Here is a 451,430-nt window from a genome sequence, read left to right on the forward strand (position 1 = left end):
CTAACGAGATGTGCCCCGAACTAGTGGCACTGGCCAGTGGACCAATAGTGTGCTACGGATACTATCCGCACCAGGACGATCTACCGACTGAAGGAGCTTTGGCTTGCGCATGGCCCAGGAAACTAGAGACAGTGGAATGGGCTAAGTTGAGACGGTACGAAGTAGTAGGAGGGGGGAGGTGGTCTGTTGGTAGAGGCGCTTTTCCGTCAGGATGTAAGGCGAAAGGTTCGGGGAATCTAAGTACTTAGTTCCTATTGAGGTGGGCTGTCGGGGTATACTACTACAACAGAAGTGGACGAAAACTAATATAACTATAACGCCTAGTGTACAATGCGCAGTAGTGAATAATCTCCGATTGTTGGGGTAGACTAACTCGGGACCGCAATGACAAGAGTATTTGGAATTCGGAGGGTAGCTTATTGCTTTAGCACCACACAAGCACCACACAAGCACCACAGGACCCAGAAGATAGAAAGATATACACTATCTTTACAATCACTCTATAGAGACTCTCTTCTACACAATCAAAAATCTCTCCTTTGCTCCACCGGCGTGCGATGATTCTTGCCGCGGGCTATGCTAGTAACGCGCCACCACTTTCCCGGACAAAGAAAGCAGTCAGAAAGCAGACACGCAAATCAGATAGATTGTGCAAGCACCGCCGGGAGAAGGGACTTTCTTGCTTCCCTGCAGTAAGTACGGTGTACATTAAGCGAATGTTTGAGTTGCTGATCTAACTTTCAATCTGCGACGCTCCCGCGTCCAGGTACCTGAACCGTGGAATTGGCGACGACGATAAGAGGACCCGATATAGTGGCTTCACGTCAGATCACAGACCCAGAAACCCCTATTAGGCCCAATCTAAGACCACGTCCACCCGAGACTCTAATATATCTCCATGGGGGCGGTACTTTACTACGAGGTTAAGATTGTCGTTCGTCTGTGCGCTTGCCATTCTCGGAAATCAGCAGAGTCATTGTTAACAAGATTGAAGTCTAGTCGTGCGGAGTACCTCTATGCCACGGTCAGTCCGTCAGTCAAACAACATCAGACAAAGGCCTCGTGTAGCATGCTATCGGCTAACGAAAGTACCTTCTTTTGATTACGGTGATTGTCTTCTATTTAGCACCTAGTAAGTTGACACTAACTCTGAACCTTGAAAGCCATTTACGTACAGAATTCGCTATGCGCGCAAAAGAACCATGCCAGGGACGAACAACTGCAGAAAAAGATTTTTTCATCCCCTCATTGTTTGTTCCTTGACCAATAGAGAACAACTGAAGCAGCAGAGAGAGCCGATATCCGAATTGAAAACTCCGTCTCCCTGAAGAACGATCGTCGTGGACGGGCCCGAATATTCAGTCAACATGATCAGATAGCGTGACAGGAGGCAGGACCGCAGTTTGACAAGACATGCTGGCGGTATCATCAGTCCCCACAGGAGGTTCCTCACAATGACAATAAATGAGGCCGAAGTATGTCCGTTGTGTTTTTGGGCGATGTTACCTTGTTTCCCGAACAATCAATCGTCCGAAGTACGGTTTTCTGGTAGTGTGTTTGACAGTTTGACAGCCTAACTACTAACACGTTCTTTGAACCCGACCCAACGAGCTGAGCACTAGCTAAAACATCACGGAAATAGTCACGCCAATCTTAGAGCGGAGGAGCTTGTCATCCCTGTCTGCCTGGTTCTCGGGAAGTGACCGCCAAGCGGGCAGGTGACCCCTTTCATTCCTCCTGGCCGGCTGACCCGAGTCTAGACCTTTTGATACTAATACCGACTTCGAATTCAGTTTTACCGTCTCGCGTATAATTCTGATTGCTTCCATGAAGTGCGCCGCGATGCAATGCCATCATATCAAGTCGCATTAGATGCTATCGCCGTTCGCAACGTGGCAGCGGCAACCGCACACGAGCCACGGCGCCTTGCATTGAACGGTGTGCTACGGAGTACACGGGCCATAGTGACAGGCAGAACCGGTGGGAGAGAGAGACTCACCGCCACGATATCAACTCGGTTGTGGACGGCAGAGATGCATATGGGCTCACCAATGCTTCAGCAGTTGCAGGGCCTGGATTCAATGATTTTCCCTGCTGGCGATTTGGTCGTATTCGGTCTTCTTCCCGCCTGGGTCAAACACCCCTCCTCCCATCGAGTGATGCCTTGGGCCCCGTCCCCATCGTTTCCAGTTGGTAGTATCGGTGACATAATTCACGCATAGTAACTACTAACTAGTACTCCGTACTAGGGCGGGCATCCTGTCAGGAATATAAGCCGCAATTACCGCTACGCAGGCCGGACTCATTCACTAATCGCTCGCGCTCTGCACCGAACAGAAAATGGAAGTGCCTAAGGTAGGTACTAAATAGTTACCATCCAGACGGGGTAGATCCTCCAGTCCCGATCTTTGGGATTCGTAGGAGACTAGATTGGATGTCCGGCGATGGAGGGTAATGTGACGACAACAGTGGGGAAGGGGGGAGGGCACCAGAGAGGGGAGGGGAAGGTCACGCTGGGGCACAGGGAGATTAAACATGAGATGAGTCTCGCTGATTGGCCCGTGGGGGACCTGTCAGACCTCGGAAATCCCTTACTCTGTTGTGCTTGTTGTCCACTCAGCGGTTCAGCTGCTGGTGCCTCGGAAGTGGCTGGAGCACACCATGCCCCAACAGGGGATAGACGGGGGGGCTAAGTAGATTAACCCAGGAACCTTCTAGGTAAAGAGCGGCTAGACTGTCTGTATCTGGCTGGATATTGAAGTTACACCATTATTGGGAAATTCATGGGACACACTGGCTCGGAGAATTTCAGGATTGGTGCCCGGTAAGGCAATCTCTGCGAAGATAACTGGAGATAGACACCACTCGGTCAGCCTGACGGTCTGAGAGGAATTTTGAGGATGTTGTTAGGAGCGGGGAGGGTTGGTTGGTTCCTGGAGCTAACTAACTAACTACTAGTCATTTAGGGGGATTGTACTCTTTACCAAGCCAGACGCCGACCTTCCAAGAATTTCAATTTCAATTTTTCACCCGCGATAAGCAGGACCATCCCGCCATCAAGTCTCTTTGGTACATTGGGCTGATGCTCACGCGGTATTCCCGTATTTGGCCATGATCAGTCATCAGTGAGGCCTACGGCGCCGAATCCCGACAGAATAATTTGGGGCTTTTGGGGTGAGGGAGGGACTGTGCGGTGGGTCCAGCCAGAAGCTGAAGAACAATAACAATACCCGTCGTGATCATATGGCCATGTCACTTACATATGATACCTAATAGATAGACCAGCGTGCACATGTATAGTATGTAACTACTTATATTGAAAGGCCCCAATAGTAATGGTAGTAGTAGTCTCATGACAACATCTTGCTGCAATGCAAAGAACGGGCGTGAAAACTTGCAGCCGATGCTTGTTTTTCTTGCGGCGTGGATACCATGACTGATGAACAAGACAATCAATGCTACGTCATGGGACCGACCTCCATAGGAAGCAAGTGGGCGACGGCCTTCAGAAGTCCATCCAAAGCTGCTACGCTCGCTTTGTACTCCGTAGTAAGTACTAAATTCCTACTTTTAGCGAGGAAACAGCTAGATACAATGGGCAAAAAGAAATAATACAACGAAGGGAAAAAAAACCCCGTCAAAAAGAAAAGCGCGCCCAGCCAAGCCCACTTGGGGTCTTGAACTAGAACCCATCATTGAGGATTTGGGACCGAACTAATACCGCTAATGGGTTAGCTCCGTATGAATGGGCCCCCACTCGTAAGCCCGACCCCGTACTTTGTGTACTGTTTGGTTCCTTTCGGAAACGAGATGATTGACTGGCTGTCAGTCCGGCTGTCAGTCTTATTTGTTTGTTTGTCTGGCTGTCAGCGTGTGTGCTCATCTCACTAGCCTAGCTTGTCACTGTCAGTGGGTAGGTAGGTAAGTAGCTCCCCCCGGCTAGAGTCTCGCTCGGTAGATGAAAGTTGCTTCGCTTCGCTCAAACCCTTTTAGTATAATCAGTAACTAGATACTCCCCATTAGATTACTGAATGATATTCGCCAAAAGAACCACCTGGACTCCCTCACCAGCCATTCACCGTGCGCAAGTCCAAACAGGGCGGGGGCACGGCCCGGGGAGGGCGGATTGAAGGTCCCAACGCTCGTCATGGAAAAAGCAGAAAAAAGAGGAAGAAGAAGAAGGGGGAAAAAAAGCAACTATAAGGATCGGCCGTCAAAATAATAACCCCTCCCTCGTAAGCCCGAATAGGACTCTCAGCCATTGCTCCCTATACGAAGTACGCATTATAGTTCAATGTTTCCAGTCCCTCCGTAATCTAACTAGCTAACTAACTATCTACTTAACTCGCTGTCAGCCATCAGTCAATCAATCAATCAATCTGTCAGCCCAAGGTCGGTCCAGACTCCACTTGGAACCGATCAACCCCGCCTCGATGACTGGCACCTGTCTCCCAGTCTTTTCCCCTTGCTCGAGAGATTGTGCGTGATTATTGGAGGTTCGTCCTGCAATCGTGCTTGATCTTCCAAAGAACCGATCCTTTTCCGGGGGGGACCGAGGCGTCTTTTCCTATTTTTATATATATATATAGATATGGTACTTCAGTGAAGCACTTTAGTAGTAGTATGATGGATGATGTACATCGAACACCACAACTGCCAAAACGGTTTAAATGAAGGGTCTTTGGCAGAAGCTACTACTAACTAGTAGCTAGTAGATGGTATTACGACTTACGCAGCAGTAGTATCCCACCCTCTCTAAGCGATCTTTTTGTGAAAGACACAGTCAAGGAGTTTTCCCTTTTCCCGCACACTCCCCCTCCCCTCCCTTTCGCCAACGCTAATCGTTCCCGGGAACCTTAACCCATTCCCAGGGCCGGTGTGTTACCATGGGCCAGGTTGATGGGATAGAATCCTTGTTTACATCCACGGCCTGAGCGCTGGAACATTATCCTACTACTACTATTGTTGCACCAAAAAGCACCTCCTCAAGCACTATGTGGCTAAAAGTACGGAGTACAAATCGACACACAACGATTCGTTCGTGACGTAGTCTATTCGAAGATCGATGTTTCAAGGGGTATACATAACTAAATAGACCATCATCTAGATCTACTACTTACTGTGAGTGTAGTGTGGAAACAAAAGCACCTTGTACTCTGTAGATACCACATTGCATGGCCCCGAAACAGCCAGCCGGATGGTATTTTCCTGAGTACATACGCCACCTCCCTTTCATTATCACTGAATGAGCGAGTAACTACGTAGTTAAGACCTTTTCTGTCAGTATTTCACAACACAAGCTCACAATCAATTGTCCTATTTGGAAAATCCTTGTTTACACATTCATTCCCTGGCACGCCGACGCACCAAATCTTGCACGCGGCATTACAGGTCAAAAGGGAGCGGAGCGGGAAGGGGAGGGGCAAATCGCGATGCGATGCTCTCTCTCCGCGGAGGATCGAAAAGAGATCGAAAAATTTCATCTCCACATCCTCCATTTCATTCTGTATGTAGCAGGTGGGTTTAGTAACTCGCAGTTGATGTCTCATAGATCATCTTTGTTTTGAGGGCATATCTCCCGACCGGGCCGAGCCTCTGCAGAGAGCACTGCAGGTAAGTGGTTACTGTAATAGTAGTGGTGATATGGAGATAACTATGGAGTAGTCATGATGACAATTTCATCACGGGAAGGGACCCGCTTAACCTGGAATCTATCTCATCGGCAGATTGATCCGAGTTATTGCCGAATGTTGTACTACATCACTACTATATGTCTATGGAAGGTATTGAGAAGGAAAAAGAAAACAAAGGATACCCCGTTGTGAAAAGAAAATAGACGTTATGGAATATTTTCCGAAAAACAAAAGCTATCCAGTAAGTGGTGGACTCCAGGACTGGGAGGGAAGTTGAGTAAGTTTTTTTGCTGGCGGATGTCATTTGTCCCTTGCCAGCAGTAGATGATTTTGTAAGCTGTGGGGTAAATTTCAGCAAGCCATACTGAGCTTCGCAGTGGCGATACCTGGTTGCATGCAGCAACACTCCTCCATCTTTTATTTTAATTTTTTTTCAGTTTTGCCCCCTGCGCCTAAAATATCCTCAACTCGCGAGGACCATGGCAACGAAAGTACTTACTATGAGCGTGGCCATCTGAGGCCCGATAAACCCCGTGCACAGGTTCGATTTTGATTTTCGGATGTCTCCCACGGACCAAGGCCTGGAAGTTTGTCTTGATCTGCCTTCCTGGGTCTAGTCGCAGTGTTGTACAACTCATCGTTCAAGGTTGCGGGTATCTGCCGGAAGACCCTTCTGAACCATGGAACCGCCGACATAGTCGCTTGAACTATATCATAGCTCCTATGCGCCAGGCATAACTATATGCTATTTCGACTAGACGAATCGGGGGTGGCATAAGACCTATGTCATCTGGAGGCTGGCGTTTCCTATCCGGGGACGCCTGTCATCACCAGAAAAGAACAGGTGCAGGGCTGTGGATGTTGAAGAAACTACCATGATCCCAGTCCTTTTTCCCCACCAAAAGAATAACGACTTCTAGTCTACTTCGTAGTAGAACTGTCATTATCGACGAGTCGTTTTCCCGGGTTAATTGTCAACCTGTGGCTCCGTTGGCACTACTACTAGTATGAGTTACTAACTAACCAGCCATGCCCACACTCCTCAAAACCGCCCCGGAGAAAACTCGCCGATTGGAGTGTTTCGCATCTAGTTACACTTCTGGCGACATAATGACCATATTCTGCAGCTCTCCATGAGGCGTACGCCATGTGTTTGGCGCCACGCCTGGGTAATCCCAGTAATTGACTTTGAAGTCTTCGTGTTTCAAAACAGACATGAAGATTGAAGAGGTCCTACTGGTAGGATCAATCACCCAACCAGTCCGGGCCGGATGGATCCTCCAATGACTCGCGTGGGCGGAGGACACATCTGCAGCTGTTCGTTAGTCCCGAACCTATCTTACTCAGGGGATCCCTGTTCCAGCCTGATGAGTGGTCGAGATGTCAACATGGTTTTCCGGGATGTGGACCCATTTGCTGCAGCCATCATACAGGAAGTTGACTTACTTACAGCCTGGGCACCACTTACCCACTCTCTCGTCGCACAGTGGAGACCTCCTGCTTACCCGGACTGGTCAGAATCCTCCTGATGGATTCGTTCCCAAGACCTTCACCACGAACGAGAACCCAATCATGCTGGCTGGAGGGGAATTCGTGCAGGGATGACCCAGGTAACTGGATGCATAGTGGAAGTTGCTGATCAAGAATATCACACTTTGCCTATTTGGATCGCACTGTACGGTGCCCGAAATGGACACTGGCCATGTTAGTAAAGTGTTGCCGCCGGATTGCGACCAACCGATCAGAGGGACTTTTGTGCCTTACCTGTCTCTCATCATGATCAATCATCATCATCACCACCACCACCACCACCACCACCATCTAAGTATGCAGTCATGTAGGTAGTAGTTAGCGCTCAACGTCAAAATCCCCACACTCATGCCCCGATCATGTCCTGACAATCAGAAACAGCAGGGATGTTCGACCTGAGGCATCCGCGCGGGAGTCTGGAACAAACTACTGCCTCATCGCCTGATTTATCTCGCAACGAGCGCCATTCCCAACCCCCCTCCTCCATCTATTGCCGGCGTCGTCAATATTCCTCCATTCTTATGATACCCACACGCGTAAGCAATTTAACGCACACACTTGGGTACACCCTTAAATGTATCCGATTTACTCAAATCAGATCAAGCGCGGAAAAGCAGCTGGAAATGATATCCCCGGCGATGAGATTCGCGCAACCCCCCTCCGATCGCGATGCTCACACAATCCTGACGCAGCACTAACGAGGGATCCGATTGACCAAATGCGCCAATCTACGCAGGGATTACAGACAGTTAGTGAATTCATCGTCCCGTCCGCTTGCTGCCTTGCTCGCTTTTGTTCGGAGCTATGCACTAGATAGTCTACGTAACTAGGACCACCACTCACTGGTGCCCGCCAACCATTAAATCCCGACTTTAGTTGGGGAGGAGGCGCTGAAACTTGACCGACTATTGTCGGAAAGTGGTTGCTTGCGGATAATGAATCCGCAGGGGCCATTCCCCGCCATGAGGGGATTCCTCCATGAATCATCGTGTTGGTAAATACCTACTAGAACTATCATCCTAGGTACACAAGCTATCGACGAACAATCCTACTCAAATAAAGAGAATAATAACTATGATAGATGGAATGATTGCTTGTCTCTGTTAAGTCCTCGCTAGTAGTAACTAAACTGTAACTACTGTATTTTGGCTAGTCCTGACTATCCTACCATTTCGACACCATATGTTTGTCCTCAAACCCCGGTCTCCAAACACCGCAATAATCCACAAAAGATACGCCCGGCATGTACTCCATACTCCGTGCCACTTCGGCCGACAGCTTAGTCTATCTCCTAGATAATTCGTTTCAAATCCCACTCCTCCTCCTGGCCATCCGCAAACCTATTTTTTCTCCATTTAACTAAAGCGACAATCAATCCACCGGCAGGGGTGCGATAGGTTGTAAGTGGGAACAGAACAAACGAACGGGGCGGATCATGTTCCTTCGGGCAAGACAACAACAACAATCTACCAAGTAAGAAACAAAAGACAGGGTTCTAATTGATCCACAGGGTATTTCCTGGGTCCCAAAGTCCTATGCAGCAAACTAATACCGGGGTTCCTGGTTCGTACCTTAGATAAACTGGCGGAGAATGGAAGTAAGTTGAGTGACAGATAGGATGATGGTTGATCTGTTGCAGCAGGATGATGATTGTGGCTGGCGGGGGCGGGTGGTTCTGGGTATGGATTGTATCCTGGAATGCTACTATTCAGACTACACTAACTATCTATCGTAGTACACCTTCTCGGTGGGTGCTTATAATAGAGGGTATTATTATTATTATAGTGGTGTACGTAGCATGGTTATTTACGAAGTTGCATTTATTTTCTCCCTTTTTCCCTACTCCGTACTTCGTGCTAAACTAAGTGCTGATGGATCATGGATGAGGGTCGCAGGGCGCGGAGATATTACTATCTTGGGCAATTGGCATCTGACCAGGGGGGAAGAATATCGAGGATAATCGGGAATTGGGGAGATCTACAATGAGGCGAATGATGATGATGCTAATGTGGGTGTCAATGGCGATCAGTTCAATGATAATATTGAGTTAACTACGGAGTACTCTGTAGTTAGCAGGTATTTGTTTATTTCAAATATTTATTTATGTACTTTATACCGAGTACTGCTCAAGTATATGGTCATATCCCCGGTAGAAGTACTACTATCCACTCCACATTTCGAGTATCTGCGGAGTACTCCGTAGAACTAATCTCTTCTCCTGATCACTTGCTTCGTCTGCTAAGCGAAGCCCCAAACCCTGAAAGGCACAACGCAACACTGAACCACCCCAAGTCCACCACAAACAGGCGTGTCAACCAACTAAATCCCAGACGGACAAATGAGCCATGGCCAGCTGTCAGGCTCCATCCCCCGGTGGATGCTCTCCGGTAGGGATATCCTGGACAATGTAATTGTCTGGCCCCGTCGAAAACGGGAGAGAAAAAACAAAAACTATGAAGCAAGCATGTAAATCCCACACAAGCCTGGTTCTATCTATTCTATAACCGTCCCTGCAGACAACTCCCCCCATGGCGTCGAGAATGTTCAAGATCAATTCCGTATTCGTCTGGCCCTCTCGGTGCGACTCGTCGGGAACTCCGCCCACCGTCGACCGCTGAACCATGGTTGGTGTTCTCGGGGAAGTTGTTAGACTCTCCATAGTTTAACGGCCTGAGCGTTGAGCCCATTGCGACCAGCCACTTGTGCCTGTTGTCTGGCTCCTGGCTTGTGGCCTGCGTTGCGCGACATGGATGATCCCGTAATCGTCTACTTTCCACTGTTGCTGTGCTATATTTACAGCCGTCATCCTAAACTGCCATGGGTAGCCGCGCCGCTGTCAGGCGCTCACCCCAATACTTAGCCACATAGAACCATCAGCACCTTCGGAGTTCTTTATTTTGCCTATAGCCAACCATTTTTCTTACTTAGGTGCCAATTCAGTTACTCTTTCAATTTCTTTCAAGCCAACAATCCCTCTATTGTTATTTCCTTCAATGTCGCCATCACCACCATTTTCGCTTATCGTTTAGCCAACTAGCTAGCTCTCCCACTTGACTTTCCACTAACTCCAATCTAACACAATAATTATAGTCTAGACACCTGGCCCCGTCGCCACCCCCAAATCCCGCGACCACTCAATAACCAGTCGATCCGAAGAAATTAGACCTTCTTCCTTTCCCCTTTTGAGATGCAAGACTCGAAACGAACTTACCCGTCCCACGACCCAAAGCGTACTACTATCCAATCCGTCCCCTTCAAGTGTCCATGCACGCCGCTCAAAGTGGTTATCCTGGTGGATCGCGCCATGAGCTGAGATCCCGCGATCCCTCGACCCGACGACCAGGTCCAGCGAGCGGCGCGGCACTTGGTCCATGCATAACATCATCGTCATCATCATCACCATCTCAGATCCGCCCTCGTCTAACAAACTAACAAACTTACTAGTAGTTAACTTATCGCACTTTTCTTCACCAGCACTCGGCCTCTCGCTTGCGACGAGGGCGTGCACTCATTGGCGAATCCTGCCCCGGAACAAAATACCGTGCCCACCCTGCCTCAACCTTCAACACTCTCAGATCTGAGCGAAGGTTTATGAACTGAGATATGCTTTGGTAGTTCGGTTTCCTGGAGTTTATTTCGCAGAGAATTGTGGCTAGAGACACCCTTTTCGTCGCGATACTGGATTCCAGTGGAAGGCTTTGATTGCCACGCCTCCCACCCTCCCCCTCCCCCCTTTCTACGATGCAATCGGGATCTAGACTAGGCAGAGAGTTCTGGAGACTGCCAGATCGATCGATCGTACCAATGCTCCGGGGCTATCTCCTGATTTCGACGATGATGATCATGACAGTGCGCGAAGCAAGGAGGGTAACTTTCTTTTACAGTCCACCAACAAGCTAGCTAGCTAGCTTATCATGACACTTACAGTAGCCGACTATAGTAATTTGCAACTCCTTTACCTTCAGCGACCATTGCCACTGGCATTATTCGTATCGAAGCCCCAGTGGGGATACACATTGCTCGCTTCTCTTCCAACCACGTAGATACTAGATATAGGAGGAAGTAAACTAAATAATGAAACTTGAAATCTGCAGACACATTGTCAAGGCGCCAATTAAGCGCCGCCACAAGCACTCGCCCAGCAGTATAGTAACTGGATACTATAGTCCATCTAAACTGAAAAGCGCATGACCTCCATTTCAGGCTAAATGGCATTCTCCTACCAGCCCGCAAGCATAGCCATATCTGAGTAGTACGGAGTACGTATCTGTGGCAGTGCAGGCAGTGCGAAACCAAAAAATAAACCAAACTAATCCAGCGGCAAACAAAACAAAACTACTCCGTAAAATAACTACATATTTTCAGCTCCAGCCTCTCCTCCCCGTCCCCCTCCCCCTCCTCTCCTCGGTACGTAGTTAGTTAACTAAGTAATTAGGCCAGGTTAGTCAGGTACCTAGAACGAGTATTCGTGTTCTTTGGGCCTTCGAAGTACTGTAAGTACTTAATACTAGTTAGTAAGCAGAAGAGTATCGTTTTGTCATTCTCACCGCCAGTTTGCGAACCCCTCATTTTCAAGTAACTAACTACGTAGTAGTCAACTATCCAACGGAGATAAGCGAGTTGGTTGGTTAGTCTGTCAGTCAGTCAATGTTTGCAGTAAGTAACTAACATGCTAGCTAGTTAACTGGTTAGTAGATAGCCAGCTACGTACTTGGTTATTCTAGACTTCGGCGGTGGGTTGTCAGGCGTGCATATCGATGAACGTTGTGTGTGTCAGTACTTTAGTAGTACGAAGTAGATAGAATGGGGAATTAGGACATTCCTGACTTGAATTCTCATTGCCTCTTTAGCGGTATTTCACTGGATAACTACAATATTTAGATTGATAGAAGATATAGTATAGTAGCCCATGAGATGGAATATATATATATATATATTCTGTTCCGCTCTAGGACACCACTACAAGTGGGCAGTCACTGCGCTTCAACGTCATAGTAGTACTAATTTTCATTCGTATACTACCCAAAAGTAAAAGAAGTCTATAGTATCACACGATCATATTAGGCCTCAACGAAACTCTATCTAGACCAACACAACACAGTGCAGCAGATCGTATATTGACAGGCTGCCAGTGGTTTTGACGGCACTGTCGGAAGTTTATACTTGTAGTAGCAGCATTTATTAAGTGCTACATACTATAGATATATATATATATTTACCACGAGCACGGGCACGGGCACGAGCATCATCATTCTGACCGTCAACCCAGATCAGATAAAAGCAGAACCACCTCCATGCAAAAAGTTCATAAATAACTAAGACACATAACTATGAACCGAGCCACGTTGAACTGATCACTTAATAATAAGACAGTATTATCATCTAATGTACTACACATAAAAAAAGACGGTACTTCCTTCCTCGAGTTATTTCATCCGCTTGCAAAATAGCATCATTCAGTTATACTATCTGCCTGCGTGTCAGTTAACTATATTAGAACCATACCATAGTACTTACTACTTACTACATACAGAAGTACAAAGTAACGCAAAGAAACAAACGAAAGTAACTACTAATACGCACTACATCCAGACAACAACCAAACCTATCAACGAAAGTAATAAACAATTACTGGATACAATAGTTTCCTGAAAGGAAGAAAGACAATGATAAGTTGAAGAACTAAACACACATTCATAACTAGTACCATACCCAACAATCATACTAGCGCACGAAACATGAGCCCATACTATAGTTACAGTTACTTACTTACTTACTAGTTAGCACTGAAGTGACTTCATCATCACGACCATCATCATCATCACCAGCATCGTGACACCAATGATGATAATGTGATATGACTGCGTTAAATGATGAACACAGTAAGAAAAAGCTGATATCGGATTGGGCGGGGGAAATGCAATCAGTCAGCAGCATGCAGTCCAGTTGTTTTTTGTTTCTCTCTGGTTCTGGTGTGGGCGCTAGTAACATGCATGCCATGCAATGCAAGCTGCAGAGTCCGGGTTTTCTGTCTGGCAGGTGCCTTGGCCCTTTTCCCTACACCGCTACTATTCTGTTGATGCCGCTGATTCTCTCCTCTTTGCCCCTTTGTCGTTTTGCGCGTGGAAAGGAATCCTCTTCCAGGGTGGTGAGGGGGGAAGCAGAAAGGAGGGCTGACAATGTAGCTACAAATAGTGAATACGGCAGCTATGGTTGATGCTTCAATATTTACGACTTCTGGATGGTTTAAATCAAAAACGCCAATATATATAATACTGCTATGTGTCTGTGCATATATCCCAGCAAGATCATACTTTTTGTTTTAGTCACACCCAGTCTGAACAGACCTCCACTTCCTATCTAGACCCAGACAGAGACAAACCACCTCCGAGCAATCCGGAATTGCTAATCAGTAATCACACCTCGTATGATTCAAGCTCGAATTGAATGCCTTGTTCTGTGGTGCAATACCGACACCCCCTCTCACTTCCCCCCCTTTTTTTAATTTTATTTTCGTCCCTCCCCATTTTGCGCCCCAATCAGGTGCGCACAGACTGGCTATGGATCCCCATGCAGCGCTCGAACAATAGCTCTGTCTATGTACGGACGACAGGCTAAGCCGCGCTTGTTATCCACGGGGTACGCACTTTCACAACCGGAGCCTAGTGAGTCATGTCGGGGGCGAGGGATCGGCCTGAAACCAGACAGGCTATCTTATCCCTTCCGGCCACCCAGGAAGCGCCATGTTCGTCATAAGCGCTAGGATTGTTGCGTAGGTCCAGGCCCGTCGCTGCTGTCAAGGAGTCCGGCCTCTTTGACCAGCTCATAAAATCGGCCTTCGCGCTTGATCAGCTCCGCAGGCGTGTCGAACTCGACCACCCGGCCCTTGTCGAGCACCACGATTCGATCAGAATCGATGATGGTATTGATACGATGCGCGATGGTGATGATCGTCCGGTCCTGGAAAATGCTGCTGCGCAACGTGCGTTGCAGCAATGCGTCCGTTTCCACATCCACTGCCGCCTAAAGCCAACTGTAAGTTTGGAGGCGAAATGAAAGAAAAACAAAAAAAAAAAAAAAAAAAACAGGGGGAACTGTAATAAAACACGCAAATTGCAATGGGATTGGCCACGTACCGTTGCCTCGTCCAGCACAAGAATATTACTAGGCGTCAACAGCGCTCGCGCAAGGGAAACCAGCTGGCGCTGTCCTTGACTGAGATTGGACCCTGCCAATGACTAGGTTAATCCGGATTCTTGACGATGTAAAAAACCGCGCAGGAATGCACGAGTGAGAGGCCAAAATCAGCCACATGCTTACCTCCTTCCTGAATTTGGGCATCCAACTGACCGTCCATTTGCGCGACATGATCTTTAAGTCGCGCATGTTCTGCAGGAGTAACAGGTCAGTTAATCACGCTTAGCGTTCGTATGCAATGTAGCCCAACGTACCAAGCACGCTCCAGAGTTCGGTGTCATCATGCACATGCCGTGGGTCCAGATTATCCCGTACGGTCCCTTCAAACATGGCCGGATCCTGAGGGATGATGGCAAGGCGGCCCCGCAGGTCGAAAAGGCCAATCGTCGACACGTTCAGCCCGTCGATGCTACATACAGTGTTAGCTTTCTGAATCGAATTTCGCCACGATGAGATAACGTCGGGCAGCAGTCCTTACCTGATGCTGCCATTATCCGGCTCGATAATGCGGAACAGTGCCAGAGTCAATGAACTCTTGCCTGCACCTGTGCGACCAACCACGCCGATCTTCTCGTGGGGCTTGATATCAAGATTGATATCCTTGAGCACGAGATCAAGCCCGGGGCGGTAACGTGTGCTGTAGTTGTTGAACGATACCGCGCCTTGCGCGGGCCAGCCAATAGCAGGGCGATGCTTGAAAATCACCTCTGGTGCCTCGCTGGGCAGGCTTGCGTACTCTAGTACACGCTCGACCGACACGATATTTGTCTCAACCTCAACCGTCTGGCGGACGATCCAGTTCAGGGATTGGGTGATCTGGAGAGCGTAGGACATGGCTAGACCAACCATGCCAGCAGAGATCCCACTGCCGGTCGCTACGGAAACGATAGAAAGTACCGCGGAGGCCAGGATGATAACAGAGCCAATGAACTCGAGGCGCACAGCCAGCCAACGGTTGGCGCTAATGGATGGGAAGTATGCACGCACATTTGCATCCATTCGCCACTCGTTCTCCAGAGTGAAACGTTCTTCCTGTCTATAGGCACGAATTGTCGAGATACCGCCCAGAGACTCCTGGAAGTGGGCGTAGATAGGACTGCGTGTAACGCTGTCCAAGCGCTTCAGTTCACGCGATGTGCGGAGGTAGTACTTCTGGTAGCTGAAATATACGTAGCCTAACGGAACCACCAGAATGAGAAAGGCCGGGGTCGAGGAAGCGATGACAAGCATGGTGAACATGGCTTTGGCAGAGTTGCCGAACAGCTATTGGTAGATGTAAGCGACAGTAGCCAATCAGGAGAGTATCTCCAAACTCACCATATTGAAGGTCCGTGCAAGCACTTCATCAATACGATAGACGTCGCTAATCAGACAATGTTAGCCCTCTAGCATTAAGACCATATCTCGTTGATATCATGTAAAGAATTCACCTTGAGAATCGGTTGAGGATCCGGCCGGACGGAGTTGTCTCGAAGAAGCTCATGGGAGAACGGAAGATAGCAAATGCCATGCGTTCATGCAGTTTGCGGGAGGCCTGGGATATCGTTAAGCAATCAACTTTGAAAGTCATAGGGTACGGGGGATCCAGCATACCTCGATAGAACAGAAAATCCACAAGATCAGATTCTGAAGGATGACCAGGAGGGACGATCCCAAACCAAAGGCCAAGTAGATACCAATGTATTTGCCGACAGGAATATCTGGCTGGGCTTCGCTAACCTCAGACCAGTGCTTAAGCCAAAAGCTGCCTGAGACCTGCGCAGTCTGAGCTCCCAGGAGGGCGGCCAAGTAGAAGCAAACAGCAACGATGTTACTGTTCTTAGCATACTCGCCATAAACGCTCCATTTGACTTTGCCTTGCTGCGACGTCTCTTGGGTTTGCTTGCTCTTCAGGACATTCTCTTCGTCCCCTAGCTTCCGCCTAGGACCCTTCCAGCTAGCAGTGCTCGCACGTCGTAGAGTTACAGTGCTTGTCCTTCTTCCACCAGCAGCCCTGATGGGGGCAAGCGCACCTATTTCTTGATCAGCGTCCTCGGGATCCGAATCCGAATCTGCATTATCGATCACAGTGACAGAATCCGAGCTTTCAGGGCTCGCTAGGTCACGGCTATCGGTGCCAGACCCTTCGTCGTCCGAGTCGTTCATCGTGGTACGAACCAGGTTCGCAACCTCTCCCTTCATAGCCAGCAATTGTTCGTAGGTTCCACTCTCGATAATGGTCTTGTTGCGCAGCAGGCCAATGTAATCAGCCTCCTTCAAAACGGGAATGGCATTTGTCGCAAGGATTCTGGTCTTGGTGCTCAGTATACCGCTCTGACCAAGAACCCTGTTGATAAGATGTCTTCCCACATGTTGATCGACTGCGGAGAGCACGTCGTCGAGCAGGTAGATGTCGGCACGAGCATAGACAGCCCTGGCGAGGGTCAACCGAGCCTTTTGTCCTCCAGATAGCGAGATTCCTCTTTCGCCAACTTCGGTTTGATCACCGTCAGGAAGGTTCTTGAAGTCGTCCAGCAAAGCACATGCCTCAACGGTGAGATCGTAGAATTGAGGGTCCCAGCGGTGGCCAAAAACGATGTTCTCACGGACACTTGCGTTCATGACCCAGGGCGATTGGGCAACATAGGCAATCCGACCCCGGACAACAACTTCACCTTCGGTCCTCCACAGATCACCCAGCAGTGACTGAAGCAAAGAAGATTTACCGGCTCCGACTCTCCCGACAATACAGCTCAGCTCACCCTTACGGGCACTGAAGTTGATATTTTCAATCACGTGCGTGCCCTCGTACCTGTTCCAGGTAAAGGAAGCATCCTGAATTCTGACGGACTCGTCGCCGACGTGAGAAACGGTATCTTCAAGTTTAACAGCGTCGGTTTGCAGTTCCTCTGCGGTGAAATAATCTGTTAGACGCTTCACCGCCACCGAGGCCTCGATGACAGCCGTGATGACCATTGGAAGAATAGAAAGCGGGAAAGTGAGCAGGTTGAAGAGTGTCAAAGCCGGGAACACCACGTCGGTGGTAAGAGGCTTGTCTTGCGTCAAGGCGTAGACAGTAAAGGTGGAGCAAGAGACAAGAAACGGGGTGGACTGCCAGGTAAAGTTTGCAATGGACTGTGTCGCACCGATTTTGCGGAGTGTGTTCAATTCCAAGTCATTACGGATGTGGCTGAGCTTGTTCATGAAGGCCGTGTTCCATGCATAGAGTTTGATACTCTTAATGTTGTTCAGGATCTCCGTCATCAGCCGCGATCTTGAATCTTTATTTTTCATCTGAATAAGCTGCAGCTTCTTCATCATCCGAGCGATCACGCCGTTCAACGGAATCATGAGTAGCATTACACCGATTCCGGCGAACATGCTGTATCCAACAAGCTGATAGAGAGAGAGCATGCAGAGGGTGATTTGGAACGGCGCAGACCACAGCTGGACACCGAACTGGGTCAGATCGGACAAGCGCTGCTGATCGACAGCCATATGATTGACGATGTCACCGGTTGTCTTCGTCGACCGGCCCTCGCTTGAAAGCCTCAGTGACTTCGCGTAAATCAGGCCCGTCAAGGCCGACTTGACGCGCATACCGGTGTCAAAGGCCCTTTGGAAGTACTGGTGGAGACACATGGTCTGCGATACGGACACCAGGAACATGGCGAGGGCTATGGCCACACCCCGAATGACCGGCTGGGGCTCGTCGGTCCGGTAGGAATTGATAAAATTGATCAGCAGACGCAGAAGCTGCGGCTGAACGAAGGCCAGGGTATCGCTTCCGCACTTGATGATTCCACCACGCAAGAAGGAACCACCGAATGATTTGATCAAAGCCAAAGACAGAGAGGGCTTGCTCTTTTCCAGCTCATATTCCCAGTTCTCTCTCAGTGTCGCCCCGGTCACGCCGGTTGTATCGCGACGGCGGAGGTTCCAGAGATCGTCTTGGGTCAGGTAGTTTTTGTAGCCGAATTTCATCATCGGGGTCATCCAGCTGAAAGTAAGGACGGAGAATATATCTGCATATTCATAAGGGCATTCATCCTCGTCGCCCAACGCATCGTACGCGCTCTGTTTCTTGGGGACCAGGTACTCTAGAGCAAATTCCAAAAGCGCCAGCCCCAAGCTCACAGAGAAAGTAACGAAGTATGGGAGCTGATCCTTGTATGCCTTCCGTGCCACAAGCGACCGCAATTTAATTCCGTAGGCGATGGTGAAGAAGAGCCAGTAGAACAAGACGACGCCGTTGGGCTGCCTGCTGCGCCAGTGTTCATAATACTGCACTGCAAAGATGACACAGAGAGAAGCAAGCACGAGAACTGAGCTCCAGAACTGAAAGTCGGCAAACCAGTTATCCGGGTAAGTTTCGACCTGAATGGCTGCCTGTAGGGCAGTAGCAAAGATCAAGGCGGACAAGACGACCTAATCACAGGGGTAATGGACACCCGTCAGTCCATAGGCAGGGATAATATCGAATAAGGGGTAGGATGCTAACCAGCTTGGCATAGAAATGCCAGTTCTTCGACACGGGCTGAGGGATTCGCTTTTTCAGCAAGTACCACACGGCGCCCGTACCCATTAGCAGACCCCATGAAGCAACGGCGGCCACTCCGGCATCTAGAAAGCATGGTGTCAAATCGAATCTAAACTTGCTGATGGGGCCCCAGCCCTCGATGTCGCCACAGAAGGGCTGCAACTTGGGGGATTGGAATGCTGTGTTCGGGTTTGACGATAGCAGGGATCCGGGGGTGGAATCCCCCAGGAACGTTTGGGAACTGCCTTCCAGCATTTTCCCCGAATGTAAGTATCCCAACCACTAGATCGCTCGTCCTTTCGGACATGCAACGGGGGGGAAGGGAGAAGCAGTGAAAAGCCCCGAGGTTGCCTTTTCACGCAAGGAAGGATTGCGATCGTAAAGGAAGAACGTTTCGTCGAGGGCGATAACCACGGAGAACTACTGATTCGTTAGTGAGCTGCATGCTGCTTACTAAAAGGCCTCGGGGGCCTAAGCTTTTGCGGAAATGATACAAGGGTAAGTAAGCAATCGTACAAGGGCGTTACCGTTCTGTCCGGCCTGATAAGCGGCATAAGCGCATGGCCCCTATTTTCTTTTCCTGGCGCAATAGCGATGGATGAAAAGAGCCTTGGTATTTTGTATATAGCTCGTGGATATCGCTCAAGTAAAGCGTTAACTACAATGCTCTCCCGTCCTCGCGTACCTTTTTTAGTCGTACGAGAGATGTGTTCCGTGATTATGACATAATTCGGTCTCTTTCCTCGTGGTGAAGGTGCTTGGCAGGGTTGATCCAAGGTTCTCGACCGAAAGCAGTAGCTATCCTCTACAAATGCCATTGCGACTCTACCGGCCTCACAATTCCAATCACCGTTCTATATACAAGCTTTGAACAGTGTCGCTCAACGATTCGGGGTTTGAGAACCGCAGTCCGACAGAAAGAGCCTGAATGGAGTGTACTTGAGTGGAAGCGATGGCCAATGATGTAATGAACGGCTGCTTATCTGCGCCGTACTAGTACAGTCTTAGTTAACTCCGGGTTATCCAGCCTCAGAAAGAAGGCTGTGTTAATCACTGACATTATATGTACTTCTTTCCTCTCCGGCCACCAACCTCGATGTAACTGCTGCTCCAGACCGACATTTCGAATTGTTTAACTAATCCCAACTATAGGAGTAGCTTCCGCCTCTCGGTCTCGTAATCTCATGGACGCCGTTCCAGTGTACCAACTAGTAGGATAAGTAAATTACTTCAAAACCGCCTTAGGATGACGCTAGCCGATGTCGTGCTTACCCGCGGGAATGTGCTCAGCCTGATTGGATAGGCTAGAGGTCTCGGGGTCGGATTTTGAGCCCAAATTAGCACCGACTACCCCACCCGGAGATACCGCCTGTTCGGACTAAACTTCCAGAATCTCTGCCCGCCTCACGGCATCTACTCATTGAGTGATGGTCATCGGACAAGAGAGAGATCGTCCGTCTGCTCATCGCCCGCTCCATTGCTTGAAGCAGTTTCAAGAATGCCATTGGACAATACCACTAGTAAATGGGCAGCGTATCAGCCCTGCTCCACCTAGATAGTGTGCTAACTCGTGTGCTGTCCACAAGCTCTGTCACGCCAGGCAAGCTTTATCGGGATGCCCAACGTGCAAGACAACATCATTCCACTCGGATATCAAGGAAAATATAGACTTAGGAATATAAAATTAGGGAACAGAACTATTGGAAACATGCTCATCAGTTGCTGGCAAGTTAAGCCTGACCAAGCACAGCAGTAGTGATAGTTTATGGCCTGCTTACTACGTACAACTTCTGAGTTACCGTATGATCACAACCGGTGTTATGCTGTTACTCTTTTTCGGCGCTCCCATCAACCTGTATTCTCCGCCAGCGGCTAAAGCAGCAGATAGTATTCTAGGTATAGCCAGGCTGAGACTGGAACAAACGCTGCCTTCCAGAAGCACTGATTGACGTTCGCGCCCCACATCAAAGGCGGAAGGCGGTGAGTGGGCTGCGAGAGGGGCTCCTGCAGCGTCATTCTTTTGGCGCGGAACATTCAACCCCCCCGGTCACCAAGCTTCACCAACAGTCGTGCGTTTTCTGTGGCGTCAATATGGCTGCAGATACACCTCTCGAGGAGCTCATCAAAAGGCCTTTATACGGTAAGCATTGGCGTTTACTGGTCCTTAGGTTTGGGCCTCTTCATCAATTCGGTAGTCATGCATAGATTGCTTGCTGACATATTGATTTCTCCAAAGTGTACAATCTTCCGCAGGAACTTCTCTCGACGCTGACCACGAAGCATGAAAATCAATCGATACTACGGGCGGATACCCCGGAGGCCCATGCTGAGAAGACAGATGAAATAGTGTTGGATCATGCGGTTGCCTCGACAACAACTTGTACTCTTTGCAAGGTCTCGTACCTGAACGTCCAAGAACAACGGAGTCATGTTCGCTCGGACCATCATAGATACAACTTGAAAGCCCAGATTCGGGGTGGTCCTACACTGGACGAGACCCAATTCGCAAAGGCTATTGGGGAACTTGACGAGTCTATATCTGGGTCCGAGTCGTCAGAAGCAGAGGATGAGGAAGAAGAGGATCAGCTTTCAGCATTACTGAAGAAACAGGGCAAAATTGCCCAGGCAACCGATGAGGATGATGCACCTTCGAACAAGAAGAATTCCGGCAGACCACCTCTTTTCTGGCTCTCTAGCACACGTCTGCCTTCCAACATATCCTTGGGTGTCTACCGGGCCTTGTTCTCAAATGCTGAACAGGATGAGCCCAGACACATCGCTGAATCCTTACAAAAAAAGCAACTTGCACCTATCATGCCGCTTCGAGCCAATGGAAACTCCCAAGAGACGCCGCCATCCTCCAGCCCTCATGTTTTCATGTGCATGATCGGGGGCGGCCATTTCGCCGCGATGCTGGTCTCGCTGGCTCCAGAAATTCATCGAAGGCAGGGCGGTGTCGAGGATAGGCAAGCTCGAGTCATTGCGCACAAGACCTTTCATCGTTACACAACCAGACGAAAGCAAGGTGGCTCACAATCTGCTAATGATGCTGCCAAAGGTGCCGCGCATTCGGCAGGTTCCAGTCTTAGAAGATACAACGAGGCCGCATTAGAGAAGGAGATCAGAGAGTTATTGTCCGATTGGAAGCAGATGATTGATGACGCTGAGCTATTGTTTGTTCGTGCCACAGGCAGTACGAATCGTCGCATTCTTTTCGGCCAGTATGAGGGCCAGGTCCTCAAGCAAAACGATCCGAGATTGAGAGGGTTCCCGTTCAGCACCCGTCGAGCAACCCAGGGCGAGCTGATGCGTTGCTTCAAGGAACTCACCCGGGTGAAAGTAAGCCAGATCGACGAAGCCGCGTTGGCGGCCGCAGAGGCCAAGCAATGCGTTGAAGCGTCGAAGCCGTCGACTCCACGGCCTCAGCAGCAGAAGCCTAAACTTTCCAAGGAAGATGAAGCGGCTATGCTACACACAACCCAGATCCAGGCTCTCATTCGTCGTTCGAAGATCCCAGCTTTGATGACTTACCTATCCAAGAACTCAATCCCTGCATCTTTCATCTTTCGACCCTCCGACTCTCAGCAGAACTTTCGCTGTCCCACTCCCCTCCACTTCGCCTCCAATTCTAACTCGCCATCCATGGTCCTTGCCCTTCTGACCAAAACTGCAGCAGATCCAACAGCGACCAATGGTGAAGGAAGAACCCCATTCGAGCTTGCTGGGGACCGTGCGACGCGGGACGCCTTCCGCATCGCGCGTCATGAGCTAGGCGAATCAAAGTGGAATTGGGAAGCTACCAAAGTGCCATCGCCGATCTCTCGAGACGAGGCCAACAGTCGCTCTGAGCGGGAGCGAAAAACTGCGGAGGAGGAAGAGAATAGTCGACGTAAGGCTGAAATGGATCGTTTGAAAAAGGAGGAGGCAGCTAGCGCTGCACAACGCGCCTCCAAAAAGCCAGCTGGTCGAACGCTGGGCGCTATTGAGAAGACGGCTTCGGAGAAGAGGGAAGAAGAGATGCGAGGTATGACACCGGAGATGAGAATGCGGTTGGAACGAGAGCGCCGCGCCAGAGCAGCTGAGGAACGCATTCGAAGAATGCAAGGGCAATGATGGGGTTAACTGCTTGACTCTTTCTCACTTTACCTTTCCTAGCTCTGTGATGAAGTCATGCCATGTAGCATTGCATTGTACAAAGCATAGTGATGTCCTTTGATGAATAGAGATGAATGGCTACAGCGACTAGCTGTCCATGTTTATAGTGCTCAAGCTGGTTATGCCTTGTATCCTCCTCATTGAACGTGTAGGCTCTGGCAACTAGTTTGCCGGTGATACCATGCTATCAGTCATACACTAAATAACAGTATCGGCGCAGTGGATGGCTATTGCTGCCTTGGAGCTTACTAGACAGGCAGACAGGCACCTGACCTGCCGGCACTGGAAGTTCCAGCGTCAACTCTACGATCTTCCTCTTTATCCTAATTCTCGCCTCCTCAATCATATTGTCTTTCAATTGGTTTCTATCTATATCCCACTTACAGGCACTTTAACTTATCGCTATTCCTATTATTTCCCGATCCCCCAAGGCCCACCATGTCCTGGTCACAGACCCCCGATGCCGTTGGGCTACTATCAAGATGGCATCCAGAGACCGAACAAGCAGACGAGCAGCTGATCATCTGGAGCCACCAAACGATCTATGTCGGCCGAGACCCGAAGAAATGGTACGCTTCTTGTCCCATGTTTCATGTGGAGGTTAACCGGAACAAAGTCAATTCGTGGTGGATAATGGATGTGTCTCTCGTCAACACCTCCGCATCTATACAATCCTATTCGACCACGACTACCCTGAAAGCATTATGCCCCTGGTTTACGCCGAGGACATCTCCGAAAATGGTGCCTTATGGAACATCTACCCCATGTCAGGAAAAGGGGGTTTTCTCCTCAGTGATGGCGACATAATTCAGCTCCCCGTGGGTATATTTCTCAAGTTCAATCATCCGATGCATATGCGAGAACGCCTTGGTTATGCCATGAGCAAAGAGATTCAAGTAGGCAGTGCCAATTTGCCTAGAGATTGGAGTGCGTGCTGACTTTCGCAGATTTTCGACAAGATGTATTGCGTCACACCACGTAAACTGGGGTCTGGTGCTTACGGACAGGTGTACATGGCCTACAACTCAATCAGTGGCCAACAGCTTGCTTGCAAAGTTATAAGCCTTCGACCCCTTAGGAATAAGATACTTGGGGAATCATGGGCAGGTGACAATGACGACGGCGATGGCGATCCAACCGTGTTGCAAAAAGCCGAGTCCGCTATGACGAAGTACGGGATGAAGCGACTAAAGCCTGACCCTGAAGCAAAGTTGAAGAAGAGATTGGAAGTTTTTAGCCGTGAGGCCCTGTTACTAAAAGATCTATGCCATGTAAGTTAGCGCAGCGAATCTCGTTGTTGGCCATTGCTCTAACACCCCAATAGCCCAACATCATCAGTCTCGAAAAAGTCATACAAACCAGCTACCATGTGTGAGTGTGGTCTATGAGCCTGCATATAGCTACTAGCTAAGGAAAGCATAGTTATATTTTTCAGGAGCTGGTTCCTGGTGGAGATCTATTCTCTTACATCCAGTACAAAGGTGGAATGCTGACCAACATGGAGACTGCAGTGATAGTCCGACAACTACTGATGGCTTTGGGCTACTTGCATGACCAGGACATTGTTCATCGGGACCTGAAACCAGACAATATACTCATGACATCCTTGAAGGATGGATGTCGGGTCGTGCTATCTGACTTTGGATGCGCCACCCACAACCGTGGGCGAATGTCGACAATGGTTGGCACGTTCGAATATAGTGCTCCGTGAGTGGTTTGAACGTTGCAGTTGTACGGTGCTAATTCCAGAATAGAGAAGTCATATATCCTCGTCAAGAGGGTTACACGAAAGCAGCAGACATGTGGTCGCTAGGTTGCGTGACAGCAGTCTTACTAACAGGTAGTACGTCGTGTGATGGTTCAATGGCAACGTACGCGATTGACTTGGCTAAGATCGGGGGTTATGAGAAGTTGGAGGCGAGTTTGACCAGGAACTTTGCGCATCCCCGAGCAAAGGATTTCATTCATCGCCTCCTCAGAATTATTGCAGAGGAGCGCCTGACTGCCAGAGAAGGGCTGCAACATGCGTGGTTCAGCAACCCAGCTCATTCATCCGAGTTCCGAGAACTTTACTATCGATCAATCAAGGATTGGACTCCATGCCTCCCCAAAGAGCCAATCATCGTGGATATCACCAGCTTAGATTGCTTCAGTGACCTAATAACCGCTCGAGATGCCGCAATGAGTAATGATTCAACCCTCGAGAGGAATGAAGATATCCAAAACATATCATCTTCAAGTATAAGCTTTGAAGAACATAGCCAACTACCAAACGAGACATGGAGCTCCAACTCTTCACTCAGAGATTTCCCTGGCCACGAGGTTGCGTCTCCTACTCTGTCGGACGCCAACCTACCTCCAATCTCGGCCTGAGGTATTGCCAATGAACGGAAGAGTCGCCGGACATGAAAAGGCATATGCTAAAGAGGAAAGTTAACCTCGAGCCCATTAGTTAAAGCATAGATAGACTAATAACAGCATTAAAATACCCCACTCAAAGGACTCCTTAACAAAAGGTCTTAAGCTAACGGAAAATGTACTATTCGTAAGACAGCCTTGCTATGCGTGGCGAAAAATCAGACGTAGAAACCGGACAACGAACAAGGGGCATCCCCGAAGCGCCGGCCAGAACCCTACTAGTATTCATCTTACATAACCATGTCTCAACCCATAGTAGCACAAGCTACGTAGTAAGCTTCAATGGCTCCAGTAGCAGTAACTCCTTTGTCACAGCACCAAAAAGCTCTCACTCAACCTTCCGCTATTCAGCTGCACTAACTACTACCCGCATCATACATTTATCCTCATATAGAAGTACGAGAGCACACAGTCCCTACCCTTGAAAACTACTCAGGAAAAGCAGGGTTCTCAAAAAAGCCTATTAATTGCTCATAGCATAAGGGGACTTATCAAGGGCTGGGCTGGGATGGGATGGGATGAGATGGGATGAGATGGGATGAGATGGGATGTCCCTTTGTCTGAAACGCCTGAAGGGAGAGAGAGAGAAAGAGAAAGAGGGCAGCAGGGATGGGAAGGAAGAAAGGAGGGTAGGAAGGTCTTAGGTATTGGAAAACATAAGTCTTTAATGTAAAATAGTATCTGTGTGACTGTGGCAGTGTCAGATCTGTTTCGGAAGGTTGGTCATGAGTAGAGCAGGTATGGTTGTGGCTGAGTAAGTAGTAAGTATCATCAGACGGAGAGGAGTGTGTACTGTAAAGGTTGCTTTTTCTAAGTATAGGATGCAGGGCCATTATGGGCAGATTCATGGAACTGAGTAGGCGGTACTCCGTACCAGACAGGGTGAAATGAGTGAGACTAGGTCGAGACCCTGCGTGCTACTAATGGTATAGTCTATGTAGCTAGATCAAGGTACCCGAAACTGTATCTATCTTCTAGGGCTGTAGCTTGGGTGCTTACTTTACTGCAAGTAGTAATACTAAAGACTCCTTCCACCCTAGAGTTCTATAGTTGACGCTTAATATACTTCCTTTGAGACGCACGTTGACGTCGTGTGTTCAGGCTACTGGGGCTACGGAGCAACGTAACCAATGACAATGCATCAAGGGGTAGCAGATGAAAAACCTCCTAGGTGGATCAAGGAACCCGTGCATGTGTCAATCGGTCTGCATCTGCATGTGCTGTGATTCGCATAGACAGTGAGTAGATTAGATTCTCCCAGGAACCGGTGGAAAATTGTCCGATAGGATGTGGTATCCCTTGCGTGGAGAGTGGATGCTGCGCAGAGGCTGGGGGAAAGTAGGGATGAACGGAAAGCTGGGTAGGGTTAGAAGAAACAGGGCAATAGGTTTGAGCTGAGTTTCTGCTGTGCTGATGGTTTGCGCTATTCTAAGAGATCTTCTGAGAGGCTTTCTAATCGTGGTACTAAGATCGTCAACCCCTGTCTGATTCTTTGGTTTTGGTCTCAGGTTCTGACTTTGTAGAGGAGGCTGGGGTTTGTTGTAGTTTTTAGTTCTGGGTCTAGTGAAGATGATAGCAAGTTGAACAATGTCTGAATAAAATAAAGATGCTGCTGTTCATGCCATGTCAGGTTCAACGGAGGTGTTTGTGGCAATTTCACTAGGACAGTCGTAGAATATACCCGTGCGGAGATATCTCCATCTGCGAGATAATGCGATGCAGCAGACCGTGGGAAATCTCTCCGAGTGCAACCTGGGGTTGCGCTGATGAAGCAAGGACGAACAAGGGAGGGTAGGAAGAAAGAAGCAGAGGGCAGCATCAACGTGCAGTCATCTGACGCATAATATTCCGAAGCGGCTGGGGGGCTACTAGTAGTCGTTGGCACGATCTTTGAGACACGAGCCAGAGAACTGCGTATAGCCACCTAAAGTCAAGTCCCCGTGTACGGAAGCAAAGGAGATCAAAACCTTGCCCTCAGCAAGAATGTGGACTTGAGGAAGGGAAGATCCGTCAGTGTCCGAGCAAGAAGCAAGGAGGGCAGCAGGAGGGGACTCCGATAAGACGGAGCGATAGGAAACCGTGGACGATCGACGACAACTGGTTACCGGAGGGATGCCTGTCTACTATTCAAGACAACAACGGCCAGAACCATCGATTCTTACAATGAATCGGAAGCCCCGGCTAGAAGAAAATGGATGAATCCGATGACTATGATGATGATGGACGAGTCACTAAGATCACCTGTGAATCCGATGAATCCAGCCGATTGGTCACCTGCGCTGCACGCCACCATCGATTGGCGGACGCGCTTCTGCTTGACGCGCTACAGACGCGACGCGACGCATGACGCGATGGCGTCTCAATTTTGCCTGTTTTGGTAGGTGCCCCACCCAAAGAATAAGAGATCCATATTATTTTTATTCGAAAGTGATCAGAAATGATCATGATTTTGTATAATTCTCTGGAGGGAACAAGCGCTTCATATGTAGAATTTCTTTGTAGTGGTGAGGGAAAGAGAGGGACTGAATCATGTCCCAGTCAAGTATCCAGGTTGTCGAGGGTTGCCATCCCAACCCAAACACTATCGACGTATCCGCTGTAGGAGTGAGTGAGAAAGTGTTCATGATCCGTATCAGCCGGGCAGCTCAGCTATCTGCTCCATTATACAAAGCTGCATGGCGCATCATGGCTGCGTAGGCAGGTATAGATCAATTTCATTCAGCGTATAGTTACTCCGTACCACGCAATGCAAGCTGCAATGCAACCGCCTCCTGTGCCACACTCCGGACCGGCCCATTCCAGTCCAGACGGGGGTGATAGCTCTCTCCTTCTCCAGCTGGCGTCGATGCATTTGACATCAAGTGGGCACCGAGATGGGGAAATGCCGCAATGGGCGACCCTGCGAGGAGACGCCTTGCAGCCCGCATCCCTCCGAAGTGGCTCCTGCACTCCTTGTCTCACTCCACCCTCCAGAGGGGCATTGGAAGAGAAGATATCAGAGGGATAAGGGCAGTGGTGTTCGACCTTCAAAAATAGGCCTTTCCCTGTTCTCAGGTCAGGAATGAGAGAGGAGAAAGAAAGCAGAGACAAAAAATAAAGGGGAAAAAAAGAACAGCGTGAGTCGAGGAGGCAACGACGGACGTGACCAGGACAAGGACCAGGACATGAGGGCGACAGTGTTACTGGTCATTCTTTGTACACGTTCGATGTCATTCAATTTGTGATATCACATTCAATCCCAGCTGAGGGCCGGGTCCATCATTCTCACCTGCCACCGCATGCAACGAGACTACTACTACTTCTACCCTCTCCACCGGCCACAATTAACTACAGTGTGCTTTGTTTCGTGTGTTTGGGAATTCTGCAGCCCGGAATTAGACTTTCTGAGAGGCCATTGTTGCCGGTCATTGGTGCCAGACAGAAAGCTGGGCCCTCCCCGTTTGCGGAACCGAACAAAAGCGCCAGAAAAGCCGCTGGGAATCGGAATCTCCTTTTTCGCCATTATTTTCCCACCATTTCCTTGCCCCGACATCATCCCATCATCATCTGCCTCTTCTTTGCGCCGCTTGATATCCCTCCTCCCCTCTTCGCTGTCCCTCTCTTAGTCGGATGCCCCCCGGACTTACTCTAAATTGAAGCGCCAGTCGGCAGCATTTCATTCACTTTCTTTTGTTCATCCGTTCTTGTGTTATTCTCCTTCAAACCTCTTCCGGCGCAAACCAGCATTCTTCGCGGGTTCCTCTCGATCCGCGCACACAAACACCCGGCATCGACTGCCTCACCCCACACCACCCTAAACAACCATCACTACCACCACTCCTACTCCAACTCTCCATCACTCCTTTTGTCTTTTCATATGTCGCTCATCCCTGGGCAAGACTTATCCCCTCCGCGCAAGATGTTACTCCCATCTGCGCTTCCGCGCGACATGCCGCCGCAGTCGACTCAGTCGCATCTCGCGCCCAACCTGCTCTTCCACACACCACCCCCAACCGAAGATGACCTCTTCCCATCAGGCAATGGCCTACTGGGAACCAGTCGCGCTCTCCAATCCCTTCTCAACATCCCTCCTGCTTCGACCCCCCGCCGTAAAACCCCTCCGCGTCTCCTAAGTCCACTGCAGCTACGATCCCCGCCTCCCTCCCGGTCGCGGAAGCGCGTGGCCTCGAAGAACTTGGACAACCTCACACGCTCCTCCTCATCACCCTGCTCTCCCTCCAGACCGTCGCGTGGTACAAACAAGCGCAACCGATCTGCCTACGAATTGGACCTCGACTCAGAGACTGAGGATCGCGAATCCGCGCTTTCCGAAGATGCCAAATCGCGCGCCCGTTTCTCCACCCCCAAGCGTCGCAGACAGATCCCTAATGACTTACCTCTCGGCCTTACTCGAGAAGACTTCTACGCGCTTTATTCACCCCCGATCACACAGTCGCCTCCGTCGCCGGCGCATCGACCGCAGCAAGATCTTAGCGCAGGAGAGATAAGCACTCTGGAGAATTCACTATACAATCCTGACGCGCCGCTGCCGTCTATCGAAACAAATAATGAGACGATTGTGTTCGCGCCGTCAAACGAATTATCGTCGATCGATCCGTCGCCTTCCTGGGTCGCAGAGGACGACCAGCGGCTCGTGAACTTGGTCCTCGGAAAGTTCCAGTTCTCCGAACAAGATCTGGTCGATTGCGCCAGAGAACTGGGCAAGGACCACGAGCTTATCAGACGCAGATGGCAGACTCTTCTAAACCAGGGAGTGATAGGCTTGCGGCGATGAGCTAAGCCAGCCTCGATGGAAATCCAACACCTCCCTTTCCGTTTATTCCTCATTATCTATCGATCAAATTCTCTCTCGTTGATTGCCTACGATACCGGCTCGACATGCTCCTGGAATTGTACCTTGTTTTTTAGCCGCCAATACCCTGATAGCATCGCTACGCTCCCCCTGTATTATGACATTGCTTATTTGGCTCTCCTGTTTACCTTTACCTACAACTTCACGGGCTCATGTATGATACGGGATATGGATGGATCTGTATTTTTTTTCCCTTGCTGTTTTTCTTCCTTTTCGTCAGGTGTTACTTTCGGGATTCCAGGTTGTGTTACTACCACCTTTACCATACCTTTTCACGTTGCTCTTGAACTTCCGAGGTTACTTACATCATGTTTGTCCATCCATTCATCCATCCATCCATCCATCTATCTATCTATATACATAAGATTTTATGGATGAACAGATAGATTGGATATGGATCGGAATGGACCACACTTCGGGGTTTCTCTCTTTTTAATTTCATGTATCATATGACCGACTATCTATGACCGACACACTGGTTGTGTTATGTACACTATTCTACTGTACTATCTATCTATCAATTTATCAATCTATTGATCAACTACCAATCGGACAACTCAACAAATAGAGACAATTCAAATGTAGACGTAACTATATCATGCTCGCTTAGAGTAGTCAGTAGTAGCTAGGCTGCTGCTGCTGCTGCTCTGCACGTGCGTCACTGCATATACACTTCCCAATATGACGACCAGCCCCCTAGAAGTATGGTAACCAGTTCAACTGCAGTAGCAGTGGCTGGTGGTCAGACAGACAGACATATAGGTCCAATACTACTTATTATATTCAATGACTTCAATGCATTCTATACTTTCGCAAGTAGTATGTATATCTAAGGCGTTCATGGAATTGAGAGAATAGCAGCGAAGCCTCCATCATTCATTAGGTATGTATCAACAATAAGTGGCAAGTGTTGGGCAGCTTCTTTGGTTATTCGGCGAGCGCAACATTGTCTGTCTTGATTAGCCGGAAGATAGACATTCGGGTATATATGAAGGAAAGGAGATAAGCAATATTACTCCTACTCCTACTATTATTATTATTACTACCATGATCTGAACTTGGCTAGATGCATGTAGGTGAGCACTGATAATAGGTAAGATGAGTACTCCGGCTATCTGCGAGAGCAAAAAGGAAAAAACAAACTACCATGCCATCTAAGTATGTCCATGACCAACCCAGTAATGCCATTATGCCATGCATCAATCAACCCCTATGTGCAATAACAGAACAAAACCTAGTATGAGTATAGCAGTACACCCCAACAGGAAGAAACATTGCAATCGATCAGTCAACGCCAGACACCAAGCTCAAAGGTTCGGGAAATGGGATGTAAGCTATTGAGATGTAGATAGGGGTTTGGAGCATCGGTCTGCCCTTCCTCTGGACTAACAGCTCGTAGACTATTATATATAACTAGAATCTGTTTCGCTTGGAGTCAGCACCGTAATCACCCCCACAGTTATGTAGGCAGGGACTCTCTTATCAAACATACCGGATTTCATAACTGCCCGCGCGAGTCATGTACCGCACCCACTTCACACTGCTATAGTTGCTCTTCTCGAATACCTTCAGATACCGCACCAATAATCCACTGCTGGTGAACATGAGAAGACTGAACGACAGGCTGAGTGGTGGTCGACTCCACGCTTTCTGGTGCGTCATGCTTGTCAATGTCGCTTCCGCTGTCAGGACATACTCGCTTCCACCGGAAAACCGCGCAATCTTCCACACAATGTTATTATGTTCCGGCTCGTACTTGGCCCGACCCTGGCTGGTCCGTTCGGTCGTCTTGGCGGTGTTCAGCGGCGTTGGAATGCGAATCACCACGTTTGTCGCGAAGAGTTTCGAGCTGTAGTTTGCTTTGATAGCCACACTGTATTCCACCTTAGTGGTGCCGACTTCGCGCACGATCGGATGAACCTTGAAGGGCAGGTTCACGTTTTCGGTGGCTCGGTAGCGCATGAGCTCGAATTCGCCATCAGGAGGCACAAAGGAGATAATACGATCCGCGTCAAAGCGACCCAGCTTGACGCACTGGTGGAACTGGCAGTCTTCGAGGGTGACAGAGCCCGCAGCCGCACGGGTAGCCTTCGTGGTACCGTCGCGATTTCCCGGGGTGGAGCCGGCGGTGTCAGTATCGAGGAGTAAGCGGTCGTTAAGGCCGAATTTGCACTCTGGGGTACCGGAGAGGTATGCTCGCATGACGATTTGGCCGTTGACATCAGCGCGAAGAACGGTGCCTGTGGCAGACATGAGGAGGTTGACGTCTTCAATCACGTCAACAAAGGCCTCGTTCTTGCGGTATTTGACGTCGGAGCGACGCCAGGAGAGAGCGCCGGTGGCCTGCATAGTGATACGGCTGGAGTCGGTTGCAGAGTTGGCAATGGCCGACTTGACGCCTTCAGTGGTGATGTACATTTTCAGGGTATCGGTCTCGGTGTTTTGAGGGTATCCAAAATCGAGGATTTCTATGGAAGAGAAGCATGCGCATTAGTGATCTTTCAAGTTTGATTGTATTCCTGAAGCACAGGTGAGGCGCACCATCGAGCAATTCGTAAATCAAGACAAAGTTGTTCTTTACGGCCTCCTCATCGAGCTTCCCAAAATAGCTCTTCCCCAGCAAAACCAATCGGTATAGAAACTCGAAGACCAGCGCGGCGTTGGCATTGCTCTTGGTCACGGCGACCAGGTAGATATTTTCGTGTTTGACATGACTGAAAGTCGTGGAGCCTAGGGTCAGGATGGGCGAGCGGACCTGAGGGTTGGAGATGACTTGGATGCGGAAGATGTCGGCGAGGCGCGGGCGGCAGTCGCTGCGGAAGGCGCGGAAAATTAGGTTCTCGCCCTTTTGGTTGAAGATGAGGATACCGGAGAGCATGGTGGAATGCGCAGCGGAGGTTGAGGGGGGAGGGGAGAGGAAGAAGTAGGAGAGGAAAGGAAAGGGGGAACGGAGAGGGATGAGGGATGAGGGGGCCGCGGAGAGAAGGTGAAGTCGGTCTCGACCGGCGGAGAGCAATGGATGGGGTTGCCCGCCGACACTACAACGAATAACTACTACACATAAATGTTGCTATACACTTCGAGTGGCTCACTGCAAAAATTAGACTCTACCATTGAAATTACGACTACAAATTATTCTTATGAATGTACCTTCTTGCGCTTCAAGATAATTAGTAGTTTGAACAGAGGTCCTTGGTCATCTTTGGGTGATGTTGAAGTTAGTAGTATATTCCTTGACTGCTACATGCAACTACAGTTACTCTACAATTGGATTAGCATTTTGACATGTCACTACAACTACTAAAACAGTCCTACGACTCGTTCAGTTCTTCCTAATCTATCTTCGACAGCAAGGACGTTGTTTCTTCTAACCAGTCCTTATGTGTATTTGGAGAACTACTTAACACTCAATGAAAAGCCAGCGGGTTTCGTGATGTCAATATAGTCATGGCGACAAGACACCCGCTTGCGGAATAACCAATCGATTATAGCGGTGAGGATAGTTCTTTCGATGGCCTCTGGCACTTGCGTCGTAGTAGAGCTTGAAATTCTCTTGAGACAATAAACTTGAAAATCAATGATGGTGCCGTGGCTTAAGTAGTACTATGTCCGAATCCGGGCCATGTCAGTAGTATGAGTAGTATTTAGAACATAAGATTGGATAGAAGAAGATACGCGGCTTAAATCGAATTCAATTATTATGTCAATCACATCGATATTTTCTTCTTCAGCATGTCCTCTAAAAGGAAGGTGATTGCTCCCTTTCTTTGAAAGTCTGGGTAAAGGGGGTGGATATTTATGAAGGAACACCAACTACTAGGGATGCTCAGGAGACGACTGAGGAGACGACTGCAGAATAGTACAATGGATGGGCGGAATCACATCTGACAAAGAAATGCGTTGATCTTGAGGAGATCAACTGTAGCAATCTGAAATAGGTAGTATGTATGCTCGCATTATTCCCGATTACAGCTCTATGCTAGGCTTCTCCCGGGTTATTGACGGTCGAGCATACATGTCTATATACACAGCTCATGTAGTCACCTAAGTACATACAGGCGGTAACACACTGATGAGATGTTGTGCTATGCTTGTCTCATATGCTAGCCCGGGTGTGTTGCCCACGAGGTCGGCATGGAGCGACAGGACGTGACATGCCTCTCCATCATTCCAATCTCAGCGAGACCCCGTGGCCCTGGTTCACATTGCGACAACATGGACTGTCGCCCACATGGCGGGTATCAAGGGTAGGGCATGGATATCATGACGGCGAGTCCAGGATCAAAAGAAATCACAAGAAGAGATAAGACCTCAGGGATCGGAGATCGAATGCAGACTCCAGTCTCGACGAGGCATATTAAAAAGGCGTAGATGATTAAAAGGAGGTTGTAGAGAATGTAAACCGGGACTCAAAACCTCAGAATGGTGAGTTACAGAAATCCCGAGGAAGTGCCATCAGACACCGCTGCTCGGCCGGGTCCCTGGAAGTGATGGGATTCCCTCACTGCGGATGATGCCAACCTTGGGATCCGGAATCTGGATGTCCAACGACATGTACGCCGTCCGGCGGAGACTCCAGATATGCACTCCGTCCTTGGCCCCGACCTCTTTGTTCCACCTCTCCAGCCAAGCCTCGACCCGTTTGAGATGACTCTTGATTCCTGGGGCACCTATGTCTTCCCAAATCCACCCTGTCAGAAGGCTCAGCGCACTGTCGATGAAGTTGCGAAGACTGAACGGATCAAAGGCCTTGATGAGCTCGTCATTCACTGTGGCGATCACCTTTCGAAACTCTTGTTCAGGTAACAGCGGGTCCAGAATCTCGGGGTATAGGTTGGAAAACGTGGGAGCCAAGTCTCCCTTGATCATCCAATCACGCCGGATTCGTATGATGCGGGTTGTCATGTACTCCTCAGACCCGATCGGAACATGTGGGTTGATGTGTGGATAGCACGGATGCGCAGGGCCCCAAGCTAATTCCTCCGCCACATCAGCCTCACCACCGTTCTGAGCGCCGGTATTGGACGGTATGGATGCAATGTGTGACTGTGATCGCAGTGACGATTGCGACTGGATGTGACGGGGCCGGTCATCGTGAAGCGGCCCAGGTCCGTCTACCGCAAAATCGAGACCTAGATGCGCCCGTTCCGGTGCGCGAGGGTTCTTTACCTCCGGAGCACCATTCGACACTCCCGACTCGGACATTTCTCGTAACACTAGCTGGTCGTCAAACACGCCACTGCGCCTCTGGCCGCGAGGCACTGCGATGCTAGAGCGTCCACTCTCCGTTTCCCCCTGGCTGCGCTCCACCAGCAGACTGTTCGGAGATGGTGTCGGTCGACTACGACGCAGTTCGGGGATAGTCAGCAAAGGGTAGGCGTCTCGGTGTGCTTCGAGCGGAAGATTCTCGTCGGAGAGTTGCGACAGATGGGGTACCGTGACCGGGGTGTTGCGGGGAACGTAATTGACGGGGTTTGCGAGTCGCACCGACGGCGGGCGCAAAATTGTGGGAGGTATCCAGGAACTCTTTCGCCGATATGAAAATCGTGTTTGGGAGGAAGTCGCTGCGGTGAGCTGATCGGAGGATGTGGGGGGATGTGCGTCGAACGAATGACACCGAACGCGGAGGCCTCGCGGGGGATAAGGAGAAGCTTCTTTAACCGGGGGCGAGGATAGTGAAGGGTCCGTTTGTGACGCGAAAGGAGACGTTTTCGAAGAGGAAAACGACCAAGGGGGCCGCTGGGCGGGCTTCGATGGCGGAGAGGCCGTGGTGGACGAGGAGAGGAGAGACGTTGTGGTGAGAGGAGTGTGAAATGATGTCGATGGCCCAAGGATAAGAATCGATCACAGCGGGCAGCTTTGATTGGCGGGTGAGGATCGAAAAGGGGCGCGGCAAGGGACAGAAGATGATCTGAGCACGACATTCAACGATGGAGGATGGAGATGATGTTGGTCAAGATGATATTTTAAGGAAAGGAGACCTCCGACAACACTCTCCAAGTTCCTGATGGAATCAAGGGAATATAATGAGTGAATGGAAGGATGCGATGTGGACCAACAGCAAGTCAAGGAAAGTACCCGGTCAGTAGTAAGTAGTAGTCGTATAGTAGTACTAGTAGTAGTATCTGCTCCCTATGAACATTACTAGGGAGGATGAGGTTTTCGTCAATGGGGCTAATCCACCCTCAAAGAATGAATGCAGTGGAATTGAAACGAATGGTTCTAGTTGACGGTTTCAAGGAATCAATTGCTAGACTGAAAAAATGGATGGCCATGGCTCTTATTATTGTAGCGGAATGAGTTCGCCCAGAGGCCCATCCTTTATCCACCGGATCCCGACTCGAAACAATAAACGAGTCAATAGCCCAAGTAAGGCTCCAACCCAACGCGGGAACCGGACCAGAACTACCTCAATTCCCCAAAGTTAAAAATATTCATACCCTACTAGTAGTACGGCGTAGTGCTGCATTCATCTTCATCCCTCCCTCAAAAATGGTTGTGCAGCAAATCAGGTACGCTTCATGCTGCGATCAAATGGAATGATTGGCAGATCCCCTCACAGCACAGTTCAACGTTCTTCTTTCGAGACGGCCAAGAACAGGATGAGGCATAAAGGGATCCTTCATGGCCAAGGATAAAGGCAGCCCGAGTCTGAATTAGATTAATATTGGCCTGGGATGGAATTAAATGAAGCTTGATCGCCTTCTTTCCCCCGTGCCATGACGTCGCCCAGCAGCCCATTTTGGGTTCTGGCCACGGGACCATCACGTGAATTTACTGTCCTTCCCCCAATCACGGCTTGAGAGCATCTCCACTGGGCTGTTCCAGTCTCTCCCCTCTCCAAGTCAGTCTCTCGCTAGTCGCTACACTCCATCATCAAAAGTTCTTGATCAATCGTCTATACTCTTCGCTACTGCTCCCTTTGACTGCAGAAAGTGGACCAAGGAGGACTATCCATCTAGTCCTGTTTATTTTGCTTTTTTCAAGCCAAGCCGGGTGGAAACCTCCTGTGCACCTCTTTGTTTCTATTTCCAGTCAAAGTGTTCGCATCCATCCATGTCGGACCCTTCCAACGCAGCTTCCGTCGCCTACATTTAACGCGGCCTCCGCTCGGCATTGGCAATACTAGTATTACTCTCCGGTTTACAAACGACTGCGGCCTAGCTAAAAGCCATTGTACTCTCTTTCTGCGTCTGTACCATCAACGGCGCCAAGGGATGAAAGTAGCAACGCTGCAGTTTGCCCCTCGGTTGGGCGATGTCGATGGGAACATCAAGAGAGCCAATGAGTTGCTCAAGGACGGGAAGGTAGTGCGGGGCGTTGGCATTGGGGTTGGACTTGATCTCCTGAAGCCGGATGTTTTGATTTTGCCCGAGTTGGCCTTGACGGGTAAGTGTTACTCTGTCCTCCGCACGGGTGTCACACGACGCATGAGCTTCGGGATGTTTGTGCTCGGTGGCGTGTTCAATGCGTCTTAGCCTGGAGTTCTTACCTCTACCGACGTCCATTGTGATTCCCTCACCCCCCGGGCTATTCTACGCAGCACGGTCATTGATTCGGCCAGGATACAACTTTCCCTCGTTGGAGGCTATAAGACCCTTCCTTGAGCCCGTCGGACAAGGACCTTCCGCGCACTGGGCTCGAGAAACGGCGAAACGCTTACATTGCAAAGTCTGCGTGGGCTATCCGGAGATTTACAGAGAAAATGATGCCCAACAGGCTGATTCAACTAACCCCACGGAGACTTGCTACAATTCCCTTCTGGTGGTGGACGAAAGCGGTGACATCATTCTAAACTACCGTAAATCGTTTTTATACTACACGGATGAGACGTGGGCGGCAGAGGGCAACCCGCAGCAAGGCTTCCATCAACTCTCTTTCCGAAACTCAAATCCAAGCTCGGTGGAGTCCCAGATAGCTACCTCATTCGGCATTTGTATGGACATCAACCCATATCGGTTCGAGGCTCCCTTCACTGCCTGGGAATTTGCTAATCGGGTCTTGGATACGAAATCTGAGCTGGTCATACTTTCCATGGCTTGGCTGACCTTGTTGGAGCGGAACGAGCTCGACTCGCTCGCTGATGAGCCGGACTTGGACACGTTTAACTACTGGATCCAGCGGTTCATGCCGCTTATCCGAAAGAAGATGGGCCATGAAACCAACTTCGATGGGGATGATGCTAATCGCGGAAAGAAGATTGTGATTGTGTTTGCCAATAGAGCCGGAGAAGAACAGGGTGCCGAAGGGACGAACCCAGCTCGGTACGCAGGCACGAGTGCTATCGTAGCAATCACACAGAAACCACAACCTCGTACATCAGGTAAGGAAACTTCTTCTGAAGAAGGAGATCCTGGTGACGATTCAGATGCCGCTGAGACAGATGCACCGTCATTTGATACGAAAATCTTGTGTTGGGATATGATGGGTGCGACGACGGAAGGTATTTGTTTTGCCGACACCACGGCAGACCCCAGCATGGTGTTTGGATTGGTCAAAGCCTCAAAGTGACATTACAACTGCACATGAGGCTAAAACCACCTCGGAATTGGTGGGTTGCAGCCTGGAGTGGTGTCCTGCCTATTAATTCTAATTCCATTTCAGATGGCGTCACTAGAGTCGGCATTTTGTAAAACAAATATAGCATATACTGGTTTCCTTTGGGCATGGAAAGGGAGAATGAAAGTCGCAATGCATGTCCAAGGATTTGGTTTCTGGCACCATTGGGAGTCTTGGATATGCCCCGTCCCCTGCTATGTAGGAAGCTTATCTGGGCACCATTCTCATGCTCACTTGTTCTGTTTCATGCGCTTTGGGCTCTCTACCTTGTCCTTTGATCTAGTGGACTGCTCCCAGTGGACTTCTTATCGGAGAGCGAAGTACATCTCGTCGACTGACCGACCGACAGACGGACAGGTTCCAAACTTCCAAGTTGCCACAATGAGCCATGAGCTATCATGTGAGACACTTGCCTGGCCCCCAGTCAGACTCGACCATCATCCATGTGACAGGCGATGGTAACTCGTCATCGTCACTTGGCTGTTCGTCCGCAATGGGGTCGACCAGCACGAATCTAGACCGATTGCTGCGTTTCCGGAGAATACTACCCGCCTACTAAATGTATATCCTCCAAGTTCTGTTGCGGCAAGAAACCCGGATGATCAGAGGGGCCCCGAACAATGATCGCTACCGCAGGCTAAAGTACCTAAAGGTAGAGAGTATCCACTCCAGCATCTTATCTCATGACCCAACTGATCAGCGACTTCACCCATCAGATGGACTTCTTAGTTCCTCAGAGTCAACTGCTGAATCTTGGAAGGAGGCTTTTTTCCTCTGCCTGTCGGGTAGCCCCCGGTTCTGCATGCAACCCTTGACGCGCATCCCTAGACAAGGAAAGGTAGCATCTTTCGGAGGATGCGCGCCCATCTCGGTGAGGAGAAGAACTAGTAGAGATCGCGAGGAGGGATCTGATAGGTTGCATTGCACCATACATGTGACGGTTGAAGTTAGCGGACAGCCTTGGAAAGATTGTGAAATCGACCCGGGTTGGTTCGAAGGAAAACAGAGTTACTGCGGAATGGGGGGAGGGCATGGAGGCACCATCGTGGTTTTGATTTATGCCAAATGGAGGGCTTTCCCTACCACTAACTACCTGGTACATTGACGATTCGACATCACTACGAGTAGTCTAGTATCTATGACCCGTTCGCAGAAAACAGGGGGGGGGGGTGGTGTGCAAAGGTAGTGGATGACTGGATAGTCGGATCATGACGACATACTAGAAAGTTCAGACTGCAAAAAAGAGATCGGCAGCTAAGGGGAGGGGATCAGAGACAAGCCACCGTAGTGACTCTAGACTATTGTGCTGACTCGACTCAAAATAACTCATTTAGTACTCCCAGTAGATAACTAGTAGTAGTAGTTACTACTACTATCCAGTAACTGGTTGCTACTTGGAAGGGACGGGCCGACCGGGATGAGCAGGCACCCTCCATGGCGCAGCGACGTTCCCACTCCAATAATGGACTTCTGCAGGATAACAGGACATTTCTCATTCGATCGCTGTTACGTTCTTGAATAGACCGATTGCAGGACACTAGAGAAGTCAGAAAGGACACCAGTCAGTCCCCTTTTTCCCTTTCGAGCCAAGAGGGCTGCCGGATTCCACGTGATTCCGGGTGAACCCCTCCTCCGACCACCGGGACAGAGGAGGCCTGCCGACCAATCAGAATTGGTGATCAAGGGAGTTGGGTGAGGAGGGGGCACGGGATGGCAGCACCTGACATTTAGGAGATGGAGGAGGGAAGAGGAAAACCGGTTGGAGCGGAGGGGGGTAAGAAAAGTTAGGAAGATAATAATGTGCGAGGGAAAGAATTAAAGAAAAAAGCTCAATGAGAATGACGATTATAGAAAATGGTTGGTGGTGGTATGATTCTGGACTGGCCTCACACTTGAACGAGAGACATTTGAAACTACTTACTTAGTAGGTAGAAACTATCTTCGTTGTGTGTAAGTTTACTCAGGATAAACCCACTCTGATTTCTTTCGGGTAACCGTACTTACTACAATAGCCCAGGTTTTTTGAGAAGAAGTACTGTCTACATGGCAGCGAGTATCACGGGAGTATATCTACTACTTAACATACGACTTTGGGAGGGTGGGGTCAGGTGATCCGGCCTTTTGGTTACTTGGTTACTTCTCTTTACACACGCGGCTTGTTTGGGGCGCCGTAGCGGGCGGATCTCCTCTCTTTGATTCTCGTCCTCGTCCCTCGCCACGTGAGCAGTCCCTCTCTACTCGACTCTCTCTCTACTCCTCCATGTATCCCTTTTTTCCATTGTAAAATCCGCCACAACTTTTTGCTTGTTTTCAAAGCCGATCCGTCCGCTGTCTTTGATGTGGATGCTTCGATCCCGACCTTTTCTTTCGTGAACAAATTTCGTTCTCCAGCTTTTGCGATCGAACCGGCGTCTTCCTTCTGTTGTTGCCCGTGGCAGGTGACTTGCTGTCAGGTGATAGATAGACCATCCCAAGGTAATCAATCCAGCTCTCCCTACTCTCCCCTTCGTTCGCGCTGTGCCCCTCTACTCTCTCTGGCCTCTTGTCTCCTCCGCTGTTCGTCCACCGCCATCAGCATCGCCATCGCATCATGGCTTCTGCTTTGTCTTGCCCCCTTGTCTTCTCCTTCTCCGTCATGGCCCGGTCGGGCGATGGCCGAGGAAGATGATGCTGTTTTTTCCTGCTTTCATCGGTCGCAAAGCTGTCTTCGCGACGCGTCGCCGATATCGCTTCCATCTCATGGTCTTGCCTTTTCCATCTCCTCATGTACCCGTCCTACTGCTTTCACTCCGGTGTCATCTCGCGTTTGTAGTTGTATCTCTGGTGGTGGTTGCGCCGTTCATCTCGTGTCCGGTGCTTGTTGGTGCTTGGATGCGGAGGTGGGCGCGTCAGCAAACGCGTTACTAGCTCACCAACCCGACCAGATCTGTCTCACCTGTGCACCACAGCAACTGTAGCCCTTCACTGGGACTATTCCAATGCATCCTTCGCAATTCAATGAATGATATCCTTTTTGTGCAATATTGTTTCTTTCTTGTTCATCCATCGGATCATATTCTACACCATCTTGAACCGTACTGATCGTGCGAAAGCGGCTTGGTCACTAACAGAACTTCTAGAGTCAACGGGAATCGCCTAATCGCTTCGATTAGGCCTCTAGAGCTGGAGCGAAACTCCGGTAATTATACTGAATCCCTATCGTTAGCAGGTAAGTGCGCGTCGGAGGTAGTGGCTGCCTCTCTAAATGACACGCTGCGATACTAACTGCCACGCGCAGGGCAGTCATATCAGACATACTTCACGATGTCTGACCCGTCGTTGGGTGCTACCGATGGTAGTGTTACGGCCAAGCGAAAGCGCGATAGTACCGACAGCACCGGTCCAGATGCCCAGCGGCTGAACCGTTCCTCCAATGGGAGCAACGGCAGTATTCCCGCCCCAGATACTCAGCCGAATTTCGCCCATAGCTCTCTTGGATCCTATGACACGCATCTTCCGGGTGGCGCAACAGAGCTCAACATCGACCAGCAAATCCTGCAGCATGTTGGTCCCCAAAACGGCATCTCGGATGATAACGCCCTCACTGCTAAGGCGGCCCTCGCCGCCCACACTCCTCAGAACAAATACCCGCCCCCCCCTGATGCGACCTTTGACAACAATCTCGCCCATGGCTTGACGTTTGGCGACGATATGGGCCAGGCTATCGGTTCCGCACACGGTCACAATTCTACTGCCGCCGCCGTTTACGCTGCTCGCGAAGCACAGAGCATGAACCAGAAGCCTTCCGTAGGCTCTCCTGAATGGCATCAGATTCGCAAAAACAATCACAAAGAAGGTATAGCGATTCGGCTTTCTCTCCATTTCTCATATGTGTACCCACTAACGGGAACTTAGTGGAGCGGCGACGCCGTGAGGCAATCAACGAGGGCATCAACCAGATTGCTCGCCTTGTCCCCAACTGTGACAAGAATAAGGGCGCCATCTTGCAGCGCGCAATTGAATATATATGTCAGCTACACGAAGAAAAGAAAACCATGAGCGAACGTTGGGATCAAAACAACATGACTACGAGCCATGCAATCAGCGAAATCAGTTCGCAGAACTCCAAACTGAAGATCGAGGTCAACCGTCGGGGTGACATTGCGCTGAAATGGCTTCAGCGCTGCCGCGACGCAGGCCTTGAGTTTGAAGACTACGAAGACTCGAAGGAGCTGGAGCCCCTTGACATCGACCAAGGCCAGGTTTAATCTCAAGCAATTTGCATCACTGCGCGTGCAGAGAATGTAGTGTGACTGCATGATCTCCTTCCTTTATACTCACCATGTGCTACGACCTGTTTACCATGGGAGACATGAGACAGCGTCGATTTTGTCGCTTGTTTTCCTCCCTCTTCGCTCTCACTTTCCCCCCTTTAACCTTTACCCTAACAGCTTCTCCCCTTTCTTTGAACAGACTTTGCCTGATCTCTCCCTGTTTCCACTTTTACTTTTCATGTCAGTTATTTGCAAGGTACAGTCTTATGATGTCCGGTTCTTGTTGTGAGGGAGACGATGTGGTTCTTCTCCGATCTTTATTTTAATTGCTTAGCCTGGGGTGGGTATCCTGTTTCTATTTCCCCGTACTTGTTTTTACCCCTGCTGTGATTTCTTTCTGTATGCTATTCTTAAGGATGGGACGGCGAAACTTATGGCTGGGAGTGGATGATCCGATGGCCATGGAGCCTAGGACACCACGGCGTGTTATCGGAATGCAAGCTCATTTCAAGTCTGATCTCGGTATGATTCTGATTCTAGTAATGATTTCGTGCAGAGCAGATATCGGATAAGAAATCAAATATAAGAGTGATTTGTCCAGCTGATGCAAGGTCCTGCCTGCACCCAATAGAGTAGTAGATCACTCAGCAGCACATAAATTACAACATCATTGGTGTCTCCATTGACCCTCTCTCCCAATACTCCTCCACTACTTTACCAGTACTGAAAAATACATACATAGTACTAGTAATCAGTAACACCAGAGTCTGGACTTCTGCCTCCAATTCATTCACAAGCCAGTTTCACTTTCCCCATGTTCAACTTCATCATCCCCTCCCCACACTCAGTCTTACCATGCTCTCTCCATATGCCATTGCAACCTCCAGCCTATCACAACCCAACTGGATCCACCCAATGATACTTACAAAGATCATGTTTCCATCACCATTGGCTACTTGTCAGTAAATACTAGTAGTACTAATCACTTATTCCTGTACATAGCTTGCAGATGATACGAAAGAAATAATCCCATCGCTAGTCTAGTTTACCACCTTGCCTCATGAAGTCACTACCATTAGTATTGGATTCCATACATCCTGGACCGTGTCACTTATGGGTAAGTAAGTACTCGTGGTCTTGACTAGGCTGTATATGGGTTGTTTACTAGCTTCGTATCACGTGATTACATTATCCTACATGCGATGTGATATGTGTTATTGGGTGGATGGTAGAGGTAATTATACTGATTCAACTGATGAGGGTAATTTGTATGATCCCTTCTAGCATCTATTGGCTGATTACATTTTAGTTACTAATCGAATAGTCGTTATCTCAAACCGGAGGAAGAGGTCTTCGATTATACTATGTAGTCCAATAGAAGGGATGTGGGGCTCGCAAATCACCCAAATATCTGTATTTCCGCGCGGTGGAGAATAGTACGAGTTTGATAACATAATAAATCACATGATAGTCCCAAGGCGAAGCAGATGACGCTAGAAAGGGTGGTAGTTGCCAGGATCAGTGCCGTTTTTTAGACATAAGTAGTAATAGTGGTGATCTAAGGTGGTTTCTGAAAGGAAACCAACAAGTATATACAAGAAGGTTGTATGATTTGTGAAAAGAAGCCCTCAAGTCAAGCGCTAATGCACAAAGGAAGCAGAAGTGTGACCGATCCCGGCACACACTTCCAGAGAATTAGATTTATAGAGAAGGGGAAGAAAAGGTACAACATCATATCCCATCATCGCAAACAGCTAGTCAGTCAGGTCAAATCACGTGTTTACTCAAAGTTGGAGGAAGCAGTGACAGACGAGCCAGACGAGACGCTGACGTTCTTGACGGTGATCTGAGAACCACCCTCGGCAGTGACACGGACATCGACGGTGTCGGTACCGAAACCGCTTTGGTTCTCGAAGTAGTTGTAGGAGGAGCGAGTGGTGGATTGCCAGGTGCTACCGCTGTCGGTGCTGACCTCGAGCTTGGTAACGGGCAGGTTGGAGTTGACGACCTGCATGGCGAACCAGTAGGCGGAGGTGCCGCTCTTGTTGACCAGTTCGATAGGCGAGGTGATACCACAGGCAACGTATTCCCAGTCGATGCTGATAACGCCCTTGGAGGTGTCGGCCAGCTCAGAGAAGGCGCTCTCGAAGAGATCGAGGTGGTTGGAGTCGCACTCGGGACATTCATCAACAACCTTGAAGTTTGTTAGAGACACGAATGAAAGCGCGTAGGGAAGCAGTGCTTAGGGGATAAGACTTACCATGGCCTTGATCTTGGTACCGCTAGGGCCAGTGACCTCGACACAAGCACCACATTCAGCTGCGTTGTCCCAGCGTTGGGAAGAGAGAGCCGTGCCGAAAAGGCCAGAGGGGATTGTGTACTCAGTGAACGAGCAGGTTCCGCCCGAGACGTTACCGCCGTAGAAGGTTGCTTCTCCCGAGTACTCGGAACTCAGGGCACTGGTGGAGGTGGAAGAGGAGCTGGAGCTGGAGGCAGACGAGGTTGCGGCGCTAGCTGCGGTCGAGCTGGTAGAAGTAGATGCGGATTCGACGGTAGTGGCGGCAGCCTGGGTAGCAGCAGCTTCGGTAGTGGCAGCCTCAGTGGTAGCGGCTTCGGGGGTAGACTGAACGACGGCCTCGGTGGTAGCAGCAGCCTGGGTAGTGGCAGCTTCGGTGGTAGCGGCTTCAACGGCAACGGCTTCATGGGTAGACTGAACGACGGCCTCGGTAGTGGCAGCAGCCTCGGTGGTAGCGGCTTCAGGAGTAGGCTGAGCAGCAGCTTCAGTGGTCGCGGCAGCTTCAGTAGTTGCAACCTCGGTGGTAACAGCCTCAGAGGTCGGCTGAGCGGCAGCAGTAGTTGCGGCGGCATTGGCAGCGGCATTAGTCGTCACCTCAAAGACCGAGGTAGAGGAAGAAGAGGTAGCCTCCACAGCAGCACTAGTCTCAGCAGCAGGGGAAGCTTCGGCCACGGAGGAGGTAGTGGCAACTGGTGCAGCGCTCTCGACCGCGGAGCTCGTGGTGGCGACCGCAGGGGTTGCAGTCACGACCTCGGTCACGATGACCGTGGAAGACGAGTGTAGAGTAGTAACCTGATCAACCGAGGTAGAGCTTGACTCGACAGCAGGGGTAGAGCTTGGTTCAACAACGGGTGCAGAAGTTGTCTCAACCGATGCGGTTGAGGTGGGCTGCAGAGTGATCGTCTTGTAGTAGACGCTCTGGGTGTAGCCAACAGGGCATTGGCCTTCACCTGCGCTGGCGAGCGTAGAGGTTGGTGCGGCTGGCGCAGTAGAAGTGGGCTGGAGGGTGATAGTCTTGTAGTAGACACTCTGAGTGTAGCCTGGGGGGCATTGGCCCTCAGATTCGCGATTCAGCAGAGGGTTGGCAGAGACCGTCGCAGCGGCACTCAGCGCAGCAATGCCCAAAGAGGCGAGGCGTTGATATTTCATGTTTGAAAGATGGAGAAAAGTGTCTCAGACAAGGTGCCAAGAAATGAAATAAAGAATGGAAGTCTTGCTCTCTCTGCGGGCCAAGAGATGGCGTGGAATCACAGTAATGACAGGACGTGCAGTCAACACGATAATGGTCAGTAAGAAGGAATGGACAGGATTTCAAATCCCAGGAGTTTAGAATCTGCTGTTCCAGACAGAATGGCAAAAGAGCGACAATGAGAGAGGAAGCAGACAAGAGGAGGAACTTCGCAGAATCTTAAGAGGCGAGGAGAAGGAGAACGAGCGTTCGGGGCGTCTGGCCACAGAGTTAGCATAGTGTGATCCATCAGCAGCCATCAATCTAACGAAATGAACAGTCGTAAGGATTTGCCATGGTTAGCGCCATAACTTTAATGACACATAAGCCCAAGGGAAGGCAGCAGCGATTTCGTTCGCGCATCGCGAAATGAGATCGCAATGTGAAACGCCGGGCGTGGATCACCACCTCCAAAAGCCAGGGAATCGAAGCAGAACCGATGGAGCAGCGCGGCCACTGGGTCTGCCCTTTGCTCCGCATGTCTTGGCTGTTGGCCAACCTCACGGGCTTCCGATATTGAGTAATTAAACTACACGGGCAAGACCCACTGCTCGGAAATCACTCAACGGCCAGAGAAAGACAGGCTAGTTATAAGTTGGGGGCGACTGGCTGTCTTCCCCTGCACCAAGCCGCCAATAGCTTAGCTGAGAGCTCCAGGGGCGTTCAGGCCGGGCTCACTTTTGGCCAGCCAGGTTCAGTTCAGGTAGATAGAAATGTGGTGTGGAAGATATGGGCTCATCCATCGGGGGTCTAGCAATGAACGGGGGGATCCATCCGCTCCGCGGCATCCCGCAGTGGGTCGGGTGTATTGAGCCTGGTGTTCGTTCAGGAAAAGAAAATAATTAATGATCATGTTTATCAAAGGAAAATATCATAATCTCCGTTGGTACTGTTGCAAACGTTGTCTAGCTTTGGACTTTTTCTAATCAGGTAGGGTCCACGATCGGAAGGCCATAAGCGTCCAGACAGGGCCTCCATTGCGGGTTGTGTCTCCAGCACAACCCTGGCGCAGAAGTCGCACAGAGTCTATCCATCACTTGGAATCCCACATTACCTCGTTTAATCTCAATAGCGCATCAGCGCTAGCCTTCTTTGCTGCCATGAACTCCTCCCGATTTTCCGCACCTCGGGGGCCTAGTAGGGCATCCGAGAAGCAAAGGTCGATGAGGACCTTGAGTTCATCGTATGTGAACGGTTCGCCATTACCAGCGGCCAGCGCTTGGTCTCCGTGGGCTGCAAACGATTCCTTCTCGTCCTTTGCGTAGTCCAAGGCTTTCTCCGCACCTTCCAGGAACCAGTCAAGGAATTTAGCGCTACGAGGAAGGGCAACCACCTCGGGCTGCTCATTGGTTTGCTGTGTGTTGGAAGTGTCATCTTTCCGCACATCATCTCTCGGGTCTATAATGATGTTCTTCAGGTTCTGTTGCAGCACTAGCACGTCCAACTGGAGTCGGAGCGCGCCATTTTCGTTCATAGCCCCAATATGACAGGTGTTCGCGACGAAAGTACGGTCGATGAACCGAGCAAGCCCAGACGTGATGAACCATCGCTCAGGCGGTCCTAAATAGGACGAGATGTTGGTGTCGAATGCGATCAAGTCATTGTTCAGCTCAAGCACCGTAGGAGACGCGGCAGTTGGTTGGTTTGAAAGGATGTGCCACCAATTGGTGAGCGAGCTTGGTGATGGCGTAGTGGGTTCCGAGCTTCGTGTATTCCGGGGCTTGGGGCCTTCCATTGTCCGCTTGAGCATATGGATGATGCCGCAGCGGATGTCAACATGCAGGGAGAAGAGAGCAGTACATGCAAGGTCGCGGAGCGACTGAAGAGTAGTATCGAACACAGTCGCTGTCTCTTGGTTCAAGGGAAGATAAACCGGCTGATTGATGCCCTCACACTTTGGTTTCATGGCACCGATCAGAGTCCAGCGCCGGTTAGCTGGTCGAGACTCAGTCTGTCGCGAGTCGGAGGGTGGCTGTGTGATTTGTCGCAACTGAGCAAGATGGCTTGCGAACCATTGCTGTAATAATTAGATTCTGCAAATGAAATAGTGGAAACCGGAGTTTTCAACTAACCATGCTGTTGAAAAGAAGCGACAAGGATACGACTGTCTTGGGGTCAGATATAATATCGTATGGCTCCAATGGAACCTCGTTTGTTGAATTAATGAGAATGTCGGTTTCCTGATAATGTCAACAAGAGAATCCCAAAACCAGAAGTCTTCCAGAGAGTGGAATGGCACGGGGATTTTGTTATTCACCTTGTCTACGAGCTGCCGCCTGTTCTCGGTCACTCCTTTCCACAACTCAGTAATAATGTCATGGATGTCGCCTGATTCCGCATGACGCGCGGCAGCCTTGAGTCGGACTTCTCCATTGTCTCGGGGAGATGTTTTGGTCACGATCGCTGAACGATATAAATTAGAAGGACGAAACAAGAATGTCGGCTCCGGCTATCTCACCTTTGTACCATCCACAACACTTGTCGTAGTATGTCACAATTTGCGAAAGGAGAAGCTGCGTGAAAGCTTGATCATGTGGGATGCTGGACAGCATCTTACTGAATTCTCGGATAATGGACATGAATTTGACCGTACCCTGCGCGATCAGATGTCAGCAATGTGTAAGAAATTGCATGAGATTGCAATTACCCTGAAGACCGGCCGGGGCGAGACTCCAGACCACTGAGGGTCCTCCGTGAAAGCATCCGGCGAGATAAAGCTAAGAGTGCAGAGGTCTGTCACGGTTTCGTCTAGCTGGGGGAGAAAAACATTGACCAAGAAATCATCTAGGAAGGACGTCAATGTACTCATGGCAATATCGGAATCCACGGGTACAATTTCCTTCAGCCGCTGGATGAATGATAGCGAAGGAGGAAGGAGGAGGCTCATGTTGAAGACGCTTGGCTCTATGAGAATCTTATGCCCAGTTCCCGAGTTTCCCTGTCTGGAGTCGGATGCATCGATGACAGCGGCTTTCTGGCTTGATTTGGTGACCAAGCCAGGAACAGAAGACCTGAGAATCTCATCCAACTCATTTTGTTCGGCTTGTATTTCGGAATTATGGTCTGTTTCGGACAATTTGAACATTTTCTATGACCAGTAAGCAAAGAAGAAGGATGTATTCCTCGTAACACGCACCTTGTTCTTGTCTCTCTGCCCTGTATAAAGTTGTCGTTTCGCTTCGGCCTCTTCGAGCCGGGGCCGAAATGATGATTCTCCATCCGTCGCCAGGTAGTCATGCATGAGAGACCGGATCTTGATCATTTTGTGTTAGTGAGACAGTCGGACACGTACACAGCAGAGTCTATTCACGCACCTCGCTTTGATAAAGCTTCCAAAGTTCCTTAAACCCACCCGCGAGCGCATTGCCCTTCGGTATCCCCTCGCGTTCCACGATAGCTGCAATAACATCATGGACAACACGATGACCTTCAGCAATGGCCTCGAACTTAGCATACAAGGTCCACAGAAACTCTGATAGCACATGACCGCGCTTCTCGATTATATCTGTGGGCAGGTTTGACTTGCTGTCTTGTGAGGCAAAGCCGCGGGTGTTGTTCGGATACCTTGCATCAATCTCTGCGTTGGTTTTATCAACGACTGCAAACAGTTCAACAGGTAGGCGTTGCTCTATCCTATCTACTGCGATATCCAAATGTCCCATTTTGTTCAGCGCTTCTATGAGCAACCGTATGTAGTAGAATGTGTCAGCTTCCGGGTTTCGCGACGCATCTTCGACCATCGGCGTAGATGCGTCCAACTTCCCAAGAAATGCATAAACAGGTCTCTCCCATGAGTTCGTTCCGGTCCAGCTGGACGGGTGAGTTCCTTCACCATCAGCTGCCGGCGGTTTCCAGCGGCTTGAACAGTAGGGGGATTTGAGGTAGAGGTGGTCGTGCAGCTCCTCTATCAGAATGTCTGTAAGAGATGCTTCTTGGTTCCCAAAATAGGCGCGAATATCTGCGAGAGCTCCAATGTTTTCGAGTTCAGAGCGCCGCAAAAGCCGCAGAGCGTTATGCAATACCTCTACAGCCGCAAGAAATCGTTTGTCCGATATTCGTGACTCGAGCCTTTCAGGCAGAGATTGGATCTCTTGTATCTGGCTGAATAATTGAATAATATCGTCATATTTCTGTGACGACGTGGCTAGTCCCTTCAACTCGGGTTTAGTCGACAACAAACCGGATTTCGCCTCTTCCAGCGACATCTTCAGGGTGCGGACTCGACTTTGTGAGCTCTGTATGCTTGATTGAATCTTATGATAAGTACCGATGGAACTATTGAAGCCCTGGTGATGTTCTGGTTCCTTCAGCATCGTGTGCAGGCAGATGAGGGGCATGACAGCTTACCATTGACGACGGACTTCAAGGTCCTCTGTATTTTATCATTGATTCTAATGAAATCCGGCTCGCGATCAGCTTTCCCCAGAGTACTAGTATCCATCAACTGTAAAGCGACCTGTACAGGAACACAGTTCTCGGAGGCCACAAAGTCCCATTCGCGTTGGACCATTTGCAGTACGTCTGTAATGAGAGCCAGTAGTGTTAGCACGCTTCTGTTCAATCAAACTTCCCCCAGGCGAAAGGTAAGAGAAAGGATAGGTATAATTCGAACCTTCGATGGCCTGGGGACCTGCCGCATGCCCGGGAACATTCTCGCCGCTGCTATTACTCCCTAACCAGCTATTGTCTCCGCGAGGGCGACCATCTCGAGAACCAAGCGCCCTCCTATCAGCCTCCCCGTCCCTTGTGCGCGATCGCGACGATGAGTGGTCGCCATCTCCATCCCGCCTTTCCCGTCGTCGTTCGGGAGATTGTCCCGGTGACAAGGAAGATGATGAAGGCTCGGGATAGAAGCCACCATATCCACCTGGGCGACGCTCTCTTTCCGCACTGCCTCCTCCGTAGCCGTTCATCCCAAGGCTGTTGCTGCTACCGCCGTATCCGCCATCGCCGTGATCATAGCGGCTGGCATCGGAATATCCGTATCCGTTTGCGTAAGGGTTCCTGCCACTCATACCAGTAATTTCTTTTCGTGGGAGACTAGTCCGTGGGGAAGTTGGTGACTAGAAGGCGAGGCTTTGCTGGCGAGGCGAAGGTAACGGGCTATGTTTCAAGTCCCTAAACGGAGCTCTGGTTATGTATCGGTGTTGTCGCAATGAGTCAAACGAGAGATAATATTAGCATGATCACCGGGGTTGAGTTCAGAGCTAGAGAGGTAATAATGCCAGTTCAATCCGGGGGGAAAGCATTAATGTTAGGACCGGGATGCTATGCGGAGAAGGTGGCAGCTTGTAGATTGGAGCGGCAGTTTGGGGTTGGCGGTCTCAGCCCTTCACCGCCTTGCTTGTCTTATACTACTCATAGCGCTATCACAGCAGGCAAGCCTGATCGACAAGGGTATGAGAACTAGTTATCAATCTCTTGTACAGTTATTTCATCACAAGGCTATATATATAATCAACTTCAAGCGAAGGAGGCTATGTATATGTTGCGTAATGGACATATTACAATCGAAAACGTCCTCGGCTTCTTAGAAGGAATGGATGGACGGTTTTGCTGTATCCGCCTGGTGAGCCTTTATCCTGTTTGATCGTTCGATGTGGTTAGATCAGTTTATTAATGGCACCCGTCCTTGTTAATCCATATTGTACTTACTCAAAAACCCAATGTCTGGGTATATAAGCACTTTTCTGAGGACAGCAAACCAAGTATCTGCCTACTCCGTCACGACTAGTACTACATGCTGGGTGTACCTCGCAGGGCAGCAGCACAGCTACTTGCACTGATTGGCTCTGCCAGCGGGAGCTAATGTTTCTCGACATCAAGGAGCTTGGGACCCACCTTATAAGAATCCGGTACCGTGCTACCCTTGTAAGCATTGATTGTTATCGTAGGTAGCAATATGAACGTGCCAATTCCTGGGACTTTATATGGCTGGCTTAAAAATTGATCCAATCGAGTCTCTATAGGGAATATCACCATTCCTCTCTACTGTTAAATGAAAGTGATAGCTGGTATGTGCGGCTATGGTAATGCATATGACCAGAGGCGGGATCTACAAGGTAGACACCACGGAACAGAATCAAGGGGAAAAATACAGGCGATCACATAAGCTCCATGCCACCAGGAGCTTTGGTATCTCGCTATCATGATATTTTCTTTTGACTGAGTAGTTTCTAGATTATCACGGACTCGCCCAACATTCTAGATACATGATGATGTATGCATGTTCTCCAACGCGTCTATCTAAACTAATAGCGGAAGAGAGACGAGAGCATATGTATTACCGACTGCATAAAACGCTCTCTAGTCTTCGTGCCGGTCTTGCTTCTCACGGTATGCTAAGCCAGTCTATTTAGAGATAGGCTGGGTCTCGCGTTGAAGCCAACCGCGTGTGTAGTCGTCGTTTTCGAAGAAACGGTGAGTCTTATCCCACACCTCCGCGTGATAGTCATTCACCCATTTGATTTCATGTTCACTGAGAAGGGTTGCGTTGATCAAGTTGAGGCCCAGCGGAGCCATTGTGACGTGTTCAAAGCCCAACCATGGCTTTTCACCGAACTTATGGGTCGTTTGCACTTCACGCGCCATAATAACGTCTGATGTACAGCATTAGTCAACCGTCGTAGAAAACCGGAGGTCGGGGATAGGGATAATTGAGAAACGTACTCTCAATACGAATACCGAATTTTCCGTCCTCATAAAATCCAGGCTCTGGTGCTGTCAGCAAGCGTCCTCTTTACCTGTATTAAAATGATCCTTACCGTCGGAAATAACGTTGCCCGCAGCGATAGGGACCTCGGTGTACTGGACACGGGTACCGATACCAATGGGTCCCTCGTGCACATTCTATCGATACCGTTAGCTATATGGTAACGCACATAAGCGGGAATCTTTGTTTTGCAGTGCTGACCAGATAAGAGCCGATTCCATGGCCGGTTCCGTGGAGGTAGTCGAGGCCTTCCTTCCACAAAAATTGTCTAGCGAGAGCATCAAGCGCAAATCCACTAGTACCCTTGGGGAACACGGCAGTGTCAATAGCAATGAGGCCTTTGAGCACCAGCGTGAAAGCTTTCTTCTCCAGCTCGGTGGGGTTTCCGAAATGGAACGTCCGAGTTACATCAGTGGTGCCATCAAGATACTGGGCACCCGAATCGCAAAGGTAAATGGCCGTCGGGTCGATGATGGAACAACTTCCTTTCTCTGGCTTATAATGGATGACCGCTCCATTCGGGCCTGTGGAAGAAATGGTATCGAAGGACAAGCCAGCAAAGAGATCATGCTTGGACCTGATCTGTTCCAGCTTGTCTGCCGCATCAACCTCATCCAAGGTTGTTTTCTTATTGATCAACTCGTTCTCGAGCCAGGCAAAGTACTCAATCAAGGCCGCACCATCACGAACATGGCAAGCACGCATTCCCGCAAGTTCCACATCATTCTTAATGGCTTTGGCATCAGCAATAGGACTGCGGACCTCCTCAACCTGCTCCTCACCTCCCAGGCTAAGGCTGAGAGCCCATGAAGCCTTGTTGGATAGTAGGAACTTGGGAGCCGCTCCCGTCGCATCTTGCTTTCGCGCCTCGCTAAGCGCTTTGGCGTCTGCGAAGATAGAGTCATAGGGCTTGATGACGACATCCTGACCTAGATGAGCTTTCACTTCCGGCGTTAACTTGTCTTCGTCAACATAGAGGTCGACGGTGGTAGGAGTTATAAGGGCGTATGAAAAGAAGACTGGGTTGTATGGGATACTAAGATATATATTAGCACGAACGGAAGAGCCAACTCGAGAGCCAAGCAGACGCAGGGCTTCAGACTTACTCAGTGCCTCTCAGGTTGAACAGCCACGCAATCTCGTCCAGCATCGCTATTGTATTTGTTAGCCACAGCTCAATGTGGTTGGGGATCCAACATAAAGCATACAGATAACAATGCCAGCCGCTTTCTTGTTTTCCAACTCCTTACGCAGGTCGCTGATTTTTTCCTGGAAGCTCTTGCCCGCATACTGCGCTGAGTGCACTCTCACCGCTTCCCTGGGAGGGGCAGGTCGGTCTTTACCCCAAACCAAATCAACCAGGTTCTGCTCGACGCCCACGAGGGATGCGCCAGTCTTCTTAAGGGTCTCTGAAAGACTACGAGCGCCCGCTAGAAGATCTTAGCATCTGCGATCAATCTCCGCCGTAAGGTCGGTGGCGTTGCTTACCAGGTGTGATCAGAGCTGGATCGACTCCAACGATCTTTCCTCCCTCGGCTTGTTCTGTAGTCCTAGACCCATCTCAGCTCTCGATCCTATGTGTCTGTTGGTAGGTCTGAATACCATTCCTGCCAGGTCGGAAATCCCTCAACGCCCCGCTTCAGAAGCGCCCAGTTGCTGTCAAGCTGCTTAGCAGCCTGGTTGAAGTATCGGCCATCTGTCGATAGTGCCGCCTTGGTCATAGAAACGATGGCAGTTCCTGCCGATCCGGAGAAGCCCGAGATGAATTCTATCGAAAGAAAAAAGAAAGCAAAGCGTGAGTTACATGCGACGACGACAAAGGAGCAAACGCGAAGAAATGCCGAATTGGGAAAGGGCGGAAGGCGAAATTCTAACCTCGACGGCCGTCACATGGAGCAATATATTCGGACTGATGACTATCTTCCGAAGGAACAACTTTGGGTTCAGTGAGCATACAATTTCCAAGAACAATCGTGAGCAGGGTTCAGTGATGCCATACTGTAAACATCCACCTTACGCTCCTGCATCAACTGCCTTAACCTGGTCAGGCGTTCCGACGTGTCCACGGTCTCCATATCGATGATGAAGCGCGGGGCGGAGCTGGAGAAGAGCCTTGAACGGGGCAGGGGTAACTTGCGAGCCGATTGGAAAGCTGAGGTCCAAGCAAGGCGAATTGGAGGGTGAGAAAAGAGCATCGACTGGCAAAGATGTGTAAGAAGAAGCTGCAGGTGTCCGAGCAGAAGGTGGCCTTGGATCCAAAGACTCCAAGAACACAGCTCTCAAGGTTGCACGGAGCAAGCAAGGGCTAAGGTAGAGGAGGGGGGGAGGCGGAGGAAAGGTGGGGAGGGGCAAGAAGCTAGTTATAGCTGGAATTTCCGACGAGGGAGGTCGTGTGCGCAGGTAAGATTGAAGCTGGAAAAGATCGAACGTGGAGAAGCGACGACTTGGGAGAACGATAAGCAATCGCAGTAGACTAGCAGGCTAGCAGCAGCAGTAGCCGAGCATTGAGACGTGGGAGAGGCGCGGAAGTGGGTATTTCCCAAGAGCTCCGTTGGAGCTCCGGGTTCGGTGGGCGGTGGGAACGGAGTTTCTACTGGCAACGATCGAGCGGGACTTCTCTACTAGTAAGTACTGTAGTAATTGCCACGGCTGGTAACGAGACGGGAGTTACCATTTGTTACCGTCATTAATCTTCGTCATTATTCATTTCGGTCGGGTAGATACCAGGGATAGCTCTAACTAGCTGGGTTATTAGGCCTCAACACCTGAAGAGCTGAAATATAAGTCAGTCATGATTAGTCCAGACCAGATGACTATCCCTACATGTTTTGCGGTCTGTTGCTGACCTGAATTTTCTAAAAGCAGCTTCGTCTGTTTTGGTTTTCAACGGTTGCGGCATGATCAGCAGGATGTGGTGATGGTTGAGCTATGACACCACACCACAGTTGATATAAGTGAATGACTACACTAACTGGTGCTAACCCAATTTATCAATCCTGCTGGTAGATAATAGGTGATGGACCGTATTATTCCTCCATAACCTTTGGATCTCATTTTCTATTATTTATATTGGCCCACTACTACTATATAGCCAGCACTGGTGTTCCTTCCATCGTTGCTGTCTCACTCTGAGAGCCATCATCCATTTGCATCCCACCTTCCTCTTTGGCTCACCGCCTGCTATTTGCGTCATAGTATTATCAACACGTGACACCCCTTTCACCATCTCTCACCAATCTATATCGCGCCAGTGACGGTTCCCCAGCCTAAACAAGGCCCTCATTCTTTCGGCCATGTCTGTGGACATCCCAGGCCAAGCCCTAGACGCGCAATTCCTCGTTAATGAGGCTAAATCGGTAAGCTTGCTGCTTGCTGCTTGTCAACTAATTCATCTTCTAATCACTAAGGCATCATCGCTAGCTCGTTTCCCAACTCTATGATCCGGGGAATACTGGGAACCCCGCCAAGATCAAAGCCATCCAAGAGCACCTCCAGAGTCTTCAAAAGAGTCCCCAGGCATGGCTAATCGCCAATCAGCTTCTCAGTGAGGACAGCACAGACCTAAGGTTCTTTGGTGCATTGACATTTACGGTCAAGATTAATCATGATTGGTTCGTTCTCCACGAGTTCCAAATCCCGCTAGTGGTCCTGGCTAACAGACAATTCGTTCAGGCAAAGTCTAAGTCCTGAGGAGGCTCAGGAGCTTCTAGGGCGATTGATAGATCATTATGTCTTTCTCGTCAATGGAGGCGAGCGGCCATTGGTCATACGGAAGTTAGCTTCAAGCCTCGCAACCATATTCCTGAAGCCTAATGCCCCCTGGTCCAGAGCACTCTGTAACCTGGCGGCATCATTGGCGGACGGGAAACATGTCTCAGAAGAATACTGCAAGTCCCTCGATTTGCGAGATGCGGTGCTCCCTGCTATGTCCGAGCGCCATGTAATTTCATTGCTCTACTTTTCCAACATCCTCGCCGAAGAGATCCACAGATGGAGTTCAGAGCCAAGACGAAGCAGAGAAGAACAACATACATACGTCAATGTCAAGGACGCTTTTGCTGTCGTCGACTACGTTCTTTCTCATATTTTGCAGCAGCACGCCTCTGGAGTTCAGGTATCAGATGAGGCCCTGGGCACTGAAGCTATCAACTCATATCAGGTAAGTTCTCTTTTCAGGCTTTACTATATTCCTAGTTGCACCTTGTCTCTGACTTGATCTCAGGCGTGGATTAATGTACGGAGCGCAATCCAGTTGCGTGATTCGTTGTCTGTCTTGGACCTGGCCTCTACGACGGCTTGCATAATTCAGAGCATGAAGATTCCTGGACTTGCGAAATCCGCAACACAGGTTGTGGTCGAGTTGATAGACTGGCGTGACAGTATCTTCACCCAGGACCATCTCACCGCTATTATGGAGTATGTTGTCAGTGATTTGGGGACTGCGCACGTCGCATCACTCGTCGAGGCGGATTATGAGGACGAGAATATGACGTTCTTGGAACTTCTCTTGGCCTATGCAACGCTGAAGCAAAGAGATCTCATGACCAAACAATTAGACGCACAGCATGCAAAAATGCTCACTATTTTGCACACGCTCTTCAAGGCTCCTGGCTATGCAGCGGTGGACGATCCGGCCTCGCCGCTTGTGCTTGAGTGGTGGACAGAAGTTGCCGACGACCTCCAGGACTTATATTCCGACCTGGAAGATCAAACGAGTCTTGAGCCCGCTAAAAGAAATTTGGCCGAAGCGGCTTTGGACTGCTTTGAAAAACTAAAGTTCCCTAGCCCAGAAGAGCTGCAAAGCTGGAGTGATGATGACCGTAGTGAGTTTGGTTCGTTTCGGCGTGATGTGTGCGACTTCCTCCTCGCCATCTACCCGATGTTGGGGGTGGAGCTTGTCCGGGTCTTTCAAGAACGAGCCAGAATGTCCCTGGTACAGCAGGAATGGCGCACGTTTGAGGCTGCGATATTCTGCATCGCTCAGCTTTCGGAGGCTGTCGATGAAAACCAACACGCTGACGAGTGTCTCAATTCGATCTTCTTTTGTAACGAATTTGCTCGCCTGTGCGAAGGAAGCGAAGTGCTAATCCCAGACAAACCACGTCAGACCTTGGTGGACATGCTGGGAAAGTATCAGTCGTACTTTGAACGCACGCATGCCTTGCTACCTCGCGTCCTTACATTCCTGTTCGCATCTCTCGATGTTAGCTCGTGTGCGCCAACAGCATCCAAGTCGATTGCATATCTTTGTAAATCATGCCGCAATGCTTTAACTTCAGAGCTGCCGGCCTTCATTGACCAATTTGAGCATTTTCGCTTCAAACCCACGGCTACCACTCATACCATGGAAAAGGTGTTGGAAGGAATCGCCGCCATCATCCAAACATTGCCTACGGATGAAGCTAAGTCACAAGTCATTGAACGAATTCTTCGATTTTTCCATGGGCAGGCAGAGGCGGCCCGTGAGGAGGCGGTTCGCGGCTTAGTGGAGCAGGCTCAGACCCGTGGCCAGTTTGTGCTGCGCTGCGTCGCAAGTATTGGCAAGGGCCTGAGAACCGACGGTGAGGTGAATTTGGAGTCGAACGACCATGGAGATGGTGATCCCTACCCTCCGACATTCTGGAATACGGGAAATGGCGCTGTATCTCAGAGCCTGATCATGCAATGCATGCAGCTGCTCATTACCGATTTCCCTGTCGATGTGACCATAATCGAAGCCGCATGCGACATCTTGAAGGCTGGTTATATTGAAAGTACGGGGCCATATGTCTTCCCACCAATGGTGACTGTAAACTTTGTCAAGAGCATACCTCTAGGCAGTGTTGGTACTGACATAGTGATGGGTACGGCTTCGTCTTTCCTTGCATCTCATAGCTCACATTGTCAGCGAATCCGTGACGAAACGGTTGCGCTGATAGTGCACGTGTATGACACTTTTTGTTGGATGCATGAGAAGCCTGAGTACTATGACCCCGAAGTCGCCAATAGCGGCATCGATTTCCTTACACGCTTGCTCCCCAAATATCATCCTTTCCTATTTGCGCTCACGACGCCACCCCAAGAAGCCAGCCAGGTTCCTTCATCCAATGGGGGTGACGCTCAACGGCCGTCGGTGCTTGAAGCTGTCTTGAATTTCACTCTCCTTTCATTACAAGGGCCTGAACCACTTCCGCTCCGCTCCGCCTCGCAATTTTGGGTGAACGTGCTGACGCTTCCGAGCGACGGTGGGTCTATTCAAACTGCCATCATGCAGTGTCTTCCAGCCCTTTGTCGTATCCTAATCAGTCAAGTGGCCGGACGATGCGCGCGGTCGGACCTCGAGCATCTCTGTGAGGTGCTTCGGAAGCTCATCTTCAAACAGCAAGGGGCTGCGCGGCCGCACCTCGCCGCGGCGCTGGCTGATCTAGGTAGCAATGATACTTCCAATCAACATCAAGGCGCGTCTACGTCGCCCGAGGACAGGCAACGCTTCCTTGCGTCACTGCTAGCGGCAAGGGGTGCCAGAGCGCAAACCAGTCAGTTGACACGCACGTTCTGGGTGAAATGTCGGGGAGTGAGTTTCGACTACGTTGGGTAGGTGAGAACGTTAACGTTATCTGGCTGCGCTTTGGAACGGAATGGGCACAGAAAGGAGAGGAATACAGTCAAGTCGTTAGCATTGGATCAACCCGAGTAAAAAAAAAGAAAAGAAAAAAAGATGATTATATTATATAAGTCCAAAGTGAGGCTGTAACGGGGACGATGCAGTGAGTCGCCACCCGGAACGACAACAAGAGTCAAGTGTATGTGTGAAACCCCCATAGGACCATGGCCGTGGGACTGATGCAAGTTGCGCAGACACGATGATCTGGCAGTCGGTCAATTGGCCTGTGCACATCCTCTCTTCTCCTCAGCCACAGAGGCGGTGCATGCTTGGCCCTACGAAGTAAGGGGCAGCACGACACTTTACTCCGTATGGGGCATCAGTTTCAGGTGTCGCCTCGATTTTTCGCCAGAAGCTGCTAAATTAGGTTGATCGGCTGTGAACATAACGCGATGTGGGTCTCTGCCCCTTAGCCCATGGGCAAATAAAGCCCTTCAACCTCGGAATTCTGCCGCTGGTCTGCTCTTAAACATGCCTAGTGATATTGCCGCGCTCTTTCTTGCCTGTCCTTTTCCACGCTTACTCCATTTTACTCCCTCTTTGCTCAAGCGCTGCATAACCTCCCGCCATGCCTATCATTGCAAATACGCCAGAAGCTGTATTGGGTCGCACGGACTCGCTTGATCCGGCCACAACTTGCCGCGGTGTCACCTCCAATGGGCGGCCATGTCGTCGTGCTCTAGCGTCTTCATCGCCATCAGATACACCGGGTTCCAAGCCACAGGAGACCGACCTATCTGCGATGTACTGCTGGCAGCACAAAGATCAGGCAGTGCCTGTTTCGCAGGTGACCAGCGGGGTCAACCCTTCGCGGTTGAAGCCCCGTGGCAGTATCGATACTCTAATGGAGCGGTTAGGGTTGATGGATCTTAACGACGCGGGGGCTTCAGACAAGCGTCGCAAACAGCGGAAACCAGCCCCAAAGAAGCGGACCAGACGGACAATTTGCTGCTGCTTCGAGGTCATCGAGGAGGAAGATATCCGGCCGTCGCGGCCGGTCAATGCTCCAACGGAGATGCAACAAGCCCCGCCAGGGAAGCTGTCATCGCCAACCCCATCCCTGTCTCCTCACCAGGTGCCTGTTCGACCCAGTAAACCTGGCTCTTCCTCTTCAGGAACAGACAGCGATATTCTCTCTTGGATTCCGTCCGGCCTTGCGCCGGAGACAACCTCCACCCTCACCGCAGAACTGGCCAAGCCTATCTCGGAAGCCGACGAGCCAGGCTACATCTACATGTTCTGGATGACGCCCTCGACATCTGAATCCAAGGAACTACCATCTGCAGAGGTAGCCTCGAACCTCATGCCGCCGGCCTCCTCTCCGAGACGTGACCGCCGCGTAAGCGATGCTATTCGAACCGCTCGCGATCTCAACGCCTTAGCGTCTGCACCAACTCATGACAGCCCCGGCACGCTCCGACTAAAGATTGGACGGGCTAACAACGTGCAGCGGCGCCTCAACGAGTGGAGTCGACAATGCAGTCACCATCTCACCTTGATCCGATACTATCCTTACACGCCCTCCACCCCGCAACCTTCGCCGTCCCGACGCGGCGGCGGCGACGATGACAGCAGCGCGAATCTTGTCCCGGGACGCAAAGTACCTCATGTGCACCGCGTGGAACGGCTCATTCATCTGGAGCTAGCGGACGTGCGGATTCGCGACTTAGGAAAATGTGCGGATTGCGGAAGGGAGCATCGCGAATGGTTTGAGATCGCGGCAGATAAGGCATCACTGAAACGGGTGGACGATTGCATTCGCCGATGGGTGAAATGGGCAGAAACGCATTAGCTATTCGATCAAAACTAACAATACTATAATTCCTTCCATACGCATCATCCTTTTATGATCATCTCATCGAGAATGACTCCACCCCTTCGTCATGAGATCCTCTCTCTCTCTCTCTCTCTTTCCTCTCACGGCGGCTCCAGTAAACTCAACAACTCATCCGATAATGCTCCACAACTCAGGTAGCCACGCCATTTGGTAAAGGCCTTAAATTCGCTGCCGCATCAACCAAGGCCCCGAAAAAAGCCAATACCGCTAATTTACAGCTTCTATAGGCAAGCACGCAGATCCACGATATAGCCGTAAGTCCCAGGATCGCGGGACTGATGACAAACATCGAAAACAGTCCAAACACAACGAGCGCAACGAACCCGCAGATGGCCAGGGCGCAAACGAAGAGTGCAATGGGGATTGCGGCTATGACGAGTATGGGAATGGTGATGACTCCGATGATAGCGGTGAGGCTGATGGGGATCATAGGGATGACGGCGAGATTCATGGTGAAGTAAGAGAAGCCGGATGGTATTTGTATTGATGGGTAGATTGAGCGGCGCAGGGAGGGTTGTCAATTTGAACAATAGAATTTATGTGATGAATGAAGGAGTGTGTAGTTGTAGTAGTAGTTGATTGTTCTGCTAAAGAGTGAATGGTTTGGAGCTAGTAGTATGTTGTATGGTGGCTAGGTGAGAGGATCGTGTGGGTTATAAGTTATAGCTTCTTGTATTCATACTTCGTTGCGCCTTCCATACTCGATAGAATAGCTCGAGTACGGCAGGCAGTAGCGGCCCTCGGGCAGATGCAATTTTTTGGTAGTTACTGCTGGCAGGATCAATATAACGTCTGATGAGATTGCATAGTAGCTTACCTAATATGCCTATTGTAGGGAAGGTAATCCTTACAACTTAGGGTCCCCGGTGTACCCGAGTACATATATGGGATTCTAGGGGTCCACAGGTAGCTACGGATAGAGATGGCGTTTGAAGGTTTTTGGCCTTGCTGGTAGTGGTTTCCCTATATCACTTCCTTACATATTGCTTGAAGAAGAATTCATCGATCTGACTTTTGCAAGTAAGAATTAGTGGTAGCTATATATTTGGACTTATAAATTGTACGCTTACTAACTTATTATTATACTTCGTTAATGAAGTAATGTAACTTGTATAATACAGTTCTTATAGAACAGACTGGTGATCTCAGTTTTATATAGCCCTAGATAATGACAGAGATATACTGAATAAGAAATGAATATAAGATTTTATATATAGCTTAGACTCTATCTAGAATATAGTAGGCTGAGAGCATTGAAAGCACTTCAACACATTGCCTGATGGCCGCTATTGCCCGCCGTACTTGACGATGGGATGGAAGAAAGGAAATTATGGCCTGAAGAAGTAGGCTACCGATATCTACGGTTGAGCCATTCTAGGACTATCAATTCAGAAAACTCTCTGACTTATTAAGGGATCTCACTTCTATGTAAGTAGAAACCCTTCCAGTACCTCTAAAGGTGTCCCTGGGAACGGACTTAGGAGAGCCGGAGCGTAGCCATAATAGGCTCGGTAGTTAGTGGCGCTGGGGGTGACTTAGCCCCGGTGGTGGCGACTCGAGGAATACTGGGGGAGAGGAACCCGGGGGGGTCTTAGTGCGTAGTGCCCCTGAAACTCGCCCTAGGAGGTCCCTAGAAAGTAGTAACGGTAGTATAGTCGGGCTGGCCTTCAGGCTTACAGGATGAAGACCGATAAACTACCAATAATCACATGTCCACAAAGGCACCCAATATCCAAGCTAATCTTATTAGGAAAGGCTGTAAAGATGGCTCCTTTCATGCTGCGTAATTAACTACCGGTATGGTAAGCCCCGTCATGGCAGATTACCCGTCTGTAAGATTGTATGTCAGGTACGGTAATACCAAGAACTAAGTACTTACTAAGTTTTATCGGCGCTAGCTCGGCGGATCATTTGATGATTGGTGCCTATTCCGGAGTAGATTACTATGACTAAATATATTTGATTACTAAATGTCAGAACTCAGGGGAGGGCGCAATGGGTCTCTGTAGTTACCCTGGTAATAGTTAGTGAAATCTTTTTGGTCTATCTACTTTGAAGGTTCGTGTAGGAAGGTGAGTCAATTGTTCACCGGCGAGATGGGTCTTGACGCGCTTTCGTCGGTGGATCGGCGGCAAGCCGAGGGAGGGCGCCTTCCGGGCCGCCGCTAGCCTGGAAAACGGAGTTGGGCTGTTGCTCCGGTAGCTCCTATGATCGTCTTTACGAGTCTAAGTACGGATCTAAGATGATTATATCAGATGCCCTACTTTCTAGAAAGATTCATGAGATGACTGGCTGGAGGTAGCCAGGTCAGACGATCATTTTACTGTGGAAACGGGAAAGTGCGCCAAGGAACCCGAGGTTGAGAAAGTCTAAATAAAACCCGCTCTAACCACCGCATTTCTATTACTCAAAGGATAGTAGATCATGTGCTCATGGCTCATATCAACAATGTACTAAGACAAATCGCGCCTCGACGGCAGCAAATGCAACACAAGTGTACAAAAACACACAGTAGACCAGCTTTTCCAACGCCCGCGATGAAAATGAAGTCTCTAATTTTGACTCTCGCTTACCATCCCCGCTTGGCCAGCTTGTCGGCCTCGTGCATCTGCGCCACGTTGATGCCCACCATGGCCTCACCCAAGCCCTCGCTCACCTCTGCCAGGACCTTGGGGTCACGGAAGTGAGTGACAGCCTGCACAATGGCCTTGGCGCGCTTCTTCGCATCGCCAGACTTGAAGATACCCGAACCAACGAACACACCATCGCAGCCCAGCTGCATCATGAGCGCCGCATCGGCAGGGGTGGCAACGCCACCGGCAGCGAAGTTCACCACGGGCAGACGGCCCTTCTCGGCGGTCTCACGAAGCAACTCGTAGGGAACCTCCAGCTGGCGAGCATACTGGCGCAGCTCGGGCTCGTAGTCGGCAGAGGCCTGGTAGATGGCACGGGCACGGGCAATGTCCGCGTTGACCTGGCGCATGTGCTTGACGGCCTCCACGACATCTCCGGTACCGGCCTCACCCTTGGTACGGATCATGGCAGCACCCTCAGAGATACGGCGAAGAGCCTCACCCAAGTTGCGGCAGCCACAGACGAAGGGAACCTTGAAGTTGTGCTTGGTAACGTGGTAGACATCGTCGGCGGGGGTCAGGACTTCCGACTCGTCAATGTAGTCGACGCCAATGGCTTCCAGGATCTAGTGGACGGTGTATTAGCTTGCGGCGAAACGAACAGCCACAGGAAAAATTGTTGATTGCAGCTTACCTGGCACTCAACAAAGTGTCCAATACGAGCCTTGGCCATGACAGGGATAGTGACGGCCTTCTGAATTTCCTTGATCATGCCGGGATCGGACATGCGGGCTACGCCACCGGTCGCTCTAATATCGGCGGGGACACGCTCGAGGGCCATGACAGCGGCGGCACCGGCCTCTTCAGCAATGCGAGCCTGTTGACATTCAAATGTTAGCAGCGATCAATTAGAAGAATCCCATGTAAAAACATACCTGTTCCGCATTGACAACATCCATGATCACGCCACCCTTCAACATCTGAGCCAAACCGGCCTTCAGAGTGAAGGTGTTGGCAGTGCCGTTGGAATCGCCATTCTGCTGGGAAGCCATTGTGAAGAGAAGAAAGACTCAATGAAATGAGGACCAAGAATATGTACGAGAAGAGAAGTCCAGAAGGAATGAAGGCACCGTAGGGAATGGAGAGGGAGTAAGTTTAAGAAAGAAAGAAAAGCAGGAGGGTGAGTCAACGGCCAGCGAGAAACAGCTATTAACTAAGTACTAGTCGAACCATCAGTAGTAACGCCGCCCGTTCGCCTTCCGCGGAGACGGCCAGCAGCGTCTGGACCAACCAGTGCCGGTTCCTGCTTTGTACCCCTCGATTTTTCCCCGCGGCGGCCGACTTTTTCCTGCCGCCGTTCGCAGGGCGGCCGTGGCAGCCAATCACCGCTCGTTCGTCCCTCCCTCGGTCCTCATAGAGTTTGGTCACGTGAGAAGTGGCATGGTGGATTTCCCGCGGTTTTCCACCTTGGCGTATGGTAATGCCGGTATGGTCTGGTCATGCTGGTCCTGTGTATGGTCACCGCGTAACTATTTGTTCGAATCGTGTCTTTTTGCCTCAGGCATAATAATCAGTCCTCGTCTCCAATCATCTCTCATATCCGAGGCATGCATGCTTGCTTGCTCCCTCCTCATTTGGCTACAGCTGTCAACCTCGATACCTCCTAATATCTCTCCATAGTCATTGACTGCAGCAGTCAATTTAATTCTCTCTTTAGTAAAACCACTACCCAGCTTCTGCCCCCTTGGTACAATCAACCCTGTCCTCACAAGCTTCTTCTACCACAAGTTACCTTGTTACCTCTCTGGCTGATCCCCCGTGACGTCACCGTACGCATACCGAGGGCGCAACTCGCGACAGCTGAGACCATCACCATAACCATAACCTGCAGCTCCCCTTCGAATCCTCCTCCATCTCTCTATAAGCCACTCTTTCAGGTCATAATCCCGGACCAACAACCAGACACCCCAACTTACACTCAATTGCCTCAAGCATATCCACTCGCCCGACTAAAACCAAACTCCTAACTATCCTCCTATCCTATAACCATGACCTTCCTCCTCAACCGCACAACAACCACCCTCCTAGGCACCGGCCTCGGGGTCGGTCTCTCCCTCTCCCTCTACCCACTCTCCCCCTTCCGCGCACCCCCAATGCAATGCCAATACACCGCACCCTACTACCGGCCCGAAAACCAAGCCTCTCCGGACTCCGGCTGGTCCATGGACGCCCAGGACCCATTGCTGCGCAAACAAGGCACTACCAGAGCCTCGAACCATACTGCCGCAGGCAGTGGTGGGATTTTGACGGCCTCCAACATGCGTCAAGTCAGTCTGGGGAGCGTGCTGGGGTTGGTGGTGGGGGTGGGGTTGAGGGCGTTTTCGAGAGTGTTGGTGGTGCTCTTGGGGATAGGGATTGTTGCTGTTGAGGTGGGTTGATGAATTTCTTGATTTCCTTCCTTCTGTGGTTTTGGTTGGTGTGATGGGTCCTGGCTAACAGTGAGATCTTTTATATGTAGTGGGCTGCGGCTCGAGGATATAATTTGCTTCCGGTTAACACTTTGCAAAAGTACTTCAAGCGCGTGGATTTGCAAAAGACGGTGTCGCATAATATTCCGTTCAAAATTAGTTTCGGGGCTACGATGGGGTTGGCTGCGTTTGCGCAGTTTTAGGCGGGTTAGGCTTGAGATGTAGGATTGTCATGATCTGATAAGGTGTCGATACTACTACATATCTTGAGAGAGAAATCATGTATCTTGGGAAACCCTTCAGCTTACTGCTCTTCTATTGGTGGCATGAATACATTGTGCTATGCATATACAGGGTATCATGGATTCATGCCATGCCGTGCAAGGCGCTATACTATCCTATCCTAGGCTATACTATCTATCCATCTATATGTCTGTCAGTTAGCAATCAACTCAACACCAAATCTTCCAAAACACCCTCCATCTCCTCACGCGCCAATGGAACCCCCAGGATTTCCATCCCGCTCGTATCCATCCGCGAAGTAATCATCTGATGGTCGTGGAACTCCTTCAGCAATGTCCGGAACATCATCTCCGACGAGGCAATGAATTCCTCCGCCGCTTTCTGATACAACATCCGGAACTCAATGCCCGTCTCCTCGCCTCGGCCGTTGCTATTGTCGCCTCCGTTGCCACCACCCTCCACGTCATCATCTGAAATGTGTCCCTCATCAGCCATGGATAGCAGCTCCGTAAGAAGTAACCGATACAGGTTCCTCGCGTTCTCGGGAAGACTCTTCAACACGAACTCGACACCCTCCTTGCCACCGACACGGCGGCCCTTTCTTCCCAGTAAGGTACTGACCTCCTCAACAACATCGAACTCGGTATCAAACGGTGCGAAAGTCGTACAGTCATGGAAGACAAAGTTGAATTGGTCACGCAGGCTGAGATCCCACATCAGCAACAGGTTCGGAGTATCCGCCGTCGCGAGAAGATGAATCTTCGGTGTAGCTGCTAAACGCGCAAGGAGAGCTTGGTTCGCCGCTCTCCGGAGGGCAGGGGCATCGATGGAGTTGATCAGGACGGTGATTGGTTTCTGGGAGGGTCGGGACTTCAGGACGGACTGGAGCAATTCGAGAACTTCTTGGGGCTGGGATCCCATTTTCGAAGGGATATCGGCGCCCAGGACGGCGGTAACGATCGCGGCGAAGATGGAGCGGATGGACATGTTGGGCGTGTGTCCATTGACAATGACTACGGAGCTTGAGGCGGAACTGCTGTGGTGACGGTGGTACAGCCAGTCTGCGAATTCTTGCAGAAGGCGGCGCTTGGAGCCGTAGCCGTAGAGGCAGATATTGAAGCCTTGGTCGAACTCGAAGTCCCACTGGGGAAAGGACCGGCAGTGGAGGTCGAGAAGGAAAGATTTCTCCTGCTTGTATGGATCTGCATATTGTGACATCCTCTCGAAGTATTCCTCGTGCGTTAAGAGGTTTACTTTGCCTAGGTTATTGTTCGATGTACGAGGTGGTCCGGCGCGGTTTTGGAAAAAGTATCGCTCGTGAGCTGGAAGTTCTCCTTCTGGGGTAGGAGAACGCTTGTTCTTTGCGCCTTTTGGTCGTCCTGCACGACGTTTGGGTGTTGGTGCTGCTTCTGTCGCATCGTTTGCGGCTGGTTCAGTAGACTCCTCCTCAATGGATTCTAATACACCCTTCTCTGTTGCCGATGTCTTGCTGGGGGACTCGTTGACATCATCCTGTAGGATCTCTTCCGCGAGACGGTCAGCGCCATCCCAAACCTCCTCGTCATCCTGTTCGAGGAGAAGACGAGCGCTCTTCTTCTTAGCGGACCGGTCGGCACGGGCTTTCGACGGGGTTGCAACAGTTGGCTTTTTCGTGGGCGTTGAGAATAGATTCTTCGCTTTAGCCTTCTGCGTTGGAGTCTTCAGCCCCGAAGCTTTCAGAGCGGCTGGGGTGTTAACGGCCGTGGATTTTTGAGGCGTTGATTTCAATCGTTTCGTAGGGGTGGTGGTGGCTTCGGGGGTTCGTTCACGTTCACCGTTGGTATGCCCAGTCACGGTGCCATTGGTGGCCGTAGTCCTCTGCCTCTTGGGCGTAGAAATAGGGAATTCATTATCGGATTCTGGATGCTTGCGTTTCATTTTAGTTAATGGGTCCGGGGGGTGTCGAAGCAGCTTCGGGGAAAGGGCGGAGAGCAAATACCATCCGGGGCACAACAAAGCTCTCCTGGAGTTCCAGAAGGGACAACGAGCACAACAGAGGACGCGAGGGATGAGCGCGCTTGTTGGGAATGCTGATCGCTGATAGTTCTGGTCGGCTTCCTCGTGGCTACTTTTTTGCCTTGCGATGGGCGCGTCTGGAACGCGCAGCAAATCAATCAATGGCAGGCCCGACGGTTTCTCCGATTCCGCGATATCGGAGCGGCATTTCCTCGCCGCGAATCGCATCACTTCACCTTTTCTATTTGCGGTGCTTTGGGCTTGTCCTGTTTTCTATATATTCCATTGGGACCGCTCACTTGGTTGTCTGGCAGTGGTCTACACGTCCACTTTGCCTGATAGGTTTTAGCTGCGGTCGTGCGTTCCTGACAAGTCGAGCGAGTCAATTTGGTGAGTCATTTATCTACTTCTACTTATCTCCGATCCTCTCTCCTGCAGGTATATATACCCAAGGACATCTTTGCAGCCCCGAGGAAGGCTTCTGCACCCATTGGGTTCCCCATATAAATACTCCAAACCACAGGGAGCAAGTTCACTGATCTTCGCTCATCTGCTCCAGTCCCAATGGCTTTGCCTACCCACTCGGCGGCCACCACCACCATGGCTACCTTCGCCCGCATGGTGAAGGGCCAGGTGCGTTACTACTCTGCACCCTTGGATATGGCCATTCCTGCATCCAAGCAGAAGTATATTCCTGCCTCCGGTACCTACCCTAAGGGCTTCTCCGTCTCCGGAACCCACGTCGGCGTGAAGGCATCCAACACCAGGTTCCCGGACCTGGCCCTCATCTCCTCCGAGACGCCCTGCTCCGCTGCCGCCGTCTTCACCACCAACAAGTTCCAAGCTGCCCCGGTCCAAGCAAGCAAAAACACCCTCAAGACCACTCAAGGCGAAGGCATCCGGTCCGTGGTAATCAACTCGGGCTGCGCCAATGCCGTGACAGGCAAAGGCGGTCTCGAGGATGCCGTGAGCATGGGTACGAAAGTGGACGAGTGCAATGGCCTCGCTCAACCCAGCACTCTCGTCATGAGCACCGGTGTCATCGGTCAACGGTAACAGCCCTTTTTCCTCTTCCCAATATACCACCAACAGCTCACCGCTAACGACCGAACCCTCACAACAGCCTCCCCATCTCCAAGATCCTCGACAAAATCCCCACTGCGCACTCAACCCTTTCCTCCACCCACGATGCCTGGCTCACGACTGCCCGCGCCATCTGCACAACAGACACCTTCCCCAAGCTCCTCTCCCAGACCTTCACCCTCCCCTCATCTCCCGACCGCACGTACCGCCTCGCCGGAATGACCAAAGGTGCCGGCATGATCCACCCGAACATGGCCACACTCCTGGGAGTCCTCTGCACCGATGCGCCCATTGCCCCCTCAGCCCTCCAACCGCTCCTCAAGCACGCCGTATCCCGCTCCTTCAACTCCATCTCCGTTGACGGCGACACCAGCACCAACGACACCATCGCCATTCTCGCCAACGGCGCGGCCGGCGGCGCACCAATCACCTCGACCTCGTCCGCAGACTACACAGCCATGCAGAACGTCCTGACCACCTTCGCGCAGTCCCTCTCGCAACTCGTCGTCCGGGACGGCGAAGGTGCCACCAAGTTTGTAACGGTCCGTGTGCAGAACTCCCCCGACTACGACTCCGCTCGCCTGATCGCATCGACGATCGCGCGGTCCCCGCTCGTCAAGACAGCTTTGTACGGAAAGGACGCGAACTGGGGCCGGATTCTGTGTGCGATTGGCTACACGCAGGGCGTTGCGGAGGGCACCGTGGTGCCGGAACGGACTAGTGTTAGCTTCAAGCCTGTGGATGGCAGTGCGGAGTTGAAGTTGCTCGTGAACGGCGAGCCAGAGCAGGTGGATGAGGATCGCGCGTCTGTCATCTTGCAGGAGGAGGATTTGGAGATTGTGGTTGACCTTGGTGGTGGTGAGAAGGGCGAGAAGGGTCTTGGTGGAGAGGAGGCGGTTTATTGGTTCTGTGACTTCAGTCACGAGTATGTGACCATTAATGGTGATTATCGGACTTAGGTGAGCTGGGGGGTCTTTGATTCAATGAAAAGCGAATACAAATTTGCAGTGTAAGTACTGCGATTAATTGTGGTCAAGTCTTGTTTCAGTATATACCCGCAATTGTTACTCCATATCTACGAGATGGTCAAGCCAATTAGGGTAACTTTTACTCTTTTACCACTTCCGAACCATAGAAATTCAGATTCCATCATCGAGCCAAACTACTACTAGTAGTGCTACATCACCACGGATATGGACTCCGTCTCCCTACTACCTTCATCCTACTCCATCATCAACAGTATCTGCACCAAAGGCATGAACGACAATGTCCCTCACTACTACTATTCCAAATCAGCTACGAGAATTAATCAAATATCCAACCTCATCCGTTACTAATAAGACACTAAGAACTACAATAATGAGAGAGAGGGGAAAAGCTGATCATCGGTGTGTTTTTTTTTCTACTAATACTAACTCTCCTCATCATCGCACAGAGCCCATTTATATTAGTGAACCTCTACGGAATACCAATCACAATTCTTGTCCTGGGGCTTATATACAGCGTTGCTCAAGCATTAGCCACATTCTCCACCAAGGCCATGACGATAGTTGTGTTTGCCGGGTCGTGGTCGTTGATTAGCATGCTGGTCATATTTGGTAACTTCTCTTTACTACTAGAGAAGTTTGTGGCACTTTTGGATGAATGAAATGTTTGATTGATTGTGGTCCAGATAATAGCTGTGTAATTCCGAACCTAGGGGTTCAAATTTAATCATCATTGATTCAATCCACTACATCATCACGGACATGCATTCCGACTCATCAACAACTACTAGTACAGTATACTCACCCTCACCCTGCCCCATTACTATCATCATCAACTGTCTGCATTGAAGACAATGACCATGTCTCTTACTATTTCAAATCAACTACGGGAATTTATCGGATATCCATCTTTAGACCCAGTCAGTTCCAATCCTGTCTACTACTAAAAAAAAAAAAAAAAAAAAAACTATAAACGAAAGAAAGCTGATCAGTGTTTATATCTGATTAATCATTGCAGAGTCTATCGATTGTGGTGATTCTTTTAGAAAAACCAATGATGATTCTTATTTTTGTTCAAGCACTAGCCATTTTCGCAATAAAAGCTATGATCTTACTTGCTTGGGTGGGGTGCTTTATCAGTTCGCTGATCATATTCGCCGACTACTCACTGGAGACTATGGGGGAAGTTTGGGGATGATTGAAGGTCGGTAAATTAGTTCGGACTACTACAGATGGTTTAGGAAGAGATCGTTGCTGTTATCCTTATCGTATTTATGGACATTCGAGTTAGTTATGAGATTCGTTTATTAACTTACTACTTTCTGCTCTTCATACCTATAAATCAGATAGGTGCTATGTAGTAGTAGTAGGAGTATGTACAGCTGGGGCGTGGATGTGTCTCCATAGATAGAGAAGATCTTCCCCTTCTACATGTTACTACCTGGTATAGTTCTGCATCAAACCCCCTTGCAGTAGGAGTAGAAACGGACCGAGATGGTCAAGCCAATTAGGTTTAATTTTAGATCTTTTGTAAATATGGTTACAAACCGAATAGGTGCTATGTACAGCTGTGGCGTGGACGTATCTCCGTAGAGAAGATCTTCCCCTCCTGCAAATTGTTAAATCTAGCCATACATCCATCAAGAACTAAATAATCCAGATCCCAGCCACAACAGCACACTACCCGAGAAGAAACAGAAAGTTGCAAGAACAAACATAAGCCCTCAATCTTCTTCTCATGCGTTCATCAAAAAGGGGGCCTTGTTTAGTTACCCGGAACAAGGCCCTTGAGGCCCGATCCAATGTCGCCCTCACGGGCGGCAATTTCAAAGTATCCGTATATAATTCTGAAACAAATGTTAGTATCCAGTTCGATAAAACCCAAGGAAACAGTGAAGACTTACGTAACGGCAAGGAGGATACCAGTACCGCTGCCAAGAGCACCAAGGAGGTCAGAAGCAACGGACAGGGCACCAATGCAGGCACCACCGAAAGCAGCAGCAGTAGGGATGACGCGCTTGAGCTCCTTGTACATGCTCTGCTCACGGTGACCAGCCATCACGAGACCCTGGTCCTTGAGCTGCTTGGCAACGTCACGGGGAGCAGAGCCGGAAACCTCAATCCAGGTCTTGGAGAAGAGGGCGCAGGCAACCAGCATGAAGGTGATGTAAACGGCGGTGTGGATGGGGTCAAGAAGGGCCTCCTTGAAGTTCAGGGGAGGAGACATGTAGTAGGCAATGCCGGAAGCGGCGTGGAGCTGGGCAGAACCCTCGCGAGGCTCCCAAACACCGAGAAGCTTGACAAGGAGGTTGTCAGAGAAGCGAGAGTACAGCATCTGACTGATGAGGAAGATGTTGGAGCACAGAGCAGACTGAAGCATGATGGGCATGTTGGAGGTGTAGAACAGGCGGACAGGGTAGGAACCGCGCATGCCACGCTGGCGGGAGGACTTGACGGGGATCTCGACACGGAAGCCCTGGAGGTAGATCACAGCGGCGAAAACGAGGAGAGTGGCCAGCAAGTTCATGATGTTGGGGAGGTTCTGGCGGTAGAAAGCCTCGCGAAGAGCGCGCTGCTTGTCGGACCAGGTCAACAGAAGGTGGAAGAGGGCAATGATGGCACCCTCGAACTCGGGGCCACGGCCAGTGTTGATGGTCGTGGGAGAGAAAGCCTTCCAGACGATCGACTCGCAGATGTTGGTCGCGATGAACAGAGAGATACCGCTACCAAGACCATAGCCCTTCTGGAGCAGCTCATCCAGAAGGATGACAACCAAACCAGCAACGACCAGCTGAACAATCAGCAGAACACAGATACCGGCACCAAGGTCACTGGGCTGTCCGTAGAGACCAGTGAGGACGTAGACGCAGGCCTGACCGAAGGACAGGATGATAGCGAAGAGCTTCTGAGCGGTCTGATACAGTTCACGGTCGGTCTTGAGGTCCAGGTTGACATCGATGAGGTGGGTACCAGCGAGGAGCTATCAGAAAAGCCACACATTAGCATACGCCCGATAGACGGCCGTGGCCATATTGCAATATTCCCTATTACATACCTGGAAAACCATGCCGGAAGAGATGATGGGGGTGATACCCAGTTCCATCAGGGTACCCCGGTTACTAGCCAGCATCATACGGAGCCAGTACAGAGGGTCGGAGGTGTCAGAAGAGACAATTCCGTACAAGGGCATCTGACTCATGACCAAGAAGATCAAGAGGGTCAACTGCAGAGAGATCCATTAGCTTAGAAGCTCTGGTCGAGCTGGACAAGCATCACGTACCCCCGTCCACATCAACTTCTGGTTGAAGGGAACCTTGGTTTCCGGGGCGGCCACCTCCGGGAGGAGGGGCGTAAAAGGCTTGATGAGATCAAGAAACCGGACTAGAATCGAGTATCAGCATTTGTTGACCCATTGAGGCAAAAGATGGAACGCTGTCGCGGAAATGGCAGCGATCGCGTGCAAGACTCACGTCCGCTCATTGTGACTGTTGCACCTCCCAGAGCTGCAGGATTACTCGAATAAAAGGGGAGGGGGGAGAAAGAAAGGAAAGCTGGAGGCGAGAACCAGCTGAAGGAATGGAGGGGAATTACAAAAGGAGAAGGAGAAGAAAAGAAGACGACGGAAGAGAGAGAGAGGATGGAGGAGAAAGGGAGGAAGCGATGAGGTCGACGGGGATTGCGGGTGGGCGCAAAGTGGCCAGCGAGGCGACTCTTCGATCGCACCCAGCCACGCTAACCCGTTGAGGCCACTTGGTCGCTTTCCTCCGCCGCTGGCTTCATGACCCCGTACGGATAATGATAATAACAATGTTCATGATACAGCACTATGAGCTCGAATAACCATTATTTGATTGCATGGTAGGGTATTCAACATTTCTAGCAAGTATACATGTCTCTCAAAAAAAAGTACTCTATCTAGGTATCTTAAGGTATCACTGTATAACGGTCATATTTCACCGTTCCCTCCCAATAAAAGGCCGTACTGGTATCCGTTCGCTTCGATCAACGTAGAGCAAGCATACCAAGCTGTCAGGGCCCTACAAGACAGAGACAATCATCAATCACGTTCTCCAACTCTCCAAGTCGCTCCTTCAACCCTTTGTTCTCTTCCTTCAAGATCCCCATGACACTCCAGGCTTCCGAAGCAGGCACTCCATGACAGATGTTACACTTCGAGCTATTGGTCCAGGAACTGGCAATGCTTCTGGGTGTCAGCCCTTTGAGAACCCGATCATACGTAGATGGACGCGCAGGCGTCGGTGCTGATGCTGGTGTGGGCGCTGGTTTGTGCTCTTTCTGGCTCTGTTGTGCAGGAGCAGCCGTACTGGGAGTGGACAAGGCGATCTGCGAGATATTCGGAGATGGCGCGACTGTCGATGCCGGAGACTCGAGCACTTCGCGGCGGGAGAACACACTCTCAGCAAGGCTCTCATCTCCTGAATCGAAGCCTGAATCGCTTGTAAACGTGCCATTGCTGGCGCGTTTGAGGCTCCGCTTGGGGGTCTGAAGTTCAGCCCCCAGATCAGAGGTACTCTCATCGTCACTAGACCGAACCAGCGTGATGCTGCGCAGGCGTGCCTCCTCCTCTCGGCGACGCAACTGCCGCTCATGCTCCAGCTCTTCTGCCATGGCCTTCATGGCTTTCTCTTGTTGGATGACTTTCTCGGCCATGCCATCTAACTGGATCTTGAGGTTCCCGATGCGTGTCCGAGTTACCTCCAGCTCCTCTTGTTTCTCGTTCTTGTCGGCCAAAGCTTCATGTAAGGCGAACGTCCTCTGTTTGTATGCAGCCTGCAGCCGCCTAAGTACAGTATCTGCGTTTTGTCTTAGGGCGTCAAAGGCTTCCCGACCTTCCAGATTGCTGAATCCAGTCGGGAATAAAGCGGCGTTGATATCGAGATTGAGGAACTCGTCGTGGGCAGGTTCAGGCAGCTCCAGTCTGCTATCCCCCTGTCTCTTTAATCCAAAGAACGAGAAGGGACTTGATGATGTAACCTGTTTCAGAGGCGACGGCGCAGTCATCCGCTTCTGAGTTCGGCTTGTCTGGCCTGTTGGGACGTTGGGCGACCCGTAGAATTCGCGACTGGCGCGCTTCTCCATGTCGTCTGTTGCGGCGGAGTCCTGCTCTCCTGACTGGTATACTACTCCCAAGTTGACGGGTTCCGACTTTCCTTGAAACCAGCCCGATAAAAGCTTTGCGCCTTCTTCGAGTCTCCTTCTGGCTGTGTTCTCGACGGGTGGGTTCGAGGGAGTGGTGCCAGAGTCCAAGTCCTCGTAGGTTTTGGGTTGATCGGAGAAGAGCTTCCTGGACGGCAGAGGGGCTTGCCGCGGGATAATTTCGGTGTTCGCCCGACGGTGAGAGGGGTGTGAAGGATATTGTTTCGGCGGTAGTGGGGATAACGCATCCGAGCTCGGTGCTAAAGAAGTTACAGGGGTATTCTGGTGGGCGGATTGATTGTCCGCGTAAGGCTGACAATTCTCCTCGATTTCGGTCGATGCGACCGCTGTCGAGGACAGTTCGGAAGTATCGCTACTAGCAGGCGTGGCTGTAGTTGACGGGTGCTCGGGGTCGCGGAGCATTGTTGAGATCGAAGGTGACTGGACGGTAGGTGGGAAGGGATGGGGCTTGGAATGACGAAGGGTCGCGGTCGGTCGCACCACTTGGACACGGACTGGAATGCCACGTCGATACGTCGTCCAATCCAATGCACGGTCACGTATGCCGCGGTCGCTCGTCCGCGAGGAAGCAAAAGGGGGGGAGAAGAGAGAGGGGAGACGAAAGACGGAATTGAGTAGCTCCCGAAGCTGTCCCTCTTGATCTTGCTCTTCTTTGCTGGATTGCGGGGCGATAAACAGGGAAATTGATAGATAAACGGTGAAAGCGGTTTAGCACTGGGCCGAAGGTCGACGGTGTATACGTTATGGACAATAGCCTAAGTGGAAAAAGGACGCGGTTGTAGCAGATGTTCTTCAGGTTGATGAACTCGACCGCCAAGCGATAGCGATCAGACGGCGTACCCGCACGTGCCCCTGTCAGCGACGAGTGCTGAGGATCATGCACGATCTATCTAGAGAGTGGATGGAGCGATCTTTGAGGATTCAAGGCCGGACTGTCTTAGTTGGTGTTCAGAATGTTCGATATGTGGTCAACAATCTGACGAGGAATCGCGATGGATCCTTTAGGTCAAGGAACCACGAAATATCGCGAGGTTGGGTATGTATTCTTAGAAGTCATGCTCCGCCAAACAGCAAAAAGCCGGTGGCTGAACAACCTTCTCTTTGCTCCACCGCAAGGCCCTGCGCTAGATGAGTGGTGGATGAGCGGGTGGTTACATGGCCTCTGGGTGATATTGTGCTGTCATTGATCTTTTATTAGGCACAAAGTCGCCCCATTCCCTCCGCTCCCCTGAACCGGGCAAGCAATGACTCCAGACGGCGTATGAATCCCTTTCCATAACCCGACGACGTCATCTGTAGCACTGGCAGAGGCAATGGTCTCCTTTGACGACTGGATAGTGGCATATACCATTGACGCCACGTCCTACGCAGTGACCAAAACGGTGATGCCCCTTTTCCGCTGTCATTGCTGGACAGGCCCCGGGGTGCTTAGAGTCTGGACTCTTGGGGTCCCGTTTCATGCGGTTTAGTTCGCAGACGATCCTCTCCTCCGTGAGATTAAGCAATCTCGGGGTTGAGCAATCATTTGCGGAGAATAAGGGGGACACAGCAATATCCACTTGTGTTCAGTTGTTGTTACTGTTAGTACTCCATCCTTCGGCCCCGAGTGGATAATTGAGACTGAAAACCTGGCCCCGAGGACGTCTGGCACGTAGTACGGCTCGGAAATATGTATGTAGTACGTAGTCGGCCTTATACCGTGGAACCTGCGAGCCATGAATTCGAGCTGCAGTGATGCATCATTCTGGTTTACGAGGCATGACTGCCTAAGGCTTGCAGGTCACATGCTCTAGTATCTAAGAGGTCTCTACTATCCCAGCCACTCTCGGTCCTAGGAGAATATCAATCAACTATTCATTGTTCGAATGAAGATTGAGCAGTATGTTGATAGTAAGGATAATACTATACGCAGAGTAAACCATGCGGTCCTCGAATTAGCAATTTGGAATAGTAACCATTAAGGGTCCGTCCTGCTCGTTCATAGTAATAGTAGTCGTGACTTCCGGTTTATATTTACAAATCATAGGCGCTAGTATATAGTATACGTGCAGGTCCGGCCTATACCGCCTTAAATGTCATCAAATCGGGGGTCACAGAAACCTAATCGCAATATATCACATACTTACAAACGGAGTACTTCACAAAGCCTATTGTGGGCTAGTAAGGCTTTCAACCTTGGAATGCCTGAGGGATGCTGTCGATGTTGATCACACTTATCCGGGCGGTGAGCCTCATATGGCCGCAGCTTTGCAAGAACACAATCAAGAACAAGCTTATGAATTGAGCAACAGTTTCTCTTTGCATAGACTAGCCAACCGCACTTCTGACATTCAGGGATCGACGTTTAATTGAACTCATAGTTGATATTCTCTTCCCCGCATTCTGCCATACGAACTCTTCAGCATTCCCACACCAGCGACATGGCAAGCTCGGCCGCAAGCGGGTTGAAGTACCTTTCCAATGCACTAGCAACACCAGAACAGCTGTCGAACTCGTCATCATCTATCGACGGTGTGCCTGTTGATCTGGAAGCATCCACTCGATATGCCGGCGCGCAGCTCACACAAACAGCGGGGATTCTGTTACGATTGTCGCAAGACATTATCGCGCAGGCTATCGTGACATTTACCCGGTTCTGGATAGGCGCGGAAGGCGGCAGTTTACGAATATACTCGGTAAAGGTAATCAAAGTCGCCGTTCTCTTTACAAGGGAAGTAGCAAAGGCACTGACAGGACATTTTTCACCTAGGATGTATCCGCCGCAGCGCTGTACATGACCGCCAAGTTATCCTTCCAACCCACCTCTCCCCGCTCGGTGCTGAACGTCTACGCTTTTCTCCTGTCCAAAGATGCGTCGCCATTATGGTTCATAAACCCAAAGGGATCGCCAGACAAGCCAATGCCGGAGGCCTACCATCTTACGGAAGGCGATTATCATGCACAGCGACTGGTTCTACTGCGCATCGAGTCGATCATTCTGCGCACGTTGGGATTCAATACGCATGTGGCTCTTCCTCACACTATCGCCTTGACCTACCTCCAGACCCTTGGCGTTCCCTCCTCGGCCGTTGCTCACCGAGTATTCGAGCATCTAAATTCAGCGCTGTTGTCGCCGCAGTTGTTATACGTCACGCACCAGCCGAACGCCCTTGCCGTTGCTTCGATCTACCTCGCATCCCGGGAAGTGGGGGTCAAACTTGTCGATGGTGACTGGTGGGAAGTGTTTGATGTCGACCGGGAGGACCTTGGGTTCTTAGTGGTGGGCATGAGAAGCATGGAAGGATTTGCGCGGGCGGAAATGGAAAAGTGGAAGGGTCGGGGGGTACCCATGACGGTGGACCAGCTGGAGGGTGAGATAGAACACAGAAGAATGATGGAAGAGGGTGAGTGAGAGCTACACAGCATGCAAGATAATTCTATCATGCGGGCGCACCTAGCTTGAGGAGGATCCCGGTTACAGGCCATACTGGACCAGAACAAGCATCTGGAACAAGAGAGAACCAAGCTGGCTCCGACAGATCAGATATCGGAGATAGCAACCAGCTTTTCCGAGGGCCCGTGGGTGCAGAAATCCCCGCCACTCCAGTGAAAGGGCCTCTTTTCTTCGGAGGATACCATAGCCAGTTATTCTTATGGCAAAAAGGGGCCTACGTAATGATTCGCGGGTAAAACCGACCTCGGCCCCTCTGCTAGTCTGCAATCAGCTACCAGACGTAACCAGATGAATGAAGGAAAGTCCAGTGACTGACAAGCCACATGGTTAGCAAAGTATGATCTCCGGGAAGATGAAGGAGTCCAGTAAACTCATCGAAAAGTTGTGTTTCTTTTGGTGGGTGACGGAGCCTCAGCCACCTGATGTACCCCGCGTGCATCGTCAGTCTCGTCCCGATTAAGTCGTCACCGCCACAGCCAAACCCATCCACTCCCTCCATCCCCATCATTCCCTCTCCCCTTTAAATAGTTCTGTAGATAAGCTTTCCCCTCCTCCATCCATTTATATATCATCTCCTCAACTCATACTATCTTAAATCTGCCCACAGAACTCCCAAAGAATCCAAGAAAGAAACAAGAAATCAGACAGGCAAGCAGGCAGATAAAGCAATGAACATCCTCCACTCCACCCTCTCCACCTGGCGAGACCGTCTCGCCCCCGTCTCCCGCACTTCAACCTTCCGAACAACCGGCCAAATCACCCCTGAAGAGTTCGTCCTAGCCGGCGACTACCTCGTCTACAAGTTCCCCTCCTGGTCCTGGGCCGATGCCGCGACCCCGGCAAAGCGTGTCTCCTACCTCCCGCCCGGAAAGCAGTTCCTGGTAACCCGCGGCGTGCCATGTCACCGACGCCTGAATGACAACTTCGCCGGGGATGCAGGCCACGAAGACGAGATCGTCCGGGGCATGTTAGCGGGGGAGGGCGACAACGATGACGATGGCTGGTTGCGGACCGGAGGCGGCGATAATGCAGCAGCAGCAGCATCGTCGTCATCATCGGCTCGGATCGGAGATGTACGGACAGTCGATGAGGCCGGGAATATGGGCGAGGTAGAGGAACCGGAGGAAGATGAGATCCCGGATATGGAGGATGAGGATGATGATGAAGAGGCGATTATTCGGGAACCGGTGTCGGGGACGACACAGTAAGTTGATCACCCCTTCTTCCTCCCAGCTGTTACTTATCCCCTTCGATGCACACATCAAAGAAAAAGCCGTTCCCAATGAAGCTAATGAATAATATCATTAATCAGACCAACCCGCACCTACAACCTCTACATTACCTACGCCAACTTCTACCGCACCCCGCGCCTCTACCTCTCCGGCTACCTCTCCGCATCTGAACCCCTTCCGCCACAACTGATGATGGAGGACATAGTCGGCGACTACAAAGACAAAACTGTAACTCTCGAAGACTTCCCCTGGTTCGAAGGCAGCGTGAAAATGGCGACCGTGCATCCATGCCGGCATGCCTCCGTGATGAAAACTCTCCTAGACCGCGCCGATGCGGCGCTCAAGATCCGTCGCGATAAACTCAAGGCTGCGGCCGCGGCGCAGGCGGAGCCTGATGCGAAGGTCGCTGCCGGAGCGGGCGGGTTGGAAGGGCTAGTAGATGATGTTAAGGGGTTATCGATGGGTAGTGAGGGGCATAACCAGGGGCAAGGAGGAGATGAGTGGGAGATGTTGCAGCATGATGAGGAAGATCAGGTTGCGATCCGGGTGGATCAGTATCTGGTAGTGTTTTTGAAGTTTATTGCCAGTGTTACGCCGGGGATTGAGCATGATTTTACGATGGGAGTCTAGATGATTGACTGACTGACCTGCCCTCTCTTCCTTTATTGGGTTGCTTTTATCTCGTTGTGGTTTGGTTTCGGGGCTTATTATTATTATTATTATTATTATTATTATTGGGACCATGAGCTTGATTTCATATATTTCATTTCTGTTCTTTTGTCCCTCAATCTGCTGTGTTGGTGCGTTATGGCTACTTATCTCGCATGATCGCTCTCTTTCTCCTGGCGTAAGGAACAAATGTTGATTGTTATTATGAGACATGAATATAATATCACGAGATGTTTTAATGCAGATATCTTTTTTTTTTTATATATTTTACTATTTATTGCACTGAATATTTGGAATAGAACCAATCATCAAGATCAATATTGATACTAATACACCAAAGAAAGAGAGAAAAAAGGATAGAAAGAGAACATTACAAATATCATAAGCTAACCACCCAGTGATCCAAGAAAGAAAGAAAGAAGAAAGAAGAAAAGAATTCAGCCGAAATCAACAACCAACCAATAGACGCAGTAGTTACTTCCAGTCAAAGTAGAACCCACTCTGGAAAGAATTTGTATATCGAAGAGTAAAATGAGGAAAAGGGAAGGGGAAGGGGAAGGGGATGGGGATGGGGATGATGATGACAAAAGGAAACTTGGGGGTAGGGGCAGAGAGGGGGAAATATTTCAATGAGAGGTATGAAATGGAATAGACAACAGGAAGATTAAGTGATGAGTGATAGGAAGCGCATACACATGCTTATGCTTATGCAGGGCATTGGCAGGTGTATGCAGGCAAAGCTGGAGCAGCTGGGGACGGAGTGGGAGTGGGTGCAATCTTGGGCTCGGAGGCAGGCTCGTTGTGGTCAGGTTGGGGCTGGGGTTGGGACTGGGGCTGGGACTGGGACTCGGGCTGAGGGCTAGGTGTAGGGTTGGGTTGAGGCACAGGAACAGGCTCCGGGGTAGGAGATGACTCGGGTCCAGGAGAGGACTCAGGCCCAGGAGAAGGTCCATGTTCGGAAGAAGGCTCAGGAGATGATTGTTCAGGCTCAGGAGATTGTTCAGGCTCAGGCTGTGGCTCAGGCTCCGGTGCTGGGCATTCTTGCACGACTGGCTCTTCAGGCTCCTCGGTTTCAGCAGGAGGAGCTGGCTCGGAGGGTGTAGATGGTGCAGGGGGAGCCGGGGGAGCAGTGGTAGGGGGAGCAGCTGGTGGAGTAGTGGTTAAAGGAGCAGGAGGTGCAGCAGTCGTTGTAGGGGGAGCAGGAGGAGGAGCAGGAGCAGTTGTAGGAGGAGCAGGAGGGGGTTGGGTAGTGGTAGTAGATGTAGTAGCAGGAGCGGGAGGAGCAGGAACAGAAGTCTCGATAGGAGGATTATTAACTGGCGGAGGTGGAGGGGCTTTCGTCGTGGACTCTGGGATAGTCGTAGTAGTGGTGGAAGTAGTTGAGTGTTTTGGCCGTGGCTCTTCAGATTCCTCATACTCATTACTGAAGTAGTTTCCCAAGTTGACGCTGGGACCACCTGGGATGCCGATATTCAGTGAGTTACCAGCGTTGGTGTTGCTGGACTCGCGGGAGCCCTCGTCATCATCATCATCACCGTCCCGGTTGTCTTCATGATATCTGGTGGAGGCGGACTGGCCAGTGTTGAAGGAGGGACCATCAGGAATCGAGAAGCCCATGCCAGAGCCGGCCTGGGTGTTGGTATTGAAATGGTGGCTCTGTCTTCGTACGACGGCTCCATCCTGCAGGATGTGTTAGCTTTCGCTGGTGGTCAAACTTGGAAATGAGAATAAATGTCAAACGTACTCCGGTAGCGACAGGTGCAGACAGGACGGGAGCCACCGCCAGCACGAGGCACAACACTGCCGGAAGGCTCACGAGGTTGTACATTGTAGAGGAAAAGAATGTGACGTATCTCAAAAAAGAAGGAAGCTATCCGAGTTGGAGGAGCGAATGACCAATTCAGAGACAGGCAAGGACTGGAATGAGCTGTGAAAGAATGAATGCTGTGCTTTGCAGCGGATGAATGCTCTGATGACAAGAATGTCTGTCTCCAGATCTTGGGGTTCTTATACCAGAAGATAGTCATGCAGACATCGCTGTATACCAGGGTTTCAAGACCCTTTCAAGGACACCATGATCCCTCCGTCTAGGGCCAGCCCAGGGCCATGCAAGGCCCACGAGACAACCACGCCAATAGTCACGGTGACCTCATGGCGAGAAGGACCTAGCCACTCTCCAGGAGACAGCCCCTCTGAAGGGTAATATCCCTGTAGCAGTTATTCAAGCAGCGTCCAGGATGATAAGATAGGGAGGGATGGGGGCTTGACCAGGTCGGGGGCGGACGCAAGGAGAACAGAGCCATTGTCCGGCCAGATGTACACAAATACTGCAAAGAACCACACGAAAGGAACACCCCTGCTCTCTCAAGAAAAACTCCTGTTGCTTTAATATTTACACGTGATTGTTGATGCATATGCAAAGAAATAAGTTCCGTCATATTCGTCAGTCATGGTATCCATCCAAAAAAAAAGATAATGGCCCATCCCGTAATTAGGGATCCATGGTGAACATAGCTCCAAAATGTGGCCATGAGGTTCAACATCCACAACAAAGATCTGCGACCGCACAGTAAAACCCCTTCATTTCAATCCTACACCTTCCCACAGTCCGAGTTCCCAAAAGCTGTGCCAAAGTTCGTCGTGTTCTTGAATCTTAATTCGGGCTCCTCACCCTGACTGGGGGGCTCGATCTCAGCCTGTTTCTGATCAGTGCTTCGCGGATAGCCAAGGGCCTGCTTGACCTGGTCCAGAAGCTTTTGATCAAGCTCCTTCAGAAACTCACTATCGTGCTCTTCCTCATTCAGCAGGGAGAGTGGCCCCTTCAGAGCAGGGTCATCCGCCAAATCCGCAAAGTACGAGTCGGAGTTTTCTGCAGGTTGCCGAGGCGCGCCCGAAGCGAGGGGCTCCTCCTCGTTGGCGGCCTCCTGGGGTGACGGCTGCTCCGTGTCGATGTCTCGATCGATCTTAGCCATGGGGGTGTGACCGGCGTTCCTGGTCAGGTTAAACTCAGGGGGGCCAAGTTCAGACAGTTTCAATTTGAGGCTGTTGCGGTGCTCAACAGAGGGTCTAGAAGAAAGGGATGGAGAGCCCTCGAGCGATGGTGGCGATGGTGGCGTAATTACACGAGCGACAATCTCGGGCGGCAATGCTGAGGATTTCAGCGTGATTCCGTCAAGCTTGCTATCGAGCCTCTCAATTGGGACGGGAACGCATGCGCTCGAGGTCAAATCCGTCGCCTGAGACTTGGGCGACAGGGCAGCGTCCAAGGATGGCGCAGAGACGGATAGATTGCCTCCTTGCTCCAGATATAGGAGACCCGAGAGATCTGTCTTTTCCGCGTCAGGAAATACCCTGGTGGGCTTGCTTCCGGGGCTAGAACCTTCCCACACTTGGGCACTTGTTGAGTGAGAAGAATTCGTCCGTTCTGTCGAAAATGGGCGGCTGAATTGGCTTTGAAATGCAGATGATGATGGTGCATAAGATTGAAAAGTGCCGGTCGGGAGCGCGGCCGTACCAGTAGCGGCGGCCCCTGTGGATCCCCTACCCTTGAGCAGCGACTCTAGTTCAGAGATCCTCTGGTTTAGTAGTGCACGCTCATTCTCCCATAGTTGTCGTTCCTCGTTGAAAAGCTTCCTCTCATGCTCGAAATTTGCTCGCTGGCGATCGAGGAGCGACCGTACTTGTCTAAGGTAATCGGCACTTACAACCGAATAGCTGACTCCTTCTATATCTGGGCCTCCCGTATAGTTTGGCCTTGAGTCGAGATGGGTGTCTGGTACTGACTGTGTTCGACGAACGGGAGTTGGAGTGGGGGAGAAGCGAACTTCCTTGTAGAGGCTTCCATGGCCATTTGGGGACTTTGTAGCAGTTGCTGGTTTCATTTTGGGACTATTGGAGTTGCTGAGACACTTTAGGGGCAGTGTGTGTAGGGTCGGTTCCCTTCATAAAGTGATGAGAATGAGTGAGGGAGGGGTAAAGGGGAAAGGCGAAAGGAGCGAACAATTGGCGAAATAGCCACAACGTGAAGAATTTAGTAGGGTGCTAGCTAGCTAAACCATCAGCTGCACTATTCAGAGCCGAGCAATAGCAGCAGAGCATCACAGTGATAATCGCGCGTGGAGCGACACTCTGAACGTTCAGAACAGCAGGAATCGAGGGACAAGTAAGAACCGGGGAACCACACCGACCGGGAGAACGTACCAGTGGCAAATGAGATGGGGAACGGTGGGGGGGGGGGAGGCTAACTAGTTGTCCGGAGTGGGCAATCGACTGTTGTTGATAAGCCACCGGTGCCTGAAGCAGAGTTTCAAAAACCGCAGGGCGAGGAGCTTCGTGCTTCGTGGACCAACAGTAAGAGGGTGATGCTGGTAGCCAGCGACCACAGGAGGAGGGACAAGTGGACGATGCGCTTGACTGCAGACTGCAGGAGGTAAGAGATTATTATGCCACTCTTCTCTTGCTGGAATGACAGGATGGAAGATCCACCCGAATGCGGAGAGGGGCACAAGCAAGCGGAATCGATGGAGAGAAAACAATACTAGTTTAACTAGTTACTGCTAATACTGACTTACTCTGAGGATTCAGGATAGATCAGGGAGATATATAGTAGAAGAAAAATAAATGCCAGTGGTTCGATATCAAACGTGAGGGGGTTTAACCGCAGGCTAATATCTCCAAGACCAGACAGGGAAAGGAAGGAAACCAGGGGAGTCAAAAAAAGAACAAGGAGGGGGGAGAAGAAGAGAGGAAAAGAAAAGAATAAGAGAAAAAGAAGAAAGAAGCAGAAAAGGTTGTCAAGAAGCGTGGGATTGAAGAGTAATTTGGCTGCTTCTTCAACCACCAAAAGGAACTTGAGGCCGACGATCACGAGGCAGACAATGACGTTATTTCTTGGAGCAACGAAATAGTCACTCTTTTTCTCTACTTTCTCCTCTATGCTCGGACTCGTTCTTCTTCTGCTAGTTTCCTCCATCCTCCAGCCTTCACACTTTCACAGGAGTCAGCTTCTTCCCCTCCTACTTTCTAAGCTATGATTTCATGGTCCAGGCGGGTCAATGAATCCCCATCATCTGGTACGTCCAGCAGACGGACCGATCTGAAGCTAACCAACGACACTAACCGAGCGGGCGGCAACGGTTGCTGCTGTCCGCTGCAAGTCCCCCATGCATCAACCAACTATGATCATGCTACATGTCTAGCTTGCAGGAAAAGAATAGGACCAAGAATGACGCTGATTCAGATAGCTCTAATGACAGCAACAGCATGACGCTGAAAAACAGAACAGAACGACTAAAAGAAAACACCCTTCCAAGAATGCAAGCAACCAACACCATTCTCCGTGCTCATGCCCCCATCCCCACCCCCAAAACTCCAACGTGACATTCCGAGATGATTGGCAATCGAAGAGTGGAGTACCCTCGACACTAAAGAGAGTCTACTGCGCACAGTGTGCGCACATAATAAACTCTCTTCGCACCGATCTCCCTAAACGTCATCCTGCAGATAAATAATCCCAGTGGGTATCTGATAGGAAGGAGGAGAAACCCCCCTGTCGGATAAAAGTAAATGGCTGGACAGGTGAGACAAAATATTACTAATGTAGACAAATAGGAAGAAGAGGAGATCATCCCAACACCAAAACAAAAAAAAAAAAATAATGACACCCGGTTCCTATGCAACAGAGAGCTTCATCTGTGACGCCCGCGTCTCAGCCTGAAGCGACTTCTTCGCATCATCCATAACATATCGATGCATGGACGGCAGTGGAAAGAAATGAAGATCTTTTTGCAATGCTCCAAATATCGTCGCCAGATACCAGATACCTCGAGCAGACGATTCCAAACTCCCTACCGCCGCAGAAGGGAAGTAGAAGCGAGGATCCAAGTAGAACATGGTACTAGTCCAGTTCGGCAGCTTCTCCATCAACATGCGGGCGGCTGCTTTGTACTCCTTCAAGGTCCGCTTCGGCACGCCGGTTTGCGAGTGGACAAAGAAGAAGATCTCAAACCCAACGCTGCGAATGCGGTTGCGCGCCGTGGCACTGATGGTGTCCAGGAAGGCGCCCAATCGGTCCAGATTGAACGAGTTCAGGAAGAATAGCGTGTTCTGCGAATAGATGAAATCCTCGACCTCATCGTGGATTTGCCGGTTCACGGAGAGGAGGCTGCGAACTCGACCATTCTCGCCCACCCAGCTGGGACACATCGAGAGTGCTCGGTATCGGCCGCGCGCAGTGAAGACGTTCCCGCGGTCGTTGATCACAATCATCGGACGATCCGTAAACTCGTTGGGAACGACCACTGCATATTCGTAGATCATGAGACGAAGCTCTAGCGGTAATTTGAGGAATGGCGACGGTTTGGTTGGTTTTGTTTGGGGAGCATCCACCCAATGCTCCTGTGGTTGTGGTATTCCCATGACGCAGTGGGAAGCAGTAGATAGTCTAGGAAGAAGAAGTATGTACTAGCTCACGCTAGCTAGTGGTTTAGTTCGGAGTCCGTCGACGAAGCCAAACAGGTATCAGATCCACTCAGATCGAAGCACTCATAGTACAATAGTAGCACATATAATAGATCGAAATGTGCACCACCGTGGTCGACGCAAGAGGAATATATAAAGTCACCCCACGACGTCAGCTCTGACCACCTCCAAAGAAGAAAATCAGAACCTAACACCTGTAGACAACAGAGAAGATCCTGCGTGTCACCACAGACAAGCGAGTGACTGACTGACGAAGATCAGGCTATCTCTGCCAAGGACGGATATGATAGAAATCGTATGAATGTCTCACCATACCATAAGGTATGTAGTAAGTAGCTCGACTTTCCGAAATCCTTCAGAAAAAGCCACTCAGCAAAGCAAGCACGTAAATAAGTACTACCTCACCGAGGAGGTATTTCTCCGAGAACCGGTAGATACTAGTTAGTACCCCGTAGTAGAGTCAACGGCTAAAACCAGTGGCCACCACTCTACTCCGTAACTAGTAGTTGGGGTTAGCCCAGTAACCTGCAGAAATTGGCCGGCAGGCTATACTCCGTAGACTAGCTAGTCTACTAGGTAGGTCGATAACCGAGGGTATATGCAAGTAAGTGAACAGTCCAACAGGGATAGTATAGTAGTAGTGTGTGATGTAAATGAAGAATGAAGAGGGGAGAAAGAGAGGGGGAGAAAAGTGACGTTCAGGCAAAGAAAAATATCAGACCACCCATCATCATCATCTCCTTGAATAAAAAATAATCGCCTCATTTCGGAATTGACGGGCTAGAATGTTGTAAAAAATCAAAGTTTTTCATATTTCTATTTCTATTTTTTTTTTTTTTCTTCGTCTTGCCTCTTACCTCTTCAATGAAACAGGAACACCGCTACTTCGGACCGAAGAAGCCAAGCCGGATGTAAATTGACTTTTTTTTTTTTCTCTTCTCTTTTCTTCTCGTTTTAAGTGACAAAGTTTATTCTTTCGGTCCAGTTTTTTTCTTTGCTCCTTGGTCCTTACTATCTTCTAGGCTTTCGGGTAGGGCCGTTCGGGGTGGTTCCGCTACTAACTACTAACTAACTTATAGTTACTATCGGTTGCTTTGATAAAACCATTCATGTATAAGTGTATATGCTTGTTGTATTCATTTAGTTAGTATATCATAGTATATTATTAGAGAAATACATAGTAGAAAATAAAAAAGGGTCCTGAGGACAGTGATTACCTTGCTTGCTGGTCTGCCTCTGATGCAATGACGGGAACTAGTCATCAGGTGGTTTAGGCTTCTTCCGGGCCGGTTCTGAGGATCCGCCACCGCGGTTCTGAATGACGGATATTTTGCAAAGAAATTCAGGATTGAGATGAGAGCGTGAAAAGGCCTGGAGTTTGTTTGGTTCATGTAGCAAGGACTTATCTTTTGAGGATTTATTGTATATTAAGGAGGTAGGTCATCATATCCGCTCTGTGGTTACATACTCTTGCAATGATGTATGGCGAGATGCTATGTCAACCCGAAATAGATAAATGTATTATGTGACGATGTTGTTGTAGTCTGCCTCACTACTACTTTATCTTCTTCTCTTTTGATCTCCAGGTAAAAAAAGTATATGTATATATCAAGTACGCCGATAAACACCAAGTAACCATGCCGCTCGAAGAACAGCCAACCCCCAAGCCATGCCGATGCTATCGCGGATGACATTCAACTTGCTGCCCTTCACCTCTCTCCATCCAACGGGCACCTCGGCCACGGGGATGTCGGCAAACTCCGCGAGCATAAGCATCTCCACGTCGAAGATCCATCCCTCGGAGTGCATGTAAGGAATGATATACGGCAGCGACGCCCTGGAAAACAGCTTAAATCCACATTGGGTATCCTTGATAGTGGCGGTCTTGGACGGCGTCAACAGCCACAGGATCAGATGGAAAGAATGCATGAGGAAGTTGCGCAGTTTTGAGCGCTGTATCGCCATGGGAATCATCCGTTAGTAATGCTGGGTAAAGAGACATAGCTAGGCAAGACGGGTAGGGAGCATACCTTAACAACAGCTTCACTTCCAACCATATGCGCGCGAGATCCAACGGCCACTCCACGCCCCTTTGCGTCTTCGGTTTCCTGACAAGCCGCGACAAGCTTTCCGAGATCCTCGAATTTGCTCGCTCCGTCGGCATCCGCAAATACAATGTACTGACCGCGGACATGCCGCATGCCGTGGGTGACTGCTCCACCTTTGCCCCTGTTCTCTGTCAGGGACACCACCCGGATGGTGCCGGGGGGAATGCGGACTCCTTCATGCGTCCCTGGGGTCCAAGGGCCGGCGTAGCCTTTGGGGTGCATGGAGAGTTGGTGATCTCGAGCGAACGTGAACGCGATCTCTTCCGTTTTATCCTTGGAGCCATCCGAGACAAGAATGATTTCCCAGCCCTTGTTGTCATGGACCGGACGATGAGTCGCAGAGCCATTTGAGTGCCCATTGGCCTGTTTCCTTTGACGCACTGCTTTTTCGGCCGTGGTGGGCTCGGCGCCATTGACGGAGTTGGTCACCGTGCCATAGACCTTTTCCAGGTAATCCACTGCCTCTTCCAGCATGCCTCCCAGACGGTCTTCCTCATTATATGCGGGTACTACCAACGACATGAACAACTCGGCTTCCTCCATCGAGGTGTGGTCGAGAACCCGACCGGGACGTTTCTGAGCGTCCAAGGCATCTTGCCAGCAAGGTAACTGGAGTGGCTCCGTTACCGATCCATCCTTCAGGAGCGTACGGTATTTCTTCTCTTCAGGGAACGGTTTCCGCGGGACGGGGGCGACGGTGTAGAGAGTGATGTAGAACTATACAGAATCAGGATCGCTAGTTAGCGTTACGGTTCCAATTGCATAACCAATCAGGACATCCCCAGACGATGGGGAGCCCGGGGCGCAACATTACACCCCCGAGAAGCAGTGGAGTACAAACATACCAGGACGGACAGTCCAGCGAGAGTTGCGACCAGGGTAACGAGGAGGACCGAGAGCGGAACGTTGGCTAGGACCTCGGCGCAATGAACGCAGGTACCGAGGAAGGCACCTTCAGCCATGATGGTGTTGAAGACAAGGGAAAAGAGGGACGTCGGGCGAAGGGACAGATCGCCTCGAGCGGATGAAGATAATCGCGGACAGGAAGCGGATGGAGGAGGGACGTGAGCTCAAGTGCTCACAACGGGACAGAGACGATCCGATCTTGGCCAGCCATGCGACACGGAAGCTGTCTTGGAAGGATTGATCACCTAATTAACATGGAGAGAGAGAGCAACGATCCGAAGCAGAATGATGATGAACAAAAATGGCCATCGTCCGGGACCGAGAGAAGGATGGTAGGCAATCTAATAAAGTAGGAGGAGGAGGAGGAGCTCGGAAGGGGAAACGTGGTGAGATAAAGATAGTTTAGCATCCAAGCATGAGACGCGTTGCAGGCGCCAACTTGTCCTTTCACTTGGTTTCATTCGTTCCGCAGGCTCCGCTCGGCTTCGGCCTCCCCACTCGCTTTCTCGGTTCATCACTCCGCTTTTCTACGTATGCCTGTGGACGAGATAGATAGGGACTACGTAGTATCAATTGGAAAGAATCTCCATCATCATTCGGATCAGGCTCCTTCTTTTTTTCTCTTAATAGCTTGTTCGTTAATTACATACCAGTGACTTCGTTTTCGATTTCATGCCCACCATCGGTGTATATCTAAATGCTCCCACGCCTGTCTTCCCCTCTCTCTCCCTATACCAGTAGGGATGATCGTACACACTATTAATAAATTCGGTCTGAGGCTCACGGCAGATTGAGTGAGTAGTTGCTGGATAAACCCTTGATCAGGCGGAGGCTTCCATGATCCTCCTAGACGGTCTTTCGTCTGTGATCAACCTCGGGGTGGTTCTGCAGACTCGCACTAATACTTCGTCCACCACAAACGTATCGCTCTCATTTTAGAGCGCCCAGATATCGGGCCTTTTCATTATTTCGAGGAGGACCCTCGGTGGGATTCAATGGATCGGGCCAACCAGATAGCGTCTCTCGCGATATTCGATACTTCATGAACGTCCAAGATCCATGGCTCACAAATGAGCCAGGCCAGCCATCAGGTTTCACGCGCATCGTTGCCTGCGCTACCTTGACTGACCTCACTCGGCTTGGAAAAGGGGTTGTGTCGTTCGGCAATTGCCTCGAGCTCCAGGGCGAACGGCGTAGCAGAGAACTTCCGCTCGTTGACGTCATATGTAATCCAACGTTCAAACTACTCACAATTAGCATGACCATCGTGACGCGATCGCATGATCTTCCCATTGCATAGGAAGCTTACCTTAGCAAGCCTGATTCCCAGCCATATGCACCTGTACATCCGTGTGATGTCCCGAGACGGCGGCTCAATGTTCCTGCCCTCACCGGCAGTCGGTGCGTTGTCGAAGAAAGAAGCAGGATAATAACGTTGGCTCCAGGTTTGGCCACGGATCAGGAAGTCTTCCGCTACCCAGGTGGTCTCTTCTGACACGGGAAAGTCCTCCCTTTCGGCGATCTCCGGCCGGATGTAGCTGCGAAACAGCGTATTGAGGAAAGACACCAGTTTTCTCCACGGTACCGCGACTTCCACGCGGCTCATACCTCGTGGTGTTAGTGACAAGCACCAGAGGAATGCTAGAGAAACATGGCATGCCGCGTATACGTTCCTATCAGGGGTCTGATTGACTTGTTCGAGCATCACCGACAAAGTGTGGTAAGCGATGTAGGACCCATAAAAGAGCAGGGGCGACGGGTTCGCAGAGTCCCGAGAGGCTAAAAACTCGGTCTGCACAGCCCCAAGGTCACTGGCAGGAATCCAGGCGTTGGCAGCGGTGTCGTAGACATCGTCTAACGACGCTACTTGCGACTGGTCCACCTCCTGGAACTCGAGGCCTAGGTAAGCGTCGGGGCTGCCGTATTCTAGCATGGCCGCAATATTACAAGCGCAAATGAAGAACCCTTGTAACCGGAAGGCGGTACCCAGTTGGCTTATGGTCTGGTTCAGGAGCGATGCAAATGTGTCGATCGACTCGATAAAGCGATCTCCGACGTCTCTAGTGTACAGGTAGCCATGTGCAGCCACAAAAGCGCTTACGAGCGGCAGGCGATGAAGTGCTCGGGGTTCTCGCAAGAAGGGGTTGAATAGGAGAAAGATACTCTCCCGCGTGCCCGCAAACGGCTGGACACTGACCAGAGATCTCGTGTAGTAGAACAGTTGCTGGATGATATCCGGTCGGGCCAAGACCGCCAGATGATGCTGGATTCTGCCCACCTTGGGGTTCCGGTCTGCGGCCTGGTTGTACCAGTGTCGTGCCACGCCCGCCCAGGCCTCACGTTCGCGAAGGTCGGATTCTTCTACGGCCATCCGGTAGCGCGAGAGATCTCCCAGACACTCGATCCAGGTATCCTGGAAGGCGGGCACCGATTCGAGCATCAGTGTGATCATGGAATAGGCGTAGTAGATGAAGGCGAGCATGTGCTCTAAAGACTCCGGGAGCCGATGGCGCAGCAATTCCAACAACGAATGGATTCCATGGCGCCATAGCCGCGCGGGCATGGCATATTTCTCCGCTAGACGTTTCAGCGCGGGGCTCGCGACAGGATGTTGGGAGCAGAGAAAGAAATCGTGATACTCCTGCAGCATAGTTCCGTGAATTCCCACCAAGCTTTGATATTGAACCTGCGTCATCGTGGGCCATCCCTGGACCCGCTTGTGCCACACTTCGCATCTATTTTCTGCCATCACCAACCCGGCATAGATTCCTCGAACATCCTGAATCAGTTTTTCTTCTGTGCAATAATCAGTTTCTACTAGCTGAAGTATAAGCCCATTTGATGCTGATGTACCTCCGGATGTCCCAGTGACCGCGCCGGCGGGACTTTGAGCATTGCTCAATTGTCTCGCGGACTCTTGGCCATAGCTCAGACCCTCCGCAGACTCCCGTGGCACTTCGGAGAGAGAGGCCATCTCGTCTGGATTGGCGCTTGACCTCATTGGCGGGCGGCCGTCATGCATGATGGGACTGGAGCGAAACACTTGCGAACGAAGCGGGGATGCGCCACCAGGACTTTCGCCTCTGTCGTCCGCCATGGGAGCGGCATTTCTGGGAAGGCGAGGATCGCGGTCAGCCGGGCTGGCCTGCCCCATTTGACTTTCAGCTACTGCGCGGCTCGATGGGCGGACTAACTCGGTGTCAGACCGCCTCCATTGCTCCTGCCATGCTTGACGACATCCGTTCGGTACGTTTGAAGGAGCAAGATCGGCAACTCGCTCACTCACGTCATCCGAGGCAAAATCATCCGGGATAGCGCCCCCTGAATCGCCTCTCTTATGCGAAAATGAGGCACTTGCAGAGTGAAACGCTCGATTGGTGGTGGAAGATCCCGCAGGGGAGCCAGCATCCGACACCAACGGTGCTAGGGGCTTCCTATATAGAATGTTAGAAGCACTAGAAAAAGATAATAGAAATAGGGGAAAAAAAGCGTGTGGATACAATGCGACACACAGGAAGTATTCTAAAAGTAGTTCAAGAACCAGGGGTCAGGTGTGGGTGACTACTCACTTGGGGTGGGAAGAAGGATTCGGATCGATGTCCGGGTTGGCGGGCTCTAGTAGGGCTGTTGCAGAAGAAGCGCGATCATGATATGGAACCAGTAGGGAATCCTGGCCATTATTTCCGTCACTCATCGTATTGGCTACCGTAGGGTTATGTAACACGTCATCTGATCCGTATCAGCGAGCTGTCCAACACCAGGTTCTTGATAAGACGATCGGTCCGATGATGGTGGAGCTAATGCGACAGGTGAAGAAGATGATGATGGTGTGGTGGCGGTGGTAGTGGCGGTGATGATAGTGGTCCTGGGGAAGAGCGGACGAGAAGAAAGAGCAGACAGAGAGGTAGTAAAGAGGTTCGGAGAACAAGAGAGGACCAGGTGAATGAATGAATGAGCGCGCAAGTAGGGAGACAACCAGTAGATAATCGCGGCGCAAGTGAAGTGATGCTGGCAATGACGGAGGAAGCCGACAGAAAAACGGAAACGAGAGACAGGCAGTGCTTAAGGAGAAACAAACAGATCAGGACCCGATCTACAATGACATCAAAGGCCTAGTTTGGGACAAGCCAGAGAGTAAACCGTGAACAGCACAGCACAGCAAATCCCCGGGAGGTAGACAGAGAGAGCAAGGGAAGAGGGGTAGTAGTCGATGGCTTTTAAGTAAAAGCAGAAGAGTAGACATGGGAAGAGAGAAGGAGGTAGTAGTTTAGAACCCACAGCAACACTACTACTGACGACAATAATCAAATAGTAATAATAATAATAATCAGAATAAGAAGAATAATCAAAATGGTAATACTGACCTGGGACACGTTGAGAGGAACACGGCGGGATTATTTAAGAGGCAGATGACATTTAGGTTCTTTAGGCAACTAACTCCATCTCTGCCTAGGAACCAGAGTGAGCAAACCGGTTAGGACAAATTGCGCACGAACACCGAAAGGAACGATTGATAGTCCCAACCCACACCTCGGCGTGATAGTAGGAAGGCTAATTTTCCCTTGAAGAATGGATAGATCGAGGAGGTCAAATCGCGGAGACAAAAAAGCGACTAAGAAGAAGGCGGAGAAGAAGAGCGAACAGCAGCAGCAGAAGCAGCAGCACAAGCAGCACAGCAAGCAACCAACGCAGCCAGCCAGTTTCCAGTACCAGTAAGTACCAAACAGCAACCGCAGCATCAGGGGGAAACAAAAGGAAAGGAAAGTTAATACGGAGTAACGGATACTTACTCCGTAATCAATTCGGTCATTTCTCTCTTCTTCATCCTTTTTCTTTCTTTACTTTCTGACTTCTCTAGTTACCTCTAGTCAGTTGGTTTGTCTTATCTTCTATCTCTCTAATCTTTCTAATTTGATTTTCCAATTCTTCTTGGTTCTCGGACTGAAAGTCAATTTTCCATTCTATTACTTTTGTGGTGACTCTTACCGATGATACTGAATGGTATTGATACTGGATGGGTATCGATACTTCCTTGGGGAAGGGGAGACTGGCTGGCTGAGATTGGTTTGACTGGCCTGAATAATCACAAGAAACGGTCTCACCGCGGTAATCTTCCGGTATTGGGGTAAGGGTGACTTGGCGGCCATGGCTGCCTGTAATTACACACAGACAACTTACCAGCATTCGGGTAAGGATACGGTGCTGGTAAGCCGCAGTTTTCGGTAGCCTGACGATTTGCGGGCAGTTGCCTCGTCGGCTTTGTCCCACTCGCTTCCTCCCTCTCGAGCCTCTCAAGGGATCAACCTGGTAATGCTCTGGGATGATCATCTGGTGAACCTTGAAGATCAGTCCCGATCAGTCGTTGGCTATATCATTCCTTTTTTATTTGTCTCGTCCTCTCTCTTTCCCCCCAAACTCCGAATAGAACCGCATCGTGGCGAGATTTCTTTCCCGCCCGGCCTGTGTGGCGCGCCGCTTTGCTACTACTATGAGTACGATAACTGCTACTACTGTTGCTACTTCTTCCTACCGTTTCATCTGGGATCACGGCGCAAAGAGAGACACTATCTTCGGCAAGCTTACTTTGGAGAATGGTTAGAAAAGTCAATGGTCTCGACAGTTTGCTAGCAATAGTCGATCGACTTCCCCTCCCCCCGAGCGCCACATCTTCCAGGAAGAGTAAATTGGATATCATACCTACTTCCTACTTCCTACTTCCTCCTTCTCTACTACTCACTCGGTTACCAGAGCTGCCCACGCATCCGAATCTCCCTTCTTGCGCCTTCTTTCCTGGTTTCTTCCCACAGTTTCTCTTCCACCCCCTGTCCCCCCTTTAAACGCCCACGAGGGTCGTGGCAAACTTATCTGTCACCTCGGTTTCAATAGTCTCTATTACCATCCGTCTCTCGCGGTCTGCCGCAGGACGGAGCGCTTACAAGCAGCTTCCCTACGTTAGCTGGATTGGCGATGTTGATGCTTAGACCCGACGTTTTGGGGAGAGCCACATTTACCGGAGCTCCTTGCATGCAGCAACCTGTGGGCATATTTGACTCGACCCTCATCGCCACTTAAACCAACAAGCTTAATTCCAGGAATGAGGGTGCGGTTGCCCTTGCTTTATAAGGTGTGTCCCCCTCCCTTGACGAATCCACAGTTTCTCGAATTCGCGCCCACGCGGTGCTACTTGATCTTCACCGGGACAACGGATGCTACTGCTGGTCGCCTGAGCGGCGTTTAACCTCCGATCTGTTTGATTTGCCGCACAAGGCTGCGGTTGACAGCGTCAAACCACAGCCCTGTTGGGGCACAGATCAAGGGAGTCGCTGCCTGATCAGACCATGGTGGATTTGTTCGTATTTTGCCATAGCCACCCCCCGATTCCACAAACCATGGCCTAAGGGGCTAGAAGATGACAAACCGGCAATGGCCGGTTAGTTATCAATTTCAGTTCGCCCCCCCTCTTCACCGGGAACGTACTGAGCATTTACTAAATAATCGGGATTGCCCTTGCATGGACACCGCTACTCTGGTTCAGCTTCGAAAAAACTTACATACATAGAGTGGGTGACACTTTGCACAGTACAGCAGCACACTATTTGTCTCTTGGAACGAAAGGATTAATGTAGGTCGGTTAATATCAAGTAAGTGCACGAGCACGGCTACCGGCCGACTCTTAAGTGCCGCCAAATCGCCTCATACCGGCGGTAGCTAGTCAACAGTAGAACATGTCGCATGTGGGGACTAAATCGTGATCAGCGCGCCACGTTCAACGTCGGAAAGGCTTGAGCCTGAGATATTACCAGGTGTTATTCAGGGTCTGATCGACCTGCCGCCCCAGTGAGGCTGGTAGTTTATCAGCTAGTGGTGTGGATCAGTCGTATAAGAGTGGGACGGTCTGCCTTTAACCTCGAGGTGGTGTTGCTATACATGGCCTCATTTCTGTCAATACTCCCAGATCCAACACAGGCAGTTGGCATGCGATCGAAGATTTGTCAGTGCTGTCTCCCTGGGACAAAGCACAAGACCGCATTGACTGTCGCCTCTAGCCCGTCGCGATATATGTCTGACATAAGACAGGTAGGCCGACAGTACACATCTTGCTACGGAATGAGCCAAACACTGCAGATGCCAGTGCCTAAAAGTAAGGACATTATGACAGGCCCGTCTCTTGATCGTTTGGGCGCTGTCCGCCTGACCGATCTTGGGCCCAAGGGGGCCGTGCAGAGACGTCCACTTCAGTCCCTACGGAGTTTGCAGCGTTCCCACTAGCCTTCTGAGATCACACGCCTACCTATATCTGATGTCCCTTGGTGGCACACCCTTCTAACTCGCCACCCGACGTGGAATGACCTGTCATTGCAATGGTATCGTTCAAGAGTCGCTGGTACCGCATGCTGACTGGGAGGTACTATTGGGGCGGATACCCTCTTCCAGGTTTCACAGCGCGGTGATGCTTCAAGAATGTGAAACGAACTCCTGCGCGCGAGATGGTGAAGGGGGGAGTCGAATAGCATCCCTTTCTGCGGTCTATATGTGGGCGCTTTGAATCTACAATGGGTCGGACATAAGTGTTCTACTGCGATCCCATCGGTACAAGCATGATCCGTACATTCTGATAACCACAAATAGTAAAGACCAGAGACGGTTCAGAAAAAAATCCAGCAAAGCGAAACACAAAGGCACGGATCAGGCTAGTGCGGCTTAAGCTTACAGAAACTAGTTTGTCGAGGCCAAATCGACAGGCCATAGGAGGAGCTCGAAGCCAATTACCGAATTGCATAGCACACCGTTTCTAATTGCCTAGTTTCTCCAGGTTAGGCCATGATATATCCCATTGGAGACCAAACTTTAAGTCACCCAAGGCTATCGATTTCTGTACCTTGGTAGCCGATGAAGCTATTGGTATTAACCCAGACACACCTGACATTATCATAGGTTTTAGATAATGGAAAGTATAACCTATACTATTGGCAGTGGTATGCTTATTCCCATGAGCATGGACATCTGGAACAGGCCAACCAGATATCGGTCTATCTCTCGTGCTGGCCTATTGTCGCCCAATTACTAGGGATGTGGAGTGGAATAGGTTTCACTTTTTTAGAAGACTGATGGCAAACTACTAGTGCAGATTCCCTGTTAATCAAGGGCGGTAGCACAGGGATGATATCAAATCACAGCCACGATAATTGACTGGTAATCCAGGGTTGAAACATAACCTTCGGACTTCCGTATTGAAGCACCATCATGTTTGTCTGCATTGAAACAACATCTCATCATGCTGGTTTGCTCATTTCCTGCTAGGTACAGATGCATGTCCTTCGACGAGGAATCATCCCTGTCCTAACATGCAGGCATGTGTCGCGGTTTCTAAAGCAAACCGTTGGACGAGAGAGAGAGAGAGCGAGAGAGCGAGAGACCGATCAACGGTCAACACACATACATACATAGTACCCGCACTGGCACGAGCAGAGGATGCAAAGCCAGTTGATAGGCTCTCTATGCACTGTCTTAAGTAGGGTCTGAGCGGGAACTGCCAGACCCCGGCTGGCCTAAAGATAGTTTGTTTCCCAGTGATGGCTCCTTAGCACCTGACTAGGGCCTCCTTTCCCCTACCGTGGCTTGCAGTCTGGCAACCTCACTGGCTAGACGCTTCCCCAAGATCCAAAACCACGAAAACAAAGCCTCCCCGGGTTTTGCTAGTGGTTGCCTTTCCCTATGCGGCCCATGCACGTTGCCGGGGGAAGAAAACCCTGGCTTGGCGGTCCTCATCCCATGTCCCTGATCGGGCAATCGGTCAAAGGGCTGGATGGAAGCCATGCGATGCACCTCTCCGTGTTGGATCGCATCCCATCCCTCTCTTCTCCCACCTCTGCTCTCTTCTCTGATCCTTGGGGTGTTTCTTTCCTCCTTTTTTTTCCACATTCTCGACTTGCTTGCTATTTCGGTAAGCCACATCAACTCAGCCAAAGTGAACTATCCTTTTCAGCCTCGATACAAGCAAGTGTTCTGAGACTCTAGTTGTATCTTTAAGGAACTCTTCCTCTCCAATTAGGCCTCCTTTTGCCCTCAGTCACAGGGCTACAACTTGCTCTGGACTCTCATTCATACAGAAACACACTATGCTTCCATATAAACAATGTCATTCTCTTAGGCCTCCCTCCAGATAATGTCTCTGGAATGATCTGTGGTGGTCCAATTCATCCACGCAACTGCCAAGTCACTCGCACCGTCTGCCAATTCCCGTCACGCCAAGCGGGTACCCTTTCAAGCGCACTACCCCTGACGGGCCAGCTGGCCACCAGGAAGTACCGCTGCAAGTGACAGGCGCAGAAAAAGTTCCATTCGACTGAGAGGTCGCATTTCCCCGTATTAGTTCCAAGGGTTCCAGCGCATCAAGCAGAGCCAGCGCATGCACGAATGTTTGAACCGTCGTGCAGCACACGGATTGGGAAGTTTTGCAGGGCAGATTCAGTCTCTGACATGGCTAGGCTCCAGGTAATGCATATGAGCTGTTGTTCTGCAATGATGAGGGGCGTGGTACAGGTTCCGGAAGCGCCGGGGGAAACAAACAATGCCAGCATATGCGCCATCGTTGATGAAGGGCCAGACTGCATCGGAATCTAGTGTGGGATCTGCTTAGTTGAAAGTGGAATGAAAACGGGCGAAAATTCCTTTCTGATTATATGGTGGTGCGGGAATTGGTGTAGATATTGCCTGCGGCACTATCAGAGGACCTGCGGTCGATTGATCAAGAGAGACGATGGTGAGTGCTGTGCTCTTATCTTGTTCATCTTTATAATCAAGCCCAAAAGTCAATACCATCAATGAGACGTAAAACATCTGGACATTTCCCTCTGTATAGACTCCAGCCTCCCAGACAGCGCATCCTCTCCGTCTGTCAGCCATCCCGAACAATATGAAACCTTAAGGAAGCCAAAACAACCCGAGCAAAGTAATGCCTACTTATGCATTCATAACTACCTTACTAGCTACTATCCATGAGGCACATGCAAACGACAAGGTATACCCTAGTTATTTGATAGCAATTCTCACAAACAAACCCCAGCCGATACATTTCATTCCTTCCGAGCACTGCCCCATACCGGGAAGATACCCCTTCATTATAGCAATAATCTCTCTTCGAGAATCCTTAGTATATAGATAGATAGAACCCTCCAACGATAGACTACTATTACACTACCCCCAGAAAGAAGAAACGAACATCATCGTTCTTCATCTTCATACTAGATAAGTAAGTAACAACTTTACCAAAAACAACCCACCAATAGAAACGAACAAAAACAGCAAAACCCCCTAACTAATCCCTTAAAAGGAAGGAAGAGAGGATCGTCCTTCCAACCACGGTAACAGTAACAGCCCGAGAATCCAGGAAATATCCACAAAGTATGCCCCATCTCTTCTTAGTACAATACAATCAAATCCCCTTAGGTCATTTACAACTACTTACTTACTTACTACTAGAAGGAACTAGTAACCGTCTCAATACTAAGATACTACTAGGATACTTAGTTAAGTAGTTACTTACTTATCGATCTCGATCGACTCCTCCATCACCATGATTGGTCGATCTATACAACCCCCAAGAAGCATCATGATATAACTCACAGCCACCACCATCAGCCAGCGCTGCGCGAGTTGGATGGATGGATTAATATCCGGTTTCATGCACGGAGAAATTTTTTTTCTTCTATTTTTCCTTGGTTTTTCTTGTGTTTTTCTCTTCTGCAGATTCGCGCCTGGTTGAGGCGTGGATACGAGCAGTGTGCATGTAGAGATGAGGTGAGTGATTAGATTAGTGTAAGGGACTGTGGGCCATCACTGTATTATTACTGTTTAACGCTAAGTAGCTATAGTTGACTATGCAAAGGAAGCATCGTGGTATATCGTAGATGACTCATATTCCTAGTGAATTTAGCTAGACTCAATGATTGAGTTCCTATCAACTCGATTCTCGTATTATCATTTCTAGATCTGGACATGAGCTGTATTCTAGTGTAGTGTGAATGGTCCTTATTAACGCCCAACCTGAAACTCCGGGTTATGCTAATACAGCCGCACACGCATAGAATAGCCAAGACATACGTAGTAGCTAACCAGTGAGGTGTATCGGTACATGGAGTGTGGGGTGGAGCTGCATCGGTTAGTTATGAAAGAAAAATCCGCATCTGTGTCCCCAAGTCAGTGTAAGCAATGTTCAATAAGTGTTGAGGGAGTCATCAAAATCAGTCTATACCTTTTGTCTCACAGGCGCTCGGCATATCACACACGGCGGTTGACCCCCCAGCAGGCCTCGTTCCAGGACACTGCTTGGGATCTGAATCTCGGCACACCACCGACAGAGGACCGCATGGCCACAAGGGAGCAGGACTGTATCGACGAGTTGGGTGAAGCAAACCTTACATTCGAGTGAGACTCGCATTTCATGCGCCTCCTTTGGCTCGGGGCGGCCATCTTTCGCATTGTCGAGACTGGCGGATGGCTTCGTGGGCTGAGTACCGAGCCCCTGCCGCTGGCGCTGGCGCTGGCGCTGCAGGTGCATATGAGCTTCCACAAGTGCCTGAGCAGACTGCGGGTTGTATTGACGTCCTGAGTGGCCGAGCAACTGTGCTCGCCGAGCAAACTCCAGCCGTTGCGGAAGGGGACGCCCGTATCGGGAGGCTCCTGCATTCATTGAGGCTGACGGTGGCGTGCCTCTGGCCACAAAAGGACCTGTCGATTCCTCGTCGGGCATCGTACCTAGCGGAGCAATATAGGCGCCATCGTCTGATTCGGGATATGGCTGCAGGCGAGAAAATGAACCCTGATAATAATTCGGCGATGTTGTCACTGGAGAAGCAGCGGGGATCGGATGCTGTGGGCCTTGCTGGCTCCTCGCTGGTGGCGGCACGTAACCTCGAGGTCGAAGAGTTGGCGGAACGACTGCAGTAAACGATGTCAAATCGGGGTTGTTCGGTGACGCGTCGCCTGGTGAGGCGCCAGACACTGATTCCGGCATGGTCATGGACATTGTTGGCCGGGTGATGCTTGAGCGCTGGTCCCGCTGGGGGTAGGCAGGAAGGCCGCTGTACTGACTTTGTGAAAGTGAGAGAGGTCGTGCATGAGGGTACGTGTATGAGCGAGCTGGATCGCCACCAGGATTGTAATCCAACTGGTGGCCGATATTGCTCGGCTCCCCATAGTACTGGTTTGGCGTGTAGCGGGGCATTGTGATAAAGCCATTGCTCAAGTAAAAATAAGGGGACCTTGGGGGTTGCTGTGAAGTAAAAGAAGTTGTCTGGCCTGATGTAGTACTGGGTGAGAAGGTGTTTGGCGCTCCAGACAGACTCGCAATAGAGGGGACTAGGAGCTTTCCGTTATTTCACAAGCAGATAACATTCGCGGCATGTTTGCACTGACCTTCTTCATGATATGTTGGACGCGGCGCGTCAGGCATCGTGATGTCCATCACGTCTCGAGTGCTAGGCTGGGCCAAAGTGGCTGAATGGGGGGTGGAGTAGTTGGGAATCGCTGCAGAAAGCCTGTCCAGAGGAGCACGACTGGCAGAGTCCATGAGTGATGGCAACCCTGGCGCAGGCGCAGTGGTCGAATTCCCTGAATGTGGTACGCTAATGGCGCGTCAGCTAGCAGCTACACGCGTCTAGCTTTTTCAGGTGATAGTTGTTCTCACCAATAAGGGACTCATGAACATGTGCCGATGAAGACGCGTTCGACAACATACAGAGCTTAAGGCTGTGGCAAGCAGGAGGAGAGCAAATAGAGATAGTAATTATACTAAGAAGGTGATGTGCAGGAGTTATCCGCTTCACTAGGAAAAAGTGTAACTAGGAATAGTGAGTGAGTCCAGTGGGATTCTTGGAGGTGGATCACACTCCAGCAGTGAAGATAGGCAATCGGATGATGCCTACTTCCGACGTATCCAAAGCTCTATCACGCTCACGGTGACTGGAGGAATCTCGTGTCTTCCTGGAAATATATATCTGTAATAGTCTACCCACGCATAGACAACTGGAATAGCATGCAGACTCAAGACGTTGAGATGGATAGCATGCTGGTCAATGCAGACTGAGAAGTTTTGGCCGGACACATATAACTCGCAACTAGAAGCTTAATCCAGGCAGGGATAGAGTGAATGCATACATTCTGTTTTCCGTGCTGCCTTCCAGTTGTTCTACTGCGACCGAATTATCGGTCGGATATCTTGGCTGTTATCGCGATTGATTCCAGGCAAAAACCACACAAGTGGCACTTTCCGATGTCGATAGAAGCACCTGTGTCCCCGCAACAATCCTGCCAACAAGAGGCTGATTCCAGGCCGTTTGATGTCTCGGATTGGCTACCAAAGTCAGATTATCTTCGAGATCATGATCCGGACGAGCCAACGATGTAGTATCAAGACACCGCGAAGCAAGCAAGCAGGTGTGAGATAGTTGCAGGGGAGAGAAGTGGGATCCAAGACAGGAAACCCAAATGGCAGCTGAAGCTTAACGCGGATGGTTTCCCGGTCTCTCCTGGTCGGACCAACTTCCAGCAGAGCTTGAATTCTGGGTTCTTGGGTTCCCAGTGGAGTTGGAACTAAACTTCATCGAAATGTAAGAGGCTGGAAGCGAGGGAGTAAAGACTAGAGACGCTTGAACCACTGGAAGGCCAAGCTCCCAGGAAATATGGAAGCTTTCTGGAACGAGTACAACAACGAACACAAAGGGATCGAATGACTCCGGGAGAGGTCGCAAACAGGCTGACAACGAGCAGTGGCACCTCGGGGACCAGATTACCGATCCAATCGGACTGGAAGGATAGCTGCAGGGTAGATTAAGGGAGGGGGCTAAGGGGGGAAATGAGGAGGCCGGGGAGAAGAGGGTGATAGACGAGGAGAAGAGGGAGATAGACACGGAGAGGAGAGGCTGTAAGATGGAGGACAAGCTTCCGAGAGTCGCACAGACCGAAACAGAAGATCGATAGAGAGAGAGAATGTGCGTGTGAGAAGAGAAGAGAGAAAAGGGAGAAGGAAGAGAGAGAGGGAGAGAGAGAGGTTGGATTGGAGGGTGTCAGTGAGAGGTGAAGGAAGACCATTTGGATTTGAGTGTCACCGTCGGACCCCGCAAGACACGGCGATCCGCTGGATCCATTCCTGGAAGCACATCAAGTGATATTTGGCAATTTGACAAAAGAACCACGGAAAGTTTGTTCATCCTCGGATTATTGATGCAGCAGCCAGTCAAAGAAGATATTCGGACTGACTTGGACGAAACAAGAGGCTGCTCCGGTGTTCAGTCCCCCCCGACTGTTCCTTTGTTTGAAACCCCCCCAATCGTCGGAGGTCTTATCCTTCCGGAGTTGGGGATCCCATCCACCGATCATTCGATCTATCGATCCATCGCTTCATCCTTGTCTTGGGGGGATTCGGAGAAGCCACCGCGTCTAGACGGTGGCCCGATGAACAGCAGATCTTCGAGTTTGGTTTGTCTATCGGACGGTGCGGGAACAGCTGCCAGCCGACGACGTCATGCTCTCCGTCTCTCCCCTGAACAAGAACCACCACAACAATATTCCAACATTCCCTTCAATCCATCCCATTAACCTCGATATCTTTCCTGATTACAGTGTTACCACTGGCGGACCTTTAATATAAGAAACTCAACGTGTATATCGCCCGACTCCAATTGTCTCTTGATTGACGATAAGCGCCGCCCTCTCCCTCCGTCCGTTCCACATTCGGCTCGGTTCATGACGCCCGCCCGGTTGCTATCGGCGTCTGTGCGACATACGCGACCAGTTCTCCGCGCTTCATTACCTTTGGCCATCACAATGACCTTCTCCACCTTTACTATCCCTCACAATCTGGACCACAATGGATCGGCCACGCTACCCGTCTCCTGCCCGGCAGAGCTGTCTCGTGAAGATCTGCTGCGATTCCCAGCATTCCGTATCTGGCTCACCACCTTGCAACACTCCCTAAGTCGCCAGCAACACCCCTCCCACGAGTTCTCCAAAAGCCCCTACGTCCTGCGGAAAATCGATATCCAGAGCGTGGATCGCTTCGGTGGGGGCCGTCTAGGCTTTTTGAAGTTCAAAGCGGAGGTGTCCAATGATAATGGAGAGACGCTTCCCGGAAGCGTGTTCTTGCGCGGTGGCAGCGTAGGCATGCTGGTAAGCGAGCTACTTCTACCTATCGCCTACTGATAACGTCGAGGTATAATTCTAACACTGCTTCTCTCTCTCCAGCTCATACTCCAACCAGACGATGTGCCTCCATCGGCGGAAGATGAGAAGCGTGCCATTCTGACCATCCAGCCTCGTATCCCCGCGGGTTCTCTTGCGTTTCCCGAAATCCCGGCCGGCATGCTTGATGACAGCGGATCGTTCACGGGGGGTGCAGCAAAGGAGATCGAAGAGGAGACCGGTTTGACGATACCACAGGAGGAGCTGATTGACATGACATCGCTGGCTCTGCGCTCGGTGCCAGAAGAGGGCGAGACGTTGCAGAAGGCAGTGTATCCGTCGGCCGGTGGGAGCGACGAGTTTATCCCCTTGTTCTTGTGCCAGAAACGCATGCCGCGCGAGGAAATCGACAGCCTGCAGGGACGATTAACCGGGCTACGACAGCATGGTGAGAAGATCACGTTGAAGGTAGTGCCGTTGCGCAATCTATGGAAAGAGGGTCTGCGGGATGGAAAGACCCTGGCCGCGTGGGCTCTGTACAGAGGCCTCAAAGAGGAGGGGCTGCTGTAGGCGGATCCCCACTCTCTAGCTGTCTGTGGCTCTAATACTGGAAGCAAGCAGTGACACTCACATTAATGTAAATTTATCGCATTCGACAATATATCGACTCTAACCGGCAATGCCATGAGTACCTTAGGAGGTACGATTCCACGGTACAAGACGGTGCTTAAGCTGGAATATCTACATACAGCTAAAGCTTGAATCTTTTCGCAAGTTCGATGCCCTCAGCTATTGTGCCCACCCGAGCATCAATAGCGTATCCCTCCTGCTCGAGCTTCTTCATGTCCTCAAACAACGAAGACAACGGCACGGTGAAGCACTCAATGAACTCATTGTCCTCGAGCTGGGGCTTGGGGTTTTGGTTCTCGGGCAACGACATATCCACCCGGACATGCACCATATTGAGGTTGGTGTTACAGAACCCAGGGTCTGGACACCATCAGTCAGTCAATAGCCTGAGTTGAAGCCATGCTCAACCGGTACTGTAGCCTAGCCTAGAAGAGAAAGGGAAAAACTTACCATTATACATGACACTACTCGTCTGCTCCGCCACACCAACATAGCCCGTCTCCTCCTTGAGCTCCCGCACAGCGCACTCCTCCACCGTCTCATTAGGATCAATCAGCCCAGCGGGCACCTCAATGACCACCTTATCGATCGGCGGGCGGTACTGCTTCTGCAGGAGAAGCTCGGGCCCGGTTGCCTTGTTGAGGATGGTCACAATTCCGACGCCATCGATCTCGCAGTTTGCGGGGCGTGTCTGGGGTTGATTAGCATGCAAGTAAAGCAGTGATCTAGACCTATCACTGCACATTCCTCCAGAAGAGTGCAAGGAAATAGGCAGTGGGGATAGTCATACCTGCCGCTCGGCAGATTCCCACGTCCTCTCGACACCATTGGGATCCGTATACGTCGACATGACCAATCGAGTCCATTTGGCTTCCTTGGGGTCCTAGAGGAGTACCATCAACTAGTATTAGTGGTGATTATTCGTTGAGTTTATAGCAACACACCCCCAGCAGTTGCAAAGTAAACTAGTAGTATAGGAGTGAGTGTATAAGGCACCAAGTATACATACCAAAGGACCCCTCGAAAGCAACTTCGACCCGGCGTATTTGGGATCAGACATTGTTCTGCGGTTCTGCACTTAGAAGGGAAGAGGGGGGGGGGGTAAAGATTGTTTGGCGATGAATAAGAGATATAGCCGTCTATGCCTAGCTAAACAGAAAGAGGGATAAAAAACGATCAACTAATCTAGAGGGAGGTAGAGTAAACAACTCGACTCGGATGTCTGACGTAGCAAGAGGGGAAAGCTAGAGAAGTGGGTCAATATCCGCATTGGGTTAGAGGGTTAGCCCTTATCTTATCGGTTGGGAACATATATATTAGAGCCTTTAGTTATAGCCTGTGTATTGTCCTTTAATCGCCCATATTGGCTGCGGTAGGCATCATGACTCGAAAAAAAAAAAACCGTTGGTACTATGGTAGTTAGGTAGTGATACTCTGTGATTCACACCTCTGTCCCTTTGCAGCTTATCGCAAAGAGTGTGCAGTTACAGGCACTCCCTACAATCTTTACCAGAAAAGAGGGGAAGTAGATAGGCGGAGTATCAATTATGTTCTGAAACAACTGTTGTCAGTGTAACTAACGACACATTCTTGTTCAACACCCACCTACCCCTTGCCTGGAGAAGTTGATCATGACTCAATTGGCGGTGTACTACTCCTCTAGTACGTCCCATCAGGACTCATAACGGCTCATGGAGCAGGTTTTACTGGCCTTCCTCATTATTTTCTTCGGCATCACCATACTTATCCCTGTGCCTGGCCTTTCATCATGCCTTCGGGCAGTCAGAACACACGATCGAAAGATAAATCCGACAAAGCCGAGAAGGCCGAGAAGGCCGACAGAGCCGAGAAAACCTTCTCGATTGACATCAAACAACTGATCAAGGCAGCCGAGGTCGTCCTCCAACATTCGAAAACACTCGACGCAGCTGAAAGCCTGCAGAGGCAAGTCCACGAGCTCACCCAGCAGCTGAAAGAGGCAAATGCCAAGGTCGAACAAGCTCAGAAGGAGCGGGAGCATGAAGAATCAGCGAATCACACACTGACAAAGTTGTTTGAGCAGCGCTTCGTGAAGTGGAAGGAGAAAGAGGATGCTTTGGAAACTCAAATAGAAGAGCAACGCAGAGAGGCTGACGCGAACTTGCAGAGGAAAGATCAAGAATGCGATGGGCAGGTGCAAAGGTACGAGAGAAAGTTACGCAAGTTGGAAGAGGAACTTGGCAGGGAGAAGAAGAAGAATGCCGATCTAGAATATCGTCTTCAACATAGCGAAAAGGACCTAAAAAATCTTCGTGGGGATTTTCAGATAAAACCTCTTGAAGAAGAAGACTTGTAAGGACGTCTGCATATTTGTTGGACATGTCAAGCTCATTTGATAGCAGTTTTGAAAGCTTCAAACACCTCGATTCCTCTCTCTTCAAGCTGACGGAACGATACTTCAAGGAGCCTTTGCAGGCGTCTGATCGGGTAAGCCAGTTACTATACTTTGTGATGCCAGAAACATCTCTTGACATTACCTTAGGGACCACACCCTTTTCGTCACGCGTCCCATTTGATGCTGCTTTCTTACACCGATCATCGTACGGTTCCGCGCGCCCGAGCAGCCCAGTCGTGCATCGCAGGTCGACTCGCGAGCCATGTGTTCCAGCCTCTGTGCATTGGATCACCCAAAGTTGCTACGAGCATGGGCGATGCGCTGCAGAAGTCCAGGAAGATTCGGCCTCGCCAGAAGGCCATTCTCCGCTCTCTCCTCTTCACGGCCTTTGAAGCAGACGAAGAAAGTCTGCACCGCGAGATAGTACAATCGGTTGCTTCTGAACTTTTCCAGGAACTAAAGGGGTTATTGAGCCCCAAGAATGATGACGCTTTCAGCAAAGATTTACTAACATATCTTGAAACCGCTGCTCGCGTATGGAACCAATGCAAGAAGGGCACGGAATGGATTGTGACATCTGACAGTCTGCACAAACATCCCCAGGCGTGGAAATTGATCACAGGGGATTCCAAGGATGCTATTGCGGGACAGGCTTCAGACCATCCAGGGCTGGTCATATTTCCGCAAGTCTATATTGATGGAAACGAATCTACGCTCTATCCGGGGACTATGTGGTCTTTCGATTCAGCGGCGGTTGAAGAGATGCGGAATGAGAAACCTCCTCGGCCGCGGCGGGTATCAGTGTCTCGGAGCTCCAAAAGCCCAACTGTAGCGGAAGCGAGCTCTGATCCTGGTGATCGAGCATGTCGAGGTGCTGCGATGAGGGATAGGGTCTCTGAACCGGGCCGCAGAGTATCGTCTGATTCCGAGGGGCAGCGACGATGTAAATCTACTAGCTGAAGCCGCCTACCCACTACATAGATGTTGTGTGAAGCCCAAGGAGACATGAATTAGAACATCTGGCCAGGATTTGCATTTACTAGTATCAGACGAGCTTTTTCTTACTTCTTGGGCGAGGCCAGATCATCAATGCTCTGCGATTCATCTATTCATCAGTTGTTTATTTCCTTTCCTGTCCAAGTGAAACTATCATCTCTATACACACAACATGCATACGGGCTACCATTCATATTCACAAGTTTGCCGGACGCACAGTGTTAATCCCACCCGTCACAATCATCTTGATATTGACATAGTCATCGATCCCGTACTTGCTGCCCTCCCGGCCCATGCCAGAGTGCTTGACGCCGCCGAACCTTCCATACGTTAGCATAATCATCCTATAGCATGATCAGAACAATGTTATACTTACGGAGCAGCCCAATCAGAAATAACACCGGTGTTAATAGCCACCATACCAAACTCCAATTGTTCAGACACACGATGCGCCTTGCCCAAGTCACTTGTGATCAGGTACGACGCCAGTCCAACCTCACAGTTATTCGCCCGACGAACCACCTCATCCTCCGTTGAGAACTTGGCCAGCGCAGCAACCGGTCCGAATGTCTCCTCCGTAGCCACCTTCATAGAGTCGTCCACATTCCCGAGAATAGTCAGCTCGTGGAAGTTCTTCCCAACGGAATCCAACGTATTCCCACCAAGAAGCACATTCGCACCCTTGCTAACCGCATCCTGAATGTGTTCCTGCGTCTTAGCCACGCCATTAGTGAGAGGACCATGTGTCACGGCGGCCTCTTGACCATTGCCAACCTGACACTTCTTGGCCTCCTCGACGAGTCGCTGACTGAATCGATCGTAGATCCCCTCCTGGACAAAGAACCGGTTCGCGCACACGCAGGTCTGACCGGTTACCTTGAACTTGCTGATCATGGCGCTAGTCACAGCCGTCTCAAGATCGGCGTCGTCGAAGACAATAAACGGGGCATTTCCACCCAGTTCCAGACTAAGTTTCTTCAGGGTACTGCTCGACTGCTGCATGAGAAGCTTACCGACCCGCGTCGACCCAGTGAAGGAGATCTTCTTGACAATGTCCGACTGGCAGAGGGTCAAGCCCAAAGTGGGCGTGTTCTCGAGAGCCGTGACCACGTTAAAGACACCCCTGGGTACGCCCGCGCGCTCAGCAAGGACAGCCAATGCGTTAGAAGAAAACGGCGTCAGACCATCGGACTTGAGTACCACCGTGCATCCGGCAGCCAGTGCAGCAGCGACTTTGCGTGCTCCCATGGCCATCGGGAAATTCCACGGCGTGATCAAGCCACATACGCCGACGGGCTCTTTGAGAACCTGGGTACGGCTCGAGGGGTTACTGTGAGGGATCACATCGCCGTAGATACGGGGTGCTTCCTCGGAGAACCATTCGAAGAAGCCCGCGGAGAAGAGGGCCTCGCCTTCGGCATCGCCCTTCGCTTTACCGTTTTCGGCTGTGATGATCTTGCCGATGTCCTCTTTGTTCTCGACGATCAGATCGAACAACCGACGGAGAATGCGTCCGCGCTGTCGGCCGGATTGGGACCGCCACGAGGGGAATGCTTTGGCGGCGGCTGTGATGGCGGCGTTGATGTCGTCGGTGTTGGATTCAGGGCAGGATCCGATGATTTCGTCGGTCGCGGGGTTGTACACGTTGAATGTTTTGTTGGAGTTTGATGAAACCCATTGGCCGTCGATGTATGACGCTGAGACGAAGAGACTGGGGTCTTTTAAGCTTGTCGCGAGTGCTGCCATTTTAGATATTCTATAGGTGGATTGAGATTTGGGTATGATGCAGTGGGAGAAATGAAAGTAGAGACGAGAGATGTCTTCTAAGTAGAGCTCCGTGTTTTGTGTCTGAGAAAGTAAAAATTATTTCTCATTCACTGGGAACAACGATCAAATAAATCTAGAATACTCCGCATTGCCTTTGGCGCATTTGCTCTCCTATCCGAGCTCGGGCACGGATCCTCGGGTCAGGGAGGCCCCCTCTCCTCGGGTGAGAACCGATCTACAAGACTACAGCATGTCATTGATTCCTGTAAATAGAGAACCTAAACAGTAGACAAGACACCCTAAAGATTCCTAAGGCATAGTATAGTATAGCCTAGCTTCGATTTACTTAATTCCGAAGCTAATTACCAGCAGTCTCAAGACAGAACATGGTGCTTGGCTACGACAACATGAACCATACAAACTACCCACAATAATTGCTTGATTAATATCAAAACAGTAATACTTTCCATGTGTACACCGAATTTATCTGATCCAAGAACCTCAAAAACAAACCCGACGATCCAAAGGAGGGGTAAGGCTTATCTCGGATGAGCAAGCCGAAGCTGGACTAACCCTCGGGATGAACCCGATGTTTCCGATACTTGCAGAGCAGGAGTCTATTGCTCAGGTGGCACCTGAATTGGGTTCGATCTGTTGATGGTGGCTAGGTAACTATGGTTGCCATGGAATGAAATGTAGAAATGTATGTTTTAGCGCTGATCTGTTTTATCTCTGCTTTTAATTTATTTTTATCCGTTTCCGTTTGGCTATCTCTCTGGTTGTTATGTGAGGGTGCATTGATGATGTATGTGAATTGAGCTATGATTATCTTTTCTAAATCTTAAGAAATATGTTTCTATATATGTACACTGTTCCTGTCGCCCTTGGCTGGCTACTGCCTCTCATAACTACGATCATACATACGTACGTGATTTTCTAGGACCGTCGATGGCCTACTCGTTCCGTTTTAGTGCTCACCCCTGGCTGCTTTTTACTCACTTGAGTATAGCTATGGTGAGCAGGAGACTGAGTGTCTTAAATAAATAATCTTAATAAAATATAGCCCTAATTAATATTCACCTCCTTTATCTATTTCTTTATTTATAGTCTACTCTTGCCCGCCATGCTCCTCTCAAGTCTAGTATGATTATTAGATCTCTTTCCCCAGTAGAAAAATCTTGTGGTTACTACTCTATACTAGTATAGTAAATACTTTGGTAGATTTTTCTCCAGTAATAAACTATATAAAGTCTAAAAATTTATAAAAAGAAGAAATTCTAGTTATCTCAAGAATTAAGGATCTTTAAAAACAGGGAACTATACTGGTTCTACTTCAGTGTGATACTGCATGGAAGATACCCACGTAAGGGCGCATGTAACTAGACCAGTCCCACCTGATCATCGCGATGACCGGTTATCTTTTTTTTTTTTTTATCATTATCATTATTATTTTATTTTTTACCAGCAGCATGCGTCGCTGGGAAGGAAAGCCCAAATGCAATGTGCAATAAGTCAAAGGAAGGAAAGGAGAATATCCAGTATCTATACCTAGGTGAACATGCCTGATTACCATTTAATAAATGGCCCTTAGTTATTGACTAGGCAAGATATAACTATCAGAGATGTCCACTGTCTGCCCGGTTATTCTGAACATTATTCTGCACCGCAGCCGCCGTCCAATTAACACACACAATTGTTTGTGCGCGATAGAATCCCCGACTTGTATGTATTTGCGAATAATTTGACAGACCAAATCGGCTTGATCAAGGTCAATGAGCACTGGAATCCAAGTTTCAACTGATCAATCGGTCCTTAATATCACTTTTCAAACTCAATACCAATAGTCCTTAATTATTTAATTTGGGGAGGTTGGATTATCCAGTGAATAAGACGTGAGTATCCACAGCTTTGATTTACGGTGGATGATACTGGCGTGAGTATATCGGCTCCGGACAAAGAATGACTCTGATCTCAAAAAAAAGGCGACCGAGAGCGCATCCATAATTCTTTGTAGCGATTTTTTTTGTATAGTATGTACATTTGACAAGCGACAGAAATAAAGATTGAACTCTCTAACAGGCCGCGACAGCAAGTCAAGTTAAAAACTCCCCTGTTTCCATAATTTTTAATCACAAATGCTCCTCAAACCATTGCTTGGAGAGGTCCATCCACTCTTGAATATGAGCCATGGCACAGTGGTCGTCCGGATATAACTGAAGTTTGGAATGCGGCGCCCAAGAAGCAAGGTCAATGGTATCATTTGTTGAAAGAAGCGTGTCATTGCTTCCATTGATGGCAAGGATAGGGCACTGAATGCTCTCCATATCAGATTGCGATAGTGCGAGCGCATGTAGTTTGCCCCCGAGCGAGGCAGGGCTCTTCGCTCCGACAACATTGCCCAGTGCTTGCATCATGATTTGCGGCATACCAAAAGATGCTGTTGCCCTGAAAGAGCGCCGCAAAGGTGCTCCATTGGAGATGACGGTAGCGAGGCGCTTATCTTTGATCGCCATTCGAGTCGACCAATACGCCCCAAAGCTAATGCCGAGCATACCGATTTTGGTGCTGTCCACGAGTCCATGGGATGCCAGGAAGGAGATCACGTCGCGATACGCTTGTTCAGCGTCTCCGGGTTCCATGGGATTTTTGTAGGCATATGTCCCCGGCATTTCCATAAAAAACCAGGCGCAGTCCGTTGTGCGTTGGCTGCGGAGAAAAGAGAGCATTGTCTCGACGTTGGTGCCTTCCAGACCGTTGGAGACGAGTATGGCCGGGATACGCTGATCTGGCTTTGACGCGGATGGCACCAGGCCGTATATAGAGATATTTTCGTCGCCGGATGGAATAACGTGACGTTCTATAACAAATCCAATTTCCGGTGCCACAGCATCAAGAAGAATGTCAAACAGCCTCGCAGACATGCGGTACGACTCATCTCGCTTGGGTGTGTTCCCAGGCCATGCTGCGATAAATAAGTACACGATGGCCTTGAGGATCGCATCCACTGCAGCAAAACTGCTCTGTGCGTCGTCGGCCGCGGCCCCATTTTTCAGTGTATCCAAGTTTAGGGGCTGGCCCAAGGGTGTTAAGCTCATGGCGGCCGCTCCACGTCGCAGAAGGTCATCTATACCTGTCGGGGGCCTGCTGTCATTGTGATCTTCTTTTACCCAGTGCATGATCGGATCGAGGCCATTTTTCGTTAGTTCCATGTCAAGGCGTGCGATATGACTGTATGCTATGGCACTCCAATAGGCCACCCAGGGGCCATCGGAGAACGTTGTACATGTATCGAGCTGGCGAGCCAGTAGCTCTTCTTGAATAGCACCGGCAAGAGAGAAGCGTTTGACAGAGAGGGCTGGGAGGAAGAGCCGCACTCCAGTGATGCGGGCGGCCAGGTTTGTCATGCGCGTTATAGCGAGGAGCGTGACAAAGGCTTCGAAAAACATGGCTAGGTGATGGAAATGATTCCGTTTTCTGGTAGAGGCCGAAGAGTCAAGTTTAGTTTTCTTATAGTAACTCTCGTCTGAATGGATTGACAATTACCTCGGCAGTGTGAAGTATGACCTCACAGCAATTTTTTCCGGTGGTTTCCCGATGATACGCTTAGCGCTTTGTACTTCGCCCCATCCAACTCCTCAAACCGACAATAAAAGCAACGAACTACATCTCGGTAAATGACCATCGGAGTCGGGAAATTCGACATAACCCCTGGTTACGCAATACCCTGGAAGGCGTCATGTCATGGCACATACTTCATAGGCCAGAATGCCCCATATTCTGGGCGCATATTTTGAACTCCAATTCAAAAAATTCCCATTCCTACCGAGGTACTCACTCTAAAGGCCAAAAATGAGCCGGGAAACAGTCCTTATTCCATCGAGGGGCATCAACCTAGAAGCATGGGTCTACAAACCCGAAACCCAGGGGCCACACGCCGTCGTTGTCATGTGCTGTGGAATCGGCGCCGTGAAAATGGACGGTCTACCAACGTTTGCCCAAGCCTTTCAAGAAGCTGGCTATAGCGCCGTGACCTTTGACTACGCCTCCTTTGGCGGAAGCGAAGGTAACCCACGCAACGTCGTTATGGTGGGCCACGAGTATCAGGACCTCCAGGCTATCATTCATTGGGTGCGCCAGCAACCCACATTTGATAGCTCGCGCATCGTGGCCTGGGGAACGAGCTTCGGCGGCATGCATGTCACGCGTCTGCTTGCAGAGGACGACGCTATTGCGGCAGGAATTGCACAGTGTCCGTGTGTGGATGGCCTCCGCGCTTCGAAAATGAAGCCAATCATCCGGTCTCTCCAACTGAGCTTCTGGGGCATATGTGACTGGCTTGGATCACTCCTCGGCCGGTCGCCCATATATATTCGACTCGCCAGTACACCCGAGAGTACCTCTCTGGCCTTGATGGAAACGCCAGACGCGGTGCTTGGCTGGGTTCGACTGCATGGTGCATCATCTAATGGGGCCGATGGAAGCGCAAAGAACCGTATCGCCGCACGGTCGACACTGACGTTCCCCTTCCACCGGCCCGCTCTTATGGCGCATAAATGTCTTGCGCCATATCTCATTGTGGCACCAAGTTATGATTCTGTAGCGCCACTACAAGCAGCCAAAGTTTTAGCTCGACGGGCTCCCCGAGGAGAGCTAAGGCAGGTTCCTGGGGGGCATTTCGATCTCTATCTGGGAGGAGTTGGGTTTGCTGAGAACCTCAAGGTCCAGCTAAGTTTTTTGAGTCGCGTGATTCCACCCAACCCCGTAAAGCTGGAGAACGCCTGAGGTGAATCAATTGCTATAAAACATGGCTTTTTGTTGCCTTATATGGGCACATTAGTTACTTCACAAATATTTCCCATAACAAGGAAATATTTGTCGGTATAACGTTTCCGATTTTGAAGGCTAGTTAGATCCACTTGAATACTAGTTCTACTTGGACTGTCAATGTATTACTTTCATTACATGATCAATAGCCGCCATCTTGCACGGTGCGAATACATAAAATTTTAGCACGCACGTCTCTCAAAAATCCGCAGGGCAACTATTCGGCTTCAAAAGAGATATCCAGAATCCCTTCGGCGTACAGGCCACAGCCAATCAGTCGCCCTCTGCTGAGATCCACGGCACCAGTTGTCGCGCAAGGAAAGTGTTGACCTGAGCCTGTAATTTTCATCAGTCAGCAAGTCTCAAGGTACTTTGTGGTGATGATACAACGAACTCAGATAGCGCGCTCGTGCACAATACTTGGTCTCTGGCCCAGAAAGAGTAGCCACATGGGAAGCCGTATTACTACTACTTCCCTTGCAGAGTTCCACAATCATCGACGGGGCCTTCACGGCAGCAGGGTTCTTGGACATGCCAACCAGCTTCAAGGGATTGGGGCAGCCCGATGCTGTTGCCCCACGTAAGAATCTCCCATCTTGATCGAATGCAGTAGGGTCATCGACCGACAGAGAAAAGTCAAATCGAAGATTGTCCGGCGGGAAGCTGACACGAACCATCTCACAATTGCCTGAAAGAGCATTGTTGGTTGGGTCGCGATCATAAATGTGTACACAATTTGTGGACGTGGAGGCAACAAGGAGCTGTTTGCCAGTTGGAGTGAGGGTGATGCCATTAGCGAAGGCTATGCCCTTCGCGACAACTTTGCAATCGATGATCTCTGGATTAGACAAGTCCACCAGGGTAACCCAGCCTTTTCGGAGGCTCAGCCACGTTTCCAGGTGTGACATCAGAGGACTTGATTTCAGTGGATAGTAATGGTCGTTTGTGACGTAGAACTGGGTGTACGAGATGGGGGCTACAGCATTGGGGGTTCGGATATTGATATCTCCATCGGCCACGGTAAGGATGTGCGTTGCTCGGGCTTCGGTGTAATCGATGTCCATGATTTCCACGGTGCTGACGCTGCGTCCGTGATTGACCACAAAGAGTCTGGTTCGGTCATTGCTCGCGCCGCGGAAAATGTTGACGCCAAGTGGATGGAAGTCTGCTTTCCGCGGGTAGTTGACCAATTCTACTGGTCTCAGACTACCCGTTGTCGCATAGTCGTACAAGTAAAGTTGCCCTCGAGGATCTGGATTAATTAGAGGACCCTTGATACCGTCTGTAAGCATGCGGCCATTTTGACAAATGGAACGTTGAGCGCACCATAACAGTATTCCACTGGGCTCGCCCGGCGTCGGCACTGATGATAGCGAACCCTCGTTCATGATCTAGAACCACATCTTCAGAGAATTTGACCTTATCTTTGAAAAATACTGAGGCTCTCCCTTTGTGAAATGATGTCCATTGCGGGGGAATCGGCCTAGCAAGACTGTAGAGAAATCGAAGCCGGAAAATCAACTCGATACAGGCAGCCTGAATGATGCTAGCGAACTGGTAGGGAATATCATAAGTAACCAAATTAGCTCTATCCGGCACAGAAATCGTCTGTTGGATTGCATGCACACATTTCTCACGTGGACGAAAATATTTAACAGTGTCATGACTAGGCGCTCCGTGATAAACGAGATAACGAGGTTATGGGTTGTCGCGGCCTTATTCTCTCAAGGATAAAAAGCTCTTCCAGCAATTGGCTAGCAGTTCGGGCATATATCTTCATCGAACCTCAAGATAGGTGTTGCTAAACAAGGCGACCAGTCCGCTTAGAAGAATGCTGCATTGTGTGTGCAATAGGCGCCTAATTACATAAGCAACTAGTTCTACTTACACTCTGTATTACGATCAGGTGTTTCCGGTCATTTCTGTCCCCTTGTAGCGCAGATAACTGACCTTTCTATCAGGCTCGGGATTCCTCTCGGGAAATCGGATATCGTCATTCCTACCTGTCTTGTCGGAAAACGTGACGTCTATTTTCACGAGCTCTCCTACTTCCCCGTCTCCAGGACACCAAGACGAGCCGAGGTATTCGGCCGGTTCTTGTGCAAGAAACCTTCTTCAAGGAAGTCTGCCCAAATTGGGCCCAACCAAGCGCTACCTCGCGCAACAGTCTTCCACTTCTGCCTGGATAGCAGAGGATGGCACCCTCTCCCATGTATAGGCATTCAGACCGCGCACTCCACCCCACAAGCCTAGGCCAGGTTAGTGGCTAGTGCTTCTTCTACTCTGTCCTCAATACGTCGTGTATTTAGATGTGCTGATGTGCTAGTTAACTAGTTGAATCCTCGCTTAGGCAACACGTCCGGTTAACTGTCGGCATGGAGGCCTTAGGCATCCATCCCCCGGGAGGCGAGGTCACGTGGTGCCACACCAGGTGGTTTAGCGGGTCATGTGCCATTTGGCCTGCCGGCGATGTTAAATCAATAATCAAATCAAACCTGACTACTCCTGGACAATCACCTTGCATCTTGCATTCGCTAAAACCGTGCTATTCATTAACTGGGAGCAGCCTTCATGTCTGGCCGACCACGAACAGCCTGTCGCCGATGCAATAGTCATAAAGCAAGCACTCGTACATGACTTTACAGGCGACACCAACTAACATGTATACTTAGGTACGGTGCACAGGCCTTCGCCCGGCATGCCAACGCTGTCAACGAGCAAAGCAACCATGTATTTATGATGCGCCTTCCACGGCATTTCACAGCACCAATGCGGTCGGTATCAGCCAACTGGTATCAGGATTAGCACCAGGACCATCTCATGCTTTACCGCAACACTCTGGGGCGCTTTCACATGGTATTCCACAAACTCTAATGCACAAACTTATTGATGTGTACTTCTTGCACGTGTATAACGCACGTCTGCTTGTTCATCGTCCTACCTTCTTACAGCAGCTCGCCGATAATGCTGTACCGGACCACGTTGTCTTGAGCATGTGCGCTTTAGCATCTAGGTAAGTTTATCCATATTGTTTGGGAAACTTGCCAAGCAAGTTCACTGGACTTAGTGTCATAGTTTCCTTTCCGACGCGAATGGCAAATTGTGGCTGCGTGAAAATGAATTTGGCCGGGAATGGGCGAAACGAGCCGGCCAGCTGGTCTTTTGCGAAGCCGAACATCCTCGCCATGAGAACATACCCACATTCATCAACCTAGCTCTTTTCTGGTATGCCGAAGGGGAATGGATAAAAAGTGCTGTCTACAAATGTACGACTGCGACCCACGAGTCTGTGATGTGAAACATTTAATAACCCAGATCCCATCATGGACAGCTAATGGGCTGCTCATTGCGCGACTGTCCGGTATGCCTATGCGTCATAGGGCCTGTGAAGTTCCAATTCATATAGAGTTGAAATCTCGTCGGATATGGGCCTGTCTAGTGACTAATTCATTTAGCCCGGAGGGCCACTTGGAACAAGGGTTATTATCCGAAGCAGCAAGGGATTATATTCTCCCATGTCCGGAGGACGACTTTGAGAAAAAAGAAACGATGTGCGGTGAAACTTTGAGTAGCGGTATCCGGGACGGAAGTGCATACGGCGAGCTGATCAGAGTGTTGACTTTTTGGTAGGTTCGTACTGGGTGAGAGAAAGAGAGAAATGCGACTGACTAGCGCATAGGGACAAAGTATGCTCACTTATCCAAAAGCCTTGGCATAACTTCTCCTCTCGCCTGGGAGCCATCCACGAGATCGACAACCACATTTCGAATTGGCGCTCAGAATTGCCTCCCTTCTTGAAGATCGATGGCGAGAGAATCCCTAGCGAGCTTCAAATCCCACTTCCGATCTTGTTTGGGCTGCACATAATTTACCATCAATGCCTCTGCTCTCTGCATGCATCTATCGTGCCACTTTTCTGCTGGGGTTCGAGTGTTGAACCGTTTTCATCAGCTCGGCAGATGTCAGCTCAGATCGCGTACGACAACGCCAATTCTGTATCGAATTTGGCAAAGATGATATTGAATGGTGCATATGAAGCTTCTCGTACCCCGAGTTTTGTTGGTTACGCATGCTATTGTGCCTGTGCCATTCAAATACCCTTCCTCCGCTGCGCCAATCCAAGTGTGAGCGCCCAAGCTAAACAGAATATCCTTACCAACCTGAAGTTAATTCAGCAAATGGGACAATATTGGCGATTTATTTCACTATTGGTATGAAAAAGGTTTCCATCTCTGAACAGCATCGCAGTAGGCACTGATTTCATGCAGGGCATCAATATCCGAACCATCTACGAAGTTCACTCCAATTATCCATGCAACGTTGACGACGAGCCCAAGAATATGGATGCATCAAAACTCAACGAACTGCGAATCGATGCTGAGCGAGCGAGGTCATCGATTCTCGTCCATAATAATATTCTCCGAGGGCGTACAGGCTCGGCGGCGCAACTCGATGCAGACGTTACCGATCTGGGCCTGGACAACCTGGCAGAGAGAAGCACGGCCACAAGCGAAGGTACCGTAGTACACTCTGCGCAAGAAGAAAATCCCTCATTGGCTCATTATAATTGCAGAGACAATAGAATCGCTAATTACCGAGCTGTCCGCACCATGGGAGCAGACTGCAGGAGATCTGGATGCCTCAGAAGAGCAAATCCAGGTTTCCCAGGTTCTTTCCCAGCTGCTGCATGTTGAGTCTGTGAATGGTGGACCGTTTGCCTTCCCTTACTCCGGGCAATATTCACTAGATCAACTCGACAGCGGTACCGATTGGGCTGTGTGATAAGGAGTATGGGGTTTCATTAAGTCTAGTGGACAAGGAGATTATTTCAATATATCCCGGTTCAAGACCACGGCTAGAGATCCAAGGGCCAATGATTTTTTTTTTTTTCAAAGTCTTCCACCCGAACTTATTTGAAAGAAAGAAAAGATAGAGTGTAGATTAGGAAAGGATGTTAAAGTTATATATATATACTAGGTAAAATACTTCGTCATCGCCCTTAAATTTCGTTTTACTTGACTCCACTGACAGGGGGCAGGCAAAGCTGAATTCTGTCGTCGTCATGTTGAGCGGGTATTTGAGCGTGTTCAGGGCAACTTTTGGAAAAACGTCGTTGAACATAGTTGTTGAACTAACCCCCGCGCAAAATAGACGGGGTAAGTAGCTTAGTTAAGTATATATAATAGCTTATAAACCAGGGCTGAGTGCTCAGTGAGCAAGCAGTGCTCCATGATATGAAATACTCACTGAGCAAGACCCCTGAGCGCCCCCTCACTAAAGCGGCGGTGTCCCGACGAGGAAGTCTAGCGGTCATCCTAGAAAATCAAGTACGTATAGGTGCATACATAAGAGGGAGAGATCCGGGTTACAGTAGGCATCTTATCGCGGAGCAATGCATGAAGCAGAGTATAATATATTCGTCAGGAATAGAGATCAATCCCATCCAGCAATTATCATCAGAGCTTCAGAAGCTTAAGATACAGCCAAAACCGCCACCCCCCAAGCCGGCATATCCACCGTGAAGCTCCCACTCCCAGCCACCGTCGAAGTCTGCGTCGTAATCGACACATCATGCGGATAATTACTCACGGTTTCTCCCCCGGAGAGCATCTGCAGCTGTCCCGAAGTAGTACCCTCGATATTCACGGTCACGTTCTGTGCTGATGATCCGTAGTTCGCCAGCTTGATGTAGTAGGTACCCTCGTCGGATACCGAGGTGACCCAGTAGAGCGGGTCAAAGTCCGCGGTTGTGTTGACGGGCAGAATCGTGGTGCCCCGGTTGGTGGAGAACATCTTCTGGACGTAGTAGGATGTGGAGCCGGTGATGGAGTCGGGGCTGGAGTCGAGGCCGAAGAGATCGGGCTGTTACAGGTCTATCAGATCTGTGGTAATAGTGACAAAAGGATGTTGAGTACTCACCGACCACTCGGCCATATCAAAATGCTCCAATAACGGGGCAAAACTGGCCATCTTGACGATATCGCTGTTACGCTCCAGGCCGATCATGTAGACGGCTTCACTGCATGACCCCTGCATGTAGGACCAGTAGGTGGTGCTGCCATCGTTGCCGGTCGTGCTGGCGTATTCGCCGACGAGGATGGGCCAGTCGCGGGACCAGTTGTCCCATTCGTCGAAGAGGTCGATGAATTCGTCCGGGGTGAGGTAGTGGTGGATGTCGGTGATGACGCCGTCGGGGATGGTGGATGGGAGGCAGGAGGTGTCGGTGGTGGAGGCGACGATGGTGAGGTTGGGGTAGGCAGCGTGAACGGCGTCGTAGATGAGAGTGAACCGGTTGGCATAGGTCCCGCAGCCGCTGTTGAGGTTGTCTTCGTTGCCAACCTCGAGGTATTTGACGTCCCAGGGCTCGGTGCGCCCGTTCTTAGCACGGAGGGCGCCGTATGTGGTGTCTGTGGAGCCGAGGACGTACTGCTGATGTTAGAACAATATATGGGAGTAGTTGAAGGGTGAATACCTCGAGTTCGTTGAGTATATCGTCGACATAGGGATCCAGAGCTGATCCGGAGACAATGCCACCTCCTAGCGACAAGCCGCTCCATACGGCGAGAAGCGGCTCCATGTCCATGTCCTCGCACCATTGGAGATACTCGTCAAGTCCTAATCTACGAGTAAGCTCGTGTTCTGTTTTCATAGAGATGGCAGCTTACCAAGTGCGTCCGTATTGGGATAGCCCCAGTCGCCTGCAGAAGATGTAAGTCAATAATGTCCATACATAACAGCGAGGTATCCATACCTTCACGTCCTGGGCGATCAACAACAGGCCCAATGGTCTCGTTCCACTTCCAGCGATCACTTGGGCTTGCACCTTCACTGGGAACAGTCAACATCAAGCATTAGACAATCCCGGATCAAAAACACTCACATATTATTGCCACCAGGAAACCGCAAAAAGGATGGTTTGACGTCCGCAAGGAAACTAGCGACATCATCACGCAGGCCGTTGTACCTAGACTATGTTAAACTATGGCCCGAATAACATGCCGACACACTAACCGTGAGTTATAAGTAGGAGGGAACAGCTGCACCAAGCCAAAGTTCAGCGAGCTCCCGGCCACCTTGGAAGCATCGAAACGCAGCTGCCACACATTGTGCGCATCTGCAGAGACAGTAGAGGTGAAGGAAGTCTCATAGTAGGTAAAGTTGGCGCTGGTGCTGTCCACGGTGATGTTGTGATCCGCGTAAATAATCCCACTCGAGTTGCCCACCAGTCGGAGGTTCACAGTGCCGGAATAGTCTCCCTTCATATAGAAGTAGTTGTCGTACTCGGTCCCCAGAACAGGGACGCCATCGTAGCCTTCATTGGCGAAGCCAACGTAGCCGGTTGCTCCAGATGGAACGGTGACCTTGAGCGTGGAAGTGATGGCGCTGCTAAGGGGATTGGCCGTATCTTGGGAAATAGTCACGTTGCCTACTGCGCTGTATGCCGTAAGGCCCGGATCGTCGCCCTGGAAGCCGTTGTTGCGGAGTACTTGGCCGTGAATGCCACCATCACCTGGTACTAGTCAGGGGCCAATCCTCGGTGTTTGTTGTACAACCTTACCAGAATTGTTGATATCCTATATCAAGCAGATGAGCGACTACAGCGAAGTAGTGGAGGGCAGATCAGAGTACGTACCTCAAACATGACCCCATAAAGAAGGGGACTCGACGCATTCCCACCAGTCTTGGACACCGTGAGCTCAATGGCAAGTGCCTGACCGGCAAGCCATGTCATGGCCAAGGAGGCCAACGTAGACGAAATCATGTCTAGATGCTTCTAGCTCTACCGACTCTACAGCGGTGTCATCCCAGGGCTACTCCCCCCGGAAGACGCCATTCTTAAATACTTTACGCAACAAAAGGTACACTTATGCAGGCTGTAGAACTATTCCTGTTCCTTACATGCCAAAGCCATAGTGATGGCCAACGCATGGGCCCATTAATGCAAAATGACCGCATCATCCCCATCCCCGGCCGATAAGCCCACAGGAGAATTACCCCGTCGGGGTTGGCTTCATTCTGCACTTGATGGCACCGACCCCTCAGGCAGCAGAAGATGCCGGCACTGGCGGATGAAGGAGCATAAAAATAGAGCGACATGATGGATCTTGCAGGCAACATGTGGTGCATTTGTCGCATGGTTGAAGAAATGCGGGGGGAGCGCAAATGAGGGGTTTCGAGGCTATCGTCGTCGTCCTCGGCCATTCTGCACCGAGGGAGGTGATAGTACTAGGTGCTTGGCGGAGATTTTCCGACCACTCAAGTAGATTTGCCTAAATTGCATTGGAATATTTCAAGGCATCGACGTAAGCAAACCTGTCATTCATGATCCCATGTCTACTCATCAAGGAAGATAACTGGTAGGTGCCTGGATGGCGGCGTACCAAGCCCTCGTATTCGGGCCGCTCAGGGGTCAGTCCAGGACAGCCACAGCCCAGATGGAGCTAGGCGGTTCCTAGTATGAGATACGGGTAAATCGGGTCACCTTTCTCGAGGAATGCGGAGTTTCCGCAAAAAAGTGGCCCGTGAACATAGCCAGGATCAATTATCAACTGCGTCATGTGTGCAGCCAAGGAAGTTCATAAGGAAGCGGTTGCAAAAACATTATTACAGACTAGCCAAAATCACTTCTGTTTTTAGTCCCACTGCTAAACTCCGTCGTTCCGGGTAACCAAGGAAGAAAAAGCAGAGGCAAAAAAGAAAAAGAAACGTCCCGGGAGAGGATCGAACTCTCAACCTCACGATTAACAGTCGTACGCGCTAACCTTTATGATGAATTAGTAACTGAGTGATTGGGTGAATTTGATGTAGGGCAAGCTTACCAATTGCGCCACCGAGACATCGCTCTATATCCGAGTTTGCCGGATAGTGTTCTATATAGGGCGATGTCTAGATGGCTCCGAACACCCGAGGCCGATAATAGCATCCACTTACACGTATGTATTTTCAACGCGACATCACTCGCTAGTATTGGCAATGAGATCATCCTCGATCTGTTGAAAGCTGGATTGCTTAGTATCAAGAAGTATGCTTCATGTATCGTAGTCATCACCTATGATTTATCATTATCATCATCATCATATTGTAGGTAATAGTATTAGATATATAAATAACCGCGCACATGCTATAAAATACTAGCACTGCTAACGTATGCACATGTCCTCGAAAGATAGTATGCAATATATCCAGTAGGTCTTAGGACAAATGCTATACTAATATAGTAGTATGCAGAAGGAGCGTACATCAAATTAAGATCATTCGAAAATGCATCCAGTCTCCGCCTTCGCAATATATATTTCTACCAGGACTAATTCTCCCACCCAACCAGGATACTGGAGGTGCTTAAAGGGCAGCAGAGCGCAAGCCGATTAGTAAAGATGAATCGAGACCTTAAGCTATAATTACTAGGCCATTCAGATCGCCTGTATCTCAATAAGCGTTCCAGGGCTACGCCCATTATATGACCACAGTCTATGCATGTACCTTGGTTTGCTATTGGCGGTTACACAACGAAGGACGCATGAGACTATAATCAAATAAAGTTTAGAAACCCAGTTACGCATTAACCTCATAAAACCTGACCCAATCAACCACCATTGACAATCTCACCTCAGATATTAGAATATCCCCAACGGGTATAGCTTCGCTCTACCTGCCTCCAGTAGCCGCTACTAGATCCTGAGGCGGATACCAGAATCCCCAAGCCTTATCTAGCATATGATCAGAAAGCATAGAAGCGAATAAATTCAACAAGATGACATTATCAACATTAGCGCATCATAAGTAAACATCATAATCCACTCTACGCCTCAAACCCAATCCCCGGCCCATGGTCCGGAGACCTCAACGCACGGTCATATTCCCTATCAGCGCGGAAATCATCCCGAGCGATCTGATCCTCGTTGGGGTGGGGGCGGTGGCCGTGGGGGTGCGTATGCTTGTTCTGAGGGGGGTGGGAACGGTGGGTGTGCTCGTGGCCTGTTCTACTGTCAGTAAACGATGTCTAGATACCAGAGGATCGATTTGGGAAAGGCTACACGAACCATCATGACCGATGGTAGGGGGATGGTCAGGAGCGTTAGTGTGCTTGGGCTGCTCGGTCTTGTCCTTGTGGTGGTGGAGATGTAGAGCGTCTTCGGCTTTGTGGATGAATCCCGACATGGTGGTGATGGAAGTATTTCTGGAATGTGAAGTGGTAGAGTGGTAGTGTTAGATTCGAGGTGATAATCAGAAAGATACAACTACTGATTCTCAAGGAAGCGATCAAGATTTATAGATGTAGTAGGAGATTAAATGACGTCGAAAATAAAATGATTGCGTGGCTAAGCGCGGCATAAGTAACTACAGGATGGGCTGATTTGATAACTTCCAGTTTCCTTCCTATGCATGCATGGTTTGACGTCATCGCGGAGAGGGACGGGTTGATTGGAACAACTTCGACTAAGCTGCAGATCCCTAGACAAGCCTTGTCTGTGGACTCGGAACGGGCGGCACACTACTACTACGTATATCATTTGTACTATAGATGCATGTGAGTTTCATTCTAAGGAATATGTTATCTAGTTTGGCTGTTACTATGACTGGGGCTGAACGGTATACTGTCGGAGGCGTGGAGAACTGCGGCATGGGCATATGAAGAATTATGGGACTCCCACACGATATGATACTTATATGAAGGGTCAGAATGATTGTTCTGGGCTAAAGCTCACGGTCGCGATCTATTGTAAGGCTAGTGGCTCGAGAGAGGCAAGCAAATAGTGCCTTACCGAAATAGGAAACCCGGGCGATCTAGAGTGAACCCCGCGATCAGGGGATTTTCATGTGACCTAGCTAAAGGCTCTTTGGAGTGCAGACATTTGCGATGACAAGGTACATTAGGACTGGCATTGTTTATTAGACATGATGGACATAATTACATGCCATGAATTGACAGCCCTCAACACCAACGTCTTCAGATTCTGATTCGTTGACCATCAGAATGAGCACATTCCATTCATTTGTCAAAGTACGGCAACGGAGAGACTATCATCCCGATAAAAGCTAAATGATTACACACCCTCCTCAGTGGCGTGCACGCTTATCGGGGTGTTCTTAGGCTTTCCTGGCTCATCCTCTGGGGAAACAACCGACTCTTCATGCTGCAGTAAACTATCGGTTCGAGACCTTCCAATGATTCCCCTCGCAGTATCCCTCCGTTCGAGGTAAGCAATGAGGCCGATCACGGGGAGAGTCAGAATGCCCGTCACCAAGCTCGCAATATACCCTTTTCGGAAATTGGGCGCATCGGTTGCGGGATAGAAGATGATCGGCCACCAGGTGACAAAGCAAAAGTCAAAGGAATTCATGAACCCCGTCGTGATGGCCCGCAGCTGCAAGTCATGACCCGTGACGTCGGCCATCCACGAGTACCAGACCGCCTGAGGAGCATAGGTGGTGCCGAGTAAATAAAAGGCCACAAAGTAGCCAGCGTCCGTGGCAGGAGTCGAGACCAGGATGGCGGAACCGATGACGAACGTGAGACCAATGGCGATAGACACCTCCCATCGTGACTGTAGCTTGTCTGAAATGGCGGCATACCCAACCGTGCCGACAATGGCAGTCGCATAGATGACGGTGGGATAATTGTTTTGTTGAATGACGGTGTATCCGCGCGAGGCGAGCCAGTAGGCCATGACATTGTTGCCCAGCATTTGCACACAGAGGGAATACACTGCATGACCGTTAGTGGAGAAGATTGGTGAGGCGGTTCCTAAAACCTACACATAAAGACAAAAGGGAGGAGCCAAAATTGCCAGCTCAGCAGGACGCGCTTGAACACTGTGATATCCCAGGACTTCTTGGAGAGAGGACCCAGCCGAGTGGCCGCGTGTTCCTTCTGCTCGTCGGTAAGATACCAAGCCGCACGGTGTGCTGGAAGATCTGGAATGAAGACCCAGCCTACAACATGGTCAGCCTTCTTTCATCGTCAACACGGGCAAGCCATACCGAAGAGTGCCACTGGGACCGTCATCACCGAGACGATAATGAATATCCACTTCCACGCCGGCAATCCACCTTTACCCGCCAGTGTCTTTAACAGACCAGCTTGGATCCAGCCACCGGACATTGTCCCGAGTTGGCCAAAACAACAGAAGACGGCTGCCCGCATCCCGAGCTCTGACTTTTTGTACCACGAGCCTAGGATAAACTGTGCGCCAACGCTATCAATCGTTAGTATATCAGCCTAGTTTGCTTGCACATTAGAAGAGGGATTTTACTATGCAATAGCCGAGAACCCTCCTTCGATCGCATTCAACAGAATGACCTGCCACGCCCGTGTCATCTTGTAGGTGATCAAGGTCAAGACACTCCAGGTGACATTGGCCGCCACGAAGACGTATTTCGGTCGCACCACGGTGAGAATGCTGGTACCGGGCATTTGAAAGACGGCATAGACGACCATGTACGCGGTGTTCATGTAATTGTACTCTTTGCCCTGGAATCCAAGCGCCTCTCTCATGCCGCTGATGTAGGCGGAGGAATAACTGGAACGAGTCACGCCAAACAGGAACCAAATCAGGGAAAAATAAGGGAGCAGAGTCACATCCAGTCTGGCCAGCAGGGCCCGATCCTTGGGATCGTGGCCCCAGAGCCAGCTCGCAAGTCGCGTCCGGAAGGCCATGTTGACCAGCGGTTATCTAGCGGAGACGAATCGATACTATCACTTGCCAGCAGTATGGCTAGATCTTATCCAAGAATGGGCGTAGTTTGGGGTAAATAAGATATCCAAAGTGTCAGAAGCCCTGCCGCATGTCGCACAGACGTTCAACTAGCGGATATCCTGAATGCCTTGACAGAAGAAGCAGTAGAAACCAAAGAGAAGCCTTATCTGCAGAAAACACAGAGATACTTGAGGTGCAGTAAGCTAGACTTCGGAGATGATGAAACACCGCCTGTGAATGGTGCGAGCTCCGGCCGATAAGCAAAGGAACAAAGTACTGAAGATGATGTGATCGTCGGTGAGGGGCAGCATTCCTGCAGTCGGCCCGCGTGACCCCAAAGTGAATGATGGTGGATGTTGTGGAAGTTGTGGTTATTTTTGAGGTTCTTCAGTCTAGGATATGTCAACTAAAATAACACTGGGATCTTCCATGATAAACATGTTGTCTCATTCTAGGACTACCACTTGTGACTGATACCCACAAGCTGTCACTTTAACACACATACATCTCCCCATCTGAAACAAGTACAATAGCCTCTTCGCCAACCACACCAGCACATATTAATCGCCACCAACTGATCCCCCCGTGCCGATCTGCTCACCAAACAAAAACGATGGCTGCTTATTACTGAAATTCTCGATATCACCCAGCACATCCCCAGCTTCAGGGCCTTCGAATGCCCGCTTCACTGCGCGCTCGTCCTCAAAGAAGAGCGTGCATCCGAAGGAGTACGGAATTCGATCTTCTGTGGGACCCGGACCAAACTTGAGGACATTCCAACCCTGTAAGTTGTATTTCTTCCAGTGTTTATCAACAAGAGGCATATGGTGCGAGAGATAGTACTCGTAGTTGTACTTGGCTTCAACTTCGTTGGGATAGAGGACGGTGACTGTGTAAGTCATTGTGTTGTAGCTGGTTGCTTAACAATTGAAAACAAGTATGGTTTTATAGGAGCTATCACAGACAGTTGAATGAGGCAAAGAACTTCACGGACTGCAAAGGAGAGCTTTATAAATAAAAAATGGGCACGTCACTGTGAGATGGTTTACCTCGCAACCACTGACTTCAGAATGATCAGTTCATACTTTCTGAATCAGCGTTCCTAACTGGTAAACCCACAAAGTTTACACCAAGGGAAGCTTGTGAAGTGGCATATCCAGGGCATGACAACCTTTCCTTTTCTTTGGTTCCGCAGTCATTACTAAGAAGTGCTATTTCTCCGCAAATTATCCAGCAGCCCTATTTCGTGGTCTAACTTATCCACGGATCTGAGGTATAGCAGGATAGACTAAATCCACTTTCAATAAGCTAGGCAATAGTTCGCGTTCTGATGTCTCGTCCCACACGTGCGGCAATGATCCTACATCGAGATGTGAGCGCTTGATATACATGTCGTATGTCAATGAAGAACCTACATAGCTAGCATCGAGGTTATTAAAGCCAGTGACTCCCGTCCCCACACGTTGCCATGAATTCGTGGGTGACGATGGATCACGGGGTTTTTCCAGATGGGCAGCATTTAGATCTTGGTCACAGAAGATAACATTTCGAATTGTAGAACCCTAGGGTAGCTACAGTGGAGAAAAGGTTAATTTGAAGAATATACAGAAACCTTAAATATGCAATGCAGATCCAGTATTGTCCTAGTACTGCCAACCGATCAAGTTACCAGTGGACAATAGCTGTCTTCGTACCTTGTGCGACTAACCGCCAGGCTGCACCAAGAAGCCAATGAGAGATAAGAAATGAGTGAAGGCAACCTCTTGATATTACAATGGGATAGACTATCCTCCGAGGTCTAACCAAGGTTCGCCCGGAAGAATTGGGTGAGCTTCTCCCAAGGAATGAGCTCCACACGATCATAGAGGTCGACGTGACCGGCACGTGGAACCCAGTACAGCTCCTTGGGTTCCTTTGCCTGGGCGTAAGCGTTCTCGCTGAACTCCCGCGAATGTGCCTGGTCACCGGAAATGAATAGAAGAGGACGGGGCGAGATCGAATCAATATCATTGAACGGGTAGAAGTTCATGAATTTCGGGTTACTGGTCGTTGTCCGCTGAGTCTCCAGATACCACTTGGTTCCCGGGGGAATGAACTCGCCCCGCCGGGTGAAGTAGAAGTCGTAAAATTCGCGATCAACCGCGCTGGTGTTGGCTGTGAGGTGACTGGGGACACCGCCAGAGTACTGGGTTGGGCCCCCTTCCGCCTCGACCCAGCGCTCCCTGGCGGCCGCGGCAATGATAGCTTTGCGCTGGGCCAGGGTCTGGGACTTGTGTAGCCCATCGCGGTTCACAGCACCCATATCGTACATGCTGGCCGTGGCGATGGCCTTCAGGCGCGGGTCAATCTTCGCCGCACTGACCACAAACCCGCCGCTGCCACAAATCCCCAGAATGCCAATCCGCTCCCGATCCACGAAGCTCTGCGTGCCGAGATAGTCGACCGCGGCACTATATGCCTCTGCATAGACATCCGGAGAGACCCCGTTGCGTGGCTCACCGCCGCTGGCGCCCCAGAACGGAAGGTCCAACGAGACGGTGACAAAGCCCTGTTCGGCCAATTTGGTGGCGTAGAGATTTGCGCTCTGCTCCTTCACTGCACTCATGGGATGGCCAACAATAATCGCAGGGGACTCAATACTGCGACTCAGATTGTTGCGGGTGAAGAGATTTCCCTGAATTCTCGTGCGGTATAGATCCTGGAAGGTGATGGGGGTCACCGTGACGATGTCGCTGCGGTAGAAGTTATCGGCGCCATACGACATATTCTGCGCCCATGCGGACATTTGATGAACGGGGAGCATCATCGCAAGGACGGCGATGGTGTTCCTGAACAACCTCATGATGGCTGCTGTTGATGGCGAAGCGCTGGTACGTATGATGATGATAGGAAAGGAAGAATGAAGAATTGACTATGGAAAGCCGATGAGGCGCGCAGCATGTCGTGAGCTTTATAGCAGTTAGGTCCAATGCTGCTGCCTGCATCCTCTACTTCTATAGAGCTTCCATGTTTAGCAACTGTACCTGGCGATATTGCTCGTCGTTGAGAAGACATCGTCATGCCGAGGAAATCATCCATAGTATTGTCCCGATTACCGTGGCTCCATAGCTGCGACTGGCTTATACGACTCCCCCACAGGGAAGGATCTTCAAACGGTGGTCGTAAGTCATTTCCTGTTAGGGAATGTTTCTCGGCCGCGATGGGAATTACATGGTCGTGAGGTTGACGTTATCTCTGGACTAGATATCCTCCGAGTTCAGGGACCAGCGCCACCGGCCTCATCGCCTTCTTACAAATTGAGTTGTTCAGGATGTGCCGAGACCACCGGTGGGAGAAAAGAGAGACACGGAGTGTAGTTAGATACTGGATCGTACCAGTGGAACAGTGCCGTGGGTCAGCGAACAATACGTTTATTGGTGCTTGGCGACCAAGAATATAATCCAGTTGCATTAGTGCCCGAAAGGGTCCCATCAAGTCGCCCAATGGCAGGAAACTCACTGGGGATAGCCCTCTTCAGCAACGGTAGTTCCGAAACTTTAACATCATGTATGTAAGCCGTCTGCATTTCTTCTCTGCAATTTCTTCCTTCGGACAATTCCTTCGATCTTCAACCCACTCTCCGATCAGTATCATGGCGTCTTCCGACAGGCTAGATCAGTCCATTATTCTCCAACAATTGCCTCATCAGAGCTACATCAAGCGTCAGAACGAAGATTGGGCTGGAGTGACTAACCCAAAGGAGAGGAAACGGCTGCAGAACCGATTGAACCAGAGGATTTGTAAGTGGTTTCCATGCGACTTAGTTACCCCCTTCATGGACTAATCTGCGGGGAACACAGGGCGCCAGAGGAAACTGAAAAAAGGCGCCAAAGATGGGGCCGCCGAAGGAGTCACAGATGCCGGGAAAAGAGGCATGAATGAACAACTCACCCCGACTACTGCACATCAACGACGTGCTATGCTTGAGCGGTTTGCTCTGGACGCACTGCACAATTATATGACCAACCAGCCCAATACGGACCAGCTCATGAGAGTAATCCAACTGAATACCATCAATGCTTTGACATCAAACGCCACAGCCCTTAAACTACAGGTTGATTGGCTCGTCTGTCATGCTATCTCGCCCTTTGGATTCATAGGCCCGGCGAAGGCTGCAGATCTCACTGCCTCCTCCACCGGCCCGACGTCGTTGATTCCGACGGACCTCCAACGGAGGATCCCACATCACCCTTGGATTGATTTGTTCCCGCTGGCGAGGCTGCGCGACAGTTTACTGGTGGCTACATGTGTGTCGGATATGTTGACTGATGACGATGAAGAACAGCTGTGGGCCGATCTTGTGGAATGGGGTGGCAATGGTACGGAGGGGGCTGGCTTGATTGTCTGGGGCGAACCATCGGATCCTCGGAATTGGGAGGCAACAGTGCCGTTTCTTAGAAGATGGGGGTGGCTTTTACAAGGCTGCAGCGAGATTCTCGAAGCGACGAATTACTGGCGACAGATGAGGGGCGAGAGACGCCTTCACTTTTAAGCACGAGAGCCGATGGGAGGATTCACGACTGCAAGAAAACAAGCAACGTTACTCACGATCTACATAGCAAGATACAGTAGTAAATATTAGGATACCGTTTGATGGATTCGCAAGAGATGCGTGTGGAGATCCCATTGTCATCATGCATAGTTTGCATTGAGTAAGCTTGAATGTGCAACCTTGCTCTAGAACTCATGAATAAGGCTCTAAATAGCCCCATCGTAGGATTCTCAGCCAGCAGTGCGTTTAGCTACTTGTGACATGACTTCCCAAAACGACCAATGTCTTCCCATTTATCTCTGGCTAAAGTTGATGGAGATCGAAGTTACGGACGGAAGACTTAAGTTACATCTGCCTCGACCCGTTTCGTCCCACATCAATCAATGCACCTGCTGATCATCTAAGCGGCTTGCAGTAACTAGCGCTGTGAGAAGGGGACCTGTCATGTGTCCTCGCATGCATTATAACCGTACACCACCAGAGGCGCTCCCAGTTTCCACTTCTGTGTCCATAAGGAGTCGCTGACCTCGTGGGTTTGTTTGTTTAGTGTTGGAAGAAAAGCCGAGCTATACCAGTAGCCAATAAAGAGCTTTCTCTCTTGGTATATGTGGTAAATGTCTCAATATTTAAACTAGTGCAACGAGCGATATAACCGCCTCGGACTTATGTCTCCCGTGAGTCTACCAGCTGACCTTGGAGCTGAGAAACCATGGTGCTACCTGGCAACACAGTTCTAGTCGTAACCTAACCCCAAAGGAAGGGAAGGAAATTTAGAACAACTGGTGATTGCGAATATGACAAATACTTGAATAGATATCCACGGCAAGAACTGATCTAAGGGGCGATGTTGAGTGGGGAATGCTAGAAGAACACTAGGGCGTATCTACACAATTAACATCGGCATATCCATCATTCCAAACCGTGCCTATGTAATGCCGTAAGATACCTGAGCGCAAATCTTGGCAAAGTACACTGCTAAACTCGCTCTCTGCACAGAATCGAGTCCAAGACATGCATGAGTTTGCCGTGACAGTCAGGGACAACTCTCTGAGATCTCCAAGCAACAAATCTGTCCGGCCTGACGAGAACACAACCGCTTTCTTCGACCCCTCGGTTGTCATGCCAGTCTCGATGCACGTCACTGTAGTCAAGGCCGAAGCCGATACCATACACATTGATGGGAATTCCTGTTGACTTGGTGATATGTCTGGCTGCCTCTTTCCAACCATCTCCACCGATCCCCGTGAATAGGCAAAATGCGCCTTTTCCAGCGAGATCATGAGTCGAGATTTTCTTGCCCCGGGTAGGGATATCCAACCAAGCGTGAGGGAGTCGGCTGCCGGGATAAGTGGTGACCTGAACCTGCAGGATTGGATTGCCCTCCAATTTTGGCCTGCTGTGCTCTTCATCCGCGAGATAGACCGCCGTTGATTCGTACCATTGATTGTAAGCGGCACCCCAACTCTGAACCTCAATCTCTATACGCTTCATGGCATTCTGGATCTTTTCACGATACGCCGCCCCTTCATCACTAGCTTCCGACAGCTTGGCCAGCTGTTTTGCTCCTTCTTCCGGGGTGGCAGCAAACATTCCGACTGATTGCCAGACGTCCTTTTGCGCGTGAAGGCCGTTGTTCGCCTCCCGAACAAGCATAGCACCGACCGGTTGACGCTCCTTGCTGTAGGAGTGCAGCAGCTGACGGCCGGCAAGCCCCTTGGACACGTAGGCAACCTTCCACGCGAGATTGTATGCATCCTGGACACAAGTGTTACTCCCCAAGGCGAATGCCGGCGGATGGCGATGTGCGGCATCGCCCAGGAGGAAAACATTCGCATCGTCAATGGAGTAAGCCTCGGCGATACTTTCACGCACGGTCCAATGATCTATCTGCAGAATCTCAATATCCACAGATTCATCTCCAATCAGCTCCCGTATACACTGGATGAGCTCGGGACTCTGAGGCGTCAACCCCTCAAACGGGTCGCTACCATTGGGACCAAAGCCTACCAGCACCCATCGATTCCAGGGCCGGACCATCCGCAGATGCGCCACGAGGCCAAAGAAAGACGTACGATCGGGCTTCAAGATCCAGTGAAGGGCAGCGTGGCGGTCCTCGTGCATATGGCGTGTCAGATCCGCGCGAATCAGAATGTTGCACGCCTTGCCACCGCTCGGCTTGCTGATATACTTGAAGTCCAACTGCCGTGCTACCTGGCTTCTCGCCCCGTCTGCACCAAAGAGGTACTGCGTGCGGACCTGGAAGGTGGTGTGGGTGATGTTGTCCTGGATCGTGCAGATGTATCCTGTCTGCGCCCCATCACGTCCTAACTCCTGCACGCCCACCAACTCGGTAGAGAATCGGACGTTGAAATTGTGATGAGAAGCATACCGCACTAGGAGAGGCTCCAGTTCCGACTGGGAGAGCTCAGCATACTCACACGGGGTGATGCCGAACGCGTTTCCCTGTCAAAGGCTCAGTTGGGATTTCTTGGAAGAATAAAGTTAAGACGGGAGTGGTAGGCCTACGACACAGGACGGATGCTCAGCCCATCCGAGGACTTTTCCATATTCTTCGCCAATCATACTTCTGGACCAGCGCATCGATTGAAAGGAACGACCACGGACCGACTGCTGAAGAGCTTCGTACTCGATTCCTAGGTCGCGCAGACATTCTACAATACATTTAGTTAGGAAGTAGACGAGGGACCTCATTCCTGAGCGACATACCGAAAGCGAACGGATTGAATGAATGAGCCCTAGGGGTGTCCGCGGTACCAGAGGCCTTGGAAATAACGAGCCCCTCGAGACCTATACACACCTGGATGAGTATCACAGAGCTCTTCAATAACGTTCATGGAATACCTACCATGTTGTCCGAGAAAGCTTGCAAGGCCGAGTCCCGCGGGTCCGGCACCCACGACAAGAAATTGGGTTTGCACGTCCGAACTCATGTCGATTGTGTTTTCAATGGATTTGTGGACTTTGAAGATTAGTAAAAGGGATTTGGTACCAGGTACAGTCTTGCTCAAGATGACCAGCTAGTTTACGAGTACGAGGCGTTAAGTGGTCTTTTATAATTCTTGAAGCGGCAACGTCTTGTCATCAGGGAGTACGCAGTACTCACGCATCTACTGCGTTCGTCCTATCAGACATTTGATACTAGCCAAGATGCAACTGTTCGGTGTTAAGACCTACTCATTGTAGAGAAGGTGGGTCAACCAAAGGCGTATTTACCTGGTAAACGAAGCATTTCATTCGCCTCACCGTCGCGGCGATGTAGATTGATCATGAAAGGCCGATATCGCCGGTAGTGCTACCCCGGAAGTGCGTTGACAAGGTCCAGAACAGCAGATTGACTAAGCATCAGGCTATCAGAATTGGTGTGATCGACACGGTCCGCTACAAGCAACGGTGTTTTTATTAGTAGGGTTTTACAAATATGGCAAAAGGCCCGTACTTGATAGATCCATCTATAATCGGAGCAAGGGTTTTGGAGCGCCGAAATAAACCTTCGGACTATAGGCCTTTACCGACACCGAGGATGACTCCCCACCTTTTTACCTATTTAGGCAGTTTACTCGGCCGGGAGTGGATCAGGTTTGGACTGTCCATTATCATCGATGCCGCTGATCTAAGCTGGGTCCTGAGACAGGTAGTATCTGTTGTATACACTCTTGTTAGACTCCTACACGCAAGTTGTCCGAATACAAAGAAGAGACTAATGTGGAGACGCTTTTCATTTTTAGTCATGGCGGATAAGCACTGCCGTGCTCGTCAGGCCTATAAATTACCCATGAACTGCTCTGATTTCCTCACTGCATAATTGCACAGACTACTTCATAACACCCAATGTCCATCACCGACCGCGTCGTCCTTGTTGCCGGTGCCTCCAAGGGCATCGGCAGAGCGATTGCCCTGCAGGCCGGCAAAGAAGGAGCATATGTGATTGTCAACTACCACACTGATGCGCAGGGTGCCGACAAGGTGGTGGCGGAAATTGGGGCTAATCGCGCGCTGGCCGTCCAAGCGGACATCTCCAAACCGGCCGATATTGACCGACTGATCAAGGTATCCGTGGCACGCTTTGGCAAGATCGACGTGGTCATACCAAACGCGGCCTACGTGCCCTTGGCCGACGTGGAGACGGCCACCGAAGAACAATTTGATATGGCATTTGGTGTGAATGTCAAGGGACCGTGGCTGCTTGTGCAGGTATGCTGCCTCGAGTCTTGCTTGCCCCCTCCCCCCTCCCCTTCACCCCTTCTTTGCAAATCCACAGCCTCTTGCAGCGCTAAAGTTTGAAATAACAGAAATCCCTTCCCTACCTGAGCAGCGGCAGCGCGGTGATTTTCATCTCCTCGGACTTGACCGACTTCAGTACGCTGCCGCCACCGCTGTTCCTCTACATCTCGACCAAAGGAGCCCTGAATCTGATGGTACGGTCAATGGCCCAGACGCTAGCAAGCCGGGGCATCCGTATCAACGCTGTGTCGCCGGGTACTACCGAAACCGACTCTTTTTTCAATTCCAACACTGACGACAGCACCCGGATGTTGGCGCAGCTCAACCCATTCAAGCGGCTTGGGAGGCCGGACGAGGTGGCCGCCGCTGTGAGCTTGTTGTGGCGTCCAGAGAGTTCCTGGATTTCGGGACAGGTTCTCAAAGCCAATGGGGCGACCTGCTGATGTCTACGTCGCCTGTGGGGGCTGTGATTATGTTTAGCTCTAGCAGCCATGGCGTCGTAAGTGAAAGGATGCCGATGAACTGTTCTTTGGAAGGGGAAGCTGGGTTTGGCGCCGTGGATTTGCCTTTAGACTCTTAGATAGATAGGCATCTTAAGAATAGAATAAGACTCTTTGATATCCCGTATTCATCCGAGGATACATTGTGCCTGATTTCGTGTTGTATTACAGAGTAGTAATCTTATTGGTGGTAACCCTTTCATGTCCTCTTGATAGATCTTGATAAATAGCGACGGTCGGATTGGAAACCCCCAAAGTATGCACATGTTTGTTCTACTTATATCACTAACTCCTCCCACAGGAAAGACGCAAAAAGCGGGTCGTAGTCGGCCAAGCTGGCATCAGATTCCAATACCTCACCATTCACAGGCCATCCGTTTGCCGCCCACGCCTTTGACCTGAGCGTTTCAAGCTGCGTCCAAATAGGATGGTGCCCCTTTGAAAAGGTAGAAAAGCAGATATTCACTACATCGCGCAGACTGCTTGATTCTGGAGAGTGACAATGTTGGATCAGGTCCTGCAGTATGATCGCGCAGGCGTGAATCACGTCGAAGTGGTCTAATACCCATCGGTAGGGTGCCAGTGATTCGTCACTGACTCCCGCTACAAAGCCACGAATATAATCCTGACAAGAGTTCAAAGCCTTTGCTCGGGATTCTTGAGGCCACTGTGACGTGCGTAGGTAGGGTTGATGTAGAATAAACATCATCTTGCAGCAGCACATCATTCGACTCATGGCAATGAACCTTTGTAGGGCATCCACGGGGACATGGTCTTTTTCACATTCGTCAGCATAAATCTTTTCCGCCTCATCACCCAACTGGTTGATATCGCGAAGAGTGGGCTGGCTCACGCCGTAAACACGGTGCATAATCTTTGAGATTAATGTGGTGGTCAGTGATATGGTCCCAAGAAGCTTGCGCTCTGAGCTATTCCCGCAGTCAACGGATCGGACATCTGTCGTTTCAGGATGGATCAGTGGGGGAAGACCATGCGAGATAGCATAGGTGATGTCCAAGCCGCGGATCGACCACCAGATAATGCGACTGGCCTCAGCCTCTGGAGCAGAGAGCTGAAAGAACAGCGGTTCCCGGTGAAGACCGAGAGACTGGGCAGCTCTGACGAGGATAGAAACCGAGCTGGGATCGGGATGCGAGTGTCCTTCCGCCATGCTGGGAATGGCAAGAAAGAAAGCTACTCGCACGGTATTGAGATTGGGTCGACTCGGGTAACCAGATTCGGCCAAGAGTTGAGTTGTGACTTCTTTCCAAAACGAGGAGCGAGACGAGAACCACACATTGGGGTTCTTTGGCGCCGTGATGGATCGGGTCGCAGTGTAGCATATAGCTGCAATGAGCGCGAGCGCACCAGGCTTCGAGCTTCCCTGGTTTCGCTGCTCGTGCACTTGAGCGATAACTTCGTGGCAGTCTACAAGTGGGAACCAGAAGTGGCAATACTGCGCATACCATGCAATGAGCTGGTCCACCTCGGCCAGATAGATGAAGTCGTTCGATGTTTGAGGTGCTGACCCCGGGGAAAGACCATGCCGATCGCAGGGTGAGACAGTCGACTTCTCCACCCCGGCCACCCATGATGAGCTCGAGTAATACCGTAGTCGACCGTCATCCGATGCTTTGAGATGACCGACTTGGTTGAATGGGATCGGTTGCTGCTCCTCTGACCCTCCGCTCGATTGTTGGGTCGCAGAACGCGTCGAGATACGTTCATCTTCTGTCGTCACATTCCCCACAGCTCTCACCACAGCCTTCGGTCGGTAGAAGCAGGATCGACCATTCATGCTGCAGCATCGACAATGGGGCTTCGTTCGATCGCATTTGATCTTCCTAGACCGGCATTGCTCACAAGCTTGCACGTCGCGCTTCCGCGCTAACCTTGGACGGTTCAGGTGAAGACGCCGAAAGGGTGATGCATCCGATGAGGACGCCCTCTGATCGAGGACCTTTTCAGTAGAGCCACTTCGCTCATTTCCAGAAGCCATGGCACATGAACCCGCTGTGAAAAGCTGAAGGTATAATACAAGTGGTCACCCATAGTAATGAATGATGTGGAGGAACTGACTCAACTTTTGCTGCTTGAAGTAGATTGCGGGTTACTGGTTCCCACCCGCATTCCGGTCTAGCTGCTTTCGGAAATTCTAACGGCCGAAAGGCTATTTCTGAACCCTGAAGGGCACACGTCAGTCACGTAGCGATGAAGTGTTCTCCATGTGGTTGCAGATCGGATGACTTGCTTGCTGCTTATGCTATCCCCGGATGGATGTGGTCCGCCGCGCTGTCTGGACTCACTTGTTTACTAAGCTGTGATAGCTAACTAGTTAACTATTCTAGACGATATGTGCCACACATTACTATCCAGTTGACCAAGATATATCGCAACGATAACACCAATTTTCTCAGGTCACTGCAGACTATGTCTGGCAGTTAACTGACTGACGTGATCGGGAAGTTCCGGCTGTATGTATTCTTCTATTTTTCTGACAGGCTTACAGATATGTGATGGCACAACATGCTATTGTGGATGCAGGAACCAGATCTATGCTTGGATTGTGTAGACTGACCTCCAACACAAAAGGTGAGCCCATGAAGGTGATAAGCAAGTACGAAAGCCAACCTGGCGCCTGCTGATGAATCGTATATTACAGGCTTACTCAAGAGACTGGGCCCGGCCCAAACGAATTGAAGTAGCCCAACTCATGCCCGAGAACCACCTTTGCCTTCTTCCGTGCGACCAGGTTTCGAATATACTCCCGACTACGATGCCACGCATTGAAGTCCCTCGTCAAAGTCCCCGGAGGTAAGCCCTGCTCGTAATTTTCCCAGACATGGAACATGTCGCCCGTCAGAACTACAGTGCCGGTCTGTTCAAGGCTAAGCTCCATTGCAACGGAGCCAGCAGTATGTCCTGCACAGTGATGCATAGTAATCCCTTGGAAGAGTTCGAAGGTCTGTCCGGAGAATGTCTTCCAATTCAGCCGCGTCACATCAAGATAATCGCCCAGGTATGTGCCACGCTCGATCCCGGTAGCGAAGGTCCAGAATGCATTCTTGAACTCTTCCTCGTGGCACCAAATGGGTATGTCTACGTAGGTTCCTCTCAGTTAGAACGGGCACTACCTCATTCACTTACCTTCATGCAGAGCTTACCTGTACCAAAAAAGTGCTCGAGGCCACCTGCATGGTCACAGTGAAGATGGCTCAAAACCACTGCTTTGACATCGCTAATCTGTCCAGCGCCAGTAGCTTTGATCGCCTCGGGCAGACCATGAACCGACTTATTCCAGATTCTCGGGGCACACTCCATGGCTTTCGTGCCCCAGCTCCCAATCACATCCTCGCAGGATCCAGTGTCAAAAAGAATCAGACCAATCTCCGGATGGAATATCAAGGCGGCAATCATGATCAAGTCGCGTCGCTCGTGCGGCTGCGGTGGTAGATGGGCGGGGAATTGATTTGCCCCCATCAGCACGTTCGCTGCGTCCACATCCAAGATTCCCAGGTTTAAGAGCTATAATGAACATATGACGGTTACTTCTTGTTATGCGGCCGGTAGTGTACACGTAGACTATGTCTGGAGTGCACTTACCCATAATTTGGCGCCTGTTGGTAAGAGCGACATTGCGGTGATTTTCGCAAAGATGGCTGCGTGGATGTTCCCCTAATATGGGAGGGTAAGTTGTGCATACTTGTAGATGACATACTAAGGTTACAATGGCGAGTGAAGCCACTGGTAATGTAGGGTGTCAGTCACTTGGGAAGAGCCGAACCAGATCCATTTGTGGACCCCAAAATATAATCCACCTGCATTAGCGCCAACGGAAGGGGAAGTGCGGGTAACGGTGTAAACGAGACCATTGGGTGCCAGTGGTGCGTTGCCCATGGTTCATAAGATGATTTGTTATCTCAATCCGCACAAGGTTTGATCCATTTGAATCTGTAAACTGTAGTGGGTCCTCTATGCACACACCGTAATCGACCTGCAGCAGACTCATCGACCTGATAAGCCACCTGCAGGTATCTCCAAATATAGGCCTCCTATTAGATCACTGTTGTTGACAACACAAGTGCAAAGGGCATAGATCTGCGTTGGATGGCTTCCTAACTATAGGGAATTGCTAATTTTTGACGAATGACTCTCTGTCTAGGATACCAGAGAGCCATATACCGATTAGTCTTCGCCCCACTGGGGGTTAACGCAGCCCAAAGAACGCTGAGAAGGGAGAACTACATCGTGCCGCATGATCAAACTGCATTGTCTGAGCAAATCAGAAAATAGCTTTTCCGAGTCGTGGTCAGTCGTGGTGAGCCATGGATCCGTCGGAGAGCAACCGATTACACGTCGTGGTCCACCCGACCTGGTATATTAAGGTCGACTTCCAGGGAAAGTAGAGATTTATATCACTCCAAAGCTCTGTCATCTCATACTATACTCCAAACATTGCTGTCATGGCTTCTTCAGTGTCCGGCAAAGTCTTCGTTATCACTGGTGGAGGATCCGGAATGGGCTTTGCCACGGCGACGCTTCTCCTGTCCAGAGGCTCGCACTTGGCTGTATGCGATGTGAATGAGGCCGGTCTTAACGCTCTTGTGGAAGGAATCGATCCAGCGCAACGGAAGAGGGTAATCACACGCAGAGTCGATATCACAGATCGTGCCGCGGTCAGGTCCTTCCTCCAGTTGGCCAATGAGATATTTGGCAGGGTTGACGGCGTTGCAAACCTCGCAGGCACTGCAGGCCACCGACTTGGCCACGAGGAAATATGGCAAATTGACGAAAAGGAGTACCAGTTTATCATGGACGTCAACGTCAAGGGAGTCTTCAACCTGCTGAGTGAAGCGCTCCATCCTGGGGTGCTGCAAGAGCCCGGCAGCTTCGTGCATGCAGCGAGCATGTTTGCAGACCGCGGGTTCGCAAAGGGCTCGGTCTATAGCAGCAGCAAGCATGCGGGGATTGGCCTGGTCAAGAGCGCTGCGATTGAGGCAGGAAAACGGGGGATCCGGGTCAATGTTGTCTCGCCGTACGTTTGGTGTCAATGATGCCCGTCCTAGAGGAGCACGATCGTTTCACTAACCTGGCACACTTAGTGGTCCCATAGACACGCCAATGTTGCGTGCGAATGAAGAGAGCGGTGCTGAGGGTACTGCTCCAGCTGTGCCTCTAGGCCGATTGGGAGAGGCATCGGAAGTCGCCAATGTCGTCGCGTTCCTACTGAGTGACGACGCTCGATATGTGACAGGAGCGACTTGGGCGGTAGATGGAGGGGCAAATGCTTGAAGGTTATCATGTTACTGATTATGGCCCCTGACAGCTTGTTGTCCATTATGCTCATACCAAGAAGCTCCAGAGTACTCCAGGGGAGAACTTGCGTTTGCAGCATGGACCTAGTCAGTATTGTCGTCAGCTTGGCTCAATATAAACAAACAGTTTGAGGTCACCATCCGCCAGAGTGAGTTGCACCATGTGGTGGCAACAAGTCACGAAGTGATTTTTTTTTTCTTATCTTAGAGAACCGGTAGACGTCAATTAAAGGCGAGTCAGTGAATCGAGACACATAGGGAACTATCTACATAAATAGTGTCGCTTAAAGCTCCGCTGAGACACGGCGGATATACTGGCATTGATTAGAAACCAGTACCACGACCAGTACGATTCTCCTATCAACCGAGAGATCTGGAATGCCATCTTCCGCCAGGCCTTGAAGTTCGAGATTGGTCTGTTTGAAAGTGCAAACGGGATGAAGCCGGCTGACTGTATTTCAACTAAATCTGAGGTATGGAAGTTTGAGTATATGTGAAGACATGTGTGGCACGGAGTATATTGTATGGATTTCTCATATAGGGATTATCCATACTTCACTGTACGAGGAAGTTATTGTACAGCTTGAACCAGTGGGTCCGTCATTTGCCGTTTTTGGTGTCGCTCCTTATTTTAATCATTCTGTTATTGATCGATCATGTCAAGTAGTATGCTAGCTAGCTATAACTGGCGCTCATTCATTCTTTTAGACTACGGGATCTGCCGTAGTAACTATTACAGTTATCTTCAACTTGAACCAGATAACAAGATACAGTTGTGAGACTCAGATAGAGAAATATTTCAGCGGTATTTCTTCAGGTAGGAATATAATGTTTATGATTAATGCTCACGGGTAAATCATTCAACATTAGTATGCGCAGTACACGATACCGTTAGGAAACGAGGAGAACTATGCAACCCCCGAGATGACCCCATTAGAACTATTGAACTGTGATCTATACTTGATCTTTCATGAGAAACGATACTTATACATACGTTGCCCAAGATAAGCACATAGAGGCTATTATCATTTTTGCATTAGAGCACACTCGAACCGTATGCTAGAAGCTCTAAAAAGAGATCTTATATCTACTGAATAACAGTAATAATGATAACTGCCTCAATTATCGTAAGTATGTAGTGATGTCTCCTGAAAGGCTTTTACAACGCCGCAATATTGGAGCTTCTGTTGGGACACATATCTCTCCGTCGCATAGCTAACTAGACGCGATATCTTTCATAGGGTCCTTGATAAAGTCTTTTGTTCGCTAATGAGTCGTCCTGTGTTATTTTCCCTTTTTCTCAAATACGTGGCCATCATATTATTTAAAATATATAGGAGGGCGCCGGAAATATAATATGTAAATAGCCTTCTAGGAAGTTTGTCAAGTAGTAAGAAGCCATGAGTCATCGAAACAAGGTTCATGTCACAAAATAGACGTACGCAGAGGGTGCAAGAATGGCAGATGCCAGTATATGAGTAGTGTTAATAGCGTCTCTACAGACGCCTTTTAGCAGCATGGACTATGAATGAGATATTCGAAGACATAATAAGAGCTGTACAAAGTCTTGATTTCCCTTAGATTAGGGCTAGCCAGATTTTACGAAGCGCATCAACCGGATATACCCCATTTCATAGATAAAGTAAAAAAAGCAATGTTGGGCTTGCTCCAACTTTACACGACCAAGATAATGAAAAAGAAAGTTAAATAGCGTATCCGTCCCACAAAGGTACTGGTTTGAACGTTACTCTGATAATCAAGTGTCGCTTCCCTATCATCTGAAAATAGCAGAGGAGATCTGCCTCTTGTGACTTGCTGCTATTTGAGAACTGTCAACTACCGCCAACATGAATACATTCGATAGGCTCCCATACGAGATCGTCTCTCTCATCATCACATACGCAGCGGACTGGGTTGCCCTCGAAAGCCTCATGAAAGTCTCCCAGCGGGTGGGTTGGCTCTTTGACGGTGGCCCCGCCTTGGAAGCAGATCGAGAAGCCATTCGTCTGGTCGAATGCATTCTTGAAGATAACCCTATGATGAACCACAGGCTGCATCACAAATTCCGCATTTGCATGCATCTGCGTCAACCTTCATATGACAAGAACTTCAAAAAGTTCAAGAAATGGGACTATAAAAGGACGTCCTTGAATTCAACTTCGTCAATCTCCCGAGGTTCTTTGCGGGACACCGTGATCGTCGCGGCCAACATTCAGCGGCTCGCGTGCGCTTGTTTAACGACTTACTTGAACCGGACCCGAGAGTTGCAGCCACGGTTCTTGGAGAAATTCGGAGCTGTGATACGTGACGCAGGCCCTCCTTCGTGGGTTGAGGAGTATCGAGTCTATGAATCGCTATGGCATTACCAGTTAGCCTGTGACCTAGTTGATGCTACCTCCAAATTGGAATGGTCTACAAAAGACATCAATCGCTTGCGGCAGTGGCCGTCGGAGTCGGTGTCGAGGATCCTGTATGAAAATGGATACATACTTGACTCTGTAGTTGAATGTCTGGAAGACATGTGCCACGTTCCTTCACTCGATATACCGACGTCACTATCTCTTCTGGAATGGAAAACATACAGGTCTTACTTTCTTGATCGCCTCCCGCAAGCATCTCAATTGCGCTGCGAATATGCAGTCTGGGCTCCTCCCGTTCCTCCTGTCATTGCTGAAGATGATCGTGGCCCAATCAATCCTTGGGGCCGGGACCCGAGAAGCTATCGGACAACGAATGTACCTACCACCTGCGCAGCTCGTAAATATGGCCTGTCACTATGGGACCGCTGGCGGTTATATTGCCTTGGGCTTCAGGACGCAGAAGATCCTCTTAGACCTGAAAGTGAGATCATCACTGCTCCTGACGGATCAAGTGTCACGAGGGGGTACTTGGTTGGTTACGAGACACATTGTTTACTTGTGGGGGAAGTGGGAGCGAGTTTATCAGACATGGAAAATATTAATTGTCGATGAAGAGGAAGGTTATATTGACAATGTTTTTCCCGCGTCAGACATATCATGATTTACAGGGTATCTCAACGGCTACCGAGGACATACGGTTATCATCTGTAGTGAGGCATATATTAGTGGCTGACTATTTAGTAGCTGTAGCTAAACCTATACATTTGTTGGAGAGGTTGAACCTTGTCTCCTGAAATCTACGATTGTCTGAGAGACACTGGAACTATACTGCTCAAACTGTCATCCATTCATACTCCACTCTCTTCTACCACCAATAAGTAATCAATAGCTCAAATTACCCATAAAGAAACTCCTGAAATTGCATCTAGATGCATGAAGTAGGTACGTCTCTGAACAGACCCTTCGCCAACCTGACCCGCAGTAGCGCGAGGCTGGCAAGCCAAGCCCCAACTGTAGACACAAATGATCAGAACCCTACAGAAACTATGCAATGTGCAGCTAGCATAGGCACCTGTAATCATGCTTAACATCTCCCAGATAATGACCCAATGTAGTCAGCTTCGGGGTCATTGAATGCCCACCACCCTCATGATTGTGCGTCCAGCCTAGAAGATACTGCATCAGCTATTAGAATGGAGACATCCTAAAGATACCATATACGTTCTACATTAGTGTGTAACATATCTTGGCTTTCCTTCTACTCCATGATATTATGACAGGCATGTTCCCACCCAGTTGTATACAGCTATATTGTGAATATCATATTGAAATTATATGGGAGCAATCAGAGCCCGGTATATGTTGCAACTAGTAATTACTCCGAACAGGACGATCCCGGATCTAGAGCTGTACACTGCATATATCATTCTTGATCAGAAGAATATCGCGACATGTATCCCAAAATCTTACAAACAGTCCGGGTGTTGACGATATAGGGATATGGCACAGAGCAAACCTCTATATCATAGATGCCAAAGGCTCTTTCTTTCTAGTTCAGACTGGCTACTCCCACCTGGAGAGGAGGTTGTCCCCGCTCAAGGCCAGGCCCTATTCTAATCAATCAAACTTCCTATACGGTTCCCTCTCGTCTACCGAAAATCATATATAATCTCACTCTCTATCGGCACCGCAGGAAGTTCTGCCAGTGGGACTTGTAACAACCTCTTTTCTATACAAAAGCCACCTCATATCCTTCATTGAGAGAAAGCTCTTATAGAACACCTTCAAACCAGCTCCAAAAGTCCCTGAATACTTCACAAAACTGCTACACCTATCAACAATCATCAACAATCATGGCTGACCCTACCGCCCAGCCCATGTCCCAGAAAGACCTGATCAAGTGCCTGGAGAAGAAACAAGCCATCCTGGAACGTCTCAATGCCATGACAAAGAGAGTGACCAATCTACCATTCTCTAGCTTGAGTGAAGATTTCCGAGGGAGGATCGGCATCGAAATTACCTACCTTGACCTTCGAGACCACCTCAGCACCAGCGACAAGGTCTACTTCAAGCCATATCCCGCACACGATTTCCCGACTATTCCATGGAACGAGGTAAAGCTATATGACTTTGACCCGGGCCGACGAGCACAGACATTCCGTGTTCAGAACAATCTGAACAACGTTCTTGCTTCTTTTACCCCGCCTTGGCCCATTTGGATTGAGCATAAGTAAGTACTGAGACACATGTTCGAACTTATTATCTTGAATAAGGCGCTAATGTGCCCTGCTTTAGGTTCTACAGCGAAGATGGTAACAGTCGTACAGAGGTTGGAGAGTGCCTCGAAGCTCTATACCATTGGTATACCGTCAATGAGGCCGAGACACACCCTGAAACCACCACGCCACACTGCACGGTCCGGATCATGCAGTTCACCGACCCGGAGGAAGACCTACTTATGCGCAGTGAGGTGATTTGTGCGTTGAAGTACATGATGTGCAGATTGAAGTTTGTTCGCTATGAAGATCAGACTATATTCCCGGTAAGTTGCTCCAGTGGCATTAGCTTCTATTGCATCAGTCATTTAATGTATAGTTTTTCGCAGATGCTCATCACTTCAATATTCCCATCGAAAGTCCGTATCTTGCAGGTATATTTCGATGGAGAATCTCTCCGTTTCGCTAAGAGCCAGCTATACGACCTGACGGAAAACGACTATGAGAAGTACGCGCTTCTTGCTCGCTGGATGTTTCCTGTTCCGGATGGAGATGTCAATACCGTCCATATTAGAGGAAGGAAGCTTAGTGTAGATGTGCAACAGCAGGTGGATGTGTGGAAGCAGAGGCAGGATGTGATGAATATGGATGATTGGCCTGAGCGTGATGCATAGCTCTCTCTATAGATAGAAAACGTTTTGCTTGCTTACTTAGCTTCTGCTATTGATGAACTTTTTCTTGGTTGTTAGAGCTTATTGCATTGGTCATACTCAATCCAACGTATAAATTTGTTTCCGTCGGACCTTGGAAGGTGACATGTCTACATCTTGCTGGGATATACCTTGCATTTCAAGATATTACCCTTTCAATGTCAATGTGACTGATAGCTCGATGGTACATCGTCTCATCACTAAACGTCTGGGTATGATTATGACGAGACATCTACAGTAAACCTCTATACCCAATGGAAAATATAACTAGTCTCTCCAAGAAATGCGCCCGATGTCCTCTATTCCAACATATCTACTGGTTCACAATACCGAAACGAAACAGAACCCATTCTAGTCTACCTCAATTCCATCCATCCAAAGTCTCCGGCACAGCATGATACCCACTAAACTGGCCCATGGGATCATACGTCCTCTTCAGCCTCGTAAGCCGCTCATGCCTCCACTGTTCATATCCATACAAGGCCGAAAGCGGCTCATCGCCATGCGCATAATTCTGGTACTGGACCATGCGATCGTAACCCGCCACCTCCGGAGACGAGAGCGTATCGCGCCAGCCACGCGCCCAATCATCAGCGATACTTGCAACACTATTATCTATGTAGGCCATTTCGATCGCGATCAGGGTATTCAAGCGACCACGATGCGGAAACGCCGAGTAGTTCTGGGGAAGGGCGTCAATTCCTTGCTGACCGAAGATTTCCAGAAGAACGGTGCTGTTGACTAGAGCCGGATGGGCAGCAATGAATGATCCGTACGAGTCGAAGAGTTGGTGGAAGACGGTCTTGTTGACGGATTCGGTGACGGAGTCGTGCATGTTGTGGCTTAGACCCTTTGTGCATTTGGCGGCAACGGCGCCTCCGGCGGATTTGTAGGCGAGGTCGACCCATGGGATCATGGATTCTTGCAGTGTAGTGCTGAAGTTGGAGAATTTGGCGGTGAATTTCTTGCCTTCGCTTTCTGAGCCGGCGTAAACGAGGTTGATGGCTACTGAGGGCTACAGGTTGTGAGAATTATGTCTTGGCTGAAATCAAGGGATAAGGGGGACAGGAACGGGTTTGTACCTCGAGAGTAGTAGCATTAGTTGAATAGAGAATCACCAGCGCCAGAGATGGATCAAGTGGGTAAAGGGAATTGATGGCGTCAATGACAGAGTCGAGATGCTCGCCAGTAAAGGTCATATCCGCATTGTACTGTATGCCCCCATTGGATTGGTTGAAGGTCTGGTAGGTCGTCTCGAAGACAATGCCGAAGTTCTGCCCGGCACCACGAATGCCCCAAAAGAGGTCAGGGTTAACCTCCTCCGAGGCCTCGACGATGGTGCCATTATACAGAACCATGCGGACAGCGCGCACGGCGTCACTGGTCAGGCCGTGCTTGCCTTGCAGACGTCCGACGCCGCCACCGAGCATGGCACCCGTGGCTCCTACACAGGGACATGATCCGATGGCTTGGAAGTACCGGTTAGCAGCAGCCATTGTTGTTCAAGAGGAACAGCGGACTCACTGATCTCTCGCCCGGCATTGGCTACCGGGACTGTCATGTCTTGGAACGTGGCACCGCTTCCCACTTTCACAGTCAGATCTGGCTGCATCGTTGAATAATTGAAATTTTGCATATTGATCATGGTGGCATTCTGAATAATCTGAAGCGTGGCCGAGTATCCATGGCCACCGCTCTTGGCCAGCCAGGTCTTGTTGGTGCTCGACAGATATTGGAGCTGAATCAATCATTAGATGTTGCTTTTGAATCAAGGAAAATTGGATTTCACAAACACCAATGGACAGTTCTTCCGGCGATGTGGGAATAAACACCGAATCAAATGTCGGGGAAGGGTAAGTAGACCAGCGCTCAGTCTCCTCGATGAATTCCGGCCAGGAAGGGTCATGCACGGATGCAGCCACCTGCGAGGGCCATCCAGAAGCCGCGGATCTTCTCGCAGGAGCTGCAGCACTTGACGCGGCTGAGATGACCAAGGTCAGGGCTAGCAGGTATTGTGTGAATTGAATGCCCCCCATGGTGCAAGAAAATACCTTTATGGAAAGGCAAAGAGTGATGGAGAGCTCGAGAATGATTCGTATGGTTGGAGTGAGATTAACGGGCACCGGGGGTTACTCTACTCAATATATGTTAGTCTGTTGCTTATTATTTCTGACGCGTAATTATTCCATTTCATCTCATCTCAGCCGTATACACTGGACTTTCTCCAAGTGAGGGCGCGAACCCTGATCGGCAGGTACCAAATGCTTACATCTCTTTCTCCAGTCAGCTGCGGGACCCGAGTACGCTTATTGTCGACCACGCGAGGCTGGAGACCCGACTTGGCTTGAGACAGGCAAGGATGGATCTGCTATTATCGTGGCCTTGTAATTCTTCTTACTGTTGCTACATTGACGATTTCCTGTAGAAATCAGGCCGGTGTGACTCGTACGTTAGAAGAGCAAGGGTCTTACATTGTCGCCAGATATCTCCGAATATATGTATGGTGCATACAGCCACGTCTACTATCACATTATCTACACTGGGTTCCTGCTCAATAACAATGACCAATCTATTGCGGAGAATTCCACTCTCTACCCAGTACATAACTCACCACCTTCCCGAGTTTACCAACGCAATCCGATGAAGGCGAAATCAGACCCTGACTCCGCCAAGCCACAGTGCGATCAGGTCGCAGCAACACAGCGCCCTTCTCGCCCACCCCACGCTTTTGACTCCACGCGAAAAAGACATCCTCATAATCCTGGCGCCAGCCAATGCTGTATACAGCAATCGGGACTTGCAGGGCAGCCTCAACTGCCGCGGCGGCTTCCTGCCAAGCGGACTTGCCCCCAAGCCCCGTGAAGAGAGTAAATCTGCCGTGTCCAGCTAGATCATGCGTTGAGATCATCGGCTCGCCAGGCCCAAAGGTCTGAGGCGCACGTAGCCATGCATGGGGGAGACGCGAACCAGGAAAGGTACTTTCGTAGTAATGGAGTTCTGCGTCCACACCGGTGAAGACGGGGGCAGGGCCGGTCTCGTCAGCGGTATAAACAGCGTGGGACTCATACAGCTGGTTCATTTCACAGCCCAGACCGTGTCTCTCCTGGTCGAGATCGGTGATAATTTGCTGGAAGGTAGTCCGGAGCATGGCTCCCTGGTCGCTGTCTTCGCTGAATCGATCCAGAATCTGCTTCTTCTTGGTTACGTCTGGTTCAGACACGCCTAGCATACCGAACAGCTTCGCGTGCATGCGACCAGTATCATTGGCGCGTTTGACAATGCGCTGCCCGATGGGCTGTCGTTCGCGGTTGAATGACGCCAGCAAAGACGGGGCCGCTTTTCCTCGCAGCACGTAGGCTATCTTCCAGGCGAGGTTGTAGGCGTCCTGGATGCAAGTGTTGGATCCCAGCCCGTTGAAGGGTGGGTGTCGATGCACGGCATCGCCCAAGCAGAACACGTTATCATCGTTGCTGTATCGCTCCGCATAACACTCATTCACCTTCCATCGGGAAATGCGCTGCAGCTTGACTTGCACAGAGGGATCGCCGATCAAGTCGCGGACATGTGCCACTATTTCTGCCTCGCTGGCCGTTACTTCGTTCACTCCTGGTTTTGCTAGTAGCACGAATACCCATTTGGTGAACGGCTCCACGAATCGTGCGATGCCGAATGCACAGAAGTCGGGTTGAGGCTTGTCGGATCGCAGTAGAACGTGGATCAGACCGGGGGAGTGCACCAAAAGATGAGTCTACTGGCATTAGACATCTACCTTGAAAATCCACAGACAGAGAGAGGGGGGGGATTAACCTACCAGATCCGCCTCGCATAGCACATTCAATGCCAGCCCACCCCCTGGCGTGTCATTGAAGGGAAGTTGCAACTTCCGCGCCACGGTGCTATGTGCGCCGTCCGCACCACAGAGATATCGTGACACCACCGTGATGTGCTCTCCTGTAGCCAAGTCCTCGATGATGGAGTGAATGTTTCCAGACTCTTCATCTCGCGTGAAGTCCACCAACTTGGTATCCCATCGTAGCCTGAATCCGCCCTGGGTAGCGACGCGCAGTAAAATCGGCTCGAGGATTGACTGGGGAAGGTCGGCCTGTTCGCAGGGGCTAGCTTCTTTGAATTCACCCTAGATTACTGTCAACAGAAACTGCAATGATGAAGGTTTTATCAAGCGTATGGCATACATATCGCTTCGGATCAGTTCCGCAATTGCAAGCGCGCGAATATTCTTCCCCGGCCATGGATTCGGCAATGCGATAGTACATCAAGAGTTCCTTGGGAGTCGCATTTTTGCGACACTCTTGTTCGATTCCTAGGTCTCGGAGACATTCTAAGAAGATAGGGTTAGTGAGTAAAGACGGAGTCGTGCTATAGCGATACATACCGAAAGTGGCATTGTTTGTATAATGAGCCCGGGGTGTCCTGACGGTGGACGATGCTTGGCTGATAATGAGGCCCTTGACGCCTACGAAGACTGTCAGCTCTACTGATTTACATTATACCGTTCATGATCCTCACCGTTCTGCACGAGAAAGCAGGCGAGACTGGCTCCAGCGGGACCTGTCCCGACCACCAGCACGTCCGTCTCGATGCGAGCCATGGCAATGACTGACTATTCCCTGAGTTGTAATCACCGTCGCCAGATTACTGGTGCTCAGTATAAGCCATAAAGCATTCAGCGTTCCCAGATAGTGTGAGCGGACCTTCTACATGGCGCCCTGCCTACTGTCATGCAGCTCTGCAATGTTACTCGGGTCCCGAATGGACACTCGGGTCTGCAGCAGTGGGATAGTTAGGTTACTAGTATGCCTTGTCAATGAACGATAATGCCCGTTCGCGACATCTCATTCAGCTCCATCTTAGTTGTTCTAGTTCACTCACAACTATGTCTGCTTCCGTCGCACACCTGTCAGCTCTCGCCCAGAAGATCCAAGACAAGACCAAGGTAGTGACCGACTACCTGACATCCCATGGTTTGCACGCCCCATCGTGGGATGTCGACGGCCTGCAGGAATTCCCCATTCCCGAATCCGCCGGCGAGGCCTTTGAGGCGCGTGTGGAGCTGCTGCAGGCGACCAAGGAGCTGTACGATCTGACCTTGGGGCCCAAACAGGGTCTTCAATGGCTATCATGGGATGTATGATCTACTACCTCCAGATTCCTTTTACAATAAATCTTCAAGGGCCTGTAACTGATCCCGATCTTCACACAGTTCATGAACAACCTCTCCCTCCAAGCCGTATGGGAGTTACGCGTGGCCTCATTCGTCCCCGTGAACGGAGACATCTCGTTTGACAACCTCACCCAAAAAGTCCGCGAAGCCAACGGCTTCCACATTGGCGTGATGAACCTCCGCCGTCTCATCCGCCACGCCATGCTAAACCATCTATTCCACGAGCCGCGAAAGGGGTACGTCGCCCACACCAGCACCTCTCTTCTGTTACGGGACAACGAGCCCATGGCCAACTGGGTCGGCTACATGTGTCGCGACCTCTGGTACCCAGCCACACAGGTCCTCGACGCGATGAAGAAGTGGCCGGGCAGCGAAGAGTCCACCGAAACGGCAGTGAACCTCGCCTTCGACCAATCTCTCGGCTGGTACGACTTCCTCCAGGCGAACCCGGAGAAGGCCCACAGGTATAACATGGCGATGAAGGCGCACGGAGACGGCGAGGGCTTCTCCATCGACCAGACCGTCACCGGGTACCCATGGGACAGTCGCCTGGGGCCATCAGCCACGGTAGTCGACATGGGCGGAAACCAAGGGTTTGTGTCGTTCGCGCTGGCTGACGCGTTTCCTCAGATGCGGTTCATCGTCCAGGATCTTCCGGGGATGCGCACGCCCGAGGCGATGGGCCCCCTGCCGGCGCATCTCGAGGGCCGGGTGACTCGCACCGTGCATGACTTCTTCGAGCCGCAGACGGAGGTGGCTGATGCGTATCTGCTGCGGTGGATCATTCATGGGTTTGCGGATAAGTATTGTGTCAAGTTGCTGAGGGCTCTGGTTCCGGCGCTGCGTCCTGGTGCCCGTGTCATTATTAATGATGGAACTCTGCCGGAACCGGGGACGGCGAATTACATCCAGGAGCGTGATATACGCACCATGGACTGCTTTAATCAGGTTACGGTGAACTCGCGTGAACGTGAAGTTGATGACTGGGCGCAGCTTTTTGCGGAGGCTGATTCGCGCTTTCGGTTCTGTGGCGCGTGGAAGCCTCCCCATAGTGCGATGTGGTTTATTGAGGCCGAGTGGGTGGAATGAGGTTGATGTAGATTTCGACTTATATAGCTGTATGGCATTACCAGGATGTCACAAATTCATTCAAACACTTTGCTGTGCAATTGATGGATTGAAGTGTAGACTAGACTAGACTACACTACACTGCTAGCTTCAGCTTCAGCAGATCCCTCTCGACAATCTCATCCTTCCGTGCCATCAACTCCGTCATGTCCCAAGCGCAGCTAATATACCGACCAGCCAGCCATTCTCTACGCTCACTCGTGAGCCAGACAATCGTATCACCAGCTAGCTCAGGGGTATCGACACACACAGCTACAAGACCCGTCCGTCAATTTCAGTCCCACAAATTACACAAGCAGATAGGAAAAAGAACTCACCTTTCACCACAGAAGCAGGCATCCGAGAAGCCAAGTCCGTCGCAACCGACGCCGGATGCACCGAGTAGCTCAGGAGACCCTGATCGAAGTAATCGACCATGAGGTACTCCGTCAACCGCATCACGGCCAGTTTAGACACCTGATAGGCACTAGCACCTGGCGTGAGGGCCAACGCGCCAACAGAGGAGACATTGACGATAGTCCGGTCGCCATCATTCTCCTGCTGAAGTAGAAGGGGAAGGAGGGCCTTAGTGATACGATAGAGTCCCAGCACGTTGACTTCCCACGTGCGCCACCAGCCGGATTCATCACTATCAGCGAGTGGTACAAACGGATCCAGGTACGCCGCGTTATTGATGACGGTGTCTAGACGGCCCCATTGCTTTTGGATCACTGAAGCAGCATTCTGCACACTGTAGCGGTCACAGAGGTCGACCTGTAGTGGAAGGACCTGGGGCTGAGGATGGCCGGTTTGCTGCGCCAGGGCAATAACCTCGTCGCATACCGTGTCGGCCTCGGATTGGTTGCGCGCTGTGACTGCGATGCCGGATGCTCCTGCTTGAGCGTAGGAATGAGCTACTGATCGGCCCATTCCTTTGCCCGCGCCGGTTATCAGCACGAATTTGCCCCGGCAGTCGCGCTTCTTGGGATCGATGGCCGGATAGGTGTCATGTCTTCGGGTGGGTGTGAAGGTGAGGCCTGCGTCTGGGCGGGAGGAGGGATACGGCATGGTTGAGATGGTTGGATATGGTCTCAGCTGTACACAATGATTGAGTTGGGTGATGGAAGTTGTGCTTGATGTCGTGTGTCAAGTGAATGGGGCATTGCGAGGACCCGAGTTGATTGCTTATAAGAGTCACTCGGGTCCTTGAAAGAGGAACCACCGTGATATGGTCGAATATCATTTTGGTGGTAGTAAATCTAGCTTCAAGTAGAAAGAATTGTACAGCGATGGGAAAAGGAGAGGTAAGCTTTAACATCAAAATGACTCCTTTTGTGCGGCCAACGGTGAATTTACAGCCTACAGCGGAGGAGTCGACACGCACACTTCCCGAGCTGGTTGACTTCCATCACGCCAACAATCCAGACCATATCTTTTGCCTTCAGGCCCATTGTGATGATGGGGACCATAATCATCGATTTACGGAAATTCGACACGGCCAGCTGAAACCCACAATCAATCAATGTCAAAAGTGGTTGAATGCCACCATTCCCGAGGTATCAACCCCAACTCACCAGGCTGATGGCACAGTCGCGAAATGTGCACCGGTCGCTCTGTTCATGGAGAATGACGTTGGACTTGCCATTTATGCGCTATCACTCATGGGCATGGGAGTGCCGGTCATTCTTCTGTCCACCCGTCTGAGCGCCCTGGCTGTTGGCCATCTGCTGCAGGCTACCGGCGCTGGATGCGTGGTGGCGTCTGCACGACAGCGACTAGTCATCTCGGAGGCCCTAAAAACAGACCAGGACAGGAGTATCCCAGTGTATGATCCGGAGTCATATGAGCTGTTTCTCTCCACCGGCGCAGACTCGCATCTGCAAGAGAATGAGAGCATCACACATGTCAATCACTTTGTCTCGGAGACGGACAGGAACGTGCTGATACTGCATTCTTCGGGAACAACAGGGCTTCCAAAACCCATTTACTGTTCGCATCGCCATCTGCTAGGATTTGCCCGTTGTCATGAGTTTGATACCCCCGAGGTAGCTCTGGGCGTTCTCATTTCCACGTCGCCTTTCTTTCATGTAAGTACACACATTACAACCTTCCCTGTTGAAAGCCGTTGCTCACCCTGCGTAGGGCTTCGGATTGGTACCAATGTGTCTGAGCCTCGGGGTGGGAAAGCCCTTTTGCATTCCGCCATCATCCATCATCCCCACAGGGGATTCGGTGACGAAGCTGATCGAAGACACCGGAGCAAAGGCTCTACTGACCGTTCCCTCCATCCTGGAAGAGATCGCCCTCTTACCCGACGATCGGGGCATCCGCGCCCTGCAACGTCTTGACTTTGTCGCGTTTGGGGGCGGGCTCCCCAAGGAGGCCATTGGGCAACGGATGACGGCAGCTGGAGTGAGGTTAATTAACCATTACGGGGCGACCGAGACAGGACCCTTGACGCCTTTTTACCAGCCTCCCCCTGGCCATGACTGGCACTTCTTTGCCTTGCGGACTGATACCATGGATGTGCTCCAGGTGAGGCTCGATCCAGTCGACGAGACGGAGCAGCAAGCGCGGGCCTTCAAAATGTCCATGCAGCCTTTTGGATGGCAGGAACGCTTTGAGCTCCAGGACTTGCTGATCGGCAATCCAGATGGATCAGCAAATAGCTTCACGGCAGCCGGACGCACCGATGATCTGATCTGTCTCGCCACCGGAGAAAAGGTACGTCCTACTATCCTGGAGGACCTTCTCCAGCAGACGACGGGAGTCAAGGCCGCCACAGCATTCGGGAATGGCCAGTTCGAACTGGGCGTGATCATTGAGACGATGGCTCCTCTGCCGCTCGGGGAGCACGATGCTTTTAAGCAGGAGATCTGGCCCATGGTGGAAGAAGCTGGTCGCCGCATGGATTCTCATGGGCAGATCTCTTCGCCAACCGCTATTCTGATCGTCGCCCCAGGGACGCTTCCCAGATCCGACAAGGGGACAGTCGTTCGGAAGGAGGTGTATCGGCTGTTTGCAAATGACATTCAAGACGTCTATCGACAACTCGAGGTCAACGTGACTGCTCCTGCACTTGACGTGGCCAATCCAGCGTCTACCATACGCTCACTCGTCCTTGCGAACATCAACCTCCCCACGGCAGGTCCGACATGGTCCGATGACGAGGATCTCTTCGAGTTGGGCATGGATAGCCTTCAGGCGGTCAAGCTACGCAGGATGCTGGCTGGGTCTGTAAAGGCTGCTCGAGGAAATTCCACGGGCTTTAAACCAGAGGTCTCCCGGGACTTTGTATATCGCAACCCGTCCGTCAACAAGATGGCCAGGGCCCTAACAGGAGCGCCATCCGATCCCAACGGCGCAGCAGATCCCACCACCTTTGATCAACTCGTGGATGAGTTCTCAAGCACATCATCCGGACGCCTACAGGGACGAACCGTCCTACTCACCGGCTCAACCGGGAGTCTGGGTTCATATCTGATCAGCAAGCTGCTAGAATCCCCGTCCGTTGATTCCATCATTTGTCTGAACCGCCCATCTACAGAAGACGGACAGACCAGACAAAAGCGCCTGATGACCCCCCGAGGGATCAACATCCCAGAAAACAGCTGGTCACGGGTGAAGTTCATGCAAACCAATATCAGCTTGCCCCATTTAGGCCTCGACGAGAGCCAATACTCACAATTGACCGCCGTCACAACGGACATCATTCACGCCGCATGGCCCATGAGCTTCAACAGAACTCTCCCCTCATTCACATCGGCCTTCAAGACTCTGCAGACTCTCATCGAACTATCCATCCATACACACAGATCGCGTCCCTGGCTCACGCCGCGCTTCCTCTTCATATCATCCATATCCACCGTAGGCCACTACCCGACCGTGTACTCCGAGCACATCGTGCCCGAAACGCCCACTGCAGACCGACGCTGCGCCCTCTCACTCGGATACGCGCAGGCCAAGCTAGTCTGCGAGAAGATCATCGAGCGCGCGAGGTGTAACCACCCGGAGGTCGAGATGGGATTCGTGCGCGTGGGCCAGATTGCCGGTGCCCAAGGCAGCGGGTACTGGAACCCGGAGGAACATTTTGTTGCGGTGGTGCGCTCTTCACAGAGGGTGCGAGTATTGCCGGATCTACGTGGGGTGAGTATATCCCAGATAAGTAATCAGAATGTCTCTAGACTAATTAATATACCTTGATTCAAAATAGACGTTATCATGGCTCCCCGTTGACACCACCGCTGCTGTCCTTCTAGACATTCTGTTCCACCCTGCGCCTCTCCGGCTGGTCTACCATCTAGAGAATCCAATCCGACAAAGCTGGCAGGATGTTCTGGATGTTCTGGCAGTGGAGCTGGGAATTCCTAGGTCGAGTACCCGCCCTTTGAAGGAGTGGATTGAGCTGATTGAGGGTTCGGGGGATAATGGGAATCCGGCTAAGGATTTGGTGGATTTCTTACGCTGTGAGTTCGAGAGGATGTCGTGTGGTGGTGTTGTGCTTGGGACTGAGGGTACTCGAGAGGTGTCGCCAACGCTGAGAAGGGTGGGAGCTGTGAGTGATGGGACTATTCGGGGGTATGTTCGTTATTGGAAGGAGTGTGGAGTTATATAGTGTTGTTGTCGAGGACATGGTTATTAGAGGTATGTAAATTGAGATGGTGTTGGATGTATTCCACGAAGAACACTATATATAGAATTGGCCAGACACTATGAATTCATCCGGGGGACGACAACATATTGGATACATAGAGTGGTGAAATAGTAGTAATAAGACCTTAAACTTGGCTTTTAGAATTCAGTCATAGTTTCAGTGTAAAAGATCTTATATTGTTATTCAGCACGAGCTTGATGAGAAACCCGAATCTATTTCAAAGCAAGCACCATAACACAATCCTCCAACTCCTCGCGATATCCCAAAACATCCAAGACCCGTAAGTCCACAGCCTCAAACAGAGCCCGCCATTGCGCCTCTGTCCGCTCCATGGCCGACAGAGCAACAGCCATGGTCAAATCCGCCTGAGCGGCTCGCCACGGGCTCCCGCGCTCAGACAGGACCATCTCGTCGATCAGGAGCACCGAGTCCCGACTCATCCCGGCTTTGACATTCTCGAGGACCTCCCGACACTGGTCATCGGGCCAGTCATGGAGGACATTTCGGAAGTAATAGGCACGGGCGCCTATCAGAGATCGTCAGTCATGGCTAATAAGCCTCCCGCTACAATGGGAATGGAAAGTCAAGAATGAATTCAACATACCTTTCACCGGCTGCGGCGTAAACATATCATGCGGCTGTGTCTCGATACCTTCGAACCCCGGGAGCGGATTTGCCCGCACCGCTTCAATGACATGAGGAAGATCTTGCACGATGATCCGCCCAGGGAGGGAAGGGTAGCGCTCTTTGAAAGCGATGCTCTGGTGGCCCTTGGAGCCCCCGATATCCACGAAGAGGACTGTCGATGCGGTAGCTGTAGCTCCCGAGGCGAGTTGCTGTTCGAAGTTAATCACATCTAAGAAATTGGGGTGCGTTTCACGCTGCGCAGACATCCACGCATTGAAAGTGGATTGATCCTGGGGATGGGTCTGAAGCCAGGAGAATAGGTCTTGGTCGGTTTGCTTGCCCAGATGGAATGCGGTGTGGCGAGTGTCAGTCGGGTTGATGTATGCTGTTTCTTGTAGGAATTGCGGGAAGGCCAGGAAGGGCAGAGAGAGCAAGTCTTGTCTGTTGAGTATTAGTAGTGTTCAACCGTATGTGTTGAGGTTCGCCGACGCACTGCATGCAAATCCCTGAACGGCCACCTTCTGAGGCGAGGGCTCGGGTTACATTGTTGGGAGCAAAGCCGTCGTCGGCTGGCTGGGAGATCATTCCTACTGATTGGTAGTATCTCAGGAGGCGCTCTGCGTTGTAGGTTAGTGATACATCTGGTCCAAGTTGACTGCCACTCACTCATTAACACCGGGTCCACTCCGGTCCTGGATGCGAGTTGCGCATGGTCAACTACTCTGTGATTGCCCTCTTCGCATAGAATCTCAAACAGTCGTGTATCGACGCCGACACGAGCTAACCCGACCTGCATGGGCTACAACACTCCCTCGTCAGTGAGGGTCCAGAAAGATGCAAGATGCAAGATGGCTTACAGCATATGCAATGCGATGAATCGTATCGCCGGGGACCTCCATTGAGAGGCTCAGTTTCCGACCAGCCTCTCGCAGTCTGCGACGGAGAGAATCATCATGCAGATCAGTAATGACCTGTGGAGAATTGACGATGCGCTCGATGCTCTCTACAAGGGCGGTTGCCTCTGCCAAGGTAGACATAGTTGATGAGAAACAAATTCTGCAATGGATTTGACAGACAGCACTCCTACACAAAGACAGACTGTAACATGTACACTAAGACTCGAGAAGTGTGTTGATGCTGTTCCCATTTCTGCCTCCTCCAGATAGGGCTATGATCGGCCCGTACCGTGCTGGCCCTCCCCCGGACCCGCGAAGGACCTGCCCCAAGACAGACCCTTCGTTTTAGCCTGCATCCTTCGGACTATTTGCTTTTCCAAGATGAATCCAGAGTCTTGGACTCTTGGCTCGCATACTCCCAACGGACGTGCTCTTATTTCCACCGTTTAAGTCCGAGGACTGCCGTGCGGAGTAAGCTCTCGATCTCCGAATGTCTCGAGACTATATCACAATCATCTAGGAACTCGCTTTGATCACAAAAGAAGAGTCAAAATATCTCTCTCCACTAAATCCTTACAATCATATATCTCCTACCACACAGATCCCCCACATCGCTCTATACAGACAGACGGAATATGCCACTATCCAAGCCCCTCCCCATCACCGGCTTCGGCCTCCTCGGGATGACCTGGCGCCCCAACCCAACGCCCGACGACCAAGCCTTCCGTGCCATGAAAGCGGCCATCTCACACGGCGCCACCATCTGGTCCTCGTCCTCCGTATACGGCATGCCCCCTCAACCTCCGACAGCAGGCCTGCACCTCCTACGCCGCTACTTCGACAAATACCCCGAAGACGCCAACAAAGTCACCCTCTTCATCCGAGCTTGTTCCGACGCGGCCACCTTATCCGCTACATGCACACGCGCCGGCGTCCGCGCCAGCCTCGACGAATGTCGCCAGATCCTGGGCGAGGCCAAAAAGATCGATATCTTCGGCCCCGCGCGCATGGATCGAAATGTGCCCGTGGAAGAGACGATCGGGGCATTGCGCGAGTTGAAAGAGGAAGGGTTGATCGGCGGAGTGGGACTCTCGGAAGTGGGTGCGCATACCATTCGGAAAGCCCATGCGGTGTGTCCGTTGAGTGTGGTTGAGGTGGAGTTCTCGTTGTGGAGTACGGAGATTCTTGACAATGGGGTGGCTGCGACTTGTAAGGAGCTCGATGTGCCCATTTTGACGTATGCGCCGCTCGGGTATGGGTTCCTCACGGGTCAGGTCAAGACGTTGGAGGATATTCCGAAGGGGGATATTAGGCATTTGTTTGGGAGGTTTCAGCCGGAGGTAGTCCCCCCCCTTTTTCTCTTATTGGTGTTCTTGTTGGTGGTTTATGCAAAATACTGACTACTGAAGAACTTCCCTAAAAACCTCGAATTGGTGGATAAAATCAATGCATTCGCCCAGCAGCGCGGCGTCACCCCTGCCCAACTGGCCCTGGCGTGGATCCGCGCGCATTCTAACACTGGTCCCTGTGGTACGATCATTCCTATCCCTGGTGCTACGGCGGCGTCCCGGGTGGAGGAGAACTGCACGGCGGTTTCACTGTCCGCGGAGGAGAAGGAGCAGCTGGATGCCATTTTGAAGTCGATTGAGGTCGTCGGGGACCGCCAGATCGTGGGGATGAACTCGGAGTTGTGGGGGTGAATCGTATCAATTCAGTGATTTACTACTATGCTGTAGAGTATCAATTGATCTCCATATAGCATCGAACAATCTAGTAATCATTCTAGTCATAGTATATACAGAGATAGCATATAGTCGTGTCGACGTTACAAAGGAATATATCGTAGAAGGGCATCATCAGCAGTGATTGTCCAACCGCATCCGAAAGCGCGAGTTACTGCTCAGCAGTGTGTTAACGACCAGATTGACTGTCTGGGGCTCCATTTCTTCCAGAATCAGTGTACTCAGTTGCGGCCGGTCTCCTGTTGGCGACTGTCTTGCGTCCGTCTGGCTGGATTGGTTTCTGTCTGCTGCGTCCACAGCTTCCCCTCCTCTGCCATCTCCGATCTTCAATCCGGTCTCAGTGGTGACGATATCTTTCGCAGTTATGCACTCCAAGCCAGTCATAGGAGCCGGAGCCTTGGGCTGCTCAAAGCCGTCCAAGAATTGGAGATAGTCCGGATCCAATGGCTCAATGGACATGTCCGTGGCGAATGGCGGCAGCATATCGTGACTGAAATCGGGATAATTGCCTAGGTCAATAGGAGTGACCGCAGATAATGCTGCGGAGTTAAGATCGTAGTCGGTCATTGCGGTGTCGGAGATGGGCTGCAATGGGGATGATTCGATTGTGTCATGAGGATTGTTCTCGGCATCTTCGAGTGTATCCTCCGGTTCGGACCATCCCAGCTCCTCGGAGAAGTTCACGTTGATGGGGGAGTCCGCTCTTGTGTTGTGGGTTGGGTTGGTGGTTGTATTCAATCGCCTTCGCTGAAGGATACAATATCTGCCGGGGTTATCCATTGGTATCCCAAGTTATCCAACATGAGGAATAGACGGGAGATCCAGGGATACCTGTTTTTGATGTCCACCGTAGACCTGTAAGGGAATTTCGTACTGCCTATCTTGCTCCAGTTGCGGCCCAGCTCATTGACAGCACGCAACAGCTCAGAGTCCTGCTCTTCCGTCCACGGAGTGAGGCTCACGTCGGGGTTCAATGCATAGCGCCACCGTTTGGCACACTCTGATTGGTATGAGCTAGAATTCACTCTTAAACCATGACGGCATCCCAGTGTCTCCGGTAGGTTTGGCTAAGAGGGTATCTACTCACGGTCTGCATTTCGGGTGCCTACCCTTTGTGAAGCTTGGGTCCATCTGCAGTTTAAGCCTCGTTAGAGAGAACTCAGTTATGACCTTGAGGGCAACGTGCCTTTCGCCAAAAGCTTTAACAGCATCCTGCAGGCGCCCATCCTCGGAAGGCGTCCAAGCTCCTTTCCTGATATTCGGTCCAATCTTGTGCCATCGCTTACGACAATCTTTATTGCTACGCCCGGCGAGCTTGGCTGCAATGGTATTCCAATCTTTGGGTCCGCCTTGCATTCCTAAATGATCGATTTTCATTAGATGTCTCAACAATCTCATTGTCGTCGCCGATCAAGAACAGAATACGATGAGCTTCCAGTTGAGGGTAGGGTGACTGTACGTTGAAGTTCTGCTTCCTGTCGGAGGATGTTATCTTCCTCCTCTGTCCACCATCGGCGTTCTTGTGTTGCAGTGCTCATGATGGCTTCCCCCAAATATCCGGGGTGTATATTCTATGTCTCCGTATGCGATGGTAGCATTGATATATTGCGGAAGCGATTACATTGAAAGTTGTGGCCGGGAATATCTTCGGAGATGAACCCAATCGCTACCATTTTCAGCAGAAACTATTTTCTGACACGCATTAATTGCAGGCCAATAATCCCTTATCACTCTTTTCATACGTGTGATGGGTTTCTTCCCTGATGATGCGGTGTTGCAGATCCATTCCTGCAAGCTTATGTCAGCCCTAACAAGCGCGAGCGATGATGGACATTGGGACATTGCAAGGGCAATCTCCAGATTTGGTATCTGAATAAAAGCCGAACTTCGGGAGCTGAAGAACTGCCTGCAGATTCATCCCACGCGGGGTAGGCTCGGCGAAGATCCTGCGTGTAGGACTCGCGGGGGTCGCTGGCCCCTCAGGATTTGCCAGGCCGTCTTGGCCAAATCCTTCATTGCAATAAACACTCTGGACTCGGCATCGAATCTTCAGTAGCCCCCAATCGCAGCATCTGCACGGGTCTTGGCTAGGTAGTCGGCTTACCTATCGTTGTATCCAGTGAGGCTTCATGAGTGCTTGATGCAATTGAGTTTGGCACATCGAAGGTTACGGGTAGGATTAGGTCGTATGTAGATACCAACGAATAGAGTGGTAGCTATTATGGGCTTGACCAAGCTCGGATTAATGTCGACATCAACGACGTGAAAGCTAGATACAAGGGTGTGAGAAGATGCATCGGAGCCACTTACCTCCTCCCCAAAGTGGCGTCTGCACGGTGCAGTAAGTGGACCGACCCGTGGAGCTACAGAGTCAGTCAGGCTATGGAGACACAGTTACAACATCAAACTTGTTGAATCAGGTAGCGGCATCCCGTAGGATCACATTTTAGCCGTCAACGAGCAATAACCAATCATTATCTGGCTAGTGGCCAAGATGTTGGTGATACGAGAGCGCCAAGGTTGCTTTGTGCAGGAATAATCCCGGAGGATCTGCCAAACTGCATAGCCCTCTATGATAACGTGGCGAGAAGCAACTGTTTCAGTTGCCTATCTTCGGTATTATTTGTAAGTATTGACATTAAAATTGACATATTTTTCGAACATAAAACTGGATTTACATAGACGTATGCGGTTGGGCAAGCTGCTTAATAGGTTTCATCCCTGATCTTATATAGATGTGTTATACTATAAAAGGTACTGCAACTGCAGTGTGGCAACGGCGTGGAATAAGAGACAATAGGATGCATAGACCCTCCCCGTAGCCAACCCTTGTTTGAAAGTGAATCCGTCGAGTTCTAGGCGAATAATGAAGGCTCATAGTGGGTGTCCCAGCAGCATCCTGATGGCGGACCCGAGTTAGCAGCCGCCTCAGATCCAGACAGGTCCCCATAAGCACTAACCCACTAGCTACTCCACTAGGCCGACTGGCTGCATGATGTTATAGTATCTGATGTATACCGATAATGACTTCCTAGCTGTTTTGATGGACCTATTCATCACTACACGGCCATTGTGAATTATTTCGAGAAGCTCAACGACCGTAACTCACTTCCTCCATTTGTTCAACACCGAATAAACCACCATGGTACTATCCGAGCAACAAGGGAATGGCCCAGCACGAGAAGTGGCCATCATCGGAATGGGATGCAAGTTCCCCGGTGCCGACTCCGTCAATGATTACTGGCGTATCCTGGACGAAGGGCTGTCGATGGTGCAGAGGCCACCAGAGGGTCGATTTCCAACGGAGAAGCACCACCGCAGCTCGGACAAATCCGTGTTTCTGGGCAATTTCATCGACGACATCGACTGCTTCGATAACCGCTTCTTCAAAAAGTCGAGCCGGGAAGCAGCGTCGATGGATCCGCAACAACGCCTTCTGCTCGAAGTCGCCTACCGGACTCTGGAGTCGAGTGGCTACTTTGGTCCGGACCAGCAAGATACGGATGTAGGCTGCTTTGTGGGGGTGTGTGCCTCCGATTACAACGACAACGTCGCTGGACATCCCCCAAATGCCTTTTCCACGTTGGGAACCCTCCGGGCTTTTCTCACGGGGAAGATCAGCCACTTCTTCGGCTTCACAGGCCCGTCGGTCTCCGTGGACACGGCATGCTCGTCGTCCGCCGTGGCCATTGATGCCGCCTGCAAAGCCATTTTGAATGGCGATTGCACGAGTGCATTGGCCGGGGGTGTCTCGATCTTCACGAGTCCTCACTTCTATCAGAACCTGGCGGCGGCTTCCTTTCTGAGTCCGACAGGTGCTACCAAGTCGTTCGATGCTGGGGCAGATGGGTACTGCCGCGGTGAAGGTGTCGCGCTGGTGATGTTGAAGGAGTATTCTCAAGCCGTGGAGGATGGAGACCAAATTCTTGCGACAATTCTGTCCTCGTCTGTCAAGCAGAGTAGCAATAAGACGCCTATCACAGTGCCATATAGTCCCTCCCAGACAGCGCTGTATCGCAGAGTCCTGCAAAAGGCGGGCGTGGCGGCGAGGGATGTCACCTTTCTCGAGGCTCACGGCACGGGCACTCCCATCGGCGATCCACAAGAATACCTAGGGATTCAGGAGGTGTTTGCGAGCGAGGATCGTGAACAACCCCTCTACTTTGCCTCTGTCAAGGGGAATATTGGTCACACGGAGGGCGCATCGGGAGTGGCAGGGCTGATCAAGACGGTTCTTATGATGCAAAAACAACTCATTCCACGACAGGCCAGTTTCACCAAACTCAATCCCAAGATCGACCTCGTTCCTGGTCGAGTAGAGATACCGACGCGAACGATCCCTTGGACGGCCAAGACGCGGATTGCTTGCGTGAACAATTACGGTGCTGCCGGAAGCATCGCTGCCATGGTGGTCAGAGAACCTATATCGTCGACGGCAACCATGACACCAACGCAGGTGCAGGAAACAGCGCTATCCAAATATCCCATCTTCATCTCGGCGAATTCCCCCAAGAGCCTCGCCGAGAACTGCCACAAGCTCCGCGAACAAATCAGCCAGCTGCATCCGTCGTCCTCCACGAACATACTGGCGGACATTGCCTTCAATCTGAGTGACAAGCAGAACAGGGGCCTTCCCAACACGCTGATCGCCACAGTAGGGAGCATGGCCGAGTTGGATGACCAGCTCCGCATCGCGGCGTCTAATCCCGAGTCTAGCCCTTGCGTGCTCAGCTCCCCTTCCCCACCCTTGGTGCTCGCCTTTGGTGGGCAGACAAACCGATCCATTGGACTAAGCCGCGATGTGTTTAATTCGTCGGCTCTACTTCGCAAGCATCTCAATCGCTGCGACAAGCTGCTTCGTACTCTTGGTAATGCGGGCATCTACCCCGGCATCTTTGACCCGACACCCATGGATGATGTGGTGGCGTTGCAGTGCATGCAATTCGCACTGCACTACGCCAGCGCGATGTGTTGGATTGACTGTGGTCTCAAGGTAGATTACGTTATTGGTCATTCCTTTGGTCAGCTCGTGGCATTAACTGTTGCGGGAGTCCTGTCGCTGCTGGACGGCCTCAAGCTGGTCCACGGCCGGGCAGTTCTCATGCGCGACATGTGGGGAGACGAAAGAGGATCGATGATTGCGCTGGATGGCAATCAAGAGAATACCATGCAACTCATTGCCTCGGTTCGCAGCCAGACCGGGCAGACACTGTCTCCTGAGGTGGCTTGCTATAACGGTCCCAAGAGCCATGTCCTCGTTGGGTCCGCCGCTGACATCGGCACGGTTGTAGAGGTGCTCAAGCAGTCCACGGCGATCAAACACAAGGTGCTGAATGTCACTCATGGCTTTCACTCGCAATTCTGTGACCCGATCCTGCCTGAGCTAAAGAAGCTTGCCGAGTGCTTGACGTTCAATAAGCCGGTGATCCCGATCGAGACCTGTTCTAACGACCAAAGCTGGACAAGCACGACTCCCCAATTTATCGCAGACCACACACGAACCCCCGTGTATTTTGGAGCCGCTGTCCAGCGTATTGCAGATCGCTTTGGGCCCTGTACGTGGCTGGAGGCAGGCTCGAACTCGTCCATTACCAGCATGGCACGTCGGGCCTTGTCGAGCACCGACAGTAGAGACAGCCTCTTTCTGCCGATAAACCTGAGTCGCGACAATGCCATGGGGTCTCTCGCTGAAACTACCGCTTCCCTCTGGAAGCGCGGTCATCAGGTACAATTCTGGCCCTTTCATAGGACTTGTCGGGCGGCCTATCAGCCCATGAATTTGCCGCCGTATCAGTTTGAAAAGACGCGACATTGGCTTGAATTTCGCCAGATTGAACCCAGCAAGCAGCCCGAGAAGGCTCCAGAGCCAATCGTCCCGGAAAAAGAGCCAGTGTTGATTACCTTTGTCGGCTTCCACGAGACGTCTCCTCCCGTGGCGACGTTTACAATTGATCCTCGCAGCGAGCAGTGGACGAAGCTCGTGCAAGGGCATAGTGTCCTGGCCCAACCTCTTTGTCCAGCCCCACTGTACATTGAACTGGTCTTGCAGGCAGCGAGAGATATCGCAGCAGCCAAGGGTATCACGGCCCATCCATTCGCACGGGTGGAAGGCCTGGAAATCACGGCTTCACTCGGCATCGCCCACGACAAAGTGATCAGCTTGATCCTGACGCAGGCGGATCACACCGGGAGGAGCTGGAACTTTGCATTTCATGCTGTGGACCGAAACCGTCAACAGAATGCGTCTTCAGCGGATCCTGTTCATGCCACAGGAAAAGTAGATATCATCGCGGCCGACGACTCCAGCGTCCCAGCAGAGTTCGCCCGAACAGGGAGACTCCTGCAGCAGCACCACGGCCTCGATAACAACTCCTTGCATCCTGACGGCGAAGTTGTCCAAGGGCTTGCCATCTACCAGCTGTTCTCCCGGGTGGTCCAGTACCATGACTTCTACAAAGGGATTCGCCGAATTACTGCCCACGGCGACACCGCAGTAGCCCGAGTGTCCCTACCCTCGGGACAGCCCCCAGCAACCGAGGGATTATGCTCTTGTCCGGTCGCTGTCGACAACTTCCTCCAGGTTCCTGGTCTCTTTGCCAACTGTCTCGCCCCTTGCCCTGGGGATGAGGTGTATGTCTGCTCCAAAGTCGACCGCATCCAGGTCGCAGCCGGGTTCGGGGGTTCGATGCACAACGACTGGACTGTCATCGTTACATCTACCCGGGTCTCCGACAAGGAGATGCAGAATGATGTGTTTGTAACTGATCGGTTGACGGGAGAGCTGCTCATGGTTGTCTTTGGGGCGCGATTTAGTAGAGTACGCATTACGTCTCTGACCAAGGTGCTCGCTCGCGCCAACGACGACGTGTCCAATAAAGCGACATTACCATTCACTGTATCATCTGAGACAAAGCCTCAAGCTCCAACTGATGTCACCCAGACTACACCATCTGTACCGACGACTCTATCTGAGGCAAAGGTTCCACCGCCGCGTGCTCCTACGAGTGTAGAGGGCCCTCTACGGGAGCTACTAAGCAAGATCACCGATGTGAAGACGGATCGGTTCCAGGGTGACATTACCTTAGAAGAATTGGGAATCGATTCCCTGATGGCAACCGAGATCGTCTCAGAAGTGGACCAGGTGTTTGGGGTGTCCATTCCTCCGGAGGATTTGCAGTATCTGTTGACATTCTCCGCTTTGCGTGACTATCTCGATGCTCGCGGACCTCGAGTAGCTGCCGGTTTCAGCAGTGGCTCGAGCGACTCGGCCATCGATATTTCATCAGACGACCATCACCGGCCATCCTTCGCCAATGGTACGTCGACAACTGAAAAGAAGCCCCCTGGCCAGACAGAGGACGAAGAGGAACTCGTGTCTCGTCTCGCCGGCCTGCTTAGCAGCCACTTGGAATGTCCAACCAGTACGTTCCAGCGGACTACGAACCTGGCCAACACCGGTCTAGACTCGCTGCTCTGTATGGAGCTGGCCACTGACATTCAGACCACGTTTGGCGTGACTATCGATGTCAGCCAACTCACGACCGAGAGCACGTTCCACGAGCTCGTCAACATGGTCGTAGCAGCCGGCACTCCAAACCTGGGTTCATCATCTACCTTGACCTCCCAGGCCATGACCCCAGAACCAGCAACACCTGCCTTAGAGAAGGAAGACCCCTGGACGAATGGTAGTCCGGATGCGCTGTTGCCGGACGCGCAGAGCGCATTCGAGTCCATCAAGGCAGACTTTGACCCACTGGCAGATGAGTACAAATTCAGCGGCTTCTACAAAAATGTCTACGCAAAGAACGCCAAGCTTGTACTGGCATACACAATCGAGGCGTTCGCAGATCTAGGCATCGACCTCAGCCAGCTCAAGCCCGGCGACCCAATACCCGAACTCCCCTGCCTTCCGAAGCACCACAATCTCAAAGATGTGCTGTATGAGGTCCTCCGGGACGGCCAGGTTGCCGACTACAACGGACAGCACTACGTCCGCTCGGAGATAGCCATCGACCCAACACACTCCAGCGTCCTCTTCAAGGATCTTGTCGATGCATTCCCCCAGCACGCCAAGGAGCACATGCTGCTGAATGTGTGTGGTTCGGAGATGGCCAAGCTTCTGAGCGGCGCCAAAGACCCGCTGACCCTTTTGTTCGGGTCCAAAGCCAATCGAGACATCCTCGAAGACGTGTACAGCACCGGACCGATGTACGTGATCATGTCGCAGCTGCTGACCAGCTTCTTGGAACGCACGCTCAGCACGGCCACGCCCGGGCCCAGTGGCAAGTTCCGACTTATCGAGCTGGGGGCAGGCACCGGCTCCACCACCAAATGGGTGGTCGAGCGGCTCGTGAAGCGTGGTATACCGATCGAATATACCTTCACGGACATCTCATCGTCGCTCGTCAATGCAGGCAAGCGCAAGTTTGCCAAGTACGACTGTATGAAGTATGCCACGATCAATATCGAAAAGACCCCTCCGGCCGAGTACCATGGCCAGTTCGATGTGGTGCTGTCGACCAACTGTATCCATGCCACGAGTAATCTCCCCAACTCGCTGCAGAATATTCGCACGCTGCTCCGGCCTAATGGATTTGTTTCCTTGGTGGAGTTCACCACTCGAATGTTCTGGTTTGACCTCGTCTTTGGCTTGCTGGAAGGATGGTGGCTGTTTAATGATGGCCGCAAGTATGTCCTCGCCAGTCCTGAGTTTTGGGAAGAGTGCAGTATGTTTCCTCTCTCGTTCTTAACCACTCTTGCTTCGTACTGACCAATGTGATCTAGTGCAAAACACCGGCTTCAACCATGTCTCCTGGACAGGAGGATCCACTCGCGAGTCCCAAGTCGTCCGGATCATCACCGGCTTCGTCCAACCTGCCACAGACCCCAACTTCCGAAGCATCCCTCAAGTCACCAAAGGAGGCATAGAGACGGTCGTCTTCAAGCACACCGATAAGCGTCTACCTCTACGCGCAGACATCTACCTTCCCAGTGCGGAACAGGCAACCAAGCACGACACATGGACAGTCGGTACGGCATAGCGAACATAACCAAGCCCCCTATCAAACCGATCCAGAGCTGACGACAACCAGCTCTCCTAGTCCACGGAGGTGGCCACGTCATGCTCTCCCGGAAAGACGTACGACCCCGACAAATCCAACTTCTCCTCGATCACGGCCTGCTCCCAGTCTCTGTAGACTACCGACTCTGTCCGGAAATCAACCTCCTCGACGGGCCTATCACCGACGTGCGCGATGCATACAAATGGGCGCGGAAAACCCTACCATCCCTGCGTCTCACATCTACGAATCTGCAAATTGACCCCTCCAAAGCAGTAGCCATAGGCTGGTCGACAGGGGGCACCCTCGCCATGTCCCTCGCCTGGACCGTCCAAGATGTTGAAGTTAACGATAAAGAAGACGACGACGACCCTGTGCCTCCACCCGATGCCATCCTCGCATTCTACTGTCCCACAAACTACGAAGACGAGTTCTGGAGAACCCCCAATATTCCCAAACATTCCGAACCCTTCGTCGACCGGTCTTACAACATCCTCTCCGCCGTCCACCCCTCCCCAATTACTGCGTACAACGTCCCGCCCGCCATGATGGCCATGAGCGGCTGGATGGCGCCCCAGGATCCGCGGAGCCAGCTGATTCTACATATGAACTGGCGCGCTCAGACCTTGCCGGTGCTGTTTCGAGGTCTACCCTCTCAGGTGGATGATTATGGTGGTAACAACATAGCGCAGTATCATGATCTGGAGCAGCCATCGACCGAGGAGATTATCCGCGCCAGCCCGTATGCGCAGATCGTGCGTGGGACGTACCGCTCTCCAACGCATATTGTGTTCGGCACGGAGGATGATTTGATTCCGTGGCAGCAGGCGATGGAGACGGTGGAGGCGTTGCAGGCTGTGGGCGTTGAGGCGGGGATGACGTTGATTGAGGGCCAGCCGCATTTATTCGATTTGTTTCGAGATGCGGATGGAAAGAGGTGGGAGGCGATTCAGCCTGCGTATCGGTTTGTGTTTGAGAGGGTGGGGAGATGATTGTGCGGAGGGTAGATGAATGGAGTAGGGCTGATTGTATGAATCTTATTTTGACGCAACGTACACTTCTTCTATTGTGTAGAATATTGTAAAGGAGTGGGAGAGCACAAAAGCCCTGTTGTCATCAGTCAAGTTACTACGGGCACGATTGCACTATCAAGGCTATGCATATTGCAACTGACTAGCTATACCTTATCAGGGACATCGCGTTCTATACTTCCACTGCAACAACCATGGCCATTGCTTATTTCTACGCTGCTATATACGACCTGCCAAACCACCAATCCTATATTTGTCTAGGTAACTCAACTACTACTATTATTCGACACCATCTTCACCCTCAAGAAACCACCCCCTCAGCCACAAGCCGACGCATAGTATCAATCGTCGCTTCCACAGCCAGCTGCGTAGTCTATATCAAACCAACATCAATCACATCAACCGAGACGACAATGACAATTACAAGAAAAAGATCAGCATAATCATACCTTCCAATCCCTCTCCCACTGAGCCAGCGCCTCCACAGACCCCTCCACCAGATCCGGATGCCTCCACTCAAAGATATACGTATAATACAAATCATTCTCATCATCCGACGACCCCCGACTAACCGCATTAATTATCGAGCTGCCATCCGCAGCCACAAACTCCACCCGACATGGCTCGTACAGCCGACACGTTTCAATCGCCTCGGTAGCCCCCGCTGGATGGCCGTTAGGCGCAAAGTTGACTCGGCGTTTCAACTCGGTGGCGGACTCGGAGAGAAGCTCGGTCTTCACGATGGCGGGCACGAATTGCTCGGCGTGGCGCACTTTGCGATCGATGCATTTCCATACTAGGCTCGGGGTGAGGGTGGGATGATGGTTGGGGCGGTTGATGGGTGCGGTGTAGGAGAGGTTGAAGGTGACCATTTTGGATAATCTAAGAGTAGTAGCTGAGGTAAAGATTGAGAGAGGACTATGGTGGAGGAGTTGTATGCTGGTTGGTGTATTATGAAGCTGGGGAAGACCCGAGTTGGGTGGTCATTCTCTATGGCGGACCCGAGTGTAGTTACATCCTCCGGTTTATTGTTTCTCTCTCGATGACATGCCCAATGAGAATGACTTAGTTGTCATAGTTATTCTTCATCTTTCTTCACCTCTGGTGACAGACAGACGACCACTTGTTCTTCGTTAAACATGATCGAGACGCTGGCCATCGCGGGCGTGGTGCTCGTCACCACGCACCTGATCCTGAACTACTTCCGACTGCGACACATCCCAGGTCCATTCTTCGCCGCATTCACTGACTTCACCCGTCGAGGATGGGTTCTGGCCGGCGATTTGCATCAAAAACACACCGATCTCCATCGCCAGTACGGCACCGTCGTGCGCGTCGGCCCACAAGCAGTCCTCGTCTCGCAGCCGGCAGCAATTGATCGGATCTATGGCTTCAAAGCGAAGTTCCTCAAGGTACGTATAGCATCACTTCCCCCAATCCCCCAATCACTAAACATATAGTCATCAAGTCCGAATTCTATGACTCCATCATCCCTCGCATCAAAGGAGGCAAGATCCCCGATGTCTTCGCAACGCGCGATGAAGATCTACACCGTCGCATGCGCCGGCCCATCGCCAATCTGTATTCGATCAGCAATCTCACTAATTTCGAGCCGCTCGTCCTCTCCACCATGCAGTATTTCTTCGCCCGGCTGGACGAGCTGTTCACGGACCGTGACCAGGTCGTGGACTTTGGCCAGTGGCTGCAGTTTTTCACCTTCGATGTCATGGGCGAGGTGACATTTTCGCGGCGATTGGGGTTCCTCGAAAAGGGAGGTGATATTGAGGGGGTGATGGAGAATAATTGGAAGTATTTCCGTGTTGCTGCGCCGGTATGTCCTTCAACTCCTCCCCGATGACGATGAGATAGAAGATGTAATGTGAAAGCGGACTTTGTCTGGTTCTGACAGTGATACCTACATAGAACACGCAAATGCCCATCCTGGACTATCTATGGAAAGACAACCCTCTCCTCCCTACCGTCTCGAAACGAAACCCCTTGGCCGACTTTGGGGCAGCGCGGATTCAGGAACGACTCGATATGACAGACGAGCAGCGTGATCGTATCAACCAGCGAGACTTTTTATCGTCGTTTATTCAAGAAAGGCAGAGGAATCCAGATCTGCCTGAATTGTTAGTCGTCTTCTCTCTCTCTTCTATTGTCTCTTTGACTAAATATCTAACTATATTAGAACCCTCCCCACATGGACCAACTCCAACATCCAAGCCGGCGGCGACACCACAGCCATCATGGCCAGTGTCGTATTCTACTACCTCCTCAAGAACCCAATCACCCTCTCCACACTTCAAACAGAAATCGACACCGCAGCGCATGAGGGCCGCATCTCACCCCTGGTCACCTGGAAAGAGGCACAAACGCTGCCGTACCTGGACGCCTGCGTCAAGGAGGCCTCCAGATTGCACCCGCCGATTGGGTTCCCGCTGGAGCGGATTGTACCTGAATCCGGGCTCACCGTGGATGGACACTTTATCCCTCCGGGGACTCGCGTGTCGATGAACCCGTGGGCGGTGCATCGGGAGGTGGGTCTTTATGGTGATGATCCGGAGACGTGGCGGCCGGAGCGGTGGATGTGTGAGCCGGAGAAGAAGAAGGTTATGTATAATTCGCTGTTGACGGTAGGCATACTTCTTTCATCATTGAAGATATAATGAGCCCTGTGGATTTGAGATGGAAAACTAATCATGCTATTGCAGTTCGGTGCCGGACATCGCGTATGTCTTGGGAAGAATCTCTCCTATCTAGAGGTGTACAAGTTGGTTCCGTCGATGCTGCAGAGATATCAGGTATGTTTTCATCTTCATTTTACTGAAATTATCTTGCTTCCTAGTCATGCTAAAGCATATGGCTAACCTTACTCGCCAGCTGGAACTGGCCAATCCGACTGCTGACTGGAGTTTGGAGACGAAATGGTTTACTATGCCCTCTGGCTTCCATGTTCGCATTAAGAGCAGGGTCTGTTAGTAGTGATTATTCTGATTGATTCAACTGAAGTAGTATATAATCTTTACATAACGTCCATATGCGGCACAATACAAGATACCCTTAGAAGTTGGGTAAATACTAAATTGGACTGTTTACTTGATGTTTGCTTGGTTGTTAGGGTACATTCAAACTGTAGCCACATTACTTTCTCATAGCTAATCCCTTATTTCTCGACACGAATCCTACAGCGAAAGACTGCATAACTAGGCTTTCTATCCTACTCCACTATACTAAATATAACCATCTACGCCAACCCCACCTCCGTAATCCCCACCATACTCCTCACCGGCCAAAACTTCCTCAGCTTCAGTCCCGCCCTCTCAAACAGATCCTTGAACTGCGCCGGGGTCCGCTCAATCCCATTGATCGTCGACATCAACCCCAGATCCCGATTATAGCAGTACCGGAAATGATATCCATAATTAGCGGGCAGGGGATACGGAGCAGCCGGGATCTCCGCACATCCACAGGTGGTGTTCATGACTGGATCGCAGATGAGAATGCGAGATTGCGGGCCCATGGCTGCTTTGAGGGCTTGGAGGATTTGAATGCAGTATTCGTCGGACCAGTCATGTCTATCCCGTTTTGATGATTAAGATTAGCGGTTGCTTTTTTACTTGCAGGGGTGGAAGAAGACGAGGCGAGTACTTACAGAATACCGCGCAGCCAGTACACTTCCGCATTCTTGACCGGATTCTCTTGGAAAAAGTCATGCGCCATGAAGGTGACTCGTCCGCTGGGGATCGCGTCGGGGGCTTCACGCGGGAAGATCTCCCTCTCGCCTTGCTGGACGTTTTCGAGGCGGTCTTGCACTACAAATTTGAGACGGGGATATTCTGGTAGGAGTTGGAGGACGAAGCCGCCTTGCATTATGGTAGGTTAGTATACACTTATGCACACTTCGTTTCAGTAAAGGTAACTCACCAACGCCGCCTCCAACATCGACGACAACTCCATCGCCCAATTCAGCCCACGGATAGTCTAGACAGAGTCAGGATTCAGCACTGTACCCTGATTCATTTACAGTAACATACCAAAAGCATGCGCCGCACCCGACGCCTTCCCTCCGCCCGCCATGGCCAGAGCGAAATTGTTCAGCTCCGGCCGTAGCACCATCCCATCATCATCAGGGATCAGATTACAATTCGAGACATCCGGCACACTGGGATATCCTGGACCCTTCTCCTGCACTTGATCAAGCGGCACCTTCTTGGCCAGCCACTCCCACAACGGCACATCGATCCCGACAGCCTCCTGCAAGGCTGTCTCGCGCACGTCATACGAGGCACCCTTGCTGCCGAGCAGATACCGGGGCAGATACTCGGATGCCCGATAGACGTGGAGGTTGCTGGTATTATTAGCTTAATGAAGAGAATCTAATCTAAAGGGGGAGACAGCATACAATAGTTGCACATAGGCCCTCAAGCCATCATTGCCCACCAGCGCAGCCGATACCCGGTTATTCGCGAAGCGATTCTCATCGACTTCGCAGAAGATATGAATCGCACAGAGGGTGCGCATGATACGAGCTGCATAATGATCAGTTTCAGACTGCTGCATGTCCCTAAGAATACGATAAGTGCCTACCCAACTTCCTCGCCTCAATACCAGTCCTGTCCGACAAAGTATCAACATCTACTCCGCATTCGCCCGCCTCGGCCAATTGATCAGGAATCCGACGCTCCGCTGCGATGAAGAGGGCCCGACTCTCCCAGTACAGCGTCAGGACTTGCTGAATGCGCTGGCTGGGCTCGCAGACGAGTTCGACCAGTGCACCTGAGATGGCTTCGATGGTTCGTTGGGCCTCCCAGAGTCGTGCACTGGGTAGGAGGCGCGCTCCTCCTTCGGGTTGGCTTTGGCCTTTGTGATGATGGTTGTTTTCTTGCTTATCGGAAAAGTCTTCCCTGGCCCATTCTGCTTTGACTGTTAGGGCGGCATCACGGAGGAGATCGGATAGGGAGAGTAGCTTGTCGGCTTCTTCGGGAGTGCGGGGGAGACGTTCCATTTTGATAGATAGTTTCTTTTCCTTTCACTCTATATCGTTTCGAAAAAGAGAATTGTAGAGTGACTTTTCATGGTACTACTTTGTTATTTCACAGGCGGGTGGTATGAGTAGACTCTTCTCCCGATAGCTGCGGACCCGAGTACCTGGGCAGAGACCCGACTTTCTGACCTGCGTCGCAATAGACTAAGCCGGGGCGTTTACCTCTTTTACTTTGATGACTCTTGGCTCATATTAACGTCTTTATTAAAATGTAGTGGTACATCTGTATTCAATTCTCTACAAATCTATGAACTACCCAAGCGTATATCCTTAGCTATCCTCTATTCTAAACGATAGACCCTGAATGACACCCGTAACCCCCAAATCGAGCCCAATCAACATGAAAGTCAATTTCTCTTCAAGTCCGATGCAACTCAATTCGCCTTCCGCCTCCGATCCATCATGCTTAATCTCTTCATACCACGCGTAATCTCCACCGCACTTTGGTACGCAAAATCTATGACATGATCAGCTCTCTCCAACCCACTCAGCAAGATCCAGATAAACCTACAAGTACCAACCGCAAGCCAGATAAAGTTCATAAAAACGTAGTAGAACCAGAAATAATAACCTTCAGGACGGCAAAAAGACACTCCATGGTAATACAAGTCGAACATGCTGGTAGCGTAATAAAGCACATCTCCGTAGACCTGGCCCACTGATATAATGAGCTGCAAAACATGTCGGGCAGGATGCTGGGTGGCGATGCAATATGCAATGAGGAAGGCGAGAGGGCCCCAGCAGAACTATATATACATTAGTCGATGTTGTGTTAATTGGGTGTTGGGGTTTTAAAAACTAAAGGACTTACGGCGGTGACTGCTTCCATCGAAACGAGGAATGAATCCGAAGTCAGGTACCGTGAGTCAGAGAGGGAGTATTCTTTCCAGAGTTGGCCGAATAAAGTGTGCGAGCCGGCGAGGGTCTTGTGGTAGACCACAAAATAACTTTCGAAGAATAGATGGATGCATCCCGCTAATTTCATCCGCTGTGAATATGACTTCTGAACAGTAGCAACGTGGAGTATACTTACTGAAACACATCCAAATAAACGCAAACTGGTCGGATCGAGCTACCGAGTTCCGCGGACGGCGGATAATGACGGACGCGATGCCCAGGGCCAAAGCCCAAAGGACGGCAAATTGAGCGATCAGCGACAGAGTCGAATCTTTATTGGTGACATAATGTGGTAGGTATACTGTCGAAGGATAGTAACCATGGAGAACCGCTGTTGTATTAGCCATTTTGTGTGAGTTCTGCTCATGATATCTGCAGCAAGTCGTTCATACTATTGGCTTTATACTATAACAGAGAGGTGTGTACGGTGCGGAACCCGCGGACTCCGACGAACGGCTCGGAATCTCTGCCTGGTTGCTGACACCACTTTGACCTGGTTTCATCCCTTGCATGCTATTGCTAACCCCTTGGACCCCTTCTTGCTGAGTGGAGCTTCCTTAGCTGGCCTAGCTGGCTTGATCATGTCTGGTTGGTTCAGGGACCGTTAGCCAAGAAGAGAATAAAACTCAATGGCTCATGGTTTGATTTATTTGCAGCGTTGCGTCCAGGGGGTGATGATTATAATGTGCTGAATTATAGGAGTTGGAATTCTCTATCAGCCCGCTAAAGTGTTCTGTGTGGTTCGTGTACATTTATTGCACCAATGAGATTGCTAACTTATACTGGTATGCATCATAGATTAGTAGGGACATTTAATCACACTAAAACAACTCTGTATGCTACTGTGACTACCAAGATAGTAGAATACTACTATGTGAAAATTGGACCTACAGATTGCACCAAGCCACGTTTTCTATCTCAAATATCATTTTTTTTTTCCGAGACAGAGAATCGATCTACAAGTTAGTTCTTTGAAAGTACTAAGTCTACGTCCCGTATATATTAGCTAGAATCAGTACACATTACCAAAAAGGCGATTGAATATATATCAATATCAGATGTAGTCTTTACCAAAAAATCAACTATAAGGTCAAGTCATGACCAAGAAGTGCTACTGATAATTTTCTAGGCTCTTGATATTAAGAAAGACAGTGTCTAATTGCTGTAGTTCGCCCAAGGTCGACAGTCAATGAACAGATACACTCTGGCTTAACTGAGTTTGAACATGTTTACGGCATAAAATAATTGGCCTCCTTTTTTGTTCGATCGTTTACAAATATATGGCTAATGTCAGCACCTCAGACAGCATTCTCACAGCAAATCTTATCAAGATATTTCGGATAAGCCCCGCATCGTAAGTCCCACAATAGAATTAACCAACCAAAGAAGAACAGATACGATCCAACACCGTGGAACGCTTCCGTAACACCCAAGATGTACCATCACCACTGTCTCTACAATAAAGTTGATCAAACAGGGCAATCCTGCTGATCATGTTCTCTCTCATTATATCTGGCACATTTCTGCATGGGACAGTATCTCATAGCGTGTCCAACAGCATCGCACCTCATGCAGCGTGGGATAAGGAATTGCATGACTGAAAGGCGTGTCTGGCGTCAGGTGAAAGGTATTTCTTCTCATGTTTGGCATTGTGGTGTGTTTTGGTATTGATATTAGATATTGGAGTGTCGATAATTTGGGAATGGTGACGAATTGTTAATTATGGCCTTGTGTACAATGTTCATATAATTCGCGTATACTAGTATATAAATCCGACTTGGGTAGTACTCGGTTTGTTCTCATTACCATCATGGTCAGATAGTGTGACTACAGGATATATTGAACAAGTGTAGTATGACTTGGGATGGTTAAATTCCGTATCCTGAGAAGGAGTAAAGTAAAAGTGATATTGTTACAAAGCTACCTATCAACAGCTATGTAACTATTTTACCAGGATGGCATCGGCTAAGGGCCGACGGACCCCTGAACAAACAGGGATTCGGTGTGGGGAAACATTGTGGTTACAATCTCGGGCAATACTTTCGGCAATGCACAACCAGCGGTTTTCCGCATCCGCAAAAGTGATCTCACGCTTCCCGATAGAATGTGTCGACTCAATTATTGCTATTGATTAAAGAGGGAACATGGTGATAACCTAGTTGATGATATATGCGCAACATTGTGCGACCCGGTGGAAGCGGCAAAAAGCCGTTAGCACTTAGCCATAACCCGTGTGGGGCTGCAGATCACCCCGACCGTCGGAGTGGCCTACCTAATTTCTGGGGGCGTCTGCTTCTGGCCTTCTACCAATTAATCAGTCGTCCCCAGTCGGCCCTCGGCTATGAGATGTCCGAGCAGTAAGGGGATGTGGCCAAAAAGGAGTTATATACGGTGAATAGTGTTAGCTGGATGCTTCAAAGAAGACTTACTGGACTATGACTAGTAGTCAGTGTCTTCTGAAAGGGATCTTATGATCCTACCAGGCAAACCCAAGCGCATTTGCTGGAAAGTCGGAAAAATCCCCGTCAAGCCTCAGGGGAGACCGTGTCTGACGTACTAAAGCCTCGGTCCGTCTCCAACGAAAGAAGCTTTCCCCGCACATCATCACTGCTTGGAGTTCACCGGTGACTTACTTATATCTTGCAACCCACGCCGATCGTGACTTTTTCCCCCATTATCTCTTCCTCTATTCATCCTTCTTGAAATCACTCATCCTCCTGCCTTTTGTCCCGCCGATCTCGCCCCAGCACCTACCGACATATTGCAGATAACTGAGATTCGCACACCCACGCACGATGGTTTTCCTACCTGCAAAAGAGGCAGGCACTTTGCCGCCGATCCCGGACAATATTCCACTCAGTGAATTCATGCTTACAGACCTATACGGACGGAATCCCCTGGGTTACTCCCGGGACCCCTTCACCTGCGGCATTACCGGGAAGAGCTTCTCCGCACTAGAAGTGGTAGATCGCGTCGATTACTTGTCTCGCGCGTTGTCCAAGGAGTTAGACTGGAAGCCGAACACAGGGTCTGAATGGGATAAGACGTTGGCGATCTTCAGTTTGAACACTGTAAGCAAGCCTCAGATCGGTATAATGTCTCCTGGCTCACCAGATTCTTCCCCAGATCGATACATTGCCGCTGTCATGGGCCGTTCACCAGCTGGGGGGTTTGGTATCCCCGGCGAACGCAGCCTACTCGGCCGCTGAGCTAAAGTATCAGCTGCTCGATGCCAAAGCCAAAGCCTTATTCACCTGCCTCCCTCTCCTGCAGACCGCTCTCGAGGCCGCATCCCTTGCTGGGCTGCCCAAGGAGCGCATATACTTGTTGGAGGTCCCACCACAACTGACCCCGGGAGTCAAGGCCCCCGCACAATTTAAGACAGTCTCGCAATTCATTGAAGAGGGAAAGTCGCTCCCAAAGGTGGAGAGGCTGAACTGGGCCGCCGGAGAGGGTTCTCGTCGGACCGCCTTCCTTTGCTATTCCAGCGGAACATCCGGGTTGCCGGTAAGTCAAAGTCATTCCAAAGGAAATATTTCGAGACTGATCGCATCTGACCTCCCATGTTAGAAAGGTGTTATGATTTCCCATCGCAATGTAATCGCAAACGTGCTCCAAATCAAGGCGTTCGAGGGCGATTGGCGCGAATCGCTCAAGGCCCCTGGGACCCAGGGCGACCACACCGAAGTGGCACTGTGTCTACTTCCGCAGAGCCACATTTATTGCCTGGTGGTTATCTGCCATGCGGCTCCATTCCGAGGCGATCAAGCCATTGTTCTACCCAAATTTGACTTGGAGCTTTATCTAGCTTCGATCCAAAACTACAAGATCTCGTGTTTGTTCCTGGTCAGTAACGTTTTACTCACATGAGCCACTTTCCACATGAGACTCATTGCTTTTCTCCAATAGGTCCCTCCGATCATCATCAACATGCTCCGCAACCACGAAACTTGCGCGAAATACGACCTGAGCTCAATCCGAAGTATCTTTACTGGCGCGGCGCCCTTGGGTGTGGAAACAGCCGAAGACTTCCAGAAACTCTATCCTGGCGTGATTATTCGACAAGGATACGGTATGCAGCCCTCCCGGAAACGTAATAACCTATGCTGACAATGTCTCAGGCCTAACCGAGACATCGACTGTGGTGTGCACGACTCACCCAACCGATGTCTATCTTGGCTCATCTGGAACCCTCATTGCCGGTGTTGAAGTACGTATTGTGACTCCGGAGAATAAGGAAATCACAAGCTATGACACGCCTGGTGAGCTGCTGGTCCGCAGTCCCAGTGTCGTCTTGGGCTACCTGAATAATGAGAAGGCGAACCGGGAAACCTTTGAGGACGGGTGGATGCGAACCGGTGACGAGGCCGTGGTCCGCCTGGGCCCAAAGAAAACCGAGCACATCTTTATCGTGGACCGTATAAAGGAGCTCATCAAAGTCAAGGTACGTGCTTCACCGATTTGACATCTTAATTGAAAAGCTCGCAAAGTAACCGATCGAAATGCACAGGGATTACAAGTAGCTCCAGCCGAACTTGAGGCTCACCTTCTGACCCACCCCGCTGTTGCCGATTGTGCTGTTATAGCCATCCCCGATGAGGCGGCTGGAGAAATCCCGAAGGCCATCGTGGTCAAGTCACCTTCTGCCCGTGGCAGTGACGATGAGATCACCCAGTCAATTAAGAAGCATGTGGAAGACCACAAAGCCCGGCACAAGTGGCTCAAGGGAGGTGTTCGCTTCATCGATGTCATTCCTAAGAGTCCCAGTGGTAAGATTCTGCGCCGCATGCTTCGCGATCAAGAGAAGGAAGCTAGGAGGAAGGCTGGCTCCAAGCTGTAGGCTTGCTTATACTTGGGCGTCTTGGGAGAGTGGTGCGCTGCAGAATATTAGGTCCCAGCAGGTTCCGTACTTTGGATATAGACTATTCGTCTAATAGATAAGATTTCATTCATATTCACATTTACCCAAAGACTCTTATAGAAAATATAGAAATACTGCGAATTGCTATACTTTGCAATCCCCTTGAGTAGATGTTTGCTGTGTTTGCATCCATCGCGGGGAAAGAATCGAATTTCTAAGCGGGGGGTGATCGGGAAGATTGCTCAGCAACGAAAAAAAAATAATAGTTAGCTATTCTTCGGACGGCGCCCTCTGTCGTTCCTGCACATTTCTCTTGAATAATTTTGATCAGACAGTCAAAAGCTGATCTTGACCTGAATATATCTCTCAAACACATTTTACACCGAGAATAACACATCGCCGCGTTCTGTACAACCCCGCAGTCTTCATATTTACATCACCATGTCGTCGCAAGAACCTCACCGCGCCGACGACGACGCCTACATTGAAGCCGATGAAGCTGAGGAGGTCATCAACCGCGATGAGGACCACCACATGGAATCGGATCCCGAAGACGAGGATGGCGATCAGCCCATGACCTACGAAGAACAAGAAATTACCCTGCAGAATGACTCTTCCGCCCATTTCGATAGCCACAACGACTCCGTGTTCTGCATTGCTCAGCACCCTATCCACAACTCCATTGTTATCACTGGCTCCGGAGACGATACCGCTTATATCTTCGATTCGACGCCGCAGGATGAGCGCCCGGTCCTCCCCCCCAGCTACGAGTCGGACCCGCAACCCCGGCGCGAGCGGGACTCTCTCAAGCCCCTCCTCAAGCTTGACGGCCACACAGACACCGTAAACGCCGTCGCATTCACAGAGCCCAAGGGCGAGTTTGTTATCACGGCCGGCATGGACGGCAAAGTGCGTGCATACCGCGACACTACCCCCCAGGGAACCGGGCGTGCATGGCAGTTCCTCGCGGAGGCCCAAGAAGTGGAGGAGATCAATTGGGTTGCTGTCTGCCCTTGCGAGAAGGGTAACGAGGAGAAGAGCAACATCTTTGCTCTGGGAGCCAACGACGGTAGCGCCTGGGTGTTCCGCATCGACCCCAGGGACACCGCGGCTCCCATCTCCATCATCCAGTCCTTCTTCCAACACACCGGATCTTGCACTGCGGGTGCCTGGACTCCCGACGGAAAGCTGCTGGCCACCGTCTCCGAAGACGGTAGCTTCTATGTTTACGATGTCTTTGGCGACGCTGCCGCTGCTGGCGTCTCCTATTCCCCCGGTACTAGCGCTGTCGTCGGTCTGACGGCGGAGGACCAGCGCTTCGCCGTTGAAGGAGGTCTGTACTCGATCGCCATCTCCCCGGGTGGTGCCATTGCTGCTGTTGGTGGTGCTGAGGGCCACATCAAGGTGGTCGGTCTTCCCCGGTTGGCGCCGGCGGGCGGCGCCGCTGCTTCCAAGGCGAAGGGCAAGGGCGCTGCTGCTTCACAGGCAACCGCCTCCGCTGCCGGCACCCTCCTGGCCTCTCTCCAGGCCCAGAGCGACGGTGTTGAGACTCTCTCTTTCTCTTCCCCTCCTCTGACCCTTCTCGCGGCTGGCTCCGTGGATGGCTCGATCGCCTTGTTCGACGCTGCTCACCGCTTCGCAGTCCGTCGTCACATCAGGGAGGCGCACGAGGGAGCCGTGGTTAAGGTTGAGTTCCTGCAGAGCCGTGCCCCTGCCACCCCCTTGCCTCGTCCCAGCCCGCTGGCTGCCGCGACGGCCGGCCAAGGCCAACCGTGGCTACTCACCTCCGTGGGTATGGATGGCATTGTCAGACGCTGGGATGCCCGCGGAGGAACTGCGGCGGCCGCCCAGGGTTTGTTGAAGGAATGGAAGGGCCACTTGGGTCTGGTGGAGAACTCGGAAGGCGAACAATCCGGCGGTATCATGGCCTTTGTTCAGAGCTCGGATGGTAAGCGGGTTGTTACTGCCGGTGATGACGGTATTTCTCTGGTATTTGAGGAGTAGACGTTCCACTAGTATCATGATTAGACAAAAAGCCTGTATGATTGGCGTATTAATGCAATTTATGACCATGTTCAGTCCTCACTTAATCAAGAGTAATATATCTGCCACACTTGTAGATTTACGTAGTTCTTGTTGTTGGGCTGAGCAATGGCTAACTAGTCAACTACACAACGTGAATCCCTGACTTTGAACAATAATGCACTCAATGTGATAAAATAACAGTTACTATGTACACCCGACAAATGAACCAACCCAAGCGCCGTCTGTAGAAAGAGCTTAAGGGCCTATTCATGATAATGAGACAAAAAAATGGAGTTCTATCCCAATCGAAATAAAACAAGCCCTTTCTCCCCGCTTGTACACCACCACACATCTGTGGACCCTCTTTCTAAATCACGTACGGATGCCATTGATGTCGGGGCAAATCCGTGGGGTATCCTTCATCTCGTTTTCCTCCTATCGCAATGTCGGTTTCTTCTTCTGCTTCTTCTAGCTTCGCACCTTTAATCTTTTCTTCTTCTCGAATCGTGATTTAGTGGTGTCCCTCGCCGTGGTGGTGGTGATCATCCTTCAGGAAGAAATGCTCGTAGGCGCAGTAGCCGGCGAAAGCAACGCTGGCAATGCCGAAGCCAGGGAAGATGCGCTTGAAACGGTTGACGCGGCTGAAAGGACCGGTGTATCTCCAGGCCTCGCTGGAGCGGATATAGTCAGCATAACATGCAATTATTTTGACTCGGCCATGGAGTATTCTCGTACTAGCGAGCCCAGGGGTCCTTCTTGGCCCAGGCCGACCGGGGGTGGGCGGCGGCCTTGAATTCGTTGATGTCAAATCCGGTGGGGTTGGGAGCCATGGTGAGTGAGTGGATTGGGTGGTGAGTCGGTGGTGGGTGAGATGGCGAAGACCGAACAAGAATAGGATCTAGATCGAGATCCGCAGAGTCCGGACAGACAATGGACGGGGAAACCGAGGGAGTGGTAGCGCGAGAATGGGAGGACACAGGCGGAAACAAGAGGAAGTTGAAGCTGTACGGAAACGAGAGAGTCGAGCGAGGAGGACTGGGGGCTTGGCGCACTAGGCCGGATTTAGCAACCGCAGCTTGTCCTTCTCTTCGCCGGCGAGGATGAGCCCGTCCGTCTCAGAGCCCAGCGCGAAAAGAGCCGAAACGGACCCCCTCCCCTCCACACTCCGCTTCCTCATCGTTCATCCCAATCTCAGATGCGTGACGAGTTGATCAGCTCTCTCATCGCTGCCCCTTCAATATGCCTCCTCCTGTCGGCAGATACGGGCCTACTGGCCTGACAGCTTCCTATACCCACTTACAGCAAGCTCATCTTCAGCAACAGCAACAAGCCCAACATCACCCGGCCCATGCCCAGTCGGCCAACTCAGCCCTTCCACCTCCATCTCTTGGTGGTCACCCCGGTTTTGCCGCCGGAAACCCGAACACAAATATCAATCCGTTTACACTGTCCGGCACTGGTATCGCAAACGGTATGTCCGTCGCAGGGTTCGCGAGTGCCGGGGATGGAGGCGGCACCGGACTTGCCAGCCATGCCGCCCAGATGGGCTTCGCAAGAGGCGCGCAGATGCAACAGCAGCAATTACATCAGACTCACGATGGCCGACTGGCACTTGAGGCAAAGGCGGGTGCAGTGAAGACACGGATACGTGACGTATGGAGCCACAATCTGGCTCAGGAAATGGCTATCCTCCGCCAGTTTGTCGAGAAGTATCCCTACATTAGCATGGTAAGATGCACGCTAGCTATGGAGCTGGGAAAACCGATGTGCTCGGCTCCTTTTTTGCTGGGAGATGGGTGACGCTAACCAAGGCCCCCAGGACACCGAGTTCCCCGGTATCGTCGCACGTCCAATGGGAGCGTTCACGAATAAAGCAGATTACCATTATCAAACTCTCCGGTGTAACGTCGATCTCCTCAAAATGATCCAGCTCGGTATCACCTTGTTTTCTGCCGAAGGCGAGGTTCCCCCGCCCAACGCTACGGATGCGAATGGCCAGCCCCTCGGAAACAGCCTCGTCCCGGCGCCATGCACATGGCAGTTCAATTTCCGGTTTTCGTTGGAGGAAGATATGTACGCACAAGAGTCCACCGCTATGCTGGCTAAGGCGGGTATCGATTTCTCCATGCATGAGAAGAACGGTATCGACCCGTTTGAGTTTGGTGCTCTTCTGATCAGCTCGGGGCTCGTCTTGTTGGAAGATGTCCATTGGGTCTCTTTCCACTCCGGATATGATTTCGGATACCTTATGAAGATTATGCTCTGCAAACCTCTTCCCGAGAACGAAGAGGAATTCCACAAGCTCCTCAAGATCTTCTTCCCGTCGCTGTATGACATCAAGTACTTGATGAAACATGCAGGACGCAATCAGGCTGTAAACGACTCTCCGTTAACGCCAGCCGCTGCTCAGATCCTCACTAATCTCGGACAGAAGTCGGGTCTGCAAGACATAGCGGATGAGCTCGGTGTCAAGCGCGTCGGCATCGCTCATCAGGCAGGGTCGGACTCTCTCGTGACGGGTGAGATCTACTGGAAGATGCGCCAACTCGTCTTCAACGGCGCTATCGATGAGTCGAAATACTCGGGACAAATCTGGGGCTTGAACGGTCAAATGCCTGCTCTGCTGTACCACATGCAGCCCCATCAGACTCCCAATCTCAACGGCGCCACCATCTACTCGGCTACCGGCACGCCCAGCACCCCCAACGCCGGTCATCTGGGCAGCCAAACACCCCATACAATGACCCCTGGTGCAACTGGCGGCGCCCTTGGGCAATTCCAGCTTGCCAAGTCATGAGGCTCGTCGGTTCGTCTGGCTGTCTTGGTATTATCTCCGTTTAATATTTGGTGTTAGATCAGGTTCGGGGAGTTCGAGATATCGTCTACGTTTAGGTACATTTTCCCTGACTCTTTGCTCTCTTGCTTGTATAGGCTCCTCCTCCTCCCGGCCTGTTGGGTCTGGCAACAGCATCCGGATCCACGGTCACTTCTCTCCATTGAACCTTAGCCGACGGTTCTGATTACTTTTTCACCCTCCCCTGTTTGTCATGTTGCTTTCTGCAGAGATGGCAAGGAATCTATATGATGTGATGGATGTACATAGCATGTGGCATCGGTTGTGTTTTCTTGGTGCATTGTCTTGTTTCTAGTCTGTTTTCTTTTTTCTTTGTTCTTTTTCGGTCCGTTTCAAGGAGTTCATCGCCTGCAGTGCCTTCGTATTGCCTTGGAGGTGGGTGTTTGCAATAGGTGTATGGTGTTCGTCTCCGGCAGGAATGTGATCTACCTCAAGCATTATTTCTTTAAGCGTCCGGGGTTTATCACTCCATTCTTTTTCATCCACGTAGGTAGAAACTAGTTTGAAATCTACTCTACCTCTATGATAGACATATTATCAACTACCATTATTCAACTCCTCTGTTAGTAGTCCAGACCCACTCTACCCGTCGTGGCTCAATGACAGCCTGGCAGAGAGAGATGCAGGCAGAACACGCTGTATTACCCCGTCCGCGATCGGTCTGCTGATCTTGCATTGGGAGGGGAATCAAGACTGGTCCGTCCCTTGCTGGACCTGATAGGGGCAACCACATCCGACGCCTAGATCGGACCCTTCCCAGCCGACGCTCGGGTCAGTCTGCGAATCCGGGGTAGCCTATCTCACCGGTGGTCTTGGACAAGGTTCCGATTGCCGCTTTGAGTCGCGGCGGAGAAGCAGAAGCCACTAGACCGCTTCAGGGCAAGGAATCCGGGCGTGCTTATCGAGGCGTATCTTATCGGTGGTGCAGCGGTGGTGCTGTACACTCAAATCAAATCCAGTCTCTGGTAATGCGCTCGTGCAGCCATGCGCTCTCTGCATATAAGGTGGGCTCGTCCCCCTCTGCATCGACCATGGTTTCACACAGTCTGGGTGGTAGCATCACTTTACTTCTTCTTCATTTCTTGTCCTACCGTACAACCCGGCCAGGTCGCCGGTTTATTTTCCTCGCTTGGAAAACATATACTCCTACGCCTCCCATAACTACTACCACTAAGTACCACCGCCTCTTATACGCAGAGGCGTTCACCGAAAGACATCATACTGCCTGCATTACACCGCTCTCTTCATCATGGTTCTTGAGCGCCTTCAACAGCTGACCCATCAGGTCCAAGCTACTTCTCCTCCTCCTCATCCTTTGGACCCCCTCTCAACGGTGGAAATTGACGCCGCTGTCGCCCTTATCCGCAAGCAATATGGCAAGGTCAACTTCAATGCGGTCACTCTGTATGAGCCCCGCAAGGCGGAGATGATGGCGTGGCTGGCAGATCCCCAGAAGGTCCCTCGTCCCACCCGTGCCGCGGATGTCGTTGCCATTGCGCCTGGCGGCAAGGTCTACGATGGAATCGTCGACCTCGATGACAAGAAGATTGTGAGATGGGAGCACACGCCTGATGTGCAGCCCCTCATCACTATGGAAGACTTGCAGGAGGTTGAGTCGATTGTTCGCAAGGATCCGAAGGTCATCGAGCAGTGCGCGATCATCGGCATTCCCAAGGAGGATATGTACAAGGTTCATTGTGATCGTAAGTTGCTGTTGTACGGCTTGTTTTGACTTGCATAATGCTCATTCATTCTAGCTTGGACTATCGGGTACGACGAGCGCTTTGGTACGGGTGTCCGTCTACAGCAGGCTCTTATGTACTACCGTCCTCACATTGACGATTCTCAATACACCTTTCCTCTGGACTTCTGCCCGATCTTCAATGCGGAAACGAAGCAGGTCATTCACATCGATATCCCGCCGGTGCGGAGGCCCATCAGCAAGGTGCCCCCCAACAACTACCACCCCGCGTGGATTGAGAAAGAGGGCGGGTACAGGACCGATATCAAGCCCATCCATATCACGCAGCCAGAGGGCGTTTCCTTCGGTATCAACGGACGTACTATCGACTGGCAGAAGTGGAACATCCACGTTGGTTTCAACTACCGCGAAGGTATCGTCTTGAACAACATCACCTTCAACGACAATGGAAATGTTCGCCCTGTATTCTACCGTCTCTCTCTGGCGGAGATGGTAGTTCCCTATGGAAACCCTGAGCACCCTCATCAGCGCAAGCACGCGTTCGACTTGGGAGAGTACGGCGGCGGCTACATGACCAACAGTTTGTCTCTGGGTTGCGACTGCAAGGGCGCCATCCACTACATGGATGCTGCTTTTGTCAACCGCGCGGGTGCCAGCACAGTTATCAAGAACGCTATCTGTATCCACGAGGAAGATGCCGGCATCCTCTTCAAGCACACCGACTTCCGTGACGAGTCCGTTATTGTGACTCGTGGTCGGAAGCTAATCATTTCCCACATCTTCACTGCCGCCAACTACGAGTACTGCGTCTACTGGATCTTCCACCAGGATGGTACAATCCAGCTTGATATCAAACTCACAGGTATTCTGAACACCTATGCCATGAACCCCGGCGAGGACACCAAGGGCTGGGGTACCGAAGTGTACCCTGGCGTCAACGCACACAACCACCAGCACCTGTTCTGTCTGCGTGTGGACGCCAATGTCGACGGGCCCAACAACACCGTGTTCCAAGTCGACGCAACTCGGAGTGCAGCTGAGGTAGGAAGCGCTGAGAACCCGTACGGAAACGCATTCTACGCCAAGAAGACGAAGTTCACCACTCCTCTGGAAGCCATGTCCGACTATGACGGCAACACATCCAGAACGTGGGAAATCGCCAACACCAACAAGCTTAACCCCCACAGCAAAAAGCCTGTCTGCTACAAGCTAGTGAGCCGTGAAGTTCCCCCCTTGCTTCCTAAGGAGGGTAGCTTGGTCTGGAAGCGGGCTGGATTCGCTAGACACGCTGTGCATGTCACTAAATGTAAGTCCCTACCCTACACACTACCATGAGCTTTCACTAACTTCCTAATAAAGACTCCGATGACCAGATTCACCCTGCCGGTCGCCACGTACCACAGACCTCGGGCGAGCCATCCCAGGGTCTACCAGCCTGGATCGAAGCCGCTGGTCCGAACTCCTCCATCGAGAACACGGACGTCGTCCTCTGGCATACGTTTGGCCTTACTCACTTCCCTGCCCCTGAAGACTACCCCATCATGCCAGCTGAGCCAATGACTCTGCTTCTTCGTCCGAGACATTTCTTCGCGAGAAACCCTGCCTTGGATGTTCCTCCTAGCTTTGCCCGCACGCCGTCTCAAATTGCGGCTGGCGCTGGGGCATGCTCTTCTTGTAAGAAGAGCGATGGCTCTAGTGTTCAGGTCTGATTTTGTCTTTCGTGTTTGTTTCCTAGTGTTGGGTATTGATATTTGGGGTGATTTTGTATGATTCCCATCATGGCTTTTGTCTTAATAGCATTTTAGTTGGCTTTGAATGGAATTTACGAGGTCTATTTACACTTTGGCCTGATTTCCGTAGTAATAGTTATCGTTGCCCTCTAGTTTTCCCTAATTGATTCAATCCTGGTAAGCATGGTACTGAGTCTCGGCATTACGAGCATAACTGAAAGTCCTGCAAACTGTCATGGCATATGATTGCCGTATTGACTGCCTTGTCCCACACCATAACATCCATGTCGCAAATTGCATTATCCTTCTTTCCATACCTACTAAAAGGTGAATTGTTTCACCATTCAGACCGTGAAGTCTTGACTAATCACATTACCTTTGAAATGGTGACGCTGCCGATATTAACGGACCCCGGCTGCTGATTCACGCTCGCAGATGGGAATCTCCGGATCACATATTCTGCTGTCTTGGCACATCTGATCTGTTCACTTCTTCACCAATTCCTTCTCTCCTTTAATACTATTCCCTAACGCTACTGGGTGCATTACACAGGGTCTCCCTTGGTTCTCAGTCATGTCCTCGGTCATAGAATGGCATCGTATGGTGAAACCATGTGCACTCACTATGAGATCTGATTCACAACGCTATGCGTTCAGTGATCCCATACCTGTCGCCATACCCGTCGCGTATCGTATGAATGTTGGTCTTCACCAGCCGCTTCACAATCGTCGGTGTTAATTAGATCAGCTGATTACCGGCTTGTTGTTCTTATAAAAGGTCCGCTTTTCCCCTCTCCCTCCTCTTTCTCCTTCTTCCCACTCCTCTCTTTCTCTCATACCCCGTTCGCTTCATCAAAATATATACTATTTTCATCTACTATACACCTCGAGACATCATCGGCGAAAGGAAGGTTATAGAAACATACTCTCTGGATATGCTCGAGCTTTCATCTTCCCTGTACGTTGTGCCCTTCTTGATTTGTGATGGGATATCTTCTGCTCACTTCATGATATGGCTCTAGACACGCTTGTTTCTACAATGGTGTATGCTGCTATATGTATCACTATATTACTTTCTTACTATGAAGAGGTCCAGAGCTACTATGATTCTTCTATGATCATGCGAGGCTCAAGCGAGTGTCCGTCGTCTCACTTCCATAGCACAATCTCCCTCACTTCCTCGCTCTACTCAGTCGGGAAACTGTTCTAGTTATGATGGTCAGCTCACATTAGCTCGACATCTGAAAACTACTAATCTCATTGGTGGCGGTCGACGCGTACTCCAATGACACCTTCATGATTCTTCTGTCAAATGAATCATATCTCGTCGTTGAGACTGTTGGCCATGTGCCGCATTATATTGGATACTGTATCCCAGCCGGTCGATTGCTCTGGGTACTGCCTACCGAGTGGCGTGTGAGTGATGCAGTCGCCAGGCCCGCAGAGACATGCTATGCGGGTACCTTCATACTTTGGTCATACGATAGGTTTCGCTTGATTGAGCGTCCCCCTGAAGAACTCAGACGAGTCTCTAGTCAGAGAACCATGCCGGCGATACAGTGAGCTTAGGCGAGAGACCACCATACTATATAGGTCTCAGAGAATGAGCACTCGAGAGTTCGCTCAACACGACCAAGGAATACTGAGGTTTTACCCGTTCTGTACGGAGTACCTCTTGGTCTCAACATTACACGGAGGTCAAAGGTTCTCACTAAGAACGACACAAGATGAGTCTTGTTGCTTCTATACCTCTATACTACCAGAGACTAGTCTTACGGAAGGTATGGCACAGCGCCATATTCCTAGGATCCATCTCGCCGCCACTTAAGTTGTGCGATGAGTCTTTCGAAGAACTCCCGTCATACTCGGCAATTGATAGATACCCTTGGCTGTACTGCTGGCCAACGTCGTTGTTGCTATAACTGCACTTTGGTGCTCCCACAGACTGTCATACTACCGATTTTTCCCGACGCTACTTATTAGATCGATGGATGAGTTCAACCAAGAGATGAACCAACGAAACACGTCTTTGTTTGCCACTGTTTCCACCGCTTGGGTGTAAGAAAAGGCTTTTGAGTCAATTTACGGCACTTTCCGGCACCCATATGTCACTCCAATAATCGCACAACGAATGGGCAAAGCTCCTATACAGCTACACCCACACACTGTCCAATTGCGCAGCACCATAGTAGCACACCGACAGCATTACTCACTCGAAGATGAAAGGGCCATGGGCCCTGAAAAACTTTAGTCCGGGATGTTCGATACTAACCCGAGCACACATCGTTTCCCACGTGGGCCTTTTAACAAGCATCCTGAGACACTCATCCATCGTTCGGAAAGGCAACCGACCCAGTTAGGCCATTATCAGGGCCATGAACCTCACCGACAGTGTTCATTTCACTTTACGGCTTGAGGGATTGGTGCATTCATCATCTTCCACCCTCGTCTTCCATACCCACTTCCATCTCTTCCAATAAGCCAGCAACTCTTATTCCCTTCTACTGTTTCTTCTAGAAGCCACTTCTTCAGATCTATTCATCGAAACTGGATGTGTAAGTCTTCCACTCTCTTTACGTATATAGAATATTGCTGATAATGATATGAAGGCCTGGAAAAAGCATAAAGCTCCATACCACAGAGTGTCTAGACAACTCGTTCAATGAATTAAGCGAGTCTGCCACACATACTTCGGCTTCTGCTGTGCCTACTGTTTACGACGGTGATCTTCTACGTCAATATTGCCCAGCTCATCTGATAGGTACTCCCTGCGAATACAATACGTCGAGGAGTCCCGGCCGCAGCCTTAAATACATGTTATTCTTTTTGGGCATGTGGCCTTCGACCGATGGTTGAGGCAAAAAGAGCCCGATCTATCACGCAGCTTGTCGAGGAACTAGGATCTGGTTCTGGTTCCAGGGCATTCAAGTACTATAAGTGCTCTGGTTTGAATCTTACGACGTATCTTCATCCTTTACATCAATGATTATACCCCCTCTTGCCTTGGCGGTAGAAGTCTCCTGGAGCACACCCTGCTTCATTTAAATGGGCCGAACTGACGTTTCGGTTATCTGCTTTCTATACACACGCTAAAACCAGCTATAATCGGTGATTCTATGTCTTGTTCCATTGTGTCTCTTAATATTATGTTATATTCAAGACGGCATTCGATCTGCATCATGGATACATATACGATTCGGGGTTGCTGGAAACATTACACTTCAGTTGTCTGTCTCCCAATCATGTTGGGCTTGCGCGCGTCAGTGTATATATCCCGCGTCATGCAGCGGATAAGTGAGCGACTTTCGGTGCGATTCTGCGGGTGATGCTATACCTCGAACATGTCTACGGAGCTCTAGAAGATGTCAAAGAGCATTCTGGGAAGAAAACTACTCTTAACAATAGCAAGGCTAATCTGGAACAACAAACGCTAATGCAAGATCAAGCGTCGCCACACAGAACAAAAAAAAGTCATGCTGGCCACCGCTCTCCATCTCCAGTATGAAGGGAGATGCTTCAGGTTCAAGTGGTCAGACCAATCAAGTCAAGGCGTTCTAAGCTGCGCATATTGTCACAACCAACCAGTACCACACTGAAACTCACGCAACCCAGAGTTGTTATTTCTTGTGCCAGGAGCCATTGTTCGGGTCAGCGATTTGTTTCCAATCTGCCCAATTCTCCATCTAATCAATCTCGTCATCTTCTCCAGTGCATACTGCATCTTGATCTGGAGGGTATCTCGTTTCGACGCGATTGGCTCTTGTTGTCCCGGTGGGAGAGTATATGATTTTGCCGGGACGGCGTCGTTCGATGCTTACATCCTCGGGCGAACGAAGGAACAGGACGTGAAGCGTAGCATCTTCTGAGACTTCTCACTCGAACAGTATGGCTCAGTGGAGCTGCTTTCATTCGCCCGCCAATCCGATTCTGGCACAAATACACTGTCCTTTGCCGGTAGGCACTCTACCTGGTTCACTGGCCAGTGTTTTGCCTGCGCCGTCCCCTTCTTCTATCCTTTCTCATTTGGCATCTTAGCTGCTTCTAGGCTCTTTGAAGCGTATATCGTTTATCACCCTCAGATGCGGTCGTTATTGCTACTTTCATTCGACCAGTACATATCTGGCTGGCGCTCGTTCATGGAGTGCAGCTACGCTTGCCTGAAGACATCCCGATTAATCACATGGGAGACCATTCTACGGCTACTTCAAAGAGCTGCGCCAAAATACTGTCCTTTAGCTATAGATACACCCTACGAGAGCACGCGGACGCAAGTTCACTGACGCATCTCAGAAAGTCTATATAGCTGGAAAACGAGACCTGCAAGATGCACCTCTACATATCACTGATGGAATCAATTCGTACTGATGATATTGGTTCCTCCAGCAATTTAACCTCAGTTTATATCATTTTAAGCAAAGCGCAATTAGAGGGGGTTAAGGACAAGAGTATCGCCCTGCTCAGCGGATGAAAGCGAAATTTGCCAGATGCAACCGACCATGATCGCAAAAGATGGAGATGGATGGATCCCATGTTCCACGCGCACATCAAACAAAGATCATCAAAAGGCTTCGACCTTGTGCGAGGCAGGTGCCGATAAACATAAACGATCAGACCGATCAGACCGACCAGACTCAGATTGCTCTAGTCAAGCCTGGGAGACTGAGATTGATCCAGTCAGTTGCGGACAATCACATCTTGCTTCATCAATCTACTTAGTCCATTCAAGGCGTTATTGTATCGTTCCGGAACTATTGTGGTCGACTTGTGGCAGCCGTGGGCCAACTGGGTCATGAGTGTGCTTCCTTGACTAACCCAGCCTACCCTCAACCCGGGCATCCGAGCAAATAAGGGCTGTATGACTTCTGACGTTCTGATTCATACCCCAATTTCTCTGCACCTTTACCTATCAGTTCTGTACGACGAAGGCGTGATTGGCCCTAGAAATAGCGTGGTCTAAGGCCGGGCTTGGGAAAATTAGGCGATTGAAAGTACTCTGTGTTGACCATTGTCAGACTGGACGCTCCCTTCAGCAAATGAGATCAAAAGCACCGTTGCCAAGGGCACGCGCATGTTGGCATTGCCATTCTCGCTGCGCTTCAACAAAGTCGCGATGTCTCTTCCTCCGCAACCTGTCCATGCTTGAATAACGGTATGAACGTCATCTGGTGTCTAATCTCATGCAGTCCACTGAATAAGTTCCCGTGAAGTCTTTCTCAGTCACTGGGCGGTTCACTTCAATAACGGTCTTGCTTGTGCTTATCTACCTCTCATCAGCAACGACACTTCTGAACAGCGCTGCAGATGCACTACAAGACAGAGTCCAGGTCGAGGATGCCTTTCATTCTCATCCGGTCATTTTTCGTCTAGTATATCCAAGAGCAACTGGCTTTCTGGTCGAAACAGCACGTACGGTGCGCGAGTACCAGTCGAGCAACCTGTGTTAGGAGTCCTACATCCTATGGACCACGAGCCAGATTGAATCACTCCACGAGGAGATACTCAGATCTTTCCTGGATTATATATACACTGCACCTACACTTATCTGTGCTTGCTCGAATAATCGCCGAGACACGTCATCCTCTCCTGGTGGCTCTAGACACTCGGAAGCTGTCTCAAATTGCAGATCGTGGGCCACTTGGTATACCCGGTAGTCTCGGCTTCTTCGGCTCCCTTGTCTTCTTCGATGGACTCTTCATGGCTTTCTGCTTCTTCTCCTGCCTCGCTTAAAACAGCTTCAAACGCGCGTCTGGTCTGGCAAGCCTGATAATAAAGGCAGGTAACTGCATCAGCTACGCTGTCCTGCTGTTGGCTCTTGCCTGTCATCTTCCCTGCCTGTTGTTACTCGAGGTGCCTCCAATAAAAATACTCATTTAAGGCAATAAAGTACTTTGTCTCGATCTCTCGCCAAGATTGCATTATTGGCATTTGTTATATGGTCGAGGGGGCTACATTTTCGATTAGGACCCCAATGGATATTGACAAGACAAAATGGACGAGTCCGCCCATTCTATGGTCCCGGCTCACTCCGGTTGAATATTTGATGTACGTCTGAATAACACTATGTCCGAGGAATTGGCCTCAGACTGATTTAAAAGCACCATTTCAGCTACAATCAGTGGTCCAGCGCGGTATTCTTTCACTTACGACTACAGCAACATCTTATGGTGTGTTGGTGGAGAGTGGGGTTCTAGGATACTATTGTCGATGAAATACTGCGTTGTTTAGTCGACGTGCACCACATCTCAGAACCAGCCTATCACAAGACAATCGAAAGTGAAGCGAACTTGCGACAACATTCATCGTCACACTACCTGGCATTATAGCGCAATGAGAAGCCCTACCTATTTGGATGGGACTGCAGCACAGCCGGTCTATGTATGGAACTTACCAGCCACTGGGTCTTTTCTGATATCCCTTATCTCTGGCTTCAAGCCCGCTACTAAGTATCCTGTAGTCTTGCTATTTACATCCCAGAAACAAAAGAACTGCCTCATGGCTGTTCACTGTCAAGAATCCGCGGTGTGATTCTGTTCTGTTCACAGCTTCCGGACAGTGACGTTCCAGTTGACAACATCAACTACTATGGAGGTGCCTCTTACCCCGGAGTATCATTGTTCAGCACACTGTTCCGTTGAGCCTTTATCTGATGAAACAGCCAATGGCTGTCCCTTCGTGTGGCTGCGAATCGATCTACTAGCCAACACTTCTCGCTCATTTTCTCCGCTCCCGAGGTCTCCTCTCACTGCGGGGTGCTTTCTCTTTCACTCACTTGCCATTCGTCAGACCACCCTCCAGGCAGATGCTGCTATCCGGGTGCAGTGTCCCTTTCATTCTACTGTGAAGAACTCATACTCGTGAGGAAGATCTAGCCACAGAAATCACGGCTTCTCGGTGAACATGAGCGAGTTGGGGGGTTCGAAAACAGTCAGTATATGGTCGGTGCGAGTCATACAGCAGGATGCTCTTCTTCTGCGGGTACTGCCTCCGCAGCGCCCCATCGTGGTCTATCGCCCCTATCTCGAGAGATCCACACATTAGCGTGTCTCCGATGCATTGGCACCAGTTTGTTGTGTGCTAGTACTTAACGCGATTCGATACTTATACTCTGAATCCCTCGGCGGCTCAAGTCATCCAAACCATCTACCATCTGCCACGAAAGTATGGCTGGGAACGCCCATTTGGACACACAATGCCAACGAGGTCAAATCTTTTACTTACAGGCATCTCAACGCAAAGCCATGTATTCATGCCGTCACCACCCCGTTTCAATGACATCCGGGAGTTTTGTGGTTATGTGAAGCTGCTGCTTCCTTCTAACCAGGAAGCTGCACGGATCACAATGGCCTGTCAAGCCTGCCAGCAAACCGGAAGCATTCAGTGACTGGAAGCCTCATCTTTCCCATTTCATGGAGAGAACTATTGCTGGCGCTGGAAATGGGGAAATCATGATTAAACAGCATAGCTGTGAGCGGCCGGAGAACCCAAAACTATTCCGTTGGAACATGGATAAGCTGAGGGCGCCCATTCTGCGATCCATCTGGTCAGGCTTTATTAAAATTGAGGAGAGCCTTAGGCGGAATATGGTTCTCCGGCTATAGCGGCCGTGGAGAGTGACAACCGGATTCTGTGAGACAAGTACTTCAACCAAGCCTATAGTGCAGAATGCGATGGCCCAAGCAATATATAGCCGTCGCATGGAGGCTACTGGCATAAGTCTTGTCATAATGAGACTGATAACTTTTCGCCCAGGGGCTTACCGACATGCGGGCCATGTTACCAATCCTTTATTGGACGTACTTCCGGACGACGAGGTATGCATCAGCGCAGCATTGAGAGAAACCCAACATGACGACGCTATCGTATACTCCCTATATGAGACTCCATTCAACATCTCAGCGACTCCCACCTATAACCGTACAGTGAAAGCTTTCAATGGTTTCAAAGCAAGATACTGCGAAATATCAGAAGAAATCGAAGGTCGAAGGCCCCTTTGCATGCCCAGTCGATGCATGTCGCTCTCTGGATCCAGTCGATCGATAGAGAGCTACAGTGCAGTGTGTGGCCAACCGATTCAACGCCTTCTATACTACGGCGAAAGATAGCTATTATCTTGCAGTACCGACCTTGCTCACATTGGTGAACAGAGACACATCACTATCCAAGGGATATCTCCGTTTATCTAGTGGGTAACAGTCTGTGAGCTCAAAGGAGCCTTGCCACTACGCATCCAGCACCGAAGTATAGCCCGAACACTTGCTACATCATGCGCTCGATAATTGAAAGTCGCAATGTACGTTCAGAGGACGAAGCGACCCTTCTCATAGAGCCTTGCCTACCGGTGAGCTACACCGTAGCCGTGCAAATCTGTCGCCAGACCGGCTAAATACTTTTGTGATATCTATTGTCGCGTTTCTCAGACAATTATGGGTCTTGCTTTTCAAGCAATATCTTCCATCTAGAGGCGTATGACTTGGCCGAGGATCTCGAACGAGGATAGAGAAAAGGCTGGATGCCTCGCAATACCAGTGTGTTAATCACAGTGAAGACCTCAAATATAGTGGACCTGGGTCACAAGAGGATTAAGGATGCGCATTTCGGAACTATCCATAAGTTTGGTATCCGCTTGCTGCCAAAAGGCTCTTAAAGGTCCTCGAGCGGTGCCTCATCCTGGGTGCCATGCTTGCTGACTCTGTCGAGTTTGGGAGACCTGAGAACGGTCTCCTCTCTGCTCCATATGAGCATACAAAGCGGAACTAGTGAAAGATGTCAAATTCAATTCAAGACTATGCACGATCACGGTCCTGAAAGGTCGAGGATGGAATGAAACCGACAGATAGCCTGTCATAATAACCAAGTGGCTCCAGCGCAGTGTTTCATGATTCCGAGTGAAACCTGCTGGCACGATGCCCTTCAGGTCATGGAGATGGGTACATGGTTGAGGTGTTTCTTATCCCAGATCCACACCAGCATGCCGCACTGCAACTACCTAGGCCTCGACTGTATCGTTGACGCCGTTAATGGGCAGGACATTCCCGCCACGTTATCTCAGATTTAACAAGGGGTCTCTGCCTCCAACTGATTCGTCACTCGAGATGACTCTAGAGCAGCAACTAATGGTGGAAGACATTGGAGGTGTTCATTCGGCTTATATTTACAATATCCAAAAGGAAAGCTCTATTACACTGTGAAGCTGATTACGGTGTCTATCAATTATTTCTAGCACTTCTGGTCCTATTTACTCGACTCTAAGATCGAAGCTGGTATGGCCAGTAGGTGCGAGCAGTACTTAGGAGTATCATTAGTATATATATCATCGACCTCCATATCTTAATGAACATCATACTCGAGCTAATAACCAACACCCTTTTCAAAAACCACAAGTAGTAAGCAAATATACACTAGTAGATAAATAAACACACCTAATGCAACCGATCCATACTTACCAAACCAACAACTACAACCACAACCTAATACTCCGTATAACCCTAGACAAACGAATGAAGCCCAACGAACCATGACGTAATCCACCCGTTCGCTCCACTCCACCAACTGACTAACTAGTCTCCACTCCGAACAACACTACCAAACTTTTCAGTCCATTATCAATCGCTCTGTACCACACATCTCCAACAAAGTCCGATGTGGTGTAATGGCTAACATCGCTGTCTCTCACACAGCAGCTCGGGGTTCGATTCCCCGCATCGGAGGTTTCTTTTTCCTTTTTTTCCTTTGCTCTTTGTGTTTCTTTTTTGGGGCTGCTTTTGGTTGTGAGTGTTTGATCGTCGCTGTTTCATATTTTTTTTTTCCTTTTTCTTTTGGGGATGGATAGATAGGGTTTCAGCCTTACTGCTAGAACATAATGTGTATTTACTAGGCTGTTTTGGGATAGCTTTGGGATAGCTTTGGGGTGAGGTTGTGTTATAGTGTTAATCGCACATCTACTTTGTATGTGTTTGATGGGACAGGTAGTGATGGGAAAATTGAACGCAATCAATGCATGATGATATTCATACAACCATAACGCCATTAAGAAATATAGTCATAGGAAAAGAAATGTACTCCAGATAATCGAATCCCAGTTCGATTCACGCCATCTCTCTTACCACACACATATCACATATCCACAAGCATTCCATCCATCCACCCAACTAATCATCCCCTCAAGCACTCCTACTCCTCTTCAACCCCTCCTCCACCTCGGCCAACAACGCCAAAAGTTCCTTCCCACCCTCACTAACCCTCCCCTCAATCTCCAACCCCTTCTCCACCATTCCCTTCGCCTCCTCCCACCTCCCCATCTCCACCAAACACTTCCCACCCCTCCACCAAGCCTTCACATTCGCCACGGGCTTACTCTCAACGCTGCATCTCGCATCGACCAACCCCTCCGGCCACGCACGCTGGCTCATCCACGCCTGCGCCCGATTCGCATACAATCCCGCCAACTCGTCCCTCGCCAGCGTGACGGGTTCCCAACCGGGCCGGCCCAGCGCCATATCAATAGCATATGTGTAGAGACGGACCGCATCGGCATGGTTCGATTTGCGGTAGGCGGTGTTGGCGCTGTCGCGGAGCTTGGTGATCTGGGCGCTGCGCTTGGGGTTGATGGGGAGTGGGGGAGGGGGGATGTTGGGCGGGTCGAGAGAAATCAGAGAGCGGTGGAGGGCGTTGAGGTGTGTGAGTTCGGTGTTTATTGTGCTGGTTGAGACGGGGAGGGCAGTGGTGTTGCTTGGTGTGTTGTTGAGGGAGATGGATTTGCTGGTTGGGTCCAGGTGGAGGGGGTATTGTGTGAAGAGGTCGATGGAGGCCATTTTGTATTCTTCTGTATAGAAGGTTGTGTTTCGTGTAGTGTGGTGTGGTGTGGTGGGTGGGTATCGTTGTCGTGGTCGTGTCGTATAGCTAGATACTATATCTAGCTAGATAGGTATTGTGTGTAGCAGTTTCAGGTTTCAATGGTGACCCAGAATATGGTCTGTGCGGCGGGTTGTTAGTGGTTTCGATTATATTGTGAGTGCTAATTGACTCACGTTTGAGAATAGGTATTATTAGGAACACACGGGGACGACCTGTTGAATTGATTGATTGGCAAGCAGGCGTATGGGAGATGACAGACTGTAGGAAGAAGCAAGGCTGGACGCAAGTTGTCCAGTCCTGCGATAAGTCCCGGGCGGTGGCAGAATTGCCGGCATATCTGTCTGGCGGTCAGCGACCGGGTAAATATTATGCAGGACTGTATGCTTCGTTTCCTTATACTTCGCATGTAACGCGGTAGTTTGTTGCTGAGAATACCTCGATTCTCTCGATTTGATTCAGGCTGGCCTACTGCATGACATCGTAGACCTTCCTATCATCCGTGGGATGACCTGTGCACAATATCTACGGAGAACGTATATGGTATTGTATCTACCGGTATAATTGGGCAATATCTCACACTGTACGCCAGTGCATTGATAGAGAAAAAATAGACAATGTTGGAATCCTACATGCTCAATGTTATAATCACAGCAATGTTCCTACACAGTAGGGTGGACCAATTTCTCACCAGCAGCGCTTCTACAAAATGCTGGAGTCACTTTATATCTGCCCTTCTCGGAAAAGCGCCAGCTATAGACCCACCAGCAGGCAAGCACCAACCAATTAAGACAAAAGAAAAGCAAGCATGTCCGAATGCCATATACAAGAGCTTTGGAAATATATCAGTGAGCGGAATAGGTCAATGTGGGTAGCGTAGGATATGGAAAGTATAGATTCAGCTGACCCTTTTCCGGGAATTGGTGTACATCGAAAAGTAACCAAATCATGCAGAGGTAAGATCGGAGTTGCGTGTGTTAGTACCACAGGTGCTGTGCGCCGATAACCATGTACTCTGCGCATCATTGATGAATGTCCACAGATCCGGGTCCTGGATATTTCCCTACTTTCATCAGCATTATTGCCGAAGTATGGTATAGGCGCTTTGAAGATCTCACATATTTGGCACAATAATCCTGGAATAAGCTAATCTCGAAAGTGGCCTCCTCCACAAAGTCGAGTTTACCTCTCGTATTCCCCTCAAACACGATAGCCACATCGAAATCAAGCCAAGCTACTCTCGGAGTCACTCCCGAAGTAACAACAACATTATCAAGTTTCGGATCATTGTGTATGACACCAGCACCATGAATTGCTTCCAGACCCCGTAAAGCCTGCTGAGCCATGTCAAGTGTAACCCCGTTGGAGACAAAGTTTGTAGCATCATGCAAATACTCTATCAGAATGGCACGCGGATATCGCTCATCGCTTTTGAACGCTTCTAGGATCGAGCCAAAGTTGTGAGGGTTGAGGTTCTCTAAAACTCCATGGAAACGAGGCACAATGCCCTGGTCACATATCCCTTGTGCTTGAAGAGCTCGGTAAGCTTGAGCTTCACAGCGGTATCTGCAGAGGTCACGGCCATCGGGGGCAAAGCCGCGGTCCTCTCCGATGTGGAACTGGGTGTGTTAGTTTGGGAGATAATGAATATGGGGAGCTCAATTGGGTTGGGTTGCTACGGACGATTTTCATGCAGAGGTCGAGTCCGTTGTAGGAGATGTGGTGGAGTTCTGATTCCGGATGTGAAATCAGTCTCTTGATGAAGTGAATTTCAGATGGTTTCATGGCTTGGGGGAACTCGATTATGGAGGACTTTTGAATTGTTATGAGGTGTGTGGGGTACTGGTGCACAAAGAAGGGGTGTTTCGTGCGGAGAGTAGGCCTCGGCCCAAGCATTGTTATGATAGTTCCAGCTACAGGCATCGGAACTCTCTTATGATACTTCACATCTGACTACTACCGAGCCAGTCGGCAGTACAGTTGGGTTGCTATGAGGCGAGGAAATGACATAAACCAGGCCATATACATTTACAGAACTTGAATGCTATCTATGTCATAGTCCAACAGAGTCATCCAGATCATCAATAACCATGCAGACATAAGGTCCGATGCGAACACGTAAGGGACTCGTCCCATCCAATCACAGCATACAATCATCACCAGTGGAAGCAGCAGACAGAAATGGGCAGTTCAGAACTTCACGCAAAAAGTCAATCAAAAGGATAATACAGCACGAGTGCGCCCGTAAACACCGCTCCATGGTCGTTTCGAAGGTATAAACGCAGAAAACCGCCGCTAGCCACGCTCAGCGCCCATAGCCGCTTACACTGGATCCGAATTCGGATGCTCCTCCATAATGTTGGCCGTGCGCACCGCCATAGCTGGTGTTGTAGTCGTGGAGCACGCTTCCACTAGTGACCGTCGGGTCATATGTGCCCGACAGAGCCGAGCGTGCAGCATGCGAGTTTCCAAACTCGTCCACCTCGCTCTGTTGCAGCAGAGCGTAGTCCTCGTCCCTGTCGCCACGGACAGAAGAGCCGATACCAGCGCGAGAACGGAAGTCGTCTTCTTCCTCCTCGAAATCATGGGCAGGGTTCGAGGAAAAGGCGGCCTTTGTCTGCGCGGCAAAGGTAGGATCGGAAACAGCGTCGGGCAAGGTGCCGGTGCGGCGGAAATGCGAGACATTGCGGAAGGACATGAAGGCGGTTGCGACGAAGAGCAGGCTGGTTTATTGTCAGCACACGTAACGAGATGCCTCATGGACATACTCACAAGATAACGACACCAAGTATCACAGTTGCGGTGCTGATATTGCATTTGCTTGCGCTGCCGTAGGCCCAATTATCGCATCCGCTCTTGCTGCTGCTATCACTGCTGCTGGTGTCCCTTCTGCTCGACGAACTACTCGAGCTACTGCTGCTGCTGCTGGAGCTGGAGCTGGAACTGGAGTCCGACTTGCCCTTACTCTTACCTTCGGCCACATAGCTAGCCACACAGACCCAGGCAGTGAACCACAAAAGAGCGTATAGGCAGTCGACAGTTGCGAAGGCATAAACGTTTCCGAAGCGACGTGCGCGCGGCCACATGGGCACGGCCACGAGGTAGATCAGACCGGGGATACTGAACCAGCACTATATCAACGAGAATTAGTACATGGTGATCGGGTGACCTGAATTGTGTGGGGTTCCAGATAATCGCAACGTACCAAAGCAAAGTACCAGGCTGAACGTCCATCAATACCATCACCCTTTGTGAAGACAGCGATGGTCAGGGCCCACGCCAGGAAGATAATGAACGCCTGGAACCCATGGATGAGGTTTTTCGTCCGCCCGGGATTGAACGAAGGCCGAGCGATTCTCATATTGTGGGAGGAGAAGAGAAGGACGAGGGAGACGGAGGTAGTGGTGCCTGACGACAAAGGGCGCTCCCTTGTACGGAAGCGAAGAAGAGGATGGAGCGATCGGAGACTTAGATGGAATCAAGATCGAGGGATACTTTTTTGCGCTGTAAGTCGAGCCAGACGTCTCGTCTCAAAAGGCGTTGTGGAGGGGCGTGAGATGGGGTGGAATGGATTGTTTATGCCGATAGCGATCGAAAAACCCAAGACCAGGTGAACGGGGCAACCCGATCAATGCCGCGCGGACGCTAAAGTGGGCGGGTTTCAAATGGTAGTTGTTGGCGACCCCGACAGCGCAACGGTAACAAGCAGCGAAACAAACCCAGTCGGTCAATAAGTCGTCTGAATGAGGAGAGTTTAAGAGAGATGAAAGAGAAAGGGGCAAAGAAGAAGTGACAGATTGAACGTGGATGAGATGATTGTGGCTGAAGCGAATGCGCAGCATCTCTTCAGCTTCAGTCTTTGGTACGGTACGGTAACTTAAGATGCCGATCTTACCGCTTGCCTAATTATAGCCTAGGCTGAAGTGGCCGCCAGAAATAGAAGCACCTGACATTGCACTCCACAGTCCACAGAGGCATCACAGCTAGAATATCTACGGAGCACATTGACAGTCCCAATGTTAAGCTCACAGCCGTCGGCTTCAGCGGGAAACTGTTGTCTGGTCGACATCTCAGTATGAGTTGAGTAAGAAGCACCTCGGTTGCTCACATTCCTCGTCGGTACTGTACTTGTTCCCGAAGGCCATCCATATAAAGTTCTTCTCGACCAATCGGAAAACCTGCGGGGAGCCTTCCAAGGCTGGCGAATATCAGTCTAGCTCAGCCTGGAGGTCATGGGAGCATTTCAGGCAGCTGTATTAGAAGAGATATAATGGTGTGCTGGTCTGGCAACGACTCTGAAAATCATGTCTACGGCGTCTCCCGTCTCGGCCCAAACCAGTATTACGGTGGTAAAGCAGCCAGCTCTGATGAAGTTTTCCGTGCAACTGAAGACGTATCTCGGTTGAATCAGATTGCTGATAGATACTACTGAGATCTACTATTAGCATATATCTGGTTGGCTCTATAGAAGGAAGGCCACCACGTGTAAGCAAATACTCAACTGTCTCACTTACTTCACACGTATGGAAAGAGGTCAGTAAGTGGCTCGCATATCGACGAATATTGCTGCTGCACCAATGTATAATGACGTATGTTCATCTGCCAAATCTATATGTCCACATCTACTCCTATGTACTCCAGATCCCTTTGAAACAAAGTGATTCCCATGTAAGACTATGCTATGATCTACATAGCTGTCCAACAATCGCTTATACTCCAGTTGACAATCTACCTCGGGAGCATCCTTTACAATCTATAGCAGTAGCCTATCTCTTCATCAATTGCTATGTATAGACTATCTATAGTTATACTTTGTGACAAACATACCAAAATGCAATGGCTATTACCAGAACACAGATTTCCAGTAACGAGATCGATACACTATAGTACATCTATATGGGGTAGCGGTAGCATAGTAGGAAATGTGGCAGTATTTTCTTAGACCGCTCTACAGACCGCCCGATGCGGCAGAACCTAGTCGACCTCGCTGTAAAAACCTCGGATTTTGCGGCTTTTGGAAACATACAGTCCCCAGAAATCTGTCTGGGAATCTGTAACATTTGGCGGTGTGACCTGGCAGTATTTCGGAAAAGCGGGCGGGAGGACGTTTAACCACCCTATACTACTACTACCTAACCCGACATTAACTAGTTATATCCGGGTTAAGGATGATACTGAACTAACTACTACTCCAACGAATCTAACACGATAACGCAAAACAAGCAAATCTAGCTCCCTTTTTATAGGTGATTTGCGCATAACGTACAGCAGCCATCTACTCCGTAAGTGTCTCTAGCGGCAGTGCTAGTCTACTCCGTAGAGGTTTCAAGATAGCGCTAAGGCACTGTTCTCATGGAAACAGCTCTATAGTCTATCTACTCCGTAGTCTACTTTCTAAACACGCGGCACATCGGCTATGCTCCACTGCAGATCGTACAATTGATTACTCCATGGTCCATAAGTTATTATTCAATCTACTTCATAGTTCAAAGTTGAATCATAAGTCATTTGCTAACTAACTATACTATCATTACCAAAACTGCAATACAATAACCGATCAGTATATCCCGAGGCGCCACCTGATGCCAATGCTCCTTTATATAACTAAGTAGTAATCGTAACATCGTGTTCTGTGGTTCCGTCCTTTCCGTGCAATTGCAGACAAAGGGAAATAACCAACCAGTGAAATAGATATGAGAAGAATGAATGAATGGATGGATGATGGAGGACACGAGCAAATCACGCCCTCTTCACCCTCTTCGGGTTCACAATCATCTCCAACTCCCTCAACGGCTGATAGACATGGGCATGCCACCACCACGGCAACGGATCCAGCTGGGAGAAGTTCTGGTTCTTCCAGAAAAACAGGAGCTTACTGCCCTCATGGAGAGCGCGATCAACCTGCTTCCCCAGTGATCCAAAGACCTTCACATTGCATTTCTTCGCAGTGCGAAACAGACTGAATCGTCGACGCGGAGGAGGTGTAGTGATATCCGCCTTCAAGGACGCAGCAGCATCAGCGGCTGTCCCATTCATCGTCGTCGTCGTCGTCGTTCCCTCGGCGACACCATTCGTCTGTGGCGTCAACACCTCCAGATACCCATCCACCAAGGACTTCAAATCATCCTCCAGAATGAGATACTTGACCGCGGACGCGCCATGCGCGCAGCTATCAATCAAGATCACATACCGCAGACAATTCGCGCTCATCTCCTCATCCACCATCAACTTCAACCGCAAATGCCCCGTCAACCTGGCGCCCATCTGGCTCGCAAACCGCTCCACCAGCGCCTGAATCGCCGTCGCCAGCCCCCGATCCATCGGTGACTGGCCCCATCCACCATCCCCGTCCCCATCAGCACCATTCTCTTCAGCGGGATAGATCTTAATCGCCTTAACACGGCCAGCAACGACCGCCATCTCGGCATAAAACCCACCCAACCTCGTCTGCTGCTGCAACGTCCACGGTCTCTCCCTGGAGATCCGAATCTCACTAACCTCGGAATAGGTCAGACTAAGCGTCCGTTTCGGCAGCATCACCTCGCGATCATCCGGCCTGCGCATATTCCACACTTTCGTCGGCGACCGATGCAAAATCTTATGCACCGCATCCCTAGACAACACCTCATGTCTCTCCACAACCGGTAACCCCTTCTCGACCAGGAACGCCAGAAACGCCTCCCGGTCCGATGAAGTAGAAGATGATGACGAAGAGAGTATATCCGCCATGCCCCGATCAAGCGTCACGCACTTACACCCCGTACGCGCCTCAATCACTCCCTTCGCGACGGCATCTTCCTCGCCTTCCATCTCCTCACAGCAGGGGATCCACACGTCGACCTTCTCCTTCATCACCACGTCTAATAGCTGCGCTGCGTAGCCCTTCGTAGCACCAGCACCAGCACCAGTAGTAGTAATGCGATAATACCCGCTCAACACCCGGGACATACTCTCCCCGCACGCCACGGCCGAGGAATCATCCCCACCCACCACTTCGGCCCCAATCACCCGATGGCCCGAGTAATACCATCCGCGCGCGATCGCCAGGCCATACGGTGTGTCGATGCCAGTGACCAGAACGGTGCGGGGCTTGAATTGCTTGTCGCGGAGGGCGGCCGCACGGCGACGGGCACCGGTTTTGTTGGCGTCTGTGAGAGAGAAGGGGATGCAGCCTGCTGCGTAGGCGGCGAGGAGGATGGTGTTGTCGAGAGGGAGGAGGGCGAGGGAAATGGCGACGCGGAATAAGTGGACTAGAATCTGGAGTTGGAGGATGGAGGCGCATCGCGGGGTGGATAGGGAGCGGGATTTGGTCGTTGCGCTGCTGAGGGCGCGGCGGAGACGGAGGGGGTGGCCCACTGTCATTTTGCTGTATTTATCTTTATTTTTGCTTGTCTTTTGGTGTTGGACCCTTAGTCGGGTTGGATAGATTTGGAGGGGTCAGTTAGAGATAATAGTAAGGTGGGGTCGTTGTTGTACAGTAGTATAGAATAGTATAACCCGAATAAAACCAGAAAAAAAAAGGTCAACCCAAAATGAAGAGATGAGGAAGCTGAACTACCTCTACTACCCACGGGGCGGGAAATTTCCCTATATTATGTACTTCTGTATGTGGCGCGCGAAATGCAAATGTACTCTGTGTGTGTGTGTGTGGAATGCTGCAAGACGACCACGTCAGCACAGGGCGCGCATTTGTGATGCGAGAGGCGGGCGGCGGACACTGAATGTCTAGACGATACTATGTAGGTATCTAGTAGATGAGTTGGGTCGCTAACAGTGTCAAAAGTTAATTGACTGAGTGAGTGAGTGAGTGATGAGTGAGGTGGCTGGGACTGCCAGCTAGCTAGCTAGCTAGGCTGCTAGCTAAACAGCTGGCCGTCTATCTTATGTTTCCACATCGCAAAGTGGGGTAGGGAATGCGAAGGCTATTATTGGGAAAAAGCAATATCCTCGGGCTGGGCTGGGCTGGGCTGGGAAGTGGTGTCTGAGACTTGCATGCGATTGTAGGGTTGCAGTGTTAAGTAGACAATGATTTGTTGGGTGGATGGGTGCGGCCGAGGTTAGTTAGGCAGGGTTGGCTGCTTGGCTACGGTTGCGGCATTCCTGGCCTTGCCTTGCTATCTATGCCATAGCGCTGTCAGGTAAGTAGTAGTACTTACTATGTATATACTCCGTAGGTAGATAAGAAATCAGCAGATGGATACCCAATTTAATGCTGGGCGGGACGTGCTTGTGCAGTGCATGCGGTGCTTGTTGGGTTTCGGTTGGTTTCGGTTTCGTTTCATATTTACTATTGTGAGGGGAAGATGCATTATTGGTTCGGTGGGTTTATTGTGTGTGTCATGCATGCAGATAGGAAAAGTAAGAACATGGGAAATACACTAGATCGCGTGAGGTAGTATAAGGAGTTAAAATGACAAGGTAGTAATAAAGTGAAGTGCATTGATCTACAAATAACTAGCTAACGAACTACTAAACGAACTACCGACTCGGTTACTGCTACTACTGCCGGGACAGTGTTCCTTGGTTCTCACTTCTCAACTCTGGAACGAACACCAAACAATGCATCAGGGAACATGTACCCCATATGCATCAGGACCAGCTGAAAGCCGCATTCGCAATATAACTACCCCATGCAGTAACTGCACAATGACATTTCCGACCGTCCGTCGGAGATCCATGGCCGGCGACGGATGCGGACGAAGGAGAAGATCCGGTACGGAGCTCCCTCCTACCACTTTACCATGGTATGTTCGTGTACTAGGCGACTGCCCTATAAACAAGCCTTGAACTTATTCTAATGTGGAGCTTAGCTAGTTGGGAAAAGTTGGATCGACGTCAAGTAAGTTAGTAGCAGGTTCAGTGCAATCCGACCAGCTGTGACAGCTGTAGACGTGGATCGTGGCGTCGTTTAAACCGGGTCGGCATTCAGATTCCCGGGTGAGTGCTTTGTGACCACGCGCCCTCAATAACGCCGCTCTATGGCATTAGTTTAGTTTCAATGAGATTAAGCTTTCGAGCTTTGAGCACGGGACTGCTTTTATGCGGAACTTGGTCGTATCAGATAATTCGCGACCAGGGGTACGCCCTCCACGTTTGTATTGTTGAAGAGGGTAGTTGCATTGTCTCCCTGTTCCAATTCTGCCTGCCTCCACGCATGACCGGCGCAACACATGGGCCAGAGGCCTCCATCGGAGTGACCGAGATGAGGAGACACATTCCGATGCTGAGTTGCTCAGCTTGATAAGCCAGATGAGGGGGTGAAACTTTATCAGATGGCAGCTAAAGTGTCCTGAGACGGACTGGCGCGGGATCCGGGACCACACTCGCTGGACCGATGTGGTAACCATCTCCGACTGCCCGGCCGTGCCATCTCGTGCACCCAGGCCTCCGCCACCAGGGATGAGATGGCATCGCTTATTTGCTCTTACCATTCCATGGAAACCAGGATGCGATGCTCATGAGTGTGGCCCACCGCCGGATGGCGACATATCGGCCTTATCAGCTACGGAGGTCCATGTCGGTGCCGACTCGACTAGTCCGCGCGTCTTTCAGCGCTCTTAAGTATCCTGCTGTCCCTCGAACGTGGCTTCGATGCCCACGCTCTTCCCTTACTATACCTAGATATTATCAGTGTCCTTTTCCTTCCACACATCGCCTGTTATCGACCATGGGTGACAGTGCTACCCCCGAAGCCCCTTCTCAACCTCCTCCGGTTGACCGTTCGGTAAGCTTTGCGTAGTCAATTCCGATGAGGTGCGCTCCTGTTCGGATCACTGACTGTGTGACAGCGTGAGGATGGTCGAGAGCTGAAGTTGCTGCACTTCATCTATGACCAACCCAACCGCGACGAGATCCAGGGCAACCCGGCCAAGGTCCTGGATCTGATCGAAGAGTTCGGTAAAACGTACCACTTCATGAACATCGGTCGGGAAAAGGGCAAATTCATCGTCGACATCATCGAAGAGAAGAAGCCCGAAGTCATGATCGAGCTTGGTGGCTATGTTGGCTATTCGGCCATTCTCTTTGGAGATGCCGTGCGCCGGGCTGGGGGCCGGCATTATTATAGTTTAGAGCTGAATCCCGAATTTGCGGCCATCGCGAACATGCTGCTCGAGCTGGCGGGCTTGCGCGACTTTGTTACGATTATCGTGGGCCGCAGCGATTTGTCCCTGGACAAGCTGTTCTCGAGTGGCGATGTCAAGCAGGTGGAAGTGATGCTGATTGATCACTATAAGCCCGCATATACCGCCGATCTGAAACTCTGCGAGCAGCTCGGCAAGATCGTCCCGGGGGTTTCAGTGGTGGTGGCCGACAACGTGCTCTACCCCGGCAACCCGCCGTATTTGGAGTATGTCCGCAGCACGGTGGAGCAGAAGCGTGAAGCGGCCAAGAAGGGACCGGTTCAGGCGTATGACACGACCAGCCTGCCCCAGAGGTCAGTCAAATCGTTCATGCCTGCGGATGCAACCCCAAGCTTCGAACTCATCGGGAACCCGAATCTGGTGTATGAGAGCAAGCTGGTCAAACCCGAGACCACACGAGTGAGTTCAAAACCGTTTTTCCGGGGGAGTGGGGATGATGTAATTCCTTCTCTAACATGCGTGATTTGTAGGACGCGATCGAAGTGAGCCGATGTGTGGGAATCCAGGAATGAGAAGTTGAGTCATTTAATCTTCATGGCTACTTTGGCGAGATTGCAAAGGCTGGACCGAATGGCCTCAAGCAATCCTCGGTGAGAGCGCAGAATGAATTCCGAAAGTGACGCATATTGACTGTTGAGACAATCGGCTTTTGCCGCGTGCCCCGCCCGAGCCAAAGGTTGGCGTCGCCAGGACCTTCCCCCGCGCCAGCAGTCAAATGGCCACTTTTTTTCGCGGAGATGGCGAGTTGGCTTCATTTGTAATCTCTTAGACGATATCCATAGCGTATATAAGCAGAGGGATTCCCTCCGTGTTCCGTTGTCGATTGTTCATTGCCCTCTCAATCCTCCCAAGATATACTTAAACTCATTGCAAGTAGCACCCCTTACACTATGGCTTCAAAGACTTGGAACGTCGGAATTGTGGGATACGGCTTCAGTGCCAAGACCTTCCAAATTCCCTTCATTCAGGAAGTCCCTCAATTCAAGATCTATGCTGTTGTGCAGCGCACCCCCAAGCCGGACGATGATGCCGAGAAGGACCTCCCCGGAATCAAGTCCTACCGCACCACCGAGGAGATGGTCAAGGATGAGGGTGTCCAGGTGGTTGTCATCACCACCGCGCCCGATTCGCACTACGCCTTGACCAAGCTGGCTCTGGAGCATGGAAAGCACGGTAAGTCTAGGCATCTTCGTATAATTCTCACATCGCATGGGTGCTGAGGATATTTTGCGACAGTTGTCTGTGAGAAGCCGTTTACCCCCACCACTCAGGAAGCCGACGAGCTGGTTGCTCTGGCCAAGAAGCAGAACAAGCTCCTGGCCGTGTATCAGAGTACGTTTCTCTCCCCAGATGCCGACCAGGAAGGACACAAACTAATCATAACAATTGGTAGATCGCCGCTGGGATGCCGATTTCGTGACCCTGTCGAAGCTCGTGAAGAATGGCTCTCTGGGCCGTGTGGTGGAATTCGAAACTCACTTTGACCGTCATCGCCCCCAGGAGCCCTCCCCTGATGTTTCGAAGTGGAAGAACAAGGTCATCCCGGGTGGTAGCGCCATCTATGACCTGGGCGCCCACCTCTTGGACCAGGCTGTGCACCTGCTTGGCAAGCCGGAGCGCATCACTGGATTCATTGGGTCCCAGCGCGAGGTGAACACTTCCGGATTCGAGGACTCTTTCACGGTCTTGCTTCACTACCCGAAGGGCGTGCTTGTCACGGCCAAGGCTGGTGTCGTGAGCCCGGAAGAGGAGCAACTGCGCTTCTGGGTTCGGGGCGAAAAGGGCAGCTTCAAGAAGGTGAGATCACAGAGTTTTCTCCATTGGAATGTCGATGGGTAACAGAATACTGATGCGTATATGTTCGATAGTACCATGTCGATGTTCAGGAAGAGCAGCTCAAGTCTGGTGTGAAGCCCGGTGACAGCGGATATGGCCGGGAGCCTTCTGAGAGATACGGTACGTCAAGAATTGTCGCCTTGAATTTAAAGCAGCATGCTGACAGTCTCTGCTAGGTACTCTCACGACCATTCAGAACGACAAGCCCGTCAAGGAAGTCGTGCCCACCGTAGAGCCTCCGACCTGGACGGAGTACTACCGGAAGCTGGCACGGGCTCTTAGTGGAGAGGGTGACCTCCCTGCCAGCGGAGCCGAGGCTCGTGAAGTAATCCGGCTGATTGAATTGGCTCAGGAGAGCTCGCGCCAGGGAAAGACTCTGGATGTATAAATTCGCGTACATAGTGTGCCTATCATGGGTTATGGTTTAATGATGATAGAATTTATTCTTGTATTGCAAGAGTCGTAATGTGAAGCCTTGGGGGTTGTTTCTCGAATTGATAGATCTCAGCACTCAGCAGAGACGTACTCAATGCTACGGGGTACTAAGTATTAGTGTGCTCCACCTGCTGCAGGCGAGTTTGCGACTTTTGTACGTAGCAACTCCTCTGAGGATAGAAAATCCCGACTCCGTATACAATTTTCCCCCCAATACCCCCTCATTTCCCCTCACGACGGGCTTTACGAGGGAGTGATGATTTTGGAGACCCCAGATTGATCGACGATTGCTCAAGTCTGGGCGGGAATGAGGTAGATTACGCGGTCTGAAATCCCGATACCACCAGCAGTTCCCAAAACACGGGCAATTGGGGGGATATGAGTATGAATGACAGTCCGTCTCGGGTAACAGTCGGCGTAATATTACAGACCAGTGACCTCATCGTCAGCTGCCCCGACGCTAAACTCGAACCGGAGTTTCCATTACTCAACCCGAATATCGTGAGTGGCAGAGAGCTCCCTTGGACCAGCCAAACCAGCCAGCCAAAAGGGCGTCTTTCCCTTCTTTCCAAAGCATCAATGGCCATCTCCAACTCAGCGCTGCATTCTCACCCTCTGCCCGCTACTCTCTCCGCGGAGATCCTCGTGGTTACAATGTAGGAGTCCTCGTTTTGCGTGCCGACTTTTCCACCTTTTCCACCTTCTCCTCAGTGCTGGCCGGATGGCCCCATTCTATGATTTTTCAGTATTTTAATCTCGAGGAACCCCATAATAATGGCCCTGTCCACTCTCTGTTCATCTGTTTCAAACCTCCAATGGGATTTCTCGGTTTATATTTAGCTTCTCCCTCTCCTCCTGTCAATCCACGTAGATAGTCCCAAGGTAGGTTTCTTGTCTTCGCGGCTCCCCCCTGACATGGACCCGTCGGGACTCCATTTAATCAAACTGATGCCTGGTCGCTTGATCGGTGTCAATGCATGGCCATAGGCCAAAATTCGCACCTGTCATTTCTCCTCGAATGTGTGTGTGCTCGGCTGCCTCTTCATTCGTGGTGTTTTCGCTCTTCAATGCCATCTTTTGCATGTTTGACGGCGGTATCTGACCTTTATATGTACCAGGGTGGCGAGCCGTGTTGCGTGCTTTAGGACTGTCTGGGCTGGTTACCGGCAGTGCTGAAGGATGAGTGCGCAGAATTCTCAGCCAAAGTCCATGCTTCAGCGCATCGACTTCTCTCGACTTCATGTGGACATCGATGCCTACCTCAATCCATATCTGCCGCCTCCACCGTGGCGTCGGCTGCCCCGGCCCATTTCCCGATTCTTCGGGTATAGAAAGACTCTCTCCCCGAAACCCCTGGGGAATCTCGTGATCGCCTTCTGGTCGATGATCGGGGTCTTCTGTGGTGTGCTTGTGGTGGCAGAGGTGTCCGAGCATGTTCCATCATTTCAAGCCCACCATGCCCCAATCATCGTGGCCAGTTTTGTATGTACCTCTTGAGACTCTCGGACTTTACTGGTACTATTACATGTCGACTAACCAGCTCGTAGGGTGCTGCTGCGGTCTTGGAATTCTCCGCTATCGAATCGCCCTTTGCTCAACCACGCAATGCCGTCCTGAGTCAGATTATTGCCAGCTTGGTCGGCGTTGCAATAGGCAAGCTCTTCGCGCTCAACGAGAAGGCGCACTCTCTGCCGCAAGTCGGCGGTGCTCTTGCGTGTGCCATCACCACGGCCATCATGACAATAACAAACACGGTCCATCCCCCGGCCGGTGCAACTGCCCTTCTTGCCGTCACGCAATCCTATGATGTGGGGTGGTACTTAATCCCAATTATGCTGCTGGGCTGTGTGCTCATGCAGGCGGTGGCCTTGGTTATCAACAACATCCAACGTCGCTTCCCTATCTACTGGTGGACGCCGCAGTCTCTGGAACGACCTAAGCCCGACGACACCGAAAGCGCCCGGGAGGCCAAAGAGGGAAGTGTTGCCTCCATCCAAACCAACGATACCTTTCCTGGCGTTACGACCCATATCGTTATTGAAAAGGGGAGTGTCATGTTACCAGACAATGTCACAGTCACGGAGCAGGAGATGGTGGTCCTGAAAAGAATTAGCGAACGATTATAGACATACATAATACTAGAGGGACCGGAAGTTGCCTGGCTGGTCTTGTTTTAGGGCAGCAAAGGGCTTCCGACCAATTAATACCCGTGATTCATGCCGTGCAACAGAGCGTAGACTACTAGGTTTTCACGTTTGTACAATGAGGCTGAAAGTAAGTTGGCTGGACATGGCCAGTATGCGCGACAGACTCTCCAGCCAATTATGAAGCGAGGCGAATACGGGGATTCACGGTGGCTAGTTATATCTGCCTCTTTTAACTTGTTACTAAGTATTCGATATATAACACAAAAGAAGTCTTTGGTATACTACTTCCACTTCGTTGGCTACTCCCACCAAAGTCCTAGGTGCTCTATACATAAGTGTTGATGAGTACTGTACTTATGTCGGTGGAGTCTCGACTGCTGACCATTATCTTGGCCTGCCTTGGGCGCAAGGCTCTGACACACGTGACTGTGGATGCCCAAAGCGGCAAGCGTGCGCCACGTCCCGTGCAGTGACGTCGTGTAGCCAATCACAGCGAGACTCAACCGCCCACTGAAGGAATTTTCGAGGCAAAAACAACCATCCATTCATAAAGTCTTCGTTGTCTGTTCGTCTTCTTCTTTCTCAACTTCATCGGGATTCTCCCTCGTGTCTTGAGTCTGAGTAGTTGTCTACTCGTATATATCAATCTGTCTTTTCTCTTTTTCCCACTTTACCTCCTTTGAAACCCCATCGTTTTTTCGAGAGCGATCACCTTTACAGACTGGCCTATCGATAAGGGCTATCCAAGGAACCTCCCCCCACTCACAAGAAGACTTTCGGTCGCCCCCCCTTCCACCCCGCTATTACTGGTCCACCTTCGCTCAGGTTCTTTTTTTCCCTTTTCTCTCTCGCCTTCATCGGACAGCTTTTATCTTAAGGCTTCCTGACCACTCCTTCTTCCCTTTTCCCGCCTTCTTACCCACCACCGCCTCCCCCTCCTCTCCTCTCCTCTCCTCTCCTCCATCCCAACAACTCGCTTAATCCGACAAGATGGTCTCTGCCTCCAAAGCCGCTCGTTTGGCTAAGCGTGCCGCCGATGGCGACAAGAAGAAGACCACCAAGGGCAAGAAGGATGACCCCGTCGTCGACGGTGAGGGCGGCGAGGACCAGCCTGCCACCACCGACGAGAAGATGAAGGAGGTTGAGAAGTTGACCGCTCAGATGGACAAGCACGGTCTCTCCGATCGTGTCACGACCGGTGTCCTCGCTTCTCTGCCCTCCTCTCGCGACGTCAAGGTCACTTCCGCCTCCCTGGTGTTCCACGGAAAGGTTCTTATCACCGACTCGACTCTCGAACTGAACTTCGGTCGTCGTTACGGTCTCCTCGGTGAGAACGGTTGCGGAAAGTCGACTATCCTCAAGTCCATTGCCACCCGCGAATACCCCATCCCCGAGCACATTGATATCTACCTTCTGAACGAGGGTGCCCCTCCCAGTGAGCTCGGTGCCCTTGAGTGGGTTGTCACCGAGGCCCAGAACCAGCTCGACCGCATGGAGAAGCAGGCCGAAGAGCTTCTCGAGACTGAGGGTCCTGACTCTCCTATCCTCGAGGATCTGTACGACGTAAGCATATCCCGCTATCCTACTTCTTTTACCTCTCTCTTTTTTTTTCTGGTATCTAACTTCCTTTGCAGCGTATGGACAAGATGGATCCCTCGACTTTCCACACTCGTGCCTCCCTAATCTTGACGGGTCTGGGTTTCAACAAGACCACCATCCACAAGAAGACCAAGGACATGTCTGGTGGTTGGCGTATGCGTGTGGCCCTTGCCAAGGCCCTCTTCGTCAAGCCCTCCCTGCTTCTGCTCGACGACCCCACTGCTCACTTGGATCTCGAGGCCTGTGTGTGGCTGGAAGAATACCTCAAGAAGTGGGAGCGTACCCTCATCCTTGTCTCCCACTCCATGGATTTCCTGAACGGTGTCTGCACCAACATGATCGACATGCGCATGAAGCAGCTCCTCTACTATGGTGGTAACTACGACTCTTACCACAAGACTCGCGCCGAACAGGAGACGAACCAGATGAAGGCCTACAACAAGCAGCAGGAAGAAATTGCTCACATCAAGAAGTTCATTGCTTCCGCTGGTACCTACGCCAACTTGGTCAGACAGGCCAAGTCCCGTCAGAAGATCCTGGACAAGATGGAGGCCGATGGTTTCATCCAGCCCGTCATCCCCGACAGAGTCTTCAGCTTCCGCTTCGCCGATGTCGAGAAGCTTCCTCCTCCCGTCCTGTCCTTCGACGATGTCTCCTTCTCTTACTCTGGCAAGTGGGAGGACACCCTCTACGAGCACCTGGACTTCGGTGTCGACATGGACTCCCGGACAGCCCTGGTCGGACCTAACGGTGTCGGCAAGTCCACTCTGCTCCGCATCATGACCGGCAAGCTGAGCCCCATCGGCGGTCGTGTCAGCCGTCACACTCACTTGAAGCTGGGCATGTACAGTCAGCACTCTGCTGAGCAGCTGGATCTGACCAAGTCTGCCCTCGAGTTCGTCCGTGACAAGTTCCCCGAGAAGTCCCAGGACTACCAGTACTGGCGTCAGCAGCTGGGCCGTTACGGTCTCAGCGGTGAGTCCCAGACTGCCCTCATGGGTACTCTGTCCGAGGGTCAGAAGTCCCGTATTGTCTTCGCCCTGTTGGCCATCGAGTCCCCCAACATGATCCTGCTGGACGAACCTACCAACGGTCTGGATATCCCCACCATTGACAGTTTGGCCGATGCCATCAACGCCTTCAGCGGTGGTGTTGTCGTCGTGTCCCACGATTTCCGTCTCCTCGACAAGATCGCCAAGGACATCATGGTCTGCGAGAACAAGACCATCACACGCTGGGACGGCACTATCGGCGAGTACAAGAACCACCTCCGCAAGAAGATGATTTCCGAGGGTGCTGTCTAAGGGTACAAACCACTACCAAAAAAAAAAGGAAGAAATGATTCATCTTCTTGTTTATGATTGGAATGTTCGAGACGACACACACACATGCAAATATAAAAAAGGCTTGTAAGGGGAAGGGTAGGGAAAGAGAAGAAAGAAAAAAGTTTTTCTTTTCTTTGCCGTTACAGGAGAGATGAACCATCCTGATGAATGATATTCGCGCGGAAGGTTATTATCCGTTTTATTTTTCCTTTTTTCTTTGTTTATCTCGTCTTTTTTAAAATACCTGGAGATATCTTGCTCATTATCACTACACATTTGGGTGCTTTGTTTTAGATGGTCTGTGCTTCATCATTTCATACCTACCTTCATCGTCCCCTCCCCTAACTAGACTTGAGCGTTTGAGGGTTTCAATTTGATATTATTCCCTTGCTATACCTTCCTCCTTTAGTAGAACTTGCTATGACGTCTCTTCGGGGCTTCTGGTAGTTCTTTAGAATGTCTACTTCCATTCTACATCTAACCGTACCATCAAATAGCTAGACTGAAATGATTGGAGGTTTCCTAAGCCCGTTCATAACTTAACAAACACTCCGTAGTAACTCTTGAGTACTAGATAGTAGTAGCGTAGCGTCACCTCTCTTAGTCCGCTATGATATATACTACTACTAGTATTCAATTGAAGCAATCATGGGTACACCGGCCTAAACCCCACTTTCAGTTCTTATTAGCAAGACTAACAATACTATGCCTTTTTCTAATGCGCCTATCTGCACGCTCAGAACAACAATTCATTCACCCAGCGTCTTCGCCAAAATGGTAACAAAAACAACTATCAATGAATGACACAAACTGATTTCCAATGAAAGGGGGGATCGGTTCGTAAGGATGGTAATTATTATATAGCTATATATATTATTGCTGCTGCGGCTGCTGCTGTTCCCCCTCCATCTGCTGCCTCTCCTTAGTCCTTTGCGTGACTAATTCCCCTCCGAAGAGATCTTTCGCCTCATTCCCCCGCTCTAATTTCCGCTTCTTCGCTAGACGCTCCATTTCGCTTTCTGAGGTTCCCGACTCGCCTGCTGCGGCCGCGGCCGCAGCAGGAATGCGTTTCTGGCCTGCGATGTTGGCCTTTTCGGGGTTCTGGCAATGGTAGAGTTTCTTTCCAACGATGCGTTTCAGGGTCTTCATGCGGGATTCGTCCGATGCGAAGGGTTTGTATGCTTGGAGGAGGGCGGAGCAGTTTGTGAGGGTGGTGAGGAGTTTCGTGCGCAGGGCGTAGAGGGGATTTTGGTCTTGGTTGTTTGTTGATATGATTGGACCGCCTAGTTTCGTGTCGAGGTAGAATTCAGCCAAGGGGCGATCGGCGAGGAAGAATGCGGAGAGCCAGATCTGGGAGGGCGTGTAGAGGAAGTAGGCGTCTGTGATTTGGGCGGCGGTTTTGAGGATCTCGCGGGTGGCGTGGTGCGCGCGGGAGATGCGGTCGTTCATTGTGGTCGCGGTGGCGGAGGATGGGGAGAGGGACAGCAGGCCCCGGCGTAGGTCTTCGGGGGTCTGTGATGGCTGGAGGTGTGGTGCTGCTTGGCCTTGGCCTTGTGATATGGCGCGGAGTTCCATGATGCCGCCTTCTAGGCCGCGGAAGGGGTGGCGCACGTCGAAGGTGAAGCGGAGGCTTTGCATGACGATGAATTCGGGCGCAATTATGTCGTCCGCGGATGTTTGGCCGGGGACGCCTTCGGCGAATTGTCGCAGGGAGAGGTAGTAGTTGTCGGTTTTGGTGGCGAGGAAGAGGGCGCAGGGCATGATTTGTTTGGGGTGGTAGGTCATGGGGGAGTTGGTGAGGTAAAAGCGGCGGAGATATTGAATTGCTGTGGCCTTTTGAGATGGAGCAGGTCAGTATTGGAGGGTTTGGGGGTTGGAGAGATGGAGAAGGGGGCGCTCGTACTCTCACGATGGTGGGGAGTGGTGGCTTGTAGTTCTCTCCAAGTTGTATGATCTGTTCGGAGTAGTAGTCCACGACTTGCTGCTCTTCCTCAGGTGTCAAGCAGTCAATCTGCTTCTCTTCCGCCGCTTTATTCTCCGCATCACTTCCTGGAGCTGGCGTCCCTGTTGTGGAGGAGGTGGCTGATCTTCGGGCCTCTTGTGCCCTTCGTAGAGCTGCTCGCACCCGGTCACTCGCGACGGAGTTGGTGGTTGCTCGTAATTGCTTCAGCGATGCTTCGGTGAAGGACCACAGTCGGAACTGGGAGGATGACCGATAGATTTCGTCTTCGATCATGTTGGAAGACAGCTACACAATGAGCTCAGTGTTCGCGAAGGGTGTAGCAAACGATGGAAGTGCTCGTTGCGCGAGGATTCTGGGCACAGCGGAAAGTCAAAGCTGATCTGCAGCGGACTTTGCCGCATATCCTCCACGTGCTTATCGATAGGCCCGTTACCTTAACCAACACTTTCAGTTCTTGAATGACCTCCACCTCAGTTTGCAGACTGCCTATTGTACGAAATGAAATATTTAATTTGAACAGACACTTTGCTCTAAGTTATAAAGATATGGATTGAGTAAATGCAAGGCTAATAGTATCCTGACTTGAGCTATGCTGCCGAAAGATGTAGAAAGCGATTGAATATATTAAACATGGGTCATCACAGCCTGGGATCTGACTCGAGAAAGGGGGAAAGAAACTGTCTTTAGGTAGTCCGTGCGAAGAGGTTTCAAGTTTCAAGAGAGAAAACCCGACTGAATCGCCTAGCACCGTCGCTATTGCAAAATCTAAACCATCCGAACCCTGTGTCAACACATCACTTCAACTACGGCTCGCCGAGGAGCCGCGCCGTGATGTCTCCCATGTACGCCTCCTCCAGCTCGTAGTCTTCTCCGTCCATTCGGTCAATGCCATAGTATTTGAAGGCAGCTACCACGCGGTCAACGTCGAATCCCATGCTACAGAATCGGTCGATCAAGTCTTTGTTGTAGCCGTCGTACCTGTGCACAGAAAGGTTAGCCAGAAGCAGGTTTAGGCCCTCACACAAGTGTACATACTTGCTTAGATCCTCTTGTTCCTGCTCTTCCTTCGACTTGAGCTCCTGTAGCCGAAGAGTTTCGTCCGTCACCCCGCCGCTGCCTTCTCCTGCGTGTCTTCTAGGAGCTCCTGCATACATCACAGCCCACTCCTGAGCAACCCGTGCAAATTCCTGTGGTCTCCGAAGAAGCATCGTGGCGACCTCTGCATCTTGAGGGTCTTTGGGTTCGGGTGTGCTGAGCAAAGATTGCAGCGACAGAAGGGCAGACTTTATGGTGAGCACCGGTGACCACGCAGTGGAAAGAGTATCCAGGCAGATGGCACCCTTAGCAATTCGCATCATTAGCAAGAAAACCAGATACAGTATAACCTTACATGACTGGAGGCGACTTACTGTTTGACTGCTGACGTTGGGATGCCAGACCTTGGTGACAAACTTCATATGCGGAGGCCGAAATGGATAATCATTGGGGATTTTGATGTCGATGGTATAGGTCCCGCCCTCATAGGGTGTACCTGGAGGCCCTGGGAACGTGCCTCGAAGATGTGTTAGATCCTCCCCACCGTTTAGTGGCTCTGCGGTGATCTGCGACTGTGTATCGGCGTGAATGTCCGCGATCTCTTTGGCGATACGCCTCGCTCGATTTGCAGACATGGTGTGAGAAGTATTGTGTTTGGCAAGTCAATCTTGAGGAACCAGGCGGGCTGTTTTATTTCGCTATTTTCAAATAAAAGGTGCCAAGTAGGTTTTGATTGTCTGGCGGGGTTGAAAGATAAGAATAGAACAGATTTTGGAACTATGAAGCGATAGTCAAAGCTTCGTCAGCCTCACAGTAGCTAACTACTAAGAGGACGAGGAAGTACGACGGATGCTCTGTAGCAGGAGGATCAAGGAAAAGGAGGAAAACTCGGAGAAGTGTTAATTAGTATGAACGCTGGTGACTAACGACTGATCAGTAGCAGTGTCTGTCAACCTGGTGGGAGTAGACTAGAGAGGATCGTTGTAGTATGGGCGAAAGTGAGGGGATCAATGCTCTCGGCGGGGCGCAAGTAAGCGCTCTTCCGTGATAGAGCGCTAAAACAATCGAGATCAGATCACAGGAGCTTAGTTGGGCCCCAACGCGGGATGGGTTTGGCTGGACTATATATAAATGACACCGGAAATAAAGACTCCGCTGAAAAACAGGGACAAGTCGCAGATGCAGTTTAGGGGAAATGACCCGTCGGTCTGCCTGGGCTGTTCGGAGTAGAACTGCCTCTACTTTTTGTACAGATCGGGCCCAGCTCGGTTGGCGCCAGGCTACTTTTGGCTTCTGGGCGGGAGGCTCCCAAGAGGGATTAGCGGTGGATGCCTCAAGTGATCGGCCACCATTCCCTCAGGCACCCAGGCTCGTCATTGATGCTGGACCACGTCACGTGCTGTCAAATGTGCTGGACGGGCGCCAAGGCCCGAGCGGATGGCAACCAACAGCTTCCCAGCTGCGCAACTCATCAGCTTCACGCCCCATCCTCCTTCACCCATCCCCCATCTCTTTACTCCATCCACACACATCGCGTCTTCTTTATTACGTTCCCCAATCTCCTGCACAGGTTATCTGTGAAAGGCCTATTGCTCCTCACAGTTCTGGACTATGGTTGGTGCCCCAGCGATGGCCCTTGTTGACAGCTCTCGTCGGCTCCTGATGTCACTTATCTGACCAATCTTTACAATAGGGTAACCAGCAGTCCAACATCGGCGGAGGCCCCGGTGGCGATGGAAGAGATGAGAAGGATAAGAAGGTATGCTATACTCCCATGATCTTCCCGTCAGGTCGCAGTCGGCTTACGTTACGCTTCTCTGCAGAAGGACAAGCCCAGATACGAACCCCCTCCGCCGCCTACGACTCGTCTCGGACGTAAGAAGCGCAAGGCTGCCGGCCCGAGTACTGCCTCCAAGCTTCCAGACATCTTCCCCACGTCACGATGCAAATTACGATATCTCCGAATGCAACGAGTCCACGACCACTTGTTGCTAGAGGAAGAGTACGTGGAGAATATGGAGCGCCTGCGCAAGACCAAGGCTCAGGCTGCACTGGATACGGCGAACCGCAATGATCTAGACATCATGGATAGGAACGCCGATGAGAGAAGCCGGGTTGACGACATGAGAGGCAGCCCCATGGGTGTCGGAAATCTGGAAGAGCTGATTGACGATGACCACGCCATCGTCTCGAGCGCGACTGGACCTGAATATTATGTTTCGATCATGTCATTCGTCGACAAAGACCTGCTCGAGCCTGGTGCTAGCATTCTTCTACACCACAAGTCGGTTTCGGTTGTTGGTGTCCTCACCGAAGAATCTGACCCTCTTGTATCGGTGATGAAGCTCGACAAAGCTCCCACAGAATCATATGCCGATATTGGTGGCTTGGAAACCCAGATTCAGGAAGTCCGAGAATCTGTGGAGCTTCCCCTGCTTCATCCGGAGCTGTACGAGGAGATGGGTATCAAGCCACCCAAGGGTGTGATTCTTTACGGTGCCCCCGGTACCGGAAAGACGCTCCTGGCCAAGGCAGTCGCGAACCAGACCAGCGCGACTTTCCTTCGTATCGTTGGTAGTGAGCTGATCCAGAAGTACCTTGGAGATGGCCCTCGTCTGGTTCGTCAAATCTTCCAGGTCGCAGCTGAGCACGCCCCCTCCATTGTTTTCATCGATGAAATCGATGCGATTGGTACGAAGCGTTATGATTCTACGTCGGGTGGTGAACGAGAAATCCAGCGTACTATGCTTGAGCTTCTTAACCAACTTGATGGATTCGATGACCGGGGTGATGTCAAGGTCATCATGGCCACCAACAAGATCGAGACCTTGGATCCTGCTTTGATCCGTCCGGGACGTATCGACAGAAAGATTCTCTTCGAGAACCCCGATCGTAAGTCTTCCAGCCCTATGCGTTCGTGCCACATTGCTAACAACGCCCAGAAAACACGAAGAAGAAGATCTTTACCCTGCACACTTCCAAGATGTCGCTCGGAGACGATGTCGATCTGGATGAGTTTATCAACCAGAAGGATGATCTCTCTGGTGCTGATATTCGTGCTATCTGCACTGAAGCTGGTTTGATGGCGCTGAGAGAGCGCCGGATGCGGGTGCAGATGGACGACTTCCGCGCAGCCAGGGAGCGAATCATGAAGACGAAGCAGGATGGAGGCCCAGTGGAGGGACTGTACTTGTAGGCGTGCAGATGTGGACGTTGTACTTAGATCTCCTAGTTGAACCGATGTAGTGCGGTGGTATTAGGTCAAGAATCTATTTTAGTGTATCTTTACAAAGTAGCCCAAGGTCGCTTGGTGGCATGTCAGTAAATTGGCTACTGGCGCCCTTTTTTGGGTTGCACATGCAGATTCCCTTCCCGTGCACATTGTAAAGACTGAAGACTGTACAGACTGCTAGTCCAGGCCTGGCTGGTGACATGCACTCATTCTTCCGGTGACGTCGCAAGCCCAATGCTTATCGAGAGCTGCGCTATCTTATCACCATGTGACAGAACCACGCAAACAGTGCAAATTGTCCAAATCTGACAAACAACGAGGACATCATCCATAGCATCTGAAATCATCTTCACCAAAACTTCATCCAAGAGGAATTACCAGCTGCCATAATGGACGGATTTGACGAGGAGGCATTCAAGAAGTTTTTCCCGACTAGCTTTGGCAAGCAAGAGAAGCAAACCGATGTGAGCTCGCAGATTGATCGCACCAAGCGCACAGAAGTCTCTGTGAACCCTGATGGCGACGGCAAAAAAGCGGGCTTAATAGAACAGGCGACGACTGAAGCTACTCCCGCGGCTGAGGAGGAGAACCGGAAGAATGACTCAGAAAGCGACGATGGAAGCGACGACTCTGATGATGACTCTGACGATGAGGATGAGTTCCCGGTGTCGCATGAACTCACTCTCAAAACACACGACCGCGCAGTGACTACCTTGACCGTGGATCCCGCAGGTTCGCGACTGATCACCGGCTCGACCGATTGTACGATAAAGCTACACGACTTTGCGTCCATGACCCCATCGACAATACGCGCATTCAAGTCCGTCGATCCTTCGGCCAAAAAGCAGTCTGCTGCGCAGGAGGCGCATGCCGTGCATTATGCAGCTTTCAATCCCCTGTCCCCCAGCTACGTCATGGTTGTTTCGGCCACACCCCAGCCAAGGATTTTGAGTCGCGATGGTGATACGATCACCGAGTTTGTGAAGGGTGATATGTATTTGAGGGATCTTCATAACACTAAGGGTCACATCTCTGAGGTGACTGGCGGCGTGTGGTGCCCGACCGACGAGAATCTGTGTGCTACGGCAGGAACAGATAGTACTGTGCGCATATGGGATGCCAACGTCGGTCGGTCACAGAAGGAGGTCATTGTGCACAAGTCTAAGATGGCGGGATCCGCTGGTCGGAGCAAAATGACCGCTGTCGCATGGGGTTCACCCAAGCAGGGTGGACCTAATGTTCTCGTTGCTGCTGCGCTCGATGGCAGCTTGCTGATGTGGAGTGGAAACGGGCCATACACTCGGCCAAGCGCAGAGATTAGAGATGCCCATACCAAGGATACTTGGACCAGTGGAATCGACGTTAGCTCGGATGGACGGCTTGTTATCACTAAGGGCGGAGACGACACTATCAAGCTATGGGATACTAGGAAGTTCAAGCAACCTATCACCACTGTCTCCCATCCTTCCAGCACTCGGTACCCCTCGTCGAACATAATATTCTCGCCTACATCAGCCAATGTTCTCACTGGGTCGGAGACTGGACACCTGCATATCTTGAATCCAGCTACATTGAAACCGGAACTGGTCACGCCCGTTACGCCAGGATCGCCCGTTATCAGCGTTCTGTGGCATGAAAAGATGAACCAGATCATTACCGGCTCGGCCAACGCCGAGACTCACGTTCTTTACAACCCGAATATGTCTACCAAGGGTGCCGCATTGATCATGTCCAAGGCACCGAAGCGTCGACACATCGATGATGACCCGAGCCTTACCATGGACCTCACCCAGGGGATCTCTGGAGATTCTGTGGTTGTTGGATCCAACGGTGTGCCTCATTACAGTTCGTCCACCTGGTCCGCCCGGCACCCGACCATCGGACTCACGGCGTCAGGCCGTCCCAGAGATCCACGGAGACCTCATCTACCAGCACAAACGCCCTTCGCGAAATCGCAGCCCGATGAGAAGCATATCCGAGAGAACATTCCTCTCAGTTCGATGCGAGACGAAGACCCCCGAGAGGCTCTGCTTAAGTATGCAGACAAGGCTGAGAAGGACCCGATATTCACCAAGGCGTGGAAGGAGACACAGCCCACGCCGATCTATCGGGATATTAGTGATGACGAAAACGAGCAGGGCCCGGAGAAGAAGCGGGCGAAGCGATGAGGCATTGCGACCGATCGGAAGAATTAGAAAATTTTTCATTCGCTCTATGCCATGATTCAGAACATGTACACAGTATACTTTTGGAGCAAGGGCGGCGTTGAGCGTGATGAATCTTTCATGGCAGTTAAAGTGTGTTAATAATCAGCCGCCCTCCAAACGGAGTTTAACAAACAACAGAGATACCCTAGGGCAGTAAATAATGTGAAACTGTAGTCATAATAATGCATAACGAGAAAGTGTACTCCGTAGGTACTTGCGGAATGGGCAGCCTGCTCGATGACGTTGAAGGGGCTTGTGGGTGGGCCAGGATGTGCAAGTCGCCCATTCTCCGGATCGTCCGCTCGACGTTGATCTGGAGGAGGCGAGCAAGCCAATGATTCCACGACTGCGGCTGGCAACCTCGATAATCTACTGCAGCCTGTCCGGCTTTGATTGCACAGCAAACCTCACGCGATGCTGCGCTTATACGTGGTATTTCCCACTCTTCCAACCTGAGCAGGCTCGCACGTGTGAACTGGTCGTATCCAAGCGATTTTAGGCCCGAGTTTAGGGACTGCGACTAGTTTCTCTCGCCGGTTCTCTCGGCATCTCTCGCCCAGAATCTCCCCCCCATCCCTCCTCCCCCAATCTTATTCTCCTCACCCGTGCACTTTACCACTTATCTATCGGACCTCGCTCGCGTTTGACGAGCGTCCGTACTCACTTTACTGCTTCAGGGTGCCTTTCGGAGTCTCTTTCTCTTTTGTTGGTGAACGAAGACTCGAGCTTGGATTTTCTCACTTAGGGGATACAGAATGTCGTGGCTCACAGCAGCATGAACCCCTGCCCCCCAAGAAGCTGATGCCAATAATCTGAAGGAATATATGTTGTGACGACTACCAGTAGTCTTCTCTTCATTACAGTCAGTCGGCTGCCAGTTCTCTTGCCGATTTGTCGACTCCCGGAGGCTTTCCGCATCCTACGACTATAGCGGCGGATCAGTCGGGACCTCCTTTTTCACTCCCGCGCTCGCCTTTTAATTAGGCCTACCTGCGCCCGGCATACCCTTGGTTCAACCTCCTATTGCGGATGGCTTACTTGCAAGAGGTGCCCCTGGCAGCAGGCCTGCTCACCGCGCTCGCCTCCTCCGCTGTTCCTACGCCGACACCCACGCCGTTCCACTACTTCCCGTCCTCGTCCCAGCCTTCTCCGACGTTCACGTCAAGTCCCGGATCTGACAATGGCGATGGTGGAAGTGGCGGAGGGATGCACGAATGGTCTTCCCTAATCGGAATCGTGACTGCGCTGTGTGGCAATGTGTTGATCTCCTTGGCACTCAACATCCAGCGATATGCCCACATCCGTATCGATAAGGAGTGGGAGCAGGACAAGCTAAAGCACGAGTTGGATTGGAAACGTGCGAGCCATGGACATGGCAGCTCCGGCGCATATGGATCTATCGATGACGACGACTTCGATGGAGATGTAAGTCGAGGAAGACACCGTGCGTCTCGACCAGGCCGTTACCGGGATGAATCACCTACTTCCGAACCTGATCATTATGAGGAAGCCCGCGGCCATTCCCGACGAAGCCGCCGTTACAGGGACGACGAGACAGACTCACAAGATCATATGCAGGACTCCATGATATCCGACCGGACTGCACGGTCGGGGAGTGAGCGCTTGCGCCGCAAATCGTATCTTCGGTCGCCGTACTGGTGGGTGGGAATTGTGCTCATGTCTCTTGGCGAGGTCGGAAATTTTATGGCCTATGGATTTGCTCCGGCATCTATCGTGTCACCGCTCGGCGTTGTTGCCCTCATCTCGAACTGCGTTATCGCGCCGTTCATGCTGAAGGAGAAATTCAGACAGCGTGACTTGTGGGGAGTGCTTATTGCGATCGCAGGAGCGGTGGTGGTTGTCCTCAGCGCAAAGTCGTCGGAAGAGAAGATCGGCCCCCATGATATCTGGGAGATGATTACGCGCTGGGAGTTTGAGTTGTACCTGGGCATTTCCGCTGCGCTTATTGTCGGGCTCATGTGGGCAAGCGGCAAGTATGGATCGCGATCGATCTTGATCGATGTTGGCTTGGTGGCGTTATTCGGTACGTATACATGATCCTTTAGTGATATACCTGGTTTGTCCCCGCTGGTGAATTGTTTGCTTACCGGTTGACCAGGTGGATATACTGCTTTGTCGACCAAAGGTGTCTCATCGCTGCTTTCATTTACACTTTGGCACGTCATTACATTCCCAGTCACCTATCTCCTAGTATTCGTCCTTGTTTTCAGTGCCCTTATGCAGATCCGTTACATCAATCGAGCTCTGCAACGCTTCGACTCGACTCAAGTCATCCCAACACAGTTTGTGCTTTTCACACTCTCCGTGATCATCGGAAGCGCTGTACTGTATCGGGACTTCGAGTCGTACACGGCTGAGCGTGCCTGCAAATTCGTGGGTGGTTGTGTCCTGACGTTTATGGGGGTCTACTGTATTACCAGCGGCCGTGTCCGCGCAGACAACGAATCTACCTTCTCCATCGATGACGAAGAGGAGGCTATCGGCCTGTTGGCCGGAGACCGTTATCATGATAGGGTGGATATGTCTCCCCCTGCTCCACAAGCTCGGGCCCATAAGACGGGACGAAAAGCCCGCACGCCCGCGGATGATCATCTGCAGTCTCCTTCCGGGTCCCTCCTCAGTCAAGGTATCGAAGACGTGGATGACGACCAGCGGACACCTAGGGGCGTCTTATCGGCTGCGCCATCTTCTCCACGCGGCTCATTGACCGCTGAGTCTCTCGAACAACCGTCTTCGGAGCCTTCGTCGCCCATGCATGCTCGTTCGCTTTTGACGAACCCATGGGCAGACTCTTTAGAGTCAGCCATTCAAACCCCGAATACCGAACCACCGGTGCACCGCCCTGCTACGCCCCCCGCGCAGTCGGAGCCTACAGCACACGATTCACCGTTTCTTCTCCGCTTTCCTCCTGCTCCCGGCGCTGAGGATGAGCCGGAAGGCCCAACACCAGGACATGGACGGACGCAGTCAAATGTCCGGAAAGCCATTGTCCCGCAGACGCCGCCCGCTCGGCACTTGCGCAATTCCATCTCGAAGTTCTCACCTGGTCCTCTTCTGCCGACTATCTCAGCTGGTTTCAGTGCAGTAGTGGCCGAGACACTACGGCGCGGCGAGATTAGCCCCAATAAAGGACGGAGACTGCACCACCGGATGGACCGGAGAAAACAGCTGAGCACGACGGTCTTGGAAGGATTCACTCGGCAACGTAACGGAGATGCGAGAGGCGGCGCGTACGAGGCGGATGGCGATATTGACAACGCTCATGACCTTGGGTTTCCGCTCTCTAACACTCGGCTTCCAGGGACTGGTGCCCTTGTTACTGCTCCAGTCAGCACCGGGGATCTAACACCTGCAGTTGATTCGGAGGATGGCCCCAGCAACCAGAACGAAGCCAACGCTACATCACTTTCGCGGCTTCGCAGTCTAAGTGACTCGTGGAGCGGTGGTCTAGCCTGGCTAGGTGGCGTTCTCCACAAACCGGGGACGAACCGAGGATCGGAGACTACGACGAGCATCCAAGAGAACGAAGGTGAAGAAGGCGCCGAGTCGCAGAGAAACCAAGAAGGACAGGGTACCGGCGCAGGTACGCGGGCGTAAATTGAGCTCTTGACGGTGACTGGCTTCACACCGATTGTTAGTACATATGTTTGTTTTCCTATAGATAATTCATGGGGTGGAGGCTGTCTCATACCACTGCGAGCATTATTAGCATTCTTCAACTATATAGCCCGTTTAATAGAATTTGAGCAACGAGCGGTGTTGTTTTTCCCGGTAGTTTGAGGCCAGTGGCGAGAGTAATATGCGTTAGTCTCCAAGAGGTGGAACCTGCAACCCAAGACTTTCTTCAGCTGGCCCACCCCGTGGATATCCCATCAATATCGGGACGGGCCTTAGTTCCATCCTTGCCCTTTGCAGGCCTGCTGGTCCGAGGAAAGACGACGATAGGTGGAGAAAGAGCAGCAAGCAGCCGGCCAGTCCGCACCGAATCCCCTTGCACCCTGGACGACTAGCAGCTGTTAGTCTGCTGCATGGATCGTCTTAGAGTCATTTCCCAAGATTACTTACCCCTCTCCCTCTCGCCATCGCCTGAATTTAGCCGTCCTCCTCCTCAGTAACTAGTCAATACGTCTCCCATCCTGGGAAATTACTCCATTGACTGCAATATATCGCGGGAATCGACCGATATCCAGTTAGCAGGCTCGCCTTCAGCTTCCTACTCAGCATCATGCGCCCTCATTCGTTGCTGGTTCCCCACGCTCTCTACACGACCGAGCCCCCATGGGTACTGGCCTCGTCTCCGAATGGATCGCATGAGCACAGCCTAAATTAAACGGAATCCTTGTCCGTCACTGCCGATGGGATTCCTTGGTTTGTTGCTCAATTTTTAGTTTTTTTCCCCTTCTTTTCTTCTCGTTTCTTTTGTGTTGTCTGGAGCTCCGCTTGGTCTGCGCGCTGGAACTCATAGGCTGCCTGGCATGACGTTAAATAGCGAGGGGGATCTCCCCTTCGTGCTTCCTCTTCTGTCTCTTCCCCAGTATCTGCCTGCCTGCATAAGCTCAATCGTACTACCCAAGGAGCTGGAAGAGCAGATCATTGGCTCTTCACTCAGCCAACATGGTGGCCGGTCTTTTCGCAAAGACGCTTTTGCTCCTGCAGCTTGGATCTGGAGTGGCGGCTGCACAGAATGCCTCCAGACCTTTGTACAAGAATCCGCATGCGCCTGTGGAGGCGCGAGTCTCGGACCTTCTCAGTCGCATGACTATTGAAGATAAGATGGCTCAATTGATGCAGGGTGCGTATATTTCCCTTCCTTGGAGACGTGTAGACTCATGACCGTGGTGCAATTGATTGTTCGCTCGGTTGCAATTGTATTCATTGCAGTGGCTAAACAATTTGGTGGTATAGGAGATATCGGCAACTGGATGAACAGCACAACTGGGGCTTTCAATTACACAGGCTTGGTTGAGAACATGGAGATGAAAGCTGGAGGATTCTACAGTATGGATACTTTCTGAAACTTTGCAGTCAATCATTAACGTTGGTAGTTGGATATGCTGTTCCCTGGGATTGGCTTGCGACCAACATCAAGAGAGCCCAAGACTACTTGCTTCAGAATACGACGCTTGGGATTCCTGCCTTTGTTCAGACTGAGGGTATGTCAACCTCCTTACCAAGCTGGACTTACATGCTAACCCATGCTTGCTCTCTCCAGGCATTCATGGCTTCCTGCTCGAGAACGCTACTATCTATAACTCCCCGATAGCACACGCCTGTTCTTTCAATAGAGAAGTATGTTTGCGCTACTTTGGTTAGATTGCCGCCTAGCTCTGAGACTGATATATTGTACTATAGTTGGTCGAGAAAATGGGACGACTCATTGCGCAAGAGGCTCGTGCTATTGGTACCACTCAACTGTTTGCGCCGCTGGCCGATCTGGCTCGCGAACTCAGATACGGTCGGGTAAGAACTGAAACATTCCAGCGATGATGGACTGGCTGATGACAATGGACTACAGGTTGAGGAGACGTTCTCAGAGGATTCTTACCTTGCCGGCGAAATGGCCTACCACTATATTGTAGGCCTGCAGAGTCTGAACGTTTCGGCTACTGTCAAGCACTTTGTGGGATATAGTTTGCCTGAACAGGGTCTGAACACTGCGCCTGTTCAAGGAGGAGAGAGATACCTCCGCTCAACGTACGTGTGCATTGCCCGATATGAAAGACCGAATCCTAACATAGCTTAGCTGGCTACCGTCCTTCAAGAGAGCCATTATGGATGCGGGCGCATGGAGCATTATGAGCGCATACCACGCGTTAGTAACTACTCTATTCAGACTGTCGGCTAGCAACTCACATTGGTTTCAGATACGACGGTATCCCCGCAGTGGCCGACTGGTTCACCCTCACGAAGGTTCTTAGAGAAGAATGGGGCTACGATTACTATGTGATCAGTGATTCCGGTGCCACGGACAGACTGTGCACAGCCTTCAAGCTCTGCAGAAGCTCTCCCATCGATATGGAGTCTGTGACTACCCAAGCACTGCCCGCGGGCAACGACGTCGAGATGGGCGGAGGTTCATTGTGAGTACAAAGATCAGTGGTGTAGAAGATACAGCTAACAGGCCATAGCAACTACCAGAAAATTCCCGAGCTCGTAGAGTCAGACCAGCTGGATATCGAGGTTGTCAACACCGCCGTCTCCAGAGTGCTCAGAGCCAAGTTCGAAATGGGTCTCTTTGAGAACCCTTACCCTGCTGCTCCTCAATCGGAATGGAACAAGCTGATCCACAGCCCGGAGGCAGTCGAACTCGCGAGAACCCTTGACAAGGAGTCTATCGTATTGCTTGAGAACCACAACGAGACCCTTCCTTTGAAGAAAAGTGGTAACATTGCCGTTATCGGGCCCATGGCGCATGGCTTCATGAACGTGAGGCTCCTACCTCCTACAACTAGCGGGTATACAAATGCAGAACATCAAGCTAACCCTCCCAGTACGGCGACTACGTGATCTACGGGAGCCAATGGCGCGGCGTCACTCCTCTGGACGGCATCAAAGCGGCTGTCGGCGACGCCGCCACCGTTAACTACGCCCAAGGCTGCCAACGCTGGAGCAACGACCAGTCTGGCTTCGACGAAGCCATCGCAGCAGCCAAGAAGTCCGACGTGGCCATCGTAGTTGTCGGCACCTGGTCTCGCGACCAGACTGAACTGTGGGCGAACTACAACGCCACGTACGTTCCATGATCCCCAAGATCTCCATCCGCCACTAATTAAACTCCCCCAACAGAACCGGTGAACATGTCGACCTCGACGATCTCGCTCTCGTCGGCGCCCAAGGCCCCCTCATCCGCGCCATTCGCGACACCGGGGTGCCCACCATCGTCGTCCTCTCCAGCGGCAAGCCCCTAACGGACGTAACCTGGATCGCGAACAGCACGTCCGCGCTACTGCAGCAATTCTACCCCTCCGAGCAAGGCGGCAACGCACTCGCGGACGTCCTCTTCGGCGACTACAACCCCTCGGGCAAACTCTCCGTCAGCTTCCCCCATTTCGTCGGCGACCTGCCCATCTACTACGACTACCTCAACTCCGCGCGCAACATCGGCGACGCCGGACAAGCTTACCCCAACGGAACCCTAGACTTCGGCCACCAGTATGTTCTGGGCGATCCGCACGCCGTGTACCCGTTCGGATACGGGAAGAGTTACTCCACGTTCGAGTATGGTGAGATCACGCTCAGCAAGACGAATGTGTCCGTCAGTGATACGGTGACTGTTAGTCTTGATGTGAAGAATTTGGATGAGACGAGGGAGGCGACGGAGGTGGTGCAGGTTTATATCGTGGATGAGATTGCGTCGGTGGTGGTGCCGAATCGGTTGCTCAAGGGGTTCGAAAAGGTGGTTATTCCGGCGGGTGGGAGTAAGACCGTGCAGATTGATATTAAGGTGGAGGATTTGGGCTTGTGGGATAAGAAGATGGAGTATGTGGTTGAGAAGGGAGAGTTTGGGGTCCTTGTGGGTAGTAGTTCGGTGGATATTAGGGGGAAGGCGGCGTTTTATGTTGTGTAGGTGGTGCTTGGTTACTAGTAGGTAGTGGTGGGAAGTTATGTAGTAGTAAGTTGCTGGAATAGTTTCTGTGAATACTGGGGTATACATGGTAATTCCGAGTTCATTTCAGTTCATTTCGTTTCCCTTCGTGTGCTTACTTTTATGGCTAATAATGACATGACATAACAAACAGGCCTTCAGTGCAGAGTGTCAAGTATCTCAGAAACTGTCATGGAGATTCACGTCTCTGCGACAGACCCAAGAACCGCAAACAACTAATCAGACCCCTCCCGCTCCCCATTCGAGGTATCTGCATTTTCCGTCGTCGTCGTCTCTCCGCCCCCGCCCGCTTTGGAGAGCCCATCTTCCGTGTCCACCACTCCCTGCTGTGTACTCGATCGTCTAGTACTACTACTGCCTGGTCGAGCGGTAGGACCACCCGCATTAGCAGCAGTAGCAGTGCTAGTCGCACCGGCGCGTCTCGACTTCGCCCCTTCCTTCAACTTCTCCCACCGCTCTCTATACCGACCCAACACATCGCGGAGCTTATCGTTCTCGCGGCCTACTTTACCAAGTTCCTTCTCGCCTCGACGGACCATTTCTTCTAATTCCTTGATACGCTGGTCGTAGTCTGTAGCTGGGACGGGAGGGGATGAGATGCCACCACCACCCCCACCGCCGGTAGTCGCAACGGGTGAAGGAGCTTGGGATTGGTTGTGATGAAGTTGAGGCTGGTCCGGGGACGGGACATTCTGAGTATGGTGCATTGCTCTCAGGGATTGTTGCAGCGCCATGGAGCTGGATTGGGCGTTGACTTCCCACATGTGTAGCCGCTTGGATAATGTATCTGATAGATGGCGGAGGGCTTGGTTTTCCATTTGGAGCTCTTCCATGGTCTTAGGGTTTTGGGTGAGTCGGGAGAATTTCTCGTTAGTGCTGGTGGTGTTGGTGTTGTTGTTTCGGGCTGCAGTCTTGCCCATTGGAGCTGCTGCTGCGCCGGAGAGGCTTTGGCGGAGTTCCGGAGACGGAGGGGTTTCGCGGGCATCAACGAAGTCTTCGTCGGCGGCGTCTTCGAAGCTGCTTCTTCGGGCTTCTTTTTCGGCGCGCGTCAGGATCCCTGCGTAGGAGACGGTGCCGCCGGTGGTGGGGACCACATAGAAGGATTCGGCGGTGTTGCCGGTTCCGCCTGCTCCGCCGGTGTTGTCTTTGATTGCTTGGAGGGCCGCGCGGGAGAAGAGCTTGTTGATGTCTGGTTCGGCGGAGCGGTCTGGGACGGCGTTGTAGCGGTCTGTTTTGGTGTCTGGGGCGGATTTGCGGCTTGTGGAGGGTTCTGTGGAGGGTGGGTCGGTGCCTAAGGGGAGACCGGCGAAGGCTAGTGGTGCGGAGATCTTGGAGATGAGGCCTTCAAAGGTCGAGTAGAACTTTTGGAAGGGTTCCTCGGTGAGGGAGGCTCGTGGGCGGGCTGGCTCCGAGGGCTCCGCTGGTGCATACTGCTGTGAGGTGATGTCCGTTGGACTGGGGGCTGGCGGGATCCAGGACTGTCGGGCGGATGCTGATGTGCGATGCGTGCGCTCGCGCTCACGATCCCGCTCCCTCATCCCTTGCATTTGCGCGGTGCCTCGTAGTCGGGACTCGCTGGTTCGGATCTTGCTTGGTCCTTCGGTCATCTTGGCTCCGGCTTGCTGGGGGGTGAGTGTTGGCGATGCCGGAGAGGCACGGTGCGCGGGAATGCCTCGTGCGGATGCTAGGTTGCTGGCGATGGAGGATGACTCTCTAGATGGGAGACGAGGGTGTCCAGATAGCCGCGGGGGTTGTTGGAGATCAGTGGCGGAGGTGGATGCTCTCGTCCCCGGTTCCGCTGGGAGCTGGGCAGTTGCGCCGGTACTTGCATTGCTTGAGGGATTCTCATGTTGGAAGCGCAGAATTTGAGCCAGCTTTTTGTGATGTTGTTCGAGCAAGTGGAGAGTGCGCAAAGCCTGTGCATTCGAGGAAATCAGCCAGCTTGTTTGTGCGTGTAGATGCAGCAATGCGTTGGAAGACGTACCTCTTTATCCGAGCTATTCTGGGCTGCAGTGGCAAATTCTCCTGCAGCGAGATCATGTTCCTCGCTGGCTGCTACGGGGTTCGACTTGCGAGTCTCGAGAACTGCATTGCGAGCGTGGGTATGAGCCTTGTCCGAAGGGGTCTGTCAGGCGGGATACAACGCATGAGGCCGCGCAAGAAGACTTACCAAGGTCAGAGGAGCGGTCTCCATGGCTGTAGAGGTCTCCAAAGAGAGCTAGAATTTCCAGAGCGGACAACCACAAGCCACCCCCCAAAGCGAGTAAATGTGAGTTGAATATAATCGAAGAACGATTCAGATAAGGTCGACAGAAGACTATCGCTGGTGACGACATCCCCTCACCGCTTCGGGCAGATCACGCGGCGGTACCAATGGGACGGTAACATTACCACCCATGGAACCCTTGCTCAAGTACCACCTAAGTACTCTCCCCTACTAACCACTACTAGCCACGACCAGCATCTACCGAACTGTTACCGCTGCAACCCCCTGATTCCGGATCTCGGTATTGGCGTGACAGTAATACGCTGGCGCATACACTGTGACAGCTCCGGCACCGCCGCAGTTCTATAATTATCCTACAGCAGAACTGGAGGTTTCACCACCGCGATCAAGATAGATTAAGTATCAGAGATCTAGAAAGCAAGAGCAAGGGAGAAAAGACAGAGCATTTCAGAGTTGAAGCTACAGAAGAGCTCCTTATGGTTAAATTACCCCTGCGGATCGCAGATACACTTTGTAGATATACTTCTCCCCCAGCGGAGAAATACGAGCGGGAGAAGGTCACCGACGGTAATGCTCCGTTCACCGTCGATTGTCTGGCAGCTTTGCGGAGTTGCACTTCGAAGCGCCTTCGTTTCGCTTTCCTTCTCCTCATCGTCATCTTCCCCCCTTCCTCCCCCCACCCCCCCGTTTCTTTCTTTTTTTCTCTCAAACCATCCTCTTCCCTTGAATTCTTCAACAGAAGGGAGACCAGAGGAAGGACATGCTGCGGGCTCTGCGATCATCAAGACGCAGTTAGACTTCATCCTTCTCCTCTCCGACCCTCCTTTTCTGCTGACGTTACTTTACTTTCTACATACAATGCATTGCTAGAGACGTCGACCGGTTCTGACCTCTAGCATGCGCACTACTGTGATTCTTCATCATCCCATTAAAATCTAAATCAATTATCCAATCTACTTTCGTTCCTGTCTTTGGCTGTTCTCCCCCCACCCCCCGCTCCCCAATCCGCTTATCCAACATGGAGGCCAACCCGATCCCCGAACCCCCGCCGGTTCCAGAGACCGATATACCCAGCCTCAACAAAATGAATCGTACCAAGACCACTCCGGTTGATCTGGAGACAATGGGAAGTTCTTCCCGAAGCAATGGGCGCTCCTCAATCGACTCAACCTCCGACAGACCGAAGTCGCAAGCCGGCGAGGCTGATTCCGCCAAGGCAGGCTCCAGCGGATTTTCGAAGCTTTTGGCCGCGCGACGGAAGAAGAAGAAGGATAAGAATCAGAAGCAGTCGGATGAATCGTCCACCCAGCTAGACTTGGAGAGTAGCAAGGATGTCCAGGAGAGTCGTTCGACAGAATCGCGCGATGGCCTTTCGACCACCTCATCAGTCGGCCACGAGAACCTGAGCCCTCCGGACCATGACACTGTCAACTTGCTGACAGACGATTCCGAACCTGATAGGTAAGATCAATCGTTCTCATTCTGTTGGTACATCATCAGAGGATTGAACAGGATGTCTAACTCGGATTTGCCTACAAGAACACCCCCTCTTACTTCTCACAACTCCCATGCCGGCTTCTACACCTCATCCTCCCCCCTCATAAGAACCACATCGGTAGACGAGACTGAAGGAGATGGCAAAGGTGACGCCGAAGCCGTCGCTCCAGATTCGCGACAGGAGTCGGAGCCTTCACGACCACCTAGCCAACACGGCTCTTCTTTGAACGTGCCATCGGACCACGGGAAGAAACGAGGCATTTCGCCCGGACGTCGCTTCAAGAACGCCTTCGGTTCAAACCCGGATAAGAAAGCCTCTAACCGCGATAGAGCATCATCTACTAGCTCCAAAGGCAGTAGAAGAGGCAGCTTATCCGCGAAAAGAGCCCAGACTGTTGTTGCTGAACCGCCCCCACCTTTGCCAGCTCCCATTCGCACCGATCTTAAGGAAGACAAGCCTCTCCCTTCTCTTGAAATTCCCGCTCCGAGAACACCCCCGCATACCGCCATTCCGCATCCCCAGACCACTGTAACTCCTCCCACTCCGAACACCGAATTTCCTAAGCTTTTCACCTCGCCAGACGTGACTCGGTCGCCAGATTCGATCCACTCGAAAGATTCACCATCCGGTATCATTGTCAGTCCTTCGGGGAACATGATCTCTCACCGACGTGTGCGGTCCGCCTCTGCTGCGAGCCACAAGCCCAGCAAACTGTCGAACTCCATATCCGCGTTGGGGCCGACAGTTGAAGAGACCAAAGCGAGCGCAAAGTCACCGGGCGCCATGCAAACCGGGTTCTTCTCATCTGTCTTCTCCGCCGCACAGAACGCAGCCTCGACTCTAAGCAGTAGTCTTAATTCTCAGTCAAAAGGTCGCAATGCTGCACAAGGCGGGCTGAGTGAATCCGAGAACCCGCCCGCTAGTGAGGGAGCGCCAGGCCCGAGCCAGCCCCTCAGCAACAAAGCAGAAGAGAAGAAGCCGTTGGCCGTCGATACTCTGGGATCTGGCGACCTGGACTTTAGCCATCTGGATATTGCCATACCCCCTGGTGGTTCTGTCTCAACGCCAGATGGTGTTGTGATTACCAAACCCGACTTGCCATTAGAGAAACGCAAGAGCCCGGGGGTATCGCAGCGTGATGAAGAAGCGGCCAGGCTTGAAGATAGTCGAGCAGCCCGAGCAGTCACAATGGCCTACGAAAAACCCTCGGAAACTTCGTTGGTTCCTTCGACGGATGACGGCCTCGACCTACAGTCCAGTGCTTCTTTTACGAAGGAAGGTGCTGGTGACCAAACTCCACCAAGCGGCAGTATACTTGACGGGGAGATTGGCCATACTCGGCCCTATCGGAGTGGAAGCGTGCGAAGTCGGCTTGCCCGGAGGCGGCACCGTGGGTCTTCAGCAGCAACCACATCAACGCTCGGTGCAATTGGCGCCAGTGCTATCGCCCTGGGCGCCCCGGCTGCCAATGCCAGCATGCCCCGACTGACTGGCTTTGCTGTTGCCAGCAAAAAGCGAAACAGGGACTTCCATCAACTGTTCCGCAGTGTGCCCGAAGACGATTACCTGATTGAGGACTACAGCTGTGCATTGCAACGAGAGATCATCCTGGCTGGTCGCATCTACATTTCAGAGGGTCACATCTGCTTTTCCAGTAACATCCTGGGATGGGTGACCACCCTTGTAATCAGCTTCGACGAGGTGGTGGCGATTGAAAAGGAGTCCACTGCAATGGTGTTTCCGAATGCCATAGCCATCCAAACACTACATGCTCGGCATACATTCCGCAGTCTTCTCAGCCGAGAGTCTACTTATGACCTGATGGTTAACATTTGGAAGATCAACCACCCTTCTCTCAAGAGCTCTGCCAACGGAACCAGGGTCACGGATGGCACAGGAGATAAGACTGAGAAGGCCGGTGAAAGCGATGACGAGAGCGAGGAAGAAGACGAAATTTACGATGAGGACGAAGAAGGCGACAATGCTGATAGCCTCTTCGAAGCCGCCGGCGCCAGCGTCAACGGAAGTGATAAGTCCTTGCCTGTCAAGCCTGTTAGCCGCAAGGCTTCGGGCGCTCTAGCCAATGCAAATGGGGCTGGACAGGCAGGGGGCAACTCCAGCGGTGATGCAAAAGGCGGCAAATCGTCTTCACCCTCTGATAGTGACGCTGACTTCCCTGGCCCGCCTGCCCACCCTCCAACTGAGTATACTGACCCTGCGGGCCAATATGATAAGGTGGTCAAGGATGATGTGATCCCAGCGCCTCTTGGGAAAGTCTACTCTTACGTGTTTGGAGCGCAATCCGGTGCTTTCATGACCAAGTTCCTTGTCGAGAATCAAAAATCGGGAGAGCTCCAATTTGAAACTGGAAACAAGGGTCTCACCAACGATAGCCGCACACGCAATTATTCGTATATCAAACCGCTGAATGGATCCATTGGCCCCAAGCAGACAAAGTGCATTAGTACTGAAACGCTGGATTTCCTTGACTTGGAAAAGGCCGTGCTTGTAACCCTGGGCACCCAGACACCCGATGTCCCTAGCGGCAATGTCTTTTTGACCAAAACCAAGTACCTCTTTACATGGGCGCCGAACAATCAAACACGGTTTCTCATGACGTGTACCATCGAGTGGTCAGGAAAGAGTTGGCTCAAGGGTAAGTCCACATCATCGAACGACCCGCAAGAGCGGTGCTAACGGAGCGCAGGTCCCATCGAAAAAGGTGCGATCGATGGTCAAACAGCGTTTGGAAACGACTTAGTTGCTGCTCTCAAAGCCGCTGTCGTTCCTCGTGGCCGCCCGGCTGGCGCCAAGGGCAAGGGCAAGGGACGGCGCAAGAAGAGCGAGGTTGCTCAGGAGGCGGCGGCGGCTGCCGCCGCCAAAGCAGCAGAGGAGGAACGGGCACAGCAGGCGAACTCATGGGGAGCCTTGGAGCCGCTCCATGGAATCCTTGGACCCGTTGTGGACACAGTCAAGCCTCTTCTGAGCGGGAACGTCGTCATCCTCTTAGTCGGCATTCTGCTCTTCATGCTCTTCTTCCGACGCCCGTCTCAGCCATCCATGGTATCCCACGATATCGGATGTCCCGGCTACACATTACCCCAGCGTCTGGCCGCCTATGAGGAAATGTGGCGCCGGGAAGAAAGCGAGCTCTGGAGCTGGCTGGAAGATAGGGTTGGTATGGACGGATTAGCCATCCCCACTGTCAGTCGCTCGACGGGATCGCGGACGCAGCAATATTCTCGCAAAATCCAGAGTGAACGTGCGCTGGCCAGCAAAGTCAATGAAGAGAAAATGTCAGACTTCGAGATGGATCATGCTATCCGGACTACGCGCGAAAGGCTCGACACACTCGAGAAGATCCTCCTCGACCGGCGGTCGAAACCGGCGACGGACCAAGGAGTCGTCCACAGCGAGTTGTGAGGCCGAAACAGATAAAAACAGAAATCAACAACCCCGTCTTCACTCACATGGAGAAGAAGGAGGGTAAAAACAAGCTCTATTGTATGGAGACCTCAGTGCACCATACGTCCCTCGTTACCACAATTTTCGTTTATTTTTCTATCTTCATTTCTCGTCTTCTCAGCGAGTTGCGGTGTTTAGGGCGGTTACATTCTTCCCTTTCACGTGTTCCTTCTCATCATACAGTCGGATTCAAATCGAGCATCAATCTGGGATTTGTATGCTTAGTTTCAGTATCCTGAGCGAGACATTTGTTGTTCTATTCTGTCACTCACTATTTCCCATTTGTTCTTCCTTTTCTTTTCCATGTCTCTATATGCATTCCTCCCCGGTCTGAACTGTGTGTGTGACTACTACTTCGCTCTGTGGAAAAAGAGCACTTTGTACATGAGCACCAACTATTTACATGTCTATATATACTACTTCGACTTTTTCTTTTATCTTCTACCTACCTGAAGTTAGTAGCAGTTGCTATTCAATAGTTATCTCAAACGTAGCATCATAGCGATAGTAGTGATGAGCATTCGAGCTACTACTATAGGGTATTTACCAAGATATCGAGTGGCCCTTCCATTCATAGTAGTAGTCTTAAGTATAATTGGTACTCAAATGTTCATGGAGCACTGCGCCAATAAAGTAAGCATCGGATTATTCAGCCAGTAGCTACTAGAATAGCTGCAAAAGCAGTAAGTAGATGTATATGTATGTATATATATATATAGCAACAGCAACTCTTGGACTGGTTCATAATGCAACGTGTATATGCACATCGAGCGAGTAGCCGGCACGACAGATATAGAATGAAATAGCTCGCTAACGGACAGAAACCAGAAACATAATTAGAAAAAAAGTAAAGAAGAGCTAGCAAACGATCTGCTTGTAGTATTCAAAACACGTGACATATAGTATAGAACTGATAGTAGTACAGAAATCCATACAGCAATTCAATCATCTATGAAAAGTAGGAATCGAATATCGTGTTTGTCGCATAAGTGTTGTTTTGTTGACATAGCAGATAAAGATAAATAAGGGGACAAGAAGAACATGGTGTTGGGGATATCATTGTTAGTCAAGGTAATTATAAAATCTCGAGTTCATCGTAGGCGTCGTGAAACATGCAAGCAAGCAAGCAAGCAGGATGTATGCGTTCGTGCTTTTGAACTAAGTAGTGACTTCTGATTCGTAAGCGTCTTCTTTCGGTTGTGGTTGTGACAGCTTTCGCTGGGAAGAGATAGAATCGGAACGTGATACGCCGCTATTCTCGGCGTTTCGTCTCTCTTCCTCTTTCCGCTTCTTCTTTCGGATCTTCTTCATCGCTTCTTCGGTGAGTTCCTGGCGGAAAAGGCGCTCCACAACGTCTTTCTTGCGAGTCATGCGGTCACCGACCATAATCAGAACGCCGCCGGAGATGTTGCAGCAAATAGAGCAGCAGAGGATGACGGTTGTCAGGGCGAAGGGGCGGACGTGGTAGCTAATGGCCCAGGTGCAGGTGCCTAGGGCGATCTGTAAGAGGGAGTGGCAATCGAGGAGGACGACGATGGCGATGAGAAGACGCATGGGGAATGCGTAGTGGGTAAAGGTTTCATGAGGTTTGTAGAAGGTGTGCGATTTGGAGAGCTTGTTTTGATGGTGGACGAGCTTTAATTGTCGCACGGGATCGAGGACTGTGAATTCGTATTCATCGCTTTTGGGGGTGTCGCCGAATTCGACATCGACGTCTGTTTCTCGTCGGGATGGGAGGTCGTTCTTGTTTTTGAGGTTGGGAAGATGTCGTTTGCGCCGGATCTTCCATGTCAGAAACGTGTACCGAGCAACGAAGATCATGTGGTATGTGTCGATGGCTCGGAACGGGGCCAGTCCGTCACCCATGATTGCGAATAGGGCTACAAGGACGTTATCAATGACGTTGATGATGTAGGATTGCCTGCCCCCAACGTTGATCCAGCCTAATATTGGGTTAGCATTCTGGTCGGTGATTCGCTGAGGTGAACGGCAACCACGCACCAATGAGGAAGAGTACCCAAGCAAGACCAAAAAGCGTGATAAGTGTGGCGTATAGAGTGACTAGAAATCCAAGGGCTGCGGAAAGTAGGTCAGCAGCAGATACCGGAAAGCGGGAAGTGCTGTAGCTCACGCTTTGACACGTATTTCCTAAATCCCTTCATCGAACGCTTGAACTTCGATCGTCGAGAATGCAGCATGTGCCGGACATGGTCATTAAGCTCTTCGATTTCTTCAGGGCTCCAGCCCGCAAGGTTGCTCCCTTCAGGCAGCACAGCAAACCGAGGCTCACCCACCTCGCCGATCACAGACGTAAGGGTATGCTCCACAGATGGACGAACTTCAGGCTCCTTTAACTCATCCGCTCGTTCTTCGTCACTTGTCGATTCCAGTTCTCTCAGTGGCGATGGCGGCGAGAGCGTATAAGTCTGGTTACGATTCAACAGAGGCCCCAGATTCGGGATGAACAGGGAATTCTGAACATTGGTGAGTGTAGATAAGGCCGACACTTCGGGATCTGAGACAAATTAGGCCACTATACCACGAGCCATGAATAGATATAATGGATTATCTTACCGATGACGTCCAGAACATCGACAATATGGGACCGATATTCGTCGTCCACCTCATGATTTTGAGCCGGTGCACTTCCACCAACCGTCGACGCACGATTCCGCGTGAATCGGTTCGAACCCACTCCACTTGCCCAGCGCATGGGGGTTCGACTTCCCCTTCTTGGTATCTCCGGTAGCGGAGGGACATCCTCCGGCGGTTGTTGGTTCGATGTCGAGGAAATGATGGGACGCGACGTCTCCTCTTGCACCGTGCGCATCTGGCCGCCCGTGGTCACCCGTGCCAGAGCAGCTGGGTTGGGCGTAGACCATCGCCCAGGCCGAGGCTCCGAGTTGCTGCGACGGCGGTTGCCCTGCCATGACTCGTCTTCGGTGGAAGCTGCTGGGATGCAGGGAAGAGGGGACAAAGAGGGTGCAGGAGTTCTGCTGGTATCGCCATTTTGCTGCGATTGCTGTGACCGGGGCGTGGATAAGTTCGCCTGCTCAAACGAAGGCAGGCGTTGGAGGCGAATAGACGGGCGGCGGGAACGCAACGAGGCCGCACGTTGTCGGGGGTATGACGTCGGTCTGGGGGAGGGCGTGGCCGGCGGTGGCTGGCCTTCGTGGGGATCGGGCGAGCCGTTGACGGGCTCGATGGGGTCCATTGGAGACAGTGTGCACGAAGAATCTTACATGGACGACGATGTTTCTTGAGTTGAGGGAAAGAAAGAAAGTGTAAAAAAGAAAGAAAAAAGTCAAAGAGGCGAAGGATGAAAAGTGAAAACGAAAGGGGCCGCAAAGGCTAAACTATTTATTGGAGGATGGGGGTTTGCTGCCAGGAAGCTGCCGTGGTTGCGCCGTGACTAAGCCAGTCAGCATCACCAACCTCACTTAGTAAGGTGTTAAGTTAACAAGTGGATTCGTCGATCCTCCAAGGCTTGTCGGGGGACTTTCTTCTTCCTCCACTGCATGAAACCTGCAGCTGTGCGTTGTTCTCCCCCCCCTCGGTTCTTCTCGTAGATCTATATATTGATTTGAGTTTATTCTGTTACCTTCACTGATCACACTTGCAAAAGAAAAAATAATGTTATTTTTCGCCTGTTATTGCCCACTTGGCACCGTCCAGTCCAATTGTGGTCTAGCCCCCCGTCGACTGCCTTGGGCAACAACCGTGCGGCTCCCATTGCTGGATCCGGAATCGTCGACTGTTTGGGCCTCACGTAATCTTCTACTACGGAGAAACAAAGGATTACCATAATGTAGCACTTGCACGAGTATCGGTATTATGTACAGATACTTAGTTCATTTAATTCTATACCCCTGCAATAGCCATCACTCGTCAGATATCAACCAAGTGCTCCATCTGGCTCGATTGAACTCATCCACCCGAAGAACCCGAGTCCGTTTAGTGCCCAACCAGAGCTTGGTGGCGAGGGCTATATCTATTTCCCTGAGGCTTGGCAGCATCGATGATCTTGCGCATCTGTGCTTTCTCATCCTCTGTCAGGTCGATCTCGCGAGACGCCCAGTTTTGCTCCAATCGGTGCGACTTGGTTGTGCCCGGAATGGCAATCATGCCTTGAGCAGCAACCCACGCGAGCGCCACTTGGCTGATCGAGCAGCCCTTCTTGCTTGCGAGTTTCTTGATTTCGTCCACGATCTTCTTGTTGGCGTAGAAGTTCTCACCTTGGAACTTGGGAGCTAGCAACGTTTAGTAGGCAGAACAGGCAGTTCTTGATGTGGAGGGCAACTTACAGCTGCGACGGAAATCATCAGGAGCAAAGTCCTCGGGTGTCTTGAAGGGGAAGTCGTCCACAAGCCAGCCATGTCCCAGAGGACTGTAAGCTACGTAGGCCACTCCCAGCTCCCTGCAGGTGTCGATCAGACCGTCCGTCTCGTGCAGAGTCTCAAAGGCCGAGTATTCTGCTTGGACGGCATCGATCTTGGCAACTAGTGCGACGGTCAGATAATGGGACAGCATCAACAGACAGACAGTAACACTTACTTGAGTCGGCTTTACGCAGCGTCGCAGCAGAGCATTCAGAAAGACCGATGTACTTGGTCTTGCCTGCCTTGCGGATCTCATCCAGAGCTGGGATGGACTCCTCAAGAGGGGTGTCTGTCTGGGGTTAGCGAGTCTAAAGGGAGACATGAAGGCACGACACATACTAGGATCGATACGGTGGAGGTAGTATAAGTCGGGTGTGAAGCCGAGTCGTTCAATGGTTCCTTCAATGTATTCCTTGATGTGCGAGGGAGAGTTGGTGACGGTAAAGTTTTCGACATTGAATCCGCACTTCGAGGCGACTGCATCGTGGTCAGTATCTTACTGCATCAGTGGGTTACAAATCTACATACTAAAAACCTTGTCGCGAACATTGTGCTTGCGAATGAAATCTCCCAGAAGTTTCTCGTTCACACCCGCTTGGTAGATAACCTGAGTTCATAGGTTAGTCCATGATACATTCTTAGGGGAGTGAAAGATGGAAACCCACAGCAGTATCCCAGAATGTGCATCCAAGCTCAATAGCCTTCAACAGAACCGGCTCGGCTTCTTCAAGACTGAGGTTGGAGCCCAAGCCGAAGCTGAGGCCCATGGCTCCAAAGCCAGGTGATGGGACCTCAATGTCCCTGAATGGAAGTGTCTTGACCATGTTGACGAGGGCTGTTTGATAGTAATGGCTGCTTAAACTGTGTCTCAATCTTGAGTTGCTGAAACTATTTCACAAGTAGGACTGGAAGCAGTTCTTATAGGAACAGCTGCAGGGTCATGACATCGCCCATGGCTCTCCTTCCGGGTGGATCCTGTCCTGTCCGGCACGGGCTCGGCATGGCTTCCTTCTTGTGCCGACTAACCATAGCAGCAATTAGATTCGCAGCATGGAGTTCAAGTTCCACTATTTCTGTGAAGCTGTAGATTCTCGCTTCCCGGGTAGTCTCATACTATGGTACCACCGAGCGCCTATGCGGGTAGCTTACACGCTAGCCGCGGAGAGTATGAAGTTGATGACCGCTTAACTCCCCCCAAAACCCGTTATATCCGACAGAACCGAGGGTCTGTCCATCTCCTGTTGGTAGAGTTGAAGTACCCACTTGGGAAGTTGTCGTGTATAACTTTATATGATGAAATTGGATCATATTTCGAAAAGCATACTAGACCTCTTTCTGGTTCAGCGCATATGCAAGGGTCAGCATTTAGTTCCAACCGGAATGCCGATGCGGGGTCCAGTTCCGATCCCCATCCACCAACGGGACAGTGGCAACTTGAGTATCGCCCCCGACGGATATTCCACAAAAGAGCTATAGCTGTGCCTGCAATTTTGCAGGATGGAACATGAAATAAATGAAATAACGGCCCTATGCCAATTGCAGAATTCCTGATCATTCTCCAAGGCTTCAATTATTCAAGGTTGTATGCCTTCCTGTACCCATCAGGTTTTGGATGTTTAACGAAAGTGCCTGGATCATTCGTCTACGAGGCAGTTCAGTAATGACTAAATCTCTATACTAGGATCATGTGCAGCACGGGAAGATCATACCTGATGAATATGTATGAGTTAATCTTGTCTAGCGCAGGCTGCGATGCATACCGCAGCTGCATACTAATGCTTATTGTTCATGACCAAACCTTACATAAACTAAGCTTTGTTGTCAGTAATGCACACGGTCGATCAAGATCGCTCAGGGCTCCACTGGCTGATGCTCAGACTTGTAGAGGACCGCATTGGGCTCGGGGCGGAAGCGAGATCGTCGCCAACTCCAACGCGAAGTTCAGTGTCGGCATGCCATCGCTGTATATAATGTAGGCCGATGGTTCTAGCTTCAAGTTGTGGCCCTGACTATTGGGATACGGTTTCGTTATGTGTAATCACCGAGCAATGTATCCGGCGATTGAAGGAGGGCGTTATCCAAGCTGTAAAATGCGTAACGGTGAATTTGGAAGCTATAATATTTCTCATCAATGAGCTTTTCATCCTGGTTAAAGTCTAGACATAGAACACCATTACCCACATGTCTGCAGTATGCACTCCAGCCATTCTGCTGTCAGGACTTTCTAGAGACATGCTGGAACCACTTTACACAAAGAAGGCATAAGTTGGAGCCTCCAGTGATGTCAGACAATGCACACAGTCTGTTCCTAACCGAGTTAGTGCAGACATTGGTGCTTATTGCTGTATGCCGGTCAATGGGCAGAGGTCACCGACGGGCCTGGACTAGCGCTGGGCAGGCATTTCGCTTGGTACGGGGATGAGATTTTAGAATCAATCCACATAACAGCAAAGCAGAATCTTGCACGTCTTCTGAAAAAGATGTCGTTGTAGGAATGGATGAAGGGAAGGTGGCATCTTTCCAGCATATGCCGTAACTGGCCCGTGACGTTGCTCAAGCACGTGGTAAGGAGAGATTCCCCGCAAGAGTGCAAGCAATTTATTTGTATGCTTACAATTGAAGATTTGCACTCGCTTTCCTGTTTCAGACGTGGATCTGCCTCGAGTGTTCCTAACAGTGGTTATGAGAAAGCCCGCCCACTCGCAGGACTTTTTGTTAGCATCTACAGTAAGTTGTTGAGATCTGTTCGACCGACCTTCAATTGTCTTAATTACAAGTAGAGTGATATCGGCCGTTTTTCGGTTCATGCGTTCGAGGTAGTCAAGTTGCATGGGAACAATATCAAAAGTCGCAATTTTGGTCATCTCCTGAACATTCTATATTCCACCAAGCTAATGACGTATACAAGGGATATTTATCCCCTATTTGCACATGAGGAAAATCTGGATTATACGTACTATGGTAGCAAGTTTCTCTATCTATTTGAGTTACTACCAGTACTATCCATTCTATGACTTGTTCTTGAGACTACCATACATCTGAAGAAAAGCTATCAGGGACAGTATACTGTTGTTCTATAAATACATCGTCGTAGACCCACAGTCTTGTAATGGACGAAGAGAGATTACTAACGATATCCATAGCGGCAAAAGAAACTCTCGCAGAAGCAAATATACAGACATCTGCACACTTTTCTAATGTTAAATCAACTACAAGTGTTAAGATAGTATCAGTTGCGAATAAGGCTTGGTCTTTCCTGTTGCGTACTCTCAGCCACGACAATTTCAGCACCAGCCAAGTATCAACTACAATCATCTATTGTCCCATCCAATCTTGGTTGATAACTCGAGGATAAGTCGGGTTCATTTGATGTCCGCTGAGATGTGGTGATTTCTAAAGCATAAGTATACTGTTTATGGTCTACACTAGGCCGGAACAGTGGTTCTCACCGTGCAGGGAATTTAAAGACTGCAGTGTCACTGAGTGTTATGATATAGAAATGAGATATAACTACCGGATTTGTTGAAAGGATCCGAACGGTGGGAGGGGTAAAGAGGGGAAATGGAAATTGGTTGCATGTTGGCAAGCAGACCCGAACAAATGAATCGACCCAAAATCTGCTGGCAGTACCAGGGAAGGATATTGATGCCAGTATGATGATGGTATAACTAATAAAACAAATCTGCCATCGGAGATATGATAAATACTCAGCAGTGTTGATGCGATATTCGCATTGCGCGCAGAAATATATATATGTTCTATGCTCGTTCAAATTACAGGTCGCTAGTAATACTTCAAGGCCAATAATGGAACTTCCCGGGCAGTTGCAGGTAAACATCACGGGGATTGTTTGGGATTGGGCGGGTGTCGGGCGATTTCGTGGAACGGAAATAGATTGGTTGAAGAGTGATTGACGGGGTGCGTCATGTGCTCGATGTCTCGGCTGCAGGGGGGAAATCGGGTTTGCAGGATGCATAGAGTGACAGACGACACTCGGCAGTTGATTGATCAAGCTCCAAGGATCCTATGTTTGAGCTACAAAAAGAAGATCTGTGGTGACAGTTAAGGAATGAAAGCCTTATTTAGGAGAATCATTGCTGGTAGGACGACCATCATCCACGAACAGGGGAGCAATTGAGCCAAGGATTGGGACGAAGAGCCGGGTGGAAATGGATGGAGTGGCAATGACGGGAGAGGGCGATCTGGCCAGATACAAGTTGGCAAGTGGGGATTGGGGCTCGCGGGCAGCTTGACTAATCAGGTTGAACTGGCAACTGCAGGTTAGTTGGTAATGATACCATTGTGTGTAAGTTTTGAGGATCAGGATTCCATGCAAATCATTGTCTTTTCACGTGGGATAGAAAGTTGCTCAAAATGGCTCTGTGTTTCTCAACTCCCTGACTTGGGAAGGAACGATGCTTTCCCCCCAACAACCACTAGTGTTAGTTACGTAGTCGAAGTAAGTTCATGAAAAGGTGAGTCAACAGTCGGTGATGTCAGATCCCCTGCGAAGGGCTCCAGCTGCTCCATCGCGCCTAAACTGCTCCAGGAAAGGTGCCTGAGGGCCGCCCAGACCGCCGGACGGAAAGTCCACGTCGGGCATCCCAATCTAGTCTAGCGCTGTACGGAACTGGTACGACTGGCCAGCTTCGAGGCATCTTCAGGCATCTCTGGGCTGATCCAGGCAGCTTCAGGCAGAAACCTGCCCCCTTCGGCTTAGGCCCGCCACCGCCCTCGCTGCCTGCCCTTTTTCTCTCACCTTCTCCCTTCTCCCCCCCCCAGTCGACTTCATCCTTCCTCTCAAGGTAAATCTTCATCGTTTTCAAATCCAGATTTCCCCCAAGTCAACTCTCGTATCTAGGGCACCAAGCTACCCTTTTCCTCCATTCTCCCCCCTCTTCAAGCTATTCCCATTCCCACTTGCTCCCAAGGAATTACAAGTACAGGCAGCCTTTAGCTCTCCTGAGTCCTTGTCTTAACCGCACACAAACCCGGTCAAGACTTCCCCGCGCGCAACTCAACACCGTTCAATTCTCACCACGCTCAACTTCGTTGCGTCCTCAGCCATCAAGATGTCTACTGCCGTCGAGAACACTACCGACAACGTCGCCTCTGCTCCCGCCACCACCGCCCCCGAGGCTACTACCAACGGCACTGCTCCCGCCCCTGCGCAGTCCACGGACGCTGCCGCTGCCAGTGCCGATGAAGGACGTCGGTTGTACATTGGGAACCTCGCTTATGCGACCACTGAGGGGGAGCTGAAGGAGTTTTTCAAGAACTACAAGATGTAAGTGCTTTGTCCTTGCCGTGCTGTGTTATTGTTCCACCTGGCCTTTCATCTCGCGGTTGGTCTAAGCTCCGTTGGGCTGGTCCTAGCGGTTCGGCGGCCGGCGAGAGCCACGTTTCCTACTCCCCCTTGCTGCCGCGCAGCGGTGGAATGTGACCACTACTGCAGGGACATCAATTGTTTAGAGCTCCCATATCTGAACCCCTTTATCTACATTCTTATGCGGGAAGTTGCACCGAATCTAACATCTGGCCTTTCATAGTGAGAGCGTCTCCATCCCCGTGAACCCTCGCACCAACCGTCCCGTTGGCTACGCCTTCGTGGACCTCGCCACTGCTCACGAGGCTACCGCTGCTATTGAGGAGCTGTCTGGAAAGGAGATCCTCCAGCGCAAGGTCTCTGTGCAGCTTGCCCGCAAGCCCGAGCCTGCCGAGGCTAAGGCTGAGGGTGCTACAAGTGGCGGTGAGGGTGCCAGCGGTAACGAGGGCCGCAAGAGGGCTGGTGGCCGTGGCCGTGGCCGCGGCCGCGGTCGTGGTCGTGGAGGCCGTCTGCCCCGTGCTGGTCGCTCTGTAAGTGACTTGTCAATCATGTTTTCACCCAATCGAATGCTAATATACCATGCAGCAGGCCCCAGTTCAGAACGGTCAGGAAGCTGCCGAGCCCACCAACGTTCCCGGTCAGGTTGCTCCTCTGACTGAGGTCACCAACCAGAACGAGACGGCTGCTGCCACCGAGTCCAAGCAGGCTGGCAAGCCCCGTGCTCCTCGTCCCCAGAAGCAGCGCGGTCCCCCCGAGGATGGCATTCCTTCCAAGACCAAGGTCATGGTCGCCAACCTTCCTTATGACCTGACTGAAGACAAGGTACGGATGATGAACTCCCACTATAAAGCAAGATGCTAATTCCCTCTCAGCTCAAGGAGATCTTTGCCGATTACCAGCCCGTCTCTGCCAAGATTGCTCTTCGTCCCATCCCCCGTTTCATGATCAAGAAGCTCCAGGCCCGCAACGAGCGCCGCAAGGGCCGTGGTTTCGGTTTCGTCACCCTGGGCTCCGAGGAGCTCCAGAACAAGGCTGTTGAGGAGATGAACGGCAAGGAGATTGAGGGCCGTGAAATCGCCGTCAAGGTCGCCATCGACAGCCCCGGCAAGGAGGACGACGCTGTCGCCCCTGCTGAGACTGAGACCGAGACCACCGAGCAGGCGACCGAAGCTCCGGCGCAGGAGAACGCTGCCCCCGCCGCTGCTTAAATGACAATCTCGTTCCCCACCTGAACGAATACAACCCCCGTGGAAACTCGGGGGGATCGATTGGAGGAGGTGAAGTCGGAATCCGTCATCTGCATGGTTTTTCATAGTGGGCGTCGGCAGGAGGCCAATTTCTTTTCCGGTTGGGGAGAAAGGCGCAAGAGCAGAAAGGAAAGGGTTAAAAGCTTAAAAACTTTGACTATTCTTCCTGTTTCATTTGGTCCTACGGGGTTCTTTTATATGTTATATACGGATACCCGAAAGGGATTCGTTGTTGGAGATGAAAATGCCGTAATGTGATTGTCTGACGGAACCTGACCTTTGCTCACGACTCTTGCCATTCTGCCACACTGTATCTTAGCAATATTTATTTAGCTTATGATTAGCCGCAAGGCTGGCCTTGTAGTATACTTGTGCATATTTATCGTAGACTGCTCGGCTTGTAATATAATACGTGTGTTAATCATGGAACATCTAGTTAGAGCATCTTTTTTCGTCGCTTTTCACTATGCATACTTTGGATATTGAGTATTCGTCAAAAAATTGTATATAGTACCACTCTATTCAATAGCAGAATGATACAACCGTGAAATTATCATACTACTAATCTGCCTGCATTGAAGTCGTTGGTCTCCAGTAGATAGTCAATATCATGTCATAATGATCTTTCTTAGCTTAGTTAGTATTCTCGTTGCCGGGACGGACTAACACATCATATCTCACTAGTTAGTGGTTCAATGATAGGGACTGACATGAGGGTTTGGGAATGGAGACAGCTCTGAGTGAGTGGCAGCTGCAAGAAAGGACGGTTGATATTAGAATTTCTTATAAGAGATCAATCTATTAGAAGTGGCATGGAATGAAGATATGGTCAGTTTCCTTGGAATAACTGCATAGTACCCTTCTGATAGATAGATATATATTTCATACTTTTTTGAATGACCTTTCCATATCTGTAAGATACTGTCCCGCAGAGATTGCAGTTATACATCAATAGTACCTTTTCTGAATTCCAAACTGTACCCTAGAGTAAAGGGGATTATCATTATTATCTTAATATCCTTCTAGTAGTAATCATACAACATCATCCGTCCGAGAAAGTTTCTCATCATGAAAAAGCCTGAATCTGAGAATAAATAGAAACCGCCTGATCGTACGTCCCATGGGAGGTCCAGCCATCCCTGCTTAAAATCCCGGACATTGCGTCCCAGAAATCTTGTAGTTCGTTCCAGCCTTCGCTGTCTGTGTAGTGTTTGTGGATTTCTTCGGGGGTGAAGTTGACGGGGCATTTTCTGTCTTTGACATGGTCGAATGTGGCCCAGTTTCTAGTTTATATATCTTAGCAAGTGTAATCATGAATCTACTAGGTGGGATTGAAGATTGCAGTACTTACTTCTGAATCCTGATTAGTGACTCGCGTAGTGGTAGTATATCCTCATCCCATGTATTTCCCACGAAGTGGATCGGATGTGATAATGTCTTGCCGTTTGGATACCGGAGGACTTTGTCGAGGAGCGGATTCCGCTTTGCTGTATATTTCTCGTAGAGGTAGAGTAGGATCGAGCTGGCGACCTTTTCTCTGAGGTCCCTTTGGGTATCTGGATCCAATTGCTTGAAATTTTTAGGTAATTTAAGTATCAAGTCGCCGTTGTAGTCGAGAAAATGCGGATGACGACCTTGTAGGAACAAGGGACCTGCCCAGGTGCTTTGCCAGTCTATGATGCTGGTGATATGGCCGCTGTTGTCGACGAAGATATTAGGAGTGTGTAAGTCTGTATGCCATAGAAATGATCCTAAGATGTCTTCATCCTGTGGGATTAAGTGAGGAGAGATGGATAGGTATCTTTGGAGAAGGGAGATGTGTCGAGTTGGATCATTTTGACTGTGGGAGGTGAATAAGGGATCATCTGGAGAACGTGGCTTTGCATGTTTCTTAATCCAGGAAATCTCTCGTTTGGCGAGAGCTTGTATGTAGTCTACCGCAGATGTCCCTGTTCCGATTAGTAGGGTAGCCTAGTAATAGGAGACCGGTAAGAGACGTACATGGTCCACGATCAATAACTATATTTTCTCGTTCGTTACTCCAGAAAGCTGTATCGACGACAGGTCCAATGGAAAACCTCTCGGCGATATTCTGCCTGACTTCATGTGAATAGCTATCTCCTTCGACGATTGCGGGTTGAGATCCAGGAGGTGCGTCGTTCTTATAGTAAAGGCAACCATATCTAGTGTTGTTAGAAACCATACAAACTTGATTCCTTAATCATGGTTATACTAACAAAGGTAATTTCATAGTTAACAACTTCTCTTGGACTGTCACTATATCCTTCATCGTCTGAACCTTACACTCAAGGTCCATATCCGTCCATACGTCCGCGAGATTGCTACCCGGCGCATGTTCCATGACAATGTACTCAGCTCCTACGCTATTCGTAGAGTCAACAGCCGAGTTCCACGCAAGAACCTGGGGTCCTGGAATGTGGAGTATATTCCTCAACTAGAATGCGAGTCAGATAACCAGCATGCACATGGCCCATTAGCGAGAGTTAAAAGGTGAAAACCAACTCACAAAATTCATCGTAGCAACCTCTGAAGCAGTTGTAAGAAACTCTGGCCCAGCATTCGGATTTGGAATCCGAGCAATAACCGTCTTCCCATTGTCCATAATGAGCTTGAACGACTTATTATATGACCCTTCCCCTATCTTTGCCATACTGAGACAGGATCCTGACGACGATGCTTGCATAGAAACTTTCTGCAGTTCAAGAATGTTAAATTCGCGGTATCTTTCTTCAAGTTGCTGCTTCTCATCCCAGAGCCATCTTCCACTGGTATATCTAAAGAAGTCTTGTGGGTTTCCGACGATGTTGTTCAGTTGATGTCGTTGATTGGAATATTGTCGGTTTGAGATGGGCACTGAGATTATCTTTCTTGACCATTTTGGTAAGGGAACTCGAATACTCTTCAGCGTGGGTGATGGTATAAGCATTCTCATTTCATGCGACGGAATCATTGAAGTAGGAGTATCGCAGGGAGCGCAGCGTAGACATTCTTGGCTTGAGTGACTTGGGCATTAGTCATCCACCTCATGCACGTTGTGATAAGTAGTTCCTCTTTTGTATGGAAATAAGTCTGGTAATTATACTGATAGTCATGTGCTATGATATGTCTGCATATAGATATCGTTTAGGTCACGGGAACCACTGTATATAGCAAAACTACAAGCTACGAAGCTGAAATGATATCGAATCTACTCTACCTCCACGTATTATCCCACCCAGCCTGCTCGACAACGAATGCGATAGCCAACTCAGAGAATCGAGCCATGTGCTGGTACATCATTAGCAAGAGTTTGAACAGCGCAGAAGGGTGGGCAACTTACTTCAATAGAAAAGACGCCCGTTTCATCGTCAACGTCCATCGTATCCTTGATGCCGTGTACGTAGGGGTCCATTTCACCCGGGAAAACACCCCCAGCGAGCGGGTTGCCTTCGGAAGCAAACGCAGCCGGGTAGTTGAGCTTGGTGTACGACATGTAGTCGGATCCAGCGTTGCTAAGGATTTATTTAGCACTTGACATGTTTCCAGGGATACTTGTGGTCTTACGGGCCAAGTTCATAGACTTCTGCTGGGATGGAGATGTATTCTCGACTGAGATTGACGGTCCAGTTTGTGAGCGCTGCATCGGCTTGGGTTGCAACAAATCCGATGGTTTCGGTGGCGTTCCGGGCAATAAAAGCTGTCATGTCCTATGCTGATGTTAATGAAAGGCGGAAGGCCAGATGTCAAATTTGTTGGACGATGGTAACCTACAAACTCCATCATGGCACCAATCTTAGCGCCCTGCTCCTTCTTATACCGCGCAATAGCTTGACTGCCCAGTAGCCCACCCTCTTCAGCCGCATACCAATGGAATTCTACAGGCCCATCCTTGGGCGTGTAGCCATTCTCAGCGAGAACGCGAAAGGCCTCGAGGATACTGACTGTGCCGGAACAGTCATCGTCAGCGCCAGGCGCGGGCAGCAGCGGAAAGAGATAGTTGGCTGAATCTTGATGCGCGCCAATGATGGTCAACGGCTTAGAGAAGCTGCGAACCTTAGGTTCGAAGCGTGCGATGATCGAAGATTGGCGGAAAGGATGGGTGAAGTATTCGAGAGAGATGTGGGTTCGGAACGGCGATTTGGCAATGATCTTTGGGTTGAGTAAGTTCCTATTCCAAGATGGTAGCTGTAGGGGTGGACCTACCGCTGCAATGTAATCATGCAGCCATTCGGAGCTCATTTCGCCGTGGAAATCACCGTAGTATCGGTTGTAGTAGGATGTCATGTGCTCCAGAACATCGTGCATCCGATCTGTCTCAATTTGAGAGAACAGCGGCTTGACGAGACCTTTATGGGACAGCTTGGGAAGGTCTGGAGGGCGTTAATCCAGTGATATTTACCATGATAACAAGAAAGAGGGACCTACGAGGATCACCGGCCGTCGCAGCCATCGCCTGCTCGGCGTAAAAGTCCTGATGCTCGGTGATGTCCACGAATTTCTGTCCGCGTTGGCGGAGGCGCAGCTTGTCGCCTTCGGTCATCCATTCCGCCTTCTCTTCGCCCCGAAGGTGCAAGAGACGAGGCTCAGCTAGGAAAGCTGCCGTTTCGGGACGTAGCGACACCAATGCAGCAACTGGGTCGGAGTGCGCGTCCAGAGCCGAGAGTATTGCCTCGTCCACGGCGTGTTTACCGGGTGTATTTGGTGCCTCGTAATCGGTGGCGAAGACTACTTGCGAGTCGGGAAGCGGATGCGGGGAAGCCAAAGCTGCTCCTGCGGTACCCCAAAGGAGCAGAAGCGTAGACGTTTTCATGATCGGCAGTCGTTGTATTGAGGATATTTAGGGGCTGGCTTACGGCGCTGTGAAGTCTGGAGAGTTGAGTGAGCCTTGTGGAGGAGGAGAGATAAGAGATAAATAAGCTCTCAGGCGGCAAGGGACGAACGGGCAACGGTCGGCCCTGTTGGCACCCGCCGGACTCCGGAACCGCGCCATTTGCTGGGCGCCATCACTGTATTTTGGGGAGGTTTGGTGCCTGTCAGTTCATTGCTTATCGGTGGATCCAACCACCAGAAGTCAATAATGCCACTATTTGGCGCGATCACCTCAAAAAATGACTCATTTTCGTTATAAGTTTCTTTGTCGCATAAGCACTAGCCGTATGGCGTCTTGATTCACCATCGATCGTTTGGTTTTGCCATCGCCCTGCTGCAAGTCCTGGAGTGACTTGCAGTTAGTACTAGCCAACTTACTCTGAAATTGCGGTAGTAATAATTTCAATAGATGGAGATCAAATTCGAAAGCCGCTCAAGCCCATCAATGGCTCCAAACATGGAGCTAATGAAAGGGTTATGTTATTCATATTATGGGTTGCTCGGTAGATTATCTGATCGTATGCGAGAAATGCTCTGCGTTCCCTGATTGCTCGAACATCAGGCTTATCAGAGAAAGTCGTTGAATCAACTACCTTCCTTCTATCATCGATCTCACGGTGTGTCTATGAAGGGGCCTGCTATTCCAATTTCTCTCCTTGCAATGTGAAATCTATTGTAATACTACGGAGTACACGCACTCCCTCAAGACCAGCTAAATCCCGACGGTGGCCGGCATTGCACAGGGCCTTGACTCCGCCACTCCACACGGCACTGTTTCTTATACACTGCTTCTTATGCGATGGTTACTTCTGTATTGACAGATTCTAGTATCTGAAGCTTGCACAAGTCACAGGCCTTCAAAAATTGCTCTGGCTTAGTTGTCGTCACAAACTATTCTCTGGATAGAGATATCTGTCATAACAACAGAATCCACAGGTATGAAAGCAGTGGATCTCCCATGTTGGTTGGTGGTGACCGTTTGAAGCCCAATGGGTACCATAGTTGGTCGAGCTGGAGCCATGGCACGGCGAGTGGAACTGCTGGCCGCATCCTCGGCAGACAATTCCCGCCTTCAGTTCATTGCACTCTGGGACACCACCATCTCTTCTCATCTCTCATCTTTAGACAGCCTCACGTCGTGCCTGTTGCGATACGTAAGTGGACCCGACCAGGTTGAGTTTCATCTGGCGGGTGGAGAGACTAACAGAAGCTAACGGTAGTGCCTCTTCTCCCCTCCGATCGGCCCCTCTCGTCCTCGCTGCTGAACTCCCCGATCTCTCACCGCATCCAGGGGCTGGGGAGCATTGAGCAATTGCTGCCCGTCTTGATCCCGACCTCATCTGTGCTCCCTGCTCTTTTCATAAGTTGACTCATCATGTCGCGAATGTGGGAGGTCGATCCGGAGACCAGGGCCAAGGTATGCCATCATCGCCCCTCCATCTCCTGTTTCTGCCACAGCCGCGTCGACGTCTGAGGCCTTGACAACACACGCTGACTTCCCCGGATCTGTTCTTCTCCTCTAGCTCCTCCAGTTTTCCAAATCCAATGGCAACGATAAGTGCTGCGACTGCGGCGCCCCTTCGCCTCAATGGGTATGACAGTTCTCTATCCTTAGACGTGCGCAGCACTGTCGCCACGATCCGCACAACCGTACTTTTATGACTTTACGTCCACCGTACAGCAGCACTAACACCCACTCTACATCTAGGCGTCCCCGAAGTTTGGCACCTTCATCTGTCTAAACTGCGCCGGCACCCACCGCGGTCTAGGCGTCCACATCTCCTTCGTCCGCTCCATCACCATGGACGCCTTCAAGACTTCTGAGATTCTCCGCATGGAACACGGTGGCAATGAGCCCTGGAAGGATTTCTTCGATTCCCACCCCATTACGCAATCCGAAGGTCGCACATTCGAAGACTCCACCATAAAAGAAAGATACGAGGGCGAAGTCGGCGAGGAGTGGAAAGAGAGGCTCTCTGCGAAGGCCGAAGGAAGAGAATACGTCCCGGGCCAACCGAAACCGCAACCACCGAAGAACAAGGAGCCAACATCCCGATCGAGCACGCCCCTTGCGGTGCGGGGCGGATCCCCGGCATCGCACGACGGAGTGCCGGAAATGAGCAAGAAGGAACGCAACGAGGCGTATTTTGCTCGACTGGGATCCGAGAACTCCTCGCGCTCGGAATCGGTACCGCCGTCGCAAGGAGGCAAGTTTACCGGATTTGGGGGCGGAATGCCGGTTACGAACACACCCAAACCATCCAGTAGCGGGGCGGCAATTCCAGGGTTCGATGACTTCCAGAAGGATCCCATGGGTGCGTTGACGAAGGGATTCGGATGGTTTGCGACGACTGTGGGAAAGAGCGCGAAGACAGTCAATGATTCGTACATCCAGCCTACGGCGAAGACGGTACATTCCCTCCATCTCCTTTCACTATGTGCCAGTAATATGCTAACGACCTCCTCCCGCCATCTAGATAGCCGAATCCGACCTTGCAGCTCAAGCGCGCATTCACGCCGCCAACCTCGGTCAGAACATGCAACATGGCGTCCGTGGCGCAGCAGACCACTTCCATCGTTTCGTGGAGGGACCCGACGAAGCCGCAGCCGCAGCCGCCGCACGGAGAGGCCGCGTTGAGCCGGAAAGAAAGGATTTCTGGGATTCGTTCTCTTCCGTCGCGGCGCAGGATAGTCACCGGAGAAACGCATCTAGGTCGAGTGCTATTGGCACTGCGGCGATGAAGACGGGGCCTAGTGGTGCTGGCGCTTCTTCGACTTCGTCTGCTGCTGCATCTCCTGCAACGACGGGCGCGGGGGGCGCTTCTTCCGCGACGGCAAAGAAGAGCACGGACGATGGCGGATGGGATGATAACTGGTGAAGAGAAATAGAAGCGGACGGGGTTTAGACAGAGTTTTGTTATTAGCATTCAGACAAGGCAGGGAGCCTAGCTGGATAGGTTGGGTTGCGTTAGATTGGTTACATTGCCTGTTTCCTTTTGTTGTTATCTGGCAGGAGTGTTGGTGTTGCATTGTGCTGTGTGTGATGTGATGTGACGAGATATTCTTGCATGGCCGTGTGCGTATACAATTATATTGATTGGTTTGGGCTGCATTGTACATTGAATGGTTATAGAACCCAAGTCCAGTCCCATAATACCCATACGGTAGGAATATGCATTTTCATGAAAGACATGCACGTCAATGGAATAATCCCTACCAATTGCCCCGATGTGCAGTTTCCAATCTATCCTTCCGCCTAGTAGTCTTAGATACTAGTAAGCAGCAGGAAATGACACCCAGACTACGCATATATATATAAATAGTCTGACCTCAAAACACAAGAGAATCACTTTCATGATCCTTCATCGAACCCCCTATGTGGGTAGAACCACACACAAGAGAGGAATCAAAATATATAGTGTCTAATGGCAATGAAATCGAGTCAACCACCAGCACCAACACGAAAGTTCATCAGAAAGATACTCAAATATATTACTCGCTCCACGGATATCAATCATACTAGACCCTCTAAAAACAGGCTAAATACAAAGTCAAAAGCACAATACGGATATCGCACTAATCAATAATCTCTCGTGCCTTGCGCATCTCCTCCTCACTGGGCATATTCACAATCATCATGTAGACCACTTTCTAAACCAGTCGTTAGCAACAAGCATAGAAACAAGATGAGCAGCAAGCAACCTACTCGTTTCAACATCTTATCCAACCCCCCACCCACAAACCCCTTCGTACTCTGATGCGGCACCGCACGACCCTCCGCGCGGGCCTTCTCCAGCTCTTTATCCCCCTTCGCCTTTCTGATAGCCGCATCAGCCAAACCACCAAAAAACGACGGTTTGGCTCCCCGCGCAGACCGTCCCTCGATCCCCATCCAGCCTAGGATGGTGTCATCGGTGAATTTCCCCCCTGTGGCCAGGCCAAGTAGGGACCCCGTGGCGGCTTTGTTGGTGGGGTCTGCGTAGCGAGAGGTAAATTCGGGTTTGGGGCCCATGGCGAGGTTGCTGTTGGGGTTTTTGGCGATCTACACATAATCCAATTGAATTAGATGGGCTGTTACTAACTATATGGATGGGATGTGGAAGATGGTGGGGACTCACGAATTTAGCTTGATCTCTCTTATCATAGTACCCTTCAATCGACTGCACCGTGCGATGCACTTTATTCAGGTAGACTTGGTACTTCTTCTTCGTTTCGTCGTCGGGATTCAGACGGTTCAGATCGGGAAAGACGAGAGGGGAGAACTGGTCAAAGGTCGTGTTTGCGGTGGCGTTGGCTGTCTGGTATTTCTGACGGATTCGGTGGAATCCGGTCTCGGGGGTTCTGGCGGCGGTGATGGTGTTGTTCATGTCGAGATCGAGAATGGCTTCCTTTGATTCTGGGGCGTAGGTCATGAGCAGGCAGAAGAGTCCGCGTGGCATGAAGAAATCTCGGTTGACTTGGTCGAAGAAGTTTCCTGATCTAGATCCATATCTATTAGTACCTTTTATCTCTCCGAGATAGCAAGGGAAATGCACCTTCGTCTCCCATCAACAGCCATACCAATCCTCACTGCCGCATCAGCGACAAACCCCATCACGAACCCAACCGTCGGACTAACGAAGAATCCTCCCACATTGGCAGCCAGATTGATCACCTGAAACCACTGCGATCCGACACAGGACTTATTGGCCTTGTCGACAAAATCCAGAAACATCTTGTCATCGATATCCCACTTGCCCAGCTCGGGCGCATAGGCACGCACGAATCCTCGCTGGCGATTCTTCGGTCGACGTTGCGGCAGCACAACTGGATGTTCAAGCCTCGGGGGACTCTGGTCCGCAGGTCTATCGTAGAGACTGGCAGGGACTGGGTATTCTTTGGCAAAGGATTCCGCGAGTTGTGTACTATAGTCCCCATTGTCTTCTTCTTGATTGGTTGGGTAGTGTGATTCCCCGCGGAGATGTTCTTGTGCTTCGTCGAGTTCCCATTGTCGCTCGATGTCTTTGTCGACATCGTCGCATTCTCGGGAATATATGGATTCTTGGTCGTATTCGTGGACTTGGATGGTGGATTTTTCGTCTTTGGGATCGATGAGCTCTCTCTCGGTGGGATGAAGCAGGTCGTTCACTTCTCTGGACGTTTGTGTGGGAGGGTACATGTTGTGTGTTGGAGGATAGCCACTTTGTAGGGGGTAGCCGTTCTCTGTGGGAGGGTAGGTGTTTTGCATGGGAGGGGGACCATGTTGCCAGGGGTGGTAGGCAGTATAGGTTGGGGGATAGTTGCTTTCCATGGGAAGATAGCTGTTTGGCATGGGGGGTGGGCCATTTGACATGGGAGGTGGGCCGTTTTGTACTGGAGGATAAGTGTTCTCCATAGGAGGGGGATAGTTGTTGTGCATAGTAGGAGGATAGTTATTCTCCATAGGAGGATAATTGTTTGGCATTGGTGGCTGACCATTGTGCAGTGGAGGCTGACCATTGTGCATGGGAGGATAGGCATCATAGGCTGGGGGATGGTTGTTTCCCATAGGAGGGGAACAGCAGTTCTCCATCGGAGGAGGATAGCTGTTCATAGGAGGAGAATGACTGCTCTGCATGGAAGGACGACCATTCTGCACCGGAGGAGAGCCATATCTCCCATCCTCGGTATGATATGAAGGGGCCGCACTCTCAGTCTCTTCCAGAGGAGGCAAAAAGCCCGTCTCCGCGTGTTGCTGTTGCGCGTGCTGCTTCTCTTGTTGTTTCTTTGCTTTTCGGGCTTTGACGGATTCAGAGACGAGGCCGATGCCGGCACTGGCTTGTCGTATGAGGTAGCCCATGATGGAACGCAATCAAAAGGAAATGTTCTCAGTAAGTTGTGAAGTTGAATCAAGAAATTCCTTATGTTCAATTCAGCCCGGATCAATGAGACATATTTATACTACAGAGCACATCCCCTTCCCCTCCATGTTAAAAAGGGCCCCCAAAGGTACAGCCGATCCATCAAATAGTATTGACGGGCCGCGTGGCACCGTGTCAGCACTAGGACCCTGGATCCATATCCCTAATTGGCTGTATTATACTCGAAAAAGCTTTTGCTGCGCCTTTCTCCGCTGTCATAGCTTAACCGTAAGCAGTATCAGAGATGTTCCAGCTTATTATGGGTCAATGTGTGGGCGGTCTGCCTTACTACATGATAGGCTGAATCACAGGTAAGCTTTGATCAAAACAAACCAGATAATCAGTTATCCCTATCTACTCAAGTCCTTACTCGAATTATTTTGTCAAGAATGAGATATACACGAATATAGGAAGACAGAATATTTCTGATCTTATGATTATCTTTCCAACACCACAGTCATAGCACCAAATCAGAATGGAAAAGAACTGTCTATCACAGTGCGGTGACGCTGATCGAATCCTGCCCGAACACAGCCTTATCAAACTATCTATCAACTCGAAACTCAGCGATGATCCAAACCTAATCAGGCAATCGAGATGTTCGGATGTTAACTTCGGGGCAGGGGCCTCAGCACTAAGCCCGTTGGAGTTTAAGTACGATGAGTTGGACGCCGATCTCCGTCTGAGCCCCTGCCTCAGCCGCAGTAGTAGATTATTTAGTTAGTCTCGGAGATTGCGGGCATGATGTCAGGCCTGGACAAGAAAAAGATGCACAATCGAACATCGACAGGATGACTAGATTGTGTATGTGAAATCTGTACCAGAGATGACCATATTGGTGATGTCATGTGATGACATCGCAGGAATCCTGATACTGATTGTCATTCCATTCATGTGAAATGATGTTTATCATTAGACTAGTCTTTCTGAACCTAAATTAGCTAGCTATTCTCTTACCATCATATTCCGAGTTTTAAGATTCTTTGGGGTTTTGAGAGGTTTCTTCGGCTACTGGAAATTCAGGATGACTGTCTACACAGCGGATGTCGTAACTAGCATAAAAATGATTAGATGATTAAGGATATTCAGTATCAGCTAAAGATGTCAGGTGCAGAGCTTAACCCGAATCACAGTCTCACCGAAAACAGCTGCGCTATCTTCCTGCTCCTGTCGAACCATGGCACTGTTCTCTTGACACGTCGCAACCCGCTGCTTTGACCGGCTTCAGGTTCACATTCAGAGGTGGATTATGCCACACGATCCAGGCCCTCTGGTTTGAAAGCCAAACCTTGGGATCGGTAGCTCTCTTGAAATCAAAGTGGAGAAGCAAGTTGCAGATGAATAGCGACATGATGTATTTCGCCATGCTAGTAGATGTTAGTGTTTTTTTCTTTTAATATATCGTCGGCAAGGAACAGTAAACATTGAAATAATAAATAAGATCACAGGTGGGGAGGGTATGACTTACTCTTGACCAATGCAGTTAAAGGGCCCCACAGAAAAAGGCTTATATGCATCCTTCACGTCCTTGGACGCGAAACTGCTCTCCTCCGTCGTAGGATACCATCGCTGAGGAGCAAAAGTCTCCGGATCATGAAAGTTATCAGCAGAATGGAAAGCCGCAAGAGGAGTAACGTAGACAACCGTTCCACCGGCAACCCACTGCCCGGCGATAGTAGCTCCGGGTGAGGCCACCAAACGCGAAGGAGTAACAGGCACAGCCGGGAACACGCGGAGGATTTCCTTGATGCAGGCATCCAGAAGATGCATATCCCGGGCCATGGTCTTCATCGTGATATTGGAACTGGTGCGGAACCTTGACCGAACGGCATCCTGCAACTGGGTGAGAATGTGGGGGGCAAGCAGAAGATGAGCAATCAGCCCGCTCAACGCGACGGCACTTGTCCCCGACCCTGCGATATTCATGAGTGGGGCATTGGCACGTATCTCTTCTGCAGTGACGTTATCTGATTGGGTCTCGGTGAGAAATTGCACAATATCCGCGCGATACGATTTGGATGCTAGCCGTTCATTGAGTCTCTCGTCCGTGGTTGTAAAGTACAGCCGGCGCATTCTCATTACCTCACGCAGGATCGGCTTCAGGATGACTCGTGCCACGGGAAAGTCTGCCAGCGCTGAGATTACGGCGGCACTGGGTACTATGATCAGGGAGGCAAACGCAAAGGGTCGGTAGGTTGCGTCATCCAGTAAGTGAAGTGGCTCCCCGAATTGAAGATCATTCATCATATCGAACAGGGCCAAGTTCAAGTACTTGTTGATGTCGACGGGTTTGCCTGTGTGCTCGATCTCAGCATGAAGTTTCTTTATCAGCTTGTCGATATGCTGCATGATCAGAGGCTCCTGCGCAGCCAGTGCCTGCTTGGAGAAAGCTCGAGCATATGCACGTCGCATTCTGGCATGATCTTTGTTGTTGGCGGTGATCAAAGATTGAACATCATGCTCTCCTGCCATGGCCCTGAAGAATACCATGTTCCGGGTTATACCGAGGGGATGAGCCGCAGTACTCGAGTAGATGTCTTTCCAGGCGCTTGCAGCGGTGTAGCTGAGCTCATTGGGAGCCACGCGTACCACTGGGCCGTACTTTGCATGCAGCTTGGCCAATGAAGTGGCTGATCTGCCAATCAACAGTAAGGAGAATATAGGAAGGCGGCTGGCGGCCATGATACGAGGTCCGGGATAGTGCTTAAGAGGATGCGAGAACACGTTGTAGATAACGCAAATGACGGAGTACTGTTGTTTCTCGGTTAGCTGAGGAGGAAGGACACCACTGGGGGGTTATAGAGCTCCCACCGGAAGAAAAGCCCATGCAAAGGACTTGAGGAGAAACATTAGAAATTGGACGTCCATGATTATGGTCATCTTGCTTGGTATTTATTTGAGAAGTTACTGAGGTGAGGAGGTGAGGAGTATGTTCGAGGTAAGGAGATCCTGTAGCAGAAGGATTGGCTTTTATAGATGCGAGATACCGCTTTGAAATCAGACCAAAGAGCAGTATAACTTACAGTCCATGCACATTTCTCAGCGCAGTCCTCGGTTCCACTTCTCAGGTGATGAGCAGAAAGTTTCTCGTGGTCTCATGATTCCACCTCATGTGGTAGTGGAGACGAAGAAATTGGATAAAAGGCAGGAAATCAGTGAAGTGAGCCTGAAGCTAGTCAGAATGACAAATAGAGATCTAGCTAGGTAAGTTACGAGCTCGTATCCATGATAATGACATCAAATATCAAATGAATTACACCCGGGGAAGCTAACGATGTTTGCCGGATAGTTTAGGCCCAACGCAACTTCTTTGAGGTGATAGACCAATCCCTCGGACTGACCCCTCCGGCACTGCTTAGTTGGTATATTCCTACTAAACCTTCGAGTCTAAGTATATTCAATGGTTGTCGCCAGCATGTGTCTAGGGGACACTCTGTGATATATGCTTGGCATTGGGCTAGGGTTTTTGTATGCGTTGGCCATCCTTCGATGTACGCTTGGGCACTGCCTCGGATAAACCACGCTGAATTGGCTCTACGTAGATCCTAACTACTAGGATGCTTCCAAGGTCCTGATCGTATTGCGTCTTGTATGGCTGGAGCTGAGCTCGAAGATCGGATGCCTTGCAATTAAGCTCCCGCTTATCTGATGTTCCAGGATCATCCATGTGCTTATTAGAGTTGCTTAAGATTTCAGGTCACACATGTGGCGTATGCAGGCAGATCTAACTGACATGAACCAATAGCTACTGTGTAGCATGTTGGCGAACACGTTATAGAGACCAATGCAAGGTGAAATGTGATCTACGGCTCATGGCATGAGATGAGAGCCGATCTTCTGGTATTTCACACCGTTCATGTCAGTATGCCGAGCCACTGTGCCCGCATATTTGAGTTCTTCTCTCTTTGTCTACAGGAAATGTCTCTATAGACTAGTATCATAGGTATTCACTGAAAGGAAGTCAACTCGTGAATCACAACCACATAATATCAAATAACTTTCGATGTCTATAAATGGCGACTTGTATAGCCTATGAACCAACTCACGATGATGAACACCTTCGTCACACCAATCCCTTCTCACCATTCCGTCAGAAATACCCCTTCAATACGCCCCAGATGGGTCAGATCTTCTCGAGTGAACAGAATCCCACCGAGGGTGCCACCAGCGACCCACTCGGGGAGTTCTTTACGGTGGTATCCGCTTTCCTCAAAGAGATCTTTCTCGCTGTCCCCGATGTTCCAGACGACAAGCCCTTTGATGAAGAAGTCTTCCACCACTTTATGCGGTGTGGACTGCCCTCGGATGTCGTTTACAAGTATTCCAAAGGAGCCGCCTTCATGGCGCGGTGCTTCTACCCCCACCTAGACCGCGACACCCAATTATCAATTGGTGTATGGACAGCATACATCTTCTCAATTGACGATCTGTGTGAGGGAGCTGAGTTCAGAGAGCATCTCAAGGAATACCGTGCATACTTGCTGGGAACCAATCCGCCCAAGTGGGCCTACCTAAGCGGACTGTTCTCCTCACTACACGATCTCTGCGATCGATATGACCCCTTTGTCGGAGACATGATCCTCAAGTCCTCACTGGATTACATCAGCGTGAACGTCTTCGAAGTGGAGCACAGGGGGAATCTCAAAGTGGACCCTAACACCCGTCTGTTTCCCGAATTCCTGCGACAGAAAAGTGGAATCGGTGAGGCCTATGCGTTCGCCAATTTCCCCAAAGGCAACCTCGACTCCGTGTCGTATATTACCCTGGTTCCGGATCTGGCGGCTGTGGTGCCAAAACTCAATGACGTGGTTTCCTTCTATAAGGAGTCGATTGTTGGCAAAGAGCAGGATACTCATGTGATGCATCTGGCTGCAGTGGAAGGCTGCTCTCCTCATGAGGCGTTGGTGATGATAGCCGACCAGTGTCTGGATAGCATTCGGAGAGTACGTGCTGCCTGTATGGGTGATGAGGCCCTTTGGAATGTGGTGAATCAGTTTCTGCAAGGTTATGCGTTGTATCATTTGGAATGGCCCCGTTATCATTTGGAAGATTTTGGGGATTATCGGGAGTGGCTGTCCAAATAGTGTTGGGTCTATTATGTATTACTTGCATTGAATTGCGATAACACAAGGTCTATTTATGAGTAGTAGCAGACTGTATCATTGGGAACCTGCAGTACCTTGAGTAGTGTTGGACACTTGGATTAATGAAATATTCATGACTCGGAGTTATATGTTTAGAGCAGATGCAAAGACTGTAGCCGGGCAACTGTGCCCTGCGATGCCTTGTAGATACTCAGCGTCACGAAAGAATGTCAAACATGGTGTGACCGCGGGGCTGCATACTAGCGTAAGTCAATTGCTCACTTCTGATTCGATAGTTCGGATACTGTTGACGCCCGGTCTCCATACAGGAGCTTCTGTCAGTCTTCTAGAGCGAAGCCTAGACCTCGGCGCAATTGCCACGTTAAGTAAAGGTGTTTGTAAGGCCCGCAGTATGGTCAAGGCTGGGCGATCACTCAGTGGGTCGAGGGGACTGTTGTGGGTCGAGGGGACTGTTGTGGGTCAGGGCGTTGGATGTGCTGGGCGCATTGCAGCAAGACGCCATAGAGGCCAAGTCATGACTTGACTATTGCCGAGCACGGCGGCCTTTATCTCGGTTACAATTTTAAAAGCTTGAATCTGTAGTTTATCACCGGGCTTTAGTGCAAAGCAAGAATACGCAAGCCATAGATTGCAGACGGTCTGTGTTTGGCGGCAGAATAGTACCTGTAGGGAGTGAACAGAATATCCAACGCGACGAAGCATAGAAACAGCCTGCAGATCACGGTCATGTCTTAAAGAGGGGCAGCATACCTTCTCGAAAATTCCTTACAGCTGAAGTTATCAGACTAGAGGCAATGTCGCAATCGCTTAGGAAGCGATCTGGGGCAGATCCCACTTACTAGTTGAAATCGCCAAGGAAGGGTTTGCCGCTCACTTATGCTCCCAACCCTCGATGGTTGACTGGTAGACCAGCTCATAGTGATAGTTTGGAAGATTCAGTAATTTCACAGCTGCAGCATTTTGTGCTATGCCGATAAGGCGAGATTATCTATATGATTATATGGATGCGAGAATGGGTATGGATTATGAATTCGATCGTTTATATAGGTGTTAATATCTGCAGAGCCAAGTAAATCTCAGATTACAGTCGACTGGATTATTTACAGGTGAAATAGAAATTAGAGTGTCTGCTCCCAAGTTGGAAATACAACTTTGTTACGTAGTGAAATCATTATATGGTTCAAAAAACCGTCAATGTCACAGAATCCGCCTTCGTTAGTTAAGGAAGCTATAACGAGAGTGTAGTATACAGTCACCAGTCAGGCAATCAGCATGGGGCTGCTTATCAATATTCTGCGATAGACTCCACCTCATGCCACGATGCACAAGTTTCTGTCATGGTCATCCTGGAAGACCGAATAAAGTTTGCGTTCCTTCCACTTTCTCTCCCCTCGTGGACTCACCCAGGTTCTCAACTGTCTATCTTATTCTTTTGACTCTCACAATCTCAAAGCTATGCCCGGTCGTATTGGAGCAGCCAACTGCAGCCATGCTGGCGATCTTCCCACATCAGCACCAGAAGAACGTCCAGAGGTATCCGGCCCTATCTCATTCCAGGATCCATTCCCCCTCTGTCCCCAAGCAAGCGCTTTGCCAGGCACCGGAGGAAACAGAGTTACATCGCCTTATTCATCCCCATACATCTCACCTCGACGCAATTCCGTGTCCGCGGAATCCTTCGTGCCCGGCCAGCAGAGCTTCCCAAACAACAGCCTCCCCAAGACCGAAGAACAAGCCCAACTTCTCATGCGTGCGGTGAAAGAAGTCTTCCTCTTTTCCGCCCTTGACAAGGAGCAACTCGCCCAAGTATTGAACGCCTTCGTTGAAAAGGTCGTTCCAAGCAAGGGCACCATTGTATGAATGACCGCATATCCCCACTCCCTAACTTCGAGCAACACAAAACCATGGCAGGGAAGACACGCTAACCTACAACACCAGGTCATTACACAAGGCGACATAGGAGACAACTTCTACATCGTCGAGAAAGGCACGTTCGACTTCTACATAAACCCCGCCTCCACCGTACCAACAGCCACCCCCAGCACCATCGGCGCCAAACATGGGTCCGCCCATCCCGGCGATTTCTTCGGGGAGCTCGCGCTACTATACAACGCTCCACGCGCCGCAACCATCATCTCCACCGAGCCCGACTGTCTCCTCTGGGCACTCGACGGCGTATCCTTCCGTTGCATCATGGCGGAATCCGCATTCGCCCGCCGGCAGGTGCACACCTCGTTCCTGGAACGCATCCCGCTCCTGGCCGGGCTGTCCCGGCGACAGCGTTCGAGGATCGCAGAGGCGCTGCAGACTCGGCGGTATCGTGCCGGAGAGACCATCATTCGACAGGGGGATCTGGGCAGTGATTTCTTCCTCCTCGTGTCCGGTGAGGCCCGCGCATATAAAGCAGGGTTGATAGGAAGCGTGAAGACGTACACGCGGGGCGGGTGGTTTGGGGAGCGCGCTTTCCGGAAGAATGCGCCACGAGCTGCGAGTATTATGAGCGTCACTGATGTGATTGTTGCGGTCCTGGATCGAGAGGCGTTTGGGCGGTTGTTGGGTCCGGTGGAAGAGATTATGCGGAGTACGACGTATGAGGGGGTTGTTGATGATGAGGTGTTGCGGACGGGGTGAAGTGGGAGGGGTGTATGGTTTATGATGAAGTTTTGTCAGTAGAGATGTTAAGCCATTATGCACGATTATTTGATGCTCAATTGCCATAGAATGTTCCGCGGTTATTTGTTATGAATCGAGAAGGATGATGGGAGGTTGAAAGCATGCACAAGTTCCTCTGCTGCTCCAAAATACCTTTGCTCGGCGTATGGCTTCAGATGTAGGCCAGGCAATTGATTGTTTAACGGTGCTATCTTTCGTTTTATACCATCTGCAGGCTCTGGATATCCAGATGGCTGATTTCAGCATTTGGCAGTATTCTTGGAGTTTTCTAAACAATTTCTGTATATTGCCCTCCCGAACCGTATTAGAAAAGAGCCTGTATCTTTTTATGAAGAAGCTGTGGATGCTGGTGAAAATGCCTTCATGATACAAGTCCAGCTTAATAGAGAGATGCTAAAACCTCTATCGAATTGTACGCACCCGGTGTCTAGTACTCAGTATCAACGACTTATATAAACTTATAGCTGGATGTAGAGTATTCTCTAGTACCGTCGACGCTCTACCTCCGCGCCAAGGTATTACTCTAAGTAGTTACTCTGCCTGAGGAAAGAACCGTGGTTTCAACAATATTGCTGCTGCTGAAACCTCATTTTAGAGGGGTAAGAAAGCACTGGATACTAATGTAGTATATGGAAAATGCCGAAGTAAATTAATTATATGAGTCATAGCGTCACACAGAGCTTCGGCCGCGTGAGGGAGGCTTGACATTTGCTGTTACGAGATATCGGAGGAGACCACGTGGGGACTGAAAAGAAACTAACAATTGTTTAGACATTATAAACTCGGAAAGTAGCGCTTTCAGAAGAGATAGTGAGTCAAGCCAGAGTAGGTAGAGTTTTTATTACATGATCATAGGTCCAATAGGTGACGGTATCCTGGTCTAGAGGCTGATATCCCCAATTGGCCTTTCAAGTATTCATAGTAGTACCTTAAGGCAGGCCGTTGCTCGTTTCCAGTTACTGTTTGCAGATGGACGAGTCTGTAATCTCGGTGATTTCGGTGAGATTGGTAATTTCAAATCGTTCGTTCCGACATGAGCTTTTCTGCATCTCTCGCAAGAGGTCAAATGACTTGTGTACACCTTCATCTCATAACTACAGTGCAAGGCTTCACTCACCGTGACAAATCTAATGGGGAATAAAGATATAGTACAACAAGATAATTAACTGCCCAGGTGTTTCCGATGAATAGGGCTAAGTTGAAGTAATGGTCGGATTGCTAGGGAATCTGTCGCCATACCCTGGCAGTTAAAAACCTTCTAACTAATTGAAGACTCTGCCTGATGTCTTGATCGCTTTGCATTGAACAATCAGTTCATGTAATCATCAACAGCATTGTCTCCAAGGTACCGCACTCATATCTATGGGTTTCACACGAGCGCCGAGTGTGGGACAGATCTTGTGGCAACGTTCCAAAGGAATGGACCCGGAAATCCATAGACGCACTGCCGGCCCTTGTTACCTTGGTAAGAGGGCTGCGTCTTTCAATTGGGGCTGACCCAGGTACACGTCTGATGGGATCAGCAACTAGTAGGTACTAAAAAGACCAAAGTCTTTGCGGAGTATTAGCAACCTGGAAAGGGCTAGCTCCATCAAACTATCCTCTTTTGGGTAAGTATACACGAGAATAAATGCTGCGCCTATTTGGGATTTACTTCCAGGCTCTTTACGTATGGGCGATTGCGCCTAGGACTCCGTGGCCCCGGCAGGCTAGGTAGCCACCATCACCACAAGGGCCACTATGAGGAAGTACTACTTCCACGTTCTCCTGTCTGACAACCGTAGGCGTTCAGGGAGGGGTACTGTGTCTCAATTTATCAATCAGCACTAGTCTACTACAGGTTAGCCACACTTCTTGTATTGCCATACGTAGCGTCCAATAGGGATGGTGAAATTACACTTTTTGGAAGCCATTTCATGAAAATTTAAATTTCACTCCAAAAAACCGTTACAATTTCAAAACGTCACGTGATAGTAATGGATACCTAAGCTAAGCCCCAATTGGCTAAAATAGATCAGAAATAGACCAAAATATTGCCTAAAAAAGTTAGTAAATTTATAAAAGGACTAGCATGTTTTATGCCTTACAAATCCAAAAACCCGTTACATGAAATCTGACCAAAAAATAGTGAAATTTCATGAAATTGAAATTACACTTTGCAACCCTAGCGTCCAAATAACTTCCGTCGGCCCGTCACATCATACCTCCGCTGGCAGGGAATAGCCAAGCACCCGCCAAATCGTCGCGGCACACCTCTCTAGGCGGAAAATAAGTCGCATATCTCCGTCGTATCCCCCGAGCAAGTTGGTAAGCTCCCCTACCACTATAATATGCTAGTAGGCATATTAAGGTTTTGCCTGTAGGTTGAGTCAAGGCAGACGGGCAGACAGGTGGGTTGGAAGAAGGGAGGGGCTGGCATATGGCGGGGAAGGTGGAAATTCCCGAGAGTAACTGTCAAAAAATGCGTGTTTGGTGTCATTTCTTCCTTTCTTAATGGGTTCATATATCTTATTTTGGTTTCTTTTCTTTTCTTTTGGTTTTATTGAATTTCTTTTTATTTCTAGTTTCATTTCTTTTTGGGAAAAAGGCAGTGGCGGTACGGAGTAAACAGTGTAACTTACCTGACGAAGCTAAGCTAAAAGCACCACAACAGTCTACTCTGTAAGTTCGACACATCAGTTTCTTCCCTACCGTGTATTCTCAGACAACGTTGGGCAGCAGCCTGGAAGCGGGCGCCTGTGAAGAATAAGGGTAATTCTCATACCGGACATGTAGGATCATGTCTGATGGCAAAGTCCGGTCGGAAAGAAAAAGAATGGGATGCTTGATGTAGAAGCAACATTAAATAGAATAGAATTACAATGAGAGGAAAAGGAAAAAAAAAAAATGGTTTTTTTTCAACCCGTCCTTGACAACCTGAGTCCAGTCTTGCCATTTGGTAACAACGGCATCGTTTCTGCTGGCCAAGAAAGGATATAACGTCGCCCTCCATCGTGAATCGTGTCTCACATTGACTACTTCCAGTGGTTATCTGAGTGAACTTTGGAACTGACGTGCGTTCTGCAAGCTGCCAGGCTTAAATTCTAGTCTGTTACCAAATGACCGAGTGATTAGTTCAAATGCACTGCTACAGGATTCACTCCTGAGGCGCACTAGGAGCGGGTTCTGACATCCATCCGATAGTTGCCAGACGGATGGACTGTTTACCATTTTTGCTACTTCATACATTTTTCTACAAAGATCCGCCTGCAATGCTCCGATGCCCCGAGAGTGGATCGCAGCTCGGGTAGCCCAGTGATCCGGACCGCCGCACCCCATGTGCGGAAATTAGTTTTGTTGGTCGGGCGGTTCCCCACGGACAGTAGGTTAAAATAATGTCGCAGCTTGACATTTGGAATCCTAGGTAAAAATCTTGCCAAACCAAACAGCTAAACTCGCTTCATAGGACCTCAGAAGTGCTGGGTCGTATCTGCCTCTGTCGACTTCGTTTAAAATCCATGTATCGTGGCTGGAATGCCGCACCTTGTCTACAGTTTTCGCGACGGTATCAACGGACAGCCAATGCCAAGGAAGAAGCCGAACGTACTCCGGAGTAGTCAGCTCTCATGGAGCCTTCAGGAGTTCAGGGATCGGTCACCTAAGTTGACCTAACCGCCCGCGGCGGGGTTCAACCATCAAATGCATGGCTGATCCGCTAGGTTGTCCAATAGAGACCCACGGTAAGGTACTAAGATGTAACTAGCCTGTATTGGGCTAGCTGTGTCGCTGTCTATTGTGTATTTCCCAACGGAGAGTGTATCTACCGCTTGCATCTCATTGAGAACTGTTCTCTCTTTTGGAATTTATGGTCCCCTTCTTCCTTTGAATTTAGTTCTTTCTTTTCCTTTTTTCTTTTTCCCTTGGTCTTTTTTCTTTTTTTTTTTTTTCTTTCCTTTCTTCTTTCCTCAGTTTCATTTAATACCCCCTCCTCAAATAAACTCAGATAATTGTCGTGGATTTCTTCGTTTTGAAATAGTCTTTGGGCTCTGGACGGGGACCGCTTCCACTCAGTGACCTGCTGCAAAGTCTCTTTACCGAATGGTTTTATTTTACGCTGAAGTAGGAATCTTCCGACTTCATATTTATTCACTCATTCAAATTTTCATATGTTTCTTCCTCTTCATCTGGATCTTCTCCATCCCCATTCGAGGTACCTTCAACATGCGTCTGCCGACCTTCCACGCGGCTGTTGCCGTGATGATTGTAGTTAGCCGCCCATGGTATAGCTCGAATGGTGTTTGCCATCTTAGCAAGCAACCAAACGAGCAAAAAGATCTCATCCTGCTTGGATCTGGGGTGCGTCAACCAGTGCCAGTCCACCATAATCCAAGGCTTGACTAGCGCCACGCGGAGTACATTGTAATAACCGTCCACGGAAGCAATGCCATTTACTCTCTGCCCAACAGCAAATGTCTTAGAATCACGACGTGCGCTAAACCTGGACCTGTGTTCATTACGGTATCGCTTCTTATTACATACAGCATCAGGTGTTTTACTTCCCCAATATCCAGCTTTGGTTCAACATCCTAATTAGGTGATGGGGATGATCACCCCTTGACCATCTTAAATGAGACTCATCTGCCCCACTCGTTGAGACCAACAGCCAAATATATATGCCCGAAAAGTCGACAAGCCTGCTTAGGAGCCGTGGAAAGGAAAAGATCGGCATCTCAAGTCCCGTTTTGGCCAAGAGATTTGGCGTCTGCTGGAATCATTATTCCGGCAAGTACCGCCTGTCAGGACTCCACCAGTCTTTCCCAGAATGTGGCTTTCCTGAGGGTACAATACTAAGCCACCTGCTGCAGCCTGCAGTCGTATCATATGTCTTCCTAATCAGGAAATCGGGCCTCCATTTATACCTTGTTAGCGTAGGCACACGACCAGGACAACCTTTGCTGCCGCAGCTCCCGTGTGATTATTACCATGATTGATGACTCTGATAGGCGGACTGTCAACCTCAGAAACTTTCCGTTGCTTCCAAGATGTACAAAATGTAGAAAAAGCAAAAAAATAAAAGAAATGATTTATCTACATGCAGAAGTAAGTAAAACTAGCCGAATCCATGATTGGGAGACCTATGACTGACAGTTGTTACTACTAGTACTTACTACTCTGCACGGAACCCATCCTCTGCCTGTGTGACACCGGGCCTATCAAAACCCAGAACGTCTACATAGGCCTTCATGCATCCTTGTCGATGTTGAGCTTGAAGCGTGCCGTGTCCGAATGCCCTCTTCATTTTCTAATTCATATTCTTCCTTCAGGAATCAAAGCCTTCAGAAGACGCATGACCTCTACAGTATGTGTGTCCGATTCGCTCGTTTGCCCCCCTTCTTCTTATATAAACTGTCATGATTCCCACCTCCTTCACTAAATCACCCACCGTCACAAGTTGGTATTCTGCGAAAACCTCACACGCGAGCACCTTTTTTTTCTTTTCTTCTTTCCCCCCCCCGAAATCTCTTTACACGCGAGCTATCATTTTCGTGATCTCTCTTCCACACGCGAATCATTATGGCTTTTGCCGGATTAAATGTTGGAAATTCCAAGGACTACTTGAAGTTTACAGACAGAACCGCGGAGCAACAAGAGGGGCTTTACCGGTATGAAGGTATCTCCCCTCCTGCTGGGCTTGCACGCTCCAATGTCCGATGAAGAATATGGCGATAGAGAGAAGATTCGCGATACGCTCTATCCTGAGGTCAGGGAAGTATTGAAGAGGCTTACGGGAGCATCGATCGCTCATGTCTGGTCACATGTGGTAACTCAGCGTCATCTCCGGCCCAGTAAGAGTTATCATATGTCTGGCATCTACAAGGTTCGTGGAAAGCATGCGGACAATGAAGGACCGCTTGACCATGCTCACATCGGTAAGGATATCTACTTCATTAGAGTGCAAGGTGATGACTTCTGACTTCTGCCACTTAGACAACACGAAAAGCTGGGCTGCAGAAATGTTGAATTATACTGTAGGAAGCCCAGTGCGAACATTGCGCCATGGCAGAAATATGAATTCTATAAGTAAGTGATGCATATACTGACCAGTCTTGGGCACACTTGGCTGATGAGATATCCCATCTGTAGCTTGTGGGTGCCGTTACGCCCGGTAAGAAGCTTCCCCTTGGCTCTTTGCGATCAGCGCACAGTGAAGCCAGAGGATGCAATTCCTACGAAGCATCACAAGAAGGACGGGGTCAGACAGAACTACCTTCTCCGGTATGACCCGGCGCAAAGATGGTATTTTAAACACAACCAAAAACCATCTGAAGCTTGGATATTCTATCAGGGAGGTAACAGATTCGAAAGCAAACTGGGTATGCCAGCATGATTGTTTTTAATTACTTTGATTCAATAGCTGTTGCTAATCTAATCATGGTGTCGACAAAGGTGTCCCTCACGCGGCGTTTCGTTCGTATCCAGGCGAGATTCTGTGCAGTGACCTGCGGCAAAGTGTTGAATTCAAAGCCATGGTCGTCTTCTGAGAAGCCATTTATTACCGTCCAACCGACTACGAAAGCGATGGAATTTGGCATTTGGGACCATGCAGTACATTGATCTTGAAGCTTATGTTTTATGTTTCTACACGGCGCAACTGGAAAGAATGACTATCATTGATGGACTAAGTAAACGAATGACAGATGAGCTAGAATGCAAATATCTCTTTTTTTAGCTATCAATCCTACTGAATTCTCCAAACGTAAAGCTTTCGAAGTGCGTTTGAACCTCATTCACCATCTGAGGGGGAGCGACCGACTGGAATGACAATTCCACGGGTCGACCGTCGACCCTAGATCCGCTGGTACATATCCCCCAGGCAGAGAAGCAAGCAAGAAATTCAAGGCTTGGATAACACGATAGGATCGGTTCTGACCTGGTCGCTGGCACGGCTGTCTTTGGCTTTGCTTGAAGCTACTGCTGCGGCAACTTCGTAAAACCAGGGCTCGTTCGGTATTATGCAGTTAGTTTCAGCGCTCATGTTTTCCAGATATTCCCTACGCTGCTTTTCCGCCTGTCGCTTCAGCTCTTCAGCTTCGGGTTCGCGTGGGGGGGCCACCGCTGTGGCATTCGGATCATCCTTCGATGGCTGCTGTAGTTTGCGTTCATTAGCCATCATATCTTCGTCAAACCAGGACTCGTCCGGTAGTATGCAACCACTTTCACAACTCAGGTTTTCCTCATATAATCTACAGTGCTCTTCCTCCTGGCGCTCCAGCTCTTCGGCTTCGGCTTCACTTAGTTCAAGTTCTGTACCAAGCGGTGGTTCATACGATGGATCTGCAGCATAAGCCTGCCAGTCAGTACGCTGGAAATCTTGTTCCATTTGCCAGACGTACCGCGGCGCTAACCGGAATGATTCGGATGCGATATACTCATCCAAATGGGCTCGGCGTTCGCGCCGCATCCTGTCGGCTTTGGTTTCGATTGTTTCTGGTTTTGGAGTATTCGACTCATCTTCCGATGGCTGGGACAGCTGGTCGTCGTCGGACTCGGTTTCTTCTTTTGCTGGGGTCGTCGACGGATCGTCTGTTTCTTCGTCCTCCTCCGTCTTGCTGTCGTTGTTGGACTCAGTCGCTTCCTTTGCCGAGGTCGTCGACGATTCCTCTGCTTCCTCTTCGTCGGTCCTGTCGCTTTTGGGGCGTGGAGACGGGTCCGTGGAGGGAATGTCAAGGGGAGGAGACTGGTCTGGCTGATGTGGCTGCTTTTCAGCTTCAGTGGGATCGTTCGCTGGGAGGTGCAGGTTGTCCTTCATTAGCTGGCATAGCTTCGCTTCAACTTCCCTTGGATCATTGGTCGACGGCTCATGCTGATGCTCATTGTTCTTGATGGAATCCATTGCTGTAATCTGGAGTTTGGACGGCAGTGCGTTGTAATTGCTGCGAGGGATGGAAGGGGGGAGGCAGAATTGTGAGATGAACCTTTTTTTTTTTTTTCAGGGAGCTAACAACTATCAATAGAACCAGATAGCTTGAGAGATATTCACGGAGTCTTCTGATTCTGCATCCCCAAGTCAATGTCTGGAGGACAATGAGGTATTTATACCTGGCGAACGACTTCATCTGCTCCTGATCAAGGGGACTGTATCTGACCGCGCGATGGCATCTTCCTTCCATATGAACGATACCACAAGTACTTCGTAGTGAAATATATTCGAATATCTCTTTTGAAGGGTGCTGATACTGGGATACACCAGGGAAAAAGTCAATGTGGGCCTTCGAAAGTGAAGGTGTTGATGTGAGTTGAGCAAAAAATAGCAGCTATTAGCATAATGCTACGGTCGGGACTGGAACAGCAGCAGCAATAATAATAATAACAATACGGTATGTTCAGTTATGTTGCACCTGGAGCAAACAAAGATCACAACAGGGTTCAAAGCTGAATACGATGTCGCTCCCAACCTCAGCAGACAAACGGTATTCTCCGTGCGACTTGGGTGTTTACTCTCGCTGACTTGCGTTTGCAATAGTGCTCAGCTACCGAGTTCGTCTCTATCTCAATGATGTATCCTCCTGCATCTATGTTGTATGCAGTGTCAATAACAGGATCAAGGAGGTAATCAGACCAGAACGGCGTTATCTGGCTCTGATAATGTTGTTGAGACTGACACCGCAAGGCTTCTTCCTTTGTACGACCACAGAGGAATTACTATTCTAGGCTCTCTCTCCCCACCAAAGACTCCTCTCGACGGAATCCTCCTACACAGTACTCAGTACTATATGCAGTCATGTTACACCTGAAGCGAATGGAGATCAAGGCATGTCCAACACGTGCGCGTCACGCTGGTCTTGCCAAAGGATTGGGATGTTCCGTGTTATCCCAGTCGTACTAACCAGTGCCTACGCGCAGTCACTCGCGTTGACCTGACCTCCAATTTCCTCACTTACCATCATTGGAGCTGATTGCTTCTATTTTTCCCTTCCATCCTACACGACTGCTACTTACGTACGGCATCTTCCGGTTCGAGCAATATAAACGATAATCTGAAGTCCTTTGCCGCCCGGCACGAGAGAAATCACTCTCTAGATGTCAGCTTTGGAACGAAAGCGACAGGCTACCGATATCTAGGTTCACTATCCTACAGGTATTTGATCCCTTGATATGAGATGAGTCCAACTCGTCTGGGGTCAGCAGGCTTCTGGTAAATGATTCTCTATGCCAATGCAGACGTCGGATGGAAGCAACGAAGTTCATGGTGAGGATTTTGCAGAGAAATCGGTCTCCAATATCAGCGCTGAACAGCCGGTCTTACTTCATCTTTCATTATCTAAGTCACAACATCTACAAGATGGCCAGGCACATTCTCAACGGTACTAGATAGACACGTCGTTGATTACGGATATGCTAATCCACATCTCATAGCTAGAACAGGATATTATTACTTGATGCACTTGATGAAGAGATGGAGATTGCCAGTATACCAAGGTGTCTCCCTGGCTCAATTTTTTCATATGAACAAAGTGACTTACAAACAGCATCCTTTGGTACAGTGCCTGAACCACCATCATTGACACCATCTTCACCTCCCTCTTTCCCTTCTTCGTTGTCGCCTCCATATCCTTCTTCACCACTATTGGAGGCCAGACAAGCCTCTAAGTCCTCCTTCGGCTTTTTCATCACTCTTTGTAACTCACTGAGCTTATCCTCTACACCCAACACCCACCAGTGCGAGCACCTCCTTATATATGACCGGATCTAAAGGCGAACCCTTCGATACGACATATACAACACACGATCCACATCTTCTAGAACTGTGTCGGTAGCACCCGAATACAGAAAACATGGAGCTCTGCGGTTTGCGATTGTGCACCGTACAGACTTGCCTTGCAGGCTGAACTGACTATACAGACACGGCTGCAGGCTTCAGAATTCATCGCTGCAGGATGGCTGTCTCGAGCATCCAAGTCCTCAGGGGTCATTCCCCAGTGATATATGATACCTAAGTCTCTCCTCTAGTTGGTGTACTTGTTCTTTTCCGGAGATGCCGATGGAGATTAGACCGGTTAGGATTGATGAGGGAGAGTTATGTGAAGATGATGCAGGTCTTGTGATAAGTTGGTTGTTGACTTAGTAAGAACAAAGTAGATTGTTAGCAATCAATCAATCGTTGCTCTTTGGAACATGGGCATTCTCTACATCCGAAACGACTACTAAAATCAACAGAAACAGGCTGATATCATCATAAGCATCAAAATCATAGAAAGATAAAAGATCGGAGGTACGAACGACGGCCATTTTCTCACTGCTAATGATCTTACCCGCCAATACCAGGGCAGACTTTAGCTCCTACAGTTTCTTCCTTCACACTCCTTGCAACCACACTTAATTACCGAGTTTCCAGAGAATTCCCAGCTGCAGAGCTTCAGTCTGTATTCCAGTGTCTAAGTCTACGTCTGATTCCAAATTGCTTTCACCTTCATGGTTGTCTAGAGTATTCTTGGGGAGGTTATCACCAAGATGCTACTATCATTATATCGGATGTAGGGACCTAACATGCACGTATGCTCGCATATAAGTACCAGCCCTGGGACCCGGTCCATACACAGAATTCTGAACAAGATAGAAAGAAGTCTTCATTGCTTGGCTTCATAGAAGGTTCTCATCATGGGTAGTAGTTATATTATTCTGTGCTAATTCTAGTATGATGAATATATTCTATATATATATACAAGGGAGAGTAAGATGAAGAAAACATATCCATAATTGACTGGTTTCTATTGAGCTTATAGTATCTGACAAGATACTTACTTACTACTACTACTACTACTACTACTACTACTTCTCCTCCTCCTCCTCCTCCTCCTCGGTCTTAATTATGGAGTAAAAGTATTACACAGCTCCATGAACTATTTATTCACTGTGAGGTGTCAGAGTTTTAATTTTCAGTTCTTCGAATTCAATTTTGTAGGGGGATGGAGATAGAATGTGCAAATACTACAGTTAGTAGTGACAAGCTGTGTGTGTCACGCGTGTAGATAACATCCTCTTTAGGTTGTTCATATAGCTGTAAGTACTATTTCTGTGGTCTGATCAAAAAAGGTGGATTGTGGATACAAGACTAACTAGCAATCACTAGTAGACTTAGTAGTAAAACTTCTAGAGGGGCTTCATGATGAATTGTGTCTTAGAATCAAGTTCAAATCGGTCGGATTCATCTATTCATAAGTTGATCTATCTCCAGCACAGATAGAAACATCCAATCTTCTCATCCATTGACCACATCATCATCAATCATAACCCATACGCATATATATCCAGACCATCAACATATTCTATACTTCTCGATGAACTACTACAACCCAACCCAATACCTCGTTTTCTCCACCACAAACATACCTGTCAACTCGCCCTCTCCAGTTCCCGTGACCGACACTCCATACGACCCCTTCTCCGACGCCCATTTCCCACGCTGCTCGTCCCACCAGCTCGTAGCCAGTTTCTTCTCCACCACAATTTCAACCTGTTTCTCCTCCCCGGGCTGAAGATACACCTTCGTGAATCCCTTCAGTTCGCGAACGGGGCGGTTCACTTCCGTGGTGGGAGGAAGGACCCACAGTTGCACGACCTCCGATCCAGCTACGCTACCTGTGTTCTTTACCAAGACTGTGGCGGTGATGGGTTCTCCGTCGGTAAGGGTGGTCTTCTCCGGGGAAGTAGTGATTTTAAGGTCGCTTCGGGAGAAAGTGGTGTAGGATAAGCCGTGACCAAAGGGGAAGAGGGGTTTCAGGTTCGTCTTTTCATAGTACCTGTATCCGACATAGACATCTTCGCCGTAGAGGACACGGCCCCGCTCGGAGCGGAAGTTAAGATAACTAGGGTTATCCTGTAGGCGGACGGGGAAAGTAACGGGAAGCTTGGCGGACGGGTTCACATCTCCGAAGAGGACGTCTGCGATGCCGTTGCCGCACTCGTTGCCGCCGAACCAGGCGTGGACGAGTGCTTTAGCTTTGTGGACCCATGGCATGGTCACAGGGGTACCGGACTGGAGACACACGACGGTGTTGTCGGGGTTTGCGTCGAGCACACGAGAGATCAACTCATCGGTTCCAGGAGGCAAGTCCATGTGTTCGCGGTCGTGGCCTTCGGTTTCCCATTCGCTGGTGAGACCGGCGAAGATGATGACCTGGGAGGCTTGGCTGGCTTGGGAGACGGCGTTGGAGATCAGCTCCTCCTGGCTGACCTGGCGGGCGGCGCCGAAACGGAACCCGCCGGGACCGAAGATTACGATGCCCCGGGTGTCGAGGTCGGAGGTTGGGGCGCTGCCGAATTCGAGGACCACTTTGTAGGTTTGGCCGGCGTTGAGGTGTTTAGAGCCGCGCTCTTCGACGGTGGCGTTGCCAAAGAAGGCGGTGCCTTGGCGTTGGTTCTTGGTGTTGTCGACAACGGTTTCGTTGTCGATTAGGAGACGACCGGTGCCGACTACGGTGACGCCAAAGTCGTAGACGCCGGATTCGGTGGGGGTGAAGTAGCCTTCCATGTCGACGTAGAAGGTGAGGGAGTGGATCTTGGGGTTGATGTAGTCCATCAAAAAGCCGCTGGAGCGGACGAGATGCAGTTCATCGACGAGGGTGCGGTTCTCGTGGGACGGTGGCTCGTTGTAGACACGGAATGTGAATCCTGGTTTACCGTCCTGGGTTTTGAGCAGAGGACCGAGGAGAGGGAGTTCTTTGTGGGAGTAGACGCCCTGGGAGAACTGAACTTCGGAGGTGGCTTTGGCGGTGACACCGTCAAAGGGCGAGACGGTGTAGTAGGGGTCTAGGGAGGCAGAGCCGCCGCCACAATAGGCGGCGATCTGAGCATTGGGTCCGATAACCAGGACGGGCTTGTCTTTCTTCAGAGGAAGAATGTTATCTTCGTTCTTCATAAGCACCACAGACTCGGCGGCGGCGCGGCGGAGAAGATCCCGGTCTTGGGGCCGGTTGAGGGCTTTCTCCGGGGCGTGCTCGGGGATGCCTAGAGGCTCGACCCAATTGACGAGGTTGAGGATATTGCGGACGCGGTCGTCCAGAACGAACTCGGCTACTTTGTTGGAAGACACAGCATGTGCCAGGGCAGAGCCACGCCAGCGTGTCTTACCCGGCATCTCAAGGTCCAGACCAGCTTCGATGGCATCGGAAGTGCTGTAGGTTCCGAACCTGAGAGATCTTTGTAAGTTCATGCATAGCACCGGTTTGCAGTATAAATCTTACCAATCACTCATAACCAGACCATCCCAATTCCACTCCTTGCGAAGGATATCGGTAATGAGCTCCTTGTTCTCACTGACATGTGTGCCATTGACCTTATTATAGGCCGTCATGACGCAGGCAGTAGGACATATCCTCATCGCCAGCTGAAAAGGCAACAGGTAAATCTCGCGCAGGGCACGCATCGTGACGATGCTGCTCACCGCCATACGCTCATGCTCCTGGTCATTACACACAAAGTGCTTGAGCGTAGCAGCGACGCCCTTCTCCTGCAAGCCCTTGCAGAAATTCCCGGCCAGGATACCCGAAAGCACGCCATCCTCTGCGAACGACTCAAAGCCTCGACCGCCGAGCGGAGAACGCTGGATGTTGATAGTGGGACCCAGGACGATATGGGAGCCTTTGGCGATGGACTCGTCACCCATGAGCTGGCCCACCTCGTGCAGCAAATGGGCGTCCCAGGTTGCTCCGAGGGCGGTGGCACAGGGGAAACAGGCGGCGGGGATTCCGTTGAAGAAACGGGTGCCTCGCACGCCATTGGGGCCATCGGACATACGCAGAGCGGGAATGTTTAATCGGGGGATTGAGGCCGTGTGCCAGAAGTCCACACCTGTAGCAATTATTAGTTATGTTCTCTTGTCCAGGATTCCGTTGTAGGGCGTTACTTGCCAGCCGTGAGAGCTACCTTTTCGCCCAGCGTGAGCTCTTCAATGGTCTTTTCCACGTCTAAACGTGCCATAGTGAGGGTGATTGGAGGGAGGAATTTATTGCAGAATGGAAATCCGATGGTGTGACATTCGAATGAAATGTAGGTTATAGCGATGCGTAGCAGAATCTAAGAGGATAATCGTTGGCTAAGGAACGGGAGGGGAGGAAACTGAAGTATAAATCCCCGACCAAACTGCCGTGAACTGACTCGAAGGACTACCGTGAAACAGGCGGTTGGAGCGGGGCGGACAGACGGATTCATATATCCGGAACTCCACGGTGCCTGGCACCCCCGCCTGAAGCATCCATGCATCAGACGGACTGCAGAGTGGGATGGAATGCATGATGGATCAATCATGAATCATCATCCTGAATGGCGGATCGACGGGAGGAGCAGCCGAAGGAGCAGCCACCGCCAGCCCCGAGGATTAGCCGGCCGCTCTGCTCGGAGTGTCGGCCCGTCTGCCCTCCCGCCAGTTGGCCTTTTGACTTGACAGCCACCATCACACCTGCATATGCAGATGCAGATGCAGGGTCTAAAAGTTCACCCCATCGGACAATGGAATCCTACCCAGAAAGGATGCTATTCCGTGCGGAGTTCATGAAGCATCCCACGGAGGAGTCCCTTGTCCCTCGGCTACTCATGCAGGCAGGCTACGGACCGGAACTTAGTTAACTCTCGTAACGGGCAGCCAGCTGACTGCGAGTAGATACTAAGCTGCTATGCGTCCAGGTATCCAATCAAAACCACAAATGGGGGGATGGAAGGAAGAAAGAAAGAAAGAAAAAACTGTATGATACAGGCCATGCGTGCACATAGATCAGAATGTCCCAGGTGAAACAGACGGAACGCAGAACACCATCCAACAATGCTAGTAATAGAATCGTGTAGTAGGTCAAAAGGAAATGATAGATTCAACGAGAGACAACAAGAGAAAAGAAGAGCAACATGCCATCACGGATCATTCCACCGGTATCAAAAAAGTCCCTAAATCTTCTTCTCCCATCCTTCACGCGCCACGTCGGGGCCGTTTAGACTCACTGCCCATCCGCATCCCTCCACGCCCGCCGCCTTCCCCATGTCCTCCTCCTCCTCCTTCGTCCCCAGGTCGATTACGCTTGCGGTGAGGCCCACTAGGAGCTCCCTCGCGATGGTAGTCCCGTTCACGCGGACGATCCCGGTTACGCTCACGATCACGATCCCGCAGCTCGCGCCCACCACCTCCCCATCGTCGGTCATCCTCCCCAGTAGAAAGCGGGGGCGGCGGAGGTGGTGCAGGATTTTGTCCGCCAAGCGAAGACGGAGGTCGAAGACGGCCTTCATGCTCCTGACTGCTTGGGGCAATGTCCGAGCCCTCCTCCCGGTCACGTCGCCGCCGGTTGTCTTCACGTGCGCCAGGCCCACGTCGTGATGCCTCGCGAGACTCATATCGTTCTTCCCGAGGCCCTCCCGGAGCAGCCCCCGCGTCACTTCGACGACTTCGCTCACGCTCGTAATCCCGGTTTCGATCGCGATGCTCTTCCCGTCGACTGCTACTGCGGGATCCATCCTCCTCACCGCCACGCCGTTCCCGATCGCGGTCCCGTTCACGATCCTGTGGGTATGTGCCCGAGGAGAACCGCTGGCTTCGTCGGCTCTCCGCGTTGGACTCCTCCACAGCCTCTCCTCGGCTGCCTCCCGGTCGGCTGCGTGCATGGCCGTCGTCTTCGCCGTAGGGAGCGCCAGAGGACCGACCGGCCATGAGATCGGGGCGACCTTGCGATGCCGCACCACCGCGGCCACCATCCTCCTGCGCAACGGGTGTGGGAGGTCGGGCCGATTGTGGTGATGGGGCGTTCATGGCGCCCGACTGTCGATTGGCACCCCGGCCTCGAATCGTAGGACCAGGGCCACGGTCCGGCAGCCCACCAGATTGCTGGAGCATATTGTTGATACCAGCAAATCGCTTGTCGCCCCGGCCACGTTCACCGCCAAACCCGGGACCTGAAGGCGGACCACGTGGCATGGCGGCGGGTCCAGAGGGTGGTCCCAGTCCACTGCGTGGACCAGATGGGGGAACAATCGATGCAGGAGATGATGATGATGATGCATGATGCGAGCGTTGGCCGCCACCATATGTGTTTTCCTGGGGTTGCTGTTGCAAGACCTTCAGCCTATCTGGGTGGATTCCGCTAGTGTCGAGTTTCTCTGGGCCTGGTGACGGGGGCCCTGTTGCAGCAGACTGATCCGGTGCGTTTCGTAGCCCCTGCCGGCCAGGTCCAGTAGGAGGCTGGCGTTCAGTCGGAGCCATCGCACCGGCCGCAGGCGGTCCTTGGGAATGCTGTAACCCGGTGGCATTGCGCCCACCACGCCCAGCATTGTTTCTTCCCCTCGGGCCTGATGGAACATCCGTAGGCGGCTCGGGTTGACGCAGTCGTCCGTGATTTATGTCAATGCCGGTCACTGTATCTCGATTGTCAGCGCCATCCATGGAAGGACGCCCATATCGCTCACTGCTGCGTGGCCCTGTGGGCATATCTTCGTTCCGTGCATGAGAGTGGGAAAAGTTCGCAGCCCGGCGATCATCAGCTGGAAACCGTTCCGGGCGGCCCAGTGGTTCCAGCCGCGAAGGCGACAATGCTCGTGTTTGCAAATTCCGTCGGTCATCCCTATCTTGTCGCCCGGTTTCGCTACGCCGAAAGCCTTCTGAATGGTCGTCTATCATACCGGCGCGATCAGGGTGCGTGGGAGGAACAGATCGCACATTGGGGGGTCCCTCCCGAACATCTGGCCGTAGACGGCCTGACCGATCTGGCCAATCCGCATCACGCGGTGGGCGTCCATCCCGGTGAGGAAAGTCACGGAATGGTTCGTCCATAGGTTGCCTGGGGTAGTCTCTGTCAATACGAGGGTAGGGCCTCCCATCACCCATGGTCGCATCGAATGGCCGAGGATAGTCATGGTCCCCACCGAAGCGACCACCACGAGGATAGTCTTGATGTCTGTCACGCCGGACCTCTAAGAGATCAGGCCGAGGGGGTAACTTGTCTTCACGGTTAAATCGGTGTGGGCCCTGCGCTTGTGCTCGGGTGTTCTGTGCATTAGATGATGCTCGGTCCGGTTCAGGGCGCTTCGGGACATTCGCCGGTCTACCAGAGTCGGAGGTTTTCGATGCAGCTTGCGATGCAGCGGGCGATGCCGGTGCCTGGGGCCGAGCAGGCAAGTCTGCCTCTGGATGAGCCCCACGAGCAGAAGTGACATCTTTCTCGCTTGATGTTTGCTCGCGATTACCTGGTGGTTGTGTTTCGGCAGCTTGCGCAGCCACAGGCGAATCACGTTGAGAGGTCGCCGTAACCTTTGTTTCAGCCGGCTTTTGAGCTGTCCGGTCAGCCAGGGGGACATCAGCCATCTTTGCATCCTCTATCTCTCCATCTTCAACCTCGGCCCTCGTAGCGCCCGACTCAGCCTTCGATTCTCCTTGCGATCTATAGTTGCGTGAAACATCAGTAATCAAGATACAACACACCGCGGTGATGACGGTTCTCCTCGAAACTTACCCATTGGTGGCTGTGGGCTTGAACTCGACAGCACTAGCATTCAAGGGGGTAGGTGTCGTAGACGCAGGACGTGGTGTGGTTGGTTTCGCTGCTGCACCAGCTTGGTTCGGTCTGCCAGGCGCAGGCGGGCTAGCACTCATGAACGCTTGAGGAAGCAACCATTTCTTCTCACGCCGGTTGAGATCGCCAATGAGAGAAGCAGCCGGGATCTTGACATCGTCTCGTTCGTCGTTCTGGCTCAAGCTATTCATGCTAGTCAACATGTCCCGACCTATCCAGTTCACGGCAGGGAAATTCTGCACAACAGCCTTCAACACACTAATAGCGTTACGGATGTGCATGTATTCACCACCGTTCAAGCACGTCTTCAAGGCTGACGAGAAGAGGCGGTGCCACTTGTACAGGAGCCGGCGGAAATCTTCGTACTCCAGATAGATATTTGGCTTCCCATCCGAGTCAACATTCTTGGCGAACCCGGGGAGGTCTTTCTTGGTGCCAAAAGCTTCCTTCTCGTAAACAGCCTTATCAGCATGCCAACGACCGAGGTCCCGTAGGACCTCGTTCAAGAAACGGCCCAAGTTATCGGCCTCTCTTGATGTACATTGGAAAATCAACGCGGTAAGCCTTTGCTCCCGGAATAGCTGATCCAGGAGGCCGACGGTTCGGAAGTTTGGCGTTCCAGTCGTGTGCAAGAACTTGAGCATCTTGAAACAGTAGAATGCATCGATGGGAGACAACAAGAGACGCGGGAGGAAGCATTGCTCCAGGAGAGCAACATTCAACGAATCATGTTTCCCACGCATACCTGCAAACCAGCGATCTTTTTCCTTCTGTAGCTTGGTCCTTGTTTGCCCGTAGGCTTTCAAGTGGGCCTTGTTCTCTTCCAGTATCCGTTCTTGGAGTTGCGTGATTTGCTTTTTCTCTCGCTCTTTTCGTTGCGTTCCGGCCATGCTGATATCGGATCGATCGTTGCTGATGGCCATCACCTTCCTCTTCTGCCGATCAATCTCATCTTCATACGATTTCTGGGGTATATGCACGTCGTACAACGACAGTTGCCAGAATGTCACGTAGAATTGTAAGCCAACAACGCCCCAAGTTTCTGGACCCAACGCAGCCTTGACTTGGTCTTGGAGGTCTTGCATGACGGGATTCAAAGCAGGGGCCTCGGTAGTGGCAGGTCCAGCAGGGACGATAGCAGCATTATTGTCGGTGTTGCTCGCGGTCTCTGCTTTCTCGGTATCGACATCCATGGCATTCTCCGACGGCTGTTCAACTTCAGTCACAGTTGCCTCGCCGTCTTCCGTTGTTTCCATCTTGTCATCTTCGGGCTTGGGTGGAGATGCCTCTTCACTCTCGCGACTGGATACTAATGCCACTGGCGTCTTTGAGGACTCCTCATCCTGCATCGCCTTTTCTATATCTGCAACCTTCTTCGCAACACTTGGGCGCCGGATCCAAAACGCGACTTCAGGCTGGATGCCGAAATCGCTGATGAGAGAAGCCAGGTCAGGGACGAACGAATCGAATTCCTCGACCGACAGGTTACTGCGAAGCAGGTCTAGGTACTGAACCAGGATGCGATGAATCTCATCAAAGATATTGCCCAGAAGCTTAAGCTCCGAAGCGCCCTCCGTTTCTCTAAAGACACAGATCAAGCGTTCTTGAGCGATGGCAATGAGCAATTGTCCGGCAAGTTTCGAAACAGTGAGTGATTTCATGAGTCGTCTGGAGGTCGTCTTTGACTCGTGTCGCTTATCTAACAACTGCAAGATCGTCTGCGATTGTAGAATTTCGCCACCCGCCATGGCCTGAATTTGCGCATCGTTGAAATTGTTGTCGGTGATGATTCCCGCCATAGAACTGATCATCTGCTCGAGAATGATCAAGTCCGTCGAATTGTTCTGGCGAAGTTGCTCCACAACGTATTGTAAGACCGGAGTGGGATCCATCACCGAATATCTCTTGAAAGTCCTTCCTGCAAATGTCGCCAAGGCGTTCAACCAACGACTAGTCAACAAGCCACCTTCTTGAACGCGGCTTCGTCCCTTCTGACCGAGCGAGCTGATCATGACCCACGTCAGGATATCGTACCCAAGATACGTGAAGTAGCGTGCACACTCCACAACGACTTCGATAAGATTCTCATAAGACTCAATCTGATTGATGGCCACACTGATAACGATGCCCGGATTGGCGTAGGCAATCTTGGCCAACGCACGAGCCATAGGTCGAATATTCGTTTTGCTGAGCCTCTTGAGGACATCCTTCGTTTCTGCTTTCGCCTGATCAAATGCCGACTTGATATCAGGAAGTCGGGAAGTCTGACCGGAGTTCCACTCGGCATACATGTTGTATCGTATCTCCCTAGGGAAGAAACTGATAAGGTCGAAAACCTCATTCACCACACCGGGATTCGCCTTCGTAAGACTGATCGACGGAACCAGAAGTCGTTTACAAAGATCCTGCCAACGAGCTCGGTTCTCCGGCGACTGGTCTTTGCTCATGCTATCCTTTCCGATTCGTGCGAGTTTGGTTAGCAGACTTGGGTCCTGGCCGATCTTATGGCCGGACAGATTGAGGAAGGATGAACACAATGCGAAGACGTCGTCAACAGTCTGGCAAATGGGAACGTTATCCGCCCAATCGTCCCAGTAAAATCTGTAGTCGGTTCCATCATTTGTATCTTCTTTATCGAGTTGAGCCCACCGGAGAACTCGGCGAGGTGGCGCCTGCGTCAGTCGAATTTGTCCCTTCGGCACGCCGGACTGATCATGGTTGAGTATCTGCTTCTGCTCTTTGAGCCCGTCTACCGAGGGCAATGGTCGGAGTGAAGAATAGACTTTGCTAAGACAGTGGTGAAGGATGCGGTGGATGAAATTAGGGAGCTCGGGGTAGACATCCATAAGCCAGGGAAATTTGCTCAGGATGAAAAGGGACTCAGGAAGGGCTCCAATGGCGAGTAGACTCTTGAGAAGCATCACTTTTTGGTCCGAAGGTTCAGGAAGTTCGTCCTCCTCCGCCTTCGGGCCCGTGGATTTGTCCGTTTCCTGGTCTTTTCCAGGAGTCGCAGATCGTGTCTCAGATTCACGGATGCGCGGGATAGGTAGGGTGTCGTCTGAAAGAGCACCAGCCATCATCAAGGCATTAATGCCACCTCCGGGCCGTGCTGCCCGTTCACGATCGGCCTTCTCCTTCAACTTCTCCTCTTTGAGCGTATCCATGGAATCATCAGGTCTCCACAGATGGGGATACAGATCACGTAGTGAAATAAAACCGACTTTGATCAGTAGAGCCGCAAGGTATATGAGGTTGTCCGGAAGGACATCAGATTTAGCACGAGCGCGGGAGGAATAGAACCGGAGCTTGAAACCCAGTAACTGTGCAGCTACTCGACTCCCCTTGGGAGGTAGTGTTCCAGTTTCCTCAATCCATTTCCGCATCTCCTTTTCCTCCTCCGAAAGACTGTTGCTGTCTGGGAGAATTCGCTGTAACTCTTCCTTGGACACAGGCCGGCGGCCGATTTCGAAGAAAGCACGGATCCCGATGTCCCTGACTCTCGCCCAGAACTCGTGGTCTCGTTGCTCGTTTGCTTTCATTGCTTCGAGTCGTTCCTCATCGGTGGTTACCCATCCAGAAGATCCAGGTAAGGCCCAGTTGGGAAGACCAGAATCACGGTTACCCGCATCGACTGTGCGGAAAGCATCTTCTTTCGGCCACCAGGAGCTAACCCGCAGAAGCTTCACAAAGAAGCGATACTGCTTTACAAGAACCGCGGCAAAGACATCGAGAGTGACGTCAAGGACACGGCCTACATCCATGTCAAACGCGCCGATCATCGCCTTGACTTTCTCAAATGTGTCCTCGACCACTTCGCTGGAGGGAGGCTCATTGTTACTAGTCGTGAACAGCTCCGTAAGAAGTTTGGAATACCCTTCGGACTCTTCCCGAAGAAGGTTGTAGTTTGATTGCCGATAAAGGAGGTTCGTCTGCTTGCGGATGCCCATGCGCGTGAATGTTTCGCGGACAAGTCCTAGAGATTGAAGGAGTTGAGTGTCGAGTTGTAGGCGCATTAGAGCGGAGTTGATCCCCGTAGAGAACACGAGCGGTCTCAGGGCACTATTAGAAGTGTCGGAATCGGTAAGGATGGATAAAGTGTCCAAGAACAAGGAGCGGGTGTCGAGGAGGTTAGAAGTCTGTCCCTCAGTTTGCATGTCAACATCCTCTGCGGCAACGTCTTCACCAATAACATCCCTAACTGCAGCTCCAGCTTCCTCCGGTGGCAGACGACCGTGCAGAGCGGACCGTATGAGTTCCTGGTATATCGACGCCAGTGCGGCGGCATCTTGTGCATCTCTCACTTGGATCCCCCTCTCTACGAGACCCTTCTTTCCACTCGTAGCCCACTCGTCGATGGTGGTTTGTGTAACATATTCGTAGTCGTAGGGTGGCGGAGGCCCAGCAGGAGGCTGAGGAGCCTGAGCTTGGGGTGCAGGTGCCGGCGTGGGAGTAGGCGCGGGCGATGGATTGACGTGTGAAGGTTGTTGGGCTGAGGAAGGAGAGGGTGACGGGGGCGGCTTTTGGTGATCTGCAGTCGAAGGCACGCCGTTTGCCTGATTTTGGTCTGAGACGTCTTTCGCCGGAGTTGTGCTGGGCGGGGACATGGCATTATCCCTCCGACCGCCAGGAGGGTTCTGACCATCAGTGCTGGGCCTTCGACCCATGCTGTTTCTTCCCCCCCGACTGGGTTGCCGTCGTAATCGACCGCGCGCGTCAGAGTAATCGCGAGACTGCGGACCGTAGTTATGTTGCGCCATGTTGAGATTGCCCGGTCGATGGGGCGATGGTCGTTGACCGTCGTTCCCTGAATCGCCAGACCACGATCTATCACCTCTCTTTCGCTTTCCTCCGGCACCTGGAGCCATGACAGCCCGATTGGAGCTAGAGTGCGCGGATAGAGAACCGATGTGTTCCCGACAGGTCGCAATTCATGCGGCGAACCTAGATTTCCGAAGGTCAGCTTCCTTCACGCGGGACCGCAGAGCCGCAATCGGTCGGATAAATCAATGAAACGCGGTCTAGGGGACTATTGGAAACAACCTGCTGTGGTAAACTCATACGGCGGAAGGAGGGAAAGGATGATGCCTGGGGAAGACACAAAGATCGCTGGTCGGATCAAAGAACGTAATGGCAGTGACTTGCACGGGTAGCAATAAAGGCGGCGGCGTCTACGGGCGGGTGTCGCGCCTCGGTCGCTTAGTCTTCGAGAGCTCCGCGCTAGGCTCTTTCGGTGTTACCCGCCTGAGGCATTTTCCTTTATTCACAGAACTCAATGTATTTGCTACGTGCTATTCCGTTGTTATGGGCAGGCTCTACGTTACTGCTTCAAGGCGCCGATTAACACCATACGAAATCCATATTGCATCTTGAGTATTGTCATGTCAGTCATCACATCAATGCGTCGTAGTTGGCTACTTAAATCTCCGAGCTCCCTCACAGCAAGCCCAAAGCCTTGGCTTCGATGTCAACGATCTCAGGAATGAGCTCCTTCAGGCTTGGGCGGTGGGGGGACCAGCCCAGCAGCTTTCTACCACGGTAGGAAGTACCGCGAGAGCTGCTACCCCAGGCATACAGGCCAAACTGGTGGGTCGCCGTGACCTGTTCGTCGGTCAAGGGCTCAACCTCAGGGGACGGGATCAGCTTCTTCTCATAGGCCACCTGGGCAATCTGCTTCTGGATATCACCCCAGCAGAAAGGACCATTCTCTGCCAAGTAGTAACCTTTGTCGTTCCAAGTGGCCTTGCCACCACCCGCAGCAGCAGCCTCACTCAGGAGCAGGTACAGATCACTCAGATCCTGCACGTGGATTTGGTGCCAGATGTTCTTGCCCTCACCGACTTGCAGACCCTTCTTGCGCTTCAGAACAGCAGAAGCCAGCCAGTAGGCCTGCACACTCTTCTGGTTGCAGGGTCCACGGCCCGGTCCGTAGATGGTAGGCGGGCAGACGATGGCAATCTTGACACTGTCGGGAGCACGCTTGCCAGCATTGATGACAATCTCATCGACGTTGCGGTGGAAGGAATCGGCAGGAAGGTTGAGGAGCTCATCCACACCATCCCAGTCATCATGTTGCTTGGCACGTTCCAGGCCCCATGTGTTGCTACGGAAGTCCTCCACGGTCAAGATACCGGTTCCAGAAGTGTGGATCCACCACACTGGTCGGTCAGGGGTGTGGTGAGTGGCGCCCTTTGCAATGGCCTCGGCGGCAGCGACATGATCACAGTCGGCACAGTCTAAGCATGAGCCGTGAGTTATACATTCCGGTTACAGAGAGAGCACGTGAGCAGGAAACCAAGAACATACGAAGTACAATGTCTGCATTCTTGACTTCCTCCTCGATGATATCGGCCGAGTCAAGGTCACCAAGAACAATCCTTACGTTAGGATACTTGCTAGTAACCTGAGCGGCCTTGTCCTTGTTGCGCACCAAGACGGAGTACTGCCAGTCAGGATGAGCCTGGTAGACATCGTAAAAGGTGTCTCCGCCGATGTATCCAGTTACACCTGTGCTGCAAAATACAAGGGAAAGCTGTCAACAAGTGTACTAACACAGTTAAAAAAACAAGCGGAAACCTACAGGAAGACCTTTAGGGGAGCCATCTTGTAGTAGGTAGTAGTCGGAAGACTGAGTTGAGATGGTATAAGGAATCGCTGAGAAGGGATTTAGTACTAGAAGTGGGGGAGGGGAGCTCGACTTTTATAGCTTGAACATAACAAAGAGAACTCCATTGCCAGTTGCAGCTTAAGCTCCGCCATGCTTTGAAATCAAAAGTGGGCAAGATGGATCAATCAGAGGTTTCAGACCTGAGCAAAAGTGGGGGTGGGGGGAACCAGAAGTAGCTATCCCCATCCAATGCAGGCTTCGTTGTGCTTCGAGTCGGTGGCTCGGAGCATAAATTTGGTTCCACGGTATGTCAATTTGGGCCTGGGTTCTAAGAAGCTGGCATGACACAAACCCTCTTTAGTCTTTACAGTATACTCCTACTATATGGATCCTCTAGAGCATCAAGTGTGGTGGGGATGGTTACAATTGAGGTACTCCAGCTACCCCTCATGACGTACCTGGGCGGGGCTGCAGCCCAAATTCAACAACTGGCCAGTTATCGGACCACTACTTGCTACTACAATTAGACAACACTTTGCTGATGATACATACATTGCCTGGGTTGCAGTTGATCAGGCCACATTGACCGCCTGAAGAAATGGAGTGACCAAGTATGAGAGTATACTTGAGAGGCTACAGATCGTTTGTATAAAGTAGACGTACATATAGTTCTTTTGAACGGAGACCAGCTTCAATGGAGTGGTACAACATACAAGGTAAAGCAGAATGGCTGGATTGCGAAACTCAAAGGTAGGCTTATTTCACTAGAAAACCGGCATCAAAGGGGAATCTTGCACAGAATCATGCCTATAATCTACAGTGGCTCAGAAAGTGCTCGTGGCCAGGCGACTAGCCGCGTTGCGAGCGTCAAGGCGATCATCGTCGTCTTCCTCCACAATGGAGCTCACACCACTGGCAGAGCGCAGACGACCCTTGCCGGTACCGTGTCCATTAACCTCTTCGTCATCTTCAGTCGGCGTGGGTGCAACGAAACTGCCACTGAGGCTCCGGCCGAGACTGTCGCTGCGACGCGGTATACCACTCCAAGCATCCCCCTTGGGGCCTTGGCTTGAACCAAGGTTGGGTCGGCGAGCGGTTGGGTGAGATTCGCGTCCTAGACGACTGAGGCCTCCCGAAGCATCAATGGCTCGAATATCAGGTCGCACACTTTCCAAGGTAGCAAGGGTTCTCCGCTCGGCTTCAATCTGGCGCAGGGTATACTCGCGGAGGCTCGTCAGCATGTCGTTAGTCGTCCGGTCAAACCAACGTTGCTTCTCCGCGAGCAAGTTCGATGTAACCCGCTGGGTCCGCTTGGTCAGGTAGTCCTCATGGCCTTGAGCCTCGTCCAGAGCATTGATAGCCTCGTCCACTTTGTCCGGGCGGACGGAGGAACTGACTTTGAGGCGGTCGGCGGCGGCACGTTTGCTGCGTGTAGCCTGTTGAGCCTGAATTAATTCCCGCAGAAGGATGTGACGGTTGGTAAGAGTCTCCTTGACGATCAAGGCATCGGACGAGTGGTAGCTTAGCGGATCCCCCAAGGTCGTGGCCTCCGCAGTCGCCTGGACGGCATGGAAATCCCCGACCGTTTGGATGATCTTCCCCAATTTCCGATATGCATTTGACAATCCAGGGTGTGTCTCTTGCACGTGCATCTGGCCCAGCTTAACACCAAAATCGGATTCTGCAAGACCGAGTCCTGGATAACGTAATGTTAGTTCCCATGGCCACTAGATACGAACCGTCCAGGGGCATACCTCGACGAGCCTTGACGACACGATCAACCTTGTGACTTGTATCCATTGTTCCTAAATAGAACATCTTTACAACTGGACGCGCATTCTGTAATTCGGGGGTGTCATCGGGAGGTGGCGCAAACTGCTTCAGAACCTTCCTGCGAACCCCAGTTGCGGGTTGTTTCATCCGAACCACAGGACTGTAACCGAAATCACTTTCAACGAACAGGACCACTTCATCATCATGTGTGAGGATTTCATTGCTCAGTACAACATTCAGCCACCGTTGCATAGACGATTTGACTCTGATCTCGTCCTCTTCGGTTCCAGCGCCAGCAGGGGTAAGTGGTGGAGGGACCGCGGGGACCAACGCTTCCGGGTTGGCCGAAATCAGATGGTCCGCAAGCTTGACAAACTCGGCATGGGTACGACGAACGTCTCGATACTGTGTTGTCCTAAATTTGGGGATATTCGTCTGGAGCCTGTAATCAGTAGGCGCAGGGAGAGGCAAAGAGGGACATCGCTCACGTGAACATCAAACCGAAGAATGGGGTCCTTCTTGCCCGTTCTCTCTAGCCCTGTGACTTTCGCCTGGATTCTATACACAGGTGCAGGCTGTCTGGGATTCTGTCTCGGGCCCGTTTGGTAGCGAGCGGGGAGCTGAGAACGAGGCTGTTGTCCATGCTGCTGCTGAGTATGTTGCGACTGCTCATCAGCATATCCGGGCTCACCCAGGTGTGCACCCTGCAGTCGCGCAGACAAGTCGGGCGATCCGACCTCGTTCTCCTGGAACCCAGGAGCTTCGGTAGGCTGCGATTCCCCGGCGGCGTTGTAGGGATCTTGAGGAGGCAAGGGGGCAGGGGGGATGTCGCTAGTCACGGAAGCCGGAAAGGTTGTTTGAGTCGGGCGAGGTGAAGCCCAAGGAGAAGTACCCGCAGGATGATCAGGATCGTTTGATATGGCGGAGTAGTCCATCGTAGCTGTCTTGGTCTAATGGGACCACGTCTACACCGCGCTGCGGGCGCGCAATCATCAGTATTGTCTCGACCGGGGTGATTATCGTTGCGGATCAATTGGTATTCACCTATCGGTATTCAGAAAGCAATTGAAAGGAAATAATGCCGGAATCCCTCAAGAATTCGGGCTTCACAAAGGGAGAGGCAGATGCAGGCGTTGGGATGGGGAGGGGGAACTGTTCAACTGAGCGGAACGGGATGGACTTCGGAGGTTACGTCGTTGGTGCCTATGCAGCCTGATTGGCCAGGCATCCGCAGCCCCGGTCACTGGATTGCCGGAAAAGCTTCACCAGCTTCAACAGCTTCACCCATAAACTCCCAATTACTCCGCCATACATACTACCTCTTGAAGGGCTGGGCCTCTCAACTTTCGCGTTTGTCGTCCTTATTCCTGGTTTCATCCAGGATGCATGATAGTCCCTAGACTTCTTATCACGCCAAGTCGTTGTCTTCCACTACATGGACAGTCGCCGTCCCCATGGTCACAGCTCTTCTCTTGCGCGCCTCTCACCAGACGGTGCGGCCAAATGGCCTCCGGCAGTGTCAGGCTGCCAACCGCCTCGGGTGTAATGCGTCCGTAATTACAGGGACCAAGAAATGGCAATTTCCTAGGATCCAGATGCTCTCAACGTCTGCATCCATGCAGGCAGACACCCTTGACCGTACTAGAAATATAGGCATCATCGCACATATTGATGCCGGTAAAACAACAACCACTGAACGCATGCTCTACTATAGTGGTTTCACCCGAAGAATTGGAGATGTGGATGAAGGGTCCACGGTCACAGACTTTCTCCCTGCGGAACGCGCTCGCGGGATCACCATTCAATCTGCTGCGATCACCTTCCACTGGCCGCCTCAGGCGGCCGGTGACCAGACTACGGCCGCTCAGGATAATCCGCAAACCCCACGGTCTGCCATTTCCCATACAGTAAACCTAATTGACACGCCTGGGCATGCGGACTTTACCTTTGAGGTTATGCGTTCTCTGCGCATTCTAGATGGGGCGGTGTGTATTCTGGACGGCGTTGCTGGCGTCGAAGCTCAAACGGAGCGAGTATGGCACCAAGCAAGCACATATCGTATCCCCAGGATTGTCTACATAAACAAACTGGACAGGGATGGTGCTGCTTTCGGGCGTACGGTAAGAGAAATAAGCTCCCGCCTTGCGGGCTACCCTGCGGTCTGCCAGATTCCGTGGTTTGAGGGCGGAAATGGTCGCTTTATTGGAGTTGGCGATGTAATCAACTTGCAGGGTCTCCGATGGCAAGATGGTGACGGTAAAGCCGTCAAAATGTTTAACCTCCAAGAGCTGGACAGCGAGGAACCAGGGCTTGCACAGGAAATTCGACGCGCAAGGACAGCACTTGTCGAGCTGCTTAGCGAACATGATGAAACTATGATCGAGAAGTTCTTTGAATATGACGAAGACCATCTCGCAGTCCCTACCACCGACATTCTAGACTGCTTGCGCCGGTGCCTGTTGCAAGAACAGGGTAGGAAGATTATCCCCATCTTCGCAGGCGCTAGCTTCCGCAACATCGGTGTCCAGCCTCTCCTTGACGCCGTGACGAACCTTCTTCCCAGTCCCCTCGAAACCCCAGACCCGGAGGTGAGCATTGGAGGCGTCAGCGGAGGCCTTCGGAGCCTACTCTCCGGCGACCTATTAGTCGAACAGAGCGAAAAAGCAGCCACTTCCAAGGGGAAGCAGAAAAAAAAGAAATCTGTCACTCAAGCCGAATCGCAAAATGCTATCGAGAAGCTTCAGAGCTGCGCGCTTGCTTTCAAGGTGGTCAACGATGCCAAGCGGGGAGTCTTGGTTTATGTGCGCGTGTACTCGGGATCCCTGGACCGAAACAGCGCGATATACAACACCAATCTCAACATCACTGAACGTGCACCGCGCCTGCTGAAGATGTATGCTAATGACGCTGTCGAGGTGGATTCCATCCCAGAGGGACACATCGGTGTTGTAGCTGGCCTCAAACATGCTCGGACCGGAGATACACTGGTGTCTTATGCAGGCAATAAACTAACACCGCCCGAACCACTTGACACCCTCCAACTACGCCCTATTCAAGTGCCACCTCCCGTCTTCTTTGCCAGTATTGAGCCACACAGCCTGAGCGAGGAGAAGAAGATCCAGGAATGTCTGGCCCTGCTCCTGCGTGAAGACCCTAGTCTCCACGTCACTGTTGACGAAGACTCCGGGCAAACACTCCTAAGCGGCATGGGCGAGCTCCACCTCGAGATCGCCCGAGACCGCCTGATCAATGACCTCAAAGCCAAAGCCACGATGGGCCGCATTGAAATCGGCTACCGCGAGTGTCCACTCGGAGAGTCGCCTGCCGTCAGCAAAATCTTCGACAAGGAGATCGCCGGCCGCAAAGGCAAAGCCGGCTGCACAGCAGTAGTGGAATCCTTTGACCCGGACAACGCACCCCCAGTACCCGAAGACGCGCTCGCAGTTGAAACCAGAGAGGGCAATCAAATCATCATTCTCGCCCCGGAACTCCAAATAGAAACCAACCGCAAGGGCATCGAGGAAAGCCCCGTACTTCCCCCAGGCCTAGACATGCCCTCCTTCCGAGCCTCCCTCCAAAACGGCTGTCTAGCTGCCCTTGCTCGCGGTCCTCAGTTCACCTTCCCTATGCACCACACTCGCGTCACCCTCACCATCAACCCTACCGAACACCTCTTTGGCGCCGACACCACCCCGGCTGCCCTCTCTTCCGCAGCACGTCTGGCCACCTCCGCCGCCCTTCGCGAGCTTCTCTCCTCTGGCCCAGGTACCTCACTGATGGAGCCCGTCATGAACGTGATCATCAGCGTCGACGAAGCCAGTCTCGGAGCCGTCGTACACGACATATCCTCCTCTCGAGGCGGTCACATCGTCTCCCTGGACGAAGAAATCCCCCTCACCTCCACCGATCTCTCCGCGTCCCCGCAACCGGTTGAAGACCTCCCACCCATCGACCCCAAGAAGGTCTACGCCCCTGCGGACCCCTTCGAATCTGGTTCCGTTGGTGCCTCGCTTCCCGATACAGCTAACCGGCCCAGGACCATCACGGCAAAGGTACCCCTCAAGGAAATGGTCGGTTACTTGAAGCACCTGCGCAGTTTGAGTGCTGGCCGCGGTACATTTGTGATGAGTGTTGATCGGTTCGAGAAGATGAGTCCTCCGCGACAGAAGGCGGTGTTGACGGAACTAAGGGGTGGGTTTTAGCTCGGTTGATTTCTCCAACCTTTTTTTCCTCTCCTCTTCTTTCATATCACTTTTCCTTCGGGGAACACTGTATATTATAACATCATGGTTGGGTTAAGCTGAGATAGAAGATCGAGGTGTGTAGAATACATCTTGACATCTATAAAGTACTGTTTGTATACTATTGTTTGGTTTGTTGCAAAGTGGAGCGCAGTGAATAGGGATGACTAGTGACTCGAGTCTATGTGCCTAAGTATCTATTACATTACTGTTCATCTACTAGTTGCTTGCTTGCCACAATCTAGTGCATGGCAATAATAGTAGATAATCAGACTCGGGTAATGTAAACGCGATCACTCTCTAGCAGAATCTCCCATAATCCCATCAAAGGCCAATATCAAATGCAAATCCAAATTAAAGTAATCATTCTGGTAGCATATCCTACACTGCAAACACGATCCACATTATCAGACGAAGTATAATCACCCTACAAGCTCGATTGCAGAACAGGCGACGGCAAAAGCTGTGATCTAGTCGGAATGACCCTCGCGTTCGCCATACGGTCAAACGCCAAGAGATGGCCTTTGCCTACCGACCTTTCCTCCGTGAAGCCGATGCTACGTATTTTGTCCAGACTAAACTCGCGATTCCGGTCCAGTAACTTGAAACCCACGTAGACGAAGAGCCATGTTTCTGGTCCGATCACCCGCTTCTGCAAACCGTACTCCTTGCACATGCGATCGTAGTCGTTTTGGTGGTCGTACCACCATTTATCAATCGCTGCGTAGTCCTCCTGCATTGGCCCTGTAGCCTTCAGACCGAAGTACTCGGTCAGGATGGGCCACTTGACGCACCATGGGCCTGGGGTGGCTGTGTCTGCGATGTTGAATGCTTCTCCGTTCGCTTCGTCGGGTTTCACGACTGACAGGTAGATCTCTGCTCGTGAGATTATGTCTTGGGATGAGTCTGTGAACGTGTAGATATAGTTGGTGGGTGTTCCTGGGAATGGAATGGTGGCGCCGTGGCCATGCACGTAGCGGTAAAGAGAGAGGTAGAGAGCTATTGGCTCGACTGTGGTCATGCTTGTCGTGCTGGGAACATGGCCTGGTTATAATTCTGTTAGTCTTACGTTGGCTGGTGACTCATTGCATATGTGACCATACCTATGATTTGATCTGGACGGACCTCGCACCAGCCCCAGCTCTTCCCTTGAGCTGCTTCTCGGATCAAGTCAACCTGCCCGTAATAGAAGATCTCGTCACCGTATGGGGATGGAACACGCGGGGCGTCCTCCCTCAGGGGTGTTTGGAAGGTAATCTTATCGATGTGTTGGAAAACTGCAACGCCGTAGTTCTACCTCAGTTAGGTCCACGAATAACACGATGTTATCAAGGCATAGCATAGCGTACGTTGGTACCCGTCTGCAGCATGAAAAAGGCCATGTTCTTACACAGACTATCGCAGGCATGGACAGCGTTGTAAGTCATGCCAACATTAATGCTCTTGATATCCATCACATTCTCCGAGTATGCAGTAGCATTGGAGTACGCTGAGCTGTTAGCAAAGGTCTTTCCACCATTTCTCTACGCGGTCACTGCGCATAACCGATGTCTTACCAAGATAGTATACATGAGTGACCTGATCTAGCTGCGGGATTGTTTCACGCATCTGGTTCATCACTTCATCCAGGCTACCCCGTAGGTTTATACCTGAACACACTTCCAACCTCGGATCGTCAGGGAGACCTAGTTGTCCCCGCGTTTGGGGCCGATGTGTCAGGCCGATCACCCGCGCAAAGGTGCTGCGGGTTGGATATTCCAACAGGCTCCTAGTCACAGCCCAGCCGGATATCCCACTTGCGCCAAAGACCAAAGCGACTTTGTCGCCAGAGATGCTGCCCATTGTGATTCACGCGGCGTAGGATCGAATGGGATGCGTATTGAGAGAAAGAGAGAGGTATAACACTCATATGCCCCTCGTACCCCCTTTTATCTTCATGAATTTACGCTCTTCTAAAAGAGGACTGGGAAAGCCCCGCCACTAATGATGACAGAGCCATAAGGGATTGGTCGTAGGCTCTGCCGTGCCACCCTAATCCAGCCGGCGGCATACGACTCTATGATGAGGAGTTTATTAGGCGAAATGCCAGATCTGGTAATGCCCTGGAGCCTGGTATATAGTAGGGTGTTGTATTATGAGACGGAGTGGGTTATAACACGCGACGGAAGCTATTAGTGCCATAGTGGATATAGTCTCGAGCAACTACTCCGTTAACGAACACGTCAGATTGGCGCTGGTTCCAAGCCTTTTGCAGGGGTAGTAGAATGACTTGTAAGTACGGAGTATGCCCGGACATGGCCCGGCCATTATATTTAATATAATGATGGGATCGACCGTGCACATGCTTTCCGTAGCCAGCAAGATAGCAGCTACTGCTTCCGAGGTTTTCAAGCCTACTCCGGAGTAATTAGGTCTTAGATTGGCCCTCATATCCACTCATGAGCGCACAAATTTGAGGCTGTTTCTTCGCCCCACTAGGCTGCAACGAACCGGTCTCTTGCCTCAGCTGGCTAGCAATGTGGAATTTTTCTTCATTCTGGCGACCCGTGGTGCTTTCATTGTGTGGGGTTCATTTCCACGGCTGAGAACCGTTGTACTTGATGGCAGCCTTCGGAATTGCGGGCTGAGATTCTAAGTACGCCCATAGAGTTTGTCTAGTCATGAGACATGCGTCTATCCTTTCCAGATGAGAGAGGTGGAAGTATGAGAGACTGCAGAGCTGTACATTTTTGAATGTTAGGCCAGGAGAAGACAGTGGTAGAATGAGAGAGAAAGAGAGAGAGAAACAATGAAAGACCAGAAAAGGAGCTAGTCCGGAGCAGTCCCCGTGACAGGGCGCTAGACCCATTATAGCACCGGGATCAAGCCATCCCGTTGTGGGCTTTCCAACTGAACTACTCCGTACTAACTATCCATCGACAATCAAACTAAGTGCATCTAGTCCGTTGCTCCTGCTTTAGTGCTCGATGCGATTCACCCGTGCTTACGGTGGGACCTGAGACTAGATATATTCCTTGCTTTCATTGGTTGTGTCTTCTCTCGACTTCATATTAATTGGCGCAGCAATGTCTCTGTCCAACTCGACTTCCAACGCACAAAGTGCTACGGTTAGTGTTGATCGTTTCCCTTCCGGCCGAGTAGCTGGCGACAACATGATAGCATCCTTGTACTTACTCCCCTCTCACAGGCCAATCAAGCACTGGAGTCTCCCCTGCTAACTCCTCCTCTCACCCCACGGAAGTCCAGAACATAAACCCTACCAGCATGATCCTGGTTAGTTAGGCGATGCAATCAACCGCTCCTTCTGCTCTCAAATTGGTCTAAGCCGACATAATATAAAAAAATGGCGCACTTTCCATCGCGAGTCAGGCTTTTTGGGCTCTGGCTGTCTTACAAGATCTCAAGATGCGGTCGCGATCGCTGGGAAAGGGACCGTCCTTCACGGGGCAGCAAACGACGGTGCTTGGGATTGGGGTAGCATTTATGGCGTTTACCTCCGCTGTAATTGCCCTTCGCATCTATGTAAGAACACTATTGCTGCGTGCGTGGGGAGCTGATGACGGTGAGCCAATCATTGCACTCAGGTTCTTGGATACTCTCTAACGAAGTTGCAGTCCTCATGGTGATTGGAACGGTAAGCCGGACAGCGACAATCTGATATTCCGTCAAGTTGTTGACCTGAGGTCAGATTTTAACATTTGGCCTCACTATCGCATCAATTGTGGGTAGGTCCAGGCACGTGAATACTTCTTTAGTGATTGACTTACTGACCGTGGCAGCGGCATATTATGGCGTGGGAAAACACTGTATGCCTTTTATTGATTCGCTTGGCTGCATCTTTCCTAACATGAAATGAAGATTCAGATGTTCCTTTGGAAGACCGGGTTCCTATGTTCAAGGCAAGTTTGAACATTGTTGATTACGGGGGTAGAGTACAGCCCGCTGACCATAACTCCAGTGTATATGGGCTACACGCCTCCTCTACGTGCTCGGGCTGTGTTTCATCAAGCTATCTCTTCTTTGGTTCTATCTCCGGCTTGAAACGCGGCGTTTCATGCAATGGCTCGTTTACTCGGTCATTTTCCTCGTTCTGGGAGTGTCAATCTCAAGCTTCTTCGTTGACACACTCTCTTGTATACCTCCCGCTAAATTCTGGAATTCCGCCAGGCCCGGCCATTGTATGTCCTCGGCCTCCCAGCAGAAATTCTATGAGATCAATGGCATCCTAGTCATTGTCATGGATATCCTTATCTGGGCTGTTCCAATCCCGATGTTGTGGCGTGTTCGTATCTCTTTGGTAAGTACAGCTTTACCTATTCCCGACTCTTTACCACCTACTGATTGTCACCCTGCAGCGAAAGAAGATTGCAGTGCTGGGAGTTTTTAGCGTAGGCCTTCTGTCTATAGCTGGTATGTTGTCCCTCTATATCACCGATGCATTTCTCTGGGGCCATGTCGGATTGACCTATGCAGCGGCTTGCGTGAGATACAACACTGTCTTGCAACTATCCAATAATCCAGATGAAACCTACGTGCTGGCTGCCTCGCTTAACTGGTGTGGCATCGAAGCTTATGTCGGTACGTGCCACTCCCCCCTGACTCACCGAACCTTCTAATGGATCATTCCCGTAGCCATTTTCTGCGGCTCTACTCCGGCATTATATGTCTTCGTGAAGCGCTATCTGCCGCGAATGCTGGGCTCGTCCTACGCACACAAATCGCACCCAACATACCCAGGACAGAGCAATGCGAAGAGATTCAGCGCGCCATTCCGCACAGTGTCCCGCCGTCGTATGAGTGAAAGCCGCCTAGGAGAGAGCCAAGATGCGTTGCATGATGGCGATGGCATTATGCTCAAGACAGACATCCACTGGGAGATCACGGATATAGACGCGGAAGGCCGAGTGGATTTACGCCATGTAAATACTTGATGAGGATTTGCGCCCCCTGAAGCTGACATGATATATAGAACTTGGATTCGTACCTTTGTAAGATCCTCTCTCCTTGTCCTCAGCTGGACCTCACTCTGATAGAGTAGCGGATGATATCAATGTGAGCAATTTGCGACCATTATATATGGCGGCACATTGCAAGGCAAAAAGTGGAAGGAATTCAGACCCACCGGACTAGTAGATCCGCCGCCGTCCGTTTTGTTGTCTACTTTTCTGTGGTCAACTGCATCTTTCTATCTTGATGGTGTTTCTCTCCCCTCGTCTTGGCAGGGATCGAGTCGGTTAGAGCCGCCTGTCGACTGCATCTCCACCGTTTGTCCCACAGAACGTTGTCCATCACCCTTTCCAATCACTATAGGGTCCCTCTACACTTAGTATCCGCAGTTACCAAACACGCCTCTACCTCACTGCATACACCTGAACTGCTTCCGATGCATCCGCCTCAAACTACAACCGAAATATGATACCATAGTCCCAGCTAGCCCAACAATCCCCCGTTAACCGGCATCCCGCCATCACCATGAATTCCTGTCAGTCACATTACCCCAGAACCTCACCCTCTAATTCCAAGTTGTTAGCCTTGGTGGGTCCTAAAATAGTAGTTATCCCAGATTATTGACAAACCACCAGTTTTCTATTCCACCAAGCACGCCAAGACATCATACTACCACATCCCCTCCACCCTTAACTTAGAAGACGTCCAACAAGTTTTCCACAACCACTCCACCCTAGCAGGCATATTCTGGCCTCAACCAACAAATGATCCAGAAAACCTCATTTTTGAGAATCAAACCGGCCCTAGTACTACAGAAATTCAAATCGGCCCGACATTAGGTTCCGGTTCAGCGACAAAATGCAAAGCTAGCCTAACTTCTCACCACGAGGCCAGAGAGGTCGTCGTCATTGAGGAAATGCCTCTCGGTCTTCGGATGACCCTGGCCTATAGGGTTTCTGATGAACCTCCCCAGGGTATCTCGGCAGAAGAGGGTGATGGTCTGCTCGCGTTGGCTGACTCGCAGCCTTCTACGTCGCTCTCGCCCTCTGGGTCACGGGTAGGGTTGTATCTGGAGGTAGAGAGGTCAGTATCAGCGCCGAGGCCTCTCTCCATGCTGGTTAAGACGACAGAGGGGCCGATTGTGAAGACGAAGAATCTTTTGTTTGTTTTGGATGAGTTAGGACGGAATGGGAAGGACTTGGATGCGGCGTTGGCTGCGCTGACTGGTTTGGAGGAGTCGGATGACGAAGGGGAGGACGTGTTGGAGAAGTATAAGGCGGATTGAGACGGATACAGTCGCAGATGCTGTGAAAGGCTATAATAATTGCTAAATAATCAGTCCTTAGTAAATTAAATTATCATTCCAGTGCTTTATGCGTTCCACTCTATTAACTGTAGAACAGGTATCTCTACATATCTAGCTGCACTGACCCCTGTCACCCATTTCGGGCTCCTCACACCCGACGCAACCTGATCCGTCTTATTCCCTACTACGTAGGGTGAAGAAGGATAATGATACGGTTAGTGAAGACAAAGACATGAATACCAACATCAAGTGATAAAGCAATATCACAGTAAACAAGCACTTGAATGAAGCCCTATTACCTCTACCAGAGGATTCACCGTACTCGAAGAGGTATATAAGTGTCCAGAAATCCCTTCGTAGCGGCTTCTTCTTTTCTCTTCTTCCTACATCCTCATCTCCCTGGTCTTGCTGCATCTATAACATAATCAACTAAGCATCTTCATACTAAGAGCATTAATATGATCATAACCTGACATACCAAACATAGAGAATCCGTTATCGTCGAAGCCTCTACATTCAATCCTGCCATAAGAATTTTATGTCAATACACATAAAGCAGATCCTTGATCGACAACCCCAGCATGACTTGTTTACGAGTCCTCCTCCTCATCTCTCTCCTTCCGTATGTCCCAAGAAGAGTTCAAGGGGTTTTAAATCGGTCCTACAGCAAGTACTCCAAGACATTATCATGATCTCAAGGCCTACTTTTCAGCTGTATCTTCTGTTCGAGGTATGGCTACAGAATGCGTTTCAAACAATCCCAATGAAACATAGCTATGAACGAGACAGTACAAAATGTCTCATCATGAATAGTGGGTATTTATTGACGTGGCCCATATCTACCCACTTTCTCTGGGCAAGAAAGCTGGGTATTCAGAAACCACTTATTCTATAGAATACTGGAGATGCCCCGGCCCGTGGAGAACATTGAGGCTTGGAAGACCACGACTCTATTGACTGGAAGACTTGCATGGGACATCCCTCGTGGAACCAGAAGCCCATCCCGCCGAAAGTACCCAGAGATACCGAGCTCAAACCAAGCACCGCCCAAGTTGGTTGGACCACGAACTTGCTTCACAAAAAGAATGAGAAGGCTCATTACATCGTCCGCGAGGCATTCGAACCCGTTTTTCTGAGAGCCGAGCTAGGACCTGCTATCTACAAGTACGCCACAAGTGATGGCCAAGCCATAGCGGAGACCAGTATCCAGCTTCTCCCAGCCTACACCGACCGTGCTGCTAGACTCAACCTCGCCCGCAAAACCTTCATCGAATTCCACACTAAACTCCTGGAAACGGACAAAGAAACAACTAGGCAGATGCGTCTGTTCCAAGGAAGACAGATCAACTGGGAGTAAGACCTGCTGCGCTGGTGGGATCGAAACAGAGGACTGTTCAAAGTCGTGTCTCTCTAGCTCGGCATTTCACGAAATGTGGGATAATGGAAAAACCTCCTGTATGCGGTATAAACCGCAGATGATGAGAAGTATCTCGTTGCGGAGTTCCACTGGCTACGGGTCTTGGACCGCGACCTCGCAAACTTGCCGAGACAGGTGATTGCTGCCATAGCTATGGCAATATGAGTACTTTTATGGTCACCCAGCACCTCAGAGAACCCTATTATACTGTACATCTTCGCCGATGGCACATGATTCCGCAGCTTCTCCCGCGGAATAGCTAGTCCTTAGGAGCCAAGGAGAACCCTTTACCCCAGATGACAAAATATATGCAACTGATGGAGACAATCACAGTGATCATAGCTCGATCAGTGTCTTTTCAAACGGCTGTTTGAGGTATATGGATCAGCTGGTTATCCATGCAGCAACACTACGAGGATATGGAATGCATCCGGACATCAAGACTTCACTTCCTACTCAGCATAGTAAGCTGGGTCGTATACAAAAGGTGTGTACAGGACCGCAAAGGGGGGGTGCTAAACGGGGCTCATTAAGTTCGGCTTGATGCTATAACATGGGCTGCTAGCTAAGATACGAGCACATCTGTTGTTCAAGTCTACCGAAGAAAATCTGCTTTTAGACGCCAAACTTAACGCTGGGCTCGCCGTTCCGAGAGGTATGGTAGAAATGACGCCAGAGGCCACCAAGAGAAGCTTTTCTTTAGGAAGAGAGGGAGTTGGCACATGTGCCTGATCCGGAGAAAGAAGCCCAAGAGGCCTTGTGGAAGGACATAATGACAGTCCATACCTCGATCTCGGCTATGGATTGACATAGTATACTTAACTACTATGTCATTATAGCCTACTGTCGGAACTTGCACGGCCAATACATGGTTCAAGCCACTTCTTGATGGCTATATCATGATTAAGTCACGCATAGCGTCGATATTGATATATGACTATAACCCGGCTAATAGGTCGTCTGTTACAGAGACTTAGTTTCTATCGTGGGAAGCAGCAATTTACTCCAAAATCTTTCCGATCAGGCTGTGTCATGCGCCTATAATAACGAAGACATCTCCAGCAACGATGCGTTCGAAATGGTTCCCTCAGGGTGAAATTGGCCCAGGATCAGTGTTAAAGTTGAAAAATGAATGGGTCGTCCGGGAGGCTAAGAGTGAGCACACCTTCCAGGAAGATCACGATTATCACCTCGCTAGGGTTGGGCCCTCATGGACAGCGATTCGACTTTTTGTCGAGAAGAGAGGGACTCGCACTAAGGCGTACATGCGTATCTACAAGCAACTAATGAACGGTGGCACTGAGGCCGAGCCGGCCCACGTAAGGGCTCGGCAAGCTAATTCTTCGTGGTGTCCCGTTGAGTTGAAGGTCTATCGATCACTGCCGAACAAGCGTCCACTCATTGTGCCTCGTCTACTCGAAAAAAAAAGTCGTCAAACAGGACGAGAGTGGATGGGTGCCGGGTGGCTTTCTCATATACGTCGTGTGGGAGATTGTGCCCGGAGTTCAGCTGGGAGACACCTCAGGATCCAAGGTCCAGAAGACCTTGGATCGATCTGAGAGAGACGCCATCCGGGAGAAGTTTAAGGAAGGCCGCATGAAACTCTATGATTGGGGATTTGATCCTCATCCGGGGAGCGGTTGGAATCTCGTTTGGCACGCGAAGACGTCCACTTTGTAGGCCTTCGTATTTCACTCTCAAGCTTTCATGCTGTCCAGTATAACTTCGCTCTAGATACTTTGTTGGGTGGTTTTTGGCGTACAAGAACGACGACAAGAAATCTTGGGATCCGAGGTTTTGGTATTTTTGGGATTTGACCCGTCCTCCTACGAAGAAAGATCGTTCAAAAACGCCGGATGAGAGTTGGGTGTGGTAGAAGATTAAGGCCTAGCCATCAATGGTATGGTACTGGTCTATAGACTAGCATCGACTGGTCTCGACAAGCAATCCAAACTTTTACCTCTTGGCAATCAGACCACTGCAGGCACCGAAGATATGGATGATCAATTTTACTACCATCACTTACATGTCTTTGGCATAATAAATGGCAACGGACTCGCCAAGAAGCTTTCGGCTCCGAAGGCAATCTACTCAAAGCCGTATAAGTCAATGGTTTATGCAAGCCCATTCCCCATTCATTATCTTTACTCGATGCGAAATGCCTGTGCCAGGTCTCTGTTACCGCAGCACTATCACTTGAGTACACAGGAACTATCGCATATGAAATGCTCCAGGCTAGCCAATCACCCCTTTATTTGCTTGTCTGCCCTAATCATCGATTGGATGATCGTGATCAGTTCAAAGATAATTATCTATCTGAGGTTGAAACTGCGAGTGTTCTGTGTACCATGCCCCCTTCTCAGCTCGCGACAAGATATGAACACATCCGACAGAAACATGTCACTAAATATAAAGCCCAAGTGTCTCATATGCATTATATAGAAGGGGATCTCATGTTATCCCATCGACATGCCCATACCACCAACAGCGAGGCCCGGTTGTATGACCCGTTCCTAGCCAATATGAGTTTCCTGCACCTCAGACTGAGAAACCTGCTATGAAATGCAAGTAACTCCTGATGTGAGGGTCTGTCTAGCATCTCTTATCAAATATTACTCAACGCCAGGATTGGATCAACGGACAAAATTCGGTACAGGAAGATGAAAACCACGTCCTCATTCCCATGGACAACGTCTGTCGTGGATGTCCAAGAGCCACTGCCGGCACTCCCCCATAGCCTGTCATATGAGCAGGTATACGTGGGTGATGAGCACGGAGTCCAGGGTATGTATAACCAGCTCATTGGACAGGCTAAGGGGTGTGTGCGCTGGTTTGGGGGAGAGGGAGAATAGATATTCGTATATTGCACGACTCGACTATATCTGCTTCTACCCGCGCAAAGCCATGGTCAGGGGATGTCAACGCACGCGGTGAATTCAGACCGAACGGCATTCCCAAGGGCCCTACTGTCTGGATATAAATCAACGGAATTTCCTAATCCCGGCGGCGTCGCACGATTTCCGAGCACCGGAAGCAAGGGCCGCAGACGGCTGGAGATCTTGATGTGCCATTGCAGTTCATTGTCCCGCCCCTTTGATTTCAGTCGTTGCATGGCAGGAAATAACACATTCGGTACATCAATGATGGCCGCGAATGATGTGGACGGCAACAATGCAGGCACTACGACTGCCGGAAAACAATCCTCAAAAAGTTCACCCGTGACCCCGACAATTGTATGGTGCTAGTGATGAGTTATTTGATAAGATCAGCCGGACTCAATCTGCAGGCAATGTGCCGTAACCTCCATCTCTTTTCCCCAGCCACATCGAAAGCCATCACGGATCAGGCCATTGCCCTAAAACAGGGAGAATTGGACAACAGATTTACCACCTATAATCTGGCAGGGAACCCCCTAAGAACATGGCCTGACCTGAGGTCTGGTTAGACCAATACTAATGCTTCAGAAAACCACTCACATGACAGAGGACACACGAGGACAGATGAAGGTCCTGTTAATGCAGCGTTTATTGAGCTTCTCAATGCTCTGGCTTCCTTTCTCTGCTGACGAATATATAAGGTTCCCTTCCTAATAATCCAGGGTGTGAAGAAGGGACATATATAAGTCCAGCCACCGCTTTACTGTACAGATGGCCAGCTCGAGGGTAGCAGTTGAACCAAAGTCTCAGACGAGTGCAAAGGGCTCAATGGTATCCAAACAGAAGACGTCGCAGCTGCGGTATTGGATTCATCGCTTGACGACAGCAGCCAACAACACTATGATTGACATTTCTTTGCTTACTCAAGTTGTCTATAGCTTCACAACGCGAACTACGGAACACCTCATTCAAACCCGCACGACTACCTCTAGATTGACTATGACCTTTGCAAAGATTGCGAGTCATGCTTGATCATTAGGATTCAGCCTCCTTCTTTTTCGGATCGCCAAGTGCACAAGCATCAACTAGTAGGACAGGCTATGGGGTGTCCAACATGGCAACAATGAACGGACGACTAAAATGCATCCAACCCTACTCATTAACCAGAAAGCTCTGAAACTGGATATCAGACCCTCTTATCCAAGACTACACACTTTCTCCTCGGGATTAGGGAGTTATTTATACCTGCCAAAGACGGCAATGATACCGAAAAGGCTCCTAAAGGACAGAATACGGTGTCTGAGGAGACTTCTGGACTTTCTGAACAGAGACCCGAGATCACAAACGAACAAGCACTGACGGTCAACGAGATATCTGGCATCACTTTAGGGGATGACCACCTGAGCTCTCCAGTAACTAGATAGCAAAATGGATGGAGCCTGCAATGAATCTCATCTTCAGTCCTACTACATATCAATGGCACTTCTACTGCTTATATCTCTGCGCGCTTTCTTCATGAATGGAAGAATTTCAGCAGAGATGACCTTGCAGCCTGCTCCTATTTAAATTTTACTTACTCCAGCCATTACCCTTGCCGATGCTATAACTGGAAACCTACGCCGTTGGTAGCGAGCTTGGGTTGACCGGAAGATTCTCAAAGCATATTTGTGATGCAATGCAGTGACCAAGGCTCTTTTTATAACTTCTCTGTCCCACTTAAGATTACTTAAGATTCGGGGACTATCAGACCATCAGGCCCAAGTACAAATAGGAAGATATTTCGGTCCTGTACTTTCATCGCCAGTGCTTGAGAACTAACTTATGGTCTACCTACAAGGGAGTCATAGTAAGATCCTAGTCGCTTTACCCTTCCTAATCACCACACTTATCTCTTGACTCTGTGGCAGGTTGTCCTAGACTATCCTCGTGAGACGAAATCCACTATGAAAACGAGGAGGGTAACTTGACTCCCGACAAAGGATGGATAATTTGGTTAATATGATCCGCGAGGTCAGTTACACAATGGAAGGGGAAATTCTCTATCATGAGGGCGGTTGTTGTAGTTAGGGGCCTTTTTTATGATATAAATAATACTATCATATACTATTTAGGATCTAGCTCTGTTGGATATTTAGTATTTATACTAGTATATTCATTGATATCTAAGCAGTGCTTGAAGTTCAGCCCTGAGGAAATACGTACCAGTCAGTCATGTTTATGGCAGTCTCGGTTAGACACGGAGTAATTAGGTAAGAGATTGCCAGGGGATCTTATAGTATATATTATTTGAGTATCATCAATTATTTACAATTTATGTTTGAAATCTTCCGACCCGGGTGGATCATTTAGTTATGATGACTTGGGAACTATTAGACATGTCATATACATTTTACTACCTAGCCTGTCCCTGCTGTAGGATTTGTTCATCAATCCCATACGAATCACTGCTTGATAATTGGTCTGACAGGCGTTGTATTGCTAGTATGCATCAGACTAATCAATTGCATACTTCAGATACTTGTCACCGAAACAAATATGCCAAGGCGATGTCTGGGAGAACAGACAGGTCTAACACGGATATGAGAAATTTGTATATGTCGGGGATGTGAGGTTGAGCGATGCTACACAGCAACATCGATTTCTCTAGATAATGATGAAATTGTGTTTTAGGTAATGGAATTATTGTCACCGAAAATCGTAACAATATTGTCAACCGAGCCAGCCAGGGCCCAAGAGTAACGAAAGTTTATCACCTCTTTTCATCAATAGGTACCCACCGGAGGCACAACGTTCACAGGTTTGCGCTTCGAGAAAAGGTTCTTCAGTCGACGAAAGACTGTTTTCTCGTTCGCAGACGCGTCCTCGGCTCCTCTCGACCTGAGCTTCCGGCTCGTTGCCTTGCTCATTGTTGACCAGGAGGTCTTCAGTCTCGAGGTGTTAGACCCGGGGCGAAGATTTGAAACATTGTCTGTCGATTCGGTGTAGACTGGTAGGTGTGGCGAGCTGGCATTGGCAATTGTTCCCGTTCTCATCTTTGCCATGACCGCCTGCTGGATGTTCATGTCCCGTTCGCTTTCTTCTGCGGCGCTGAGGACATGTGCCAGGCCGCTGCTGTCGATAATAATCCCGGGGTGTTGTTTACTCCCTTCAATAGCTGACGAGCCGAGGCCCATCGGATCCGTATACTCTGGGGGGTGGACTGTTGGGGTCTCCGAGCCAGCTACTCCACAGTGGCTGTTCGATGGTGGATCAACAGGCTTTCCGAGACAGGATGACTTATTGTTGGGGACTGCATGGGGTGAATCAAAACTAGGGACCCCGGTGGACATGAGTGTGGTCTCGGGGTCCAGAAAGACCTCCACATCATCACCGCGAACAGCATCCACAAACCGAGGGCTATCATCATTCGGATTAAGTTCGGATTTAGAACCATCGAGGAAAGCTTTGACACTTTGACTCCTATCCCTACTCTGCTTTCCTAGCCCCATTACTTGGCTACTATAGCCTGCTCGGCTAGGCGGGGCACTCGCGGACTGCGTTTCATCGCTAGCGAGTGCTGAGTGAGAAGATGTCGCTCGCCCCGATTCGAGACTATCGCACTTGAGGTGTTGGCTGGTCTGGGAATGGAGAACCCTCATGGCCTGCATGCTGGACTGTTGGGTCAAGGCGACCCCAGAGTCGTACTTGTCCTTGAGGGCTGCCACATCGGCTCCCACTTTCGGAGACACGTACATGGAGTCGAGCTGAGGTGCCGTGGATGATTCATGCATCGTCGTATTGGTTGTGACCGCGCGAGATCGCTTGCTAGGCCCCGACGGCTGGCCTTTCTCGATCCTGTGAACAAGTAACGAACAGGCATTTCTAATTTGCGCTTCCAGGTCGGTAGGGATGTTCTGTCGCTCGATCAACGGCGATGGCGGCTGATAGAAACCCGGGCTATCAGAAAATTCCCAATAACGGTCAGGTTGGTTCTGGGTAAGTTGATTTTGCTGCGTTATCAAAGTGGGTTTCTAGCTAGCACATTAGGCCACGACTGAGAGGTAGTCTGCATGGCAATACACACCTGTGACCCGAACAGAAAAGAAAAGGAGGTACGTCGTTTCGTGCTAAATTCCATCGTGCTTGATGTCTTGCGATTATGATGACACAAGAGAGGCGTTCGGTCCGGAAAGGGATCGGCTGGATAGACTGCAGGGAAAGAGACTGTGGCGACGCCAACCAACGTAGGAGGACGCAATGATGCGTAGACAATCGACTAGTGATATGAATAGTAGCGACACAAAGGAAAACAAATCCGGTTGTTGGGCCACCAGTCCCAAGGAAATGATCAGAACCGGGCGATACTCAAGAACAGCCCAGATCAATTCAGAGCGCAAGAATAGCTCGAAGCGGCAGGTGTTGTCCAGGGACTAATGGGTTGGAATGTGGGGAGCGATTCGAGGAATGCTGTAGAGATCAAGAAAAGGAGGGGTGAGGACCGATTTGAAGGTCAGGGGAAGAAAAGCCACCGGAGATTATGAGAGACAAGAAATAACAAGGTGACTCAGGGAGCAATGGACCAGTCCATCTGCTAGGTACACCACCTCTAATAGTCAGTTTGCAAGGAGTAAATATAATGCAACCGCGGCGCTGGGGACACCGGCTGTCTCAACGAGGGACCAAAGAATGAAATATTATAAAGGAGACGGCCAGAGAGCAAAAGCAAACGAGCGTGGTTGGTGCGATGAGGCCGTCAGCCAGGGAAGAGAAAAAAGCAGGATGGAAAAGAGGAGGAGACCCTGCAGGAAAGCAAGCCTCTGTCACACGACATCACGGGGCTGCTGCAGGCCTGGAAACCTCGCCGTCTGATTGCCTCGTAGTGGCCTCGGACTTAATCTTGCAGTGCACTATTGTCGACGATGCAGCCAGTCCGGCTGCCATTCGCTAGGGGGTGAAACCGACCACGGAGGGGTAACAAAGCAAGCCATGCAGTGGTCGATGCGTCTGAGATGATGATATCCGCACTTTTCCACGTCTAATGGTAGCCAGTGCTGATCAGAGTGGTTCACAGATTACTTGTGGGTTGTTCCCCCGTCAGACTCGCTACTGAACAAACCAAGTCATCTCCCAATGCGAGGGTATGGGAGTCTCACGAATCATTTGAGTGTGACAGCATTGGTGTTGCACCAAACGGAACACTTCCCTTGTCCAACGGTTTCGCAAGGGGGCCGTTGGAGTGGAAAGAAGGGATGAATCAAGGGGCTGGATGCGCTTTTCGTGGAATGACCGATCGGGTAGCAGGAATGAGACCCATCACTTATAGGCAAGCCTGGCGGGACTGCAACAACTTCTGATAGGCAGTTCGCCGCTGCCTTTCCTGCTGGGAAGAGTCGATCGAACGCCCTATTAGGTACTGAAGTTACCATCATCGTCATGCGGCAGCCATGCGGAGACGCTGTCGGACCCTGAATATGATCGATATCGTGGTATGCGACGAACTCAGTATCCCGGGCACAATGATTTCCATATCGACCCATTCGCCCGAAACTCAAGTCCAAGAGACTCTGTGACATCTCTGCAATGTCAAGGCAGAGCATGGTACGGAGTACATCAAGTAGCTCCGTGTGCAGCACCCTTCCAGCCGAGCCAGTGGAAGTCAATATGATAGATCACATTCACACCTCCAACCCAACTCAACCCGTCAATTTCAAACCTAATGACCGGCTTCAGAGTTTGCACGCAGACTCTCATCTGCACTCCGCATTTCGCTTCAAGTCCTGCAAGCAGCCCAGTTCCTCTGCCTCGTATTTATTTCCCGAAAGCCTATCCAGGGCGTTCTCACAACGCCGACCACGTCATATTCTCTGATGATCCTCCACAATGACCTCAGGAGGCATCCAAGTGCCGCAATGGTGAGGCCCAACGGCGTGTATCATATGCGGAGCAAAGCTGCAGCTGTTGTTGGTTCCTGGTGCAACAATGGGTTGCTGGGCGGATTGAGAATCGAACCAGATGGAAGAGGCTGGACCGGATGATGGGAGACTTCGCGAGGATGATGGTATGATGGAATGTGATGTGGTAGGTTGATGTCGACAATAGAATTCACGATTGAGTTCGCAAAGTCATTGGAAGCCTGATTACACGAGTCCTTAATTACAAGGCCACACCGCCAGGCATCACTGACATGAAACAGGTAGGAGGCCGGTCTCTAACGAAAGTGTAAACAGAAGAAAAAAGAAAGAAGAAAGATGAAGACAAAACAATTCTATTTATCATAAATCTATGTACGATCGAACACTTTTCTTATCAAGGTCGCCCACCACCCTCGGTGTCTCGACATAAGCAGAGAACACTCGGTTGAGGGCTTATCTGATGGAGAGCAGTTGGATGCTTCTTTTACAGCCTTACCTGTGTAGAGGAAACGAGAGAGGCAGTTGGATGCTCATCTCTCTGACTGGCTTAAGAGTAATAAATCACAAGACCGCACCGCTACTTCCCCAAGGCGCCTGAGCCTGGCGGGGTCCGAAGCCGCCGGCGCGTCCTCTCTGGCCGAGAGAAAGGCCGGGACATGCCCACCGCGGTACATCAGGCAGAATAAAAGGCTGCAACTAATGCGCCACATCTTATAGAACGCTGGAGGTCAGTTTACCACGCGGTGATGTCTTCCACTTCCGCTTCGCCGAACGTGCTGCTCTTGGTTAGCTTGTTGACTCCGTCCACAGCCTCGACTCCTTCGGCGGGCGCCTTGGACATGATGTCCGGCAGGACTTCGCGGAAGAACTCGAGGATGTAGCGGTTGACCTGTTCGAATTGAAGGAGGAAGGCATCGTGACCTTCCGGGCTCTCGATCCGCTTCAGGCGAGAGTCCGGAATGCCGGCAGCGATCTCCTTCTGTTCGTCGAAAGTGAACAGTCCATCGGTCTCGATACCTAGAACCAGAGCAGGCTGCTGAATCTGAGACAGGGCTTCACGGACGGGGTTCTCCGCGGAAGGACTGGCCCGGTGTCGGGACACATCGTGTGTGTCAAGCTTGCGGGTGATGGCGATGTAGCAATTGGCATCGAAACGCTTCACAAACTTCTCGCCTTGGTACCGAAGGTACGACTGGGCCGAGAAATAGGTGGGGAGCCGCTTCTGGGAACCGTTGGTCTCGATGGTCTTGCTGAAGGTTTTCGCACCGGAGAACTGAGGGTCCTGGAACTGAACTTCAGACTGTTGGGCTTCAGCCTGTGGTCCGGGTGAGCTGCGTCCACTCTTGTGTCCGTCGTTGTGGATTGCCCAGTGCTCGTTAGGGGGAGTAGGCAATCTTTCCTGACCATTGATAGTCTGCCGCTTGGAAGGATCGGGCACGTTTCTGCCAAAGCGAGACTCGAAGGAGTTGCGGCTACGGTATGTGAGGAGGGCGGACATGCGCGCCGCACCCAATCCGGTGGCCGGGGGATCGTCAAAGGCATAGTAGCCATCCTCATACTTCGGGTCGCTATAGATGCTCTGCCGTTGGGCTTCACCCCAGCTGATACACCACGCCGAATGACGAGGAGAGGTGGCGATCGGAACGATTGCGCGAACATAGTCCTTGCCAAAGTAGGCGTACTCAAGAGTAAGCATACCACCCATGGAACCACCCACCACGGCTGCGATTTGACGGATGCCCATGTCATCCAATACCATCTTGTGAATCCTATGCGTTATGAGAACGATGTTACACCATAACGCAAAACAAGTGAAGAAAAACTCACTTTACATCATCACGGACGGTGGTAAGAGGGAACTCGGGACCGTATAAGCCCTTGGACGGATCGCCATCCTTGTAGGTCACGGCACTAGCACTTCCGTACGGACTACCCAGACTGTTCAAGCAGACGACAAAGAATCGCGAGGTATCGAAAGCTTGGCCGGGGCCACCAAGCAGGGGACCCCACCAGTCCGCAACATCCGCACTACCACTCAGAGCATGACAGATCACCAATGCATTGTCACGTTCGGGGGAGAGTTGACCCCGCGTCGTGTAGGCCACGGGAACGTTGTGCAAGGTCACGCCAGACTCAAGGGTGAAGGAAGGGATGATGACGATCGATTGATCGGTGATGAGGGCAGAATAAGGGTTTTCCGGTTGGGAGTCAACCCTCTCTACGGGATTTAGTAGCTGTTCACTTTTTGAATGGCGGGGGAGGGGAAGGGTGGGAGCACTGACGGAATTGCCCGGGGGCGGCGGCTTGAGCGACCATGCTGGACGGACGCGAGTGGCTCACGGACGTATGGATGCAGAACAAGCAGCAAGAACAAAAGCAAAGTTAATGGGAGATGGAGAGATGCAAAGTGAGCAGTTGACACACAATTAATAGGAGGGAAAGTCAAAGAAGGGGAAAAAAAGACGGGAAACGCAAGATGATGGCGATGTTTGGTCCCTCCGGGGAGTTTTCCGGCCTTGACTCATACGCCATCACGGGCCAATCACATGTCTCATATTGATCCTGAGGCATGATGGAGTCTACGGAAATAGGTTCCACCGAGGATCCGCCCCCGGTCCCGCTTCCCGGCATTTTTGTGCCTCTCCGATCCCGGGCTTCCTTGGAATCCTACCAAATGAATGATCTACAACTAGGGAGCCAGCGTGTTCTAGTAACAGTAATGCTGGAGTGACCGTATGGCTGCATTAGGTATCCAGTTCGGTATAGTTTAGCGGATACGAGATCTCCGATTCATGGATGTCGGGCCGAATAAGTATATCTTGGGAGAACGTCCAAAGATATAGACCGAAAATCCACATTCGTGACACACATTATTTCGGTCTGTGGTTTCATTACTTTATTGGTACTAGTTTGTCTACGTTAAAGGGGCAGCAACGCTCTAATTCCCGCCATAAACGATTATAATCACAGTTTAGAGTGAAGTATATGACTCTTTGAGCACCAAATACCAAACATCATATGTCATCTCCAAATATCTAACAGCACTCGGAGCTCCTGCGACTATGTTACTCAATTAATAGCCCTCCATTAGCAACAATATAGACTACTCCAGAAACAAACACAATTACAATGTCTAAAAGCCGCTGAAATACAAGACAACCATTGAACACGCAGCCACCCATCCATTAGCATCTACTACCCTTACAAAGAAACAACCAACTTCTTCGCCGAAACGCCCTTCTTCAAAATATTCAATGCCCCCTGCACCGACTCCAATCCCTCACCCACCACCTCCACCTTGGGCGCACTAACAAAGCTCCCCTCCTTCAGTGCCACGGGCAAGAAATCGACAAAGATAGCAGGCCCGACCTCATTCTCCGCCAAATCACCACCAAAGACGAACTTCGACTCGACCCCATCAGGCAACGGCCCAGACGGTGGATTCACCAACGCAACAAACTTCCTTCCCTCGATCCTCGCCACGATCTGTCCGCACTTCTCAGGAGACTCAGACCCAATAGCCAATGCGCCAGCACTAGACTTCCCTGCAAATGCAGCAATGATATCCTCAACCACCGTCTCAGACTTATAGTCGAACACTTGGCTCGCACCGAGAGACCTGACAAAGTCGTGGTTCTGCGGCGAAGCCGTCGTAATCACTTCATACCCCGCTGCCACGGCAAGTTGGATAGCGTTGCTGCCGACGCTGGATGATCCGCTCCAGATGAGGACGGTCTGGCCTGTCGATGGTGCTCGTGGAGCGGTAGGATGCTGCAGTGCGAGGTAATCTTTCTGGAAGAGGCCACATGCGGCGGTTGATATGCCGAGAGGAATTCCGGCCGCGTCCGGGTAGGATAGACTGGATGGGATGGGGGAGGTCATGTGGGCTTGAAGCAAAACGTAGGTCTGGAAGGCACCTGAAGAGGAACGGGTGCTTCTAAGTTCACCAGTTAGGCCAAGGACGCGGTCTCCGGGCTTGAATCGCGAGGAGATGGGACCTGGTCCGACTTCTACTACTTCACCGGCGACGTCGCTGCCCATGATGGCGGGATAAGGGGTCCAGGCGAAGAGGGCAGAGCCGAGGTCTTGACGGGCGTAGTCGACGAGGTTGAGCCCGATGCTGTGGTTCTTGATTACGAGTTCATTTTCACCGGGATGGGTGTAGGGTGCGGTGTCGATTTCCAGAGGATAGGCCTTTTCGGACTTGATCCAGGCGGCGGTGTTGGTTGGGGTCATTGTGTGATGTGAGCCAATTGCTAACGATGGCTCTAGTATTAACGGATATTGGGAAATAACGTGCAGGATAATACTTATTGAAGACTCTGTAATGGACTGTCAGCTGTCCCTGGTCAGCGATCTATATAGCACACTTGCCAAGAAGCCCAACGGCGTCCCGGATTAGGGCACGGTGATAAGGCCGTAATATCCGATGGCGAATCCTTCGGTGATTACACCCCGACGGGGTTTGCGACTCTTAAATCCTACGGCATCGCCCGCCCAGATCTGACGGAATTCCGACCCCTCTTTGCTTCTCTTGTGTCATAATTTATGATTGAGTCCGCTTGTCGCCATGGATGAGTCCTCCATCCAGTATGATCTCGCCCCGGCCCCATACGGCCGCGCCTGCATGAATTGCTCGCAGTCTAAATGCAAATGCATCCTGCCCAAAGGGGGCGGACGATGTCAGAGGTCTTATTTTAGATGTACAACAGTATGATTCGAACTCTGTCTGACAGTGTTGCAGGTGTCAGCGTTTGAATAAAGAATGTCGGCCATCGGCGTTCCATCGACGGCAGAACGCACGCAAGTCCTCGCTGTCAAAGACAGGACGATTGGAAAAGAAGCTCGATGATTTGGTGACGCTGCTACGTGCGCAGTCCTCTAGCCATGTGGGGGATTATGTAGAGTTGATTGAGGAGCTGCGACGAGAGCCAGATGAAGACCATCATCATCCACCACCACCACCACCACCACCACCACCACCACCACGCTCCCAGATCAAGGTTGCTCGGACAGTCTCGACGGCGGAGAAATCCATCGACTGTGGGTTCCTTACTCACTTTTCTCAGGTTGGAGCGAGTACTTCCTCCCGGGATGAGTCGAATATCGGAGGACAGGTGTCGAATGCGAGTTCAGGAGAGCCGACCTGGTCGCAGGCTGAAGAGTATTTGAGCATGTTCGTCACTCAAAAGCTGCCCTATCTGCCATTCGTGTATTTCCCACCAGGAACAACAGCACAGCATCTCCACAGTGATCGGCCGTTTCTCTGGCTATGCATCATGGCAGTCACGTCGAAGAGCCCGAGTCAGCGACGCACGCTGTGCGATAAAATTCGAGATACTGTAGCCCAGCGCATGGTTCTTGACTGCTACGGTCGTGACCTCGACTTCCTCCTCGGTCTCCTGGTGTATATAGCCTGGTACAGATACCCTCACCTCCTTCTAATGCCATATGCTAACAGCCACAGGTCCAACCAACAAGTCTTCAAAAAGCTCAACATGACCATATACAGCCAGTTCGCCACAGCCGTAGTGTACGACCTCATGCTCAACCAGGCCCCTGGCGGCGACAAACCATCTTTACTGAGTATACTCCAAACGCACCCAGACGAGGATCCCTCCCCACCACCAGCCCGAACAATGGACGAGAGACGCGCCGTGCTAGGCTGCTTTCTCCTAACCTCCAGGTAACATCCATTTACTTCCCCTTCATCCACTCCACTAACCTCACTCTAGTATATCCCTCTTCCTGGAGAAAAGCGACACTCTGCGCTGGACCCCCCACATGGACGAATGCCTACATCACCTAAGCGAGCACCCGGAGTGTCTCAACGACGAGATTCTCGCCCAACAAGTGCGCTTCCAACTCATCAACGAGAGAATCAACATCACCACCACCGCAGCAAACACACCAGACTCCTACAACACCGGCCTCCTATCCACCCAGTCCCCCTTCAGATCCCCCCTATCAATCTACACCCACACCATCAACTCCCAACTCCAACAAACCCAAAGCAAACTCACCCCTCACTCCCAACGCTACCGAATCCTCCACCTCCACCACTCCAACACCCACCTCACAATCCACGAATCCGCCCTCCTAAAACCATCCTCTACCACAAAAACCCCCAATCCCCCCTCCCTAAGTAATCACCTCCACCACCTCGAAACCCTCCACGCATGCCTCTCCGCCACAACCACCTGGATAGCCACCTTCCTCGCCATCCCACCAGCCGAATACGCAGGCTTCCCCTTCCCCATCTTCTCACAGCTCGTGCGAAACCTAGCAGCGCTGTATCGGCTCTCTGTCCTTGATGATAATGATGATTATAATTCGGCCTGGGATCGGGGACTTGTGCGCCGCACGATCGATCTGATGGGTGTGATGGATCGGTTGATCGGGAATTTGGGACAGGCGGCGGCGTTGGCGAGGCTTGAGGCGCGGGGGGAGGATGAGGATGAAGATGAGAATGAGAATGTGTTTTTTTATTCGATTGGAAAGTATGAGGCTGTTAGGTTGAAGTGGGGGGTTGTTTTTGGGGGTGGGAATGGGAGTATTGGAGATGGGGGAGGAGTGGTGGACCAGGGGCAGGGGGTGCAGGATGAGACTAGGGGGATGAATAATGGGTTGGGACAGAGTCAGGGACAGGAGATGGGGAGTTTGGGGGTTGGGTATGATGATTGGTTGTCAGAGTTTTTAGATTCGATGGTCCATTGATCAATAGTCTCTTTCTTTAGTGGTGGTATACATGGTGTGTAGGGTGCTTCTCTCTTAGTAGATATATTATGCGTATGGTAGTTAGTATATAACTGATAGTATGCAATCATCCCTTCAAGGATTACAACGCATGATAAAGCTGGCTAGTATCATGCAAATATATCTCCCCCCTCCGGCCCATTCCTCGCCTTCTCCATCCTCTCCACACTCGTCTTGAACAGCCGTGGCATCCCCGTCTCCTCGAACTTCTTCCCCGTCTGGATCATCTCCGCCAGTCCCTTGGCGGACAGCAGAATCACCGGCATGCCATGTCCATTAAACCCAGCACAGACATACTGGCCGAGCTTATTGGGAACTTCACCGATATGCGGATGCGAGTCGGTCGAGTAGCCCATTACTACCAGCAATGCGAGCAACAGTTAGCCGGCACAATTCATAGAAAATACCAAAGGAACAAGGGAATAGAAGCTCACCACCGGTCCAAATCTCCTTCACATACGCCCCACTATCCTCCCACCCCCTAAACGTCCGCTGCATATACCCATCATAGTAATTCTTCGCCGACTCAATCAGCGTCGTATCATCTACAACACCATACCATTCCTCCCGCTTGTTCAAAAACGTTGCTTGCGCACCACCCACAATGATACTCCCATCCGGTCTGGAAATCAGATAGCTGCCCCCACCGACAACATCAGACCCGTACCCGATCGCATACGAGTAAGGGAGAAACGGCGCGGGCTTTCCGCTCTCCTCAGGGACCGTAATATGGCAACATATTCCCCTGCAGGGGATAATGTTAGCGGAGTACTCGGGGAGTAGCCCGGCCGTGTAGGCGTTCGTCGCGTAGACGATCTTGCGTGCGCGGAGGGAGCCGCGGGGGGTTTCGATTATGTTGATGGTATTGTCGTCTCCTTCTTCTGTGGTGATGGATGTCACGGGGGTGTGGGTTTGGACGTTCAACTGCGGAGATTTGATGATTCTGCTCAGTAGGCCTAGGATGAATTTGTAGGGCCAGAGCGTGCCGGCTGTGTAGGAGATGCAGGCTTTGGCGTTTTTGGCGCCGGATATCTGTATCTTTATTAGTATTTCTCCATCGAGAACGTATTATATAAGTGAAAGAAATATACTTACCCCCTCCGCATCCCTCTGCGGCGTATAATGCAAATCCTCAGCCAACTTGACCCCCCTCGCCTGCAACATGTCATACGCAACCTTGGCTTTCTCCGCCGAAGCTTCATCCAAATACACATTCATATTCCGGGTAATATTGAAATCGCAATCGATGTTCTCCTCGCGAAGGAGATCTTTCAGCGCCTGGATATGTGCGAATTCGAATTCCGCGATCTCAAGTCCCGCTTCGAGTCCGGAGCGCTCGATGTAGGTTGGGATGTGGCCATAGATATCCGGGCGGAGGTGGCCGCCTTCATTCTCATAAGTAACCTAGTATGATATACTTTCAGATATGGATGGGGTATATACCATTTCGACCTGTGGCGCCCGAGCAAATCTGCCTCGCTTCGAGGAGGGTTATACTGGTGGTCTTGTCACCTTGCTTGTCGAGCTGTTTGAGGAGATAGTAAGCTAGCGTGACGCCCGCGTAGCCGCCGCCGATAATTACAATGTCGCTTTGCGGGGGCAGGTCGGGGGTGCTCCGGATGTCGTCGAGCGGGTCGAGTTGGGTGCGCCAGAAGGGAGTGAGGGGGTTGGTTGGGGGGAGCATGGTGTTTGTTGTTGTTGTTGCTGTGTTGGAGCCCATGTTGATGTGTCTACAGTGAGTGATGGAGTATTAAGAATCCGTGTGAGAGATATTAACTAGTACAAACGTATCCAGTCTGGCTCTCACCGCAATATATACATGAGTCGATCGCCCAACGTTTTAGCCGTTTATCCCGCCCCAACGTAGATGGGGGTCGGTAGTAGGTGGATAACGGCTTAGCCCCGATCTTATCTGCTTTATCTTCGGAGTTCGGCTTGGGACCATTAATTGGGGGGTCTATCGGCCGTTGTCGGAGATGGGTTGTGGAGGTGTAGTTTGGAAAGTGTGAGTTCTAAGTAATGGTATGTGGTTCTATGTGGTGGTGTACAGTCTCCTAGAAAACGAGATATAACCGAAAGATGTTCCTGAATAACTGCTGGACATGATTTCTGGAAGAGCGGGCTCTGACCCATGTCTATTACGCCAAGCTGACCACTAAGAAGTTCTCCCCTGTAAATGCCCGTCTATTGTTACTAGGCTCGCCTTGTATCAGCCACCCACGTCTTATCGGGCGTCCCTTTGGATGAAATCTCATTATCATGTTGCAGCATCTCGGACGCACAGTTTGGCTTATCAGTTCCTTGGCTCTTAATGTGCGGGGGTTGTTAATCCGATAACTAGTACACCTGAACTAAAATTAGGCTAGTTTATAGGGCTCTATTCAGTTTAGTATTAGTTAGTAGTATTTACATAGATACTACTACAAGTATCATGTTGGAGGTATAAATATATTCCGCCTGAAGCTCTCCGTACCGCAACACTTGTGACTCTTAACTTACCATCATTAGTAGCTAATTCGTGTATATGATGCCAGCCATTAAAGATAGATTGGGCCGCAAGCGATAGACTTGATACATCAAGTAACACCTGGCAATAGTTCAAAAGCAGTGTTACTCTACGGAGTACAAAGAAGCATCTTCAATGCAGCATCTCCCAATCGGGTATTTTTCCTCCAGTGGAGCCTTACTCAGCCAGACCGCATTAGGCAACTCACCATACCAATAAGAGCTACGCACCCAGTGACCACCGCCCTCTTCCAGCCTAGCGCGCGACATCATATCGGTCGCAGCTCGAAGACTCACTCTCTCATGCCCGACAACTGCAGGGGCATCGCATCACTTCCCAACACCTCCTAGCCATGACCACGCCCGTTTGAACTTGTCCGAACGAACATTTCTATCGCCGATACGCTCTACATGCTCGAGTCTACCACGCTGTGCGCTTCCCGCTACAATGACCGACTATTCCAAATGGAAGGTGACCGATCTTAAAGCCGAGCTGAAGCGGCGCGGCATCGCGCAGACCGGCCTCCGCGTGAAACAACAGATTATTGACCGATTGGTGGAGGAGGACGCTCGCGATGAAAAGGATGCTGTCGCGAACGGAGAGCCGGCTACCGAACAGGATGTCGCGCCGCAGGAAGCGCAGCCCGTCGACTCAGAACAGCCTGTGCCAGAACCAGAACCGGCCGCAGATGCGCCAGCTCAACCCGAGGCTACTGAGACCGAGGTGAAAACCAAAGATACTGAGGAGCCAACGCAGGAACAGGAACAACCACAAGCACAAGCAGAGGAACTGGGTGACGCGGCTCCTGAGACGAAGCCTGAGCCGGTGACTAACGAAGTTCCTGCCGAAAGACCTGCCGAGCAAGAACAGGAACAGAAACAGCCCGAGCAACCTGTCCAGGAATTACCGAAACCAGAGGAACCAGCTCAACCCGCCGATACCACTACTGTCGACCAAGCCGCCGACACCTCCATCCCGCATGACCAGACCGAGAATGACACCGCTGCAGCACCGGTAGAGCAGGCTCCTGGAGAAACAGCACCGGAACAGCCCGAGGACATGGAGCCAAAACCCGCTGAACCAGCCGCATCCGACGAGACAGCTGCGCCCCCCGCTGCAGTCCCCTCGGAGATAAACACCGGCTTGTCGACACCCCTACCTACAGAAGAAGTGCTGGAGGACAGACGCAAGAGGAAGCGTCGCAGTCAGAGTCCCGTGCCAACACCGGAAGCGCTTGCCAGTAAAAAGGCCAAAGCCCAAGTTGAGACGCCCCGGGTCGTTTTGCCGGAGGACCAAGCTGCGGTCAAAGAACACGAGTCGCAGCCGGATGGAGCTCTTCCCGGACCACAAGAAACCCCTGAGGAACGCGCGGGGCGCGAAACCGCGCCTGACCAGGAAGCCCCGCCTACCCAAGATGAAACAACCAAGAAAGGCGCGCCCCTGAAACAAGATGTCCGCTTCAAGGGGCTATTTGCTGCCAAGGAGACGGAGCAGACTCGCCCTGTCTCCCCTCCGCCGGCGGATGCGGTTATGGAAGATGCCGACGTCGAGCCTGCCGTTCATGCTGCCACAGCAGCTCTCTATGTCGGCGGATTGATGCGTCCTCTCCAGCCGATCGCGCTCAAGAACCACCTTGTCAGTCTCGCGTCCCCTCCGGATGCCTCACCCAACCCGGATGTGGTCGTAGACTTCTACTTGGATCGCATCAAGACACATTGCTTTGCTAGCTTTACGTCGGTCTCGGCAGCGTCGCGAGTTCGCACTGCCCTCCATGGTACGGTATGGCCCAACGAACGCAACCGGAAGACTCTATTCGTGGATTTTATTCCCGAAGACAAGTTATCAACTTGGATTGAAAAGGAGGAAGGATCGCGACCGCGCGGTGGCCCTCCCGCGCGCTGGGAAGTGCGATATGAGCCAACTGATGATGGGGTAGAAGCTGTCCTCGAGGAGGTTGATCCCCGAAGCGCTTCCTCTCAACAGATGCGTGCGCCTGAGGCCACCGGTTTCTCTCGTCCGCCGCCTACCGGGCCACGGGCCGAATTGGGCGCTCCTCGACGGCCCAGTGGCCCAGTCACGGCAGATTCGAGTTCACGACCTGGGCAAGGATTTAAGCCGCTGGATGAACTCTTCATGTCTACTACTACCAAGCCCAAGCTCTACTACCTACCGGTCCCTCGGGAGGTGGCCGACCGCCGTTTAGATCGGTTTGACGACCTGCTACGAAAGGGCGAATTTCCCCGACGAGGCGGGGACGAGCGCCGTCGTATCACCTTCGAGGATGAAGATTTCTTCGTCGATAATGGCCCCGACTTTGGTGGTGGGCGCAACCGACGAGGCCGAGGCCGCGGTGGTCGCGGACGCGGAGGGTTCGGGGATTCGTGGAGAGATGACCGACGTAGTCGGTATTGAAATGAACAGATATACCCCTGATGATATACTATGGAACTGCCATGGTTTGGGATTAGGTGCTTTGTGTAATTGCAATTTCCTGTACAGTAGGCGCATGCCAAGATGGGGGCTCCCGGGGGACAAGAAAAATATGATCTACGGACCAGAAGTGATTTTATTTGAGCCAAGATGGCGAAGTGTATACTAGGTTGGGTAAGCGTTTCGGAAGGACAAATCAACGAACATGGATCAGAATTTATTTTTATTCGGGAGTCTCTGTTGGCGCGGATGTGTTTTGGAGGTGGATAAACTGGAACATGAGAGTACTGACCAACTAACTACTCACTTACTACTCACTCACTTAAAATTGCGGTGGCGCAGCGACCCTCCGCCATTGCGATGCGCGCGCGGCGGATGCAGCGACGGTGATTGATTGGCACAGGAACAGTCTTCAGTAGTAACAAGAATCCATCGTAAGAACCGCATCTGACTTTAAATGTGGCTGCCTTGCCGGTTCGGCTCTCATTCTCCTCCTACCAAGACTTTCCTTTCTAGCGTTACGTACTCCACGATCTATTGTTTGGGATAACAAAGGACCAAGAAATTCCACCGGTCTATATAATCATTTGTTTCCTATTTCCGAGTTCTCATGCCTGACGTGCAACGACGTACCTCCCGACGTGCTCCACTTCATTGACCCAACTGGACTAACTAATTACTCTCCGTCATTCTAACTCCAATCCGTCGGTCGCTGCCAAAACCCGCCTGGTTGTCTTCCTGCCAGCGCATCCCGAATCAGTGCCAGAGCAACCGGTCCGTTATTGACTTCGAAGGATCAAGTTTCGCCAGTGATCCGATCGGTCTCCCGAGTAAAGGCACAACAACGTGACGAAAGCTTAAACTTGGGTGGCTTCCAGGGGTTCATGGGGGGCCAAGCCCGGCTGTGCGGATAAGATATCTTAAGAAAAGCGACGGGCTGGTGTCCATCACGACGATCCTCTTTCTCTTCCTTCTCCCTCTTCTGGCTTTCGCAACCCGTCTATTTTCCTTCCCTTCCTTGCACCCCCAAAGGCTGTTCATCCTTGCAGTCTCTTCTCCCTTCCTGCAAGAATGGGCTGGCCAGTGTGCAATTCGACCGAGGAAGACGAAACCAGTAGGCAAAACCCCCCTCTGCGCTTTGTTTGATTGCGACTCGGGTGGTCATTGAAATGGGCTGACGCGGACTTGGACAGTCACGGAGGTTGACCTCTGGGATGGCGGTCTCACCTTCCACGAACTCTGCCTGATTGTAGGCGGGGCTTTTGGTCTCATGGCTATACTTGTTTCCTTTTACCTGATCGGAATGCATGCTACACACTACAGCAAAAAGATTGAGCAACGACAGTACGATTTCCCACCTCCCACATTCCCTGGTCAGATTCTGGCCCTCAGTTTGACTACGGATGGCTAACGCGCTCCTCTTCCATTTAGTATCATTCGAATTCTGCTCATGGTCCCTGTTTACTCCGTCGTCGCATGGCTCGGTACCTACTTCTACAAGAACGATGTCTACTATGATTTGATTGGCAACTGTTACGAAGCGTTTGCGATCTCGGCTTTCTTCTCACTGATGTGCGCTTACATCGCGCCCGACCTGCATAGCCAGAAAGAATACTTCCGCGGAGTTGAACCCAAGCCGTGGGTCTGGCCTATCCCGTGGCTTCAGAAGTGTACGGGTGGGGAGAAGGGTATTTGGAGGACACCGCGGAGTGGTTTGACATGGTTCAACGTGAGTGCCGACAAGCCAGGTTGTGCGCGATTGCAGTTGTGCTAACGCAGGCGCTAGGTCATCTGGGTGGGCGTGTTTCAATACTGCCTCCTCCGAGTCCTGTTGACTATCATCGCGGTCGTCACGCAGAAGTTCAACTTGTACTGCGAGGAGAGTCTCAACCCTGCGTTCTCGCATATCTGGGTATGTGCTGTGTGTCTGTATTATAAGGTTATGCTAACATGCTGATAGGTTCTCCTCATTGAATGTATTGCGGTCTCCATCGCAATGTACTGCCTGATCCAGTTTTACATTCAGATCAAAGACGACATCAGCCAATATTCGCCCTTTTTGAAGATCTTGTCGATCAAGTTGGTCATTTTCCTGTCCTTCTGGCAATCGGTAGGTGCAGCATTTTGCCCGCATTCCCACTTCCGGTCGTCTAACCCAATTCTAGACTTTGATCTCCTTCCTCACCTCAGCCGGAGCCATCAAAACCACCTCTAAGCTCCAGAGCCCCGATCTCAAAGTCGGACTGCCGAACCTACTCATCAACATTGAGATGGCATTCTTTGCCGTCCTCCATCTGTGGGCATTCTCCTGGAAACCGTATTCGCTCAAGAACCAGCCTTCAGAGATCACCGACTTCTACGGTAACGGCAAAGGCAGCTATGAAGGCGGTCCCTTGGGTGTGAAAGGTGTGCTCGACGCCTTGAACCCAATGGACCTCGTCAGAGCGATCGGACGCAGTTTCCGCTGGCTCTTCGTCGGCCGCAAGAGACGCACGATGGATCCCAGCTACCACCAAACCGCAAATGACGCTTTCAACATGAACGCTACCGAGAGCGGAATCGATTCCCACAGCACCGAGTATGGCGGCGCAGGTACAATGATGGCCGGTGGACGCTACAGTCCCCCCGGCGAAGAAGGACAGGTCCTCCTGTCGCACGCTCAGCCAAGCCCCGGTGGTCTCGTGCCTCCCATCGACGACGAAACGGACCCGAACCGCTACTACAACCATAACCGGCTCAGCGCGACCTCCCTCCTGGAGCCAACAGCCTCGCATACCGCCCGGCCATACTCTCCCTACGAGGAGGACGCATACAACCCATACCTCGTGAACTCCCACCTAGAACAAGACCACTACCACGAGCCCATCCATGCCAATCCACCCTACCCCGTCCATCCGACCGACCCTACCAATCCCTACCACCCCACCACGACGCTGCAAGAACAGCCTCCCATCCCTCTCCCAGAATCCTACCAACCCCCGCCCCCACACTACGACAGTGACCACCAACAACGAAGGTAAAGCGACGAAATTCGACTTCGACGAGCAACAAAAGTAACTCCGTTATCCGCGGAGTATGATGACCCCTTAAGTCTTCATGCATGTTCACATTCTTGCGCGTTCCTCACCCTTCCTTCCCCTCTGGATGGAGTTGAAAGCGCCACGGCTAGCTAGCTAGCTAGCTAGCCGTGTTTTATCATTGTCTCTTGGCGTTGGCTTACTCTATTACCTGTCTGTCTGTTCTGTGCATCTGTCGTATAATACCCTCTGAATTTCTGGGCTGCCTTTTTATTTTCTGTGTTTGACTGATTCATCTAGCTATATGATATCACGGTATGAAGATTGAAGGGCTTTTCTTTTTCATGAGACTGGATTTTACTTACCTACCCGCTCTATGTTTTACCCTAGAGAGGTGTTTCTACCTTCGATGGAGTTGGGTGGAGGGCTTGAGTTGTGGTGACCTCCCTCTTTCTTCCTTTTTCTGTTTTCGTTCTTCAGATCATCTCTTGCTATCTTTTTTTTTTTTTTTTTTTGGGAAGATAGAGATGCCTAGATAGATACTTTCGTTGTACAATATTATATTTACTTCATACTATAGAGAGATCTATACTTTCTTGGCTGACTGCACTGTGGTGACTGTGATTGTAGTTGATGTTTGTGATGATATATTAGTAGTGGTACATGTCTACATAGTAAGTAGAGCACAGTTAAGAAACTAATCAGGGTATGATCATGCATTCGTTGTTCGTTAAGCGCTACCAGCTACGTAGATTAACTCTATCCTATCCATGGCTCACTCCATCGCGAGTCGAAAACGACTCATCGGCGAACCGATTCTGCTAAGCTAATTGTTGCGTTTTCCGCGACATCGTCGTCCGTCGCACGCTGTTCATCAGCGCGGTCCGTTTCCCGAGCTCGCGCATCGCGCTGATGCTCTGGCCGAGTTGGCCTAATAGGGAGACGAGATGGACATCGTTGCTCTGGGCGATGGCTTCGGCGGTGAAGGCGCTTTGTTCTTGAGGGGTCAGGAGAGAGAGGTGCGATAGGAGGGCGTTGATGTTGCGGAGGATGGGGTGGGAGAGAGTGGTTGTTGAGTTGGAGGTTTCTGAGTCGGTGGAGGTGGAGATGCTCGCGACGTAGGATTTGATGAGTGAGATGCGGGATTCAAGGGTCCTGATGGCGTTGAGGCGGGTGGTGAGGCTGGCGATTACTGTGGAATTGTTTTTGATTAGTGATGGGCTCGGATCTGAGTGAGGGTGGTGGGGTGACTTACGCTCTTCTTCCTCCGGGGAGAGCACGTCTGACTGGTCCTTGCTGGGTTCTTTGCCAGCTGTTTGTTTTGTACCAGAGGTCGTGCCTTGTGTGTCTACGGCGGCGTTTCTGGCTGTCCGTGCTACTGTGTCGATGCCAATCATCTCAGCTTCTCCTGTTTCGACGGAGTAGGGCAATTCTCGGAATCTAATCGTTAGGGATTGTTGTTCCTCTCCATCAACCTGCATCGTCTTGCTGTTCTCTGTCGCATTTTCGCCCTCGTATACGCTTTCATAGATTGTCACGGGGAGCTTGCCGCCGTTGGAGGATGCGTCTTGTACCAGGGATGGGTGGAATGCGAGGAACACAGCGGACTCATTGTGGGTGTGGAGGATCTGGCGATGGATTGGGAGATGGGCGGTGTTGGGACCGGACGGAGGAGCAGTTGACCACCAGCCGACAAGGTCAAGAGCTGGAGCTTTGTGTACATCTTTGACTTGAAGGAAGTCAGCGACGAGATACATGTAGATGGTTCAGAATCACAGGTGAACAGGACTTACATTGCTTGACTCTTTCCACAAACCAGTCTTGCGGGATCTGGAGTTCTCCATTGGCACCTTCATTCACGATACATTCAAAGGCGTGCTCCAAGGTGATCTCGCGCCCGTTCTGCTGGCCTAGAAGCGCTCCCACTATAGGTCCCTGCTGAGAGCGGGCGGCATGGCGGGTGATGTGGTCTGAGATAGTCAGGAGGATCAGTGGGTGGAGCTGGATATGGAGGCCGGAGTCGGAGTTCTTCGGAGATAGGAGAGATTCGGGCTGATCAGACATGATGATCGGTATATCCTTGAGGGAGATGATGGTATACCGAGTCGATAGGCAGGTGGACAGCTGTGATGGTCTGGAACTTATCGTCGGGGAGACTGGCGGAGATGTCATCGGTGTTTGTCCCGTTTGCAACCAGCTTTCCCCGCCGATGAGGATAAGAAAGCCGTTCCTGACTTGCCTTCATCGTCTCTCACTTCCCCCCACGGAGCGCATCATCGTGGATCTGTCTGGCATCAACATGGCCGTTCCATCTACTTATGATGAGGTCCGACAGCACCTGGAACAGGTGCAGCGCGATCCATCTACTCGTCTAGATACGACTATTCTAGACAAGTTGAAGCTCGAGCTTACCGAGACCGTCGATCGCAGAGTCCCCGCCACCCTTTTGCTCCAGATATCGCAGCTTCTCCCTGTCCTGCAGGAGGACCCGACTCCTCTTACCGCTCTTGGTGTCAAGGCTACTACGTATCTTAGCTTCGCTGACCTTCACTCTGTCGATCCTCCGATCAATTTCATTGCCGGTTTCAAAGCGCCATCGGAGCCTATCAACTTATTGGCTCTGTCGCTGCTGCGCAAGGCAGGACACGTCGCTAGCGATGCTGCCATCGTTGCTGGCGACCCGGAACTGGTCTCATCCTTGGTGGAGCTGTGGCTTTCAACCTCTTCCACGGCTGTAGCACAGGCGGCATTTGACACAATCTGGGAGCTCTTGGAGGTTGACTCGGCCAGTCCGCTCGAGAATAGTGGGCATGAGGGCGATGAGGCCACCGGTGGGCAAGGGCTCGTCTGGAGGCGGATTTTCACAGACAAGGATGTCTATGGGCTGCTATTTTCCTTCTGCAGTCTCACGGACAATGGAACCGGAAGTCTGTCCAAACGCGACAAGACTGTAGCCCAGGGACGCTTGATGGGACTGCTAGTGAAGGCGGGTCGACTACATTGGGACATCATCTCAAAGCCACAAGTGCCAGAAGTTGAGAGGAAATACCAGAGCAACGGCCTCCTCCATTTCGCTGCCTGCCATATGGTCGACAAGGGAGATGTTCTCATGCACATGACTCTGATCAACTTTTACCATGATCTTCTGGAGATTGATGCGCCTGGTCTCATTGCGCGGACCATCGTGCAGTCAGCATCCACCTTTTCCTCCCCCGCCCTGGATTTCCTCATCTCACATAACATCCACTCTACGTTATTGGAGTATTACTTGGATGAGTCAAAGCTGGACTCGGTGGACCTGGCTTATCTCTGCGGTCCTATCATGACTTACGTTGCGCAGTATGCTGAGCTGTATCCCAACCACTTTTTGCAAAACCCGCAGCATCTTCTGGATCGGATATTGTCTCGTATTGCTGCCTCAGTGGCGATCTCAACTTCTCAGTGGGCACATGGGCCGGTTCCTAGCGGACAGCTGAACGTACTCTCCTGTCTGCCCCGAGTTCTGCTCGTAGAAGCCAGCAAACATGGAATGAACCCTGTTCTGGCCTTGCCAACCAGTCCTCCCAATAAAGAGGCTTTGGACGTGCTGGCTAAGATCCTTCATGGTCCAGTCAAGCAGGACCTTACGGACTCGATGGAGTTGAATGCATCTGGCCAGATGCCGACAGACTGGCACAAAGAGGCCGCGGCTGCCCGCGCGCTGTATTTCATGTACACCAATCAGCACACCAACTTCTGGACGGATGTCGTTGCGACGGCGGATATTCTTGCTATGAAGGACGTTTCGTTGGCGTCAATATCGCTCATGAGATCCCTCATCACAGCTAATTGGCAAATCTTGACGGGCGAAGTCACCTCGTCTGTCCCTGGAACTGCCCGATACCAGCTTCCTACCGAGCAAGCTTTGGAGAGTTTGTCCCCCGCTACACAGGGAGTTCTTCCATCATCGGGCGCTTGGGCAGCCCTTACACCGCCAGCACTGACTGTTCTCTTGCCCTATTTGTTCAAGCCTCCTCGCTCATATGCAGAATTCGTCGGAGGCGGAGCAGGCGATTCCCAGCATGCGGTCTGGAAAGTGGCAACGGCGAAACACGAGGTCTTAGTTGCGTTGTATGATTGTCTGAAGGATAACGGCGGACAAATGGAAGGATTCGAGGACATCATGCGTACTCTCCGGCAACGAGTGAACGAGGGGCCATGGGGGCCTGTGTCTCAGACTGCAAACCAGGTTGCCACCGTTGGTTTATAGTTGAGGGCTGGCGTTGCGTTGTGCCCATCTCATTCGACGATTTACGATTACGCCACTAGATACCTGTACTATTCATAGTTCTGCCATTCAGCAATAAGCAATGAATCCCTATACCAGTAATACTAGTAATCCCTACTACATACTACGTAGTGATACACTTATCGGCATCTGCACTCTGATTGGCCCATCACGGGATATACGAGGGTTCCCGCCCCGGTACCCTAATTACCAAATTCGCGCAGATCCCCGCAGGCGGTGAGCCAAACCCAAGCTCGGCCGGAACTTTTTTCTCAGCCCATTGAATCATGGCGCTTTAAACGCCCGCCAGCGCTTCGGCCTCTTCCCCCCCCTTGGATATTAATCGCCTATCTTCCATCGGAGCCATCATCTCCAACCGAATTGACAAACAGGGGCATATCTGCAAGTGAATAACCTCTTTCGCCCGGCATGTCCCGATTCGGCGCAAAGAAAGGCAGAAAGCTCCCCGGAGCCGAATTCACTTGGGAGGCAGATCCCAGCGGAGAACCTGATACGGCGCCGACGCCTTTGTTCCCTGTATGTTTTGGGTTGATGCGATGTGATGTGATATATTTGCTTCTTTGTTCGCTTCCTTTTCGTGACATGGCACTCTGTTCATTGCTGTAACGTGTCACACGTCCACCAACATCGTTTATGAACCACACTGTCATCATTGTTGCTGTTGCCGTTGCTTTTCTTTCTTGATAGCAGGAAGAAGCTTTCTAACCATCATGACTTTGTACAAACAGAAATACACCGTCCCCCGCGCCAGACCACTCTCCTCGCAGCAACAATTGCAGGTGGACTTGTATCGCACTCTCCGGGAACGGTTTCACGATGGTCCCTATTACTCGATTCTGGAGGGGGCGGGGTCGTCGATGAAGAAGGAGAGTGCGGCTCGGGCGAACTTCGATCCGTTTCATGGTATGCCTAGTTATTCGGGCAAGTATCAGAAGAAGAAGAGGGCATTGCCGAGGTTACAGGGGAGACAGTATGGTGAGTCTTATATCATCCATATGTTCTACGGCGAGGAGGGAATATGTGCTAATGGGGATTTGTCTTCTTTGTGTAGTGATGAAATTCTTCCCCCGCGAATTGTGGCAGACGATTCAGCCAACGTTCAAGCCCGATGCCGCGATGGATGGGTATGTGCCGCAGGTAGCGCGTGCTGGGGTGAAGAGGGGATTTGAGGACGATGATGAAGAGGAGGATGAGGATGCGGCCAAGCGGACGAAGGGTGGTGAGGAGGGTGAGGGGCCTGATGATGATGACGATGGGGACGGGGATATTCTGGATCCGGAGGAGGAGCAGGAAGAGGAGGAGATCGAAGATGATGACTTCGAGGATGATGACGATGAGATGGGTGGGGATTATAACGCCGAGCAGTACTTTGATGGTGGTGATGATGAGTATGGGGATGATGGGTTCGGCGATGGTGGTGGTGGCGGTGAGGAGGATACTTATTAGATCGAGAGAGCTGGATTCTTGAGATACCCTTTGTTCAAAACTACGATTCTTTGTCATTTGAGCTTATCAATCTAGCGATTACTTCTGGTTTGTCCCCATAAATGATTGGGTATATTCATTCACGCCATTGCCGGATTATCTGACAGTGTAATTGCCTATCTGATCCTGACCCAATATCACAGCACATTCTACCAATACTCGTTCTCCTCGTAACTATCTTTGTACACCACAATCCCCACCCCCAGCACCTCCCACAATGCATAGAGTATAGAGATTCATCTGTATCCAACTAGTTAATCCTCTCCAATCCTCGGGATGACGTCATCCCGCTCTTCCTCGCGCCAACTGGACGATCGAATCGAACCCCTCAAGCCGAACGAGGGGAAGGTCAAAAAAAAGGACCCGGCGAACGATAAGCCACAAGTGACAACAGCCAGCCCCATTACCACACCACACTACCAGGGAGAGAGAGGCACAGGGGGCAGTACTCAGTAAGTAGTACTTAGGTACACAATGAACGGCAGCCAATCAGCCCCAGCGCGGCGCTCAGCTCTCGTCCTCTATGGCTCCGAAACGGGCAATTCGCAGGAAGTCGCCGAGGAGCTGGGGGCGTTGGCGGAGAGATTACATTTCCGGACGCATGTGTTGGAGATGAATGAGTATAGGCCGGTGAGTTTCAACTACACCTACGTCAATTGATTACGTTGAGTGATGTGCTCAGTGGGGATTTGCATTATGTGGGTGTTGCAATGCAATGCATGCTAACGAGGTTATACTTTGTGTAGGACGTACTCAAGTCGCATACACTCATTATATTTGTTGTCGCAACGACAGGACAGGGTGATTTCCCGGCGAATGCGAGATCGTTTTGGCGGTCGTTGTTGTTGAAGAGGCTTCCCGGGGATTATCTAGACGGTGTTCGGTTTGTGTCATTTGGGTTGGGTGATAGCTCTTATCCGAAGTAGGTTTTGTTCTGTTCTATCTTAGACCATACCAGGGTTGGACTGAGGATTGGATTTGGTTGTGGCTGACTGGTTGGCTTGGACAGGTTCAATTGGGCGGCGCGCAAACTGCATAAGAGGCTGTTGCAGCTGGGTGCGAGTGAGATGTATGATGCTGGGGAGGCGGATCAGCAACATCCCGAAGGGTGGGTTTAGCTATCTGTCTTACTGTCTGGGGGATGGCTTGCTAATTGTGTGTTGTATAGGCTCGAAGGGACGTTTATTCCGTGGTTAACCGGTCTACGTACACATTTGCTCGAGACGTATCCGCTGCCTGAGGGGCTGGAGCCGATACCGGATGATGCTCAGTTGCCGCCGAAGTGGATTCTGAAGCTCCAGGAGGGGGATACGGTCACGGCACAGGATGGACATGTAGTTCCTGGGACACATGAAAACCTACCTGCGCCGGATGACAATCCGAAGTTGACTCGTTTGGATCATGATCTGCGACCTCTGCCTGATACCTTGACGGCAACGCTTAGGGAGAATAAACGATTGACACCGCAGAAGCATTGGCAGGATGTGCGCCATGTCTCTCTTACTGTGCCTGAACATACATCCTATGTCCCTGGGGATATGTTATGCATTACCCCCAAGAACTTCTCTACCGACGTGAATGCTCTGATCCAGATGATGGGATGGGAGGAACAAGCTGACCAGCTCATCTGCTTGGTTCCGAACAGCCATATTCCCGCTGATGACCTCCCTCTACCGCCTATTCGGGGTCTCGACTCGTACCCGCAATTGACACTGCGGGCGCTTCTTACGGATTATCTTGATATTCAGGCTATCCCGCGCCGGTCCTTCTTTGCGGAAATCGCGCATTACACGAGCGATGAAATGCACAAGGAGCGTCTACTAGAGTTCACGTATACCAGTCCCGAGTATCTTGACGAGCTGTGGGATTACACTACCCGTCCCAGACGGAGTATTCTGGAAGTCTTGCATGAGTTTGATTCGGTCAAGGTGCCGTGGCAGCATGCTATCTCAGTATTTCCTATCCTGAAGGGGAGACAATTCAGTATTGCCAGTGGTGGCGAGCTGAAGAGGGGTCCTGAGGGCGGCACCAAGTTTGAACTGATGATTGCCATTGTCAAGTATCAGACGGTCATCAAGAAGATTAGGCAGGGTGTATGTACACGGTACATCTCTGCGCTTCGACCTGGAAGCACCCTAAAGGTACAGCTGCAACGCGGGGGACTCAATTCCTCCGTCAACCAGCTCGTCGGCCCAACCGTCCTGGTCGGCCCCGGCACCGGTCTGGCACCGCTGCGATCTATGCTCTGGGAAAAAGCAGCGATTATCAAGGCATATCAGAAGGAAAACCCGGGGGTTGAGCTCAGTATCGGACCGACACTTCTGGTCTACGGCGGTCGCAACCGAGAGGCAGATTTCTTCTTCGAAGAAGAATGGCAGCAGCTAGGTCAATTGACCAAGTTGAATGTGCTTACTGCATTCTCTCGAGACCAAAACCAAAAGGTCTATGTGCAAGATGTGATCCGGCAGAACTATGCGCTGCTGTTCAAGCTGCTGCATGACATGGCGGGGTCGGTGTATATCTGCGGTTCCTCCGGACAGATGCCCAAGGCAGTAAGGGAGGCGCTGACAGAAGCATTCCAGCACGGCGCAGAGGTGGAAACCGATCGATTTAACGAACAAGGGGCCGAGCAGTATCTGCTCGGCATGGAGAAGACGGGGCGGTATAAGCAGGAAACTTGGTGATCCGCCAAGTGGTACCGTCACATGTGAAGCGGTTATCCCATCCATACCTATAGATAGAGCGATGGCATGTCCCCCATATCCGACACCACGCGGATAGAGTAAATCAAGCACAGTATACCCCCCGTATTCAGATAGAACCGACCCTATGAGATCATTTACATGCCTTTGACCCCGCTACACTGCCAATCGGTCGTACAAAGTAATCCTCAGAGAAGAGGCTAACCTCGGTTGGCGGCGGAAGAGCAGCAATCGTCGATGGAATCTCGGCCCGCCTCGGGGGACTCTCCGCCCAGGTAACCTGTTTTCTGCCGCGGATGGACAGCTGCTGCTCCGACGGATCGGTGTCTCTTTACCCTTCCCTCCAAACGGCTTCTTGCTCGCCTTAAGAGTCGACGCCCCCTCACGCTGCTGCTCCTCTCCCTCCATTGCCTTTTCCTTCTTCCGAAAAGTCTCTTTATCCCATAATTCTATCATAATGAGCGGCTTGCGCATTCTTGTCCCCATCAAGCGGGTTATCGACTATGCGGTGAGTTTTGGTTTTTGTCGCCTCGTGCTCCTTCTGCTCCGTTCTCGGTGAAAAGAGTCACATCTCCGAGAGCAAAGTTGCCCGCACGCGCGGGTTGCAATTGATGCTCCGTCGGCACCAACACCTCCATTTATTATATTATTGCGATATTTCGGCATTACAAGATTACTCTGCACTCTGGGCATCTCTGATCATGGATAGGTCAAACCCCGCGTCAACAAGGCCAACACCGGCGTCGAAACCGCCGGTGTCAAGCACTCCCTGAACCCGTTCGATGAACTCTCCGTCGAAGAAGCCATCCGTCTGCGCGAACGCGGCGCCAAGAACCAGAGCCCCATGAAGGTCGATAACATCCTCGCCCTCTCCGCTGGCGGAGCCAAGTGCGCCGATACCCTCCGCACCGCTATGGCCATGGGTGCCGACCGCGCATTCCACGTCGACGTCGGCGACAGCCCCGATGGTGGTCCCGAGCCCCTGACGATCGCCAAGATGCTGCAGGGTGTGGTCAAGTCTGAGAACATCAACCTGGTGCTGCTGGGTAAACAGGCGATCGATGGCGACCAGGGCCAGACGGGCCAGATGCTGGCAGGTCTGTTGGGATGGCCGCAGGCGACGCAGGCGAGCAAGGTCGATATCAAGGATGCGGATGGAACGGTGGAGGTGACGCACGAGGTGGATGGTGGTGTTGAGACGCTGCGGGCTAAGCTGCCTATGGTTATCACTACGGATTTGCGGTTGAACGAGCCCCGCTATGCTACGCTGCCGAACATCATGAAGGCTAAGAAGAAGCCTTTGGAGAAGAAGACGTTGGCGGACTTTGGTGTTGAGGATAAGAAGCGGTTGAAGACTCTTAAGGTTACTGGTGAGTTCTATTGCCTATCTATTTCTTCTTTTGTTATCCTCGTACCTCTCGGCAATCTTCCGTGTACTAACTCCTTCCAGAACCCCCGGCTCGCCAGGGCGGTGGCAAGGTCGAGGATGTCGATGGCTTGATCGGCAAGCTGAAGGAGCTGGGTGCCTTGTAAAGGGTGGAGTAGGGCAGATGATTGGATACAATAGGTATACCTTGTGTTTGTGTGACTGTGTGTATGTTTACGACTAGACTCGCGTCCAGTGTCAGCTGAACGGCTGGACCTCATTTCCCATTTTTTTATCTCTCAGTGCATCCTAACCCTGACGTGTATGTCAGACTCCTGTGTACGGAGTAGTACATACTTATGCTTAAACTCTATCTGTGGCTGGCTACCCATTGAACAGGAGCAATTGCCTGTTAGAGTAGGAGAGATGAATAGTAACTACCGACTCTGTCACGCGATGAGTACAGACACGAACTATCTATCCACTTAGACAGTAGACAGCTTGACCTCGGGAGTTCATCCGGCAACTAGACTGAAGTAACTAGACTAGCCCGACAATTCAAACAATTCAACCGTCTCCAATATGACACATGCCTATACCCACCCACCCATCCCCCTGTCACGCTGACACATATACCCACATGCACATGCACTAGTGTATAAGTGAACTGTTTTACTGCGACTCGCGTTTGCTTACCCGATTGAAGTGCCGCTGCTTTTATGAGGGTGGCACGTGAAGGATCTGTGTGTGCTCTAGGATACTCACGGATTGCTCATGGAGCACGTACCTAGGGACTCCGGTGCGCGGCTGACAATTAGAGATTTGACCTGGTCACGTGGCGTGGGAAACCACGTGACTAGCCTGCGAATCCTGGTTGGGGGCTAGCTTATACGCACTAATCTGGTGGCCGGGGGCATCCACCTGGTTAGGCTGGAGGGTTATGTGAAAATCCGGGATCCTCACATTCACCTGTAACTCTGCAAGCTTAAAAGTGATGCGCGTTCTGAGTCTGTTGACTCAGAATTCTAGTCTTTTACCGGATAGCCTAGCGGTACTAGCCTCTGGACTCCGGAGGATTCACTACCTAAAGCGCACTACAAAGTGGATTCTGACAGTGGGCCGCCCAAACGTTGATTACGTTATCGTGCACGAAATGTAGATACTATAGTTTTCCCAGTAGCTCCGAAATCATTTCTTCTACGCTCATGAGCAGGTAGAGACCGAAGAGAAGTCTCAGCACTCAGTGCGCAAATGTCACTTCTCGCAACCTGCAAATTGTCGACCGACGGAAAGGGTCACAGATACATCCGAAGAAGGTACAGCAGATTCAAGTTCGCACGGGTTCTGGGCCTTTTGTTCGTTATCGGTTGCGAAATGGAGGCCTGTGATGTCAAGTTGCATGGTGGCGTTTCCCAGAGGTCAAAGTTACCGAGCGAAGCACGAGTTGGACGGCCTCTGAGCCACGATAATCAGCGGCAGTGTGTGTGTGGCTGTTGGAGCACATCATGGGCGGGTTTACCGTGGCGCAGTTGGCCTGCATATGTTTGCTTTTCGGCGCACCTTATAAAAAGCGACGACCCTTCAAACCAGGTTCCCGTTCTCTTCATGCCTTTGTGAAACCGTTGCATGACCACAGCTCCTCGATTCAGACGCGTAAAAGCAATGAGTACATCTTGGAAGTACAACTGCTCAGGCCCAGCTCCCGACTGGGTTGTCAACAGTGATATCACAGGCACAGGTGTAAGCACATACAGAACAGAGTATAAGGCTAATCTAATCTGTATCCTATAGGTTGTCCTTAGCTATATTATAACAGCTGGAATCGTAGTTGTTGTTCTCTTATTATACTATCTTATCGCATATGATCCCTCTTACGATCCATTCCAGGGGTCCGCAAGGCAACATGCACCCAGGGCTTTTTATCCTAATATAGTCGACAAACGCATACTTGAGGCGTCGAGACGGATAGCAGCGACTTGTCTGGGGGCATTTGGATGCAATACTGTCACTCATCCCGGCTTCGAGAAAGCATTTATCAGGGTTCGCTCCCACTAAGCTGTCATAACCATTCCTCTCTCATGCTGTACTGACAAAGATCATACTCACAGTGTATCATCGCATTCAGTGACATGCAGCTCTTGGCTGGCTATTCAGTAATAATCAGTGGCTATTCACAGCTTGGCTCTGGTCTACAAACATTCTACTGGCAAGCAGTAGTAAATCTGACTTGGTTCTCCACCCTTACACATCTTTCCTGTCTAACAATATTGCGCAATCATCTTTACCTTCACGCCTCTGAGCGTACATGGCGATTAGCTGCCATGGCTATATTATGTGTTCTCTTGGCAATTAGCTTAGGATTCACTGGGAACTATGGTTGGAGCTTTCAAGAAAGCAATAAGCCCGCATTCACTGATGCCGCGATCTGCTTCATTCAAATCAAACCACCATTCCAGCGAGCCTTCTTCAACATGCTTAGCTCCATTCTGCTAATCGGCTTTTCATTTATGGTGCGCGTGATCAAGCTTTATCGTTTTCTCTCAGTGGATGTCTTCGCGAAGGCAAGGGCGAGAATCAGCCGCTGGACATATACATGCTTGCGAATTGTGCATTACTGGTCAGATGCAGCAGCCCAGTCACCTAGTTTCAAGTGCATGCTCTGCTATTATCCATTATTAGCAGTAAAGCTATCAGCAGGTCTACTTATCGATGCATGGACATCTGTCTTCATGGAGGCTAGTCATTCTTCCTACTTCTCTGCTTATTTTCGAACGCGAACTGATACTTAATCCAGATCTGCTGGGTCGCCTTCGCTTACTTTTGGGGTGTTTATCGTTTCAAATCCACATTTCAGGTGGTTGATTATCCGACTGGATTCCTGGATGGCTCCAGCGATTGGACGTTTGGGCAGGTCATCGCGATGCTATTGCTCGCCGGGCCCCTCATAACGATAGTAGAATCATTTCACTGTGACGATGGTGAGTGGAAATCCGGAATCTAGCACAGAAAAGAAGTACTAAGCGTACCTTGTGTACTAGACACGGGACGAGGAAGCTACCACTCCGCGGGAGAAGCAACACATGAACTGTTGTCTCAAGATGCAACCACGGTCCAGACAATGCTCCCTGCTTCCTGTAGATCGACTCCCACTCTGGCAGCGGCCAGACACAGTGGGCTTCTGAGGCATGCTACTTGGAGCTCAGACCATATTGCTCTACATTCCGCCGGTGTTTATTGCATTTTCATGCTGCTACCCATTCTTACATTGCTAGCCTTTGGCGCCACGGGAGCCGAATCTTTACCAGAAGTCTTTATTGCGTTTGGTGAAGGTTATTCTTATTCTTGTTACTTATTTCTCTTTGCTCCAGTAATTGGCCTTTGGGAGGTGATTCTCTTCTCTCTTGTGTTGGGGGATACGTTCAACAAGCAGAGGCGATGGATAAGACTTACCCTGCGGTCCCTTAACGTTTTCTTCTTACCCTCTTTGTATCTGACGTATGTGTGCTTGTTGTTTGCCAATTTCGTTGGTGGCCAACTTCCGACCCTTGCCTGGCTAGGTATCAGTCAAGCGATGCTCGTCGTTGTCTATGGGCTTGTTGCAACTCGACAGGCATTACTCGATCGCCACTGATCCTTCCGTCATGGCTTTGTCTTGCGCCATCCTACAGAAATGGTGTATCGTTGAGGGTGAGCTTGCAGATATGAGCCGTCTGATTTCTTTTATTTCTCCCTCCCTTATATGCCTGGATCTAACTTCTCTTTGCAGCGGACTTTCTGCAAAAATGCTAGACGGGCAGCGACGGGGACCATTATGGGCTTTGGTCCTGATTCTAAGGAACACCGGGCAGTTCTGTATTTAAGGGGGCTAATGGCCAGGTAGAGTGTGTTGAAGCTGATCAAACAGTCAGGCATTTCTAGAATAGTATATTATATAGATACTATAAATTGACAATTTTCAAGACCTCTAGTACAGTTAAATATTACAAGACCCAAAAAGGTCGTGATCAGGAGAAGTATAGGTCTTGAATAATTACAGAGCATTGTTAATCTATAAGCAATGCCTATTTGGTAAGCACTTGGATTGACACTATTAGTTCTCGAGAGTATATTAATATTAGGAAGACTGAGTTAAACATAAAATGACCATTAGAATGAGGCTTAATATTTCTTAAGGACCAGGAAAATGACAGACACACCGGTGAGACGAAAGTGAAATACACAATATTAATATACACATTTTATTTGTGTCACATGACTAGATCGTGTAAACTCAGACGAGCGGTCAGGATAACAGTCACTTCTCTAGTGTTTAGTCCCGGAGCAATATAGAATCACTCAAGGATTGCTCAGGACATGCAATTTTGTACTCCTCCGACGCTCCGGGCTGCTCAGTGAGCAAAATGCCGCACCAAGTCCGACCTAAAGCAGAAAGGGAAAGTCGCTCGATTCCCGCAGCAATCCAGTTCTTTAGTTAAAAAACTACTACGGAGTAGGATCCCGATCCGCTGGATTGCCAAACCAGTATCTACTATCTAGTCCAGCGTGGGACCCATGCACCGGGAACCCTGAGCCGGCCATCGAATCGTCGAATCGGGATCTCGATGAGGAGCAGACAGATGAGTTCTAGTAACTATGTAGTTACTAGCAATTAGCGTAGGGGATGGTGGTGATGGTAATTGCATGCACTAGGATGGGTACTAGCTTTGAATTGAGTACTAAGCTGGATGGAGATATATTGTTGGATGTATACCATCGGTATAGATAAACCGCCTATTAGATGGTCGTACATGGGTGGAAGGGAAGAGGAGGGGACGGGGTGGAATGTTAATTAGTAAATGATAATAGGAATTGGTAAGCTGTTGGTTAGTAGTAGTAGTAGTAGTAGTAGTAGTAGTAGTTGTTGTTGTTGGATGTGGGATTGCTATGAATCTTAGATTTTTATTGTATCTATAATTCTATATCCATGCTACGTGCACTTGAACTCTAGATATAGTAAGTAGAGTAGTAGAGTTAACCTTCAACTGCAGATATTTCCACGAGACAGACAAGCAAGCACACAGACACACAAACCCAACTGCCAGAGTGTGAACGACACCCCCGTTCGCAGTTCGCATCCATCAATCAAACTATCTACGGAGCATACCTCCGATCGATCAATCTCCTTTTCCCCCCTCTGTTCACTGTACCTACCGTGGGATTGACACAATCCGATACATCATATCAGGCACGGTTGGTAACCTAGATAGTGCGAACTCGAACGCGAACTGAAAACTCAATTTATCCACGTATATCCATCTAACTTTCTGATCCTTAGCTTAACTAACTAATTAGCTATTTAGCTATTAGCTAACGACATGACTCGCTACCTTTAGCTATTGATCCACTAGCCATTATGACAGGAATACAACTATCATTGTTTAATTCGATTGATGGTGTACACAGCACCGAGTACGCACGCTAGTTCATTTCAAAGGTCACGCTGAAGTTTTACGATCGTCGACTGGGTGATGGATGGGTGAGTGTGTTTCGGCCGAAGTTGCCTCGTCTCGTCTAAGAATAGCCAGTAGTAAGTAGACAGGGATTCAGCTGTGGTTCAGCTGAGCAGAGCTGGACTGGAGTGGACCGTTTCAAGATTTCAGGGATTGTGGAACATTCTGTTTCTATTTACTAGCATCTATGGTTCTAGAAGGGGGGATACTCACCTATCATCTAGATTGCCCATGAAATGATAGAGAGTAAGTAGGGGTAGATAGTTACTCCCTTAGTTAACAACCTACCGACGGGAATAACCTTCTCCTCTCAACCGCAATAACCGCATCAGCATCATCCAACCTATCCTCGTGGGACACTGCTAACCTTGAAATTCCACCGATGGCATATGATATATCCAAGAAACAACACGGGAAGTGAAAATTTTGTTTCTCGCACATGCTCCAGGGGAGATGAGATGAGAGGTTCGTTCGTTCGTTCTGCTTCCCGTTCCCGTTCCTGAGTTCCCTTCCTTGGCTTCAATGGCCCCGGGATGGATGAAACTTTGTCGGAAGGGGGTGATGCAGTGGTGGGCAGGAAGTTGGTTGGACATGTCAGGTTACTCTAACTGGTTTTAGTAGTAGATAATATCTGGGTAGGTACATTTTGTAACAAGGTGCTTTTTATCTATTTTTTTTTTCTTTTTTTTTCTTTTTATATCCCTTGAAACATTGCGATTGAGGGAGGATATCAGGGATGATATGTCAGCCACTTGCGTCAATTGGGATTATCATGTCCTACCTAGATCGATTGACACAGGTAGTTAACAGGGAAGTTAGGTAGGAAGGTAAGTAGGAGAGTAGGATGTAGTGGGAGTAGTAGTATCCTGAGCAACGCTCTTCCCTGTCGTTGGCGCGATGTGGAACTAACCACTCCGACTAGACGAGACTAGACGAGACTAGACTATTGGATCTCGATTGGGGGTGGAGAAGGGGAAGAAGAGAGAAAAATTGGACCTGTCAGGGACTAGGATATTTACTTTCTACTTCCGGAGTAGTTTAGCTAGGAACAAATGGTGATCACGTCTATATTAACTAACCTGGTGACTTGTTTACTTCCTACCTACTTGGCTACTTAGTTACTTACTCAGTTCTGCATGTAGGGGGATACTGGTGGGGACATGCAAACATGAAACTAATGCAGAGAATTTTCTTTGCCTGGGCGACGAGAAGGAAATGAAGTGAGGGGATATTATCTACCCATCCATGGATGGGGGCCAGACAGGGTTAGATAACTAGTTTACTCCGTAGTTAGCCAGGTGACTGGCTGGCTGGCAGGCTGGGTTGGGGCTGAAGGAACTAGAAGGAAGAAAAGAGCACCTCAGCACCACTGCATGTAAAGCAATAACAAATCCGCGGCAGATGAAGCGATTGGACCTGTCATATTCTTCGGGTGGGAAGTTGATACATCCCTTGAGTGGATGTGTTTTTTTTTTTTCCTTTTTTAATTTTTTGAGAGGAAGGCAGGGATGAAGAGGGGAAAATTCATGCGGATCTAGTGGAAGTTAATCGGGAATGGATTTTATTTTATTTTATTTTATTTTATTTATTTATTTTTTTGTTCGGTATTCTTTTTCAACAAGGAAATTGTGAGGGTGGATTCTAGTTTAGTTAAAAAGACTAACTAAAGATTAATTAGCTGGGGATCTGGTCCAGGGACTCTTGGCCCCATCGCCATCGCCATCGGGTACGTAGACGATGACGCCGTCATTGGGCTGGAGGGTGGAGGATTCTTCCATGGAAGAAAGGTATCATGGCGAGAACAGCATCTGACAGAGGATGAATAATGGACTAGGATAGAAGAATGTCGAGCATCCTATCTTACTACTAGATCCGAACAGCCGACGGGCAAATTATGAATTTGTGAAATGTAGAGAAGAAATCTAATCCGATCGGCTTATCGGGCGCGGCGAAGGCGATGACGCTGGTGCTGGTGCTTTCTATGATGCCATGCATCCGGAACCAGACTGAACAAGTGACTGCCTAACATCCTGGTCTTGTCCTCCTCATGGAATCGCTCTCTCCACTTTCTCGTCATTCTGCTGACTGACTTGACTTCCTGTACGCCTGTTCATCCGGCCGTTCCATCTCCGGCCAGCCACTTCCCTTCCACTTCCAGTCAGTCCAACCATGCCCTTCCGACCCAGCCGTGCGAGTATTCGTGCCTGGTTCGCATCCACGGCTCTGCAGACTCCTTCCATTTAGTCTTCCCCTCTCGCCTTTGAGTGAGAGGATCTATCCTTTTCCCTATTCTGCTTGCTTGCTTGCTTTTTCTTCTTCCTCCTCCACTGCATTAGCTCTCGGTCATACATCCAGCCTACATCTCTAGCACATCTGCACATCTGACCGACGGGTCCTACGGGTCGATCATCCCCTCCACTCCGGGGTTTACCTCTCTCCTCCTACATAAACTGTCCCTGCTCCTGCGTACTGCGGACACGGAAATTAGTTGCTGTTTCATCTGGTCCCTTTTTTTCACTCTCGCTCGGATATATTGACACTTTTTTCGCTGCCCTGGCGAGGCTCAGGTGGAGGTAAGCCGACCCCCGAATCATCATTTGTCCGTTCCATGGTTCCCCTCCTTCCTTTCCTCGTATGTCACCAAGTTCTCCAGCTGCTCGCCACCCACTCAAGGCTCGGTCTGGAACGCACGGCTAGCACGGCGAAAACCTCGCAGTCATCTTGGGTTTTTAAGAATATGACCCCGTCTCCTACCTCTCCTGCATCCATACATGCAATTTCCTTTCGTCGCAGATCACTGACGTTCCGGATACTATATAGTTGACTTGCATTCTCACTACGCTCCGGACCCGCATTCCTCAGTTGTCACCCCAACTCCTGTTGCACCCGTTTGCTGCTGCTTATACATTCTCGGCCGCATTGGGTGATTTTATGTGTATTGCTTCGGCCGTCTTCGTCTACCACTGCTGCTACACCCGCAATTATAGACCGCTGCGTTGCCCACTGCTCGGTCTCCCAGGACGGAGTCCTGTCATACTTGGTTTGGTAGGCTTGGAGAACCCCACGGGATTCTGAGTCGCCACCATGCCTTCCACTCTGTGGGAGAAGACGAAAGGCACATCTAAAAAAGGTTTCGATAAAGCATGGCATACCCTCGACAAGCTGGGCGACCCCGTCAACCGGCTTTCCTACAAGGTCGGCGCGGAGGCCTTCTGGCCCATGACCCTCGATAAAGAAAGCGACAAAGCTGCGCGAATTCTACGAAGTTTCTGCAAAGATGGTTTCTACTCCAACGACGATGCCGAACGGCAAAGCACCGACAGCTCGATCAGCAAACAATCCGGCAAGATAGATCGCCCCCAGGGCAAGCAGCGGGTCTTGAAGAAGATCCCCGCTAGGGTTATACAGCGGGCCAAGGGTCTCGCCATCTTCACTACCATGCGCACAGGCCTCTGGGTTAGTGGCTCGGGCGGAAGTGGTGTGCTCCTGGCGCGCACCCCAGATACCAATGAATGGAGTCCGCCTTCCGGTATCATGCTCCATACCGCTGGTATCGGTTTCCTGGCGGGCGTGGATATCTATGACTGTGTGGTAGTCATCAATACCTATGAGGCCTTGGAGGCTTTCAAGAAGGTGCGCTGCACCTTGGGTGGAGAAGTCAGCGCTGCAGCCGGTCCGGTTGGGATGGGCGGAGTGCTGGATTCGGAGGTGCACAAGCGCCAGGCCCCCATCTGGACCTACATGAAGAGTCGTGGTCTGTATGCTGGCATCGCAGTGGATGGTACCATTATCATTGAGCGTACCGATGAGAACGAGCGTTTCTATGGCGAGCGCATATCGGTTACTGACATCCTCGCGGGCAAGGCCAAACGGCCGCCTGCATCGATTCAAACCCTCCTCAACACCGTCAAAGCTGCCGAGGGCAACCCGAATGTGGACGAGAACTTGCTGCCACCCGGAGAAACCCCTGGGGATGTCGAGCTTGTGCCTGGACCGGGCTCGTTCGGCATTCCCGACCCGGAGGACCCCGATCCATTCGGTGTTAAGGCGCTGGAGGCGGAGGGTCTTTTCATCCGCGAAGCTGGGTCGAAGTCCAGACCCTCACAGGAAGCGTTCGAGTTCAAGCCCAACCCTAACAGCCCGATCTATGCGACGTTCCGACGGAGCATCGACAGCTCACCACGCAATAGCTGGCGAGCAAGTGTGCAGAGCTACGCCAGTATGGATCGAGGGACCCAAACTGATGATGGTCCTACGACTGCTCCGACCTCGATCAGCCGTGCCTCCTCCCGGAGCTACCGTGATGTATCCGACCGGGCTGAAACCAGTCCATGGGACAACGAGGAGGGACGGTGGGAGACTGTCATCCCGGAACATGAAGAATATCATGGCCGGGAGGATGTTGAGGACGAAGTTGGCGATTTGGAGGATGACGATGTGGAAATTCACGAGGTCAGCAGCGCTACAGTATCGAAGCGTGAGAGTGCTGCCCATTCTCCTGTCCCGGTCGAAGATTTCATCGCGCCTGTCGATTTGAAGCGTCACTCGCCTACCTTCACACGGGCGCGCCTTGTGACGATCCCCAAGCGGATTCCCCCGGCCCTTCCTCCGAGGAACCCCCAGCGGGCTCCCGCTCCTGTCTCGACCTCGACTCCTAGCTCGCCCACGGCGAGCCCCTACGCCCACAGCCGCCGGCGTTCCGTGGCGTCAAGCCCAGGACACGCCACGTATGGGTTCACAGAGATGCGTCTTTACCACAAGAGCGATTCGGAAAGTGACCTGTCCTCGGCTGGTGCCCCGGAGTCGTCCAACAAGCCGTCTCCAGACCGCGAAGAGTTCCATTCGGTATCCAGTGTGCACGACTCGGACGTGGCATCCGAGGAGGCCGAGGCCAAAGAGGCCAAGGAGACCGAGAAGACTCGCGAAGCATCATCTGATGCAAGCACTCCCACATACGTTCATGAGTCTGAAGTCTCACCCTGGGCCGAGCCAGACACGGATCTGGCACCCACCAAAACTGTCACTTCTGATGACCACGTCAAAGTTGATGCTACGGTGCAACCCCAGGTTGCGTGAGTGAACAGAGCTCATTGCCGCCACTTTTCTGTATATATTCTTTCTGGCATATTGTTACATGGGATTCATCCCGTTGCATATTGCATGCTTGATTCCCACTGTGTCTCGGCTGTTTGTCTCAGGGCTACGAGCTCTTTGTTGTCATGTTTTATGTCATAGTGTAATGCTAGCCTTAGCGTGCGTGGTGTTTGGGTTTCAAATTGGGCATGGATACCTGGGCGTCTCGGGATGGATACTGACTGGGACGTGGTAAGATGCTTGGAAGCGTGATTTTGAGTTTGACAATATATCCCTATGTTCTCTTCTCCATACCCTCTTCCCGTAGTACATTGGCATTAACCCACGATTCCTTGATTTGTATGTGACACCCGATCACCATCGAGCCACCTACATCATGGCGCGCACTCAGATCCTCTGAACCAAATCGGAATGTCGATCAATCGATGAACCAAGACTCTTTCTACTTACTGAAGCTGTCACAAACTGAACGTGAATAGACTCGGCAGTTAAATCCCGCTTACATAGACTAGTAGCTAGCTAACGGTAGTTAGAGTAGAGTGGAGTAAACGAGTGAGACTGACAACCGGCGATCCGCCGGCTTATCGGCGATGGCGTTATCAGCGTAGTAGGACAAAGTAGTTAACGTTGACTAGTATTTATACTACTTCCTTCGCCTGATTATCATCAAATTGATTGCTTTTTTTTTTGATAAACTTCCTTCCCAGTGAGAAGGATTCCCACTGGGCTGGAACGGACAACCACCGCCATCATGCCTTTTCCCATTTTATCATCATCCCTTCTAGGTATCACTACTCTCACCACCTTAGTCGCAGGACAACAATCATATTTCCCTCCTACACCGGAGAATCTCACCGTTATTCATTCGGAGGTATTTCCGGGTGCGAAGATTACATATAAACAGGTCAGTGAGCTAACTACTATCTAGCTGATTACACTCCCCTCCCACTTCCCATTCCATTTTAATCGAACATATTACTGATCGATAATCAATACCAGCCCCTGGGCATCTGCGGTACCACCCCTCAAACACCTAGCTACTCCGGTTACATCCACCTCCCTCCGCACACTCTCACCAATCTCTCTATCCCGGGTATCAGCATCTCGCAATCTTACCCGATTAATACCTTTTTCTGGTACTTTCCCGCCCGCCACAGCAACAATGCCACCAACAGCTCATCATCATCATCATCATCCCCCCTCACCATCTGGATGAACGGCGGACCCGGCGGATCCTCCATGATCGGGTTATTTCAAGAAAATGGACCGTGTACGGTAAATACGGACTCGAATTCTACGAAATATAATCCGTGGTCGTGGAATGAGTACGTCGATATGTTGTATATTGAGCAGCCGGTGCAGACGGGGTTTAGCTATGATGTGTTGAGGAATGGGACGGTGGATTTGTTGAGTGGGGAAATTAGTGTTGATATTGATATTGATGGGACTGTGCCGGTGCAGAACGAGACTTTTCTGGTGGGTACGCTGCCGAGTCAGGATGTGGAGGGCACGCTGAATGGGACGGTTAATGGGGGGAGGGCGTTGTGGGTTGCGTTGCAGGTTTGGTTGGGGGAGTTTGAGGAATATACTTCTACTGTTGGTGGTGAGGGTGGTGATGACAGGGTGAGTATATGGACGGAGTCATATGGTGGTCGGTATGGACCTGCATATACGGCACTCTTCCAGGAGATGAATGAGAGGATTGAGAGTGGGGAGGTCGGTATCGGAAAGAAAATACATCTGGACACCCTGGGCATAATCAATGGTTGTGTGGATCTACTCGTGCAGGTCCCTTCGTTCCCGGAGATGGCGTATAACAATACCTATGGGATCGAAGGAATCAATCGCACGCTCTACGACCGGGCCATGGACAATTGGAGCAAGCCCGGCGGATGCAGAGATATGATCATCGAGTGTCGCGATGCTGGCGAGCTCGGGGATCCCCTCATGTACGGCGACAATGAGACAGTGAATCGCGTCTGCACGGAGGCGTCGACCTACTGTATCCAGGAGATCAAGAGCCTGTATACGAATACCTCCGGCCGCGGGTACTACGACATCGCACATTTCACGCCGGATGCGGCTCTCATCCCGTACTTCGTCGGGTTCCTGAATCGTCCGTGGGTGCAGAAAGCGCTCGGAGTCCCGGTGAACTATACCATGTCGTCGGACGCTGTGGGAGCGAGCTTCGACTCGACGGGAGATTATCCGCGCGATGATGCCCGCGGCATGATTGGGGATATCGAGTATTTGCTTGACTCTGGGGTCAAGGTGGCTATGGTGTATGGGGATCGGGACTATGCTTGTCCGTGGCGCGGCGGGGAAGAGGTCAGTCTGCTGGTGGAGTATGAGGAAGCGGAGAAGTTCCGGGCTGCTGGGTATGCAGAGGTGCAGACAGCATCATCTTATGTTGGGGGCCTGGTCAGACAGTACGGGAACTTCTCGTTCACGCGTGTCTTTCAGGCGGGCCATGAGGTGCCGTTCTATCAGCCCGAGACGGCGTATGAGATTTTCAATCGGGCCCAGTTCAACTGGGACATTGCGACGGGGAGAGTTTCTACGGTGGAGAATCAGGACTATGGGACGGAGGGACCGTCGTCGACATGGCATATTAAGAATGAGGTGCCGGAGAGCCCTGAACCGACGTGCTATCTGTTGGCGATGGATTCGACTTGCACGGATGAGCAGCGCGAACGGGTAGTGAGTGGGGATGCAGTGGTGAGGAATTGGGTTGTTGTGGATGATACTGAGGACTTGTTCAGCGGTGATGGTGATAATTTGGCACAGGCCCCGTTGGTACAGTAGTCTTTGCAATGTGTTGACAGGTTGATAGTATTGATAGTTATGATACTTAAGTAGTTAGTTGATTAACTATTCACTTCGTTATGCAAGGATGACTAAGTATGTATACCTGGATAAGTGACTAGCTCGATCCGGCAAGTGGCCGGCTGACTCCCAAAAGGGAAGAATGGAAGCTCTCCTCATTTCCATCAGTCCATCTCAGTATCGGCATCAGACCTGTTAAACTCCTATATCCACCGGCTGGACCCTGTTTATCCTCATCTCCAACATTATCACACGGAACATCCGTATGGCATCACGGGTTGACCCCTCCATCTCCGCCATCGAACCTTCTCGAACCTTCTATTGGTCGACCGCTGCAGTCAACGTCACACGTCACCGCAGGCTCACCTGAAAGCCGCCGGCGCTGCACTATACATCAGCCCTCGTCCTCACACCTGGCTTTCTCCGCTAACTCCCTCAAGTACAACCATTAACTGTGTCTTGATGTCTTGAATCGATCCCTTTTTGACCAGTATTATCTCCCGTTCGATATACCTCCCGATCGGACTCGCGGATCACACTGAATCTTCTACGTCATTCGAGACTCTGCGCCCCTCCCCTCGATTCTTCCCATCTCACGCCCCGTGGTGTGACCCCCTCGCGGTGTGCTTATATGGTGTCTGGACTCGCCAATTAGCGCTGTGCATCATATTTCTACCATAACTGTTGACTCTGTGACTACGATTCCTTTGACCGATATTTTGGCCCCTCGCCAATCGACTCCACAATGGTTGCAGAAACGAAACTCTACGATGCCCTCTCGATTAGGCCCGATGCGTCGCAGGATGAAATTAAGAAAGCTTACCGCAAGGCGGCATTGAAGTACCACCCCGACAAGAACAAGGACAATGCGGCCGCTTCGGAGAAGTTCAAAGGTATGTTCTGACCCTACTTACCCCGCCCCAGCCTCCCTTTTCCGGTCAATGGTGCTAATGTTTTTGCAGACGTGTCCCAGGCATACGAGGTTCTTTCCGACCCTGAGAAACGAAAAGTTTATGACCAATTCGGCCTTGAATATCTCCTTCGTGGCGGTCCCCCGCCGACCAGCGGCGGCGGTGGTGCCGACGGCCCCAACCCCTTCGAAGGTGGCATGCCCGGCGGGTTCTCGTTCGGCGGTATGCCCGGCGGCGGCGGTGGTGGTACCCGGACATTCCACTTCTCGACTGGTCCTGGCGGCGGCGGCGGCGGGTTCCGGTTCAGCAATGCAGACGATATCTTCCGCAATTTTGCTAAAGGCAGCATGGGCGGTATGGGCGGTGGTATGGGCGGCGGCGGTATGGATGACGACGATATCTTCTCGATGCTGGGAGGTGGGCTCGGCGGCGGTCGGAACTTCCGGAGTAGCCGTGGACCTAGTGGATTCAAGCAATCGTCGCAGCGCGCGCCCACGCCTGAGCCCACAGTGATGGAGAAGGAGCTGCCGCTGACGCTGGAGGAGCTGATGCGCGGTACAACCAAGAAGGTGTCGGTGAAGAGCAAGACGTTTGATGCGAGCGGCAAGCGAACCGTACAGGATGTGACGCTGGAAGCGAATATCAAGCCGGGTCTGCGGACCGGCTCGAAGATCAAGTACCGGGGAGTAGGCGATCAGGAGGAGGGTGGTCGACAGGACGTGCATCTGATCGTGACAGAGGTAGGTCTCCTTCCGTATTCATTTATTCTTGTTCAATCATACTAACAACCAGCAGAAAGAACACCCCAACTTCAAACGCCAAGGCGACAACCTCGTTACAACCGTTGAACTTAGTCTGCGGGAGGCGCTCACCGGCTGGGAGCGCATCGTCCGCACGATCGACGGCAAATCAATCCGGGTGTCCAAGCCCGGTCCGACACAGCCCGGACACGAAGAGCGGTTCCCAGGACTGGGCATGACGATCTCGAAGAAGCCCAGTGAGCGCGGCGATTTGGTGGTTCGGGTGAATGTGCGGTTCCCGGCTAGCCTGAGCGCGTCGCAGAAGGATATTCTCAAGGACGTTCTCCCGTGATTCCTCTTTCTCTTTATTTGTTTTCGATACTCCTATGGTTTATTTCTATTCCCATTTCGTTCGGTCTGTTAGCATTATGGCGTTGGGCGTGCGGCTGGTTCCGTGATGAGTGATGGATGTGATGACGATGGTGCAGTAGTAGCTTGGAATAAAAGCTTATATACCTGTATGAGATAATACATTGATTTAATGTAAAGCAGCACTCCGATTATGTGTCGGCCAAATCTTTAGTTAAGCATCGAAGCGCTATACTCTGGGCACCTTTAGTAGAATATCACGGGGTTCAAGGTTGTCCTACCTGGGTCTCGTGCACTAGGCCACTCCGTCTGTCCATTCCCTGAGCAGACCTTCGAATCCCTGACCTCTTCCCCGACAATCCACTCCAACCCTCTCTAGTAAATAAGGGCACACCATTATCTGATATTCAACAAGTCATAATCTTACCATCATCTCTGATCTTCTTCCAATTGGGAGATCATGAGTTGGCTAAAACGTCATCCCTTGTCTTCTCTGGGCACTCCTTCGCAGGCCGGGTCGAATAGTGACAACCAAACCAAAGAATCCGGCGACTGCTCCGACACCGAGTCCACGTACAGCAATGAACGCTCATCTAATAATGGACATGGCACAGATGATACTCTTGCCGTTACCCGGGTGCTGGATATCCCTTGCTGTCTAGTTGGTATAGCTGCCCTTGTTTTCTACGGCACTGGCAGAGTTCGTGATGTAAGTCGCTCCGTAACTCTCTGATCACCTTCTACTTCTTCATAATGCGGAAACTGATAAATATTCGTCCCATGTTGCAGGACTGGGAAATCTGCGTCCCAACAGAGCTCATAAGCCAAGCAGCAGAGCTACTACAATCAGAACCATACGCAACGCAGTATCGCCTAATTAAACCATGGCCATATTATAGTCCCTGCTCTCTTATCCACACGTACCACCGGTTCAAAAGCAGAGGGACTGATCATTACTTCATCCTTGTTCCTTCAATTGATATGTATATTGACTGTCACCCTGCCAACTTCACACGCAGTCCTAGAGGATTGCCGTATCCCAAGCTGGATGTCTTCATTCAAAGCTGTTTGGATACTTGTGACATGCTCCAGCTTTGTGATGTTATTGATGGTACTAATGTTTCGGAGGAATGGGGCGAGAAGAACCTTGACCTTGAGGGTACTAATGATGTAGAATGGGCGGAGGAGAAGAATAAGAGGGGAAAGGAGTTTGGCGGAAAGTGGGCTCATGCTGTCTTTGCCTGGACAGGACCAAAAGAGAAACGGGAGATGTGGCAGTCTTTAGTGCGTACTAAGAAAGATAGGTTGGACTGGACGAAACCCAAGGATATCTTTATCACTGAATATCGTCTTATAGACACGCCGGATCCTTGGACAGAGCTATCTGACAGGTCTTGATGGTCGATACTCAAGTCCATTTATCAATAGTTTTATCTGAATTGGGGGAAGTTGGGAGTGTATATAGACGGTTGCAATCGGAACCCCAGTCTTTAACTCTATAAAATAATAATATTACCAATAATTACTACTACATTTTTGTTACTCAGGCTCTCTTGGATGAAGGTTGCGGACATGCAACAGGTTTCAACATATCCAGCATAGCTTATCATATCACATGCCCGTCCCAAGCAAGAACAGCGGCTAGCTTATCGATAAGATAGCGGTCAACAACAACCACACCTCACTCAACCACAGCTCCAGCTCCGTCTCTATCTCCGCAAACCGACCCTGGCACTCACTACCAATCCGTCTCACCTCTTCAACCTTCCTGACTTCCCCCTCATCAATTCCTATACTTAAGCACAATACCCCTCGGAAAGATAATTCAGAATGAAAACAAGAATAACCTACCTCCAACCCCCCTCCTCCCCATTCACCTCCACCCAAGCCAGTCTCTCCCCATCATCACTCAAGATCACTGATCTAGATGCCGCCAAGGAAGTTCGCGTTACCATTGATGTGGGGGAGATACATGATGATGAGGTAGGTACATTACCTTCCTTCTACTAGCTTATCCATATGGCTAATCAATGCATGTGATGTGGATTTGCTGTCTAGGTTCGGGAATTACTGAGCAGCTTGCACGAAGTACATATCCGCTGGGCACGTGAGGATCCCTATGTTATTGTTGCTCCGTTTGGGAGTAGGGTTTCCGCTGGGTTGGGGGTGGGGGTTACGCCTCTTTCCGATGGGGAGGGGGATGGGGTATGTCATCTTCTACGGAGGATGTTTGGGGCGGGAATTGAGTGTAGGGGTTTGAAGGTCTGTGTTATACCGTTCCATTCTGGTTATGTGTGTGTGTTGCTAATTTGTTTTTCTGGGTATATGCAGGACTCTTTCACTACCCCTCCTATCCTCTCTACGCGATTTGCGTCTACTTCCACGTATCAATTCCACTCTTCCCTGCCGGAACATAACCTTGGCGCATACATCACGGAGAATATCTGTCGCGGGGAGGGTGCTGCGTGCGCTGCGGATTGGGACACCGCTGATAGTATCGATGTCGACTTTGATGCGGTGTCGCGCGCGCTGGTCGTCTCCGGGTATTGGGGCCAGCCTGTTACTCCGGAGGGGTGGACGGAGGAGATCCGCGCCCCTGGGAAAGATCGTGATCGCGTGGAGGTCGGGCTGTTGGGTACGGAGAAGGCAGTCGAGGCGGAGGAGATCAAGGTTGGTGGGTTGTTGGGTGTTGTGGGGGTGGATCGGGAGTTGAGTATGTTTCCTTCCCTTCGTTTCTGTGCGTTGTTGAAGAGAAGGTGGCCAGCTAGCTAACTTCTCAGAACCCACGTTATTCTCCTTCCCCTCCAGACACCATGTCCTCCCCGCTGAGGCGACGTTCGACGTCTCTTTCCCCCGTCCGACGGGCACGCATCCGACGATGACCATTTCTTTGTCCCCCGCTGCGCTGGAGTATCCCGCTGCGCCTGACGACACGACCTGTGCGCTGCACGCGTATCTGACGCTGCCGTCGTATATCTTCGGCGATAAGTACCAGCTGAGCACGGACGATCCGCTGTTCCTGGAGTCGCATCATTTGGTGGCTTTGCGGGCAGTGAGCGGCGCGACGGACCTGGAGGCCCCGGATTGGTTTGTTCCGCACTGGGGCTCGAATTGGCTGCTCGAGCTGGCTACGCCGCCTGATGGCCAGGTGCCGGAAGAGTGGAACGTCACAGTGCCTCTGCATCTGCGGTACCTGCGGCCGTCGGAGAGTGGGTACCGCTCTGCGGGGGTGCCGTGGCCGGTGGTTTTCTGGGCTTGTACAGCGGAAGAGGGTACAAAGATGGGCACGAATCCGTTTGATCGCGTGAATCTGGATTGGGATGGTATGTTCGGCCCACGGACGATGTTTTACCAGGTGCATCCGAAGGGAGACAAGACCCGACATGTCGAAGAGTTGGATGTGCCGGTGCTCCGGTTAGAGGAGGGCGGATTCTTCAGCAGCAAGACCGTGGAGCTGGGCACGATGGCAGCGATTGTCCTGGGATTGCTGTGGGTGTTGTGGAAGCTGGGTAGTGTGGCGCGGTCTTCCGGACAGAAGAAGAGCGACAAGGAGAAGAAGTCGCAGTAATCCACCCCTCCAGCCCCATTCAACCTTGACCAAATGTAGTTCGGCCGCACAGCTATACATCAGTGTACATAAACCGCTCCATATCAAAACTGCCCAAGCTAGGTATATCAATCAGCAAATCACTCAACCACGAGAACCCTGGATAATCAGCCAGCGAATGTTGCGGCTCCGTAGAACCACCAGAACCAGCAGCAGGAGAAGCATTAACCTCCTGCCCCATGTCAATCTGCTCCGCAGACGCAGACGCCCCCGAATTAAACCTCAGCACATCCTTCAACGCCTTCGTATCCTCCTCTTTCCGGCGCTGATGTAGCAGAATCAACAAATACGCCGTACTGTACGCCTCGCGCATCACCTCCGTATCATACGCCGCAGCCACCTCGCGCAGCGTGCGCATCGCACCTCCCAACATCACCAGCGATGCCCGATTATCGATCGCCAGGAGCGTACACACCACCTGGAACGGCACGTTCGCGATCTGATGCCACGGGCAGGTCGTCGCGACCATCTCTCTCGCGGCCTGCAGACCCTTCACGGACAGCGCTAGCACGCGGTCCAGCAGGTCCCCGGAGATAATGCAGTTCAGGGCGCGCAGGCGCCGGTAGATGCATAGCATCAGGTTACATTGCACGAGGATTAACTGGGGTAGGATGTGGGTTTGGTCGAGGACGTTGCGCAGGGCGGATTCTAGGTCTGGAGAGTCTGTCGTTTTGTTTGGATCTAGGCTTTCGGACATGGGTAGGAGGGTGAAGATCTCCAGTGTGCCTGGAACGCGTGGTGTGGGTGGGAGGGATGTTGCGCCGTGGAGGACGACGCGGGACCGCGCGAGCTCGAAGGAGATCCACACGTTGAGGTGGCGGGCCATGCCGAAGAGGCGCCGGCGGAGTTCCGGATCGCATGGTGAGGGGAGCTGGTTGATGGCGTTGTCGGAGGGTTGCTCGAGGTGCAGGCCTGTTGCTTCGATCAGGTGCATTAGAGTGCAGCTGGCTGTCCAGGCTAGGTTGGGAGTGGAGGTTAGGCGGAGGTAGGCGACGCGGAGGACCCAAGCTGTCACTGTGTCGACAGTGGGAGTGGCGTCTGCCAACATGTTTTGTTCGAGGATGAGTCGGGCTGTCTCGGCGAGTTGGAGCTCTGTTGCGCTGGCTTGTCTGCGGGAGAAGAGGTACCCAAATGCTGCGACGCCGCTGAGGACGGCGTCGTAGGGCCCGTAGAGGAGAGCGGAGTCCGCTGTCGGTGGAAGCCAGCGTCTGCTGACTTGGCGAAGGAGGTTGTCGCGGTCGATGAAGGGGTAGCATGGGTCGACTCTGTCAAAGAAGATGGCTACGAGTGCGCGCATCTCGTCCTGCGAGATGGTGTCCACGATAGGGACTGCTTTTGGGGTGGATGGTGGTGGCATTGGTGGAGGTGGTAGATGGCGCGCACCGACGTTCCATGCGAATAGATGCATCTTGGGTGCATTGGTGGGATCGACCTTGAGGCCGAGTCGTCTGGCGAATGCTGCGCCGGAGTTGGCATCCAGCGAGCTGAGTCGGGCTGCCGTCTCCTCCGGAGAGATCTTGGGCTCGTGGCGCTGAGGATGCGCTGCATCAGTGGCCGCTGCAGAGCCTGCTGGAGCGGCAGACTGCAGCTGGAAGAGCCTGGCATCGCGCTTTCTGCGCGACTGGAGGTCATAGTGGCAATCGGAGCCGAATTGGGCGCATGTTGTGCATGGCTGGTCGCCGGAGCATTTGCGCTTGCGGGATTGGCATAGTGTGCAGGCAACACGGGAACGCTTCCTAGGGTGTTCGGTCATATCTCCATCGGCAGACCATGTTCATGACCGAGAGGCCTGAGTGTTGATGTAGAATAAGATCAGGAAGTTGATTCCGGTCAGTTGATGTTGATAATAGTGCGGAGCATGTGATGTATGAATGAGTCAGCATGGCTTATGTGCAGCATAAAAGTTATCCACATCTTATCTTCTAACTCCGTATACTTCGGTACCGATCAACTATCGCGAGATTCTCAACATCAGTGATAGAGTGCCAGTCTATCATTCTTCGCTTTATCTAATGCTGCCTAGAGGCTGCAGTTCCACTGATCCTGTTGAGGTGGTGGGGAAGTCGGCAGCTGAGAGGGATGGTGAGTTGGCGAGGAGGTTGTGGACGGAGAGTAAGCTGGATGCATACCTGAAGGTGAGGAATAACAATTGTGTTGTCCTACTTGTCTGATTTTGTTGTTGCTTGTTGGGATATGAGTCTAGTCGTAGTATCATGGATCTGTTGTATGTGTTTCAATGTTAAACTGTTTTCAGTTTGAAGTATATAGTATCAGATCTGATGTGCTCTCACTTTATTATATTACAGGCTTTAGTCACATTCAATGTTCGAAACACCTCGACTACTATGAACTGATAAGCTCAATCTTCATATCTCCTCCCATCAGGATACCCCATATACCCCTCTAACTCCTTCAAATCCGGCATCCCCGCTGGTCCAGGCATATACAGCATATTCTCCCTCTCGGACGTCCCATTCCACCAAATCTCATTCTTGTGCAGTGCCTCCATAATCTTCGGCGCATCTATATACGTCCGTATCTCAACCATTTGATCCTGATACCATCTCGTCACCCACACATTGATAATATCAAATGGGTCTCCTGTACCTCTTATCAGTAAACTTCACCCTTCGAACAAACAATGTACTAAAGAAAGGGGAAAGGTATACCAGAATTCATAACCCCCTTGAAATTCACCTCCTGCACCGACCAAGCGCTCTCACATCCCCCAATAATCGCGACCGGATGGATCTCGAACTTATCGGCATGATCCATAAACAGCACACTGACTCTCCTCAACGCATTCACATAGAAGTGTAGTAGATCGTTATAGTGTCCCGCAATCGGGTGATGTCCTACAACGGTAAAGCTGACGTTCTTGTGGATGAGCGTGAAGAGCTTCGTCATGTCCGTTTCCAGGATCTTGAACGAGTCCCAAATGTGGGGCTGCGAGACATAGGTGCAGTTTGTCGAGGGATTCTCGAAGTGGAAGCCCTCTCGAGGGGGGTCTGCGGGCAATGGGGGGATTAGGCCATCGCCGGTGCAGGGTTGGTGGTCTTGGTTTGGATCATTGGGGTCGATGAGGCCGGTGCCGTTGCAGTGGGGGTCGTCTAATGGCTGAGAATGTGTAGGAGAAGAGGGGGAGAGGAGAGTTTGGTCATTGTTGATGTTGATATTGTGGTTGGGATAGGGGAGGGTGAGAGTAAGTGTGAGGGCTGAAAGGAAGATGAAGATGAGGAGGTGCATTGATGTGCTATGCTAGATATACCATGTAGATTAGGTGTTTATGGTTTTGACGCATGGCGTCAGTGTAATATATGATTCTATTGATGCTATTATGTATGGTCTGATCAAGTCTCCGAGAGTATAATCTGCCGGGTACGTATGATGCAGGAAAAGAGCCGGTGCTGCATTGTATCTGCTGTGGTAACCCTGACTAGGCTGTCTGCAGCTCATTGGCTCCAATGGTTACAGTTGCACATTGTTCCAGGATGTGTCTGAGCAATGCGACGGGTCAATTGGTCGTTGAGTAGTGAACATCTTCATTGTGCTGACCAGCCGTGTAACTCTCGGTGCCAGCTTGGAGGTTATATACCATTCACCATCTACCCTCCAGCAGTCGTGGTTGTATACCGTGAGCTCCAATGACCCCAGATCATTCCTATATTATTTGTCTGGGGTTAGACTATTTATATTAGTCAAGAATATGCCCGAAAGAGAGAATGAAGCTATCCGTTATGTAAAAGTTAGTCACCAAGATCTGCCACACTTTGGGGTTATCAGAACCACCAAACCCACCAAGTGGAGAGCCTTACATCAATAGTGAGTCATGGCGAGTGCTCAATGGCAGCAGAGGGAGAACCCGCCCCCTGTTTGTGGGCACCCATGGATGGCTGGGCAGCTGTTCCTGTTGTTGAGCTAGACGAATCCGTCCCGTTTAGAGGAACTGGGGTTCATTATTGAAGAAAGAATGGATCCATCAAGTGAAGGGCGCGAGTATCGGCGGGCGAGTGAGTCAACGGAATGAATAAAATCCTGCCAAAGTTGGCCTCCCCGATAGCGGACAGCCGCAATGGCCGCCCTCCGATTGGCCGGACGGGCACCCAAAGTCGGTGAGTGCGTGCGGCACGTGCCACCCGACCGGGCCGGCACACATTTTCCCTTCTTTTTTAATCTCTTGGTCTCTCCCTCTCTTTCTCTCCCTTTCTTTCTTTCTCTCTCCGTATCCCAGATTACTCCGTCCCCAACGAATCATCCAGCTCACTTCCATGTCTAACTAATTAGACACCCCTTCCATCTCAATTCATCTTGTATACCAATCCTTAGTGACTGGTAACAGCACAGTCGCGCTTATGCGTTTGGCACCTTCCGTCTTCACTTCTCAGGTACGTTGTCTCTTATCTTATACCTTATACTATGGGTTCCCATGGATACTCCGCATTCCCCCCTCCCCGCCACTACCGTCACTCGCCATGGCCATCCCCATCATGGAATTGAATTGCAATGAACGTATACTAACATGTTCTCTACAGGACTACATCTCGGATCACCTCTGGAAAGCTTCCGGAAACTTCTGAATCCACTTCACACAACCCGCCGTTTTCATCTCTCGCCCACAATAAATCCACATATCACAATGTTTGCTCGTGTGTTCAAGGCCATGCCCGCCAGGGCCCCTGCCTTCACTTCCGTGAACGCTTCTATCCAGTCCCGCTTCATGGCTACCGTCCGTCAGGGACGTCCTGCCACTGAACGTGCCACTTTCACGATCCGAGATGGCCCCATCTTCCATGGGAAGTCCTTTGGAGCCCGCTCCAACATTTCGGGTGAAGCCGTTTTCACCACTTCCCTGGTCGGATACCCCGAGTCCTTGACCGACCCCTCCTACCGTGGTCAGATCCTGGTCTTCACCCAGCCTCTGATCGGTAACTACGGTGTCCCCTCCGCCGAGAGGGACCAGCACGGTCTGCTCAAGTACTTTGAGTCCCCCAACCTCCAGGCCGCTGGTGTTGTCGTGGCCGATGTGGCTGAGCAGTACAGCCACTGGACTGCCGTCGAGTCTCTCGGTGAATGGTGTGCCCGTGAGGGTGTGCCCGCCATCTCCGGCGTCGACACTCGTGCCATTGTCACTTACCTCCGTGAGCAGGGTTCTTCCCTCGCTCGTATCACCGTCGGTGAGGAGTACGACGCGGACCAGGATGAGGCCTTCGTCGACCCTGAGCAGATCCACCTGGTCCGTCAGGTCAGCACCAAGGCTCCTTTCCACGTCAGCGCCGCCGACCCCCAGTGCCACGTCGCTGTGATCGATTGCGGTGTCAAGGAGAACATCCTGCGCAGCTTGGTCAGCCGTGGAGCCAGTATCACTGTGTTCCCCTTCGACTACCCCATCCACAAGGTCGCTCACCACTTCGATGGTGTCTTCATTTCCAACGGCCCCGGTGACCCGACTCACTGCCAGGACACCGTCTACCACCTCCGTCGCCTGATGGAGACCTCCCAGGTGCCCATCTTCGGTATCTGTCTGGGTCACCAGCTCCTGGCTCTGGCCAATGGTGCTCGTACCATCAAGCTCAAGTATGGTAACCGTGCCCACAACATCCCGGCTCTGGACACCACTACTGGCCGCTGCCATATCACCAGCCAGAACCACGGATACGCCGTGGATGCCTCCACCCTGCCTTCCGACTGGAAGCCCTACTTCGTCAACCTGAACGATGCTAGCAACGAGGGTATGATCCACAAGTCTCGTCCCATCTTCAGTACCCAGTTCCACCCTGAGGCCAAGGGCGGTCCTCTGGACTCCTCTTACCTCTTCGACATCTACCTGGACAGCGTCGTCAAGTACAAGAACAACCAGCTGGCATTCCACCCCAACCGGAACACTGCCCCCAGCCCTCTCTTGGTTGATCTCTTGGCTAAGGAGCGTGTGGGCGTCCAGCCTACCATTGGCATGCAGAACGTGGCTGCCGCCGCTGCTGCTGCCGCCGCTGCCGCTTAAAAGGAATGTCATTTGGAACTGGAGTTTCGGTTTGGGTTTAGGTCGGATTATATCTTTGGTTGTACATGTTTTTCGGTTTAAGTTAGGGTACATTTCGGTTTAGGAATATATTATCACTTCACATACATCTATTCTCGTACTTTGAGAGTAATGTAGACCATAGCCACAAAGCCAATAAAATGATTGGTTTGTCCCATGTACCAATCAGCATGAGTAGCGTATCCTGCCCTGCTCATGATTCACATATACTAAAGGTTCCTTGTGCCTGAGGCAATGCCCATGTACTATTACGACCCCTCATCCACCCTGAGTACTAGTACCGGAAATACCCCCTTAAAAATACATGAAGTTCAGTAGTACTAGTTGCACTCTACACACAATCCCATAAATACATACACAGTATATATACATCATCTAAAGCAAATCTTAGCTGATCAATCCATCCACCTAACCAACTACCACTCCTCTGATAATCATACCTACCTAATACAACGGCAGATCATAAGCATCAAAATCATACACCCAAGTCTGGTACGACTCCTCATCAAAGACACACGTCAACTCCGTCCCATTATTGACGTAGTAAGGCCTCAGCGGCCAAACACACAGTTCCTGATGCTGTCCATAATTCTCGCCCTCCTGGACCGTCGCATTCAACCTATCCGGCTTCTGGCCGTTTTCGACCCACTCGATCAACGTAGGCAGAGTGCTCTGCGGCCAGCCGCCGTTCGGCTGGTCCGTGCTGTATGAGCAGTGTGCAGCGCCAGGGACAAGGTACAGCCGGTTCCAGTCGTTCAAGGCGTCCGAGGACTCGTTGAAGGAGAGGGAGCTGTACATCTGCTTGCGGACAGATTCGTGGTAATGCACTGAGGAGCCAGTGGGGATGCTGGGATCGGATTCACCGTGGACATGGATGATCTTGCCGCCGTTGGAGTGGAACGGGGTTAGGTCGGGCCAGGTGGTTTGCAGGACATCTTCGTAGCGTTGCCAGCCTTCGATCATCCAGTTCTTCATGGTGTCGTAGGTGACGTTGTCGAGGGTGGAGAGGTTGTCGACGTCGTAGAGTTCGAGGAATTTGGCGACCCATTCGCCGCCGAGGGAGGTGATGTCTAACTCCCAGGAGTCGGTTTCGGAGTTGTATTGTGTTTCGGCGTCGTCGAAGGTTGCGCTGGGTTGGTACCAGATGTAGGCGCGCTTACCGTCGAGGGTCTTTAGGCCGTCGAGGATCTTGGCGGCAACGGCGGCGCCTTCTTTGGTAACGGTGCCGTTTTGGGCCGGGGTGGTGTTGCTGGTTGAGAGGCGTTTCTTGAGTACAGTGGTAGTGGTTTCGGCGGCGCAGTAGTAGGGGGCGCCGATGGTGGTGTTGATGTTGAAGTGCAGCTTGCAGAGATCAGTGCGGGCCACGACGCCGTCCTTTTTGCCGTCGAGGGCGTCGCAGGCGGCGATGGTCAGGTTGTTGATCTTCTCGAGCTCGCAGGGTGGGGGGTAGTAGCCCATGGTGTATTCGACAAGGCCGGGGTAGAGGTGGTTTGGCTGCTGCTGGCCATATCGGATGGCAGGGGCGCCGATGACAGCGCCGTCCCATTCATCGCCGAAGCGCTGGACTTGGGACCAGCCCTCGCGGCCACCTTCGGAGCAGCCTTGGTAGTAGGAGTAGAGCTTAGAGCTGCCGAGGTTGAAGAAGTTCTTGGTGAAGGCCTTGCCGACAGCGCTCAGTTCGTAGTGGGCTTGGTAGCCAAACATGTAGAGGGCCTGGCGGTCGATGGTGCCGTTGGCCTTCAGGAAAACGGCATCGAATTCGGTAGAGAAGCCACCGAAACCACCGTCGGTCTGACCGGAGGCCGCACCATACATGACACCGCCAGGCAGGTCAGCGCTGTCGCCGTTGATGGCATAGCCGAAACCGCCGGTGGAGAGCCAGCGGTTCTTGAAGTCGGCCGGGGCCGGGAGCCAGAACTGCAGCAAGACTTGGTCGTCGAGCCCGTCGTGGGTGTATGCCAGGGTGACGTTACAGAAGTCGAAGGTGGAAGCAGGCCAGAAGGCCGTGGAGGCAGAGCTGTAGTTGTAGACCGGGTTGGCGGTCACGGAGGTGGTGTCCACGGTGATACCCATGAGGGGGCTGCTGGGAGCCACAGAACGAGCATAGGAGGATGTGCAGACATCCGCCAGGCTGGTGGCCTGTGAGAGGGATAGTGTGGCCGCGCCGGCCAGAAGGCTCATCTTGGAGCGCATTGCAAGAGAGTGGCTGGAAAGAGGGAATCTCAATCCGAGGAAAGAATATGCTTGCAAAGGTGGACTCTCTCAGCAGATTCAGCTTGCAGTAGAGTGATTTTATATCATTCAAGAACTCGAGAATGGTCGCTGCCTGCTCTGTGTCCCTGCTATCATCGCCATAGGTATTCCACCCAGAACCATGCAATTGTTGTATCTACATTAAGGAGGGCAAGCATCGTCGACCCACCACGGACATCGGTGGACGGTGGGAAGACACGACGAGCCATTGGCCAACAGAGAAGATGTACGCGTCCCCTGCATTCGATAGTGAAGTGCTTAGCAACTAACCCGCGTCATAGATCGTCAGGCACCGTTCGTGTCATCTGTGGACCGATTAGCTCGGGGTTAACGGGATGGGTGAGGACGTCGACCGGTAGTGCTTTGCATACCCCGAAGATGCTGGATACAGCCAACAGGGAAGACGCTCATGAATGATGCTCTTTGAAGGCAAAGAGAGCGAAAGAACTGACAATATGAAGAATGAGAGCAAGAGAGGAGTGCAGACAGAGACAGAGGGATGATGGAGTTGGAGGAAGATGAAGAGGAAGTTGCTTTATCCGGTTGGGAAGTGTTAAGCCCGAGAAAAGTGGGTGACTCCAAGCCCAATGAGGAAGTTAAATCCTACTGTTTGCAGTTTAAGCTTTGGCAGAGTCGCTACTTAATTCCCTGACGCGTGTATCCTTCATCTATCTAGACTATCTTCCTAGTTCCTACATTCCCTGCTAAGGTGGATCCCGAACACTGGAGATTGATGAAGAATCCCAATCACCATTGACACTCCACTTCGTCTCCGCGGGAATTCCGGTGGGCTCAGCGGACTCAAAATGAGATCTGCAGAGCATACGCCATGTCTAGTATCTACTCCGGTAGGATATTCGCAGAACAGGACACCGTTGCTGGACTAAAGTGTAAATGCATGAACTATTTTCCCGCTTCATTTAGCAACAATCGACACCACATCTTCATCCGATACCACATGTCCCAAACCCACCCGCTGTGGGATATGGCGTGCACTCGCGCCCCATACCATCGCATACTTGAATGTCTCCTTCAATGTGCGGTGGATGTTGTCGCACACATCTTCGATGGTCGAGTTGCTGCGGCAGATCAGTGCCTCGGAGAAATCGGGTTCCTCGCCTTTCCTGTAGCATCGTTAGCAATCACCCACTCATCGACAACAGCTGCATGAAAATTGAGTGGGACAAACCGTTTCGTGTAGATCCGGATCAGACGGAGTTCTTTCCAAATGCGATCCACGACGTCTTCCACGCCCAGGTCCAATTCACAACTCATGACGGCTGTGTACGGTTCGCGGGCTAGTTGGTCGAGGAAGTCCAGACTGACGCCGTCAATCTTGTTGTAGACGTAGAGACTGTATTCAGATTAGATGAGTGATGCATTGCTGATGATAACGGGTAAGGTCTTACCATCTGATGTATTTACGGTGATCCTTCATGATCACATCAATGAAGTCGTCAATCGTGGCTAGATTAATACGTCAGCTATGAAGCTCATATGGGCACTGAGGCACTGTACATACCATATTCATCACGAACCAACACTTCGCAGTTGAGCATTTTGTAATCGCGGAGAACATTGTAGATGATCTTCTCATCAAGGTACTTAGGCGGCGTCTGGAAGGTGATCTTCATGCCACCCGCCTTCTTCTGCTTAAGGTAGATGTTCCTATGCCAGTCAGCCAGATATACAAGTAATCAAGTCCTGGTATACTCACGGAGGCTCCTTGTTCAGTCTAATGCCTACAGCGTCCAATTCCGCTTCCAACAGCGCTCGTTGCTCTGCACGTTTCGTAGCATCCAACACCATCAGAATAAGATCACTCGTCTAAACAGAAATTTTAGCCCCGAACAAAGCACAATCCTCCAGAGGCAAGCATGGAACAAACCTTAGCAGCCGAAATGACCTGTCTTCCACGTCCCTTACCCTCAGACGCACCCTCAATGATACCAGGAAGATCAAGAATTTGGATCTCTGCGCCACCATACTCAAGCACACCAGGAATGGCAGTGAGAGTAGTGAAAGCATACGCAGCCGTCTCACTCTTCGTCTTGGTGATCTTGCTCAGGAAGGTAGATTTACCAACGGAGGGGAAACCGACGAGAGCTACACGCGCATCACCACTTTTGCTCACATCGAAACCAGCACCACCACCACCAGAGCCACCCGTTGGCTCCAGCAGCTGGGCTCGTAGGCGAGCAAGCTTTCTGTGATAGCATTTAGTTAGTGCTGGTTCCGCATGGCGGGGTAAACATGAAGATGAGGGGCATGAGCTCTCTACTTACCCCTTCAGTAGACCAAGATGGTACTCTAAAGTCAAGAGTACGTTAGTCTTCTACTGAGTCAAAACTGACCAGAGCATCAAATCGCACCTGTGGCCTTGTTCTCTGTGCATCAGTTAGCATGGCGGGGCTATCAAGACCTTGATATGGCGATCGGAACACTTACTCTGCGTCCTGCGCATCTCATCTTCGATCCTAAAGAGCGAGAACAAAGCGTGAGCAAGATATATTCCACAGGCAGCAGCAGCAGACCTGCAATATGGACAACATACTCCTTGATCTTTTCCGTAATGTTCACCATCTTGCCGGTTGAGAGCCCCGCGGACTCGATTTCCCAGATACAACAAACGACACAACCAGACAGCTAAAGCTAGATTCCGCAGCAAGCGAAGTCTCTCAAGTATCTATCAAACGAGCGAGATAGCTCCTCGAAAATCGACGTGATCGCAGCGCAAAAGCACGAGCAGCTCTGGTCTGGGGAAATCGTCCTCAAAATCGTCCGCCGCGCCAAGCACCCACCCCGCTTACGTAATTGCCACCTCCGGCGGAATCTTCGAACTTGCCGACTTCAAACATCAACATTCATTCTATCCTTCCCTTCAACTCACATCATCACCCAATCCTCTCAACATCACAGCAGCCATGGCTGAAGCAACACCTCCAACTGAAACAGTAACCCCTCCAACGGAGGCGGTTGTCGAAGACCAACAACAGCAACAAGAACAAGACCAAGACCAAGACCAGCCCGAAACCACAGAATCAACCGCCCTAACAACCACCGGCGACAACGCGCTCGAACCGCAAAAGAAGACCAAAAAGATAATCCGACGCAAGCGCCGCCCAGCACGTCCACAAGTCGACCCAGCAACGATCAAATCGGAGCCCCCACCGCAAGTCGGCACGATCTTCAACATCTGGTACAACAAATGGAGCGGCGGCGACCGCGAGAACTCCTACCTAAGCAAGACGGCAGCGCCATCACGATGCAACATCGCGCGCGACAGCGGCTACACACGGGCAGACAAAGTCCCCGGCTCGTATTTCTGCCTGTTCTTCGCGCGCGGGATATGTCCGCGCGGCGCGGAGTGCGAGTACCTGCACCGGTTACCGACACTGCATGACATATTCAACCCGAACGTGGATTGCTTTGGGCGGGACAAGTTCAGTGATTATCGGGATGATATGGGCGGTGTGGGGTCGTTCATGAGACAGAACCGCACGCTGTATGTGGGTCGGATTCATGTGACGGATTCGATTGAGGAGGTGGTGGCGAGGAATTTCCAGGAATGGGGACAGATTGATCGGGTTCGCGTGCTCACCTCTAGGGGCGTTGCGTTTGTGACGTATACGAATGAGGCGAATGCGCAGTTTGCGAAGGAGGCTATGGCGCATCAGAGTTTGGATCATAATGAGATTCTGAATGTTAGGTGGGCTACGGTTGATCCGAATCCGTTGGCGCAGAAGAGGGAGGCTAGACGCTTGGAGGAGCAGGCTGCTGAGGCGGTTAGGAGGGCGTTGCCGGCGGAGTTTGTGGCCGAGCTGGAGGGCAGGGATCCTGAGGCCAAGAAGAGGAAGAAGATTGAGGGGAGTTATGGGCTGCAGGGGTATGAGCCGCCGGATGAGGTGTGGTTCTCGCGTACGAAGGAGTTGGAGGATGCGAATGCCATTGCGCAGTTGGAGGCTCCGGAGCAGCCTTTGATGATTGAGGGTGCATCCGAGACTGCTACCGCTGCTGCTCCGCAAGAGTCGGAGGCGGGAGGGATCTTCTCCAGCTCTACTGTTGCGGCTTTGAAGGGCCTAGCAGGGGGTAGTGTCACGACGCAGCAGGCGCCTAAAGCTGCTGGCCCTCTGGTGGCGTACGGGAGTGACGATGATAGCGAGTGATTTGATTGGTTGATATTCGTTGCATGCATTCTTACGTGTACTATAGCAGAGATACCTGAAAATGTGCTTGACTTGACTGGATTTCATTTCATTATGTGGCTTCTATGGAATGGCTAATTTCAACGCTTGTTTGCATGGCATAAATGTGGGTATATTTCGAAGAGGAGATTCAATCAACAGCAGATACAAATAAGAGACACATCACACATAACATCACACGTTAATTCACCTGTCGGTTGCACTTCCAAGATCATAGTATATGCATGACCCTGTGCGGTAATTGTATATGAACGCATTGCTGAAACTCTCCATCCCATCTACACGACTCTCGGTAGCTAGGTCTAGTAGTAATTCGTGGACTTGCGTGAGGTATTTTCGTTCCGTCAGGGGCGCGTTTTGGATGACTGCGCGCCAGCTTTCAGGATCTGAGAGACGAGTGTTCCGGATGGCTTCTAGCAACTCATCGCGGGTATCTATGGCAGCAACTGGTCCGTTCAGGGCATCCTCGACCACCTCGCGGGATCGGAATAGTGCTGGAGAAAGTTAGCGGGATCCTTATGATATCAAGGGGACAGCTTAAGCATACCTGTCTCAACAATATTCCTGCGGTTGGACTTCTTGCTCCGGTGCTGGGGTACAAGAATGCGGACATCACTGAATCGCTCATTGAACGAAGGCCCTGGGTCTGCCTGGCTGGGCAGACGAGACTGCCGTAGAGAATCTGCCGCGCCCTCTCGCTGGTAGCGCGCACGTATCTCGTTCCGCAGCCAAGGAACGAGTTCGGAGCCCCGGATATCGAACTCTTCCCTTGGGGAGAGACTTTTGACCTTGAAACCTCTCTCCTGACTATCTTGCTTTGCAATGACAATCCAGCCATGGCTGTCATCCCTATACTTATTCAGGAGCTCTTCTAGCGAAGAGGCATCCACAGCCAACTCTGCACTGACATCATTCAGCCACAGTTCCTGGACGATTTTGATGCCCAGGGTACGCAACACTGTCTGATCGAAACTTGCAACAAGCACATCACACTGCCAGCAGTTAGTATATCTCAGTTACTCGATGGTGCGCACCCGACTTACCCTACGTGTCTTCCAGAAAGCCCCAGTCTCCATATCAAACCCCTTCGCTGGAGTCTTAGCAGGAGTTCCAAGGTACTCCAGCATTGCCGAGCTGAGTCGATCCCAGCTCAGGTTGAATCCCACAGCATGAGTTTGAGAACGACTCGCCAAGACCTTGGGACGGAACTCTTGGACCAGGTAATCATACCGTCCGCCAGCCGCGAACACATCGCGCCGCTTGCTGTCAAAGACACACTGGAAGAGAATGCTGCCTCGGAAGAACTTGTCGTTGAGACTTCCGAGAGGGTTCATGTAAACCTTCCGCTTGACATCGAAGTTCTGCAGATACGCCACGAGTAGATTGATGCGAGCAAAGATGGGTGCCAATCGCTCAGCAAATATCGTACCCTGCATGATAGCCCGCAGTTCTTTTTGAACCTTCTTTGGAGAGTCTCTGAAGTCAAACCGTGCCAGGTCATCCAGCGAGGTCGATGCAACACCGATAGCAGGAGAGCGAAGCTCACTTCGGATCTTCTGCATCGTCCATTTCCCTACGTTCAACTTGCTGATGACCTCCTTGACACGAGGGATCTGAGACGGCGTGATTCGGCAGAACTCCATAATGATTTGAAGCAAGTCTGAATGGTTGATGACAAAGCACATAGGGGAAGACCTCAGGGGCGGAAATTCTTCGATAATCTCATCGAGCACCTTGATCACTTCGGCTTCTTTCAAAGCCAGATCCAAAGTGTTGTGAGACACAATATCGAAGTCTACCTCCTTATGAGTTCGGGGCTCGCCACCATGAGGCAGTTCTCTGTAGACAGTTCCAAAAGCGTATGTCTTCTCCAATGAAGGATCTTGTCGTGGTATAGCACGCGCATTGGGCAGGGTCAGATCAAAGGGCAATTGAAGTAAGTTGCCAGAGGAGTCTAGCAATCTCACAGCGCCGTTATTATAGTGCTGAGATCTGGGGAACAGCATCTGCCTCTGGGTTTCAACAGCACCGTGGCGGCGGAAGATCGACGTCAGCTTTTCTTTGACGAGGCCTTGAATCAGTAACTCGGTGGCGCCCGGTGTACCGCGAGAGTCCATATCCCAGGCGATGTCTTCAAACTTCTTTGGTGATTGGGAGAAGATGCCGGATAGAATCTTCTTGTAGTCGGGCGAGTTTGGATCAGAGAGTAGATGCATGATCGCGCGCCTGAATGTTTCTTCTTCAACCTGCAGAGGAATCTTTCCACTACGGAGAAGATCCGAGGCTGAGGGACGCTCGCTTGGGTTATGGCTCAGCAATGAATTGATGATCCTACCCTGGACTACCTTGTCTGAATACTGAAAGGTAGACGGCAGGGTATGGGTCGGTTCGCGTATAGCCCGCAGGGTTTGGTCGCGCTCCATGCCGGTAGATAAGGCATGGCACATTTCAAAGAAAATCACACCTAGAGAATACATCTATGCTCACGTTAGACTTCTCTCGCTTAATGTAGTTGGGTTACACTTACATCGACTTTTTCATTGTAGTTGCCCGTGAAGCCAGACTTCATCTCTGGAGCAACATAGTACGTCGTGCCCAGGCTGCGAGTAAAGTTGCCTTCAAAATCAGCAGTGGTGGAAGAGCGCACGGCTGTCGTGAATTGACCACTCGTGGCAAGACCAAAGTCTCCAATACGGGGATTGTTTGCCACATCGATAAAGATATTGTCTGGCTTGAGATCCCGATGAATAATGCCATGGCCGTGGATATGGCTCAGTCCGTCCAGGATCTGCCGGAACAAACGCCAGGACCGGTCAACATCATCGTATAGACCATTCCTTATTAAATCACGAAGAGTCTGTGCAAGTCAGCACCAGCTGCGTTAATGTTTAGACACAATCACGAAATACTCACATGTTTCTCGCAATACTCCATCTGAATAAAGAGCGTCGTAAGCACGGGCCTGCCCTGGGATCCTGACCGTACCCGACTAAGCTCCTTGCCCGTGGCGCTCTCTGTCTCATACGTCGAGGGCGTGTCGCCCTTATCTCCGTTAGACAGAGTCCCATCATTATCCTCCTCACTGTCGGAGCCAAACTCAATCTTAGGATAGCCGCTCGAGCTGATAAAGTCAAGCCCGCCGGTACTATAATCATAGGCATGCGTGTCCCGACTAGCAAAGACGTCACTCTCCGTGGAAGAGATGGCTTCCTCGTCTACGTAATCATAATCCTCCTCAATCCACGCAGTATAATAACGTACTACGTAAGGATGATTAAGCCGGGACAGGAGCATAATCTCCGACAGTGTGTCTTTCAGGGCCGCGGTAGACTTCTGAGTAATCTTTTTGACCGCGTAAAAGCGACCATCGAGCTTATTCCTTGCCTTTACCACCTGACCAAAACCTCCTTTCCCTAATCGCCCAGCTTCATCAAAATCTTGATTGTACCGTGAGAAGGCAGGCAAGCCGTTCATAGAGTCGAGCCGTGGACGCCTCGGCAAGGAGATTGAATTTGACGCACTTGTGCGAGCAATCAGTGGAGTGTCGACACGGAAGAACTCTGAAGGCTGCAGTTGGAATGCGGTCGGCCGCTTTTTCGGGTCGGGCCTGAAGAACTCATGCAGGAGATCCTGCAGAGCGGTCGATAGGCCGAGCGTGCCCATCAATGCATTTGCTGACGTATAACGCTGCAGCACATCCATTCCGAATCCCATCTGGAGAAAGACAATACCCAGGTCCCAGACGTCTGTCTTCATGGTCAGCGGTGCAGTCCCGTGGGTTAACTCGGGGGGCATCCAGAATGGCGATTTTGACGTTGTGAGTAACCGCTTGCTGGCAGGTGAATCAGGAAGGGCCTCTTCAATGCCAGCCCGCAATTTCACAATGGTCCCACCAGTACGAGTTCGGAACAACAGGATGCGACCACAATGAATATTGCCATGGACAAATCCACTACGGTGGTAAAACTCCAGGGCTTCCAGCAGCTGGATCGTCCAGCTGCGGAGCACTTCCACGGGGACTGTTCCCACTATATCCAAGAACTCGGCTAGCGTTCCCTTGTTTGAATACTCCAAGAGAGCATAGACCGTCCAGATGCTGTCCTGAGTATCATGCATGCTCAAGGGTCGGGTTATTTTGAACCCGACAAAATCCACCAGGTTCGGATGCCGTAGTTTCTTCAAGCCTTCCAGCCTGTCCTCACTGGACCGCATCTTCTCGCGGAACTCGAGGGGCTCGAACCCCTTCTCATCCAGGGATATCTCTCTCAAAACCAGTAGAGGCGCATGGGACCGGTTGTCGGAGACCACCGGTCTCACGGTATACGTCTCCTTTCCCGGTCCGATCCGGAGAAGCGATTTGCCGTACACCGCGCGGAAGACCAGGGTGGCCTGGTCCGTGTCCGTCATAACCAACGGAGGGTCGAAGGTGATCGCACCCAGAATGTTCTCCACAGCATCAGTGTCCCCGTTCGCATCCAGTCCAGGAGTGCGACTTTTACGTCGGGACAGTCGTGCCTTAGCCCGCTCTCGGACCTTGTCCTCCAAGAGCTGCTGGAGGGCACGCTCTTCCTCTGCTGTGGCTGCCTCCTGTTTCCGGATCTCCTCTTGTCGCTCCAGCTCCGCTCGCTGGTTTGCGGCGGCTTCTTGTTCCATTCGCTCCTCCTCCAAGCTCGGAAGATCCTTGTCTTGAGCTTGAGCTTCAGCCACATCTTCCAAGACGTCTTGAATGGACACCGCTAATTCGTATATCATTTCAGACCCTAGAAGCGTCTTCGGCTTATTTTGTATAATATCCTGAATTCTCGATCGAGCGCCTTTCCGGAGATCGTCTAAGTTTTCCAGGGATAGGTTGGGGTAGGTCTTGGGATAGGTAGTGGGCAGCTCGACCAGCAATACCAGATGGACGTCAGGATTGGAAGAGGCTCGCAGATGAAGCTTGAACGAGACCTCGGACGATTGCTATAGAGCTTCTTGGTCAGTCATGAATTGAGTGACACCAATGCGACAAACACATACCTGCCAGGCAGAACGCCTGTGCTGCACTTCCTCAAAGTCATCACCGTAGATGGAGCGCAATGCTTCGACTTCATTCTGGTGGATCTCCTGGTAATTGGTGGGGGCAACTACCGGCGGCGAGACAGACGGCGAGTCTGGACGGAGCTGCTGCTGCTGCTGCTTCTTCTCCGCTCGGGGAGAGCCGTGCTTCGGGGCATTGCTGAAATTCTTCTTCTGTTTGTGAGGCATAGCGGGGCGCTGGTCGGGCGGTGAGAATAGTGGATGCACCGTGATCGAGATTAGCCTTTGCCACGGGAAATTAGTGACAAAGATGCAGCCGAAGCTGCAGCCCTCTATAGCTCAGTAGAGAACATATCTGGAAGAAAGGAAAGAAAAGAAAGGGAAAAGTGTGGAAGTATATTCAGAGAGAGAATGGGTTGTTAGACAGAGGGAGGGGGAGAAGTCTATCTCGCAGTAGAAAGACGGGAAGAGAGGAAAAGAGCGGTAACCCGACAGCGAGTATATGAACACCCAATCCCAACGCCGCCCCGTCGTTTTTCCGCCCACCGCCTTTGGGGCGGGCAGCTCGTGACTTGGCGCATCATCGCCGTAAACAAAGCACAGCGTTCCACGTCAATCCTCTGGCCCCCCAATGGTCTCGCTGGTGCCATGCGTGTCTCGTCCAGTCCCATAATTTGAATCGCCGGATACCTTGTCCCCTGCAGACGCGATGCTGGGGTGGATCACTGGGCAGGAAGACCAGGTCGCAGGTGCGTGTGTTTCCCTCAGTACTTTCTGCTGGTCGCCAGTAGTAGTTAGTATGGCTTGCTGCCCGCCCTGCTGCTGCTGCGTGCGCGCGCGCCCTTCCCTCCACCACCCACCACATACGGCCCAATAATGGCCTTCCAATTCATCTGACCCCGTTTCCCGCCCGCGGTCATCGCGCGCTGACTTGTTTTTCTAACTTGTTTATCCCCATAGACAACTCAAGGGCCGGAGAGCCACCCGAGACGCCCGCTCCCGTGTTTGCGATCCGCGCTTTCAAGAGCGCCTTGTTTGGTACTCCAGGTGCCGATGACGACGAGTCCACCCACCGTACTACCACTACTACTACTACTACTACTGCTGCTGTGAAGACGAAGAATCCATCGACCAATCAGCTCCTGAATGATCACATCTCATTGAAACCATCCAGTGGAAACACAGGGGATGCTTTCAAGGCCTCCAAAGCCGACCTGGACCTGGCAGTGAACGCGATGGCCTCGCCTACCAAAAGTATCCTCGTAACACCCGGAACCGCATCCAACCGTCGCAAGACCGTGTCGTTTGGCGAGAGTGTCGTCGATAACGAACGCAAGCGGGAAGACCCGTTCACGAAACCTAACAAAACCCCCACCTCCTCTTCCTCCAACAACTTCTCCAGCCAGTGGTCGGCCAACTTATCGGACGGAAAGTTCAAACCTCGCAGCAAACTGACGCAAGCCCTGATGGATTCGCGAGAGAAATCCAAGGGCACGGGGCTCTTTTCGTCACAGGACCTCGAGCCCAACCCCTCATCGGAGGGGTCCAGACCATCGCCAACGGAAGATGACAACGACGATACCATCAACTTGAACGAGCCACGGTCGCAGTCGGGGAAATACTGGAAAGCTGAATTCGATAGTTACCGGACGAAAACCACGTGGGAAATCAAGAAGCTCATCCAGTACCGCTCTGCCGCCAAAACTTATGCCAAGAAAAAAGATGAAGAAGCGTCGCGACTAGCCGATAAGCTGAGGGAGGAGGAGATCAAGGTCTCTGAGATGGAGCGTCATGTTACCCAACTCGCATCAACTATGGTTGGGGAGAGCGCCAGTGCCGACAAGGAGAAACTGGTGCAAGACCTCACCAAGCAGACCGCCTTGGCTCTGCAGTACAAGCACCGCGTCAACTCACTACGCAAACTGCTGGAACGGCACGGTGTTGTGGGAAATGAAGTCGATGATATCGCTGAGCAATCCGAATCCGAAAATTCTTCAGAGAAGGCTACGGAAGAGCTCCGCAAAACCCAGCAGGCCCTGGACGAAGCGAAGACTAAGATCGAGGATATGAAGCTTCAGCAGTCCGACTTCACTAAACTGCAAGATCTCGCGCGCAGCTCTGAACAGAAAGCCTGCGAGCTGCAGAAAGAGAACGCGTCGCTCAAACAAACCCTAGCCCGGGTGAAGCAGGAGATGAGCAAATACGAAGGACGCCGTAAAGAGAAGGAGGCGAAGCTGAAGCAGCGCGAGGCCAAATTGGAAACGCGCATCCAGGAGTACCGTGAGCGGTTAAAGAACGCTTCCCAGCAGCACCGCGATCACGAGGAGGACCTCAAAGAGTCCTTCAACGAAGAACGCCGTCGCATGCAGGAGCAGATTGACCAGCTCAAGATCAAGCTCACCGCGATCGAAAGCCTCCCACACACCCAGGTTCGAGCGCGCCACACCGAGAGCCCTCGCAAGAACTACACCGGTGTCCATGTCTTCGATTTCGGGCACAACAGTCCTCATAAAGACCCCGAAGACGACAACACCGCGGACATTGACGAGCCACCCAGTCCGAGCCCGCGTGCCAAAGAACGCCGCTCCTACCCATCCCGATACAGCACCGCCGCCGGCGACCTCGACCTCAAACGAGCCATGAAAGCCATGGGCATCACCGACGAAGACCAACTCGCCTACCTTAGCGAATCACTCAAGCCTCCCAAATCCCGCTACAACAACGATAACCACGATGACGAAGAACCAGCCAACATCCCGCCCTCCTCTCCGCCCGACTACCCTCATCATCACCACCATCCACCCACCACTCGCTCGCGTCCCAAACAAAAATCCAACAACACAAACACCTACCGCAGTCTCTACGCCCCGACAAACACGACCATGACCTCCCTCGCCCATCACCTCGCCAACAACCTTGACGACAGCCACCACGGCCGTCCCCGCACGCGCCGCTCTCCCTCCAAATACAGCCTCGACGCAGTCACAGCCCTCCCTGACTCGCATGTCCTCGACCGCGCCAAGCGCCGTCAAAGCCTCGCGGCCGTCGTGCCCCGAGACTCCATCCCCATGGACCGTAAAATACAGGCCCAAGCACGTCTCAAGCAACGGAAAGAGGAAACCCGAAAGGGAAAAGAGAATATGCGCGCTTATACGAACCAACCATTATCGGTTCTTGAACCTATATCTTAATTTCCTTTCCTTTATATGTCGGTTGGAAACGGTACGGAGTGAAATGGAACGGTTGTCCTTCTCTTGTCACGGATAGCTTTGATGCTTGTACTCACTTTCCCTTTGTGTTGTGATGATGGGAATACCTCTCCTTGTTGTCTGATCTGATCTGTCTTTTGTTTGCTCTGGTGGTCTGGTGATTTTATGGTCTGGTCTGGTCTGGTCTGATACCTGCTTTCTTTCCTCTGTTGATGTGGATATCACTGTCACTGTCAATCACTACTTAGCTCTAGCTCTACCTCGTTGATCGTACGTAATTTATAGTCTTATTTCCCCTCGCACTTAGTATCTATTCTGGCGTATATCAAACTTTTTAGTTGAATTTGTCATTCTAGGCTAACCAAGTAACTTGACTGCTAGTGGTTTGTTTGATGGGCATCTGGCCAAGGACCTGAGGCGGCATAAGAACAACACCATCCAACCGACACTGTGTTCGAACTGGCCCTTTCCATCTCGCGTGCAATGTGTTTACCACTCAACAGAACCCAAGTTGTCAATTCTGATTCTTGTTCCTTTAATTAACTTTTAAATAGGGCACCTGATTGACTATAAATACGTTAACGTGACCACACCCCTTTGTGGCTTATCTCAAGGGAGCCGACCAAGCCCATCCGATAGACAAGCATCCACCGGTTCACAATCGTATTATCCAACTACCAAGTCATGTCCAACTGTACCAGCTACACCCTTCCCCAAATAATGAGAATCAGGCCATTCATGCCCGTGGTGCTGTGCTATCGACAGAAACCGAGACAGCAGCAGCCTATTTCACATATCTACATCAACAAGAGAAGAAGCATGGCGACTCGTATGAAGCCCAGCAGAGTGAAGTATAAATATGTGGAGGAAGTCGAGCGCCTAGATTACTATGTCCCTGGAGGCTATCACCCTGTCATGCTCGGTGATGAATTTTGCTCTGATAGATACAAAATCGCCCACAAACTCGGCTTCGGTCGCTCTGCCACAACTTGGTTAGCAGAGGATACTACAGGTAAAGACCATCGCCTCGTTGCTCTCAAGATCTCAACGACCGAGTCAGTCGACCGAAGAACTAGTACTCACGAAATGGAGATACTTTTGCGATTGGCGAAGGCTGAATCTAGTAACCTGCCTGGGAAGACTATGGTCCAGAACCTCCTTGATTCCTTCACCATTTCGGGACCAAATGGTACACATCGGTGCTTAGTGACTGACGTTGCAAGACTCAATATCAACGAGGTGAAAGAGTATCCGTATCATCGACTTCTTCATCTTTCGCCGGCGCGTGCTATTGCTACACAGCTTGTTCTTGGGGTGCAGTTCATACATTCTCAGGGGATTGTTCATGGGGGTAGGTAATGTTAAAATCAGATCCAATACGATTCATTCTTGACTAAGATATACACCGACAGACCTTCACCCCGGAAATATCCTTCTTCAATTACCACCAGACACGAGAAACATGACTCATGAGCAGCTACGTGCGAGAGGGATTGACGAACCAGCGAAAGAGCTCGTTGTCCGAGAGGACGGCTCTCCGCTTGACCCTGGAGTTCCCCATGAGCTTGTCATCCCGATATGGTTAGGGATCGATGGTGATAAGGTGACCCTAGAGGATGCCCTGATCACGATAGCAGATTTTGGGGAATCTTTCGACCCTCAAGAAGCAAAACAGTACACTTGCCATACGCCTCTCTTGCTTGCACCGCCAGAATCCCGCTTTATTACCGATGCAGGAGGACATCCAAATCTACGTGATGAACCTCTCTCCTTTCCGGCTGATATCTGGACATTGGCCTGTACTATTTGGGATATTTTTGGATGTAGACCTCCATTTGAGTCATTTCCAGTCACACAAGACGAGGTTACAATAGAGCATGTCGAGATGCTTGGGAAACTTCCTGATCGGTGGTGGAATGAGTGGAAGGAAAGAAGCAATTGGTTTGATGAAGATGGCCGTAAGAATGTGAAGGACAACCTTCGTCGGTGGTATGGGAATACCCATCGAGACTGGGATGTGCGGTTCGACGAATACATAAGAGAACCACGGGAAAGACATGGATTTGACGGTGGAGGAGGAGATGGCTTTTCGTGGCATGATAAAGATGATGTTGGTTCTGGAACCGAGCAAACGGGCGACGATCGATGAAGTTGTTGATTGTAAGTGGATGCAACAATGGGGATTGCCTGAGTGGCGGAGATTGCAAAAGGCTGTTGGCATGAGCTCTTAGATATTTAGCTATGATGTTTTTTTCAATATAGATATCCTTCATAGAGGCTTCTGGACTATACAAAGATCGGTTGATTTATTAGTATGGGGTCCAATGGGATTGGAATGCGGTGGTGCTAGTAGGTAGTACTAGGGTGCACTATAGATATACAGTAGCTGCTATATGTATATAACTTAGCAGCTGCAGTAAGTCAATTGAACATACTACTACTACAAGTCCATCGTTCGTTCGCTGTATTGTATTCCAGCATCAGTTATCTTCCTGGCATCTACCAATCCATATCTATCGTTTATCATCTAATATAATATCTACTATCTATACCTAAGCCTTCCCATCGCAAAACGACACAACAGCCCACTTCCCACTCCACGCCCACTTGCGCGCCTCGTCACCTCCACCATTAGGCAACTGGCGGAGCTCTTCATCCACACCGGCTGGCAAACCAACCACGACATCGGCCTTGCAGGTGCGGAAGGCCATTACGCGAACACCGGATTTCGGGCCCAGAGGGCCAATGGCTTCTGTGAAGGGGGTGGTAGGATCCCAGGCAGCCTATACAGATTATATCATGTTAGATCAAAAGTTAAGAACAACTCTGGATAGGGAAGAGAACGCACATCGTTCGTCAACTTGCGGTAGTTCAAGTCACCCTTGAACAAGACCAATTCGCTCTCCTTCAGGTCGTTGAACAGCTCCGGGGCTACATAGGGCATGCGCCAGTAGCTTCCTGGGGTGGTCCAGAAGGTGTGCGGGCGGATGATCAGTTTTCCTTCCTGGTGGAGGTGGCTCCAGTGGTCGAAGAGGAATTTCACTTCGGAGACTTCCTTCTCCGAGAGGGGGTCGAAGGTCTTGCCCGAGTCGTCCGGGGCCGTGTAGAAGCCCTGCGGGTCGGAGAGGGCGTCGATGAGGGCGGCGAAGTCGGGGGGAGTGACGTCCGAGACGAACCAGGGGATCTGCTTGGGGTGGAGGACGACGGTGGTTGCGAGGTCGGCGGAGAGGAGGTAGCCGGCGAGGATGAGGTCAACGAAGAGCTCGAAGCCGGAGTTGTCGAGGACAATGTCGACACGGCGCTCCTCGTTCTTCCGCTCACGGCGGGCCTTGCGCAGGACGTCGAAGGAAGCGTCGAGGTCGTTGACGAGGATGTTCTTCTCCGAGGCCTTGCGGGCTTCCGAACCCTGGAGCTTCTGGATGTCTTCGTAGGTAAGGGAGGTGAGGAGGGAGAGGTCGGTGGCGTTGCCCCAGAGGCAGATCTCGCACATCTCGGAGAAGAGGATACGGTCGGATTGCTCGATCTGCTCCGGGGTTTTGCCATCCGTGCCCTTGCGTGCTTCCTCGGCCAGCTCCTTGTATCGTGCGGCGAGTTCGAGGACGGCGGGACGGGACGACTTGAAGGTGGACATCTTCTGGCGGGCGAACACGTCATAGCCCTTCCAGTGCTTGGAGAGGGAGAAGAAGGTGCTCAGGCGTCTGTCTGGTCGATGTCAGATGGGATTCCAGTATGAGAGGATGCCAATTGCACGCACAGAGGTAGCATTCCGAGTAGAGCCATGCGACGTCGTGCCATGAAGGGTTTCCCCGCTGCTCCAACTCCTGGTTGTACACCGCGATGTCGGGCTGGCCGTCGTCGGGGAGAGGGCTGTAGAGGGAGTCAATGCCTGCTTTGCTTATCTAAATGATGGCCGGGGGATGATCCTCACGTCAACTGCCTGTTGTGTTGCAGCTCATATTTGAACGCTGCGAGGTCCCCAATGATCGCTTTTCCTTCCTGGCGCTTCTCCTCGTCGGTTACATCGGCAACGCTGCGGTGCAGATCATCAATCGCGCCAGTCTATACGAGGGGAGTATTAGTCGAGGGATATACTGTAAATCTTTGGGATCGCATGTCGCATACCAAGATGACGGGCCAGCGTTCGTGGGCGGAGACCGAGGCGAAGCTGGACTTGTCGGAGGTGAGATACTGCGCTGCGGAGGGGAAGGCGGGGTTAGTTTGGCTGTAGGGAAAAAGGACAGAGGTCACTCACGGGTCTTGGGATCGTATTCCATGGTGAGTGAGGATTTGGATTATATGATTAAATGAATATAAATGACACAGAGAAGAGAAGAAGGAAGAGAGAAGAAAGAGTCCGAGCCAAGATGGAGGAAGAGCGAGAATCGTCGGTTGGGAATCGCGGGGTCCCTGCGGTCGGGATTCTCTGCACCGACACACTTCCAGCACTCATCCAATTGGTATCTCCCCATGCAATGGCAGTGGGATCTTCTATTTATTTAATGGACACGGAACTCCGACTGGAAGACACGATACACGACAAGAAGCAATTCGTCCAGAAATCCCTGCCCGACAGCCAATCCAACGCCGCCAGACCTGCACATGCGGGACAACTCAACAGCAAAGACATACAATTAGGAGGAGAGAAGACAACATGAAGTAGCAAGATAGATAGATAGATAGATAGATAGATAGATAGATAGATATTCCGCTATGCAAAGAGTTCACGAGATCGTCGTCAATCATCCGTAGATACATGGCCCTCGTACTGTGTAATCCAAGGCTTTCCGCATCTTCTTCTTCTCATCTGAACGTCGCAGTTCCCATCCTAAATGTTGTGTATATGTATCATGTCCCGTCCGATCGGCGAGATTGACTCGCTCCCAATTCATCCCATGAACGCCAGCTTGCAAAGCAGTCAAGCCTCTCACATCATCGACATGAGAGAGTTTTGCGCGTACGCCTGGAAGTTGTCATTAGCCTGCCAGTCCGGACTCGATCTAGTGAAGATCAACCATCACTTACCATCGGCTTGATATCCGGGTGAGGAACAGCCTCAAAGACCTGGTACTCAAGCTTGAGCTCGGGTCCAATCTTGATGAAGGCACCCTTGTTCTCCGTAGTGTCGCAGTACTTCGGAGCAGAGAAGACGGTGATACACCGTCCGTCGTGCTCGACCTCGTAGCCCTCCATGCGCACCTCGTGCGAACGGATAATCGCCTCTAGACCGTTCTTCTCACAGAAGCGCTTGGTGACATCCGGGCCAAACTGAAGGCCAACACCACGCTTGCTGGGTCCGCGACCGGGCGCGGTCTGCGGGTCCGTCCAGAGCATTTCCATCATCAAGCCCTGCTGTCCGGGCTGGCGCTGGTTGTGCCGGTTCAGCTTGCGGATGTCGTCCAGCGTGGTGTTGTCATCCGAGAAGAGACCACCATGGAGCACAAGGTACTTGTTGCCGATCAACGTAGCCAGCGGCAGAGCGGAGAAGGACTCGGAGAAGACCTTGAACACTGTCTCATTGTACTTGGCCTTGCACTCGCCCTCGAAGCCGTACACCTTGTTCATGTCGTCCGTCTCGTGGTTTCCACGGTTCAGGAAGATTCCGTTGGGGCGCAGCCACTTGTAGGCATAGAGAAGCAGCGCAATCTCCGTCGACCACGATCCACGGTCCACGAAGTCACCGTTGAAGAGATAAGCATGGGTATCGGTAGGGTAGCCGTTGAGGCGGAAGATCTCGAGGAGATCGAAGAATTGACCTGCACACACACACACACACATTAGCCGCACATCACAACCAAACGAAGACAGCAAGCTCACCATGCGTGTCACCGCAAACCGTCAACCTAGTACCCTCCTTAACACCGACCTCCACCATCGTCGGTTCCGCATAGACAATATCCTTGACAGCCTTGATTATTTGGAAGGCATATTTGCGATGAATCTTCTTCCCGTTCTTGAACCGCTCAATCATGTCATCGATAAACTCCTGCGTCATCTCCTTCTCCAGGCGCACACCATCATACTTCTCATCCACGACCATCGCATCGATATCCAGGTTCTCGAAAGCGGACGGCGGATCACCGACCTCGATCGCCTTCTCGAACTCGAGCCGACGAACAAGCTTCTCGCACTCGGTGAGCTTTAGCTTGGCATCGCGGTTGTTGGGCTCTCTCCTGATCACGGCTTTGAAGTCCTTCAGAGCTTCCTTGTAGTTCAGGATGGCGGAGTTTGCCAGGGCTCGTCGCCAGTAAGCCTATCAACGAGGTTGAGTCAGAGGCGAACAACCAGCAGCAGCAGCAGTAGCAGTAGCAGCAAGTGTCCAACGAACCTTGACATAGTTGGAGTCAAGCTCCAGGGCCTTGGAGGCATCCGCGATCGCAAAACCATAAGCCTCGAGTTTAATATGTGCCTAACCAACAACCCAGAAACAGTTAGTGTCTCACCTCAGACCTCAACTCCGACACCTGTTTCAGCGATAACGCCACCTACCTGAGCGCGGTTACTAAAGAACGACGGTTCCTTATCATACTTCTCAATGGCTCTGGAGTAGAAATCTATAGCAGTAGGCCACTCATGTTGAGCGAAGGCTTTATTTCCCTGCACCTTGAGGGCAGTGGCGGCCTCGAGATCGGGGGAAGCCATAAGGAAAGAAATTCACGAGGGTCGGCGCAAAGAAGCGTTGAACGAAAGGAGGAGGAGGGGGAGGGTTTTGGGGCAAGAGAGCACGAGAGCGCGGACCAGATCGATCGCAGTGGAACACACACGCAGGATTTATATCAAATGCAGAAACGTGAAATAGAAGATAAAGATGAAGAATAGAAAAGAAGGCAAAAATGTGAGAAGAAAAAGAAGTTCCTGAAACTTTTTTTTTTCTCTTTCGGCTCTCCCGTTCCTGGATTCAACTTCCAGGCTTTAAACTCGGGATTCGATGATGATTGATTTGCTTTCGCTTTTCCCCGTCACTTTTCTCCGGGGCTGGTTTAGTCTTGGCGGTCGCGCGCAACTCCGATTCCAGAAGCCTCTTGGACTTGTCTTTGCCGCATGCATCATCATCCCCAACTCTTTGAACTCCCACCCACACATCCCTTTGTCCCGCCAATTCCTACCTACCGACCCTAACACAAAATAAAAGAAAAATTAAAAAGGAACAAGAACGATGTCCTTCTACGTCGCCCCCAGCCAGCAGCGCACTCTCCGCGCCTGCATGGTCTGCTCCCTGGTCCAGTTGCACAGCGTACGCCCTCCCCCCTCCCATAAATAAAACCAACACAAACCAAGCCAAACCAAATCAAACCACTAACCCTTTTGTTCTTCAATGCTATATAGAAATTCATGCGCGAAGGCTGTCCCAACTGCGATAACGTCCTCGGACTCCGTGGCAACAACGACGCCATCCAAGAATGCACGTCGCAGGTCTTCGAGGGTCTGGTTACGCTCCGCGATCCCATGACTAGCTGGGTGGCTAGGTGGCAGAGATTGGATAGTTATGTTCCGGGGACGTATGCGGTTAAGGTTACTGGGTCGGTGAGTACACACACCCCCAGAGTTCTTCTGCCGGTGGTGGTGAAGGAGAGAAAGACAGAGGATGAGAATGGAATTGGGCTAATAAGTGATGGGTGAACGAACAGCTTCCCGATGAAATTATTTCCAGTTTGGAGGATTCGGGCGTGAAGTATATTCCGTATGTTATATTCTTCTTCCTTTTCCCCCGGTTTTATGTCTTTGGGTTATGTGTTGGATTCATTGATGAGTGCTGATAATAATGTCTTTTCGGTACAGGAGGGATGGTAGCACGGGTGAAGAGGAGGCATGATCGATCAATATCTTGCTCGTTCACGCTTTTCCTGCTTGCGTTCGTTCGTTGCGATATGTCGGTTCTCTATCTTGCACGGCATAGCGATATATTTTCAAAAGGGAGATGGTTTTGCACGATTGGAGTTTCGGTTTCATAATTTCGCTTTTTTTCTATGATGTACGGTACGGGTTTTGTCGGGCTGGTATGATTCGGCACACTGTTTATAATTACAAAAGGGGGGATGACTACTGGATACCCGGACAATAGATCAAGATCAACGCTGCCTTGACGGCATCACTTCGTTGCTCAATGACTAGACTAAACATCAATGCTAATAAATCGTAGCGCACATTGCCATATAAATATCGGCTATAGATATCATGAAAAGAAATGTCCCCATCCCAAGTGCCGGTTAAACGCCATAAAGTCACAGACTAGATTCCTTTGAAGATTGGACCGTTCAGCTGCTTACAGCTGCTTGATGATCTTCTCGACGCTCTCCAGGAGGATATCGGCTGCAGCAATGTTAGCATCGTATCTTATATCAACCTGAATCTAAAGCCGACTTACCATGGTGCTTCTGGAAGACCAGCATGGGCCTCAGGCGAACGGCGCTCTGGCCGCTGCCACCAATGTTGACACCAACGCCCTTGGCCTTGACCAGGAACTCGTCCCGCTTGGGGGTGTCCCAGGCGATGAAGGTTCCCTGGCCCTTACCACGCAGGTTCTGCAGATGCTCGGGGTACTGCTTGGCGAGACGCTCCAGGCCGGAGAAGAGGTAGTCACCGGTGGCAGCAGTGTTCTCCACCAGGTTCAGGCGCTCAATCTCCTCGATGATACCACGGAAGATCAGAGCACGAGCCGGGTCACCCATCCAGGTGTTGAACTGACGGTACGGCTTGTTGGGGCGCAGAGCCGGGTTGCCATAGTAGTAACCGGCGGTCTGGGCCTTCTTGGAGAAGGTCACCATGTCGGGGGGAGTCTCCAGGTTCCAGTGGTCGTGGGCCCAGAACTTGCCGGTGGCACCCACACCAGTCTGCACCTCATCAACAATGAAGAGGACATTGTTGCGCTTGGTGATCTCACGCAGGCCACGGAAGAAGGCCGGGGAGGCGTGGTTGTCACCACCCTCCGACTGGATCGGCTCGACGACGACAGCAGCGACGGGGTTGTGCCACTCCTTGATCAGGCGCTCAGTCTCCTGCAGGCAGCGCTGCTCTTCCTGGGCGTTCTCCTGAGCGTGCTCCTCCAAGGGGTACTTCAGGGAGGGGAAAGGAGCCTGGGGCCAGTCAAAGGCGGGGATGTCCAGCTTGTGGATGGGCTTGCTGCGAGTGGTGGACAGACTGCCAAACAGACGACCGTGGAACGCCGACTTGAAGGACATGATGGACAGCTGAGGGGAGCCAGGGGACTGGTTCTTCATGGTCGTCTCCAGCTCCTCCTCGGTGAACTCGGTCTCAGCGCCACCACGCTCGCGCTGACGGTAGTACATAAAGGCAGCCTTGTAGGCAGTCTCGTTGGCATCGGAGCCAGCCAAGGCGGTAAACACCTGGTTAAGGCCCTTGGGGGCAGCCTTGAGGATGCCAGTGTTCAGGATGTCAGCCCAGTCGTGAGAGGGAAAGTTACCCAGAGCCGGTCTGTTGATCAAAGCATTGACCATCTCGGGAGACTCTGCCACCTTGCGGAGGTGGGGGTTGTTGTAGCCGACGGGGATGGAGGCAATCTGAGCATAGCTGGGGGAAATTTTATGTTAGAATGGTTCAAGCATATTATCGCAAAAAAGAGCCATAGGCAGTAGTAGTAACTTACACATCCAGAAGCACGTTTCCGTCCAGATCGGCGATGCTATGTCAATGTTAGTGCTCGTTCGGCAGTATCGCCCGCCAGGGGTGATGAGAGAAATGCAGGTTCACTTACTAGTTACCGTTGGACTTGTAGTAATCGGTAAGCATGTTCAAGCTGCGAACATCAAAGACCTTGTCGAGCTTCTCGGCAGCAGCCTTGTTGTTCGGGCCAGGAATGGCCGTGGCCAGCTTGGGAGCAGAAGGCTCGTCGGGGAAATAAGGCTTCTCCGCAGCGCGCATGTGCGGAGTAGTGGTGAGGGTGCGGACGGCCGACAGGCGCGTCGTCGGGCGGAGCCTCAAGCTGGAGCGGAAGATGGCAGCCATTGTGATGGATTGATTGGTTGAGAGATGGAATCAAGAAGAGGAATGAGTTTGGGGGGCCAGGGGCACAGAAATACCCAGCTGGAAAACAGGGATGTGGGGAAGGATACGATGACGATAACGCAATGATGATTGATAAGGAGCTCCTCGATCAATGCTCAACCAGACAAGCAGCAACTCAGCACCGATTATAGCTTTCAACTGGTGCAATTGAGATGACTTTGGAGAGAGAAGATAAAGCAACGAGAAAAATGGCCGCGTTCAAGGCTTAAATATGGAAGCGAGGGGGCAGCTGTTGAAGGCAGAGCTCGCGATGGATTGGAAGCTGCCCCGCGCCGTACAGCTGCTTCGGCGTTTTGCACCAATCAGCAGTCGTGATGGCCCCGTGCTCGGCGACTTCTCAACCCATCCGGAGAGCCGCCGTTCAGTATGATAATTCCCAATGATAATAGGAATTCCACAATCCAATCATTGAGATGAAGATACTCTCTATTAATACAATCTGCTTGTTTCTTCCGCCGAGTGCCGATGACGGTGAGTGGCAATGTGCATAAGATGTGGTGGACTACTTACTATCATACTCAATGTGTTGAAATGATATCGGATCTGCATTGCTTATCAGTGGCAGGGATGGCCGATAAGCAGCCCGTCTCTCGCTGCGAACTCCGATGCATCACCGCCATTCCAGTCATAGCCGATTGCTAGTGAGAAGCAAAGATTACACACGAAGGTGATATTAACAATCACAATAACAGGAAAGACTTAGTGCCTTCATAGCTGGCGATATTGCTGGATCATCCGTAAGTTAGTAGCTTCAGTTGTCAATTATTGGCGGTGCTACTCGCAATACTTAGTAATAAATATTTGCCTCACAGTTCAACTACTACTAGTAGTCGCACTACTAATGTCAGTGTCACTATCCATACTCATTGATACTACTGGTAGTAATACTAGCTTGATGGATGGTATAAATCAGACAGAGACACCATCATCGTGATGATTCTTAGAGAGCTTGCCATACTGTAAAATGGTAGAAAACTATGAAGAGCGCAATCACCTTGTCAGGTTAATCCTATTGTTTTATATCTAGCGACCGAAGAAGCATTAGTGCATGCGCTTTTAAGTTAAGCATCACTCAGCTGACTGAAGATCAAATCTTGTAGATTCCTGATATGGCAACAGCAATCAATCACTTGTAAGAAAGAGGATTAACGTTTCTCTCAACTTAGATTGACTGAACATAAGGGACCACTAAGACACTGGGTATCAATTGCAGCAACCCAATACGCGCAAGGTATAGACCCAATGTCAACATTTTTAGAATACCAGTAACAATTTCTACTATAAGCTGAAGTAAGCAACGGCAAGGATGAATAAAGGCAAAAAAACCAAAACCGGCACATAAGTACACTTACTCAACCACAAACTAAATAGCAATACCCAAACCCATCATCACTTCCCTACTTACCTAAATAGTCAACTTCAAAGCCAGTTCAGACATCTCTTCGTCGATCATTTAGTTACAACCCCGAGACCCAAGCTAAAGCGGGGAATAAAACACCTTCTTATACCCCAAGCCCAAGACATTCCAAATCCCAAACCCGATCTAACTATCTACTCTACTAGATACATATGCACACGGACCCTCCTGCTTAATCTCCGATGCAGCTAAGCTGAATAGGTAACTGATCATAACCTCAGTATGTAAGTCTAGTTCTAGACCAGCTACTCAATGTACGGTGTACACAAGAGTCCGATGTCTAGACTCATTTATTCTTCTTGTCTACGGAGTGTCCACTCTACAATACTGCAGTCGAATAAAAAAAAAGAAAAGGAAAGAAAGGAAGAGAAATATTACTCTTCAAACAAGCTATGCAGTCGACTACTAACTACGCACATACTATGCTTGCCCCTCGACAGTCGACACATCCTCAATCAGCGTCAGATCTTAATTACATCCCGTCCGTACCTGCATTAGATGGCAGGACAGGAGACGGGCCGTAGTTATTAGACTAGTCTACTACAGCACACACGGCAGTACCTAAACCCAAAGTCACGGAGTGGCCGATTCCAGGGATGCGCTACACTATATTATCATTATCAGAGGGGAAAAAATAAATAAATCATCGATAAATTAATAACCAGCGCAATGCACCCATCCATCCGAGACCGACGGAGTAGACCCGGGCTCTCATTTCGGTAGGCCCGAGCCGTAGTGATCCTTAGTTAACTATTGCTGTCTGGGTGATTAATCATTACGGAGTATTTTTCTGTAGGAAGCGGGTCTTGATGGGGACGACTATAACCTACGTAACTAACTACGGAGCAGGGATAGATCAGGCCATACGGGCATGGGGGTTACGCACATGCGAGGCATGACTTGGTGGAGTGGAGTCGAGACCTAATTGCAGTGGATCCCCAGGCCCACTCCATTTACGGAAGGAATTGGTGACACTTAATATCAGATGGGCTGAGATCGCGATGGTTGGATTGTATGTGTGTGTGTAGTATGTATATTCATATGTATGTTCTGTATACTATAGGTACATGACTCCAGCCTCAAAAAGGTATACATGGGTAGTAAAGTTATACATGTTCATAACTTGATAATTCATATCCAGATGACTAGCCCTTACTGCTGAAGGGGAATGATAGAAAAAGAGAAGAAAGGAAGAGTGAGCGTGAAAAACCCTAGACGGGGTTCTGGTGTTCGTAAAAGTTGTGTTGTTCCTTGGAGTCACGGGTGAGTGAGGTGGAGGAGACATCGCTGCCAGGCGACGTATATACTACACCGTCGTTCTTCAGATCGACGTGGTGCGTCGGTGTTGCGACGCGCGTGTGATTCGACATGACCTGAGGGTTGTTGCTATGGCTGGGCTTCCGGTTCTCGGTCCACGTCTCCATCTCAACAGTGCGCAAGACCTCCATGCGATCCACCGCAGTGTCGCCTTGGTAACCATACTGGCGGTCTTCGACCATCTTGGAAGCGCGAGACTGCTTGGATGGCCCAGTGGAAGACCACTTCAATTCCCGGTTGCCGAAGGAAGATCCGTAGCCACGAGCGGATGGGAGAAGGTGGGGCAAGACAAATCCGATGAGAGGTCTCAGTGCAGGTGCAGAAGCACAGATCTGAAACAGGGTTAGCCATGATCCGAGCACACTCCATCACGAGGGCCATCCATACCAGTGCCAAGTTGATTTCGACCGATCCGGCGACCAGAATAGGCCATCCCATCCAGGTGGTGTCATAGGATGCCATCATACTCTTCCAGACATATACCGTGCGCACCGTGCCCGCCACGTTGACAAAGATACCTAGACCGAAGATCGAAATCACAGCAATCCGCTGCCGGGCAGGCAGCTTCAGGTTCCAGATCAATGGCATCGGGACCAGAGTGCAGAGGAAATCGGTGAAAATGTTGACAACGCTGGCAGAGAATACTGCCGCGCCATAGTTGACGCAATGATGAGGATACATTGGCTCCAAGTCCCAGAAAGCATGGATAGGCCTGATTGGTAGCATGGTAAGTCAATGCAACACACTGAGTGGAAGGATGGTGGGGACTTACGAGCACTGAAAAATGCTGACCAGCAAAAAGACAATGCAGCACAAAGCTACAAAGATGAAGGAGACTATCACGACAATATTGTAGACCCGGTACAGTCCCTTACTCCCCGTTCCGATGAGGCGCTTGCAGAACCACAGAACCGAAAGCTTGGTGATCGAACAGGATAGGGAAAACGTAATCTGAAAACCGAGGTTGTACTTGGTGACGACGGGAAGCCAGGACAAGGGTACATCCCAGACATGCCGGTTCGCACCCCAGCGCTCAGTCGCCAGAGAAGTACACGCACACATGCCAACTGCAATAGCCTAGAAATTGTTAGATCGACCGATAGCCCTAGCTTGTATGCATATTGAACTTACGAAAGCGATGACGATGAAGAAGTCATCGAGACCAGGTGTGCACGTTATCTTGAACCGTGTGTAAAGGCGGAGGACAGTCACGATAAATGCGATGATAAGTAGGACGATATTCACAATATTCACGGCAGGCCCACGAGTCACCGGGTCGACATAGTTGGGTGTGGGCCATGTGGCCAGAACTTCGGCCGGAGGGAGTTGCATGTTGGCGATGCAGACTGGTAGTAACGAAAGTAGTAGGATGTAAGATGTTGAAGGATCGTAGTACTGTTGTAGATGCTGTCGTTAATTGTCGTGATTGAAAAGTGATCAACCGTCAGCAACCCCCAGTCGAGCAGTCGAGAGTCGCATTGGCCATTGTCACAGTCAAGATCAGTTGTAGTGTTGTCAAAAAGCGAAGGGAGTCAGCCGTGGCCGACTGATTGTGCACGAGGGCCACTGATGTTGACAGCAGGACCGACGAGGGGAACTAGAGAGATGATATAGCACGATGGCGAGTCTCCACCCCTGGCCTAGACATGCTGCGGCATAAATGGTCCGACCTTCGCTAACCATGGACTGGGGAGTGTTTATTTGTGTGTGTCATTTTGAGTTTAATGGGTTTGTTCAATTTCAGATCCAATATCCCGGCCAAGCGGGAAGTCAACCCCTCCAATGAGACTGGAAGCGGGCCTCCACCGCAGGCAAATTTACCCAACCGATGGCAAGAAAAGAGTCGCAGGACCGAGAAGTACCGGGGGTACCAAGCCAGCACAGGACCATGATAGGCAGATCCATCGACCCGTCGTTCACGGTGTTCTCCACATGCCAGGGGGGCGATCTGAGCAATTCGAGTCCATTTGAATGGCGTTTGCTGGCGGAAATGTCAATTGGGGATTAGGGATCTAAATTGGACCCGGACCAGAAAGTCAAACCAGTTAGCTCGTCTGAAATTTGCGGGCAGGGACCAATCCATTCGGGGCAAAGGATGTGCAAACTTAGGTTTCTGACTTCAGCGAGGAGACGACGAGGGTGACCCGGCATGTGGACAGGAAGACTCCAGCCGAGGCCATTGGGGGAAGCCCATCGAGGGGGAAATCTGGTCCTTCAGACAGCGGGCGTGAGAGAAAATCAGTTGGAGCACAGGATGCGAGATCCACAATCTAATTACATGGATGGGAGAAGTTAGCGTCGAGCTTCAAGGAGGATAGGCACGAGCGGAGGAGAGAGGAGAAGTAGGAGTCAGTGAGAAGCTCCAGGACCCGGCAGGCTGAATGAGGAAAGACCACCACCAGCCAGCGGAGACTCCACTGGAATCCCACTTACTTGCGGCACACCAATCCCTTCTGGTGTTTAGTTCAGACGAACTAAAAGAAGACAATGCTACTCCGTACTGACTAGTGACTAGTTTGAGTACTCCATAATGCCAGACTGTCGTGGATTTGACTTCCAGCAAAGAACTTGCACGAGAGCCTTTCCGTTTTCGGATGAGCGTCAGATTGCCCCGCACGCCTTTTCCCTCTCAAAAATATTCGAAATTCTTCCCAGTAAGTTGTTCCCCTCAAGTCGGCCCGAATGGCATTTCTCCAATCCCAAGAATCATTGGGATCCCCTCATCAAACATCGGATTGCCGTGATGGCTTGTCATGCACCTTGGAGTCTCTTGGTGGTATCAGCCCTACGAAGAATCCCAACTAATGGCGAATGGCGACATCAACCCGATCACTGTACTGTATGCACCCCTTGCATGTGCATCCCCATCATTGCCATGTTGTTGAAGATGTCTTGCATGAGATGGGGAAAAGGCTGGCTGCACTGTGCATGGCCCCCGAGTCATAGGCGGGCCCAATTGGGTAATGATGCGAGATGCAGTGGGTGTTTATTCAAAGAAGAGAAAAAAAAATTATTCACACCGAAAAACTCTGTAAATTCTTAAGATAGATCACACCGTTCAACTTCCAGACTCCAAACCACTATTGTCTCCCATGTCCCCAATCCCCATCTCGGTGTCTGCTCTGTGCACCCAAGTGGGTATAGCAAGTAGCAACAGCCCGAGTTAGTATTTGCACGTTCCTGGCTACTCCTGAGTCTTGACTAGACTATTGTGCGATGATCATCCCAGTTCCTTGGGTGGTTGATGTCATCCTTCTGTAGTCCTCATCGATCGTGCCAGTCATCGCACCAATACTTCGGCCAACTGCTCGGATTGCACTGATCGGAACTCTAACCGACATTTCAATTCGGGAAAACCATCCATTGTTGTTTTACTTGCAGCATTTCTTCGTCCATATTCGACTGCTATTAGGGGGATTGGACTATCTATCTCGCATGTCTATACCTTGCCCAAATCAGCGAGACTCTACTTTCCAATCTAGTAATCGATCAGAGAAGGATTGACTGCGGCCAATAGTCCGTGATCATCTCCCAGTTTGAAGGTAGGGTTGGTACCTCTCGTCAAAGTAGCTTTGCCTGGGTGATCTTCCCGTAACGGGACCGGAATTCCAAAAAGCATCAACAGCAGGGCGACCTGGTGATGATCCTTACCAGCCATGGGTAGTACTCAAGAGCCCCCGTTCATGATGGAGTCAATACTTTTGTCATCACGTTCCAGAGCGGACCCGGATTTCCGGAAAATGATAGGATCGACGGGATTCCTTGGGCACGAATCTAGGCAACACTTACTGGTGGTGCCATGGTTCTGTTCTGATACTTCGGACTTAACTCGCACAAAGCAACTAACTTCAATATTGCTGTACATCTTTGATAATTTCTTCTCGGTCCCAGACTTTTCTTCTAGACCCCTACCTAAGTCCGCGGATATGCTTCGAAGCATTCTGTTTGCCCACGTTGTGTCGGTCGCCGTTTGGGCGGCGGTTAAAGTGGTTCCCAGCCCCATAAATAGGACTAGCCGCAAACTTTAATGCGAATGGTGCCGGCTGTCCAGCGTTGATCGCCGCCTGGCACGAATCGTCTGGTTCAACCTGAAGATCCTTGGGGGTTGTCCGGATGCCGTGGAAAATCAAATTGTGCGCGTCGTTGCTCACTCTGATTCGACATTCAGGGGAACAGACATGATAGCTGCGTTTACATCTGATCTCCAATGGCTGCTGCGTCATGATTCCTGACTCGAAAAGATGGGCCCGCGCGTTTATCCCCAGGTATGAAAATGAGTTTCGCAAGCTCACCTCGCCGACGGCCACTTTGCTATTGACATGAGTCAGATACTCACTGGCCCACTGTTCATGAAGCACCTTGGTGTTTCAGCTGCTCACCTAGACTCACTCTTAAACAGAGCTCACAAAGTATGTCTGTAAAACAATCTCAAAACTCCTGTGAAACTTAGCACCTTGCGCCTTGTACGAGATGAGATGAGACGAAACTACAGGAACTGTAGACTTGGCTGCTTCGGACAAGCTTTTCCAACATGTTGGTTACAGACAATGGAGATCCAGAAGATTGTTACCGATCCATCCGCCCGTCTCCCGCGACCGACCGACAGCTCGACAATCTGCAATATCATTCCCAACACCTTGCTTTGGAGTTCTAAGTTCCTCCTTACAGCCGAAAGCCAGAAGTCCTCGATCCGAACGTTCGTCTCTATACAAACTTCAGCAAAAGTCTCTCTGATACCAAATATCAGCCTTCACCGTCGTATCTCGCCACATTGAACTTACTCCCAACACTGACAGCCTTGTCAGTCGATCCCGATCTGCCGAACGAGGGGTAGATTATGTACTCTTGCCTATTCCGGTTCTTGAAGAGTTCAAAGTGCGGTTCTCAAATTTGGGTCGGATCCTCAACGGTATCCCGTTTTCGGACCCGAACCTTATCGGGATAATGGGGGGACCATAGCCTGTGCCCTGCCAAGATGTCAAGACCCTGATTATATTAACCAAGGAGCGCCGTCGTCTATAGTGTCTGATACTACTACCTTTGACTCATTCTAGATAATGTATGCTTTCTTATTCGAATCCTGCAAATATGGCCACGTGCGGCCGGTTTGATATCGATCGACGGAGACTATTTCCTGTGCCAATTCGTAGCAGGCTGATATGCGGATCTTACGTAGCATGGCTTGCTGAGGTTTTTATCCGCTATGGTAGTTAGCAGAGCTATTGATCGTGGTGCCATGGTTTTGTTGCTCCTTATGTGATCGTCACCTAGCTTCTTGGGTACTAAACTTCATCTCCCTCCATTCTCCTATTAATATTGATGCAGTCTCTCAGACGAACCATAGTCATCGATTAATGATGACACTACCAGCAGCAAGGACCATGATTCATGGATCTACAAACAATGGCAAACATTATCTCCCCAAGTTCGAAGACCATCTCATAATTAGATCCCCATCTCCCTCAAACCCCCACCAGATATCTCAAGCCTCCTCTAGCGTCCGACCTTGCACTCCGCAACTATCCACCCTCCCCGGCCTACACTCCCCAAACAGAAACTGTAGCATAGCATATACAATTCATCTACGAAGCAAGGCCCAACCATCTGATCTTCAATAATAGCTAGTCACAGATTTCCCAACAACTACTCTTGAAACAAACACAAACCTCCATAAGTAGGCTGAAACATACCGATAAAGCATGTGATACAGGTCATACAACAGAACTACCGAGCTCGAGCTCGAGCTGCCGATCCTAAGCTAGGTCCTGGGCTTTGAAATGAGATTTGAGATTGAGATTGGGTGTTGGGACACTGTGGGGGTGTGATCTGCATAGTAGCTCAGCTGGGAAGCTACTATGATGATGTCTGTGAGTAGCTTGGACATTGCGTCTCCTCGAGTATCAGGTGAGTAGACAGTGTAGCTCTATGACGGACATTTGCCGAGGGGCGGAGATGGGGGTCTGTTTAGTGTTTACTATCTTTGGGCTGTTTTCAGGGAGGATTTTAGTTTAGTCTGTCTGGGAGATTATGTTGCTTTCGGCAGTATGACGATGTAGTTTCGCTTTTTACTAGATCACTATTATGGTGCCTTTGGTATATTGCCCCAAATTGCTGAAATATATTGAGCAAGCTTGAGTCCCCTAGAGCTATTCTTCTAGGTTACGAAGGGTCTTTCTGAAAATGCCGTAACCCCATCTACTAGCGGAGCTGCTCAATTCAATATGCGTCAGGTGAGCAATAGTCCCTTGAATTCTTCTGGAGTGATGGGTGAATAAACCGGAATAGCCATATGGTATATGCCTAATTGCTACACTCTGGTGACACTCGTAAACAAATTATTGGAGTATCCCTAGGCACCCACGTGGTTATCTGGTCGGCGAATCTCACCAGTCGAACGCCATGACACGCGTTGAATTCAAGGGACATTGACCGATAAGTCAACGCAGCAAACAGCCGCCTTAATGAAATTATGTCTTTATCTCAATCGAGGCGGAAAGTTGAAGACGACGATGACATTGAGACGCGACCCCCGCGACGGTCGCGCCACGATCTTCCCGATTCAAGGTCCGCCATAGTATCTCGGAGGGTCGTTGAGACCGGATCACTCTATTCGATCATTCGTCGCGATCCGCGAAGAGCTTATGTTGAACCGATAGGTTGGACGTCGTACCATCTGCAGAGCCTTGGTTGCTCATTTAACCGGCAGAGGCTGCCGGGGAAAGGACATGACCACGACGGTGCACGAGGGGAACCTGATCACAAGGCAACCAGATTCCTATCCCCCGAACATGCTGCGCGCGTGAAGTTTCAGCTAGCACAAGTAAGCACACTGACTGTGAAGAGATATGCGGTTAAGGAGATACTCGAAGCCTACGATATACGCCCGCAGGGGTAAGCATACCCTTTGTGCCTACAATATCAGATTCTGCTGCTAACACGGTGCAGCGCGGAAGATTTGTCCTTCCAATTCAATCGTCATAATGTTGCACGGCTTCCAACAGACGGTATTTTCACGTTGAGCGCTGATATATCCAGTTCGCTTATCGCTTTTGTCACTTTTGACACGATTGAGTCGCTCCGCGAGAGTTATATTCGGCCAAAAAGGAAATTGAGAAATAGACCAATTCTGAACAAGACGCAGAACAAATTACAGCTTATACAACCCCCCGATCAAGCTGAGGATCCGTATCTGGTAGCGCTGCTTATTGCCCTAGCTCAAACGCAACGGCGCCAACAATACCAATCGAGTATCCAGCTTACGAGCACAGCAACAGATGATGCATGTCATTCTTTAACGGTATATCTTATCTCTTTCCAGAGAAATATTTCACGCGCTAATAATATATTTCCCAGGCGAAAGTCCTCGCTATTCCAGGCACCCAATCAAAGTACTTCTACGTGTACACCGCTACAATACCAACGGAGTTCCTTGATAAGTTTGAGGATCCTTTCCGCTTCACTCCAAGTGGTCCTATATCAATATCATATTACCGCATCCCTGTCAAGGAGGAAAGGTCACTGGAGAGATTATATCGGCTACTTCACGGCTGATTTCTGTGCATAGTCAATAGTAAGGAATTACAAAAAAAGGCTTCTAGTCGTACCATACCCGCCGCTCACAGCCGATCATACTGATGAATTCCTTCATCTCTAAGCACCGTAGTTCAACATTCCCTCTGCTGGCATATTCAATAACCTGGCCATAATTGCAGGCTTTCGAGAAGATGGCAATTGCGAATGCGGCGCCAAAGAGACGGCGGTGCATTCTACTGATCGACTGCGGGTTCTAAGGCAGAATCTACGCAAGGACATAGGAGATGCGATGGACGATGTTACGGTTATGTTAAGGAGAAAGGGCCGTCTGGGGAAGAATGACAGCCGTGTACTAATCCCTGTTTTGTATCCTATACACCATTCTAAATGTCCTGTCAATTGACAGTGTACGGAGTAAGGTGATAAAACATCGGCTCGAGTGATAGCACACTTATATAAAGCTACTACAACATAAATAAACGAACAAACCAACATGAACACACACGCAAAACAGTATCATCAATCCTCCAAAAGGATAAAAATTCATCACCACGCCACACTCCACACTCCACACTTTTCCCAAGCACAGCCCCGTTCAAACGGCTCTTTAGTTTTCCACCGTGTAGATAGAAGCTAAAATGTTGTCACGGCGGAAGAACCGAAGAATTCAATTACCGACTAACTAATTAACTAATGCTAATCCTCCCCACCCGCCGCCGCTCGGTACCAAAAATAGATGCGGATGTAGATACAGATGTAGAATTCTTACCCCGATGTACTCTAGAAACTAGAAAGAGAGACGTAAGTGCCAAAATGGTGCTATCTATAGATTAAGATGTTGGGGTTTGGACTGATCATGAAGTAAATATAGCTACTTCGCCCAATTGTATGAGAGAGGGAATCATGGTTGAGCAGTGGCGACTGAGGACGGTCGGGTGGATGTGGTTGTATTGTTGATGGGGTTGGTTTCTAAGTTGTTTAGAACTTAACTACGTAGTATTGCTCGGAGAGGCTATACTGGTATTGTGTAGAGAGGCTAACTTGGAGATGGGATGCTTCTATTTAGGCAATATGTAGGCAAAAGATCGAACGCAAAAGGCACGGGTATCATGGTGCCTTGGTTTTTACGCTTAGTCTTGACCAATGGACTGAGCGGGCAGATGATGAAACATTGGAGAAGCCAGCTGCAGGAATATTCCCTGTCAGCGTGTGATACGGCACTTTTATCAATCGTATACGATGGTTCGGCCAATTCGGGTTACGCTTCCTGCAAGATGGGAAAGAAACTCGGGTTATACGAGCCGTCAAGACTTGCTAATGCTGGTGTCCTTTTCCTCGGCGTTGGCGTAAATTAAGTAACTAACGGTCTGACTAGCTTGGTAAGTAGCCTCGGCTGCGGCATCAACGACCTGTGCATGTCCCCTTTTGACCAGGACCCTGAAGCGTTCATGGCAAATGTTCGGAGAAATACACCCCTGAAATAGCACAGGATGAGTCAGGTAGCGCATAATTGATAACTAACTAGATTAACTGATTATCAGAAAATTCTTTGATGTTCGATCCCTGAGGCGATGCGATGTCTCCGCACGGAAAGGCGACAGGGGGTATCGGGTTAATTGGACGGATTACGCCGTTCCTGCAGCGAGGCATACACACCGTAGTAAGGATTGCGATCCTGCCGCAAGACGGTGCCGGTGTCGTCTTGTTGACTTATCCCCGAAGTGAGTGGAGTGATCCAGATGAGGCCATCAAATCTGACAGGCATGAGCTATCTCGAGAGGTGCTCTGGAGTAGACATCGCGGACTCAAAGACCTTTCATATCTCCTGAGCGTCCAGGGTGGAAATTGAATTCTTTGACTGGGTTGGCTTTTTGTTTCAGCAGCGACGCCCAGACGGAGAGAAATCGACTCGTGCGGTGCCACGAAGGCCTGGACGCGAGAAGAGAGCGAAGAGAGACGAATGAGGACGGCGGATTAACTGGGGCGGAAGCAGCCGTCTGACGTTTTGGCCCGCGTGGCGCGGCCTGCCTGCCTGAAACAGGGGCCTGGACCGCGTCCATTATTGGCCAGATGCTCCCAGTGGGCTCTTGCTATTGGCTCAGCCCGGGGTCGCTGTAACTGTGTATTGTGTATATCCCGATTCTGCAGCGGGGGCACCCAAAAGAATGAAAAAATAGCAGCAGTCATACGCAGCAGCAGTGGCTGTACAAGGTACCGGTACACGCAGCGTACCATACTGGCATACTGGCATACGGTTTAGAGTGTATGCCAGTTACACAATGGCAGCAGCGCACTGAACTTTGTTTTATGGAGCTGCCCCATGTCCAATGCGTGGCAGTCGTTGGTCTGGGATTAATAAGTTCAGGTTGGCACTAAATAGTTAGTAGTTATCCCCAGTCCGTGAACAACTCCTGACGCACCATCCTCTCGATCGATCTTCACTTCTCGGGAATTTTCAATCGTTGCTTATTACCTTCATTTATCACCGTCTCTCCATTCCCGGATTGATCCTTCACGTTCGTTGCCGAAGGCAGGCCCTTCCTTATCCTTTTTAATCCCAGACGACCATCAGTCTCTTTTTCGGACCCAAACACCCCCGTCTACTTTTCAAATAATAATAATGGGCGACGAAGCGAGTCACGATAACCACCTGGCACCCACCGCGGACCCTATACCCGCTGGTATTGGGGCAAATGAGCCCAGAGAACCCCCACGAGGACGTTTGACTCCTCGTCCGTCTTTCCTGGAGAACCATCTCGCCAGCTCCAGAGACACCCAGTTCATGTTAGGAAGACGCAACTCTAGTGAAATCGATCGATATTTTGTATGTCATTATGCTGGTATAGATTGGGAGGGACCACATGATGGACTAACGATGGGATGTATAGCACGGACCGCGAGATCTCGATCGACACTCTAAATGGCCCATCTTTCTACGAATGCACGGCAGTATCATGCCGAAAATGATTCTGCCACTTGCCTTTGTCGCAGCTTGGGCCACCGTCATTACTTGCATCTCCAAGTTTGTCCACAACAGTAGGTTTGTCTTGAATAAGACTGTGATTGCACGCTGACTCATTTTCGCCATCAGTCGGCATCAATGATATTCTTTTGACAGTTACTGGTTTCGTGGTCAGTTTGGCACTGTCGTTCCGCAGTTCGACGGCGTATGAGCGGTATGTCTCAAGTTGACGTACAGATAGACAGCTGCTAATCCTCTCTAGATGGGCGGATGGAAGAAAATACTGGGCGCTCCTCAATCAGACAGCTCGCAACCTCGCACGTACCATCTGGGTCAATACGGCGGAACGTGCAGGAGAGGAAGGCAAAGAGGATTTGCTGGCAAAACTGTAAGTCATGGGAGATTCTTCTCTATATCATCTGCTGACAGAATAGGACGGCCATGAACCTCATTCTGGCATTTGCCGTTTCTCTCAAACATAAGCTGCGATTCGAACCCGATGTTGGCTACGACGATCTAGCAGGCCTGGTTGCGCACCTCGACACGTTTGCCAAAGAGGCCCACGACCGTCAAGTGGTTCAGCCCCCGAAGAAGACGCCCTGGAAGTCAGTCGGTGAATACCTGGGGGTTTCCTTCGCCGAGTCCAACCCGAGAAAGCTTGTCAAGCGGTCCAAGAAGCCATTGGGTCATCTTCCTCTTGAGATCTTGAACCATCTCTCCGCATATATCGACCGGTGCATCGCCAACAATACCCTCAACGTCAGTCTCCACCAAGGACAAGCCAGTATGTATTCTACCTGAATGACCTTCAAGTTCAATAGCTAATGCCCCACAGTCACTGCCCTGTCTACCCTGAACGAAGTCCTCACTGGCACCGAACGCGTCCTGGATACTCCTCTCCCCGCCGCGTACAGCATCTCCATTGCCCAGATTGCCTGGATCTATGTCCTCGTGCTGCCATTCCAGCTGTACGACTTTCTAGAATGGGTGACCATTCCGGCTTCCGTGGGTACGTTTCCCCCTCCCTTAGTAGAAATTTCTAATCTAACAATATGGCAGTTGCCGCCTACATCATTCTTGGGCTCGCCTTCATCGGTAGCGAAATCGAGAACCCCTTCGGCCACGATGTCAACGATCTCCCTCTCGATACCTACTGCCGCCAGCTCGCCGTCGAGCTCGACATCATCACCGCCATGCCCCCGCCCAAGCTGGACGAGTTTGGCACGCGCGAGGACAACTTTGTCCTGTACCCTCTCAGCACCTCCGGATACCCCGAATGGAAGGACCGCTCGGTGGAGGAGATTCGCGCCGCTCTGAGGGCGAAGGTGGTAGCCAATTATCCATCTGCAACGATGTCGGACGCCGCAACGATGGTGGGGAGTATGCGAAGCAAGCAGTCTGTTTAATGTGGTGTGGAAGTGAACCATGACGGGTTGAAAAGTTTAAAAGCAAGGATGAGAGGGAAGATTATTTGATCTTGATATTTTAGGTGTTCAACAAGCATGAGAGTCTGGTGTTCTGTTTACCAAAAAGAGGATGATATTATGTGTGTCTAGGGTTAGTTCGTTGGGTGGGTCGGTCATTCGTTACTATATCTGGGCTGGTCTTTCGATGTGAATATTTGGGATCTTATTAGATATATCATACAATTGCTTAACTGGGTATGCATAGTGCTATATTGTACCGGTTAACGCTTCCACTATGAATATGTAATGCGAGCGAGCAGTAAATACCATCGGTACCTCAACCCCTGGGTCCCCGCCAAACATCTATCGGCGCCCCGTCTGTGCTCTTCAGACACATTCGTTCTCCATAGAAAAGGGTCGCTGCGATGCTCGAAGTACGATGAGACCCTACCTCTACCAACCAAGCGGAATCACTATACGCAGCTCCAACCTGATGGACTCACACCCCAAAACATGCTTACGCAAATCACCATACTCTATCCCATAGATGACCTAAATAACCCCCCAACACCCCATACCCAACCAGACCATAGATGCATATATGGGTATCTCTACTACGGAACAAACACCTCCCCCCCATCTCCATGCACCAAAGCCCCCAAATAATTCCCCTTCGCACACACCCTCCACGCCACGCTGTTTCCTTCCGCATCACCACCACTACCACTACCTCCTCCTGATATATTCGAACCTGTATTCCCTCCAATCCACGAACTCAGCGCCGCTACAACCGCTGCTGCATCGTCGCGGGGTACGCGTGTCCATACTGTGCTTCCTGATGATCCTAGTCCTCCTGTTGATTTTCCTTTTTGGCTAGTTGATGATGACGGAGATATCTTCAATATATCAATAGGTATAGAAGTCCCCGTTAACCCGAGAAACTGGGATAGTGCGGCGGAGAGGTATGTTCGGGCTGTGAGGGGGTCGAGGGGGGTGGATGATGTGGAGGTAGGGGGGTTTGTTATTCTGGATGAGGTTAGTCAGATCGTAGGTATAATATAAGGAGAAGAGATGGGATAAGGAAGATGTACAATTGGAGTTTCAGGTATGTCCATGTTGGTGTGCGCGAGGTGAAGTGGATGGTTTTGGGTGTGTTGGGGTCGGAGGTGGATGTGGTGTTGGGGGATTTGCGTTTTGATGTTGTTGTTGTGGTTTGAGGTGGGGGGATTGTGGTTGACATTGTGAGTATTGTTGTAAAGAGGGTGATAAAGGTGTCGGTAGAGGGTGTAGAGTAGGTAGTAGGTAGGGATTGAGTTGGTTGAATTGGAGGATATGCGATGCGATGCGATGCGGGCGGAGATTGAAGAAAAGAAAAATCCCCGTGATGTGATGTCACGGCCGGCGGTGCGCGCCTGCGGTAGCGGTAACCACTATGAAGCTAGATACCAATTACATGTTTAATTATGATCGGCTCAGCCAGTCAATTAGATTATATACCTCTATATAAAAAGTATATCATGATCATTTCTGCATAATAGCCCCCTCTAATATCCCCCGCGCCCGCAATAAATACTCATCTTCGCTCTGTTTCCCGATATCCAGCTTCGTAATAGCCAGTGTCTTTTCTCGGGATTTTAACCCCCGGATGACTTCTACGTTGGACTTGGGGACTTGGAAGATCTGTATATAATTGCCCACATTATTATCATATTATGTTCCTGGAGATTGAACGATTTGTAAAGTGAGTGGGCATGGGAGCTCACCTGCGCCAAAACACGCGACACCGCTGCATTCGCCTCGCCCTTCCTGGGCACTGCGGCGACACATACATCCACTCTGTCTGTTCCGATGGCGGTTATGCCTTCGCGGTTGTTTGAGGCGTTTGGCTTCACGTGGCAGGAGATTTGGAGAGTGTGGCGCTGGTGGTTGGGTCGGGATTTGGTGGTCGCGGTTTGGATTAGGCGGAGGAGGGGGGAGGTGGGCATTGCAGTTGGTTTAGTTGAAGTGTATGGTAATATGGATAATCTATTTTGATATTGAAGAGAGTTTAGTGAGGTGGTGATGGATGTGTAGAATACTAGATAGATGTAGGATGCTAAACGATAGGAGTGCGGGTTGCGCAGGGGAAGTAGTCCTAGTATTTACTATATCTGAGGCCGATTATTGGCTGAGAGATGCGGGATATAGATGGCTTCCGAATGGTATCATTTGGTGCACTACTACTACTACTCTACACTACTCATGTTTCTTGATGTGGTGTACTCTGTGAACCATATTGTTTGTAGGCGATTCGGTTATTGCTATAGTAGTCTACTGGTTACTGTCTATCCTAGGCATCAAGAACTCTGCTGAGCAACAACAAGATACAGCGACAGTATGATAACTTCATGTTCATGTGGATCCACACTCGGTGTTACTCCCATCACCATGCCAGAGAAACAATTCTGCGTTCCTCAACATGCAAAATCGTGCCTCGCTGCCACACTACTTCACCTATCTTGCTCGCTCCCAGCCTCTTGTGAGGGCATTAACAGCAGAGCACCCCAGCCCATAGCACAGAACAAAGACAACCCCAGATTGAGTCACACTGCCTCACCCAGCCGCTGCATTCAATCTCCATTGAGGTGCAAAAGCAACAATAGGGATCCACCCAAGAACAAAGGTCAATGACAATGAATTCTTTGTTGCTACGGGGCTCATTGTTTCAGAGTGGACCTCTCACTGGGGTAGATCCAGCCTCTGAAGTTCTGATTGGCCAAGTCAGATCTATAGGGTCCAGTGACTGCGATATTGATGGCTGGGGCCCCGGTGCACACTGTCAAGATCCGAGATGCGGAGATCGGGGCCATCTGTGATTTCGGGGAGATTTGCTTAACGATGCTGATCGTCAGCTTCAGTCGATAGTATGCTTTGGGGGATGGTGTATCCGTAGACAATTCGAAGATAGACATGTTTGGGTTCGTTGGATAGAGCGCAGTCAGCTCAATCTCTCGTCTTCAGGATAGGCCGAAATGGTCGTCGGAAACGCCGCAACGGCCATCGAAACGCATCATCCAGGAAACAACGAAGAGCACGCAAGAGTATACTGAGTGAATTCTTCTCCTCCAAATCGAACAATGGGATTCTGTTCATGGACCCTATTTTATCTAGAGCTTCATGCCAGCCCCTCTATTAATCGTAGCTGTTAATAAAGAGGCAATGCCCCCCCCCCCCCGGAGGACTAGACGCTTTTGTCGAACATCCTCCTCTTCCTCTTGCGAGATCTCCAGCGAGTTCAACTGCTTCATCTGCTTCGTGCACAGTCTTCTGTTGTTTCGTACTCTTCTTCGTTCTTCATTCGTGGATAGTAGCAATCTTCAACTGCGTGCCGCAATCAAGGCTTCGTTTCGTTTCTAATCAAGTCCCTCGAGAAAGATTAGTCGTTTCAAGATCCTCTCCAAGCGAGACATTCGATACAACTCATCTGCTAGAATGGCCGTTGTCTCTAGCGAAAGCACCAGCGAGTTCCAGGGCATGTTGGCCCAAAACTATGCAATGAGTTAGTACACATCTGCAATCGGGGTCAAGAGACTAACAAGAAGCAGTTCACTCTTACCGTGAGGCGTGCCAAGAACAGGCCGACTCTGGAGACTTTACCTCTTTCCATCCTGATCAGCAAGACTGGTCATGGGATAATCTCCCCGATATTCTCTATCAGCTCAAGCCCACCGGCCCTAAGAGCAAGCTGGAGCCGCCACTGATGAGTTACGAGATTCACGGAAAGTTTTTGCGTGATATTCCTGTCTTGCCCGACCACATTGCCTCAGACGTGGACGAGTTCCGCGTGGAAGCCTGGATGCGCCTCGATATACGGATCCGCCTTGGCGACATTGTCGAACGCATGAGCAAAGAGTTTCGCATTGCCCCGAACGCACTGCAGCAGCGCGGTGGAAGGTTCCGTCAGGCGTTCGGCTTGTTGGCCTGGGACTCAGGCAATAAGCTGAGCCGCGAGCTTGAGTCTAAGCTGATGCAGGCGTTGATGGAGCACGGCATTGATCCTGCTCTCAATACCACTCGGGGACTCACTCCTGGTTTGATCAATCCAGCTCTGGGTGAAGCTGGCGGACGAATCCCTCTCCCACCTACTTACACTTTGGAGAAGCGCAAGAAGCGGAAGCGCTCAATGCGGACTATTGGTCCCAAGAGGCCCAAGAAGATGCCACGAGTGCAGGAGCAGATGCTCGTCGATGCAGCCCAAGCCGCTCTTCGTGTGTTCCAGAACGTCAGGCCAGCGCCGTCTCAGAATGGATTCGATAGCGGAATTCCCAGCGTCTGTGAGGATATGCAGGTTGATATGCCTATTGAAGATTTGCTCGCTGTTGAGATGAACGGTGCCGCCACCATTCCTGTCCCGGTTACCGCCATTGTGTCGGACGTTATCGAATCGAATGCCGGTGAAGACTGGCCAATGTCTGACGCCGTCCAGGAGGCTGAACCCCTGTACAAGCTTTTCCCAGTTGATCAACGTCTAGATCAACCGACGGGGCCACTGCCTGTGTTTCGGCATGAGATCCCAGACCTCCAGTTGCCCGATTTCGTGTGTCCAATGGATCTCGATCTGACCCAAGGGGTCAAGAATCCGTGGTGTGATGGGTACCAGGCCCTGGAGACCGTTGGCCATAGGGCACAGGTTGAGCAGAATTTGGGCAACGGCCTGCAGCTAGGAAAGACTGGCACGCAAACACTCTTCAACACAGATGAAGAGACATTGCTGCCAACTCCGATCAAGGCCCTCTACGAAGAGGACATCAAGGCAATGCAGCCAACCGGCGGCCTTTATCTCATGAAGCGGCCCCTGGTCCTGGATGCAATGCCAGGGCCCATGCAAGTCGCCGTTTTCAACCATTGCCTCTGGGAGTTCAATGTCGGGGAGCGCTTCGTTTTCAATCTGCCATACATTGGCCCGTGAAGAGATGCTTCAGGATATCGGTCTTGACTCTGGTCACTTGGCCGTTTGATTTCATTGTTTCCAGCTTCATCTGATCCTTTCGGAGTTCAAGTTCGTTCTGTCTTTCGATTTCTTTTTTCTTTCCCTTTCTTTTTCTTTTTTCTTTCTTTTATTTCCTTTTCTATTCAGTTCTTTTTCTTTCCTTCCTCTCTCTCTTTTCTTTTCTTTTCTTTTTTTCTTCTTTCCCCAATATGGGGTTTCTCAGGTCTCGTTCAAGCGATGGAGAAAGGGAGGTTGAGATAAGGTTGGCGCCAAGATGGATCCCGCTGTTGGTTTGGCTTCTCTTTGAGTTCATTATTTGTGCTTGCAGTATCTGTTGCGCGCATACGGAAAGATGTGGTTTCTGAAGCGAATACTCTCGGTGTACTGTATCACTTGTTGATCTTTAGACAGTCAGCCAGAGATGAGTAATGAATAATTCATGCAAATCAAGCTTGCGATCGCATTAGCCTCACACCAAGTTCAGACGATAGATGCTGTTTTAATGGCTTGCATGGAGAGTATATGAGCCCGAAGCTTACTGCCAGAGTTGACTTTCATTTAAGAGGCATTCCACAGCCAGATTCGCATGGTATCATCCTCATAATGCATCTCAAGAGTCGAAGCATCGACGGGTTCCGCATACACGCTGATATCTCTTGAATCTCAGACTCCCGCTGAAGGAGCTGCACGGGTCTCGCCATTACTGGGGCTGTCCATGCAAGAGAGAATCCACAGATTGCCTCACTTTATCGATCAGATCTTCCTCTTTTGCTCTTCGTTTCCCCTTTATCTACTATTATACTTTTATACTTCTCACTTCTCTTGCTGCAGTGCCCAGATTAGTCATCATCTCCTTCTTGGTGGGGTGCTGACATACCGCCTTGGCTGCCGGCAGAAACAGCCAAAACCATCAGCTCCGCCTTATCAGACGCGTTGTTCTTGTAGCGCCTCGCCTCGCCTCGCTCTTGCGCGTTTCCTGCGCGTGTCTTTATTCTGAAAATCTGATTATCCTGAAGCTATATTTCTTTTCTTCGCTCATTTATTGGTGCTGCCTCATTCAGCGATCATTTGTGTAGCTGTGGCGTGACCAAGCAACGGAGATGCCATATCCGTTCCGCCGCTCTAAGACTTTCTCAGGAACCGGGAATGGTCTTTTAGACGTGCTGGTGTAGTTTGGAATCTCACCACCCCCTGAGATCAGCCGGGACTGGCTGGCTCGATGACATGGAGCCTAGCGGAGACCCTCTCGATTGGACAGTCGATGAGGTGGTGCAATTCCTGTGTCGGAATCCTCAGACTCCATGGTCTCGGTCATCATCGCGTGCTCCACGACCGGACCCTATCACCTTTGAAGCTACGCTTCGGGAGAATGAAATTACCGGCGAAGTTCTGATGCATGATGTAGACAAAGAGACCCTACGGGAAGATCTTGGCGTGAGAGCTCTTGGTCATCGTAGCTCTATACTCATGGCAATACGCTATATCCAGCGGAAGTCTCCCAAATTCCAGGAATCCAGGAATCTAGGCAATCTGCCTGAAGATCACATCGACTACGCGAACCCGGTGATTTCTCGACTAGAACCCCCAGCGTATCGTTTGCCGCCGTCTCAGAGTGAGGCACCTCAACGTGGATCTTACCAAAATGCTCTTCTTCAGACGCATTCATCCAGGGTCCCGCCGCAGGAGCCTTCTGGAAACGGTCCTCAAGCTGATTCTGAACATAGAGCTGATCCTGAGGAGCATCACAAGCCAAGCGAGGCTGCAAGTCGTCCCGGTACTATACGGCGAGATGAGGGAATCATCCCGTCAACCTCAGAACAACCACTTTCTGAGAGACGCACTCGGCCTGGTGAGGATTTGGTTATCGATGCCCATGGCAAGAAACGCAGAAAGCTCAATCTTAGTGCCGTGGCTCAGGACGAGTCCGACCATAACGTTTCGAAACAGACAAGCAGCCGGCAGACAAGCAGACCTAAAAGTCCCAAAGAGTGGTACATGGGTTCGGAAGAGCTGAATGTTTCCAGACTATTCTATACCTCTGAGTCAGACTCCGACCCAGAAGAGAATGACCAGACGTTTTCAATGATCGGCCCCAGACTTCCAGCTGGCCAGCGCAGATTTGTGAACCAGAGACTTATCTACTTCCACAGGCAGCGGCCCGTGAAGCTAAGTTCCACGCAGTCAGCTTTGGTTCCTTATCGAGAGTTGACCCAGCAGAAAAGTAAACCGTCGAAAAAGGATGTAGTCATAGGCCCTAGCGGCTCAAGGGCCTGCACCTTGTATACTGTGGATAATGGCAAGGTCACAGTCACCAAAGACGAAATCCAGAGTTGGCCGCAGTTAGTTCAGTCGGAGAAGGCTGGTAGCGGAGCCGGGAAGGATCATGATCCCTTTGCCTATCTGCTACAGAAGTACCCCGCACAGGATGACGAAGACGATGGCCTTGATACTCTTCCTCTGTATGGAGACTCAGGATCAGAAGGAGAGTTCGACGACGAGACATGGCAGGAAATTGAGGAGGAGCGCCGGGAACCATTACCAAGGCAAACAATCCTTACACCTACTGAGGTCAAATCTATCATTGCAAGTTGCATTTCAGAGTATGAAGACAACTGGCTGCAAGATGGAAAGATCAAAGAGGAGCCAAAAGCGCGAAGAATTTGGTTATCCTCCAGACGAGGTAAAACAACTAATGAACAAATCAAGACAGCCACCCGCGACATTAGTCTTCTAGAACGACGTCTACGTGTATTCACCAAAGCAATACAGGAAGGTGAATATGCATCACGAAAAGAGCTACAAATACAATGCCGAAGCCTAGAGAACACCGTCAGCAACATCCAGAAGCAAAAGTGGCTTATATCCGTGCTTGAACTTGAGCAGTGTCCTCCGAAGATGGCTCGCTCTATGAGGCCTTTGCCTCCCAAACGGCAAAGCACTGATGAGGATGGAGAGTCGCTTGGCTCGGAAACTGATAACGGGTCTCTTGCTGATGACTCCCTTGACGAGTTCATTGATGATGACGTTTTCCGCAAAAGCTCTACCCCTTCGTCGGACGACGGTGATATCATTAGTCCTTCTGGACTAAGGCGAAAATTCCGCGCTAGACCACATCCTTTTGTTGAATCTAGTTCTCCATCCCCTCCACCAATTCCTGAAGGACCAATAGAAACCATTGACCTGACCGGCGATGATCCACTGCCTGAAGACGATGACTTTACCGTTGAGACGCCCCCATTAAACCCAGCACGACAGACGCCGCAATCCGAACATGTCCTGTCAAGAGAAATCTCTCCTGCACCAAAACTTCCTCCTAAGGTATATGTCGAGATACCGAGTGTTGTCATACCGAAAGCCGAGATATCGTCACCAATGAAGCAAGATGGCATCGCACAGTCTGATGCGAGTTCTGAGAGGCATAGTATAGACAGATTTGTGGATCTACCCGAGATCAACGATTTTGGCAAACTGAAGGCAATCCCTTGGAGGCTCCTACAAGAGCGCCATGACCGTCACAGGCTCTTGGCGAAGTTAATAGCAGCCCTCCCAGATGAAGAACGGCGGAAACTGGCGAGAATGGTCCCGACATACGATATGACAGAACTGCAAAGCCTCACTCTCACTGCCGTGAAACGACTGAGCAGACGGAAGGACACAATGCCTGGATTGGCACCTGATGTAGCTAATTTTGTCTTTCGCACAGCATCACTCTTTATTTCATGGGTAAATTGCGCTTATTATCAAGTGAAGGGCTTTCCCAAAAACGATGTTCTCAAGGCAAAATGGCGTGCCACGGAATTTCCCGGTTTTTACAAGGAACTTTCCAGCCGCTTGGATGCATACCAGGCTTGGGATATAAATCGACAACAGACAGAAATGACTGTCCTTGATTCACCCCACAAGAAAAGGAAACGAGAAGTGAAGGAGAGCCAAACCGCAAAAATGAATCAAGAAATCGCCAAACTTCGTGTTGCTCATCAAGAAAAGTTGAGGCAGAAGCTTGAACGCAAATTGGAAAGCATGGGTGTCAGTAATACTGATGCCACTCGCCAGGCGGTCAGCTTTGGCAATCCTGTCATATACTTGGACCCTCATATCGGACAGCGCGTCAAGCCTCATCAACTGCATGGCATTCAATTCATGTGGCGAGAGCTGACCGAGGGTGGTGGGAATCATCAGGGCTGTCTCCTAGCTCATACAATGGGCTTGGGTAAAACGATGCAGGTCATCTCCCTCCTTGTCACCATAGCGAATGCGGCAGCTTCTGAGAACCCTTGGATAAAGAAGCAAATTCCAGACGACCTCCTTCGATCCCAGACCCTTATTCTTTGTCCGTCGTCACTGATCGAGAATTGGTATGAGGAGTTCCTCATGTGGACTCCGAAGGATTCGGCCATCGGGCCTGTGAACAAAGTGACCAGCTCGGCTACTCTGTCGGAGAGGCTGGAGACCGTGGCTCTTTGGAATGAAGAAGGCGGAGTACTTCTTATCAGCTACGACATATTCCGGACATGGATCCACAATAAAGAAACGAGCAAGAGAGCCAAGCCTCTCTCGGAAGAGGAGCATGAGAACATCAAGAAGTGGCTTCTGGAAGGAGCCAACATCATTGTTGCTGATGAAGCTCATAAGATGAAGAATCCAGTTTCTGCAATTACTCTTGCGGCTATGCAGTTCCGCTCTCAGAGCCGCATTGCATTGACTGGCTCTCCTCTTGCGAATAACCTTGTGGATTACTTCACTATGGTCAATTGGATTGCCAATGGCTACTTGGGAGAGTTCACAGAGTTCAAGGCTAACTTTGTTGAGCCTATCGAGGAAGGGCTGTACGTGGATAGCACATATAGCGAGCGACGGCGGTCTCTTGTAAAGCTTCGGGTCCTGAACACGATTCTTGAACCAAAGATCAACCGGGCTGATATCTCTGTCCTTGAGGGCAGCTTGCCTCCTAAGGTTGAATTTGTCATTACTGTTCCATTGACCGAGGTGCAGAAGTCCGCATACGATCTATACGTGCAGTCAGTTCTACAGGACAGAAACGATGTTAGCAGGATGCAGCTCCTGTCTTGGCTTGCTGTTCTGGGCCTGTGTTGCAATCACCCGGCTTGTTTCAGAGATAAGCTGCTTAGCAGAGCCAATGATGCTCAGAAGCTCGATAGGATGATAGACGGCGCTGCGATCGAACCAGCACCTGGTGACGAGCCGATCACGCAGCTAGGCCTGGACGTTGAAAGTCTCGTGTCAAAACAAGAGCAGATCTTCTCCACTGTTCCTGACATGAGTGCTGCAACACTGTCCTGTCGAGCCGAAATTTTGAACAGGATCATCGCGGAGTCTGTTCGGGCTGGAGATAAGGTGCTTGTCTTTTCGCACAGCTTACCTACACTCAACTACGTCGAGAACGATATTCTCAAGGCATCTGGTTGGAAATACTGCCGTCTAGATGGAAGCACTCCAATTGCCAGCCGACAAGCTGCTACCAAGAAGTTCAACCACGGGTCTACGGAGGATGTATACCTGATCTCGACTCGTGCTGGTGGCCTCGGCCTCAATATTTTTGGTGCTAACCGTGTCATCATCTTCGACTTCACATTCAATCCTGTCTGGGAAGAACAAGCCGTTGGACGTGCCTATCGCTTGGGTCAAAAGAAGCCTGTCTATGTCTATCGATTCATTGCGGGCGGTACTTTCGAAGAGGTCATGTACAACAAAGCCGTTTTCAAAACCCAGCTTGCCTTCCGGGTGGTCGACAAGAAAAACCCAGTTCGCTTAGCCACCAAGTCTCTTGGGGAGTATCTGTTCCCAGCGAAGGAGACACCGCAGCAAGACGTCACAGAATGTCTCGGAAAGGATCCAGAAGTCTTAGACAGGATCATCCGCGCAGACGCCAATGCCGGTGACAGTCCAAGACTGATCCGAAGTATCAAACTCACAGAACTATTTCAAAAGGACGACAACGACAAGTTGACCGAGGACGAGAAATACGCAGCCCAGCAGCAGCTCGAGGACGAGCGGCTAAAGCGTACCGATTATGAAGCTTACCAGCGAATGATCATCGAAAGACAAAGAATGGCATTGTCACAGGGTTCTGGGCCATTTGGCACAACTTCAACAATGCATGTTCCCCAACTGCCATTTCAGCAACCTCCACAGCCCTTTGCGCCCCAGCCATCTGCACCTGCACCTCAGCCTACTATCCCAGCTAGTGCACACAATGTTGGACCTCCGGCTCTGGCTCCGGACACGAGCGTCACGCAACCAGCTCCGCAATCACCTGTTGCGATCCCTGGTCTGGCGATGATCAGTCCTGATCAGTCTCATGCCCACCTTCATGCTCGAAGCACTCCTGTGACGCCCGGCAACGGCGCTCATTCCAGCCATCTGTTTCCGAACGCCTCCTTTCATGCCGCGGCCACTGCTGCATCAGCGCAAGCAAACAACGGCGGCGGCTGTTTTACCGAGGGCTCAAATGCAATAAGAGGTCAATCAGAGCCACCGCAAGCTTTGCAGGACCATAACAAACCGAGCTGCAGGCCACAGTGAGGATACCTCTACACCACTTCATTGCACGGAGTATGAATTCTACAGCCCACTTTCACTTTACATTCATTCCATTATCAGATACCTTCCCCTTTCTTACTTTCCCTATCAGTACAAATTTTACACTCCATGTAATAATCCCTCCTCTCAGTGGCCAAATAACATACCTTTCATCCCCTGCTCCACTTTGGCATCTGTCTAAAATCCCATTAGCGAAACGTACTTCTGCTACTGCTGCGCACTCACTCTCCATCTTCATCATGTATCTTTGACGATCCCACCTCACTCTTTGTGTTTTTTTCTACACATAGAATATCATGTGATTAATGAACATTAAATGGCCTGATATGATTCATGAATGATAGTAATACTACTATTAGTAGAACTAATGAGGATTAATTTAATTGTTTTTTCTATTTTTTGATATGGAAATGGGGGATATGTTGTATCAGTGCTACTACTAAGTTACTGGATCTGTTGTTCGTAAGGAATAGTAAGGTAGTAAAGGTGTGTTTGAGTTCCACGAAGGAGCTACTGCTTAGATGTAATTTCAAGTCCATTCAGGCTACACCTTCTATCATGGGATCTAAGCAACGGGCTTAATGAGAATAAGTGTCATTAATGTAGATAGACATGAAAGAGGTAGTAAATCCCGAATAATAAGTCTCTCTCTCACACACAAATCCCACTAAAAAGCAAGAAGCAATACAGTTTTATCCATTATCATCCATAATAATTAATACAAGGAAATCACCATGAGAAAAAAACTTCTATTTGAGCAACTTTTCCAAATCCGCCACCCTCGTCGCTCTATCATCGACCTTCTTCCTCGTCGCCGTCTCCCTGAACGCCTCAAGCATCAACTTCCGTTTATTCTCCTGAATAGCCAGTACTCGATCCTCAATACTATCTTCCATAACGAGTCGCCAGACGGTAGTTTCGCGTTTCTGGCCCAGCCGGTATACGCGATCGACGGCCTGGTCCTCAATAGCGGGAGCCCACCAGCTATCGCAGAGGATGGCTTGGTTGGCTGCCACGAGGTTCAAGCCGACGCTGCAGACGCTCAGGCTAGCGAGGAGGACAGTGCAGGATGGATCGGTGGAGAAGCGCAGGGTGGAGTTGTCGCGGCTGATGGAGGACATTTTGCCGTCGATGCGGGCGAATCCGATGCCGTGGCGGAGGAGGTGAGGTTCGATGAGATTGAGGAAGGAGGTCCATTGGCTGAAGACAACGGTTTTGGTTCCCTGGGCTTGGCCTTGAGCTGTGAGGATCTTGATCAGGGCCTCGATCTTGCTGCTGGGATTGTCCGGGTCGGCGTCGACGGTGTCGGCGCTTTCGCCCATTTCGACGGCCGGGGAGACTAGGGTTGTCGTGTCTGGGATTTCAGCGCGGCACATGGGGCATTTGTGTTGGCGTTCGATGACTTGTTCGATGCAGGGTCGATCGAAGGCGTGCGCGCAGGCGGTGATTACGGGTTGTTCGAGATTGTCGAGACAGATGGGGCAGGTGTCTTGGCTTTCGATGCGGATTTGGAGCATGTCTTGGAGGGCTTTGATGTTTTCGGGGGTTAAGGGGACAACTTTGTTGTTTTCGAGGAGGTCGGCGAGTTTATCCAGTCGGTTCTTGCAGAGTGCCCAGTGGTTGCAGACTTGTCGTAGACGGAGAATTACTTCGAGGAGGTGAGAGTAGCTGGCATTGGTTTTATCTTTGGATTTGAAGTCCAGGAGCATGCCCTTAGCCTCGGACCTGTCGGGTGTCAGTTGTAGATTAGGGAAAGGCAATTGTTGATACGTACTGGAACATGTCATATTTTTCTTGCTCGTGAGGATGGAACTTGATGCGCAGGATGCGTGAAGTGAGAGGGGGCAAGCGCAAGTTGACAAAGTTCATGTCCTTTCTGCGACGTAGACAGATAGTCGTCATCAGTGCTTGGAGCAGCATGCGGGAATCAGGGTCTCCGGATAACAGAGGTCGGATTAGGACACTGTTGAAGACGGCCAGATCCTCGAGACCACCAGTGAGTCTCAAGAAGCGCACCTGCGAGTAGAGGTCCTTGAGTGTGTTGACAATGGGCGTTCCTGTCAGAGTCCACCGTGAACTCGCCCTCAGGTTGCAAGCTGCCAGGGCACCCTTCGACCGTGGGTTGCGAATGGTATGTCCTTCGTCAAGGACGACACGCCGCCAGTGGATGGAAAAGAGACCCTTCTTCGGAGGTGCTTTAGCATTCGGGCTGTACTCCATGGCCAGAGCACCGTAGCTTGTAACAACCACATCATACTGATCCAGATTGCTTGCTTCCTTCTTCCCCTGCCCATGGTAGATGAGCACCTTTGGGGCTCTATCGCTATGAGTATGAACAAGCGCCTGGTTTCGCCAGTTGCTCATCACACCAACCGGGGCCACGATCAGTGTGGTTCTGGAGGACTCCGAAGTCTTAGGCTGAGAATTTACCAGTATCAATGACAGGATCTGAATAGTCTTGCCCAATCCCATATCATCAGCCAGTATACCACCGCTCGCCAGGGGCGGAGCCTGCGTCATAGAATAATTGGTAGCAATGTTGGTGTACTTGTTACCATTCTTCTTCCAGAGCTGCACGACATCACCCCCATCGACAGGAAGACTCGGATTCTCCTTTTCAATCATCCAAGCAAGCCCCTGGCGCTGATACGGAAGCAGCTCCGTCGCCAAAGCAGCCGGAGACTCGGCCATTGGCATATTCTCCAAGTCGGATTCCTTCATGCCAAAGTCCTCCGCGACATGGCCGATATCGCGTGGGTTGAAAGTGCTGCTCTGGCCTATGAGCTCCTCCAGATTCTCACCTTCAATCAGCCCTTCCCCAGTGAAGAGATTCGAATAACCCAATACATTCTCTCCTTGGAACTGCTTCCCTTTACCCTTAGCAAGCGATCTCGCCAGCTTCGCCGCCTCCTTCCTCGCCTTCTCCCGTTCCTTCGCCAGCTTCTTCTCATTGCGCTCATTCTGCTTAAACCCACCCAGAGGTAACTTATCCATCTCCATCCGACTCCTCAACGCCTGTCTCGCCTCCGGCTGACTAGTCCCGAACAGCTTCAGAACAATAGGACAATCGAAAGCGCCAATCACACCGGTCAAAATACCATCAACAACAAGAGATCTATCATCCTACACCGACCCCAAGGGAAGAACCACAGCAACAAATTTAGCTCCAAGCAACTTCAATACTACACGATACGAAACTAGAAAAGCAGTCAAGACTTACCAAATACTTCGCCAACACAGCCGCCACCGTCCGCGGAATATGTCCAATCTGCTGCCCCATGACATTGTCGACGCGGATCGCATTGGAATCATACGGGTTCCCCGGGTCGCGCACAACGCGAACATGCTCTCCGATCGTAGCATGTCCTCGATAATATCGTACGCCGACAATCTTAGCTTTCAGGTCCCCATAGTGAATGTATGTGGAAGCATCGTCGCCAGCGTCTTGACTTCCTTGGATGAGATCTGTTGCTTGGGCGTCATCTTCGTCCTCGCCTCCGTCGCCTGATTGGCTGAGGGGCACGAAGGTCGTGTCTTGGCCGAAGCGTTGGCCGTTGGTGGTGCGCGGCGTGGGATGGTATCGCGTGTTGTTTGTGACTTCATCGGTAGTAAGATCTACCTGCTCGAAGCTGCGCTTCCCTAGAGCGCGACCCATGATGGGGGATGGTGGTGGTGGTGAAGATGTTGGAATGGAGGACGAAAGTTGATAGATAGAATCGGGGATGTCACTGATAAGTTTCCTCGATAAGAAGCGGAGAAACGCGCTAAATCGCGGCTCCATGTGACTTGGGTGGATACTTCTCTATACTTAAAGTGACAGTTGCTTCATTCATTGTAGATAACTATGAGAAGAAGACGTATTTTATTTTCTACATACTATAATTTCTGTGTTTTCGCAGCAGAAGTCTTAGTGCTGATCTACCATTCTATATACGAGAAGAGCGCTAGCCATGCAACTAACCGCACACTAATAATTAAATCCCGATGCCAAGCTATCACACCCCAGTGGCATTCATCGGGGCCACACAATGCATGACGGAAGCGACTGGACTGGTTCACTCTTTGAAAGAATCCCGAGTGTTCACTCGATCAACGTCATACGGATTGCCTTCGTACACAGACTCTGCCTTTACAGAGCCCGGTCGCCGCGACCCTTGCGACGCTATCGAGCGGGTCCGGGTAGCGTCTTCGGTTGTCACAGCAGGGAGATCGCCGAGTCTCGACTTCTCTCCGAGCGTAGACGAAGAGGCCTGAACCGGCGAGACTTCTGTCTCTTCCTCCGCAACGTCTTTCTCCGGCTCCGGCTGACGATTGTCTCGCGTGCTTTGCTCCATCAGCCTCCTCATGAAGGCATCCGACTGCGCCGAATACTTGCACCGGGTCCGGATCGCTGGGCCGTATTTATAAAATAAGAAAGGAAAGGGGATACACGCGAGCGCCAGGAATGCGGGGATGCTGGAGGCCCAGTGGACACCCAGGTTGTGATACATGTAGGTCGTGAAGAGCGGGAAGACGGCGCCAAAGATCGAGCGCAGAACGGAATTGGCGGCCAGCACTGAGGCGGCGAAGATGGTGTAGGCATCGATCAGGTAGTTCATCAAGCTGAGGAAGACCAGCACCATACCGAACCCAAAGGGCACACAGGCCGCGATACTCGCCATGAAGTGGATCGAAGGGTAATTGGTCCAGGCAAACCAGAAGAGGCCCACAGGGATCATCACTGAGGCCATCAGACACGGAGGGAGACGCGCTTCTGGAGGTGCAAACCCCTTATGGGCTTCATCCGTCTTCTCATACCGCTTGTTGTCCCAGATGCTGTACAGGACGGCCAGGTTCATACCCACCATGACCCCCAGAAATGATAGACCAGAAACACCTTGATTCCAACCGCGCAGCTCCTGGTACACAATTGGGAACGCTGCAAACATCATGTACAATGTCCCATAGATAATGGCCATGTAGATGGACAGTAGCAAGACGATCGGCTCACGGAAGAGCAGAATCCACGGCCGCGATAGGGCTGTCTTGAACACGGTGGCATAAGGGACCTTCCCTCGCTCGGCCTCAGTCTTGCTTCGATGGACCTTGCCCGTTACCTTGGTGAGCTTCTTGGCACGCTGCTGTAATAACACTGGGGCGTAGGTCTCCGGCACCACCAGACTACCGATGATCCAGAGAAGACCGGAGAAAGCAGCCAGGAAGCCCATCACCCACTTCCACCCCGCGTTCATCCCCAGGAAGCCTCCGCACACCGGGCCGATGGTTGGGCCCATAAACGGCGCCGCGGCGAAGATACTCATGGCCAATCCCCGCTGCTTCGCAGGGAACAGATCCGCCACCACTCCGCCGGCATTTGTCAACGGCGATGATCCGAATGCGCCCGCAAAGAAGCGTAGGATGATGAGGGTCGCGATGTTCTTGGAGCCGGTGATACCGGCATTGAACGCCGCGAGTCCACAATAGCTGATGAAGAAGAGGTATTGCCGGCCCCAGAGTTCACTCATGGGGGCCCAGAGCAGAGGGCCGATAGCGAAGCCCAGCACGAAGAGCGAGATACCGAGAGTGGCCACCTCGGTGCCCACATGGAAGCTTTCCATTATCTGGTCGACTCCTCCACTGTAGGCTGACGAGACCAAGGACACGGCGAGCGTGGCCCAGGCCACAGTAATCGTATACAGCCATTTGCGCCAGGCGGGGAAATTCATGGGATTTCGGGGATCGTTCGGAATCCAGGTGACGAGATATGGGTCATCTTCAGTGCCAGATCCCTCCCATGGATAATCGAGGATTTCTTGGGTGAGTACGCCCTGGTCGAGCAGAAGGCGCCAATAAGAGATTCGGGTGGGCATGGCCGGCTCCCCAGCAGCTGGGGGATTGTCACCAGCCATGCTTGGTGGTTCGATTATGTTTGTCAGGAAAATGGCGGCCGGGCCACGGTCTAATATAGGAGCTTCAAACCACAGACAAACAGAGTCGCAACCTTACGCAAGGGAAGACTCGAGATTATTTATCTTGGGGGCCGACTGGGACCAGCCCTGTATGCATGGTCACTGGCTACTACTAGTAGCGGAAAGAAGCAAACCGACCACGCGAAATACACCGAGAGCGCTAGTCGTTGGGGAGGATTCTGCAGCCTCTAAAAACGAAGGAGCTGACGATAGAGCAGCTGATCCCCGATTGCGACAGACCCAATAACGGACTCCAATATTGGGCTCCCCCATATAGACTATTGGGTTTGGGTGAGCACGAGCGCAATGCATCTTCCAATCATCATGCGGACATGAGCCCCAGAGAATACCTGGATGGGCCGGCGAATTAGTCGAAGGTGGGTTGTGTGAGATTCTTGTGCATAAGAGCTGGTCGCATAAAAGTTCCTCAATTTGGCGATCGATTCCTGGTTTGGAGGCCCATGCATGGACGGTTCAGGCATGCGGTTGGTGGAATGGCCTCACTGCACAAGCATGCACACTTTGGGATGCATAAGACGGAGATTGGAACACGAGAGGAACCGAAGCCACAGGCGTGGAGGCGGCTTTAGCCGACCGGTGAACGGCGTTGTCTGAACTCTCAAGGGTGAAGACTGAAGAGATGCCATCGTTATCTGCCGATTCTGCTGACGGATTGACTCATGGGTCCTCCATAGTTGAGTGGCACTAGCTGATCATCTCGCTTATCTGTGCAGTGTGAATAATGTAAGGATAATGGGGAATAATGAGCCATGGAAGGGTGAGATTAAAGGAGCCATCTCGCCTTCTCTCTGGCTCTAGTCTACCCCAGATGGAGTTCGGTTTCATTCGGCTGGGGTCTCCAGGCTCCAGACGCTATCTAGATCCACTCATTCGGTCATTGATTCATTGATTCCTGGCTCAAGTTTCAGCTGTTCACTTGACAGGATGTTGACTTGCTCTCTTGAAATCTCGCATAAAATCGTGTAGTGCTTCCTACCACTGTGGATGGACTGCATTCTTTGTGCGAAACATGCAACTCCCAAGCCTCACAGCGTTAATTCTGTACTCGACATTGACTAATTCTCACAATCTTCATTTCGGTGGCCGCCGGGAATTGTCAGGCTTTTGTATTGATTAATTGTGTCTGTGTCGGACACAGCAGTGCTTCCAAATGGAAATGGCCATACCGCTAACTCCGTACTGCTTGTCCGAACAGGCCAAATAGTTATCCTCCGACCGGATTGCTCTCCCGGGGATTTGCTGAATCATGATGCTGTTCCAGTTTCAGTATCGACGCCACAGCAGGGTCGACCCTTGGAATTGACTGATACTGATAATAACCAATTTCCAACAGGATCTTGCTGGCTTCGAAACCCCTGGACAGGCGACGTGCGGGATGGTTACCGATCCAACTTTTCTGTGTCGAAGCCACGGTCGCACTCCAGAAAGAAGCTCGGTGTTACGCAGCAGCTAATATATCCTTTGGAACCCTGGGTGGCCTCTCACATTCATCTCCATTGATAGTTCTACAGATCAGATATGTGATATGCGAGGGCATTCTTGACACTCAACAAATGAACAACTCAAAAAGCAGAAAAAAGCGGCCAGGACCGGCCCGTAGGCCGGCGTGGCGATCCCTTGCTTTGAAGCATCGCGATGACTTCGCCGCCACTCCGATGAAGCATCCTTACCTGAACCTCATGGTTTCCTCCTTACACACTACCTAATCTTATCCTTATAGATTTACCTTGATTATATTGCTCCTTTCTCTTCCTATTCTTATCGCTGGATCCGACCATCCTTCCGATGGCCGCCTCTCAGCCTCCTTTTTCATACCGCCGCCTCATTCATGACAACCAAGCTCATTTCGAGTCACTCATCCAAAATGGCGAAGTCAAGCCCGTACTCTTGTGGCATCTGACACTACCGCTCGTATTGTCAATTCTAGCGCTCCTGGTCCCACAGGATAAAGGTGGCCGCTATGTCCGTCCCCTGGTGCTGGCGTGCATCATAGGCATCACCAGCAATGTCCTCCAGCATCGACGCATGCTCACAGGCGGCAATGGCTACATGGGCGCTCTCATTCCTGTATGGAGCACCATCTGGTCTGCGACAATTCTTCTCTTCCGCCATGTTGAGCGCGACTTCAAACGCATCGAGCGTCGCCCATTATCATCAGCTCCTACCGCAGTTGTCCCAAACGGAGGTGCGGCCCTCAATGGCCATGCCAAAGAACCAAACTGCATAGACGCCACCACCAACAGCAGCACCGAATCTGTCACATGGCAACCGTACCCACAGACGTTATCCCACCGTATCAACTGGGTCATCAGCGTGGCTACCAGCATGCGCGGGCCCGAATGGAATTGGCGCATCTCCTCCATGGGCGCCTTACCTGCCTCAGTCCAAGCGCAGCTCAACAAACCCCCACAGCATCACAGCAAAGCAGAAGCAGAAGAAGAAGCAAGCACAAAGGCCCAGACCATGTGCACTCGTCTCCGCTCCACACTCATTCTCTTCTTCCAATCCTACCTCCTCCTCGACCTCATCAAACTCCTCATGATCCGCGACCAATACTTCATGGGCAGCGTATCTCCCTCCCCTCCGCTCCCCTTCCCCTTCCACCACCTCACCCCCTACCCCATCCTCATCCACATCTACCGCAGCCTGGTAACGGGCACCGGCGTCCTCGCCGCCCTCAACTACGTGACCTCCCTGAACCCTCTCATCTTCGGCGGCCTCTCCCTCGCCTTTCCCAACGCCGCCAAATCTCTCACTTCTGTGCCCCTCTCCGCTCCCTATCTCTACCCCCCAACCTTCGGCCCCTTCTTTACCTCGATCCTCGACCACAGCCTCGCCGGCTGCTGGAGCATCTGGTGGCACCAGCTCTTCCGCTACGGCTTCGTCTCCGCCGGCCACTGGCTCCTCTCTCTCCTCCCCTCCAGCCTATCATCTTCCCGCCCCGTCCGCCGTACCCTCACCGTCCTCGTCGCCTTTGCTCTCAGTGGCATCATCCACGCCTCCGGCAGCTACGCCCAGAACCGCGAGACTCATCCCCTTGCGGGCCCGTTCCGGTTCTTTATCCTCCAGGCGGTAGGAATCCTCGTTCAGGGGGTGATTTCTCCACCGCTTTGGTTATGGATGCCGCGTCCGATGAGACGGACCTGTAATGCCGTGTTTGCGGTGGCTTGGCTGTTGGGGACGAGCGGGTCGGTGGTGGAGGATTTTGCGAGGGGTGGGCTGTGGTTTACGGAGCCGTTGCCGGTGAGTTTGTTGAGGGGATTGGGGGTGGGGGTGGACGATGCCGACAGGGGGTGGTGGTGGTGGAGTGGGAAGTGGTTTGGGAGGTGGGATGGTGGTGGGGTTTTTTGGAATAGGGGGTGGAGGGTTTATTGATGTTTATATAGTTGGTCTTCGGGTGAGTTGGTGAGTTGGTGTATATACACTATATACTAGTCAATGTAGAGCTAGAATAGAGCATAGATGGCGGGGGTACATAGATAGTTAAGATTTGGATGTGATTTGGACTTGTCTCTGTTATTTGGAGATGGAATTAGACATGCAGTCAGTATGCGCTGGATTTGTGTGTTGGATATAAGAACCGGTGATTTCCGGATTAATCATGCTTATTGAACCGTTGAATAATCGCTACACTTTTAACTTTTATATAGTATATAGTACAGACATATCTCCCTTAATCGTTCATCTACTCCTCATCCTCATCCTCGTCATCCGTATCCGGGTCGACATTCAAAGAGGGCATTTCATCATCGCTCTCATCCTCGGCTGCTTCCGCCGCGGCCAAGGTAGACGGCTGCTTCGCAACAGAACTCAAAGCAGGTTTCAGCGTCTGCACCGGAGCCGGTCCGGCGATAGACGACGTGGGGACAGAGATAGCGGCTGTGCCGGTGAAAGTCGCCGGGGAGGCTGCGTCCAGAGGAGGCTGGGTAATCGCAGCAGCTTCAAACCGGGGCTTTTTGCTTTGTGAGCCGGGACTAGCCGTCGTCGTCGTTGATGAGGGGACAGCAGATGGTGCCGAGGGCTGTCCGGCGACTTCAACTTCGTCGGTGTAGCTGCGTTTGCTGGGTGGCGAGGGGATATCCTTCTCCACGTCCATCATGTCGTGGTGCTGGAGGGTGGGGGTGGCAGTGGGCTTGAGGAACCCGGTTGCTGTAGATGCGGGGACTGCGGTAGTTGCCGCCTCGTCTTCATCTTCGTCTTCGTCGTCATCCATGGGCAAGTAGCCGTTGGCTGTCGGGCCGTTCATCAGCACGGGCATGCGCGGGCGGATGAGGCTTTCCACTTCTGTTTCGGCGGGATAGCTGCGCGCCAGGAAGGGAAGGATGCTGATGCCTACGCCACGGCCTTGCATGGCTGGGAAGGGGTTGAGGACGCTAGCCAGCATGGCGTTCTTGTCCGAGGTCAGGATGATGGTGCGGTCGACCTCGGCGCGGAGGGCCGGGGACAGGAACTCGGACGGGGTGTGCGTCAGCGTGGCGGCGAGGAGCTCGGAGGCAGCACGTGTGAGGTCAGGGAAGGACGAGGAAGAGCTAGTCTGACGGACTTGCTTCAGTCCGGGGTTCAAGAAGGAGTCGGCGTTCACGGTGGCTTGGCTGGACTTGTTCTTCGACTTGGGGTCGGGCTTCTCGGTGGCTGTAGTCTGGTTGCCGGCGGGAGGCAGGAGGTCGTGGCAGCATTTGCGGATGATGGAGGCCAGGGAAGACACACTCTGCTTGGTCATGGAGGGGCCGAGGCGTGTGAGCAAGGCGCTGATCAGATCGTAAACGGCGGTGCGGACATCGCGGCTGAATTGCTCTGCACGGAAAACCCACAGCGCCTGCTCCAGAATGGTTTGTGCGACGGGAATGGCGCTGGTTTCGAGGGCGTTAACCAGGTGAAGGAGGAGTTTCAGACACGCGATGTGGATGCGAGGAAGTTCGGTGAGCAACTGCTCTCGCTCCGCGCGGCCAATCTGGGGATTGGCTTGGATGTCGCTGCCACCGGAGGGATACACCACCATGTTCAATCGGGCCGTCAGATCCAGGATCGCTCCCACCGGGATGGTCACGGTGGAAGCAGTAGCGGTGCCGACGAATCCAGAAAGCAAGCGCAAAAGCACAACCAGCCGGTTGACACCAGAATTCAGACCCTGCCAGCCCTCAAGCCCCAAAGCGTCGGGACCGTTACCCACTTCCTGGCTGTAGTTCTGCGGTTGCGACAACGATCGCAGTGACGGGTCGAACGACTCCCACTGTTCCATAACGGCTCTCAGAACGTAGGACGAGGTCGCGTGCACCGAGGTAATGGTCATGCGACAAGCGGTCTTCCATTCGTCACCGCCGGTGTTCTTCGGGGCGCAGTTGTGGAGAGAGATGAATAGCCGCTGAGCAATTTCTAGCACATGTTCCGGGAACGTGGGCGACGTGGATCCGATGATGACCTGAAGGAGACTGTGAATCTGCGCGGTGAACGGGCGGAAGATAGTCGGGTGCCTTGCGATCAGCTCATTGATTGCCTGGAGTACAACCTCGACAAAGGGGGTATTCGGCTTGAGTCTCCGGACGGGCTCAGAAGATGGCTTGACGGAGATTAGGTTCAGCGCAGAAGTAACGAAGCCTGGTAGAGCCGGAGTAGTGATCTCGCGAACGAGGGTCGGATATTGGTAGGTCAGGTGGAAGATGCGAGTCAAGGTGATGATGCACATTTTCTTCGTAGAGACGGGATCGGATTTCTATTCGCAGCAGGTCAGTAAGGGTATTCCAAGCAATATTCTCTACATTGAGAGAATCTTACACCCAAAATGCTGATCAACCCGCGAACAAACGGTTCGCTCGAGCGTAGAATCTCCCACTGCCCAGCCTCAACCAGCGCCTTCACAAGCACCACCGCGGTCCAGCGACCTTCATACGTGCGGTCCTGCAGCAGACTCCCCAAGCGAGTAATGAGCTTATGAACCTGAACGGCATTGTCCGAGTCTGTCTTGCCTGACTTCTGGCTCTGGGGAGTTGACAGCAGCTCCCCGCAATTGCTGATAGAAGATGCGAGGCATGATGCGAGATGCGGCAGTTGCTTGACGGGCACGTTGGTCAACCGGTGGTTGACGGCATGGAGGGACATGGACATGTAGGCCATCTTCACGAGGGCGAATTTGCACAAGCGACCGCGGGGAAGCAATTGACGGGTCTGGCGCAAGATTGAGCGATGTTCCAAATATCCAAATTTCTGGGAAATTTTTGGCTGCGACGCTCGGACCACATGAAGCCTCGGGCAATAATACGAGACATTACGTACGTTACGGCGGGTCTCCCCTTAAGATGGTCTCCGCCGTCAACGGGCCATATTATCTTGATTCTCTGCTGCTGCCTCGAGTGGGCATTCGTCCCTGTTATGGACGCTGCTTCTTTCTCTTCCCTCCGATTGTAAATCACTGATCCCTCCGTCTCTGTCTGACCTTTCTCAATCATGACTGTAAGTGGTGGCTTCTCATCCTCTCCTCCCCCTGGGAACATCCCAATGGCTACCTTGTGGAAGCTTCCCCCCTCAATCTGCCACCACATGCCTCCCGCTGACCGAGGCACCGATTACCACACATGTAGGGTCGTGACTCTGATAAGGGGCATCGCTATGTTACGGCCCTGGACAATGCGCGTTGCCAGAATAAGTGGGAAGAAGTTCCGGAGTTGATTCGAAAGGTCACCAAACATGCTCCGCAGAGAACATGTAATGCCAACTTGCCTTTCCCCGGAAATACTGGCCGGCTAGCAGATGGACTAATAGGGATGCCATAGGTCTTCTCGAAGTCGCCAGCGCTGAATACCAGCTGGCCTCACACCTTCAAAAGCATCCTTCCACCCCTCGCCCTTCCTCCGCCTCCGGTCTCCATGACCTGATTCCGTCACTCCTATCCACCGTCAACCGAGCAGAAGGATCGAAGCAAGAAGTCTTTCAGGCGCAGGTCTGCTTGGGATGGGTACATTGGACTGTCAATGAGCTAGGCTTGGCAGCTGCCCGGTTCCCTCAAGATTTTGGAGAAGCCGTGAGTGAGCTCGAGCAGGCAGGGGAAGAGCTCTCGCCGTGGACCAAAACATGTCTCGTCAAAGCGTGTTATCTCAAGGGTGCGTGTGATCCACAGCGAAGATCTCGGAAGCTACTCATGCTAATCCATGGATAGGTTCTGCACAGCGCATGACCTCCGATCCCGAAGGCGCTCTGGAGACCCTTCATTCGCTTACGCCATGGGTGAATAGTCAGCTCCAATCTTCTACAAACAGCTCACAGTTTCTCTACTGGTCCGAGAAGCTATTGGGCCAGGGTGCCTCATTGGCATACGAGCAAGCCAGCAGAGACCTTGCCGCTGCTAATGCTCAAACGATAGCCACGGCGTTAGGGTTTTTCAGACTGTGGGCGTCTCATCCGTCAGTCAAGCAAATGACCTTACCGCAAGGCATGCTTATGGACAGCACTACCGAGCCGGTTTCGAAATCACCAACATGGAAGTCGTACTACAACCTGCTATCCAGTATCCTGCAACAGGGCCTGCCGTATTGCCCTCCGGCAAATGGCCCTGAACGCCCGCAGCTCGCCAGTGAAATCCGACGCGTTGAGTCGCTTTGTGAAGCTAGTATTCTGCGCGAAACAAAATTCCCTACGGCTGAGTCCAGCAACCCGGAAGTCGAGGCTTGGGTTGAACAAGTAATCCAGAACTGGGAGGTGCTTTGCGGTGCCGGTTGGTCGGACGAAGAGCTTGGGGAGGGTGGCCAGAATGCTGTCGGCAGAAACGTTCTTGATGTAAGCTTTCAATCCAAGGAACTGAGTGACGGAAAACAACTTGCTGATAACCATAGATCCTTTACCGCGCTGCTACCAAGACATATCACTCACACTTGATTCTGCGGCGTCTGTTCCACGTGCACTGTTCACTCGCAGACTACGATCTTGCTTTAAGGGCGCTCGATTCCTATATCGAAATTGTCACAAGTGCCAAAGAACGGGCGGCAAAGGGGGCTGAGTACGGAGATCTGGAGAATGATGGCATCCTATTGCGCACCGTGTCGGAGGGTATCACGATGCTGAGTTGCTTTGGCTCGGAGAAAGACGCCGAGAAAGCAAAGGACCTCACATCTCTCCTGAAGGAATTCACCGAGAAACATGTACAAGATGATGAAGAGCAGGGCATGACTCTTATTACTCCTGAAACTAGCTCGACCAGCTCCCAGGCCGTCCCTCCGTCGGACATCGCTGCAGCGTACAGGGGAATTGGTATCGGGCTTGCTAACTGGGCTTACTGGACTCCCGTAAACGAGGATCGCGACGACATCCGGGCCGAAGCCATTGACTATTTAGAGAGAAGTCTAGCCCCGGAGCTCGAAGACGAGTCCAACTGCTCCTCTCTATATACGTTGGCTGTTCTTTTGGCAGAGAACCGGGATCTAGACGGCGCCATCGATTACGTCAAGTCGGCGTTGACATCCGATGCACAGCATAAGGCAGGCCAAGCCGATTTTGCCCGGGAGAGGGATCTGGTGCCTATGTGGCATCTGCTTGCTCTTCTTCTTTCCGCGAAGCAGGACTTCGACATTGCCGAACGCTCGTGTGAAGCCGCATTTGAGCAGTTCCCCGCTACGGTGACATCCCTCGCTCATAGCGACAGACGACCGCAGAAGCAGAATCAATCTCCTCAAGATCAGATCGCGGGAATCACTCATGAGCTCATCGATAAGCTACGAGTCCGCGAGAAAGAGCGTATCATTGAGACACGGATGACCCAGCTGGCGTTTGTTGAACTTGTCGAGGGCCCTGGAGCTGCTGTCAATCATAGCGACCAGCTCCTCAGTCTGTTCGCCACACTCTTCCGCTCTTTAGACCTCGAAGGGAACGAGAAGGCCAATACCAATACCAAGAGTGATCACCTTGTTCCCCCGAAAAGCTCTGCTGGGACTGTGAAAAGCCTCCGCGGCAGCCTCTTTGGACGGCACAAGGGGCCCCGCGCTCCTGACCGGAGGACAGAGTTTGGACAGGAGCCCAAGACAGACAACTCGGCCTTTGCAGATGCGGCGCCGGCGATACAGGTCACAGATGGAGAGAAGCCTGCTTTAAACGACAACTCAGCCGTCCCGGGAACAGACTCACGTCAAGCCCGTAAAAGGAGCAATACTCTGAGGAAGGGAGATGATGCTCAAAATGCCAATTCGAGTCATGCCAACGGTGATACCGGGACTCAGGCTGGGCCTGAAGCCGGCAATCCCGTCCCAGACATGGTCGGACTGGCCGTGTCGGACGCAGCAGCCCAGCCGCAAAGCGCAAAGCAGCCATTGGGGCCTATCGCTCACAATATGAAGTACAACCAACCACCAGCTCCAGCTGGGCATTCCAAGCAACCACCGGAGCAGGATATCCGACTACCTACATCGTACGCTTTCGACTCTCCCACCAGGGCGGTGACCAAGGTCCCGCCTACTCAGGCCCAAAAGCATGGCCTGTGCATCCTCATCAAGGTTTGGCTGCTTATCGCTGGGCTCTATCGCCGGGCATCGTCTTTTGAGGATGCGCATGAGGCATGCGAGGAAGCAGCCAAGCAGGTGACGCGCTTCGAAGCTCTTGTGGCGTCACAAGAGACCTCCGCTAGAGCGTTTAGGGAGCGTGGATGGGGCGTTCCCAAAAGCACTGATGAACTATGGGCAGATGTTTACGCCGAACGCGGTCTCCAGTCCATTGACCAGGCTCGCCCGCATGAAGCAATGGAGCACTTCGAGACGGCGCTTCTCCATTATGCGGATCATCCGAAGGCTACTGTTGGTTTGTCAAATCTGCTCCTCGACGTCTGGGAAAAGAAGATGCCTTTACAACCACCAAAGCCCCGGCTCGATGCTGGCGTATCAACGCTTTCGCTGTCTCCGAGCAATCCAAGCAAACCGTCATCCGAAGACGATGCGAAGCGGTCAAGTCAGGCGGAAAAGCCGCAGGCCAAAACCGTTCCGGATTCGGACGATGAGGAGCCTCGACTCCTGAACCGCATCGCGGCCCGCGAGCGTGCCTTTGGCCTGCTGTCCGGGTTGACCAAGCGCGGCAGTGCATGGGACAACTCCGAGGCATGGTACGCACTTTCCCGCGCGTATGAGGCGGAGGGTCAGATCCAAAAGTTGAGGGATGTCCTGTGGTGGTGTATAGAGCTCGAAGACCGACGACCCATCCGGCACTGGTCCAACATCGGCTCTGGTATATACGTTCTCTGATTATTGTATCTACAAGCGTCAAGGGAGCTGGTTTGTGACATTTGAATTTGGCATTTGGTTGCTGTGATACCTCGGTGATATCCTCATGTGCATAATTAGATTACGGACTACTGTATAGAACTGGCAGGTCAATGGGGATACTAATTGTGAACAATCGCGATGGTTCAAACGGAAAGTAGGACATCTTATTTATTTACACATCTTCGAACATGGTCTGATTGCTAGGCCAACGCTCTACCGACATCTACCGGGGGGCCGCAACGGGAGTCCAGGCAGAGTACTTGGGGCGGGTACTGTACTCGGTTAGCCTTCGATATTTAAACCAGCAATTCGTTCGATAACTCACGTAGAGTAGGTCTTGAAAGCAGCACGGCTGAGGGTCAAGTTGGGCCTGTGCTCAGGCAGCTCCCAGCTGCGGACACCGGTCTGCATGATCTTGTCGGCAGTGGGGGGAGCATCCACCATGTAGGAGATCCAGGCGTGCCTGGCAAAGTCAGCATGCGACATATACAAACAATCAACCGCGAAGAATCTCACCAGCCAGGCTCAATCTGCGTGGGGTCGTATTCCTTCTCCTTGTAGTCGACCCAGCGTGTCCGGACTATGCACGGTCAGCGAAAATCGTGGACCCAGGATCAGCTTCACCCACGAGGAAGCTCCTCCTCCATGTTCTCGAAGTACTTGTTGCCGTAGCGGTCAACACCGATCAAGGTACCGGCCTTGGTATCACCTAGAATCGCATAGCGTTAGTCTAGCTGCCATGATCCCTTGCCAGCAATCCACTCACCAATGTACTATTTACAGCAGATAGCACGTCTCGTCAGTATCCAATTTCACTCCTTCACAAGCTTCTCTCTCCCAGCAATCGAAAGCATACCTGCATTTGGTGGCCATATTCCTGTGAGGGGATGCAGTTAGCAACTCGTCCGTAATGCCCCCCGGAAGGACCGTAAAAAAGCTCACCTTGAAGCCAATCCGTCTCAGATTGCGCAGCGTCCGAAGAATGGTCGACATCTTGTGTGCAGAGCAGCGAAAGGGGCAGCAATGGCTGGAAACTGAGAACAGGTCGGGTTCGACTTCGACTCTTGCGTCGCTCGCTTTCCGCCCGGAGGTCGAAGCCGCCCCGATCCGGTCTAGCGCGGGTCGCTGTTTGTCGGGTTTGCAGCATCCGCTCGTCCTTCGATTTCAATATTTCTACTTTCTCCAATAGCACTTCAGCAATTACATTTGGTTCCTCGTGGGTCTGTCGCTGCTTCGAGCTCAGCTTGGGAGGGATCATGTTCGGACGAATTGGGGGTAACACCCTGCGATGTGCTGCGCGCAAACCAGCTGCCCGAAGGGTCCTACTATACGAGCGCAAATTCTCGGCCAACACCTGCCATGCCAGTTCCAGCTCGCCTGCGACCTCTGTTGCGTCGCCGTTAGGGAGCATCACGACTGAGTTGGATCGTATCTCGCCGTGCTTTGAGGTTCCGGCGTCACGCATTACGATTCTGGACTCCCCGGCTAGCTTCTACAGCACGCTCAAGGTACGGGGATATCTCGGACTTTAACCGTCGTGGACTTGCGACTAATTCGAGAATGTGCCAATTTCTAGGATAAAATCAAAAAAGCACGCAAGCGTATCTACCTCTCGACGTTGTATATCGGCAAGACGGAGCATGACCTAATCGAAACGTTGGACCAGGCTCTCGGTGCAAACCCCGAGCTCAAGGTCTCCATCCTCACGGATGCTTTACGAGGAACGCGCGAGACGCCCAACCCTTCATGCGCGTCGCTGCTATCGTCTTTGGTTGCGAAATATGGTGCTGATAGAGTGGAAATTCGCATGTTCCACACACCCAATCTGACCGGGTTCAAGAAGAAATGGGTGCCTCGTCGGATCAATGAGGGCTGGGGTCTTCAGCACATGAAGCTGTACGGCTTTGACGAGGAGATCATTCTGTCAGGGTATGTATGATGCTCCAGAGATCCTACACAGACGCTGACAGAAACCCAGAGCAAATCTGTCCAGCGACTACTTCACGAACCGCCTGGACCGGTACCATGTCTTCCACTCTAAGGAACTGACCGACTACTACGCCCGCATTCACAATGCAGTATGCAGTCTCAGCTTCCAAGTCCTCCCAGACTCTCAAAACGCCGCTGGCTACCTCCTCAATTGGCCCACATCCAACGGCGCGCCTTCACCTCTCGACCACCCGGAGGACTTCATCGCCTACTCATCCACCGTCCTGAACCCGCTCATCCAGCCCTCAGAAAAGCAATCCACTCTGCCACCCAAATCTCCCGACCAAACCTACATCTACCCCGTAGCGCAATTCACCTCTCTCTTCAAAGCCAACGACACCTCGACCGAATTCCCCGCCGTGACCACCATCCTCCGTCTCCTGTCCACCTCGCCCGCCTTCTCCGGGGCCCGCTGGCTCTTCACAGCCGGCTACTTCAACATCCACCCCGTCCTCTCCTCCCTCCTCATCGCCAGCACCTCCACCTCCCACACCGACTCCACCACGCGAGGCACCGTCCTAACCGCCTCCCCATGGGCCAACGGCTTCTACGGCTCCCCCGGTATCTCCGGTATGCTGCCGGCCGCATATACGCACCTGTCCGCGCGGTTCCTCGACCGCGTCGCCGAAGCCCAGCGCACCAATTCCATCCAGCTGAAAGAATGGCGCCGCGGCACCGTTGGCCAACCCGGTGGTTGGACCTACCATGCTAAGGGCCTCTGGATTACCCTCCCCAAAGAGGAACATCCCAGTCTGACCTTCGTGGGGAGCAGTAACTACACAAAGCGCAGCTACAGTCTGGATCTGGAGGTAGGGGCGCTCGTCGTCACGGGCGATGCAGAGCTGAAGCGCAAGTTGGGCGCCGAGACGGAGTGGCTGCAGGAGGATGCGAAGGCTATCTCTCGGGAGGATTTGAGAAGGACGGAGAGGAGGGTCAGTTGGAAGGTGAGGTTGGCGATGTGGATTGTAGAGAAGGTAGGAGGTGCATTATAGTATACCATGCCTAGTATATATGGGTCATGTGTGATGCGATGTATTTGATAGATAGATAGATAGTATACCCCGTGTATAATTATATCGAATGTACAGTAGTATGAGATAGAGTCACTACATCAGGCAATTCAACAGTGATGATCAAGTAGGTAGTATGAACCCCGAAACTTTTTATGATAAAATCATAGAATAAATAGTCTATCACCAGGCAAGCAATGCAATCATCTCACGCAATACATGCACACACCATAACGCCAAATCCCGCATTTTTGATTCCCACCAAATGATAGATAAATTGGTATCGTTGCAATCATTCAAGCCATACCCATCACTCAATACCCACTCACTCAGCCACTCACTTACTCTCAGGAAAAATGAAGAGATGGAGAGAAGGGGAAGGGGGCCAGCTCTACGCCCTCCCCGACAACTTTCCATTAACCCTAGCAGGGCCCAATCCCTGCCGAACCTCATCCAGCATGCGAATGCCGATCGCCTCATTACCATTCTTTCCACGCTTCGCCTTGGCGCCCTTCCGCTTAGCCTGGGCACTCGTCTTGTCGTCCCACCCAGCAAGGAAATCATCCATGATGTTGTTGAAGTTGTGGGAGGGGCGCACGGCCTCGCCGTTCGCATCAACGAGACTCGGTGCCAGCGACGAAGCGGTCGAAATGCCCGATACACCAGTCATGCCGGTCATGCCGGTCATACCACTGACCATGGACATGCTGTCGTCGAACTCGTCCTCCTCGTCAAGGGAGTAGAGGGCCTCGACGCGCTCGAAGCGGTCATCGAGAAGACGGTGACCCTCTGTACGGGCGAGAGCGGACGAAGTCATGGAGTAGGCGGAGGGGTTGGTGAGGGCGCCCTTGCGCTTCTTGCGCCGGATGGGGGTGCCTCCGACGGTGAAGACGGTGGAGGCGAGCGTGCTGCCCTGCTGGGAGGGGACGACGCTGGGAGGGGCGGCGGGGACGCCGGCGGTCTTGCTGACCTTGGCGTCTTTCTTGAATTTGGCGAATTCGCGCATCCAGCCTTGGTCTTCGGGGTGCATGTCGGGCGCGGGCTCATCGTGTCCGGGAAGCTCGCCGGGCTGGTCCTCCTGCTCCGAGGCTTGGTAGCGGGCCTTTGCAGCCGTGGTATCCATCTGCACGGGGGCCTTTTCTGTCGCATCGGATTCCCATCCATCGTCTTCTTCTTCGACGTCGTCGAAGAGGGTATCCTCCCAATCGCCCTGGTCCATTTCCTCTGCCCGCGTAGTCAACTGGCCGAAAACATCCTCCTCGTCATCTTCATCCACGTATTCCTCGTCCTCCAGCGCCTCCAAGGCCTCGCGCAACCGCGGGTCCATATCCGGCTGGAATCCCGCAATGGCATCGGGCACGTTCTGCTGGTCCTGGTAGGTGGGTTTGCGCACGTAGGAAGACGCCGTCGAGCGCATGTCATGGCTGTAGACGCTTTCGGCGCCACCAAACTCGCTCCGTCCATCATCCAGCGACACCTGTCGCAAAGCATCCTCCAGCTTCACTCCTTTGCCCTTGTCCTTGCCCTTCGTCTTGGCTTCAACGAAGTAAGCGTCGCCGGCGCCGGTGCCCAGCTCGCGCAAGTGCTGCATATAGTCGTAGTTCGAGTCATCATAGAAAATGCCGTAGTTGGCGGCTTCACCTTCGTTTTTGCGCGTGGCTCCGCCGAAGGTTTGGTTTAGTTCAGCGAGACTTTGGCCGCGGTGCTTGGAGGCGGAGGAAGATTCACTGGGGGTGATGGGGGGACCGTAGACAGGGTGCAGAACGCGGTCGTCAGCGGTGGGATCGTGAATGAGAGGGTCATGTTGAGAACGGTGGAAGAGTTGGTAGGTGGTTGCGGATTTCTTGTCGCTGTGGGCGGGTTAGTTGGGTACATAGATTGGAATAGATTGAATTTGGGGGGATGTGAAGGGGCAACGTACATCCACTGCTTCCGGGGAGGCATTTTGGGCGGTAACCGGTGATCCGGGAGAGATACTCAGGGAAAGAGTGAGGAAAGAGGGGATATACTTGTGATGGTGAGAATGACGCTCAAAGATGAAGATTAAATGTTGGACTGAATTTCGGCAGAAAAATCGCGGTCGTGGGACGGTCACGTGCCGCTTATCGCGAAGGGTCCTCACCACCACCACCGTGGATGCTGTTGGATTTCAAGGTATAGAGAGAGATTCTACTGATCTTGACTGTTGTCTATATCTTCTTTTCTATCATTACAACTTGCATCGTTGCTCTGAAATGATTCCCAAAAAGTGCTGAGTCAGCCTTATCTTATCCGCGCGGGGTTCGACGAAAATTGCCCGATTGGGTTTTTATCAAACCTTTCTTAATAATCTTCTTTCACTTCTTCTCTTCTTCTCTTCATCTCCCACCATCGCTGGTGTCTCTTCCTTCCATTATCCCCCCACAGGTACAGAGACAACCGTCATCATGGTGCTAGCTAAATCCAAAAACTCCGTCGGGCTGGGCAACAGCCTGATGAACGACCGTTTCGGCAAAGGCAAGGCCTCCTCCATGAAAAAGGCCTCGCACAATGCCGGCATTGCCCGCAAGAACGAAAAGGGCGAGACCTACATCACCAACGCTCCCACCGAAGCTGCCTGGGTGAAGATGCGCAGTATCACTGAGCAGGCCGCCCTCGATGAGTTCCTCAGTACCGCCGAACTGGCCGGCACCGATTTCACCGCCGAGAAGATGAACAACGTCAAGATCATTCACACCGATCAGAAGAACCCCTACCTGCTGTCCGCTGCCGAAGAGAAGACCGCCGTGAAGAAGCACAAGCAGAACAAAAACCGTCTGACGGTTCCCCGTCGGCCCAAGTGGGACCAGTCCACCACCCGCCAGCAACTGGAGTTGATGGAGCGCGAGAGTTTCTTGAACTGGCGTCGTGGACTGGCCGAGTTGCAGGAGAACCAGGATCTGTTGATGACACCTTTCGAGCGCAACTTGGAGGTCTGGCGCCAGCTGTGGCGTGTCATTGAACGTTCCGACCTGGTGGTCCAGATTGTCGATGCCCGTAACCCGCTGCTCTACCGTTCCGAGGATTTGGAATGCTACGTCAAGGAGATCGACCCCAAGAAGCAGAACCTGCTGCTTGTCAACAAGGCCGACATGTTGACTGAGGCCCAACGTGCCATGTGGGCTGACTACTTCGAGCGCCAGAACATCAGTTTCCGTTTCTTCTCCGCCCATCTGGCCAAGGAGCGCAACGAACGCCTCCAGCAGGACCTCGACTCGGAGGACGAGAGCGAAGAGGACACTCCCGAGGAGGAGCAGTTGGCCGAAGGTGCCAAGTCTCTGGACATCAAGGATGGTGAAGAGCCCCAGGCAGAGCACGACGGTGGTCTCGAACTCAACCCCAGCGCCAGCTCGAGCTCTTCCCGGCGCACAGAGATTCTCAACGTGGAAGAACTGGAAGAGCTCTTCCTCTCCAACACCCCCGACACTCTGCCCGACAACGACTCGCCTGAGGGTCCGGTCAAGAAGAAGACCACCATCGGTCTGGTCGGATACCCCAACGTCGGTAAATCCAGCACGATCAACGCCCTGCTCGGTGCCAAGAAGGTCTCCGTTTCCGCCACCCCCGGTAAGACCAAGCACTTCCAGACACTCTACCTGTCTCCCGAGATCATGCTCTGCGATTGTCCCGGTCTCGTCTTCCCCAACTTCGCCACCACCAAGGCCGAGCTCGTCGTCAACGGTGTGCTCCCCATCGACCAGCAGCGCGAGTTCACCGGCCCGGCCGCTCTCGTCGCCCAACGCGTTCCCAAGCACTTCCTCGAGAACGTCTATGGCGTGAAGATTAATACTCGCCCCATCGAAGAAGGCGGCACTGGTATCCCCACGTCCCACGAGCTCCTGCGTGCCTATGCGCGCGCTCGCGGCTTCGCCACCACGGGCCAGGGCCAGCCCGACGAGTCCCGCGCAGCTCGTTACATCCTCAAGGACTACGTCAACGGCAAGCTCCTCTTCTGCCACCCCCCGCCCACGCCCGAAGGCGCCGACCCCATTGACCCCAATGAATTCAACAAAGACCTCTACGACATGGCCCACCTGCCAGCCCGCCGACAAGCCCAACTCGCCAAAATGCTCCAGAACGAGGAAGTCGTCGATCCCGAATTGCTGGCTCTCCTCAAGCCGGTCGAGAAGGGCGCGCGGTCCCGCAATCTCGACACGGGCTTCTTCGGCCCTGGTGCGAAGACCACCACGGGGCGTCTCACCCTTCCTTTCAATGCTCAGTACACGGAGCAGGGCCAGGAGATGCGGAAGCAGCTCACAGGTCGTAAGGAGCGCATGATGGTTGCACTGGAGCGGGGAGTCGATGTGTCGGAGGTGCGGGCAGGTTCGTCGAAGAAGCATTTCAAGGCGAATAAGCGGCGGGCTAAGAAGGTGCGCAAGAATACGGCGGATGAAGATTATTAGCTGAGCTGCTCGCGGGCGAGTCTATTGTTTCTTCTTTCTATCTTTTTTTTCTTTTGGTCAATCATGTTTGGATGGGAAAAGTTAGGGTTGCATTATCACACTACACTATGACTATGGTATTAGTTATGATGGGCGTACTATTTACTTGATTTAGTACGTGGGCAGGGGAGGGAAATAGAGGGAAGGAGGAGAAAGGGGGATGGACGTTCGTATATCCTTTTGTTATTATCCGTTATTACTTAGAGCAGTTCCTATGTCGGGACGGTGCATGATGAATATGATTCATGAGACTATTGCATTGCATTTGCACAATTCAAACTAGTACTACTATCCCTATACCACCCTCACCCACATCCAGACCATTTAATGGGATATATATAGGATGAAGATGAAGCTTACAGCCGACTCCTCCCCCCAGTGAACTTCAACAACTTCTCGGCCTCCTCCGCCTGCCACTTCAACTTCCTCCGAACCTCCTCCTTCCGACTCTTATTCTCCCTGCGGCCCATCTGCAACAAATGCACCTCATCAGGCCCATCCGCAATCCTCAACGTCCTCACCCACGCCCACATATACGCCAGGGGCGTATCCTGACACACGCCCATCGCACCATACGCCTGCACCGCGCGATCAATAACCCCACAGGCCATACTCGGCACCATGACCTTGGCCTGAGCAATCTCCTTCAACGCGCTCTTCGCATCCCCCTGATCGATCTTAATCGCCGCATTCAAGACAATCAATCTGGCCGCATCAATCTCAATCCGCGACTTCGCCACCCACTCCAAGATCACACCGTGCGACGACAGATTCTGCCCGAAGGGCTTCTTTCTCTCATCGTTGATCCGCGCGATCATCCACTCCAGGGCCTTTTCGGCCGCTCCGATAGTGCGCATCGCGTGGTGGATGCGGCCTGGGCCCAGACGGCCCTGGATGATCTCGAAGCCGCGGCCTTCGCCGAGCACGATGTTGGAGACGGGCACCCGCACGTTCTTGAATGTGATGTGGCCGTGGCCGTGGGGTGCGTCGTCGTACCCGTAGACTGTGAGCATGCGGTGGACCGTGATGCCCGGGGTGTTGTGCGCGGGGACGAGAATCACGGATTGTTGCTTGTAGGGGTCTGGGTTGGTTGGGTCCGTCTTGCCCATGACGAGGTAGATGGCGCAGCGGGGGTCGCCGGCGCCGGAGGACCACCATTTCTATCATACATACCAGCATTAGTATCATCATCCTCCTTTTCCCATGTATTCTTGTGGTGGTAAGTGGGAAAGAAGAAAGAGGGACATACAGATCCATTAAGCACCCACTCATCCCCATCCCTCTTAATATCCAATTGGATATTAGTAGCATCACTACTCGCGACCTCCGGCTCCGTCATAAGGAACGCCGATCGAATCTTCCCTTCCAGGAGAGGTTCCAACCACTCGCGCTTCTGCTGCTCATTGCCATACTTCGCCAGGACTTCCATATTGCCCGTGTCCGGGGCGGCATTGTTCGTGGCCTCGGACGCAATCGTGCTCTTGCCCAGGTACTCTGCCATCAGCCCATACTCCAGGTTGCTGAACCCGGCGCCCTGCGCGAAATGGTTCTTGGGCAGGAACATGTTCCAGAGGCCTTGTTCGCGGGCCTTTTGTTTCAGGGTTTCCATGATGGCTGGGTACGTGGACCAGCGTTGCTCGCCGGTGCCGAGTTGGGCGCGGAAGATGGGCTCGGAGGGAATGCATTCTTTTTCGACGAATTGTTCGACCTGTTTTTATTTAGTATGGGGTTGAGAGGTATGGGGTGGGTGTTGCAGGGGGGAGTATATACCTGGTCGAGAGTCCGCTTGGCCCGGTCGCTGACAAAGGGTTGGGCGATGACGGGGATGCGGGTGGAGGCGGACATGATGGGACTACTGTGGATACTAGAATTGATGTTGAAAGTAGGAATTATATGGAATGGATGGAAAGATAATAATAGTTTATGAAGATAGGAAGAATGGGCTGATTATAAGTGGAGGGCCAGTAATGCGGAGAATCGAAGTTGCGGAGAAGCAGCCGACCGAACCTCGGCTGATCGGCCGATGAGTCAGCAGCAGCACATTCACGCATTGCATTCATTAACCGTCCAGAGTTAAACAATATGAAGAAATCATCAATCAGTCGATTGATGTGAAGCAAAAAGCAATAAGAAGTAAAAGTGTAAGCAGAAAAAAGCATAAAGCATGGCCGAATTCCCATATCGAGCCTTGATTTTCTCATAAAACCCAATCAATCCAAACCGAACCAACAAACACCACAAACCGACCCAGAAGCCAAAGCCACAAAACCAATGCAGATTAAGAAAAACAACAGAAGGCACATCTAATCACTCCGGCTATTGGATCATTCATCGATCGGCGTCCTGCGACCGGCGCAAACACCGAAGGATGAATCCTTTCTTTTTCGACCCGGAGATGATCGACTAAATCATGCCTCGGTGTTTTCTTTCTGACGATTAGCTTCGGCCGACGACTGCTGTTCGAAATTCTTCTTGCCGAGCTTGGCGAAGAGGGACTGGGGTTTGCCGGCACTACACAAACACCAGTATATTAGCATCGATCAATTCATTAGTCTAGCAAAGATTGGAGACGTACTTCTTAAACCGCTTGCCCTTCAAGTCACTCAACTTCTTGGAGCACGGACTCATGATATCATCCGAGGGAGAGACGTAGCTTGCTTGGTTCCTTTGCAACAACAGTCAGACACATATTCAGATGGCCAGGGTAGCCAAGAGGGTAGGAACTCACTTGTCGCCATCCTCCAACTTGCCCTGCAATACCTGACGATGATATTCCATCGAGTTGATCTTGGCGGGGGCGGCCTTGAGCTCGTTCAACTTGTCCGTGTCTTGGACGAGGTGAGTGTTGGTGCGGTCGGTGAGGGGGTGAGAGTCCATTGTGATTCTTTCGTCTGATTCCAGAAGATCTTTCTGATGAGAAATGGATGCGGTCTGATTTGCAAGAAAGAGTAGTCTTGTAGCAAGTAGCAGAGAGGTGGAGGAAGAGTCAGTGGAAGGCAGTGGGAGGGAAGAGGATAAGAATTGAAGGCAAGAAAAACCCGTCGATTGTTGTCATGGCAACCACACCAGTTACCAGCACCCGAAGAGGTCATTCATTCATTGTCCATGAGCTTACTTCATAGTTAAGTAGACTACACTATTCAGCTATCTGCCATTCATTCAATTAAATCAACATAAATGGTTATGGGTATATACATCGTCTCATCATGTCGCGTAGCTGTACTCCGTACTCCTCTACAATATGTGTACATACAAACATACATATTCCCCGGCATCCCTCCTGCACTCTGACTTTCTGCGTCACCAGCTGCTGCCGTGACCAAACACATTTACACTTTCCTTTGGAATGACAGCCGGCTAGCCACTCCCTCAGATAAGCTCATCTGCAGCTGTTGGCCTGGAAACATGCGGTCGAGACATCGCCACCGCGCTCTATTCCGCGGCTAGACTGCAACCTGGTCTGTCATGTCGGGCTCCACATGCCACAAGTATCGCATCACTGGGACTCGGTCACCGCGGCATTCCCTTCGTAAGACACGGGTGACTCGCCCGGGCTAGATGATTCCTCAATGGAATCCTCGCCTCCCTTGAGGTCAGGCGGGCTACTGCGCGATCGGAGGGGTGGCGCCACCTCCGGCAGTGCCAGCGAATCCCCCCTCTGATTCTCTACCTCTTCCGACGAGCTCATTACGTCCGAGACTGGCGTCGGTGGAGAGTATGCCAGTGTAGGACTGATCGGTCCATCTTCCTGGGAATCCTCGGACAAGTTGCGTCGGTGGCCGCCGGCGCGTCGTCCCGACGACGTCGGGCTGACGGACGGTGACCCAAACGGAGGCGACGACGACCGCAGACTGTACGACCGCGACACCATGTTCTGCATGCTGGGCAACTCAATGTAGCTGCTGACGGCGCCGCGCGAGAAGAGCACCAGTCCAAAGCAGAAGAGAATCATGATGCTCTGGATGACGGCCACCCGCTTCTGGAAGACCAGTTCGTCGGCGAGGACGCCCAGCTGCGCGCTCAGCGAATGCACCTCCTGATGGTACTGGATGCGCTGGTGCTCAAATTCTAGCGCTACGCTCTTCCAGACGTTATCATATTGCTCGCGGAACTGCTTCAATTCATTTAGCACCGTCACGTTCAGCTGCTCCAGGAATGTCGACGTCTTAGCCAGCTGCCGTTTCTCAACCTTGTTGAACGCATCGCGTAAGATCCGCGACTGCTCTTCGATGTACAGTAGTGATAGACTGGAGTTAGATTCCAGCATTTGTAGTCGCTTATTCACAGACTTGAAGAACGACTCCTGCGTAGTGGGATTCGCCGACGGCGGCTGCGTTGCTGTTGACCGCGTAATTTCCGCAGCTCCGCTTTGCTCTTCCTTGGTGAAGCCAGTAGACCGGCTATCGGCTTCAGCTTGCGATGTAGTCTCCGGACCAGCGGTGGTAGCAGACGAAACGGCCGAATCAACATTCGGGCTGATGACAGTCACTTTCTGCTCCCCTGCCTCCTTGACCGGAGCTTCGTTTCCAAGAGACGCAGCATCGTCGCCCTTAGGCGGTGCAGCGTCAGTAGCTGACGGGCGACTGAGAGACGTCTGAGTCCCTTCGAACCCGGCAGCTGGCGAGTCATGAATACTACACATCTCAAGCAGCCCCAGAAGCTGCATCACGACCGTCTCATCGACGTCTGGTCCGGGGTTCGGGCAAGTCTCCGGCGTCTGTTCGCCTACCTTCTGCTCTGCTGTGCCTGCTGCAGCTGCAACATCCACCGTCGGGATAGTCTCTATCTCAGCAGCCACCGGCGCAGGCTCGAGCTCTTCATCTGCCACCACATCGTCCGTGCGACTGACCTCCCCGTCATGTTTATACTCCTCCAACATAGTCGTCCCATGCACGCGAATCAAGCTAAGCGGACAGAAGAACTCATTTCCATAATGCGTCAGAAACTCAATCTTGACATATCGCGCCCAGATGAGAGGATTCTCCACGGCAAACGCCTGAACCTCCCGCGTATTCCTCGCCTCATAGACGCCCAGCTCGCGCCACTGGTCCAATTTCGCCGGATAGCGATCCGACACGCTGACCCGAAAGGTGTGGAAGATGGAGCTGAAAAACTCATAGTTGGCCAATACCACCGTATCCACCAGGATATCATCGCACAGCTCCAGAATCAAGAACTTGTTGTTCGCCCGACACTCATTGAGCATATAGCTGTCCTTGTTCTCAATCAACACCGACGACGACCCCGTACACTCCGGATTCGTCTTCAGCACCGTCGCAGCGCAATCAAACGACGCATAGTTGAACCGCTCTTTACACGTTGTGCCCGCATCTTTCGACCTCGACACACCACCCGCCTGCGGCACCCCCTGCGCCAGGGAATCCACATCCCAGTCAGCAGTCCCAGCAGAAACTGTCTCCTCACCAGTCACCCCAGTCGACACACGAGCGCCCCAAGACGTCGGCTTCGCAGCCTCCGGCGTATCAGCCCCAAAGCCACCGAAATCCAACTCGATCTCAACATCCTCGCCCAGCGAATCCAACGCATTATTAATTCCCGTCGGACGCCGTCGCCCTTCCTTCCCAGCGGCAGCAGCAGCGCCGCGCCCGCCGACATTCTCAACCGACTGGCCCACCTTAGCCAGATTCTGCTTCTTCCAATCCTCGAACGACAGGAAATTTGCATTATCCAGCGGCGACTCGGTATCGAGCTCGTGATCAGGCCGTTCGCTGCTCTCACCACTCGGAGAGGAAGAGGAAGAGGAAGCCATAGACACGGACACAACGGAGAGCGTCTCCTCGGGCGCTTTCAGTAACTGTTGTGTCGCGGGGACAGAAGTGGCCTCCTCCACTTCCCATCGCGTCTCCGGACACTGAGGCCACTGGATGAATTCGGCTTCGGCGACTTGCCAGCTCGGGGCGGGACATATCGCCTGAGTAGGGTCTGCGGTTGTGCCGTCAATCCAGGTGGAGATTAGAGTCATCCATGGGATCCATTGTGTGGCGGTCCAGCTGGTCATTTTGACCCCCGTGTCGCAAAGCGACCTTTCTCTTTTCGACAAGTGTGGCGGGTAAGATAGGAATAGGAGGTCGATTGTGATTATGTATCTCTGGCCAAATTCATTGCGCGAGTATATAGGGTAGGTATGTATGTACTGTAGGGACTGATGTGCGTGCGTATGTAGTTTGTATGTAAAATTGCTATTATAGACGTGGTGGGAGAGAAGCGAGAAAGCAAAGACAGTATCAACTCGGTTAACGCCTTATCAGTCTTGCTTCAGGGGATCGTAATCGAAGCAGATGAGACGAAGGCCCGAGGATGAACGGTTGCAACAACCTCCGGAGAAAGTAAAGGAGGAGGTTAGCAAAAAGGAGGGAGGACAAGTCGCGCAAGAGGCCACGCGCCAGAAACACCGCCTCTTCGCTCACCGGGTGTGTGAGATGGCGTTCGTCGCGCGAAGATAGATTGCTTGATTGATTGTCTTTCTCCATTCTTTCCCGCGGCGGTCTGGAACGGAGGACCTGCCACCGCCTTCCCTCCCGCCACTGGGACTAAAAAGCTACTAATTGCTACTAGACTACATTAGTTAGTAGTGGATGGGACAAACCTACGGTGTAGAACCCGTGAGTCACACCAGAACAGCTGGCATTCAATCTACTTAATCTACTTTGGACTTAACGAGGACCAGTG

General features: G+C 51.1%; 152 protein-coding genes and 2 non-coding genes across 154 annotated transcripts; 75 read left to right on the forward strand and 79 right to left on the reverse strand.

Annotated features, from left to right (window-relative positions):
• Positions 1-13,486: 13,486 nt before the first annotated feature.
• On the reverse strand, positions 13,487-19,270 carry ASPBRDRAFT_46741 (ATP-binding cassette glutathione S-conjugate transporter YCF1). The gene is made up of 9 exons (XM_067625700.1): positions 18,841-19,270; positions 15,954-18,767; positions 15,791-15,894; positions 15,678-15,723; positions 14,839-15,623; positions 14,615-14,769; positions 14,484-14,552; positions 14,300-14,391; positions 13,487-14,186 (listed from the first exon to the last, which is right to left on the reverse strand). The coding sequence occupies exons 1-9, from the start codon at positions 19,132-19,134 to the stop codon at positions 13,923-13,925; spliced, it is 4,623 nt and encodes a 1,540-aa protein (XP_067475785.1). The 5' UTR covers positions 19,135-19,270; the 3' UTR covers positions 13,487-13,922.
• Positions 19,271-20,686: 1,416 nt separating this feature from the next.
• ASPBRDRAFT_46742 (putative C2H2 finger and ankyrin domain protein) lies at positions 20,687-23,206 on the forward strand. The gene is made up of 2 exons (XM_067625701.1): positions 20,687-21,019; positions 21,116-23,206. Exons 1-2 carry the CDS (start codon positions 20,971-20,973, stop codon positions 22,990-22,992), a joined length of 1,926 nt encoding a protein of 641 aa, XP_067475786.1. The 5' UTR covers positions 20,687-20,970; the 3' UTR covers positions 22,993-23,206.
• A 180-nt stretch (positions 23,207-23,386) lies between these two features.
• On the forward strand, positions 23,387-25,575 carry ASPBRDRAFT_209780 (uncharacterized protein). The gene is made up of 6 exons (XM_067621876.1): positions 23,387-23,603; positions 23,651-23,930; positions 23,982-24,305; positions 24,359-24,405; positions 24,457-24,741; positions 24,789-25,575. Exons 1-6 carry the CDS (start codon positions 23,473-23,475, stop codon positions 25,405-25,407), a joined length of 1,686 nt encoding a protein of 561 aa, XP_067475787.1. The 5' UTR covers positions 23,387-23,472; the 3' UTR covers positions 25,408-25,575.
• A 1,193-nt stretch (positions 25,576-26,768) lies between these two features.
• Positions 26,769-27,644, reverse strand: ASPBRDRAFT_46745 (uncharacterized protein). The gene has a single exon (XM_067625702.1). The coding sequence runs from the start codon at positions 27,269-27,271 to the stop codon at positions 26,957-26,959; it is 315 nt and encodes a 104-aa protein (XP_067475788.1). The 5' UTR covers positions 27,272-27,644; the 3' UTR covers positions 26,769-26,956.
• A 951-nt stretch (positions 27,645-28,595) lies between these two features.
• Positions 28,596-29,183, forward strand: ASPBRDRAFT_304599 (uncharacterized protein). The gene has a single exon (XM_067622783.1). The coding sequence runs from the start codon at positions 28,731-28,733 to the stop codon at positions 29,055-29,057; it is 327 nt and encodes a 108-aa protein (XP_067475789.1). The 5' UTR covers positions 28,596-28,730; the 3' UTR covers positions 29,058-29,183.
• ASPBRDRAFT_304600 (uncharacterized protein) lies at positions 29,184-30,351 on the forward strand. The gene has a single exon (XM_067622784.1). The coding sequence runs from the start codon at positions 29,309-29,311 to the stop codon at positions 30,224-30,226; it is 918 nt and encodes a 305-aa protein (XP_067475790.1). The 5' UTR covers positions 29,184-29,308; the 3' UTR covers positions 30,227-30,351.
• Positions 30,352-31,282: 931 nt separating this feature from the next.
• Positions 31,283-33,287, reverse strand: ASPBRDRAFT_46747 (AP-2 complex subunit mu). The gene is made up of 3 exons (XM_067625703.1): positions 32,846-33,287; positions 31,797-32,772; positions 31,283-31,724 (listed from the first exon to the last, which is right to left on the reverse strand). Exons 1-3 carry the CDS (start codon positions 33,180-33,182, stop codon positions 31,718-31,720), a joined length of 1,320 nt encoding a protein of 439 aa, XP_067475791.1. The 5' UTR covers positions 33,183-33,287; the 3' UTR covers positions 31,283-31,717.
• Positions 33,288-34,759: 1,472 nt separating this feature from the next.
• ASPBRDRAFT_57912 (uncharacterized protein) lies at positions 34,760-37,421 on the reverse strand (the record flags this gene model as incomplete). Its single annotated transcript, XM_067627812.1, has 6 exons — positions 34,760-35,830; positions 35,920-36,215; position 36,488; positions 36,634-36,713; positions 36,865-36,976; positions 37,320-37,421. 6 exons carry the CDS (start codon positions 37,419-37,421, stop codon positions 34,760-34,762), a joined length of 1,662 nt encoding a protein of 553 aa, XP_067475792.1.
• Positions 37,422-37,521: 100 nt separating this feature from the next.
• Positions 37,522-38,815, forward strand: ASPBRDRAFT_133378 (putative protein N-terminal asparagine amidohydrolase; the record flags this gene model as incomplete). Its single annotated transcript, XM_067618515.1, has 2 exons — positions 37,522-37,693; positions 37,869-38,815. The coding sequence occupies 2 exons, from the start codon at positions 37,522-37,524 to the stop codon at positions 38,813-38,815; spliced, it is 1,119 nt and encodes a 372-aa protein (XP_067475793.1).
• Positions 38,816-39,118: 303 nt separating this feature from the next.
• On the forward strand, positions 39,119-40,073 carry ASPBRDRAFT_304662 (uncharacterized protein). Its single transcript, XM_067622785.1, has one exon. The coding sequence runs from the start codon at positions 39,423-39,425 to the stop codon at positions 39,966-39,968; it is 546 nt and encodes a 181-aa protein (XP_067475794.1). The 5' UTR covers positions 39,119-39,422; the 3' UTR covers positions 39,969-40,073.
• A 2,093-nt stretch (positions 40,074-42,166) lies between these two features.
• Positions 42,167-43,110, forward strand: ASPBRDRAFT_133107 (putative HLH DNA binding protein (Penr2); the record flags this gene model as incomplete). Its single annotated transcript, XM_067618498.1, has 2 exons — positions 42,167-42,698; positions 42,758-43,110. The coding sequence occupies 2 exons, from the start codon at positions 42,167-42,169 to the stop codon at positions 43,108-43,110; spliced, it is 885 nt and encodes a 294-aa protein (XP_067475795.1).
• A 1,786-nt stretch (positions 43,111-44,896) lies between these two features.
• Positions 44,897-46,561, reverse strand: ASPBRDRAFT_198976 (putative extracellular cellulase CelA/allergen Asp F7-like; the record flags this gene model as incomplete). Its single annotated transcript, XM_067621269.1, has 2 exons — positions 44,897-45,310; positions 45,377-46,561. The coding sequence occupies 2 exons, from the start codon at positions 46,559-46,561 to the stop codon at positions 44,897-44,899; spliced, it is 1,599 nt and encodes a 532-aa protein (XP_067475796.1).
• A 1,112-nt stretch (positions 46,562-47,673) lies between these two features.
• Positions 47,674-55,427, reverse strand: ASPBRDRAFT_57915 (exocyst subunit SEC8; the record flags this gene model as incomplete). Its single annotated transcript, XM_067627813.1, has 19 exons — positions 47,674-48,657; positions 48,713-48,820; positions 48,898-49,043; positions 49,099-49,234; positions 49,288-49,728; positions 49,777-49,893; positions 49,955-50,937; positions 50,988-51,161; positions 51,253-51,666; positions 53,030-53,239; positions 53,310-53,354; positions 53,405-53,489; positions 53,554-54,388; positions 54,459-54,504; positions 54,561-54,782; positions 54,841-54,902; positions 54,955-55,120; positions 55,228-55,287; positions 55,352-55,427. 19 exons carry the CDS (start codon positions 55,425-55,427, stop codon positions 47,674-47,676), a joined length of 5,310 nt encoding a protein of 1,769 aa, XP_067475797.1.
• A 1,218-nt stretch (positions 55,428-56,645) lies between these two features.
• On the forward strand, positions 56,646-59,929 carry ASPBRDRAFT_132806 (putative importin 13; the record flags this gene model as incomplete). Its single annotated transcript, XM_067618475.1, has 4 exons — positions 56,646-56,708; positions 56,773-56,963; positions 57,025-57,511; positions 57,575-59,929. 4 exons carry the CDS (start codon positions 56,646-56,648, stop codon positions 59,927-59,929), a joined length of 3,096 nt encoding a protein of 1,031 aa, XP_067475798.1.
• A 371-nt stretch (positions 59,930-60,300) lies between these two features.
• Positions 60,301-61,875, forward strand: ASPBRDRAFT_305053 (uncharacterized protein). Its single transcript, XM_067622789.1, has 2 exons — positions 60,301-60,389; positions 60,475-61,875. Exon 2 carries the CDS (start codon positions 60,564-60,566, stop codon positions 61,785-61,787), a length of 1,224 nt encoding a protein of 407 aa, XP_067475799.1. The 5' UTR covers positions 60,301-60,389; positions 60,475-60,563; the 3' UTR covers positions 61,788-61,875.
• Positions 61,876-61,962: 87 nt separating this feature from the next.
• Positions 61,963-62,283, reverse strand: ASPBRDRAFT_198981 (seipin co-factor family protein; the record flags this gene model as incomplete). The annotated part of the gene is made up of 1 exon (XM_067621270.1): positions 61,963-62,283. The coding sequence occupies one exon, from the start codon at positions 62,281-62,283 to the stop codon at positions 61,963-61,965; it is 321 nt and encodes a 106-aa protein (XP_067475800.1).
• A 1,976-nt stretch (positions 62,284-64,259) lies between these two features.
• Positions 64,260-65,669, reverse strand: ASPBRDRAFT_46756 (pyridoxal 5'-phosphate synthase subunit PdxS). Its single transcript, XM_067625705.1, has 3 exons — positions 65,341-65,669; positions 65,100-65,282; positions 64,260-65,031 (listed from the first exon to the last, which is right to left on the reverse strand). The coding sequence occupies exons 1-3, from the start codon at positions 65,455-65,457 to the stop codon at positions 64,402-64,404; spliced, it is 930 nt and encodes a 309-aa protein (XP_067475801.1). The 5' UTR covers positions 65,458-65,669; the 3' UTR covers positions 64,260-64,401.
• A 784-nt stretch (positions 65,670-66,453) lies between these two features.
• Positions 66,454-67,076, forward strand: ASPBRDRAFT_198983 (uncharacterized protein; the record flags this gene model as incomplete). Its single annotated transcript, XM_067621271.1, has 2 exons — positions 66,454-66,834; positions 66,924-67,076. The coding sequence occupies 2 exons, from the start codon at positions 66,454-66,456 to the stop codon at positions 67,074-67,076; spliced, it is 534 nt and encodes a 177-aa protein (XP_067475802.1).
• Positions 66,999-69,339, reverse strand: ASPBRDRAFT_658951 (origin recognition complex subunit 2; the record flags this gene model as incomplete). The annotated part of the gene is made up of 3 exons (XM_067628610.1): positions 66,999-69,014; positions 69,095-69,192; positions 69,287-69,339. 3 exons carry the CDS (start codon positions 69,337-69,339, stop codon positions 67,321-67,323), a joined length of 1,845 nt encoding a protein of 614 aa, XP_067475803.1. The 3' UTR covers positions 66,999-67,320.
• Positions 69,340-69,361: 22 nt separating this feature from the next.
• Positions 69,362-71,403, forward strand: ASPBRDRAFT_46762 (bifunctional ornithine acetyltransferase/N-acetylglutamate synthase). Its single transcript, XM_067625706.1, has 3 exons — positions 69,362-69,501; positions 69,671-70,163; positions 70,235-71,403. The coding sequence occupies exons 2-3, from the start codon at positions 69,676-69,678 to the stop codon at positions 71,151-71,153; spliced, it is 1,407 nt and encodes a 468-aa protein (XP_067475804.1). The 5' UTR covers positions 69,362-69,501; positions 69,671-69,675; the 3' UTR covers positions 71,154-71,403.
• Positions 71,404-72,829: 1,426 nt separating this feature from the next.
• ASPBRDRAFT_184295 (translocon subunit SEC61) lies at positions 72,830-74,852 on the reverse strand. The gene is made up of 5 exons (XM_067620018.1): positions 74,651-74,852; positions 74,461-74,561; positions 74,236-74,403; positions 73,085-74,160; positions 72,830-73,027 (listed from the first exon to the last, which is right to left on the reverse strand). Exons 1-5 carry the CDS (start codon positions 74,658-74,660, stop codon positions 72,946-72,948), a joined length of 1,437 nt encoding a protein of 478 aa, XP_067475805.1. The 5' UTR covers positions 74,661-74,852; the 3' UTR covers positions 72,830-72,945.
• Positions 74,853-75,209: 357 nt separating this feature from the next.
• On the reverse strand, positions 75,210-76,760 carry ASPBRDRAFT_133154 (uncharacterized protein; the record flags this gene model as incomplete). Its single annotated transcript, XM_067618500.1, has 1 exon — positions 75,210-76,760. One exon carries the CDS (start codon positions 76,758-76,760, stop codon positions 75,210-75,212), a length of 1,551 nt encoding a protein of 516 aa, XP_067475806.1.
• A 2,018-nt stretch (positions 76,761-78,778) lies between these two features.
• On the forward strand, positions 78,779-79,749 carry ASPBRDRAFT_133505 (putative cyclin; the record flags this gene model as incomplete). Its single annotated transcript, XM_067618521.1, has 2 exons — positions 78,779-79,039; positions 79,108-79,749. 2 exons carry the CDS (start codon positions 78,779-78,781, stop codon positions 79,747-79,749), a joined length of 903 nt encoding a protein of 300 aa, XP_067475807.1.
• Positions 79,750-80,459: 710 nt separating this feature from the next.
• Positions 80,460-81,653, forward strand: ASPBRDRAFT_57925 (ATG3/ATG10 family protein; the record flags this gene model as incomplete). Its single annotated transcript, XM_067627815.1, has 2 exons — positions 80,460-80,995; positions 81,104-81,653. 2 exons carry the CDS (start codon positions 80,460-80,462, stop codon positions 81,651-81,653), a joined length of 1,086 nt encoding a protein of 361 aa, XP_067475808.1.
• Positions 81,654-82,397: 744 nt separating this feature from the next.
• On the reverse strand, positions 82,398-83,520 carry ASPBRDRAFT_198990 (putative cell wall protein; the record flags this gene model as incomplete). The annotated part of the gene is made up of 2 exons (XM_067621272.1): positions 82,398-83,372; positions 83,437-83,520. 2 exons carry the CDS (start codon positions 83,518-83,520, stop codon positions 82,398-82,400), a joined length of 1,059 nt encoding a protein of 352 aa, XP_067475809.1.
• Positions 83,521-84,283: 763 nt separating this feature from the next.
• Positions 84,284-85,573, reverse strand: ASPBRDRAFT_198991 (uncharacterized protein; the record flags this gene model as incomplete). Its single annotated transcript, XM_067621273.1, has 1 exon — positions 84,284-85,573. The coding sequence occupies one exon, from the start codon at positions 85,571-85,573 to the stop codon at positions 84,284-84,286; it is 1,290 nt and encodes a 429-aa protein (XP_067475810.1).
• On the reverse strand, positions 85,247-86,773 carry ASPBRDRAFT_305493 (uncharacterized protein). Its single transcript, XM_067622790.1, has 5 exons — positions 86,264-86,773; positions 85,938-86,112; positions 85,670-85,733; positions 85,397-85,580; positions 85,247-85,251 (listed from the first exon to the last, which is right to left on the reverse strand). The coding sequence occupies exons 1-4, from the start codon at positions 86,662-86,664 to the stop codon at positions 85,570-85,572; spliced, it is 651 nt and encodes a 216-aa protein (XP_067475811.1). The 5' UTR covers positions 86,665-86,773; the 3' UTR covers positions 85,247-85,251; positions 85,397-85,569.
• Positions 86,774-87,362: 589 nt separating this feature from the next.
• On the reverse strand, positions 87,363-88,109 carry ASPBRDRAFT_57927 (uncharacterized protein; the record flags this gene model as incomplete). The annotated part of the gene is made up of 1 exon (XM_067627816.1): positions 87,363-88,109. One exon carries the CDS (start codon positions 88,107-88,109, stop codon positions 87,363-87,365), a length of 747 nt encoding a protein of 248 aa, XP_067475812.1.
• A 1,477-nt stretch (positions 88,110-89,586) lies between these two features.
• ASPBRDRAFT_46770 (dolichyl-phosphate beta-glucosyltransferase) lies at positions 89,587-91,631 on the reverse strand. Its single transcript, XM_067625707.1, has 3 exons — positions 91,126-91,631; positions 90,203-90,997; positions 89,587-90,125 (listed from the first exon to the last, which is right to left on the reverse strand). The coding sequence occupies exons 1-3, from the start codon at positions 91,240-91,242 to the stop codon at positions 89,781-89,783; spliced, it is 1,257 nt and encodes a 418-aa protein (XP_067475813.1). The 5' UTR covers positions 91,243-91,631; the 3' UTR covers positions 89,587-89,780.
• Positions 91,632-92,273: 642 nt separating this feature from the next.
• On the reverse strand, positions 92,274-103,757 carry ASPBRDRAFT_57929 (uncharacterized protein; the record flags this gene model as incomplete). The annotated part of the gene is made up of 6 exons (XM_067627817.1): positions 92,274-92,429; positions 92,496-93,982; positions 94,040-94,620; positions 94,756-94,915; positions 102,485-103,546; positions 103,604-103,757. 6 exons carry the CDS (start codon positions 103,755-103,757, stop codon positions 92,274-92,276), a joined length of 3,600 nt encoding a protein of 1,199 aa, XP_067475814.1.
• Positions 103,758-105,931: 2,174 nt separating this feature from the next.
• On the forward strand, positions 105,932-106,936 carry ASPBRDRAFT_184315 (putative NUDIX family hydrolase; the record flags this gene model as incomplete). Its single annotated transcript, XM_067620019.1, has 2 exons — positions 105,932-106,354; positions 106,430-106,936. The coding sequence occupies 2 exons, from the start codon at positions 105,932-105,934 to the stop codon at positions 106,934-106,936; spliced, it is 930 nt and encodes a 309-aa protein (XP_067475815.1).
• A 90-nt stretch (positions 106,937-107,026) lies between these two features.
• On the reverse strand, positions 107,027-108,410 carry ASPBRDRAFT_306430 (MutT/nudix family protein). Its single transcript, XM_067622799.1, has 4 exons — positions 108,006-108,410; positions 107,787-107,879; positions 107,447-107,687; positions 107,027-107,356 (listed from the first exon to the last, which is right to left on the reverse strand). The coding sequence occupies exons 1-4, from the start codon at positions 108,054-108,056 to the stop codon at positions 107,118-107,120; spliced, it is 624 nt and encodes a 207-aa protein (XP_067475816.1). The 5' UTR covers positions 108,057-108,410; the 3' UTR covers positions 107,027-107,117.
• A 354-nt stretch (positions 108,411-108,764) lies between these two features.
• ASPBRDRAFT_57932 (uncharacterized protein) lies at positions 108,765-110,330 on the forward strand (the record flags this gene model as incomplete). The annotated part of the gene is made up of 3 exons (XM_067627818.1): positions 108,765-109,327; positions 109,378-109,462; positions 109,518-110,330. The coding sequence occupies 3 exons, from the start codon at positions 108,765-108,767 to the stop codon at positions 110,328-110,330; spliced, it is 1,461 nt and encodes a 486-aa protein (XP_067475817.1).
• Positions 110,331-110,562: 232 nt separating this feature from the next.
• Positions 110,563-112,112, reverse strand: ASPBRDRAFT_133531 (NAD-dependent succinate-semialdehyde dehydrogenase; the record flags this gene model as incomplete). The annotated part of the gene is made up of 2 exons (XM_067618523.1): positions 110,563-110,686; positions 110,743-112,112. The coding sequence occupies 2 exons, from the start codon at positions 112,110-112,112 to the stop codon at positions 110,563-110,565; spliced, it is 1,494 nt and encodes a 497-aa protein (XP_067475818.1).
• Positions 112,113-114,084: 1,972 nt separating this feature from the next.
• On the reverse strand, positions 114,085-115,578 carry ASPBRDRAFT_46780 (alpha/beta hydrolase family protein). The gene has a single exon (XM_067625708.1). It carries the CDS (start codon positions 115,535-115,537, stop codon positions 114,263-114,265), a length of 1,275 nt encoding a protein of 424 aa, XP_067475819.1. The 5' UTR covers positions 115,538-115,578; the 3' UTR covers positions 114,085-114,262.
• A 404-nt stretch (positions 115,579-115,982) lies between these two features.
• On the forward strand, positions 115,983-116,915 carry ASPBRDRAFT_199001 (alpha/beta hydrolase; the record flags this gene model as incomplete). The annotated part of the gene is made up of 1 exon (XM_067621274.1): positions 115,983-116,915. The coding sequence occupies one exon, from the start codon at positions 115,983-115,985 to the stop codon at positions 116,913-116,915; it is 933 nt and encodes a 310-aa protein (XP_067475820.1).
• Positions 116,916-117,013: 98 nt separating this feature from the next.
• Positions 117,014-119,022, reverse strand: ASPBRDRAFT_209810 (uncharacterized protein). Its single transcript, XM_067621877.1, has 4 exons — positions 118,586-119,022; positions 118,284-118,511; positions 117,352-118,228; positions 117,014-117,293 (listed from the first exon to the last, which is right to left on the reverse strand). Exons 1-4 carry the CDS (start codon positions 118,619-118,621, stop codon positions 117,175-117,177), a joined length of 1,260 nt encoding a protein of 419 aa, XP_067475821.1. The 5' UTR covers positions 118,622-119,022; the 3' UTR covers positions 117,014-117,174.
• Positions 119,023-119,289: 267 nt separating this feature from the next.
• On the forward strand, positions 119,290-122,054 carry ASPBRDRAFT_68120 (uncharacterized protein). The gene is made up of 7 exons (XM_067628986.1): positions 119,290-119,576; positions 119,630-119,970; positions 120,033-120,223; positions 120,244-120,583; positions 120,637-121,168; positions 121,226-121,472; positions 121,531-122,054. The coding sequence occupies exons 1-7, from the start codon at positions 119,529-119,531 to the stop codon at positions 121,737-121,739; spliced, it is 1,908 nt and encodes a 635-aa protein (XP_067475822.1). The 5' UTR covers positions 119,290-119,528; the 3' UTR covers positions 121,740-122,054.
• Positions 122,055-122,429: 375 nt separating this feature from the next.
• ASPBRDRAFT_33164 (uncharacterized protein) lies at positions 122,430-124,719 on the reverse strand (the record flags this gene model as incomplete). The annotated part of the gene is made up of 9 exons (XM_067623087.1): positions 122,430-122,819; positions 122,877-123,383; positions 123,430-123,572; positions 123,623-123,655; positions 123,709-123,785; positions 123,838-123,921; positions 123,969-124,473; positions 124,516-124,531; positions 124,591-124,719. 9 exons carry the CDS (start codon positions 124,717-124,719, stop codon positions 122,430-122,432), a joined length of 1,884 nt encoding a protein of 627 aa, XP_067475823.1.
• Positions 124,720-125,478: 759 nt separating this feature from the next.
• Positions 125,479-126,215, reverse strand: ASPBRDRAFT_306876 (uncharacterized protein). Its single transcript, XM_067622803.1, has 3 exons — positions 126,007-126,215; positions 125,777-125,947; positions 125,479-125,719 (listed from the first exon to the last, which is right to left on the reverse strand). The coding sequence occupies exons 1-3, from the start codon at positions 126,075-126,077 to the stop codon at positions 125,569-125,571; spliced, it is 393 nt and encodes a 130-aa protein (XP_067475824.1). The 5' UTR covers positions 126,078-126,215; the 3' UTR covers positions 125,479-125,568.
• On the reverse strand, positions 125,664-125,794 carry ASPBRDRAFT_t225. Its single transcript has one exon. It is a non-coding gene; the product is annotated as a tRNA-Sec (tRNA).
• A 426-nt stretch (positions 126,216-126,641) lies between the features above and the next one.
• On the reverse strand, positions 126,642-127,277 carry ASPBRDRAFT_306867 (uncharacterized protein). The gene is made up of 2 exons (XM_067622802.1): positions 126,992-127,277; positions 126,642-126,932 (listed from the first exon to the last, which is right to left on the reverse strand). The coding sequence occupies exons 1-2, from the start codon at positions 127,113-127,115 to the stop codon at positions 126,757-126,759; spliced, it is 300 nt and encodes a 99-aa protein (XP_067475825.1). The 5' UTR covers positions 127,116-127,277; the 3' UTR covers positions 126,642-126,756.
• A 496-nt stretch (positions 127,278-127,773) lies between these two features.
• Positions 127,774-129,902, reverse strand: ASPBRDRAFT_46786 (uncharacterized protein). The gene is made up of 4 exons (XM_067625709.1): positions 129,212-129,902; positions 128,940-129,154; positions 128,715-128,891; positions 127,774-128,664 (listed from the first exon to the last, which is right to left on the reverse strand). Exons 1-4 carry the CDS (start codon positions 129,613-129,615, stop codon positions 128,003-128,005), a joined length of 1,458 nt encoding a protein of 485 aa, XP_067475826.1. The 5' UTR covers positions 129,616-129,902; the 3' UTR covers positions 127,774-128,002.
• A 160-nt stretch (positions 129,903-130,062) lies between these two features.
• Positions 130,063-130,732, reverse strand: ASPBRDRAFT_46787 (uncharacterized protein). Its single transcript, XM_067625710.1, has one exon. The coding sequence runs from the start codon at positions 130,555-130,557 to the stop codon at positions 130,216-130,218; it is 342 nt and encodes a 113-aa protein (XP_067475827.1). The 5' UTR covers positions 130,558-130,732; the 3' UTR covers positions 130,063-130,215.
• A 273-nt stretch (positions 130,733-131,005) lies between these two features.
• Positions 131,006-132,850, reverse strand: ASPBRDRAFT_658987 (alpha/beta hydrolase). The gene has a single exon (XM_067628612.1). It carries the CDS (start codon positions 132,495-132,497, stop codon positions 131,454-131,456), a length of 1,044 nt encoding a protein of 347 aa, XP_067475828.1. The 5' UTR covers positions 132,498-132,850; the 3' UTR covers positions 131,006-131,453.
• A 436-nt stretch (positions 132,851-133,286) lies between these two features.
• ASPBRDRAFT_209817 (DUF3425 domain-containing protein) lies at positions 133,287-134,240 on the forward strand (the record flags this gene model as incomplete). Its single annotated transcript, XM_067621878.1, has 2 exons — positions 133,287-133,434; positions 133,495-134,240. The coding sequence occupies 2 exons, from the start codon at positions 133,287-133,289 to the stop codon at positions 134,184-134,186; spliced, it is 840 nt and encodes a 279-aa protein (XP_067475829.1). The 3' UTR covers positions 134,187-134,240.
• A 921-nt stretch (positions 134,241-135,161) lies between these two features.
• On the reverse strand, positions 135,162-137,137 carry ASPBRDRAFT_57938 (uncharacterized protein; the record flags this gene model as incomplete). Its single annotated transcript, XM_067627819.1, has 4 exons — positions 135,162-136,649; positions 136,713-136,858; positions 136,914-136,994; positions 137,053-137,137. 4 exons carry the CDS (start codon positions 137,135-137,137, stop codon positions 135,162-135,164), a joined length of 1,800 nt encoding a protein of 599 aa, XP_067475830.1.
• An 898-nt stretch (positions 137,138-138,035) lies between these two features.
• ASPBRDRAFT_57939 (uncharacterized protein) lies at positions 138,036-138,871 on the forward strand (the record flags this gene model as incomplete). The annotated part of the gene is made up of 2 exons (XM_067627820.1): positions 138,036-138,398; positions 138,497-138,871. The coding sequence occupies 2 exons, from the start codon at positions 138,036-138,038 to the stop codon at positions 138,869-138,871; spliced, it is 738 nt and encodes a 245-aa protein (XP_067475831.1).
• A 334-nt stretch (positions 138,872-139,205) lies between these two features.
• ASPBRDRAFT_199012 (uncharacterized protein) lies at positions 139,206-140,927 on the reverse strand (the record flags this gene model as incomplete). The annotated part of the gene is made up of 1 exon (XM_067621275.1): positions 139,206-140,927. One exon carries the CDS (start codon positions 140,925-140,927, stop codon positions 139,206-139,208), a length of 1,722 nt encoding a protein of 573 aa, XP_067475832.1.
• A 669-nt stretch (positions 140,928-141,596) lies between these two features.
• ASPBRDRAFT_184338 (N-acyl homoserine lactonase family protein) lies at positions 141,597-142,564 on the reverse strand (the record flags this gene model as incomplete). Its single annotated transcript, XM_067620020.1, has 3 exons — positions 141,597-142,027; positions 142,093-142,453; positions 142,532-142,564. The coding sequence occupies 3 exons, from the start codon at positions 142,562-142,564 to the stop codon at positions 141,597-141,599; spliced, it is 825 nt and encodes a 274-aa protein (XP_067475833.1).
• Positions 142,565-143,391: 827 nt separating this feature from the next.
• On the forward strand, positions 143,392-144,220 carry ASPBRDRAFT_658990 (SDR family NAD(P)-dependent oxidoreductase; the record flags this gene model as incomplete). The annotated part of the gene is made up of 2 exons (XM_067628613.1): positions 143,392-143,972; positions 144,031-144,220. 2 exons carry the CDS (start codon positions 143,392-143,394, stop codon positions 144,218-144,220), a joined length of 771 nt encoding a protein of 256 aa, XP_067475834.1.
• A 1,870-nt stretch (positions 144,221-146,090) lies between these two features.
• On the forward strand, positions 146,091-147,215 carry ASPBRDRAFT_57941 (uncharacterized protein; the record flags this gene model as incomplete). The annotated part of the gene is made up of 2 exons (XM_067627821.1): positions 146,091-146,695; positions 146,828-147,215. 2 exons carry the CDS (start codon positions 146,091-146,093, stop codon positions 147,213-147,215), a joined length of 993 nt encoding a protein of 330 aa, XP_067475835.1.
• A 1,241-nt stretch (positions 147,216-148,456) lies between these two features.
• On the forward strand, positions 148,457-149,493 carry ASPBRDRAFT_57942 (uncharacterized protein; the record flags this gene model as incomplete). Its single annotated transcript, XM_067627822.1, has 3 exons — positions 148,457-148,833; positions 148,899-149,145; positions 149,209-149,493. The coding sequence occupies 3 exons, from the start codon at positions 148,457-148,459 to the stop codon at positions 149,491-149,493; spliced, it is 909 nt and encodes a 302-aa protein (XP_067475836.1).
• Positions 149,494-149,890: 397 nt separating this feature from the next.
• Positions 149,891-156,886, reverse strand: ASPBRDRAFT_57943 (uncharacterized protein; the record flags this gene model as incomplete). Its single annotated transcript, XM_067627823.1, has 7 exons — positions 149,891-150,544; positions 150,648-150,997; positions 151,054-151,267; positions 151,323-151,580; positions 154,057-154,060; positions 156,010-156,091; positions 156,157-156,886. 7 exons carry the CDS (start codon positions 156,884-156,886, stop codon positions 149,891-149,893), a joined length of 2,292 nt encoding a protein of 763 aa, XP_067475837.1.
• A 254-nt stretch (positions 156,887-157,140) lies between these two features.
• ASPBRDRAFT_658998 (uncharacterized protein) lies at positions 157,141-160,550 on the forward strand (the record flags this gene model as incomplete). Its single annotated transcript, XM_067628614.1, has 3 exons — positions 157,141-158,050; positions 158,115-159,964; positions 160,032-160,550. The coding sequence occupies 3 exons, from the start codon at positions 157,141-157,143 to the stop codon at positions 160,431-160,433; spliced, it is 3,162 nt and encodes a 1,053-aa protein (XP_067475838.1). The 3' UTR covers positions 160,434-160,550.
• Positions 160,551-160,684: 134 nt separating this feature from the next.
• Positions 160,685-162,136, reverse strand: ASPBRDRAFT_57946 (uncharacterized protein; the record flags this gene model as incomplete). The annotated part of the gene is made up of 5 exons (XM_067627824.1): positions 160,685-160,998; positions 161,077-161,540; positions 161,593-161,716; positions 161,766-161,898; positions 161,957-162,136. The coding sequence occupies 5 exons, from the start codon at positions 162,134-162,136 to the stop codon at positions 160,685-160,687; spliced, it is 1,215 nt and encodes a 404-aa protein (XP_067475839.1).
• A 407-nt stretch (positions 162,137-162,543) lies between these two features.
• ASPBRDRAFT_46794 (aldo/keto reductase family protein) lies at positions 162,544-163,762 on the forward strand. The gene is made up of 2 exons (XM_067625711.1): positions 162,544-163,335; positions 163,405-163,762. The coding sequence occupies exons 1-2, from the start codon at positions 162,631-162,633 to the stop codon at positions 163,693-163,695; spliced, it is 996 nt and encodes a 331-aa protein (XP_067475840.1). The 5' UTR covers positions 162,544-162,630; the 3' UTR covers positions 163,696-163,762.
• Positions 163,763-163,813: 51 nt separating this feature from the next.
• On the reverse strand, positions 163,814-165,275 carry ASPBRDRAFT_209823 (uncharacterized protein; the record flags this gene model as incomplete). The annotated part of the gene is made up of 4 exons (XM_067621879.1): positions 163,814-164,500; positions 164,569-164,737; positions 164,847-165,095; positions 165,197-165,275. 4 exons carry the CDS (start codon positions 165,273-165,275, stop codon positions 163,852-163,854), a joined length of 1,146 nt encoding a protein of 381 aa, XP_067475841.1. The 3' UTR covers positions 163,814-163,851.
• Positions 165,276-166,879: 1,604 nt separating this feature from the next.
• ASPBRDRAFT_77659 (uncharacterized protein) lies at positions 166,880-173,843 on the forward strand (the record flags this gene model as incomplete). The annotated part of the gene is made up of 4 exons (XM_067629377.1): positions 166,880-171,053; positions 171,093-172,463; positions 172,522-172,767; positions 172,830-173,843. 4 exons carry the CDS (start codon positions 166,880-166,882, stop codon positions 173,786-173,788), a joined length of 6,750 nt encoding a protein of 2,249 aa, XP_067475842.1. The 3' UTR covers positions 173,789-173,843.
• A 285-nt stretch (positions 173,844-174,128) lies between these two features.
• ASPBRDRAFT_199026 (SRPBCC family protein) lies at positions 174,129-174,699 on the reverse strand (the record flags this gene model as incomplete). Its single annotated transcript, XM_067621276.1, has 2 exons — positions 174,129-174,200; positions 174,277-174,699. 2 exons carry the CDS (start codon positions 174,697-174,699, stop codon positions 174,129-174,131), a joined length of 495 nt encoding a protein of 164 aa, XP_067475843.1.
• A 267-nt stretch (positions 174,700-174,966) lies between these two features.
• ASPBRDRAFT_199027 (cytochrome P450) lies at positions 174,967-176,809 on the forward strand (the record flags this gene model as incomplete). The annotated part of the gene is made up of 6 exons (XM_067621277.1): positions 174,967-175,239; positions 175,296-175,658; positions 175,751-175,959; positions 176,019-176,463; positions 176,542-176,631; positions 176,711-176,809. The coding sequence occupies 6 exons, from the start codon at positions 174,967-174,969 to the stop codon at positions 176,807-176,809; spliced, it is 1,479 nt and encodes a 492-aa protein (XP_067475844.1).
• A 181-nt stretch (positions 176,810-176,990) lies between these two features.
• On the reverse strand, positions 176,991-178,835 carry ASPBRDRAFT_159293 (uncharacterized protein; the record flags this gene model as incomplete). Its single annotated transcript, XM_067619445.1, has 6 exons — positions 176,991-177,405; positions 177,483-177,693; positions 177,755-177,811; positions 177,865-178,178; positions 178,233-178,359; positions 178,418-178,835. 6 exons carry the CDS (start codon positions 178,833-178,835, stop codon positions 177,075-177,077), a joined length of 1,458 nt encoding a protein of 485 aa, XP_067475845.1. The 3' UTR covers positions 176,991-177,074.
• Positions 178,836-179,134: 299 nt separating this feature from the next.
• ASPBRDRAFT_46795 (EXPERA domain-containing protein) lies at positions 179,135-180,171 on the reverse strand. The gene is made up of 4 exons (XM_067625712.1): positions 179,908-180,171; positions 179,686-179,849; positions 179,386-179,620; positions 179,135-179,331 (listed from the first exon to the last, which is right to left on the reverse strand). Exons 1-4 carry the CDS (start codon positions 180,116-180,118, stop codon positions 179,249-179,251), a joined length of 693 nt encoding a protein of 230 aa, XP_067475846.1. The 5' UTR covers positions 180,119-180,171; the 3' UTR covers positions 179,135-179,248.
• Positions 180,172-182,098: 1,927 nt separating this feature from the next.
• Positions 182,099-184,768, forward strand: ASPBRDRAFT_46797 (acyl--CoA ligase). Its single transcript, XM_067625713.1, has 6 exons — positions 182,099-182,842; positions 182,898-183,278; positions 183,342-183,617; positions 183,681-183,843; positions 183,893-184,215; positions 184,282-184,768. The coding sequence occupies exons 1-6, from the start codon at positions 182,567-182,569 to the stop codon at positions 184,609-184,611; spliced, it is 1,749 nt and encodes a 582-aa protein (XP_067475847.1). The 5' UTR covers positions 182,099-182,566; the 3' UTR covers positions 184,612-184,768.
• Positions 184,769-184,874: 106 nt separating this feature from the next.
• Positions 184,875-186,717, forward strand: ASPBRDRAFT_46798 (WD40 repeat domain-containing protein). Its single transcript, XM_067625714.1, has one exon. The coding sequence runs from the start codon at positions 185,074-185,076 to the stop codon at positions 186,634-186,636; it is 1,563 nt and encodes a 520-aa protein (XP_067475848.1). The 5' UTR covers positions 184,875-185,073; the 3' UTR covers positions 186,637-186,717.
• Positions 186,718-186,758: 41 nt separating this feature from the next.
• Positions 186,759-187,529, reverse strand: ASPBRDRAFT_46799 (NADH dehydrogenase [ubiquinone] 1 beta subcomplex subunit 3). Its single transcript, XM_067625715.1, has 2 exons — positions 187,393-187,529; positions 186,759-187,328 (listed from the first exon to the last, which is right to left on the reverse strand). Exons 1-2 carry the CDS (start codon positions 187,485-187,487, stop codon positions 187,169-187,171), a joined length of 255 nt encoding a protein of 84 aa, XP_067475849.1. The 5' UTR covers positions 187,488-187,529; the 3' UTR covers positions 186,759-187,168.
• A 367-nt stretch (positions 187,530-187,896) lies between these two features.
• On the forward strand, positions 187,897-189,454 carry ASPBRDRAFT_33190 (CCR4-NOT core DEDD family RNase subunit POP2; the record flags this gene model as incomplete). The annotated part of the gene is made up of 2 exons (XM_067623090.1): positions 187,897-188,385; positions 188,477-189,454. The coding sequence occupies 2 exons, from the start codon at positions 187,897-187,899 to the stop codon at positions 189,452-189,454; spliced, it is 1,467 nt and encodes a 488-aa protein (XP_067475850.1).
• Positions 189,455-190,519: 1,065 nt separating this feature from the next.
• ASPBRDRAFT_159308 (peroxisomal copper amine oxidase) lies at positions 190,520-193,086 on the forward strand. The gene is made up of 3 exons (XM_067619446.1): positions 190,520-191,214; positions 191,269-192,519; positions 192,573-193,086. The coding sequence occupies exons 1-3, from the start codon at positions 190,761-190,763 to the stop codon at positions 192,920-192,922; spliced, it is 2,055 nt and encodes a 684-aa protein (XP_067475851.1). The 5' UTR covers positions 190,520-190,760; the 3' UTR covers positions 192,923-193,086.
• Positions 193,087-202,577: 9,491 nt separating this feature from the next.
• ASPBRDRAFT_t224 lies at positions 202,578-202,649 on the forward strand. Its single transcript has one exon. It is a non-coding gene; the product is annotated as a tRNA-Glu (tRNA).
• A 192-nt stretch (positions 202,650-202,841) lies between these two features.
• ASPBRDRAFT_68138 (uncharacterized protein) lies at positions 202,842-204,046 on the reverse strand. Its single transcript, XM_067628987.1, has 2 exons — positions 203,970-204,046; positions 202,842-203,914 (listed from the first exon to the last, which is right to left on the reverse strand). Exon 2 carries the CDS (start codon positions 203,751-203,753, stop codon positions 203,103-203,105), a length of 651 nt encoding a protein of 216 aa, XP_067475852.1. The 5' UTR covers positions 203,754-203,914; positions 203,970-204,046; the 3' UTR covers positions 202,842-203,102.
• A 314-nt stretch (positions 204,047-204,360) lies between these two features.
• On the reverse strand, positions 204,361-205,636 carry ASPBRDRAFT_46802 (uncharacterized protein). The gene is made up of 3 exons (XM_067625716.1): positions 205,477-205,636; positions 204,912-205,412; positions 204,361-204,856 (listed from the first exon to the last, which is right to left on the reverse strand). The coding sequence occupies exons 1-3, from the start codon at positions 205,576-205,578 to the stop codon at positions 204,740-204,742; spliced, it is 720 nt and encodes a 239-aa protein (XP_067475853.1). The 5' UTR covers positions 205,579-205,636; the 3' UTR covers positions 204,361-204,739.
• A 141-nt stretch (positions 205,637-205,777) lies between these two features.
• On the reverse strand, positions 205,778-207,602 carry ASPBRDRAFT_46803 (uncharacterized protein). Its single transcript, XM_067625717.1, has 3 exons — positions 206,999-207,602; positions 206,566-206,924; positions 205,778-206,516 (listed from the first exon to the last, which is right to left on the reverse strand). Exons 1-3 carry the CDS (start codon positions 207,152-207,154, stop codon positions 206,099-206,101), a joined length of 933 nt encoding a protein of 310 aa, XP_067475854.1. The 5' UTR covers positions 207,155-207,602; the 3' UTR covers positions 205,778-206,098.
• A 1,930-nt stretch (positions 207,603-209,532) lies between these two features.
• ASPBRDRAFT_133336 (uncharacterized protein) lies at positions 209,533-211,155 on the reverse strand (the record flags this gene model as incomplete). The annotated part of the gene is made up of 1 exon (XM_067618511.1): positions 209,533-211,155. The coding sequence occupies one exon, from the start codon at positions 211,153-211,155 to the stop codon at positions 209,533-209,535; it is 1,623 nt and encodes a 540-aa protein (XP_067475855.1).
• Positions 211,156-213,460: 2,305 nt separating this feature from the next.
• Positions 213,461-214,447, forward strand: ASPBRDRAFT_57957 (O-methyltransferase; the record flags this gene model as incomplete). Its single annotated transcript, XM_067627825.1, has 3 exons — positions 213,461-213,517; positions 213,582-214,334; positions 214,406-214,447. 3 exons carry the CDS (start codon positions 213,461-213,463, stop codon positions 214,445-214,447), a joined length of 852 nt encoding a protein of 283 aa, XP_067475856.1.
• Positions 214,448-214,825: 378 nt separating this feature from the next.
• ASPBRDRAFT_57958 (putative NAD binding Rossmann fold oxidoreductase) lies at positions 214,826-216,159 on the forward strand (the record flags this gene model as incomplete). The annotated part of the gene is made up of 5 exons (XM_067627826.1): positions 214,826-215,108; positions 215,172-215,267; positions 215,329-215,732; positions 215,804-215,891; positions 215,948-216,159. The coding sequence occupies 5 exons, from the start codon at positions 214,826-214,828 to the stop codon at positions 216,157-216,159; spliced, it is 1,083 nt and encodes a 360-aa protein (XP_067475857.1).
• Positions 216,160-216,507: 348 nt separating this feature from the next.
• On the forward strand, positions 216,508-217,025 carry ASPBRDRAFT_307440 (uncharacterized protein). The gene has a single exon (XM_067622809.1). It carries the CDS (start codon positions 216,585-216,587, stop codon positions 216,864-216,866), a length of 282 nt encoding a protein of 93 aa, XP_067475858.1. The 5' UTR covers positions 216,508-216,584; the 3' UTR covers positions 216,867-217,025.
• ASPBRDRAFT_307427 (HPP family protein) lies at positions 217,009-218,431 on the forward strand. The gene is made up of 3 exons (XM_067622808.1): positions 217,009-217,088; positions 217,325-217,688; positions 217,754-218,431. Exons 2-3 carry the CDS (start codon positions 217,386-217,388, stop codon positions 218,330-218,332), a joined length of 882 nt encoding a protein of 293 aa, XP_067475859.1. The 5' UTR covers positions 217,009-217,088; positions 217,325-217,385; the 3' UTR covers positions 218,333-218,431.
• Positions 218,432-219,343: 912 nt separating this feature from the next.
• Positions 219,344-221,256, forward strand: ASPBRDRAFT_199043 (ATP-binding cassette family ATPase ARB1; the record flags this gene model as incomplete). Its single annotated transcript, XM_067621278.1, has 2 exons — positions 219,344-219,916; positions 219,988-221,256. 2 exons carry the CDS (start codon positions 219,344-219,346, stop codon positions 221,254-221,256), a joined length of 1,842 nt encoding a protein of 613 aa, XP_067475860.1.
• Positions 221,257-221,929: 673 nt separating this feature from the next.
• ASPBRDRAFT_46809 (TFIIH complex kinase subunit CCL1) lies at positions 221,930-223,586 on the reverse strand. The gene is made up of 2 exons (XM_067625718.1): positions 223,181-223,586; positions 221,930-223,110 (listed from the first exon to the last, which is right to left on the reverse strand). The coding sequence occupies exons 1-2, from the start codon at positions 223,511-223,513 to the stop codon at positions 222,151-222,153; spliced, it is 1,293 nt and encodes a 430-aa protein (XP_067475861.1). The 5' UTR covers positions 223,514-223,586; the 3' UTR covers positions 221,930-222,150.
• Positions 223,587-223,763: 177 nt separating this feature from the next.
• On the reverse strand, positions 223,764-225,052 carry ASPBRDRAFT_46810 (E2 ubiquitin-conjugating protein UBC1). Its single transcript, XM_067625719.1, has 3 exons — positions 224,650-225,052; positions 224,276-224,580; positions 223,764-224,218 (listed from the first exon to the last, which is right to left on the reverse strand). The coding sequence occupies exons 1-3, from the start codon at positions 224,908-224,910 to the stop codon at positions 224,044-224,046; spliced, it is 741 nt and encodes a 246-aa protein (XP_067475862.1). The 5' UTR covers positions 224,911-225,052; the 3' UTR covers positions 223,764-224,043.
• Positions 225,053-226,239: 1,187 nt separating this feature from the next.
• Positions 226,240-229,675, forward strand: ASPBRDRAFT_57964 (uncharacterized protein; the record flags this gene model as incomplete). The annotated part of the gene is made up of 3 exons (XM_067627827.1): positions 226,240-227,167; positions 227,272-227,450; positions 227,879-229,675. The coding sequence occupies 3 exons, from the start codon at positions 226,240-226,242 to the stop codon at positions 229,673-229,675; spliced, it is 2,904 nt and encodes a 967-aa protein (XP_067475863.1).
• Positions 229,676-230,743: 1,068 nt separating this feature from the next.
• On the forward strand, positions 230,744-233,332 carry ASPBRDRAFT_199048 (DUF803 domain membrane protein; the record flags this gene model as incomplete). Its single annotated transcript, XM_067621279.1, has 2 exons — positions 230,744-231,758; positions 231,834-233,332. The coding sequence occupies 2 exons, from the start codon at positions 230,744-230,746 to the stop codon at positions 233,330-233,332; spliced, it is 2,514 nt and encodes an 837-aa protein (XP_067475864.1).
• Positions 233,333-234,059: 727 nt separating this feature from the next.
• Positions 234,060-237,302, forward strand: ASPBRDRAFT_659028 (putative beta-glucosidase; the record flags this gene model as incomplete). The annotated part of the gene is made up of 11 exons (XM_067628615.1): positions 234,060-234,527; positions 234,641-234,733; positions 234,781-234,888; positions 234,948-235,024; positions 235,088-235,195; positions 235,251-235,429; positions 235,479-235,547; positions 235,600-235,815; positions 235,864-236,161; positions 236,227-236,465; positions 236,522-237,302. The coding sequence occupies exons 1-11, from the start codon at positions 234,350-234,352 to the stop codon at positions 237,300-237,302; spliced, it is 2,346 nt and encodes a 781-aa protein (XP_067475865.1). The 5' UTR covers positions 234,060-234,349.
• Positions 237,063-239,621, reverse strand: ASPBRDRAFT_184399 (uncharacterized protein). The gene is made up of 3 exons (XM_067620021.1): positions 239,512-239,621; positions 239,326-239,451; positions 237,063-239,257 (listed from the first exon to the last, which is right to left on the reverse strand). The coding sequence occupies exons 1-3, from the start codon at positions 239,533-239,535 to the stop codon at positions 237,557-237,559; spliced, it is 1,851 nt and encodes a 616-aa protein (XP_067475866.1). The 5' UTR covers positions 239,536-239,621; the 3' UTR covers positions 237,063-237,556.
• Positions 239,622-240,586: 965 nt separating this feature from the next.
• Positions 240,587-244,489, forward strand: ASPBRDRAFT_133472 (GRAM and VASt domain-containing protein; the record flags this gene model as incomplete). Its single annotated transcript, XM_067618519.1, has 3 exons — positions 240,587-241,029; positions 241,108-243,722; positions 243,774-244,489. The coding sequence occupies 3 exons, from the start codon at positions 240,587-240,589 to the stop codon at positions 244,487-244,489; spliced, it is 3,774 nt and encodes a 1,257-aa protein (XP_067475867.1).
• A 1,200-nt stretch (positions 244,490-245,689) lies between these two features.
• On the reverse strand, positions 245,690-247,745 carry ASPBRDRAFT_133104 (uncharacterized protein; the record flags this gene model as incomplete). Its single annotated transcript, XM_067618497.1, has 4 exons — positions 245,690-246,474; positions 246,533-246,607; positions 246,663-247,046; positions 247,106-247,745. 4 exons carry the CDS (start codon positions 247,743-247,745, stop codon positions 245,690-245,692), a joined length of 1,884 nt encoding a protein of 627 aa, XP_067475868.1.
• Positions 247,746-248,394: 649 nt separating this feature from the next.
• On the reverse strand, positions 248,395-249,879 carry ASPBRDRAFT_307817 (putative aldo-keto reductase (YakC)). The gene is made up of 6 exons (XM_067622816.1): positions 249,576-249,879; positions 249,439-249,517; positions 249,250-249,387; positions 249,086-249,199; positions 248,836-249,030; positions 248,395-248,781 (listed from the first exon to the last, which is right to left on the reverse strand). The coding sequence occupies exons 1-6, from the start codon at positions 249,732-249,734 to the stop codon at positions 248,486-248,488; spliced, it is 981 nt and encodes a 326-aa protein (XP_067475869.1). The 5' UTR covers positions 249,735-249,879; the 3' UTR covers positions 248,395-248,485.
• Positions 249,880-251,292: 1,413 nt separating this feature from the next.
• Positions 251,293-252,140, forward strand: ASPBRDRAFT_307852 (uncharacterized protein). The gene is made up of 3 exons (XM_067622817.1): positions 251,293-251,474; positions 251,533-251,637; positions 251,691-252,140. Exons 1-3 carry the CDS (start codon positions 251,409-251,411, stop codon positions 251,922-251,924), a joined length of 405 nt encoding a protein of 134 aa, XP_067475870.1. The 5' UTR covers positions 251,293-251,408; the 3' UTR covers positions 251,925-252,140.
• ASPBRDRAFT_307814 (uncharacterized protein) lies at positions 251,929-253,043 on the reverse strand. The gene is made up of 3 exons (XM_067622815.1): positions 252,360-253,043; positions 252,178-252,286; positions 251,929-252,119 (listed from the first exon to the last, which is right to left on the reverse strand). Exons 1-2 carry the CDS (start codon positions 252,884-252,886, stop codon positions 252,226-252,228), a joined length of 588 nt encoding a protein of 195 aa, XP_067475871.1. The 5' UTR covers positions 252,887-253,043; the 3' UTR covers positions 251,929-252,119; positions 252,178-252,225.
• Positions 253,044-253,686: 643 nt separating this feature from the next.
• Positions 253,687-255,672, forward strand: ASPBRDRAFT_46818 (RNA recognition motif domain-containing protein). The gene is made up of 4 exons (XM_067625720.1): positions 253,687-254,197; positions 254,460-254,766; positions 254,822-255,058; positions 255,109-255,672. Exons 1-4 carry the CDS (start codon positions 253,983-253,985, stop codon positions 255,442-255,444), a joined length of 1,095 nt encoding a protein of 364 aa, XP_067475872.1. The 5' UTR covers positions 253,687-253,982; the 3' UTR covers positions 255,445-255,672.
• An 804-nt stretch (positions 255,673-256,476) lies between these two features.
• ASPBRDRAFT_184412 (uncharacterized protein) lies at positions 256,477-258,441 on the reverse strand. The gene is made up of 5 exons (XM_067620022.1): positions 258,011-258,441; positions 257,721-257,938; positions 257,485-257,666; positions 256,835-257,432; positions 256,477-256,766 (listed from the first exon to the last, which is right to left on the reverse strand). Exons 1-5 carry the CDS (start codon positions 258,434-258,436, stop codon positions 256,550-256,552), a joined length of 1,641 nt encoding a protein of 546 aa, XP_067475873.1. The 5' UTR covers positions 258,437-258,441; the 3' UTR covers positions 256,477-256,549.
• A 5-nt stretch (positions 258,442-258,446) lies between these two features.
• On the reverse strand, positions 258,447-260,379 carry ASPBRDRAFT_46821 (uncharacterized protein). Its single transcript, XM_067625721.1, has 6 exons — positions 259,909-260,379; positions 259,687-259,853; positions 259,255-259,632; positions 259,048-259,190; positions 258,824-258,995; positions 258,447-258,771 (listed from the first exon to the last, which is right to left on the reverse strand). The coding sequence occupies exons 1-6, from the start codon at positions 260,291-260,293 to the stop codon at positions 258,697-258,699; spliced, it is 1,320 nt and encodes a 439-aa protein (XP_067475874.1). The 5' UTR covers positions 260,294-260,379; the 3' UTR covers positions 258,447-258,696.
• Positions 260,380-261,727: 1,348 nt separating this feature from the next.
• ASPBRDRAFT_132959 (GTPase-activating protein GCS1) lies at positions 261,728-263,231 on the forward strand (the record flags this gene model as incomplete). The annotated part of the gene is made up of 4 exons (XM_067618487.1): positions 261,728-261,769; positions 261,876-261,944; positions 262,061-262,762; positions 262,830-263,231. The coding sequence occupies 4 exons, from the start codon at positions 261,728-261,730 to the stop codon at positions 263,229-263,231; spliced, it is 1,215 nt and encodes a 404-aa protein (XP_067475875.1).
• A 593-nt stretch (positions 263,232-263,824) lies between these two features.
• On the reverse strand, positions 263,825-266,170 carry ASPBRDRAFT_68158 (uncharacterized protein; the record flags this gene model as incomplete). Its single annotated transcript, XM_067628988.1, has 4 exons — positions 263,825-264,003; positions 264,059-264,394; positions 264,471-264,831; positions 264,888-266,170. 4 exons carry the CDS (start codon positions 266,168-266,170, stop codon positions 263,929-263,931), a joined length of 2,055 nt encoding a protein of 684 aa, XP_067475876.1. The 3' UTR covers positions 263,825-263,928.
• A 1,147-nt stretch (positions 266,171-267,317) lies between these two features.
• On the reverse strand, positions 267,318-269,111 carry ASPBRDRAFT_159369 (cytochrome P450; the record flags this gene model as incomplete). Its single annotated transcript, XM_067619447.1, has 3 exons — positions 267,318-267,598; positions 267,700-268,982; positions 269,043-269,111. 3 exons carry the CDS (start codon positions 269,109-269,111, stop codon positions 267,385-267,387), a joined length of 1,566 nt encoding a protein of 521 aa, XP_067475877.1. The 3' UTR covers positions 267,318-267,384.
• A 1,238-nt stretch (positions 269,112-270,349) lies between these two features.
• On the forward strand, positions 270,350-271,315 carry ASPBRDRAFT_33214 (uncharacterized protein; the record flags this gene model as incomplete). The annotated part of the gene is made up of 1 exon (XM_067623092.1): positions 270,350-271,315. The coding sequence occupies one exon, from the start codon at positions 270,350-270,352 to the stop codon at positions 271,313-271,315; it is 966 nt and encodes a 321-aa protein (XP_067475878.1).
• A 1,476-nt stretch (positions 271,316-272,791) lies between these two features.
• Positions 272,792-273,967, forward strand: ASPBRDRAFT_133389 (cyclic nucleotide-binding domain-containing protein; the record flags this gene model as incomplete). Its single annotated transcript, XM_067618516.1, has 2 exons — positions 272,792-273,190; positions 273,275-273,967. 2 exons carry the CDS (start codon positions 272,792-272,794, stop codon positions 273,965-273,967), a joined length of 1,092 nt encoding a protein of 363 aa, XP_067475879.1.
• Positions 273,968-279,562: 5,595 nt separating this feature from the next.
• Positions 279,563-280,603, forward strand: ASPBRDRAFT_68162 (uncharacterized protein; the record flags this gene model as incomplete). Its single annotated transcript, XM_067628989.1, has 5 exons — positions 279,563-279,659; positions 279,706-279,918; positions 279,977-280,069; positions 280,195-280,362; positions 280,404-280,603. The coding sequence occupies 5 exons, from the start codon at positions 279,563-279,565 to the stop codon at positions 280,601-280,603; spliced, it is 771 nt and encodes a 256-aa protein (XP_067475880.1).
• Positions 280,604-280,883: 280 nt separating this feature from the next.
• ASPBRDRAFT_33219 (uncharacterized protein) lies at positions 280,884-281,882 on the reverse strand (the record flags this gene model as incomplete). The annotated part of the gene is made up of 1 exon (XM_067623094.1): positions 280,884-281,882. The coding sequence occupies one exon, from the start codon at positions 281,880-281,882 to the stop codon at positions 280,884-280,886; it is 999 nt and encodes a 332-aa protein (XP_067475881.1).
• A 3,400-nt stretch (positions 281,883-285,282) lies between these two features.
• On the reverse strand, positions 285,283-288,281 carry ASPBRDRAFT_77690 (beta-glucosidase H). Its single transcript, XM_067629378.1, has 3 exons — positions 287,899-288,281; positions 287,233-287,839; positions 285,283-287,178 (listed from the first exon to the last, which is right to left on the reverse strand). Exons 1-3 carry the CDS (start codon positions 287,966-287,968, stop codon positions 285,336-285,338), a joined length of 2,520 nt encoding a protein of 839 aa, XP_067475882.1. The 5' UTR covers positions 287,969-288,281; the 3' UTR covers positions 285,283-285,335.
• A 246-nt stretch (positions 288,282-288,527) lies between these two features.
• On the reverse strand, positions 288,528-296,641 carry ASPBRDRAFT_46825 (putative THO complex component (Rlr1)). The gene is made up of 3 exons (XM_067625722.1): positions 296,575-296,641; positions 291,475-296,475; positions 288,528-291,402 (listed from the first exon to the last, which is right to left on the reverse strand). Exons 2-3 carry the CDS (start codon positions 296,397-296,399, stop codon positions 288,948-288,950), a joined length of 7,380 nt encoding a protein of 2,459 aa, XP_067475883.1. The 5' UTR covers positions 296,400-296,475; positions 296,575-296,641; the 3' UTR covers positions 288,528-288,947.
• Positions 296,642-296,769: 128 nt separating this feature from the next.
• ASPBRDRAFT_46826 (putative nucleoside-diphosphate-sugar epimerase) lies at positions 296,770-298,286 on the reverse strand. Its single transcript, XM_067625723.1, has 3 exons — positions 298,112-298,286; positions 297,838-298,043; positions 296,770-297,767 (listed from the first exon to the last, which is right to left on the reverse strand). The coding sequence occupies exons 1-3, from the start codon at positions 298,132-298,134 to the stop codon at positions 296,968-296,970; spliced, it is 1,029 nt and encodes a 342-aa protein (XP_067475884.1). The 5' UTR covers positions 298,135-298,286; the 3' UTR covers positions 296,770-296,967.
• Positions 298,287-298,674: 388 nt separating this feature from the next.
• On the reverse strand, positions 298,675-301,015 carry ASPBRDRAFT_46828 (retromer subunit VPS17). Its single transcript, XM_067625724.1, has 3 exons — positions 300,400-301,015; positions 299,893-300,346; positions 298,675-299,834 (listed from the first exon to the last, which is right to left on the reverse strand). Exons 1-3 carry the CDS (start codon positions 300,844-300,846, stop codon positions 298,963-298,965), a joined length of 1,773 nt encoding a protein of 590 aa, XP_067475885.1. The 5' UTR covers positions 300,847-301,015; the 3' UTR covers positions 298,675-298,962.
• A 140-nt stretch (positions 301,016-301,155) lies between these two features.
• ASPBRDRAFT_308277 (mitochondrial elongation factor MEF2) lies at positions 301,156-304,574 on the forward strand. Its single transcript, XM_067622819.1, has one exon. It carries the CDS (start codon positions 301,366-301,368, stop codon positions 304,111-304,113), a length of 2,748 nt encoding a protein of 915 aa, XP_067475886.1. The 5' UTR covers positions 301,156-301,365; the 3' UTR covers positions 304,114-304,574.
• On the reverse strand, positions 304,347-305,994 carry ASPBRDRAFT_659066 (SDR family oxidoreductase; the record flags this gene model as incomplete). The annotated part of the gene is made up of 4 exons (XM_067628616.1): positions 304,347-305,196; positions 305,256-305,445; positions 305,502-305,641; positions 305,709-305,994. The coding sequence occupies 4 exons, from the start codon at positions 305,992-305,994 to the stop codon at positions 304,580-304,582; spliced, it is 1,233 nt and encodes a 410-aa protein (XP_067475887.1). The 3' UTR covers positions 304,347-304,579.
• A 1,563-nt stretch (positions 305,995-307,557) lies between these two features.
• ASPBRDRAFT_132752 (uncharacterized protein) lies at positions 307,558-309,083 on the forward strand (the record flags this gene model as incomplete). The annotated part of the gene is made up of 9 exons (XM_067618470.1): positions 307,558-307,714; positions 307,767-307,786; positions 307,841-307,877; positions 307,932-307,958; positions 308,011-308,066; positions 308,111-308,449; positions 308,517-308,562; positions 308,626-308,730; positions 308,785-309,083. The coding sequence occupies 9 exons, from the start codon at positions 307,558-307,560 to the stop codon at positions 309,081-309,083; spliced, it is 1,086 nt and encodes a 361-aa protein (XP_067475888.1).
• Positions 309,084-309,453: 370 nt separating this feature from the next.
• Positions 309,454-310,482, forward strand: ASPBRDRAFT_308365 (uncharacterized protein). The gene is made up of 2 exons (XM_067622821.1): positions 309,454-309,634; positions 309,735-310,482. The coding sequence occupies exons 1-2, from the start codon at positions 309,625-309,627 to the stop codon at positions 310,382-310,384; spliced, it is 660 nt and encodes a 219-aa protein (XP_067475889.1). The 5' UTR covers positions 309,454-309,624; the 3' UTR covers positions 310,385-310,482.
• Positions 310,483-311,375: 893 nt separating this feature from the next.
• ASPBRDRAFT_659073 (uncharacterized protein) lies at positions 311,376-315,267 on the forward strand (the record flags this gene model as incomplete). Its single annotated transcript, XM_067628617.1, has 6 exons — positions 311,376-311,607; positions 312,885-313,225; positions 313,263-313,498; positions 313,557-313,694; positions 314,479-314,644; positions 315,187-315,267. 6 exons carry the CDS (start codon positions 311,376-311,378, stop codon positions 315,265-315,267), a joined length of 1,194 nt encoding a protein of 397 aa, XP_067475890.1.
• Positions 315,268-317,460: 2,193 nt separating this feature from the next.
• ASPBRDRAFT_57990 (uncharacterized protein) lies at positions 317,461-318,815 on the reverse strand (the record flags this gene model as incomplete). The annotated part of the gene is made up of 2 exons (XM_067627828.1): positions 317,461-318,708; positions 318,762-318,815. The coding sequence occupies 2 exons, from the start codon at positions 318,813-318,815 to the stop codon at positions 317,461-317,463; spliced, it is 1,302 nt and encodes a 433-aa protein (XP_067475891.1).
• A 2,507-nt stretch (positions 318,816-321,322) lies between these two features.
• met2 (homoserine O-acetyltransferase) lies at positions 321,323-322,905 on the reverse strand (the record flags this gene model as incomplete). Its single annotated transcript, XM_067621280.1, has 3 exons — positions 321,323-322,358; positions 322,417-322,807; positions 322,872-322,905. The coding sequence occupies 3 exons, from the start codon at positions 322,903-322,905 to the stop codon at positions 321,323-321,325; spliced, it is 1,461 nt and encodes a 486-aa protein (XP_067475892.1).
• A 707-nt stretch (positions 322,906-323,612) lies between these two features.
• On the reverse strand, positions 323,613-324,892 carry ASPBRDRAFT_46834 (zinc-binding alcohol dehydrogenase family protein). Its single transcript, XM_067625726.1, has one exon. The coding sequence runs from the start codon at positions 324,823-324,825 to the stop codon at positions 323,791-323,793; it is 1,035 nt and encodes a 344-aa protein (XP_067475893.1). The 5' UTR covers positions 324,826-324,892; the 3' UTR covers positions 323,613-323,790.
• Positions 324,893-325,159: 267 nt separating this feature from the next.
• On the forward strand, positions 325,160-327,306 carry ASPBRDRAFT_199074 (Zn(II)2Cys6 transcription factor domain-containing protein; the record flags this gene model as incomplete). The annotated part of the gene is made up of 4 exons (XM_067621281.1): positions 325,160-325,278; positions 325,334-326,008; positions 326,057-326,275; positions 326,325-327,306. 4 exons carry the CDS (start codon positions 325,160-325,162, stop codon positions 327,304-327,306), a joined length of 1,995 nt encoding a protein of 664 aa, XP_067475894.1.
• A 74-nt stretch (positions 327,307-327,380) lies between these two features.
• On the reverse strand, positions 327,381-329,177 carry ASPBRDRAFT_308430 (NAD(P)/FAD-dependent oxidoreductase). The gene is made up of 4 exons (XM_067622823.1): positions 328,789-329,177; positions 328,441-328,730; positions 327,780-328,377; positions 327,381-327,703 (listed from the first exon to the last, which is right to left on the reverse strand). Exons 1-4 carry the CDS (start codon positions 329,063-329,065, stop codon positions 327,456-327,458), a joined length of 1,413 nt encoding a protein of 470 aa, XP_067475895.1. The 5' UTR covers positions 329,066-329,177; the 3' UTR covers positions 327,381-327,455.
• Positions 329,178-330,127: 950 nt separating this feature from the next.
• Positions 330,128-332,681, forward strand: ASPBRDRAFT_46837 (SAP domain protein). The gene has a single exon (XM_067625727.1). It carries the CDS (start codon positions 330,299-330,301, stop codon positions 332,261-332,263), a length of 1,965 nt encoding a protein of 654 aa, XP_067475896.1. The 5' UTR covers positions 330,128-330,298; the 3' UTR covers positions 332,264-332,681.
• Positions 332,682-333,352: 671 nt separating this feature from the next.
• Positions 333,353-335,301, forward strand: ASPBRDRAFT_199077 (uncharacterized protein; the record flags this gene model as incomplete). Its single annotated transcript, XM_067621282.1, has 6 exons — positions 333,353-333,395; positions 333,475-333,625; positions 333,713-334,010; positions 334,068-334,193; positions 334,242-334,391; positions 334,447-335,301. 6 exons carry the CDS (start codon positions 333,353-333,355, stop codon positions 335,299-335,301), a joined length of 1,623 nt encoding a protein of 540 aa, XP_067475897.1.
• Positions 335,302-336,119: 818 nt separating this feature from the next.
• On the reverse strand, positions 336,120-337,362 carry ASPBRDRAFT_57997 (COP9 signalosome complex subunit 6; the record flags this gene model as incomplete). Its single annotated transcript, XM_067627829.1, has 3 exons — positions 336,120-336,490; positions 336,554-337,027; positions 337,092-337,362. 3 exons carry the CDS (start codon positions 337,360-337,362, stop codon positions 336,120-336,122), a joined length of 1,116 nt encoding a protein of 371 aa, XP_067475898.1.
• On the forward strand, positions 337,114-339,664 carry ASPBRDRAFT_46840 (uncharacterized protein). The gene has a single exon (XM_067625728.1). The coding sequence runs from the start codon at positions 337,361-337,363 to the stop codon at positions 339,545-339,547; it is 2,187 nt and encodes a 728-aa protein (XP_067475899.1). The 5' UTR covers positions 337,114-337,360; the 3' UTR covers positions 339,548-339,664.
• Positions 339,665-339,874: 210 nt separating this feature from the next.
• ASPBRDRAFT_46842 (DNA-directed RNA polymerase III subunit C31) lies at positions 339,875-341,216 on the forward strand. The gene is made up of 3 exons (XM_067625729.1): positions 339,875-340,102; positions 340,315-340,561; positions 340,638-341,216. The coding sequence occupies exons 1-3, from the start codon at positions 339,995-339,997 to the stop codon at positions 341,030-341,032; spliced, it is 750 nt and encodes a 249-aa protein (XP_067475900.1). The 5' UTR covers positions 339,875-339,994; the 3' UTR covers positions 341,033-341,216.
• A 329-nt stretch (positions 341,217-341,545) lies between these two features.
• tah18 (NAPDH-dependent diflavin reductase) lies at positions 341,546-345,306 on the forward strand (the record flags this gene model as incomplete). The annotated part of the gene is made up of 9 exons (XM_067627830.1): positions 341,546-341,701; positions 341,818-341,993; positions 342,081-342,183; positions 342,322-343,733; positions 343,765-343,766; positions 344,078-344,143; positions 344,205-344,281; positions 344,483-345,143; positions 345,224-345,306. The coding sequence occupies 9 exons, from the start codon at positions 341,546-341,548 to the stop codon at positions 345,304-345,306; spliced, it is 2,736 nt and encodes a 911-aa protein (XP_067475901.1).
• Positions 345,307-346,718: 1,412 nt separating this feature from the next.
• ASPBRDRAFT_46845 (uncharacterized protein) lies at positions 346,719-349,104 on the forward strand. The gene is made up of 6 exons (XM_067625731.1): positions 346,719-346,879; positions 346,931-347,179; positions 347,248-347,874; positions 347,934-348,117; positions 348,178-348,826; positions 348,906-349,104. The coding sequence occupies exons 1-5, from the start codon at positions 346,802-346,804 to the stop codon at positions 348,768-348,770; spliced, it is 1,731 nt and encodes a 576-aa protein (XP_067475902.1). The 5' UTR covers positions 346,719-346,801; the 3' UTR covers positions 348,771-348,826; positions 348,906-349,104.
• A 4,019-nt stretch (positions 349,105-353,123) lies between these two features.
• On the forward strand, positions 353,124-353,528 carry ASPBRDRAFT_46848 (uncharacterized protein). Its single transcript, XM_067625732.1, has one exon. It carries the CDS (start codon positions 353,237-353,239, stop codon positions 353,450-353,452), a length of 216 nt encoding a protein of 71 aa, XP_067475903.1. The 5' UTR covers positions 353,124-353,236; the 3' UTR covers positions 353,453-353,528.
• A 184-nt stretch (positions 353,529-353,712) lies between these two features.
• On the forward strand, positions 353,713-355,704 carry ASPBRDRAFT_199083 (uncharacterized protein; the record flags this gene model as incomplete). The annotated part of the gene is made up of 1 exon (XM_067621283.1): positions 353,713-355,704. The coding sequence occupies one exon, from the start codon at positions 353,713-353,715 to the stop codon at positions 355,702-355,704; it is 1,992 nt and encodes a 663-aa protein (XP_067475904.1).
• Positions 355,705-356,473: 769 nt separating this feature from the next.
• On the forward strand, positions 356,474-358,527 carry cp1 (putative carboxypeptidase S1; the record flags this gene model as incomplete). The annotated part of the gene is made up of 2 exons (XM_067627831.1): positions 356,474-356,626; positions 356,722-358,527. The coding sequence occupies 2 exons, from the start codon at positions 356,474-356,476 to the stop codon at positions 358,525-358,527; spliced, it is 1,959 nt and encodes a 652-aa protein (XP_067475905.1).
• A 766-nt stretch (positions 358,528-359,293) lies between these two features.
• ASPBRDRAFT_33243 (putative DnaJ domain protein Psi) lies at positions 359,294-360,551 on the forward strand (the record flags this gene model as incomplete). Its single annotated transcript, XM_067623095.1, has 3 exons — positions 359,294-359,441; positions 359,511-360,199; positions 360,255-360,551. The coding sequence occupies 3 exons, from the start codon at positions 359,294-359,296 to the stop codon at positions 360,549-360,551; spliced, it is 1,134 nt and encodes a 377-aa protein (XP_067475906.1).
• Positions 360,552-360,913: 362 nt separating this feature from the next.
• ASPBRDRAFT_68183 (uncharacterized protein) lies at positions 360,914-362,094 on the forward strand. The gene is made up of 2 exons (XM_067628990.1): positions 360,914-361,277; positions 361,358-362,094. Exons 1-2 carry the CDS (start codon positions 361,029-361,031, stop codon positions 361,964-361,966), a joined length of 858 nt encoding a protein of 285 aa, XP_067475907.1. The 5' UTR covers positions 360,914-361,028; the 3' UTR covers positions 361,967-362,094.
• A 106-nt stretch (positions 362,095-362,200) lies between these two features.
• ASPBRDRAFT_68184 (uncharacterized protein) lies at positions 362,201-364,136 on the forward strand (the record flags this gene model as incomplete). Its single annotated transcript, XM_067628991.1, has 4 exons — positions 362,201-362,551; positions 362,627-362,830; positions 362,900-363,281; positions 363,349-364,136. The coding sequence occupies exons 1-4, from the start codon at positions 362,399-362,401 to the stop codon at positions 364,134-364,136; spliced, it is 1,527 nt and encodes a 508-aa protein (XP_067475908.1). The 5' UTR covers positions 362,201-362,398.
• A 52-nt stretch (positions 364,137-364,188) lies between these two features.
• Positions 364,189-365,928, reverse strand: ASPBRDRAFT_33246 (putative C6 transcription factor; the record flags this gene model as incomplete). Its single annotated transcript, XM_067623096.1, has 1 exon — positions 364,189-365,928. One exon carries the CDS (start codon positions 365,926-365,928, stop codon positions 364,189-364,191), a length of 1,740 nt encoding a protein of 579 aa, XP_067475909.1.
• Positions 365,929-366,534: 606 nt separating this feature from the next.
• ASPBRDRAFT_199088 (uncharacterized protein) lies at positions 366,535-367,421 on the reverse strand (the record flags this gene model as incomplete). Its single annotated transcript, XM_067621284.1, has 2 exons — positions 366,535-366,776; positions 366,845-367,421. 2 exons carry the CDS (start codon positions 367,419-367,421, stop codon positions 366,535-366,537), a joined length of 819 nt encoding a protein of 272 aa, XP_067475910.1.
• Positions 367,422-368,247: 826 nt separating this feature from the next.
• Positions 368,248-370,173, forward strand: cpa1 (carbamoyl-phosphate synthase (glutamine-hydrolyzing) CPA1; the record flags this gene model as incomplete). The annotated part of the gene is made up of 3 exons (XM_067623097.1): positions 368,248-368,287; positions 368,502-368,560; positions 368,833-370,173. 3 exons carry the CDS (start codon positions 368,248-368,250, stop codon positions 370,171-370,173), a joined length of 1,440 nt encoding a protein of 479 aa, XP_067475911.1.
• A 483-nt stretch (positions 370,174-370,656) lies between these two features.
• Positions 370,657-372,405, reverse strand: ASPBRDRAFT_132810 (uncharacterized protein; the record flags this gene model as incomplete). Its single annotated transcript, XM_067618476.1, has 1 exon — positions 370,657-372,405. One exon carries the CDS (start codon positions 372,403-372,405, stop codon positions 370,657-370,659), a length of 1,749 nt encoding a protein of 582 aa, XP_067475912.1.
• Positions 372,406-373,277: 872 nt separating this feature from the next.
• Positions 373,278-375,218, reverse strand: ASPBRDRAFT_308828 (putative GTP binding protein (Gtp1)). Its single transcript, XM_067622827.1, has 10 exons — positions 375,020-375,218; positions 374,914-374,942; positions 374,838-374,852; positions 374,751-374,775; positions 374,354-374,672; positions 374,183-374,292; positions 373,988-374,133; positions 373,875-373,932; positions 373,655-373,819; positions 373,278-373,589 (listed from the first exon to the last, which is right to left on the reverse strand). The coding sequence occupies exons 1-10, from the start codon at positions 375,046-375,048 to the stop codon at positions 373,382-373,384; spliced, it is 1,104 nt and encodes a 367-aa protein (XP_067475913.1). The 5' UTR covers positions 375,049-375,218; the 3' UTR covers positions 373,278-373,381.
• Positions 375,219-376,774, forward strand: cwc2 (active spliceosome conformation promoter CWC2). Its single transcript, XM_067622831.1, has one exon. It carries the CDS (start codon positions 375,390-375,392, stop codon positions 376,629-376,631), a length of 1,242 nt encoding a protein of 413 aa, XP_067475914.1. The 5' UTR covers positions 375,219-375,389; the 3' UTR covers positions 376,632-376,774.
• Positions 376,775-376,856: 82 nt separating this feature from the next.
• On the reverse strand, positions 376,857-381,914 carry cpcC (putative protein kinase (Gcn2); the record flags this gene model as incomplete). Its single annotated transcript, XM_067621285.1, has 6 exons — positions 376,857-377,164; positions 377,218-377,662; positions 377,714-379,147; positions 379,198-379,527; positions 379,584-381,629; positions 381,687-381,914. 6 exons carry the CDS (start codon positions 381,912-381,914, stop codon positions 376,857-376,859), a joined length of 4,791 nt encoding a protein of 1,596 aa, XP_067475915.1.
• A 3,800-nt stretch (positions 381,915-385,714) lies between these two features.
• Positions 385,715-387,044, forward strand: ASPBRDRAFT_199095 (uncharacterized protein; the record flags this gene model as incomplete). The annotated part of the gene is made up of 2 exons (XM_067621286.1): positions 385,715-386,246; positions 386,308-387,044. The coding sequence occupies 2 exons, from the start codon at positions 385,715-385,717 to the stop codon at positions 387,042-387,044; spliced, it is 1,269 nt and encodes a 422-aa protein (XP_067475916.1).
• A 403-nt stretch (positions 387,045-387,447) lies between these two features.
• On the reverse strand, positions 387,448-389,169 carry ASPBRDRAFT_33255 (damage-control phosphatase ARMT1 family protein; the record flags this gene model as incomplete). The annotated part of the gene is made up of 6 exons (XM_067623100.1): positions 387,448-387,678; positions 387,744-388,597; positions 388,650-388,762; positions 388,824-388,954; positions 389,018-389,088; positions 389,148-389,169. The coding sequence occupies 6 exons, from the start codon at positions 389,167-389,169 to the stop codon at positions 387,448-387,450; spliced, it is 1,422 nt and encodes a 473-aa protein (XP_067475917.1).
• Positions 389,170-392,048: 2,879 nt separating this feature from the next.
• spt4 (transcription elongation factor SPT4) lies at positions 392,049-392,705 on the forward strand (the record flags this gene model as incomplete). Its single annotated transcript, XM_067627832.1, has 4 exons — positions 392,049-392,126; positions 392,219-392,416; positions 392,521-392,573; positions 392,672-392,705. The coding sequence occupies 4 exons, from the start codon at positions 392,049-392,051 to the stop codon at positions 392,703-392,705; spliced, it is 363 nt and encodes a 120-aa protein (XP_067475918.1).
• Positions 392,706-393,155: 450 nt separating this feature from the next.
• On the reverse strand, positions 393,156-394,855 carry gatA (4-aminobutyrate transaminase gatA; the record flags this gene model as incomplete). The annotated part of the gene is made up of 4 exons (XM_067618488.1): positions 393,156-393,202; positions 393,258-394,420; positions 394,497-394,532; positions 394,605-394,855. 4 exons carry the CDS (start codon positions 394,853-394,855, stop codon positions 393,156-393,158), a joined length of 1,497 nt encoding a protein of 498 aa, XP_067475919.1.
• A 2,618-nt stretch (positions 394,856-397,473) lies between these two features.
• On the reverse strand, positions 397,474-399,206 carry ASPBRDRAFT_308993 (uncharacterized protein). Its single transcript, XM_067622833.1, has 4 exons — positions 398,781-399,206; positions 398,422-398,726; positions 398,037-398,361; positions 397,474-397,981 (listed from the first exon to the last, which is right to left on the reverse strand). The coding sequence occupies exons 1-4, from the start codon at positions 398,979-398,981 to the stop codon at positions 397,544-397,546; spliced, it is 1,269 nt and encodes a 422-aa protein (XP_067475920.1). The 5' UTR covers positions 398,982-399,206; the 3' UTR covers positions 397,474-397,543.
• Positions 399,207-404,118: 4,912 nt separating this feature from the next.
• Positions 404,119-405,224, forward strand: ASPBRDRAFT_68198 (uncharacterized protein; the record flags this gene model as incomplete). Its single annotated transcript, XM_067628992.1, has 3 exons — positions 404,119-404,540; positions 404,595-404,946; positions 405,003-405,224. 3 exons carry the CDS (start codon positions 404,119-404,121, stop codon positions 405,198-405,200), a joined length of 972 nt encoding a protein of 323 aa, XP_067475921.1. The 3' UTR covers positions 405,201-405,224.
• Positions 405,225-407,802: 2,578 nt separating this feature from the next.
• On the forward strand, positions 407,803-409,550 carry ASPBRDRAFT_58018 (UPF0187 domain membrane protein; the record flags this gene model as incomplete). Its single annotated transcript, XM_067627833.1, has 7 exons — positions 407,803-408,006; positions 408,071-408,218; positions 408,274-408,358; positions 408,407-408,532; positions 408,579-408,928; positions 408,980-409,153; positions 409,204-409,550. 7 exons carry the CDS (start codon positions 407,803-407,805, stop codon positions 409,548-409,550), a joined length of 1,434 nt encoding a protein of 477 aa, XP_067475922.1.
• Positions 409,551-410,164: 614 nt separating this feature from the next.
• Positions 410,165-410,790, reverse strand: ASPBRDRAFT_133052 (uncharacterized protein; the record flags this gene model as incomplete). Its single annotated transcript, XM_067618493.1, has 2 exons — positions 410,165-410,576; positions 410,642-410,790. 2 exons carry the CDS (start codon positions 410,788-410,790, stop codon positions 410,165-410,167), a joined length of 561 nt encoding a protein of 186 aa, XP_067475923.1.
• Positions 410,791-411,071: 281 nt separating this feature from the next.
• On the reverse strand, positions 411,072-411,628 carry ASPBRDRAFT_184514 (DUF167 domain-containing protein; the record flags this gene model as incomplete). Its single annotated transcript, XM_067620023.1, has 2 exons — positions 411,314-411,628; positions 411,072-411,230 (listed from the first exon to the last, which is right to left on the reverse strand). Exons 1-2 carry the CDS (start codon positions 411,533-411,535, stop codon positions 411,072-411,074), a joined length of 381 nt encoding a protein of 126 aa, XP_067475924.1. The 5' UTR covers positions 411,536-411,628.
• Positions 411,629-413,021: 1,393 nt separating this feature from the next.
• ASPBRDRAFT_132789 (uncharacterized protein) lies at positions 413,022-414,498 on the forward strand (the record flags this gene model as incomplete). The annotated part of the gene is made up of 2 exons (XM_067618474.1): positions 413,022-413,088; positions 413,129-414,498. The coding sequence occupies 2 exons, from the start codon at positions 413,022-413,024 to the stop codon at positions 414,496-414,498; spliced, it is 1,437 nt and encodes a 478-aa protein (XP_067475925.1).
• Positions 414,499-415,473: 975 nt separating this feature from the next.
• On the forward strand, positions 415,474-421,402 carry ASPBRDRAFT_46864 (putative SNF2 family helicase/ATPase). Its single transcript, XM_067625733.1, has one exon. The coding sequence runs from the start codon at positions 415,744-415,746 to the stop codon at positions 421,060-421,062; it is 5,319 nt and encodes a 1,772-aa protein (XP_067475926.1). The 5' UTR covers positions 415,474-415,743; the 3' UTR covers positions 421,063-421,402.
• Positions 421,403-421,687: 285 nt separating this feature from the next.
• On the reverse strand, positions 421,688-424,766 carry ASPBRDRAFT_46865 (DEAD/DEAH box helicase). The gene is made up of 3 exons (XM_067625734.1): positions 424,301-424,766; positions 422,855-424,203; positions 421,688-422,805 (listed from the first exon to the last, which is right to left on the reverse strand). The coding sequence occupies exons 1-3, from the start codon at positions 424,733-424,735 to the stop codon at positions 421,830-421,832; spliced, it is 2,760 nt and encodes a 919-aa protein (XP_067475927.1). The 5' UTR covers positions 424,736-424,766; the 3' UTR covers positions 421,688-421,829.
• A 369-nt stretch (positions 424,767-425,135) lies between these two features.
• On the reverse strand, positions 425,136-426,968 carry ASPBRDRAFT_133377 (MFS transporter; the record flags this gene model as incomplete). Its single annotated transcript, XM_067618514.1, has 1 exon — positions 425,136-426,968. The coding sequence occupies one exon, from the start codon at positions 426,966-426,968 to the stop codon at positions 425,136-425,138; it is 1,833 nt and encodes a 610-aa protein (XP_067475928.1).
• A 1,866-nt stretch (positions 426,969-428,834) lies between these two features.
• On the forward strand, positions 428,835-430,424 carry ASPBRDRAFT_199108 (wax synthase family protein; the record flags this gene model as incomplete). The annotated part of the gene is made up of 1 exon (XM_067621287.1): positions 428,835-430,424. The coding sequence occupies one exon, from the start codon at positions 428,835-428,837 to the stop codon at positions 430,422-430,424; it is 1,590 nt and encodes a 529-aa protein (XP_067475929.1).
• A 310-nt stretch (positions 430,425-430,734) lies between these two features.
• ASPBRDRAFT_199109 (uncharacterized protein) lies at positions 430,735-433,160 on the reverse strand (the record flags this gene model as incomplete). The annotated part of the gene is made up of 2 exons (XM_067621288.1): positions 430,735-432,759; positions 432,822-433,160. The coding sequence occupies 2 exons, from the start codon at positions 433,158-433,160 to the stop codon at positions 430,735-430,737; spliced, it is 2,364 nt and encodes a 787-aa protein (XP_067475930.1).
• Positions 433,161-433,362: 202 nt separating this feature from the next.
• Positions 433,363-437,441, forward strand: ASPBRDRAFT_46868 (putative filamentation protein (Rhf1)). Its single transcript, XM_067625735.1, has 5 exons — positions 433,363-433,496; positions 433,625-433,748; positions 433,817-434,143; positions 434,200-434,816; positions 434,873-437,441. Exons 1-5 carry the CDS (start codon positions 433,491-433,493, stop codon positions 437,258-437,260), a joined length of 3,462 nt encoding a protein of 1,153 aa, XP_067475931.1. The 5' UTR covers positions 433,363-433,490; the 3' UTR covers positions 437,261-437,441.
• A 63-nt stretch (positions 437,442-437,504) lies between these two features.
• Positions 437,505-438,274, reverse strand: ASPBRDRAFT_199111 (complex I NDUFA12 subunit family protein; the record flags this gene model as incomplete). The annotated part of the gene is made up of 7 exons (XM_067621289.1): positions 437,505-437,553; positions 437,607-437,744; positions 437,798-437,861; positions 437,910-437,990; positions 438,048-438,054; positions 438,138-438,158; positions 438,224-438,274. The coding sequence occupies 7 exons, from the start codon at positions 438,272-438,274 to the stop codon at positions 437,505-437,507; spliced, it is 411 nt and encodes a 136-aa protein (XP_067475932.1).
• A 263-nt stretch (positions 438,275-438,537) lies between these two features.
• Positions 438,538-440,262, forward strand: ASPBRDRAFT_199112 (CDP-diacylglycerol--glycerol-3-phosphate 3-phosphatidyltransferase; the record flags this gene model as incomplete). Its single annotated transcript, XM_067621290.1, has 3 exons — positions 438,538-438,789; positions 438,858-439,210; positions 439,260-440,262. 3 exons carry the CDS (start codon positions 438,538-438,540, stop codon positions 440,260-440,262), a joined length of 1,608 nt encoding a protein of 535 aa, XP_067475933.1.
• Positions 440,263-440,671: 409 nt separating this feature from the next.
• ASPBRDRAFT_132746 (ribosome biogenesis protein LTV1) lies at positions 440,672-442,224 on the reverse strand (the record flags this gene model as incomplete). Its single annotated transcript, XM_067618469.1, has 2 exons — positions 440,672-442,130; positions 442,202-442,224. The coding sequence occupies 2 exons, from the start codon at positions 442,222-442,224 to the stop codon at positions 440,672-440,674; spliced, it is 1,482 nt and encodes a 493-aa protein (XP_067475934.1).
• Positions 442,225-442,706: 482 nt separating this feature from the next.
• On the forward strand, positions 442,707-444,701 carry ASPBRDRAFT_199114 (ribosome biogenesis GTPase LSG1; the record flags this gene model as incomplete). The annotated part of the gene is made up of 1 exon (XM_067621291.1): positions 442,707-444,701. The coding sequence occupies one exon, from the start codon at positions 442,707-442,709 to the stop codon at positions 444,699-444,701; it is 1,995 nt and encodes a 664-aa protein (XP_067475935.1).
• Positions 444,702-445,096: 395 nt separating this feature from the next.
• ASPBRDRAFT_58030 (Sad1/UNC domain protein) lies at positions 445,097-450,759 on the reverse strand (the record flags this gene model as incomplete). Its single annotated transcript, XM_067627835.1, has 7 exons — positions 445,097-445,900; positions 445,990-446,448; positions 446,748-446,752; positions 447,052-447,056; positions 447,316-447,405; positions 447,469-447,527; positions 448,255-450,759. 7 exons carry the CDS (start codon positions 450,757-450,759, stop codon positions 445,097-445,099), a joined length of 3,927 nt encoding a protein of 1,308 aa, XP_067475936.1.
• Between the last annotated feature and the right edge of the window lie 671 nt (positions 450,760-451,430).

This window comes from Aspergillus brasiliensis (assembly GCF_001889945.1).
Source record: "Aspergillus brasiliensis CBS 101740 unplaced genomic scaffold ASPBRscaffold_12, whole genome shotgun sequence".
NCBI lineage: Eukaryota > Fungi > Ascomycota > Eurotiomycetes > Eurotiales > Aspergillaceae > Aspergillus > Aspergillus brasiliensis.

Coding starts and splice junctions, on each gene's coding strand:
- ASPBRDRAFT_46741 (XM_067625700.1), bottom strand. CDS start 19,134: ATGCTGGAAGGCAGTTCCCAAACGTTCCTGGGGGATTCCACCCCCGGA. Junction 18,768..18,840: donor GGCATTTCTATGCCAAGCTG/GTTAGCATCCTA, acceptor CCCTGTGATTAG/GTCGTCTTGTCCGCCTTGAT. Junction 15,724..15,790: donor ATCCTCAACCGATTCTCAAG/GTGAATTCTTTA, acceptor TTGTCTGATTAG/CGACGTCTATCGTATTGATG.
- ASPBRDRAFT_46742 (XM_067625701.1), top strand. CDS start 20,971: ATGGCTGCAGATACACCTCTCGAGGAGCTCATCAAAAGGCCTTTATAC. Junction 21,020..21,115: donor CATCAAAAGGCCTTTATACG/GTAAGCATTGGC, acceptor ATTTCTCCAAAG/TGTACAATCTTCCGCAGGAA.
- ASPBRDRAFT_209780 (XM_067621876.1), top strand. CDS start 23,473: ATGTCCTGGTCACAGACCCCCGATGCCGTTGGGCTACTATCAAGATGG. Junction 23,931..23,981: donor CCATGAGCAAAGAGATTCAA/GTAGGCAGTGCC, acceptor TGACTTTCGCAG/ATTTTCGACAAGATGTATTG. Junction 24,742..24,788: donor ACGTTCGAATATAGTGCTCC/GTGAGTGGTTTG, acceptor ATTCCAGAATAG/AGAAGTCATATATCCTCGTC.
- ASPBRDRAFT_46745 (XM_067625702.1), bottom strand. CDS start 27,271: ATGCTGCCCTCTGCTTCTTTCTTCCTACCCTCCCTTGTTCGTCCTTGC.
- ASPBRDRAFT_304599 (XM_067622783.1), top strand. CDS start 28,731: ATGCAACGAGACTACTACTACTTCTACCCTCTCCACCGGCCACAATTA.
- ASPBRDRAFT_304600 (XM_067622784.1), top strand. CDS start 29,309: ATGTCGCTCATCCCTGGGCAAGACTTATCCCCTCCGCGCAAGATGTTA.
- ASPBRDRAFT_46747 (XM_067625703.1), bottom strand. CDS start 33,182: ATGCTCTCCGGTATCCTCATCTTCAACCAAAAGGGCGAGAACCTAATT. Junction 32,773..32,845: donor GATTTACGAATTGCTCGATG/GTGCGCCTCACC, acceptor TCTCTTCCATAG/AAATCCTCGATTTTGGATAC.
- ASPBRDRAFT_304662 (XM_067622785.1), top strand. CDS start 39,423: ATGTATATCCTCCAAGTTCTGTTGCGGCAAGAAACCCGGATGATCAGA.
- ASPBRDRAFT_305053 (XM_067622789.1), top strand. CDS start 60,564: ATGCCTATCATTGCAAATACGCCAGAAGCTGTATTGGGTCGCACGGAC.
- ASPBRDRAFT_46756 (XM_067625705.1), bottom strand. CDS start 65,457: ATGGCTTCCCAGCAGAATGGCGATTCCAACGGCACTGCCAACACCTTC. Junction 65,283..65,340: donor ATGTTGTCAATGCGGAACAG/GTATGTTTTTAC, acceptor GAATGTCAACAG/GCTCGCATTGCTGAAGAGGC. Junction 65,032..65,099: donor GACACTTTGTTGAGTGCCAG/GTAAGCTGCAAT, acceptor ACCGTCCACTAG/ATCCTGGAAGCCATTGGCGT.
- ASPBRDRAFT_46762 (XM_067625706.1), top strand. CDS start 69,676: ATGGCTTTGCCTACCCACTCGGCGGCCACCACCACCATGGCTACCTTC. Junction 70,164..70,234: donor ACCGGTGTCATCGGTCAACG/GTAACAGCCCTT, acceptor CCCTCACAACAG/CCTCCCCATCTCCAAGATCC.
- ASPBRDRAFT_184295 (XM_067620018.1), bottom strand. Junction 74,404..74,460: donor AGAAGTTGATGTGGACGGGG/GTACGTGATGCT, acceptor ATCTCTCTGCAG/TTGACCCTCTTGATCTTCTT. Junction 73,028..73,084: donor GGTATCCTCCTTGCCGTTAC/GTAAGTCTTCAC, acceptor CATTTGTTTCAG/AATTATATACGGATACTTTG.
- ASPBRDRAFT_305493 (XM_067622790.1), bottom strand. CDS start 86,664: ATGGAGGAAACTAGCAGAAGAAGAACGAGTCCGAGCATAGAGGAGAAA. Junction 86,113..86,263: donor ATCTATCCTGAATCCTCAGA/GTAAGTCAGTAT, acceptor TACCTCCTGCAG/TCTGCAGTCAAGCGCATCGT. Junction 85,734..85,937: donor TTGCCCACTCCGGACAACTA/GTTAGCCTCCCC, acceptor TTAGCTAGCTAG/CACCCTACTAAATTCTTCAC.
- ASPBRDRAFT_46770 (XM_067625707.1), bottom strand. CDS start 91,242: ATGGCTGAAGGTGCCTTCCTCGGTACCTGCGTTCATTGCGCCGAGGTC. Junction 90,998..91,125: donor TCGCTGGACTGTCCGTCCTG/GTATGTTTGTAC, acceptor GATTCTGTATAG/TTCTACATCACTCTCTACAC. Junction 90,126..90,202: donor GAAGTGAAGCTGTTGTTAAG/GTATGCTCCCTA, acceptor ATGGCGATACAG/CGCTCAAAACTGCGCAACTT.
- ASPBRDRAFT_306430 (XM_067622799.1), bottom strand. CDS start 108,056: ATGTCTGATCCCAAATACGCCGGGTCGAAGTTGCTTTCGAGGGGTCCT. Junction 107,880..108,005: donor TGCTTTCGAGGGGTCCTTTG/GTATGTATACTT, acceptor GTACTCCTCTAG/GACCCCAAGGAAGCCAAATG. Junction 107,357..107,446: donor GAGTAGTGTCATGTATAATG/GTAAGTTTTTCC, acceptor GATGGTGTCCAG/ACCCTGGGTTCTGTAACACC.
- ASPBRDRAFT_46780 (XM_067625708.1), bottom strand. CDS start 115,537: ATGACAAACCTGGCCGCCCGCATCACTGGAGTGCGGCTCTTCCTCCCA.
- ASPBRDRAFT_209810 (XM_067621877.1), bottom strand. CDS start 118,621: ATGACACTGTTAAATATTTTCGTCCACGTGAGAAAT. Junction 118,512..118,585: donor TTTTCGTCCACGTGAGAAAT/GTGTGCATGCAA, acceptor ATTCCCTACCAG/TTCGCTAGCATCATTCAGGC. Junction 117,294..117,351: donor TGCACGAGCGCGCTATCTGA/GTTCGTTGTATC, acceptor TGAAAATTACAG/GCTCAGGTCAACACTTTCCT.
- ASPBRDRAFT_68120 (XM_067628986.1), top strand. CDS start 119,529: ATGTCTGGCCGACCACGAACAGCCTGTCGCCGATGCAATAGTCATAAA. Junction 119,971..120,032: donor ATGTGCGCTTTAGCATCTAG/GTAAGTTTATCC, acceptor TTAGTGTCATAG/TTTCCTTTCCGACGCGAATG. Junction 120,584..120,636: donor ATCAGAGTGTTGACTTTTTG/GTAGGTTCGTAC, acceptor ACTAGCGCATAG/GGACAAAGTATGCTCACTTA.
- ASPBRDRAFT_306876 (XM_067622803.1), bottom strand. CDS start 126,077: ATGTGCGCGGTTATTTATATATCTAATACTATTACCTACAATATGATG. Junction 125,948..126,006: donor ATGATAATGATAAATCATAG/GTGATGACTACG, acceptor AGCTTTCAACAG/ATCGAGGATGATCTCATTGC. Junction 125,720..125,776: donor ATGTCTCGGTGGCGCAATTG/GTAAGCTTGCCC, acceptor TTCATCATAAAG/GTTAGCGCGTACGACTGTTA.
- ASPBRDRAFT_306867 (XM_067622802.1), bottom strand. CDS start 127,115: ATGTCGGGATTCATCCACAAAGCCGAAGACGCTCTACATCTCCACCAC. Junction 126,933..126,991: donor CATCGGTCATGATGGTTCGT/GTAGCCTTTCCC, acceptor ACAGTAGAACAG/GCCACGAGCACACCCACCGT.
- ASPBRDRAFT_46786 (XM_067625709.1), bottom strand. CDS start 129,615: ATGGCCTTCCGGACGCGACTTGCGAGCTGGCTCTGGGGCCACGATCCC. Junction 129,155..129,211: donor GGGTTCTCGGCTATTGCATA/GTAAAATCCCTC, acceptor AACGATTGATAG/CGTTGGCGCACAGTTTATCC. Junction 128,892..128,939: donor GGTCCCAGTGGCACTCTTCG/GTATGGCTTGCC, acceptor ACCATGTTGTAG/GCTGGGTCTTCATTCCAGAT.
- ASPBRDRAFT_46787 (XM_067625710.1), bottom strand. CDS start 130,557: ATGACTTACACAGTCACCGTCCTCTATCCCAACGAAGTTGAAGCCAAG.
- ASPBRDRAFT_658987 (XM_067628612.1), bottom strand. CDS start 132,497: ATGAGGTTGTTCAGGAACACCATCGCCGTCCTTGCGATGATGCTCCCC.
- ASPBRDRAFT_46794 (XM_067625711.1), top strand. CDS start 162,631: ATGCCACTATCCAAGCCCCTCCCCATCACCGGCTTCGGCCTCCTCGGG. Junction 163,336..163,404: donor TTGGGAGGTTTCAGCCGGAG/GTAGTCCCCCCC, acceptor TGACTACTGAAG/AACTTCCCTAAAAACCTCGA.
- ASPBRDRAFT_46795 (XM_067625712.1), bottom strand. CDS start 180,118: ATGGCTAATACAACAGCGGTTCTCCATGGTTACTATCCTTCGACAGTA. Junction 179,850..179,907: donor GTTTATTTGGATGTGTTTCA/GTAAGTATACTC, acceptor GGATGAAATTAG/CGGGATGCATCCATCTATTC. Junction 179,332..179,385: donor CTGGCTTGCGGTTGGTACTT/GTAGGTTTATCT, acceptor ATCATGTCATAG/ATTTTGCGTACCAAAGTGCG.
- ASPBRDRAFT_46797 (XM_067625713.1), top strand. CDS start 182,567: ATGGTTTTCCTACCTGCAAAAGAGGCAGGCACTTTGCCGCCGATCCCG. Junction 182,843..182,897: donor CGATCTTCAGTTTGAACACT/GTAAGCAAGCCT, acceptor ATTCTTCCCCAG/ATCGATACATTGCCGCTGTC. Junction 183,279..183,341: donor GCGGAACATCCGGGTTGCCG/GTAAGTCAAAGT, acceptor CTCCCATGTTAG/AAAGGTGTTATGATTTCCCA.
- ASPBRDRAFT_46798 (XM_067625714.1), top strand. CDS start 185,074: ATGTCGTCGCAAGAACCTCACCGCGCCGACGACGACGCCTACATTGAA.
- ASPBRDRAFT_46799 (XM_067625715.1), bottom strand. CDS start 187,487: ATGGCTCCCAACCCCACCGGATTTGACATCAACGAATTCAAGGCCGCC. Junction 187,329..187,392: donor AAGGACCCCTGGGCTCGCTA/GTACGAGAATAC, acceptor TATCCGCTCCAG/CGAGGCCTGGAGATACACCG.
- ASPBRDRAFT_159308 (XM_067619446.1), top strand. CDS start 190,761: ATGGTTCTTGAGCGCCTTCAACAGCTGACCCATCAGGTCCAAGCTACT. Junction 191,215..191,268: donor GTACAAGGTTCATTGTGATC/GTAAGTTGCTGT, acceptor CATTCATTCTAG/CTTGGACTATCGGGTACGAC. Junction 192,520..192,572: donor CGCTGTGCATGTCACTAAAT/GTAAGTCCCTAC, acceptor TTCCTAATAAAG/ACTCCGATGACCAGATTCAC.
- ASPBRDRAFT_68138 (XM_067628987.1), bottom strand. CDS start 203,753: ATGGCCTCCATCGACCTCTTCACACAATACCCCCTCCACCTGGACCCA.
- ASPBRDRAFT_46802 (XM_067625716.1), bottom strand. CDS start 205,578: ATGAAACCATCTGAAATTCACTTCATCAAGAGACTGATTTCACATCCG. Junction 205,413..205,476: donor TCGACCTCTGCATGAAAATC/GTCCGTAGCAAC, acceptor TAACACACCCAG/TTCCACATCGGAGAGGACCG. Junction 204,857..204,911: donor AGGATTATTGTGCCAAATAT/GTGAGATCTTCA, acceptor TGATGAAAGTAG/GGAAATATCCAGGACCCGGA.
- ASPBRDRAFT_46803 (XM_067625717.1), bottom strand. CDS start 207,154: ATGAGAATCGCTCGGCCTTCGTTCAATCCCGGGCGGACGAAAAACCTC. Junction 206,925..206,998: donor CAGCCTGGTACTTTGCTTTG/GTACGTTGCGAT, acceptor TCGTTGATATAG/TGCTGGTTCAGTATCCCCGG. Junction 206,517..206,565: donor ATACTTGGTGTCGTTATCTT/GTGAGTATGTCC, acceptor ACAATAAACCAG/CCTGCTCTTCGTCGCAACCG.
- ASPBRDRAFT_307440 (XM_067622809.1), top strand. CDS start 216,585: ATGAGTATGAATGACAGTCCGTCTCGGGTAACAGTCGGCGTAATATTA.
- ASPBRDRAFT_307427 (XM_067622808.1), top strand. CDS start 217,386: ATGAGTGCGCAGAATTCTCAGCCAAAGTCCATGCTTCAGCGCATCGAC. Junction 217,689..217,753: donor CAATCATCGTGGCCAGTTTT/GTATGTACCTCT, acceptor ACCAGCTCGTAG/GGTGCTGCTGCGGTCTTGGA.
- ASPBRDRAFT_46809 (XM_067625718.1), bottom strand. CDS start 223,513: ATGATCGAAGACGAAATCTATCGGTCATCCTCCCAGTTCCGACTGTGG. Junction 223,111..223,180: donor CACTCCCCACCATCGTGAGA/GTACGAGCGCCC, acceptor CCATCTCAAAAG/GCCACAGCAATTCAATATCT.
- ASPBRDRAFT_46810 (XM_067625719.1), bottom strand. CDS start 224,910: ATGTCTGCAAATCGAGCGAGGCGTATCGCCAAAGAGATCGCGGACATT. Junction 224,581..224,649: donor CCAACGTCAGCAGTCAAACA/GTAAGTCGCCTC, acceptor CGAATTGCTAAG/GGTGCCATCTGCCTGGATAC. Junction 224,219..224,275: donor GAACAAGAGGATCTAAGCAA/GTATGTACACTT, acceptor TTCTGTGCACAG/GTACGACGGCTACAACAAAG.
- ASPBRDRAFT_184399 (XM_067620021.1), bottom strand. CDS start 239,535: ATGGAGACCGCTCCTCTGACCTTG. Junction 239,452..239,511: donor AGACCGCTCCTCTGACCTTG/GTAAGTCTTCTT, acceptor CCTTCGGACAAG/GCTCATACCCACGCTCGCAA. Junction 239,258..239,325: donor AGAATAGCTCGGATAAAGAG/GTACGTCTTCCA, acceptor TCGAATGCACAG/GCTTTGCGCACTCTCCACTT.
- ASPBRDRAFT_307817 (XM_067622816.1), bottom strand. CDS start 249,734: ATGGTCAAGACACTTCCATTCAGGGACATTGAGGTCCCATCACCTGGC. Junction 249,388..249,438: donor TGTTCGCGACAAGGTTTTTA/GTATGTAGATTT, acceptor ACCACGATGCAG/TCGCCTCGAAGTGCGGATTC. Junction 248,782..248,835: donor TGATGATTTCCGTCGCAGCT/GTAAGTTGCCCT, acceptor AAACGTTGCTAG/CTCCCAAGTTCCAAGGTGAG.
- ASPBRDRAFT_307852 (XM_067622817.1), top strand. CDS start 251,409: ATGAAGGGAAGGTGGCATCTTTCCAGCATATGCCGTAACTGGCCCGTG. Junction 251,475..251,532: donor TGACGTTGCTCAAGCACGTG/GTAAGGAGAGAT, acceptor TTACAATTGAAG/ATTTGCACTCGCTTTCCTGT. Junction 251,638..251,690: donor ACTTTTTGTTAGCATCTACA/GTAAGTTGTTGA, acceptor AATTACAAGTAG/AGTGATATCGGCCGTTTTTC.
- ASPBRDRAFT_307814 (XM_067622815.1), bottom strand. CDS start 252,886: ATGCATCCTGCAAACCCGATTTCCCCCCTGCAGCCGAGACATCGAGCA. Junction 252,287..252,359: donor GTCTTTAAATTCCCTGCACG/GTGAGAACCACT, acceptor ACCACATCTCAG/CGGACATCAAATGAACCCGA.
- ASPBRDRAFT_46818 (XM_067625720.1), top strand. CDS start 253,983: ATGTCTACTGCCGTCGAGAACACTACCGACAACGTCGCCTCTGCTCCC. Junction 254,198..254,459: donor TTTTTCAAGAACTACAAGAT/GTAAGTGCTTTG, acceptor GGCCTTTCATAG/TGAGAGCGTCTCCATCCCCG. Junction 254,767..254,821: donor TGCCCCGTGCTGGTCGCTCT/GTAAGTGACTTG, acceptor TATACCATGCAG/CAGGCCCCAGTTCAGAACGG.
- ASPBRDRAFT_184412 (XM_067620022.1), bottom strand. CDS start 258,436: ATGAGAATGCTTATACCATCACCCACGCTGAAGAGTATTCGAGTTCCC. Junction 257,667..257,720: donor TTAACTATGAAATTACCTTT/GTTAGTATAACC, acceptor TAACAACACTAG/ATATGGTTGCCTTTACTATA. Junction 256,767..256,834: donor TCACTAATCAGGATTCAGAA/GTAAGTACTGCA, acceptor TATATAAACTAG/AAACTGGGCCACATTCGACC.
- ASPBRDRAFT_46821 (XM_067625721.1), bottom strand. CDS start 260,293: ATGAAAACGTCTACGCTTCTGCTCCTTTGGGGTACCGCAGGAGCAGCT. Junction 259,633..259,686: donor TGCATGATTACATTGCAGCG/GTAGGTCCACCC, acceptor CTCAACCCAAAG/ATCATTGCCAAATCGCCGTT. Junction 259,191..259,254: donor TTGGTGCCATGATGGAGTTT/GTAGGTTACCAT, acceptor ACATCAGCATAG/GACATGACAGCTTTTATTGC.
- ASPBRDRAFT_77690 (XM_067629378.1), bottom strand. CDS start 287,968: ATGGCACGTTTAGACGTGGAAAAGACCATTGAAGAGCTCACGCTGGGC. Junction 287,840..287,898: donor AAAGGTAGCTCTCACGGCTG/GCAAGTAACGCC, acceptor TAATTGCTACAG/GTGTGGACTTCTGGCACACG. Junction 287,179..287,232: donor GGTCTGGTTATGAGTGATTG/GTAAGATTTATA, acceptor AAGATCTCTCAG/GTTCGGAACCTACAGCACTT.
- ASPBRDRAFT_46825 (XM_067625722.1), bottom strand. CDS start 296,399: ATGGCTCCAGGTGCCGGAGGAAAGCGAAAGAGAGGTGATAGATCGTGG. Junction 291,403..291,474: donor AAGCCCACAGCCACCAATGG/GTAAGTTTCGAG, acceptor ACGCAACTATAG/ATCGCAAGGAGAATCGAAGG.
- ASPBRDRAFT_46826 (XM_067625723.1), bottom strand. CDS start 298,134: ATGGCTCCCCTAAAGGTCTTCCT. Junction 298,044..298,111: donor GCTCCCCTAAAGGTCTTCCT/GTAGGTTTCCGC, acceptor TGTATTTTGCAG/CACAGGTGTAACTGGATACA. Junction 297,768..297,837: donor GAATGCAGACATTGTACTTC/GTATGTTCTTGG, acceptor GCTCATGCTTAG/ACTGTGCCGACTGTGATCAT.
- ASPBRDRAFT_46828 (XM_067625724.1), bottom strand. CDS start 300,846: ATGGACTACTCCGCCATATCAAACGATCCTGATCATCCTGCGGGTACT. Junction 300,347..300,399: donor TTCTTCGGTTTGATGTTCAC/GTGAGCGATGTC, acceptor TACAGGCTCCAG/ACGAATATCCCCAAATTTAG. Junction 299,835..299,892: donor TGTCGTCAAGGCTCGTCGAG/GTATGCCCCTGG, acceptor TACGTTATCCAG/GACTCGGTCTTGCAGAATCC.
- ASPBRDRAFT_308277 (XM_067622819.1), top strand. CDS start 301,366: ATGGTCACAGCTCTTCTCTTGCGCGCCTCTCACCAGACGGTGCGGCCA.
- ASPBRDRAFT_46834 (XM_067625726.1), bottom strand. CDS start 324,825: ATGACCCCAACCAACACCGCCGCCTGGATCAAGTCCGAAAAGGCCTAT.
- ASPBRDRAFT_308430 (XM_067622823.1), bottom strand. CDS start 329,065: ATGGGCTCCAACACAGCAACAACAACAACAAACACCATGCTCCCCCCA. Junction 328,731..328,788: donor GGGCGCCACAGGTCGAAATG/GTATATACCCCA, acceptor ATGAGAATGAAG/GCGGCCACCTCCGCCCGGAT. Junction 328,378..328,440: donor CGCAGAGGGATGCGGAGGGG/GTAAGTATATTT, acceptor ATAAAGATACAG/ATATCCGGCGCCAAAAACGC.
- ASPBRDRAFT_46837 (XM_067625727.1), top strand. CDS start 330,299: ATGACCGACTATTCCAAATGGAAGGTGACCGATCTTAAAGCCGAGCTG.
- ASPBRDRAFT_46840 (XM_067625728.1), top strand. CDS start 337,361: ATGATGATCGGTATATCCTTGAGGGAGATGATGGTATACCGAGTCGAT.
- ASPBRDRAFT_46842 (XM_067625729.1), top strand. CDS start 339,995: ATGTCCCGATTCGGCGCAAAGAAAGGCAGAAAGCTCCCCGGAGCCGAA. Junction 340,103..340,314: donor CGCCGACGCCTTTGTTCCCT/GTATGTTTTGGG, acceptor TTGTACAAACAG/AAATACACCGTCCCCCGCGC. Junction 340,562..340,637: donor GTTACAGGGGAGACAGTATG/GTGAGTCTTATA, acceptor TTCTTTGTGTAG/TGATGAAATTCTTCCCCCGC.
- ASPBRDRAFT_46845 (XM_067625731.1), top strand. CDS start 346,802: ATGAGTACATCTTGGAAGTACAACTGCTCAGGCCCAGCTCCCGACTGG. Junction 347,180..347,247: donor TCGAGAAAGCATTTATCAGG/GTTCGCTCCCAC, acceptor TCATACTCACAG/TGTATCATCGCATTCAGTGA. Junction 347,875..347,933: donor GGACATCTGTCTTCATGGAG/GCTAGTCATTCT, acceptor TACTTAATCCAG/ATCTGCTGGGTCGCCTTCGC.
- ASPBRDRAFT_46848 (XM_067625732.1), top strand. CDS start 353,237: ATGGTTCCCCTCCTTCCTTTCCTCGTATGTCACCAAGTTCTCCAGCTG.
- ASPBRDRAFT_68183 (XM_067628990.1), top strand. CDS start 361,029: ATGAGTTGGCTAAAACGTCATCCCTTGTCTTCTCTGGGCACTCCTTCG. Junction 361,278..361,357: donor GCACTGGCAGAGTTCGTGAT/GTAAGTCGCTCC, acceptor CCCATGTTGCAG/GACTGGGAAATCTGCGTCCC.
- ASPBRDRAFT_308828 (XM_067622827.1), bottom strand. CDS start 375,048: ATGGTGAACATTACGGAAAAGATCAAGGA. Junction 374,134..374,182: donor AGACTGAACAAGGAGCCTCC/GTGAGTATACCA, acceptor TGACTGGCATAG/GAACATCTACCTTAAGCAGA. Junction 373,933..373,987: donor GTTGGTTCGTGATGAATATG/GTATGTACAGTG, acceptor GTATTAATCTAG/CCACGATTGACGACTTCATT.
- cwc2 (XM_067622831.1), top strand. CDS start 375,390: ATGGCTGAAGCAACACCTCCAACTGAAACAGTAACCCCTCCAACGGAG.
- ASPBRDRAFT_308993 (XM_067622833.1), bottom strand. CDS start 398,981: ATGCAACTCCCTCCGGCCGAAGTTCTGGCCACATGGCCCACACCCAAC. Junction 398,362..398,421: donor GTCAGCATTTTTCAGTGCTC/GTAAGTCCCCAC, acceptor GCTACCAATCAG/GCCTATCCATGCTTTCTGGG. Junction 397,982..398,036: donor TCGAAATCAACTTGGCACTG/GTATGGATGGCC, acceptor ACCCTGTTTCAG/ATCTGTGCTTCTGCACCTGC.
- ASPBRDRAFT_46864 (XM_067625733.1), top strand. CDS start 415,744: ATGGAGCCTAGCGGAGACCCTCTCGATTGGACAGTCGATGAGGTGGTG.
- ASPBRDRAFT_46865 (XM_067625734.1), bottom strand. CDS start 424,735: ATGGGTCGCGCTCTAGGGAAGCGCAGCTTCGAGCAGGTAGATCTTACT. Junction 424,204..424,300: donor CTGTGTTGGCGAAGTATTTG/GTAAGTCTTGAC, acceptor GGGTCGGTGTAG/GATGATAGATCTCTTGTTGT. Junction 422,806..422,854: donor GAAAAATATGACATGTTCCA/GTACGTATCAAC, acceptor GACACCCGACAG/GTCCGAGGCTAAGGGCATGC.
- ASPBRDRAFT_46868 (XM_067625735.1), top strand. Junction 433,749..433,816: donor ACATGCTCCGCAGAGAACAT/GTAATGCCAACT, acceptor GGGATGCCATAG/GTCTTCTCGAAGTCGCCAGC. Junction 434,817..434,872: donor TCGGCAGAAACGTTCTTGAT/GTAAGCTTTCAA, acceptor TGATAACCATAG/ATCCTTTACCGCGCTGCTAC.